This window comes from Ochlerotatus camptorhynchus, unplaced genomic scaffold (assembly GCF_037179485.1).
Source record: "Ochlerotatus camptorhynchus isolate MF236.1 unplaced genomic scaffold, CSIRO-AGI_Acam_v1.1 ptg000077l, whole genome shotgun sequence".
NCBI classification, from domain to species: domain Eukaryota; kingdom Metazoa; phylum Arthropoda; class Insecta; order Diptera; family Culicidae; genus Ochlerotatus; species Ochlerotatus camptorhynchus.
Window position 1 is genome coordinate 14,299 of NW_027040567.1, and position 490,452 is coordinate 504,750.

The 490,452-nt window shown below is 41.0% G+C and overlaps 4 protein-coding genes across 5 annotated transcripts; 2 read left to right on the top strand and 2 right to left on the bottom strand.

Annotated features, from left to right (window-relative positions):
• Nucleotides 1–72,458: 72,458 nt before the first annotated feature.
• LOC135697649 (uncharacterized) lies at nt 72,459–73,723 on the bottom strand. The gene has a single exon (XM_065217428.1). The coding sequence runs from the start codon at nt 73,721–73,723 to the stop codon at nt 72,620–72,622; it is 1,104 nt and encodes a 367-aa protein (XP_065073500.1). The 3' UTR covers nt 72,459–72,619.
• A 32,837-nt stretch (nt 73,724–106,560) lies between these two features.
• On the top strand, nt 106,561–452,624 carry LOC135697691 (orexin/Hypocretin receptor type 1-like). Of its 2 annotated transcripts, none has more exons than XM_065217465.1 (9): nt 106,561–107,204; nt 190,963–191,157; nt 314,600–314,747; nt 348,540–348,678; nt 362,097–362,203; nt 377,067–377,217; nt 400,553–400,665; nt 441,970–442,157; nt 449,535–452,624. In XM_065217465.1, the coding sequence occupies exons 1-9, from the start codon at nt 106,668–106,670 to the stop codon at nt 449,922–449,924; spliced, it is 1,968 nt and encodes a 655-aa protein (XP_065073537.1). In that variant the 5' UTR covers nt 106,561–106,667; the 3' UTR covers nt 449,925–452,624. The 2 variants fall into 2 exon arrangements, with proteins under 2 accessions (XP_065073537.1, XP_065073538.1); XM_065217466.1 differs by having other exon boundaries at nt 441,970–442,136.
• A 20,862-nt stretch (nt 452,625–473,486) lies between these two features.
• LOC135697650 (uncharacterized) lies at nt 473,487–479,405 on the bottom strand. The gene has a single exon (XM_065217429.1). The coding sequence runs from the start codon at nt 479,403–479,405 to the stop codon at nt 473,487–473,489; it is 5,919 nt and encodes a 1,972-aa protein (XP_065073501.1).
• Nucleotides 479,406–480,752: 1,347 nt separating this feature from the next.
• Nucleotides 480,753–484,719, top strand: TBCD (tubulin folding cofactor D). The gene is made up of 3 exons (XM_065217355.1): nt 480,753–482,501; nt 482,559–482,963; nt 483,150–484,719. The coding sequence occupies exons 1-3, from the start codon at nt 480,839–480,841 to the stop codon at nt 484,550–484,552; spliced, it is 3,471 nt and encodes a 1,156-aa protein (XP_065073427.1). The 5' UTR covers nt 480,753–480,838; the 3' UTR covers nt 484,553–484,719.
• Nucleotides 484,720–490,452: the final 5,733 nt, after the last annotated feature.

Sequence of the window (490,452 nt, forward strand, 5' to 3'; positions counted from 1 at the left end):
GACGGTTGGGTCATGAAAAAAATATACACACCATTATTCGGTTCTGGGGAAAACATTGACTAATTAAGTTTCGGCAAAAAATATTAAATTGAATTGAAAGGAAATGAAAGGATGGGAGTTTGACAAGGAAAGTAGTCCTTGAACTTTGTTGAAGAAACATTTTATCTATCCCTTAACGTTCTCATTTTATAGTATTTTTTTTTTAATTGAATTAATGTGTACCTGAAAATTTTTTTGTTTCAAAATTCCTCGTGAAAGTAATCGGGAAATAATTTCTTAAATAAATGCTCATTTGTTCCTATTAAAATTAATCTATATAAATCACGAAATATTTTAACAAAAGGTGACAAAGTATCTACGAAACAAAGAGAGGCTTCTATGAAATCTTCGCACGGATGGGATGTGAAGCTACTGCAAGATGATCTCTTTAATAAATAGTACCAAGAGCAGCTGACCAAGGTGTCTATCAACGTGGAAGACCCATTTTTTTCAACATCGGAAGCATGTAACGTTCTCCGGCTTGTTGTAAAAATGTTGATGGATTATTTAAGTTTACTTCTACATTAGATTAAAAAATGATTATAATTTTTCATAAATATTACCATTTTTTATATATATGCCAAAATTCTATAGCAGTAATTAAATTTAATGAACTGTAGATCCAGCTGCCTGATTCTCTCGCTATAAAAAGGTTATTAAATTTAGGATAAAATCTCTTGCGTATATTGTGTACAGATTATTAGTGTTAGGATTAAACGTAGATGGCCCATATATTTTAGAATTACGGTATACTGTGGTAATTCGTGCAATTTAATTGAATAAGTAGTTGTAAAGTCCAAGTAAAAAAAAACGATGACTATTAAATTTGAAGCTTGATAGCTGATTTTGATGATCATATAAATCATTTCAATTTCAAGTCGGCTTGTGAGCAGTAGTGAGCTCAGTGATTATAATTTATCTTTCTATTTTTTTGGAATTTATCTTGAGGTGTGTAATTGTAAATTGAAGCTAAAAGTAGGATCTTTGTTAAATGTGCTAGAAGTGAACTAATTTCTATTGTTTCTTTTGTGTTTTAATTTAATAATAGATTCCAGATTTTGTGTATCACGAAGGGTGAACACACTGCTCGCGTGAATTTTCAGTTATAAATTAAAAGGTAAATTATATTACAATTTATTTTTTGTGTACATTATTCTAATATTCTTTTCGCGTTGGACATCAGCGTCCAACGGGCGCTTTTAATATACGGCCTAAAGGCTCGTCTTTTTCCGCCATCTTTTGATTGAGTGCGCGTGACGAAGGACCGGTGTGGAACTTCGCTTGGCCCGCCAGATTACTGGTAGTCAAACGGGGTCGAGAAGAATCGACTGGCCTGCCTGCGTTCGGAAACGAATGATCGGGTAGAGTACCGGTCTTGCCGACATCCTCCCCGCACCTTTAGTTCGGCCGCTGTTTGAAGAAGTATTCCCCGGCGACGCTAACGACTCGAAGCGTCCAGTTCGTTTTGGTCAGGAGACGAATTCGACCATCTCACCGTGCGACGGTGAACTCATCGCACGCCATCCGTGTGCCCCCGGCTGAAGATCACCAACTGACAGCCAACATAAATCCTGCGCAGGTATGTTCACCCATGGCCATGACACACAAATCAACACTCACACTTACACATACACCGCTATGCTGAAAGAAAAAAAGAATTAATATACATGAAAATGAATTTAACATAACTTACCTTTTGTAATTCATTCCCGAACCAAGAGCCCTGTGGTGAATCAGTCCATACGGTAATTCTTACTTACCGTTCGCTTTTCAACATCTTCACTTCGAGCACATTCACTTTGCGTTCACTTTTCTTTATTTTACGTCCACCTCGGTTACCTTTATTAGGAAATTTGTGGCCATCTAGATGTGTTAGCTTCATTGAAAAACCGTTGAGAATCCCAGGAGAATTTTTTTTTTCGCTCATGCTGCTAGCAGTTAAGTCGGGCAACCTTATTAAACACGACCAGTGGTCTCTCGTTATCGAGAGTGGCGCATAAGCCACTGCGTTTGCAGCAGTTCTTACAGAGGACGTTCTACGACGGTTACAAGCATGGCTCCCAAGCAAGCTTGTCAATTCACACTCTGGCGAAAATTCCAAACTCTCCAAAGCGCAGGCTAGCAGCCAAACTCTCCAAAGCGCCTGCTCCAGCTGCGCATAGAACGCTTCTTTCTCGTCGTCGGTTCTCCCTTCGTGTGGGCAGTGCACGTTGATGATACTGTAGTTGAAGAAACGGCCCTTAATCCTCAACTTGCACATCCTCGCGTTGATCGGCTGCCAACCAATCACGCGTTGGCGCATCTTACCCAGCACTACAAAGCCGGTTCCCAGCTCGTTGGTGATGCCACAGCTCTGGTAGAAAGTAGCCGCTCGATGCCCACTTTTCCATATCTTTTGTCCCGTCCAGCAAAGTTCCTGCAGTGCTACGACTTCGAAGTTGCGTGGTTGAAGTTCGTAATAGATTAACCTATCGCAACCCGGGAAGCCGAGCAATTTGCAGTTCCATGTTCCGAGTTTCCAATCGTAGTCCTTATTTCGTCGCGTAGGTCTGTGCTGATTGTTCCGATCCGTATTTCTTTCTTCGGTATTTGCAACTTTGTTTTTTTTCCAGGGCGGCTTGTTGGGCCTGCCCCACACCAAGATATACACACAGTCATAAAAGGTTGTAAGAACGGGAAAGCGGCTGGTGCAGACGGTATCCAAAGTGAACCATTGGAAGTATGCGGATGAAGGCCCCTTGGAAAAGTTTAGGAACCACCTGAAATTAGTGTGGGTTGAAAATAGCATACCAGAAGCTTGGAGGAAGACTACTGTGATCCCTATTCCTAATAGCAAAAGTTCGAAGCAAGCGAAAATCGTTTTGGCTAGTGTAGGATATTAAATTTACCCTAGCTGGATTTCAGGAACCCTTATTTAAAACACGTCTCCTAAAGGAATGCACCAAGCAGATTTCCAAAACCAACGTTCAACGATGGATCACATATTTACTACACGACGTATTCTAGATGAGAAGTTGAATGCGGGTCATGGCCTGGAAAAAAAAACTACTTGGGACAGCCCTATGGGGTTGTACGCAATGATGACGTAGGACTACGTGGTCTTTTAATCTTATTTGTTAACTGCAGCAGGAGCTTGTGTTTTGTGTAGGATTAGGAACTTTAGCGGGGTTCTCTCTGTTTATACTCTTTAGTATGATGCGCTTGATATAGATGGCTCACAGCGACTCACGAAGAGATACTGATTCCAAACAATGCGGTGCGCCATCATCCACCTTCTAGTTATGGATGCTCATGTGGGCTGCAACTCGCTGCTTGCAGGCAGGATTTCGTTGTGTTCTGGAGAACAATGTTCAACGCTACGCGTCGAAAGCACTGCTGCTACTGCTGCTGATGCCGACGACCGGACACCACCACACACGGTGATTGCGTCTGAATCCTGTAACAGTGCTAATGGAACCACAACTGTCTTCCAAGTGGAAGATTTATTGTCGAACGCCTACTTAGTTTTTAGGACTAGTTCTTATTCATCAATTTAATCCAAACGAGAACACTTATAAAGAAAGAAATCATTGAAATATCCAGGCTCCCGTTTTTCACGGCAAATACGTTTCTCCCGTGGGATCGCTGGAAGACCCTCAGTAACATCTTGGACGGCACTTGATGATTGAACTTTGCTTAAGGTTTCAGGCTGCGTATCTTTGATGATGGATTCTGCGTTAATAATATTTTTCAATGGATTATTAAAAATTAAACATTTTCCATGGTTGACATGTCTATCCATTTCTACACCCGTTGTTAAATTCTTCACTGTAATTCTTGTTCCATTTTTCCGTACTACAATGTATGGCTGTGGGTTGAAATTAGTTGTCAACTTATTCCTTTTTATTACATTCTTCAGAACAAAATGATCGCCAACACCAATCATAGAGTATTTCGATCGCCTTCTTTGGTCGCCATAACACTTTCCTTTCTCCTTCTTACTGTTGTCCAAATTCTTCATTTCCTCCATGTTTACATGTTCCTCTGTATGCTTCAATTCAGGAATTTTATCATTCAAAGTTCTGCCAAACATCAACTTTGCAGGAGACACATTTATTGTGGAATGTGGTGTGTTCCGGTATATAACGATTTACAAATGTGACTAGTCCCAAAAAACTTCTGAGTTCCTCTGTTGATTTTGGACGACGGAATTTGGTGATAGCTAGTAGCTTTTCATTCGATACCTTTACCCCTTCATATGATAGATGATAACCAAGAAAATGCTTTGCTCGTAGCTATAATGTTGGTTTAAAAGATTAATTTCAAAAAATCCCTTCCCTTCCAAAGTTGCCTTCTTTTTTTCCGTTTGGGTTTGTCTTCTCAACAAGCTAAGACCATAAGTTGGTCTATCCCGCGGCTTGTTGCCTTGAAAACGTGTTACCATGGTAACTGGTGAAAATTTCCAAACACGTTTTGGCCTTCTGACGGACTAGGGCCACTTCTGCACCCCCTACGTCATTGAAAATGGACTGGGATTTCATCCCCTATTGTTTTCACTTGGGGACTACACCGTTCGAAAAATTCATGCAAATTTCTGTGAGATATAGCGTACATAAAATTAACGCTAGATTTGGCATAAATTTACGTGACATTTCGTGTAAATTAAAGCGCAATATCGCATAAATTAGCAATATTGTATGCAAGCTTGTTAACGATTTCACTGTTTATGCCCTTTTATGCCAGGTATAGCTCAAAATTAAACGAAGGGAGATTTTACACGATAGTTAAAATTCAGAATTTTTTTCTGTGTAGGATATTTCCTGGATCCCCTTCGCTTCATGTTGAGAACAGACTGGAATGACGCTACATTCTTTGTGTTTCTCATATCCGAGCTAGAACTGCTAGTTCTCTTCGCTTATTGACCAGGTGTACGGACTGAAATAAAGATTCCCTGCGTCATCCTGGGTTTCGCTGTAAGCACAACGGACTAGAACATTGTTCCCTTCGTTTGCTTTTGATTTAATACCCAAACGGTCTGGAAATTTTCCCTTCGTTTAGACCGAACCGTTTCCAATATTGGATGGGCTAATTATATAACTTATTTAATATTTACCATCGACATTCCCGATATCCTCGTTCCGTTCCGTTTCGTCTCCGTCGTTTTTCCACGCGCTCCAATTTTCCTCGTCGACAATGTAACAGTGCTAATGGAACCAGAACTGTCTTGCTCAAGAGGCACGATCCAAGTGGAAGTATTATTGTCGAACGCCTACTTAGTTTTTACAATCATCTTTGCCTACTATAAATCCCATCAGCGGTTGAGGGCAGCCTTGATAGCTAGCTGCTTGCGGGGAGCCTTTCGTTATGTACTGCAAAACACCACCACTCACCTCACGCGGTGATTGCATAAAACCCGTTTGGTGAGACCGGATGGAATTCAACTTTGAAATCTGTGTTAGGGAAATCGCTTTTTGCAGGCAATCGGTGATAACTTTAATTAACATAGCAACAGTTTCATATTCGTGCAATTTTCAATAGTGACATTTTGAAAAAAAAAAAAATTTAATATACATAAAATATAAATTTAACCGATGTGTAGGAATATTTCTGATCGATTGGTGATAAAAATATTGAAATTAGTCCAGGGGCAGCTGAGTCATTAACGTTCACAATCTTTCATAATTGTGTTACATGTTCTATTTTCGGGTTTCACAAAGTGCGTGGATGTATTTTGCGCGTGCTGTTGCGAATGTGGTAGCTGACGATGTATTGTACTAAATATCAATGGGTGTTACGATATAGTGATGATATTCGAGATAATTGGATATAGGGTTAATGTCCTCAATATTGAGCCCATACATGCATTTCAAAGGAAAGCATTTTTTGTCAATTTTTCGCTAGCAACCAAAGGGGTCATGCAATAATTACGAAAGCACTTTTCAGGGATTTTCAAACCACCCTTCCTCCCATTGTTAGACTTAATAATATTAAATATCCCCCCCCCCTTCCCCCTTTGTATGATCTTACATCGAATATATGTTTGGTCTGTACATGACTTGTTCTTGCTTACGTAAGATATTTTTGAGGCACCCTCTCCCTCATGTAAGAAAACGTAAGAAAATATCTAACATCACCTCCCCCTAAATGCTTACGTAATTATTGAATGGCCCCTTAAATATACATTTTTTTCCAGATGACGCATTTTTCGAAGAAAAATTGAAGAACAGGAGATTTTGATCGATGAGCTTAACCATACTCACTTAGAAATAACTAATTTTACACGTGACGGAATCCATCTTTGGCATAAAAAATGAGACGTAAACAAACATGTCATGTAATATTAAGTGCTCCGAGACTGAAAAGTTCGTTGCTCGCCGAAAAGTACGTTTGATTAAGCTATATTTCGCGTCTGTTATGACTCAAATTTATGTCGAAATTGACGCTCGTATATGTCACTCTCAGAGCACCTAAATTTACATGAATTTTTCTAAGTGTGTAGGACAACATTAGAGCCATTTTCACTATATATATATGTGTCTGCTGACCTTTTCGCTGACTTTTTCCGAAGTGTTTTCGAACCCGATCAAACTCCTCCACCGCAACAATATATTGATCAGCTACCAAGATACGACATTCACCTGCAGCAGCTCATCTTCAGTCAAGACGCTATTCTCAATGCCCTTTGCTCAGTCGATCCATCGAAAGGTCCAGGCCCGGACCGTATTCCACCGTCTTTCGTCAAGAACTGTGCAGCATCGTTGGCCACTCCCGTTATGTCTATTTTCAATCGATCGCTTAAGGATGGCGTTTTTCCGGATGCCTGGAAGCTCGCCTCAATTACACCAATCTTCAAGTCCAGTAACATGCACAAAGTGGAAATTTACCGACCCATCTCGATCCTGAACTGCTTGGCCAAAGTTCTCGAAAGTCTTCTGGATGAGAAGTTGTATCCAGCTGTTCAACCCATAATCTCAGAGTTTCAGCATTGAGTCTCTTATAGGTAGCATCGAGAAGCGTCAGCAAGTGGACTTCGTTTACATCGACTTCTCTGAGGCTTTTGACAAAGTCCCTCACGACCTAGCCATTATGAAGCTAAACCGCCCAGGTCTTCCATCGTGGATCGTTTGTTGGTTGAAATCATACTTATCATCCAGGAAGGCTTTCGTCAAGGTACGTGATTCCAGATCCGAGGTATTCCATATACCATCGGGGGTTCCACAAGGGAGTCACCTAGGACCTCTCATTTTCGTTCTGTTTATTAACGACGTGTGTGATATGCTAAGTTCCTGTAAGTTGCTATATGCGGATGATCTTAAACTGTACCGTGTGATCAAATCGAACGTGGATTGTTGCTATCCTGGTGTCAGATGAATGGAATGCAAGCCAATGCTGCCAAATGCAAAGTGATTACCCGAGCAAAGTCGGTTAACAAATTGAAAGCAAATGGATATTAAAGTTTGCAGTTCCTATCATAATGAAAACTCATTTTGATTTCAATTGTCACGACATAAGTCTGATATCATATTGTGCTTTCATTATGCAGTCAAAACTTTTTAAATGAAAGCAACTTAACTTGAATTTTTGCTGTTAACGTCTTGTTTAAAATTTAATTTAAGTTCATCTGTCGTTGAACTAATGATTATTGTTTATTTGTTTTGTTTAACACATTTTAGGTCATTCATGACTTGCCCAGTGTGAGATTTGAGCTCAACTCTTTCAGCGTGAGAAGCGTGGATACTAACCATTTACGCCACGCCCGTATTCAGTTAAACATTATGAATGCAAAATCAGTAATCAAACTGATTTCATTGAAAGCAAGATTAGTTTTCCGTTTGATTCAATAGTGTAAAATTTTGCTCTCATTTTTGCTGTGTTAACCGTTAAGTCAACCAAAATGAGATCAACTGGAGTATTCAAAATAAGTTACATCATAACAGCAAATTTTGATTTCAATTTGATCTCCAGCTTTGCTCGGGTACCCTTACCCGCTCTCACTCTCCGATCGTTTTTGATTACTCTATGAATCAATCGCCGCTGGAAAGGGTTAATGCCATTAAGGATCTTGGGCTCATCTTGGACAGCAAACTGCGGTTTAACGAGCACCTATCCATGACAGTTGCAAAGGCCAACTCCATGCTAGGATTTGTGCGCCGCAATACTGCACAATTCGACGACGTGTACGCCCTGAAAGCGCTGTACTGCTCTATGGTCCGCAGAGTTCTTGAATATGGAGTACACATTTGGGCACCATATCATGCTGTTCATGTACTGCGCATCGAGAGAATCCAGAAACAGTTTATAAAGTTTGCATTACGACGTCTGCCATGGACAAATCCAGATAGCTTACCTCCGTACGAGCATAGATGTGCGCTTATTGGACTGCAAACACTAACAAATCGCCGAGTCTTTCTCCAGAGGATGTTCATATTTGACATGATTAGTAATCATATTGACTGCAGTTGTTTGCTCGGGAACATCAATTTCCACACTCCAGCTCGCCGTCTCCGCAACTATTAAACCCCGTTCACATTACATCCTATATCACGTAATATAGGCTGTCTTGCAATGAGCACTCATACATAGGATTTCCAGTGAAAACTAGATGTATGAGTGCTCATTGCAAGACAACGTATATTACTTGATATACGCTGTAATGTGAACGGGGTATTACCAACAACCAATACGAAACTAACGATTTCAAATTGGCTCAATACTTGACTATCCTATTGGTCCCAAGCAAACGCTTGACGTGCCCTATTCTAGTCGAAATTCTAGTATTACACAATGTTTGTTTTGATTCGCTATGAAAGTTTGACAGATAAAATGAGGGGTTAGTGGATTTTCCTATGTTTCGAGGGGTGCATCGATTAGCTTGGGACCGAAGAGAGTACCAGAGCTGAGCCAAAAAGTTGAGCACGTTTCTTCGGGACCTTCTAGTCTTAGAGTTACCTCTATGGTATTACCAACAATCAATACGAAACTAACGATTTTAAATTGGCTCACCACTTTAGTAGCCTATTGACCCAAGCAAACGATTAACGTACCCTATTCTAGTCGAAATTCTAGTACTACGCAATGTTTGTTTTGATTCGCTATGAAAGTTTGACAGATAAAATGAGGGGTTATTGGTTTTTCCTATGTTTCGAGGGGTGAATCGATTAGCTTGGGACCGAAGAGAGTACCAGAGCTGTGCCAAAAAGTTGAGCACGTTTCTGCGGGACCTTCTAGTCTTAGAGTTACCTCTATGGTATTACTTTCTGTGGACTCCCGGACATCGTACTGCTTGCGGTTATAACAATCCTCTCGATAGATGTAGCAGACTGTTTAATGATGTGTGTGATGTTTTTGATTTTAATATAAGTAGACCAGTTTTTAAGAATAGGATGAAGTCACTTTAAACAGTCTGTATGGCTAAAATGTCAAAGATAGTGGTTAAATAAATAAATAAATAAATAAATATATAATTGGTGATTACTTCTTTATAAAAAGATATACAACCAATTGTTATTCTACAAACATGCTTCAAAAGTCTCTCAAAGATGATTTTCAACCAAAAAAGTTGCAGGCAAACGATGCACTGCTGCCGGATATTGCATTCATCAAAACCAACAATCTGCCAAAATTTCACTTTCTCCTAAGAGCGAACTGCCAGCAAACTAATCCTACGTATTTTCTACACCGCATTATTTAGCTAGTGCTGCTGCTGCCTGCCTGCCGGGCATGATAACCCCCAGCATGTCCTAGAACGGTGATTCATTTCAACATCTAGATATCCCCCAGCCATCCCAACCTGACAAAAACAATCTGTAGACAAGCCATAAATCAGTCTCCTGAAAACTGTGGAAGCGTTTGCATGGTTTCTGGGCATAACTGCTTAAACCATAAGACCATATTTTGCTTAGCTCAGCTCGAACGGAATGGATTCTATAGCTAAACATAGATGTTAGTTTAAATGCAGGGCTAATTTTAAATATGTATACTTCAACATTCTGAACCGGTTGTATTGGAGGGTATCAACTACGGCGCAATTTGCTTTGAAAGCTAAATTCTTGAATAGTAAGGGGGAAGGGGATAATATTTTATAAATAATTCATTTCTCGGTAAAGAGAATATCGCTCGGCGAACAAGAGCGTTCGAGCGATGGTGGAATGGTGGTTGGAACCTACCCGAGCAAAGTCGGACATCAAAAAATTTTCATAATGAAAAGTTTGTGCTATCATGTTGATAAACTGTTCTGATATTTTTTTCATTTTTACCTAGATCAAAATCATATTTTGATATTATTTTGATAGTACTAATAATCTGAACGGAACATATCATTCGAGCAGTTTAAAATGACGATTCCTAACACCTTACTTTTTTAATAGGGGTAACGTCTAGAAGCCGGAAATCGATATCCGACGCCATTTTGAAATCCAAGACCGTGGCTTTCGATTGAGCATGACTGGTGATCTCAAATTAGGCAATACCAGCGCCAGCCGCGCCTGAACGCAGGTCAAGAAAGGAATGGGTAGGAAGCTTGGGATTGAACCCACGGTCTTCTGCTCAGTAAGCAGAAACGTTTGCCACTAGAAAGATGAGCTCCTTTTTAATCAGCGAGCTACTGTTATTACCATGTAGTCATGTTAACAAATAAAAAGATTGACGAATTTTGAATGTGGATGGGCTTGAGATTAGACTCATGATGTTCTGCTCAGTAAGCAAACACGGTTGCTCTAAGACCACCGAGCCCTTCATATCACATTACACCGTTACTCAAGTTGTTATAACTATTCAAACCCGGCACCGAAGACAACGAAAAAATTTACAAAATATACGATAAACCATACGTTTTTAACATGAAAGGACCTGAGACCACGTCATTCTGCTCAGTAAGCAAGCCACTTCACTCGACGATCTTTCAAATCCAAAAACTTAAAGCTACGAAAGAGTACTTAGGCCTTCATTAAGTTCCACTTTCACGTGACGTTCAATGTTTCGATTTACGCATTGTTCAGATAATCATAACAAGCTATGAGCAATGTGACAATTGCTTAAGCCCTGGTTAAACAAGCTATTCAAATAAAATTATGTTCTCGAATTTCACTTGGTATGTAATGAACAACAGAAATACGCTATAATTCATATAGTTTCAGCAGCTGATGTTCAATTTTAAATATACTAACGGTACTGCCTACGGCGACTATGACGGCGAATACGACGGCGCCTACGAAGACAACAGCGAATTTGTAACTTAACATGCCGCCACACGAAGGCTATTTTTAGTATATAGCGAGCTATCTGATAGAAAACTATATTATAGCCCATAGAAACACCTAAACTATGACGTGATAGCTCATAGTTATGACTTGCAAGTTATAGTTTAGATCTATGACATAGAGCCGAATTCATTGTCGTGTGTACACTCTAGTAGTAGTAAGTAGTAAAATTATGTTTATTTCTGTTGATTATGGTAGTACATTGATTTATCATATTAATTGATTAGCCTATTTGATATTCTAATTTAATATTTGCGTTTTTCAACTAGTTTACAGAATACCCCTTTGGGGATTTGTTTTATTTGAATTGAAAAAAAGTGATAACCTACCTAACTACGAGTATAACTTAGCCTATCGTGCTAGATCACGTATGATCTGATGATTTGATCTCAGACAGGTGTCTCTGAACCTTTCCAGGATGAATACTTTCGTTCTTCTTATGTCTGAATTCCAGCCAGGAGGTGGATCTCAGAATTTCTAGTCCGCGGGGGACTGTTTAGGACCATCCTAAGGATATTGTTCTGGATCCTTTGGAGTTTAAGGTGATGGCATTTTGAGCAACTCTCCCAGATTGGCATACCGTACTCGATTACAGGAAGGATGATTTGTTTGTAGACAGCAAGCTTATTTTTCAGGGACAGGGTTGACTTCTTGTTGATAAGTGGATACAACGATCTTATCAAGATGTTGCACTTGGTTTTTGTTTTGTCAACGTGCTCCCTGAAAAGAAGCTTGCTGTCTAGTGTTAGCCCGAGGTACACGACCTCTTTGGACCATTCCACCACTGTGCCGTTCAGATTGTTAATCTCCGACGGAACAAGTCTGGGAGATTTAGAGTGTGGAAAGATAATGACCTGGGTCTTTGCCGCGTTGATACGGATCTTCCAGCTGTTGAAATATTCAGACAGGACGTCCAGGCCTTCTGAAGTTTGGCAGTCAGAGCTCCGATGACCCTACCCTTGTAAACGATGGATGTGTCATCTGCGAACAGAGACAATGATCCACCATCAGGAAGAGCCGGCATATCGGAGGTGAGCAGGTTGAATAGGATGGGGCCAAGAATGCTTCCTTGTGGAACCCCGGCACCGATGTTGAAAGCATCCGATGTGATGCCATTCATTGAGACTCAGAACGTCCTGTCTGATAGATAGTTCTTTATGATCTTCACTAGGAAGATTGGAAGACCGTACTGCTGCAATTTGAACACCAGGCCATCATGCCAGACACTGTCGAACGCTTTTTCAACGTCCAACAACGCCATGGCAGATGTTTTCGATACAGACTTGTTCCGTCTGAGAATGTTTGTTACTCGAGTCAGCTGGTGGATGGTCGAACGACCTTTCCGAAAACCAAACTGTTCCTCGAGTAACAAGTTGTTTTCATCGGCAGATGTTAGGAGCCGGTGGTACATTGCTCTTTCGAACAGTTTTGATAACCCTGAGAGAAGGCTGATTGGTCGATAACTTGAAGGAGAGGACGGATCCTTCCCAGGTTTCCGGATGGGTATGACTTTAGCTGACTTCGAACACGAGGGGAAGTAGCCAAGTCTGAGGCACTGATTAAAAATCAGTGCCAGATGGTTGTAGAATCTGGAACTCAAGTGTTTGAGTTCCAGATTCAGGATGTTGTCGAAACCTGGGGCCTTCATGTTTTTAGATGATTTGATATAGGCCAACAGTTCGTCAGCCGTAATCTCGGATTCCTCTGGAAAAATGTTAGGAATCTGAAGAACATTGGTTGCATTTTCAGCAACCTCAGATTCATGAGGGCTGACGATGTTTTGTCCGAGATTATGGGAGCTGACGGAGTTATCAGATGAACTACTCGGTCGCCGGGACGATCCAGTGGGGTCAGTGGTGGAATGGTTCTTGGCTTATTTTTAAGGATTTTCGTTAGTTTCCAGAAGGGCTTTGCACAATCTGGGAGAGAGCAGATCTTACTAGCAAAATCGTTATTTCTGAGATCCACCATCCTGGCCTGAATGATTTTTGTAAATCGATTACAATTGGTCTTCATGTTAAGCAGGCCAGTACGCTGGTACTGCCTACGAATGGTGTTACGGAATCTTATGAAATCTTTGGTAGGGCTGTCAAGGATAGTTTCTGTATCATAGTTGCAAGCTATAAACTATTCCATCAAGCCGGAATAGTTCAAAGTTTATTGGTCATAGGTTTTTGACAGCAGTCTGTGCGCGGCGCTTTTGTTTTTGTTTTAAAAACCACTCATAGACATCTTATCAAAATTAATTCGGAGTTGTGCTCGGAATATGAACTCTGGAGACTAGGGGATGGTCTACTGGAAGATCCGGAACATCCTCAATCCATGAGACTAATCGTAGAGCTCCAAGATTTTTTAGAAACCATTTACAGAAGTATTATCACAATAAATTCTGAGTTGTGACCAGAAAATTTTTACTGGGGACCACGGGATGGTCCACTAAACGATCTGGAACATCCGGAAAAGTCCTCAATTCATGAAACTGATCCTAGAGCTCCGTGTTTTTTTAGAAACCACTCATGGACATCTTATCAAAATGAATTTGGAGCTTTGACCAGTCAAGAGATGCTGGGGACCACAGGATGGTCCACTTATAGATCCGGAACATTCATAAAAGTGGCCAATTCATGAAACTGATCGTAGAGCTCCACGGTTTTTTTTTATGAATCACTCATAATAGTCTTATCAAAATCAAATCGGAGTTTTGACCAGACAATTTATACTGGGGACCACGGGTTAGTCCACTTAAAGATTTGGGACACCCGTAAAAGTAGTTAACTCATGAAACTGATCCTAGAGCTCCGTGGTTTTTTAGAAACCTCTCATAGACATCTTATCACAATGAATTCGGAGTTTTGGCCAGAAAATTTATAATGGGGACCACGGGATGGTCCACTAAAAGATCTGGAACATCCGTAAAAGTGATTAATTTATGAAACTGATCCTAGAGCTTCGCGGTTTTTGTAACCACTCATAAATTAATATGAATAATAACCAGGCATGGAAAATCATTTGCATTCATTTCGTGCATTCATTTACATTCATTTGTCCCTAACTTTTTTCATCAACAGAATTCCGCAAAATGATGTATCGAATTTTTGTAGGCTTTGTTATTAGCTACAACTTTTGTTAACAACCCAAATCCGTATATCTTATGCATGACGAACCAGAGCGAACAGAACTCACTACTGTTTTTCAGTGAAAAACAGTCGAACGTTCTACTCGCTCTAGTTCGTGATGCATAAGAGATACAGATTTGAGTTATGGGCAATTTGAGTAGCTAATAACAAAACCTACAAAAGCTCTCTACACTATTTTGCGGAATTCTGTTGATGAAAAAAGTTAGAGGCAAATGAATGTAAATGAATGCATGAAATGAATGTAAATGATTTTCCATGCCTGATAATAGCTCAATAAGACGGTATTTTTAAATGGCATATTGATTCAATTTTGATGTACTGAATTAAAACTATAAACATTAAGGATAGTTCCTCGTTAACTTGTAACTCCATAGAAAGATCTCCAAGAAGTCAAGAGAAAGAAGTCTAAGAATTCTAAGTCTAGGAATAATATTCAAAAATTCCGTTTAAAGCGCCTAGAAGTTATTCAACACTTAAATACCACAAAGAAATCATCCATGATAATAAATTGAGAAATAATGTCTATGAGCAGTACTTAAAAACCATAAAGTGCTGAGATCAGTTTTCTTGAACGATCCACTTTAACGGATGTTCCGGATATTCCGGAGGACCATCCAATGGACTCTGGAGTCCATTTTCTAGTCACAACGCCGAGTTCATTCTGAAGAGACGTCCATGGTCTCCAGGGTTTATTTTCCGATCATAACTACGGATTCATAATTATAAGACGTCTATGAGAATTTTCGAATAATACGGAGTTCTTGGATCAGTTTCATGAATTGAACACTTTTACGGATGTTTCGGATCTTTAGGAAGACAACAATGTTTGCGCCCAAACCGTCAGTTTTAGGTATATGTTCTAGAACCTACTTGTTTAAAATAATCATAACTAATGAACCATAAGAGATAGAAATGTGTTGTCTTCAACAAAAATGCTTTGAATTGATTATTCTACAACTTTTGCTTTGATTTCGCAACGCTTTGATTTCTGAAAGAATATGGCTTCATAAAGAGGAAATGCATTATCCCATTAAATTACGTATGGCACGGGTTTAGTCCTCTGGAAAAGTGGTCTCGGCGATGGGAGATGTAGCTCATTCCTATACATCGACTTGGTGAATGAGCAGTCAGCAAATACCCCGCCGTCACTGATCCCAGGGATTGAACCCAGGCCTACTGGGGTGAGAGGTAATCACGTTTACCACTACACCACCGGCGCCGCTAACTGCAAAACACGTTCAGAAGCACTTTTGGTACAATTTCGAAATCAATTTCGGTCGAAAACACTTAATTTTTGTTGCAAAAAATAGTTGCGAGCACCTTACAGCGCGCTTATTTCTGGTCCGGGAGAAAAAAAATCAAACAACGCAGATAGCGACATCTCTTCTGATGCTTGCAAACATGATGAATCACGTTTTCTTTCTCGATTCTTCGATTCTAAATCTTCTCGAAAAGCGAGAAAATCACCAATCACACACGTATAACTGTCCGGGAGGCAGAGGGCCACCGCTAATCTGGTAAATGCAGCCGAAAACTATGAAAGCGAACGGACGCACAAAACAGAGAGTAAACTAAAAACACAACCGTATCCGCAGGGGTTCGAGACTGTACCCCGATTTCAGAAAAAAGTGTCAAATACCCTAAAATATGGCTATTTTCGGAACGATGAAATACTGTCAAATACCCATCACTATAGGTATTTTCGAAATCCCAGTAACATCTAGATGCCGGAAACCGATGTACGACGCCATTTTAAAATCTAAGTTGGCGGCTTTGGTTCCGAAAGTGTGAAATAATGTGTAATACCTGTAAATGTGGGTATTTTTGGAATCGAGGTGACATTTAGAGGCCGGAAATCGATGGCCGATGCCATCTTGAAATTAGATGGTGGCTTCCAATTTCAGTTGAAGTGTCAAATACACTACAAATGGCATCGAATATCGATTTTCAACATCTACGTGTCGTCCCCGTTCCGAAAATACCCAGACTTCAGGGTATTCGCCACTTTTCCTAAATCTCGATGGCCGCCATATTAGATTCCAAAATTCATATATCGATTTTTGCAATCTACGTGTCGTCGCCGTTCCGAAAATACAAATATTGTAGGGTATTCGAAAGATTTTCTTATACCCCATGGCCGCCAGATTGGTTTACAAAATGGCGTTGGATATTGATTTCTGGCATCTATGCGTCGTCCCCGTTCCAAAAATACCCATATTGTAGGGTATTTGATTCTTTTCCAGGGATAGTGAAAATAGCCAACGATTTATTGGATAATGGATAATGAATAGAGATAATTTTGATGCCTGACGACGCGACGCGCCACAAGTCGAATTAGTCCCTTCTTCTTCTTCTTCTTCTTCTTCTTCATTCTTTTATTTAACGTCGGTCTCTGTTCCGCAATCTAGTGCCAATCACCGACGGACATCGATTGCAATCCATTGACGGCCATCGAATGTGCAGGAAGGCAGCTTCCACACCTGCGTAGGATATCGCACCCATTCAAACACACATGGGCCGGAACCAACGGCTTTACTTCCCTTCCGAAGGAAGACGTGACCAGAGATTTTTATGCCTTAGAAAAATCCCACCGACCTCTGTTGGGATTGAACCCAGACCCATTGGGGTGTGCGAAAGCAGTCACGCTTACCACTGCACCACCGGCGCCGGCAAATTAGTACCGAATTGTAGTGAAACAAGCGATAGTCAAGTCATTTTTTACAGGACGAATGTTCATCGTGACTCGATAACAAGAAACATAATGACTTACACGAAGATGATACTGCTCGAAATGAAGCGATTCTGCGGAGAGTTCATTTTCTTTTCTTTGTTTCGAAAATGCAGAACCCTGGTCCGCAGTCAAATTATGTTTTGATTATGTTCTCATTCTCTGCTCGGGTATCGTCTTCCCTTTTTGCGGCAAGCTACAAGCGGGTACTTGATATCCAGGATCTGGTCCCTGCCATTGGTTGGTAGATTTATCTCCTTTCTCTCTGTCTATTGGGCGAAGTGGGAAGTCGATGAGCTTGGCGTAGCAGGTTGAACAATAGTTGTTCCGAAAAAGTGGAACTTTCATCGTAAATATTCAGCATGGGGAAATTTTGGCTTCGGCTCGTCTTATCCTATTATCGTCAGGGGGTAAATGAAGAATTAGAGTGTAGATTTTTTTTTATACAATGATTCTATCGAACATGATGCAGCTTCATGCAAAAAATCTGCGCTCATGGATTTCATTTACCCCCTGACACATTCGCGAGAGCGAGTGAAATTTGAAACGGCTTCCGATTGCTAAACGGAGTGGAAGTTATGCCTCGTCGTTTTTGGCGGTGGCTCGATGCCCGAAGATAAACTTGAATGTTAAATTACGGGTGAAACACTTTTTCTCTTCCATCAAAACGGATTGTCGAAAGCTTACGGTGAAGGAGGACCACTCACTCCCAATAGCCCAATAGGCCAAAAAGTGTCGACTCTTCGTTCGACGAAAATTTTGACTGTGGTTTCATGGATCGGTGGATGTGAGGACGTAAATAGAAGGCCTCTTGTTGAGATGATATGATGGGATATTACTTCTGCAAACTATCCTTCCTCTTTTCTGTCCGGACCAGAAAGAAGGTATGATGATTTCAGTGGTTATCCGGAACCTTTCCGGTCAATTGTGAAACGATGAGGTTTGTTTACAAGCGGTTTTGTGGTTTGGAAATGTGTTTGTAGTGTGAGTATTGGAATCCCTTGCGAAGTGACTTCTGTTTGCAGAGGATACTTTTACTTCACCGTCCGTTGAAGATGTTTTGAAGAACTTTGGCTGCTTCACATGGTTATTGGAATCGCATTTGCTCTAGATTTTTTTTTACGTAGGACTACGTCTGTGATTTCTATATGGGGGTACACTTTGTGAAAACCGAAAATGGAATATGTAACAAAATTATCGAGGGGGGCGATACATCTAAATTTCAAGATTAGATGCTCAACAAATCTCACACTAGCGAATCAATCTTCGAAAAATCTTCTTTCATTTGGCGCATCTACTTGCATCGTGTATCATCTTTTTGCAGGAAATCTTCAGAATCGTCATCAATCTTCTTTCTGTCTACTCAGCGTGCGCGCAGCTAGCCACAGCAAAACAAAATATTTTCTGCATCGTAGATAGAGTCGTCCCCCTCGAAAATTATGAAAGATTTTGAACGTTTATAGCTCAGCTGCCCCTGGACAAATTTCAATAATTTTATCACCAATTGATCAGACATATTTCTACGCATCTATAGCAATGCTTCGACTATGGACCAGTCGAGCTGCGACCAGTAATTTGATCTATTGTAATATATACCGTGTCCTTAGTTTTGTGCATGTCGTTTTACTCCATCACTATTGACAAATGATGAAATATTCGGTTTTGATACAGTTGTCATTCTTGTTTTCATCGCAAGGAATCGATTTTCGGAGTGTTGGAACATTCTCCAAAGGCGTGCCCCTTTGTCAGTCAAAATTGGATTCCTTAGCATCAAAAATAAGCATTGACACCGACCATGCATCACAACCCTAGTCTTAACCACTTCAAACTATGAAGCAACGAATAGAAGACTAGGAATCACATAGATGAAGACTAACTAACTCATTTTTTCCTTGTTTCAAGATCATCCTCGGTGGACAAAGCCGAGTCTTGTGATGCTTCAGAATCCAATAAATGGATGAAACGTGGGCATCTCGTACCGTACGTTCCGATTTTGGTAATTATATGATTGGTTGGTCGTTGGAAGCATCAAAGCTAGAAAGGTTAAGTGATGCTCCATTTTCTTCTGACGGTTGGGGCATGAGCACTAACTCTTGTCCTAGTCTTTTATAACTTATAGCTATAGCGCGCCATTACTCGCTTTCTGAAAAGAGAAAAGGGAAAGGAAAAGGAGAAGGACAAAGGGAAAAGGATTATGTAAATTCTATGAACATAAACAATATTTTTGATTTGAAATATAAAATATAGAAATGCATAACGGCGCGGTGGTCACTACCCGAGTCTTGTCACTATTATCAAGTCATAAAAAGTAACAAGGACTAAAATGTGATCCTTTGATTGCTGGAAAATCCTGATTCCCTAGTTTGAAGTTGTCACGATTAGGGTTCGGTGGTAGATCTTATACCAGTAACGCACCACAAAAAGGTGATCTCCCAACGTTACTGGTTTGAATAGATAAAAATTTACAAAATGGAACGAACTCACCAAGTTTAGCCAACTGAACCTGAAGGCTGCCTGACATGTGTTGATGTAGAAGTGCAAAGTGTAGACGAAGCTTGACGAAAATCAACATGAACTAGTCCGGTTTATGGTAGTTGCGCGGAATGTCTTCCTTCGATTTGAGATAAACAAATGTTCAGATGTAGGGGAAATGGCTCTAATGTTGGCCTATGGATCTAAGATTGGGCCCATCGCTAAAAATATGCAATTTATCAATTTTATCTACATGAATGCGTCATTGGTACGGTTCTAATGGATATTTTTGGTCGATATTGAAAATTTAGTCGATTGTTGAATTTACATATGGGCCCAAATTAGGGACATTTAGGCCGACATTACATCCATTTCCTCTATGTAGTTGATTTTTGATGTGCATTGGCAAGCCTTTTCGTGGCCAATAGTCATGTTCAACGCTGCGACTCAACGAATGATGGAACGCCTCGTGGTGGTTCTACTTGGCTTCGGAACAGCAAAGCCGAGTCTTGTGACTATCAACAAGGCATACAAAGGAACAAGGACTAAGATGTGTTCCTTTGATTACTGAAAAAATCCTGTTTTTCCAGATTTTGCTCTTTAATAAAAGCATCTGTATCCTTTTCAAATTGTCTAATGTTCGAAGTCCCCAGGGAAGTAGCCAATCGTTACGTGATTGGTTTCAAACTTTATCAATTCTAAAGCTATGACCGTTGCAACACATTTTGAGTGTTTTAGTCACGTTAGCCAATTTACAGACAGTTTCAGAAGGTTCCTAAATCCCCGAGGAAGTGACAAATTCCTGAACTATGGATGAAACTGCAAACATTTCTACAGCAGATGACAAGCAAGATGAGGATTTCGAACCAGTTACGGATCAATCAGCGCTTAACAGCATTGTTACTATTTTCACACTGGCCGAAGAAAATCAATTGTCGTACTAGACTACCTCCTTCGACCATTCCACCACTGTGCCGTTCAGGCAGATCTTATTATTCTCCGACGGAACAAGTCTGGGAGATTTATAGTGTGGAAAGATGATGGCCTGGGTCTTTGCCGCGTTGAAATATTCAGACAGGACGTCCAGGCCCCTCTGAAGTTTGGCAGTCAGAGCTCCGATGACCCTACCCTTGTAGACTATGGATGTGTCATGGATCGAACAGAGACGACGATCCACCATCAGGGAGAGCCGGCATATCGGAGGTGAACAGGTTGAATAAAATAAAATGGGGCCAACCCAAGTAACATTGCAGGTTTTATCGAGGTTTTATAGCATTCTACAAGTCTAAATCATGTTCTACAGAACCCTCATAAAACCAAAATTGTTACTTGGGAAGGGTGCACAGACAAAAAATCTGAATTGTAATTGTGATGTAAACAATCATTCACGTAAACTTGTGTTTCATTTCACGCAACCGATCAACTTGTAAACAATGTTGTTTACAACAATGGGCTTTTGTATGTCATATTTGCTACATTGCATGAAATGTCTCAGAACTTTACATGGTGTATAATGTAAACTTATATGATATGTGACGCTCCATTTATGTGCTGAACTGAAATTTTTGGTATCAGATTAAAATTAGGTATTCATTATTTATTTTCTCCTGATCGGAAAACTTAAACAACGATGGATGAGGAGATGAAAGTATCGTATGCGTGATAATGTTTGCACCATCGTACAAATAAGGTTCCCGTTTCACTTGTAAATACAATGCCTTGGTTTTCTTTGCATGCACGTAACCTATACGGTTAGAAAAAAATACCCAAAAGTATGTTATTTTCACTCAACTCAGCACTATAGTGCAGGAACCCAAAAGTAGGTAAAGCGGGCCAAAGTAGTTTTCATATACTTGTGTGCGATTCGTATGGAATTTTCCACTAGCTTTCTACCCAAAAGTAAGATAGTTGTACCTAAAACTAGGTAAACATGATTATACGCAACGTTGGGTTCCCACACTTTACTACCCATGTTGGGTGGTTTTGCTCCTTTGTTTTTGACAACATTAGAAGGAGAAAAGGAGACAAACTAGTCAAAAGTAAGTAAAAGTGAACTTTCCGTTGGGTACTTTTTTCTTACCGTGTATAGCTCATACCGTAGTAGGCTGTGTATAAAAGAAAATGATTAACTTAGTTTTACAGTTGCACCATGACGAAGTGGCAGCGTATTCATGATTTGTCCCACGCGCAAATGTCGCAAAAAGACATTTCAATCGCCGTGGGAGTGTCCCGGTGGACCGTCAAAAGGGTTTTAGACCGAGAAAAGAAAGAAAAACTATCCGCGAAGGTGGCCACAGCTCTTCCGAGGTCAGCTCGTGTTCCGAGGGTTATCGTTGCTATTAAAAGGAAGATTCGGGTGAATCCAGTGCGTTCAATAAGGAAAATGGCAAAGGAACACGGGATCAGTGACTTTACGGCACGGAAGATCGTAAAGGAAGATTGTGGGGCGAAGTCGAGGGCACGGAAAAAAACTCACATGATTACCAACCGCATCCGAAAGCTACGAGTCGAACGATGCAAGAAAATCTTGAACTTCCTTAAGCGAAAAAATCCGGTAATCCTGTTCACCGACGAGAGCATGTTTACCGTCGATCCCGTATCAAATTCCAGAACCGACCGGTAAAGTAGGTTTCTTCCGGTAAAAGACGTGGCCGACAAGCACAAGAACGTGTATCTGACCAAGCATCCTGCTAGCGTTATGGTGTTTGGATTGGTGGCTTCCGATGGCAAAAAAATTGACCCGGTGTTCATTCCAGAAGGCGACAAGGTCAACACGGAGGTCTTCATCGGGATTTTAAGTAAGTATGTTCTTCCGTGGATCAAAGAACAGTACGGTCCGAAGCCAAATGTTCTATTTCAACAAGATGGGACTCCGTGCCACACCTCGAACCGCACTCAGAAGTGGTTGCAGGAACATCTTCCGTTCTGGGCGAAGGATATGTGGCGATCTTAATCCGCTGGATTACTCAATATGGCGCGTCATGAAGGCCAAGGCCTGTTCTAAACGCAACCCGAGTACAGCAAGCCTCAGACAAACATTGACCCGTACCTGGTGAGAAATGGATCCAGACTACATTATTAGCCGTGCATTCCGGAAGCGTGTGGAGGCCGTAATTGCAGCAAGTGGAAACTCGATCGATGATTAACATAGTTGAAGACTCTGAGAAACATCCTCCCTTTGAATAAATAAAAAAAAAAAACTCGAAAGCGAAATTTTTGAGAATTTTTTTAATTTTGACATTGCTCAATGGTGCAAACATTATCACGCATACGGTATAGAGTTGATAGCACCGTTACAGTACGGTAGTGTGAAAATTTTAAGTCTAGAAAATGGTTTTTTTTGCTTAATTTCACAAGGAATTGTTTAAACAAAAAGTTTATTTATAGCCAAAAGTTGTTTTCCAATGATTTCTGTTAATTTTTAACCGTCCATCTTGAAAAATTTACAGAAGCTACCATTTTTCATAAGTAATTTAATGAAACATATTCAACAATATCGAAGAGTGTCATTTTTTTTTGTTATTTAAGTTTAAACACTTCATTTATTTTTTTTTCCCAAAATTACTGGAAATTTTTAAGCGTGCACATCATTCCTGAAAAGCAATTATTTTTTCTTATTACTTTATCTCAGACGTCATTTCGATTGGAAGTGACGTTTACGAGCTATGATTTGTTGAGAAATATTGAACACGCCCTTAATTTTAGCTGAAATGTGAATGAATGCCCATAACAAATAATTATGCAAAGTTTTAGGCAAATCGGAGAAGGTCACATCATATTGATTCGTCATTTGGCGTGGAACTGCTCTTATAAATATATCCCCGGGACATCCTTTACTCCACGAGGGAACAATTTCCCTTGTTTGTAAACTTCGAGAATTTCCTGATCATAATTCAACTGCTCACTCAACTGCTTACCGTGCTTTAAACGGAACTGGCACCATAAATACTTTGTAATGTTATGAAACGTCGCCATAAACGTAGCTTTACGGCGATTGGGTTAAAATCTCAAGTCGTTTCCTAGTCAACTTCCAACATTCCTGGAATTGGTTCCACTTGGCTGAGAAGGGGAGAAATATTTTAAAAATCCGATCGTAACTTTCTCGCTCGTATATGGTGGTAAAAATTGAAAATTTATTATGTCGTCATATTAAATGTACCCTGTCTCGGTGCAGGAGAGCGCGTGTGTCTGTCTCTTGATGCTTCAAGATAGGAAGCCAATGCAAAATAAATTGCGTGGGCGGGATGATGCGTGACAAGGAATTTTTAATTGGTGGTAAAAATAAAAGCTTGTCCTTTGCAAGAGATGGAATTTAATTAAAATGTATGCTTCTCATAACAACGATAATTGGAAGTGCGTTGAATTCCTTTCTGTGGCAGTAAGGATCGACGTCGCTCGTACCTGCTGCATAATTAAGGGAATCGATATTTTTTTCAGCCACGTGTAGCTCCATTCCTGCTAAAATCTTCGGAGCGGGCATCGGATCACTCTGTGCAAACACATCCAACCAGCCGGTGGGCATAAGGCAAATAACGAACATCACGCAAAATGAACACCCGCCAGAAGAAACAACTGACCTTATCCGTCGACTTGATTGCACTTTATCACCACGAGTTTCGAAGGCATGTCTTGCTTCTATTCAGTGCACCCCTTGAGGCTCCTCACTGTGTGCAACTGCGGTGCTCTTGCAGCTCTTCGCAAATAAGACATAACAAAGCGTGTTCCCGAAGGAAAGGCGGTTAAATCCCTCCCAAGGCTACAAGATAGATCAGGGTTTGTCAGCCAGTCAGTGTCTCTGTCGTTGGTGCAATTCTCTACTAGTGCCAGTGCGTGGGTGGCTGGCATCTTCTGAGCTACATTATTGCGAATGTGACTTTGGTGGGGACCCAGAAAGAGACAAAATAGGTAACGAGAGCAATGCATTTAGAACCAACGTCGGGATCAGGGACAGAAGAATCCAAAACCGGAACGATGCTGACAAATTGAATTTGTTCGAATTCGAACAGTGATGAAGCCGGAACAATTCCGGAGTAAAATTACCCAGGATTTGTTTCGGTTGGATACGCCTTAAGAACGAAAAAGGATGCAGATTCGGAACAGATAAATGGCGTGTGGTTGCAATGGAAAGTGAAGTTCATCCAATTATTACATTCCTTTGGGAGGAAATTTAGTTTCTTTAAAATGGAATTACGATCTGATAGCGTTTTTTTGACGTTGGATAACGTCTTTCGGCAACATACGGGGGTTTAAAATTGAAAATAGTCATTTTGGATGCGTTACGAAAAATTAAAAGATTTTGAACGATAATAACTCAACCGTCTCTCTATAGATTTACGAAATAAAGGCATCAATCGATTGGAAATATTTCTAGCAATTTGCTGAATGTTTCAAAACTATTGATTTCAATCTGTAAACTATTGAAACATGGTTAAAAGTAAACCATTGTCTAAAGATGGTGAAAATCGATTGATTTTTTTATATTCTTATACTTTCTCCAACCGAGACATCAGATGCGAGTATCTGACACCTCTGATATTTTCTGTTCTACTATATAAGCGTCCAACAAGGTCGCCCGTTCCATCATTGTCTATCCGATCGTCGACCCAGCAGTAGAGCAGCAGAGCAGCAGTACCAGAGCAGCGGAAGCAGAGCAACGGCAGCAGAGCAACGGTAGCAGAGCAGCGGCAGCAGAGCCTGGGGGCGAAAGGGCAACTACGCCGAGTGCGTTGGTGCCAGTGCTCCGGTATACTGGGCCGCCGTCATGGAATGCCCAGCTGCTGCAGTTCTCAGTCGGTCGTATTCACCGTCTGCTCCGCAAGGGCAACTACGCCGAGCGCGTTGGAAAAATGGCCCTTTTCAGGGCCACAACATTATCAAGAAAGAGTTTAACGATTAATTTTCTAAAGTTGAATTTTCGCAGAGCCATATTTTACCTTGAAAAATAATTTTAAAATTCTTAACAACGAGAATCTTGAATACGTTGGGAAGGCAACTTTCGGATCAGCAGTTCGGTGGATTTCTGATAGCGACGGATCTCACGCAAGGCGACGGTGCCTGGCCGGTAGCGATGGGGCTTCTTTACTTCTCCGGTGGCTGGAGCGCTCTTGCGAGCGGCCTTCGTTGCCAACTGCTTGCGAGGAGCCTTTCCTCCAGTGGACTTGCGAGCGGTCGCTGAGCCATTTTGTTGGTTGTGATCTGGGACGGGACTTGACAATCGGGTAGCGATTTCGAGCCAATTTGCTGTCAAACCCGAGCCAGTTACTGATTGGTTAATTTGACAGTAGCAATCGTGGAATAAAAAGGACAGAGGGATCACAACAATCTGGCTGGCAGTGATGCCGGAATCAATGTTGACGGCAATGGCGTTGTTAATTGTTTATGTTTGCGAAAGGAAAGTTGGAAAATAGGGTCCACGGCGTGCTTCAAGAGATGGATTTTCTTGTTGTTTTTTATTGTATTAAGAAAAAAATGATGTTCAAGGTGCTAAACTGCGGTAGAAACTCCGAATCAAATTCAAAATAAAATAGAAAAATTATTTTGCAATCCTGGCATCATTGATCAACTCCGTCAAACACCATGCACTAATTTTCGACGGGAATTCATCAAAAACATTAAGAAGAGTGAGAAGCTGGATTGTCATGTCCCGTCCCGGGTTGTGATGTGTATTCAATGAAAGCACACTGTGGAACAAAAAATAAAAATCACTTCCATTTTGTTTTATAACATGTGTTTTCTGTGTTCAACCAATCAGAAACGATGAAAGAACAAGAACACAACAACTAACAAAAAGAATTTAACCCTCGAGTAGGTATAAAACAGCCAAAATTTGGAATTTATGTTCACATTCTCTGCTTGTTCGTCAAGCAGTACAGTCCGGTATTTGCTCGCTCTGTCGAGTTGTTCGATAGTTATTCCAAACGTTTATTCGCGTCGTCAGTAGTGTCGGTCGCATCGTGTGATGGGAAGACAGCGCTCCCGGAGCAGGCTCCGTGAGAAAGCGGAAAAGAACAGTGGTGAGTGTAGCACGAGTGTACCTATTTCAAATAGGTACGCTACTCTCCCCACCGATGTTGGGAATACCACCTCCGCCACGGTGAAGCGATCCAAGAACAGGAAGAAAAACCAAGGCCAGTTCGATGGTGCGAGTGGACGTGATGACGTCACAGCAACGAACGCCAGCGACATCGGTGATTTCGGCGACACCATCGACAACGAAAATTCTGCCGGCCCGAGTGCGGCAAAAGTGAAGCTACCTCCATTGGTGGTAAAAAATGCTCATCTTAATGAGCTCATCGCGGATCTAGCGACGCTGGGCGTTAAAGCCGAATACAAGTTGGGCAGAGTCGGCACCAAGGTGGTGCTCCTTACCAAAGCGGAGTATGACTTGGTCGTCGCCCACCTGAGGACTTCCAAGGTGGAATTCTTCACCCACGACATTCCCGGTGAGAAGCCATTCAAGGTCGTCATCAGGGGCCTACCAAACTTCGACCCGAAGTTTATCGAAGCTGAAATCAGGGACCGGTACAAGCTGGCCCCAAGTGCCGTCTATCGGATGACAAGAAGAGACGAGAATGTGAAGGCGTATCCGGATTGCCTTTTCCTGGTTCACTTCCAGAAGGGAACGGTGACGCTCAACGCGCTGAAAGCCATCCGCTCCATCAATTGCATCATCGTCCGCTGGGAGCCATACCGTGGCGGCCATCGTGATGTGACTCAGTGCCAACGGTGTCTGAACTTTGGACACGGCACCCGCAACTGCAACATTAAGCCACGCTGTGGCAATTGCGCTCAAGACCACGCCACTTCCGACTGCCCTGCGGATGGAGCCGTGGCGTTAAAATGCGCCAACTGTGGTGGTGCTCACCAAGGTTCCGACAGACAGTGCTCCAAACGCGAGGACTTCAAACGAATCCGAAAACAGGCGGCAACTAACAACCAACCAGGACGCAAGAAGGACAAAGTCCCGGCATTTCGGACGGAGGATTTCCCGCCTCTTCGTGCTCCTCAGCAAAGGCAAGAGAATTCGCGGGTGATTCTGCTGGCCAAAGCTCTCCATCCCCCCCTGGATTCTGGAGACAACCACTAGCGCAAAACAACAACCCCGATCTGTTTTCAGCGGATGAACTGATGGAAATTTTCGTCAACATGACCGGTGCTCTACGTAAGTGCCGCAATAAGCCCGAACAGATTCAAGTGCTCGGTAAGTTCATCATCCAGTATGGTGTCTAAACCGCTAACCATCGCTACTTGGAACGCTTGCTCTGTAAGAGCAAAACAGCTTGAGCTTGCCGACTTCCTCCGCAAGCATAGCATCGACGTGGTTCTTCTAACCGAGACCCACCTAAAGTCCGGTGACAGCTTCTGGTTGCCTGACCACAACATTATCCGGCTTGATCGCACCAGCTCCAGGGGGGGTGGTGTAGCGGTCATCGTCAGAAAGGGAATCAAGTTTTGCACTCTGCCCCAAATCCGCACTTCTATCATCGAGGCCATTAGTGTGGAGGTGGAATCACCAACTGGAAACGTCCGGTTCATCGCTGTTTACTGCCCACGCCAGTGTACCGCAAGCAACGGATTAGGAATCCAATTCAAGAAGAACCTGACCGCCATCACCCGTACTAGCTCCCGATTCATCGTTCGTATCTTACTGGTCGCCAACTTATGGTTGCTATAGGAGATTGCAAATCAGCTAGCTTCTTTGCCACATCAGGTATACCGCAGGGAAGCCATCTGGGACCGTTGATTTTTCTACTCTACTTCAACGACGTGAACCTGGTTATCGAAGGACCTCGATTAGCATATGCAGGCGACCTCAAAATATTTTTACGAATTTGCTCGATCGCTGACTGCCACAATCTTCAACATCAGCTTAATGTCTTTGCCAGTTGGTGTACTTTAAATCGAATGGTAGTGAACCCAGCAAAGTGCTCTGCCATAACGTTCTCACGAAAAAAGCAACCGATTGTATTCAGCTATGACCTGCTTGGAACGACACTCGAACGCGTTAATCAGGTGAAAGACCTGGGTGTGGTGTTGGATTCACAGCTAACATTCAGGCAACACATTTCTTATGTCATCAATAAGTCGTCTAGGACTTTAGGATTCATCTTCAGGATAGCTAAGAATTTGACCGATGTCTACTGCTTAAAATCTCTTTACTGCTCCCTCGTACGATCGACGCTTGAGTATTGTTCTGCGGTTTGGAATCCGAATTACAACAATGGTGCCGAGAGAATCGAATCTGTTCAACGTCGCTTTCTTCGTTTTGCGCTTCGTAGACTGCCCTGGAGAGATCCGCTTCGGCTGCCCAGCTACGAGAGTCGCTGCCAACTGATAAACCTTGAACCTCTCCGGATTAGAAGGGACACCAACAGAGCTTTGATTATCGCCGACACTCTACAGGGACGAATAGATTGTGAGGCTATCCTAAGGCAAATTGACCTAAACGTGCAACCCCGACCACTCCGTAACAACCTCATGCTGAGACTGCCACTGCGTCGCACGAACTACGGGGCATATGGTGCGATTTGCGGACTACAGCGTGTGTTCAATAGAGTCGCATCTGTATTCGACTTTCACCTCACACGTGATGCGCTTCGTCGGAGATTCTCATCTGTTTTCGCCGGCCGCAGTGACTGACAGAGAAAATTAGTGTATTTCCATTTATGTTTTTTTTTACATTTTGACCATGTTGTTTTGTTTTTCTTTCTGTGATTATTTGACATGTAATTTTACTATTATTATTTTTATGATTAGTATTATTAACATCATTTGGGCTACAGCCAGCCTGTTGATGTATGGCAACAATAAACATCGTTGGGGGCGACCTGAACGCCCGCCATGAAGCTTGGAGGAACTACCAGAGGAACTGGAACGGATGTCTATTGTTCGACCACGCACAACATGGTCTGTACACTGTGCAATTTCCGGACGAACCAACTTTCATCTCTCCGGCGGGAAATCCCTCCACGCTGGACTTTTTCCTGTCAAACATCGGACTATCCAAGCCGGAGGCGCACAACGATCTCAGCTCCGACCACCAACCGGTGGTGACTGAAGTCGGTGTCAATGTGGTTCCTGCTAGAAGCTGCCTGCGTAAAGACTACCACCATGTCAACTGGGTGCAGTACGGACGAATGGTGGACAGCAACATCGATGAAAATCCACTACTCAACACCGTAGATGACATCGACCGGACGTTGGAAGGGCTCCAACAGGCCATATCCATGGCTGACGAGGCATACGTTCGACAAGTTCCTGTGAGGGGTAAGTTTGTTGCTATTGATTCCCACACCCAATTACTGATTCGGTTGAGAAATGTTCGTAGACGGCAGTTTCAGAGGACTGGAGATCTGGGCAAAAAACGTGAAATGGCCGATCTGAATAGGCAGATTGCTTCCAGAATGGACTCACTCCGAAATGAAAGTTTCGGGCGTGTTGTCCAGAATCTGGATGACCGCTCCAGACCATTCTGGAAGGTAGCCAAGGTCCTGAAAAATCATCCCAAACCCGTTCCACCTCTCAAATTCGAAAATGATGACGATCGGCTTTTAATTACCCCACAGGAGAAAGCAAATGCGATCGGCAAGCATGTCGCTTCATCGCATTTGCTTGGCTCGACTATCCAAAGTCCGCTCGATGATCAGGTTGCGCAATGCGTTCAAAACCTAAATACCTCCCCTTGTGTCGTGCCTCCGGCGGATATGATTACAGTACAACAAATTTGCTCAGCGCTGAAATGCACCAAGAACATGAAGGCTCCCGGGTTTGACGGTATATTCAACTTGATCTTGAAGAGACTCAGCATGAAAGTGCAGTCTCTTCTAACCGCTATCTTCAACAGATGTTTGGAACTGCACTACTTTCCAAGCATCTGGAAAGTAGCAAAAATCATACCGATCCGCAAACCCGGTAAGGATCCAACATTGTCTTCAAGCTACAGACCCATCAGCCTCCTTTCAGCGCTGAGCAAATTGTTCGAGAAACTCATTCTCAATCGTTTGCTCAAGTTTGTCGAGGAAAGCAACATTCTCCTTCCGGAACAGTTTGGATTCAGAAAGGGGCACTCCACCAATCATCAGCTAGTGCGGGTGATGAATAACATCCGAAGTAACAAAGCTGTATCCAAGTCCACAGCCATGGCATTGTTAGACGTTGAGAAAGCGTTTGATAATGTCTGGCACAATGGGCTTGTATACAAGCTTTGTAACTTCAACTTTCCATTACATCTGGTTAAAATCACCCGTAGCTACCTCCAGCAAAGGTCGTTTAAGGTATCGTTGAATGGTTGTCTTTCAGACACGTTTTCCATCCCAGCAGGAGTCCCGCAAGGCAGTCTGCTGGGCCCCTTGCTTTACAGCATTTACACTTCCGACATTCCTCCCCTTGGAGACGGTTGCGTGTTTTTCCTGTTCGCAGATGATACCGCAATAGCCGTCAAAGGAAGGATGCCTCGCGAAATAACGAACAAACTTCAACGATGCCTTAACGCCTTTGCTGATTATGCCACCACGTGGAAAATCAAAATCAATGCTTCCAAAACACAAACAATCATGTTCCTCCATCGGCAATCACGCAAACTAAAACCGGCTCCCTCTTGTACTGTAATCATGGATGGCACAAGGGTTGAGTGGTCCGCCGAAGTAACCTATCTCGGGATGTTGTTTGACGAAAAGCTCCTATTCCGCTCGCATGTGGAGAAAACCGTAGTCAAATGTTCCGCCTTGGTTAGGTGTCTGTATCCGCTGATTTGCCGCAGATCCCGCCTCTCAAGGGTGAACAAACTAACCGTCTACAAACAAATCATAGCACCTGCGATCCTCTACGCAGCTCCGGTGTGGGAATCATGTGCACAGACTCACAGGAACAAAATCCAGGTCGCTCAGAATAGAGTGCTGAGGATGGTTCTTGATCGTTCTTTCGACACTAGAATAACAAATTTACATGAAGAGGCAGGCATTCCCAAAATAGACTCCAAAATCTCAATTATTCCGTTAGGTAATGTTGGCGTTTATTGCAAAACTGATGTTTTGGATGCATTTAAACAACATAAACACTAATAAGTGTTGATTTTACAATTTGACGACATCTCCCTATAATCTCAAAATTTAGCAGCCTATAGCTGTCAAATTTTCTTTTGGGAAAAATCCTCAAAAATTACTTTTCCGTTTTCTTTTCAGCTGCGTACCAGGCTTAAAAAGCGACTCCAGTGTATAGTATTTAGACGATTGGTGTCTTTAATGTTTCTACGTGCTACAGGATAGGACACGGAATGCTAAAAAAAAAAATACTTTTCTATATCATTTCTTGACCCAGTACGCAGTTCTAAAGAAATCGGTAAGAAAGGATCGATTACATTGGTATCATGATCGACATGAAGGTGGTGCATTCTGAATGTAATATCATTTTCCTTGCGGAATAATGATCTGATCAATTGTACCGTTAAGTAATGTTGCCGTTTATTGCAAAACTAATGTTTTGGGTGCATTTTAACAACATAAGCATGGTACGCAGCTGAAAAGTAATGACGTTTTTATGTGCTACCGGATAAGACACGGAATGCAAAAGAAATTACTTTTCCTCAGCATTTCTTGACCCAGTACGCAGTTCAAAAGAAATCGGTAAAGGAAAGATCGATTACATTAGTATCGTGATCGATATGAAGGTGGCGCATTCTGAATGCAATTTCATTTTCGTTGCGGAATAATGGTCTGACCAATTATTCCGTTAGGTAATTTTAACATTTGTTGAAAAAATGATGTTTTGGATGCATTTAACAACATAAAAATTGATAATTGTTGATTTTAAAATTAGACGACACCTACCTTAGATCTCAAAATTTAGCAAAAGACACCTCCCTATAGCTGTCAAATTTACTTTTGGGAATATTCATCAAAAATTACTTTTTCCGTTTTCTTTTCAGCTGCGTACCAGGCTATAAACACTAATAATTATTGATTTTAATATTTGACGACACCTCGTTATTATCTCAAAATTTAGCAAAAGACACCTCCATATAGGTGTCAAATTTACCGTTCGGAATCCAAAAATGCATCCAAAATATCAGTTTTGCAATAAACGCCAACATTACCTAACAGAATAATTGATCTGACCATTATTCCGCAAGGAAAGTGAAATTACATTCAGAATGCGCCACCTTCATGTCGATCACGATACCAATGTAACCAAGAAATGCTAAAAGAAAGTATTTTTTTTAGCATTCCGTGTCCTATCCTGTAGCACGTAGAAACGTCATTAGTTTAGACCAGCGTTGCCAGGTCATTTTCATAAAAATCTGGACCAGTTAAAATATACAATCTGGAAAAATCTGGAAGGCTCCAAAAAATCCTGTTTTTAACATAATGCTATTTGAATCAAAGGGATGTGCTAATCTCCCGTAAAAATCGGTCAGTATGATCATCTGGAATTAATTCAAAGTACCATAATGTTTATTAATTGCATGTTTAAATAAATTATATAAAACAAATAATTTGTTAGCATAGCTGAAATCGTCCAATAGTTAAGAAAAGTATTGACACAGTGTGCCCAAAAAGTTTGAATATCCTTTACGCAGCATTTCAAAAATTGAGTTTAATCGTTGGTAAAATACTGCAGAAAATATTTTTAGAATTGCTTTTTAAACTGTAACTTAAAAAAAAGAATGAAATTTAAAGAATCAAGCAACTTTGATGGGATGGATTTTTTAAACTAATAGTCGATGTAGTTCTTACTTTCCGATGCAGTACCATAATGTGTCTTAAAGATTTTAATAGTGCAAAATAATTCTAATATTACCCTGAAGTTGATCAGACTTATGCCACGGATACACTTGTATGACAAACTATGAACATGACCATTATTTGAATAATAAATTATGAGCATATCCATGGTCATACTTCAATAGTTTTTGCATAGTTGTTGTATAGTGCTCACAATTATTATACAAATAATGCTCATGCTCACAGTTTGTCATCCAAGTGTACCCACGGCATTACAATGTAATTCTTGACATCATAGTAGGCACTAGGAAATTTTATTTTAAAGTAAAATTCACCAGGTTGAAGTGGAAATAAAAGACTAACAACGTTATATTCACACACAGTTTATCTAAACCACAGGTCACTCAATTGTTTGCATTACTATTACGAATAATTTTATTATATAACTAAAATTAAAGTCTGAAAGCGGATTTTATATATTTCCTGGGTCCCAGATCATGAAACTTTTTGTTAGTCTGAATTTACATGGAACTCTTGACAGGATATCTTCGTACTTTTTTCACAGTTCCATTCCATCCTAGAATTCCATCATACTTCTTTTCTGGATTCCCCTAAAACAATCTTGATAATATCCAAACATTTTCAGTAACATTCTAAGAGCTCTCTTGTTATCTCTTATAAATCCCTCTCCGATTCCACAACTCCCTCAAACTAGCAATAATTTCCAAGAATTGGCATAATTTTGTTTTTAGCTTTCTCTATGAAATTCCATTAGAATATTCTTAATAATTTCCTTGGCACACTCTTTAGAATGACCGTCACACTATTCTCAGACTTATCCGATAATTCCCTTTGAGCTGCTTTGTAGGTAAGGTCAGAATTGTTTTTGAAATCATTTTCAGTATTTGCTAAGTACTCAAATACTTTGCCAAAATAGCATTGAAAGTCTTCCAGAAATTGGCAGATGTTCTTTTGGCATAAATATCTTAAAATTTTATAAAAATGAATCTTCATAAAAACATTGAACAGATTTCCATTGACATTATTCTCACGTATCAGCATACTCCTTAAGTTTCAGCATAAGAACTTTCTTTGATTTCTCTTCCAAATTCTATTTCCATTCTTCACAAAATCTCCATGCAATTGTCATCAGAGTTTTTAAAAGACAACTGATACTGTCTTCTACCAGAGGTTGCACAGACTGAAAATTTAACACTAGAAAGCTGACAACACACCACACCCAGTAGACCAGTAGGGAAATTTTCAGGTTGCGAAAAGTTCCACTGGCTGGAGCGGGAATCGGACCCTCACTTCGTGGCACTCACCATACGCCTGAAGGACGGGTGACACCATACGACCACGAAGCTCACAAAGATGGATGGAAATCTACTCAGAATAAACTTGAAATTCTCCTTTGGTTTCGCAAAGAATTTCCCTCCCACTACACTGTATACTATTTTCAACATTACCTTAAAATTCTGAAATTCTAGGGCAATTCATAATTCTAAAGAAATTCAGACTGCTGTAACTCAAAATTCACAGGTACTTAAAAAATGCTGAAAATTATCCTAATGAATTATCCTCAAAAATCTCACAAACATACTTCAAAGTCCTGGTGGTTGTCTAGATTCAAAAGCCTTGCTAATTATCCAAGGCTGAATTTATTGTTTTCAATCCTGAACAGTTTTCGATTAATTGAAAAAAATATAAAAATTCCTCCATATTGAAATTTTGATTTTTTTAAATATTGAAAATAAATAAAAATTTCAACTAAACAAACATTGTAACCCTCGTCTAGGGTGACAATTAATAACCCACCCTTTTAACATGTTTGCCATGAGCGTGTGCCTTGTCTGTTATGATTTGTTTTTGTTTTGGTCGCACGCTCGGCAACATACTCACCACTGCTTTATTTGTAAATATTTTAATTTGTTATTTTCTTAGTAGATTTTATTCGTGTAGGCATGTTTTTAGGATTAGAATGTAGTGTAAAAATTATCGATTGACTTTGTATCGCGTTTAGTATAAAATTAGGTCCCGTTTCTCCTCCCGCTGCAAAAGAAGGCGAAAAACATAAGCAGCACAACATTCGAGCGCGGTTGCAGGAGAACGATGGCGGTTGTTGTATTGTCGACGATTGTCGATGAGTTACGAGCCACGGTTGGAAGTCGACGCGGTTTTTGCCCGGTCCGTTTAAGTAAAAACGAGAGTTGGAGTGCCGTTTTCGTGGCGTGTGTCAGCTGGAGGGATAATTCACAGCATCGTCGCGTGAAAGTGGCGTCGTTTCCTTGAAAAGTGCCGTGGTTCGTGAGCTGAATTGAAGGGTGTCGGATCGACGCCAAGGGAAGCTAAATTTCGAGGATTTTTCCGCTTCCCGGCTAAACCCCAGGATCCCCGAACACCCACCGTCCTCACTGCGGTGGCTCAGCCATTAGAGCCAGTCTCGCCACCGCAGTTAAGAGCCAAGGATGGACGAAGCAGGCCGAACCGAAGGAGCGTTCGCCTGGGTAGTGCACTGCGGTGACTACCGGGATCATCTACGGCGAGTAGTTGGACCGGTGATTCGTCACCATCGTCGCCGAGGGGGTTCCGATGAAGGAGCCTTGCTCATCCCCCCGCTAAACGCCAAGGACCGCTGCTACGCAGCCAAAAGTGAAGGAGAAAACGCTCGGCACAGACCGTGTCTGGAGCCGAGTGAAGCAGTATGAACAGCAACCGCCACCGCTATCGTCGAAGGGCCCCACCGAGTGACACCGAGGACAACGAGGAGAAAAGGGAAAGGTTAGAGGATAATAGACGTCTTAAATTTCAAATTTCTTTCTCTTTTTGTTCATCAATCCATCCAAATCCGAACGTCTTTGGGGGAAGTACTCTGCTCGTAGCCGCCCCGCCGGGATAAATCGGGCCAGCTATAGGCTGGCAGGTAAGCGGCACTTACAACATTCAGGCCCACTATTTTTAAAAGTTTGAAGATTTTTTTCAGCGAACAATCTTTAGAAAATGGCTCCATTTTCATGATTCTGCAACCCACTAACATGCAAACATGTTGTAACAATTCCATGTACGATGTTGTGATAATTTCCAACGTTGATGGCCTTTAATAATTAATGAAGCAGTTTTTATTTTTTATTAGAGTGTAAATCAATTGCAATGATATTTTCAAAGCAACATGTTTGAAAAATCTGGAAAAATCTGGTACATATTTTAAAAATCTGGAAATATACGTGATCTGTCTGTGTATCTGGCCGGATGATCGAAAATCTGGAAAATCCAGATAAATCTGGAATACTGGCAACGCTGGTTTCAACTGCGTGCCATAGGCTTTAAAGCCTGGTACGCAGCTGAAAAGTAATGACGTTTTTATGTGCTACCGGATAGGACACGGAATGCAAAATAAATTACTTTTCCTCAGCATTTCTTGACCCAGTACGCAGTTCAAAAGAAATCGGTAAAGGAAAGATCGATTACATTAGTATCGTGATTGACATGAAGGTGGCGCATTCTGAATGCAATTTCACTTTCCTTGCGGAATAATGGTCTGATCAATTATTCCGTTAGGTAATGTTGGCGTTTATTGCAAAACTGATGTTTTGGATGCATTTAAACAACATAAACACTAATAAGTGTTGATTTTACAATTTGACCACATCTCCCTATAATCTCAAAATTTAGCAGAAGTTGCTACAAACCGATGCGGAACGAACAGAATTTCCCCACGCTAGTCTCTACCTCGGCTTCGATTCCCCCATCGGACAGCGGGTCGTGGATTCCCTCTACATGTCAACAGCCCCCTGCTAGCGGCGGAGTGGATCGCAAAACTGCTAGTGGCAAGTCCGATGGAAACGAAACAGATTCGTCTGTTGGCTCATCCAGCTCAAGAAGGCATCTCCGCAATCGACCACCAGGCAAGAAGCCTCGGGTGGAGGACGACTGCGACGGCAAGCGAGATGGAAGCAACCAACTGTCGTAATGATTCAGCCATCCCCAGTTACAACCTCGCCTCCTCCAGGAGGTGGAGAATGATCAGCTCTCTCTCTCCCTGGCTTCAGCATTGTCTGCAATGTGGACCAGGCAAGGCGAGGAACGGCAATCGCGCTGAAAGACCACAATCAATTCTCATATGGGGAGATGAGCCTCGATGGCCGCCTCATCGCTTTGAGGTAATATCTATGCGCCATCGGGGGGGGACATCTGCTCGTCGTCCTCGCTCGCTGCAAACACAAGTCCGGCGCTTCAGGCGACCGTGGTTGAAGCTATATCCCACGACCCCCGCACAAACATACGTTACGCACAATGCGGCATCCAGGCTTGATCGCATGTATGTAAGCTATGGGCTTTGCGAGCATCTGCGAAGTGCTGCCACACACGTATGCTCGTTCACAGACCACAAAGCTCTTACAGCGCGAATTTGCCTTCCCCACCTCGGTCGTGAACAAGGACGTGGATTCTGGTCCCTCCGCCCTCATCTTTTGACTGCCGAAAACATCGACGATTTCCAAGTCCGGTGGCAGTTTTGGACCCGCCAACGGAGGAATTACCCCAGCTGGATCTCATAAGCGAAGCCAAAAATTAAATCGTTTTTGCGCTGGAAGTGAAGCGAAGCATTCAGCATCTTTAAAGCTGAATACCAACGTCTCTACGCGCAATTGAGGCTCGCGTATGATGGCTATTACCAAAATCCAGACATGGTGACGACTATCAACCGCGTGAAAGTGAAAATGCTTACGCTGCAGCGGCGCTCCGTAAAAAATTTCAGTCGGATCAATGAAACATTCGATAAAACTGGAGAGAGCAGTTGGGTGATAGACGACGTAAAAACAATCATCACAGAACTGCAGAACGAGCGAGGAGAGCGAGTTGAATTCAATTGGCTTGAAAAGTTGAGCCTGGTTCAACTTTTTTCAATTCAAGTGAGTTGATCAAGTCAGTTGAATGGCATGGTTTACAGGTTCAATTCGCGTTCAAGTCAGTTTGATCAATTGACTTGCCCTGTTTAAACCCAGCTTTACCATCGAACTTCCAACATCATCAATCGAGAGCTCTACTTCGTCACCAATGAAGCTATGACGGATGACCTCCCTTCGGAACTTACCGATGGCACTATTGTACTGGTTAAAAAGAGAGGAACATCGAGAGCATACCGTCCGATCAGCCTGCTCAACGTCGACTTCAAAATTCTCTCCCGCGTGATGAAGCCTCGCCTGGAACACATTCTCCGGACACATCGAGTCCTGAGCAACGCGCAAAAATGTGCCAACACCGATCGATCCATCTTCCAAGCCACGCTCTCGCGGATAGTGTAGCACAACTAACTGCGAGATAGCAAAAAGGGAAGATTCTAGACCAACAATTGAAATAGGCGGAACAACCAAACGTAAACAATAGCTTTAAATACAAAATTCAGCGCCAACATTTCAAAGGGACATAATTGCTTTTGTAAACAATGGCTTTAGCTGTCGATTTCTCGCTTTGAAATGTTGGCACTGAATTCTCGAGAATCAAAATACTCCCGCGCAAACTAACAATGCCAATCGATAAAGGAAGTTTGCTCTATCAGACGACGGTGTTAGATTGCTTGGATATGCTTGGATGCTCGAGAAATATGCGTTTAAAGCTATTGTTTACGTTTGGTTGTTCCGCCTATTTCAATTGTTGGTCTAGAGATGATCTCTTTCGATCTCGACCACGCGTTCGATCGTGCCTCTCACGAGTTCCTGCATCGGACTATTCTATCTCTGGGTTTCAACCAGGGTTTCGTCCGCTGGCTCTCTCGGGTCGCTGCTGCGTTTTCGTCACGTCTGCTGGTGAATGGGCGCCTTCCACAGCCGTTCCGTATAGAGCGATCCGTACGGCAGGGAAACCCAATGTCGATGTTACTTTTTGTGCTTTATCTCCATCCCTTCATCACACGGGTAGAGCGATTTTGTGATGGTGACCTTTGCGTTGCATACGCTGACGACATCACGTTGATTGCAACCTCCAGTGATGCAAAATATCATGACACTCACGTGACACTCGTCTACGCATCAACCGACTTTCGCTGACAGAACGTTTTGTCACGTAGTGAGAGGTAGAGCCATGGAAAACATCAATCACCAGTAATGGTCGCTGCTCACAAGCAAAACGTTACACTCGCTGCTGATGATGAAAAGCACAACGAAAACAGTGAAAACTTCTGCAGTACAATCATGAGAAAAAGCGAAACGACAGAAGAAAATGAAAATAATGCCTACGCATTCCAAGTTCGTCTCGGCAGGCGCGACTGTGTGAGTTACAAGCAAAGCAGGCAACATTAAACGGAAGCTGTTGGGCTCACTCATCAACACACTCACAATAGCAAGCAAAGCAGCAACTGCTTCAAAACGAGCACAGATGAGTGTCGTGACTGTCGGGAATTACCAGATCGTTCATGGATCACAACCGAAGACGACATTCACCAGTTGCTTTTAACTTCTTTCGTCAACTTGATGGATGGTTATGGAGAGAGCTTCGACGAGCACATTGATAGGAATGTACAAAACGTCACTACCATCAGCTGTTTGACGATCGTGATTGTGATAGGTCGCAACTCTGGGAACCTCAACAAACCTCAACGACTGCATTTAAAGGGTGATACGGTCAAAATTTGGTCAATATCAACTTGACGTATTTCTTTCCATTTTGCATTTAAAAAACCTGAACACCCCTCATTTTGAAGGTGTGTGTGTGTGTAGAATGTTGCTCCTATTTTGATTTTGGAATTCACTCTTCAGTTGTCAAAATGCCGTCCAAGCAAGAAGAGCAGCGTATCAACGCGCCAACAACGTGCAGGTGGTTCCCAAGGACAAGAACCCTCCCAACACGCCAGAGCTCCGCCCAATTGAGAAATACTGGGCTATTGTCAAGCGGAACCTAAAGAAGACCAAAAAAAACTGCTAAGGGCGAGCAGCAGTTCAAGGCAAACTGGCTTTCTGCGGCGAAGAAGGTGGACAAGGTGGCTGTACAAAATCTGATGGCAGGGGTCAAGCGTAAGGCCCGGCAATTCGGATTTGGAAAAGCGGAAGCCTAACTGAATATTTTTCCTGAATTTTATACTAATTGAACTTGAAAAAGAAATTTAATTTGATTTTTTAAATAAACGATTTCACCGATTTACACGCGTTTTCCCTTGACCAAATTTTGACCGTATCACCCTTTATTAGCTGTTCGGCAGTTTTAAGATCGTGGCCGGGGCAAAAATAAATCGGCAAAAACAGTGGGCCTCCATTAGCTCAGTCGGTAAAGGCGCAGCTACAAAGCAAGACCATGCTGGAGGTGACTGGGTTCGATTCCCGGTCCGGTCTAGGAATTTTTCGGGTTGGAAAATTTCTCGACTCCCTGGGCATAGAGTATGATTGTACTTGCCACACAATTATACTAATGCAAAAATGGTAGCAGGCATCGAAAGCTCTCAATTAATAACTGTGGAAGTGCATCTAGAACACTAAGTTGAGAGCACGCAATAAGCTAATATGCCATAAGCAATAAGCTTGAAATGCGAAGAAGAAGAAGTGGCTATCGATGTTGAATTCGTATATAGGAACCCACTTGTAATACCAGGACTGCAGACGAAGGAGAATTTGAAGGTTCTGGGTGTTATTTTTACCAACTCAGTGCTGCTGATGGTGAAGCAAAACTCCCAAGTAACAATCTAAATGCTTGGAAGATTTATTCTTATTTTATCATTGTTTTATCATAGCATCCCTTCCAGCCTGTGGTTGTATTACGGGTTTGTGTGCTTGTCATAAAATCAGGCCATCAAGTCGTCTATAAAGCTGTTTTATGACTACTAAATTAAAACTCAGACTTCATAGTTTTAACGGTAGCTGTAAGGTGGTTCTGCATCACTACTTATAACTGAAGAATAAAACCAAAACAAAACATACAATTATGTTTTATGGTACACTTTTTATGACCGATATAAAACTTGAAGCAGTCTTAGACCTTCATTAAAGCTTCATTACAACTATCATCTTTATCAGAGGCCTAAGATTCACAGATAAGAAATATACTGCTACAACAAAAAATACTCTGAAATTTTTTGTCATTATAAAAAACAAATCTATTCAGATATATGAAATGAAACCCCCTTCAGTGCTTCTGAACACGATGAAGATGAGACGATCGACAATATGAAACTCCTGGAGGAACTACAGTTATACGATCCCTACATAAGGCACAGTGCGGTGAAGGAGCTCTTAAAAATATTGAACAAGCGGCTTTCCGATACACTTCCGAAAGATCAACGAACCCTTCTTAAAGCAACGCCGACAGTTTCACTAAATCCGTTTGGAGATGGCCAGTATTGGCATCACGGCTTTAAACCTTGTATTGAAAAAGCTTTTAGTGGATCCAATAAGCATTTCTTACATCTTGATTACAAGCGAAAATAGGAGGATCGCTTGGAATGTTGACTTTTTGACAGGTGGTCATGGTTTTTGTTTTGTTTTAATTCGCTGTACCGAATAAAACCAGCAAGCTAGTTATATAGCTTAAATATAACTTAACGCTCTCAATTTGGACTACGAAATGCTAAGATACAACCATTAGGTTTATGTTATGCTATAGAATTCCAATCTAGGATAATATGTTATATTGAGGTATTTTTAAGGAGTAGCAAGTTATAACGAAAAAAAAATGTCGCCGTATGAACAAATTTCACACAGTATGAATAATTACGCTTCAATTGATAGGCAATAAAACACTTTCATACATCTATGTGCTATAGCACCACCTTACGGTAAGCAACATTGGTGCTAAAAGAAAAAACTTCAGCAGCGGAAGCTGTGCATCGCAGCCAACTTTACGCTGTTGATATGTCAATTAACGACGTAATAAAATAAAAAAACACATTTTTCCTAAGACGTTTAATAAATATATTGTTCAAGTTGTTCCTGTTATCTGCCGTGTTTAATTACGGGACACAACATTGTGGCGACGAGTCGGTTCGGTACAAAGTAGTTTTCGCATCGGTTCTGTGGAATTCGCGATTCGAACCTCACAATGGCAAAGGGCGGAGATCTCGCTGACATCCTCGAGCAGATGAGCCGTTTGATGGAAGCGCAAGCCAACGCACAGAAAGCGCTTCTGGAACAGCTTGTGAAGCCGAAGGACACCGAGTTCCTGATGGAGGCACTGTCAAAAACGCTCCCGGAATTCCGATACGATCCACAAAACGGAGTGGTTTTCGACAAGTGGTATGCACGACACCAAGAAGTGTTTTCCAAGGGCGGTGCTGCACTCGAAGAAGCAGACCGAGTGAGATTGCTCCTGCAGAAGCTGAATTCGATGGATCATGACCGGTACGTGAATTTTATTCTACCGAGGACCCCACGAGAAATTACGTTTGCGGACACAGTGGAAACGCTGAAGGAAATGTTCGGTCACCAGACATCTGTGTTTTTCCGTCGTTTCCAGTGTTTACAAACACGCAAGCGGGACGCTGACGATTTTGTCACCTACGCCAGTGCTGTGAACAAATCATGCGAAGATTTCAACGTCAACACCATCACTGCTGATCAATTTAAGTGCTTGATCTTTGTCGCTGGGCTGCACTCGGAGAAAAACAAAGACATTCGAACGAGATTGCTCGCGAAGATGGAAAGCGAGACAGTGGCGGATCCAATGACTCTCAAGAAGCTGTTGTTGGAATGTCAGCAAATGGACAATCTCAAACACGACACCGCTGTTATTGAGAACCCAAAAGCTGCCGTGTACGCTGTGTGTGATGCTGTGCGAGGTAACAATAAATGGTCATCTGAGAAGAAGAAACAGGATGCTGCTAAGTCTCCACGACGACCGTGCTGGCAGTGCGGGCAGATGCATTTTGTTGCAGATTGCTCGTATACAACTCACATCTGTCGAAGCTGCGGAAAAGTGGGGCATAAGGAAGGCTATTGTGGATGCTTCTCAAGGTCTGCTAAGTCTACTCCAGCTTTATCGGAACCACCACCGGAAGTCGGTGGTAAGAAGAAGAAGAAGTACAGGAATAAAAAGCAACATGAGCAAACTGGCCACACGAAGGGTATTTATGCAGTCAACAAGGCCGGTGTCATCGGCAGACGTAAATACGTAGAAATTTGCATCAACGATTTCCCGATAGAACTTCAAATCGATTGCGGTTCGGAAGATCTTCTAGAAGTTCTGGAGGATTCAGTCGGCAATACCCCAGTCACTTCCAGGATGATTGCGACGGCAACTAAACATGACAAGGTGCTGAAGCGTGTAATCCAGTGTATCGAGTGCGGCTGGCCAGCAAAGGTAGACGATCCGGATTTGAAGGTGTTCGACAATAGGCAGGAAAGTCTGATGGTTACTCAAGGCTGTATTCTTTTCGGAGAACGTGTAGTGGTTCCTCAACTTTACCGAAAGCGGATTCTACAACGATTGCACCATGGACATCCGGGCATCGTTCGAATGAAGTCATTAGCTCGGAGTTTCGTGTTTTGGCCTGGCATTGATGGACAAATCAAAACCTACGTTAAACAGTGTAAGGAATGCGCATCTGTAGCTAAGTCTCCAGCTCATGCTACACCGGAAGCATGGCCAACTCCATCTGGACCATGGCAGCGTCTTCATATCGATTTTGCGGGGCCAATCGATGGACTTTGGTTCCTAATCATTGTTGATGCGTTTTCACGATGGCCGGAGATCTACCCAACGAAGACAACTACGGCCAAAGTAACAATACAGTTTCTTCGAAGCACTTTCGCACGGTTGGGATTGCCATTGACGATCGTTTCGGACAACGCTGCACAATTCACTTGCAAAGAATTCGAAACGTACTGCAAATTGAATGGAATCACACACCTGCTCACCGCCCCCTACCATCCGCAGTCTAACGGACAGGCGGAGCGGTTTGTAGATTCGATGAAGAGTGCGATGAAGAAAATCAACAAGGGAGAACCCCTCCAGGAGACACTAGAAGTGTTTCTGGTTACGTACCGCTCAACGCCAAGCGGAGTTACCGAGCAGAAATCACCGAGTGAAATGATGTTCGGTAGACAGATGAGAACAACGCTTGACCTATTGCGGCCGACGGAAATCTCCAAACCCGTCGACTTGGAAACGGCTCAACAACCAAGGCAGTTCAACGCAGGTGTTTTGGTGTACGCCAAGGTGCACAAGCGGAATGATTGGTACTGGGAAGCAGGAAAGGTAATCGAGAAGATTGGAACAGTAAATTACAATATCTGGTTGGATGGACAGCGAGTTGGTCTCATCCGATCTCACATCAATCAACTCCGTCCACGACACACCGTAGTGAACTATAACGAAAGAGAACCGTTTGCAGCAAAACATCACGAATCGTTGCCGTTGACAATATTACTTGGCGAGTTCAACATCAATCCACAACCAACGGTAGATGTTCCGGAGGATCAGCCACCTGAAGGTCAACCAAAACAACCGAATGGGCATCCAGGACAACGATCATCTGTTCCAGCGTCAAGTCAAGAGTCAACACTTCGAGGGGTGCCTGGAAGTCGGATTCCTGTGGCTACCACTTCTCGAGGACGACCGGTTCGCCTTCCTCCAAGATTTGAGCACTACGTTATGTCCTAAAGAGGGAGATGCTATAGCACCACCTTACGGTAAGCAAAATTGGTGCTAAAAGAAAAAACTTCACATCAAACATCGAAAGAATAAAACCACAATAAAATATTTCTCAATATTAACTATCATCCAAAAACCCCAACTTAAAACCTTCAAAGTTGTCAAAATGTTTTGCGTATCATGTTTTATCAACTTCTTCAGGAGCGATTTATGCGGTTGTAATATAGTTTTATGGTAGTCATTAGAAGGCTGTTAAAACTTTCTGACCTGGAGGAGGTTTTATGTTTTCATTTTTAACAATCACGTCTAGAGTGTGATAAAACTGACATAAATCCTATGCTCCTAAAGTAGTTCGCATATCAAGTTTTAATGATTGCATTAAAACTGGGCCAATTGGCCATGACATGGCTGTATTGCGGTTCTCAGGAGATTGTTAAAGCAATGTGGTCGTCAGTGAAGGTTTTATAATTTGGTTATATCAACTGCTATAAAACTTAAATAAAACAAAAATTGTTGCTTGGGCTGGGAAGCTTTAGTAGCCAGAATAACGCAACTTATATGGTTGCATAACACGTGCCCCCTTACCCTGCAACAGAAGGTGATTTTTTTTTCCTTTGGTTTGTTTTTTTCCGTCGATCTTGTTTTCCGTGCTGAGCACCAATGCTACCGACGTGCCAGGAAGGCAGCTCCCACACCTGGACTCTACCTATCGACCCATCAACTCATGAACCGGGGACCAACGGCTTTACTTCCCATCCGAAGAAGGTGATTTTATATAACAGTGAAGGTGTGGTAGGGTTAACTACCCCATTTCCGGCCTACTAAGCACAACCTGCACTTAGTCTTTCTTACTCTAGCGCAGTTTAGCACCAAACGGAATGTTATTATTATTGATGGCTTTCAAATTTCTTTACCTTTCCGTATGTACCGTAAGATTTGATAAAGAGAAACCAATCGTTGAGATATTGTCAAAAGTCTAACACTGCTTCTTGACGCCAAACTCGGCCTACGGATTCTAAACTCGACCTAACGCATTGAAACGCCATTGAAACGCCAATGAATTCACTTCGGCCTATCGGATGAAGATAAAAATTGATTCGGTGGGAGCGCTTCTTTTGTTTTTGGGAATACTGGGTGCAAACCTTCATATCACGCGTTCTCATTGACTTCGTTCCGTAGCTTATTAACTAAAGTATCGTACCAAACGCATAATTGACTTGTTAACTCTGAAATCATGAATTTATTTGAAGTTTTCTGCTCGATTGGCCCAAAATGGGCGATTAGGCCGAAGTAGTTCTCTGCCCTAAGTAACAAAAAAAGGGTGTAAAGGATGTTTTTGACTCATAAAACCTGTCAAGTTCGCTTTCAGAGCGTCACAATCGACGATCTTATGATTCGCGAGCGTTCACTCTGAGTGAGCGCTCACGAATCGTTAAATCGCTGATTGCGACGCACTGAAAGCAATATTGACAGGTTTAGTGTGTCAAACACATACTTTACGACTTCTTCTTGTAACTTACAAGTACTAATTATCATTAAAACATCTAATGTTTTCATAATTCGGAAACACAATTTTTTATAGCAAGTGTTTAATGATCGGACGTGCAACTGATTCGAATTGTCAGCACTGCATGGTGTCTGTCTATTGAAACGCTATAGCACCTAGAGAGGTGACACAGTCGGAAGAAGTATTAGTTTGTTTACTAAAATGAACTATGCCCATTTTGTTATGGCAAGTTTTGCTATAAGAAATGCTCCTCATGTTTATTAGCGAAATTCACATCAAATGTTGATTAATTGCGTAGGAAATCAATTTGGTACGGCATTTGTGACCAGCGTACACCTTCCGGTCATATAAAACAAGTCAAAAACCGTCCAAATTGGCCCAAAAAAATTTTTTTTTGAATTTCTATATGGCAAAATAGTGAACTTTTCGTGAACATTAACGGCAAAGAACTCACCAACACTGGGAGACCGTGAGTCCCTGCCCACCTGTCATTTTCCATCTCGATACGAGGGCACTCGCAGAACTAATTAGCTAAAAATAAATAAACTACGTTCTAAAAAAAACAGTGTTTGCTCTAACTCAAACTCACCACGGTTTGGTTAGAATTGTCGCTGGTAAGTTTTGTTAGAATGATATTCGTAGCTACGATATCACTGCTAGTGATATCATCCACAGTCTGCTTGGTTGCTGAGTCTACGAAAATCAAAGCGTGATCTTGGGCGTTGGTGAGATTTGATTTTTTGATATTTTCCCAACAGTGGTCACACTCACAATTTGACACTTTTACGTTTTAGCAGTTAAAAGCAATTCATTAACCAAATAGTACAAACTTATTTTCAAACGCTGTACATTATTCTAGCGGTGGATTTACAAAACATTGTAAAACAAATAACAAGCAAAAACGTAGTGAAATTTTAGACGATTTTTATTTTGAGTTGTGACAGTATTGCATGAGCCCGACGATCAATGCCATCATCTGGTAAAACATAAAACGCAAACCAATACCGATAGAATAAACTGCTACCAATATTCGGTTTGTGTTTCCCAAATCGGACGTAAACCTGCCCTATTGGAAGTTTCGTGGCACTTATTCTAGTTGAGGTGATTTATTTCCGCTCTGCGATCAAACTCCGGTCAGCGCAACAAAGTGGTCAATTACAGGTGGATTTATATGGCACACTAAATCTGTGCAAATAAATCTCGCCCATTGGACCATTAAATTAGCCCGCGTTAGGTTGGAGGCATCCCATTTCATAAAATAGGTTCTATCATTTGTATAAGGTGTTACGAACAAATCCATCCTGCTCTCGACATTATGTACGAAAACAATGCCCGATGGAAGCTTATCTGAAACGGAAAACTTGTTCGCTGCTCGAAACAAAACAGAACTTTGTTGTTTCGACAAAGTAAAACGAGATAAATAATCCGTTGTTGTTGCTGTTGAAGACAAGCAAAAGCTTGTAACAAGCGTCAAAAAGTTACTGAAACGCTGAAATCATTCACCATCAGGTTGCGAGATGGTTGTTTCCTCCGGGCACCATTTTTTACTATGGTATTCCTGCGAAACAGTATTCTGCTGTATATTTTGCTATTGTTTGATAGATTAGAGCTTTTTACCTTTTTTGAACGATACTGTTTTGATGAACCTTAGAATTTGCCATTACAATTTCGAAAATTATTTGTTTAACTATGCCTCTAAAAATTCATGGGTATTCCGAATTGCAGCCCTTAAAGTACCCACTCAAGCAATTGGCCGCAGTACAGCAGCCAATGAATTTTCGAAAACCCTCCAACTGCTGTGACAGTGACATGAATGCCCACTCGAAAGGCCCTCTGGCTCTGGGCAGGATGCAAAACATAAATTCATAACTTTCACGCATTGCCGACTGGACTTGACGAAAAAAAAAAAGAAAGTCAGTGACGACGCCAAGTTGCGCGTGCCATCACGGTCACTGCTCGAGACTGCGGCTTTTACCGGCAAACGCAACGAGCTGGTAAACCAGAAGTATAAACCTCCCAACATCGGTTAAGAGGAAACATGGAAAGTTTTCTCGTTTCCAGGCACAATGCCAGCCAGCGAAAACTTTTTCCCAGTCTGGATATCCAGCAATCTGATGAATTGCAATAATTTTCATGCGATTGCATAAAGTTGCTCAAACAGAAATTCCATTTAGGTACTTGTCTACATCAAATTTCTTGCTGACGGACGTTTATTTTGAGTCGAATTCGAATTTTTTCGACAAGATAATCCTTCATCCCATCGCCCAAACCGGCTCTTCCGATGAAATGAAGTCTTAATTATAGCTCAAGCTGTCGACTGCTTCCACCACGCGTGAAAAATAATCGCTCTAATCCATCCATCCATCCATCCATCCATCCATCCGCTCGTCCATCCTTTCTCGAGGGTGCATATTTATGGTGCAAACAAGCTGGTGATGGTGAGCGATTTTAACAAATCTCCCTCCCAACACGTCGTCGTTTTGCTCGAGTAATGTGAAGCTGTCTGCGGCCTTGTTCGATTCAGTTCGGCTCACCCCCATCAACTCAGCCACCTATTTTGCTATGGATTTATCGTAACGGAAAACCATCAACGGAGCCGGAGAGCGGGGAGGGGGAGCAACCGTGATGAGAATCGAAATACTTAATTTAATTACGGAAGCAGAAGACAAACAACGCAAGACACCGGATGATGAAGTAGTTTGTTTGGTATGGTGTGGTCTGCTCCTTTTAAGGCATACGGGAGTTCCATAGTAACGGACAGCCATGACTGTTACATCTATCCTAGATGAAAAGATAAACTGATAAACATATTTGCGATTGAATGCGATGGATGTGGGTCATCATCATTAGAAGTTCATAAAACCTATAATTCGTTCGTTTTTCTGGTTCTTAATAGCTTGGAAAAAAATGTCCTAGAGTATGAAGCAAAAATATTTTGATTTAGAGGTGGCGCAATAAACGTCTTGAAGGTGGATTGTTGACCTTTAAGAAATTACTTTTACTAAAATCATCGTAGCTCTATCATTCTTCAACCAATTTTGGACCTATTTCCACCAATCTCTTCATTACAGTATCTGTGTAATTCTGCACAAAATATGAGTTTGACGAGAATATCTTTCGATTTTTCTTAATTTAAAGAAAAAAAACTTGAATTTTGTGGAATCATTTTAAAGATATACATAAGGGGTATTCAACACTGCACATCTTAATCTGTGCCGAGAGTTTTGGCAGTGCCGAAAGCTGTGCCAAGCGTTAAGCCGATCATTCCGAAGTAGGCCGAAGTGTATAAATCAAGGCGTCGATATCCCATGAGTTTGGCAACCCTGAAGTTAGACTTTTGTGATTGTGTTTACATTTTCAATTTCTCTACTTCGTGACCATGGTTCATGGCAAATATTAAGCTTCATTCTATACGACCTATACGACCCACATGAAACGGACGGTGGACGAAAATTTCACCAGCTGCCAGAACTACGCCACCTCGAAGACATCACCAAGCCGATCGTATCGCAGATTATGATGTCTCCTACCATAACCCAATTACATTAGTTCAAGCAAATCAAGTTCACGATCCTTTGCAGATGTGATAACTTCCACAAGGTACCACCAGTCAAAACCAATGTTGGCAAAATGAAAAATCAATTGATATTTTTCCGCTGTCATGCGCTCGCAATATCACGCGTGATATTCGAACAAAATATCATGCTTGATATTGATTTTACAAGCTCCTTTGATATTGCGAGACTATTCACAACGTGCAAAAATCAAGCTGAAAGTTGACTCGACACAAAAATTATTCCATTGCACATCGTTTTCTTAGAAAAAGAAAGCATACTTTGCTATCTCTTTTTAATATTCATCGATGGCAGACGCGGAGGGACTGCTGCAAGCCGTTATGGAAGTTTCGGCTGCATTCGTGTGTAAAGCAAAAATCATTAAACTCAATCTCACCACAGTTTGGTGAGATTTGCAGTTGGTGAGTTTTGTTAGCTTGATGTTCCGAGCTGCGATATCAGAGCTTGCAAAATCAACCGCAGTTTAATGAGAGAGAGAAGGATTAGTATTTTCCATTTAATTCCACTACTTTATTTGCTTATCCTTGACAGATAAGCGTATTTCGTCTACAATGTGCAGACTTCTTCAGTGTCTTGTACTAATGCTCGACTGAAGAAAAATATCGCATTTACCGAATATATATTAACACAGGTACATTTTCACTTAGAAGCTAGGTAAACTTAAATTTACCTCAACACACCTCAATAAGGGGCTAGGATACGAGGTTACAACCAAGCCAGCAGATCATCATCGTGGAGCAGATCATCATTGACGTAGAAACAGCGATTACCAAGACGCTTCCAACAACATCACAGAATACGGTTAGGACTATCACATCGAACATAATCAAGGACGGACAGGAACAAAGTCGCGCCAACGAAAAAGAAATTCGGATTGCAAAGGAGCTAAAAAGTAAAGCAGTATACTACGTGAAGGCAGACAAGGGAAACGCGGTCGTTATCATGGACAAAGACGATTACGATAATCAGATGACAACGAAGATTAACAACGGACCGTATAGACAGCTTCGAGTAGACCCCTTACAGAACATAGTGAAACGCGTGGAGAAAGCACTGAAGGAGTGCAAATCGATATTAGGATATGGAGCATGTCGTTTATGGGAACCCAATCCCATTCTACCCAGGATCAAAGGTCTCCCCAAAGTCAACAAACCAGGAAATGAAATGCGAGAGATCGTGTCTGCAGTTGGTTCCCCACCCACAAACTAGCGAAGTGGCTAGTCAAAGAGTTCCAGAGTATGCCGAATCAGTTCCAGAGTAAAGCAGTTAGTAACACCCAGGAGTTCGCCCAGCAACTACAATCTTCAGGAGACATCAACGAGGACGAGATTATGGTATCTTTCGACGTCACAGCTCTTTTTCCCAGCGTACCGGTCAAGGAAGCGATCAACCATTTGGAGGACTGGCTATTAACACAACGATAGGATGCAGCATGGAGAAACAAGGTTCGGACGTACCTTAAGCTGACCCGCCTTTGTATGGAAGAGAACTACTTCTCTTCCGAGGTAACTTCTACAAGCAGACGAAAGGAGCCCGAATGGGAAACCCCCTATCCCCCTTCTTGTGTGAACTTTTCATGGCCAACTTGGAGACAATCCTGAAGGAGAAAGGACTATTACCAAACCGTTGGTGGAGGTTTGTTGACGATATCTTCAGCGTAGTTAAACGGGAAGCCCTTCCACAAATTTTAGATGAGATCAACAGAATTCACAAGGATATCAAATTCACTCACGAGGTAGAAAAAGACGGGAAACTTGCATTTCTCGATCTTCTAGTCATCAGGGAATCGTCATCATCTTCCTCGCTTGAATACGAAATTTACAGGAAACCAACAAGCACCAAAAGAGTTATCCCCTATACTTCCAACCATTCGTTCCAGCAGAAAATGGCCGCCTTTCACCACATGATTCATCGAATGCAGACTCTTCCACTCAGCGGTACAGGAAAGGTTAAGAAATTACAGTACATCTTCGAAACAGCAAGACTCAGCGGATACAAGGAGACCACAATCCAGGCAATCATCGATAAAAGAGCGAGAATTCTACAAAGGAGATTATTTACAACCCTCATCGCAGCTCCTGAACCATTGAAACGAGTGTCCGTTCCATTTGATCAAGATATTACTTGTAAACTAAGACCACAGTTCAAACAATTCGGATTAGATTTAGTTTTCACCAGTAGACATAACCAGTTGAAATCATTGTTAGGATCCACTAAAGACCCAGTTAATGTTTTAGGTAAAGCAGGTGTATATAAAATAAGCTGTAATCATTGTAACAAAGTATATGTAGGACAAACCAAGAGAACTTTAGCAACTAGATTTAAAGAACATATAGCGGAGGTTAATAAGGCCAAAAAGCAAGAGGAAAAAGGCCTAACATATGATTTCAAATCAAAGGTTGCAGAACACATCTTCACAGAGGACCACCAACTATCGACGGAGGACATCACGATTTTACAAACCGTATCTACACCATGGAAATTGGATGTTACGGAAAGCCTCGAGATCAACAAACAACGTAATTCAACCGCACTTGTTTGCTTGTTGATTTTTGTCTACGAAAATCAAGCGTGATCTTGGGCGTTGATGAGATTTGATTTTTTGATATTTTCCCAACACTGGTGCAACCATCAAATATCCCCCCACTCCATATCTGTCATACCTCGGAAATGGTGCATCTGCAGTTCAACTGTACCCTGTGGTTGTTGTTGTTCATCTGCACGCCCATGGGATCTTGCCGAACAGCCAATTATTTAGTGTCGTCATGCGTCATGCTCTTTCGAGATTGAGCAAGGCCTTATAATTGATTGATTGGTAGGCCACCCATCGCAACGGGTCCCTTAGAGACAAACTAGTGCAACAGAAAAGTGCAGATTAGATCGTTGGTGATGCGGTGTACTCACGGAATAGAATCCCAAGTAACCAAAAGTTCTGATAAAAGGCCATTTGTGGCTTATGCAGCTTAGTTAGTGATGGTCTTTAGAATTCTAAGCAGCCTCATTTTTAAGTCGTTATAAGAACTTGAAAGTTCCGGTATCATAATTGAAGAGAATTCTAAGCAGCTTCTGGCGGAACTTGAACGGAACTTTTAGAAAATAAATTAAAAAAGGTTTTTGTCCTCTAAACCAATTCTATGTTTAGTTCGCACTTTTATGAAAGTTATTTCTAAAGGCAGGTATTTATGTTTATTGATTTATCAGCATTAGTAGTTTTGGAGCTGTTTGAAGAATTAAACCCAGTCCTTCTGCGTGAGAGCCCCAGCACGAACCGCTGCGTCATCTGAAATATATTAAAGCGAGCTGTTGTCCCGCCTACTGTTGGAGTTTTCAGTGCCAGCTGACTGACTTGCATACGAAACACAATACCTTGATGAATTTGAAATTGGTATTTGCCCGCATGGTATTCCAACACATTTGTGGCGCAGTGGTTAGCGTTAGTAGATCGCATGCCGAATACACGGGTTCGAATCCAGGAAATTACTTTTTAATTTTTTTTATGTTTTAACAGAATGTTGATGCACTGCATAAATATAAGAATTATGATTTATTCGGGCCACTGATCATTTAATATTTACGTACATTAAATTTTGTTACTAATAAAGACTTGTGCGGATTGCTTCATGTGGCTTGAAAGTTCTGTCGGAACTTTATTTGAACTTTATCGAACTTGAAAGTTCTGTCGGAACTTTATTTGAACTTTATGGAACTTCTTTTGGAACTTTATTTGAACTTTATGGAACTTGAAAGTTCTGTTGGAACTATATGTGAACTTTATGGAACTTGAAAGTTCGGTCGGAAATTTATTTGAACTTTATGGAACTTGATGGTTCGGTTGAAACTTTATTTGAACTTTATGGAACTTGAAAGTTCTGTCGGAACTTTATTTGAACTTTATGGAACTTGAAGGTTCGGTCGGAACTTTATTTGAACTTTACGGAACTTGAAAGTGATTTTAATCGTTGAATGCGGAACTTTTGGTTACTTGGGATGTAATGGTATTTTTGATTGCATTGATATGTTCCTATATATCCTATACTGTTTCGCTAAGGCAATCGTCCAGATCTGATGGAATATTTGGGGTTAATACGTATCAACATCCCCCAATAAGTGCTGGGACTTGTATGGACATTAGACTGATGCAAATTTTGAAATTTTCGCTCCACAGTGCTCAAACGGATCCAAATCGGGTCCTGATTAGTCTCCCAAAATTTGAACTCATTTGAAAAGAAACTGACTTGGCACAAACCATTTGAAGTTTATATGGAAATTACTATGGGAAATCTAAACTTTTTGTTCATTGCCATATGGCACTGGTCAAAAATTCAAAAACTATACTTATGGAAAATTTTCTCAGCTTCAACTTAGCAGAATATAGTTGCTGAGCCAAACGTCAAATAAAATAGTTATTAATTGTTTAAGAGATTGATTATCTTATGGCATGATCAAGCAGCTGTTTTGTGAGCAACACTGTATCTTGCAGTGTGACATAGTAGCCATGATTTTTGTGCTCTATTCCAAGCGCCAGAAACACCAATGTTGCCTGCTGAATAGTTGACTGAGCATAATCGTAAGACATTAGTGGCTTGAATTATTGATAACTTTTGATGCTTACATTATATTTAAAAGTGATTCAGGACAAAGTTGTAGCTGAGAAAATTTTCTACGAGGTCAGTTATCATTTTTTAAAGCAGAGCTATATGGTAAATTGTTAGATGGATATGAACAAAACATTTGGTTTTCCAATAGTAATTTCCATATAAACTTCAAATGGTTTTCTGTCAAGTCAGTTTCTTTTCAAATGAGTTCAAATTTTGGGAGACTAATCAGGACCCGATTTCGAACCGTTTGAGCACTGTGGAGCAAAAATGTCAAAATTTGCATCAGTCTAATGGACATCCCTATAAAGTCCTGTGGATTTCTCATCGAAGTCCATCCCAACTAACATTTTCAGCTTTGTAAGCCAACTTTTCTAGCGTTGTACTGTAAAGTAGCTGAAAAGAAGCTGCAGATACAGCTACAAGCAAAAGCTAGCAAAATAGTTTTGGAGAGTGTTTACTCAACTTTCTCACAACCATTATTCAATTTGTCAGTCGCACTGAATAACATCAGCCAATAAACGCTAATGTCACTTCTATACACACACTAATCAACTTTCCACTTGTAGCTGGAAAACAAAGCTAACAAAGTGAATATATTCCTCATTTGATGGCTTCTACACAACCAACAACTCTTGCTGAATAACATAAACATCAAAAGTGCTTTTTCAACAACTAAACAACCTATACTCAGCTTATAAACTGTGTTAGAGCAACTTCGGAAGCATTTTCACAGTCAACTAGAATTATTTTTAGACGTGTGCAGTTTTACAGCTTTTACTCTGCTCTTTTATAACTAGTCGAGAAAAGTGATTCATGTGTACTATTATAAAGCCTCTACTCAGCGATTTTGTTGTAGAAGGGAATGTTGATTTGTTTACATAAGTTCAAAGTGGTAGTGTCAAGGTTTGCCAATGAGGTCATCTCGAGTTCGATTCCAGGTTCCGGTGCAGGGTAAATAATTTGGTGATGATTTGTTGTAACTAATTTCGATTAATTTGATTCACAGCAAAATAAACTCAATAAATTCCTTCATAAAAAAGCGTAAACAGTATTTAACCCGGCTTCAAGAGAAAGCTGTGTAGTGATTATTGGACAACCGGGAAAAGGTTGAATAAGCGCCTTTCAAGTTCACACACAACTAAACAGCTGGATAACAGCTGTATAAAAGCGTTAATGGATATGCAATAAGAGCTTCTCCCGACCGTTCCAACAGCCATAAGTAGCTGACTAAGTTCGCCAGATTTGCTTGTATAGAGGTTGAGTAAAGGTTTCCTCATATCGTATAATGTTTGAATACACCTTGCGACTGTATAAATGAAATGAGTAAAGCGTTTACATTGTGAAAATTGTTAGTTGGGATAGCAATTGAAACCAATGATTGGCAAAGATACCACAGGGTAAACGTAGGAGTAAACGATAGACTTTTCATCCCGGAAGACCCTTGGTAAGACCAGGATTCAAACCTGGCCGAAATACAAAGCTCAGTACCCACACCCTCTATGATGTGTTTTTTTTTTCTTTATCGTTCGTTCTGCATAACAACCTTGTAAAACAAAACAAAAATTCTCCGCAGCTGTGTGTGTGTGTGTGTGTATGTGTGTATTCAATCCAACCCCCACTGGCCGGCAGTGTTATTATGGAAGAACTCTTTCTACAATGTCGCATTTATGGTCATTGTAGACAGCTTTAGTCCGGGAGTTAGAAGGTGATAGCTCTATTGCAGATCCAGCAACCCATTTCAGAATGTCTGGAGAGTCACGCCCATTCCGAGGTTACTTTCACTTACAATAAGCCCCGCATGTATGCATTACCGTTATCAAATGGATATTGGTATTACATACACGCTTCCAGGTTCGAAAATATATTTTTTCAAACCTGGCATGTATTTAGTTTAATTTTGATATATATTTTTTTAATAATTGGAAAGCTCTTACCATATTCTGCTCTTCCGCCGTCGTTGATTACTTCTTTTGGAATCCCTTGGACTTTTTCTCTAGCGCTTCGTATTTCATTCCGTGCTTCACCGGCAATTTCCTTCCGTAGATCGTCCTTGGTTGGTTCTAATATGATTCCGCCTTTTTTGGTCGGTTTCATTGAATTGAATTGAATTGCCATGGTGATCTGGGACGAGACTCACGTCCAAAGTCGCTGTTCCACCAAGCGCTCCGTGTGCGAAAAGAGAATGAAAGAAATACGAAAGGGATCAGTTTCAAGAAGTGACAATTTCATCAGATTCCCCAACTAACCATAGTCAAGCAAAGTAAGAATATACAAGCTATATTGCGACTATATGGTTACTTGGGTACTCATATGGCCGTCAGAATGGTTCATCGGTTGCGAAGTGAAATATTTCTGAAAGTGATGCGTTATATTTCTCAATGTTTTGATTTTATCCTAACGTTACCATTGTATTTCACAAACAAGCAGACACAACACATTGAACACTTATCATTGTAAACGCTACCACCATCTGTTGTATATACTTTCATGGGCAAAAGGCCTTTTTAATAGAAACTAAACGATCGATTCAACCTCTGATGGTGAATAGGAGAACGTCAAAAAGAGTGTTGTGAGCATAAATGTTTGCCTTGAGACATATGAAGCGGAACACTTTTTTACTTTTCCTGATAAATTGATTCATCTGAGATGCTGCAAAACTTAATGTGCAGTTGAAAAATTTAATTCTGTAACGTTTTGGAAAAGATCCTGCTGGTGTTCAGGAATATTTTTGTTGAGAAAAATGAAAAATTAGAAAAGTGCCTTAGTGGTTATGATCTTCCGGATTTCTTGTGTGTGAATAGTTAAGGTGCAAATCAGTTCAGATTTGTGGAAAATCGTACAATAAGACAATTGCCGATGGAAATTGGCAAGATTTTGAATGAAAAATGCTGTTATTTGCGTTGGGGAAAATACTTATTCTGATGTAAACAAACGGTTTGGTTGACGTTTCTTCTCGAACTCGCGTGGCGCACTCTACGTTGGTGGTGCATTAAAAAGGCGTATACACTCAACAGATGGTTGTAGTATGTAAACGTCAAACACTAGGGAATTGATTATGTGCACCACAAGTGGCGGTACTACCAACTAAGAAACATTTAAATTGACCGTTAAAACGATTTCTATGAAGGTTTTAAGAGTGTTATGTCTGCTTGTCTGTGATCATACCTTCACTATCGCAACTTCGGGTAATCTGCGAAAGTATTTGCATTTTTCTCAGACACTTTTGATCTAACTGCAATTGGGTTCTTTAATTTTGAAAAATATATCGGTTTTTATATATCATCTGAAAGAGCTTCATTTTCTGAGCACAGCGATATTTTTTTCGAACCCACACACTTTCATCTTGATTTTTAAATCAATATTTAAAGCAAAATAATAACATCACTGTTTGACACTAAACTGACAAACTGACAGCTCGCTCCCATACAAATTGACACCGAGGGGCGCTAATAAGTTGATTTTTGCAAATATAATCATTCTTATTTAAAATAGTTCCAGTGTACCAAAATTGATGAAATTTTGGGTTTGGGTTCCATTTCTAATGCAGATTACGAATATGCATTTACCTCAATACCCTTAAAGAACCCAATTACTCTCTCATACTCGAAATGTGCCACGACCAAATTGGCACAACGACGCCCTATACGCTCTCTGACCGAAGCGCAGGGAAACAAAAATTCTCCGCAGCTGGCACAATATTGTCGTCGTTCAAATCATTGTTGTCCATTCAGTTCGCCGATTGCATTTCGCACCGTACCCTTCGTATTGCACGATCTTACTAACCGTTACTGGAGGGAACTTATTTTGGCCATCTTTACTGTCGTATCGACCCTCTTGACCTACTATGGTGTGTAAGAACTCTGTTGGCATAAAGCTGAACGAAACCACGAGCCGCTGAAATTTTCGCTACGAATCGGATGAGATAAACTTAGTTTCAGGGTGCAAACAGGTGCAGGAAATAAACACAGCATTTTCCGTTGGATTCCGAACCCAATGTTAAGCCCAATACCAAGGGGTAATCAACTCAGCACACTATTCGGAACTTTAGGCCAAACGTTGACAAGTAGGATAAAGTGTGTCCACGATGAAATTGCCACACTATGAAATTGCTCTAACTTTTTAACCGTTGGGTAGAATTTAATGAAAATTTGGGTGGATTTAGTTCATAGTGCATTATTTACATCCTGCAAGTTTTAAAGTCCTGTGATCAAAACTCGCGGAAATGGAGTCGAAAGAACAGCTCGTGCGTGATAAAATCTTGCGCATTCATCACGAGAACAAGGATCTCTCGCATCGTTCCATCGCTAAAACGTTGGGAATCGCGAATTCCACGGTGTCGCGAGTGATTAAGCGGTTCGAGGAACGGTTGACCACCGATCGGAAGCCCAGAAGTGAAGGAAAAAGTATTCCGTACAACACCAAAAATCACAACCGCGTAGTTGGGGCCTTCAACCGAAATGCGAACGCCTCCGTTAGGGATGTGGCTAAGAAGCTGCACCTAAGCCGAAGTTTTGTCCAGAAGGCCAAAACTAAGGCTGGGCTTCGAACGTTCAAGGTACAAAAGGCCCCTAATCGCGACGAAAAGCAGAACAAGTCCGTCAAAACCCGTGCCAGGAAGTTGTACCTCAACATGCTGACGAAAGTTGAATGCTGCATCATGGACGACGAAACATATGTGAAGGCCGACTTCAAACAGATCCCCGGCAACCTGTTTTTCACGGCCAAGGATAAGTTCAGCGTTCCGGAGCATGTCCGCACTCAGAAGATGTCCAAATTTGCGAAGAAATTCCTGGTTTGGCAAGCCATCTGCACGTGCGGGAAGCGGAGTGCACCTTTCGTGACCCAGGACACGATGAACGGACAGGTGTACATAAAAGAGTGCTTCCAGAAGCGGCTGCTTCCTCTCCTGAAGGCCCACAACGTCCCAACAATCTTCTGGCCGGATTTGGCCTCATGCCACTACTCCAAGGACGTGCTGAAGTGGTATGTGGACAATAAGGTCAATTTCGTGCCGAAAATGTTCAACCCTCCCAACACTCCGGAGCTCCGCCCCATCGAGAAGTACTGGGCGATTATGAACGACCTAAGGTAGTGAAGACAGTCGAGGAACTGAAGAAAGTATGGGTTTACATGCAAAAAACGGTTGATTCACAGGTTGTGCAGAATCTTATGGCCAGGGTTAAGGCCAAGGTGCGGGCATTTGCGTATGGACTGTAAATAAAATACGAGTAAAATGGTAAAATGAAGTTTAATAGTTATTTCTCAATCCCTGAAAATTTGATGGCAATCGGATGAAAACTCGAATTTTGCGAATCAATTTTGTGTGTGGCAATTTCATCGTGGACACCCTTTATAATCAACATAATATAAAACGGCATCACTGTCGAGAGTTGACGTTTTGCCAATCGTTGCTAAGGTTGACCTCTTTGTTTACTGCATTGGGCAAGGGGTATTCAAAACTGCACACCCTAATCTGTGCCGCGAGATTTAGCTGTGCCGAAAGCTATGCCAACCACTGTGTCGAACGTTCCGAAGTAGGCCGATGTGTACCAATCAAAATGTCAATATTCCATGAGTTTGGAAACCCTGAAGTTAAAGTGACTTTTGTGATTGTGTTTTCATTTTCAATTTATTTTATGGTTTATAGCAAACATGAAATATCGTTTTCATTTGAACGTGAGCGGGAGCGGGCAGTGGAATAGGAACTGGAAGCCTATACGGTGTTCCAGCAAATTTGACCCGCCCTAAAAAAAAACGTGTGCAGAACCGAAGGTGTAACCTGATTTATGCTTAGCGAAATTTCCTCCAGCTACCTGTAAGATGCTCCCTGATATAATCAAAACCAGAACTCGAACGGGCGAAAGCAAAGTCTTACTCTAGACTCAAAGATGTTAAACCAGGTCATCTGATTGACTCAGAAGTACGTGATTGGACAACATCACCCAAGCCTATCGTGTCGCTGATTATGATGTCATAAAGTAGAAGAACTCTGTTGGCATGAGGCCCGAATAGAAGCTGTTCTGAACGACACCAGCTGAGAGTTTCGCTACGAATCAGATGAGATTTGTTGGTTTTGATTCAGGGTGCATAAAATCGAAGACAACAAATCAAACTTTGCCAGAATCCAAGCGACAGATACAATGGCGCTTCGCTTGAGTGAAGGTGGAAGCAACGCATAGAAAAATGAGCAGATACGCAAACCCTTCTTCTGAGGATGTAATATTTGCTTTTAAATTCGTTCGAAGCATTTACCTTTGAGCGGCAGATGACGCGATTGTACCTGTCTCATAACGTTCGTATGAGAAAATGGAAGAGTGGCCAGTCTTTTTGATTTGTTGTCTTTGATAAAATACTTACAATCCTAGATCCTAGCTCCTAGAACCCATTGTCAAGTCAATCTTAGCAACGAATAACAAAACGTTAACACTAAACAGTGATGCCGTTTTATATCATAACGTTTGTGTCCTACTTGTCAACGTGAGCCCTAGCGTGCCAAACAGTGTGCCATGCTGTGTTTCGGCACAGTGTGCAGAGTTGATTACCCTTGCAATTATGCAAAGTTCATGCAAATTGGATAAGGTCGAGTCAAAAAGATGTTTTTTTTTGCTGTTTGCCCTGGAACTACTTCATACTAACTTAAAAGTTTTACTGTTATGATTAAATCGGATCCTAACCGTATTTTTTTTTGGTTGATTGGTAAAGAATAGAGGTACAGAGAGGTACCGGTTTTCACGGATGGAGTTTAGCCGGTATTTTTTTCTGAATTCCTTAATACCTAGTTTTTGGTAGTAAAGATACCAATTGCGTTCAGTACTCTTACTACCAAATATCAGCCAGCTTGGAATGGGGAAAATAATGCCAGCTATTTAGAACTTCATTCGCTAACAATGCATTGTAAAATTTGAAGCTTACACCAGTAAGTTATTTATTTAATGCATTTGCATTTTGCATGTAAGCAAAAAAACTACAAGGGACAGTCCTATGAGGTTGTACGCAATGGTGACGTAGGACTAAGTGGTCTTATATAATAAATCTTATTTGTTAACTGCAGCAGGAGCTTGTGTTTTGGGTAGGAATAGGAATTTGAGCGGGGTTCTCTCTGTTTATACTCTTTAGTATGACGCGCTTGACACAGATGGCCCACAGCGACTCACGAAGAGCTACTGATTCCGATCAATAGCGGTGCGGCTTTTTCCTCCTTCTATGGATGCTCATGTGGGCTGCAGCTCGCTGCTGGCAGGCAGCCTTCTGTTGTGTACTGGAGAACGGTGCGGTGATTGAATAAACACTGGTGAGACCGGATGGAATTCATCTTTGAAATCTGTGTTAGGGAAATCGCTTTTCGCAGGCAATCGGTATCATTTTAATTATCATAACAACAGTTGCACATTCGTGCAATTTTCAATAGAGTCATTTTGAAAAATGATTAAGTATTAATTTTAACAGATACGTAGAAAAAAATCCAATGGATGAAGAATTAAAATACATCATCTCTGGATCAAAATCAGACCACTTTCATGCCGCGACCGACTATAGTTTTTGAAATTGCACCCTCAATTGTGCCTTCAATAGCATTGTATGTTAGAATTAAGTGTAACAGCTTTTGTAAACAATGACTTCTCTCGATGATTTTTTAGGAATTCAAGGCACGCCCACGCAAACCAACATTACCGTTGGGTAGAGGAAGTCTTACCCTGCCTGATGGTGATGTTGATTTGCATGGGTGAGCCTTGACTTTCAATACATCATCAAAAGAAGTCATTGTTTACAAAAGCTATTACGCCCTAATTCCAGCTCTATCTTGATATGGTAACTGACATCCGATTGATGACCTTGACAAATTTGTCGTGATGGTTGAGTAATTCTGAGCTAGTAGGGTGTTAAACACATATAACGCTGGTGAGCTGTGTGTTGTTTGGAATGAGCGTGAGAGTCTTCCTCCTTCTATGGATGCTCATGTGGGCTACAGTTCGCTGCTTGCAGGCAGCCTTTCGTTGTGTACTGGAGAACAATGTTGAACGCCATGCGCCGAAAGCACTGCTAATGCCCACGACCGGATACCACCACACACGGTGATTGCAACTGAATCCAATCAGCGGTTGTGTGTAGCCTTGATAGCTAGCTGCTTGCGGGAAGCCTTTCGTTATGTACTGGAGAACATAACCAATCACCACGCGGTGACTGAATAATCACGGTATGGTGAGAGCGGATGGAATTCAACTTTGAAATCTGTGTTAGGGAAATCGCTTTTCGCAGGAAATCGGTGAACATTTTAATTATCATAGTAACAGTTGCACATTCGAGCAATTTTCAATAGTGACATTTTGAAAATTGATAAAGATGCGTAAGAATACTGTCTGAACGATTGGTGATAAAATGAATGAAATTGGTCCAGGGGAAGTTGAGTTATTAACGTTCAAAACCTTTCATAATTTTGTTACATGTTCCATTTTCGGTTTTCACAAAGAGTACCCCCTAACAGAAATCACAGACGTAGTCCTACGTCAAAACCGAAACGGAAAGAAAAAACCAAATTTGCAATATTTTTTTCTCTAACTTCATATAACTCGGAGCCAGGTAAACAACTTTGCCCAAGACATAAAGTCTCCAAAACGTCAGAGAAAGAAGTTAAATTGTGGCGCCATCTTTGCTGAAGAGTTTTGAACTATTTGTTTATGTCAATAGATGGTCCTTATCATGATGAGAAACTTTGCTGACGACACCAAGTCCGGAAATGTTTCATTTCGGAGTTATTAATTTTGCTCCGCTAGATTGCATTCCTGGCCCAGTGTGCAATGGTACCTCTCTGTTTCTAAATTTAACTGGACGGATTTTCCTCAACCCTGTCCTGAGCCGTGACCCTATACCGGGCATCATTTGTGATAAAAATAGGTTCAGATTTATTTACCTCGTTTCGGTGCGACTGACCGGGAGAATGCCTAAAATTACCTTTAATCTTATTAGGCAGCTCTTCAATTATTGTCATCTGGTACCTACGTTCAGTGAGTTCATAAAAAAAATCCCTATTTCTTTTACACATGGGTCTCAGTTCCGGTCGATTGACGGAGGAATTTACGACCGCATCGCGTTTTCTCGCATAACTTTCCCACCTCTCTGTAATTCGTTTTCATCCGAAATCCCTACTCATCTCGCCTCGTAAGCATTCAATTTAGCTTGAAAAAAAAGAATCCTAACGGGTAAACTTTGTCTCGGAGTTCTCCGCCTACCGTTTGCATTCCGTTGAACCACACGGTCGATTAGACTGACTCAAAACTGATTCGAGTTTCGCCTCATTTTCCTCAAAAGTCAAAAGATTTACTCAAAAGTGAGTTGAACTTTCCGGGCAAAAGCCGTGGAAAAACAAAAAAAAAACATCTCGAATATGAGGAAAATCCATGAAAAATTTACACCGTTTAGTATACTAAAAGACTGATGAAAACCTCTATCGATTTTCCTCGAATTCGAAAAGCTATTCCTGGAAAAGTCGGTCTGATCGACCGTGCAGCATTTATTTGGACATGGCGCCGGGAGCGAAAGCAGAACAAAATCAAGTCCATCAAGTATTCAAGCAAGCGACCCACGTCTCGCATCAGTTTCACAACTTTATCTAGTGACAAGGACGCGCAAGGGTTGTCTGTCGTATCGAACGTTGTCCTCGTCGTCGTCTCGTGAGTGTCGTGACGAACGCAGAACAGGGGGCGAGTCAATTTAGAAAGCATCACCATCATCACCGAGTCCGCCCGTCATCTCACTCGTAGCAGCCATTGCTCACCATGTCACTTGTATGGGTTCGTTTACTTAACCACCAACTTAACTGACCGAGAGGGCGGTTGGGGTTTCGTCTCGGAAATTGATGAGTAAATTAGCAAGGCTTGACGTAAAAAAAATCCAAATCCATCCGGCGTCACTGATGCCTGGCGTCGTCGTCGTTGCCGTTCGTTGGGTGGGAGCGTTTAATTACTCCGGTTAATTTTGGGTCAGGCTTTTTTTTAGCTGGTCAACAGATGGGTCGGTCTGTCATTGTCCTCAGCTAGGCGAACCCTTGGGGGAACGATTACTTTTTTCACTTATGATTGGACCCAGACACGAGACCGGTTAGCGGTCAGCAGCGTTTATCCTTTTGTTCTTGAAACTCATTCAAATTTTACCCCCGTGGGTGTGGGTCACTCGCCACGATGGGCAGCAAAAAAGTTTACGGATTCCGTCCGTTCTGTCCTCGTCGTAAAGATGTAAATCGAGTTAGGACATAGTTATCTTCTGTTGCGTGCCGCGTCGTTCCTGTGCCCCCGGTTGGGTTCGGTCAAGGTCTTCGTGCTTATAGCTGTGAAGCACTGTGTGTCTGCCCTTTATCGTTTGACTGAAATTAGGAAACGGGAGCAGTTTCCGGGCAAACTGTTCTCCAGCTATCTCCGCAATTTATGGCTGTCAGCAGGACTGTTCAAAATCAATGAAACATTCACGCGATGACAGATAACAAATGAAGGATACTGGGGCACTCGGAATGCAAATATTTTAGAATGATAAAAGCCTAGCTCATCATCATAAATATCCTCGGCCTTAGTTTAATATTGCCTAGGATATAAATCATACGAAGTTTCAGAGAATTCAATTACCATCGATCACGAGTCCCATTTTTTATCATCTTACTTCCGGCGTAGTCACTATCGCACAAAGAAAACCGCCATCTCAACCGGCGGTGACCCATCTTTGCGTGGGAAGGTATAATATTTTATTGTGCGCTGTCAACGGCAAGTGGTTTTAAAATAACCTCCCTACGGGAAAATAGCTTCCGCTGGCTGTGAATGAAATCTAAGTACCGACAAACCGGATACCATCTGGTTCATTAAGAGACTTCTCCACAGTGAGGCAACTCCTAACCTGGAAAAAAAATTCTGAAATATCTTAAAAGGGAACAACAACAAAATCGATTAATTTTAAGACAAAGATCCAGTTTTAGCTAAATTGGCTAAATCCGGAAATGATACCGGAACAGGTACCCACAATGAAGGGGCCAACATCTATTTCAAGTGAAATTTCATCCTTCGACATTTCTCGATAACTTTTTCAAAGGGACGCAGCAGCTTTTGTAAACAATGCATTTGATGCGTCGATTTGGTGTAACTGGTAGCTCGCCTGCGCATGCTAACACTATCTGACTATCAGATAGGGAAAATTTTCCAATACCTGCTCGCCCCTTTGAAAAAGTAATCGAGATTTGTATTATCATAATTCGTTTAAAAACATAGTTACAGATCTTCAAAGCCTACTTTGGTCGCCTACTTTCATGCCGTCGTCCATCGTTTCGTCCATTCGAGTTCTTTGTTTACTTTAGTTGGAGAGTATTTCAATGGACTACGTTTGTGAACACCTGCAAGGAAGCAGTTATTCAAATTGACATCGAGTCAGAACCTTGTGCAACGGTTGAGTTTGCTGGAACATCGTTTGGGTTTAATAGCTTCCAGTTTCTTTTTCACGTCCTGCTTCAGGGATGCCAAACTTATGGGATATTGACACCTTGATCGGCACACTTCAGCCTACTACTCGTTTGGCATAGCCTGGCACACCCCTTGGAAACCCAAGTAACAATTCAAGCATAACTTTTCAAAAGGACGTAATTCGCAAAAATAAACAAATCGAGTTTTTCCCTCTATCCGGTTGTAAATTTCATGCTTTACTCTATAGTAATTGCGAAACAAATTTTAAAACGTGTAAAATGTGTTTTTCTTTCAACAAGTCTGTGTCATTGGATTCAGTTATAATTGGGAAATACGCCGCTAGAGGCGCTTAACTTTTATGTTACCTATGACGGGCGTTATAATATATGGATCATAGGTCCAACATAGAATAAATATTTGGTGATCCTGGCCATATAGAAAGTTACTGTTTTGAGCAAAGTTGTTCAAGTGACCAAGTCTTTTTGGATGGTGGCCATATTATTTCAGAACTCTCTCACTACGCAGCGCTAGTATGCACATGAGCGTCCTATATAAGCTGTATCTCAAAATCCTGGCCATATAGAAGGTTACTTTCTTGAGCAAAATTGTTCAGGCGACCAAGTCCTTTCGGATGGTGGTCATATTATTTAAGAACTCTCTCATTACGCGGCGCTAGTGTGCACATGAACTTCCTTAATGTTTTATTTCTGGAAAGCTTGTCCATATAAGATGTTGCTGTGCAATGTGAGAACACGAAACGGAATAGGGATGACGTGTAGAGAGGACGCCATTTTAAAATCCAAGATGGCGGTCATCGATTCAAGGAAAACTGTTAAATACCCTAAAATATGCGTATTTTCGGAAAGGGAACGACATGAAGAGGCTGGAAATCGATGCCAGACGCCATTTGGAAATCAAAGATGGCGGCCATCGGTTTAAGAAAAACTGTCAAATACTCTACAATATGGGTATTTTCGGAAAGGGTACGACATGTAGAGGCCGGAAATCGATGCCAGACGTCATTTTGGAATCCAAGATGGTGACCATCTGTTCAAGAAAAACTGTCAAATACGCTACAATATAGGGGATTTTCGGAAAGGGGATGACGTGTAAAGACCAGAAATCAATGCCCGACGGCATTTTGGAATCCAAGATGTTGACTACCAATTCAATAAAAACTGTCAAATACTCTACAATATGGGTATTTCTGGATAGGGGATGACGTGTAGAGACTGTAAATCATTTCCAGACGCCATTTTATAATCCAAGATGGCAACAATTGGTTCAAGAAAAGCTGTCAAATTCCACAATATGGGTATTTTTGGATAGGGAACGACGTGTAGAGATCAGATATCGATGCCACTCGCCATTTTGAAATTGAAGATGGCGGCTTTTGCTTTAACGTAAACTATTAATGAGGATGACGTGTATAGGCCCAAAATCGATGTCTGCCACCATTTTAGGATCCAAAATGGTGGCAAATGGCTTTCAAAGGGACATTTAGTGGTTATGGACAGCCTCGTATCAGTTTAGCACAATTAACGTGGAACGTTTACGGGGTAGGCTTGGCGAGAATCCATTAGGAAGATGAATTTGATCTAATTAATGATTTAGGGTATTTTGGAGCTCAAAATCTTTCCTCGCATTAATTTTTCTGAATAATTCTTACCAAGCATATTACGTATAATTTGTATAATGTGTATAACGTATCATTGAGCAAGATGGCAACGTATCGACATCCTTTAGCAAATCTTGCAAATTCTCGTTGTCGTCTTAATTGCATTGTGAATTCACGAAATACGACGGAAGAATTTTCTTCAAGCAGTTTACCAACGTGCTTTGTTTTATGTCCTTTAGAACCAAATCCAAGCAGTCGAAACAATCCTTGATGCTGAATTACTTTCGTGTATCCGCTAGTGAAAGGCCTTGTTGAATCAAATAAGTGATCTTTGGTGGCATGTATAGAAGCATTATGGTGGCATTGCTTATGGTGGGTGGAAGCAACAGAGCGTTATCAAGGATCAGCAAAGCCTTGAAGCTAATGTTCTTGGCTGCGCAAAACTCCTCCGTCGTCCCCTACACGTCATTTCCTTTCCGAAAATACTCATATTTTAGAGTATTTGACAGTTTTTCTCGAACCAATTGTTGCCATCTTGGATTACAAAATGGCGTCTGGAAATGATTTACAGTCTCTACACGTCATCCCCTATCCTGAAATACCCATATTGTAGGGTATTTGATAGTTTTTTGAACTGGTAGTCGACATCTTCGATTCCAAAATGCCGTCCGGCATTGATTTTTGGTCTTTACACGTCATCCCCTTTCCGAAAATATCCATATTGTAGGGTATTTGATAGTTTTTCTTGAATTGATGGCCGCCATCTAGGATTTCAAAATAACGTGTGGCATCGATTTCCAGCCTCTACACGTCGTTCCCTTCCCGAAAATACCCATATTGTAGGGTATTTGACAGTTTATCTTGAATCGATGACCGCCATCTTGGATTTTAAAATGGCGTCTGAAATCGATTTACAGCCTCTCTACACGTCATCCCTATTCCGTTTCGTGTCCTCGCATTGCACAGCAACATCTTATATGGTCAAGCTTTCCAGAAATAACACATTAAGGAAGTTCATGTGCACACTAGCGCCGCGTAGTGAGAGAGTTCTTAAATAATATGACCACCACCCGAAAGGACTTGGTCACCTGAACAACTTAGCTGCAGACAGCAACGTTCTATATGGCCAGGTTGTCGAGATACAGTTGATATAGGAAGTTAACATGCACACTAGCGCTGCGTAGTGAGAGAGAGTTCTGAACTAATATGGCCACCATCCAAAAGGACTTGGTCATTTGAACAACTTTGCTCAAGACAGTAACTTTCTATATGGCCAGCATCACGAAATATTGTATGTTGGACCTAAGATCCATATATTATAGAACCTGTCATTAGTAACATAAAAGTGAAGCGTCCCTAGCGGCGTAGTTCCCAACTAAACCTGAATCCAATGACACAGGCTTGTTGATCTATCTCATTACAACAAGTTTGTCGAAGACAGTATAGCTCTATATATTGTAACAAATGAGATAATCCACCACAGCCCCCATTAGTGAAAATCCCATAACCTATGGGTATCCTTATTCGCGGTTCCTTATTTACGCCCCCGTTACCCCGGTAATAAGGATTCCTGACTGTAATTCGAACCGGTGCGCACGCCAAGATGATCACCCCTAATCTCGTTTTCGAGAATATCGAAACGTTCATACACCCAACCGAGGGATGTAAGATTCGCTTACAATTATGTGGGATTTATCATCAGAGGATGTTAGTGGAGACCGCATGAACCGAGGATGCGATATATCTAGCTGCGGTCCAATGCAAGAAAATTGGAGACCGAAAAATGTAGAGTGTATTAGTGAGGTAAATTAGTTATGTCGCAAAAAATAGGAATCCGATTGCCGACTGGACTCGACCCAACAACGCTTCGATTATCAGACCTGTGCTTTCTCCACTGCTCTCTCCATGCTACTGAATATGGATAGCCTAAAGGCAGCGCTCATTTTCTCGCATACTCGACTTCGTATGCTTTTGCTGCTGGAGAGATTCGAGGCAAGTGTGTGCGTCGTTCTACAATGATCTACAATGTGCGTCGTTCTACAAGCTTACTGGTATAGTCGAAAGCGTAGATAGAACACGAAATGAAAAAGACAAAAAACTATTACATCGCCTGTAAGGTCAACTTCTAACATTCGCTGCGATGTTCATGAACAGAGGATGATAGGAAACGGAACTAACATTCATTGTAATAGATTTTTGGTTTGCGTGTACAAAAAAAAATTTTGTGTGAATGTTTCGATTCGTTCGAAAACGAGAATAGGGGGTGATGGTCGCCAAAAAATCTTTCGTCTCGCCGGTCGTTGTCGTCGTGGCTGCCGTCTCAAACAGCTTCGATTACACGTACACCAGCGCTCGCTGTTCCGCTTCCAGCAGCGGAAGGAAACCCGTTTCTGCTCTGCATGTTTGTTTCTGACAGGACTTTATGAGGTTACAGGAAAATTGGCTTGTCCGGGACTTCTTTGTGTGGGTCGAACAACTCACTACCTGATACTGGATCCCGTTATTTTAATCCTCAGTTATCCTATTGTTCCAGATAACCTGCTCCTGACTAAGGATCTCCTTCTCCGTTCCTCAAAATGACGAATTTCTTTGTCAGAGTTAGCAGACCGCCGTATTTCTGCTTCCAAATAAAACTGGTGTATCTGACGCAAGTGTAAAATCAACCGGTGAACACTCGTGTTTATTTCAGTTACCATGGAGACGTAATTTGTGATTAGCCCCGGTCCCTTTCAAATTGTATCATTATTTATGAACGGCCTTATATTTGAAATGACGTTTCACATTCATCTAGTGATGTCCGATTTTCATTCGAATAATCGTTTAATCGATTAACGAACCGAAAAGTAAACTATTTATAATCGGTTAGATCATGCCGATATAAGCATTAACATCTCCACAGGATCATCACCGATCGTTTCAAACATGTGCTGCACTCTCATTGGTGGAAAAATGGCAGCACAGCGAACAAAAAATAATCGATTAGTTGTTAATCGAGTAATTAAAAAATGGGACATCTCTGATTTTGCTGTGATTGTTTTGATAAAAATGAGCGCAAAATTTCATCTCTTCCGAGGGGGCAGCAAAACCACAAAATTACCTTGAATACGAAGGGGTTCTCATTGGATGAAAGGGACCGTGAAAGAAGACACTAAAATAGAAAGTTTTTCTTCCGACAGTTTCATCTTAGTATTCATCTTTGGTAAAACGATCTGTCAAATTGACGCATCTCACAAAGTGTATATAACAAGCAAGGTACTATAACGACGAATCAATCAAGGTGTATATGGGAAGTTCAGAACCAAATGGGTGTATCTTTTAATTTTATTGTGATTCTTAAGAAAAATCCACATAATGCCCAACAACTTATGCGCCGATCAGTTGCGCGCCGGGTTGTGCGCCAGCTATCTTGATGAATATGTAAACAAACAAACGTCAAAAAAAAATCCGTATCGAACAGCAAATTTTCCGAGTTTGTTCTATTCATAACAGTTTCCAAATCCATACTTTCCATAACATTGACAAAATCTCGATGAACATTTCAAATGGTCCTATCTGCTTTGATCGATTCTCTTCATCGACTTTCTCTTTTCATAACCACTGCTATGCAAACAGATTTCGCGCTAATTCTACCACATAGTTTGATAAAGGAGGTTCTTATCTAGCGTCCAAAACGTCAAATACAACAGGGAAAGGTTTTGCAGCTGAGCTATTAGCGAAAGAGAAAGTCGATGAAGAGAATCGATCAAAGCAGATAGGACCATTTGAAATGTTCATCGAGAAATGTATCGAATTATAGAATAGGTACTTGGCCGACATGCATCAACCAATACGAAGTATCACGTGCTGTACGGGTTCTATTTCCTGGGCTTGTCCAAATCGCAATTGGCAAAAATGTACGGGAAGCATCACACTACAATTAGCAGCTGGATAAAACGTTATCGCGAAAGTGGATTGGTGGCTCGCAAAGAGAGAAGAAAAGTGTCCTTGCAGTTTGGAGCAGAGAAACGACGGTGGTTAATCGAACAGTTTAAAAAAAATCCGACATTATTCATAGATGAGGCCAGGGATAGTTTTGAGAAAACTGTCAACTGCTCCATCAGTACGTCCTCTGTTTCCAGAATACTACACGAGCAAGGATATACGTGGAAAGTTCTAGAGCGTCGGGCAATCCAGGTTCAAGAATCTCAGATTTGTCATTTCGTCAATGAGCTGGCTGCAATAAACTGGGACCTACATCACCTTATCTTTTTGGACGAAGTATCGATCGACAACAGAGGTATGTTGCGGAATCGAGGCTACGCCAAGGTCGGCGAAAAATTGATTTACAGGGATGAATTCAACCGCAAAGCCAGAGTATCCTTACTCTGCTTCTTGGGCCAGACAGGAATGAAGAACACGTACTTGACGGAAGGAACTTTCACGAGGGCAAAGTTCTTTGAATGTTGTCGTAGCTTTGCCAACAATGGAGAAGTTTATCGACACCCTGGAGTTAATTCGGTCTGGATCTTGGATGGGGCTAGAATTCACTGCCATCGACGAATAGTTGAGTACCTCCGGTCATTGGGAATCCATGTTATCTTTTTGCCTCCGTATACACCGTTTTTCAATCCAATCGAGTATATTTTTGGATACTGCAAGAAAAAACTACAACGTGTCTACGTAGAAAATAGCTCTTCGGATCTCACAACAACCATTTCTGCGACGTTTAATACATACACGAACTTTAACTGTACTCGTGTATATGCGGATATCTGCCAGGTGGGAAATTCAATCCGGCAAACGGACAAAGTCAAAATATCGAATCATTGGGATTTGAGAATGTACGTAATAAGGATTAATAAACAATAAATCAAATAATCAAATGTTGTTCACCTTTTTTTATTTCATAAACTCAAAACAAAGAGATGTTCAATAAGCAACAGCTTCAATCAGTTGGTCGTCCCGAATGCGTATGGAATCGTTCGGAATCAGGATCAGCAAATCGTTATTGATGGTCGACATCCAAGCAGTCGGTCACTTCCTCGGCGAGTTTCTGCCCAAAGCTATCTTCAGATACAGCAATACTGCCAGACACATCTGCTAACAATGAAGTGTTAGTTGCCTGCATCGTTTGCAATGCGGTCAAGCGCAATTGCATCGCCTTAGCATATGTCATAAGCTGGTCCAAATCTGCTTGCAGGCCATCCAACAATTGTTTATACCCTGAATTAACATTTTGGGCAATGCATACATCCTGACGAGTGTGATTCAGCACGTTTTGAGAGCATGAGGGAACCGTCTGGAACAAATGTATCAGATGTTGGGGAGGTCCTCGCAACTTCAATTCCTCTCGTTCAAGCGCGTCTTTGGTCAGTAAGTACGAGGCCCATACAGACCAGTTGATGTCCGATGAAATGTAGGATAGCTTGTAGAGTTCCTTCAACTCAGTGGACAAATTACTGTTTGCCTGGTTGGATGCTGCTCCTGCTCGGTCACGCTCCTCCGGTTTTATCAGCTGCACTCGCAGTGTTTCGTACATAGCGGCTGAGGTCACCGACTCCGAATAAATGTGCACAAACACGTTAATATCTCTGTTCAGAAATTTCTGCATTTTGTCTGGCTTTTCTAGCAACGGTAATGGTTTAAACGTGCGTTTCGAGGCTTTATCTTGGAAGGAGATGAACTTATCCATATCGCCGACTTCTGGGTTCAAATCATCATTCCAGTGCACGGTAAATTGATCAGCATCTCCACCAGCGAGTGATTCAAACACGGCCTCTCTGCGAATGAACTTTTCACAGTAATCCCATACAGTTTGCATTACCTCCTCAGCTGATTCACAGTTCACTTGCACTTTTCCCACAGAAGGACCTTTTTTGTGGCCCTTGAAGTTTCTGATGAATACAGTTGCTGGGAATCGAAATATTTGTTTTGGCTCCGCTTGTTCACTTTCACTTCCAGGGCTTCCGGGCGAAGCAGAATCCAGTGTATCCTGGAACGATCGTTTTGCCTGCTGCACATTTGATGGTCCTGCTTCTGCTTCCTCCTCCAGAAATTCTACCTCGTAGTCAACCTCTCGTCCCTCCAGTCCTACAAAAGTTGGAGACATATGCACGATGGCACATCTGAAAAAGAAACACTTATTATGAAATGCATTTCATTTGAATTGATACGAAAAATATTTTACCTGCGATTCAAAGCCGACGTCGAACGGGCACAGCAGAAATCAAATGAAGCCGCTAGGAAAAATGAGTTGACAGTTTGTTTTGTTTTGTTTGGTGAAGGGTAACTGATAAGTTGTTGACTATGTACGATTGCAAGTAATTTTTTTTATTTGTTGATTTGCAACTGTTTTATGTGAAATTATGATTCACTGGCCCGAAATACATATAGTTAATAACGAGTTGAAGCTTTAAGAAGGGTAACGTCAATATTTAAAGACAATTTTTGAAGCAATATAAGATTTCGTTCGAGTCAACTATCAGTCACATACCCTTGCGCACAAAAGAGTGACAGCTGAGCAAATCAAGCTTTTGCTAGAATTTCTCGGGAACCACAATATCAAAATTGCTGTTAATGAATGCATTTTTTATAATAATCATAAACTACAATCCTGTATGTAACTTTTGGCAGCAACAGCTCGTGAAAAATAAAATATAAAGCTTTCAATAGGATTTAATAATATAGTCTAAATATTGCTGCCCCATTTTTCTCATTTGCTGTCAAATGTTACATACGTCCTTTTGAAAAGTTATGCTTGAATTATGGTTTTATGAGGGCTCTGTTGACCATGATTAAGACTTGTCAAATGTTTTAAAACCACTTGAGAAGAGCTCTTCTGGAAGAAGATTGAAGAAAGTTCTATGAAAAGTCGGAATTACATCCAAGAAAATATTGAGAAACTATTTTGATAATTCAAAGAAAGTTTCAGATAAACTTGGATAAAACATCCAGAGGAAGTCAGAAAGGTTTCTGAAATCGGAAGAAATTTTCCGGAGTAGCCATTTCCAGGAAATACTATTCTTCGATACAATCGATGTAAATATTTACATTATTTGACAAATCTCAGGTAATCATGACAGCAGTTGGTCTCTTTTCTTCATTCATATTGTTTTCAATAATCAAACGTCATGATTACCTGGGTTTTTTCAAAAAAGGTAAATATTTACGTTGTTTGTACCAAACAATATCTATATCTCTATCTACCTCTATCTTACGCACTTCAAATCAGCCAATCACGAGCTGGTTCGCGTTTGACAGAAAAGTGGTTCGTTTTCGCCCCTCTTCCTTTTAGGGAAAAACCTTTCAATAGAAGCTCATGAAGAAACTTCCAGAGGAAGACGAAAAAAACTGCTGGAATAATTTGATAGATACTTTCGGAAGGAAGTTTAAAGGACCTTCCTGAAGACGCCGGGAAAAACTTCCTGAGGTGGTTCGGAAAAAAGTCTGAAACTTCTTCCGGTGGACTTCAGGTCAGTCGAAAAAAAAACCTCTAGGGGAAGTTGGGAAAAGGTTCCGGAAAAAACTGTTTTCATGGGGATGTTAAAATAAATTAATGGTGGAAATCGGTACTATCTTCGAGGGAAAGTTAGCACAATATTCCGGGAAGTAGGGAAAAACTGGGAGGAGAAGAAGGCAGGACCTTTCAATCGAAGCCAGAAGAAACTTCCGTGTGAAGTTTTTTTTTCCTTGATTTGTTTTCCGTCGATCTTGTTTTCCGTGCTGAGCACCACTGCTACCGACGCCAGGAAGCCAGCTCCCACACCTGGACCCTACCTATCGACCCATCAACTCATAGACCGGGGACCAACGGCTTTACTTCCCTTCCGAAGGAAGGCGTGATGCCTCAGAACATCCCGGCGGAGCCGACTGGGATTGAACCCAGGCCTGATGGGGTGAGAGGTAAACACGCTTACCACTACACCACCGGCACCGCTTTCCGAGGGAAGTTGAATTGGAAAATAACTTGCCCGGTAAGGAGAAAGAACATTGAAGGGTAAAGTTGGAACAAGTTTCCAAAGCAAGTAATAAACTTCAGTATTTAAAAAAAAATTACATTCTGATGGACCTTTCTGTTCACATAAATTATAAAAGCATTTCCCGATTATCAGGAACTACTGGAATGAGCCATCAGCTATTTCTCGATTCCTGGGTAGCCAAATAAGCGAGGAAATTGAAACAATAGTCGAAAGAGTATCAAGAATAAGAAGTTTTTAAATATGAATAATTTTGTTGAGCCTTAATCCAAAGACATCATATCAAGAAGACTGACAACTTTGCCAGGATCCAAGCGACAGATACAGTAGCGCTGCACTTGAGCGAAGGTGGAAGCAACGCTTAGAAAAATGAGCAAATACACAAACCTTTCTTCTGAGGATGTAATCCTTGCTATCAAATTCATTCGAAGCATTTACCTTTGAGCGACAGATGACGCAATTGTACCTGTCTCATAGCCAGCGTTGTCAGATTGTTTTAAAGCTTATCGGTATCAAAGGCAATAAATAATCAGTATTTATCGGTTTTAACTATTTATTTAATTTCATATTATTGCCGTTTTTAAAGCAAAATTTTTAACGATGGTGATGACTGGAATTTGAGAGAAATTGCTTTGTTTTACGGCTTTCTCAGTCTTAAAAAGATTTAACTCCTTATTTTTTTAAATTTCGTTTTTAAAATTATCGTCCTCAAGTGGTGATCAAAATTATGACCAAGTAGTGTTTTTTATTTCAATTAAATATCATTAAATGAAACAAAAATATGGAAAATCAGCCACAACAACGATTAAACTATTGACAATAACGACAAACAATATTTTCCCTTGAAAAAAGCCACAACCTATGGCCGAAATGTCGGGCAGATTAAAGAGCCTGAATTTATATAAATTCAGGCTTTTTAGGGTAGATTACATCGTAGTCGTCGCAGTGTTTTAAGACTGAGAAAGCCGGTAATCAAAACAAAGTTTTAGCTTTTGAACTATGATCGGAAAATTCCGGAAAAAAAACTCCGGGGAATGTTTTAATTAGCTTCTGAATGGAACTGAAACACATCCAGAGAAAAACGAAAGAAGCTCTCCCGGATGAAGTTCGACAAAAGCTGGAAAAACCTTCGGGAAACTTCCAAGACACGAATTGAGAAACTTGTGGCGAAAATTTAAATAAACTATCGGATGTCACATCCAAAGGAAGCCAGAAAAGTTTCGGAAACCGGAAGTAAATTTCCAGAAGTTGCCATTTCCAGGGAAAGCCAGAAGAAGCTCGGAAAATCCTTCCAATAGAAGTCGAACAAAAAAACCTTTGGCTTATGGTCAAACTTCCAAAAGAAGAAATTTCTGGGAGAAATAATTGAACTTCCTGGAGAAGACGAAAGAAGCTTCCTGGAGACGCTGGCAGACACTTCCTAAGGTATATTGAATGAAACATCTGAAGAAAGTCGGAAGCCAGAGCGCTTACGGAACAGTCGAAAGAAACAAGGACATAATTCCGAGTGAAAGAGATTCCTGGGAGAAGTTCAAATGATCTAGAAAATTTTCCTGATATTCAAAAAACATCCCTGAAGATTCGAAATTTCCCTGAAGTTTTCGGAACATTCCTGAAATGCAGGAATGGAAAATTCCATAATTCCTCGAAATTCCTTAAAAGTTCTTGCAATTTCCTGAAATTAGGGACTGTTTTGGAGTTCTCTGGGCATCCTTGAAGCGCTAGGAACTTCCCTGATTATAATAAGACTATCGGAATATCTCTAATTATCTTAGAAGGTTACTTTCTTGAAGATTACGAAATCTCTTAAGTGCTCTCACAATTCTTTTGAATTTATTGTAACATTGTAACAAGTACGCTTTCCATATAGATAGTTATTTATTTGGTTATTTATTTAGTTAGTTCAGAATTCATATTTATACAATATACTCATTTAATCAAATTGCATGAAGTTTCGTTTTTTCAATTAAATTCATAAATGTGTTCAACGCCAAAGAATACCCACTCATGTTGAGTTACACTTGTCATACAAAATGAGTTCCCTGCGTTCAGATGCAAGCGCAAAATAAAATGTAACTGCCTGTTGAGCGTACCGACGCGACCACGTCGAGAAGCGGACATCGACCCGCCAAATTTCCATTTAAAATGCGTTGACCTTTTTTTCCGTTCGGCTTTGCACCCTCCCCCTGAATTTCGGAGAGAAATTAGCTGGAATCGTTCAATTCGAATCGACTTGTGGAAGAGGCAAGAGTGGTCAGTTTTCTTATCGTGTCGTGGTGTGTTTAATCAGGTAGTTAATGACATGAGAATCCCTAGTAGGATTGTTAAAACATTTCCCTTTCCTTTAGAGACAAGTTAGGCAAACTCTAGCTAGTGCAGTGCAGTGGGCGGCAAAGTGTGTGGATTAAGAAGTTCATTTTACCTCATAATTAAAATTATAATTAGTAATTCCTAGACTACAAAATAGGTCGCCTTACTAGCGTGCGCGTGTGTTATCCCCATAGGTTCGTGGCAGCGAAAGCCATTTGCCGACACACCACCTTTCGTGAGAAACCGCTTTTGACCCCACCTGTCGACTTCGGAGTATCCCCGAGGCACACGTGGTCGGAAGAGGTCGCGTCCGTTAATCTACGCGACCTGGACAGGCAGGCCAAACGAAACCGTCATCGGTATCTGTCGGAACACCGAACAACCAACGCAACACGTGGTCGTGGGTACGGACGAACGAACGCACGTGCCGCGTTCCCGCGTAAGCTCGCGCTTCCGGTGAGTGAGACCAATCAGCATCGTATGATCGCATCCGCGATAGTTTCTAGGCCGAAGTAGTGCGTACGCAGCTTCGGTACCGCGCGCCGCCGTCTCCTCATCAAGCTGTAGCGACATAAACCCTAGGTAGTCAATCGTGAGTACATGCATGTAACCCATTTCTATTTGTATCGTCCATGCGCATGAGACCGAACGAAAGTCCGTCTCACTGAATGGGTTAACAAGTGAAAACCCGAAGCACCCGAAGAACATGAATGGTTAGGAGGACACACGCTGAACACACGTCTGGGCAGACATGTAGAGAGCAAACAATACACAAACGAATGTACCGATCGGAAAAGCTTGTTTTATTCGAGTGGAACTTTGGCGTCGAGATGAGCTTAGGTAAAGGGCAACAATTGTGATTTTCCCCTAAATAAATACCGTTGAACACCCAATTACATGGTTTTCTTATGATAGCGTACTAGGAAAAGCTCTCAGGTTTTAACGTTTTCGGGGGTTTACATGTCGTTCCGTTCGCTTTGGTAGTTTACTGGGATGATCAGCCCGATTCTGATCTCTGGCGTCTCTCGAATCTTAACAGGTGGTACGATAGATCGTTCTGGTTAGGCCCGTGATGAAAATCCCGCTCACGTGACTTCTGTTCTGGACAAATTGTTGTTCTTGTGCACCTGTAATGTTTAGGGACTTCGCGGGAAATCTTCTGGGGCGAATCTTTCCCGCAGCCAGTCAGCATTCTCCTCGTATTCGGGAAACATCGACCCAATCCTCAGGAAGGTCTCAGGCCGGGCAAACCTGCAATCTGCTGGGTGGTCTCCCTTTGGGAGTGGCGCTTAAACCACCCATGTTGTGAACGGAAAGCTCGACAGGCTGGCGGGTTACAACATCAGCATTGAAGTTCTCTGATCTTCTAGATTTTTTAATTTTTAAAAGTTATCGACACTGCCATTAAAAAGCGCTTCCCATGAAATGTTCTTACAATGATCTAATTTAAATGTAACTAAATGTTTCCTAAATTTGCATGAACATTGCTGAAGTTTTCGGAAATTGCCTGAGTTTCACGGAACTCCTTTATAATTCCAGCAATTTCATTGCAATTAATTGATCTGTCCTGGTGTTCTCTGAGCTTCACTAAAGTTCCTGAAAACCATTAAATTTCCCTGAAATTCTTTGGACTTGTGAAGTTTCTAAAATATTTATATTGTTTCCTTAATTTTAACAGAAGTTAATGAAACTGTCTTTAATTTATCGAAACTTACACTAAAGTCTGGACTTTTCTGAAGTTTCAGAACTTCTTAAATGTGCCTGCAGCTAGTGTGGTTTCGCAATAAAAATCTGATAGCATCTTTGAAAAAATGGGAGAAAATTCCGGGGAAAGATGGACAAAACTTCAGGAAGTTTAAAAATGAATAATAACTTCCGGAAGTTAAATAATGTTTAAAAAATATTTCTCGATTGCCCAGGAATAACTGGAAAGAGCCATCGACTATTTCTCGATTGATGGGTAGCCAAAAACGGTGAGGAAATGCAAACATTAGTCGAAAGAGTATCAAACATAAGGCATCTTTAGAGATGATTTTTTTAGAATTTTGAAGGAATAAAGATATAAAAGATATTCACACAAATTTTGTCCGAAATTCGAGCGCGGGCAGGCAATAATAGTTTTGATTATTTAAAAAAAAACGCTATATATTGGTATAAAGTTTTAAAAATCGGTATTCTGAGGAACCTTATCTGTATATTGGTATCTAGTTTGAAAATCGGTAAAAATACCGATAAATCGGTATATCTGGCAACGCTGCTCTGCATCTCCACACGTTTCACGGGAGGGATAGTTGTGTTAGTGAGTTGGGCTACTTTTAGATCAGGAATGACTGCGGTAAGTGATGCGATCGGTTAAAGCAGAATATTTTTTCATTAAAATTTGTTGTGGATAGAACGAGGTATAGTGACAAATCAGTGCCAACATTTCAAAGGGGCGTAATTGCTTTTGTAAACAATGACTTTAGTCGTCAATTTCTCGCGAATGAAATCTTACCTCTCCTTAATAACAATGCTATCTGGTAGAGGAAACATTCCTGTACCTGGTGGTGTCATTATGTTTCATGAGTGAGCTTTAGTTCGCGAGAAATCGACGGCTAAAGCCATTGTTTACAAATGCAATTACGCCCCTTTGAAATGTTGGCACTGAAATGTGAAAATTGTTACAAATTCCAATTCCGGCAAAATTTACGTAAATCTAAATTCATACATGGTTTTGTGTTATGGGCCATTCGTTAATTTCGCAAGCAATTAGGGAGGAGGGGGAATTTGAAATTTGCTTACGTTTTATTTCATGAGAGGGAGGTGGTTTCAGAAATTTCTCACGGAAGCATGAACAGATCATAAGTAAATAATTACCGAACATAAGCACGGCTTCTCGAGGAAACGCTCTTCAACAACCAACTTAATGGTGTTTGTCAACTCGCTGATCAACTCCATTGAAAAACGACGACAAGTTGATGCGATCTACGTGGACTTCAGTAAGGCGTTCGATAGGGTTCCACGTGTGCTTGCAGTGGACAAAATGAGGTGTATGGGATTACCTAATTGGGCCACGAAGTGGCTACAGTCTTACTTAACTGACCGCTCAGCCTATGTGAGCATTGACGGTGTTAATTCGCCTAGTTTCGAGATACCCTCTGGTGTTCCCCAAGGTAGCCATTTGGGGCCTTTTATTTTCATTCTGTTCGTGAACGATCTGTGTAGTCGACTGTGTTCTTCAAAACTTATGTTCGCCGATGAATTAAAGATCTTTCGTACAATTAAGTCAAGACTTGACTGTTGCGCACTCCAGAAGGATACTTACCAATCAGGCTAAGGCCTTGTTGTCCTCTGCTGTCCGAAGAAGTCGTCTCCACTCTACTCGATCCATGGCCACAGTTCGCCAGCCTCGTAGTCTGCGAAGGGTCCGCAGGTCACCTTCTAGATTAACCTATCGCAACCCGGGAAGCCGAGCGATTTGCAGTTCCATGTTCCGAGTTTCCAATCGTAGTCCTTATTTCGTCGCGTAGGTCTGTGCCGATTGTTCCGATCCGTATTTCTTTCTTCGGTATTTGCAACTTTGTTTTTTTTTTCCAGGGCGGCTTGTTGGGCCTGCCCCAACCCCCTGTCTCGCCGGGGGAGCATCGTGCACAGCTCTGTTTAGAGTCCCACGCTGACACTAGGACGGTGATCAGCCGCTCCTAACATGGAGAACAGACGCCGTTTTGAGCCGCACCTCCATGATGAGCAGACACTCAGGTTTGGTGAAGCATTTCCTCTATCACCTGTAACCCTCGTCTAGGGTGACAATTAATAACCCACCCTTTTAACGTGTTTGCCATGAGCGTGTGCCTTGTCTGTTATGATTTGTTTTTGTTTTGGTCGCACGCTCGGCAACATACTCACCACTGCTTTATTTGTAAATATTTTAATTTGTTATTTTCATCGTAGATTTTATTCGTGTAGGCATGTTTTTAGGATTAGAATATAGTGTAAAAATTATCGTTTAAAATTGTCTCGCGTGTAGAATAAAGCTAGGTCCCGTTTCTCCTCCCGCTGCAAAATAAGGCGAAAAAAACATAAGCAGCACAACATTCGAGCGCGGTTGCAGGAGAACGATGGTGGAGGTTGTATTGTCCGTGATTGTCAAGTAGTACAGAGAGAGAAAGTTACGAGCCACGGTAGGAAATCGACGCGTTTTTTACCCCGTCCGTTTGAAGTGAAAACGAGAAGTTGGAGTGCCGTTTTCGTGGCGTGTGTCTGCTGGAGGGATAATTCCCAGCACCGTCGCGTGGAAGTGACGTCGTTTCCCCGAAAAGTGCCGTGGTTCGTGAGCTGAAGTGAAGGGTGTCGGATCGCCGCCAAGGGAAGCTAAATTTCGAGGATTTTTCCGCTTCCCGGCTAAACCCCAAGGATCCCCGAACACCCACCGTCCTCACTGCGGTGGCTCAGCCAGTAGAGCCAGTCTCGCCACCGCAGTTAAGAGCCAAGGAGGGACGAAGCAGATCGAACCGAAGGAGCGTTCGCCTGGGTAGTGCACTGCGGTGACTACCGGGACCATCTACGGCGAGTAGTTGGTCCGGTGATTCGTCACCATCGTCGCCGAGGGGGTTCCGATAAAGGAGCCTTGCTCATCCCCCCCGCTAAACGCCAAGGACCGCTGCTACGCAGCTAAAGTGAAGGAGAAAACGCTCGGCACAGACCGTGTCTGGAGCCAACGTAAAGCAGTACGATCTGCAACCGCCGCCGCTATCGTCGAAGGGCCCCACCGAGTGACACCGAGGATAACGAGGAGAAAAGGGAAAGGTTAGAGGATAATAGACGTCTTAAATTGTACTTTTCTTTCTCTTTTCTTAACAATCCATCCAAATCCGAACGTCTTTGGGGGAAGTACTCTGCTCGTAGCCGCCCCGCCGGGGTAAATCGGGCCAGCTATAGGCTGGCAAGTAAGCCGCGACTTACACACCGTACTATGGTTACCGCGCCAGTGTTCGCGTCGCACCTCTTCACTTTGCTATTGCCGGACTGGCAACATTGCCCAGGCTACGCCAACCAGCTGTGTCCATGTTTCAGCTGTTAGTCTTTTGTTATCATATGACTCGAGGAGGCGTGACGTAGGAACTTGTGAGGACCAGGGCTAGGTATTCCGCTTCTTCCAGGTTGTCAACTCACCATTTTGTAGCCACCTCCAGAAGGATATTGATTCCCTTTTGCGCTGGTGTACATTGAACGGTATGCAGGTTAATGTCACAAAATGCTACGCAATATCTTTTAGCCGTTCACGCGAGCCCTTACGACATAGGATAGGACTCAGTAGTTTGCTCTTCGTTTCTTCAGTTAAGGATTTGGGTGTTATCATCGACTCTAAAGTCAGATTCAATGAGCACATCTCCATTGTTAAAAGCGGTCAGACGGACCACTTCGCTAAGCCCTCGATCCCTGGTCTAGTCAACGGGGATCACTGAGGGTGGGTTCTACAACAACCTCTTTTTTATTGGCTTTAGCTCGAGCATGAAAGAGGAACCTTCAGGGTCGGCTGTAGGTAGGATTGTTCGATCAAGGAATTGAAAGCACTTTCTCTCTTGTTAATTAGCTTTTTACTTCGACTTACTGTGTGTGTGTGTATGTGGGTAGTGTCTCACGATGCGGCCGGATGCAAGCACGAAATGCGGGAAGGTCGCCTTTGTCTTGACGCTCGGGGTAATGCCTACGCCGAATCCAAGAGGGACGGATCGTACGCCGGATTTGCGGATCACACTCCTTCAGACGTCGGCGCTGGAAGTCCAATCGCACGCCGGAATGGCGGATAACTTTCTGGACAATTCAGGCGATTAATACTGGGTCCTAAGGAAAGAACGTCCCAGGCTGGGTATTAGGAGGGCTACCGGGTATTTTTTTACTTTATTCTGTTTTGTGCTAGGGGAATTTACGTATTCTCGTCAATCTAAGCAGCGTCCGCACTTCTATTAGCATTTTCACAGCGTCACGCACATATATGACGTGTCTGTTTGTTTCAATTTATCTGCTGCTTGCTTCTCTATCCATTCCAATCGACAGAATTCTTCAAAACTGTTTGAAAGCGTTTTTACAACGCTCTAAACTTCTCAGGTGAGTGTGACTATTGTCGGCAGCCTCTTTTTCTTCGGCAACCTCCCCATTAGAACTGCGTGTTAACCAGCTGTTCTATTATCGGCAACTCGAAATCAGCCCCATTTTGTATTACGTATGCTTCATTTGAAGAAAAATCTGGCATAAAAGGATTGCTCGGTCCTACAAATATAATCAGATTGAAGCTGAAAGACTAAAGAATCATTTGGATACATTCAGGGAAGTGTGTTGATGGTAAAACATAGTGAAATTAACGTTTAAGGGGGTATTCCCGATCTTTTTTTTCAAAAAATCAAATTTTTTTTTTCACGTTTTTTTGTACTTTAGACTATATACTTTCATCCCCCCAAGCCGTTTTCCGATCAGCGAATTCGGTGTCCAGGCATAGCTGACTAATGGTAAGAACCCCCAAATGGTTTTAACTAAAGTCAAAACTTTAAACGCGTTTTTCTCGAAACCACATTTTTTTTATCGGGCGAAGATTTTTCTCAGAAACTATAAGAGATATTGACTTGAATCTTTGCGCATTTTGTTCCTTATTAAATTCTTTGGAGCTTCTCCCACTTTCAGCCAAAAATATTAACATTTAACATTGTTTGAAGCACCTTAAAGTTGCAAAAAAGCGGGCTAAAAATCGCCTGTTTTTTCATATGGCCGCCATTTTGTTAATTTGCAAGATTTTTTGCTGCCAACGGGAGAAGCTCCAGAGAATCTTATGCAGATTATTATTTCATCACGAAATCTGTTTCAGATGAAGCCGTTCCAGAGAAAAGTCTTCGCCCGTCCAGGCGTTTGCGGCGAACAGGGGTCTGTTTGTCGCCATTTTGTGACGTCAATAATGTCTTTTTTTTATGTCGAAAAAAAATTATTTGTAAACTTTAATGTTCAATAAACAAGAATCCCAAAGAGTTAGGTGCATTACTATTCATTTTCCTTGAAAAAAAAATTAATTGAAAAACAGGCCGAAAAAAGGCAAAAGATTGGGAATACCCCCTTAAATTTTGATTGCCGAAAACAGTCAATGGGTGCCGAAGCCGACATTTACCCTATGTCCTTTTACTCCATACCTGATTCCTATTTAACTTCCAAATCAAATTTGGTAACGGTGATTTCAAATAAACTTCTTTATCCCTGATTTATTTTTATGGAGGATAGCAAACTTAACGCTTCGAAGCTCTGGATAAGAAAGACGCTTATCAAGTTATTTCCCGGTAGCTTGACCCTCCTTTTTCCATACCCTTTGTTCATGTTCCCTTTTTGACGTGTCCAGTCCCGGTATCTGTGGCAACTCTTGTTTTCTCTTTTTGGCTCACTTCATACTGTTGTGTAGTGTGTGTTGTGGTGTGAAGTGTGTTAACAAATTATGTCCTTATTATTAGCTACTCCGGAGTATTTATCAATTTGTAGCATTAACATTTACTAACATTTATAATTATTTACTTTACTAACCTACTAACAAACCAACATTTAATTAATATGTTACAAAATCTAGGTTGAATAATCTCAACAGTAACACCATGATAACTTCTAAAGCATTCGCCACATTAGGTTTCTTGAAACGAAATACAAACGCATTCCAGGACATCTACGCGCTGAAATCACTATACTGTGCTCTCGTCCGCAGTCTTCTAGAGTATGCTGTTGTTGTTTGGATTGCTTAACGGTGACGTGGATTGCAACTCTCTTGTGAGCCAAATCTACATCAATGTTCCTCAAAGAGTTCTACGTAGTTACACGCTTCTGTGGCAACCTACCCATCGGACCAACTGTGGATTGAACGAACCGTGGACTTTGTGCTGTCGTGTGTTTAATGAAACGTTTGATGTATATGATTTTAACATTAGTAAGTCTACTTACAGACATAGAATTCGACACCTAGCCTAGAAAATATCTATACAACATTATGTTGTAGATTTAATTAAATAAATAAATAAATAAATTCGATGAAAGGGTGGAGGGGACTTCGCATTATAGTACTACGTCATAAAATGGGTAAAGGGAGGAGTGGTTGAAAATTTAAAAAAAACAGCTTCCCTAATTACCAAATGATTCCTAAATCTAAACAGCAAAACTGAATACATGGGTACCACGTCAAGCACTTAAGGATTAAATTGAGACATCTATTTTTACATTCATCGTCAAACCACACATCACATGCCAGTGAAAAGCACAGCACTGGAAGTCACGATTTACTCAATGGAAATTCTCAAAATCAACTGTTCCAACCATATGCTAATACTGACGAGCAGCTCCATTATTTCCATGCTTCATGCTCCTGCTCGCAAAGCATGTCTTCCAACGGCAGTCGATCAGATTTCAAAAGATGAATATTGTTTCCCCATGTGAATGACGGCTGCTTTTTTCTACTACAATGTTGAACAAGAATAAACCTAGTTTTTCACTCTGTCTCAAGGGTAGTAAAGTGAAAACATTCAAGAAGCTTTCCACTATAGCTTTAGTAGATACCCACATCATACACACACTCCAACGAACGGAAGCTTTCATGACTCTCCAGTTGTGGCGTGGTCGGCGTGGTGTGTGCACGAGAAATAAATGGCAGTAAACAACAGCGGAAGCCGGTGGCAGGAAAGCAAGTCTTGATAATGCATCGGTTTAGAGACAGGATGGCTTTGCCTAAACGATGATGCATTCCAGCGTAATGAAACCGTATTTGGGTTGGGGTTTGCGAAAGAATGCTCGAAGCCAAAAGTGTGTGAAAAAGGATTATTAGAAGCAATCTCGCCCTAGGCCACGATTGGTCTTCAATGGAATTCCTGATAGCTCCGAAGTGAGCAACAGCTTGATGGATATCAATATTCAAGCTGCCAGATGGTAGAAAGTGCGGTTGACAATTGGCATGATTCAGTCAGCTGCATGTTTCAGAAGATCAAGAAATTGCCTGTCAAGCATATCAAAGCATCTATGGGGAATGCAATTACATACAAAGTTGAAGGCGTACAATGGAGCAGCTTCATATCAAGAAACATTCCTTCCTAGTCACACAATGGCTTTTGTACAGGGGCAAATTTGACTCTATATATAGTCTACAAAGTTACAGGGTGTATTCGATAAAAATGGCAGTAGTAACTTTTTAACTATAGACTGTTCCGTTAATTATAGAAATACTCTGATAGTAAATTATTTAAAACTAGTGTAATGTTTTAGGCCATTTTATTTTCAAATGTTGTTTATTATCATGTTTTCTGTCACACATAATTTCAAATTGCAGGATTTTATTGAGAGTAGCCGAGTTTTCTAATTTTTACATTGACACTGCTCATTAGCTTCGCCTACAATTTTTACCACCGCTGGTTAAACATGTTTCCTAAAACTTTGCCTTTGTCAAGTCCAGAAAGTTGCCTCAGGGCAATTTGGTGGATTCATCTATTTTGGCACATATGTGCTTTTATGATTCTTGTACCACTCTAGCGAATCCTTTAAATAGTGGCAGGAAGCAAGATCAGGCCAAAAGATTGCAGGTCTGTCATGCTACCTGATGAAGGGTAGTAGTCGGTTTTGGAGACATTCCTTCACGTAAACTTTGCCATTCATTGCGTCTGTCGTTATAAATGGTCGAGACATTTTTCTACACTGGCATTCAGGAACATCGTTTCCTTTGGGCGAAGTGTAGAACTGCGGTCCTTGCAGAGTCTGATAATCGAGTTTCACGTATGTTTCATCATCCATGATTATACAACCCGATTTTCCCTCAGCATTGAGTCATACAGCTTACGAGCTCTCGTCTTCACAAATGCAGCCTGCTGTTTGCTTCGTATTGGCTGCTTTTTTCATTTTCTGCCAAAGTACCGATCTTCTTCGCCACATCTCGCACTGATGCTGATGGACGCTCGTTTTAACTGTTATCTTCCGGTCAATTGCAGGGTCAACGGGGCCAGGTTTTCTACCACGTTTTCTTCGTACTTCTGTAATGCAGTTTGTACTGCACCAACGCTTACACCCTACTCCTTCGCCAGGTTTCTTAAGGAAAGTCCACTCACGGTACACCATTTGTGCACAATCCGTTTTATTTATCCAGGAGTAAGGCCATGCATTTACACATTTCCTCGCAAAATATTAAAAAAAACCCGAATTTATCCACCTATGGTGTAATCAGACCCTTCTTACTTATTCAAGTTTATTTATTTTATTGTCGTTATCAGTGACCAAGCCCCCCACCCCCGTGTCATCCAGTGACGCTACGCCACTGCCTGGGGGTACCCGGAATATATCCGGGTGTAGTCTATTTGGTGAGGCTACCAATCACCTTATCATCGTATTTTAATGTGATTTAATGGGTTTTAATTCAATTCATATTCAAGCAACTTCCCCGGGGTACCCGGAACATGTCCAAGTGTGTCCAATGTGGTCTGGAACACTTAACACGACTTGCACTGATCTTATTTTTGAATTCTGTAGTAATTTGATGTATCGCATGATGGTTTTGATACGTTTTCCGTTAAATCCAGCGTGAAGGCCCATATTCACCAGATCTTATTCCAGCCATATCTCCGGTACCGGTTCACCGATTCCAAAACCGCGTTCAATGGGACCCCAAGACCTATCATTTGGCGCCGAGTTTGTCCAAATCGGTTGAGCGGTTGCTGAGAAACGTGAGCGCATTCATTTCGTTACATACACACACACATACACACATACACACACACACAGACATGTTCCGATCTCGTCGAGCTGAGTCGAATGGTATATGACACTCGGCCCTCCGGGCCTCGGATCGATAGTCGATTTTTCAAGTGATATCTATACCCTTCTTTGTAAGAAGGGTAAAAAACTGACAACACGTAAACATCAGGATGCAGCCAAAATTTTGTGAAATATTTCACGCAGTTCGAAATAACGGTTCATTGTTAGAGTATTTATAAATTATCGGAACGGTCGTTATTATACCAAATACTTTTTTCTTTTGCGTGAAAGGATTGAATTTCCGTTTGAATTTAGCTTTTTTAAGCCAAAAGAAACCGACATTTTGAAATGTAATTTTTGACCAACTATACAATATGTTGAAACATTATATTTGGCACAAATTTTGGATTGATTCCATGAGTCAATAGAAAAAAGAACAAAAGAATTTCCTTGCATAACCGTTGATTTCAGATTTTAGAATGTACATTTTTTAGACAGCATATTGTTCTCATGAGTTTTGTTCGAAACACAGCACCTTTCAGATACATTCCAATTAATTTGGTACAATAGTTAAAAAGTTACAGCTCTTTATATGTGTGCCATTTCTATCGAATACACCCTTTATATATTCATCATACTAAATAATGCAAAATCTATTCATTCCATCACCGTTCTGGTCTCGTTACAGAATTTAAATTGAGCGCACTGCAAAGGACGAAACATGCCGGTCGAGTTCCGGTAGAGAGGAAGCTGAGTAATGCAGCTGGAGAGGATCCCTGCAATGAGCCGAAGAATGCCTCCGGTTTTGCTCATTCATAATGAATGGCAGATTTTGGTTACAAAACTGATGGTAGCTGCCATAATGGAAACGAATACAAATAACGGTGGCCGCCGGTTGTGAAGGTGGAAGCAATTCTATTGAAATGATTATGAAGCTCTCGTGTTTTTGAATTTGAAGATTATTACAAATGAATAAGTATTGTTGAAGCTTGAACTATTGGAGAGTAAGCAGTCGGCGATTGTTCTCGAGATACGAAATTGGTGAGTAGAATTTATTGAAGGCATCGAATTGAAACACTCATCATTGTATGAAGAATAAAGTATGTTTTTTTGGAATCATTAAATATAGTATGGTTGTCACTAGCGTGCACAGGAATCTTGTTAAGGAGGGGCAATTTTTTTCTATGGTGCATTTAATCTGGGGATGGAGATTACTCCAAAGTACGTGGTAGAAGATGCTGTCCTCCTCTCACTTTTTATCTACTGTTCAATTTAGCTAATTTTATTTATGTTTTGCTCCGGTCGAGGTTCATCTTCTTTACATTACATTGTGCAACGACGTAATCATGTCATTTTGAATACGGTTACTTGAATACTGGCAATTTTTCGCACGTTCCACCAAGTGTTTTTCCAGCACAGGATCGTAGTTAGCCACCAACTGGGTGGCACACTTTCCGCTCCTTTTGAATGTCCCCGAAGTGGTCGGCCACCTTTGCAAAGTATGCGCACAATATCGATGAAATGTTCCATTATATAGCGATTTTGTAGCCGCTTTGCCTTACTAGCAGCAATCATAGCTGTTTTTTGGTAGTCCAGTTCTTCGTCGATAGCCTTCCTGATTTTGAAATTCTTCCACGCTTCCATACTACATGGGTATCACTGCGATTGTGTTTGCCCAGCAACTCGGTCGATTTCTTCCAATTTCTGAACCCTGCAGGAATCGTTGTAATAATGTTTTGCGTCATGCTCTTCTTCAAATCAAAGAAAATATATTCTTCAAGGTACTGATATCATCTTTTATTCAGTTACCGTTCTGAAATTTTGTGCAGTACGTTTTTGTATATTTTGACGGCATCGTTACAATTTTTGACTATTTCAAGTAAGTATTTTTGTAAGCCCTTATATGCTGTTGTAGTCACTTTACTGTTACCGTTGCGAGTACGTTGAACTTGGTCTTTTTAAGCGAAAATTGTACACACTTATAAATAACTACTTTTACACGAGACGTAATCCATCTTTGACGTAAATTATGGAACGTTAACAAACATGTCATGTAAATTAAGTTTCCCAAACCGAAACATACGCAACTCGACGAAAAGTACGATTGATTGAATTTATTTTATCGTTTCTTTCAACTGATTCTTATGTCATTTGGGGCGCTTGCATGTGTCGGTCTCAGAGCACGGAAATTTACATGACTTTTTGGTAGTGTGTAGTTTTATTTTTTTTTTCAAATTTTGATCTAAATGCCAAGGCTATCAAAAGGTTTAAAAAATATATAACGATTGGACCAAAGGCGCACAAAACTATTTTCATAAACGAGTACAGGATTGTTAACGGAATGACGACTTGTGCGAAGGATTGAGCATGTCAACCACGGTAACAAATGACTTGAAATTTTCAGAGAAGATTCTTAGACAAATTCTTAGTAAGACAACAATCGACCAAGGTTCAATGGCAAACTTATACATAATTTTCAATGAGGGAGTCCAAAAGCTGTCTTTAAACTTTGTACAGTTGCGAAAAAGTCCATCTTCAGAATTCCTTATGTTCTTTTAGAAATTTTTAGAACTCTATGAGCTCTTTTGAAATTCTTCTCAGAAGTCCTCTGGAATTATTTTGAGAATACTTCTTGACTTTTACTCAGAACACCTTGGAAGAATTTCCTCAGTATTATCTTGAAATTATTCCCGGAATGAGCTTGAAATTATCCTCGGAATTCGCTTGAAATTTCGCTTAAAATCCCTTTGGAAGTTCACTCAAAATTTGATTTTCTCGGTATTCGTTTCGAAATTATCTTGGAACTTTCTGCAGGATGCACTAGAAATTATCCGCAGATTTTTTTTTGAATTTTCTCCAGAAATATTTTGGAACTGTCCTAAGAATTCAATATTCTTGAGGTTCTTCTCGGAATATTCTAGAACTTTTTTTTTCTCAGAACACGTTGGCAATGAAATTCTCCTAATTTTTCAGAAGAATTTCCACTGTATTCTCCTAAAATTCTTCCCAAAATGAACTTGAACTTATCTCCGGAATTTCCTTGAAATTTTCCCCAATATCCCTTTGGAATTTCATTCAAAATTTGATTCTCTCGATATTATTTTGGAAGTTATCTTGCAACTGCAGGATTCACTAGAAATTATTCACAGAATTTTCATGGAATCATCCCCAGAAATCTTTTCTATTGGAACTTCTCTTCAGAATTCAATACCCTTGAGATTCTTCTAGGTAGTCAAGTTTAAGTTGTCCGTCCATTCACCAAAACATTGTAGTTTTTCTACCAGAAATGTTCAATAAAGCTTGCCCCTTCATTCATCAGAACTGTGCAATTTTTACATCAGGAATTTTCAATTCAGCTTGCCCCTTAATGTAGCAGATTGAATCTTACACCAGAAATTTTCAATACAAACTTGCCCCCAGAAAATTTATCACCAGAAAATTGTACACCAGAAAATTTTACACCGGGAAATTTCAATTGACCAGAACGATGCAAATAATTCACCGTTAATGTTCAAACAAAATTGTTCTCCAATCTTTTGATTGATGCAGATTTCCTTTTTCCATTTTCCACCAGACATTTTCATTATTGCTTGCTTCTCCTATCATCAGAATGTTGCAGGTTTTCCACCAAATAAAAAGATTTTTCAGCATAAATTTTCAGTAAAGCAGCTTTCCTCCAATCATAAGAATGGTGCAAATTTTACACCAGAAATTATAATTAAAGTTTGTTCCTCTATTGAGCAAAAGGATGCAAATTTGAGACCAAACATTTTCCGAAAAGCTTGCCCATCCGTTCACCAGAACGGTGCAGATTTTCCTCCAGAAGTTTTCAATATAGCTTAATTTTAATAAAGCTTGTCCCTTCATTTACCAGACCAGTGCAAGTTTTCCACCAGAAATTTTCTGTTAATTTCATTTATCAGAGCGATACAAATTTTGCACCAGAAATTTTTTAATAAAGCATTCTCCTGCATTCACCAGAATGGTGTACCAACAATTGTCAGTGAAGTTTGTTTTACCATGCACTTTTGTAGTGCAATTCTCAGGTACCAGAATGGTGCAAATTTTCCACCATAAATTTTCAATGAAGCTTGCATTCATCAGAACGATGCAAATTATGCACCAGAAAAATGAATAAACCTTGCTTCTACATTCACCACAGTATTGCGAACGTTCCACCAGAAATATTCAGTTAAATGTGCACCTCCAAATTTTTAGCGTGAATCAATTTTTCCACCAGGGTTATTCATTTTGATTAGTTCCTCCATGATTGATGATATTTTTACACCAGATATTCAATAAAAAGCTTTCTCTTCGATTTACCACCACGAAGCTGAATTTTTTCAACCTTAAATTAACCTTCTTCAACCTTGATGAAAAAAAATTACACAGATTTTTTGTATGCACCACTGTGCACAGTGGTTGAAAAGTCCATTTTGACGCTCTTAATTAATAGCACCATGGAGAGCGGATTTAGAGTAATGACGTCTTCAACAAAGTTGATGAGTATGACATGCTTCATATTTTGAAGGCATGGGTTTTGTGATTAATCCCCCTAAAAGTGAAATGAAAAATTTATTTTTTCACAATGTCGAGATAAATGGTTGACGTCTTTAGCAAAGTTGTAGCAAAAATGATTACAAACAACTTTGCTGAAGACATAAAAGTCCTAAATTTCTCTCAAATCGAGATAGAGAGCGTTGTTTGAGGATGGACCCCCAAAAACACGTTTTTCATCAAAACACATATTTTCTTTAATTTTAGGTCCTCATTATGTTCAACAAAGTTGATTGGTATACTAAAATACACATCGTTCTAGAACATACTATACCTGCATCATTTTAATAGGATGAGTTATTGATAAATTTTCTTCTATTTTCCTCATATTTTGGACTTGCGTATCTTTCTTAGGTGCAAAAAGGTGCAGATGAAATGAAATGCATCTAAAACTACATTAAAAGAGCTTTCAAATGGTGGTAAATTTGTCCGTCCACGACCGTCTGCTGGGGAGTTGTGATCAAAACAAGTATCTATATCTTTACTCTGTTTTATGGTATAACCAGTATAGAAAAGATAATCAACTTCAATATATCCACATATTTTTCTTGATTAAATTCTTTTTGTTCGATTGGTTTTGCATTTTTGTTCTCAATATTTTTAATTGTATTCAATTATCATCATTATTATCATAATCATAACCATTAATATAATCATTATCGTTTCCTTCAGCTTCTTCTGCTAGCAGCTGTTTAGCATCGCTCGACAATGGCTTCTCGTGCTTTTTAGGCCATCCACGAATGCTAGTAACCAATGGATCTGATAATACTAGGAGCCAGTTCAATAGATCACGATTTTTAAGCGATATTGATTGCTTGCTGGTATTGAACTCTTGGTATCTGTTAAATAAAAGTTTTATTAATTTATTCGTTGTTATTTTGGTTAAATACATTTACCTCTTCCAATCCTTGTTCCTTTCCTCCTGTGCTTTCTCAGAAAGCTGACCGATTAGAACAAGGAAATGTTCAATCAATATCAATATTTTATGAATACTAGCTGGCAAGTAATACCAGGTTCGATAGGTTGGTGTTGATTAACAAAGCCAAAGCTTGTAGATCTGTGTATTCGGGTATAGGGTTGCTCAAGGACTTCTTCAAAGAATGAACCAACTTATTTTCATCTGCAGGACTTGCGTGAGAAACGGTTTTCAGGATATCCGTCACCTCTTTCTCACCTGATTCTCTCATCTTCATTTGTGTCGCAAATGCTAGCTCATTAAGATGGTAGCTATTCCGATCCTCTGCAGTTTTCTTCCTCTACGTTGTTTCACAACATTCTTCGAAAGGAACAACCTTCCGTCCTGCCACACTTTTTGCATTTTCAGAAGTAGACGGAAGCAAGTTTAAAACGTTTTCAGGAAGCGTAAACGGCTTACTGAAATACTCGGCGTGACACTTGACAACCATGCAAGAGCATGTTTGGTCCAGAGCTTTTCAAAAAAAGTCGCACATCGTTTTCACGGGTTTTCCGACATGTGCAGCCACATCCGGCATAATATTCACATTTATGGCATAACACTGGAGTACCTTCTTATAAACGCAGTTGAATTTTGATGATCGGCCTTCACTCGTTTTTGACCAGAGTGATAAGAGATCGAGCTTATCAATTTCAACTTAAATTGAATCAAGAAAAAAAAATTAAAGGCGCTTGTTGTGATCTAACGATGAATTGAAAAATTTAAAAGAAATTAAGCCCTTCCAGATAATGTCATTTTACTTCAAAGCCCTGATCTCGTAGCTTCCTCTGCTGTCCGGTTTCTTTGACAGAATTAGTCTCTCTCTCCTTCACTTGGCTTCCGCAGTTCTTCTATCTTACATGCTTTCATATACTTTCACAATTCTCGATAAACATTTCAAATGCTCCTATCTGCTTTGATCGATTCTCTTCATCGACTTTCTCTTTTGATAACCACTGCTATGCAAACAGATTTCGCACTAATTATTCAACATAGTGTAATAAAGGAGATTCTTATCTAGCATCCAAAACGTGAAATACAATAGCGAAAGGTTTTAAAGCTGAGTTAATAACGGAAGAGAAAGTCGATCAATGCTGATAAGAGCTTTTGAAATGTTCATCTAGAATTGCTTCACGCTTGATGAAAAACAGTGATGAGCACTATGGAAAAACACTTATCGACTCACAAGTTTAACTGAATTTGACAGTTTTTTTTTTTCATTCTTGATGCTTCAGTTTTGCCTTCTGGGCAATTTTTGGAAAGAAAATGTGCCGTTCTTGAATTTGATAAGCTCTGAGAAGTAGGAAATTTGTTTATTGAGTCGGTTATTATGGAAACGAATTTATTACGCGGTATAAAACACACTATCCCCTTGTTGTTGACATGACTTCTATAAAGCCTATCTACGGGTGTTTGTTTTGATCATAACTCTCCAGCAGACGGTCGTGGACGGACAAATTAACCACCATTTGAAAGCTCTTTTAATGTAGTTTTAGATGCATTTGATTTCATCTGCACCTTTTTGCACCTAAGAAAGATACGCAAGTCCAAAATATGAGGAAAATAGAAGAAAATTTATCAATAACTCATCCTATTAAAATGATGCAGGTATAGTATGTTCTAGAACGATGTGTATTTTAGTATACCAATCAACTTTGTTGAATATAATGAGGACCTAAAATTAAAGAAAATATGTGTTTTGATGAAAAACGTGTTTTTGGGGGTCCGTCCTCAAACAACGCTCTCTATCTCGATTTGAGTGAAATTTAGGACTTTTATGTCTTCAGCAAAGTTGTTTGTAATCATTTTCGCTACAACTTTGCTAAAGACGTCAACCATTTATCTCGACATTGTGAAAAAATAAATTTTTCATTTCACTTTTAGGGGGTTAATCACAAAACCCATGCCTTCAAAATATGAATCATGTCATACTCATCAACTTTGTTGAAGACGTCATTACTCTAAATCCGCTCTCCATGGTGCTATTAATTAAGAGCGTCAAAATGGACTTTTCAACCACTGTGCTGTGGTGCAATTTTTTGACCTTAAAATTTCATTAAAGTTTGTTCCTTCATGCACCTTTGTGGTGCAATTTTCAGACACCATCTCAAAGGAATTGACGCAATAAAAGGTTTTCAGTGCCCTTATAGTATGAAATGAAGTTACTTTACCTTCAAATCAAGTTATCAAGAAAACAAGCTATTTTATATCGTAATTTGGAAATGTGGAAATAAACATCTTATTTATAAAAGGAGGGGCAATTGCCCCACCTTGCCCCACCCTGTGCACGCCAGTGATGGTTGTGCTTGCCACAAAACAATACTAATGCAATAATGGTACAGGCTTTAAAAGTTTTCAATTAAAAACCGTTCCGTTATTCGTGAACATAATATAATTAAAACCTGAACTGCTAGTTCACAATTTATTTATGAGTTTTTTTTTTCCAAAAAACGTGATCACGGTTATCAAATTTTCAAGAATCTTATCCCTAAGCCATGAACATGGATCTCACCTGCTTTAGGCGAGCAGCTAATTCGTAACGCTATAGTAAATACAAAATAAAATCATAATTTTGTGATAAAGGTTGAACACGAAAATCTTTTACGGGTTTAAAAATGCGTTTAATTTTTCGTAGTTCAATGGATCGCTCTTTTGCAACTTGTGTGTTATAGAATTAATCATTTTGTCAAGCTTCTGCATTCATTTTCCATCAGATTTTCTGCTGTTGTTGGCGGTGACATCTGTTGAAAACTACTGTACTGCAAAACATGTGTGGTACCTCTATATATACATTTTGATTAATATTCGAAGTCCCTCCTTTTTTGCACATTCTGCACACAAAATAGCTCACCCCTCACAGAATTTCCCGCCGATTTTTATGAATGGGCGGGGCAGAAAGTATGTTTTGTGTAGAATTTGTAAAAGAGGAGGAACATCAAATGTTAAACTAAATGCATGTATAGAGGTACCAGACATGTTTTGTAGTGACACAAGCAGTACAGTTCGGTCTTTGCTCGCTCTGTCGAGTTGTTCGATAAACGTATAGTTTGTTAAAAACGTTCGCAGATATACTGCACGTCGCGTCGTCAGTAGTGTCGATCGCATCGTGATGGGAAGACAGCGCTCCCGGAGCAGACTTCGTGACCAAGTGGAGAAGAAGAACAGTGGTGAGGGCAGCTCGGTTCCTACCTCAAATAGGTACGCTACTCTTCCCACCGATGTTGGGAATACCAACCCAGTCCCGGTGAAGCGGACAAAAAAGAGGAAGAAGAACCAAGGACAGTCCGATGGTATGAGCGGACGCGACGATGTTACCGCGACGAACGCCAGCGACTTCGGTTATTTCGGCGACGCCGTCGAAACCGAGAATTCTGCCTGCCCGAGTGTGGCGAAAGTCAAGCTTCCTCCACTGGTGGTGAAGGTAGTGTCACTCAAAACGCTCATTGGCGATATCGCATCACTGTGCATTGCAGCTGAGTACAAGATCAGCAGGATCGGCACTAAGGTGATGCTTCGGACGAAAGCGGAATACGAAATCGCCGTCAAATTCCTGAAGGATTCCAATGCGGAATACTTCACGCACGACATCCCCGGTGAAAAGCCCTTCAAGGTAGTCATCAGGGGTCTACCGGATGTTGATCCCAAGGCGATCGAAGAAGAACTCAAGGACCGGTACAAGCTGGCCCCAATCGCTGTCTTTCGGATGACGAGGAGAGACAAAAACGTGAAGACGTACCCGGATTGTCTTTTCCTGGTGCACTTCCAGAAAGGGACTGTGACGCTCAATGCGCTACAAGCCATCCGATCGATCTACTCCATCATCGTACGGTGGGAGCCATACCGTGGCGGCCATCGTGACGTAACGCAGTGTATGAGGTGCCTCAATTTTGGACACGGTACCCGCAACTGCAACATTAAGCCACGCTGCAGCAACTGCGCTCAAGAACACGCCACTTCCAACTGCCCTGCGGATGGAGCCGTGGCGTTAAAATGCGCCAACTGTGGTGGTGCACATCAAGGTTCCGACAGATAGTGCTCCAAACGCGAGGACTTCAAACGCATCCGAAAACAGGTGGCAACTAACAACCAACCAGGACGTAAGAAGGACAAAGTCCCGGCATTTCGGACGGAGGATTTCCCGCCTCTTCGTGCTCCTCAGCAAAGGCAAGCGAATTCGCAGGTGCATCCCACTCAAGCAACTTCCGGTGATTCTGCTGGCCAAAGCTCTCCATCCCCCTGGATTCTGGAGACAATCAACAGCTCAAACAAACAACCCCGATCTGTTCTCAGCGGATGAACTGATGGAAATTTTCGTCAACATGTCCGGTGCTCTTTGTAAGTGCCGCAATAAGCCCGAACAGATCCAAGTGCTCGGTAAGTTCATCATCCAGTATGGCGTCTAAACCGCTAACTATCGTCACCTGGAATGCTTGCTCTGTAAGAGCAAAAGTGATTGAGCTTGCCGACTTCTTCCGCAAGCACAGCATCGACGTGGGCCTTCTAACCGAGACCCATCTAAAGTCCGGCGACAGCTTCTGGTTGCCTGACCACAACATTATCCGGCTTGATCGCACCAGCTCCAGGGGGGGGGGGGGTGTGGTGTTGCGGTCGTCGTCAAGAAAGAAGGAATAAAATACCACACTCTGTCCCATATCCGCACCACTATCATCGAGGCCCTTGGTGTGGAGGTGGAGTCGTCGACTGGATACGTCCAGTTCATCGCCGTCTACTGCCCTCGACAGTGTGCCGCCAGCAGTGGACTAGCGGCTAAATTCAAGAAGGACCTTTCTACCATCACTCGTAACGGTTCCCGCTTCGTAGTAGGAGGAGATCTAAGCGCTCGCCATGAGGCCTGGCTTAACTACAGGCAGAACCAGAACGGTCGTCTGCTGTTCGACCACTCACAGCATGGGCTGTACTCCGTTTGGTTTTCAGATGAGCCAACATTTATCTCACCGGCGGGCAACCCATCGACGCTACACCTGTTCCTGACAAATATCGGCTTGTCCAAGCCGGTAGCCTTGAACGAACTCAGTTCCGACCACCAACCGGTGGTGTCTGAGCTGGGCTGCAACGTGGCTCCTGCTTCAATCCTGCGCAAGGACTATCATCGCGTAAACTGGGCCCAGTTTGGACGCGTGGTAGACAGGCACATCATCGACAACCCGCCGCTTGACACCGTGGAGGACATCGACCGAGCGTTGGAGGGACTCCACCAAGCCATAACCGTGGCTGACGAGGCGTGCGTCCGACGAGTTCCTGTGAGGGGTAAGTTTATTGCTATTGATTCCCACACCCAACTCTTAATTCGCCTGGGAAATGTTCGTAGACGCCAATTTCAGAGGACTGGAAATCAAGCGATGAAACGTGAAATGGCCGATCTGAACAAGGAGATTGCTTCCAGAATGGTCTCACTCCGGAAAGAAAGTTTCGGGCGGCTTGTCCAGAATCTGGACGACCGCTCCAGACCATTCTGGAAAGTTACCAAGGTCTTAAAGACGCACCCTAAACCCATTCCGCCACTAAAAGATGAAAATGATAACGATCGGCTCATAATCACCCCTCAGGAGAAAGCAAATGCGATTGGTGAGCATATTGCCAAATCGCACTTGCTTGGCTCCAACATCCAAAGTCCGCTCGAAGTTCAGGTTGAGCAATGCGTACTCAACCTTGATTCCTCCCCTTGTGCCATCCTTCCGGAGGATAGAATCACAGTGGAACAGATTTGCTCAACGCTGAAAGGCACCAAAAACATGAAGGCCCCCGGGTTTGACGGAATATTCAACTTAGTGAAGATTCACTCTCTGCTGGCTGCTGTCTTCAACAGATGCTTGGAACTGCACTACTTTCCAAGTATCTGGAAGACAGCGAAAATCATACCTATCCGCAAACCCGGGAAGGACCCAACGCTAGCTTCAAGCTACAGACCAATCAGCCTCCTTTCAGCGCTGAGCAAATTGTTCGAGAAACTGATTCTCAATCGTTTGCTCAAGTTTGTCGAGGAAAATAACATTCTCCTTCCGGAACAGTTTGGGTTCAGAAAGGGGCACTCCACCAATCACCAGCTAGTGCGGGTGATGAATAACAAGGTGGTCATACTTTAAAATAGGCCTGATAGGACTAGGAACTGTAAATAATAATTAAAATCTCAAATGTACTTAAGTTGAAAAGACGCATCTGTGTCACATAAAAAAAAATCATACATGTAAACCACACAATCACAAGACATAGAGATCATTTAAATGGCAAAAAAAAAAAAAAAATCATGAAAAATAATGTTGACAAAAAAAAAATAGAGCAGACTGGAACTGAACCATGGACGTTGAGATTACGAGGCCCGTGTGTTGACCACTCGTCTTTCAACGCTTGGGAAAATGAAGTGGTTAAAAGCGTATAAGAGCTACCTCACGTTACCCGAAAATCATTCATAAGTCACGCTTATGAAATTCATATGTGTAGGTCATAAGTCGAGCCTTATGAAATTCTTAAGTCTATTTGCCTCAGTAGACAGAATGAACTGTCAGTGATCATAAAACAACGTATGACGATGATGACCAAGCAGTATTATTGTGCATTGCTACGCTCTTCGAACCTGGAACAACAGGATTTGATTCTGCATTCCATCGATCGTCTACACTGCTTCGACGAAAATGACAAACCACTTCAGATGTTGTTGAAAATAAGCCAAATTGAATAAAATACAACATATTTAGCTTATATGCATTTAATGTCTTGGGCAGACGTACAAAGTACACCGTTGTATTAACGTTCTACCAACAATCAATACGAAACCAATGATTTTTAATTGGCTCACTACTTGACTAGCCTATTGGTCCCAAGCAAATCGATTAACGTACCCCATTCTAGTCAAAATTCTAGTACTACACACGGGCCCCGTTATAGTCAAAATTCTAGTACTACTCAATGAAAGTTTGACAGATAAAATGAGGGGTTCGTGGATTTTCCCGAGGGGGGGCGACACATCTAAATCTAAAGTTAAGATGCTCAAGAAATCTCACACTAGCGAATCAATCTTCAAAAAATCTTCTTTCATTTGTCGCATCTACTTGCATCGAGCATCATCTTTTTGCAGGAAATCTTCAGAATCGTCATCAATCTTCTTTCTATCTACTCAGCGTGCGCGCAGCTAGCCACAGCAAAACACAATCTTTTCTGCATCGTAGATAGAGCGTACCCCTCGGATTTTCCTATGTTTTGTAACCCTCGTCTAGGGCAAAAATTAATAACCCACCCTTTTAACGTGTTTGCCACCAGCGTGTGCCTTGTCTTTTACGATTTGTTTTTGTTTTGGTCGCACGCTCGGCAACATACTCACCACTGCTTTATTTGTAAATATTTTAATTTGTTATATTCTTAGTAGATTTTATTCGTGTAGGAATGTTTTTAGGATTAGAATGTAGTGTAAAAATTATCGATTTAAATTGTCTCGCGTTAAGAATAAAATTAGGTCCCGTTTCTCCTCCCGCTGCGAAGGCGAAAAACATAAGCAGCACAACATTCGAGCGCGGTTGCAGGAGAACGATGTCGGAGATTGCATTGTCGGAGATTGTCAGCTAGTACGGAAAAAGAATAGAAAGTCACGAGCCACGGTTGGAAATCGGCGCGTTTTTTGCCCCGTCCGTTTTAAGTGAAAACGAGAAGTTGTAGTGGCGTATTCGTTTCACCGAAAAGTGCCGTGGTTCGTGAGCAGAAGCGAAAGGTGTCGGATCGCCGCCAAGGGAAGCTAAATTTCAACGATTTTTCCGCTAAACCCCAAGGATCCCCGAACACCCACCGTCCTCACTGCGGTGGCTCAGCCAGTAGAGCCAGTCTCGCCACCGCAGTTAAGAGCCAAAGAGGGACGAAGCAGGCCGAACCGAAGGAGCGTTCGCCTGGGTAGTGCACTGCGGTGACTACCGGAACCATCTACGGCGAGTAGTTGGTCCGGTGATTCGTCACCATCGTCGCCGGGGGGTTCCGATAAAAGAGCCTTGCTCATCCCCCCACTAAACGCCAAGGACCGCTGCTACGCAGCTAAAGTGAAGTAGGAGACGCTTGGCACAGACCGTGTCTGGAGCCGACGTGAACAAGCCGCAACCGCCGCCGCTATCGTCGAAGGGCCCCACCGTGTGTCACCGAGAATCAGCGAGGAGAAAGGGAAGGTTAGATTATCAATAGACGTCTTAAATTTCAAATTTCTTTCTCTTTTTGTTCATCAATCCAGCCAAATCCGAACGTCTTTGGGGGAAGTACTATGCTCGTAGCCGCCCCGCCGGGGTAAATCAGGCCAGCTATAGGCTGGCAGGTAAGCCGCAACTTACAGTTTCGAGGGGTGCATCGATTAGCTTGGGACCGAAGAGAGTACCAGAGCTGAGCCAAAAAGTTGAGCACGTTTCTTCGGGACCTACTAGTCTTAGAGTTACCTCTATGGTATCCCCCCACTCCGGCTTTCGTTAATCTGGCGACTGGATAATCTGTCATAACGGTCTGTAATGGACATTTTTTACAGTGTTAGGTTGGTACCATTGTTTTACATGGTTTTGACTGTCAGATTATCAGATCAAGCTCACTAATAAAATTAAGCCATAATAGACGCGATCAGCTCAATCAAACGTACTTTTGAATGTTTCAGTCGCGGAGCACTTAATTTTACATGACATGTTTGTTTACGTCTCATCCTTTGTGTTAAAGATGGATTCCGTCACGTGCGAAACCGAATTTTTTGTCAGTGCGAATTTCAACCTGAGCTAGGTTTTAAAAAGAAACGAGCAAACTGACGTTTGTCAGAAAATGAGCAGACCCCATCTTGATACCCGATCCAGGTTGAAACTGAATAATAAACGAATTCACTATAAGCAACAATCAATACGAAACTAACGATTTTAAATTGGCTCACTACTTGACTAGCCTATTGGTTCCAAGCAAACGATTAACGTACCCCATTCTAGTCGAAATTCTACTACTACACAATGTTTGTTTTGATTCACTATGAAAGTTTGACAGATAAAATGAAGGGTTAGTGGATTTTCGAGGGGTGAATCGATTAGCTTGGGACCGAAGAGAGTACCAGAGCTGAGCCAAAAAGTTGAGCACGTTATTTCGGACCTTCTAGTCTTAGAGTTACCTCTATGGAGTTACCTCTATGCTATAAGAGTGTAAGTTAAAGCATTTGGGTCTGTTCTGCTCAAATACATACGAGCCAGTTTGGGGGCGCGCTAACATAAGATAAATTTCAAACCTTTTATTTACTGTACATCATTTCTACATTCGCCCTATTCAGATAACACTTCTGAAACTTGTGAGTTTGACAGAACCACCAGCACCAAATTATCGGAGTCCACTGCCCAAGTAACATTTCCAGTTTTATAGAGGTTTTATAGCATTCTACACGTCTAAATCATGGTCTACAGAACCTTCATAAAACCAAAATTGTTACTTGGGTGGCAATATACTGGAGTTGTCAAGCTACCCCCGGGTTGCATTGAACCTAAGAGAAAAGGTGACAATACGGGTGCGAAAATGAACCACTTTTCTGTCAAACGTGAACTGATTAACCGATTTCATGTGCGTAAGATAGAGATAGAGATAGATAAAGATAGAGATAGAGATAGAAATAAAAGAGGAAGAAGCCAATCGTCACCTCTTCCTCTTAGCATGGAACATATAAATGGCAACTGACGTTACGGACAAGATGTGAGCCGTTACCGAGGGGTTAGTTTATTTTAAACTTGGTAATTTTAATGCGGAATTGGCCGTCTTTTATTTTTTTTTCCTAATTTATTTATTTATTAAGTTGTTTATCTGCATGCATAAATTTACAAACTTTTATTTACAGATCTGGCTAACTAATTATACGGGTTGTGTATTTATGTTAGGTTTAGGTTTACAAATAATAAGTGCCAATGTACTAGATTTATGAATTTGAAATATGTACTTTATTTACTAACTTTACATACAAATCGAACCTAATAATCAAAAACAAAAGAACTAACCCTAACCTTAAATATCCTCCTTGAACATCCTGCCTTGAGCCGGACCATTGTTCACAAGTTGTTGGTAACAACATCGATTTCTTCGCGAGCAGCCAGCATTCCACTTGGTAGCACCATAGAGGTAACTCTAAGACTAGTAGGTCCCGAAGAAACGAGCTCTACTTTTTGGCTCAGCTCTGGTACTATCTTCGGTCCCAAGTTAATCGATTCACCCCTCGAAACATAGGAAATTCCACTAACCCCTCATTTAATCAGTCAAACTTTCATAGCGAATCAAAACAAACGTAGTGCAGTACTAGAATTTTGACTAGAATGGGGTACGTTAATCGATTTGCTTGGGACCAATAGGCTAGTCAAGCTGTGAGCCAATTTCAAATCGATCACCTTTTCCTCAGTAGATCACCTTTTCCTCAGAGAAGCTTCATGACCATCAGGAAAATTGTTGGAGGGTAAAAGAAGTTCCGAAAAATACTTGAAAACTTAAGGAACGTCATGAAGGAACGGAAACTTCAGGTAATTCCAGAGAAGCTCAGGGAATTCTATAGATTTTAAATTAAGTTCCATGAGCTTCAAAAACAAAATGTATCAACAAATGTAGGTAAATTTCGTAGACTTTCAAGGCAGCTCAATCAACCACAGGAAAATGGCGGGAACTTTCAAAAAGTTCTGAGAAGTTCAGAGAAGTCTACTGAATTTTATTTAAGATGAGAGCCCTTTATAAAAGTTTCATTAACATCAGGGAATCACCGAAAAGTACATAATAGTTTAGAATTACGGAAAATTTCAAAAATATAAAAGAATTCGTAATTTTGTTTCAGTTTTCAGTCTACAAGAAAAAGTGTTTATTACAGTTTTATCATCGCCAACCAAAGTTGCAAATACTCATTTCAGCTACAACAATGTTTTTTTTTATTATGAAATAATTAGATGCTATGATAATATTTGGAATAGGTAAGATTCAAGAAGAGGTTGCAAAGAATGTGTTTGACATATAAAACCTGTTTATTTCACATTATGAGAGTCACAATTAGCGATTTTTCACACACTCACTCAATCACTCAGCGATCAGCAAATCGCTGATTCTGACTCATAGAAAGCAAAATTTACAGGTTTTATGTTTCAAACGCATACTTTGTAACCTCTTCTTGTAAACTATAAGCAACAATCAATACGAAACTAACGATTTTAAATTGGCTCACTACTTGACTAGCCTATTGGTCCCAAGCAAACGATTAACGTATCCCATTCTAGTCGAAATTCTAGTACTACGCAATGTTTGTTTTGATTCGCTACGAAAGTTTGACAGATAAAATGAGGGGTTATTGGTTTTTCCTATGTTTTGAGGGGTGAATCGATTAGCTTGGGACCGAAGAGAGTACCAGAGCTGAGCCAAAAAGTTGAGCACGTTATTTCGGGACCTTCTAGTCTTAGAGTTACCTCTATGGTATAAGTAAAACATGTCATCATACCATCTTTTGGTTTTATTATTCCAAAAAACATTATTTTAGCTGAAATGAGTACTTGCAACCTTGTCGCCAACGTTTCGATCCAGGGCATACGATTTTGATCAGGGCTAGTTTTAGACAATGACCGATTTTTTTTTGCGTGGCGCGAAAGGCGGCGTGCCATTATGGAGGTAACTCTAAGACTAGAAAATCCCGATGAAACGTGCTCAACTTTTTGGCTTAGCTCTGGTACTATCTTCGGTCCCAAGCTAATCGATGCACCCCTCGAAACATAGGAAAATCCACGAACTCCTCATTTTATCGGTCAAATTTTCATAGCTAATCAAAACAAACATAGTGTAGTACTAGAATTTCGACTAGAATGGGGTATGTTAATCGATTTGCTTGGGACCAATAGGCTAGTCAAATAGCGAGCCAACTCAAAATCGTTAGTTTCCACCGGTTGATACCATTATGTCCCTTGAGAAAGCCCGATTCCAAATACCGTCTGAAATGAAACATCATAGCGTTTCGATTAGTAATTTCATGAGATTTAATTTTCATTATTTTATTGGCCATGAATGGGATTTGAGATTCCACGTACCTCAACACTCGTGAAATGTATTTAAGATTCATGTTATGCATTTCAGATATAATAAAAATCCAAAGCATAAACTTCCCATTTGCAATAACTTCATCACAAACCTCAATCATATTGGAATTCCTACCTAATGCTGCCATTATTCTGACTCCAACATAAATAATCATCATATCTATTCTGCTCTTTTCAGATTCGCTGCTCGCATCGCATTCCAACAATACCGGAAGAATGGCGCTCCCGGCTCTGTCATCCCCCCATTTACTGTTCCTTGCACTATTTACCGCCCTGAGCGTGGGCGACGCTCAGGAGGTCAATAGTACTCCTTCCCTTGACCGGCACCAGCTCATTCCTCACTGGACAGCATTGCCATTCGCCTCCGCCGATGCCATCAGATGGGAAAATCGAAATAAGATTTATCCTAAAACAACAAACTCGTTAAAGTCAGCAGCATCCCTCGGGGAACAGGACTCCATCACCGACGTTGATGTGATGAAAAGCATATCACCGACGACCACGACCGGCGTCGCCAGCAGACGACAGCTGACTCATCTGGTGAAGCGCGATGTAATTAAAGTGCAAGAATCTCTATTATCATCGTCATCTTCATCATCCTTGTCGTTGACAGCTTCGACGATGAGTGCGAGAATCGACCAGTCGCTATCGGAGAGTTCTAATGGCGCAATTTGTCGCAACGGAAGCAACTTGCCAGATCCGGCCGGAAGCTGCACCACCAACAGCATCAACGGCACTAAATCATCGGCAGATGGGAACCAGACCTACGTTACTCCGTACTACACCATCATCAACCTGGACAACCATAACGACGTCCTGTGCGATGAGGAGTACTATATGGAAGAGTACAACGAGAACTGCTTCATCGATCATAATGTGACCTGCGTGGGCGATCCGTTGTACTGCAATCTAACGAACGAGGAGTACCAGCAACTGCTGATGGACTACATCTACCCATCGACAGCCGAGTGGATCCTGATTGCATCGCACTCGGTGGTGTTCATAATGGGGCTGGTGAGTACCTCATGGGTGGTATTTGGGTTGAATTATTTGCAGCAGAAGTCGCACTGAGAGGTTAATTAACTTAATGACTGCTGATGGGGTGTTTGCAGTTGCTGCGTAGCTCAGACAGAGGTGCAATGCAGATTGGATGCGTTGTAAATGGGTAATTAGTTTACCTCGAAAGGCCTTCGGTGCCGGTGGATGTAAATTTGATTAACACGGGAATCAGGCCGTAAATCAATTTATGACAAGTGAATAAAGGGTGTCCACAGTTAAATTGCATCATTTAGCCAAAAATATGCCTCTCGACCGATCGTCATGACATTTTTAGGGAATGTAATACTATATACAAACATGGTTTAAGTATCTTACTTACACCCATAAGGTTTTATACAACGGTTAAATCGACATTTTTCTGTTTTCAAGCATGATTTCAACATTTCCTGATTCGATGGATGCTTTAGGATGTTTACTGAGTTCGTGCTTCATTATAGCCCAGTATCTTTCGATTGGCCGCAATTCCGGTGCGTTTGGGGGATTGATATCCTTCTGCAGTCGTTTCTTCAGGAACTCATTCATGTAGACTTGGCCATTTACGCTTGTAGTTGCTACGAAAGGCTTGCTCCGTTTTGCGTACGAACAAATCGCCTGACAAATCATGAATTTCTTGGGGAACTTCGACATTTGCTGTTTCTACTGTTCTACTCATCAGTGGGTATGTTGATTGCGCTACTTCGACGAGCCCGCCAAGCCCCACACGCCCAGAAAAGTTGACTTAGATGGTCAAACCCATCCACACCCATCGTACGTACGGAGGATTGTCGGAATACGGAACGGTGGATATGAAAACAACAACACCTATTGTTCTGAGCTTTTTCTGTTCACCTCGGTGTAAAAACAACAACCAGAGCGAGAAATGATGTTGAAGAATTGCAGTGAGGAAAATAATTTACAATACTTTAGTGCTCAAAACTATATTAATATTAAATTTAGTAACATTTGTACCTGAAAACGACAAATATTGGCGAATTGTGAACAGGTATTTGTTTAATGCAGTAAAATTGTACATAATTCTTTGCCAGTGAATTCTAACCTAAAATAACAATTATAGATAAACAATTCTTAGTAAATAACGGTACATCTATTGTTGAGCTTAAAACTGTTTGTTGGATTAAAACTATCTTAACAAGGTGAGGAAAAGTTAATTGTATGAGCAACATAAAGCTAATTTACGGAATTAAATCTAGTTAAATTACCTACAAACTGACATAGAAGAACAGAGAAGTTTGGATATAGTTCTTTGTCGGAACAGTAGAGGCTCGAGTAGAGGTGAGAAATTAAAATTAATTTATAATACTAAGTTAACTTACCTAAATTAATTGTAGATAAATTTTGATAGCACGACACATTTTTTTTTTGGCAAACGTCGAACAAACCAGTTGAGTGGTAGTAAACACTAAAGTAATGATTCTTAATATATCTAAACACAGCCTTATAACTAATATGTCCAAACACCCACAGGAATTTTGTAATAAACCTATAACCCGAACGGTATATTCACGAAATGTAGGATATTTTCAACTACCACCCAACAGGGTATTTTTAAGTTATTAATTGGCTTCTTACTCTTCAATTTCTATTTCTATCTCTATCTTTATCGATCTCTATCTCTATCTTACGCACATCAAATCAGCCAATCACGAGCTGGTTCACGTTTGACAGAAAAGTGGTTCATTTTTGCCCCCGTATTGTCACCTTTTCTCTTAGACTTTGATCCGTTTGATCCTCGATTCGAGTGGTAAACATAAACACTGAAATGACAGAATACACTTATAACTGATTTTCAATACATTAATGCATAAAATTACACTTTTGTTTTTATAATGCACAGAAAATTACGTACATTCAAAAAATTCAAAAACATACATTATTACACAAAATAAACATTCGATAAAAAAAAATACTTCAATAAAGGGCGAACACGAAATTATTGCAACACCGAAAATGTCATGCCAATTTTCTTATAATGTTTAGAATCAAATCAAAATTTTAGGGTAGTTTTATACATATATTTACTTCAAAAATCAAAAGAAAAGTTAATCGATGGAGCCTTGAGTGTAAAATTGAACGCATTTTCGCTTGATGCCCTCCATCAAAGTCTTTACAGTGTCATCCGGTACCAGTTTCTAAGTTTTTTTTTTTTCCATTTTCTTAACATGTCCTTCTCGTCTTTGACTGTCTTCTTGCTCTTCCGAAGTTCCCGCTTCATTATTGCCCAGTATTGCTCCACCGGGCGCAGCTCCGGACAATTTGGCGGATTCATGTCCTTTGGAACAAAATGGACAGAATTGGTCTCATACCACTCCAGGACACTTTTAGAATAGTGGCATGATGCCAAATCTGGCCAAAATAGTGGAGCTTCGTCGTGCTGCTGCAAGAACGGCAAAAGGCGCTTCTCGAGGCACTCAGATTTGTAGATCTCGCCATTTACTGTGCCCTTTGTCACGAAAGGCTCACTCCTCAGATGGCCTGCCAAATGAGATATTTGGAGGCGAACTTCGACATTTTCTTCTTCTTAAATTTGTTGTCCACATCGAACTTGCTCTTGCCGGTGAAAAACTCCAACCCCGGAATTTGCTTAAAATCGGCTTTTATATACGTTTCGTCGTCCATCACACAGCAGCCATATTTTGTCAGCATCTTCTGGTAGAGCTTCCGTGCCCGAGTTTTAGCCGTCCATTGTTGCCGCTCATCGCGGTTTGGGAAGTTCTGTACCTTGTATGTATGTAGTCCAGCTCTCTTCTTTGCATTCTGGACGTAGCTCTGCGACATGCCGATCTTTTTAGCCAAATCACGGCTTGAGACGTTGGGATTTGCTTTAATCATCCGCTTCACCTTTCCCTCCGTCTTTTTGTTCTCCGGTCCCGGTTTTCTTCCAGCTCCTTTACCGTGGTCGAACGTCAACCACTCCTGGAACCGCTTCAACACTCTGGAGACGGTTGAATGGTGAATGTTCAACATTTTTCCCAACTGCCGGTGCGACAGGTCAGCAAATTCCAGGTGTTTGGAAAGAATTTGTTCTCTCAACTCGCGTTGGTTCACCTCCATTTTCGTTGAATCGAAAAACACGACTTCGAGTTTGACAGCATGTACACAATACACATCAATGAGAAAGTGTGCAAAATTTGGTTGATTTTTACCCAATGGTGAAAAAGTTATGCCCTGTTGAATGTGTCGCAATAATTTCGTGTTCGCCTTTATGTTCATCAAAACGTTGGCTTGAATCGAAAATACACAAGTGAATCACCCCTCAATTTTGTCAAAATTCGTGTGTACAGCTTACGCAGTACTGAACACTTTTTCTTGCACTCACTGGCTTCCAATAAACAGCTAAACGTGTTATGAAACGAGAAACAGTAGATTGTTCTCGAGATTGTTGGATTCCCAACATCTTTCCGATGGCTCGGTGCGAAAAATGTGGGTTGTTGAGGTGAGTGTGCATAATTTTCTCGCGCAACTTCATTTTCAAAACTACAAGAAATTTCGTAATGAAACTCACGCAGTGTGAAAAATACACGCTGAGGCCAACTCACCCAAAATTTCATAAAAATGAATCCAAAGGGCAATTGTTACAGCTTTTTGAAAGTGCTGCAATTTAACTTTGTACACCCTTTACCAATGCTTTCTGTATGACATCATGCGGTTGGTGTGTATCGTTCGACTGAAACTCATTTCTTGATTATGGGAACTCGTTTCGAAATGTTGAAAGTTCATTTAGTTGTAATTTGATATCAATCGTATTTGTATCTATTTCCTTATTTTATGAAATATTTATATATTATAAATCTGTTCCTGAACCATGTTTATTAATTCCAGCCCTATCTAATTCCAAATCTCATGCCAGACATTGTCAAACACCTTTTCAACGTCTAGCAATTCCATGGCTGAGGACTTGGATACAGGTTTGTTACTTCGGATGTTATTCATCACCCGTACTAGCTGGGGATTGATGGAGTGCCCCTTCCTGAACCCAAACTGTTCTGGAAGTAGAATGCAAACTATTGAGAATGAGTTTCTCGAACTCAGTGCTGAATGGAGGCTGATTGGTCTGTAGCGTGAGGGCAATGTTCGATGCTTACCGGGCTTGCGGATTGGTATGATTTTTACTACCTTCCAGATGCTTGGAAAGTAGTGCAGCTCTAAGCATCTGTTGAAGATAGGGGCCAAAAGAGACTGCACTTTCATGCTGAATCTCTTCAAGATCAAGTTGAATATACCGTCGAACCCGGGAGCCTTCATGTTCTTGGTACATTTCAGCGCTGAGCAAATCTGTTGTACTGTAATCATAGCCACCGTAAGCACGACACAAGGGGAAGCATCTAGGTTTTGAACGCATAGCGCAACCTGATAATCGAGCGGACTTTGGATAGTCGAGCCAAGCAAATGCGATGTAGCGACATGGTTGCCGATCGCATTTGCTATCTCCTGTGGTGTGATTAAAAGCCGATCGTCATCATTTTCGACTCTGATAGGTGGAACGGGTTTAGGATGAGTTTTCAGGACCTTGGCTACCTTCCAGAATGGTCTGAAGCGGTCGTCCAGATTCTGGACAACACGCCCGAAGCGTGCCCAGTTAACGTGGTGGTAGTCTTTGTGCTGGTTTGGAGCTGGAGCCACGTTGATGTCGACTTCAGCTACCACCGGTTGGTGGTCGGAACTGAGATTGTTGCGCACCTCCGGCTTGGATAATCTGATGTTCGACAAGAAAACAGTCCAGGATGGAGGGACTTCCTACCGAAGAGATGAAAGTTGCGTTCTTCCAGAAACTGCACAGTGTATAGTCCATGTTGAGCGTGGTCGAATAATAGACATCCGTTCCGGTTCCGCTGGTAGTTCCGCCAAGCTTCATCGACGTTCAAAGTCATTTTTTACGTTTCGAGTTAGACCCTTATGGCATGTTTCCCCTGAATTTCTCTCTTTCAATTTGGTCCAATTTTGAGGGATATTGTTTATTTCAGTCTAACTTTTAAGAATCCAATTTTTTGGGACGTTCGAAGCACCTTTCGGTTCAGGGGAGCATTTTCTATTTTCATATATTCATGATTTTCAAGAAAGCACTACCAACCGGTGGTGGATTCAGCCAACTCTGACGGAGAGTTCTCCCGGCTTCGGCTTTCAGTTCGCACTTGTGTGAGCACATTACTACTTTCTAGTTGGTCTTCTCGCCATTTTCGCTGCAGCGCTGACATGATCTGCGTTAGTGCTCTGCTGACGGCGTTAAAGGTGCCCTCCTCTCGACACATTTCTTCGACGACATTCACCTTATGATTCTTCCACATTCCCACACTCCGGACAGAAGGGTGACGTTGTGTGTCCGAACCGATGCAGGTACTTCCTGAAGCAGCCATGACCAGACAGGAACTGCATCAAGTGGAAATTGACTTCTCCATGCTTCCTGTTCACCCAGGACGAAAGAGTCGGTATTAACCTATGTGTCCATCTACCGTTCTCTACTTAGCCATCGACTCCGTTCTCACCATTTCTCGTACTCCTCTGGCTTCGCTCGTCATATAGCACTCGTAGTCCTCCACCAAGGTGATGCCGATTGGGATCATACCGGCGATAACGCATACTGCCTCCATCGAAATGGTGCTGTACGCACTCACGACTCGCATGGCCATGAGCCGGAACGTACTGCTCAATTTCCTTTGGTTCTGCTTCGTTTTCAGCGCTTCAATCCAGGCTGGACCTCCGTACCTTAGTATCGATGAGGACACACTAGCCAGAAGACGCCTCTTGCTGCTGCTTGGACCAGAATTGTTCGGCATGATTTTGGCTATTGCGTTGATGACCTTCGCCGCCTTCTCGCAGGCGTATTCGATGTGGCTGTTAAAGTTTAGCCGGTCGTCGATCATCACTCCCAGATACTTCAGCACGCGCTTCGAAACAATGGTGTGCTCTCCAACAGTGATTTCTGCCCGCTGCACTGCTTTGCAGTTACTGACCAACATCACTTCTGTTTTGTGGTGGGCTATCTGCAGCTTCGCTCCTTGCATCCAGTTACCAATCGTATCTATCGCCTCGGTTGACAACACTTCCACCTCTTCCAGCGTCTCGCCTGTTACCGTCAAGACGACGTCGTCCGCAAAGCCAACGATCTCAACTCCTTTGGGCAGTTTCAGCGTTAGCACGCCGTTGTACATCCCATTCCAGAGCGTTGGACCAAGGATGGAGCCTTGTGGAACTCCCGCCGTGATTCTAAGCGATTTCTGCCCCGTTTCTGTCCCGTAGACCAGGACCCGGTTCTGGAAGTAACTACTTAGAACCCTGCAGAGGTAGTCTGGAACCCTAATTCTATGGAGAGCCTTGGCGATGGCCTCCCAGCTGGCGCTATTGAATGCATTCTTCACATCAATCGTAATCACGGCGCAGTATCGATTTCCTCTCCGCTTCTGTTTGGAAGCTTTCTCGGCTCTGTCAATCACTGTCCGAATTGCATCCACCGTCGATCTCCCTTTCCGGAATCTAAACTGCCTCTCCGACAATCCGTGCTGACTCTCCGTGTATTTTGTCAGCCTGTTTAGGATGATCCTCTCCAAGAGTTTTCCGAGTGTATCCAGCAGGCATATAGGCCTGTACGATGCTGGATCCCCCGGCGGTTTTCCTGGTTTTGGCAGCAACACTAGCTTATGTATCTTCCACCTGTCAGGGAAGTGACCCTCGTCCAGGCATTTCTGCAGCACCATCCTGAACATGTCCGGGGATGACTGGATCGCCGCTTTCAACGCTACGTTGGGGATTCCATCCGGACCGGGAGCTTTCTTCACCTTCAATCCTTTCGCCACTGCTACGAGTTCCTCGTTGGTGACTTCGACGTTATCTCCCTCCCCTTCTCCTTACGGTGTAGGTGGCCAGGTTGTTGCGTCGTGCTTCGGGAAAAGTCCTTCCACGATGACTTTCAGCTTCTCTGAGCACATTTCAGCGGGCATCGTTGGACCTCTGATCTTCGCCATCACGACTCGGTATGCGTCGCCCCAGGGGTTGGCATCAGCGTCTCGACACAGCTCCTTAAAACAGTTCGACTTGCTCTGCTTTATCACTCGTTTAAAAGCGGCCCTGGCTTCTGCTTCCGTTCTTGCTCTCTGAACACGTCTTCTGGCTCAGAGACAACTAGCGCGGAGAGTGCTAAGTGCCTCGTTCCACCAGTAGACTGGACGCCGTCTGTTATTTGGCTCCAGTTTCCTCGGCATGGTCGTGTCACATGCTCTCACTAACGTTTCTGTCAGCTCGTCCGCATTTAGATCTACGGGACTCCCGTCCACACGAAGTGCCTCAACGAACAAATCCTTGTCGAAAGCTTTCGTCTTCCACTTTCGGTCACAAGTTCTCGTCCTCCGTACTGCCACAGTATTCCGTTGGCCGATGCCATATCGTATCGCCTGATGGTCGCTATGGGTATATCCTTCGCACACTCTCCAATCCATGTTTGCCATCAGCGACGGACTGCAGAAAGTAACGTCGATAATGGATTCTCGGCCATCTCTGCGAAAAGTGCTGCTGGTGCCTTTATTGGCCAGCATAACTTCCAGTTTTGCCAGAGCTTCCAGCAGACTGTGCCCTCTTGCATTGAAACACCTGCTTCCCCACTCCACTGCCCAAGCATTGAAGTCTCCTCCGATGACTACCGGTCGTCGTCCGACCAGCTCTTCGGTAAGTCCATCCAGCATCTCATGGAACTTCTCCATCGTCCATCTGAGGGGTGCGTAACAACTACACATGAAGATTCCGTTGATTTTGGCGATCACGAAGCCTTCGTATGAGCTCGCAACCACTTCTTGAATGGGGTATCTGCCCATAACTTGTACAGCTTTATGCGCCACCCAGTTACCGTTATCGGGAGGGACTCGATACGGTTCCGCAATGATTGCAACGTCGCACTTTGTTTCTGTTGTCGACTGCCACAACAGTTGCTGAGCAATGTCGCAATGATTGAGGTTTATTTGGGTTACCTCCATTACTGTTGGCCTGCCATCGCCTTTTTGTATGCTAGGCATTTGAAGCCTCCCGTCGTATGATCGTTACCGTCCTCTTGTTTGCAGAGCATACACCTCGGATGCTTCGTGCAGCCTCTTGCAATATGGCCTTTCTCTCCGCATTTCCTGCACAGATCAGATCTGTCAGGGCCATTGCAGTTCCTCGCCTGGTGACCGAATCCCATGCACTTGAAGCATCGCTCCAGTTGCTTGGTAACCCGAGGAGTGGCTTTCAGCGAGCACAATGACCAGCCAACCTTGACCTTGCCCGTCTCTAACAGCTTATTCGCTGCAACTGTCGAAAGCCGTATAACCGCCGTTTGCATGCCGCCGTACGCCTTCCTCATGCGGATTGACATCGGGACATCTCCCAGATCGCAGTGCACTCTCAACGCACTTCTTAGCTCCTCTTCTGTGGTGATCTTGTCCAGGTCCCTGCACTCGACCACTGTCTCCTGGGATAGAGCTCTTACGCTCGCCCCTTCGCCAAGAGACTTTTCAACGAGCTCCTTGTAGGCTGAGCTCTTGATAGCAGGATCCTTCTTCAGCTCAAAGAGGATCTCGCCTTTCTGGGTTCGCCTGGTTTTCACCACGTTCTCTCCTAGTTGCTTCAACTCCGGATCCTCTCGTACCTTCCGGAGGAGTGCTGCATACGACGTTTTGTCCTTAGCTTCGACGATCAGAGCATCGCCCTTACTTCGCTCCCGACGAGTCCTGGGTATCTCCTTCTTCTGTTCAGCTTTCTTCTTCACGTCTTTTTCCTTCCGTTTTTTCCACTTCTCCTTTGGCTTCTCGACGATACGCCAGCCTTCCTCCTTGTTGTCTTCTTTGTCGTTCTTGACTTTTTTCAACTCCTCTTCCTCTCCTGGCGTTTCCCTTTTCCTCTTCTCCGAGCGTGGATTTCGAGGTCCCTTTGGCGTCTCCTGTATTTCAGCTGCTGCTTTCTCCTTGGCCTCGATCAGCGCCCTTTCGGCAGTCACGGATCTCGTCCTCAGCGCATCCTGTTCACGTTCGGCAGCAATAATGGCGGATTTGATGCCCGTCACCATTTCCTTTATTGCCTTGTGGACGTTGCTCTTATCCTTGATGAAGTCATGGAGTTCATTGATCCTCCTCCTGACCTCCATCAATTTGGTCTTCCCAAGCTGCAATCCTTCTTGGGGTGTGCTACTGCTGGATTTCGGTGTGAACACCTGGCTTAGCATAAGACCTAGCTCTCCTTGGTGTCCTTGCTGCTCACCTTGGGGCTTACTGCTGCTGTTGGAACTCGCTGTGGCCTCCAGGTTCAACACTGGTGATCTCTGCAATATCCCACTCCTTGCGAACACGTTCGCTCCTCCGTTTTCGATTTCTGGCGTCTTGCCGTCGTCCTTCATATTTTTTTGGGTTTTCTCATTTTCTTCTTTTTTGTTTTTTTTTCTCCGTTTTTCTCCATTCTGTTGGGTCCCCCCTCCAGGCCGCTATCTCCACTCGTTGTATGTAGTCGCCTATCGTGATCCCATGGTTATCTATGCAAGCAGGGAGGCCATGCTAGGGTTGACACGGTCCTTCATGGGGGCCGTATTCAGAGCCAGATCGGCGTAAGTCAGGAATGTTACATCTGAGCCTACTACTCACCAACCACCAATTGGTGACGAGTTTTGAACGTATCCGGAGACCTGCCAAGGTTTTACCGGGACGGGGGCAGCCGCACTAATAGCCCACTCGCCATTTCAAGAAGGTGTCACCCTTCTTTACTTAGGGAGCAGAATAGCACGACTGTCAGCCCTGTAGCGTGGTAACCAATCCATTGTGCCGTGTCGTGTCCATAGTTCCATGCGGTTGCCACTTAGCCATCGACTTTGTTCTCACCATTTTCCGTACTCCTCTGGTATCTCTTCGCATATTCATGACTTTCAGCTTTTCTGGGCACATTTCAACGGGCGTCGTTGGACCTCTAATCTTCGCCATCGCGACTCGGTATGCGTCAGCGTCTCGGCACAGCTCCTTGAAGCAGTTTAACTTGCTCAGCTTTATCTCCCGTTTTAAAGCGGCCTTGGCTGCTCGAAACACCACCCTTCGCTCTGCTCTGTCTGTATCAGTTTTTGCCCGCTGAACGCCCCTTTTGGTTCGGAGACAACTAGCGCGGAGGATGCTAAGTGCCTCGTTCCACCAGTAAGCTGGGCGCCGTCTGTTCTTTGGCTCCGATTTCTTCGGCATGGTTGTGTTGCATGCCCTCGTTAACGATTCGGTCAACTCGTCCGCGCTTTGGTCTGGGACGCTGCTGTCTACCAGGAGAACTTCTACAAAGAGATCCTTGTCGAATGCCTTCGTCTTCCACCTTTGCTTACTTACTTTCGTTTTCCACATTGCCGTAGGTATCCGTTGGCCAAAGCTGTACCTAATCGCCTGATGGTCACTATGAGTGTACTCCTCACACACTCTCCAGTTCATACTTGTCACTAACGACGGACTGCAGAAAGTGACGTCGATAATGGATTCCCTACCATCTTTGCGGAAGGTGCTGATGGTTCCTTCGTTGGCCAGACTGACGTCCAACTTTGCCAGAGCTTCCAGCAGGCTATACCCTCTTGCGTTGGTACATCTGCTTCCCCAGTCCACTGCCCAAGCATTGAAATCTCCTCCAATGACGATTGGTCTCCGTCCGGTGAGCTCCCCGGTGAGTCTATTTAGCATCTGGTGGAACTGTTCCATTGTCCATCTCGGGGGTGCATAGCAACTACATACGAAGGTCCCATTAATTTTGGCGATCACGAAACCTTCGTAAGACCTCGTCACCACTTCTTGTATGGGATACCTCTCCATAACTTGTATTGCCGCCATCCCTGCTCTATCGGCCACCCAGTTATCGTTATCGGGAGGGACTCGATATGGCTCCGCAATCATTGCAACGTCGCACTTTGTTTCCGTTGTCGACTCTGTGTGCTCTGTGTGTGTGTGTGTGTGTGTGTGTGTGTGTGTGTGTGTGTGTGTGTGTGTGTGTGTGTGTGTGTGAATGTGTGTGTGTGTGTGTGTGTGTGTGTGTATGTGTGCGTGTGTGTGTGTGTGTGTGTGTGTATGTATGTGTGTGTGTGTGTGTGTGTGTGTGTGTGTGTGTGTGTGTGTGTGTGTGTGTGTGTGTGTGTGTGTGTGTGTATGTATGTGTGAGTGTGTGTGTGTGTGTGTGTGTGTGTGTGTGTGTGTGTGTGTGTGTGTGTGTGTGTATGTGTGTGTGTGTGTGTGTGTGTGTTTGTGCGTGTGTGCGTGTGTCTGTGTGTCTGTGTGTCTGTGTGTGTGTCAATCTAACCATCTAACTCCCCACTACCAATCACACACATATAACCTTCCAGAGGCAAAGCGCCAGCGCTAATCCGGCAAATGTAACCGAAAACTATGAAAGCGAACGCGAGCACAAAACAGATAACAAACTTAAAACCAGGGTTGAAAATTCACCCGGGTGCGAGAGATATCATTCTCTGCGCTTCGAACCTTTGACAGTCGAAGACCACATGCTCCGGCGTTTCATTCACTCCGAGCAGAGGGGAGACGCTGCGTGTTTGAACCGATTCAGGCGCTTTCTGAAGCAGCCGTGGCCAGACAGGAACTGCGGTAGGTGGAAGTTGACGCCTCCGTGTTTTCTGTTCACCCAGATCGAAAAAATCTGTATTAGTCTACGTGTTCCTCTACCATTCTCGGCCGTGTTCCACTCCTCTTGCCACTTAGCCAACCACTTCGCTCTCACAGATTTCCGTACTCTTCCAGTTTCTTTCCACCTGTAGCACTCGCTGTCCTCCACCAAGGTGATGATACCAGGATCATACCGGCGATAACGCATACTGCTTCCGACGAGATGGTTTTGTACACACTCATGACTTGCATGGCCATGAGCCGGAAGGTACTACTCGGTTTCCTTTGGTTCTGCTTCGTTTCCAGCGCTGCAACCCAGACTGGACCTCCATACCTCAGTATCGACGTCAATATAAAAAGTAACCTTTTAAAAATCTTTGTATGCAACAAACTAACAACCAAAGTCTTCACCGGGGTGATTCTCCCCGGTGAAGTAAACGAACTCTCTACGGTGCTCCCTAGTGATCATTCATCCGCTCCGGTGTGTTGGACTGTTGGAGGTGCGAACGTCAGAAACTGTATTTGTTTGCGAAGTGGGAGAAGCGGTAGAAAGTGAAAACAAAATAAAGATCTCTCGGGTGAGTTTGCTTTTGTCATAGTGCGAGGTGTCTTTTCAACTCATCACCCTGCTTACACTGGGGAGAATGGCATCCCTGCTTAAAACACAACTGTATCCTAAGGGGTTCGAATCTCGTCCAGCTATATTACAAAGGCAGTTTGTCATGAAAAAGAAAGAAGAAGATTATATCATTATTGCTTTCGATTGCTGACATGGCTTTATCATTCGGCTTGTTGATCGCTTGTCATTTTGTCATTTGAAGATAGTTTTGATTACTTGCTGTGTATGTTTAGATTTCCAATCTGACAGCACCATCTTGTTCCCCATCCTTTGTTACATAACAAAAACTTACCTTCAAAGTGTTTTTATGTTACTTCATACGTGAAGTTTATGATTTTCAGAGTTGGTAGGAAATGCTATCTAACATGAAACTTTAGTGTGATAATTTATTAGCTAGAGAATGGTCTTAGACGAGGGTAGGTAGCAGTGTTAGGAAAAACTCAAAAACTCAAATCTCATGCATGAGTTTATACGCCTATGAATTTTGCCTTGCAAAATTCAACGTCGCAAAAATCACCGATGAGTTTTCAGGTTCAAAAATTCAATGCTTTACATTTTGGCGTTATTCATTGTTATTACTATTGTTTGTGCATCAGGAGTTGGAAAACTTACACAACATGCATAGGCATGATATCAATTGACGTTTGAGTGGTTTTTATGAGTTTAAAGCTGGAATGATTCTTCGGCGTTGTGAGTGTGAGTGCGTGAATATGCATGAGAATCTCAGGCGTGAATTTTTGCCGCATTCACACGTGAGTTTATTCTCGCAGGGAGGCTCAATGAATGAGATTTGAGAATGATTTTCCGAACACTGGTAGGTAGAAACTTCCGCTAGAGTACAGCAGTATGAAAATTGAATAGAAATTGAAAATGAGCGAAAGGCCATTAATGCGACAGTACTAGCATAGAGGTAACTCTAAGACCAGAAGGTCCCGTAGAAACGAGCTCAACTTTTTGGCTCAGCTCTGGTACTATCTTCGGTCCCAAGCTAATCGATTCACCCCTCGAAACATAGGAAAAACCAATAACCCCTCATTTTATCTGTCAAACTTTCATAGCGAATCAAAACAAACATTGCGTAGTACTAGAATTTTGACTAGAATGGGATACGTTAATCGTTTGCTTGGGACCAATAGGCTAGTCAAGTAGTGAGCCAATTAAAATCGTTAGTTTCGTATTGATTGTTGGTACTAGTCAAACCCAACCTTCTTTACCTAACTCGTACAATAATACTATAGAACATAATGTATGTTTGGACCTTTGTAACATTTCTTCTTTTAAACTGAATTTCGATTTTAAATCTTTGCTCGTTATCCCATTAAGCTCAGTAATCGGTAATCATAGGTCAAAAATTGTTATAGGTACTGTTTGAATTGATGGGTACGTGATTGTTACTTCGGACATTTGGACTGCTTAACATGATTGGTGCTCATTTTCTAAAACCGGCGCATGGAATATGTACTCTATTCTGAAATCTGTGAGAGGGAATCTAGTATCATGTAGAACAAAAAGTCAAATGTAACACTCATTAAGTCATTGAGAAAAAAACGTCCAGTGAAACATGTCCGAAGTATAACTTAACTAGTCAAAACGTCCTATGTGATTTTTTTTCTATATTGTAGCATGAAATTAAAAGTTAAATTTTAATTTTACCATTTCTACTGAATTTTCAACGTTATTATTCACTTTCTACAGTAAACATAGTTTTGCAAAATGTATTGCTTCGAAACAGTTATAACAATAATCTGTCAAACTTCTACTTCAATTTTCTCAAAATGTCGGACATGTTACATTGGTCCTTTTGAAGAGATACGCGAGAATCAATTTGTTTGCGGTGGAATCAGTGTTATTAACTTCGGGATTGAAATAAACCAGATTCCCCTTCTAACGATAATTAATTAGCTAATCGTGTCGATAGTATAATTTATTCAAAAACCCGATTATATGAGTATGAGTTGCATTATCCCCTTTGCAATCACAAGGCCAATGAAGGAAACAGATATTACTGAACGATCAACAGTGTGAATGCAGAGTAATTCAAGCTTCATAAACATCGCTGCAGGACATCCTCCCGCTCATGTACAATGTGCAGCATTAGCATATGTATCTCCGGGCGTGCTTCGAAACTGATTATCATACGGAAACATGCATACACATTAGCAAACAAAACGGCCAGCAAACCTCTCGAGTCCTACTTCCTATACCTATGTAGGAACATAGGGGGTGCCATGTGAACCAAGAGAAGCAACATTCTATTCGACGTGCAAAATATTGATGAGCGTTAGGGTGGAGCGGATTTCAAACAACGAGATTGGATCCCATGGAATGAAAATTCCTGCAATGAATCACCCTAACGGACCTCAAATATACATACCCGGCCACATATTCATATCCTCTGAGCTGTCAATCCGGCTCGTGTCTGCTAGCGCTGTCACGTTGTCTACCCGTGCCATGGTGCAGGTGTCATTAATCAAAACTAGCGGAACATTTGTGATGCGATCGGCTAACATAATCATTCCGAGCTGTTGGATTCCGCTTATAGAATTTCAATTTATTAAATGGATTTACAGTCGATACATGGTGCAAACTGTATACCATTTGAAGTTAAACACAACTCAATTATTTTCGGATTGAGAAGCTTCGATGAGCCGAAATTGAGAGCCGTAGACTATTAGACTAGTTTGAAGATGTGGAAAGCCCCAGTTGCCGGAATGTAATTTAATTCTGACCTACTCGAATTGAGCTTTCAGATTAAAGTTTAATTTTTTAATGGTCTTCTTTAGGCCTGTGTGCGTGGTGTCGGAAAAAGAGTGGATGGAAAACTCAATTAAGCTTTTCCTGATCATCACATTGAAAATGGGGCCCCTCTTTATGCTTCAACCTTTTTAATCTGTCGCTGTCGTTGGGATTGATGGGTATATACGGAAATCTCAACGTTGAGCCATGAACGGGAAAAAAGGTGTCCGATAAACAGGGAGCAAAAGTGTAGGTAATTTTCCAGCTTTTTCCTTAACCATTTTCGTTTACAATCTCAACCTGTTGTAAATTGAGATCCATTAAATGGCTCGTCCAAGACTGGCAAAGTGGAATCACCCGAAAGGCACAGTCAGTAACTGATTTACGGGAAAGGTAAGTCTCAAGAGAGGTTGAGACGATCTGTTGAGTTCGATGGGAGTAGCAATTTTACAGCAAATTACCTTCTGATAGAGTGATTGCAAATGGAAAGTGTGAGACCGTCGAGCGAAAACACCAAGCCAGGTTGAGCATCAAGCTTTGTAGGATAGGTCGAAGGACGAAATGAGTGAAGAATGATAAATGCAAGGGGGGTGACTTTCATATACAAACAATCGTCGCCAGCCTCGCATAACTGGTTCCAAACGACAACAAGCCATAGGCAACGATGGATTGTTGATGTTTGGAATCAAATTCTTACATGGAAAATCAATGAGCGTTGACATCACTAAATATAGCCTCCCGGTAGTCCAACTTAAAGAGTTCGTACACCTGGCTGGAAACGGCGAATTTGATTCCCAATCCGGTTGAGACTTTTTGCAGTACAAATGTTGAGAGACGGCCAGCCACAGCAACTACCAATTTTATGACAACCTATTGTACAACCTCACACACAACCTCATATCGGGCAAGTGGACATTTAGCAAAACTGATTGTTGAATAGATAAATCACCTAGGTCTGGGTTCAATCCCAGTTGGCGCCGCCGGGATGTTCTGAGGCATAACATCTCTAATCACGCTTTCGGAAGGGAAGTAAAGCCGTTGGTCTCCGGTTCATGAGTTGATGGGTCGATAGGGAAGGTCCAGACGTGGGAGCTGCCTCCTTGGCGTCGGTAGCATTGGTGCTTAGCACGGAAAACAAGATCGACGGAAAACAAATTAGGAAAAAAAAAGAAAAGATAAATCACCTATTAACAATAGAAATGGGGGATCTTTAAATAATCGTTTTATCAGCAATTTGAGAAAACTTAATTTTAAATATGAACTAGAAAAACGGAAAAGAGTTTTATCAAGGGGTTGGTCACTCTACACAGTGTGCCAAAATCGAACTTGGGCACACCGGGTGCAGTCATTGGCGTTGTTTGGCACCCATGGTTACAATTTTTATGATCTTTAAAGTTACTGGCAACACTGAACTTATTCTGCGCCTGCGCAGTGTGCATGTGTCAAAATGTGTTATTTATGTTGCAACTTCTAGTCAGATTATTTTCAAAACTACCGTGAATCTCCACCAAGTCTCGCCATGGATTCTCAAAATCGTTACACCCGTGACGGCAGTCGCATCCACATTTCCTCCCAGACGAAGAACAGCTAACTCCTGACCTGACCGAGATTTCCGGCCATGGCTACACGAACTAGCGATGCAGCTCCCACGGAGACGGACCATCAGAAGGAACAGCAGCAGCAGCAGTATTGGAAGCAGCCGCAGCCGTGGGAGCTGCATCGCTAATTCGTGTAGCCGTGGCCGACGCTGGAAATTTTGGGCCGCTCACGACAAGCGGTGCTTGAGTTTTAATTAACCAAACAAAAACTATATCATCCGACCATGTTCAAACTGCTCGAATACATCTATGGCAGTGGCTGCTACACCAACCATTCCATCGTCCAACATATAATGTTGGAGAACCGTCTTGGCAGATCTCAAATAGTTCAACAATTTATTTTTAGTCTCCAACTAACACAATAAGACATTATAATTACGAATCATAACATTAACTACACAGAAAAAGGAAAATCCTTTTTTTCTCAGAAAAAAGAAGCTTCCGCTCTTTCAAAGCTAACGTGTTTTCGATGTTCTCGTTGCTCCACGCATCTTTCATCTTCTTGGAGGAGGAGAAGCACAGCTTCATAATGAACGGGAGTTTTGTGTATTTGTGATCGATCACTCTGTGGTTGCACTTCATGATGGCATTCACTGCCAGGGCTACGCTCGGAAACTCAACCAATCCGGAGGAGGAACTTTCCGATTTCAGCGGGAACATTCGCACTTGCGACGGGTGGCAGTCCTTGGTGGTGAATGCAGTCAGCAGCAGATCCTCGGACGGCATATGGGTGGGGTATTGAAGAAGTGGAGAATGCGATTTTTGCTGGCCTGGGAAGCGATTGTTCTTGGAGGCACTGTAGACCTCGAAGCTGATCGAATTGTCCGGCAGGGTGGACTCTGACAACTAGTTCTGCTTGGAAAATTGGCTGGTCCGTTTCGGGTCAGCGGTGCGTCCTTCATCAGTCCAACATATGTTCCGGACGGTGTTGGTTTCCAGTTTTCCGACGGATGATACTTGGGCGGTGAAAAATTCGGTGCAAATCCGTTTCCTCTGCCAGCTCCCAGAAGGGCCGGTTGACTAATGATTGACGTTCGTTGTGCGGGGTCGGCCTTCCACCGAATATGGAAGGATCGTGTAGCAATGGATCTCGTCCGTTGCAGGCATCCTTGGAGACGGATGCATCCAGTGTGTAGTCCCAACTGGAGTCCGTGGCGTTTTTTAAAACATTGAAAAACAAAACAAAAACAAGAGCTGTCAAAATACCGCGTTGCCAAACAAGGCATTATTCACAAGCAATCAAAAGTCAGTTCAATGACTTCTTGGCACTGCCGGTACAGATGTGGCACACTGAGGTACACTGAGAAAAAAGTTGGCGCAAAACAAGTGTGTGGAGTGACCACCCCTTGAGTTTTGTGCAAGTTAGGGTAGTTCCATGGAAAAATCAATGGGAATTGAAGTCCGAATAAAAACGAAAGTTGCAAAAAAAATTTTAAACATTTTCACAGAACTTCCATGGAGTATTCCGAAGATAGTTTCTGAAGTGATTTTTCAGTAGGTCGTATGTAACATTTTTTTGTTTTAATTTTCGATATATCTGCATGTAAATTCATTGCTTACGTATGGCTATCTCACCTATTTCATTTAGAAGTGTTCGACTTGACAGCAGGGGATGAATTTAAAATCCAAGATTGAGACCGTCTCGAAAAGGTGTAAGGTTTTGAACGCTTATAACTTTTTCATTTATATTTGAAATTGAAATCCAAATATACCAATCGATAGAAGATAACTCGACGAAAAAGAAAATACTTTAACAATTTTTCATAAAATAATCTTGAGTAATGTACAGTGATAATTTTGTCGCGGTTTTCATGAAATAAACGTTTTTCCTAACCCAGAAGTCATAATTGAGTACCACTTGATTGCGCATTGTTCTGCATGAGCCTGTAAAGTTTTAAAACATTTTCCAGAGGCAAACCAGCCTTTAAGCTGAAAACCTCTTAAATAAAAAAAATAAAAAAAGTTTAAAAACAGCAAGCAAAGAAAAAAATTCACACAGCATTCAGAAATGCATTGATATATTGCCATCGGAAATGATTTAATTTTTGTTCGGTTTAAAGCCTGGAACGCGCAAAAATTGGTCGAAAAAAATCGTTTCTTTCATATCACAAAAATCTTCTTATTTTTCTTTTTAAAGTTCATTTAATATATTTAAAGGAAAAAATGTTCGTGCATTCTTTTGGTTTGCTAAATCCGAACTGCCATGTCTCCCGCTTAACCTCTTCCATTAAATTTTGCACAGTGGTCTCATCGACCTTATTCGCCGCCGAACGCCAGTTAGATTTAAACTGCTGCTCGTTTTCCATGGATTTATTAGTTTTTTGAAATTCCGTTTCACCAAGGCCCAATACCGTTCGATGGGGCGGAGTTCTGGGCTGTTGGGAGGGTTGTGGTCTTTGGGTACTACAACCACGTTGTTCGCATCGTATCACTCGATTGCCTTTTTCCCATAGTGGCAGCTCGCCAAGTCCGGCCAGAACAGCAGTCGCTTTTCCTGGACGTAGATCTCTTGATTGATGGTTCCCGTAGTATTGAAAATGCCGCTTTTTAGACCTCACGTGCATATGGCCTGCCAGACGACATGTTTTTTAAGAAAATTCGATAGTTTGATGGTTTTGAAAATTTCAGCCACCTTCCCTTTTTCTGATGCGGTATAAAACTTCTGTCCCGGAAGCTGCTTGAAATCCGCCTTCACATAAGTTTCGTCATCCATGAAGAAACAGTCGAACCTTGTGAGCAGATTCGTATGCAGCTTTCGGGACCGCTGCTTTGCCGACGTGTTTTGTTTGTAATCTCGCTTCGCCACCTTCACCTTCTTAATCTTTGACAACCCGGCTCGTTTCTTGGCCCGCTGCACAGTAGTATGGGAGACATTGAGCTTGCCAGCGACGTCCCGAATGGAGAGGTTAGGATTTCGCTTATATTTCACCGCCACGTTCTTCGTCGTCACTGCCACGTCCAGATTACGATTGCCGCCGCTTCCAGGCTTCCTGGCGATCGACAGACGCTCCTCGAACACTTTTAAAACGTTTGTCACGGTCGATTTGGCCACATCCAGCAATTTTGCCAACTTGGCGTGTGAGAACGTCGGATTCTCTTGCTGCGCGAGCACAATTTTGACACGCTGCACCTCTTGCTTGGACGTCATTTTGAAAACTGGAGAGCAAACGGTGAAAACTCACCATAGCAACCATTGTATATACACTCAACTTCCAAATGCAGCATTTCAGGTTTTTTTTTTTGCATTTTTGACAGAAATACACCAATTTGAAGCAAGGTTGCAAAGACTCATTTCAGCTAAAACAATGTTTTTCTAAATTATGAAATAATTAGATGCCATGATCAAATTTTGAATTGGTAGGATACAAGAAGAGGTTGCAAAGAATGTGTTTGACATATTAAACCTGTTTATTTCACTTCATGAGAGTCACAATCAGCGATTTTTCACAAACTCACTCACTCACTCACTCACTCACTCACTCAGCGATCAGCAAATCGCTGATTGTGACTCATAGAAAGTAAAATTTACAGGTTTTATGTTTCCAACGCATACTTTGTAACCTCTTCTTGTAAGTTACAAGTAAAACATGCCATCATACCATCTTTTGGTTTTATTATTCCGAAAAACATTATTTTAGCTGAAATGAGTCTTTGCAACCTTGATTTGAAGTTGACCAATTTTTTCGCGTTCCAGACTTTACATGTCATCACGATCACAATAGCTCGACCAATGTGGTCGGACTATTGTGATCGTGTCGACAATTAAAGCTAAAAAGAAACAGATAAGCTCGATTGGCTCCCGCAAGTGACAGGTCGAATTGGCTCCCGTCATTGTCTACGTCAGACTATGAATATAGTGTCTATACTAACGTTGAAAGTCAAACACGAACTGAAGGCAATTAGCTCAGTGATGCATGATTTCAATCAACACTTATTGCCAAATGATGTGAGGTCGATTTTCCACTGTTCCCAAGGGGTAGGTCCGTGGGGGAAGACGGCTTTCATTTGAGTACCTCTTTTACTCAGAGTTGCTCAGAGCTACTCTGGTTTGCTCTGGGATCTGATCTAATTTGTGATGAAAAAGAATTAGTAGGGCATATATTTTTAGATTCTGACCATGCAAATGTTAGTTCGATAACGAAATGAAAACAATGAAATAAGAAAATAAATGGATGCAATATTTAAATAAGGAAATGATCTCGTTTTCTGCATTTAATAATTTCGTTTTATTCGTTTTATTGAAGTTTTGGCTATTTTGTTAAATCACTCTGATGATGGCTTTCTGCAGGGCACTTTTCTCTTTGCAATGGTAATGAAATTGACCAGGATCTTGCTACCATAGTACTGGGCATCCAGATGCTTAGAGGAAGCGAATGGATATTCCTTTCCGGCTACCAGCACCGGTGGGGCCATGTACTTGAAGATTAATCCAGTGAGGGTATTGGTTGCTAGAACAGGAAAATACAAACGTAAAAACTATTCCACCAAAACTAACGTTCCTTTACACCGAAAACATTGATTGCTTGGGCTGTGCTGTCAAAACAATCGAAATAATAAAATCGTTCATCAGAGAGCAAAAGAGTTCCTCAGAGTTACTCTGGATTGCTTTTAATTTCCCACCGTCTTCCCCCTTGGGTAGGTCACTCCAGACACCAATCTTGGGTCATCTTTTTTGTCAGCGTGCCGCAGGTGTACCGATTGTGCCGGTCATAGAGCAAGCTGCGATTGTTTCTAAACTACCCATCTCGGCAACCCGGTATTTCTAACACCTTGAATTTTTTGGTTTGAAATTGGAATGAGGATGACGTGGGAATTAGCGGGTGCGCATTTTGGTGTTTTGTGTTCATAGGATAATAAAAGTCCTGTGTTTTAGGGTTTTATAATTCCCTCAAAAGCAGACCAGAAGCCTAGCCTATTTTGATGTGACAAGCAACAGTCTATCAGCGGCCGGAAAGAGTTGGAACCGGTGGGGAACATTGTTTGAGACCGACTATAGAGGATGATGAATAGACTTCTGTAGTGTGTTTTGTGTGAGTTGCAGAATTATTTGAAGTAAGGGGGAGTTCACCGCTCTGAAAAATATAATTACGTTTTAATTTTTCTAAAAATATTGAAAAAAATATCAAAAATCTACAAAAAACAAACAACATATTTTCTAATTTTTCAGAGAAAATTCAAGTGCAGTAACTTTTTTAATAAATCATTATGGCGTAAAGTTGCACTCAAAAAACCACAAAACATCGACTTTTCGGTTTTGCTGAGGGTTCAATTTCTTTTCATGATGAGATTGAAAAAATATTTTTGCATGTAATTTTTGACAAAAATCTAAGAAAGAAACTGATTTATTTTTTGGATTTCTGATAAATTTGCCCAATATTTTTAGAAAAATAAAAACGTACCGAAAATTTCTCAGTCGATTCCCGCCAAAAGCTCTGAGCCAGGAGTGCTCGAGCCCCCATGACTCTATCAAAGTTTGTTTACATACATGTTTCGCCAAAGCATGTTTTACTGCGATTGAAAACTCAGCTGAGTCATAAAAACTATGCTGGTTTTTATACTTTCATCATTGAGCCTGTTGGTTTTTGTCTTTGAGCTTACAATTAAGAATGTGTTATGAAAAAAAATGAATCATTTTTATGAGATTGCAATGCTTGACGAGAGGTAAGAACAGTAACTGAGTTTGTTGCTTCTGAATGTTTGGCTCCATCATTTGACAGTTCTGACTGGCTCCCAAGTTACAAGCACATTGAGTGAGTCCGCAGTACCCAGCTAAACACTACGAAAAAGTCATGTAAATTTCCGTGCCCTGAGACCAACACATGCGAGCGGCCCAAATTACATAAGAATCAGTTGAAAGAAACGAGAAAATCAATTCAATCTAGTGTACTTTTCGTCGAGTTGCGTATGCTTCGGTTTAGGAACACTTAATTTTACCTGACATGTTTGTTTACGTTTCATAATTTATGTCAAAGATGGGTTACGTTTCGTGTAAAAATAGTTATTTCTAAGTGTGTACTTACATAAACACATGGTATGAAAATCAACCACATAGATGGCGCCAAAAAAAAAAAAAAAGTTTACTCTGACATTCTGGACACCTGCCGTCTTGGACAAAGATGTTAATCATATCAAAATAAATAACTCTTTTATGTGCGTCAAATTCCATAGTATACTTTTTCCAAGTTAGTTGAAAAACAAGAAATATTCTTTAAATATTTTGTTTGTATTACTTCTCCGTGAAGCTAACGATTTACATAGTTGAAGATGCTAAGCGTGAAATAACAGACATAAAGTTGTCATTTTACAAGATAGATGAGGAGATGAAAGTATAGAGTAGATAGTTCCGTCAGAGTACGGCAATGTGAACATTGTACATAGAGAGTAGAAAGCGAGCAAGGACAACTTTGAGGAAGGTACGAATTGGGTTGATCATCTCTCTTTAACAAACTCCCCAGTTGGAGAGGGATGGTGAGGTGTTGTGGAGATCTGCCCAAAATTCCATATCCACTCGAGGGGCCAAAACTGGACTACTTAGACGATACCAATATCAAATGAAGCATTGCGATAGAAATAGAGCAAAAGTTGTGAAATGCTTCCAAAGAGACTGATCATCGAAGTTTTCGCTGCACATCCACGATTTCAAAAGGTGTCAACGACCAACATTAAGCTTTGATATTCATGAAAGCCTTCCAAAATCATCTATAATTCTTATCGGAATGGAACGTGGCCCTTGCTTTGTTCGATTCAAAAGTTGAAATCGACGAAAAAGTAAAGATGGTAGCTGCATATCTTTTTCGTAAAGCCTAATGTTCAGCCTACATTGCTTTTCCTAGACAGTTGTGCTCTACACTCGAAGTTGTTCCAAGTAGGATTATTTGAATAAATTGTGAGCCAAAACAAATAGGCCCTTGTGAAAAATTACGCTTGTTTCCAAATGACCCTGTGCAAAGTTTCATCCAAATCAAAGATTCATTCAGTACACGCTATTTCAAAACTACGCAAATTTTGGTAGAATCCACCCAGATCCGTCAAAACTGAACCTACCCAAAAATGGGTAAACTGTTGGGAGTTGGGAGTGACAAGTTGACAACTGAACAACATTGACATGAATCCGATCGACGTTGTTCATTTGTCAACTTGTCACTCCCAACACAGTTTACCCATTTTTGGGTAGGTTCAGTTTTGACGGATCTGGGTGGTTTCTACCCAAATTTGGGTAGTTTTGAAATAGCGTGTATGATATCGGCTTTCCTCCATGCAGACCAGCGTTGCCAGATATACCGATTTACCGGTATTTATACCGATTTCCAAACTAGATACCGATATACAGATAAGGTTCTTTAGAATACCGATTTTTAAGATTTTATACCGATTTATACCGTTTTTTTAATAATCAAAATTATTATTGCCAGCTCGCGCTCGAATTTTGGAGAAAATTTTTGTGAGAGACTCGTATCTTCTTGAATACCTCATATTTTTTGAGTCTTCAAAATTCTAAACAATCATCTCTAGAGATGTCTTATACTTGATACTCATTCGACTAATGTTTGCATTTCCTCACCGTTTTCGGCTACCCATCAATCGAGAAATATAGTCGATGGCTCTTTCCGGTAATTCCGGTAAAACCTTGGAAGCTTCTTCAGCCTTCGCTCGAATGATTCTTTCATCTTCTCCCGCCAGCTTTTTAAACTTTCCCGGAGCTTCAAGGATGCTATCAGATTTTTATTGCGGATCCACACTAGCTGCAGGCACATTTAAGAAGTTCTGAAACTTCAGAAAAGTGCAGACTGTTGTGTAAGTTTCGATAAATTAACAAAATTCGAAAACCCGGAAATTTCAGAAAAGTCCAGCGAACTCCAATGAACTTTAGGAAACATCATAAATATTTTGGAAACTTCACGGTTTCAAAGAATTTTAGGAAAATTTAATGGTTTTCAGGAACTTTAGTGAAGCTCAGAGAACATCAGGACAGATCAATTAATTTCAATGAAATTGCTGAAATTATAGAGGAATTGCGAGAAACTCAGGCAATTTCCGAAAACTTCAGCAATTTTCATGCAAATTTAGGAAACGTAAGGGAAGTTACATGAAAATTAGATCATTGTGAGAACATTTGATGGGAAGTTCTATGCTTTTTAATGGCAATGTCGATAACTTTTATAAATTAAAAAATCGAGAAGATCAGAGAACTTCAATGCTGATGTTACAATAAATTCAAGAAAATTGTGAGAGCACTTCGTAAGATTTCGTAATCTTCAAGAAAGTCCAGAGACCTTCTAAGATGATTAGAGATATTCCGGTAGTCTTATTATAATCAGGAAAGTTCCGAGGGCTTCGAGGATGACCAGAGAACTCCAAAACAGCCCATAATTTCAGGAAAATTACAAGAACTTTTAAAGGAATTTTGGAATATTCCTTAATTCATTTCACCACACTTCAGGGAAATTTCGGAGTCTTCAGGGATGTTTTTGAATATCAGGAAAATTTTCTGGATCATTAGAACATCCTCCAGGAATCTCTTTCTTCCGGAATTATATCCTTGTTTCTTTCGAATGTTCCGTAAGCGCTCTGGCTTCCGACTTTCTTCAGATGTTACTTCTAATCTACCTTAGGAAGTTTCGGCCAGCCTCTCCAGAAAGTTTATTTCATCTTCTCAAGGAAGTTCAATTAATTCTCCCAGAAATTTATTTCGTCTTCTTCTGAAAGTTTGACCATAAACCAAAGGTTTTTTTGTTCGACTTCTATTGAATGGTTTTTCCGAGCTTCCTCTGGCTTTCCCTGGAAATGGCAACTTCTGGAAATTTACTTCCGGTTTCCGAAACTTTTCTGGCTTCCTTTGGATGTGATATCCGATTTTTTTCCGATAGGTTATTTAAATGTTTGCATTAGTTTCGTAATTCCTGTCTCGGAAGTTTCCCGGAGGTTTATCGAACTTTTCTCGAACTTCATCCAGGAGAGCTTATTTCATCTTTCTCTGGATGTTTTATTCAGCTCCATTCAGAAGCTAATTCAAACATTCCCCGGAGTTTTCTTCCGGAATTTTCCGATCATAGTTCAAAAGCTAAAATTTTGCTTTGAATAACGGCTTTCTCAGTCTTAAAACACTGCAACGACTACGATGTAATCTGCCCGACATTTCGGCCATAGGTTGTGCTTTTTTCAAAGGAAAATGTTGTTTGTCGTTATTGTCAATAGTTTAGTCAACCGGTGGAAACCAACGATGTTAAATGATGGCTTACTTGACTAGCCTATTGGTCCCAAGCAAATCGATTAACGAACCCCATTCCAGTCAACATTCTAGTACTACACTATGTTTGTTTTGATTCGGTATGAAAGTTTGACAGATAAAATGAGGGGTTCGTGTATTTTCCTATGTTTCGAGGGGTGCATCGATTAGCTTGGGACCAAAGAGAGTACCAGAGCTGAGTCAAAAAGTTGAGCACGTTTATTCGGGACCTTCTGGTCTTAAAGTTACCTCTATGGCAAAACTGTCAAGCAAAAGCAATTGACGGATCTGAGTGGATTCTACCCAAATTTGGCTAGTTTGGAAATAGCGTGTATGATATCGGCTTTCCTTCATGCAGACCATGCAGACACAACGTGACTGTCTCGCGCAGACAGTAGCAGGCGGCAGCTGGCAGTTCTGCTAGAAAAATAATAATGAGCAGTTTGTTTGGTTAGCAATCAATAATGGCTAAATAACTTTTTCCACAAGCATTGGATCGTTTTGCGGTTCTGGAAGAAAAGTTTTCTTGTAAAATTTCCTAGCTAGTGGTTGGATTGATTCATTTTTAGAGGACAATGGGTGACCTTGACCAGGTTTTCCATAGAAAATCCTATGTAAAATTAAAACCGCTGGCGCTAAAATATAGTTACACCAACCGACCTGAAATTTTACACAGGTACTCTAGAAACTAAAAGGCCCCCGGAAATCATATTGGAACTGGAATTTGAATTTCGTCCCACCCTACTGAACACCCCTCATTTTGTAGGTGTGTGCGTGCAGAATGATGCCTATTTGCTCTATTTTGATTTTGACAGTTGCTCTTCAGTTATCAAAATGGCGTTCAAGCAAGAGGAGCAAGGCATCAAAATTTTGCACGGGCATCGTGAAAATCCGAACAACTCGGACGCCAAGTTAGCGAAATCGTTGAAAGTGTCTAAACAAACTGTCATCAGCGTTAATAAAAGTGTTCCGGGAATGTTTGTCGACAGCCAGGAAGCCTGGATCGGGGGCCGGAAGCCACAGCGACGACAGAAAGAGTGGCCAGTGTTTTCAAGCGGAGCCTCAACCTCTCCGTCCTAGATGTCGCAAACAAGCTGGGAATGTCGTCTACAACCGTGCATCGAGCTAAAAAACGAGCCGAACTGTCGAGTTATGAGAAGGTAGTGACTCCAAAGCACAACGATAAACAAAACAAGATGTCCAAAACACGACACCCGAAGATGTGCTGACGAAGCTAGATTGCGTGGTAATGGATGACGAAACCTACGTCAAGGCAGACTTCAAACAGCTTCTTGGGTAGGAGTTTTATACGGCAACCGGAAGGGTGTAACGATCAGGAATTTTGTATAAATTGGTATATAACATAATTGGTTTACATTGTTTGAGTTAAATTCTTTAGTGTAGGCAGTAGGAAGACACAAGCATTTTTACTGAAATCTGTCCTAGGAGGGGTCCATTTAATCTATGGATAAGGTAGGAAAGGGACAGCCACACGATTAAACGAGTCAAGTTATTTTTCGTGTCTTTAGATTCACGATAGGACACGAAGGGTTTCGGTAAATTATGGACTTGATCATTTCGCCCGTGACTTCCCAAAGAACTTGTAGTGTGCGCGTTTGTTCGTGGTTGTTGTTTTTCAAATTAAAGTATGTGGTTTAAAGTGATGTCAAGTGTTTGAATTAATTAAATATTTTTGTTCGTTTCCATAGCTAGTAGAAGCTAAGGTGTGCGTGAAGAATTTGTGTGCGATCAGGAGTGAGACAATAAAGTAGCAGGTGATTAGATGTGCTCAATATGTGCTGTCCATGTCCGTGCCCGTACTTGTGCTCACTGTTCTGGTGAAGCCATCTTTAAATCGCATAACTCACCGTACCCAAGCGCAGCAACTTCTCCCCGACGGACGGAATTTCCCCGGCAATCGTCAATCGGCTGGAAGCGGACGGATCCGTTAAATAAATCTGTCCGAGGAGACTCAGGGAATCTCCACGTGGACACGGTCCACCCGACGGTTCGTCAACATACCGGCACGGCCATCGCACCGAGGTGTAAAACGCCATTGCTCGGATCACCATCGACGATCACTAACGAGTGCGTCGAACCCGTCGATAGGTCATCGACTGTGATCACGTAAGCTAACGATCATCTGGTATGTCAAGCCTTTTTTACTTTGGAGTGTGGCGTTCGGCGAGGGTGTCCGATACTGAACCACCCAGAGCACTACATCCCTGGCTGTTAACCACCGTCGCTGCTACAGCTGATCTGCAGGCAACAAAGGGAATGGACTACGAGTCGAGATGGGTCTATTGTCCGGTCTCCGCAGCGCAGACGTAAGGGATAGCAGCCAACATCATCATCCAGCTACCTACGGTCGGTCGGCATCGAGAGCGGCAGATGAGACGAGCGAAAACTGTTCGAAGCGAGGATGGACCGAATGGACGGAGATTTGTACAGCGCGAGAGGGAGATTTGGTCTACGCGATCATGGGTCAAGCGATGACCAGATAGCGAGTTTGAATTCAGTTGGTTTCGGTAGCCGTTGAAGACGGTCGATGCTCCCATCGGGGACGAACATTTTAAATTGTTAGAGTTAAGTTGTTGTTCTGTGTAGTAAATGTAGTAAAGGGAATAAATGTAGTTTTATACTTGTGTCGCGAGTTTGCCAAACCAAGTGATTGCCCAGTGTACTAATTTGGGAGAAACATCAACCGGATGGTTCCGAAGAGACCAGAGGAAATCCAATCGCCATTACGTCCAGTATCCCCGCACCTCACTTCCCCAAGGAAAACTACCAGCAGCCAACCAGAACACAGGCGGTAATTAACCAACCGGTCTCGCCCCCCAAGCAGTGTTGGAGTCGGCGGATGATATCCACTGCCAATCGAAGGAGGTAAGAGCCGATACCCAACATTTGGTCCTTCGAGCCGGATGCCTAACCCGGGGACCAGTTGGACGGAATAATTGTGCGCCACGCCGAAACCAACAGCGCCGAACTGTGAGCGCCATCGCACCCGCGGAAAATCGCCATCGCGAGGCAAGTGCAGAATCGACACATTGCCATCGCGGATCCCAGGCTCCTTTGGTGGATCGCCATTGCCAGTCGGTGATAATAGGACAATTGTCAGCTTTGTTCGGAGACACATTGCGCCATCACCGATCAGGAAACTGGATGGAAAATCGAACCCATTTTGGATTATTGGATTTGGAGTGCGAATACATGCTGGTGGATGCTGTGAATCTTTGGAGGACTTTCGTTGCATGCAGTCAACATCGGCCGATTTTGGATCAACCCCTGGCCATCCCTTGCTGAGCTGGAGTACCGAATCAGCAGGAATATCTGCTTGCCCAGGTAAATATTCACAAGTTCGGTGTATGTCTAGCCGAAGCATTGACTGCATGATTCTAACGCAAACCTTTCGACGCATGCTATTGGATTCGTTACATGAACGGAGCTCTATTCGGTGGTACCGAGAGCTGAGGACGGCTATCCAGCCGGCTATCAACGGACAGTTCGACTACGAAACGGTTGTGCATTCCGCATAAGCCGTTGGACCTGAAGGACGATTGCTGTGAACGGTGGCAGAAGAGGGAGCGGCCATTTACTCCCTCCCCGGTGAGTGAACCTTTTTGTATATGTTACTGCCGAGCTAGGCTATACAGAAATACACCATTTTAATTGGAATTCCCGTAAAAACCTCTTCAATTAACGCCACGCAAGCCCTGCAATTTGAACTGCTCGTTAGAGCAAGTCTGCTGATAATCCCAATTTGCATCCTCGACTGGTTTTTCGTTTCGGTTGGTGAAGCCGTTAGTCCTCCAGGTTAGTTCTACGGTATATGTCCTACCGAAGCTAGCCATACGATTGCTACATATCGATTTTCCTCTTCGTACTACAACCTATACACACCTACGTTCTGGAGTCGCATTATCCACCGATCCGCCGAATCCACCGAATTTGGGCAATTTGTATTGGTACTGCTGTTGGTACCTCCAGGTAGGTTGCCACAGTATATGCCCAGCCGAGGCCAGGCTTTCGTTGGATATTACACCCCCGCTTTCTCCTCTTCTTTGAACTTCAACCTGAACTGAGCGATCCCTACCGAGGCAAGATTGATGTGACGTCACCGGACCTTTTGCTACTTTTGGTTCAACTTGGATTTGCAGTAGAACAGTTACCTGTTCTGTCAGGTCAGTAAAAGCGAGCAGTATATGTCCGCCGAAGCGGAGACTATACGCGGTATACTACACCACTACTTCTTTTACCGATTGCTCGACATCACATCATCATGCCGCCCATCACCCGGAAAGGATCAGCAACCCTGAAGCAGCTGAAGATTCAATTGGACGATTTGAAATCTTCGTTCGATGACATTTCGTCTTTCATTCAGAAGTTCTCTGATGAAACAACCGCCACTCAGGTAGAAGTTCGGTTATCAAAAATTGAAGAATTGTGGGAGAGATTGAGCGAGAACTTGGTTGAGCTAAAATCTCAGGATGATTTTGAGGATGAAGAGGGTTATTATGCAAAGCTTCGCAAACAGTTGAGCGATCGGTACTATGAATCCAAAACTTTCCTATTGGACAAGAGTAAGCTGCTTCGGGAACCGTCTGAACTGGAAAGGTCTACCCATGAGCCGAAAATGCAAGGTGTGGTTGATCATGTCCGATTACCACAAATCAATCTCCAGACGTTCAGCGGGGACATCGACGATTGGTTGAGTTTTCGGGACCTATTCACCTCGTTGATTCATTGGAGAACCGACTTGCCCGAGGTGGAGAAGCTGCATTACCTTAAAGGGTGTCTTCAAGGGGAGCCGAAAAGCCTGATCGACTCGTTGAAGATCACCAAGGCGAATTACCAGATCGCTTGGGACACGCTATTGAAGCGATATAACAACAACAAGTTGCTGAAGAAGAAGCAAGTCCAATCATTATTGAAGCTTCCGACCCTAAGTAAGGAATCCGTATCCGAACTGCGCAACTTTGTTGAAAGCTTCGAACGTAACATTCAAACCCTCGATCAGATCATCGAACCAGCGGACTACAAGAACCTGTTGCTGGTAAATCTCATCACCATGCGGTTGGATCCATACACCCGTCGTGCCTGGGAAGAATGTTCGGCCTCCAAGGAACAAGATTCGCTGGAGGAGCTCACGGAATTCCTTCGTAAGCGGATCCAAGTACTGGAATCACTCCCTCCAAGGCAAGCAGACTCCAAGGGCGTCCACAACCAACAAACGGCTCCAAAACCCAAATTTCCAGCGCTGAAGGCCAGTTACAATTCCGTTCAATCGAGCGGGGGAAGATGTGTGGCTTGTGAGGACAACCACCTTCTATATCAATGCTCCGCATTCCAACGACTATCCGTGGCGGACAGGGACTCACTATTGAAATCCAACGGACTCTGCCGAAATTGCTTCCGATCCGGTCATCAGGCAAAGGATTGCCAATCCAAGTTCTCCTGTCGGAAGTGTAATCGTCGGCACCATACCCTAGTGTGCTTCCAACCGGAGAAGGGCGCTACCATGGCCGCAGCAGCTGCTGGGAGGAATAATCTCTCAAACTCTCAAGGTTCCAAGAGCTCCAATTCGAATCAACCGGCTAGCGGGGCGACCACGAACACCACGACATGCAATGTGGCTCAGAAGATTTCATCGCCAGTCCTACTAGCGACTGCGGTGGTCATCGTCGAGGACGACTTTGGTACAAGGTTCAACGCTAGAGCTCTTCTGGACTCTGGCGCTGAAAGTAACTTCGTTTCGGAGCGACTGAGCCAACGAATGAAATTATCCAGAGAAAGGGTCGACATTTCAGTTCTTGGTATAGGGCAGACAACCAGCAAAGCCAAGTACCAGGTTCAAATGATGGTTCGCTCGCGAGTTTCGGAATATTCGCGGGATATGAGCTTCCTAGTATTACCCAAGGTTACCGTGAATTTGCCCACAACCCCAATCAACATGGAAGGATGGAAGTTACCGGATGGAATCCAATTGGCGGATCCAGCTTTCTTCCAATCCAAGGGAGTCGACATCATCCTAGGCATCGAGAATTTCTTCGAGTTCTTCGAAACTGGGCGAAGACTTTCTATCGAGAACCATCTCCCAAACCTCGCGGAATCGGTATTCGGATGGGTAGCCAATGGTGGCTGCTCAACACCAAGCAGATCCACTCAAATCAGCTGCCATTTCTCAGCCACTATGGAACGGTTCTGGTTATGCGAAGAAGTAGAATTCTCCAATTCCTTTTCTCCAGAAGAAAAACTCTGTGAGGAGCTGTTCCAACGTGGGGTCCAAAGAGGTTCGGACGGTCGGTACACTGTTCCCTTACCAAAAAATGAAGAGGTTCTTCCAACTCTTGGCGAGTCACGGGACATCGCATTCCGACGTCTTCTTGGAACAGAACGACGGTTGGCAAGGGATTCCAATTTACGGGAACAGTACGTCGCGTTCATGGATGAATACCTGAAATTGGGGCACATGCGAAGGGTCGAAGACGTCGCAACGGAGTCAACCAAACGGTGTTATCTACCTCATCATCCGGTGGTCAAGGAGGCGAGTACCACCACCAAGGTCAGGGTTGTCTTCGACGCCTCATGCAAGACATCATCCGGAGTGTCCTTGAACGATGTGCTTCTGGTGGGACCAGTTGTGCAGGAGGATATGAGAGCAATCATTCTACGGAGCCGGACAAAGCAGATTCTCCTCGTATCGGATGTTGAGAAAATGTTTCGGCAGATCCTTACTTCGTCAGTGGATCGACCACTACAGTCGATACTCTTCCGGTTTTCACCCGACGAGGACGTTACGGTATACGAGCTAGAAACCGTCACGTATGGAACCAAACCCGCTCCCTTTCTAGCAACTCGTACTCTTCAGCAGCTGGCAGCTGACGAAGAAACCCGTTTCCCGCTCGCAGCAAAGGCAATTCGTGAGGACGTCTACATGGACGACGTAATCACTGGCACGGATGAGCTAGAAACAGCTATCTCCCTCAGATCCCAACTAACGGAGATTATGGAAAGCGGTGGTTTCAAGCTCAGGAAATGGTCCTGCAATATTCCCGCAGTTTTGGAAGGCGTACCCACGGAGAATCTGGCTATTCCCAATAGTATCGGAATCAACCTAGATCCGAACCAATCGGTCAAAACGTTGGGCCTGACATGGATGCCCAACACCGATACCCTACGATTCCAGTTCGAAGTCCCGCAGTTAGATCCTCATATCCCACTAACGAAGCGCCGTATCCTATCACTCATCGCTACGTTATTTGATCCTCTTGGCCTGATCGGAGCTACGACAGCATCTGCCAAAATCTTGATGCAGCACCTGTGGACGCTAGAGGACAGAAACGGTAACCGGTTGGATTGGGATCAACCAGTACCTCCAACGGTGGGTGAGAACTGGCGGAAATTCCACGAAAAACTTCCACTTCTGAACCAAATTCGTGTCGATCGTTGTGTTATCATACCCTATGCCACGGCCGTGGAGATGCACTGCTTCTCGGATGCTTCTGAAAGGGCGTATGGTGGTTGCATCTACCTACGAAGTCAGGATTCCAGCGGAGCAATCAAGGTTCGACTATTATCATCCCGATCCAAGGTGGCTCCACTCCGTTGTCAGTCTATCCCTCGATTAGAGCTCTGTGCTATAGCTATACGAGAAGGTCAAAAACTCTATTCGGTTGGCGGCTCAGACGTACTTCTGGACGGATTCCACATGTGTGCTGCGTTGGATCGAATCTACACCAGCAACTTGGACCACGTTCGTTGCCAACAGGGTGGCAAAAATTCAAACGCTAACGGAAGGATGGCAATGGAGACACGTACCCGGTACAGACAACCCAGCGGACCTAATATCACGTGGAGTGTCACCTGAAGACATCGTCCACAACGAACTCTGGTGGGAAGGTCCGTATTGGTTGAAGCAAGCTCCAGAATCATGGCCTGGTGCTGTTGAAGAAAACCTAGAAGCAGGAGAGGAAGAAAGGCGCCGCGCCGTAGTTGCGTGTACCGGATCATCCGTAGCGGAATTCAATGAAATGTACCTCAGCAAATTTGGATCGTACGCTGACCTGATTCGACGAACAGCTTACTGGCTACGGCTGATGAATCTTCTACAAATCCCAGCAGCAAATCGTTCTCCAAACGGATTCCTAACCACAGCGGAGCTGAAGGCTGCTGAAAATGCTATTCTGCGGAACGTCCAACGAGAAGTCTTCGCAGAAGAATGGAGGGTTTTATCGAAAGGAGAGTACGTATCGAGGAAGTCACCGTTGAGGTGGTTTCATCCGTTCATCTGCAAGGATGGAATCATCAGAGTAGGAGGTCGTCTGAAGAATTCCGATGAACTGGAAGGTACCAAACATCCCGCAGTATTACCAGCACGTCATCAGTTAACCCGTATGATAATGAAACATTTTCATGAGCGACTGTTACATGCCGGACCCCAACTACTATTGGGAGCGATTCGGCTGCAATTCTGGCCTCTTGGTGGGAGGAACGTAGCAAGAGAGGTAGTACATCGGTGCTTGAGATGCTACCGTACTAAACCGTCTGCTGTCCAGCAATTCATGGGAGAGTTGCCATCACCTCGTGTAACAGTATCCCGACCGTTTACGAAAACAGGCGTGGACTACTTTGGCCCCGTCTATATACGACCAGCTCCGAGACGCGCGGCCGTGAAGGCCTACGTGGCAGTGTTTATCTGTCTCGGTACAAAGGCAGTACACTTGGAACTCGTTTCTGACCTTTCAACAGAGCGATTCATGCAAGCGTTGCGACGATTTGTGTCGCGGCGAGGAAAATGCTCAGATATCTATTCAGATAATGGCACAAATTATGTCGGCGCTAGGAACCAATTGACCGAACTCTTCCGTTTGCTGAAGGATCGAGAACACAACGAACGAATCGCTACCGAGCTCGCCACGGACAGTATTCAATGGCACTTCAATCCCCCGAGTGCTCCACACTTCGGAGGCCTCTGGGAGGCAGCTGTCCGGTCGGCCAAGAAACACTTGCTGAATGTTATCGGAGAAGCGGTATTTTCATTGGAAGATTATACCACGCTGCTAACGCAGGTTGAGGCCTGCCTGAATTCCCGTCCGTTAACCCCAATGTCGGATGACCCAGATGACTTGGAGCCGTTGACACCGGCGCACTTCCTTGTGGGCTCGTCGCTTCAAGCTCTTCCTGATGTCGAACATCTCACCGTCCCGGTGAACCGCCTGAATCAGTTCCAAGTGATCCAGCAGAAACTGCAGCATTTCTGGGTCCGTTGGCGACGGGAATATTTGAGCCAACTGCAGGCCAGAACCAAAAGATGGAAGCCTGCAATTCCCATAGAACCAGGAAAACTAGTTATCATCAAGGATGAAAACCTCCCTCCGATCCGTTGGAAGATGGGAAGAATCATTGCTCTACACCCTGGCGATGACAACATTACCAGAGTCGTGACCGTTAAGACTGCCACCGGTGAGCTGAGGCGTCCGGTGGAAAGGATTTGTATTCTTCCTATTCCAACCGATGAAGAAGAACACGTCACCCAGAATATCGCGCTGTAAATCCCAATCCAAATCCCTTCCAATCTCCCATCCTTCCGAAGAGGTTTTCTTATTTCTTTTCAGAAATTTTTACGAATTTCTGGGTGGGTGAGGATGTCCGATACTGAACCACCCAGAGCACTACATCCCTGGCTGTTAACCACCGTCGCTGCTACAGCTGATCTGCAGGCAACAAAGGGAATGGACTACGAGTCGAGATGGGTCTATTGTCCGGTCTCCGCAGCGCAGACGTAAGGGATAGCAGCCAACATCATCATCCAGCTACCTACGGTCGGTCGGCATCGAGAGCGGCAGATGAGACGAGCGAAAACTGTTCGAAGCGAGGATGGACCGAATGGACGGAGATTTGTACAGCGCGAGAGGGAGATTTGGTCTACGCGATCATGGGTCAAGCGATGACCAGATAGCGAGTTTGAATTCAGTTGGTTTCGGTAGCCGTTGAAGACGGTCGATGCTCCCATCGGGGACGAACATTTTAAATTGTTAGAGTTAAGTTGTTGTTCTGTGTAGTAAATGTAGTAAAGGGAATAAATGTAGTTTTATACTTGTGTCGCGAGTTTGCCAAACCAAGTGATTGCCCAGTGTACTAATTTGGGAGAAACATCAACCGGATGGTTCCGAAGAGACCAGAGGAAATCCAATCGCCATTACGTCCAGTATCCCCGCACCTCACTTCCCCAAGGAAAACTACCAGCAGCCAACCAGAACACAGGCGGTAATTAACCAACCGGTCTCGCCCCCCAAGCAGTGTTGGAGTCGGCGGATGATATCCACTGCCAATCGAAGGAGGTAAGAGCCGATACCCAACAGAGGGCGTGACACGCTTTTCCGGAACTCGTAATGTGATATTCCCGCCTGTAAACTATGCGCGCGTAAGATTTCCGACGCCACTTCATTGTCACCAGGAGCGCAGACTCGTTTAAAGCTGAGTTGCCGATAAGGTGTCGTCACACAAATGAACATATCTAAATAGAGTGGGACTTAGGGCGTAACAGCTTTTCTAAACAATGACTTCTCTCGATGATTTCTCGGAAGCTCTCCATGGCAAATCAACATCACCATCGCATGCCTTGAATTCCGAGAAATAAACGAGAAAAGTCATTGTTTACAAAGGCTGTTACGGCCCTAATTCCAGCTCTATCTAGATATAAGAGCATATGAGCACGTTATTCAGGGAGAGAGAAATCGCACACACATAGGAGAGAGGAACGAACACACACAAGTAAATATAAATCGATAAAGATAACATTTAAATAAATCTACGTAGGTTCAGTAATGTTGAAATCAAGGTTACAAATACTCATTTCAGCTAAAATAATGTTTTTTTGAATAATAAAACCAAAAGATGGTATGATTACATGTTTTACTTGTAACTTACAAGAAGAGGTTACACAGTATGCGTTTGAAAAATAAAACCTGTAAATTTTGCTTTCTATGAGTCACAATCAGCGATTTTCTGATCGCTGAGTGAGTGAGTGAGTGAGTGAGTGTGTGAAAAATTGCTGATTGTGACTCTCATGAAGTGAAATAAACAGGTTTAGAATGTCAAACACATTCTTTGCAACCTCTTCTTGTATCTTACCTATTCAAACTATGATCGTAGCATCTAATTATTTCATAATTAAAAAAAAAACATGGTTTTAGCTGAAATGAGTATTTACAACCTTGGTTGAAATACCCGTTATTCCGTCAATTTACCGTCTGAATAGTTCATAGCAATAAATGTTTTCTTAAACGAACCATCTCCCTAGCTTTAATAGATTGAATGCATTCGACATCACTTCGCGTTTTCCGTTGTAGTTTTCGGGTCCCGTACTCCGTTATTGAGAGTTTGAATGTTGGGGAGAGTAGTCCACTTTCAGATCGGGGCGACGTCTAGCGGCAAGTGACGAGACTGCCGATGAGGATAAATTCTCTTTCGTAGAGGTCTTTTTGGTATGGGTAAGCTCTCACCTATTCTCTGATGGCGGTAAGCTCCAACTCGGATTAACTTTTAATACCGTCCCTGTTTGTATGATCTGAAAAATGTTTGCTCAGAATTATGTTGATTAACTCTGATGTCGACATCAAACCAGCCGGACATTCTTGATCGGGATTTAATCCGAGGATAATACCGGTTGGAGCTTACCACCATGAGTGATTATCGTGCTTGTGATTTTACGGAGATAATAGTTTTTTCCCGTTAGGACGGTTTAATGGACTCGCCCTTAGGAGAGTCTCAACCGGGCAAATATGCATTGGGCGTGTGGTCTCCCTTGTGGAGTGGCGCTTAAGCCACGCGTTTTAAGTCGGATCGTCCGGGCTGGCTACAAGAGGAAAGGTCGCAGACATTTTCAAGCATATGAAGCTGTCGAAGTTCGCTAAGAAATATCTGGTTTGGCAGGCTATCTGTACCTGTGGCTTGACAACACGATTGTTCCATGCTGTTTTGGCCGGATTTGGCATTCTGCCATTATGGAAAAAAGGCAATGGAGTGGTATGCCGCCAACAATGTGCAGGTGGTGCCCAAGGACAAGAACCCTCCCAACACGCCAGAGCTCCACCTAATCGACAAATATTAGGCCATCGTCAAGCGGAACCTGAAGGTGACCCAAAAAACTGTTGTAAGCGAGAAGCAGCTTAAGGTGTTTCACTGTGAGATCCTTAGCCTCCTCGTAGCCACTTCGAAACTTTGAGCACAAATATCAGCTTTTACCATACGTACCACAATGAAACTGTTACGCCACGTTTTCCGTACTGCAGCATACATGAAGTAGCAATTTCAGGTGAAATGGGGCATTGATTTCCGAGATGTGTGTAATTTAAAATTCGACGTGGAAGTGCTTGTATAGCCTACGTGGTTGCACATAACATGTGTGGAACTCGTTCAAAAAAAATCGACCCCATTTCAGTGATCTCAAGTGGTATAGTAAGACATCGATCTGTCAAACTGATTATACCAGCTGTAAAATGAGAAGAGAGATCAAGGGGGTAAAGGGTGTCCACGATGAAATTGCCACACACAAAATTGATTCGCAAAATTCGAGTTTTCATCCGATTGCCATCAAATTTTCAGGGATTGAGAAATAACTATTAAACTTCATTTTACCATTTTACTCGTATTTTATTTACAGTCCATACGCAAATGCCCGCACCTTGGCCTTAACCCCGGCCATAAGATTCTGCACAACCTGTGAATCAACCGTTCTTTGCATGTAAACCCATACTTTCTTCAGTTCCTCGACTGTCTTCTCTACCTTAGGTCGTTTAAGAAGGTGCTGCTTCATAATCGCCCAGTACTTCTCGATGGGGCGGAGCTCCGGAGTGTTGGGAGGGTTGAACATTTTCGGCACGAAATTGACCTTATTGTCCGCATACCACTTCAGCACGTCCTTGGAGTAGTGGTATGAGGCCAAATCCAGCCAGAAGATTGTTGGGACGTTGTGGGCCTTCAGGAGAGGAAGCAGCCGCTTCTGGAGGCACTCTTTTATGTACACCTGTCCGTTCATCGTGTCCTGGGTACCGAAATGTGCACTCCGCTTCCCGCACGTGCAGATGGCTTGCCAAACCAGGAATTTCTTCGCAAATTTGGACATCTTCTGAGTGCGGACATGCTCCGGAACGTTGAACTTATCCTTGGCCGTGAAAAACAGGTTGCCGGGGATCTGTTTGAAGTCGGCCTTCACATATGTTTCGTCGTCCATGATGCAGCATTTAACTTTCGTCAGCATGTTGAGGTACAACTTCCTGGCACGGGTTTTGGCGGACTTGTTCTGCTTCTCGTCGCGATTAGGGGCCTTTTGTACCTTGAACGTTCGAAGCCCAGCCTTAGTTTTGGCCTTCTGGACAAAACTTCGGCTTAGGTGCAGCTTCTTAGCCACATCCTTAACGGAGGCGTTCGGATTTCGGTTGAAGGCCCCAACTACGCGGTTGTGCTTTTTGGTGTTGTACGGAATACTTTTTCCTTCACTTCTGGGCTTCCGATCGGTGGTCAACCGTTCCTCGAACCGCTTAATCACTCGCGACACCGTGGAATTCGCGATTCCCAACGTTTTAGCGATGGAACGATGCGAGAGATCCTTGTTCTCGTGATGAATGCGCAAGATTTTATCACGCACGAGCTGTTCTTTCGACTCAATTTCCGCGAGTTTTGATCACAGGACTTTAAAACTTGCAGGATGTAAATAATGCACTATGAACTAAATCCACCCAAATTTTCATTAAATTCTACCCAACGGTTAAAAAGTTAGAGCAATTTCATAGTGTGGCAATTTCATCGTGGACACCCTTTAGTGGTTTGTAATTCTATGTCTTCTTAGCGCTCTTGAACTCATGTCTTTGTATTGTCATAATAATTTACGTTCTTTATTTTTAATTCTATAGCTATCGTTCTTTATTTATAATTATATAGCTTTATTTATAATTATAAATTATCACTTGCATAAAAAACTACAAGGGACAGCTCAATGGGGTTGTACGCAATGAGGTTAAATCTAACAACCTTAAACTGAAAAAAATCCTCATTCGATCACATCCCTACCTCCTTTCAAATCCCGAAAATCAAAAACATCTTTTGAGGTAGGACTACGTCTTTGATTTCTATATGGGGGTACACTTTGTGAAAACTGAAAATGGAACATGTAACAAATTATGAAAGATTTTGAACGTTAATAACTCAGCTGCCCCTGAACCAATTTCAATAATTTTACACCAATCGACCAGAGCTACGCTAACGCATCGATATCAATGCTTTAGACTGTTGATTTTCAATAAGAAACTATTGAAAAAGTAGTAAATGTCAAGCACAAAACAATTATGAAAGCGATACGTATTGGTTTTCTGTAACTATGACCAAAAATTGGAGAAACTCCAAGCGAATACTTGTTTATTTCTTTAAATTTGGGTTATTTTTTCAATTTTTTTTTCTCTATGACAAACATAGATAACAAATGTATGCACCATTTTTTCCATTAAAATTTGTTGTTGGAACCAATTGCATCTAACTTTGATTTCATTTCATAACGTACGAGGAAAATTAAGACCGCACAAATTTGCATTTTTCCATTCATAAGAATTTTGCAAGAAGGATGACAAATGAAATCGGGTGCTTATAGATGCCTGTAAAACCTAAGGTTTCAACCCTCTCTATTGCGTAAAATTAAATATCTGTTGCTCAAATACTAACACAAAGATCTACTGACTGGTTATCTACAATATGACTGGTTACCACTGCGCTTGATTGACTTCTGACCGACTTGAAAACACGCGTTAATAAATCCTTAAAGCCCCCTGCGCCCTAGAGCTAGTCTAAAAAAAATGGCCGCATTACCTTGACAATTAGCCTTTTCGGTCACTCTAACTCTTTACTCCTATGGTAGAAGTTTGAGCAAGAAACATGTTAGACATTACCTAACCCCTTCACTCCAGTGAAAAATCTCATATGATCCTGTTAATCTTTGCATGAAGAGACGGTGGCTCGCTGGTACCATGGTGGAGTGAAGAGATAAGACAAATTCAGCTAGACTTCGGGATTTTACCATAGGAGTAAATAGTTAAAAAGCCACCGTCAACGTCAATACTTACACGTTATTTCAAAACTACTCAAGTTTGAGTAGAATCCTCCCAGATTGGTCACAACTGAACCTACTCAAAAATGGGTAAACTAAGTTAGGAGTGACAAGCTAACACATGAGTAACATTGGCATGAATCCAACCGACGTTGTTCAATTGTTAACCTGTCACTCCCAATATAGTTTACCCATTTTTTGATAGATTTTGTTTTGACCGATCACGGTGGATTTTACTCAAATTCGGGTAGTTTTAAAATAGCGTGTACTGAGCATGTAACCAAATATATGATTTTCTTTCATAAGGGCCAATGTCACAAACGTAAACACTGACTTTTCCACGAATTTCTTTAGAATGAGAACTCGCTCAAGTAAGCCACCACGATGTTTGTGTATAGGGAAAGTTTGCTGATGGAAGTGCTGGGTTACATGGATTGACTTCGAATTACACGATATTTACGAAAGAAGCCATTGCTTACGTTTCTGACATTGGCCCATATGAAGACTCAATGTCGAATCACGAACATTTAATTTTGACAGATCGATGTCCTACTATACCAGTTATACCACTGAGGAAACACAAAAAAGGGGTCAACTTTTAGTCAGCAGTTTTGCATGAAGTTCCACATATGTTATGTGGTGGTGGCCATTAGTGGACTCTACCAAAAATCACCTTAAGGCAAACTGGCGTTCTACGGAGAACAGAATGGACAAGGTGGCTGTACATAATCTGATTGCAGGAGTTAAACGAAAGGCCCGGCAATTCGGATTCGGTCAACGGGAAGCTTAGCTGAATATTTTTCCTGCTACTAACTAATTGAAAAATAATTTGATTTTTTTTTTAATATAAAAATTAATCAATTTACACGCATTCTTGTTTGATAACATTTTGGTCGTAACACCCTTTAACAAACCACTTTATTCAAGCAGTTAAAATGACGTTTTCTATCACTTGAGCTTATAAATAAAACCATGTGTTTAGATTTGTTCTTCGTGAACCACGAGAAAAGTAATCAAAATGTGGGTGTGCCTTAAAAAAAAATTTTTGGTCCATTTTGATGAAATCGCTGGTAGAAAGTCAGTCCAAAACTGCTTTACAAAGTGGTCAAGTGTTAAGGCCCAAGCGTAATGACAGCGGAAACGGAACGGCAGCGGCAGCGGAAAAGCCCGATCTGAGTAAGCCTACTTGTCGGATTGAAAACAAGTTAGAACCAAATCAACATTGGTTAGGCTTCTTGATGTCATTTGTGACAACTGTAAAACTTTCCGCTTCCGTCCACATTGCGTTTGGGCCTTTAGCATTCGCTTCGAACAGGTACACCAGACAATTTAGAATAAAACATTAATCCGAATTAAAGCTCAAATTGGTATTGTGTACGGAAACCTTGCAACGTAACTGGTACCAACCCGGAGGATTATATTTCTTCCACACGACAGCAGAAGTTCCTTCGAAAGGGATGGAATTTATCTTGTCATGACTGCTCACATCCTTCCTTACATGAGTAGAGAATGTTGTAGAAGAGAAAGATTCAAGCAAATGGTGAACGACGATTGTGTAAAAATTCTCATTACCGATGGAAAACTATCAAGGGATTAATTCCGTTGTCACGCTGCTGTGGCGTATTCTGATGGCTTCCACGTATGTAAATACTCACAAGTCACAACACAACACACATATTTTGTGCGAGACGACAATATCCCGAAGGCAGGTATGGTGTTGTCCTTATACCAGTCTAGGACGTCTAGCCACAATATAGCAACAGAGGAACCATAGTGGAATTTGTTGATCATTCCGTCGAGCTTCTCATGTGCGGAGGTCCGGAGGATTGAGAATGGAAAATCTTTGCAGAACGTGAGAATCTTCTTGCCTTTTTCATGGAAATCTATTGTTGCTCTCGGTCTTTTTACAGTACACTGATTTTGTTGGAAAAAGTGGAAAATTGAACTTCTGGAAATCTGTCTAGAAACTTGTTGATTGTTATCTTAGGATAAAGAGACAGTCTGTATGTTATTTATGAACAAAACATCCTAAATCCTCTTTAACTAATTTGCCATATGCAAACTCACTCCCATTCTCATAAACCAAGTTGGTAACAGACGTTAAGTAGACCCCTGGCAGAATGCTTCTAAACTTCAACTTTTTAATTTATTTACGAGGCTACTAACTTCAAATGCCCTTTGTCTCGAGACAATTGCGAACCATTATAATCCTCGCCTAATTCGATTCCATTCAGCAAACTTTCCCACTGCCACCGACACCAGTGGGAAAAAACAATGCAAATAATCCACCCCAAACGACACAGAAATGGAGAGCATAATAATTCATCGGGATTAAACTCGCCGGAACTGCCCTCATTTTATCGTCCAAATAGCCGCCATCTAAAAAACAACAACAACAAGCGAATTCACTTGTCTACAAGGGAACTCAACACCATTACTTCTCATGATGATGATGAGCTTAACTTTACGCAGCGTTTTCTCGGTTCACTTACTGCCCAGAGGAGATTTGACGATGCTCGCGCCTCATAATTACGAAGCAAAATGGAGAATGTGCTTCCGATTTAACAAACGAACCCCCCCCCCCCGGCTTTTTCTCGCATTTCTTGCAAACAAAAACCACCAAATGTCGTTGTTTCCAGATCTCACAGATAGCAGCTTATTGTGCGATGGTATTTCTTCCGACTCCATCCGGCAATCGCTTTTCTCCAACTTAACCGGAGAAAAACCAATTTTCCCTTTCAAGTTCGCTTTTCGTTTGTCGGAAATGGAGCTGGATCAAACGGTCGGTCGGATGACGACGAAGGTGGCGGTTCGGTTGTTTACTGGGAATAAGGAATTGTGTTTTGGTGAAAATCGAAATTGGCCTTTACAGGCGGAGGTTGATGTTGAGATATGTAAAAGACGGATCATCTTGTTGCGGTTTCCTTGAATACTTATGGAGTAATGAATATTCGATGCCGAGCAAGTGAGTGTTTGAGGTAAAGAGGGATTCCAGAAAGGGGTCTTTTGGAGTGCGTAGAATCAACAGAAGCCAATAAATATAGGAATTCAATTTTCCGAACATGTCACGAGACAAACCTAGCGTGGAACCTGAAACCAAATGTATTGAGCAGTTTAAAGACATGCTTTTTGACTGCAAATGGTTTGGCTTGCCCATTTGTCATATATTTTGGATGGAAAATTACCTATTTTTATGATAAAATATTCAATCACTTTTGATGTTTTCATTATTTATTTATTTATTTAATATTGTTATCTTACATCTGACATCGTGGTCTTAATGAAATATTCTTAATCCTAGTTTAGTTAAATATATGCAGAGATCGTAAACGTTGTTTAAAACTGTTTGTAGACATATTAAAATCAAAAACATGATACCCTTCTTGAAACCGTCTGCTTATAGAGTTCAAAGGGTCATTGGAGCCATATAAAGTATTCCTTGGAGTTGGTTGGATTAGTTGTCGTGACCGCAACACTCGCTCTGGGGCATAAATCCTTATACGATTCAGTAAGGCTGAATTATCAATCTCTGCGCGAAGTATCTTAGCTCCAAGTAAAGCTTGATCCATCTTACGACGATTTGCCAGCGGTTCGATATTCAGCAAGGCAAACGATGCTCATAAAGCTGTAGGTTTACTGGGTCACCCCAATGTAGACTTCGTAGTGCAGCCCGGACAAATTTACGTTGCACAGATTCGATCTTGGAGATCCACACAGCTTCATACGGTGATAGAGAGCAATAAAGAGCACGCAAGCAAAGTGGAGCATTGAAGTCTTGCGCGATTTTTAGAATGAATTCTAATTGACGGTTGGCTTCTGGTTCCTGTCCATCGATCGTGTAGTTGTACAGAATAGGCTTTTTGCACCGCCGATACGAGATGATGCAACACTTAGATACACTCACTTTGAGGAAGCTGGAGTTGCACCAATGAGTGAATCGATCCAGTAGCTCTTGAAGTTGCCTGCAATCGGCTTCATTTCGTACTACGAGATAAATTTTCAAATCGTCTGCATAAATCAGCAGTCCCCCATTTGCTAAAAGGATCGTCACGTCATTGAAAAATAATACGAATAACAATAGACCAAGGTTGCTACCTTGAGGCACACCAGAGCACGGAGTAAACGGAGCAGACACTGTTGATCCAATTTTAACAACGAGTTGCGTGTTGCTTAAGTACGAACGAAGCCAATTACATACTCTGCTGGAAACGCCTAGTCGAAGTAGCTTGGCAAGAAGAATATCGTGGTTCACGGTTTTTATGTACTATGTTTAAGTTACCGTGATAGATACTGCGAGGGAAATGAAGAGAAACGACTTGATGGTTTCGAGTCACAAAACTGAAAAATCTATATTTCATGTCGCCGATCACTCACAACCATCGTCGTGCCGAGTGTTATCGAAGATTGACATTTGGTTGACGTTCTACGTCAATTATATCGAATGCGCAGGTTGCGCGAATAGGGTATAACAATTCTCCCCCTTTTAGAATAACATAATGTAGATGTGAATAATCTGGCTTAGGTCTCGTCATTTCTCCTCCTTCTTGCCTGTAATTCGTCGGTTTTGATCCGTAATGCCGTAGACTTTGCCCTTGTTGTCCATAATAGTATGGTCGTACTCCCAGACGGTTCTTGACTGGACCTCTACTGCTTCCAGCCTCTCTATTGAAGTCGCCATCTTGTTTTTTATTTGCCCAATCCAAAGTTTGTTTCAACTTCCCGTAGGCCATTCCGTATTGCCCCCTTGAATTGCTTTGTATAGCAGCTATTTGTCCAGGAACCGTATTTCGTCGTTCTTCAGCTGCACCTGCGTTTGCTTTTGCAACTTCCCATGTAACAATGATTTTCTCTGCATTTGCTAGAGTAAGTTTTTCTTCTCCCAAAAGCCGCTGTCTCAAATTTTTATCCTTTATTCCCGCTATAATGCGGTCAAGAATGGCAGTATCTTTGAATGTTGCAAATCCGCAGAATTCTGCTTGTAATTTCAAAGCCAAGACAAAGTCCTCAGTAGATTCATCAGGATTTTTTACCCTGGTGCTAAACTTATAACGTTGGACTCTGGGTCTATTTTGTCCAAACGGTTCTTAAGCTTCGAGATCAAATCATCGAATGCTGCCTCTTCGAAATTACCAGCAGGGTACAGCAGTTTGATTTCGTCAAACATGACTGGTCCGCTGAGTGTGATAAAGTACGCCATTTTGTCGTCTACGCTAATTTTATTCACTTTAAAGAAAAATTTCAGTCTTGCGTACCAATCGTTAAAGCTAGCGCCCCTACGATAGGGTTCAATGGTACATGCAACGCTTGAAGAACTCATGACGACTCACCTTTTTAAAATTTCAGTTTAAAAAAAGAACAAAATTGGTTTAAAACCAGAAAGAAATAAATAAAATTCCACACAGCAAAGATTATCCGCAAATTAAACCAAGGCAGAAATAAAATGGATTTCAAAAACCAATATAGAAAATCGAGCAGAAAAAAACTGGCTTTTGTGTCTGTTCGCTTAAAGAAAAAATAAATAAAATGTCTGCCTCACCGAAAATGTCCTTTTGACCTTTGTCAAACAACGACCTTTGCCGCACAGTATACTTATAAGTCTGCTGAGATCCTACCGGATGAAAGACGTAATTTGCCTCCAGTAAACCCTGCAACTGTCAATACTATGAGCCACGCATCATTGTAGACGAAGTAGTTTTTCACGTTTAATTGTGTTTGTTTACCAAATTAATTATCCGTCTGTGCCGATTTCAATCACGGAGTGTCGTAGTTGTGTATAAAAGCTGAAGTTTTCGTCGTGAATTTTTGATTAGAAGTGATTTTGAGCTTTTTATGTGCCAACGCAGTGAAGTGTTCTTTGTGTATTGTTTGATTCCTCCGACGCGCCATTCATCTAACCTCCACGTCGATTTTTCCGAGAAAAGCGCCATCTGCCTGAGAGTAGCGGACAATCGTTTTCATAGCAGTATTCATACCCACACGTGCCACTAGATCGACTCGTGCAGCCCGTGAAGAATAGCCAAAGGCGTAACACATCATACACCATAGACAAACATAGCTTCAAGTCATGGAGAATTGCAACGTATGCAACAAAACGTTAAGCTCAAGCAAGTTGATAGTTTGCAGTGGATCATGTAACCGGCGATACCATCCAAGCTGTGTAGGAGTGAACAGAAGTCATCTTGCGTCATGGTCTGCTCAAGTGGGACTCCTATGGTTCTGTCAGGCTTGTCGACTGAACTTCGAGCCTGCTGTTTATGACCGTGACAAGATCATCATGAAGGCATTACGTGAGCTTCTCATCAGGATGGATTCGATAGACACAAGACTGGGAAACTATGGAGAGAATCTTCGAACCATTAACGGAATTCTTTTTGACCAGAAGAAAAGAGCATCCAACCTTTCGTTGGATCAAGCCGCCTTTCACAGGACAATCGATCAACTCACACTTGATGATTCGGTTGATCCTCTCGATCGTTCCAGATCATGCGATGATACCTCTTTCTTCGAGGTTCTCGATGATATTAACAGTACCATTCATCAACCAGCTGACAATTTCATCGTTGGTAACAAACGTGTGCAAATCGTATGTGGAAATTCCAAAAGCACCTCGTCTCAACAATCAAATCTGAAGTCCACCGACACCGGTGCCACTGCTAACGCCACTGCTGAATCTAGACCAGTTATATCTGCTAATCCTCCCAATCAAACAACAAACCTGATGAACTCCACTTCAATTACACCTCAGCAACAAACCACTGGGCAACCTGGACCATTATCCGTATCAACCGGTTTCAATTACTCAAGGTTGCTCGAAAAGAGCCTCAGCTGAAAATTGACGAACACCAAGTTGCATACTACGTGACACCTTTCGCACCAGATCAAACCAAAGTAGCTATTCGGGATCACATCTGTGATATTATCAACGTCGACCCCTCCATGGTGAAAGTAGTAAAGCTAATTCCCAGGGGTAAGGATCAGCGTGACCTAACATTTGTGTCCTTCAAAGCCACTGTACCAAGGAACGCTCAAACCGTCGTTGAGGATACATGGTACTGGCCAGAAGGAGTCGAAATCCGAACCTTCGAATCTCGTGAAAAAAACTACTCGAGCTCGCGATCATCAGGAAACACTTGATTGACAAGCAACGTGTTATCGCTGCACACACCTGTACCAATACTTACAAGCTGCTCACATCGGACGTCGTCGTACTCAATGTTCCTGTCAATCCAGTACGCACTGCCTGTCACCTTATGGAAGCCCCTAAGCCTATCGACCCAGTCGCGCTTGCTGGTTCCTGTCATCTTAGCCGTTCTGGACCTGCGGTCGAAAATGGTGATGGCTTCCAACCTCCTTTTTCAGGCAAGTATGTGTTCGATAGAATCATTCCATTGCCTGAAGACTTTTCGTGTTCCAGCACAGCATTTCGCCTCTCCGATTTCATCAAAGCTTATCATCACACGAATAAACTCTCCAAACCAGAATGCACGGCCTGTTGCCTAATGGAAGCCCCTGATCCACTCGACTCAGTCGTGCTTGCTGGTTGCTGCCATCGTAGACGTTCTGGCCCTGCAGTTGAGCCTGGTGACGGGGTCTTCCAACCTTCCACTTCAGAAGGATTGCAAGAACACTGCATCTTGCCTTCGCCTGACGATATTGGATGCAGACACGGCGAACCTAGTGAATGTTCTACTCCATGCATCGATGACATCTCTAATGGCCTATCACCGATACCAGAACGCACTGCCTATTGCGTTATGGAAGCCCCTAGCCTTCTTGACCCAGTCGTGCTTGCTGGTTCCAGTCGCCTCAGTCGTTCTGGCCCTGTGGTTGAGAGTGGTGACGGGGTCTTCCAACCTCCTGACACTGGCAAGTATGCGTTTAATAGAACTGTTCCATTGCCTGATGTGCCTGCATGGTCCAGCTCAGCAACTCGCCACTCTGATGATCTCCACCAAAACTTGCGAATCTACTACCAGAACGTGCGTGGACTAAGGACAAAAATTGACGACTTCTACCTGGCTGTTGGCGAAAAAGAATACGATGTCATTGTTTTGACGGAAACGTGGCTTGACGAGTGCATCTTTTCATCACAGCTATTCGGGAATAATTTTTCTGTCTTTAGAACTGACCGCCAACCACTCAACAGTAAAAAAAATCGAGGAGGTGGAGTTCTCATAGCTGTTTCTACACATCTTAGTAGCTGTTTAGATTCATCAACCATTTGCAAATCACTAGAGCAAATTTGGGTGAGAATTGATATGAATGGTTGCATTATCAGCGTCGGAGTTATTTATATTCCACCCGATCGGAAAAACGATCTCAACGATATTCAACTGCACATAGACTAAATTGGTGCGGTCGCCGCTGGTCTAGGAGCTAACGACATGGCTCTTCAGTTTGGCGATTACAATCATTCAGACGTATTTTGGATATCAAATGAAAACGGTTACTCTTCTGTGGACATGGATCGTTCCCGTCTTTCAACCGCCAGCTGCGCATTGGTGGACGGATTCAACTTGCATGGATTATCGCAGCTCAACCAGATTGCAAATTCAAAAGGCCGCATCCTCGATCTAATACTTGCAAATGACATCGCTTTGCCTAATTGTACGGTTTCAGAAGCCATCGAACCACTGACTTCTATTGATATTCATCATCCAGCCATAGGGGTTGCATTATCCCATACGGTCTCAGTTTCATACGAAGCGGTGCATGATAACACCAGTTTCAATTTCCGAAAGGCTGATTTTGCTGCGATGAATCAAGCTCTACTTGCTATCGATTGGAGTTACCTTAATTCATTCCAGAACTTGGATGATGCTGTGGATTTTTTCACGAACGCTGTAAGCAGTATTATCGCTGAACATGTACCTCTTGCTGGAGCTGCACAAAAACCACCCTGGTCAACCAATCGCTTGCGAATGCTTAAACGCCACCGTTCTTCGGCCCTTCGAAAATATTGCAGCAGTCGTTCGTTGCACTTAAAACTACAGTTCAATCGTGCAAGCCGAGCATACAGGAACCACAACCGTTTCTTGTACGCTCGGTACATAATTCGGATGCAGCGCAACCTACGTACCAACCCGAAGCAATTTTGGTCGTTTGTCAAATCTAAACGTAACGAAGAGGGTCTTCCTTCGTCAATGTATCTAGGAAATCTCTCTGCTGACTCAACTGCTGAAAAATGTGAACTCTTTGCATCCCAATTCAAAGTGTCCTTCAAAAATTTCGCTGCGCAACCTGCTCAAGTTGAAGGGGCAGTTCGAGATACTCCACAGGACGTCTTGGACTTCGACAATTTCTACATCGATGAAAATGAGGTTGCGAGGGCAATAAGTAAACTGAAATTCTCGCTATCTGTTGGACCTGACGGAATTCCTTCAGCGATGCTGAAAAGATGTACTTCTGCGCTATGTCAACCTTTGATGAAACTCTTCAACCTTTCGCTTCAACAAGGAGTGTTTCCCTCGAATTGGAAATCATCATTCTTGTTTCCAGTTTTCAAAAAGGGGGATAAACGAGATGTCAGCAATTACCGTGGCATAACCTCCTTGTGTGCATGTTCAAAGGTATTTGAAATCATCGTGAACGACGTTCTTTTTGCCCGCTCTAAACATTACATTTCGGTTGATCAGCATGGATTCTATCCAAAAAGGTCGGTTGCTACAAACCTTGCTGAATTTACCTCTCTGTGCATTCAAGCAGTCGATTCTGGGAAGCAGGTGGACGCTGTCTACATGGACCTGAAGGCTGCTTTCGATCGGGTTGATCATAACATCCTTCTGAAGAAGCTGGAGAAGATTGGTGTAACGTCTGCTTCAGTGGATTGGTTCAGGTCGTACCTAACCAACAGATCCTTGTGTGTAAAAATCGGTTCAAGTCAATCGGAGATGTTCGTTAATCAATCTGGCGTACCACAAGGGAGCAACCTGGGACCACTGTTGTTCTCCTTGTTTATCAACGATGTGTCACTGATTCTGCCACCGGGAGTGCGACTTTTCTATGCTGATGATGCTAAAGTCTACGTCATTGTAAACAGCTTTGAAGACTGTCTCGAACTGCAGAATATCTTGAATTCCTTCGAAAACTGGTGCACAAGGAACTGTATGACTCTCAGCATCGAGAAATGTCAGGTAATCACGTTCAGCAGAAAGTTCAAGCCAATCGTATATCCATATTCGTTATCCGGGCAACCTCTAGCGCGGGTACAACGTATTCGAGACTTGGGAGTTAGTCTCGATCAAGAACTCACTTTCCGGTTCCACTATGATGACATCATCTCTAGATCAAACAGGCAGCTTGGATTCATTTGCTAGTGGATTTCGTGATGTTTTCTGTTTGAGGTCATTGTACTGTGCTCTAGTACGGTCAATTCCGGAATTTGGAGCAATCGTTTGGTGTCCTTATCACGATAGTTGGATTACACGAATCGAATCTGTACAGAGGAAGTTTGTACGTTATGCTTTCAGGAACCTTCCATGGCGTCATCCTCCAGGATCGTTGTCAACTACTCGGAATAGAAACGCTGAAAAATAGACGTCAAGTTGCTCAAGCGATGTTCGTCGTTAAAATCCTCAGGAATGACATTGATTCACCATCCTTACTAGCAAGAATGAATATCTACGCCCCCAAACGTTTACTACGACGACGAAATTTCCTACAGTTTGAACCCCGCAATACCCTACCCTTATGTCAGCTACCTTTGATGAAGTTTTTCATTTATTCGACTTCAACGTACCGGTGTCCACGCTGCAACGACGGTTTACTGACCATTTTCGTAATACTTGACTAAATTTGTGTAATTTTATTTATGTATATTTGTATGAACCCTACATTATGTTATTCATTAAGACAAAAAAGTGTCAGATGAATTATATCAAATAATTCGATATAATAATAATAAAAAACGCACTGTTGCTGGTAAAATATTGAAACAGGCTCACCTCCTAACCGTGCTGTAACGTTCCAGTAGCGTCGACCAGCACTGCTGACTTAAACAGTCGGGATTTAACAATATTCTGGTCCGGTGCTCCACCCCGTGGCTGTCACTACTTCGGTTTTCCATCAAGGCTGTGGTAGAACCATTGCAGTTTTATTTCAGCGACGCTTAAGCTTAATACCAAACCAAACGCGTCCAAAAACTTTTGCACCTGTCTGACTACCAATCTACCGGAACAATTTGCTCCCGTCGTTGTGCGTCGTATTGAACCTGAAGCAGTGGATGGCGGACACGATTGCTTTCACCGCAAAGAATTCTATCAGCTTCTGTGATGGTGCTCCGATAAAGATGTATGTAACCACTTCTTCTGCTACGCGAAAACACTTTTTCACACCTCGTTCGCCACTTTGATGTACTATGTTTAAGTTACCGTGATAGATACTGCGAGGGAAATGAAGAGAAACGACTTGATGGTTTCGAGTCACAAAACTGAAAAATCTATATTTCATGTCGCCGATCACTCACAACCATCGTCGTGCCGAGTGTTATCGAAGATTGACATTTGGTTGACGTTCTACGTCAATTATATCGAATGCGCAGGTTGCGCGAATAGGGTATAACAACGGTGTCAAAAGCAGCCTTTAAGTCGGTGTATACAGCATCAACCTGAGCTCCATCGTCCATTGTGCCGATGCAAAAAGAGGTAAATTCACACAGATTGCTGTCCACTGATCGTTTGGGGTAGAATCCGTGTTGAGAGGCACTGATGTAGTTCCTGCAAGAGCTGAACAGTACTTTTATCCCACGGTAGTTAGAAATATCTGACTTATCACCTTTCTTGTGCACTGGAAGCATATGGGAGGTCTTCCAAGCAGAAGGAAACCACTGTTGCTGCAATGATTGGTTGAAAATTACATGAAGAGGAGCAACCAAAAGTGCACTACACTTTTTGAATACACACGAAGGAATGCCATCCGGGCCAAGTTGATAAGACTGCTTGAGTTTCTGTAGAGCTGATTCAACCGTCGCTGTGTTGATGTTGAATACATCAAGATCCACTGCGTCTCTTGGTACCAGCTCAACAGCTACAACTATCTCCTCCACAGTTGGCATACGATTCTCAAACACGATAGCAAATTTTTGAGAGAAAAGCTCGCACTTTGCTTCTGCAGGAAGAACATGAACATCTCCTAAATGCATCGTAGTCGGCAAACCGCTCTCCTTACGTTTTGAATTTATACAAAGCTCCAAAACCGTTTCGGGTTTCGCCGAAGATCATCTTGTACAAAAAACGATTGTATCCACGATAGATTCAACTAGCTTCGTCAAACTGGTGCTTTAGAGACAAACATCGTTGACGACAATATCGCTGCAGTAACTTGGCGCGCCATCGACGCAGGGTGCGAAGATGCGCATTGGGCCAAGCAGGATTCCTTGGGGGCCATTTTAACGGTACAGTTTGAATGATGCAATCATGCAAAATACGATTGAAGGAGCTGACGGTGCTATCGACGTCATGGCTTTAGTATACTTCAGACCAATCAACTTGCGACAGCAGTTCATTCAAGTTATCATAATCCCCTCGACGAAAGTTACGCTCAGAAAGGTCAACATCTTCATGAAATGATACAGGAGGCACACAAACCACAGAGAAAGAGAGAGCTGGATGATAGCGATCAATTGGCACAACTTCTTTAGCTGCTAATGTTACGGTACCGTTAGTCATAATTGAATCGTTTGAAAATATTAGATCTAGTACTCGGTCAGAACAGTTTCGAATTAAATTACGTTGCCTCAATCCAAGAAATGCCATACTATCAAGTAAAATTTGACTGGCCATTGAAGTCTGTGACAGTATCGGATCAGCGAAGGCGTATCCACTGCTCGAACTTTTCCAGAACAGACGAGGTTGATTGAAATCACCGACCAAAACGAGCTATAAATACTTTGATAACTTCTTTTGCTATTGTTTTGTAATGCTTTTCTCAACTTTCTGGAACGTATCATACTGCTAAAATAAGCTTTCGAAAAAAAAAAATCTGATCAAAATCGATATTTGAAGGGCTTTAATATGAAATATCAATTAACACATCATATATTCACATTTACAGCAAAGAAAAATGAAAAGTAACGAACTTATTTCGGTGTCCATTTTATAAAGTGGACAGTTATGTAATGGAGAGTTGGATGTCAAAGAATGCAACATTGATTATCCAACCTGAGCTTAATAGAAAGTAAAGTGATTTCTCCTCCACAATCCGGTAAGTTACTTCCATCTGAAGGGGGTTCGCATGCAGTGCTATCAAAATGGATGGAGGCGAACCAGCCCAAGGCTGAAAGCCTCCTTAATAAAGCTAAATAATAATAATAATGCTATCAAAACATTGGCAATTTTCCGAGATTGTCGTAGCGTGATTAATGGTTACCTTACTGTGCTTAATCCGATCAACAATATCCATCTTTTACATGTCACTGCTCCTAGTTGTGATGATTGATTTGCCTTTAATTCTTGCTGACGAGGCTGATAATTGACCGAACCAAGACACACGTGGGACTCGAGCTGGGGAAGTTAATTACGGTGTAATGCAAAACCACTTCCTGCAATCGAGCTGTGTGGTTTTGCTGCCTTGAAAAACTTGTCTACCAACTGACCAACGACGTGCGCTCCGTATGCTCTTCGATTCGATAAGCCTCTCTGAAACTATCCATAAACTACGTAGACAGATTAGGAGAGATTTGAGTCCTCCTGCCCCTGCGTAGACATTTGTTCATATAACAAATGTTGACCATTCCTCCCCTCCTCCACTAAACCGTCTGTCAAGTTTATGGACAGCCCCTTTGCAAATCTCCGAGTGAATGTGGTAGATTTTGTGACTCCATCGAGCAGATGTTTATTTGCCAGGAACATAAACATGCACTCACTCGAGATGTTTCCGGTCGATGTGTCCGGTGCTCGGTCGGTCCGGTCGTAGTTAGTTAAGATAAATGTGCTTTCGATGAGCTCAGATAGTATAGGTCTTAATGTGGTTTGCTTGATTGACGTGAGATGTAGACGGAACTACTGTAGTTGTTTAAATGATCAATCATATTTGTCAGTCAGATTGAGATCATTATTATCATTTGCATTTAGAAAGCAATCAAAGTTAGTAAAGTTGGTCTTTTCGTTCAAAGAAAGCTACTATCTAAACCCACACAAAAAAAAACAAATCTTCACACATGGTGTCTCAAACAAAACAGCATAAATCATCTGCCCAAAATGTAAATCATTCGCTACAGGCACTGTCACTCGACGGTAGAAGCCGCCACTAGAAAGGGGTTTTATTTATTTTGTTTTGTAGAAGTGCTTATGCAAAATGAAGGAATTTTCACCTCACTCCAAACCTGTCGGAAGCAGATTTACTGTGACAAGTGGAAGAGAGTTTTATCACATCCGTGTACTGTCTGTTTCCCTTCTCTAGGCTGAATGTTATGTTTGCTCTTTTTGATGTGGGAAACAGGATTGAGAAAATTAGACCAAAATACACTCTCCCCCCGCAGAGCGCGAGTAATACGTATTGCGTAAATCGAATTCGCGTAAATGGAGTACACGTAAAGGTTGGTGGACAGAAGTTCGGGATTTTCTCACTAGGTGGCGTTAGTGTGCATGAATTTGTGATATCTTTGTTTGTGTGATATCTTGAAATCCTTGCCATCTAGGAAGTAGCTTTCTTCCTCATGGTTGGTGGACAGAAGTTTGGATTTTTTTTCACTACGTGGCGCTGTGCATGTGCATGTAATAGTGATTTCCTTGTTTTTGTCGATATATTAAAATCCTTTCCATTTAGGACATCGCTGCCTTCGGCAAAGTTGTTCAGTGGATTGAGTCCTAATGGTTGTTGGACAGTAGTTCGGAAATTTCTCACTATGGGTTGCTAGTGTACTTGAATTTGTGATTTCCTTGTTTGTGTCATATCTTGAAATCCTTGCCATCTAGGAAGTTGTTGTCTTGGGCAAAGTTTTTCAGTGGACCAAAACCTTATCGTTTTTTTTTTTTTTTCCTTTGGTTTTTTTTCCGTCGATCTTGTTTTCCGTGCTGAGCACCAATGCTACCGACGTGCCAGGAAGGCAGCTCCCACACCTGGACCCTACCTATCGACCCATCAACTCATGAACCATGGGACCAATGGCTTTACTTCCCATCCGAAGGAAGGCGAGATCAGAGATGTTTCAATAGATAATAAAAAAAAAATCGGAAGGAATTTCTTGCTACAATTTTCCAATCGCAGATATTCGCCATCCATCATATAAATTCGAGATTTTCTTGCTTTTCCACAGCCCTGAAGGAAACCTTACCTGAATTCAAAATGTTTCTGGTAAATTGACAAGGTCATGTGGTATTCGGTCATTGCGAGAATTTTATGTACCACTTCAATACACGTCAATCTATCCAGCGGGACAAACTTAACGAATTTCAAAGTTGATACGTGTTTTGGAATGTATCAATAGCGTACCATAGCGTACGTACCTCAAAACTTCCCGGAAAACCCGTGTCCCGCTGGATAGACATACGATTTCAGCAATGACCAAGTCGATCGACCAGATTTCTACGGAAATGTGACGTACCAAATGCCTACTTTACGAATCTGTAATTCATTTTTAACGTACCTCTTATTTTCACTTAAATGCTAATAGTAAACTTTTTAAAACGGTTTATATATAATTTCACGGTACGGAATTGGATTCCTCGAAAAAATTAAGCCTGATTTCATATAAAAAACATTATTCTTAGGTACATTTTAGCCAATTTGAGGACCAAAAACAGTTTTTTGTTATTTGCATCCCTTAAAAATATACTAATTTCGAACAAAACCGTTAATTTCATGAATAATTATGGAGACGCACGGTGGTGCTTGGAAAACTCCAAAATGAGAAATGCCTTGATAACATTCTGATTGGCCATGACCAACGTACCTGACTGGAATTCACTTTCTGATAGAATTTACCAGTGATCTAGTTCAGTGAGGTACGGTGGTCATGACCAATCAGAAAGTGTTCCAGGGATATTCAGGAATAATTTCTGAAAGCTATCTGATCATTTGATCAGGTTTTCTCTAATGTATCATAAAAAAAATGGATTTTTTAAAATAATATTTATTTTTATTTTAATCACTGGTAAATTCTTTCAAAAAGTGAATTCCAGTTAGGTACGTTGGTCATGACCGATCAGAAAGTTATCAAGGCATTTCTCATTATGGAGTTTTCCAAGCAGCACCGTGCGTTTCCATAATTATCCATGAAATTAACGGTTTTATTCGAAATTAGTATATTTTTAAGGGATGCAAATAAAAAAAAACTGTTTTTGGTCCTCAAATTGGCTAGAATGCACTTAAGAATAATGTTTTTTACATGAAATCGGGCTTAAATTTCCAACGAAATCCAATTCCGTGCCCCGAATTTATATATAAACCGATTTAAAAAGTTTACTATAAGCATTTAAGTGAAAATAAGAGGTACGTTAAAAATTAATTACAGATTCGTAAAGTACGCGTACATTTCCGTAGAAATCTGGTCGATCGACTTGGTCATTGCTGAAATCGTATGTCTATCCAGCGGGACACGGGTTTTCCGGGAAGCTTTGAGGTACGTTCAAAATCCTTGAAGGTACGCTATGGTACGCTATTGGTACATTCCAAAACACGTATCAAATTTGAAATTCGTTAAGTTTGTCCCGCTGTTTGTTTGGCTGACGAGCTGTTTGTTGTTTGGAACGAGGATGACGCACTTGGCATAGATGGTGCACAGCGGTTCACGACGAGTAACTGAATCCGATCAGTAGCGGTGCGACTTCTTCCTCCTTCTCGAGGCGCTCTTGACGGCAGCCTTGATAGCTAGCTGCTTGTGGGAAGCCTTTCGTTGAGTACTGGAGAAAAATGTACAACAACAAGCGCCGAAAGAACAGCTGCTGCTGCTGATGACGACCGGACACCACCACAAACGGTGATTGAATAAGCACTGTTCGGCTAGATGGAATTCGATTTAGAAATCTGTTTTAGGGAAAGCACTTTTGCAGGCAATCGGTGACAATTTTTTACCACCATTGCAACATTTGTGAAATTATCAATAGTGACCTATTGAAAATTGATAAAGTGTTTGAAGAAATTTCTGTGGGACGCCAGGAAGAATGTTAGGGGAAATCAGAAGACATTTTCCATGCGAAGCCAAAATAATTATCAAGGAATGTTCTGAGGCATAACAACTCTGATCATGCCTTCCTTCGGAATGGGAGTAAAGCCGTTGGTCCTCGGTTCATGAGTTGATGGGTTGATATGTAGGGTCCTGATGTGGGATCTGCCTTCCTGGCGTCGGTAGCATTGGTGCTCAGCAAGAAAAACATGATCGACGGAAAACAATTCAAGGAAAAAAAATATCAAAGAACTCGGAAGGAATTTTCTCGGGAATCGTTTAAAACGATTGAATAGAAACTTCCAAGGAAAGATTCAAGAGCAGTGAAGTTCAAATGACATTAGATAAAAAAAATATCTTGAAAGGTTGAAAGAGGGAAGTACATGAATTCGGAAAAAAGTCGGAAGAAAAATCGCAGGAGGCTGGGATTTTTTCCCCGATGGAAGCAACAATTTTCAAATGAAGTCGTTAAACTTATCCTTATTTTGACAATTGTTCTAAAGAAAAAAAAATATTTTGACCAATAACTCTTATGAATTCAATTTAATACTTTTCTAGTTTCAGAACTAAAATATTTCCCGATTCCCGGAAATCCCCGCAAACAGCCTTCAGCTGTTTTCTGTTTCCCGGGAAGCCGAAAATGTCCGAGGCGTTATCCATTACGCTTGAGTCATTTAATATCTGAACGCACTGTTTATTTTACTGCAGTGCTCCTAGTGGTCAGATCTGGAATGTTTTGAAAGCAATTTGTTTTAAAATGTTTCCTCTTTCAGTGCTGAAAAGTTTGTCACGATTAATTTGGTTTAAAATAAGTTATACTTGATGGAAGCCGCGAAGCGAAAATTAATTTTGGACACCTATTTGTAAAATCCGACGTGGTCAGGTTCAATCGCGAAGTCGTTGAAATTGGCTAAATCGACCGTATGCAGTGTTCTCAAACGTTTCCGTGAGTGACAAACTATCGATCGGCAGGATCATAGCAAATGTCGTAGTGGAACTAAGGTTTGGAAGCTGCATTTGAAGGTGTTGAGAACGATTAGGGCTGTCGCGGACAAAAGCTACTTTCTTCTCCGGTTGGAGAGAGTCTTTCGCTTACTAGGCCAGACACTGTTTTTTTTTATTCTAGGAGCTACTTTTTTCTCCGGTTAAGGAGAGAAGTTTTCACTTATACAGTGTTACCTGACTTATAACGAATATACGTTGTATACGAGTACCCAGAATACAATGTATAGTTCGTCTAATTTTACATTGCAAATGCTATGCAAAATTAGACGAGTCATACGTTGTATTCGGGGTACTCGTATACAACGTGTATTCGTTATAAGTCAGGCAACACAGTAGGCCGAAAGCTCTTTCGGATTAAAAAAGAGAGAAGAATCTGGAGTAACCTACGAAACTTAATTTTATTCTAAAATTTTGTTCAAAGCGATCTTACGTCCACCGACAAACCGACATGAATGACCATAGCAAAAACAATAAAATTTCTGACCAAAGCACACTACTGACATCTGGCTCCGTGTTTGTGAGCAATATTTAGTTAAGCCATGAACCTGCATGCAAAAGTTATGAATTTGTTCGTGTCTGATCTATTCTGGACAAATTATTTGTATCTAGATAAAAAAAATCCTATGTTTTTGAAGGTTCGGTTCACTGCACATTTAAATCGGCCGTATACGATTTTTGGGTACCTTACCTTACCAATCAGGCTAAGGCCTTGTTGTCCTCTGCTGTCCGAAGAAGTCGTCTCCACTCTACTCGATCCATGGCCACAGTTCGCCAGCCTCGTAGTCTGCGAAGGGTCCGCAGGTCACCTTCTACTTGGTCGATCCACCTTGCCCGCTGCGCGCCTCTTCTTCTTGTTCCTGTTGGGTCGCTTTCTAGAACCATTTTCACTGGGTCGTCGTGCGGCATTCTTACGACGTGCCCAGCCCACCGTAGTCGCCCAATTTTTGCAATGTGGACGATGGATGGTTCTCCCAGCAGCTGGTGCAATTCGTGGTTCATTCGCCTCCTCCACGTTCCGTCATCCATCTGCACTCCACCGTAGATGGTACGCAACACCTTCCGTTCGAAAACACCAAGGGCGCGTTGGTCCTCCACGAGCATAGTCCAGGTCTCGTGGCCGTAGAGGACCACCGGTCTAATCAGCGTCTTGTAGACAGTCAACTTCGTGCGGCGGCGAATTTTATTCGACCGGAGCGTCCTCCGGAGTCCAAAGTAGGCACGATTCCACGCCATAATGCGTCTTTGAATTTCTCTGCTGGTATCATTTTCGGCGGTCACCAGTGAGCCCAAATACACGAACTCATCGACCACCTCGATTTCGTCACCGTCAATCTGAACTCGGGGTGGGAGGCTAACATTGTCTTCCCTAGAACCTCTTGTTTTCATATATTTTGTCTTTGATGCGTTGATGGCAAGTCCAATCCGTCTAGCTTCAGCCTTCAGTCTGATGTACGTTTCCGCCATCATCTCAAAGTTCCGTGCCATAATGTCAATGTCATCGGCGAAACCAAGGAGCTGGATGGACTTCCTGAATATCGTGCCACTCGTGTCTATCCCAGCTCTTCTGATCACACCTTCTAACGCGATGTTGAACAGCAGACACGAAAGTCCATCACCCTGCCGTAACCCCCTTCGAGATTCAAAGGGACTCGAGAGTGTCCCCGATACTCGAACAACGCACGTCACTCGATCCATCGTCGCCTTGACCAATCGCGTCAGTTTATCCGGAAATCCGTACTCGTGCATAATCTGCCATAGCTGATCTCGATCGATTGTGTCGTATGCGGATTTGAAATCGATGAACAAATGATGTGTGGGCACGTTGTATTCGCGGCATTTCTGCAGAACCTGCCGAATCGCGAAAATTTGGTCCGTGGTAGCGCGGGCACCCATGAATCCCGCCTGGTATTGCCCCACGAACTCTCTTGCATATGGTGACAGACGGCGGCATAGAATTTGGGAGAGTACCTTGTAGGCGGCGCTCAGCAGTGTGATCGCGCGGTAGTTGCAGCAATCCAACTTGTCGCCCTTTTTGTAGATTGGGCATACGACACCTTCCATCCACTCCTCCGGTAATATCTCCTCCTCCTAAATCTTGGCAATTACCCAGTGCAGCGCTCTAGCCAGTGCTTCACCACCGTATTTCAATAGCTCACTTGGTAGTTGATCTACACCAGTTGCTTTGTTGTTCTTCAGCCGACCGATCTCCTCCTCAACTTCTTGAAGATCAGGGGCCGGTAGCCTGTCGTCTTCTGCGCGTGCTCCAAGGTCTGTTGCCGTGCCACCTTCGTTTTCTGCTGCTTCACCGTTGAGGTGCTCGTCATAGTACTGCTTCCACCTCTCAATCACCTCACACTCGTTCGTGAGAAGGTTACCGTCCAAGTCCTTGCACATATCGGCTTGCGGCACGTAGCCTTTGCGCGAACTATTTAGCTTCTCGTAGAACTTCCGTGTGTCGTTTACGCGGTACAGATTTTCCATCGCCTCGCGATCTCGATCTTCCTGCTGACGCTTCTTCCTTCGGAAAACCGAGTTTTGTCTGTTCCGCGCTTGTCTGTATCGCTCCACATTCAATCTCGTGCGGTGTTGCAGCATTCTCGCCCGTGCTGCATTCTTCTCCTCTACTAACAGTTTGCATTCGCCGTCAAACCAGTCATTTCTTCGGTCCGGGATTGCAGTACCTAGTGCCGCTACAGCAGTACTACCTATGGCTGAACGGATGTCCCTCCAGCCATCTTCAAGAGAAGCTGCGCCAAGCTGCTCTTCCGTGGGTAGTGCAACTTCCAGCTGCTGCGCGTAGTCCTGGGCAACTCCGGTGTCCCGTAGTTGTTCAATGTTGGGTCGTGGCGTTCGACTTCGACGTGTGTTATGCACCGTCGAGAGTTTTGAGCGCATGCATACTGCAACTAGGTAGTGGTCCGAATCTATGTTCGCACTGCGGTACGTGCGGACGTTGATAATGTCGGAGAAGAATTTCCCGTCGATTAGAACGTGATCGATTTGGTTTTCTGTGTGTTGGTCAGGTGATCTCCAGGTGGCTTTGTGGATATCCTTGCGGGGGAAAAAGGTACTTCGAACTACCATACCCCGGGAGGCTGCAAAGTTCACGCATCGTTGGCCGTTGTCGTTCGATACGGCATGCAGGCTGTTTGGCCCGATTGCCGGTCTATACATTGCCTCCCGTCCTACCTGAGCGTTCATGTCGTCGATGACGATTTTGACGTCCCGTTGCGAACAGCCGTCGTACACCTGCTCCAGCTGCGCATAGAACGCTTCTTTCTCGTCGTCGGGTCTCCCTTCGTGTGGGCAGTGCACGTTGATGATACTGTAGTTGAAGAAACGGCCCTTAATCCTCAACTTGCACATCCTCGCATTGATTGGCTGCCAACCAATCACGCGTTGGCGCATCTTACCCAGCACTACAAAGCCGGTTCCCAGCTCGTTGGTGGTGCCACAGCTCTGGTAGAAAGTAGCCGCTCAATGCCCGCTTTTCCATACCTTTTGTCCCGTCCAGCAAAGTTCCTGCAGTGCTACGACTTCGAAGTTGCGTGGTTGAAGTTCGTCATAGATTAACCTATCGCAACCCGGGAAGCCGAGCGATTTGCAGTTCCATGTTCCGAGTTTCCAATCGTAGTCCTTATTTCGTCGCGTAGGTCTGTGCCGATTGTTCCGATCCGTATTTCTTTCTTCGGTATTTGCAACTTTGTTTTTTTTTCCAGGGCGGCTTGTTGGGCCTGCCCCAACCCCCTGTCTCGCCGGGGGACCATCGTGCACAGCTCTGTTTAGAGTCCCACGCTGGCACTAGGACGGTGATCAGCCGCTCCTAACATGGAGAACAGACGCCGTTTTGAGCCGCACCTCCATGGTGAGCAGACGCTCAGGTTTGGTGAAGCATTTCCTCTATCACCGTACTATGGTTACCGCGCCAGTGTTCGCGATTTTTGGGTATAAGTCAGAATTAAGGTGGTTCGCTGTGAGATCCTTATTCTCGCTTCCAACTCAAAACTTTAAGTGCACAAATATGAACTTCCACGACACGTACTACAATGAAACTATTACTCCACGTTTGATACGCTGCAGCATACATGCAGTAGCAATTTCAAGTGAAATGGAACTCTAATTTCCGAGATTTGTGTAATTGAAAATTCGAGGTGGCAGTGCATTTATAGCCTACGTGGTGGCCATTTGTGGACTCTACAAGGAATCACCTTAAGTGTTATGTCGGTTTGTCGTTGTTACGTCTACGTGTTGCATTGGCAACTTATAATTATGTAAAACTTTTACTTGGTTCGTCCAGGGTTTTATATATCCCTTTCAATACCGGACATTTGCCTAATTTTGCCTATTCTACACACTTAGAAATTCCTAATTGTACACGTGACGGAATCCATCTTTATCATAAAGGATGACACGTAAACAAACATGACATGTAAAATTAAGTGCTCCGAGACTGAAAAGTTCGTTAGTCTACAAAAAGTACGTTTGATTGAGCTGATTTTCACGTCTATTATGACTAAATTTTATGTCAAAATTGACGCTCGTATATGTCAGTCTCACAGCACCTAAATTTACATGAATTTTTCTAAGTGTGTATAAGCTAGGATTCCAATCGCCCTTGAAAGGGTAAATTTTTGAAATTCCAAACAGGACACTGTAGCAGAATCTAGTGGTCAAAAGACGTCCCCGGAAGTTGTACAATGAGGTTCTTACAAAGTACGAAGGATGCATCCTCATGGACGACGAAACGTACGTGAAGATGGATTATGGGCAGCTTCCTGGACAAAAGTTCTATAAAGCCACCGATCGAGGTGATGTCGCTAGCAAGTTCAAATTCGTTTTTGCCGATAAATTTGCAAGAAAACTTATGATCTGGCAAGGTATTTGCAGCTGTGGAGGTACTCAATACAGAAACTCTTGGTCATTTCTTGTAGAAAATTAAACGCACTAACCATATTTTCAGTAATATGTAGGGGTTACTTTCTTTTTGCGTTACAGGCAATGCGTCCCAATATCAGCTTCAATCGACAAAATCGATGTGACGAAGAGATTGCTAGCCTTATTTTTCTGTTGAACTCAAGCAGCTTCGCATCTTTCTAGCCAGTGCTAACAATGACAAAGATTTGCCAAAAGTGAAATTTCTTACATTCAGGACGAAGATGCTTGTTCACTTTAACGGCTCCTTGTAATTGTTCTGCTCAAGTCATTTAATTTCGTTACAAAATTAGCTAATAAAAAATCTGCACATGTTCGTCACTGACAATGACTGTTAGCTCAAATGAGTGACCAAAGCAGAATTTTGAATGTCGTCGTGTATTGTCGAGATTTTGCAGCACTGATTCTAGCACCTCAGTCGGCGTCTACACACCAATATTCAATCGTTTGTCTCTCTTTCTCCCGTCGCTTCGTTCGTTTTCCTTTCAAGCTTCGGAGAAGTGGAGCAAATAGCGCTCGATTTTGAGTATTTCACGAAGCAAATCAACCGAAGTTTCATGAAGTATGTAACGGGAAATGAAAATAAATATTTAAAGCATTCCTCACATCAAAACACTTGAACATTACACGTTATATCAAGCATACTTTTTCACAAGGACATATGTAACATTTGATAGGAAATTAACAACATTGGACATTTTAAATCTGTTTCGGCTTTTACTTGGATGGAGGGATGACGTTTAAAGAATTATGAAAAATGCTGAGTTTTCGCAAACACGGATAAGACTTTTGATAAAACAAAATGACACACCTTTTCCTTGCGTGCTTACACCTTGATTGACTCGTCGGTATCACACCTTGATTGTTACATACACCTTGTCAAATCGACGAATGCACGGTTTGCACATGCGTCAGATCAGATACATCGGTTTTGTTTTGCAGTGAAGGTACGTCGGTAACTCGGAAAGAATTGAACATTCTGTCGGTTGGTTGGTTTATTTGCATAACTATCCAAGTTAAAAGCGGAAATGAGAAGGTCATCGCATAATCTGTAGTTAAACGTTCTATATTTTGTATTTTCTGTGTTAAGAAACCGCTGGTCAGAATGGTATGTGAAGTTCAATATTAAAGTGCTATGTCATTGGAATACTATTGAAATAATAAACATTTTGTCTCCGGAAATACAAAAACAACATTTCGAAACAATGTTTGCAGGATTCAAATGAAGGCTTCACCGTAGCCAGATGTAATCCTACAGGATCAAACCCACACCCAGTATCGGGTTGCCACGAAGCATCATCATCAGAACGGGAAGAGAAAATATTGATGACGATGCACATTAAGATCTTGGGAACGGTTTCCACTTCTTCAAAATATCCGACAAGCTGGGTGGCTGCATCTAAAAAAAATATTTATAGTATTTATATTTTCGTCACGAACATTTAAGAAAACATACCTAGTAGTAGCTGAATCTCGTTAAAATCCACTTGACGCATCTGCTGATTGCAAATGATTGCTTTATTTTTCACATATGACGTTTCACTGTGAGCGTATCTGCAGTTTTTTGTGGTATCATCGAATTTTGACAGTTACGTCATGTTGACAATAAAAGATCGTATCAAAACAATCTTAAAACACAATGAAAGAAGACCACATCATTCATTAAATATATTTTCCATAATGCATTAAAATTTCAAAACTTGTTATTCATTAACCTATAGGAAAAGCATTGTTTGGGCACATGTCGAACATATGTGCAACTACCCTACACACTAAAGATTTATCCATCCACATACATATGTCATTACTTGTATATACAGTGTCTACTTGCGATCTAACGATAGCGCTTGTGGCGAATAGGAGAAATAGAATAATGATGATGGTCTTAAAATTTTGCACGTTGAGGTATAGGAAAGAAATTTTGAAAAGCATTTATTATCCGAAAAAAAATACTTGATTTTTTTTAAAAGCTGCTACGGGGGAAGAAACTTCAAAAGGTATCCGATACTTTTCTAACCTTGTATGCCAAATTTATAGAAAATACTTTATTCGTTAAATAAAAGCATTTTTAAAATAATCTCCCATACCTCGCCGTGCAAAATTATGATACCATCATCAGTTTTCTAGTTCTCCTATTTGCCACAAGTGGCGCTTTATGCTATCGTTAGATTGCCAATAGTCTTGTTCTATTCTGTTTAGTATAGTATTGTATGATATACGATAACAAATAAAAAGTCAATAGTACGTATGTCTCTCCCATGGCAGGAAGGCCAAATTAATCGGTCGTGTATTTCCTTTTATCACACAACGTAAAAATCGGATCCTATCCGTGCGCGATCAAGCATATATTTAATAATCGGCTAGATGCAAAACATCGATTTGTTTATTTGTGCGACTCACGTCCTTTTGACAAAATATGCTTGATATGCTTCCGTCCACATATTTCTGGATCAACAATAGAAAAGGCCCCATCAGCATTTGAAAACAAACCGTTCCAATACCTTTCACTCACAAAGCGAAGGCCACCCACGCAAACTAACACCATCATCGGATAGGGGAAACTTCTACCTACACGATGATGGTGTTGGTTTGTTCGGGCGGCCTTCGATTTGTGAGGAATGGGCTTTGGAACAGTTTGTTTACAAATGCTGATGGGCTCCTTTCTATTGTTGATCCAGATTTATCTAAAAAATGGTATCGAAAATGGGACAAAACGCATATTAAACAAATTTACAGAGCAGTGTCGACAGTGTCGGTGAATGGGATTGAAAGACATGATGAGGCTTCGTTTCAAACTCGAAAGTCTACGTTACTTTCATTGAAAGGGGTGAGCAAAGCAAAGACGAAAAATCCACATCCAGCTTTTCACGCTGATAGGCTAGCTAGGCGTTATAGAAATGATGCGTCAATCAAGTCGCATGAAAGACAACAAAACTCGAGTTCGTCACGTAGAATGTGCCTGCAATTAACCTCACTTCCATTTCGTTCGTCTGAAGTCGCGACCAGCCCCTCAACTCAGCAGCGCATAATAACTCACAGATCCAATTTCCTTATTTTCATCATAAATCTCCCTTCGCTGCCGCCCAGACGCACAAACTGCGAGATTTCCCATCGACCAAGGCTGCCGGTCCCAGCCCATCGGAAAATGAAGCAGAAAAATCCATAATACCAAACAATGCTCCAATCCCAGCGATGCGGCGATGTGGAAAACCCCGTGGGAGGGACCCCTTTTTATTTCCTGAGAAAGGTAAGCCATCTTTGGCTGCCAAGAATACCACTATTCTGGGATAGTGTGGAAAATTTATGCATACTTATTATCCTTTGTCCCGAAGGAGATCCCAATCGACTCATGGCCTAGTAGACCAAGGTTAACCTGTCCGATCCTGTGGGAGCTACAAGCAAGCCTTTTTGGAATTGGATAGCGTACTGGTGTTGTTCAAATGAGGACCTTTATAAAAAGCTAAATTGAAACAGCACAGAAACTAATCCCCTCATGGAAACACATGGTGCTTATTGCGATAAAAATTGTATTTCAACGGAGTGCAACTTGAAAACATTCGCAATTAGAATTCCATGCCTTCCACAATATGCGAAACCGAATATTCGGCCACCACCTCCAATAGAGCAGAGTAGTGACGGGAAGCATGCCGCTCCAACGCAACGAGCGCGCAATCATTTGCACAAAATCCAATTAGTCTCAAGTGACGTGGAACGAAAAGCTTTTTCCGCTTCCTTGGGCTTCAACGCTATGCATAGCTGGTGGCTACTTTTGCATCCGTACCTACATAGTTGACCGAAGTTTGATGAATGCTCTGAAAGGTCTCCACCAATTCGACATGTATACACAATTTGTGCCACCCAATCGTCCTCGTCGTCGTCAGTGGAAATGGAAAACAAAATAGCTGTCGATAGGTACATTATGCATTTACAGTAACCCCTCTATATATGCGGTGGGTGGTACCGTCCACCCGTCCACATTTTTTGGCTGTCCTTCTACCAATTGAGCTGATTTTCTACAGATAACTAGTTTACGATTGACACTAATCACATATACAAACAATTAACGTAATTGGTTGAAGGACAACCGAAAAACAACGGTGGGCGGACGGTACCACCAACCGCATATATGGAGGGGTTACCGTATTCTTTTCTCTCTATGGTTGGCCAATTTTCCCTAGTTGAGTGGCTAAATGCATCAAATTGTTCAAAATTAGCCTCCATCGAACATTGAATGACAAATCAATTGGAACTGTCACCAGACTTTAGGGGGTGAAAATAGGGCTTGCTTTTTCAATTTTGAAATTATAATTGATTGTCAGAATTTCTCTGTTTTTGCTGCTTGATCGAATCATTTAGTTCTTTCCTTTGAAAATGGACCAAAACAAATTGAGAGGTTTTGTACAGAACAGACCAGAGCGTAACATTTTTCCCGAAGCCGTCACTATACAATAGCGGTAGCACCAAAATGTCCATTTTTTTCCCATGCATTGTTAATCAATACCACTAGTGAATTGTCAATCGATAACTGATAACAACAATCACCGTCAACAATTGATCGCTATGAATTTTAGTTATGCACCACGAAGTAATAAATTAATATGCTAACGTTTATTTGCAACCAGTGATGCAAAATATCATGACACTAACTCGACACTCGTCAACGCATCAACCCACTATCACTGATAGAACGTTTCGTCACGCAGTGAGAGGTAGAGCCATGGCAAACTACAATCACCAGTAATGGTCGCTGCTGCTGATGAGAAAAAGCGAAACGACAGAAGAAAATGAAAACAATGCCTACTACGCATTCCCTTTTCGCCTCGGCACGCGCGACTGAGTTACAACCAAAACTGGCAAAATTAAACGGTAGCTGTTGGACTAACTCACCAACACACTCACATTAGCAAGCAAAGCAGCAACTGATTCAAAACTAGCACAGATGAGTGTCGTGATCCCTGACGACATTCACCAGTTAACCACTTCACTCGAGCAGTTAAAATGTTTACTACCACTCGAACTTTGAAATAAAACATTATGTTGAGATTTTTTCTACTAGAACCACGAGAAAAGTAGCCAACATTTGCGCGTTTCATAAAAAAAATAGAAATTAGTTGGTCCAGTTTTGTGATATCGCCGGTAGAAAGTCACGCCAAAGTGGTCAGTTGCTTTTTACTTCGTTCGTCAACTTGATAGAAGGTTATGGAGGGTGCTTCGACAAGGGTGATAGGAAGGAATGTACCAAGCGTTACTCCCATCAGCTGTTTAACGATCGTGATTGTGATAGGTCGCAACTCTTTTGCAGGTAACTCCAGCAACATATGAGAAGGTATTCAAGCTAAACGTAAACAATGCATGTAAACGTAAGTTGATCACGAACTACAACACGCCCGCTCAAACTAACTGTATTATCTGATAGAACAAATCCGGCATAACATTTGATAACGGCACAAAAGCATTTGTAAACAAACTTTCTAAGGCCCTTTACACGCGAACCAAAGTACACCCATGCAAACCAATATCACTTTCGGAAAGGTGATAGTTGTCCCTATCCGATAATGTTGTTGGTTTGCGTGGGCGTACTTTGCTTCGCGTGTAAAGGGCATTAGAAAGTTTGTTTATTAATGCTTTTGTGCCGTTATCAAATGTTATGAATGAAATTATCTCTCCGATGCTGGTGTCAGTTTGCCTTAATGAGTTTATATTCACGAGAAATACATTTGGTACATATGCTATATTCACGTTTATTTTACCCAATTTTGAGTATATCCGGAGAGCTTTGAGATTTGGGCGTAATTGCTTTTGTAAACAAACATGTCAATCGCTGATTTCTCGCGATTAAAAGAACAATCTCGTGAATAAACTATACCAAATGATAGAGGAACCCTTCATCTACATGTTTGTGTTGTTAGTTTTTGAGATTGAGCTTTAATTCGCGAGAAATATTCAAATGAAGTGTTTGTTTACAAAAGCAATTTCGCCCTAATCTCTGAGTTCTAATATATACGATCATACTCAATAATTAGCAAGAAATCTGATGAGGTTTTTTTTCGGTTTTCAAATAAACATATTATAAATCACAAAATCTTAAAACATGAGTAAAGGCCCAAGTGCAATGACAGCGGAAGGCGAAAACCATGATCTGAGATAGCCTACTTGTCGGATTGAAATATAGTTCGAACCAAATCGACTTCGGTTAGGCAGTACATCAATTTATGACCAGGCATGGAAAATCATTTGCATTCATTTGGTGCATTCATTTACATTCATTTACCTCTAACTTTTTTCTTTAACAGCATTCCGCAAAATGATGTAGGTTTTGTCATAAGCTACAACTTTTGTTAAAAAGTTAAATCCTTATCTCTTATGCATCATGAAGCAGAGTGAACAGAAGCCACTACTGTTTTTCAGTGAATGTATTTTAGATTCACTGAAAAACAGTAACAAGTTCTGCCCGCTCTAGTTCGTGATGCATAAGAGATACAGATTTGAGTTATGAACTTGTAGCTAATAACAAAACCTACAAAAGCTCTATAGATCATTTTGCGGAATGCTGTTGATGAAAAAAGTTAGAGGCAAATGAATGTAATTGAATGTATGAAATGAATGCAAATGATTTCCCATGCCTGTTTATGACAACTTTCAAACTTTCAATACAACTTCCATAAGCCTCTGTTTGCTATATTATTAATCTGTGGCATCATTACGAACTTGTTGGTGGGTAGTTTTTACTTCATGTTGGGTGAAAAAATTAATCACTCGAATTGCACTCGATTTTGTCCAGGCATCAGCTTCGCTAAAATTAGCAATTATCCAGAAGAAAGGAATAACTGGAAGGGCCTTCTTTCGAGCTTGAACATCCGCAAACTGTCAGCGGCGCCGGTGGTGTAGTGATAATCGTGATTGCCTCTCACCCCAGCGAGGAAATTATTCCTCGCTGCCCGTTGTTATCAGCAGAGAAATTAGTACCTGATCGGCAATGTGGAGCGTTTCAAACCTGTCGCTTAGAACGAGTTGCGAGCCAAAAAAAAAATTAAATTAAATTTCTTGAGATCTTCCTTGATAGGACAGTCGTCTTTTGCATGAGAGAAATCACCACAGTTCATGCATTTAGCTGGCATGTAGCAATTTTTTGTTCCGTGACCCCATCCTTACGACTTACGGTACTGGGTGAGGTTTTGGAAATTTTCTCCAGTCTTCCTGAAGTGTTCCCACTTAACTCGGACATGGAGCATAAGGCTAGCTTTTTCTCAGGCCTTAAGGTTGGACTTGAAGTGAACTAAATAAGAACCTCATTTCCATTAGGATTACTTGGATTGGCACAACTCCAAATCATTTAATATTTTCATCTTTGATCTGATCCAGGGATTCACCAATGGGCAATCCTTTCAAGACAACCTTGAACAGACGTTCAGTGTTGGTGTCGCAAGTGAAAAATGTGTGTTGCATATCAGTAAGATACTTGAGAAGACGTTAGAATCCGCCCAAGGTTTCAGCCAATACACGGCATTCACCCCAACAGCCAATTTGAAGTGAATACTTGAATTTATCCAAATACCAAAGTTCCATGCGAAGAACATGAAAAACAGAAGTGGTTATCACAATGGAGGGGACCTTTTCCTTCTTGGTATTAAGCCGGGATAGTTTACTTGAATTTAACCTGGATGATGAATAATTCTCACCATCAGTGAGCATATCAAATTGATTGCTCAAATAAATTTCATCAGAAAGGGGATCAGCGCTTCCATTGCAGCAACGTCATCACTTACATATTTACTTTCATCATGCATCATCTTTTTGCAGGAAAGCTTCAGAATCGTCATTAATCTTCTTTCTATCTACTCAGCGTGCGTGCATCTAACCACAGCAAAACACAATTTTTTTCTGCATCGGGGCAAGCTTTATTGAACATTTATGGTAGAAAAAGTACAACGATTTGGTGAATGGGCGGATAATTTACATTTGATTTCCGAGAAGAACCTCAAGGGTATTGAATTCTGAGGACAGTTCTAAAAGAAAAGATTTCTATGGATGATGCCATGAAAATTCTGCGAATTATTTCTAGTGAATCCTGCAGATAGTTCCAAGATAATTTCAAAAAGAATACCGAGAGAATCAAATTTTGAATGAATTCCAAAGGGATGTTGAGAAAAATTTCAATAGAGTTCCGAGGATAATTTCAAGTCCATTCTGGGAAAACTTTCTGGAGAATGCAGAGGAAATTCTTCTGAAACTTTAGGGGAATTTCAGTTTCAAGGTGTTCTGAGAAAAAAAAAGTTCTAACATGTTCCGAGAAGAATCTCAAGGATTTTTTTTTTTGGTGCATTTTGCAGATAGTTCCAAGACAATTTCGAAAAGAATACTGAGAAAATCAAATTTTGAGTGTGATCCAATTTTAAGCAAAATTTCAAGTGAATTCCGAGGATAATTTCTAGCTCATTCAATTCCAATGTGTTCTGAGAAAAAATCATGAAGAGTTCTAAATATAATTCCAGTGGACTTCTGAGAAGAATTTCAAAAGAACCTCAAAGAATTCTGAGGATGGACTTTTTCGCAACTGTACAAAGTTTAAAGACAGCTTTTGGATTCTCTAATTGAAAAGTGCGTATTGGCTTGCCATTGAACCTTGGTATATTGTTATCTTACTAGAAATTCGCCTAACAATCTTCTCTGAAAATTTCAAGTCATTTGTTACCGTGGTTAAAAAGTTACTGCTGTTTATGTGCGTTGCAATAAATTCGGGTTTGTCATTTATATCATCTTTAAAACATGTAGAATGTTCGGCATCATTTTCTGTCACCCCGACTGACGGCACTTTGGGACGGTTCTTCATCGTCGATGCAATTAAATTGCCAATTTCTGCAGTTTGCATTGAAGAAGATAAACCACCACCGGAACCAAAAATAAATAAAATTAGCTAAATTATAGAGTAGGGAAACAGTGGTGGGTGGACAGCAACATCTCCCATGCACTTTGGAGTACTCCCCATCTCCAAATTAAATGCACCATAGAAAAAAAAATGCCCCTCCTTAACAAAATTCCTGCGCACGCTAGGGGGTACCTCTATATATGCATTTAGATTATTATTCGAAGTCCCTCCTTTTTTACACATTCTGCACACAAAATAGCTCACCCGTCACAGAATTTCCCGCCAAATTTTATGTATGGGGCGGGGCATAAAGTACAAAATACATGGCATGTTAAGAGATTGAGGTCGTGAGAGTAAATTTTCTCTCTCAAATTTGATTTTTTTTTTTTTTTGGTTCTCTGAGAACTGGTAGTAAAGCATGGGGAAAAATCATTTTTATTTCATTGTAGCTTGTTTAACAATAATTTCCGGGAGAAAACTGAAGGACAAAGTCCCTGATTCATTTCTTTAGGTTGTCGTTCACTTTTTTTGACCTGAATATGCACCGAAAGCGAATTATTCCCACTTCTCTCAATGCTACGTGAAAACATATGGGGTTTTTTCCATCGTACTTTTCATATAAGAGCTAACCGTCACAGGATTATCACATAGAAGTTACATGATTTGGTCGGTACCATTCATCGGAGGATTCAAGTATCAATATTTTGACACTGTTTGTACAAATATTTCCTTAATATGTAGATAAAATCTTTGCTGTATTGATAGTAGTAAAATATTATAATATTCCTTTAATTTATTCATATATTCTTAATACACAACATCAGATTTTTTTTTAAATATTCGATTCGCAGCACAAACAATCTGGACGATCATTGCGATAGGCCGTGGTACTTTTTCCTTAGAGGAAGAAACTTCTAGGCAGCTTGATATCATTCTGTTGAGCACGATGAAACAGTCAGTTTGTTTTTGTCAAAGAGGAAAAAAATCCATAATTTTATGCTCACATCTTGTCAATATCTTTCAAAAATACCAAACAAAGGATATAATTATGCCACCATGATTTGCAACGCTCTGAGTGTACCTACGCACCTCTCTTTTTTGTGTGGAAATTACATAAGCTTCAAGTGAAACGCCCATAGACTCAGTGTTATGTGAAAATCATATACATTTAATTGATTATGTAGGTATGTTCAAAAGGAACTCCCTATGAAATTCAAGGAACATCACATACATTCAACGTGAGCCACATAAAACTGAGAGGAGAGGAAAAAATGAGAGCCTACGTGATTTTTCACGTAGCTTCAACGTGTAGATTATTTTGAGTGTAGAACATATTCAGGAGGATAGAAATTTGTTGCCCAAGTGTTGGTATAAGTACGTGGATGAAATTTTTAGCATTGTCAAAAGGGAAGATTTATTAAAAAATTTAGAGGCCATAAGCAACGTTCACAAGGACATCACCATGAGGTAAACGACTTCGTTTAATTTCTAAAACTATAAGAAACCAACATATACAAAGAGATTAATACTAAGGGGCTGTTCATAAACTACGTAGACTGATTTTTTGAAGACTTTTTAGACCCCCTCCCCCCGCGTAGACTATCGTACATACATTTTTTGGAAATTTGTATGAATCATAGACATTTGCCCTCTCCCCTAAAAAGTTTACGTAGTTTATGAAAAACCCCCAAGCTCTTCAAATCATTCCCATCAACACAAAATTGCTGCTTTCCACCACATGGTTCACAGGATGCAAACTCTCTTAGCGATACAGGCAAATCAAAGGAAATAGCTTACATTTCTGAAACCGCTAGACTTAATGGGTACCAATATAAAAACAATTCTGGCAGTAATCGATTAAGGGACCATTTGAGGCGTACTTTGACAACTCTTGCACCAGTAACTGAGGGTTTAAAGCGGTGAATTTTGACAAACATACTACCAAACCATTGAGTTCGAAGTTTAGAAATGTTGGCCTAGTATTCAACAGCAGGACATTGTTCAGATCAACAAAAAATTCAATTAATTCAGGAAAACCCGGTGTCTACAAAATCTCTTGTCCAGATTATAATGATATCTACAATGGTCAGACGAAAAGGTTGCAAGGGTCCAAGGTTGCAGAACATATCTTTACAAAGGGCTACAATTTGACAAAGGATATTATTAATATCCCCTTTCCATTTATCAGGAAAGTATGCCAAATGGAAACATCTATTAAATAATTTTACAAGGCACTCTCTAGGAGTTTTTGATGAGGATATAGAAAATTTCATCGTCACCTGGAGCTTTTGTATTATGATTTTTTTTTTAGTTATAGATCTTAATTCGTCCAAATCAGTCCCACAGAAATCATCAAAAATATTACCCCAAGAGCAAATATTCAAATAATACCGAGAAACCTGATCCTCTATAGGACTAGTAAGACTCAGACTTTTTCCGAATATGTGATCCAAATTTTACCACCTTCTTTAAGGGGAAGTTCACCGCTCCAAAAAAATAATAACGTTTTGATTTTTCTAAAAATATTGAAAAAAGTCACATCGTTGTTATTAGCAGTGAAATTAGTTCCTGGTCGGCAATGTGGAGCGTTTCAGACTTTGAAAAAAAAAATGTGTTCCGTCACCCCATCTTTACGACTTATGGCACTGGGTGAGGTTTTGGTAATTTTCTCCAGTCTTCCTGAAGTGTTCCCACTTCACTCGAACATGAAGCACAAGGCTAGCTTTTACTAAGGCCTTAAGGGGGTAGTCCACTCTGTAAATTTCAAAAAATCTTTTTTTTTGGCTTAAAAAATACTTTGGAATGTCTACTTTGACTTAGACTTGACCGCAAGTCCGCAAGTGACATCGTTCCAAAGTTATAGGCCGATTAGTGGACTCGTGTCCAGACGCTCCTAGCACGCTCAGGTGTGCGCTCGGAGTACCCGCCCGTTACCGGCGAAACGGCGTGTCTTAGTAGTTCCAACTGCTGCCGCGACTATCTCTAAACGATGTTTTCAAAATTGGCGGGCGCTGTATTTTAGAAACGGCTCATTCGATTTAAGCGGCGATTGAATTTTCGAGTTGAATACCTTTTTTTTTCTAGTCTTGTACGTAGCCGATTTTCAAAAGAATCAAAAATGGATTTTTGGTGCAAGCTTTTATCTCCATTTTGAGGGTACAAAAACGGACTGTTTTTTTTTTGTCAAAACGTCGACTATTTTTATTTTTCAACCAAAGCAAAAACGGCTACGTACAAGACTGGGTCATCTATCAGAGAATAACCCCAAAAAAAATCGTTGTTCCAGCTCCAGTGGTGTGACCGCCAGACGTCCCGCCCCGCGACGACTCAGACGGGAGGTCTCCTGGGGAACCTGGTGCAGCGGCTACAGGAGACATCCAATCACGCCAAAAAAAATCTCAATTAAAGAGGACATTTTTTTTTGAATTGATCGTTATTTACCCTAAAAAAAAAATCGTGAAAATGACCTATTTTTCATGCCGCCAGAGTGGACTACCCCCTTAAGGTTGTTTAGTTCACTGGACTTGAAGTGAACTAATAAAAAACCCTAGGACGGGATTTCATTTTCATTTTGATTGCTTGGATTAGCACAACTCCATGTAATTTAATCTACAAAATGGTGAGTTGACAACCTGGAAGGAGCGGAATACCTAGCCCTGGTCCTCACAAGTTCCTACTTCACGCCTCCTCGAGTCATATGATAACAAAAGACTACCAGCTGAAACATGGACACAGCTGGTTGGCGTAGCCTGGGCAATGTTGCCAGTCCGGCAATAGCAAAGTGAAGAGGTGCGACGCCAACACTGGCGCGGTAACCATAGTACGGTGATAGAGGAAATGCTTCACCAAACCTGAGCGTCTGCTCACCATGGAGGTGCGGCTCAAAACGGCGTCTGTTCTCCATGTTAGGAGCGGCTGATCACCGTCCTAGTGCCAGCGTGGGACTCTAAACAGAGCTGTGCACGATGGTCCCCCGGCGAGACAGGGGGTTGGGGCAGGCCCAACAAGCCGCCCTGCAAAAAAAAAACAAAGTTGCAAATACCGAAGAAAGAAATACGAATCGGAACAATCGGCACAGACCTACGCGACGAAATAAGGACTACGATTGGAAACTCGGAACATGGAACTGCAAATCGCTCGGCCTCCCGGGTTGCGATATGTTAATCTATGACGAACTTCAACCACGCAACTTCGAAGTCGTAGCACTGCAGGAACTTTGCTGGACGGGACAAAAGGTATAGAAAAGCGGGCATCGAGCGGCTACTTTCTACCAGAGCTGTGGCACCACCAACGAGCTGGGAACCGGCTTTGTAGTGCTGGGTAAGATGCGCCAACGCGTGATTGGTTGGCAGCCGATCAACGCGAGGATGTGCAAGTTGAGGATTAAGGGCCGTTTCTTCAACTACAGCATCATCAACGTGCACTGCCCACACGAAGGGAGACCCGACGACGAGAAAGAAGCGTTCTATGCGCAGCTGGAGCAGGTGTACGACGGCTGTTCGCAACGGGACGTCAAAATCGTCATCGGCGACATGAACGCTCAGGTAGGACGGGAGGCAATGTATAGACCGGCAATCGGGCCAAACAGCCTGCATGCCGTATCGAACGACAACGGCCAACGATGCGTGAACTTTGCAGCCTCCCGGGGTATGGTAGTTCGAAGTACCTTTTTCCCCCGCAAGGATATCCACAAAGCCACATGGAGATCACCTGACCAACACACAGAAAACCAAATCGATCACGTTCTAATCGACGGGAAATTCTTCTCCGACATTATCAACGTCCGCACGTACCGCAGTGCGAACATAGATTCGGACCACTACCTAGTTGCAGTATGCATGCGCTCAAAACTCTCGACGGTGCATAACACACGTCGAAGTCGAACGCCACGACCCAACATTGAGCAACTACGGGACACCGGAGTTGCCCAGGACTACGCGCAGCAGCTGGAAGTTGCACTACCCACGGAAGAGCAGCTTGGCGCAGCTTCTCTTGAAGATGGCTGGAGGGACATCCGTTCAGCCATAGGTAGTACTGCTGTAGCGGCACTAGGTACTGCAATCCCGGACCGAAGAAATGACTGGTTTGACGGCGAATGCAAACTGTTAGTAGAGGAGAAGAATGCAGCACGGGCGAGAATGCTGCAACACCGCACGAGATTGAATGTGGAGCGATACAGACAAGCGCGGAACAGACAAAACTCGGTTTTCCGAAGGAAGAAGCGTCAGCAGGAAGATCGAGATCGCGAGGCGATGGAAAATCTGTACCGCGTAAACGACACACGGAAGTTCTACGAGAAGCTAAATAGTTCGCGCAAAGGCTACGTGCCGCAAGCCGATATGTGCAAGGACTTGGACGGTAACCTTCTCACGAACGAGTGTGAGGTGATTGAGAGGTGGAAGCAGTACTATGACGAGCACCTCAACGGTGAAGCAGCAGAAAACGAAGGTGGCATGGCAACAGACCTTGGAGCACGCGCAGAAGACGACAGGCTACCGGCCCCTGATCTTCAAGAAGTTGAGGAGGAGATCGGTCGGCTGAAGAACAACAAAGCAACTGGTGTAGATCAACTACCAAGTGAGCTATTGAAATACGGTGGTGAAGCACTGGCTAGAGCGCTGCACTGGGTAATTGCCAAGATTTGGGAGGAGGAGATATTACCGGAGGAGTGGATGGAAGGTGTCGTATGCCCAATCTACAAAAAGGGCGACAAGTTGGATTGCTGCAACTACCGCGCGATCACACTGCTGAGCGCCGCCTACAAGGTACTCTCCCAAATTCTATGCCGCCGTCTGTCACCATATGCAAGAGAGTTCGTGGGGCAATACCAGGCGGGATTCATGGGTGCCCGCGCTACCACGGACCAAATTTTCGCGATTCGGCAGGTTCTGCAGAAATGCCGCGAATACAACGTGCCCACACATCATTTGTTCATCGATTTCAAATCCGCATACGACACAATCGATCGAGATCAGCTATGGCAGATTATGCACGAGTACGGATTTCCGGATAAACTGACGCGATTGGTCAAGGCGACGATGGATCGAGTGACGTGCGTTGTTCGAGTATCGGGGACACTCTCGAGTCCCTTTGAATCTCGAAGGGGGTTACGGCAGGGTGATGGACTTTCGTGTCTGCTGTTCAACATCGCGTTAGAAGGTGTGATCAGAAGAGCTGGGATAGACACGAGTGGCACGATATTCAGGAAGTCCATCCAGCTCCTTGGTTTCGCCGATGACATTGACATTATGGCACGGAACTTTGAGATGATGGCGGAAACGTACATCAGACTGAAGGCTGAAGCTAGACGGATTGGACTTGCCATCAACGCATCAAAGACAAAATATATGAAAGCAAGAGGTTCTAGGGAAGACAATGTTAGCCTCCCACCCCGAGTTCAGATTGACGGTGATGAAATCGAGGTGGTCGATGAGTTCGTGTATTTGGGCTCACTGGTGACCGCCGAAAATGATACCAGCAGAGAAATTCAAAGACGCATTATGGCAGGGAATCGTGCCTACTTTGGACTCCGGAGGACGCTCCGGTCGAATAAAATTCGCCGCCGCACGAAGTTGACTGTCTACAAGACGCTGATTAGACCGGTGGTCCTTTACGGCCACGAGACCTGGACTATGCTCGTGGAGGACCAACGCGCCCTTGGTGTTTTCGAACGGAAGGTGTTGCGTACCATCTACGGTGGAGTGCAGATGGATGACGGAACGTGGAGGAGGCGAATGAACCACGAATTGCACCAGCTGCTGGGAGAACCATCCATCGTCCACATTGCAAAAATTGGGCGTATACGGTGGGCTGGGCACGTCGTAAGAATGCCGCACGACGACCCAGTGAAAATGGTTCTAGAAAGCGACCCAACAGGAACAAGAAGAAGAGGCGCGCAGCGGGCAAGGTGGATCGACCAAGTAGAAGGTGACCTGCGGACCCTTCGCAGACTACGAGGCTGGCGAACTGTGGCCATGGATCGAGTAGAGTGGAGACGACTTCTTCGGACAGCAGAGGACAACAAGGCCTTAGCCTGATTGGTAAGTAAGGTATGTAATTTAATCTTTTCATCTTTGATGTGATCCAGGGATTCACCAATCGATATACCTTTCAAGAAAACCTTGACAGACGTTCAGTGTTGGTGTTGCAAGTGAAAAATGTGTGTTGCTTCTCAGTAAGATACTTGAGAAGACGTTTGAATCCGCCCAAGATTTCAGCCAATACACGGTATTCCCCCCAACAGCCAATTTGAGGTGAAAACATGAATTTAACGAAATACAAAAGTTTCATGCGAAGAACATAAAAAAACAGAAGTGGTTATCACAATAGAGGGGACCTTTTCCTTCTTGTTATTAAGCCGGCATAGTTTACTTGAATTTAACCTGGATGATGAATCACTCTCATCATCAGTGAGCATATCAAATTGATTGCTCAAATACATTTCATCAGAAAGAGGATCAAGAGATTGCCCCTTTTCTTTTGCGTTTACGCGCCATGGCGGCAGTAAAACGTGTATCCAAATTGACTTCCAAGCAGATTATTATAAGAATCCAAAGGATCGAAGAGGAATTTTCCAAGTCGATGGCCAAGCAAGATTACTTCGGGTAGGGTCAAAACAAGGATCGAAGAGGAATAAGAGTCGAACAAAGTGGAAAATGCACTGAGAAGTGGTGTTTAAATTGTAGCTTTAGGAGGCTGTAACACCAACCGGTGGAAACTAATGATTTTAAATTGGCTCACTCTGGACTAGCCTATCAGTCCCAAGTAAATCGATTAACGCACTCCATTCTAGTCGAAACTCTAGTACTACCCTATGTTGGTTTTGATTCGATATGAAAGTTTGACCGAAAATGAGGGGTTCGTGGATTTTTCTATGTTTCGATGGGTGCAACGATTAGCTTGGGATCGAAGAGAGTACCAGAGCTGAGCCAAAAAGTTGAGCATGTTTCTTCGGAACCTTCTGGTCTTAGAGTTATCTCTATGGTAACAGTTTCTTCAGCGAAAAGCAGATAGATCCGTACGGCAAGAAAGCACGATGAGGACTGTGTAATTATGGCTTTAAAATCGGTATTTCTTCAGCAACACATCCATTTGACTTGTTGAGACATTTTTAAAACTTAGAAATTATTACCGTCTTCGGTAATTATTTACAGACTAACTTTTAATTTCAGAACACTGCCAGCCTTGTTTAAATAATCGAGTTTTGCGATTGTGGTGAAGTTTAAGATGTTTTTAAACCATAAACCTAATGAATCAAAATGCTGAACAGTTCAGCTGTTGAAAGTTCAGTAATAACTACCGAAGTCGTCAATCATTTCTAAGTGTGAATGTTTGGAGATGTTATTAATTACATAAAATTACCCAACTTTGCTCCAGGCTGTGACATACTAACTGACAAGCCTGTGAATATACCATAATGCTTCAGGAAAAGGATTACCATAGAGCATGGTCAACTTTGACATGTTGTTAATTTGTTAAATAATTAAATATAGTTGCAACGTGTTGCAGATGATCCAGCTGAACAATTCATTCTTTTTTTGTTTTTTTGTTAAGTAATTTATTTGTAAGGCTCAATTTACAGAGCAGAGAATTCTTATTCACTATACAAAACATCCTAAAACTATAGTCAAAAGGTACAACACAATAAGCACTTTAACTTCGGCTGTCTAATAAGCCTCCTTCATCCGAACGGGATCCGCTTCCAGTGGTTTCATTGTATGGCAGTATCGCCAACGAGGTGCAGAGCACTTCCAGTGCAGCAATGGACGCAAAACGTGGTCATCACTTACACACTAATCCCGAAATGGTTGCTTTCCAAAGTCGACGTCGCATCGACCGAAAGAACTGCTGACGAAGAACAATGAGGAGGACCACACAATAGTTGCTGCCGAGTAAGCAGACGATCGCGTGACACACATCGAGAGTGACTTGCTTCTGTCGACAGCCGAGGGAACACTGAGAAATTCTTTCCAATAAAAACTTTTTTGAAGACACCAAATTGGTTAAACTTCATCTTCATACACTTTCTATATTTCCCCTGAAATTCACCCTTCTGGACCACTGTGCACTGTGGCCCTGGACACTTGATATAACCTCCATAGCACTTGATTTTGAATTCTCATGAGATTTGAGGTATCACATGATAGGTTGTGGTCCACTTTCCTCGGGGTATCCGTTACATCATAACCATTGGAGGAAGTTGAGTTTTCATAGAATTTGAGATGTTACATGATAAGTTTAACATCGTTCAGGTCATTTCAAGACTCATGACTTATATTCACCGGGATATGTTCCTGCCATAGCTCCAGAACCAGTTTACCGATTATAAAAACATTAAATCAACATTCTATGGGACCTTAGACTGATGCAAAATTTGAAATTTTCACTCCACAGTGCTTAAACGGTTCCAAATTGGATCCTGCTTAACCTCCCAAAATTTGAACTACTTTAGTAAGAAACTGACTTGGCACAAACCATTTCAATTTTATATGGGAATTACTATGGGAAAACTTATGTTTTTGTTCATATCTATCGAACAATTCACCACATAACTATGCTTTTAAAAATTGTAGCAGTGATTGTAGCAAATTTTCTCAGCTACAACTTTGTTGAAAACCACTTTTCAATCAAATGTAAGGAACAAAAGTTATTAATGATTCAAGTCACTGATGTCTTATGATTATGCTCATCCAACTGTTCAGCAGGCAACATTGGTGTTTCTGGTGCGAAGAATAGAGGACAAATATCATGGCTACTATGTCACACTGCAGAATACAGTGTTGCCCACAGAACAGCTGCTTGATCAAGCCATAAGATTATCAATCTTTTAAACAATTAATAAAAATTTAATTCGACATTTGGCTGAAAATCAATATTTCGCAAAGTTGTAGCTTAGAAAATTTCCCGTATGAAAAGTTAAAGAAATTTTTAAAAAGCAATACGGAAAATGGGTAGAAGACAATACACAAAAAGTTTGGTTTTCCCATAGAAATTTCCATATAAACTTCGAATAGTTTGTGCCAAGTCAGTTTCTTACCAAATGAGTTTAAATTTTGGGAGGCTAATCAGGACCTGATTTGAAACCGTTTGAGCACTGTGGAACGAATATTTCAAATTTTGCATAAGTCTAATGGGACCTCTATACCTTTCATTTGGTGGTTGTGGCGTCCAATTCGGTCCAACACAAACACACACACATTCAGACATTTTCTGATGTCGTCGAGCTGAGTCGAAAAATATGAAGCTAAGATTAAACGTAGGTTTTAAGCAGTTTCAGGCAAAACAGCGAAAAACAACTTTTTTAACCTACCTTATCCGATTCGTATGAAACTTGGCGAAATTTTTTATTGTGAACAATGATTCACATTTTTGCAAAAATTCGACAGTTTCGATCTTGTAAAATTTTCAGGCGTCATTTTGCTGTTTTATTTAAGCATTCCGCTTACAACACAATTTCATTACTTCAATAAGCCATTTTGACATTTTTCTAAGAATTTAAGCACGGAAACAACATCTCTCTGTGAAAAATAAACAAAGCATGATTTTTATATTTATTTTGAATAATAATAAAAAAAAATTGTTAAAAACCCCAAATATCTCAAAATGTCTTTGCCAAGTATCCTGCAAATCGGAGAAGGTCGAGTTTATCCTATGTATCATTTGGCGTGGAACTGCTCAAAAAACGAAAATCTGTCTAATCAACCCTTGTAAAGTTTGAAAATTTTATAAAATCGATTGAATAACCTCCTGGATTTAATTCACCAAAATACAGTGCTGCTCTGAATAAAAGCATTACAGGCTCATGTCCATGTAAAAAAAACTTGCCGGTTTTGATATTTTGTAACTTTGATCTATTTTGATTTTGACCAATCGAAGAAACAAATAAAAAAATTCAATTAAACATAATATAATAATTAATTTTTAAATTGAATATTCCTTTCCCCCACAGGTCGGCAACGCGTTGGTCTGCATCGCCGTTTACACCAACCACTCGATGCGAACCGTGACGAACATCTTCATCGTCAATCTAGCGGTGGCGGACTTTTTCGTGATCCTATTCTGCCTGCCGCCGACCGTCGTCTGGGATGTGACCGAGACGTGGTTTATGGGCAAAGCCATGTGCAAGGTCGTCATCTACTTTCAGGTAAGCAACGATTCGAGCTGGTCCAACCAGGAAAGATGAAATCTCGCGTCATACGAGACAAGGGCCTGTTAATCAATTATCTTAATCGATTTTCTCTTTCGCAAATAACGCGACTGGAAATACATTTTCCATCGAGTGTGTTGTTTCAGGCACAAGCTAACACAATCTTCTGTCGAACTGTGCTACGAGCATAACGAGAAAGTAGTTTATGTTGTCGTGGTAAACCAAAGAGAAAGTTGATGAAGAGAATCGATCAACAAAAATATGCCCTTTTCAAATGTTAAGCGAGAAATGCCACCGGTTAAAGCATCCGAAATAAAGGGGGTAAATTCGCTGGAAAAAACAAAACGATGAATTTGGAATTGATTACAATTGCTGCTGGAAGAGGATTTCTGTGGAACTCGTCAGCAATTAGGATCCGAAATTCCATCCATTTTTTTTCGCTTCGATGGAAGTCGTTCGTCGTTCTGTGGACGATTGCTGGCCCTAATTGGGATTGGAGTTCAATTGAATAACGAGGAAATCTGTTAGAAAATTCTTCTTATTTGTTAAATTTAGATTAATCTTTTCCGAATGGTATTCAAGTTGTATCTACTCGTGTTTGATCTTCATCAACAGTTAATGAATCAACATCAGCACTAAACCAAAATACCAGACCTCCCACCATTCGTAATTACGGTCATTTCAACAAACACATAATTTCAATTAGACCTGAAACACGGCAGTGGCCAGAACAAATCACCGGCACCATTTACACCTCGTTATTCATGGCATAGAAAACGGTGAGTGAGGCCACGAATACCACCAACGGGGTTCTCCAATTGGATGGAATTTATGTACATTTATAATTGCAATTGGCGATTCGAACCACGAAAACTATGGGACGAGGTTGTTTTCCGAAATATTTGCCGCAGGGATTATATTATTTGCATCCGTCCAGTGAGTTGTCACTAGTCAAAATATTCAAAGGATTGTTTTGCAACAAACTATCGGCAGTCGATTTCTGATTTAGGTTGATTCAATATATTTGGATGTCACCGGTGATGGTTACACAGTGGTACACCGAAATGAATCGAATGTGCAAATCGAGGAAGTCGGTTTTTTTAAATAACTAACTACAGGTGTTGTTTGTGATGACAGTGACGATATAATGGAAAGTTGACATTTGATCCGTAGCTCACTCTAGCTCGTGGTTCAGTGTGGTCCTGGTCATACGTGGGTGGCAAGCGAAAATAGAAATCGGGTAGTAGAAATCCCCATTCAGCGAACGTCACAGCTTTCACTCCGGAGCAGCTGTTAAAAAAATGGTTCCGATTCTAAATATATTTTTTATAATCAAAACTAAGTGGGAAATTTCGATCTACACTAGATACAGTGTAACCATAGACCTAGTTTCCAATACATCTGCCATGGCATTGTTGAACGATGAGAAGGCGTTCAACAATGTTCGGTATGATGGCCTAGTGTTCAAGCTGTATCGATACAAGTTCCCGATCATCCTTGTTAAGATCATCAAAAACTACTTGTCGGGCAGATCATTCCAGGTCTTCTTGAACAATTCACCTTCTGATACGTTCAACGTTGATGCTGGGTTCCCCCAGGGTAGCCTCCTTGGTCCTATCCTCTTGAATACCTGCACGTCAGATGTTCCTCCCCTTCCGGGTGGTGGTATTTTTTCAATGTTTGCAGATGACACTGCCATCGAGTGATCCGTGCTCTAACGAGAAAACTCTAATCAGGCCTAGATGTTCTGTCCGACTATTTTGTATCAGTGCAGCTAAAACACAGACCATACTATTTCCGCACTCCAATTCACCTCGGCTTGTCCCGCCTGGTAACTTTAAAGTCCACCTTGATAATACTCCCATTGAATGGTCGAGTGAAATCGTCTACCTTGGTCTCACCCTTGATAGCAAGTTGCTGTTCCTTGCCCATGTGGACAAATCATCCACTAAGTGCAACGCCAATCTGGGAGAGCTGAACAAAGTGCCATCACCTCAAACTCCAATAAATCCAGAACAAGATCCTCAGGATGACCCTGAACAGTCCCCCGTGGACTTAAAATTCTGAGATCCACCGCCTGGCTGGTCTTCAGACACTGCAGGAGCGGAGTACGTTCATCCTCGAAACATTCAGAGACGCCTGTCTGAGATCAAATCACGAAATCATACTAATCTTGCTAATTAGGTTAAATTATTCGAACCCCAAAGGCAGGGCTGGTAGCGATCACTGCTGTCAGAAATAGTAATTTTAGTGACCATGTTGAATAAATTATTGACCAAATAGTGACTTATTTTTTTGTTTATTAATTTATTTGATAAGGCTCAACCGAATTAACTTTACAGAGCCGAGGATTCTTGTTCACATTACAATACAACGTAAAACTATAGTCAAAAGGTACAACACAATAAACATTTTATCTTCCGCTATCTATTAAGCCTCCTTCACCAGAACGGGAGGCGCTTCCATTGGTTTCATTGTATGACAGATTCGCCAACGGGGGTCAGAGCTCTTCCAGTGCAGCAATTGAGTTCTCCAAGCAGGATCTCACGAACACTACACTAATAATATAATTTTACACACACTAACGTATACTGTGATGTGTACGGTAAGAATCAAACATCCATTTATGAATAAAAGTGAACCCATTGTCAATAAAAATGGCACTACTAATTATTGAGTAATTTATTATATCAATTCAGTAGTATTTGTTAGCTACTGTTAGCAGAAACTCATTGTTGTTAAAAAAAATACTCATTAATGAGTAAAGCCACTTTTATTAAAAACGGGTTAACTTTTACTCATAAAAGGGTATTTGACTGTTACCGTGCAAGCGCAGGGTTTGTTTTCGTTTTTTTGTTTATTTTTACTTTAGAATGACAGTTCTAACAGCAAACAAAAAATTTATCATAGCTAACAAAAGAATTCATCTCACTAACACACGCAAATTGCACCAATACGAACCCGCCTGGAGAGGACTATGGACGCAAAACGTGGTCAGCACTCACACATTCATCACGAAACGGTTGCTTTCCAAAGCCGACGACGCATCGACCGAAAGAACTGCTGATAAAGAACAATGAGGAGGACCACACAATGGTTGCTGTCGAGAAAACAGACGATCGCGTGGCACACATTGAGAGTGGTCTGCTTCTGTCGACAGCCGAGTGAACACTGCAAATAGTAGTAGCAGTAGTAGTAGTAAAATCACAGACAAACAGACATAACACTTGCAAGTTGTTCGTCGAACAAGCATTTAACGGACAATTTAAAAGTATCGTAGTTGGTAGTACCGCCACCTGTGGCGCGCATAGTCAATTCCCTTGCGTTTGACGTTTACACACTACCACCATCTGTTCAGTGTAGTGCCCACTAGAGTGTACTCAACAGATGGCGGTAATGTTTTAGCGACGATGTTTTACAGTGAGAAATATTCAATGGGTTATGTCTGTTTGTCTGTGGTAAAATTATGTTTATTTCTGTTGATTGTGGTAGTACAATGATTTATCATTTTAATTGATTAGCCTACCTGGCTCTTCATCTTTGTTTAATTTGATATTCTAATTTAATATTTGCGTTCTTCAACTAGTTTACAGAATATCCCTTCGGGAATGTGTTTTATTTGAATTGAAAAAAAGTGATAACCTACCTAACTACGAGTATAACTTAACCTCACGTGCTAGATCACGTATGATCTGATGATTTGATCTCAGACAGGTGTCTCTGAACCTTTCCAGGATGAATACTCTCCGTTCTTCTAATGTCTGAATTCCAGCCAGAAGGTGGATCTCAGAATTTCTAGTCCGCGAGGGACTGTTTAGGACCATCCTAAAGATCTTGTTCTGAATCAGGACGTCCAAGCCTCTCTGAAGTTTGGCAGTCAGAGCTCCGAAGACCCTACCCTTGTAGACGATGGATGTATCATCTGCGAACAGAGACAACGATCCACCATCAAGGAGAGCCGGCATATCGGAGGTGAACAGGTTGAATAGGATGGGGTCAAGGATGCTTCCTTGTGGAACCCCGGCACCGATGTTGAAAGCATTCAAAGAGACTCGGAACATCCTGTCTGATAGATAGTTGTTTATTATCTTCGCTAGGAAGATTGGAAGACCGTACTACTGCAATTTGAACACCAGGCCATCATGCCAGACATTGTCGAAAGCTTTCTCAACGTCCAACAACGCCATGGCAGATGTTTTCAAAACAGACTTGTTCAGTCTGAGCATGTTTGTTACTCGAATCAGCTGGTGGACGGTCGAACGACCTTTCCGAAAACCAAACTGTTCCTCGAGGAACAAGTTGTTTTCATCGGCAGATGTTAGGAGCCGGTGGTACACTGCTCTTTCGAACAGTTTTGATAACCCTGAGAGAAGGCTGATTGGTCGATAAGGGCCGGATCCTTTCCAGGTTTCCGGACGGGTATGACTTTAGCTGACTTCCAACACGAGGGGAAGTAGCCAAGTCTGATTCAAGATGGTTGTAGAATCTGGAACTCAAGTGTTTGAGTTCCAGATTCAGGATGCTATCGAAGCCTGGGGCCTTCATGTTTTTAGATGATTTGATATAGGCCAACAGTTCGTCAGCCGTAATCTCGGATTCCTCTGGAAAAATGTTAGGAATCTGAAGAAGATTGGTTGCATTTTCAGCAACCTCAGATTCATGAGGGCTGACGATGTTTGTCCGAGATTATGGGAGCTGACGAAGTGTTGACCTATCGCGGCAGCCTTCTCTTCAGGAGTTATCAGATGAACCACTGGGTCGCCGGGACGATCCAGTGGGGTCAGTGGAGGAATGGGCCTAGGCTTGTTTTTAAGGATTTTTGTAAGTTTCCAGAAGGGCTTAGCACAATCTGGGAGAGAGCGGATCTTACTAGCAAAATCGTTATTTCTGAGATCCACCATCCTGGCCTGAATGATCTTTGTTAATCGATTACAATTGGTCTTCAAGTTAGGCAGGCCAGTACGCTGGTACTGCCTACGAATGGTGTTACGGAGTCTAATGAGATCTTTGGTAGGGCTGTCAAGGTTCAGAGTGTTACTCACCTGTCTGGATACTGGCACGTGTTGTTCCCCGACCTCCTTGGTGTTGAGGAAATCGAGTAGCTCTCTACGCTTGTTCGTCAGTGAGCAAGCGTTCCAATTTGCAATTTTTATAGCTTCACGGTCCATACTTGGTGACAAGTGACAAGGCAACATGAAGCTGTTCAGATCGAGTCTTACAGGTGAGCAGAATGACGATCACCTCTGCAACCAGCGTTACTAGTTCTTCTGATGTTAACGGAGATTCGTCAACTGAGTCACCTGAGGCAACACGGGCATACGATAGTCCAGGCGCCGAGGCAGAAGCATGATTTGGCAGAGCTGCAGCAGCAGTGAGGCGATGCTGAGCTGAGGGGGTGGCGCGTTGACTGTTGTTGAGAGGTAGTGGTGGAAGATTTGGGACCAGACGACGAGGATGGATTGCCGGGTATTGTTCGTCCGTGATGGCTGGTGGTGCACGTTTATTTCGATGCCGGCCTCGCTGGTTGCTAGTAGTTACCTTCTTCCTCATGGTGATGCATTCCATTCGCTTGGGACAGTCCCGAGTAGTGGCACGGTGAGTTCCGCCGCAATTCACTCATTTCGGGTCGGTGTCATCAGCTTGAGCATAAGTCGCCGTCGAGTGGGCCATAGCACACTTGTCACAGCGTGGTTTCCTATGACAGTTCTGCGAGCTATAGCCGAAGGAGAGGCAACTTGTGCATTGGGTCACATCACGGTGTTGCGGCTTGTAGTATTCCCAGTCGATAATGACCTGAAACAGGTCACGTATGTTGCTCTTGAGCGCAGCAAGGGTGGTGGAGCCCTTCGTGAGGTGGACCAGAAACAATTGGTCACGATAGTTGGTATTGGGCATAGGCCGTCCATTCATTGGGTGCCTCTGGTTTCAATCCGAGCCTCACCAGCTCATCTTTTACGGTAGCCGCTTCGTACGACGGCAGACCTCGTAAAACAACCTTCAATGGTTTCATCGAAGGCAAATCGTGAGTGTAAAACTCCACTGTGCTGTTCTTCAGCAGGTCACCGACCGACTTGTACTGCTGTAGGCTGGAGCACATGATTTTTGTTCCAACGCTACAGATTTTGAATCGCGGGAACAATTTGCGTTTTGCCAGCTCATCCCTAAGCTGGGCGACGTCCTTCATCGGGGTAAACAGCGGGGGAATCCGCTCCTTTTTCGCAATTACAGCGGCGTCACCACCGCCATTTTCTACTCCGAGCACCGAGAATTGGTTGCTGTAGCAGCCGATTTGCTGTGTCATCCGAAGCAGCGCTGGGATCCGTTTGGGCCTTCTTGCTAGAGCCCTCCGATGCAGGAGCAGTATTCCCTAATAAAAATGTTATGGTTAATTTGCTTAACGACGTGTTCGGGGTATCATCCAAACCATTTGTGGAATATTTCAATCATTTGGATAATCGTTCGTTTATGGTAATTTTTTATTAGGGTTACGCTTGCGTACCATGCTTTGTTTATTGGCAAGTGCAATAAGACTTGCCAATGCGCCTGTCGATGACGGCACTTCCACGACACGAACGTAGCAATAAAACGAACTAGAAAAAACTCGATAGCGAAGCGAACGAACGAACGAACTATACTGCTAGACGGTCTAGCAACGAATGATGCACTGCAAATAGTGACTTAAAGTTGTTTAAATAGTGACTAAAAAGTGACCTAATAGAAGAAAAGCAGTCGTTATGATAGCACACCAAATAAATGTTTGATGTTTTAGACTTATTCAATTAGTATCTCATCAACACTTATGTACGAAGCGAAAGATCCAATAGAAAGTTTTTAACTAAACCGACGATATTAGTCAGAGTGTCTACTAATTTAAAAAATCTGGAAAACCTGGAATCCGCAGGAAATTTTTGTTTGCCTGGAATTCTCAGAAAATTTCAAAATGTTCTTACTACGAATATTTTAAAGAAGAAGTGAGCATCATTTCAAGGGAGCTCTAAAAAAACCTTCAGAAAAACATCAAATGCAATCTGCTTTCAAGGTAGGAGAAATGTATGTAATGTCGGCCTAAGTGTCCCTAATTTGGGCCCATACATAAATTCAGCAATCGACTAAATTTTCAATAGCAACCAAAAAATATCCATTAGTACCGTCCCAATGACGCGTTCCTCTAGATAAAATTGATAAACAGCAGATTTTTAGCGATGGGCCCAACCTTAGATCCCATAGGCCAACATTAGAGCCATTTCCCCTAGTTCTGAGGAATTTTAGATTTCATGTGTAATCTGATAGTTTTGAGTAGAATTTCAAGAAACCCTGAATTGAATGAAAAGTAAATTTTTATGAAAAGTCTGAGGAACTTCTGAGGAGCATAACTCTTGTGAACATCACCGGAAAATTCAAAGGGCATTCTGAGGATAATTTCATAAAGTTTGTGGGAAAAAACTAATCCGGAGCACGAGTCCTTGGACATTTTTAGATAATACTAAAATGAGGATTACTATTAAATGTGAGAATAACTGCAGGACATCATCAAAGGAGTTCGGAAAATAAATTCAGGAAAGTTTTCCAAACAAATTATGAGAAGAAATCTAAGGAATTTGTGAGGCAAATTTTCTTCTATATATTTATATTCATAATTCCCTGATACTTCTGACGTTTTCTGATCAATCATTGAATTCTTGGAATACCCCATAATTCCACGGAACTCCTTGTAAGTACCTGCAAATTTGCTTAAGTTAATGGGATGATTCTGAAGTTATCTGATCATCCTCGACGTATTAAGAACTTCGCTGAATATCATGAAACTATCTAAAAATATTTAAATTTAGTTCTGTGGAATGTCATGAAGATATCGCTGCTTGCTAAAAGCTCTGGCATTTTTTTTATTAAGGTTCTACAATGTATGAGTCAATAATTTGTTTACTTCTTCTTTTCGAAATATTCTTCGATCATTTCCTTAATGTATGGGTAAAATGCATTGGAAGTGCATGTCCCCACGCCAAAACTGCCCATGTTTCATAAATATCAACTGGTATGGTGAGGAAAATTTAACCATATCTTTTCTTCCTTCATTTCAATACAACAGCAAATGTGATGTCACACTATCTAGTGGATAAGAATGTAGCAGACAAAACGTTCACACTGCCAGACTTCGCTGTATGCAAGCTTGTTTACACCCCTGAGCGGGAAAGCGAATACCAGGCTACGTGAACTGCTGCCATCAACTCTGTTAGTGTTGAATTCAATCTTCTGTGGGTTTTTAAATTGGACCAGTAAAATGCCTAAAATGGTCGTTTTTGTTTTATTTACTCAGTTTCTGATATTTATTCACCATTAAATACATTCACTCATCTATATTAATGAGTCAAACTTCACAATTGCTTGTTTTAATAAACTTAAATCCATTGCTAGAGACAATACTTCTGGCAACGCTTTTTCAATGATACTTTTACGATTGCCGGTAAAGCAGTAAAGTTGAAGTGGTTTTCTTGGTGTTCAATTTTGTTCACCAAGAGTTTTGAGTAGCAGTTGTTTTGAATTTTGTGTATTCGATTGTGCGTTATTGTGCTAAGCTTCGAAGAACACCAGTAAGTAAATGCAGTGAATATGTTTTACCCAGGAAGTTTTCGTTCTAAAATCATGAAATACCAGTGTTATATTTTTGTATTAATAATATGAGAATGTATGTGTAAACCAATGATGATGATTGAAGAATATTTCAAAAAGAAGACGAATGCAAATCTAATTACCCTTTGTAGAACCTTAATGGAACTTCATGAAATCTCCATCATATAACACCCTTAAAAAAACTCTCACGTATCACGTTCCAGAAATTCTCTCGGAGCTTTGCTGAAGTTTCTGGAAATTCACTGTTTTTCTCGAAACTTCTGAAAGGATTTTAATATTTTCATGAAATTATTTGAACTGCCCTTTGATTCTCTGAACTGATGTTCTTGAAGCTTCCATAAAGCTCTTAGTTCTATTGAAGATCTCGATTCTGTTCGGAATTAAATAGAATTCCCGTAAACGCCTATAAATTTCCCTGAAATTCTCTGGATTTCTGTGGAGTTTCTGAAATATTTCTAAAGTTTTTATAAATTCTCTGAAGGTCTTTGTACTTCCCTTAAATTCTCGGATTATCTTAAGGGTTCTCGATGTTTTTTTCAGCACATCATGGAACTATCTTGAATTAATCTAAATTTACGATTATAGATCTTTAAACTGCTCCAAAAGTCTGGATTAAAGTTACGGAAACTGCTCTTAAGATCTGAAATTCCCCAAAAATCTCTAGATCTAGCTTAGAGCTTAGGGAATTTGCACAATACCCCTCATGTTTTCTACATTTCTTAAGTTCGCTTGACACCTGTGAAGTTCTCTGAAAATCAAGGAACTTCATAAAAGTTCCTGGAAATTTTAGGATGCTAAAAGAACCGCTTTGAGGTTGTTAAAGTGTCCAGTAAGTTCCCATGTTTCCAGCGTATTAACTTTCCTTATGTTCCTGCAGTTTCATGGAGCTTCACTGAAATTCTCAGCATCTCCTTTCATTCCTCAGAACTTCTTCAAAGTTCCTACATTTTTTTGTGAAATTAATGGGAAAGAAAAATGAGTTGACACCCTGTATTTATAGAGAAAGGCGATTAAACGTCACAAAGCAAAGAATAATCAATCTTGAATCACAAGATCTTTGAATCTAGTCCGCATCGTGCTCTCTTGCCATGCGGATCTATCTACTACCTAAAGCTACAACAAATTTTCAGTGCTCAACCTGTAAAAATTTGCTACCTTGTTCTACTCTTATTCCTCTTCGATCCTTGTTTGGACCCCACCCAAGGTAATCCTTCTTGGATATCGATTTGGAAAATTCCTCTTCGATCCTTCAGATTCTTACAGTAATCTGCTTGGAAGTCGATTTGGATAAAAATTTACTGCCGCCATGGCGCCTAAACGCAAAAGAAAGGGGCAAACTCTTGATCCCCCTTCTGATGAAATTAATTTGAGTAATCAATTTGATTTGCTCACGGATTATGAGAATGATCCATCATCCAAGAAAAATTCTAGTAAACTTTCCCGGCTTAATGCCAAGAAGGAAAAGATTCCCCCTATTGTGATAACCACTTCCGATTTCCATGCTCTTCGCATGGAACTTTTGAACTTCGTGAAAGTTAAATTTTCACTACAAATTGGACGTCGGGGTGAATGCCGTGTATTGGCTGAAACCTTGGACGGATTTAAATGCCTTCTCAAGTATCTTACTGAGAAGCAGCACAATTTTTTTACTTACGACACCAAAACGGAACGTGTGTTCAAGGTTGTCATGAAAGGACTGCCCAGTGGTCAATCCCTGGATCAGATCAAAGATTAACTGGCAAAATTACTTGGAGTTGTAAAATCAAGAAATCAAGATGAAATCCCGTCCTGGCGATTCGAGCAACGGGATTTCTAATGATTTTTATTTAGTTCACTTCAAGTCTAGTGAACTAAACAACCTTAAGGCCTTAACAAAAGCTAGCCTTATGCCCCATGTCCGAGTGAAGTGGGAACACTTCAGGAAGACTGTAGGAAATTTCCAAAACCTCACCCAGTGCCGTAAGTGGCAGGTCACGGAATTAAAAATAGCTACATGCCAGCTTAATGCATGAATTGTGGTGATTCCTCTCAGCAAGTTAAAGGGAGCTACCTATGCTGCTATTGCACTGGGTAGAAATCAAAATACTAACCAACGTATTTCTAACGGAAATTTTGACAATTTTGACTTAGGAAGCATTACTGCCCCTAAAATGGAATTTTTACAGAAATCATTAATTGACATGATTTCTGATATGCTTAAATCTAACTCCATGTTTGATGCTATTCAAACTGGAGTAAAATTTGCAAACAATATTGTCATGACTTTAAAATTCAGCAATGGATTTTAAAGCATTAAATATTTTAAATTGGAATGCTCGATCTCTTAAAGATAATGAAGACGAGCTATTTAACTTTTTGAGAGTTCATAACGTGCTTATTGCCGTTATAACTGAAACGTTCCTTAAAACTGACCATAAGGTTAAGAAGGACGCAAATTATTTGATTTATATAAATGATCGTCTTGATGGACCCTGTGGTGGCGGTGCCATCATTGTTCATTGACGAATCAAACATAAAATTCTTTCTTCATTTGAAACCAAAGTTTTTGAAACTTTGGGAGTTTCTGTTGAAACAAAATTGGGAAAACTTGCGTTTATAGCTGCCTATTTGCCATTCCAATGCGTAGGCCAGCAAAAGAATTTTCCCCAGGGTGACCTTCAGAAACTTACCCGTCATAGGTCTAAATTCTTCATTATTGGTAATTTTAAAGCAAAACACCGCTCATTGAATAATGCTCAAAGTAATTCCATTGGTAATATTCTGTTCGATGATTGTTCTGCAGGTTATTACACTATTCAATATCCAAACAACCCAACATGCTTTTCTTCTGGAAGAAATCCCTCAACTATTGCTTTGGTCTTAACTTATTCATGTCGACTTTGTAGTCAATTGGTTACCCATGCTGACTTCGGTTCTGATCACCTTCCAGTAACTTTTGAAATATCCCAAGAAATAATTTGTAATCCCAACAGCTCTACTTTCAATTACCATAGCAGCAATATCGAACATTTATGGAATATAACTTCGATCCAAACATTCCTTTGCAAACCAAAGATGAAATTAATTATGCTCTCCAATCCCTGACTACTCCTATAGTTGAATCAAGAGCTGCCTCAGTACCAAAATGCGAGGTTAAATTCGATTCAATTATAATAGACGACGATCTTCAGCTCTTGATCCGTCTTAAAAATGTCCGTAGGAGACAATATCAAAGAACACGCGATCCTGCCATGAAAGTTATCTGGCGGAATTTGCAAAAACAAATTAAAAAACGATTCTCTGCCCTGAGGAGCAAAACTTTTGAAAATAATGTTTCTAAATTAGACCCGAGTTCCAAGCCCTTTTGGAAACTCACAAAAATTTTGAAAAAACCTCAAAAGCCTATTCCAGCGCTTCAAGAAGGTGGTAATTTTTTTATTTATTTGTCTGCATCAACAGGCTGTGTATAGCCCCAATGATGATTAAAGTAACTTCTATAGGTAAATCAAAAAATAAAAACTAAGAATAAAATACATAAATAAAACACACAATCATTCACGGTTAACTGTGCCAGAAAAGAACGATGAGAAGTATATTCGTAGCAGCTGTCGAGGCATATGGAAATCGAAGATGCCCGAGACTCGATTGAACACTCGTTGCAGCCCACCTATTGCACCATTCATGCCATAGTTTGTGCGCTGAAGTGGCAATCTCAGCATAACGTTGTTACGTAGCGCACGGGGTTGGACGTTAATGTTGACTTGCCCCAAGATTGCACTGCAATCAATTCTACCTTGTAAAGTGTCCGCAATGAACAGGGACCTAGAGGTGTCTCTTCTAGTTCGGAGAGGCTCCAGATCAATCAGCTGGCAACGACTTTCATAGCTGGGCAGATGAAATGGGTCTCTTCAAGGCAGCTTCCGCAGAGCGAATCGAAGAAAACGGCGTTGAACGGACTCAACTCTCTCAGCACCATTGTTGTAGTTTGGACTCCAGACCACAGAACAATATTCCAGAATGGATCGCACCAAGGAACAGTACCAGTGACTTCAAACAGTAGATATCGGAGAAATTCTTTGCTATCCTGAAGATAAATCCCAATGTCCTAGACGCCTTGTCGACAACGTACGAGATGTGCTGCTTGTACGTAAGCTGAGAATCCAGAATAACACCCAGATCTTTCACATGGTTCACACGGTCGATTACAGTGCCGATAAGTTTGTATTCAAATGTTATTCCGAGTAAAAGTGATCACTGAACACTTAGTGGGGTTAACCACCATTCGGTTCAAATTACACCAGCTGGCAAAGGCTTCGAACTGACGTTGAAGGAAGTGACAGTCATCAATCGAGCGGATTCGTAGGTAGATTTTAAGATCGTCTGCATACGATAGTCGTGGGCCTTCGATGACCAAGTTCACGTCATTGAAGTAGAGTAAGAAAATCAAAGGTCCCAGGTGACTTCCTTGAGGTATTCCTGACGTAGCTAAATAGATATTGGACCGGTTGTCACCAATGGCAACCATCAGTTGCCGATCAGTGAGATATGAACGAAACCATCGCAAGAGGTTGCCGCTGACCCCAAGTCTATGCAACTTGGCAATCGCGATGGCATGGTTTAGCTTATCGAAGGCAGCTGACAAGTCGGTGTATATGACGTCTGTTTGAGTCCTCTCTGCCATGCTTTCCGTAAGATACGATGTCAAACACAGCAGATTTGTGGAAGTACATAGAACGACCGGAAGTGAAGCCGTGTTGATCACCACTTAGATACTGCTTACAATGAGAGAGTAGAGGCTCCATGATGACTAACTCGAATAACCTCGAAACTGCACTCAACGACGTAATTCCACGATAATTGTCCACATCCCGTTTGCTGCCCTTTTTGTGGATAGGAAACATATGTGCGAATTTCCAACAAGATGGAAATGTACCACTCGAGATGGACAATCGAAATAGGTGAAGCATGGGCATCAGCAAGCTGGCGATATGCTTTTTCAGGAATACGGATGGAACGCCATCGGGTCCTGGATTGAAGGACGACTTGAGTTGTGATGCGGCAGTGGAAATCATCTCGACGTTGACATCCATCGCACCCAGTGTTTGACCGTACAGTGGAACATTACTAGCTGCTAGGGTAACGTGTTCGTCAGTTAATCTCTCATTCGTGAAAACACTGGCGAACTTCTCAGAAAACAAGCGACAGATCTGCTGAGGAGTGGAAGCAACTGCTCCATTCAACACCATTGAAGAAGGTAGGCCGGATTCCTTGCGCTGCTCATTTACGTAATTCCAGAATGACTTCGGGTGCGACTTGAATTTCCTCGGAATCCCTCGTTGATATCGCGAATAGCATCGACGGCTAACTCGCTTGAACTCATAATTGAGCCTAACGTAGTGACGTTTCAGCGAAAGCGTACGATACTAAGTCTAAGTGAATTTTCTTAATGCGGCTCTCTTGGTCGACTTCAACCTACGCACTTCACTCGTCTGCCAGGGAGGTGAAAATGTTTGCGCAGCGGTTTCAACATTATCAGGATCGAGGATGCTCTCCCAACCTATACTAGATAGCACGTTGACGATACTACGGTGATCGGCTTTCCGGAAATCGTATGACACGGTCGTGGAAATGTCGTCAAAGACCCGATCGTGATTGTCAGCAACAGTGACAACCAAGGGAGGGTGATGATGTACTTGCTTTACTAGTGGAGATGAAAGGAGCGATGTCCTGAACGCTAACGAAGCAGAGGTCCAGGCTACGGTTGTTTTCGTTGACTACGTGGTTTATTTGAGATAGTGTTGCTGTACTATAGCAGTCGAGAAGGCTAACTGATCCTGTATCAAATACAGAGTGTACAGGGTCTGGGTAGAGAAAGCCACTATAAGATGGTTTCCAGGAAACACCGGGTAGATTGAAGTCACCCAGAACGATTATCTCATCAGTTGGTGTCGCACTCTTTTGATCACAAATTTGGAAAAAGCTCAGAAACTTGCTAAGCAATTCGAGAGTTCCCATAATTTCAGTTTGGGTCTTACTAGTCCTATTGAGAATCAGGTTGCTCGGGATTTTCTGAATATTTTCTCTCGGGAAAATATTTTTGATGATTCCTGGGGGACTGATTTGGACGAAGTAAGGTCTATAACTGAAAAGTTTCATAATATGAAAGCTCCAGGTGATGATGGAATTTTCTATATCCTCATCAAAAAACTCCCAGAGAGTACCTTGTCTTTCTTGGTAAAATTATTTAACAGATGTTTCCATTTGGCATACTTTCCTGATTAATGGAAAAATGCAATAGTTGTTTCAATTTTGAAGCCGGATAAAAATCCAGCTGAAGCTTCTAGCTACCGTCCAATAATTTTGCTTTCTTCAATAAGTAAACTTTTTGGAAAAGATAATTTTGAATAGAATGGTGCTTCACATCAATACGAACTCAATTTTTGCAGATGAGCAGTTTGGATTTCACCATGGGCATTCAACTACTCATCAACTCTTAAGAGTTACCAATTTAATTCATTCAAACAAATCTGAAGGTCACTCAACTGGAGTTGCTCTTCTAGACATAGAAAAAGCATTCGACAGTGTTTGGCATGAAGGTTTGATTGCTAAATTGAAAAAGTTTAATTTTCCACTCTATATTATGAAATTATTTCAAAATTATTTAACTGACAGAGCTCTGCAGGTCAAATCGACTACCTGCTAGAGCAGGAGTTCATCAGGGTAGCATTCTTGGGCCTATATTGTATAAACTTTTCACTTCGGACCTCCCTGATTTGCCTCAGGGTTGCCACAAATCTTTGTTCGCTGATGACACAGGCATTTCTGCTAAAGGAAGAAGTCTTCGTGTTATTTGCAGCAGACTGCAGAAAGTTTAGATATGTTCTCTTCTTATTTACAAAAATGGAAGATTTCTCCCAACGCTTCCAAAACTCAACTTATAATATTTCCACGTAAGCCTAGAGCTTCCTTTTTGAAACCTAGTAGGAGTCACATAGTCACTATGAACGGAGTTCCAATTTCCTGGTCAAACCCAGTGAAATATCTTGGATTAGTACTTGACCAAAAATTAACTTTCAAATATCACATTGAGGGCATTCAAGCCGAATGTAACAAATATATAAAATGTTTGTATCCTCTTATAAACAGGAAATCCAAACTTTGCCTGACGAATAAACTTCTAATATTTAAACAAGTTTTTAGACCGGCCATGCTTTACGCTGGGCCAATATGGTCTAGTTGTTGCACTACCAGGAAAAAAGCACTTCAAAAGATTCAGAACAAAGTTCTGAAGATGATTTTGAAGTTGCCTCCCTGGTACAGTACTACTGAGGTACATAGAATTTCGAATGTTGAGACTTTAGAACAAATGTCCAACAAAATAATCAATAATTTCAGGCAAAAATCGTTGCAATCCTCAGTTGCAACGATTAATTCCCTTTATGCTTAGATAAGATTTAGTTTCAGTTTTTAGTTTTAAGATTTCAATTGTTATACTGACATGCAGGTTAAAAAAACTTGTTTAAAATACTGAATTGCCAAGGCAGGAACAATGTAAAAACACACACGCTGGTAAGTTACTGTAGTAACTGGAGCACCTAGGTTAAAATGATATGTAATTTATTTTGAATTTGGAACAAATAAAGAGTTAAAAAAATCAATCTTGAAATAAATTCACGCTAAAAAAGTGGAAAATAGTAACTTGTTACAGGAAAAAGTGACTTTAGAGACTTAGCCTTAAAAAAGGAGACTTTTTAGTGGCTGACTTGAAAAAAGTGACCTAGTCACTAAAAAGTGACTCGCTACCAGCCCTGCAAAGGGGTATTCTGTAAATTAGTTGAAAAACGTGAATACGTAAATTAGAATTTCAAATTAAACAAAAATGAAGAGCCTGATAGGCAAATCAATTGAGATGTTACAACAATGTAAAATGTAGTAAAAACCATAGACAAGTGTTCTGCGTTGGTTAGGTGTCTGTATCCGCTGATTTGCCGCAGATCTCGCCTCTCAACGGTGAACAAACTGGCTGTATACAAACAAATCATAGCACCCGCGATCCTCTACGCAGCTCCGGTGTGGGAATCATGTGCACTCACAGGAACTGAATACAGGTTGCTCAGAATAAAGTGCTGAGGATAGTTCTTGATCGCCCTATCGATACAATAATTTCCGATATCCATCTAGAGGCGAAGGTTCCTAAATTAGATTAGGTTTGTGCACAAATGCAGCACATATGAACATTAGACTGATGCAAAATTTGAAATTTTCGCTCCACAGTGCTCAAACGGTTTCAAATCAGGTCCTGATTAGCCTCCCAAAATTTAAACCCATTTGGTAAGAAACTGACTTGGCACAAACTATTCGAAGTTTATATGGAAATTACTATGGGAAAACCAAACTTTTTGTTCATTGTCTACTACCCATTTTCCATATTGCTTTTTCGAAAAGTTCTATAACTATTCTTATGGGAATTTTTCTAAGCTACAACTTTGTGGAATACCGTTTTTCAGCCAAATGTCAAATTAAATTGTTATTAATTTTTTGAGAGATTGATAATCTTATGGCATGATCAAGCAGCTGTTTTGTTAGCAACACTGTATTCTGCAGTGTGACATAGTAGCCATGATATTTGTGCTCTATTCTTCTCACTAGAAACACCAATGTTGCCTGCTGAACAGTTGAATGAGCAGAATCATAAGACATCAGTGACTTGAATCATTAATAACTTTTGTTCCTTACATTTGATTGAAAAGTGGGTTTCAACAAAGTTGTAGCTGGGAAAATTTTCTACAATCACTGCTATCATTTTTAAAAGCATAGTGATGAGGTGAATTGTTAGATACATATGAACAAAAACATAAGTTTTCCCATAGTAATTCCCATATAAACTTGCAATGGTTTGTGCGAAGTCAGTTTCTCACTAAAGTAGTTCAAATTTTGGGAGGCTAAGCAGGACCCAATTTGGAATCGTTTAAGCACTGTGGAGCGAAAATTTCAAATTTTGCATCAGTCTAATGAACATGCTTTGATAAGCAATTTGTATATAGAAGGTTAGGTGTATATATGTAGTAGTTGTAGTTGTAAATAGTAATTATAAGTAGTCTCCTTTTTTTCAGATAAACCAATCCTACCAAGATTTGAATTCTCTAAACAGGGCTGATTATTTAAAAAAAGTAGAAGGGTCTGTGCCTAGGGGCACGAACGAAAGCTTGACGTAGGACCGCTAGTGGATGAAACAAATGTGAAGAGCATTTCTCGATGAACATTTGAAATGGTCCTATCGGCTTTGAACGATTTTTTATATCGACTTTCTCTTTTGATAACCACTGCTATGCAAACAGGTTTTGCGCTATTTTTACCTCATAGTTTGTTAAAGGAGATTTTTATCTAGCGTCCAAAACGCTCAATACAACAGGAAAAGTTTATACAGTTGAGTTATTAACGAAAGAGAAATTTGACAAACAGAATCGATCAATGCAGATTGGAGCTTTTGAACTGTTTATCTACATTTAGTTCTTTTTAATTGATCGATCATCTATTTTCTTAACTCTTTCTGTTTTTGAATTGTAGGCGTACCAAAAGTGTAGGTTTTTTTCAAAGAGAAAGTTGATAAAGAGTTGATCAAAATCACTTGCACCCCTGCTTCCAAGTTTGGTTACAAGATTATAACTCTGAAGAGCATTTGGTATGGTCGTTGGGGGCGTGTGGTACTGGATATGGACAAACAGATAAATTCTATTCCAACTCTTTACTGTAATAAGTTTGTTGGCCCTGAAAAGGGCCGTTTTGTTGCAAAAGTTAGTGATGATTTAACCTCCAAAACCGTACAGAGCGTGCCTGTCGCTTCATAGCGTAGACGACATCCATGGCCGCTTACGCTTGGCGTGTTCAGAGTAGGTGACAGCATCACGGATCACATTTTCCAGGAACACCTTCAGCACACCTCGTGTTTTCTCGTAGATCAGACAAGAGATACGTTTGACACCGCCACGACAAACCAGACGATGGATGGCGGTCATCACGAAGAACCTTGCGATGACGCCTGGCCCCTCCTTTACCAAGACCTTTTCCGCCTTTGCCACGACCAGTCATTGTTGCTTGTTGGGTAGAAGAGTGGATTACCTATCTTGCCACCACCTTCCTACTGCTGCTTCTGCTGCCTATTCACCACACCGTCAGAAGCGAAAATTAGTTGAGGCTAGGTAAGGTAAAATTTACGTTTATTTTGTGGATTGAGGCTAAACAGCAGCGCTCTCTTATATATTTTCGGCTTAAAGCAGAATGATGTGCAACCAAGTGGTACTCGATTATACTGACTGGGTTTGGGAAGAACGTTTATTTCATGAAAATTATCACTTTTTATTTGTACATTGGACAATGTTTGACATTACCACTTTTTCAACAGTTGGAAGCATTGTAAAATATTTATGATCGATTTGTGATAAAATGATTAAAATTGGTCCAGGGCAGCTGAGTTATTAATGATCAAAATTTTTCACAATTTTGTTACATGTTCCATTTTCGGTTTCCACAAATTGTACCCCCGTATAGAAATCACAGACGTAGTCCTACGTCAAAAAATCAAATGAACTAAAGTTGAAAAGAAAAGACAATGTCACTTGAAAATTCAAACATGTAAACCACGAAAATTTAATAAATAAATATCATTTAAAGTCAAAACATTTTAAAACTAAAGGTTAGCGCCTATGACTATGTCTAAAGGTTAGATGCTGAAGTCTGGCAAAGTTTCCGTAAACGGCATCCGGGACTTTCGTTACATGCTCCAGGTGAACCTATGCATCTCTAAAGAGATAAAATCTACTATTTAGTAAAGTGCTCATTATGTACCGGACATCGACTGTTCACATGGTTTGAGACCACAATCTTAAATCGTATTTTTTTGAATAACACCGTGTTTTTCCACATTCCAATCAATTTGTTATTACATTTCGTTCGGTGCTGTAAACTGTTAATGACAAGCAGCCATTTTGTATGCTTAATTCAGCTATGAACTTAAGGTGCTCATTATGCTAGTCCCCCAACGAGAAACAAAGCTGAAAAGCAGCTGAACATCACTTAAGCTGTTAATATGTATAGCAATGCAAATAGGAATTGTGGCTGGGTATAGTGGTTAAGCTAGTATTTCATTTGTAAATTAATGTAAATGTGCATCGTTTTTCTGCTGAAAAAAAATCATCAATATTTGCCCTTTGCAGAAATAATTAATAACGGTTTCGTTTCAATCACGTAATTAGATTTCATCATGAAACTAAAAATCCACTTCACAGTTCAGCCAACCTTACGAATACCATAAATGCAAACAGATCGGTAGGAACACCAACACTGTTAAATTAATTTAATCCCCATTGTAAAAATTCAATGACAAAAAAGAAGCACTTTTCCATTTATCAATACATCCTGCAATGACTGCAATCGATTGGAAAACACACCCAGCATTTAATATGAACAACAGCCTCTCGAAACAGCGACGGATCGGCTTCCACTGATCTCCAACGTACTGCCCTGAACCATGTGCCTCGTATAGCCTACTCGTCACTGGAGCTGGTGCTCATAACATGAAGAAACTTTCCAACATGATGCAATTACTTTCGCCCTCCCACCTCGCACCGGCAAATGCGCGCCTAGATATCTGCCTCTGAGTCTGATGTGACGTCTTTGCCTGCTTGTGCTTTTTCCGCGGCATACGAACAATGACATTAACAGGCAACGATCCATTGCATAATGAGAAAATGATTTTCCCTTTTCCGATCCCGACAGACAGATGCGTCTCCTTATTTAATAATGCTGTCTTCGGTGACGTTAATGTGTTCCCCCCGTGCGGCAGCTGGGGACGGGGTGCGAAAGTTAATTAGACGGCTAACCTTTGCAGCCGGTGACTTTCAATCATCGAGGATTCCGCTCGAACAACTTCAAATGTGTGGAAATTTTCTTATGAGCGGAGGATTTTACATCATCGTAAGCCAAAGTTTTCAAAGCAATTTCAATGGCTCCCCCTAACGCCTAATGCATCTATATGGATGCATCCTCACGTGCTGACTTCTTGCCCAGGGCACTAGAAACATCAATGTCGTATCTTGTAATAGAATAAATATGGTAGAAAATTTAAACTAAATAATCCTAATTTGCCCCACCTACTTATTCCTTGCTGGAACGCAAAGCTATACCATCAAACAGTGCACCCTTTAAGGCATTTTGGTGTCGAGCATCAGGCAGAGTCTTGGCAAGTCTTGTGCACCATGCAGCATCGTGAACCTGAAGCCTGCTGCAACAAAGGAAGGGTGTGAAAATCTCCCTCTCGTTAGGAAATCCTCGCGCTCACACAGCATCCTATGAACTTGGCTTAGTCAGACCCAAGACCCGTACTGCCGATCAAGACGAACACATTCTTGGGTGGGGTTGTTTTTTTAGAGCTTTTTTGCCATTATTTAAAGACGCCTTGGGTGGTCTGTTTGATGGTGCAAGGCAAAGCAGATGATTTCTTGTCTTTACACGATTATAAAGTGCTGCAACGAGATGGCACGTCTCTGCTTTTGGTGACATCCGAGGTCATGTTGGTGTGAGTTTGTTTGGGTTTTCACGAGGATGTCTGGCTGGAAGATGGTTCGAGATAGGACCAGTGTTTTCTGTGAAAGTTTCAAGGTCTATTTTGGCCAATTCAGCTCAGTAACATTGCAGTAAGTTTTATCGAGGTTTTAAAGCTTTCTGCCAGCCCAAATCATAATCTAAAGAAACATCATAACATAAGTACTTGGCAGATACGCTGGACAGTACCTGATTCGGTAATTACGGAATCCGGTTACATTGCACAATGGTCCCAAAGCCGAATTTAGGAACAAAAATGTTTCCGATTTAACTGTAAGTTTTAGGAAACTTTTACACATTCGATGGCCATTTTTTGATCTCTAATGGAAATTAGGGTGGTCCCTATGGTTATTGAATTCTAAATATGTTTTAGTTATTTGAGATAGACCAGCGCAATGTTCCACAAAGTTGTAGAACAATTCATTTGAGGCAACTTTGCTCAATATTCAAATATTCTATCACCAATGGTTCTCAATTTTTACTGGTTTTAAAAAGGTAACTTACCACTAGAGAACTTCTATTGGTGCATGTTTTTGTTCAAGCAACTAAGTTGTTATCTCTTTTTGTTAGAAAGCTGTAGATGATTTTTGCAGAAAAACTTGCCTTTTTAAAATGCTGATATTTCAAAAAGGAGCATGTACCTATATTTTTACGCTAATGATTGCATTTGAATGATCGTGATTTCATTCGTATACACACACAGTGTAAAATCTACGAGAGCCTATTTATTTCATTCTTTTCATTAACTTTTAAAACAGGCGTATGTTTTCACGAACATAGTTAATAACTTTTCAGCACTTTCTTGGAATACACTCCCGATCATAAAGGGTGTCCACGATGAAATTGCCACACTATGAAATTGCTCTAACTTTTTAACCGTTGGGTAGAATTTAATGAAAATTTGGGTGGATTTAGTTCATAGTGCATTATTTACATCCTGCAAGTTTTAAAGTCCTGTGATCAAAACTCGCAGAAATGGAGTCGAAAGAACAGCTCGTGCGTGATAAAATCTTGCGCATTCATCACGAGAACAAGGATCTCTCGCATCGTTCCATCGCTAAAACGTTGGGAATCGCGAATTCCACGGTGTCGCGAGTGATTAAGCGGTTCGAGGAACGGTTGACCACCGATCGGAAGCCCAGAAGTGAAGGGAAAAGTATTCCGCGTAGTTGGGGCCTTCAACCGAAATCCGAACGCCTCCGTTAGGGATGTGGCTAAGAAGCTGCACCTAAGCCGAAGTTTTGTCCAGAAGGCCAAAACTAAGGCTGGGCTTCAAACGTTCAAGGTACAAAAGGCCCCTAATCGCGACGAGAAGCAGAACAAGTCCGCCAAAACCCGTGCCAGGAAGTTGTACCTCAACATGCTGACGAAAGTTGAATGCTGCATCATGGACGACGAAACATATGTGAAGGCCGACTTCAAACAGATCCCCGGCAACCTGTTTTTCACGGCCAAGGATAACGGAGCGTTCCGGAGCATGTCCGCACTCAGAAGATGTCCAAATTTGCGAAGAAATTCCTGGTGTGGGAAGCGGAGTGCACCTTTCGTGACCCAGGACACGATGAACGGACAGGTGTACATAAAAGAGTGCCTCCAGAAGCGGCTGCTTCCTCTCCTGAAGGCCCACAACGTCCCAACAATCTTCTGGCCGGATTTGGCCTCATGCCACTACTCCAAGGACGTGCTGAAGTGGTATGCGGACAATAAGGTCAATTTCGTGCCGAAAATGTTCAACCCTCCCAACACTCCGGAGCTCCGCCCCATCGAGAAGTACTGGGCGATTATGAAGCAGCACCTTCTTAAACGACCTAAGGTAGTGAAGACAGTCGAGGAACTGAAGAAAGTATGGGTTTACATGCAAAAAACGGTTGATTCACAGGTTGTGCAGAATCTTATGGCCGGGGTTAAGGCCAAGGCGCGGGCATTTGCGTATGGACTGTAAATAAAATACGAGTAAAATGGTAAAATGAAGTTTAATAGTTATTTCTCAATCCCTGAAAATTTGATGGCAATCGGATGAAAACTCGAATTTTACGAATCAATTTTGTGTGTGGCAATTTCATCGTGGACACCCTTTAAGCTTGGGGTCACCCTTAAAAAACAGATAAACGTTTTTAGCTCATAACATCATAGAGCATCATACTGAAAGAAAATAGTGCTGAATCCGAAATTTGAGTTTAATTAACTAATAAATCACATAAATGAAACTGGTACCTGCCTCATTTTTTCCAGGTACTTATAGGAAAACTTCACGAATATGAGAAAAGTAAAGATTGAATTCACTCAGTCTATTTGTACTACTCCTAGAATGAGTAAAGTTTTAATCAATTTTCCACATTTTCCGGCAGATTTTTGAAGTTTTCCATAGTGTTATATCTTACCTTTTATGAGTACTGATGAATACTCAAAGCATTTATATTTCACTCCATTTATTTAGATAAACCGAACGTCTTATACATCTGCTTCGCAGCGTCGCTCACAATCAACTGGTCTCTGACTCACAGTATGTAATCTCGCCCGGACTCACTCTCCTACTCTACCTCTCCCCGTCTCTTTCCCGAATCCGTCTTTTCGTTATACTCTTGAGCTCATCTCTACATATCTCCCCTACTCCGAACATAACTTCAATTTAGTTACAGATTGTATGCATCGACGAGAAACTTTTCTTTTTCTAACTGGACGATCTGAAGTTGACTGCGGTGAATTCTCTCTGGTTCACTTTAGCGAGTTCTGCTGCGTACTAGAGTTACTTCCCCCTGTTACTTTTGGCAATGATGATGGGTATGATGCTGATCCTGGTTGTAGCGTTGGAGATGAATTTAACTCTGAAGAAGGGTCTACTCAACTGGAAGAGATTCAAGTTGGTTGTTGACTGATTTGCTTGATCCCGGCCATTTCTTTAGTTGGGTGACACATCGTCGTAATGTTACTCCTTCATCATTCCTGGCGACTGTGTCATTACATGAACGACTTATATATTTGAACGTATCCAGCTTAAATTTCGGTTCAAGCTTATCGTGTTCATATATCTTTCACTTATTTCTGAGTGTTTAGCATGTCGCCGTAGGTCTGCATACTTCTTTCCTTTTTAGCTTCTCGATCTCATCTCTTTCCCGTACTCCTTCTTCCCGATGCCACTGAGAATCAGTTCGCAATGACGGCAAAAGATCTTTCACTGATTGGCCAGTTAATAACTCCATGGGCGCTTTTCTGGTCACCCTTGTAAGGCGTCGTATTATACGTATAAACATATTCCTTAATTGCCTTTCTCCAGTCAGACTTGGTTGCTTTTGCTATTCTTAGTGTTCGCAGTATTCCCTGGCTATGACGCTCAACCAGCCCATTCATCTGGGGGCCAGTACGGAATAGTCCTAATTAACCGGACATTCTTACTAGAACAAAATTTCGCAAACTCTTCGCTGGAGAATGGAGGCCCATTGTCACTGCGAATAGTTTCCGGATACGTATGTTCTGCAAAAATGTCCTCCAAAGCATCAATGGTTTTATCTGCTGTCATTTTGATAACCACTGGTGACACCTAACTCTTTCGGAAAGGCTTGATATCGGATGAGGTGTTGTGTCCAATCCCCAGATTCCAGTGCCTTGATAACAGCAGCCGATGTTTCATCTCTCACTATTTCATCTCTGATGTCATCCAGGGTTATAGCAGATGCTCCCTCACGAATCGAAAAAAGGTAGTGCTCCGCATTATCATCAAATGGTGGGTCAGAATTTGAGTTCAGCCTTGATAATACGTCCGAAATGTTGGAAGCTCCAGCTATATGCTTTATATCGAAATCATACGGCTGAATCCGTAGCGCCCATCCTTCTGGTAGTTGCTCGACGTCCTTCTTGATGCTTACCTCCAAAGATGTATTCCAACGTCTTATGATCGGTGGAAATCGTGAAGTGAAGCCCAAATAAGCATATATCAAACTTTTCAACTGCCCAAACTATAGCAAGAGCTTTACGCTGGGTTTGAGGGTAGACACGCTCTGTCGGAGCCCACCGGAGAAGCATCGTGAGCTTCGTGACATTCTTTGGGTCAAAATATCCAAAATATCACCGTCCGACAATTCATTCCACAAATCATCGAATGCTTCCTTCTGTTTGTTTCCAAAATCAAGGACATCTCAACGAAGGTACTGTCGAAGAGGTTCAGATCTCGTCAAACGTGGAATAAAATGCCCTACGAAATTCACAAGACCCAAGAAACTTCGGACTTCTTCTTTACTTTCCGGGACTCGGAAGTTTTTTTATTGCTACTACTTTGTCGTCTGAAGGGCTAATACCCGCAGCACTGACCTTAAATCCCAGAATCTCGAGTTACCTCACTCCGTAGAGACATTTTCTCTCGTTAAGTTTTGCATTATTCCGACGAAGTATTAACAGCACCTGTTTTAGTCGCTCATCATGCTCCTCAAGAGTCCTCGCAGCGATAACGATGTCATCAATGTAAACAATGACACTATCCACTCCAGCTAGCATCTCAGTCATGACTCGCTGGATGATTTCCGGCGTACATTTGATTCCAAACATCAACCGTTTGAAACGCATCAATCCTCTTTCTGTTATAAAAGTAGTTATGCTGCGAGAATCCGGATGCAGTTCAATGTGATGATAGGCTGAAGTCGATCCTTTTTTTAACTTTTAATTTGTTCCAAATTCAAAATAAATTACATTTCATTTAAACCGAGGTGCTCCAGTTACTACAGTAACTTACCAGCCTTTATTGTTATGATATATAAGTGTTTTTACATTACATTGGCAATTCAGTATTTTAAACAGGTTTTTTAAACCTGCATGTCAGTATAACAATTGATATCTTGAAACTAAAAACTAAAATTAAATCTTATCTAAGTATAAAGGGAATTAATCGTTGCAATTGAGGATTGTAACGATTTTTGTCTGAAATTATTAATTATTTTGTTGGACATTTGTTCTAAAGTCTCAACATTCGAAATTCTATGTACTTCGGTAGTACTGTACCAGGGAGACAACTTCAAAATCATTTTCAGAACTTTGTTCTGAATCCTTTGAAGTGCTTTTTTCCTGGTAGTGCAACAACAAGGCCATATTGGCACAGCGTAAAGCATGGCCGGTCTAAAAACTTATTTAAATATTAGAAGTTTATTCGTCAGGCAAAGTTTGGATTTTATAAGAGGATACAAACATTTTATATATTTGTTAAATTTGGCTTGAATGCCCTCAATGTGATCTTTAAAAGTTATTTTTTGGTCAAGTATTAATCCAAGATATTTCACTTGGTTTGACCAGGAAATTGGAACTCCGTTCATAGTGACTATGTGACTACTACTAGGTTTCAAAAACGAAGCTCTAGGCTTATGTGGAAATATTATAAGTTGAGTTTTGGAAGCGTTGGGAGAAATCTTCCATTTTTGTAAATAAGAAGAGAAATATCTAAACTTTTCTGCAGTCTGCTGCAAATAACACGAAGACTTCTTCCTTTAGCGGAAATGCCTGTGTCATCAGCGAACAAAGATTTGTGGCAACCCTGTGGCGAATCAGGGAGGTCCGAAGTGAAAATGTTATACAATATAGGCCCAAGAATGCTACCCTGAGGAACTCCTGCTCTAACAGGTAGTTGATTAGATTTCGAATTTAGATGAGGTTTTTTTCAAAATTTTTGTGAGTTTCCAAAAGGATTTGGAACTCGGGTCTAATTTAGAACCATTATTTTCAAAAGTTTTGTTCCTCAGGGCAGAGAATCGTTTTTTAATTTGTTTTTGCAAATCCCGCCAGATAACTTTCATGGCAGGATCGCGTGTTCTTTGATATTGTCTCCTACGGACATTTTTAAGACGGATCAAGAGCTGAAGATCGTCGTCTATTATAATTGAATCAAATTTAACCTCGCATTTTGGTACTGAGGCAGCTCTTGCTTCAACTATAGAAGTAGTCAGAGATTCAAGAGTATAATTAATTTCATCTTTGGTTTGCAAAGGAATGTTTGAATCGAAGTTATATTCCAAAAATGTTCGATATTGCTCCCAACCAGCTCTATGGTAATTGCAAATAGAGCTGTTGGGATTACAAATTATTTCTTGGGATATTTCAAAAGTTACTGGAAGGTGATCATAACCGACGTCAGCATGGGTAACCAATTGGCTACAAAGTTGATATGAATCAGTTAAGACCAAATCAATAGTTGAGGGATTTCTTGCAGAAGAAATTGGGCTGTTTGGATATTGAATAGTGTAATAACCTGCAGAACAATCACCAAACAGAATATTACCATTGGAATTGCTTTGAGCATTATTCCATGAGCGGTGTTTTGCATTAAAATCACCAATAATAAAGAATTTAGACCTATGACGGGTAAGTTTCTGGAGGTCACCCTTGAGAAAATTCTTTTGTTGGCCTACGCATTGGAATGGCAAATAGGCAGCTATAAACGAAAGTTGTCCAAATTTTGTTTCAACAGAAACTCCCAAAGTTTCAAAAACTTTGGTTTCAAATGAAGAAAGAATTTTATGTTTGATTCGCCTATGAACAACGATGACAACGCCACCACAGGGTCCATGAAGACGATCATTTCTATAAATTAAATAATTTGAGTCCTTCTTAGCCTTATGGTCAGGTTTAAGGAACGTTTCAGTTATAACGGCAATATGCACGTTATGAACTCTCAAAAAGTTAAATAGCTCGTTTTCATTATCTTTATGAGATCGAGCATTCCAATTTAAAATATTTAGAGCTTTAAAATCCATTACTAAATTTTAAAGCCATGACAATATTATTAGCCAATTTTACTCCAGTTTGAAAAGCATCAAACATGGAGTTAGATTTAAGCATATCAGAAATCATGTCAATTAATGAATTCTGTAAAAATTCCATTTTAGGGGCAGTAATGTTTCCTAAGTCAAAATTGTCAACATTTCCGTTAGAACGTTGGTTAGTATTTTGATTTCTACCCGCTGCAATAGCAGCATAGGTAGCTCCATTAACTTGCTGAACATTGTTAGCAGCGAGTGGAGTAGGTATAGATGACAAATTTGAAGCAGGGGTAATATTTGTACCTACGGGTACGAATGTAGAATTTGTTCCTCGCTGACCGTTGTTAACAGCAGAGGAATTTGTACCTGGTCGGAAACGTGGAGCGTTTCCTACCTGTCGCTTAGAACGAGATTGTAGGATCGCTTTGCGAGTCTTACATTCCCAAAAATTGGATTTGTGGTTTTCACCACAATTTGAACATTGAAATTTCTTAGGATCTTCCTTCATGCATTTAGCTGGCATGTAGCAATTTTTAGTTCCGTGACCCCATCCCTGGCACTTACGGCACTGAGTGAGGTTTTGGAAATTTCCTCCAGTCTTCCTGAAGTGTTTCCACTTCACTCGGACATGGAGCATAAGGCTAGCTTTTTCTAAGGCCTTAAGGTTGTTTAGTTCACAAGACTTGAAGTGAACTAAATAAAAATCATTAGAAATCCCGTTGCGCGAATCGTCAGGACGGGATTTCATTTTCATTTTGATTACTTGGAGTGGCACAACTCCAAGTAATTTTGCCAGTTCATCTTTGATCTGATCCAGGGATTCACCCCTGGGCAGTCCTTTCATGACAACCTTGAAAACACGTTCAGTTTTGGTGTCGTAAGTAAAAAATTTGTGCTGCTTCTCAGTAAGATACTTGAGAAGACATTTAAATCCGTCCAAGGTTTCAACCAATACACGGCATTCACCCCGACGTCCAATTTGTAGTGAAAACTTAACTTTCACGAAATTCAAAAGTTCCATGCGAAGAGCATGGAAATCGGAAGTGGTTATCACAATAGGGGGAATCTTTTCCTTCTTGGCATTAAGTCGGGAAAGTTTACTAGAATTTTTCATGGATGATGGATCATTCTCATCATCCGTGAGCAAATCAAATTGATTACTCAAATTAATTTCATCAGAAGGGGGGTCAAGATTTTGCCCCTTTCTTTTGCGTTTAGGCGCCATGGCGGCAGTAAATTTTTATCCAAATCGACTTCCAAGCAGATTACTATAAGAATCTGAAGGATCGAAGAGGAATTTTCTAAATCGATATCCAAGAAGGATTACCTCGGGTAGGGTCCAAACAAGGATCGAAGAGGAATAAGAGTTGAACAAGGTAGAATATTTTTAAAGGTTGAGCACTGAAAAGTGCTATTTAAATGTGTTGTAGCTTTAGGTAGTAGTAACACTTGCTTCAGCAAAAAGCAAATAGATCCGCACGGCAAGAGAGCACGCTGCGGACTGATTTGTGCATCTGTTTTCCTCCTGTTGCTAAGCTGCTTGGTGTGCTCTCGCTTCCGTTTGTTATCGGTGTGACTCGACCGCGCTGATCTTTTTTTTTGTTTATTAATTTATTTGATAAGGCTCAACCGAATTAACTTTACAGAGCCGAGGATTCTTGGTCACTATACAATACATCTTAAAACTATAGTCAAAAGGTACAACACAATAAACACTTTATCTTCCGCTATCCAAAAAGCCTCCTCCATCAGAACTGGAGCAGCTTCCAGTAGTTTCATTGTATGGCAAATTGTTGTACGCCAACGAGGGTCAGAGCGCGTCCATTGCAGCAATGGACGCAAAACGTGGTCAGCACTTACACACTCATCACGAAACGGTTGCTTTCCAAAGTCGACGACGCATCGACCGAAAGAACTGCTGATGAAGAACAATGAGGAGGACCACACAATGGTTGCTGCCGAGAAAACAGACGATCGCGTAGCACACATCGAGAGTGGCCTGCTTTTGTCGACAGTCGAGTGAACACTCAACCGCGCTGATCTATTGTTGGGTTTTTTACGATGAGCATTGTTTTTGTGCACGAAGTTGTTTTGAAGGTGAAATGGAATAAAATGCTCTTGTTTGAGCTTGTTCTGTGACTGATCGGTGTTAAGCGTGCTTGCCGGGAGAAATGAAGTGATATGGATGAGTTCCCTAGTGTGCTCTGCCAGGTTGCCGTACAGCTGGGAAATTGGTTGGAAAATATGCATCAAGCTTCGGGAATACGCTCCCGGATAGTATGTGGTCGAGACACATACATATATTTGATTTGGTGAGTGTGCTCCAGTTGAGGTTTGTATCATGATTTTCGTTTGTTTCCCGGCGCGTTTGATCGGTTTGTAAGGTCTGATGAGTGTGATGTCGTGATCGCCGCCATCGAACATGCAGGTTTGACACTCGGTCGATTAGACTTCGATGCGTTGTATATAGGTGTGCTAGTTTTTTTTTTTCAGTCACGTGTGATCTATTAAGGTTTAGTTAAAAGTTTCATTAATAATGTATTATTGTTCTAATCAGGTACGGTACTGCTTTTGAACGTGCGGGCAAACTGTTGTGGAATACGAAGGTATTATTTTCGGTAGAATATGACTTTTGTTCGACCCAGGTTCATACATATGTTTGAGTCTTGCTGGGAAAGGATGTTAAGATCTATTCCAGGCCACCATTGTAGAAGATCGTATCAGATAGAACTCGGGCGTAACGGTACGGAAAAGTAATAAGTATATTCAAATTTGACGTATGCTTGATCCGGTTTGAAAACCATTGCTTACTGCTGTCGTGGGCGTCATTTTATTTGAATTGATTTTTACCCTAGCTTGCTGTTATGTAAATGGCACGGTGGCTTTAGAGCAACCGTTTTTGCTTACTGAGCAGACGATCATGGGTTGGCACCCAACTCTGAATTGATCTATATCGGACCTCTATTGTAAAAAAAAAAACATTACTGATATATTTCGGGTTGAACGGTACGGACAAAAATTTGATGTAACGTACGTTAGATATTTGTCAATAATTTTATTTGTTATTATGACTGCATTGAAATAACGGTAACTCGATTATTAAAACGCGTTATATGATCATTAGGACATCAATTCAGTTTATCGTTTACCGAAACGAACCCTGCTGCTAACCCAACTCTCTTATCCAACATCGCAGTGATTCCTCGTGGAAGTGCAGAGGACTCCTCGGCTTCCATCAAAGCGAGTGTCACGTCAACACATTCCTATCCCTTCCTTTCTTGACCTGTGTTCGGGCGCGGCCGGCGCTGGTATTGCCTAGTTTGAGATCACCAGTTTTTACACATTGAGGATGACGGCTAGTCCCAAGCATCGTGTATTGGTTCTCTGTATAATTACACGGAGCACAACATTAGCAGCTCTTATTAAAGGGGTTTTACGATCAAAATTTGGTAGACGCATTTCTTTTAATCGAGCATTCAAAAAACCTGAACACCCCTCATTTTGTAGGTCAGGAAATTTACGTGATCGAATGTCTGCTGCCTTTCCTAAAGCAACACGATTGTTCCGTACTGTTTTGCCATCTTGCTATTACGGAAAAACGGCCATGGAGTAGTATGTCCCAAACAACGTGCAGGTGGTACCCAAGGACAAAAACGCTCCCAACACGCCAGAGCTCCGGCCAATCGAAAAATATTGGGCCATCGTCAAGTGGAATTAGAAGAAACGGTTGGAAGCAATAAGCAGTTTAAGCACTGGATATCTGCGGCAAACAAAGTGGATGAGGTGGCGCCACCTTGCTTGGAGTTCCCTACGCGTTGGAAATCGTCATTCATGTTCCCGATCTACAAGAAAGGAGACAAGAGAAACGTCGAAAATTATCGAGGGATCACATCACAGTGCCTGCTGTAAAGTTTTCGAAATCATCATCAACGACGCATTATTCTCTAGCTGTTTACATTCCTCCTGACCAACACGGTTTTTATCCCAAGAGATCAGTTTCAACAAATCTAGCTCAATTCATTTCTTTATGTCTTCGGAGTATGGAAGCTGGAGCACAGGAGGACGTTGTATATACAGATCTCAAGACTGCATTCGACCGGGTTGACCACTCCATACTGTTAGCTAAACTTGAAAAACTCGGTGTATCCTCGGGTTTAACTCGTTGGTTCAAGTCCTATCTGACCAATCGGGAACTTTGTGTTAGAATCGGATCAGAGCAATCGGACTATTTTACAAACAGCTCCGGTGTTCCTCAAGGTAGCAACTTGGGACCATTGCTATTCTCGATTTTTGTGAATGAGGCCGAACTGATCCTCCCAACTGGTTGCCGATCGTTCTACGCGGATGATGTGAAAATCTATGTGATTGTTCGTAGCTTCGCCGATTGCTTGCGGCTTCAGCTCCTAATCGATACTTTCGAAGAGTGGTGCTCAAGAAACTATCTCACGTTGAATGTACAAAAATGTAATATTATCTCATTTCATCGCAAGCTGAAACCAGTGGCATTCAACTATACGATAAATCACCAACTTCTGCAACGTGTGGACAATGTTCGTGACCTAGGAATCACGCTGGACTGCGCCTTAACATGCAAGCTTCATTACTCGGGCATCGTTGCGAAAGCTAACAGGCAACTCGGGTTCATTTTCAAGATCGCTGACGAGTTTCGCGATCCTGCTTGTCTAAAAGCTCTATACTGCTCTCTAGTTGCGATCGATCTTGGAATTCAGCTCGGTGGTATGGTGCCCGTATCAAGCAGTTTGGATAGCGAGGATTGCATCTGTTCAAAGGAAATTTGTTCGGTATGCCTTTCGTCACCTTTCTTGGAATGACCCTGTGAACCTTCCGCCGTACGAAGATCGTTGTCAACTCCTGGGTCTTGAAACACTAGAACATAGGCGGACGATTAGTCAGGCCGTGTTCGCAGCGAAAGTACTTATTGGTGATATCGACTCTCCAGGAATCTTGGCTGAATTCGAAATCTACGCACCCGAACGAGTTCTTCGGTCGAGGAGTTCCCTGCATCTTGGACCTCGTGCTGCGAACTACAGCTTGCATGACCCAATACGTTTCATGTCTGGGCGTTTCAACGAGTTTTACGAGTTTTTCGACTTCAACTGTGCAGCGGAAACCTTTTGTCACCGTATTCAACGCAGACTTTCGAGAAGGTGAGTAGCTGTCCATTTAATGAACACGTGAAGGATTGCGCTACCTGTTTATTTTTTTGTTTCCGGTTCAACTGCATGACGAGGACTTCTACCTGATTCACGGACAACGCTATGCCATAGGAGGATAACTTTTTTTATGCTATAGACTTGATTAATGTTCGTTGTAATTGTATTGTATTGTATTATTGTGATTCATGTATTTCCAAAAGATATGGGGTTTTTACGCCTTTTCTAGGCTTTTCACCATCAGGCTTCATTTAGACACGTTAAGTCCGATGAAGAAAAACAAAATAAATAAATAAATAAAATGTTTCTGTTTTCCCCGAAATTGACCCTTCTACATTGCCCATAATCGCATATCAGTCCCATATGAATAGGAAATCAAGCACAGATGGGACTGATATGCGATTATGGGTAGTACACTTCTACACCTTAATAAAGAAAAATAATTTGATTTTTATTTTAATGAAACATATAGGGGAAAAACGGAGATGAAAATCCTCCTAAATAAAGAAAAAAATATACATAGGGGAAATGGCTCTAGTGTTGGCTTTTGGATCTAAGATTGGGTCCATCGCTAAAAATCTACTATTTATCAATTTTATCTAGATGAATGCGTCATTGGGACGGTACAAATGGATATTTTTGGTCGCTATTGAAAATTTAGTCGATTGCAGAATTTATGTATGGGCCCAAATTAGGGGCATCTAGGCCGACATTACATCCATTTCCCCTACGCAATTTATACGCATTCTTGATTGACCAAATTTTGATCGTACCCTTTATGAGAAAAAACCAAAATATATAAATACGTGACGGTATTCGGCAACAGTGCCGTACGACAGAACCTGTTATATGATATTTTAGTTTAGTACTGTACTTTGGATAGCTTGTTTTGCAATTGTTCGAATTATGCAAAGTTTCAAGCGAATCGTTGAAGGTTGAGTTTTTTTTCCGAATCTTCATTTAACGTGGAACTGCTCAAATCGAAAGGTAACATGGAGGTTGTGACCTGTCACGCAAACTTGAACCACCCTAGTGCCTATACTCGACCCACTCCACTCGTAAAGCCCTTAACTAGCAAATTTGTAATCTATACGGGAATTACAATGCTCTCGGAAAATTGTACCAAAACTCTATTGCAATTTGAGATATAGTGATAACACCCACTCTTTTTAACAAGAGCCTTTTAAAGGCATAGGAATTCAATAGTCGGATTACAAACACGCCTCGCATACCTTCAAGAACTCAGATCGCCGAATATATTCATAAGAAGTAGCAAGGACCGTTTCCACCAGGACGACATCGGTGACGGTAGATACGTCCTCGTCCTCATTCGTGGTAATGCTTGCCAAAAAACAGCGACGACGACAAAGAGGATAAATGTCACGCAGGCAACATCCATACAAAAACGCACGGCAAAGCCAGTGAACCGAGCCCGGCCGGGAGTGATTTGCATCTAAACTGCGAATTATTGCAAATTGAGATGAGCACGAGTTTAGTTCGTTGGGCTGAAACGTGAAAGCACGAGGATGAAAGGGGGCGGTTGGTTGGTTTTCACCTCTCGGGTGACTTTAAGCTTTTGATTTTCAATGGCGAATCGTTTTCCACGATGAAGCAAATTGCACAGCAACAAATGATGGATTATCGAATATGTAGACTGAATCGTACCAAACATTGCAATCAGGGACCAAGCAACTCAATTTTCAGTAATAAGAGAATGTCCAATTAGCAATCGTTGGAGTTTGTGAAACTATGCGATGGTTTTTGGTGCAGCCACCGACAAACGATGGACGACGCCCTTTGAGTTAAAATCAAGTTTGTCAGTTGGAATTTATCTTGAATTTCTCGAGTAGTTGATAAACTTTCAATTGAATTCCGACTTGAATTTTGAACTTTTGACCCAGATGTTGCTGGCTACGAAGCGAGTTTCAAGCGACCGGATAAATTTCTCTACTGAAGAATCGAATAACGTTGTGACAAAGAGCTAAACAAAAACTCAGATAACCGAAAAAGCCTGAATGCAAATATTATCTCTCCCATTCACACGCCCTAATGCTTCCGGAAAAAAGTGACGATAAAAAGCACACAGTCGAATGCAGAGTAGAACGACCAAGTGCCTTATCGTCAAAAATAAACATTGCCCATTTTTTTCGTGCCCGCCACTCCAGCATCCCTCCATGACAGATTAGGTGCTATTTTTCTCCGCGTCATGCACTAAGCGCTGAAGCTTTTCGTCTCATCAACCCCACAGTTCCAGTTGGCTCCGATGCTACAACCATCTCAGATAATCACTTGATTCACGGAAAAGCCCCACACTCGGTTCGCATCAACTCCACACGCTTGTCGTCCTCGTCAACGTCGCTGGCATGTGAAGTGATTCTATATTCTGTTATCCATCGGTTGGCATTCATGAGCGAGGCAATTGTTCATGGCTTCGCTTTCCACCGATTGTACCACCCAACTCCACTTTATTGCAAAGAGTGCGGCTGTACTTTATGAAAATGTATTCTTTCGAAAAATTACCTCCGTCCTATAGGCGGAATGAACGCCAATAGCAGCGAGAAATGTCTGTAGCACTCTAGACGGGTTCGGAAATATTGTACGCTTAACCTTCCATATTGAAACAACCGGAGATTACCCACCACAACATACACAACCACAAATCAACATTAGGATCTATCGCGATAGGCAATCACCGATTCGAACCACAACCTACACCCTCCAAGGTTCAATCTGGTACCACTTAAGGTGATTCCATGTAGCGTCCTTGTCACATTACACTTTGCAATTTTTCAAGTCTAAATATTACGGTTTTTGTGATTGCATCTAGCTGAAACTACTACTTGTGGTTTGCTGCAAAGAAGAATGTCTCAAATTTCCAAACTTATAATGCTCGTAATTCTTGACATGTGTGCTCATGAAATTACGAAGTGAGATATTAAAAAGTACTCTACAAGGAAACACCTTAAGCAACCCGAAGTCAACCTTGACGTGTGAAAAATTGAAGAAACTCGTTAAGAAAAAAAAAAAGTTGACCGAAAACACCGAAATTCTAAAACTTAAAACAAAAGCACAAGAGTAGTTCCATGCTAAATGACGAATCGAATAGACTCGATCTTCTTCCACATGCATGAAACATTGCATAATTATTTGTTATGGGCAATCATTCACATTTGTGTTTCAATTCGGCCATTTTGGATTTTGAAAAAAATAAAATAATCAAAATGGCGTATTCGACATTTTTAAATAAATCGTTGCATGAAAACGTTGCTTCTTATCGAAATGACGGCAGCTACAAAGTTGTAGAGAAAAGTGCATGAAAATTGTTTGTTTGTATGGTCGTTAACGGGCAATAGGGTGCCAATGAAAAAAACTTCAAAGGACAACCCTATGGGGTTGTACGCAATGGTGACGTAGGACTTCGTGGTCTTATATAATAAATCGTATTTGTTAATTGCAGCAGGAGCTTGTGTTTTGTGTAGGATTAGGAATTTGAGCGGGGTTCTCTCTATTTATACTCTTTTGTATGACGCGCTTGACATAGATGGCCCACAGCGACTCACGAAGAGCTGCTGATTCCGATCAATAGCTGTGCGGCTTCTTCCGCCTTCTATGGCAGCCTTTCGTTGTGTACTGGAGAACATCACCAGTCACCACGCGGTGATTTAATAAACACCGTTTGGTGAGACCGGATGGAATTCAACTTTGAAAGCTGTGTTAGGGAAATCGCTTTTCGCAGGAAATCGGTGATACTTTTAATTATCATAGCAACAGTTGGACATTCGTGCAATTTTCAATAGTGACATTTTGAAAAATGATAAAAACGTAACTTTATCAGATGCGTAGGAATATTTTTTTTTTTTATTAATTTATTTGATAAGGCTCAACCGAATAAACATTACAGAGCCGAGGATTCTTGTTCACTATACAATACATCTTAAAACTATAGTCAAATGGTACAACATAATAAACATTTCATCTCCCGCTATCCAAAAAGCCTCCTCTATGAGAACGGGAGCCACTTCCAGTGGTTTCATTGTATGGCAGTTACGCCAACGAGGATCAGGGCGCTTCCATTGCAGCAATGGACGCAAAACATTATCATCACTTACACACTCATCACGAAACGGTTGCTTTCCAAAGTCGACGACGCATCGACTGAAAGAACTGGTGATGAAGAACAATGAGGAGGACCACACAATGGTTGCTGCCGAGTAAACAGACGATCGCGTGACACACATTGAGAGTGGTCTGCTTCTGTCGACAGCCGAGTTAACACTGGGAATATTTCTGATCGATGAGCTACATTATCTGACAGGATTCGATGAAAATCAGTTTGCATATATTCTTTGCTTAGCCTCAAAGATAAATAGTATGAACTGGCCATGCTATACCATGAGCATCAAAAATCAGTTGCTCATTACACAAATAAAATTTAGGCTGAATTTTGATTATACATTTTTGAGCATTATGTTCCGCATTTCAAACAAATGATCAGCAACATTTTTAAATTTTGGCTTGAACTTCTTGATCAACCTGTAACTCTTTTGTTTTTTTGGGACCTGGGCAAAAAAGGAGAAAATGTGTACATAGCTGTGATTGGTTGTACAGAATTGCTGCTGCTGCTGCTGCATTAAATGAGCACCGTTCAGTGTGACCGCATCGAATTCGATTTTTAAGTCTGTGTTAGGGAATGCGCTGTTTTCAGACATTCGGTGATAATTTTGATCACTATTGCAACAGTTGGACATTTGGTATTTTTCAATAGTGACCTATTGAAAATTAAATAAGTGTTCAGTTTAGCAGATTGGTAGATAAATTTCTAATCGTTTGTCTTGTTTAGAATTAAAATCTATCTGCTATTGGTCGAAACCTGACCTCTTTTCGTAATGCTGTGCATTTTGGTTTTTTGAAATTGCGTGGATTCTATAGATCCTGTGGAGATTTATCTAGCCCTGATGTATGTATTGGTAGAGGGAAAAATGTTAACTTTGCGGGGGACGATGTCTTAACACTCGAAAGCAATTTTGAGAAATATGAAGTAAAACAAATCCTAGCTAGTTCTGCATGATGATTTTGTTTGATTTTATTTATTTGTAAAGTCGTCGGGAAATACCAGCTGGTGATTTGTTTTTTTATGATAACTCTTTACTTGAAAACAGGCAAAAACTCACAAACATGCTGCTTTTTCATGGTATACAGTGTGATAATTCAATAATCAATAAATTATCTCAACATTTAGTGGCAAACCATTCATAAATTTTGGTAACATACAAAAAATTCTATAATCCACATTAAATTTCATATGTAAGCGCCGATTGAAACAATCTTTTCGACGTCACTACAAGGGTGATTGAATCGTGCGGGATGAAAGCCGAGAAAAAACTAATTGCACCAATATATTCAGGCCTACAATTCCACACCTTCTATAGACAGCCTTGATAGATAGCTGCTTCCGGGAACTGATGATCTTGACCAATGTCCAAATAATACTCTTTAACAAATTTTTGGTGGCCCTGAAAAGAACCGTTTTGTAGTGATGGTTGAGTAATTCTGAGCTGAGTGTTCAACAAGGATGAAGCTATCGAGCTGTATGTCGTTTGGAGCGAGGGTGACACGCTTGGCATAGATGACCGACCCACAGCGACTCACGAAGAGCTACTGATTCCGATCCATAGCATAGCGGTGCAGCTTCTTCCTCCTTTGATGGCTGCGTTGTGGGCTCTGCAGCTCGCTGCTTGCAGGCAGCCTTTCGTTATTACTGGAGAACACGCCACACGTCGAAAGCACTGCTACTGCTGCTACTAATTTCGATGACCGAACACCACCACACAGTGGTGTGGTCGTTGGGAGCGTGTGGTTCTGAGTATGGCGATGAGTGTGCAAAATATTACACAATTCCATCCTCCCTATTCGCACGCGCCCGAGGATCGGAGGCGAATGCCATTTCGACTTGTTTCGTCTACTTACTACTCTCTGACGACTGTGCTGGGGAAGCAGCATATGCATGTAGGTAATTGGTGGATTTGTTAGTTAATTCGACGCTTTTGGACAATGCTGGACATTTACCAGTTTTTCAATTGTTTCTTGTTTCATTTTCGGTTTTCAAAAACTGTACCCCCCATATAGAAATCAAAGACGTAGTCCTACGTCAAAAAATATAATTTTTTACAGTGTATATTTTTTCTTGGAAGGCACAATACTTGTCCGCAACTTCTTCTAAGACACCATCTCGATCAAACAAATCGTTCACGAGATATATATTTTTCTATTGCTGCGTATCATTTTTGCATAAGCCCTTTTCAAGTGTTAGTCGTGTGCAAAACTAGGGAACCATATATGTAAAATGGCATGTTGGGCAATAACAAACAACTGTGCAAAGTTTCATCATAATCGTGAAAGGTCGATCCGAAACGATTTGCGAATCTGTGTGGAACTGCTCAAAAGCTCAAACTTTGAAGATTTTACGCCAACCCAAATCATGTCCGATTGAGCCTATATTTGGCATAGGGTTTTTGATTTTTATGGCAATGAAAATGTTGTAGATGATCGGTTTAAATAAATCGATGGTAACATTTTTCCCTTGCATTTCATTGGCACCCTTATGTGACTGAAATGTGACACACATTTGTGCTAAAATACGGCCATTTTGAATCCAGCAACTTTTTTTTTCAAAATGACGTATTCGTCAATTTTTAATAAATCTTAGCACGAAAATTTCACTTCTAAGCGAAACGACGTCAGAGACAAAGTTGTAGGGAAAATAAAGTATTTTTTTTATTAAAATAAACACAGTAGCTAAAATAAATAATTTTGAGTAAACAATCATAAAAACTATAAAAAAAAACTTATGACGCATTTTGTGCCAAATCGAATCAATACTGACAACACCCTCCCAGATTTCAATGAAATTTTCTGGATGTGTAGACTTTGACTAAATAAGCACTTTTGCATACTCAGTTTTTCTAAAATTTATTTAGACTAACATTTGAGAATAGCCAAACTTTTTCTGCCGATTTTGTTCTAAAAAAAATTATTGAAAAATGAAAACTCCTACAAAATGTGTAGTATGAATGACTTTTAGGAAATTGTCCAAGTTTTCAAAAAAAAATACTGAAAACAAATTCCGTTTGAGACCTAATCTAAAAAAAATCGATTTAAAAAATTTAAGGTCGATTTAAAAAAAGCCATGTTTGATTTGGATGAAATTTTGCCTCAAGATAGGTAAATATGTTTACTACCATCCGTCCAAACATCACGAAATGGGCACTTTTAATAGAAAAAAAAGTTTTTCTTACAAAAACTTTTCATGCCTGAACTGTTTTTTACGTACCATTTTCACACAGCTCAGCTCAAAATTATCTCAGGACCCAATGAAGCTCCATTTGTGATTCAATTTTGTCTAATCAGCAACTTAGATTAATCGAGAATTCAATATGAAAATGGCTTATATCATTAGAAAATAATATAATTGATTATATTGTCTACTACTGAGGCAAAATCCGATACTTTTAGCAACTTAGTATTCGTTGCTAAAATTATCCATAAAAAATTAGGTATGAATAAAATTGAGATCTTCTTTCGTATCAACAACGATTTGGGAAGTCAACCTATCGCATCATAATTCTATATGCCCTTCTGTTATTTATACCTAAACTATTAAGATTATGAGCACTAGACTGATGCAAAATTTGACTTTTTAGTTCCACAGTGCTTAAATGGTTTCAAATCGGGTCCTGATTAGCCTCCCAAAGTTACAACTCATTTGGTTAGAAACAGACTTCGCACAAGCCATTTGAAGGTTACATGTAAATTACTATGGGAAATCTCAACTTTTTGTTCATTGCCTTCTAGTTTTTTTTCCATATTGAGCTGCTCGATAGCCATTCTTATAGAAAATTTTCTCAGCTACAACTTTGCTCAAGATCATTTCTATGTAAAACGAGACAGGAAAAAGTTATTAATTATTTAAGAGATTGGTAAACTTATGACATTATCAAGCAGCTCTGTAGGCAACACTGTATTTTGCAGTGTGATATAGTAGCCATGATTTTTGTGTCCTATCCAAAGTTGCCTGCTGAGCAGTTAATTGAGCATGATCATAAGACATCATCGCGTTGAACCATTGATAACTTTCGATCCTTGTATTTAATCAAAAAACGGTATTCAGCAAAGTTGTAGCTGGGAAAATTTCCTAAAAGTACAGTTGAAAGCTTTTGAAGCAGACCGATAAAGTGACTTATTAGATAGAAATGAAAAAATCTTGGTTCTACCATAGTAATTCCCATACAAATTTTAAATGGTTTGTGCCATCTCAGTTTCTCACCAAATGGGTTCAAATTTATAGAGGTTAGTCAGGATCCGATTTGGAATCGTTTAAGTATTGTGAAGCGAAAATTTCAAATTTTGCATCACTCTAATGAGCACTATAAAACTAAGGTTGATTTCATACAAGCAAATTGAGCTTCATTGGATTCTGAGATGATTTGAAGCTTTATTGGTTTAGTTTAGTGTGAAAATGACAAATTAAAAAAAAATCAGTTCAGACATGAAAGAATTAAAAAAAAAAAATCCTTAAAAGTGTCCATCTTGCGATTTATGGACGGTTGGTAGTAAACATAATTACCTATCTTGAGAAAAAAATCATCCAATTCAAACATGACCATTTTTTTAAAACAACTTCGAATTTAAAAAATCGATTTTTTTTTCAATGAAGGTCTCTAATGAATTTTTTTTTTCAGTATTTTTGTCGATAATTTGCACAATTTCCTAAAAATCATCCATACAACACATTTTTGTAGGAGTTGTAATTTTTCCATAATATTTTTTTGGAAAAAATCGTCAAAAAAAGTGTGGCCCTTCTCTAAGGTTAGTCTATTTGGATAAACTAAGTATATGCAAAGTGGCTTATTTATTCAAGGTCCACTCGTCCAGAAAGTTTCAATAAAATCTGAGAGGGTGCTGCCAGCTCCGAATACGATTTGGCGCGAAATGCGTCCATTATAACACTGAAAGCACTGCAAATTATATTATACGATTTATGCTCAAAAGTTTATAATTATAATATTGCAAAGGTCTAATTTTCCCAACCAGCTCAGAGTAATTGCTTCAGCTTCATTTCATGTACAGATTCATGAAGCACGACTCAAGCGGAAAATATTGTCCCATATGTTGCTATTGAATCTGCCCATTTTTTGCATCTTCCTCGTACAGCTGGGTTGGCACGCAATAAATAAGGTTTATGTGCTTGAGGGAATTTCTTTCGATATCTGTACTTAGCTTGGGTGGTTTCCCCTCCCACCCAGTCGCAGCAGCAGCGTTTTTAAACTGTTTTTAATCCCGAGAGCACACAAACACACCGACACGCCATCACGCTCGACGACATTATCATCATAAGAGCTGTGTGTAGCTGGTCCTAGCAACGAGTAGAGAGGTGGTTTCTCAGGGAAACCCACCGCGCGCTGCTGGGAGGGGGAAATGGATTTTCATTACGTACCGCAACCGCAACGCAATGTGTGAGATTGCATTGTTTGCGGAGCAGCACCTCAGATGGAAAGCAATTTCGTAGGCCTCCGGTGGCTAGAGCTGCTTACGTTTATTTAATTTTGGATGCTAGCTTTAAGATGACACTTCTTAGAAGATGCGAGGCTGTCTGATTTCGTCGGTTTCATGCAATACTGTCACAAGTCGAAATGTTGCATTTAGTGTGAAATTTCATCCCACAAAAAGCCATTTTTAATTTCGTGAAAAATCGAAAGTTGAAGGTAGATATGCCTTCGCTAGTGTTTTCAAAAAAGCCAAAAATAAAGTAGCATCAAAGGCACATTTTGAAATATGCAATTTCGTTGTCCTTTAGCAGGTTGTTTTTTTCATGCAATATGGTCACAACTCAACAAACTAAACCCAGTTTCGCATGACGAAAAGCAGTAAATATCGTTGGAATGTCTATTTATTTATCTGAAATTTGATTCCAGTGGAAACTAAAAGATCATATAACTGAAACTTTAACAGAAAGGCAGCAGGTTTTTTGAACCCTAATTTTCAAACGTTGATTTTGATAATTCAAAGATTTTGAGTTGTGCCAGTATTGCACGAAACGGACGATATTGAAAAGTAGCAACTGGACTTTTCTCGCAATCTTTTGGGTTAAGATGTTTATTGTTTTCCTGAAAATTGCTATTCCGATAACAAAGTTTAAAATCATCTATAAACTGAAACTGAAAAAGGAGAACAGAAAGAAGATACTGCAGACCAGCAAACAATAAAACAAAATTGAAAATCAAATTCAGGCATAATCTATCTCACACCGCTGGCTACTGCCCTTTTCGAGTGATTCTATATTTAAACAATCAATTCAAAATCAAACTCTTTGACTCGCTACATTCTATAAACCCCCAGAAGTATTGTTTCCCACATTCTCCAATCTAGCTACCCAGTGGAATAGTCAACATCAAACGGTCCCATCTCGACGAAACGCTCCCACAGAGCGTTGCCAACGACTACGGGCCACGAAGGAGGAACACCTGTTTGAATAATAAAAAATCCCAGATGGTTCATTTCGTGTGAACTCGCACACCTTCCTCAACGACGACGACGACGACGCCGTTCTGTTGCCGTTACTGCTCGTCACACGTGCTCACCGGTTCGTAAAGTGGCACCAGCCCGGCTGAAATTGGCAAACAATGGAAAACCGCGAAAAATCACGTTAGTCCCGAGGAAGGGCTGCGAGCGCGTGTGAGTGCGAGAGATGTGGTGTGGGTAAGTGCTTCTCCGATCAGGGCCGACGATGACTTCAAATGGGTGCCGGTGGCGTCGAGCAAAGGTACACAGCGAAAATGGAACAATATGCTATGGAGAGCAAAGAAAGTCTACCACCTAACCTGCGGCTTTCTCCTTTCCTGCGATTTTTTTTTAAAGCAATATGCTAGTGTTGTGGGCACGTGAACCAGTTGGTTGAAATTATGTTAGAGCAAAGGAGTTTTGAAGGTGCTTTTTTTTTTGATTTTATGTTATTAATTTATTTGTACAGGCTCAATCGAATAAACTTTACAGAGCCAAACTATCATTTTCGTTATACATTATTAATAGCAAAAACAATAAATTTTTTGACCAAAGTGCACTACTGACATTTGGCTCCGTGTTTGCGGGAAATATTTAGCTAAGCCATGAACCCACAGACAAAAGTTATGAATTGGTTCGTGTCTAATCTATTCTGGACAAATTATTTTAATCTAGATAAAAAAAATCGTATGTTTTTGACAGTTCGGATCACTGGGCATTTAAATCGGCCGTTTACGATTTTCGGGCATAAGTCAGAATTAAGTGTCATGTCGGTCTGTCGGTGCTTATACGATTAATACAAAGCACACATTGAAAAAAAAACAACACACACAAATTACAAACTAAACACAAGGCTCATGTCTCAGCCCTCTTCTTTATAACTTTTATGTCAAAGATATCTACAACTGTTTGGCAGAACAATGCACGCTAAGACAACTTGCAGATGACGGTGTGGTTTCCGTAAGAGGTCCACATGCCGTGGACTTGCAAGAACCATTTGAAAGTTCCTTAGATAACTTGTATAGGGATCGTATTCTCGCCGCAGAAAACTGAACTTGTGTTTACTCGAAAGCGGTACCCAACCCAAATGCAGCTTCATCTTTTGGGCAGAAACATTACGCAATCATTGTCTTTCAAGTACGTTGGGGTCTGGTTTGATTCAAAATGCACTTGGAATACCCATATTACGTATTTGAACCAAAAATGTCAACAGAGGATCAACTTTCGGCAACGGCAATCAACGGCACATTGGAGGGAGACCTCATAACGCTTTACAAACAACGATTCTCTCTGTTCTAAAGTACGGCTCTTTCTGCTTTCTCTCGGCAAGAAAATGTCACCTAAGAAAATTGGAACGAATTCAATATCGTTGTCAGCGTGTTGATCTCGGCATAACATGAGTCTCGAGGCAGGAGTAACACCCCTCCAGAACCATTTCTGGGAGCTCTCTTTCAGAATACTAATCAAATGCGGAGTGACAAACACACTTATAATTGAACATTTTGAAGAAATTCTTGGGCTGAACACACAATCTCGATTTGTGAGAATCTACCTTCACTACATATCTTCGGATATGTGGCTTCCTTGGTATACTCCAGACCGCGCTCACTTCACGATTAGCAGTTCCTCAATTGAATACGATCTGTCCATGAAACAAGTGATCCATGGGATTCCAGATCCACTGGCTTCGGTGTCTTCAATGAAAAGTCTAGCGCCTTCCGCAAACTTCAGGAACGTTGTTCCGTTTATGTTGCTGAGATGGCAGCAATAAACTTCGCATTGGCGATGATTTCCAACATGCTCGCAGACCATTACTTCATCTTCTCGGATAGTCTCAGTTCGATTGAGGCTATTCGGTCGATAAAACCAGGTTATCATTTAGTGCGTCAGAGTACCCTTTCAAGTTGGCAGACCGATTGGGTCACTGGAAATCATGAACGGTTTTTACAATTAAATTATTCCTAATGTTTCTTCGAGAGCGTGGTTTAAAGGCTTGGGCTTAAGTCGTGACTTCATTCGCGTGATGAGTAGACTTTGTCCAACCACTACTCGCTAGATGCTCATCTCAATAGAATAAACCTCGTGGACAGCAACATCTGTCGGTTTGGAAACGGTTACGATGACATCGATCACGCAGTTTGTCAATGTACGGATCATGACGCTGCCAGAGAGCAACTTATGAATACCCTCGAGGCCATGAGTCTCATCGTCGCCCACTGGTCACCATAGCCGGTCGAACTCCAGGCGAATCTAGAACCACACTACCGTTCATACTGGCGACAACGAAACCCTACCCCAAGCTCCTCGCCTTTTGCTATCCTTCGACAATGTACCCCTCTAACATCGGGTAAGCCGCGAGTATTCTCCTACCTCCTACTCCTACCGGACATAGAATTAAGAGAATTTTGTTACAAACAAAGAACAATGAATTATCGGGTCCGTAAAGCTAACGCGATTGAGACTTACAAATAAACGAACTAGATGGTTAAACACAAGGTTAATCAAACGTGCAATCTAAGGTTGATATTCTTCAAGAAAACATATATGAGTTTCATAAACTCCAGATAGCGTTCAACCAAAACATCCCGAACTGGAACATTTGGTTGTCTACCTCGAGCCCGAAGGGAATCATTCAGCGCAGATCTGACTCATCGATGCTCAGCACAAGACCAAATAATGTGATCTACGTCCTGGTAAGCTTGTTCACATTGACAGAGATTGCTGTCCCCCAGCCCAACACGGAACAAATGAGGGTTTAACGATGGATATGAGGCGAGACATCACACTAATGATGTCTCGACCCACCTCCTATAGTCACACTTTTTGCATTTTTGGGGCAGTCCAGCAGCGTTGCCAGATTCTTTTAAAGATTATCGGTATCAAGGATATTAAAAAATCGGTATTTATCGGTATTTACTATTTATTTAATTTTATATTATAGCCGTTTTTGAAAGCAAAAATTTTAACGATGGTGACGACTGGGATTTGAAAGGAATTGCTTTGTATGACGGCTTTCTCAGTCTTAAAGCACTATTTTATATTTTTTTTTATTTAATGTTTAAAATTATCGTTGTTCTCAAGTGGTGATCAAAATTGTGACCAAGTAGTGTTTTTTTCTTCAATTAAATATCTTTGAATGAAATCAAATATTGGAAAACGACTAAACCATTGACAATAACGAAAAACAATATTTTCCCTTTAAAAAAGCCACAACCTATGGCCGAAATGTCAGGCTGATTAAAGATCCTAATTTAAATAAAATCAGGCTCTTTAGGGCAGATTACATCGTAGTCGTGCAGTGTTTTAAGACTGAGACAGCTGTTAATCAAAGCAACATTTTAGCCTTTGAACTATGATCGGAAAATTCCGAATGAAAACCCCGGGGAATGTTTGAATTAGCTTCTGAAAAGAGCTGAAAAAAACATCCAGAGAAAGACAAATGAAGCTCTCCTGGATGAAGTTCGAGAAAAGCTTGGAAAACCTCCGGAAAACTTCCAAGACACGAATTTAGAAACTTGTGGCGAAAATTAAAATAAACTGTCGGAAAAAAATCGGATATCACTTCCAAAGGAACCCAGAAAAGTTTCGGAAACCGAAAGTAAATTTCCAGAAGTAGCCATTTCCAGGGAAAGCCAGAAGAAGCTCGGAAAAACCTTCCAATAGAAGTCGGATAAAAAACCTTTGGCTTATGGTCAAACTTCCAGAAGAAGACCAAAGAAATTTCTGGGAGAATTAAAAGACTTCCTGGAGAAGGCGAAAAAAACTTCCTGGAGACGCTGGCGGAAACTTCCTAAGGTAAATTGGAAGAAACATCTGAAGAAAGTCGGAAGCCAGAACGCTTACGGAACAGTCGTAATAAACAAGGACTTAATTCCGAATGAAAGAGATTCCTGGGGGATGTTCTAATGATCCAGAAAATTTTCCTCTCTGGGCATCCTCGAAGCGCTCGAAACTTCCCTGATTATAATTAGACTACCGGAATATCTCTAATCATCTTAGAAGGTCTCTGGACTTTCTTGGAGATTAGGAAATCTCTTAAGTGCTCTCACAATTTTCATGAATTTATTGTAACATCAGCATTGAAGTTCTCTGATCTTCCTGATTTTTTTAATTTTTAAAAGTTATCGACACTGTCATTAAAAAGCATAGAACTTCCCATAAAATGTTCTCACAATGATCTAATTTTCATGTAACTTCCCTTACGTTTCCTAAATTTGCATGAACATTGCTGAAGTTTTCGGAAATTGCGTGAGTTTCTCGGAGCTCCTTTATAATTTCAGCAATTTCATTGAAATTAATTGATCTGCCCTGATGTTCTCTAAAACACTAAAGTTCCTGAAAACCACCAAATTTCCCTGAAGTTCTTTGGACTTATGAAGTTTCCAAAATATTTATGATGTTTCCTTAAGTTCACTGGAGTTCGCTGGACTATTTTGAAATCTCCGGGTTTTTGAATTTTAAGAGAAGTTAATGAAACTTTAATTCATCGAAACTTACACAAAAGTCTGGACTTTTCGGAAGTTTCAGAACTTCTTAAATGTGCCTGCAGCTAGTGTGGATCCGCAAGCTTCCAAGGTAAGGTGGAAGAAAATTCCAGGGAAACACAAAACAGGACAAAACTTCAGGAAGTTTAAAAATGAATAAAAACTTCAGGAAGTAAAATAAAGTTTAAATTATATTTCTCGATTGCCTAGGAATTACCGGAAAGAACCATTGACTATTTATTGATTGATGTGTAGCCAAAACCGGTGAGGAAATGCAAACATTAGTCGAAAGAGTATCAAGCATAAGGCATGTTAGAGATGATTGTTTAGAATTTTTAAGGCTTAAAAAATATGAGGTATTCAAAAGATACAAGTCCCTCACAAAAATTTTCTCCGAAATTCGAGCGCGGGCAGGCAATAATAATTTTGATTATTAAAAAAAAACGGTATAAATCGGTATAAAATTTTAAAAATCGGTATTCTGAGGAACCTTATCTGTATATCGGTAACTAGTTTGGAAATCGGTATAAATACCGATAAATCTGTATATCTGGCAACGCTGCAGTCCAGTTTCAGATGCAATCAGCAATATAATTCTCGATCTATTTTGAACTAAATTTGGATCAAGGCAAGCGCTGTTCCAAACTAGTTTGACAGCTGTCGCACTCGAGATTTTGTTTTGTTTTGTTTCGTTGTTCTGGTTTTTTTTTCTGCAAAACAAACCGATTTAGTTCCTCGATTTTATAAGAAACGTGGGTGGAACAATCGACTGCTGTTGACATTGGTGTAGTTCCAGCTCTATCGCGCTATCGGTGCTGCTGTTGCTGCCGGCCCTGTCGTCGCAGCTGCGAAAGGATCACAAGGGAAACATCCGGACGCTTCTGTTCTGCAGGATTTTTCGAGCATGTTATCGAAACACCCAGGGATGTGACCAGTTTCTGACTTGGTCCAAAACTCATCATGTGACACATCAAATCACATTAGATTTCAAAAGCAATATCAATGGTAGTCAAATATGCACAGAATCATGTTGACCCCTATCGGATATGTTCCGGGCACCTCCAAGGAAATGGTCAGTTTCTGATTTAATCCAAAACCCATCATGCTCCACATAGCAAATCACATTAGATTTCCAAACCAAGACCAATGGAAGTCAAATAATGTGCCCAGGACCACCTTTCTTACTTCCAGGCATCTTTCAGGAACCCCTAGGGAAGTGACTAGTTTCTGATACGGTCCAAACCCTGTAATTTGACACATAAAATCTCACAGAAATTGAAAAACATGATCAGTTTAAGTCAAATATAGTGTCCAGATCCACAATGGCACAATCACACCGGGCACTACAGTCTACTTCTTCTGCATATTGAACCTCAAGCTACTGATGAGATCAATATTTGGGATTAGTACGGGGGAAATGAGAAGAACGGATCGTGAGACCATTATGTCCGCTTGTGGGACATTAGCGCTGAAAACCACGTGAGACTGAGGTGAGACGAGGTGAGATAAAAATATAATTCTTTTGACGTCGATTCCATAACACCTAGCCCATTATCTACAGGTATATTCATTGGCATTCCCAAAATGAGTTTCACAATCGAACGCTGTACCAGGTGGGAATAGCTGCATTGTATACCAGAAGTTCTAGACAGCTGCAAAACTAACTGTACACACCAAAGCTATGAAAAGCCGTATGGATAGGAATTGTCTTTTTATGTTGATTCGGTGGTTGTTTTTTAAAGTCATTTCGTTGCAGATGTAATCCTGGTGTAAAAACCCTTTTTCAGGTCATGCTGGTTCATTCTGGACAGAAGTCGTACAAGTATGGAAACTGTGGAAATAAAGGGTGTCCACGATGAAATTGCCACACACAAAATTGATTCGCAAAATTCGAGTTTTCATCCGATTGCCATCAAATTTTCAGGGATTGAGAAATAACTATTAAACTTCATTTTACCATTTTACTCGTATTTTATTTACAGTCCATACGCAAATGCCCGCACCTCGGCCTTAACCCCGGCTATAAGATTCTGCACAACCTGTGAATCAACCGTTTTTTGCATGTAAACCCATACTTTCTTCAGTTCCTCGACTGTCTTCACTACCTTAGGTCGTTTAAGAAGGTGCTGCTTCATAATCGCCCAGTACTTCTCGATGGGGCGGAGCTCCGGAGTGTTGGGAGGGTTGAACATTTTCGGCACGAAATTGACCTTATTGTCCGCATACCACTTCAGCACGTCCTTGGAGTAGTGGCATGAGGCCAAATCCGGCCAGAAGATTGTTGGGACGTTGTGGGCCTTCAGGAGAGGAAGCAGCCGCTTCTGGAGGCACTCTTTTATGTACACCTGTCCGTTCATCGTGTCCTGGGTCACGAAAGGTGCACTCCGCTTCCCGCACGTGCAGATGGCTTGCCAAACCAGGAATTTCTTCGCAAATTTGGACATCTTCTGAGTGCGGACATGCTCCGGAACGCTGAACTTATCCTTGGCCGTGAAAAACAGGTTGCCGGGGATCTGTTTGAAGTCGGCCTTCACATATGTTTCGTCGTCCATGATGCAGCATTCAACTTTCGTCAGCATGTTGACGTCGCGATTAGGGGCCTTTTGTACCTTGAACGTTCGAAGCCCAGCCTTAGTTTTGGCCTTCTGGACAAAACTTCGGCTTAGGTGCAGCTTCTTAGCCACATCCCTAACGGAGGCGTTCGGATTTCGGTTGAAGGCCCCAACTACGCGATTTGATTTTTGGTGTTGTACGGAATACTTTTTCCTTCACTTCTGGGCTTCCGATCGGTGGTCAACCGTTCCTCGAACCGCTTAATCACTCGCGACACCGTGGAATTCGCGATTCCCAACGTTTTAGCGATGGAACGATGCGAGAGATCCTTGTTCTCGTGATGAATGCGCAAGATTTTATCACGCACGAGCTGTTCTTTCGACTCCATTTCCGCGAGTTTTGATCACAGGACTTTAAAACTTGCAGGATGTAAATAATGCACTATGAACTAAATCCACCCAAATTTCCATTAAATTCTACCCAACGGTTAAAAAGTTAGAGCAATTTCATAGTGTGGCAATTTCATCGTGGACACCCTTTATTTAAGGTAATCGACTTTAGATTCACGTTAGGACTAACTCGAATGAACATTCCGTGCTTACACAAGTTTCTAAAGCTTTTCAATCAGAAGAATAATCCAACAACCCACATGCGAACTAATTCACTCGTCTGCAAGGTCTATCGAACGTAGTTCCATGATCCAACAGGACTGGCCAAACACGTCCAGATTTACTGTGCAGATCAGAAGTTCAACATCTGCACCGGCTGTATCAAAGTCTTCATGAATGAGAACGATATGGGAGATCACGTGAAGCAACACAATAATAACAAGCCAGATCTCCCAGAAAACGTTCACCAAAACGAATAACCTGAAACCCCACATGAAGATACACATATTCCAGGTTTCGTTTCAATATTTGAGTTCGAGTTTGTTTTCAAACGAGGAAGAAGTCAGCCATCACTCGTTGGTAAATTCATCACCGAAGCCGTTTAATTGTTCATACTACGAAAAAAAAATATTTAGCCTGAAGACTCACCGCCGGACGCGACCGTGTTGCCAAATATACCATAATATTCGTATATTACAAAAAATCGCACTAATCGGCAAAATCAGCACACCTGCGTCTCACTTGCGGCACACTGAGCAAAATGTTGACCCAAGATTGGTGTGGAGTGACCTACCCCTTGCCTGGAATATACTTACTGTTCGATACAATTCATACTTCACCTGTCAAACTTGGTTGACAAGGAACTCCACCGGGACTACAACAACATAAAACTAGCTAAACACAATGTCAGAAAAGTAGTCTAAGGTGAAAGATCCTGTTCAACCTAGGGTTACCATATTAAAAATTTGAAAAGGAGGACATTTCATTTGAAGTTTGGAGAGTTTGGAGATTAAGGAGGACAATGATTCCCTTTATTAACAATGAATTAGGGCAATGAGTTTTTATCAAACGTTTTAATAATATGTGCGCTATCACGAAATTCACGATTTGCAAAGGTTCTATTGAGATCGTTCATAACTTGTAGTCGTTACCAATTCAATTCATCTTCTCGTTATACTTCTGAAAAATGCATCAAACTAGCCTTCATAATTCATTTTCGATACTTGGAAATGATCTAGTCTAGTTGATTTGCATGAAAACTACAGCCTTAAAACCATTAGAAACTTTTCAAATAAACCTGCTATTATACCAGACTTATTTCTAGTAATCAATTTTGACAAACACCTCGAAAATCACACAATCAACAACAGAGAGGTTTTCGAACATTATAATTTATTTTCGAAATGTAAAATTTATGAAAAAATTCAGATAAATGGAACACAGCCTAAGACCACCGACAAACCGACATGACACTTAATTCTGACTTATGTCTGAAAATTGTAAACGTCCCATTTAAATGTGCAGTACCATACGATTTTTTGATCTAGATAAAAATAATTTGTCCAGAATAGATCAGACACGAACCGATTCATAACTTTTGCCTGTGGGTTCATGGCTTAGCTAAATATTTCCCGTGAACACGAAGCCAGATGTCAGTAGTGTGCTTTGGTCATAAATTTTATTGTTTTTGCTATGGTCATTCATGTCGGATTGTCGGTGCTAAGACTGTGTTCCATTTGATAAATTTTCACTGACACTTCGAAAATAAATTATAATGTTCAAAAACCCCTCTGTTGTTGATCGTCCGATTTTCGAGAAATTGTTTGTCAAAATTGATTCCTGGTTTGTCTGAAATAAGTCTGGTAGAATAGCAGGTTTATTTGAAAATTTTCCATCTGTCAAATATACAGTGTGTCTCAAAATTGAGCGTACACCTGAATGGGCAATTTTTTGAAAGACTGAGAGTAGATAGATTTTTGAAATCTTGGCTGGTGGTTGAACAACTATTTATTGATTTTTCGGTAGAGCTTTGGACTTTATTGGCAGAGTGTGTATGAAGTTTGAGTAATTTCAGTAAATTCATATTTTCAGATCTTTATTATGACTACAGATGAGCAAAATTTTAATATGTTTGACTTTTTGTATTTCAAGAAAATGTGTTTTTGTTAGCAAATCTAGTTTTTCTAAAATAACTCTAACTTCTTACACACTCATTCAAATAAGCCCAATACTATACCGATGACCAATTAATGGTTAATGAGCCAGCGACTGGAACTTTAGAAATCTATCTTTTTAAGTTGTGCTCGTACAGCTGTTTTTCTGAAATGTACACGGCGAATGAGAACGACTCAAATTTGAGTTTAGTTCACTCATAATCACCAAAAGTGCAGGAACTCAGCGATGAGTAAAATTTGTCTCATGGTTTCCTGTGGAAAACCTAAAAAATCTGCCGGAAAAGAGGAAATTCACGAAAATTTTATTCAGTCTCGGAGTAGTACCAATAGACTGAGTGAATCCAATCTTTAATTTTCTCAAATTCGGGAATTTTTCCCTGGAAAATCCTGGAAAAACCTGGGAAAACATGAGGCAAATTAACTCATCGCTGAGTTCCTGCACTTTTGGCGATTATGAGTGAACTAAACTCAAATTTGAGTCGTTCTCATTCGCCGTGTACGGACAGCTGTACGCTCAATTTTGAGATACACTGTAAGTTAAAATACACCAAATGGATCGCCACCAAATGTAGGGTGGTTGACAGCTGTAGTATACTCCTAGTCCCACCATCGAATGGCATTTGCTAGATAAAATGAGGTTGCAACATAATTAAACAAATAAGCTCTGCAAACAACGCTCTTTGAAAACATTTTTATGAATATGTTACTGAAAAAAAAATGCAAGGATTAAAAAGTAGGACATTTTCGGGCAAAAGGAGGATGTAGAAAAATTATTGAAAAATGCGGACATGTCCTCCTTTAGGATACCATATGGTAGCCCTAGTTCCACCACAAATCCAAACAAACGTTGTTTACAACATTCCGTGCAGCAACTGCGAAGCCTACTATGATGGTATGACAACTAACCGTCTCAAAACACGGGATGAATGGACACCAAACTCACTGCAACGCAATGGACAGACTGATGTAGGAAGGAACCAACATCACCGATCACAGAATCGTTTCACTTGGTGAATAACAGCCCTAATGCACCACAGCATCGCCGAAAACCACCGGTTTGATCTGAAAAAAGCTACAATTTTAGACAGAAACAACAAACTACAGTTCCTACAAATGTGTCACATAACAAATAGCAGAAACTGTGTAAACCGTCGTACAGATACCGATGTTCTACACTCAATATATGCCGGTATCTTACACAAAATCAAGAACATAAGCAAAATACGAAACGAGAACAGGGAAAACGATGAAATCAATGACACAAAAAACACACCAATACCAACACACACGCTATGAAGACACTAGTTATCAATCACACTCACACAATTATAACCAGAACAGTAATAGTCAGAATAGGTGTCAATAAAACGCCCGCGCTGATCGATATTTTTTTTTCTTTGATTTGCTTTTCGTCGATCTTGTTTTCCGTGCTGAGTACCAATGCTACCGACGCCAGGGAGGCAGCTCCCACACCTGGACCCTACCTATCGACCCATCAACTCATGAACCGGGGACCAACGGCTTTACTTCCCTTCCGAAAAAAAGGCGTGATCAGAGATGTTATGCCTCAGAACATCCCGGCGGCGCCGACTGTGATTGAACCTAGGCCTGCTGGGATGAGAGGTAATCACGCTTACCACTACACCACCGGCGCCGGTTGGTCGATTATTAATGTAAAACGATATAAAAAAGCTTTTATCCAATGAGAAAAGATTCTGATCAAATGTACAGTGTGGCACACACAAATCGAAACTATTGCAGTGAGTAAGATACTAGTAGTTGATCAACATTTTTCTATTAAACATTTTACCTCTCACAGCCAAAGTTGGCGCCATAATATGTTGGATAGCCAAATGTACATAGCAAAAAATAAATTTTAATATTACATCCAAGAGGATGCACTTCCAATCATGTCGAAAATTTCATGTAACTTTTATGGCCACACAAATAAACAAATGCAGTAAAAGCAACGTAATGTCAGCACATGCACTGTATTAATGATAATTTTCCCCTTTTTGGCAAGTAATATTACACCATATTTTCGACACGATTGAAGCAACAATCAATACGAAACTAACGATTTTAAATTGGCTCACTACTTGAGTAGCCTATTGGTCCCAAGTAAACGATTAACGTACCCCATTCTAGTCGAAATTCTAGTACTACACTATGTTTGTTTTGATTCGCTATGAAAGATTGACAGATAATATGAGGGGCTAGTGGATTTTCCTATGTTTCGAGGGGTGAATCGATTAGCTTGGGACCGAAGAGAGTACCAGAGCTGAGCCAAAAAGTTGAGCACGTTTCTTCGGGACCTTCTAGTCTTAGAGTTACCTCTATGATTGAAGTGCATCCACTTTGATGTGATAATAAAATTATTTTTTTGCTGTGTAGGGCACTACATACCGTAGCAATGTAACGTTGCCTCTGTAAGTAATCAATTCAAGGATTATGGAAGAAAATATTGAAAGATTCTACTTCCTTACTTCCTCCGGAACATCAAACTTGTGCTGAGTGGTGAAGAACAGTAGCCCCGAAAGCTGCCGGAAGTCCGCCTTGACGTAAGTTTCATTATCCATGATGAGACAATGAGGCTTCGTCAGTATCTGGGTTTACAGTTTCCGGGCCCGTGACTTTCTCACCGTATTTTTCCGTTCGTCACGATTTGGAACCTTCTGCACTTTGTACGCATGCAGTCCCTCCCGGTCATTGGCTCTCTAGACGAAAGACTTGGACAGATTCAACTTTTTGGCAACATCCCTGACGCTTGTGATCCTCCATTCTGACCGCTTTTCTCCTTCCGTTCGATGCTCAGATCTTCGTAGTAACGTTTAATCACACGGCTCACCGTTGACTGCACGATTCCGAATTGTTTTCCGATGTCCCGATGAGAGAGTTGAGGATTTTCCAGGTACTTGCGCAAAATCAATTCGCGACGTTGCTTTTCGGGTGACGCCATTTTTTCCAACTGTCGAAAAACTGACAGCGATAAAAAATACAGTGTAAACAATACACTCCACACTACTTCTACCCAAATTTTCAGGAGAAAATACATTTTTACAGCGTTTTTTTCCGTGATGCAATTTGATGTCGGACACCCTTTACATAACCCTAATCGTCGGATATTGAAGCCTCGATTGAAGCAATAAACGTTTTTGCTGTTTTTTAGACTGCCTGAGCCGAAAACCGTTCGTCAAATCAATCACCACAGTCGTCAAACACCCGCTGCGACATAGATGTATAGTTCAACTGTATTCCTTTCAGTAAACCGGCCTCCAAAAATAATCAACGTGCCATTTACCGGTTCTCCACTGGGAGACAGAGAAAACAAACCCCAATTTCAAGATTGATTTCACTGTTGCAGGCTTTTTGTGAATCGTAGTGAAAACAAATCATGCCTCGTGTCGGTTGAGATCGATTCTCGTTGACAGCACTATACAATGTAGGGGTGTTTTCATCGCCACGGGCCTCCCTTAGCTCAGTCGGTGAAGGCGCAGCTACAAAGCAAGACCATGCTGGGTTCAATTCCCGGTCCGGTCTAGGAATTTTTCGGATTGAAAATTTTCTCGATTTCCCTGGGCATTGAGTATGTTTGTACTTGCCACACAATTTTACGAATGCAAAAATGGTACAGGCATCGAAAGCTCTCAATTAATAACTGTGGAAGTGCATCTAGAACACTAAGGCTGTGTTCCATTTGGCAAATTTTCACTTAAATTTGACACTTCGAAAATAAATTAAGATTTTCGAAAATCCCTCTGTTGTTGATCGGCCGATTTTCGAGAAGGTGTGCGTCAAAATTGATTCCTTGTCGGTCAGAAATAAGTCTGGTACAATAGCAGGTTTATTTAAAAAAAAATCCATCTTACTTAAATTTGAGTAAACATTCGCTAAATGGAACACAGCCTAAGTTGAAAGCACGCAATAAGCTAATATGCGATAATCAAAAATTTTGGATTTCGAGTAGAATGTTGCTGAGAGGCTCTTAAGCTCATATAATTAGTTGCTGAGTAAGGGTTGAGAATTGTCTAAATGAATCAAATCTATGAGGAGAAGCGAGCTTATGTTTGCTTAGTTTAATGATTATATGTCATATGTGAGCGTTCCTTAGAGAAAAAGGCTATAGAAAGAAGGTCGCTGCTTAGGTTGCCGAGAATACGTAAATTCCACTATTAATCTGTTTAGAAATTAAAAATTGAATTCACGTCCAGAAACCTTTCCGCTGTTTACATTGATCACCAGCCATCTGTCTCGGTGTTTGATTTGTCTATTCCAGCCGTGCTTTGATCGGGCAGAGGAAAATTTAAAGACAAAAAAAAATCATCTCCCTAGCTTTGATCTCACCGCCCACCAATTCAGACTGCGACGACAAGAAAAAAAAAAGTCCTACCAGCAGAAACCACTCCTCCACTCCGCTGTAATCCCACCTCCTCCCATTCGGATAAACCCGAAAGTTGACTCCGGTTCGTCGTTGGTATTTATTTATTCAATTGAATTTTCGTGTGCCTTCCACTCTTTGAGGTGTAATATTCCCCCCCTTTCCCACGCCCTTGAGTTGGTGAGTTTATTATTGGATCTCTCGAAGGAAGCTCGGATAAAATAGAAATCCAGGCCGCCAGTCAATCATAAGCCACCAGGAGAGGGGCAATGCAGCTGGCTAATCTTCATCCAACAGCCAACCACCCACATGTACTCGCACGAAGTAAACGAGCGTGACATTATCCAACCGAATAAGATGCGGGGGATTCTTGAACAACCAAAGGAGGCACGCTCCTCTTCAGCGATATTCAGCGGAATCCAATCAGATTGAGTGGGTGGCCTCCGCTTTGGGTTCGTTTTTGCTTTCGCCTTTACGTCTGTTTGTGTCTGGTTGAAGAAAACGCAAAGGAAATTGGTAGCCACAAGCGGGTTTGCCTCCCAAGACAAGCGGCCGGCAAGCCCATTGATTGAGATTTGGTTCGAGTAAATATTTGGAAAGTGATTGGCTTGAGATGAAAGAATTAGTACGCATAGCCGGCTTTGTTTTGTTCAAGGGCGCAGTGTCATCAGATGGTAAAGTACGCTGGTTTTTGCTAATTTTGTCAGTTGAAGGCAACTTTGATATTGGTTAATGAAGCGGAATCGAATTGGGAAAAGCTTCCAATACTGCGTATTTGATAACGATGTTTGGATGATGAGGGATTCTGGAAAGCTTTATCAGGGTGGGCACTGAATTTAGGAAATTGAATTCCCGGTTTTTCCCGGTTGTCCATCATAGTTTTCCGGTTTCATAAAAATAGCTAGATATGGCAAAAAGGAACACTCCAAGATTGCATTCAATCGTCAAATTTTATTGTCCATGATTTAAATAAATTAGTATACATAAGGCCGACATCTTTTAAGTGTCCAGGATTTTTGAAATTTCTCATGATTGCATGTAATATTTTTTTTTTTTTGGAAGGTTGAGTGGGTGGACCGAACGACGAATTGAACTGCAGAAGACTTGATTAAATTTCGAAATTTTGAGACTAGGCCAGTTTTTCGTATTCGAGATTCTAGATATAATTCTAAAGAAATTCTGAGTGGAAGTTCTAGGTAAGTTTGAGAAGTATTTCAAGAAATAAAAGTAAATTCCAAAGTACCTGCTCTGAAGAGAGTAAAGGGTGTTACGATCAAAGTTTGGTCAGTTCACATTTCTTTTAATTGTGTCTGGAAAAACGTCTGCTGCCTTTCCTGAAGCAACACGATTGTTCCGTGCTCTTTTGACTGGATTCAGCATCCTGCCATTACAAAAAAAAAGGCCATGGAGTGCAACGTTGTGCCCAAGGATCCTCCCAACACACCAGAGCTCCACCCAACCCAAAAATTATTGGGCCATCGTCAAGCGGAACCTGAAGGAGATCTAAAACATTATTAGAAGCAAGAATCAGTCTAAGGCAAACTGGCGTTCTGCCAACGATTTAAAATTGGCTCACTACTTGACAAGCCTATTAGTTCCAAGCTAATCGATTAACGTACTCTATTCATGTCGAAATTCTAGTACTACACCATGTTTGTTTTGATTCGCTATGAAAGTTTGACAGATAAAATGAGGAGTTTGTGGATTTTCATATGTTTCGAGGGGTGCATCGATTAGCTTGGGACCGAAGAGAGTATCAGAGCTGAGCCAAAAAGTTGAGTATGTTGCTTCGGGACCTGCTGGTCTTAGAGTTACCTCTATGGTTCTGCCGCGTACAAAGTGGACGAGGTAGCTGTACAGAATCTGATACTTACCTTACCAATCAGGCTAAGGCCTTGTTGTCCTCTGTTGTCCGAAGAAGTCGTCTCCACGCAACTCGACCCATGGCCACACTTCGTCAGCCTCGTAGCCTGTGAAGGGTCCGAAGGTCGCCTTCTACTTGGTCGATCCACCTTGCCCGCTGCGCACCTCTTCTTCTTGCTCATGTTGGGTCGCTTTCGAGAACCATTTTCACTGGGCCGTTGTGCCGCATTCTTACGACGTGCTCAGCTCACCGTAGACGCCCAATTTTTGCAATGTGAACGATGGATGGTTCTCCTTTATTCCTAAATAGAGATAATAATAATAATGGATGGTTCTCCCAGCAGCTGGTGCAATTCATGGTTCATTCACCTCCTCCACGTTCCGTAGATGGTACGCAACACCTTCCGTTCGAAAACACCAAAGACGCGTTGGTCCTCCACGAGCATAGTCCAGGTCTCGTGGCCGTGAGGATCACCGGTCTAATCAGCGTCTTGTACATAGTAACTTCGTGCGGCGGCGAATTTTATTCGACCGGAGCGTCCTCCGGAGTCCAAAGTAGGCACGATTCCCTGCCATAATGCGTCTATGAATTTCTCTGCTGGTATCATTTTCGGCGGTCACCAGTGAGCCCAAATACACGAACTCATCGACTACCTCTATTTCATCCCCGTCAATCTGAACTCGGGGTGGGAGGCTACCATTGTCTTCCCTAGAACCTCTTCCTTTCATGTATTTTGTCTTTGATGCGATGATGGCATTGGACTAATCCGCCTAGCTTCAGCCTTCAGTTTAATGTACGTTTCCGCCATCGTCTCAAAGCTCCGTGCCATGATGTCGATGTCATCGGCGAAGCCAAGAAGCTGGATGGACTTCCTGGAGATCGTGCCACTCGTGTCTATTCCTGCTCGTAATATCTCCTCCTCCCAAATCTTGGCAATTACCCAGTTCCGCGCTCTAACCAGTGCTTCACCACCGTATTTTAATAGCTGACTTGGTAGTTGATCTACACCAGTTGCATTGTTGTTTTCAGCCGACCGATCTCCTCCTTTTCTTCATGGAGATCAGGGGCCGGTAGCCTGTCGTCTTCTGCGCGTGCTCCAAGGTCTGTTGCCGGGCCACCTTCGTTTTCTGCTGCATCACCGTTGAGGTGCTCGTCATAGTACTGCTTCCACCTCTCAATCACCACACACTCGTTCGTGAGAAGAAGTGGAAAATCCTGGGAATATTTTCTAGATAATTATGTTTCAAACGTAAATTTCTATGGCAATTCTGAGGAGGTTATAAATGGAGAAGTTTTCTAGATTCTGTGACATGAAATATTTTCATGGTTAAAAAAGTTACAAATTTATTAAAACTGCCGGACATAACGATTCTATGACACTACCCCGAATGTCACTACCCCGAACGCCATAACCCCGAACGCCATTACCCCGAATGCCACTACCCCGAATGTCCTACTAACCCGAATGGCCATTACCCCGAAATTAAGACAAATGAAAGAACAGCAAGGGGTCAAAAGAAGGGTACATTTTTAGAAGGAAATTTCGTTTTGGAATTTATACTGAATACAAATGATAATTTTTTATTAGAATTTTGAAGCTTGCAAGCGAGCAAGCTTGTTTTACGCGAGAAGCCCGAGAGATGTCGTTACTGAGGTCCTATGTTTTGAGATACTATGTTTTCAAGAAAAACTTTTTCAAAGTGTTATGTCTGTTGTCTGTGATTAAACTCTCTGATTAGTTTCACTTTACTAAATTGATGATACACTACGTTTACTTTTATGGAACTATGTATTTATCAATTCCAAACCATTTTAAAGCTCTTTAGAAAATGACAACCTTCAAGTTTTCGAGCACTTCGTTCACCATTTAAAAAGTCAAAGGGTCTAATATGCAATCCAATTCAATATGCAATACCAATCGGAAACTGTTAAACCTTATCAAAGAATTGTTCGACCTGAGTCTAGACCTGAGTTGAAGAATTTCTCGTTATGGATTGAAAAATCGGTGCATGGAACGTTGAACTATCGATTACAAATTTATAACATTATTCCACACGTTATTATCCCAAATGGTCATTACCCCGAATCCCTTGCCAAAAGCTATTGATTACATATTTTCCTTATATATTAAAAGAAGGGAATATTCCCTTCCCTTCTTTATCATACATCCAAAGAATAAATTATTTTCTTTTTATATATTCAAAGAAAGGAATATTCCCTTCTTTATCGTTCATCCAATAATTAATTATTTCCTTTTGTTATATTTTCAAAGAAGGGAATATTCCCTTCTTTATCATAAATTTAACGAATTGATTATTTTCTCTTTTATATATTAAAAGAAGGGAATATTCCCTTCTTTATCGTATATCAAAAGAATTAATTATCTCCTATTGTTATATTTTCAAAGATGGGAAACCCCCTTGAGCCATTAAGGGGCTGTTCATTAACTACGTAGACAGTTTTTTTGGGATTCTTGACCCCCCCCCCTTCCCCTGCGTAGATTATTTTCCATACAAAAATTTTTAAATTTGTATGGACCGTGCACAATTGCCAACCCCCCCCCCCCCCCCCCTTCCTAAACTGTCTACGTAATTTATAAACATATCCTAATAAGTTTTTCTTTTCTTTTTATATACGCGAAAGAATATTCCAGGAATGACTATAATAAACAAAAATAGTCAATCTAACACATGGCATACTTTTCTGGGGAATGGTACATTCTGGGGAATGGTTCATTCTGGGAAATGCTTTTCTGGGGAATGGTGCATTCTGGGGAATGAGATTCTGGGGAATGGTTTTCTGGGGAATGTTATAGAATCCTATCATTTGTATTCAGTATAAATTGACCACTTTGCCAAGCAGTTTTGGCGTGACTTTCTACCAGCGATTTCACAAAACTGGACCAACTAATTTCTATTTTTAATTATAAAACGCACAAATGTTGGCTACTTTTCTCGAGGTTCTAGAAGAAAAAATCTCAAAATAATATTTTATTTCAAAGTTCGAGTGGAAGTAAACGTCATTTTAGGTGCTCGAATGAAGTGGTTAATTAGAAAAGAAAATTTCCTTCTCAAAAATTTATCCCTTGCTGTTCTTCTATTTGTCTTAATTTCGGGGTAGTCGCCATTCGGGGTAATGGCCATTCGGGGTAGTGTACTATTCGGGGTAACGGCGTTCGGGGTAGTGTACCGTTCAGGGTAATGGCGTTCGGGGTTATGGCGTTCGGGGTAGTGACATTCGGGGTAGTGTCACAGAATCGACATAATACATCACAAATATTTTGAGATATCGAAGTTAACCAAAACTCTAGTGTCTGGTTTTTTTTTTTATTCTCACTGCAACCATTTGGCAAATTTACAAGGTCTTTGCTTGACACATTTATGAAACTCTGGGACTTTGCTTATTTATTTAGATCTCATACTTAATTTTTGCTGTCTCGTACTAAGGGAAAGTTAAGAATTTCGAGTTTAAGTAATTATTCAATATTTTGGCAACTTTACTTTTCTATTTGTAGATGGATTTTACTATTTTTTCCGTAACTAGGTGCGTCCACCACAGTTTTCACTCGGCTATCGACAAAAGCAGACCACTCTCAATGTGTGTCACGTGATCGTCTGTTAACTCGGCAGCAACCATTGTGTGGTCCTCCTCATTGTTCTTCGTCAACAGTTCTTTCATTCGATGCGTCGTCGACTTTGGAAAGCAACCGTTTCGTGATGAATGTGTGAGTGCTGACCACGTTTTCCGTCCATTGCTGCAATGGAAGCGCTCTGAACCCCGATAGCGAATCTGTCATACAATGAAACCACTGGAAGCGGCTCCCGTTCTGGTGGAGGAGGCTTATTGGATAGCAGAAGATAACATGTTTATTGTGTCGTACTTTTTGACAATAGCTTTAAGATGTATTGTATAGTGAACAAGAATTATCGACTCTGTAAAGTTAATTCGGTTGAGCCTTATCAGATAAATTAATGAACATAAAATAGGTGCATCCACCAGAGCGCTGTAAAACTAGTTGAAAGCTGCTCCAAAAATCTTGAAAAGATTTTTATTGGAATACTTACATCGGGGTCAATTTTACCCCAAATGCAAATTGCCGTATCTTAACGAAATTTCAATGAATTTCTGAAATTTAAAATGATTTGTAAAGTAAATTTAGTGGAATTTATGATTATCATCAGATTTTTTGGAGGGGTAGATCGCCCAGGGGGAGGGGAAATTGTAGAAATATACCCATGAAGTGAAATATTTTGATATACGAGATGTTTATATCACGAAATTCCAACCAAATTGGATGTTGCTAACTTCTGCATCGATATTTAAGAAGGTCTTCAAAACTATGGATAGTTTATGACATAATATACTCACTGGCGCTCAGACGAAAATGATCAAGTTGTACATTCTTAAATACACATTATATAAGGCTGTCTACAGATCCTGCTCATATAAATTGTTCCCTTCTTCAGCAAAGATGATCAGATGGACAAGACCTATCCGGAGGTAAATAGTTTAGTTCAGAACTCACTCACAGGTAGCGCTAGTGTGACATTAATTTTGAATTGCTTGCACTAACTTAACTCTGGCCCCGTAACGTGGGTAGATCACCTTTTCGTGGTACGTTACGGGATCTAAGATCTACCACCGACTCCTAGTCCTGACTTCTTCAAACTAGGGGAACAGGATTTTGTTACTCTTACTCGGATGTTACTTTTTATGCCTTTCTGATAGTGATAAGTCAAGGGAAATACAAGGGAAACAAGGGAAAATGAGTTAGTTAGTCTTCATCTATGTGATTCCTAATCTTCTATTCGTTGTTCTCTAGTTTGAAGTGGTTAAGACTAGGGTTCTGATGCATGGTCATTATCGGTGTCATAGCTTGTTTTTGTTGTTAAGGAATCCAATTTTGACTGCCAAAGGGGCGCGCCTTTGGAGGGTGTTCCAACTCCGAAGGGTATAAATAGCGGAACCTTTCAGTTAGAATCGATTCCTTACGATGGATATACTACAATAGATCAAATTACTGGTTGCAGTAGTTCAGTCCCGAACAGTGGAAAAAAAAACTTAACATCTTGTCTAGAACGTTCCGAGTTCGGCAATATTGTTCAGATGGATAAGACATATTTTATGGTAAAGAATTTAGTTCGGAATTCAATCACAAGGCAGCGTTAGTGTGAGATTCATATTGCATTGTGTGCCTTAACCTAACATATGTATGTACTGGATAGGTTTCCGTCTTCGGTAACGTTGTTCACAACTTTTACTGGTGGCCGCGTAAACTTTTGACCAGGGAGCTGCTTAAAATCCACCTTGACGTATATTTCATCTCAAATTTCTGGCGCAATCAATCTGCGTGTGAATAATTTGGATTTCGCTCAAGTATACATGAGCAAAATTTGGATACGCTGTTCCACTTGTATCGACGCCATTTTGACAACTGAATGGAATATGGGAAAAACAAAATAGAGGCAACATTCCGTAAGCACAGACCTACAAAATCAGGGATGTTTAAGTTTTTTAAATGCACGTTTAAAAAAATCACCATATATGAGTCGACCAATTTTTGACCGTGTTACTTTAGCCGTGCTCGTTTCTTGGCTTTCTGCACGAAACTTTCTGTCTGGTGCAGTTTTTTCGCGACATCCCGAATGGAATAGTTGGGTTTGCGTTTAAAGGCAGTTACCACTCGCCTGTGATCTTCAACAAAGTACGGAATACTTTTTCTTGCACTCATTTGCTTCCAATCGACAGTTAAACGTTCTCAGAAACGTTTTATAACACGAGAAACAGTACATTGTTGGATTCCCTCGGTGACTCGGTGCGAAAGATGTGCGTAGTTGAGGTAAGTGTGCAAAATTTCCTCGCTCACGTGCTGTTTCTTCGACTCCATTTTCAAAACTAATAGAAATTTCACAATAAATGTCACGCAGTGTAAACAAAACACGCTGAGGCCATCTCACCCAAAATTTCATTATAATTAACCCAAACGGTAAATGTAACAGCTTTTTTTAAAGTTATGCAATTTAACTGTGTACACCCTTTACTTTTTCAAACTGTAAAGAAACAGTAATATCTCAAAAAAGTTGAGCTCTTTGTCAAATCTAACTGCAGAGGTAAAAAAATTCAGAAGTCATCTTTGATAAAAATATCTCATTTTTTTCAAACCCGTTCGATAAAGAGACGTAAAGTGTGAGTTGTGCTTAGTATGACGAAAATTAGATCTTAACCCTAATACAAAAAAATAACTAAGGATCCGATAGTCAAATATGGTGAAAATATGTGTTTAAGAATTCGTGTTGAACAATTACAAATCTTAAAAAAAACTTAAAAAAGCCTCACCTAATTATGATCTTTTAAGAAAAATGTTTAAAAATGAGATGCGACAGGGCTATAAATAATGCATAAATGTTAATATATTGTTCTCCGACAAACCCGGCGCTATCATAGTTCTCGAAGCTTGGGAAATAATCAACCATCGCCGCATTGCGTTTATTTGCCTTTTCTCGGTATAGAATTAATTCCCTCGTTTTGCAAACAAACTAAGATTAGCAAGAATACTTTCCATCTGTCTATCTCTATCTCTATCTCTATCTCACTCCATCTAGCTTCGTTTTCGTCATCTACATTATCCTTAAGCACGTCTCTCGTCTCAAAGAGTGTACATAAGCGATACACCCTTCCCCCTCAACAGCCAGTGAGAAGAAGAAGATTATGTTGATAAGGTTAATCTGATGCTGGTTTAGCTTGGGAAACCGCTCAGTCGTAAAATTCTGCCGCACACTTCAGGGATCATCGTTTAACCACGAGTTCGACAGAATTTTCAGTGAACTAAGGCATAGTGGTATTTGAATTTATTACTTATCGAAAATACTGAATCAAATCAATTTTATCGTCACACTTGGAGTCAATGTTGTTCAAAGTTTCTGATTAACTTTTGCCTTTGCCCAACATTCTCTCCAACCTTTAACACAACCACTGTCAATCCACTATCGACCTTTGGAAAGAAGCCCCCAGTGCAATCAATCCACGTGGCATTCCATCGACACCTCTCTCGACTTTCGAACGAAGAGCACAATGCAAACAATGTCCTTCTGCGGTGGAAATCCGTCCGCACGTGGATTGGAAAATTTATCACGTTTTTGTTTTTCCCATGGCTTCGCGATAACACTGAAGATGACGACGACAATGATGACGATGATGATGATGATGTGGTAAGAAACGAAAGCAAGTACCTACCGATTTATCACTGACTCTGATGCGTTGAGGCACGGAAGACCCACATCCGACCCAGAAGCGTTGGTATTGCGAAGGCAGCAGGTCGTACGAAGTCTTGCCAGGTGTCCGTCGGTTTCATGCAATACTGTCACAAGTCGATTTTTTTTAATTTTTCGATATTTTGAAAGCAAATGACCGCAAATTGTGTGAAGTTTCATTCCTCAAAAACCCATTTTGAAATTGAGCAGTTTCCGCAAAATTGGCGAAAAAACTTAATTTTTCAATCGTTGAATCCCCGATTTGTGTAATTATTTGTTTTTGGCCAATGATTCATAGTTTTTTGCTAAAATTAGACCATTTTTGATAAAGTAAAATTTTCAAAATGGTGTCATATAACTTTATCAAAAAATTGTAGCAGGAAAATGGCATTTCTGATCGAAATGAAGTCTAAGATAAAGTTGTAGAGAAAAATAATGATTTCAATAAAAAGTTGTAAAAATGGAAATGGAAATTGTTTTGATAGAATTTTTAATAAAATAAATGTAACTCACCCGCTTCAGTCAAATAGACATGAAAAGATTCATAAACTTGAAAGTTACCACGGAAATGGGTATGGTTTTTTTGAACCCCTATTTTCAAATACTGATTGTGAAAATTCACAGATTTCAACTTGTGACAGTATAGCATGAAACCGACGATATCTCATTCACTTCATTGTGACGTTGAGGCACGGAACGGTTCAGTTGTTTTTGTTCATTCGTTTCATCCGTCGGAGAAGATCTGTTTGGATTGCTCAGAGGAATTTATTATGCATAACGAGATAAAACGAACCTTTCGCGTGAACTGTGCGGCACTGCGTCTTTCTGACTGAAGGAGGGAAGGATCCATCTACTATCCGACACTTCAAGGGGAATCAAATTCCGAACGAAAGATGCTTGAAGGGTGCCCGACTGTTCGAAGGGAATGCGGTAGTGTTCTTAATTGAAACAGAATTCAAAATTCAATTTTAAAACAAATCGAAGTTTACCAATTGCACCGATCTTTCCCGGTAGACTTTAGGGGGAGTTAATGCCCATGCCTGTGGAATACTTAATAGGGTAAATACGCTAGCTTTGGTAGATATGTTCGAATAGAGAAAAATGGCAGCTAAATTTCCCATTTCGAAAAGTGGCACCAAGTGAACGCTATCTATGTTCTTCTTCTTCTTCTTTACTTTGCTTTATTATAAAGACTTTCAGCCCTTAACTGGTTCGTCTGTTTAAAAGAAAGGGATTCCTGAGGATGTCCCCGGAAGTTTAAGGATATCAGAGTTTTGTGTCGACTGTTGTACGATTTAGGTAAGTGAACGAAGCTGCGGGGTTGTCGTCGTCGTTCTTCCGTTTTTCATGTCATTTAGAGAGTTGGTGTTGGTCAAGTGCTGTAGTTCGTCCATTGTCGTGGCATTGTTCTTTGCGGGGTTCTACGTAGATTGGTAACAACCGGGGAGATCGAAGTAGGTCGCGCTGAGGAAGTGTCGGGTTGAATTTTGCTCATGTGTTTAACAAATTATGAAGTTTCTTGCGAACATGAGTTTTTGCGTATTGGAATGTTTGAATCTGAGAATGGAACAGTTAGAGCTGATCGGAACGGGGATCGTGAGCCAACATCTGGAGGTTCTTCGACAATGCTGTAACGGGGCGGTGCGTTTATTCCGATGCACTTCTTCCCGAGGCCAGAGCAAAGGGAAACTGATTTCGTTATTATCAGGATCAAGGAGATGGAGCTCCATTTGCGAGAACAATTGATCTTAAGAATCACGAACAGGCGGGCTAATTACAGATCATTGGGGTGAGATCCTTCCTTTTTATTTCATTTGTATGCATTATAATTCTATTAGCTTTCACAAAAACTTTACCAAATTATATCCCAGGGTTTAAATTGAGGAGCTCGGCTAGCTTGGTGGCTGCCGCTTTTGCTTACTGAGTAGAAGATCGTGGGTTTACTCCCAAGCTCCTCCAAAATAAAACAATTCCTAAGGTCGCATCGCCTACTTAAGCGAATCTTGACCCAACTCCGTATCATATATGGGGTCGTCGGTGAGTGGCTGGCCTCTCGTTAAGTAGATGGTACACCAACAATATATTTGCTTTCCCCTTAACGGAGAAGATGGGGCTGGCTGGCAATGGCTATTGTCATGCTTTTCCTGTTCTGAATCCTAAATGGAAATCAATTCACTCCTAAATAGTTTTCCTTAAGAAATTAAAATAAGAACGTTAAATTAGATACATGCCAGTTGCCAGTATGCAATCTACGATTTTTTTAGCTTTCAGAACGATTCTGAGACTTAAATTTATTCGAAAGTCTGGATATAAAAAACTAGTATGAAGAAAATGGAGCATTAAAGGGTAATACGGTCAAAATTTGGTCAATATCAACTTGACGTATTTCTTTCAATTTTACATTTAAAAAACCTAAACACCCCTCATTTTGAAGATGTGTGTGTGTAGAATGTTGCTCCTATTTTGATTTTGGAATTCACTCTTCAGTTGTCAAAATGCCGTCCAAGCAAGAAGAGCAGCGTATCAAAATTTTGCTCGCGCATCGCGAAAATCCGAGCTACTCGCACGCAAAGTTGGCAAAATCGCTAAAAGTTGCCAAATCAACCGTTACAAATGTAATTAAAGTGTTTGGGGAACGTTTGTCGACAGCCAGGAAGTCTGGATCGGGGGGAAATCGAAAACCGGAAGCCGCTGAGACGACAAAGAGAGTTGCCGGTAGTTTCAAGCGAAACCCTAACCTCTCTCTCCGAGATGCCGCAAATAAGCTGGGTGTATCGTCTACAACCGTGCATCGAGCCAAAAAACGAGCCGGACTATCGACTTACAAGAAGGTAGTGACTCCAAATCGCGATGATAAACAAAATACGACGGCCAAAGCGCGATGCCGGAGGCTGTACACGACGATGCTGACGAAGTTTGACTGCGTGGTAATGGACGACGAAACCTACGTCAAAGCCGACTACAAGCAGCTTCCGGGACAGGAGTTTTATACGGCAAAAGGAAGGAGAAAGGTAGCAGATGTTTTCAAGCACATGAAACTGTCAAAGTTCGCAAAGAAATATCTGGTTTGGCAAGCCATCTGTACCTGTGGCTTGAAAAGCAGCATTTTCATAGCTTCCGGGACTGTCAACCAAGAAATTTACGTGAAAGAGTGTTTGAATAAACGTCTGCTGCCTTTCCTGAAGAAACACGGTTGTTCCGTACTGTTTTGGCCGGATTTGGCATCTTGCCATTACGGTAAAAAGGCCATGGAGTGGTACGCCGCCAACAACGTGCAGGTGGTTCCCAAGGACAAGAACCCTCCCAACACGCCAGAGCTCCGCCCAATTGAAAAATACTGGGCCATTGTCAAGCGGAACCTAAAGAAGACCAAAAAAACTGCTAAGGGCGAGCAGCAGTTCAAGGCAAACTGGCTTTCTGCGGCGAAGAAGGTGGACAAGGTGGCTGTACAAAATCTGATGGCAGGGGTCAAACGTAAGGCCCGGCAATTCGGATTTGGAAAAGCGGAAGCCTAACTGAATATTTTTCCTGAATTTTATAATAATTGAACTTGAAAAAGAAATTTAATTTGATTTTTTAAATAAACGATTTCACCGATTTACACGCGTTTTCCCTTGACCAAATTTTGACCGTATCACCCTTTACTTAACCTTTCAAGCTCTGATGTTTTCAACGACCAACCAATCATATAATTACCAAAATCGGAACGTACGGTACGAGATGTCCGATGTTTTCTGAATCATCTAGCCCCTTAAATACTGCACAGTAGGCCTGGCCGTTTTGATATGTGTGACGCATCTTCGATGTGAAACATATACCAAATAGACAAGAAAAACGATATATGTTAGAGTGATGCAAAATTTGAAATTTTCGCTCCACAATACTTAAACGATTCCATATCAGATCCTGAGTTACCTCTCAAAATTTGAACCTATTTGGTGAGAAACTAAAATGGCACAAACCATTTGAAGTTTGTATGGGAATTACTATGGGAAAACCAAGATTTTTGTTCATGCCTATCTAATAATTCACCATATCGGTTTCCTTCAAAAACTTTTATTTGTACTTGAAGGAAATTTTCCCAGCTACAACTTTGCTCAAGACCATTTTTTGATTAAATGCAAGGATCGAAAGTTATCAATGGTTATGGTATCATGCTCAATCAACTGATCAGCAGGCAACATTGGTGTTTCTGGGGCGTTGAATAGGACACAAAAATCATGGCTACTATGTCACACTGCAAAATACAGTGTTGCCTACAGAGCAGCTGCTTGATCATGTCATAAGTTTACCAATCTCTTAAATAATTAATAACTTTTTCCTGTCTCGTTTTACATAGAAATAAACTGCGGCAAAGTTGTAGCTGAGAAAATTTTCTATAACTGTTTTGCAGCTCAATATGGAAAAAGACTAGAAGGCAATGAACAAAAAGTTGAGATTTCCCATAGTAATTTACATGTAAACTTCAAATGGTTTGGGCGAAGTCTGTTTTTAACCAAATGAATTGTAACTTTTGGAGGCTTAGGAAAGCCTCTGCTGGTATCTAGATTGGGGCCGAATACACCACATCGCTCACTGTTTCCAAACCAAGCTCACGAAATGAAATTAAGGGAGTTTTTGATCCCCTAAGCTAATGTTCAGCCTACATTTCTTTCTTCTTAGACGGTTTTGCTCTACACTCGAAGGATTTCTAAGTAGGATTGTAGGAATAAATTGTGTGCTAAAACAATGATACAACAAGCGCTAATGTCTTCTTTGAATTATTTGCAGACTTCGCTTACCACGACTGCATGCAAAGGAGATGAAGAAGAGCATAACGAAGAAGAATTTTGCATTTTTGCTGGGTTTCCCATTTGCAACCCTACACTGAGTGGCGCTCTTTGCGTCGGAGCCGTCGGAGCGATTGCTACACATTGAGCTTTCGTTATTTCTGGGTGTGTATATGTCTTCTCTTCTCCGCTGCTTTACACTTGTGCAGGGTGAAAGATAAACAAACTTTGTGTTTGCTTGATTCTCACTTTGTTTATTTCAGAAAATCAGTACATTGCGCACATTGAGTGATCAGATGACAGCCCTGCTAATCTAATGTTTTCATAATACGGAGAAAAAAACATTTTTTATAGCAAGTGAGTGGCAGTGCTGCTAGAAATAAACAATAATGAGCAGTTCGTTTGGTTACCAATCAGTAATGGCTAAATAACTTTTTCCATAAGCGTCGGATTGTTTTGCGGTCTTGGAAGAAAAGTTTCCTAGAGAAAGAAAAATTTCCTAGAGAGTAGTTGAATTGATTTATTTTTAACCTCGACAGAATTTTATTAGAAAAAGTAAATTTTCCCATAGAAAATCCTATGTAAAATTAAAACCACTGGCGCTAATATATAGTTACATCGATCGACCTGAAATTTTACACACTTATTCTAGGAAATCATACTGGAACGAGATTTTTTTTATATCTAGATAGAACTGGAATTTGGGCGTAACAGCTTTTGTAAACAATGACTTCTCTAGATGATTTCTAGGAATTCAAGACACGCCCACGCAAATCAACACTACCCTCAGGTAGGCGAAGTCTTACCCTACATGATGGTAATGTTGATTTGCGTGGGCGAGCCTTGACTTTCCAGATTTGATCGAAAGAAGTCATTGTTTACAAAAGCTGTTACGCCCTAATTCCAGCTCCATCTTGATATATCCGTGATCCAGCCTACTGCACATGGATGCCACCACATAACATATGTGGAACTCGATCAACAAAAATCGACCCCATTTCAGTGATTTCAAATGATACAGATGGACATCGATCTGTCAAATTGATTATACCAGCTGTAAAATGAGAAAGGGGATCAAAATTGGTTTAAAATTCTCTGTATTTCTAGCACTCCTGAACTCAGTTCTTACTATTTCTTTAACCATTTATACAAATATTAACAAATTCATCACCTTAATTCACACAGCAAAACTGTGGTAAACCTAGAAGAAACATTTCCTTCTTTGGACATTTTCTATTTTTTTGGAACCGATTGCATCAAACTTTGATTTCATTAGATTTCGTAGGAGGAAAAACACGACCACGTAAATTTTTAATTAAGTGCTTACATTTTGAAGTCCAGAGAAAAACAGCTAAATTTTAAACAAGATTTAGAAGTTCCATTTGAATAATATGCAGTGTTTTTAGCTGAATTCGCATCGTTTCATTCAAGAATTTTGCAAGCAGGACGATAAATGATGTCGAGCGCTTATCAATATCTGCAATATCCAAGATTTCAACATTCGCTATGTTACTCAATTACCGTCAATTGAGAATTTCTTCAAAAAAACGTTGATCCTTGTTGATCGAAAAGGCAAAGGAGGACATACACACAATCATAACAAAAAAAATTCGACCACTATGGCTAAGGTCCCAGGGTGGGACTCCCAGATAGATGTAATATTTACTAATGAAAATAATCGTTAATATGCATCAACTGGATATTTCGTGCTGTAATCATAAGTAGACTCGCTAAAAGCACAGTTAACAATATATCAACATACACAGAAAAAAATCTGAATTTTAACTTTCGCGTAAAATCTCCTTTCGTTTAATTTTGAGCTATACTAGGGATAAACAGCGAAATCGTTTTCAAACTTCCATACAATATTGCTAATTTATGCGATATTACGCTTAAATTTACACGAAATATCGCGTAGATTTATGCCAAATCTAGTGTTAATTTCATGTGCACTATATCTCGCAGAAATTTACATTAATTTTTCGAACGGTGTACCACAGACATAATGATAGTTTCACACGTATTCGACGTAATCATCAAATATTCGAATTGTTTGCATTAAATTACATGCAATTACCATAATTTCCGTAATGAATCCAATGCCAACCAAAAAGATCGAAGAGACGAAAAAATATTGAATCTGTAAATAGGCAATATTACCACAGACAAACAGACGTAACTCTTTGAAAAACTTGTTCTTGAAAACATAGTATCTCAAAACATATAACCTCAGTAACGACATCTCTCTGGCTTCTCGCGGAAAACAAGCTTGCTCGCTATCTCGTAAACAATATTGCATAAAAGTTCTATCGAATGTATGGAAACGTCAAAGTGATCCGATGCCAGCGCTGCGGCGAGTAGTTCGCGGAACTGATAATATTAAAATCAACCGTTAAATGCGTGAACGAAGACACACAATGAAGAGTTACGTCTGTTTGTCTGTGATATTACTATATACAACGCTCTTGATTGGCTAACCGACTTGAAAATACTAGTTAAAATTTCTTTGAGAAGCCCCCTGCTGAACAAGTCGGAAAAAGAATGCCCACACCAGGGTGGCCAGACCTACCGATTTATCGGTAGTCCTACTGATTTTCGGGATGCCTACCGATTCACAGACAAAAGTTTATAAACCACCGATTTTTCACTTTTCCTACCGAGAATGACAGATTTTTAGTAATCTTGAATAATATTCAATACCTATGTGTTGTTTTCCTTGTAGTCAGAATTAGCATTAGAATTAGAAATATTGATTTCGACACATTTAAAGTAGAAGAACTGAAGGACAGCTCCCCCTCGCTCACAAAGGTTTCAAGTATCGGAAAAGCCTTCTTCATACGGCCTACCGATAACTACCGATAATAGTTTTGAGAAGCTACCGATAATTAAAAAAATAATCTGGCCACCCTGGCCCACACGTCAAACTCCGTCAAGCATTTAAACAGCGGAGAAACAAAAGAGACGACAAATTATCTGGGCCTCACCTGTTTACATCTCATTACGCATTACCGTGGCTATTGACAATTCGCCTCTTCGATCACTCTGTAACTCTTGACTCCTATGGTAAAATCCCATATGAGACTGTCAACCTCCGCGTGAAGAAACGGCGGCTTGCTGGAGGAATGATTTATGTGGTGTTATGTGATGCCACCCATCATTTTGAGTGAATCCATGAAAACTAGGGTGGGTCATGTTTATATAGTGGAGCACGACCCCCAGCTTCCCGCTGCTCTTTAGATGTGTATTTAGGACCCCAAAAACTGACAATTTTGGACGATTCCATAGGGTAAATTTCAGTTTCGTCACTCATAGACTGTTTTCGACGACCAAGATTTAAACGTTGATTTCACTGAATTTTCCGATCAACATACTTCGCTGATTGTCTTCAAACGATTCCTTAGTCTTTCAGCTTCAATCTGGTTACATTTATACGACTGAGTTGCCAATAACAGAACAGCTGATTAACACGTTGAAAGGTTGCCAATGAAAAAGAGGTTTCTGATAGAATTGCGGACGCTGCTTAGATTGACGAGAATGTGTAAATTCCCCTATCTTTATTTAATTTTCTTTATATTTTTTGACGTAGGACTTCGTCTGTGATTTTTATATGGAGGTACATTGAAAATAGGACATGTAACGAAACTATGAAAGATTTTGAACGTTAGTAACTCAGCTGCCCCTGGACCAATTTCAATAAATTTATCACCAATCGATCAGAAATGTTTTTCTGCATCGACACAAATGCTTTTGACTGTTGATTTTTAACAAGAAACTATCGAAAAAGTGGTAAATGTCAAGCATTGTCCAAAAGCGTCTAGATAAGTAACAAATCCACCAATTACGTGCATGCATATGCTGCTTCCCCAGTGAATCGTTTCTAGACGAAACAAGTCGATGTTGCATTGCTGCTTTCCCAACACTGTCATCAGAGAGTGAAAGGATGAGGATTGTGTAACATTTTGCACTTTCATCGCCATATTCAGAACCACACTGCCCCAACGACCACACAAAATGGTTTCCAGAGTTGTAATCTTGTAGACAAATTTTGAAGCTGGGGTGCAAATGATTTTGATCGAGTCTCTTCACCGACTTTCTGTTTCGTTAATAACTCGACGGATTGTTCTGGATGATAGAAGATCATAGCAGAAATAGTTCGAAATAGGATAGGGAAACCATGGTTATTAAAATAGGAAATCGATGAAGAGAATTGACTTTCACCCCTCTGCTGCTAAGCCCCTTAATTCAATCGTCATTAACGATTTCGGCATATTTTTAAAAAAGTATAAAAAACCAATCTGATAGTGATTTCTAAAGTTATTCAAGTTTAGGGCTTTCCGTGACTCTCAACAATACCCGTGTCATGAAGTTTTTACAGAGCTTCAGAGGGCAGCAGCTCCGAAAACAAACTCCTCCAGTGAACCCCCTAGAATTTCATTTGAGACGACGTCACGGAGAAGCGAACCACAAGGGCTGATCCTGGGGACTCTTTTAGTGATATTTCATATTAGATGAACCTGATCTGGATGATCAAAATGTGAAAATTACAAAAAGATAACAGGAAATTCTCCCTGAAGAAAAGGAAGTACCAGAAATCAGGATGTATTCAAGGAAAGGCAACATGTTGATTCTGTTGAATAATATCAGGTGGATATCATCCTGATTCAAGCAAGAAAGGTGGACCATGTAAGTACCAGTAGCGCCATGCAATTTCATTCTGTTGACATTGCTGATGTATTCAACTTATTAACACTTGTGATTATGATGGTCAACAGTGTTGAATGGTCACAGACAGCTACAGAATTTGGTGAGAGCTTACCATTTATTTAATTTAAATATATATATGCACTAGTCGTTTAATTTAGGCACGGTTCGATTTTAGCAACAAAATCCCAAAACAGTTCGCTTTTGGCACGGGGTTTGATTTTAGCAACGTGCCAAGATTGAACAATTTTAATAAAAAAAGTTATTATTAGTAACGTCTATGTCATGGCGATGCCTCGCAGTGATCCGAAGTCAACCAAATCATACATTGAATTTCAAAATAAGACCGTTCAATTATTTGAACACTAAATTTTCGGGCTTGCTGCCAAAATTGAACGGCTACTATTAAACTGCAAAGGAATAGGTAGATTCAAATTTTGTTAATAAACGTTTTATAATCTTGTACGCGAAAACCCAACGCTCTTACCCATTCCTCTTAGTGATTCCTTGGGGAATTGCAGAGGATTTCTCGGCTTCCATCAAAGCAAGTGTCACGTCAACACATTTCTATCCATTCCTTTCTTGACCTGCGTTAGGGCACGGCTGGCGCTGGTATTGCCTAGTTTGAGATAACCAGTTTTTACAAATTGGGGATGATTGCTAGTCCCAAGCATCAGGATTTTCCAGTAATCAAAGGATCACATTTTAGTCCTTGTTACTTTTTATGACTTGATAATAGTGACAAGACTCGGGTAGTGACAACCGCGCCGTTCCGCATTTCTATATTGTAGGGGAAATGGCTCTAATGTTGGCCTATGGATCTAAGGTTGGGCCCATCGCTAAAAATCTGCTATTTATCAATTGTATACCTAGATGAACGCGTCATTGGGACGGTACTAATGGATATTTTTGGTTGCTATTAAAAATACACACATATATTTCAAATCAAAAATATTGCTTATGTTCATAGATTTCACATAATCCTTTCCCTTTGTCCTGCTCCTTTTCCTTTCCCTCTTCTTTTTTCAGAAAGCGATTAATGGCGCTATAGCCATAAGTCATAAAAGGCTAAGACAAGAGTTCGTGCTCATGTTCGAACCGTCAGAAGAAAATGGAACTTAACCTTTCTAGCTTTGATGCTTCCAACGACTAACCAATCATACAATTACCAGAATCGGAACGTACGGTACGAGATGTCCACGTTTCATCCATTTATTGGATTCTGAAGCATCGTGTTTAAATCTTTGATTTAAACAGGCCCGACGTTTTCTCAATCATCTTGCCCCTTAAATTCTGCATAGTAGGCTTGGCCGTTTTTATATGTGTGACGCATTTTCGATGTGAAACATGTATCAAATAGACAAGAAAAATAATGTTGGTATATACCTATAATTTTCCAGGATGCTTTCATGAACTGGCTGTGATATGGTGTTATATTAGATTAGATTAAATTAGATAAAGACTAGGATTTACCAACTTGTTGAGAGAAGGAGTTTAACGAGAAAAACTAAAAAGGGGACGAGCTTTAGCTGGGTGGACACTGATATTTACCGGCTGTTTCTATACAACACATAATTTATTGTATAAATTGAAATACCCAAAATGGGTGGGGCATGATTTTCTAGTTTTCGAAAAATGGTTATTTTTTCATGTCCGATTGACAAGCGACAAAACCGTGAAAAGAGTAGGAACTTGGAGTCTTTTGTGGACAACCGTTCGAGAGGAAGCCTGCCATTTCTGGTTCCTGCAACTGCAAGCAGCAAATTGTTGCTCTACTAAAGGATTTTGTGTACGACCAGAAACAGAAGACCAGCCGAACTAGCCAGAGAAAGCGGAGAAACAGCAAACTATTCATGGACCGGAAAATTCGGGTACTTGGTAACTAACTCATTTCTGCTCACCTGCCACATATGAACCGGCTGATTGAATTTACACAAAACGACCCTTTTCAGGGCCATCAATGTATCTTCAAGAGAAAGGTTGATAGGACAGAACTACTCAGAGTTGGTTCAATGGAACGAGTAACTCGACTTACCTCAAAAGATGATTGATGGTTCTGAAATTCGAAGCTTGAAACCACCTGTTTATAATGACAATACTTACTGGCATTGTCTGCAACTGTGACCGCAAAAGGAAAAATATTTTCTACGGCGACCACAAGAAAAGCAGCAGTGTAAGAGGATGCTGATCGCCATGAACTGTTTAGACGTAGGAAGGTTATTCCTACATATCTTCATACATTTAGATAGATGAAGGAGCTGCAGAAGCAATCAAAGAATGAGAACCGTAAAACCAACCTGTCGCAGACACCCGTTCAACCCCTGCCCAGCAGCAGACGGGCCGAGACTCTTGCGAGTGTCCAATCATTGAACCGAAGAATGTGGGATTGTCCGGTCCGATTTGCTGATCCAGCTGCCTGCACGTCATTATCATCTTCCAGAGGCTTTACTACCAAGGCAATTTTCTCAGGGCCACCAAGAAATTTCTGAACATGTCCCAACTAAAATTAATATCAAAAGGTTATTTTCAGGGCAATCATAGTCATACTTAAAAGTATTAACAGAGAGAACCCCCCTCAAATTCCTATTCCTACACAAAACACATGACAGATACGTATTTCGACTACAATTTGCAGTCTTCATCAGTGTCATTACCTTACCAACCTTACCCCCTTAAGTATTCATCCCATTGGTAAAAAAACAACCCAATTTCATTACTTCATTATGATGGCTACCAAGCCTTTGGTAATTTTTCCTTATTAGAGATTTGAATAGATTTTTCTCCTTTACTTTACTTAAATCTTTGGTCATAATTAGTTAGGTAGGTTCCGATTCTTCACATCGTAGTTTCATTTTTATACCTGTGATCTTGACATTTTTACCAAGGGAATGAGTACTTAAGGGGGTAAGGTTTATGATAAGTCTTTAGTGGGAATGACACTGATGAAGACTGCACATTGTAGTCAAAATACGTATCTGTCATGGATACCAAAATTAAGGGAGAAAAGTTCATAAGTTCTGTCAACCATCCAAATGTTCATGACATACTGAACAAATTTGCATAGCTCCCAAGATATAGCATATTCAAGTAATTTGCTTACACACTAGCGCCACATAGCGAGAAAAAATCTGAACTACTGTATACCATCCAAAAGTCCATGAGCTACTGAACAAATTTGCCGAAGAGTGTAACCCATCTATATATGGTCAGGATCACGAGGTATTCCGATGTGTTGTACAAAGCTACAAAAGTTGGCGCGAGTACTGAAAGGCTAAGAATTTTCTTAAGAATTTCCTTAACATCAATCTTTAGAGTTCATCTTTGAACTCCATCTAGTATTAGTTTCCATATAAATTGCTGGTAAAAAGGTAAATGAATCATTAAACAATGACGATGTTCCTTATTAAGTAAAAAAAATCTCCTTAAAATAGATCGGTTTCCTCCTTAAATGATTGTTCAAAATACGTTAAAAATCTTAAAATGCTCAGTAAATATTCAAAGTACGCTCCTTTGCACCATTTTGAAGTGTAATTGTACCATATATCATCGGAAAAGCTGCTGTATAAAGGTTAATAAGTACCCTGAAATCAGTTGAAATGTTCAGTAAAAATTCACAAATGCACACAATGATTTACTGAACATTTCACCACATTTCATGGTACTTATTAAACTTTCTACAGCAGCTTTTCCGATGATATATGGTACAATTAGCTAGAGAAAGTTCAGAAGAGGATAAATTGTTGAAGTTGAAAGTTGAAATTGAGCGAAGGGCCATTCCTTAAATTTCAACTTCTGCTCAAATTTCACACTGCCGTACTCTAGCGGAACTATCAATCTATCCTCTTCAGAACTTTCTCTAGCGAATTAAGTATCGCACTAAAGCTTCATGTTGATATTAGTATAAGGACTGATCATTAGTGAAAGTAGACACCTATTTCTCAAAGTAATATATTTAGGTTCGAACAAATTCATAAGTTTACTTTATATAAATGAAAATCAACATACATATGACCGATTTCACGTGAGTTTGAATGGTTACTTCTCATTTCTGAAGAACGCTCGGGCTTTTCTCTTGATACCGCCCATTATATTCTGCACAACATTCTTCTTAACTTTTCGTTGTGCTGCAGACCAAATTGTCTTAAAGCAGTCAACAGAGCTTGCTCCTCTTGCATCTTTCTTAAGATGCCGTTTAATTATTGACCAGTATCTTTCGATAGGACGCAGTTCAGGGAAGTTTGGGGGATTTTGGATTTTTTGGACGAAATCAACTTTTTCCTTCTTGAGCATCTCCAACATAGCCGAAGCATAGTGAGAAGATGCCAGGTCCGGCTAAAACATTGGAGGATCCGTATGCCTTCCGTAGATGGGTAGAAGCCGTTTTTGAAGCATTCTTTTCTGTAATTTTCACCATTAATTGTGCCCGTTGTGAAATACGAAGAACTCTTCAAGCCACAGGAGCAAATAGCTTGCCACACCAATACCTTTTTGCCAAATTTTTCGGTTCGGATGTATCGCACATCATAAGGCACATCTGTCCTCTGCTCAGCACTGAAAAATTGCGGCCCGGGAAGTGTACTGGTATCCAATTTGACGTACGTATCGTCGTCCATCAAAATGCACCGATTCGGCTTTTGCAGGAGAACGCCAATTCTCGAAACGACAACTTTTCGGAAAACCATTTGTGCAGAATTAATCTGCGAGTTGATAAGCTGATCCAACCCATCGTTAAGTTTTAACCCTAAACCATTGGTAAACAGGTGTCCACTTTCTTTAATGAACAGTCCTTAGCCCAACATCCTAGTTACGCCTGTGGTATTATTTTGGTCATATTTAGCGCCAGTGATAAAAATTGAAGATTTTCTACTCAACACGGTATAAAAGGTCAGCCTATACTTGAAACATCAAAAAAATCACTCAAATCAATTTTGACAAAAAATCAATAGCACTGTTCTTCGAAGGCAACTGCAAACAACGCCAGGAATCGTTTCCGGAAGGCAACCGACGCAAACCAACGGAGATGCCAATTTACGAGCAATCAGAGTGAAAACCACTAGGACGTACCCACAACACTTCGTCATCGTCGTCGTCATCGTCGTCGTTTGTTGCGTTCGACCAACTTCGCACGCGGAATTTAATTAAATTACTTTCAACACGGTAAACACCAACCGTGGCAGCGGGAGGCAACCGTGTTCCAGAGAATCCCACTGCATAGCTGCCAGATATACATTTCCGCTTCCTTCGTCTATCTCTTTCTACCAATCTTCTCAAACGGGTTGGGCTCTGCGTTGCGTTGGAGTAGGAAGGTTGGAGATGAAGAGCAACATTAATTTCCGCACGCTGACGATGACTTCGCGGGAGCAAACTGCACACTGCACTTCCGTTTGCGAACAAATATATGAAACGATATAGCCTCGGCCTCGACGACGACGATGAAGACACGACGAAAAGACCAAAAGCTCATACAGGTGTGAACGTTGATGATAAATCGGTTGAGCAAACTTTTCTTCCTTCGGAACGTGTCGTCTGTTGACGGTCTGACGACATGTGGGGTGCAACTCTTCAAATATGCATGCACCAGGCAGGGCATTAGTGCATATTTGCTAGTTCATCTCATCGCAGCGTCTTCCAGTTTCGGTCCCGCTGCACATTGAGAGGGCTGCAGTGCGGGTGGCAAATCATTTATTCAGAGGCAATCACTCCCGTTGCACCCTATAGCTATCGGAAAAATGAAGGTGAGAGTGCTATATTTCCTGCGGAGTGGAGTGCTGTAAAACAGGAATGCTCGTTTGCAATGGTAGTAAATTCCCGACCGGGAGTCGATCAGTCAAAATGCGCGCAAACATGCCGTGGATGATTTCATTATTGCAATATGTTTGAAAGTTAGGTGAAGCGTGATGCGCCCCCGGGTAAACGGTGGCGCGATGACACGGGTGAACAATATTTTTCATGTTTCCTAGTGCTGGCTTGCAGAAGCAAAGTTGTTATTATTGAATCCAGAATGGAAAATTTTGAAGCGCTTTTCCATTACATTCCAAAAGATTCTAAAAATACACATCATGACGACCAGTGTTATTGGATCCATCATCAACCAAAGATGCATTAGCAGCATAGCACATTGCTCGAGTTTCCACCCCCCTCCCTGCTTCTGTTCTGCGCAGGTAAGCTGTCATCGCCTTTCAAGATCCGAGGTGCGATTTGATTCTTTTCGAGGAACATGGTTCCATCCGGAGTGTCAGCGGGCGGAAATGTATGGATCTATAGGCAACCGTTATCTAGGTCAGGTGAAAAGTTACTCTTTTCGATCGATACCAATTCGTACTGCCGTATCTCTGCAGATCTAAATGGGTACAGCTTCATTAAACAGTTAACCGTTTATCAACGGCGATAATTTTATGTTAATCAATGATCGGTTCTTAGTATTCACTCGGCTGTCGACAGAAGCAGACCACTCTCAATGTGTGTCACGCGATCGTCTGTTTCAGTGCTGTGCATTATCATAACGATTATTGTACTTTGACGGTCATCCTCGCATAACCGTCACATATCAAAAACGACGGTCAACTAGCATATCACTTGGAAACACCTCTACCCCACTAAATCATTTTCATAAAAGCCATCCATGACAGTTAGATTAATTGACAAGGAGAGAGTAGTAAAATCATTCACTCACTGATCATCACTGTTGGGCATTTATAAGTGGGAAGTGAGAATAATGCGAGGGGATTCTACAAGCTTTTTTTTTTTCTTTTTTTTTTTTTCCTTTTTTTTTTCTTTTTTTTTCAATAGTCACTTTAACACTCTTGGGTTATTCGTGACTTGTCCGGGGGTGAGATTTGAACTCCTGACTTTGGCGTGAGAGGCATGGATGTTAACCACTACGCCGGGGTCGCCCCCCGCTTCTACCAGCGTTAATTACCGGTCAGTGCCGGTCATATTACCGAAAATTACTCTGATTACTTTTCAATTAATTCAAATTACTTTATTACTTTGAAATTACTTTTATTACTCTCGATTACCGAAATTACTACGATTACTTGAATAATTTTAGGAATTACTTTGAAATTACTCAATTATTCAATGATTAACAATATTTCCAACGATGGAATTGATAGAAAAATACGACGACATCCAAGCTCGATTAATAAAAATGAGCTGCACAGCAAAAAACAAAACTGGAATCATGTTAAACCTAGTGTTAAACTCATGTTTCAAACTGAGTATAAAAAAAGTTTAAATGAAAAATCGGAACTTGAAAGTTTTACTGTAAATACTGTATTTCAATATAGCGAGACTAGTCTGTTGCTTTTGTTTTGATTTGAATTTGGACATTTACGCGCGCTAATGTGAATGTCCACAAAATTGGCAAACAAATCTCCAATTTCTGATTTTTCGTTATTTTTGTAGTTTAGATTCATGTTCATATTGTGTATTTGTGTACTTAGTGACTCGAAGATTGCTGTGATAAGGGGAATTAAAATATTGTAACTAAAATGGTAAGTTTTGATTAATACAAGGATTACGATGCTGACTCACTACTTACAATTTCTTGGCAGATTCATAACTCTTCTCTGAAATCGCCACCGCAAGCAGCACTCGACGCTGTACCTGATCGTCCGCTTATTTTATTCTGGAATGTCCTGGAAACTCACGGTCCAATACCTTATACAGTACAAAAGTGGTTGCGTGATACGGGTTATGACAGCTACGTGGCCTTGAAATCTTTGTCAGATCATGATTTAAAACGCATAGAGTCTACACAGTTACTCCCAGGCCACCGAGCTGCTTTATTTAGGTATCGGGATCTGGTGGAGTCCAGTTAACGGGGAAGTCTAGTCCGATAAGCAAATAAAATTACTCAGAGCGCAGAGGTATGCGGAACGCCAGATAAAAAAGTTCCAAATAAAGCCAAATATTTTCCAAAGCAGACGACATCGTTGATAATAGAGGTTTGAAAGCAATCCACGATGATGTCGTGGATATGGCCGACTTATTCGATGTTCCTAATTTTGAATTGCAGTTAACAGATTATACTAAAGATTATGGTAACTATTGATTATTTTAGATTTTTTGGATTACATAGGGGAATTTACGTATTCTCGTCAATCTAAGCAGCGTCTGCACTTCTACTAGCATTTTCTCAGCGTCACGCACATATATGATGTGTCTGTTTGTTTACATTCATCTGCTGCTTGCTTCTTTATCCATTCCAATCGACAGAATTTTTCAAAACGTTTTGAAAGCGTTTTTACAACGCTCCAAACTTCTCAGGTGAGTGTGACTATTGTCGGCAGCCTCTTTTTCTTCGGCAACCTTCCCATTAGAACTGCGTGTTAACCAGCTGTTCTATTATCGGCAACTCGAAATCAACCCCATTTTGTAGTGCGTATGCTTTATGTGAAGAAAAATGTAGCATTACTGGATTGCTCGATCGTTCAAATATAATCAGATTGAAGCTGAAAGGCTAAACAATCGTTTGGACACATTCAGGGAAGTGCGTTGATGGGAAAACATAGTGAAATTAACGTTTAAATTTTGGTTGCCGAAAACAGTCAATGGGTGCCGAAGCCAACATTTACCCTATCTAATCAAATTGTTTTGATTCCAGAAAAATTGAAGATTTCCAGCCTGCTATGGATGTTCCGTAAGCAACGAAGCCGAGTGAGTCCTGATCGCTTGAGGCGTTATCTGCGAGCTGATGGTGGACAAGATGAGAAAGAGGTCAATCTCTCAAAACATTATGGAATCTATAACACCATCACCATAGGAGAATGGTGCACATTTTGGTTGGAAATCCGATTGGCTATCGGACAAGTGTTATGCTTCCAATATATTTCTGGTAAAGACAGGAATCGTGCAAGGTATCGTCCTTATCGTCTGGACACAGCGCCTGTCAACCATCCCGAAAACCGGAACGGATTGATTGTGGTTTGTAGTTGGTTTGAGCTATCATCAGGAAACAGATTACAGCCATGTGTAGAACGAAGTCCAATTCATATCGAGAGCTACGCTGGACATATTACCGCACCAAAAAGCGATACTAATGGAACCTTACTTGATAAAGATTCGCTTAGTATGCTCCGGGAAATACTTGATGAAAACCAAAATACCGTACATCTTAAGTTTTAAAGCACACATGATTGTTAATAGTTTCTTGATTTTAAATAAATATGTTGTTGATTTTAAACTGTTTTTTGTTTATTTTGAATAAAACCCAAATCACAAGAATACGTCTTCGTTGATTATATTGCATACCTTTGATTTAGGTAATTTAATACGCATTTAGATTTTCAAGATTAATCAGGGTAAATGCATAATTCAGTACCAACATTTAATAGGGGCGTAATTGCTTTTATAAACAACGGCTTTAGCCATCGATTTCTCACAAATAAAAGCTCATTCTTCCAAATTAACAATGCTAGCTAATAGAAGCAACATTCCTCTATCTGTTAATGCAATTAATTTTCATGAGTGAGTTTTTATCCGCGACAAATCCACGGCTAAAGCCATTGTTTACAAATGCAATTACGCGCCTTTGAAATGTTGGCACTGAATTATTTCATCAAATATCATGAAAAGAAGATCAAATGCTTTAAAGAGAAGTTTATACCTTAAACAATTTGTATTGATTTTAGTAAAAAAATTATAAAAAATGCATAAAAATCAGTTTTTTTTTAATTCTTGGAAAATTTACATGCAAAAATATTTTCTCTACAGTCTTCCAACGCAAATAACAGACGCAATAAGCAGATGATGAACATAATAATTCCAGAGTACAAATATTAATGAAACTACTCGAATTACTGTTTAATTACCTTTAAAATTACCAAATTATTTTCCAAGCTGTAGGAATTACTGAAATTACTCATAAATTACCCACAATTATTTTTATTACATGGAAATTACTGAATAATTCAAAATTCACTAATTATTTTAATAATTTGTGGTAGTTTTTGATTACCGACCACCTTACAAGCTTGGTAGAAACCCCTCGGAATAATGCTCCCTCATTTTCCTGTTCTTGCTAAAAGTTGTTAAGTTCAGAACACACGAGACATTTTGAAGAAAACGTTGGATTTTTATTTTCCTTGTGACAAATAAATATATGGGAGCTGTTACGTTAAAATGTAGAAAAATATCCGTTTATCTTCAAAAATGCCATTTCTTAACATGCAAATTAAAGCCACTTTAATTTTTTTATGTTCCATCGGCAATATCAATTCTCTTTTACGTACGCGTCATTGTGTACGATGCTTAATAAATCTCAAAACTAACACAACTCATAATTAACAAGCCCACGAGAATTTTACTGTCAAAACAAATATCTTTTCAACGTGGTTACATTTCGTGCAAAAAGTGAAGGGAAAAATCTTAAATTTTTTAATTGCTCCGAAAAATTGCAAGGACAATCATAGAACCAACAGCTGGTCCTTCGACAAAATCAGCTCGAAACCGAACCTTTTGTCAGTGCGAACCTCAACCTCAGCTTGGTTTTAAAAGCAAATGAACAAACTGACGTTTGTCAGAAAACAAGCAGATCCAATCTTGATACCCAATACAGGTTGAAACTGAATAATAAACGAATTTGCTATTAATTTTAGCGAAGATTTATTGAAATACACTGCGTTTTCGTACGGACTTAAGTAACGATTTGAAGTTTTCTTTGTTGATGGATATCAATGGTTGCCTTGATTGTTGAAGCCTCAAGTGAAGAAAATGTGTATTTACAATGCACCGTGCAATAATTCAAGACCAACAATTGCAAAGGCCTCGACTCCATTTTGTAAACAAACCTTGTAAAGCTAATTTGTCACGTCCGCCAACGCAAACCAAAAAAATTAACAAGTAGGGGAAATTCTCCTCCTCCCGATTGTGTTTTAGGTTTGTGAATGTAGGTTTCGTTTCGCGTGAAAATGGCGGTTGGCTTGAAGTTGAGGCTTTCTCAATTGTTGGTCTTGAATTGTGTAAGCATTAAAGAGGGATGGGGTGCTTGCAATTTCTTAACGATATCTTTACTTGAGAGGGACATATCTTATGTAAGGATGAAGAAATCAAATGCAGAATGCTGTAGGATATTAAGAAAGGTGAAGGAGCAATTGGTATGATTTTACAAAGCCTTACATTGGGAGAGGGTGAGTTGAAAAATCCCGAAAAACCAGCTAAAGTTAAGGCCCAAGCGCAATGAAAGCGGAAGCGGAACGGCAGCGGCAACGGAAAAGCCCGATCTGTGTAACCCAAGTAACCAAAAGTTCTGATAAAAGGCTATTTATGGCTTAAGCACCTTGATTGAAGGTGGTCTATAGAATTCTAAGCAGCCTCATTTTTAAGTCACTATAAGAACTTGAAAGTTCCGGTACCATAATTGAAGAGCATTCTTAGCAGCCTCTGGCGGAACTTGAACGGAACTTTTAGAAAATAAAGTAAAAAAGGTTTTTGTCCTCTACACCAAATCTATATTTAGTTCGCACTTTTATGAAAGTTATTTCTAAAGGCAGGTATTAATGTGTATTGATTTATCAGTATTAGTAGTAGTAATGGAGCTGTTGGAAGAATTAAACCCAGTCCTTCTGCGTAAGAGTCTCAGCACGAACCACTACGTCATCTGAAATATATTAAAGTGAGCTGTTGTCCCGCCTATTGTTGGAGTTTTCTGAGCCAGCTGACTGACTTGAATACGAAACACAACACATTGATGAATTTAAATTGGTGTTTGCCCGCATGGTATTCCATCACACTTGTGGCGCAGTGGTTAGCAATTGTAGATCACATGCCCGAGTACACGGGTTTGAATCCAGGTAATTACTTTTTAATTTTTTTTTTATTTTTGGATAGAATGTTGCATAAATATAAGAATTATGATTTATGCGGATTGCTTCATGTGGCTTGAAAGTTCCGTCGGAACTTTATTTGAACTTTATGGAACTTGAAAGTTCTGTCGGAACTTTATTTGAACTTTATGGAACTTGAAAGTTCTGTCGGAACTTTATTTAAAATTTATGGAAGTTGAAAGTTCTGTCGGAACTTTATTTGAACTTTATGGAAGTTGAAAGTTCTGTCGGAACTTTATTTAAACTTTATGGAACTTGAAAGTTCTGTCGGAACTTTATTTGAACTTTATGAAACTTGAAAGTTCTGTCGGAACTTTATTTGAACTTTATGGAACTTGAAAGTTCTGTCGGAACTTTATTGGAACTTTATGGAACTTGGAAGTGTTGAATGCGGAACTTTTGGTTACTTGGGAAGCCTACTCGTCGGATTGAAAACTAGTTAGAACCAAATCGACATCGGTTAGGCTTCTTGATGTCATTTGTGACAACTGTCAAACATTCCGTTTCCGTTCCGCTTCCGTCCATATTGCGTATGGGCCTTTATTGTATGACCCTTGTATTTGATGCTTGTTAACTTTTTTTCTGAAATAATCCCGAACTGTGGTAAAGCAAGCAAATATTGTATTGTGTTTAACCTAAAGATACAATATGACTTGTTCAACAGTTCAACGTTTGATTACTCAGCAATAACAACTCTAGCTACAATTCCAATATTTAGAGGGGAATTCGTATTTACGCAGGGATTTTTTTTATTCGTTTTGCGTTTTACGGATTCCTTGATACTTGGGCTTCGGTGATGTGGTAATGATATAGTAATAATTTGTGGCTATGATACGATTGTATAACGCAGGATAATACTTTTTCCTTGATATAATCACAGCTATCGCCTTATCCGTGATTTTGGAAGAGGAATGAATAACCATATGTATGTTCGAAATGAGATGACGGTCAATGTATGTGTCAGTTTATCAGTTTATTTTTCTAGGAGATGGGAAATGACAGGTGGGCAGGAACTCACGGTCTCCCAGTGTTGGTGAGTTCTTTACCGTTAATGTTGATGAAAAGTTCACTATTTCGCTATACAGAAATTCAAAACAAATTTTTTTTCTGCGGATTTGGACAGTTTTTGACCTGTTTCATACGACCGGAAGGTGAATGCTGGTCACAAATGCCGTGCCAAACTGATTTCCTACGCAATTAATCAATCTTTGATGTGAATTTCGCTAATAAACACGAGGAGCATTTCTAATAGCAAAACTTGCCATAACAAAATGGGCGGTTCATTTTAGTAAACAAACTAACACTTCTGGATCAACTATAGAAAAGGGGCTATCATCATTTGTAAACAAACCGTTCCAAAGCCCATTCCTCACAAATCGAAGGCTGCTCACACAAATCAACACCATCATCGTGTAGGTGGAAGTTTCCCCTATCCGATGATGGTGTTGGTTTGCGTGGGTGGCCTCCGCTTTGTGAGTAAAGGGCTTTGGAACGGTTTGTTTACAAATGCTGATGGGCCCTTTTCTATTGTTGATCCAGACTTCTTCCGACTGTGTCACCTCCAGCGAATCCAAACACATAAAGCAACCAACGATACAGACAAAACGGTTGCTACGACTACCATGACAAACTCGCTCTATAACATAACTCGATCCGAGTGGTAAAACGATAATGATATATTGCTTGCCTGCTTTGTTGCAATATACACGGATGAGGACAAAGCTTGATATGAATCGAGAAAAGACATAACAAAAAAAATCCCATTAACACACGTGTATCATCTTCGGCTTTACTTCGTGAAGCAGCTTGCCAACAATTTGCTTCTTTCCTTCTACCGCCCCGAGTGAGTTGTGTCGCACGGGCTGCTTGTCATGAAAAAGAACGAAGAAGATTATATCATTATTGCGTTGTACTTCTGACATAGCGTTATTATTCGGTTCGTTGATCGCTTGTTATTTTGTCATTTGGAAATATTTTTGATTCCTTGGTCACCTCTCTTACTCGCTTAGGTACCACATGACCGATGTTATTGATATTGCGAATGAGTGAGAAAAGCAAAACAGTGATATCTCACGGTTGTTATGTCATACTGGTGAGAAGTTTTACGGATACAGGGTTCTCAGTTGTTTTGATTGTTAACCGTAGGAATCTCTTTTGTCAATCTAACGGCTGTCAGTACCGTGATGCAACTCAGCACTGGTCTGTTTACTCGGCAGCATCCATTGTGTGGTCCTCCTCATTTTTCTTCATTAGCAGTTATTTCGGTCGATGCGTCGTCGACTTTGGAAAGCAACCGTTTCGTGATGAATGTGTGAATGCTGACCACGTTTTGCGTCCATTGCTGCAATGGAAGCGCTCTGACCCCCGTTGGCGAATCTGTCATACAATGAAACCACTGGAAGCGGCTCCCGTTCTGGTGGAGGAGGCTTATTGGATAGCGGAAGATAAAATGTTTATTGTGTTGCACTTTTTGACTATAGTTTTAAAATTTATAGTGAACAAGAATCCTCAGCTCTGTAAAGTTAATTCGGTTGAGCCTTATCAAATAAATTAATATAAAAAAAAGTAAGAGGTTGTATCCTAGACACGACCGTCGATTTGACGTAAGATAACAAAAGGTACTTTTGATGTCACAGCAAAGTATAGTAAATATTAAATTAATTTCTTAATTCGTTATCAGTGAAAAAGTTTGATAGGTTGAAATTCGGAAGAAATTTAAGTTTTCTGTTTTCGAGGTGTTCTGTCACGTGCTGCACGATATGTCTTGGATACAAGCTCTTACTTGAACTATTTAGTTAACCCTTTTATCAGTCGTTTGTGGTCCTGAAATGGCCAATTTAGAACAATGCTAGGGAATTTTTTCCTCGATGTTCTTGGAAATGATAGCGGTGCGGAAATGAAATATGTATCAGGGAAACACATCAATCACAGAAACTGAGCATACCAGACGGTTGCTACGTTTATGCAGGTTTTAAGCCCCTTCTATTAAGAAAATTCAGCAAGTTTTTTGTTGGCATAATTCTCGTAATAGGAGGGGCTTAAAATTTGTATCTAACGGCATAAAGATAGGTACCGTCTGGTATGTTCAGTGCTCGGTATCAATGTTCGGCAACTGTGTTAGGGAAACCACTTTTACCATCACGGAAACACCTCGTTTTCTGATGACAAAATTACACATTTTCATGCACAAAACGCATGCAAGTTTTGTCTTATTCAACAGATAATAAAAAAAGCGAAAATTGATTGGAGGAATTTCTTTGCTAATTTTTTTTTCCAATCGCGAGATATTCGTGATCAATCATATGAATTCGAGATTTTTTGCTTTTTTCTAGCATCCTAGAGAAAGCCTTACCTTAATTTGAAGTGTTTCTGGCTAATTGACATGGTCAAGTGGTATTCGATCATTGCGAGTATTTGTATGTAGCACTTCAATACTTGACGCATTTGACCACAATAGTTTTGTTGCTGGGTACATTATCAAAGAGCTTTGGGGGTGATGTGGCTGGCAGGCGAGTGAACATTCAATGCAAATTAACTCTTAAATAACAATAATTTATGGTAGTTGTTTTGCCGTGATTGTTTAGTAATGCTGAGCTATTGGCGTGTTCATGGCCCACAGCGACTCATGACGAGCAACTGAGTCCGATCAGTGGTTGAGGGCAGCCTTGGTAGTTAGCTGCTTGCGGGGAGCCTTTCGTTGTGTACTGGTGAATACCACCACTCACCACACACTTGAAAGAATACCGTTCGGTGAGACCGGATGGAATTCGATTTTGAAATCTGTGTTAGGGAAAGCGCTTTTCGCAGGCAATCGGTAATAATTTTAATTATCATAGCAACGGGGCCTCCCTTAACTCAGTCGGTAAAGGCGCAGCTACAAAGCAAGACCATGCTGGAGGTGGCTGGGTTCGATTCCCGGTCCGGTCTAGGAATTTTTCGGGTTGGAAAATTTCTCAACTTCCCTGGGCATAGAAGTATGATTGGACTTGCCACACAATCATATCAATGCAAAAATGGTACAGGCATCGAAAGCTCTCAATTAATAACTGTGGAAGTGCATCTAGAACACTAAGTTGAGAGCACGCAAAAAGCTAATATGCGATATGCAATAAGCTTGAAATGCGAAGAAGAAGAAGAAGAACAGTTGCACATTCGTGCAATTTTCAATAGACATTTTGAAAAGTGATAAAGTCTTAATTTAGCAGATTCGTAGAAAAATTTCCTATCGATTGGCGTATTAGGAATTAAAACCCATCATCTCTGGATTAAAATCAGACCACTTTCATGCCGCGACCTACTTTGATTTTTGAAATTGATCCCCCAATGTTGCCTTAAAAATACATGGTAGGGGAAATGACTCTTATGTTGGCCTATGGATCTAAAATTGGGCCCATCACTAAAAATCTGATTTTTATCAATTTTATCTAGATGAACGCGTCATTGGGACGATACTAATCGATAATTTTGGTCGCTATTGAAAATTTAGTCGATTGGTGAATTTATGTATGGGCCCAAATTAGGAGCTTTTAGGCCGACATTATATCCATTTCCCCTATTTAAGATTTATACTTATGGGAACTGACATCCGATTGATGACCTTAACAAGTCTCGCATCACTTCTCAAATAGACCAATTTACATTGATCGATTCGCTTTATCGACTCCCTCTTTTGTTGATAACTTGGTTGCATTCATATTACGGGCTAATTTTTCTACATAGTCTTTTAACAGAAAACATTACTAAGCGTACATGATTTTGGAGCCGAGTTATTAACGAAAGAGAGAGTCGATGAACAGAATCGATCTATGTAGATTGGTCTATTTGAAAGTTAACGCGAGAAGTGTCCAGAAAATACTCTTCAACAAATGTATGGTATGGACCATTTTATCGTGATGGTTGAGTCACAGACAAGCAGACGTAACACTCGGAACTTTTTCATCGAACATGCATTTAACGGATAATTTAAAAGTATCGTAGCTGGTAGAACGGCCACCTGTAGCGCGCATAGTCAATTCCCTTGCGTTTGACGTTTACACACTACCGCCATCTGTTGTGCGTACTACCCACCATAGTGTACTCAACAGATAGCAGTAATGTTATAGCGACGATGTTTTACAGTGAGAAATATATCAAATAAAAAACCTTTAGAGTGTAATAGTACGTTCAGACTACAGAGTTATAACATGTTATAGCGCTATCTTGATGGTGGTTTCTGAGTTGCAATTATTTGACAACCGTTATAACATGTTATAACTCTTCAGTCTGAACAAGGCATAAGCTAACATAGAACCGAAAAGAACGCAGCCATAAACAAGATTGGCAAGAAAGAGAAATTATTCAACGTCACTGTCACTCAATGAGCTGGATTACCGAGGTGAAGCAATCGTTTAAGTTGTGTGAATAAAAACCCCTGTACGATACAAGCAATTAGTGACGTCACTACTTGATTTTTTTTTCCTTTAGTTTGTTTTTTTCCGTCGATCTTGTTTTCCGTGCTGAGCACCAATGCTACCGACGTGCCAGGAAGGCAGCTCCCACACCTGGACCCTACCTATCGACCCATCAACTCATGAACCGGGGACCAACGGCTTTACTTCCCATCCGAAGGAAGGCGTCATCAGAGATGTTATGCCTCAGAACTTCCCGGCGGCGCCGACTGGGATTGAACCCAGGCCTGCTGTGTCACTACTTGAGTTTACGTTGATTTTTTGGTTTACTAATACAACAATATTTCACGATCTGCTTCACCTCTCTCTGTACCACATTGACTGTCACTGACTTATGCTGACGCATCGAAAGAAGGCGAACCGAGATGGTTTCCGCTGAAAAAGGGAAAGCAGAAAACGAAGAGGAACAGAACAGTCTTGATTTGGTGGCTCAACGTGGTGGTAGTGAAAGTCGTCGGTTCGCGGTGAAAACTTGTATGGCCCGCAGTGCAGTGTAGTAACAGACCACCAACGTAGGCGTGCGCCGAAAACCAACGGCGGCGTCCGCTTGCAGGGATCCGGAAGATCGACGGAACCACATTAATCCGATTGAAAGTGGAAAGTCTGTTGAGAACGGGTTATTTCACTGCAGTTCCCTGCTGTTGCTCGTCCACGTCACGTCGCCGCACCAACCCGATAGCAGACAAAAATTTGGAGCACCACAAGGGCGAGTTGGCAAAAAGGTAACCAAAAATGGCACAAATTAAGTGGCTTTGATTGACCAATAAACCAATATTTCTACAGCGAGAACTGGCGCGACATACACAAGGCCCCATCGTTTGGTTCCCGACGAACGTGGAGGAAACAAAGAAAGCCCTCAACAAGACGTATGTTCTTCCTGCTCATGGAGATCAAAAAGCGTGACAATAGCCGGACTTTTAAATAGGGCTTCTTTATCCCGTCTCGATAGCTGTCACGCCGACCGAGTTTAGCGACCGGTGCGCACCATACCGACGGTAGAGCCTGGACACAATTAAAATCCGGGTGTCAGCCAATAGGTCAACGACAGGGACACGTGCTGTCCGCACAGCCGTCGTGGGAAGGGGTCAACGTCCAGCCGACATCGAACCAGTGCGTGAAGGAGGCCGCACAAGGCGTCAATGGCATTGGCCTAGTAGCGGCGATGGTAACCAGCATTTACACACCCCGTGCTTACTCCTGTGTCTTCGTGAGGGCCACATCAGTGTCGCTTCAATCCTGGTTGACGTCTGGTGAGCCAATTTGATGCCGCTTGCTGGCGTTGCATTTAGAAGACAGAAGCGGATGTAGGCGTAGCCGTGAGTCAGGAAAAATTCATAAGTGTTATGTTTAAGGATGAGGCTTGGTAGGTCAAGTTAGTAGGGCCTTGGTAGCTAAAGGTACCATGTTATCTGGTCTGATATAAACACACTTCACATTGGAAACTTTTGGCTCTTTATTCATTATTTTGGTAGGAAAACGCAATATGTGTTGTGTCTGTTTGTCTGTGGTTGAGTAATGCTGAGCTATTAAGGTGTTTTACACAGATAAGGCTGGTGAGCTGTATGTTTTTTGGAACGGTGACGCGCTTGGCATAGATGGTCCATAGTGGCTCACGACGAGCAACTGAAATCCGATTAGTAGCGGTGCAAGTTCTTCCTCCTTCTTCGGTGAATAGACCGCTCCGAAAAATATACAATACCACGCGCTGAAAGCACTGCTGCCGCTGCTGATGATGACCACTGGACTCCACTTACCTCACGCGGTGATTGAATAAACATCGTTCGGTGAGGCCGACGTGAATTCGACTTTTAAATCTGTGTCAGGGAAAGCGCTTTTCGCAGTTAATCGGTGATAATTTTTATTATTATAGCAACAGTTGCAGATTCGTGAAATTTTCAATAGTGACCTTTTGATAAATGATAATGTGTTCATTTAAGCAGTTTCGTAGATGAAATTCCTACCGATTTCCTTGTTTAGAATTAATATCCATCCGCTATTGACAGAGTTATAAGTAGTCAAATCCTGACCACTTTTCGTAACGCGGTCGATTTTGTTTTTTTTTTTTTCAATTGCGTACTGCATATAAGTGGGTTGAAAGCTATTTTTCTGGCAGAACTCGACGGACTGTTTTTAATGATTCTATTTCCGATCCCGTAGGGAATAATCTTGGAGTGCCCCAGTGAAGTGTATTAGGGCACATAAAACAAGATCGACGGAAAACAAATCAAGGAAAAAAATAATAATTAAAATAATGTATTTTCCCCACAATTCTGTCTCAGGTGTCATTTCGATTAGAAGTGCTATTACCGTACTACAACTTTTTGAACAATTGCAAAGACAACTTTTGATGATCTTACAAGATCCAAAATAGCCGAAGTTTTGCAAAACTGTAAATCATTGCCCATAACAAACAATTACGCAAAAGTTAATACAAATCGGAGAAGTTCGATTCAAAATTTTTTTTTTTCGTTATTTTGCCAAGAAGTGCTTCTGTGCCTATGCGGCTTCAATTATATTCAAAATGTTAAAGTCTATAATTGAACGAATAGGAATTGAGACTTGTTTTAAGCTCTATCTTATCTTCACATAAATTCAAACCTTCTGTATAGTTTCCGATCTTAAATGAGGTTAAAAAGTGTTCCAAAAAGTTAGCCAAACTGGACTCACAACCTATTGAAAAATAATTGACCTGGTTGTTCATGAAATGTCCATCCTAGGTGATGGTTTCGTCGCCTCAAACCGAGACCAGTACATATTTTTAACGTCTGCTTTTATTGTTATGTTGAGACTTCCCTGGGTCATGTCCTGCCAGATTACAAACCAGCACTTACTTGCAGAGATTTTGTCAACACCCTTTCCAAGCGTGTGGCCATCTCACCTCCCCACAAGGAATCCGAATTTCAGATTATACCAGCTTATGATATGGCATGGACACGTGGATCCTTTTAACTTCAGAATTTCATTCATTTACGACATTTTACGACGACACCACCAACCGATACAATCCCATGGGGCTAATGAAGAAACATAATGGCACCTATAATGGCCAATCGTTCACACCCTCCCCAAAAAAACGCGCACAATATAACCTCGATGATCGGTACGGCATTCAAAGTTCACAGATCAGCACTTTCAATATCGCAGCGGGATGTATCACATTCGACGTGCGCCATGGGCGCTAATAAAAAATGCAATATTAATCTAACACTCGTTCCATCCTATCTGTCATCATCGGAGTCTGCTTCTAGATGGATGGCATGGTTGGGGGCGTCTGTTACTATGCGACTAGGACGACCGTCGTCGTCGCATGGAATGATGAATTATTAATTGCTAATGTGAACTTTATGAGCAAAGTTATAGCATTTATTGCCAATACGAGGCACAATGGGAGGGGGCATAAATTACGTTCGCCTCGGGTCAGCGGGAAGTCGATCGGAAAATTGGCAAATATCGTCTTGTGGTTGAATAAATGAAGAAAAGAATTCCGCATGACAAAGCCAAAACCAAAGTCCTTAAGGAAAGATTTTTCTTAGATTGGGAATTAATTAAGCATAATTCATTGGATTCCGAAAGGCATTGGCAAGGCGGGTGGAATACAGTTCTAGGAAAGTTTCTCGTTTGAAGTAACAGAAATAACTGCGTGTGGGATGTGATTGGAATTATTTATAGAATCACAGATGTTGCTAACGTGAAGAAAGTTGTAATCACTACCAGTGATTGTAATATCCGTTTGAACTCATTGAAGGCCGTTGGCAGTGTTGTTAACTGTTCATAGAGTGCGATCCGTAGATAGGTGATTTTGTTTCCACGTCGTTAATTATTGCTAAACTTAATGACCATTCTCCAAAAACAGTCATTCAAACAGTTATTTGGTCGGTGGTGGTTATCTTCTATCACATACATGTAGCCCCGCTATTTCACTATCACATGCATTTAGGCCCATAACTCAATATTTCACAAACACACTTCAATATTTGAAACTTGAAAAATTGTTAAATCAGGCACGTAGGGGAAATGGATGTAATGTCGGCCTAAATGCCCCTAATTTGGGCCCATACATAAATTCAGCAATCGACTAAATTTTCAATAGCGACCAAAAATATCCATTAGTACCGATAAATAGCTGATTTTTAGCGATGGGCCCAATCTTAGATCCAAAGGCCAACATTAGAGCAATTTCTCCTATTTAGTAGATTTGTAAATAAGAATTCATAATTGATTTAAAATGAGATATGTTGAATGTTCCGTGATTTTAACTTTTACTAGAGGTCAACTGCTCGTGTATGGAACTCGGTTATTGCCAGATCAGCTGTTATTACACAGAGAGCCAATAGACGTTGCTTGGGACTAGCTATCATGCTCAATGTGTAAATACTGGTGATCTAAAACTAGGCAATACACGTGCCGGGCACGTCCAAAAGCTGGTCAAGAAAGGAATGGGTAAGAATATGTTTTCGTAATACTCGCTTAATGAAATCCGAGAACAGCTCTGCACTTCCACGAGAAATCACTTGGATGTTGGATGAAAGGGTTGGGATTACAGCAGGATTCGTTTTGGTAAACAATATGCTGAATTGAAGTCCTCAATAAGCAAAATCGGTCGCCACTAGGCTACCGAGCTCCTTATATCACAAAACAATTTCGATCAAGTTTCCGTTCAACTTGTTGTTATCACGGCGGTGACCTCACTGACGACGACAACAACTGTTCTTGAGAAGGATTTGATATGGATTTCCGATCAACACGTCTTTCCTGAAACTCGAATATTATTTCTTTTAAGTACTCGTTCCTCCAACTGAATTTCAATACGCTATATCTCATTATAAAAAAAATCCAATTCACACTAAAACTGCATGATTTGAAATAGATTGAGATTAAACCCATAATTGTCTGCTCAATTAGCAAAATCGGTCACCACTAGGCCACCGAGATGCTTATATCACACAAACTTTCGATCAAGTTCCCATTCAACTTGCTGTTACTAGATTTCGGTCCCGGCGGTGACGTCACAGACGACGACAACAACTGCTCTTGAGAAGGATTGGACATGGATTTCCGATTAACACGTCTTAAACAGACGCTCTTCTATTAAGTAAGGAAAAGAGCTAGCCTTGAGGAGCTCCAATCAAGTTTTTGAGGCGTTATTTGGTAAATATGGATTTAAATTTAAAACTGGAAAGGATCAAATGATCTGTAATTAGCTGCCCATGGATGTTTCATAACCTTAAAATCAATCGCTTTTCCAAGTTGATCGCTTCAAACTTATAATCATATTTAAAAAAAAAGTTTACTTTATCGCGTCATAATATCTATGTAAAAAAAATTAATTAAGATTTCAAAAATCGCAATTTGCGCTTTAATTAAACGTGATTGCTGATCACGCGATTAAGCTTTTTTTGTATGGAAAACACGGTTCGAACGACAACGAGAACACGGGTGTATAATAGAAATCTAAACAAGTTCCATCATCGAACCCGCATAAACTTGACCTTACCAAAAATGGTTAAAAATTGTTTATCATCACTGCTAAACTTTGACTGAAATGGTTATGGAACTTTACATGAACGTTTGTGTGATAAAGTTATAACCTTATGTATTAAGGTTTTTTTGGAAGTGAACCTTACAAATAATGGATTGTTAAGAACCATTACCATTCCAAATTCTTGTTTTCTCCATACATTTTAGGGACAGGAATTATATTGGAACCATGTTATTTATGATTTGGGAACTTTAATGGTAATGGTTATGGTAGTTGGCAAGTTTCATAGATGGTTTTGTAACATCCATCAAGTTTATGTGGAATATATCGCGAACTGGTTACCTTTAAATTACAGATTACCAATTCGCGATACATTCCACGTAAAGTTAACCGATAATGCAAAGCCACTAATGGACCTTACTGGCTACCATTACTATAACAATTAAAGTTCTCAAATCATAAGTAAAAAGGATCTAATATAGATCTCTCTCCGAAAATGTATGGAGAAAACAACTATTTTGAATGGAAATGGTTCTTAACAACCTATTATTTGTAAGGTTCACTTCCAAACCAAGTTTAGCAGGGATTATAAAATTTGTTTAACCATTTTCGGTAAGGTTATGGTTCGCGTTTATGCGGGAAGGGCTGAAAATAAATTTTATTCAATATAACTTTTATTATAGGTATGAGTTACATAAGCACAAAAGATACTTGGCTCAGATTTAACTTCGATCGGATATTTCTGGATTGGTTGGGATAGAAGAAATATGTAGTAAGTTGATTTTCCTTGAATTTATGTTTATTAAAGGGTGTATTCGATAAAAATGGCACACCGAAAATCGTCTGTAACTTTTGAACCGTATGAGTAAAAATTTGAGTTAATCTTAGTCAGTGTACTGTTTACATCTGTCAAGTTTCAAAGCTATTCATACATTAGTTTCAGTCATGTCGTCCATACAAAAATTTGTTCGTGGAAAAAATATGTGCACTTACAATCAAAAGGCGTCCCACCGATGGATCGCTAAAAAGCTTGAAATTGCAAATACAACTGTGTCTCGTGTGATAAGAACCTTCAAGAAGCATCTGAGTGCCCGAAGGAAGGAAGGGAGTGGTCGTAAAAGTGGTCCAATGGACAGTAAAATGGCCAGGAAAGTGGTGCAACAGTTCAAGAATCATCCACACATGTCAATTCGAGATGTCGCTAAAAAGTCCCAAACCGGAATGAAAAGCAAAAAAATTACTGCGAAAACCCGCACCGGGAAACTTTAAACGACGTTGCTCACCAAATCGTGTTACATCGTGATGGATGACGAAACTTACGTCAAGGCCAACTTCCGTCAGCTTCCTGGACAAGAAAATTTCGTTTCCAAGTCTAAGTTCGATGTTCCGGAGGATGTTCGAAAGAAGAAATTACCGAAATTGGCAAAGAAGTTCCTGATGTGGCAGGCGATAATGAAATGAAGTCGAAAATCTGATTAATACAAGGGGTAATCAACTCTGCACACTGTGTCGAAACACATCACGGTACACTGCTCGGCACGCTAGGGCACAAATTGACAAGAATCACACAGAATATATTATAAAACGGCATCACTGTTTTTTGCTGACGATTTTCCAATAGTTGCTACGGTTTTGCACTTTGTTGACAGTCGCTGATCTTCGCTTCAGGATGAATTTAATAAATCTATCGGACTAGACGATCGTATCCCGGGTTAGAAGTCATACCTATAGGACTATAGCACGGATCTTTCAAGTTGTTCACCTCGAGGAAATCAATAAACTTCTTGTTTTCAAAAACCCCACTTCGCTTGCAGCCAATTGAACAGTTCCACCTACACCTCACAGTTTTTCTCGTTGTTGTACTGTTCCATAATCAACGCCAAGGATGAAAATCCACATTCAGTATTGAAAGTGACAATTTACGCGAGTGTATAAACTATAGGACACATTGTTTTTGCACTGGGTGTGCTGGATTTGACAGCAGCTTAGAAGAGGAGGGCCGAGTGAGAAAGAGAAAAGAGAATGAATGCAGAACATAAACTGAAAAACAGTTTGTCACGTATGTATCGCAATTGGACCCGGTAGATTTGGAAAGAGTAGAGAAAGTTGGTGTCATATTGTTCATTCCGTGTACTGAGAAACAGTGAGAATATACGGCCGAGTCTTCGACAACATTTGTTAAAACCATCTCACTTACTTTTAAAGGTAGTGCCGAAGTCCTGCTTAACCAAAAGACTTCTCTTTCGGATTTGGATTCATGTTATATACATTAGTCGGAGTTTTCCGAATTAAATCTAATTGAATATTTAACAACTCGGTTGGAGATTTCCAAAGTAGTTAATTATTTTAACATCCAGCTTTCCGGAATCCAGCCGACGGGGTACAGCCATAGAGGTAACTCTAAGACCAGAAGGTCCCGAAGAAACGAGCTCAACTTTTTGGCTCAGCTCTGGTACTATCTTCGGTCCCAAGCTAATCGATGCACTCCTCGAAACATAGGAAAATCCACGAACCCCAAATTTTATCTGTCAAACTTTCATAGTGCATCAAAACAAATATAGTGTAGTACTGGAATTCATACTAAAATGGGGAACGTTAATCGATTTGCTTGTGACCAATAGGCTAGTCCTGGTACATGCCGGTTCCTTAGCTGCACTAGTAGTGAGCCAATTTTAAATCGTTAGTTTCGTATTGATTGTTGCTACAGCTAAGGAACCGGCATGTACCAGGACTACGATCGGTCCTCTTGGAAGAGATTTGGTTTGATTTGCTTATTTTGGTGAAATTTCCGTGCTGCAGCAGTGATTTTAGGCTGCATGCATAAATTTATTTTGGTCACGCCTTGTTTTCTTGCACAATCACAAATAAACAATCACAATAGTCATTAAATGTTCTGGGTTGCCAAACTCATGGGATACTTGATTGACACGCTTCAGCACAGAGATGATTTCCGCTTGGATTAATGCGTATTTCAAGGTAATAGAGGAAATGTTACTAATGTTGGCCTATGGATCTAAGATTGGGCCAAAAGCTAAAAATCTGCAATTTATCAATTTTATCTAGATGAACGCGTCAATTTGGACGGTACTAATGGATATTTTTGGTCGCTATTGAAAATTTAGTCGATTGCTGAATTTATGTATGGGCCCAAATTAGGCCCTAATTAAACTTTTATCGGTACGTTTGCGTATATCATCAACATTTTGCACATTCTTATGAAAATATCGCAAATTGAAATATTTGATTTTTAGCCGTACGGCTATGAAAGCAACCCACTCTGGGAAGCATAATTTGCAATTTTATTTCAAGCTGCTTAATTGAAGGCATATAAACTGAAATTTTGCCTTTTAGCTTAACATATGTTCCTTAATTGAAATACAGTCGCTCAGAGTCCAATGCATCCAAGTTATCTCACAATTATCTATAATTCCCACTAGGGCCAAATAGTGGAGCAAGTGCCAAAACTGGCTCACCCATCCTATGTTTTCCTCGACATTTTTATTAAATACATTTTCAAAGAATACACGAAATACATTTTCAAAGAATAATACGGCCGTTCAGACCGACTCAAAATTGAGTCGTGTCGACTCAATTTCAGCAAAAGTGAGATGAATTTTCCGGGAAAAAGCCATGGAAAAACTCCTCGAATATGAGAAAAATTCATGAAAATTTCAGTCAGTCTAGGAGTCTACTTCTCGGAAAAAAATCCGTTCCCGAAAACGACTAATGAACTAAAAATCACGGCCAACTATCCAGAACAAAATTTTCTCAAATATACACCGTGAACTATGGTTCACGGCTGTGGTTCACGAATATGGGAACTCTTTTTTCCCGTGTTTAGACTGAGTGAAACCTTGATCGATTTTTCTCATATTCCAGAAGTTTTTCCTGGATAATCCCGGAAAATTTTGTCGAAATTGAGTTGGCCCTAACATCCGTGCAATATATGAAAAATATTGGCACAATCTAAACAAATCTGCCACCTATCGCTCGCCAATCTTAGCATCGATCATTGTTTACCATTAATGAATTATTTAGGATGCCATTAAACCTCGTCAGGTCACACTTGAAATAGTTGTCAAAGAAACAATAACGCTTCTTCTACGTCCGCCACCGAATCACAAATAAATCAAAACAAAAATATGGTGGTATTAAAAATACTAAACCCACCAACCCACAAGGAAAAATCGAATAATTGAAAATCGCTTAAAAACAGATTTGAGTGTTTCGAATGATGTAGGTAATTATGTTGCCCAAAGTTCAATGATTAATGGCGAATGTTTCGTCGAAGCCTTAGTTTCAGTTTGACATTAGTCAAGAGTTGTGAGTTGTACACAGATAAAAATTCTGTAATGATGTAATGATGTAAACATTCATTCGCGTAAACTTGTATTTCATTTCACACAACCGAGCAACTTTTAAACAATATTGTTTACAACAATGGGCTTCTGTATCCAATATTTGCTACATTGCATGAAATGTCACAGATCTTTACATGATATATAATGTAAACTTACATGATATGTGACGCTCCATTTATGTGCATCATATTAAACAGAAATTTACACTACTTTTTCGAACTGTGTAGATACAGAGAGAAAGAAGTTATTTTCTATTTGAGGATTAAGTTGAACGCTCAGAAATGTTTAAAATTTGTCAACTTTCTTTAACTAGGCAGTTGTCGAATTGTATAGCAAGTGGAACGTGTGCTATCGTTTGGCACGTTCTTGGACACCTCCGTCTGTAATCAATTCCATACTCCATACCGTTTAGCTCTAGCCCATAGGCCAGTCCGATTCAAGAGAACGGATAACTCATCTCACCGAACAATGAAGACGGCACGTTTCGTTCATCTTGCTGTTGTACCCTACCAAATTGCTTTGGTAGCAAGGTAGTAGAATTCTATTGACATTCCACGTGCCACTTCACATCGCACTCCACTGTCACGATTACCGTACCGAATAGTTCCAATAAGGGACAAAAGTTGAAATTTCAGGTGAAGAAAACGTTCTCAAATCACATCTGCTCGAGGAAAACTTTTCGGAGAAATCCTATGCTGCGTATGATACATAGATACAGGGCTAGCGAAACGTGATTTGCACTCAGAGTGGCTAAACGATTTTGCCAGCAGATTCTCAAAACAGGCCTCGTAATCAAATCGTCAAACGGTTTTCGGACGTCGCAGCGTTTTTGTACGGATCAATTATACAATTGAACATGCACTCAAATAATATGCAAAGCGTCGCCAATACCTCAACTGCATTCAAAGCTCAGCCGAGTGATTGTGATAATTGGGTAAATGATACTCGACACAGATTATCTTTAGGCGCTCCGGTGTCGCAGCATATGAAATGTGTACTGCGTTCATTGTTTTGCTGTCATCAGCTCAAGTCACATAAGGTGAACGATAATCGCCCTTTTTTTCAATATAATGCTGATATACGGTTGATATGACGTGGGGAAGCCGTAATTGCATAGAGGGGGATTAGCGGAATTGTTGGTTACTTGGGTAAAGCGAATGAAATCTATGCATTGACCTAGAATATGTACACACCAACAAAAAATGTATAACATTGAATGTTAGTTGCATTTCCTATCATCCTCCGCAGCAAATGATATAAGTTGACTATACCAGCAAGCTTTTTATTTATAAATTGTAGAACGACGCACACACTTGCCATGACTTTCTCCAATTCCCGTTCAGCAGAAAAAGCATGCGAATTCGAGTATGAGAGGTAATGAGCGTTTCTTTTATCCTATCTATATCCCAAAGCATGGAGAGAGCTGTTGAGAAAGCACAGGTTTTGAAATCGAGTTCGTGGTTCGAATCCCAGTCGGCAACCTTTTTTTCTTTTTTTTTCGACATAATTCTAATAATACACTCCGCATATGTCGGTCTCGATTTTCTTACATTGGACGGTAGCTCGGTATATCGTGTCCTCCGTTCATGCGGTCTCCACTAATATCCTGCGATGATGAATCCCTCATAATTGAAAGCTAATCTTACATCCTTCGGTAGAGTGTAGAGGTTTCAGACGTTCCCAAATATTCAAATATATCACTACGGTCGAGTATTAGTACAAGACACTGAAGAAGTCTGCACATTGTAGACGAAATACGCGTATCAGTATGGAAATTACTTATCCTTCTCTCTCGGAAATTACAATCGATCTCGATTTGAATTCATGACGCTCCCGACGAAAATTCGAAGAACGTCTATAATCTCAGTCGTGAAAGTCTTGCATCTTCTTTAGGAACATTTCAAATCTTCGTCAAGAACGTCTGGAACCTCTATCGGGAAAGTCTGGAGGATTATCCATCGTAGCTTCTTTCGGTTGCACTTGGGGTTCAAAATACCAGCACGGCGTTTAAGATATCCATCAGAACATTGTTATTAAATGTAGTGAAATTCACTTACTCACCGTATTTACTGAACTAAATAGCACTGTATCTACACGTTAACTAAACTAGGAAATAATGCTGACAAAACAAAGAACAATAGTTTGTCGAGTGCTCAAAACGTACAAAGAAACCCTGAGTGTGGAAAGGTATCAGCGGACATACGAAAAAACTGGAACCAGGAATCGTCAGCTGCGTAGCAAGGTGTTGAGGTGCGTTAAAGCCAACCTCGGTCTTTCGATCCTAGATCTGGCCAGAAGGTACAACGCCAACTTTCAAACGGTGCGGAACTTGGGGCAAGACACCTTTCGATCATGAGTATAATCGGAGTCAATTTTGAGTAACTCTGAGTAACTCGCATTGCTCAACAACATTTACACATAGCAACCTGGTTGTTGTGTTGAAACCGATGCTGTCAAGCAAAGATAATTCAGTGGCAACATTGCAAAGGGGCGTAGTTGCATTTGTAAATTTGTAATACGTATTTCAACTTTTAAGCGGTGCCCTTTCAAACTAAAGCTTAACCGAGAAGATAGTTCGGCAATGGAAAGGCAATTGCACTTTTGTATAGCACGCTGCGAAACATTAGCAACCACATAATACGGATTCTGATGGACAATCACAAGAAGGATTCAGAACAGTCCCAGAGGAATTCTGGACACTTCGGACAATCTCTGGAAGGATTTCTTTATGATTTCTTTATTATGGAGATTTATGATAGTCTCCGGAGGGATTCCGAACTAGCCTTGGGGTGATTCCAGACATTTCAAGAGCCACATTTGAAAAGGGCCCTTTTCTCGCCAACCGAGGGTTGCCCACGCAAACCAACAACATCATCGGGAAGGGGAAAGTTTCCCTTACCCGATGATGTTTATGGGTTGCATTGGTGTCATATGGGTGGCGAGAAAAGGGCATAAGAAAGTTTGTTTACAAAAAGCTTGTGTGCCCTTTGTAACCCGACAGCCTTACGAGTTTCCCGTTTTTAGTAAAAATGGCTTAAGCGCCACTCCCGAGGGAGACCATCTACCGAGACTAGGGTTGCCCGACCATATGAGACCTTTCAGGGAAGGTTCTGTTTTTCTCAAATGAATGAGCGGGAAGCAAGTTGGCTGTTGATCGATTGCGGTAAGGACGGGAATGCCCACGACCTATGGTCGTGAAAGAATCAAATAAAAGAATGAAGCATTCATGAAAACGATTTCTGCCACCGATGAATTGCTCTCGCGGATTTTATCATCACGGGCAGGCTTGACACAACACTTCGAACGGATCCCGTTCGAATAGAGAGAAATCCTGGTTGGTTTCGGGGCCAACTTCCCCAGTAAAACTGCAAAAACTTCAAAAGAAAACGACCGGAAACGTGAAAAAGCCTTACATTCGCTTCTCTAGATCACTTTGGGAAATGATGAACAAAAACTTTTTATCTGTAGTGTGTTGGTTTATTGAAAACGCCTCCTATTCATCTTCAAACTACCTCTTGTTCATGATGGTTTATTTTCGTACTTCTACGTTATCGACAATTTATTATTCTAGGCCTATCTCAAATTCATTCCCTCTAGTTAGCTATCCTTTTCTTCTTTCTTCTTCTGGCGGTATTTATCTAGTGTGCTGTGCGACGAATGGTATTCATTTTGTGTGTGCTACAAAAAGCTGTTTGGCGTTACCGACGCTTGCGCGGATCGGAATGGGTAACGGCTGAATGAACAGCGGCCACGCTAGCGGTTATGCTATGCTAGGGGCTTTAACTCACCATGCGCATGGGAATTTTGTGAACATGCATGTTACTCACGTTTTGACTCGCTACTTGCGTGGAGGAATTGGCGGTTGCTCGATGATGCCGGTTGAACCCACGTGTACCACACGTGATACTCCTACGGACTCCGAAACTATGCTACTGCGGACTGCACATAGCCGATGTAGTTTTCCAACTACGCCTCACACGCTGAGTTGTGGTCTTCTACCTAGACGGGGTACGGCCGTCGCATCGATGGTCGTCACCGTCGACGGGAAACTGCGGAAAGTGGTTGCCGCTGAAGAGGGAGGTCACCGGTTCGAAACCAGTGGGTTGCTGCTCACTGTGCCTAGGGCGCGGAAACCTTTTTGCTGCCCTTTTCCGGCCTCTGGTACCACCGGGTGTTCTTCGAAGCTGGAAAATGGGGTCGAAAACGGTCGCTGACTGATGTGGGTGGTGTGACGAGCTTCGCAACTTGCCACAAATCTGCCAAAGAGAAATTCCGTCGCGTGGCATTCAACATCTGCACACTGAACAAAGTTATGCACACAAAATTACCTCGGTTTCAATACACCTTCGCACACTCCTAACCGCCGAACTAACGCACTAAGCACTTTCTGCTCTAATTTCGAAAACTAACGAACTAATCGAGGGAATTTATAAAGAAAATCTAAATTAACAAACTTGAAGACTATTTCACGTTTACTAATTCACCTTTAAATTCACACCACGGCGCGATTACTGAAACTCGGACCGCTCTCGCCTCTTCCACAAACCAGAACGAAGTGAAAGAATCAAGTCTGAAGGTCCTCAGATTAGGCGCAAGAATTGCAATCTTCGTCGCCGGAAATTACGTGAAATCAACGAAGTTGATTTTCACGAAGTTCAAAAAATCGCCTTCACGCATACTAATTTTTTGTAAAAAATTACGAAGGAAGGCATTCTCCTTCTATCAAGTTAACGCATATGCCAATTCGCTTCCCACCCGAAGTGCATGAAAGGATGGGACGGGTCAACAAATCCTGAAAGCAGAATTGTGCAGGTCGATGTCCGTGCGTTTACGCGTGGTTTGCTTAGCCTCTTCGTTTGGCTATCGAATTACGCTTTGGCGCCCGAAATGGTACAGAGAACTCATTTACCATCTAATGAACATTTCGGTGAGTGAACTTTTTGCGAACGCTTCATGCGTCAAGGGGTAATTCGATGGTGTTTGAAAAATTTCAATTAATGTACAACTTTTTACATTTTGATTTTTATAATATGGCACCTGCCACACCTTTTCACATGTTGTTCTTGAATTATCAGAAAAGATTTTATACACTTTCAGTACGGCTACCGGACAATATCAGAGGGGACTTCGGGCAAACCCAATAGGGATTTTGGACAGTCGAAAGGACGATTTCATTAAAAATTTAGGCGCATTCATGACAGTCCAGAGAGGACAATCGCAGAAATGATTTCATACAATTCCAGGCCAGGGAGATTCCAGACAATCTCAGGGAGGACTACAGTCATCCCAAATGGAGGATTCTGAACAATTCTAAGTAGCATGACAAAAAAGAGAGGAAAGGATTTCTGCATCCCTTCGACGATCACTCATGTCGGAATAGAATCAACTATGAAGTTGGTCAAAACTAATCTATTGTGACCTGTGATGAACAGCTACATGAAAATTTAACCCGTTTCTGATCACAATTTTCAACTGTCTTTTTCTAAGAGTATCAGGAAGTTTCTAATGACAGTTGACCATTACTCTGACTTTTTCTAGCAACATATTCTCAGATATTTATATCGATCTTCCATTATGGAAGCTTGTAAATTTAATTTTGCTGGTCACTGTACACCTCAATTATAAATTATTAGTAAGGTTGAGTTTCCTCATGTCAGAAACTAATTCAACAGAACAAGAAGCTTCTTACATCGACTTTGAGAGGTTGAGTACTAATTAAATAATATTCTCTTTATATAAGGTCAAATTCCAACTTCTTTGGTCTTGAAATCACACCACCATATCACGAAAAACTTCGAAGATCATCAATCCCTAGAAAGCAAAAGAGGCCCCTGGCCTGGACAAAAACAATGTAGCTTGGATCTTTTAATACATGAAAACTTAATATTGCCGTTTCATGGACATCATGCTATATTAAAGTTGACAATCTAACGCCAAATGCTAAATTTTATCTCAATTGAAAATATTTAAACAAAACATTCTGCCAAACGGTGGTTGTTACCACAACTTCTTATGATGAAGAATACGAGACTACTTAGTTCATTTTTGAGTAAATATGAGCAACTCAATTTACTCGCAGCAAATATATTTACTCTGAGTACAGTTGTCTTGCCCCTTGGTGCGAAACATCCTTGCCGGGGAAGGATACAAGTCGGACAAGGCTAGTAAACATCCGAACCGACACATGAAGCAGAATTCCGTGGCCAAAAAGCGTGCAAGGTTCTTGAACGACCGTGTTTTGACGAAACACAAGGGCTGTACTTTGATCGATGATGAATAATACGTCAAACTTGATTTTAAGCAGCTTCCCAAAAGTTTTACATCGCAACTATAGATACTATAGATTCCATAGATAAGCGGAGGCACAAAAAGTTGTTTCGGCAACCATGAAAAATAAATGATCTTACTGGCATCGGTGAAAAATGTTCATGCCATCATAGAGCTCTTCGTTGTGCAGTTTAGTTTTGTTTTGTTTTCTTTCTAGCGAAAATTTCAAAATGAAGTGCAAAGCAACAATACATCGAGGAGTGGTTTCCTTCTTCCGTTTTCCGCGAAATAAATCGGAATTTGGAGTGTGGAAAGCGTTTTGTGCTCATAATATTACAATACTTCCACCGCAAAAAATATCACGATGACGTCATGCTCGTTTGGCTATACTAACTGACAGTTCGTTTGGCTACATTCTATTTTACCTCCGCTTATCTATGGATTCTATAGTATCTATAATCGCAACTGGACGTGGGGATCAGCGATGACAGATTGTGTTCGGGCTTATCGGTATCAATGGTTTTAAAAAATCGGTATTTATCGGTATTTACAATTTTAATTAATTTTATGTTGTTGGTGTTTTCGAAAGCGAAAATTAGAACTTTTGGAATAAGAATGGCCTTCCCAGGAAATTCAAAAGAAATTTCTGGGGAATGTTTCAATTAGCTTCTGAAAAAGCCGAAAAAACTTCCAGAGAAAGGAGAAAGAAGCTTTTCTGGAGGAAGTTTGTAGAAAGTTCTACTGTGTTTCCTGACTTATAACAAATATACGTTGTATACGAGTACCCCGAATACAAAGTATAGTTCGTCTTATTTTATATTGCAAATGCTATGCAAAATTAGACGAGTCATATGTTGTATACAACGTATATTCGTTATAAATCAGGTAACCCAGTAGGAAAAGTCGAAAAAACTCCGAGGAACTTCCAAGTAAAATATAGAGTAACTTTCGGGCAAATTTAAAGAAACTTTCGAGGAAAATCGGATGACACATCCAGAGGAAGCCAGAACGGTTTCGGAAATCGGAAGAAAATTCCAGGAATAGCGGTTTCCAAGGGAAGCTCGGGAAAATCTTCCAATATAAGTCGGAAAAAACCTCCGGAAGAATCTCATGGAGAAACTTCCAAAGGAAGATTAAAAAAAATTCTGGGATAGTTTGATATATACTTTCGGTAAAAGTTTAAAGGAGCTTCCTGGAGAATATGGCAGAAACTTCCTGAGATAGTTTGGAAGAAACTTCTTAAGAAAGTCGGAAGCTTCTTCTGGTGTAACCAGAGGTTTTCGGGACATTCGAAAGAAACTTCTAGGAGAAGTTGAGAAATATACTCCGGAAGAAAGATTGCTGTGGGATGTTAAAAGAAATTTCCGGTGGAAATCGGAAGAATATTCTAGGGAAAGTTAGCATAATATTCTGGAGAAAGCAGGAAAAAAATGGTGGAGAACCTTGCTAGCGAAGCAAGATGAAGCTTCCACCGAGGGAAGTCGAAAGTACTTTCGCAAAATAAGGTGGAAGAACATAACAGGGAACAGTTAGAAGATACCAAAGCAGCACACTACCATCACAATAAGTTTCAGCAACTTGATTGTAACTGGAATAAGTTACATATAAGTAAACACAATTGTTCAGTTGACAAGTGTGATGCTTTGGTACTAGCAAGGGAAGATCATAAAGTTAAAAATATTTTTCGATTCCCAGGAATGACCGGGATGAGCCAGCTGCTGTTTCTTGATTCCTGGCTAGCTAAAAACAGAGAGGAAATGGAAATACTAATCGAAAGAGTATAAAGCTTAAAATATTTTTAAAGCAAGACTCAAAAACTTTAACATATTCCAAAATATAAAAGTCTATCACCATAGTTTTGTCTGACATGTGAGTGCGGGCAGGTAATAATCATTTCGATTACAAATAAATCTGTATAAATCGGTATAAAATCTCAAAAATCGGTATTCTGAGGACCTTATCTGTACATCGGTATTACAAAGTCATCTTTTGGCCTGATTTGGCCAACTGCCACTACTCCAAGCTGGTTCTGGAGTGGTATTCTGCCAACAAGGTCGATTTTGTCCCCAAGGTAATGAATCCTCCGAATTGCCCAGAATTTCGACCAATCGAAAAATACTGGGCAATTTCAAAGCAGCAACTTCGATGAAGCGGCGGGGCAGTCAAGAACATCCAGCAAATGTGGGCAAAATCGAAGAAATCTGTTGAATCCGTGTCCGTTTCCACTGTTCGAGCGCTGATGGGCTCCATCAAGAGGAAGGTTCGAGATTTCGTTCGAACTGAAGAAATGTAACCATCTAATGCTGTAGCCTTGAAGTTTTAATAAAAGTACTGTAAAGCAACCATTAATAAACTTTTTAAACTTATTGAACCACGAATTACAGTGCGTGCGTACCAATTTACGTTTAGTCAGCCTTTAGGTAGAAAACAAAGAGATGTCATTGCTGTCAAACTAGCGTTAAGCAAACATCTTTTGTATCTAAACTTCGTAAGCTTAATCACAAAACTTTGGTAATTGAGTAGGCTTTATAAAGCCCCGTAACGTGGGTAGATCATCTTTTCGTGGTACGTTACGGGATGTAAGATCTACCATCGATTCCTAGTCTTGATTACTTCAAACTAGGGGAACAGGATTTTTCAGTAATCAAAGGAACACATCTTAGTCCTTGTTACTTTTTATGCCATGTTAATAGTGATAAGTCCTCGGGTTGCCTGGACCGAGGATGATCTTGAAACAAGGAAAAAATAGTTAGTTAGTCTTCTACAATGTGATTCCTAATCTTCTATTCGTTGTTCCCTAGTTTGAAGTGGTTAAGGCTAGGGTTCTGATGCATGGTCATTATCGGTGTCAACCATATTTTTGTTGCTAAGGAATCCAATTTTGACTGACAAAGGGGCGCGCCTTTGGAGGGTGTTTCAACACTCTGAAGGGTATAAATAGCGGGACCTGTCAATTAGAATCGATTCCTTGCGATGAAGGCAAGAATGACAACTGTATCAAAACCGAATACTTCATCATTTCTCAATACATGAAGTAATACGACATGCACTAAACTAAGGACACGGGATATACTACAATAGATCAAATTACTGGTCGCAGTAGTTTGATCTATTGTAGTACAGAGGAGAAAAAAAGGCTTTATAAAACATAAATTTAATTATTTTTTATGCCTAGATTTAAGGATTTGCTAGGAGAGCACAAACCTCCTACCCAATAAAGCTGCCGGATAAAAATTCAAAACTGTTCGTGCGGGAAATCTCTGACGTCCTTGACCGCCCATGACGCTGAAAACCTAACACGATTTAACGCTACAAATAGATTTACCCAAATCTCAATTGAAATTTTCCATAAAATTTCATCCCACACGTGAAATCCAAGTAAACAGAAATATATTTGGAAATTTGGACCAACCCAAAGTCCTATCTCCTGCAACAACAACAACAACAACAACAACAACAACCATGCCGAACTTAGATAGCCTGCTCCTTAATCCATCATTAGAGCCATTGTTATCGCTGATTGTAATTAAATCGCCCCTCATGGGTACATTTTAGCACCCATCACCGTTTTATGGCCTCTAATTAAATAATCAGCCTTGTGTGCGCTAACCATTTCCCTCTAATCTTGGATCACATCGTTTGTCGAACTCCCACCAGCAAGCACCGGCACACGCACACGTGGTTCGATTTCGATCATTAGTATTCACTACATATCGCCGGCGCCATATCATTTGCACACGCACCTCAGGTTCACGGATAGTCGTTCAAGGCTTTTGGCTGTTGGGTGGAACGAAATTGAATTGCCTTGACTAGGCACTGCTTCGCATCGCTACTGGTAAAAATAACAAGCCGCCTCCTTCCACAACATTACTGCATCTGCCATTATCGATAAAATCAAATAAGTCGCAGAGACAGAGATTGAAGGGCAGTATGACACTATGTCCCCAAGTCTCAAGAGGGATGATAAAGGCAATAAATTGGATTGATTTTTCGCCCGATAGAATGCTGACAACAGTCATCAGACGTGAAAGTTGAAGCTCCTTCTGTGAGCGGGTGAAGGACTGAAACTTGATATACCTCCAAGGTGTACCTGTCAATAACGGGCTGTTGTTATGTTGGGGCACACGTGTGTGCGGTTTCGATTGCGGAGCACGTGTACTGATCTCACAAGTTGACAGTAGGTACATACTACCAATGCTACCCAATAGAGATTTCTATCAATCATCGAAATTTGTGGCGATGGGTGAATCGTGGAACCCTTGTCAAAGTTGAATGGATTATGGTGTTTGGTGGTCAGTGGAGCATGGTTTCAAGCATTTCGAGATCGGGTTTTAATGCAATTTGAAGTATTGGAACGGTCTGGGTAGATGCATAAGTTCCCTGGAGTTAGAGTGCTCCTAAAGCTCGTAGAACTTTCCGGATGTGTGCTAAATGTCCCTGAAGCTCACAGATTATTCCTGAAGTTCGAAAAACTGCACTGAAGTTCACAGAACGTCTTTGAAGTTTGCAGAACTTTCCTAAAATCAACTGCAGTTCTCTGATGTTTGCTAAACTTTTCTGTAGTTCGTAGAATTTCCTTGAAAGTCGCAGAACTTTCCTGAAAGCTGCCTTAGAAAAATTACGATAACTGCGTTCTGGCAACTTTTTCCATTTTCTTATCTCCTTATTTGTTCCAAACTAAAAACAATGTATTTCATTTAAAACTAGGTGCTTTAGCTACTGCAGTAACTTACCAACCTTAATTATTATATACATAACTAAGTTCCTTGGTAATTCAGTATTTTAAACTAGTTTTCTAAGCCGGCATGTCAGTATATCAATTGACATCTAGAAACTAAAACTAAAACTAAAAATAACTCTAAAGGAATTAATCTTTGCAATTCAATTGCAACGATTTTTGCCTGAAATTATCAATTATTTTGTTGGACATTTGTACTAAAGTCTCAACATTCGAAATTCTATGTACCTCGGTAGTACTGTACCGGGAAGGCAACTTCAAAATCATCTTCGGATCTTTGTTCTAAATCCTTTAAAGTGCATTTTTCCTGGTAATGCTACAACTATACCATATTGGCACAGCGTAAAGCATGGTCGGTCTAAATACTTATTCAAATATTAAAAGTTTATTCGACAGGCAAAGTTTGGATTTCCTGTTTATAAGAGGATACAAACATTTTATATATTTGTTACATTTGGCTTGAATGCCCTCAATGTGATCTTTAAAAGTTAATTTTTGGTCAAGTATTAATCCAAGATATTTCACTTGGTTTGACCAGGAAATTGGATCTCCGTTCATAGTGACTATGTGACTACTAGTAGGTTTCAAAAAACGAAGCTCTAGGCTTATGTGTATTATAAGTTGAATTTTGAAGCGTTGGGAGAAATCTCTAGTAAATATCTAAGCTTTTCTTCAGACTGCTGCAAATTACACGAGGACTTCTTCCTTTAGTGGACATGCCGATCCCAAGTGAAAATGTAATGCATTATATCGTATGCGTGACGATGTTTGCACCATTGAGCAATGTCAAAATTTAAAAAATTATCAAAAATTTCGTTTTCGAGTTTTATTATTTATTTAAAAGGGGGATGTTTCTCAGAGTCATAAACTATGTTAATCATCGATCGAGTTTCCTCTTACTGCAATTAAGGTCTCTACACGCTTCCGGAATGCACGGCAGGTTCTAGTAAAGTAGTCTGGATCCATTTCTCTCCAGGTACGGGTCAATGTTTGTCTGAGGCTTGCTGTACTCGGGTAGCGTTTAGAACAGGCCTTGGCCTTCATGACGCGCCATATTGAGTAATCCAGTGGATTAAGATCGGGGCTGGATGGTGGCCACATATCCTTCGCCCAGAACGGAATATGTTCCTGCAACCACTTCTGAGTGCGGTTCGAGGTGTGGCACGGAGCCCCATCGTGTGGAAATACAACATTTGGCTTCGGACCGTACTGTTCTTTGATTCATGGAAGAATATAATTACTTAAAATCCCTATGTAGACCTCCGTGTTGACCTTGTCGCGTTCTGGAATGAACACCGGGTCCATTTTTTGCCATCGGAAGCCACCAATCCAAACACCATAACGCTAGCAGGATGCTTGGTCAGATACAAGTTCTTGTGCTCGTCGGCCACGTCTTTTACCGGAAGAGAACTAATATACCGGTCGGTTCTGGAATTTGATACGGGATCGACGGTAAACATGCTCTCGTGGGTGAACAGGATTACCGAATTGTTTCGCTTAAGGAAGTTCAAGATTTTCTTGCATCATTCGACTCGCAGCTCCCGGATGCAGTTTGTAATCATGTGAGTTTTTTTCCTTGCCCTCGACTTCGCCCCGCAATCTTCCTTTACGATCTTCCGTGCCGTAAAGTCACTGATCCCGTATTCCTTTGCCATTTTCCTTATTGAACGCACTGGATTCACCCGAATCTTCCTTTTGATAGCAGCGATAACTCTTCTTTTCTCGGTCTAAAACCCTTTTGACGGTCCACCGGGACCCTCCCACGGCGATTGAAATGTCTTTTTGCGACATTTGCGCGTGGGACAAATCACGAATACGCTGCCACTTCGTCATGGTGCAACTGTCAAACTAAGTAAATCATTTTCTTTTATACACAGCCTACTACGGTATGAGCTATAGGTTACGTGCATGCAAAGGAAACCAAGGCATTGTATGCACAGGTGAAAGGGGAACCTTATTTGTACGATGGTGCAAACATTATCACGCATACGGTAGGCCCAAGAATGCTACCCTTAGGAACTCGTGCTCTAATTGGTAGTAGTTGTTCCGGGAACTCTGTAGTGACTCAGGTAGCCCTCACCTCAGGGGGCAAGAGTAGCTAATCTCATTTGAGTTTGAGCAGTTTCATTAAACCTGTGCTCCGCTATTAAGTCGGTTCATCGATGGTTGTTCAGCTTCTTAGTGACTGTTCGAAAATCAACCTTGAACATTCCTGTATTATCGACATTATCGAACAAACTATTTTCAAACAGAAATGGTTGCCAGAATATATTTTCGATCTCGACATTAAGAATAAATATCTTTATTTAGTTTTGTCAAATCCAAGCAATTTTTTCACCCCTCAGGATTTTTTTATTTTGTGGCAAATGCCACTTAGCCACATGCTGAGTACTGTCATAGAGGTAACTCTAAGACCAGAAGGTCCCGAAGAAGCGTCCTCAAGTTTTTGGCTCAGCTCTGGTACCCTCTTCGGTCCCAAGCTAATCGATGCACCTCTCGAAACATAGAAAAATCCATGAACCCCTCAATCTGTCAAACTTTCATAGCAAATCAAAACAAACTTAGTGTAGTACTAGAATTTCGACTAGAATGGTGTACGTTAATCGATTTTCTTGCAACCAATAGGCTAGTCAAGTAGTGAGCCAAAATATCTTACTGCGACACTCTGAATGCGAAATTGAGAGGTTTTATGAGTCAAAAATATGCTTTACAATCTCTTTCTGTGGACACAAAATATCATTCTCGACTACTTTTTCAAAGGGACGTATCAGCTTTTGTAAACAATGCATTTGTTCGTCGATCTGGCGTAACTGGTAGCTCGCCCACGCATGCTAACACTACTATCAGATAGGGGAACTTTTCCTGCCAAATCGACGATCAAATGCATTGTTTACAAAAGCTGATACGTCCCGTTGAAAAAGTAATCGAGCATTATAACATCTAATGATTTCACAATTAAAAAAAAAAACAATTTATTATAGCAAGTGAGAGAAAGCAACCCTGATATCAACCATGATATTTTGTTCCCATATCACGCGTGATATTGAGAGCGTATGAGAGCGGAAAGTATCATTTGATTGATGATTTTGATTTTGATGGGTGTTCAGTTCCTTAGTGCGAATATTTTAAGGGGTAATGACGAACAAAATGTTTCTACGCATATGATCAATTCCCAAAGATTACTGAGTTATTGAACTTTTCCTGTTTTGTTCTACACACAGAGCTTAGATTACCGAAGTTGGTAAAATTCTACTGGGTTTTCAAACAGCTGAGTTTTCAGTAGTTCTTAATTTAACTGAAAACTCCGTTAATCACAGAATCTCTGAACTGTCAAAAAATACTGTTTTAGCGAAGTAAACAAATCAAGAAGACTGGCAACTTTGCCATAATCCAAGCGACAGATACAGAACGCGGCTCTTGAGTGAAGGTGGAAGCAACGCATAGAAAAATGAGCAAATACACAAACCCTTCTTCTTAGGATGTAATCTTTGCTATAAAATTCGTTCGAAGCATTTACCTTTGAGCGGCAGATGACGCGATTGTACCTGTCTCATAGCGTTTGTATTAGAAAATGGAAGAGTTGCCAGTCTTCTTGATTTGTTGTCTTCGGTTTTAGTCAGTAAGAGCAACCGTACCAGTCGTTGCCATTTGCGGCACTATTTTACTTACGCACAGCGTTTCCATTTTGGCTTGATCACTCCTCTCCACACCGGTCGTTGCTATCAGAGTCATAATTTAAGTTACCGTTTTCCACACCGGCAAAACAAACTTTTGACGTTTATTCAAAATAGCAACCGTCTGATGCGTTGCTACCGTGTTGCTAAATTTATGAACTCACTACTTCCCTAGGTGCGGATTGCTATTTCCCCCACCTGAATAGCAACCTCCGGTACGCAAGTAGCGTTATGGTAGAGGTTGGTAAATGTGCCTTATTTACTCATTGGTACGGTTGCTCTAAAGGAATTGCTGTCTACACACTACCAAAAAATCATATAAATTTCCGTGCCCTGAGACCGACACATGCAAGCGGCCCAAATGACATAAGAATCAGTTGAAAGAAACGAGAAAATAAAATCAATCAATCGTACTTTTCGTCGAGTTTCGGTTTGGGAACACTTAATTTTACATGACATGTTTCTTTACGTTCCATAATTTACGTCAAAGATGAATTACGTCTCGTGTAAAAATAGTTATTTTTTAGTATGTATATCAGTAATTTATTTGTTTACTTTGTCGTGTTTTTCAGTATTTTAATTTTAATACTTTGTTGAATAGGTCAGTAAATTTATCTAAAAAGTTGATTCACTGGTAGTTAATGATTTTTATTTGGGGACTGAGGTTAACGTATTGAGCGCTTCCTGGTGGTTTGGCCGGTTGGTGGCTTTCTTGGTGTGACGGATTGCGTGTTTATGCCTGGAGCCGTATAACAGGCAATGTTTGTTTATTGTTTTAGCTTCAAAATCAGAGAAACATCTGGAGGTTGATGCAGGAGTGGATACCCGAGCAAAGTTTAGCATCAAAATGACAGCAAATTTAAATCAAGTTTTGATATCAACATCAAACTGAAAACATAATTTTATTTCAGTTTACGCAATTGACAAATTAAAACTGTTCAATTCCGTGGCAGTTTCTGCACTCCTGCGTTGTCTTCCAGATGTTTCACAGATTTTCACAAAGGTTTTCTGATATCACACACAGATTTCCTAGGTCAAGTGCGCAATGTGAATTGGAGGAGGAATTGACTTACTGGTGAAATCCACAATTTTGGAATTTCGTTTGATGACTGTTCAGTAAAACATAATGGATACTGCAAACTGGGTACTCTATTTTACTGAGTTTTAATCATTCACCGTAAAGCTGTTATTTTACCGAAAATTCAGTACTTGCTATTACCGTATTCAGTAGTTTGTAGCAAAAGCTACTGAACATCAATAGTTTTATGGAAAATAGCTGAATGTTCGATATTTTTTGTGATTTACATTTCTTAAACTGTAAACAAAATTACCGAACAGGGAAGCCGTGATTAAGTATGTATGTTTGTCATAAATTGGCCCAAGCTCGAATATACAAATATGCGAAAGAATATACTTTTTAGCACAAAATTATCGCCTTCATTGAACATCTCAGGAATTTTTCTACTCAATGGTGTCCTTCCTTCTTCAAGTAAGCTGCATTTAGTTACATATTAGAGATAAACATGTCTAAAGTTGGCGTTTTTCTACATGTTTTCCCTTATTATTTAAAAAAAATACGTAATATAGTGTATTGTTTAATCGAACCAAAAAATGCCCCTTAAATCGTTCCACAACTATCTGTTTAGTTTTGTTGAAATTTTGATCTATACCAAGGGGGCTTCAACTCTGCATGCCGTGTTCTGTGCAGTGAGATTAAGTTGTGCCGAAAGCTGTGGCAAGCGCTGTGCCGAACGTACCGAAGTAGGCTGAAGTGTACCAATCAAGGTGTCAATATCTCATGAGTTTGGCAACTCTGAAGTTGTAATGACTTTTGTGATTGTGTTTACATTTTCAATTTCATTGATGGCAAACATTTTCCTTCATTTTCCTTTGAACGTGAGTGGGCAGACCAGAGGAAATGTTATGTACATCCCCTAGCAGTGCAGGAACTTCTATGGACATTAGACTGATGCAAAATTTGACTTTTTCGCTCCACAGTGCTTAAATGGTTTCAAATCGGGTCCTGATTATCCTCCAAAAGTTACAACTCATTTGGTTAGAAACAGACTTCGCACAAACCATTTGAAGTTTACATGTAAATAACTATGGGAAATCTCAACTTTTTGTTCATTGCCTTCTAGTCTTTTTCCATATTGAGCTGCGAAACAGTTCGATAGCAATTCTTACAGAAAATTTTCTCAGCTACAACTTTGCTGAAAATCGTTTCTATGTAAAACGAGACAGAAAAAAGTTATTAATTATTTAAGAGATTGGTAAACTTATGACAGGATCAAGCAGCTGCTCTGTAGGCAACACTGTATTTTGCAGTGTGACATAGTAGCCATGATTTTTGTGTCCTATTCAACGCCCCAGAAACACCAATGTTGCCTGCTGATCAGTTGATGGAGCATGATCATAAGACATCAGCGCATTGAACAATTGATAACTTTCGATCCTTGCATTTAATCAAAAAATGGTCTTCAACAAAGTTGTAGCTGGGAAAATTTCCTACAAGTACAGTTGAAATTTTTTGAAGCAAACCGATATGGTGAATTATTAGATAGACATGAACAAAAATCTTGGTTTTACCATAGTAATTCCCATCCATACAAACTTCATGTGCCATCTCAGTTTCTCAACAAATGGGTTTAAATTTTGAGAGGTTAGTCAGGATCAGATTTGGAATCGTTTAAGTATTGTGGAGCGAAAATTTCAAATTTTGCATCACTCTAATGGACATCCTGTGCATTTCCCGTCGATCTCCACACCCAATAATATCTGTGGAAAAACAATACCCTTGGCAATACCGGGATTTGAACCTGCAATTAATCATTTTGTTCGACCATTTTCCACAGAGATGGCGCTGTTCCGCTGGTAGGAAGTGATAAAAATCCCCATATAGAAATTGATAGAAGTGGGAATAATTCGCTTTCGGTGCATATTCAGGTCAAACAAAGTGAACGACAACCTAAAGAAATGAATCAGGGACTTTGTCGTTCAGTTTTCTCCCGGAAATTATTGTTAAACAAGCTACAATTGAATAAAAATGATTTTTCCCCATACAGTTTTACCTGCTTTACTACCAGTTCCCAGAGAGCCAAAAAATTCAATTTTAAGAGAGAAAATTCTATCTCACGACCTGAATCTCTCAACATGCCATGTATTTTGTTGACACTCGATTTGTGATTTCCCTTGCACAGATTACAAAATAGAGTACCTGACACTACAAAACATGTCTGGTACCTCTATCTATGCATTTGCTTTAACATTTGAAGTCCCTCCTTTTTTACATATTCTGCGCAAAAGATACTTTATGCCCCGCCCCATACATAAAATTCGGCGGGAAATTCTGTGAGGTGGGCTATTTTGTGTGCAGAATGTGTAAAAAAGGAGGGACTTCGAATAATAATCTAAATGCATATATAGAGGTACCATACATGTTTTACACTGCAGTGTCCTCTGTGAACAATTATAGGAAAACAGATTGTGAGTAGTTTCCGATAGATGTCACCGCAAACAACAGCTGTGACATCTGATGGAACATGAATGCAGAAGCTTGACAAAATGATCAATTGGATGACATTTGTGGTTTTGGCGAGATGCATGGTGCAAAAAATACTTACAGATTTTTTTTTTCATGAAATTTTTCGAGCCCACAGCAAAAAAATAATTTTAATATTACATAGAAGTGGTGTATTATTACTTGCCAAAGAGGACACAATTATCATTAATACTGTGCATGAGCTAACATTACCCTGGTTTTACTGCATTTGATTATTGTAGTGGCCATAAAAATTACATGAGATTTCCGACATGATTGAAGTGCATCCTGCATGATAAAATTTATGTTTTGCTGTATGTCGATGTGATGCCGTTTTATATTATGTTATTTGTGTCCTGCTTGTCAACGTGTGCCCTAGCGTGCCGAACAGTGTGCCATGCTGTGTTTCAGCACAGAGTGTGTTGCAGTTGACGTCTGCATGCAGCGCGCACAGCACACTTGATTGCCACGTGTAATAAAGGTGGGGCTTATTTTTAAAAATCGTTCGGAGACATGTTTTCCCGTGTGGGAAATTATTATTGGGACTAGTTAAGTAGCATATAAAAAATTAGCCCTTTTTCGTTGACATTTATATAACATACGCTTATATACGTAAACACGTGATTTTGTGACCCTCAAGGGCGAATATTTTGTCCATTTTACGATATCTTCAGTCGTTCTTGAGATATATTGAGCATATGATTTATTTGAAAAACCTCATTGTTCGACATTTTGAACTTAGACCCCTCTAAATTTCAACGACAATAGCTCAATTTGCGATATGTTATATAATTAGTTCCAATAATAATCTTCCACGTGGGAAAAAATGTCCCCGCACGGTATTTAAAAATAAGCCCCACCCTAATGTCACACCTATCAGAGTTGGTGTCAAAGAGAGAGTTGCAGAGCGCTTTGAGAAGCATATTTTGGTAAGACAAAACAATACACTTTATTAGGTAATCTTTTGAAATAAAAAGGGAAAACACGTAGAAAAACACCAGCCATGTTGTTAATAAAGCTATAAAAAAAATCAGCCATGTTAATTTCAAAAATGTAACTAAATGCAGCTTACTTCAAGTAGAAAAGACAGTATTTAGTAGAAAATTCTGCTGTCTAATGGAGGCGGTAATTGTGTGCTGAGGCATATTTTTCGCGTTAGAGCCAATTTATTTCAAGCTTAGACCAAAACAGAAAAAGTTCTATAACTCAGCTATCTTTGAGATTTGACCATATGCGTAGAACATTTTTTCTCACCAAATATGATCTTCCGTCACTTCTTAACATATTTGCACTAAGGCACTGAACACCCTGTATTTTTTTTCTTGATTTGTTTTCCGTCAATCTTGTTTTCCATACTAAGTACCAATGCTACCGATGCCAGGGAGGCAGCTCCCACACCTAGACCCTACCTATCGACCCATCAACTCATGGACCGGGGACCAACGGCTGTCTCAGAAAATCCCGGCGGTGCCGACTGGGATTGAACTCAGGCCTTTACCACTACACCAACGGCGCCGCTAACCCTGTATAATGAATTCATAATTATTATTTTTATCTGATATTAGTGTTTGCTACCCTGACTATGAATGAATAATTTATATTCTCATAGTAAAATATAAACTCCGCAATTATAAATTAAATATTAATGACTTTCGCATAGCTCATAATCAACACAATTAAGAAAAAAAAAGTCACTGGGTATGGGAATGTGTGGGGCACCCATCGAAATGTGACTAAATGTATTTCCATCCCACGGAAAAGGGAATCAACTTCCCACATTCCTTCGATTTTCATGAAAAGCCATAGGCCTCGCTGGAGCATTACAGTAAACCTACAATTTCCAATTTTCCCTTTCTTCTCCTTACAGACGGTCTCGGTGACGGTGTCGGTCCTGACGCTGACGTTCATCTCGATCGATCGATGGTATGCGATTTGCTTCCCCCTGCGGTACAAGCCACGGCCGGAGCGTGCCTGGCGATCCATAGCCGTTATCTGGTTGATTGGCTTCCTATCGGGTGAGTACTGACTGCCAACCTTCTCCCCAAATATGGCTGCATGTATCTTACAGGAGAAAATGGAATGCGAGGAGGATTCCGAAAATATTCGCTGTCAACAAGGCTCTGTCTGAAAAGGAAGCAAAGGAAAGGAAAGGGTGATGGATGGTCATGGTCGGTCTTTTTAAGCATGTGGTTTGACAAGGGCGGCCAGAAAGGATGTCGCCTGGCGATGACAAGACAAGCCTGCCTGGGCAAAGGACACATTGGCATTCTTCGGTGGCACATAGGCATTATTGCTGGAGGCGTGTGTCAAGTTTGCTCATCGTCGAGTGAAAGTAAAATTTCTAACCGGAAAAAGGGGGATTTAATATTTTTGGGTTATCCACACATGTGATAAATTGAAAGGTAACTCGATAAAGTTAACTGGCTGAAACTTTTCAATATCCGGGTCTGGCAGTATAATGTGTATGATTTAAATCCTGGAATCTAGAATTTCCCTAATCCCAATTTGTTTCAAGTTTGTGATTTCCAAATCCATTTTGACGAAACTTTCCAAAAATCGGCCTCATGAGCATTTGACATTAAGGCGTTTGGCGTAATGGGCTTCTATAAACATTAGCGTTTCTGAAACTCAGAAAACATTTTTTAAATTCGACGACATTGGAAAATTTTCCAGATTCGTTTTTTTTTTATTTTTGTTTCAACCCATTGCACTAAAAAAAATACTCTACGGAGCCAAAGGGAATAAAACAATGCTCTGTAATAGCATTGGAAGAGGATTTTTATGTGATCTTCTTATTCTTCCAAGTAAGTAACTTACTGTCTGCTTCTACTTTCTTCCGTGTCCACAACTCCTTTCCAGAGATTGACGAAATGAAAGCTACTGGTAATTAATGGCGCAATTCACTGCAAACACCCGAGCAGGAACGAATATCTCGATACCTTAAATTGGTAAATCATTAAAATACAAAATCATGAAAATGGAATACCGCACAGGTATGCTTTTGGCATTTACTCTTATGTCAGGCTGATTAACATAAAATATTGGTATCAGGAACAGAATTAGGTATTGATAAGTTATTTTCTGCCGTTCGGGCACAGATAAATGTACCCTCATACAAACATACAAAAACCACCAACTCATTAGTGCACTACATCGCTGATCCGGGCGGAAAATCAAGAGCTGTGGTACAAATCGAATTATGTTTTATTCCTTGTGCGAGAATATAGGTACCGTTAAACGCAGTGGCTTTAATTAGATTGACCATTTTTTTAAAGTGTTAGAAGGAGTGCTTATAGTGCTAAGGATTTTGTAATAATCAACCATGTGTGTTAAGTTATAGTTATAGGGGAAAAGGCTCTAATGTTGGCCTATGGATCTAAGATTGGACCCATCGCTAAAAATCTGCTGTTTATCAATTTTATATAGATGAACGCGTCACGCGTCACATGAACGCGGACGGTACTAATGGATATTTTTGGTCGCTATTGAAAATTTAGTCGATTGAGCATGAGTATGAGCATGATTGACCGCCCACGGTTGCAACTCTGTTATTGCCAGATCAGCAGTACTTACACAGAGAATCAATAGACGATGCTTGGGACTAGCAATCATCCTCAATGTGTAAAAAATGGTGATCTCAAACTTGGCAATACCAGCGCCGGCCGCGCCCGAACGCAGGCCAAGAAAGGAATGAGTAGGAATGTGTTGACGTGACACTCGCTTTGATGGAAGCCGAGAAATCCTCTGCACTTCCACGAGGAGTCACTGGGATGTTGGGTAAGAGGGTAGGGTTTGCAGCAAGGTTCGTTTTGGTAAACGATAAGCTGAATTGATGTTTATACGATAGGGAGGGGTTACTGTATAAATAAATAAAAAGGAATGATCTCAGCCAAATAACCAAGTGCGTACAGACCGTAATACCTCCAACAGTGCAAAAACCCGTGGTGGCAGTGTCCTGACCGCTGTTTCAACTCGTTGGAACAATTATATCGATCCGACACCTGTTTCCGATGCTCTAGAGCAGCTGTGGGTTAGAATCACTACGTCAAGTCGACTTATTAGTGTAGGCGTGATATGTTTACCTCCTGACCGCCGCAAAGATGTCATTAGTATGCAGAACCATGAGAACCCTATCGGAGCAATTGTTTCCAATTTGGAATCCACTGCCTTTGCCCGGTGGAGGAAGTCGGACGACGAGTCTTTCCAGATTGAGCCTCAATCGGTTCTATCGGCTACTAGTTCAACGGTTTCGTTTTCAATGGACTAACGCAGATCAATGGTGTATCGAATAGGAACGCTCGCATTCTAGACCTCGTCCTGTCTAACGAAGCTGCAACTCTGGCATGCACCGTTTCGGAAGCCATAGAACCTCTGATCTTTCTTGACGACTTTTAGACGTCCTGATGCACCTCCAAGCGCCAATCGTTTTTGATGATTGTTCCGTAAATAATCGTACAGTGGACTTACGTCGAGCCGACTATGGTGCGATTAGTGCTGCCATTTCCGGCATCGACTGGTGACCATTAGAATTAGCTAGATGTGTTGACGATGCCGTTGAACATTTCAATCAAATGATTTGGGACATAATGGCTGAATTTGTAACTATTGCTCGCTCCGCACCAAATCCTCCGTGATCTTACAGTAACTTGCGTCGACTAAAACGGTATAGGACAAAATCACTACGAAGATACTGCCAAAATCGTTCGTACATTACGAAGCAGGAGTTCAACCGCACAAGTAACGACTGTAGTAAATATATACAGCTATCCCCCGAAGAACGCGTTACCCACTGAGTTGCACACACCGCTTTTTCTCGGCGGGGTTGCAAACAGTCGGTCTGATTTTTTGCATGTGAGTAGCGTCACTAGCGTCACAATCAGAGCGCTTGGTTGAATACCCACCGAGACAAAGCGGTGGGTGCAACTCATTGGGTAACGCGTTCTTCGGGGGAAAGCTGTACAACAGATTCCTATATCGACTATATGTCTTCCGTACGCAATCATCTCTTCGCAGATATCCAAAGCGTTTCTGGTCGTTTGTAAACTCAAAAAAGAACAATGAATCTTCGGCCTCACCAAATCAAGTCACGATTGCTATAAGTGATTCTCCAAGAGATGCATTTGAGCTCCGCCCATTTCACATCAGTGAACAGATCTTCAAAGCTTGAAACACTCGTTTGCTGCCGGCTCAGACGGCATTCCTGCGTCCGTTCTGAAGCTGTGTTCGGAGTCGTTGCTCACTCCTTTGGTGAAGCTCCACGGTTTTTTTTTTCGAAAACACTTGGAAATGTCATCTATAAATTAATTAGGGGTCATGACATAAACATGGGTCCCTCCTCCGGAAGATCTGGAACATCCTTAAAAATGGTCAATCAATGAAACTGATCCTAGAGCTCCGCGGTTTTTTTTTTTCGAAAGCATTAGGAACTGTGATATAAGAAAGAATTTGGGGTCATGACATAAACATGGACCTGTTTGGCCATAATACCGTCCTCCGGAAGATCCAAAACATCCGTAAAAGTGGTCAATTCATGAAACTGATCCTAGAGCTCCGCAGTTTTAGAAAAAACTGTGATGATAGAATGAATTTGGAGTCTTGACAAACATGGACCCTGATAGCTATGAGACTGTCCTCGAAAAGATCAGGAACATCCGTAAAAGTGGTCAATCTACGAAACTGATCCTAGAGCTCCGCAGCTTTTTTTTTTTTTCAAAAGCATTAGGAACTGTGATATAAGAATTTGGAGTCATGGCATAAACATGTACCTGCATGGCCATGGGATTTTTACGGTTGTTCCAGATCGTATGGATGATCTGGAACATCCGTAAAATGGTCAATCCATAAAACTGATCCATGAGTTCCACGGTTTTTTCGAAAACACGTGGAACTGTGATATAAGAAATAATTTGGAGTCGTAACATAAACATGAACCCGAATGACAATGAAACCGTCTTCCGGGAGATCCGTAAAAGTGGTGCATCAATAATACTGATTCTAGAACTTAGCGGTTTTCTCGATAACACTTCAAACTGTGAAGTTTTCTAAAAAATCACTGTTTTTTCACAGTTTCATGTATGAAACACTTCTGAATGTTTATGTCACGACCCCAAATTCATTCTTATAACACAGCTCCTAATATTTTTGAAATAAACTGTGGAACTCTAGAATCAGTTTCATGGATTTACCACTTTTAAGGATGTTCCAGATCTTCCAGAGGACGGTCTCATGCCCATCCAGGTCCATGTTTACGTCCCGACCTAATTTTTTTTTTCTTATATCACAGTTCCAAGATATTTAAAAAAACTGCTAAGCTCTAGAATCAGTTTCATGGATAAACCAATTTTACCGATGCTCCGAATCTTCCGAAGGACGGTTCCATAGCCATCCGGGTCCATGTTTATGTCACGACCCCAAATTCTTTCTTATATTACAGTTCCACGTGTTTTCGAAAAAAAAAACTGCGGAGATCTAGGATCAGTTTCATGGATGGACCACTTTTATGGATGTTTCGGATTTTCCGGAGGATGGTCCTATGGCCATCCAGGTCCAGGTTTATGAAATGATCCCAAATTCTTTCTTATATCCTAATGTTTTTGAAAAAACCGCGGAGCTCTAGGATCAGTTTCGTGGATTGACCAATTTCGAATCGTTCCGTTGTCTCCAGGTTCCATATATAGGAACCATGACTGTATTCTGGCTAAATATGAACATTTGTGCCCATTAATCTTATTTAAGGATCTTAGGCCACTTGCTAAACCCATAAACACTCCTTTAAAAAAAAAACGTGTAACGACTTTTGTCGCTTTTGACTAAAGTAGACGACCCTATTTTTAATCTTTTTACAATCAAAATAATCTACAGACCCTTGGTATTATAGAAGTACCACAGTTTTTGAAGTTCATCAAAAAACGGCTAAGTTATGCTATTGAAAACTTGAAACGTTTTTCGGAGGCATCGTATTCGGATTGTTAATCTGTCACTACAGCATGGATTCTATCCAAAACGGTCAGTTACAACCAATTTGACCTAAACCGTGTTGCTCTGCGTTCGGACCATGGACTCTGGTGGACAAATCAACGCTGTTTGCACTGATCTCAAGGCTGCATTTGACCAAGTAGACCTCAACATTCTTTTGAACAAGCTTGAAAAACTCGGAGTGTCTGGAACCTTCGTCTTACCTTACGAACCATTCGCTTTGCGTTAAGATTGGAGCTTCTCGTTCTGAAGTGTTCACGATCGTTTTCGGCGACAAACAGTTGAGCTCGTTTCTTCGGGACCTTCTGGTCTTAGAGTTACCTCTATGGTTGTACCATAGATTGGCTCAGCTCTGGTACTCTCTTCGGTCCCAAGCTAATTGATGCACCCCTCAACTGACAATTCCGGAGAACTTTGAGATTTGGGCGTAATTGCTTTTGTAAACAAACACGTCAATCGCCGATTGCTTGCGAATAAAAGCTCAATCTCGCAAATAAACTATACCAAATGATAGAGGAGTCATTCCTCTACCTGTTTGTGTTGTTAATTTTAGAGATTAAGCTTCAATTCGCGAGAAATCGGTGATTGACATGTTTGTTTACAAAACAAGTTACGCACTAATCTCGAAGTGCTCCGGAATTATTGTCTAAATGAATAAATGAATTGTCGGCTGATTGCTCGAATTGGCTCGTGTTGTGTATAATTTCGGCGCCGTGGTTCCAAAAACAGAAAGTCGCGTTGACGAAGAGGCCTCTCAGGGGCATATATATTTAGCTGAGCCAGCAGTGTTGGACAGTAAATGTCACCCGTAAGCAGCTTTCCAGCGAACATAGCTTGAGCGACCGTCCGTCTCACCTCTAATGGTTCGATGCCCAGGAGACAGCAACGCTTCTCGTCAAGTTTGTTGGGTCACACCAGTTGAAGAAACGAAGAGCATATCTCACAAACTTGCGTTGAACGGATTCAATTCTAGTGGATCAGCTAGCATGGAAAGGGCACCAAACAACTAAACTTGACTCCAATAAGAATCGCACAAGCAAGCAGTAGAGTGACCTGAGGCATAGCGGGTCACGGAACTCGTCGACAATTTTGAAAATAAAGCCCAATTGTCGATTAGCTCTGGAGATGATGTCATTGTAGTGGATTCTGAAAGTGAGTCTGCAGTCCAAGTTTAGCTTTTTTTTTTTTTTTTTAGTTTAAATGATCTTTATTTTAGTTTAACTTGGACGATTACCATATAAATTTTTTACTAAGTGATTTAATTGCTTTCTTCATCTTTAAGTATGGGCAAAATTCAAAATTTGTTTTACAGAATTAGTCCTAGACTTAGTACACGGTCGACCACCTTGGTGGGATTGGTTTGTTTTGTTTTTAGAATTTGAAGAGAAACTACTTAATACTACTATTTACAGCTTAAAACTAACCTACTCTACTATATACACTTAACCTACTATGTACAAATTGCTTATTAAAGCATGTTCAGAAAGATTGCATTTTTGAATAAATTTAGTTGTCATATCATCAATTTTGGAATCTACTTTGGGAATTTCTGCCTCTTGATGGAGGTCTGCTATTCTTGTGTCGAATGGACGATCTAGGATCATCCTCAACACTCTATTCTGTGCAACCTGGATTTTGTTCCTGTGGGTCTGAGCGCACGATTCCCACACCGGGGCGGCATAGAAGATCGCGGGGGCTATGATCTGTTTGTAAACAGCCAGTTTGTTTTGCCTTGAGAGGCGGGATCTGCGGCAAATGAGCGGATACAAACACCTAACCAAGGCGGAGCACTTAACTAGGGTTTTCTCTATGTGCGAGCGGAACAGGAGCTTCTCATCGAACAACATCCCGAGATAAGTAACATCAGTGGACCACTCGACCCTTGTACCATCCATCATTACGGTACAGGAGGGAGACGGTTTAAGTTTTAATGATTGTCTGTGAAGGAACATGATCGCTTGGGTTTTCGAGGCGTTGATTTTGATTTTCCACGTGGTGGCATAATCAGTAAAGGTGTCAAGGCATCGTTGGAGCTTGTTCGTAATTTCACGAGGCATCCTACCCTTGACGGCTATCGCGGTGTCATCTGCGAACAGAAAGAACACGCAACCGTCTCCTAGAGGAGGGATGTCCGACGTGTAGATGCTGTAAAGCAGTGGTCCCAGCAGACTCCCTTGCGGAACACCTGCTGGGATCGGAAATTGTCCCGAAAGGGAACTATTCAACGACACCCTGAACGACCTTTGCTGGAGATAGTTACAGGTGATTTTCACAAGGTATGGTGGAAAGTTGGAGTTACAAAGCTTGTATATAAGTCCGTCGTGCCAGACATTGTCAAACGCCTTTTCGACGTCTAACAAGGCCATGGCTGTGGACTTGGATACAGCTTTGTTACTTCGGATGTTATTCATCACCCGCACTAGCTGATGATTGGTGGAATGCCCCTTGCGGAACCCGAACTGTTCCGGAAGAAGAATGTCATGTTCCTCCACAAACTTGTTTAGTCGGCTGAGGATCAATTTTTCGAACAGCTTGCTCAGCGCTGAGAGCAGGCTAATCGGTCTGTAGCTTGACGGTAGTGAAGGGTCTTTCCCAGGTTTGCGGATCGGGATGATTTTTGCCACCTTCCAGATGCTTGGAAAGTAGTGCAGCTCCAAGCATCTGTTGAGGATGGCAGCCAGCAGCGAGTGCACCCTCGCGCTGAGATTTTTCAACTCTAGGTTGAATATTCCGTCAAACCCGGGAGCCTTCATGTTCGTACTGTGTTTCAGCGCTGAGCAAATTTGTTCCTCTGTAATCCGTTCTTCTTGAGGGACGGCACAAGGGGAGGCATCTAACGTCTGGACGCACTGCACAACCTGGTTCTCGAGTGGACTTGGGATTGTAGAGCCAAGCAAATGCGACTGGGCAATGTGCTCCCCAATTGCATTGGCCTTCTCTTTGTTGGTGATAAGCCGTTCGTCATTGACTCTAAGTGGTGGAATGGGCTTGGGGTGAGACTTCAACACCTTGGCAACCTTCCAGAATGGTCTGGAACGGTCGTCCAGGTTATGAACGAGCCGCCCGAAACTCTCGTTCCGGATTGAGACCATTCTGGAAGCGATCTGCCGATTCAGATCGACCATTTCGCATTTACACTGCAGATCCCCAGTCCGCTGAAACTGGCGTCTACGAACATTTCTGAGCCGAATCAAGAGTTTGGTGTGGGAATCAATTGCTTGAAACTTACCCCTCACAGGAACTCGTCGAACGCACTCTTCGTCAGCCACGGATATGGCTTGATGGAGACCCTCCAGGGCCCGGTCGATGTCCTCCACTGTGTCGAGCGGTGGGTTGACGTCGATGTGGCGGTCGACCACGCGTCGAAACTGGACCCAGTTGACTCGATGGTAGTCCTTCCGCTGGCACGGTGCAGGGGCCACGTTGTAGCCCAGCTCGGTCAGCACCGGTTGGTGGTCCGAACTCAGGTCGTTGACGGCAACCGGCTTGGCTAATCTGGTGTTTGCCAAGAACAGGTCCAGCGTCGATGGGTTGCCCGTCGGTGATGTGAAGGTTGGTTCGTCCGGAAACCAGACGGAATAGAGACCATGCTGGGAATGGTCGAATAGCAGGCGGCCGTTCTGGTTCTGCTGGTAGTTCCGCCAGGCCTCGTGCCGGGCGTTCAGGTCCCCTCCGATTACGAAGCGGGCATTGGTGCGGGTTATGATGGCAAGGTCGTTCTTGAACTGCTGTGCTGTACCATTGCTAACGGTACATTGCCGGGGGCAGTAGACAACGATGAACCGGACGTTTCCGGTCGATGTTTCCACCTCAACGCCGACGGCCTCGATGATGGAAGTGCGGTAGTGGGGTAGGGTGCAGTACTTGATGCCTTTCTTGATGATGACCGCGACACCGCCCCCCCTGGAGCTGGTGCGATCAAGCCGGACAATGCTGTGGTCGGGCAGCCAGAAGCTGTCACCGGTCTTGAGGTGGGTCTCGGTGAGAAGGCCCACGTCGATGTCGTGCTTGCGGAGGAAGTCTGCAAGCTCAATGTTTTTCGCCCCTACGGAGCGAGCGTTCCAGTTGGCGATCTTTATGGGTTCACGGTCCATAATTAGCGACGAAGGAGATGATAGCTTGGAGCTGTTGTGTTCTTGTTGCGCAGGTGCGCTTGATGATGATGGCCTGGGCCAACAGTGTGACGATCTCATCCGTTGACAGCGGAGAATCGTCTGTAGCTTCACCGGTTGTACCGGCCAATCCCGGAGCAGGGGGATCCGTCGATGGCCCGGAGGCTTGACCGGGTACTGCAGCGGCAGCCAACTGTTGGTTGAGCGGGAGCGGCGGCAACACTGGAATTGGCCGTGATTGGACCGGTGATAACGGAGGAAAGTTCTGCGCGTTGTTTTCTGGAACCTTCTTGCGACCGGGCTGGCTGTTGGACGAGGCCTTCTTCCGGATCTCGGCGTATTCGGCCCGCTTCGGACAGGCCTTACTCGTGGCCTTGTGGGCGGCACCGCAGTTGGCGCATGTGGGAGTGGCTTCCTCGATGCTGTCGCAGTTGTCGATCTTGTGGTTTTTGCCGCATTTGATGCAGCGGCTGGCCATGCGGCAATTCCTGGTGCCGTGCCCGAACAATAGGCAGTTCGAGCACTGAGTGACGCCACGGTGGGTGGGTTTATACCGCTCCCACTTCACTACGATGTGGAACAGTGTGCGTGTCGTCTGGAGATCCTTCACGGTTGTGGAGTTCTTCTCCAGATGGACCAGGTAGAGCTGGTCACGATACTTGATGGCCTTGCTGCGGGTCATCTTGTGGACTTCGACCGGCTTGAGGCCGTTCGCCTTAATCTCGTCCATTAAGGTGGTGGTGTCCATGTCGTGGAGCCCGCGCAGCACCACTTTCAGCGGCTTGGTGGCCTCGATGTCGTGGGAGAAGTACTCCAGCTTCATTCTGTCCAAGAGGGCCTGAACTGCGTTGAAGTGTTTTTCGGCCGGGGCCATCAGTTTGTAGCCTTCCGTGCACCGTTGAATGGTGCAGCGAAGGCCCTGCTTAATGTAGAAATCCAGCTGCTCCCATAGCCCGGGAGGGAAGCCCTTCACATAGAAGGGTGGCAACTTAACTTTTTTCGGCACCGTCTCAGGGTCCGACTGCGGCTGGGCTCCGTTCTGCAGGGCGGAGAACGGATTGTTGCTCAGCAGCTTTTTTGCTGCTGATACGGTGGCGCTGCTGTCTTCAGGTCTGGGTCGTTTAGTTCCGGGAGGCCCCGGCTGCGGGTCCGCAACGCCTGTCGGGATGGGCAATGGGGTTTTCTTCTGCTTCTTCTGGGCTGGCTCGGTGGTCGCGCCGTCTCCTGGGAGAGTCTGTTTTCCCGGTAAACCGGCACTCGCGTTACCGCGCGATTTCTTACCCATGGCTGGGTCAGCGAGAGCGTCACTACACAACGCGGAGCTAATTCGACTTGCGAACGAACGAACGAAACTAGAGAGAATTCAAATCGACTGAACTGCTCAACAGTCTGGCAGCGAATGATGGCTGCAGTCCAAGGTAACGCCGCGATCCTTTATGTGCTGTACACGAGCAAGTCAGCGTCAGCGTTAAACATGATTGGTTTGATTTTTCGGTGATAAGAAATAATGTTACATTTTTCGATGCTTACACTCATCAAATTTCTTGAGCACCAGTCAGCAAATATACCTTACATATTCCGGAGATCCCAACAGTCCGAGAGACTTTTAATAATGTTGTAGATTTTCGTACCGTCTGCATAGAAAACGCGGCATCCTAATGCTATCAGAAAGGCGACGCCGTTTAAAAAGATCGAAAACAGTAGCGGTCTTAGGTTACTGCTTTGCGGAACTCCCGAGTTGTTTGAGAAAACATCCGATTCCGACGCGCCAATCTTAACCCGTACATAACGATTCACCAAGTAAGATCTGAACCAATCCACAGCCGTTGACGAAACGCTAAGTATCTCCTGTACATATGTCTGTCAATGGTATTACGGACAGTCTAAGTAGAAGCGAGGAGCAAACTATGGTGCCAGTCTTTGAAAGGATTTTGACCCACCCTCCCCTCCTGCGTAGACAATCGTCCATTCAAAATTTGAAAATTTTAAAGAACCGCATACGCTCCTCCCTAAGTGGACACGAAGTTTATGAACAGCTCCTTATTACAAGCACGGGACTTTTCTCAATAAAATTAACTGCAAAACCAATTGAAAGCCGAATTTAGGACGTGAAGTATCTTACTACAGAAATCATTGAAAAATAGGGTATGTCCATCAACTACATATAATTTATTTAAAGATTTTAAAAACCCAGTCCCCTTCCCCTCCTATTGATAGATAATCCATACAAGTTATTTTAATAATTTATATGAAACTTTGTCACGCCTGAACCTATTATCGGTTAATTGTTACGTTTGAACCCACTTGTAGTAGGTCATTCTCTCCACATAACACATTCTAATTTAGCCGGCGCCGGTGGTGTTGTGCTAATCGTGACTACTTTTACACCCCAATGGGTCTGGGTTCAATCCCAGCCGAGCTCGGTGGGATTTTTCTGAGGCATAAAAATCTCTGGTCACGTCTTCCTTCGGAAGGGAAGTAAAGCCGTTGGTCCCGGCCCATGTGTGTTTGAATGGGTGCGATATCCTACGCAGGTGTGGAAACTGCCTTCCTGCATATTCGATTGCCTTCAACTGAATTCAGATCTACAAATTCTTAAATCAATTGTTACGGGGAAATGTCACGAAATATTCCATTAAGTTTAAAGATTGTGTGCTCAGTATGCCAGTACTTGTTTTAAAATCTTAAGCAGAAAATTAACTTGAGGTTCTAAAGATATATTTCAAAAAGAATTTAAATAATAGTGATCAAATTCACCCCGTTTTACGGTACCTACATCGTTCATCTCCAAAGCGCGATCAACCGGCATCAGCAAATCCTGTAATTCGAATTGAAAGCAATACAGTGTTGTTTTGTGTCAAGACCGACTTCTCCGTCAAGTTTTTCCACTCAAACACTTCAACACACAGCACGGAATAGAAAAACGAGCACTCTCCTACTAGTGCTACTACACTGTATCGATCAGGTCCTTTTCAGCCAAAGCAGCAGCCAACATCGACAGAAGAACACAGAATAAATCACTCCACCCGGATACCAGCTCCGTTGCGTCATGTCGTGAAGCGCAACAGCATGCAATAGGTCCTATAGCTAGGTAAAGCTATCAATTTCTGCAGTCAGTGATGCTTTCCTGAGTTTTAAAAAAAAAATCCGTGTGGTATTTGCTTTCGGGAAGAGCAACATCAGGGAAAAGTAAACCAACGAAACACGGGACCAGAAATTGGAAAAGTTTTGCCACCATCAAACCATCCTCACCGCATCGGTTCGCTACCGCTCGCTGCTGGCTGGACAGTGATATTGTTCCAGGATGGCACGAAGAGGAAAAACTATGGAGCCTTACACCGGTTTGTCGCTCCGAGGAACAAAACGGATCGCCCTACATCAGAGACACCCGCACCGGTATTGATTGATTCCTCTCATTTTTCGGTTTTGGTCCCGAAAAACTCTGCAATGGCAAAACAAAGATCGGTTTTTGCATAAATTTGCATACATGTGTGTGTATGTGAGTTCAGATGTTCAGGTGTGTGGGTTTGTGGGTTTGGTGTGTGGGATGAATTTGTGACATATTTGCAGCAAACCCGGAAGCCGCAAGGAGGTAAGTTGAACGAACGAAGCTGTTTTGAATTTTGCTTGATACCTGTTCACAAGTGACCAGTGCTTTTAATTTATGCTTTTATAGGGAAAATGACGGCTTCGACACTACTTTACCTATTACCGTAAGGGGGTAAATGATGTCTCAGAGTGTTCAGTTTTTGAAGACCAATGCTCTGGAATACGATGCACCTTCATGTGAAAAATCAGCGCTCAAGGACTTCATTTACTCCCTGATGATAATAGATAAAGAAGTGCCGAAGCCAACGTTCCCCCTATTTGTCGAAGATTATTGAAATGGATATAAAATCAATTCAAAACGACAAAGACTTTGTTCAACTCAATCAATATAAACAAGTAAAGTAGAAAGGAAGCTTAGAGAAGCTTTATTCTTCACCAGGGATATCAGATTTGAAGGCATGTCGTCATTTTAATTTTCGCAGATATTTGGAAGACATTTGAAGACTTCTGGAAGCATATGAACATTGAAATAGTTTTCGAAGCACACAAGTGAAGATTTTTGCAAGGCAAGTGAAGATTATGACTGCACTTTTAAATCAGTTTATTGAAAATGTTAATTATAAACAAGTACGTAGCTTGGCTTGAAAAAAGAGAAGGGCAGAATCTCGAATAAGTTGATCATATTTCAATGGAAGAAATATTTGTTTTGGAAAATAAACCTCAAAATCGGGAAACTGAAAGAAAAATGTTTGCAATTATTAAATTTTATCAAATCAAATTAATCTCACATCCAAGGATGCCAGATTTGAAGACATGAAGAAATTCAACTGTGAAGCTGTTATTTTGCCTGCAGAGCAAATCCACGCCAAATGACCAATAGCGTTTAGTTTGCCCTCTCCAAATTCCATGAAACTTCGCATAATTCTCGATGAACATTTCAAATGGTCCAATCTGCTTTGATCGATTTTCTTCATCGACTTTCTCTTTCGTCAATAACTCAGCTGCAAAACCTTTCCCTGTTGTATTTGACGTTTTGGACGCTAGATAAGAACCTCCTTTATCAAACTATGTGGTAGAATTAACGCGAAATCTGTTTGCATAGCAGTGGTTATGAAAAGAGAAAGTCGATTAAGAGAATCGATCAAAGCAGATAGGACCATTTGAAATGTTCATCGAGAATTGTTCTTTAGGGGATTTCTGAGACAGAATTTTAGAAAACTGGATTGTAAAGGGTGTATTTGATAAAAATGTAAATTTTGAACAGTATGATGAAAAACCGGAAAATTTGAGTAAATCCTATTCAAAGTGCATTGTTGACATCTGTCAAGTTTCATAGTTCTTCATACAGTAGTTCCAGTCATGTCGTTGAAACAAGAAATTGTTCGTGTAAAAAATGGTGTGCACTTACAATCAAAATCCAAAGGTGTCCCATGGATCGCTAAAAAGCTTGGAATTGCAAATACAACTGTGCAGACTTGGGAAAACACCCACCGGCACTGCGAGCCGTGCAAGAATATTGCTCCCCGTTCAAAGCTAACACGCACTCGGTCTCGGTACCTCTTGTCGGCTCGCCACCGATACGAACAAGAAACCTGAACGCTGAGCCGTTTTATTCGGCTTGGTGCCGTGCTATGGTTATTCGGTGCGCTCCGTGCTGCTCCGTGCCAGGGTCCGGTGCCAGACAGAATACCGTGCTTCTTCTTCTTTTTTTTCCATTATCGCAGTCTACCTATGGCTAATTTTTTTTCGTTCCTTTTCTGATTGACCTTTCCGGCGATACTGTACCTCTTTACTCCTATGGGAAAACCCCACAAACAACTGTAATTCTGTGCGTGAAGCATGGCAGGCTGTTCCGTACTCTGTCGCTCAAATGAAAAATCTCAAAGGGGCTGTTCATTGACTACGTATACAGTCTTTTGGGATTATTTACAACCCCTGAAATTTTAAAATTTGTATGGACCGTGGACAATTACAACTGTCAACCCCCCAACTGTCTACGTAGTTTATGAACAGCACCTAAGGAACTATCACTCTGTGAAGAGCCAATTCCGTCAATGCGAATTAATGCAACAGCGATTTTCACCATGTAGCATTAATCCGGCAAATATAATTGCCTTAAAACCATAGTTTTTTCCCCTCAAAGGTCAATTAAAAGTTAATTTTGTTGTTTTATTTTAAACTGGCAAATACAATTTGCTTCACTATAACGTTATTTAGAAAACTTTCTCTAGTTTACGCAGCGCGGCACAATATGTACCAAACATAATCGTAGACGAGAATGATGAGTGGTAAAATTAGCAAAGAAATTCTGAATTAACAATAGAAAAGGGCCCTTCAGCATTTATAAACAAACCATTCTAAAGACCTTTCCTCACAAAGCGAAGACCACACACGCAAACTAACACCAACCAACAACTTGTAGGGGAAACCAAGGTGACTATATATATAGGTGTTCTAATGTGTCAAATTCATGATTCAGCCATGTTGAATTTTTGTATGGGACAGCGACCGAGTTTGTTTACAATTTGCTCTAAAACCGCACTTTTGGGGGAAACTTTCCCTTATCCGATGATTGCGTAGGCGGCCTTTGCTTTGTTAGGAAAGGGCTTTAGAACGATTTGTTTACAAATACTGATGGGCCCTTTTCTATGGTTGATCTAGACATTTTACTTCACTCGAGTTGTTCGCGGATGACAGGTGTTTCGTTATTATGATTTTCTTGTTTCTTTATTACGTAAATAGTGCCCATCGGAGCGAAGAAGTATTTTCACCCGGTTATTCATAATTTTCAACATTTCGAAAATGGCCAACACATCCGTATCCGAACGGACCCTCTTCCTGTCGAGAGAAATGACAGACGCAATTAAGGACGCGTTTTAAGTTTGCTTCGCACCATGGATTCTTATGTAAAGGGAAAACCTGCTTGTCCATTTTTCTAAACTATTTCAGAACAAATTTCTTGAGTTTAATGAAACTTTGAGCTACTTGCTACCACTTCCATTGAAAAACTCAGTTTTGACAAAAAAAAAAGCAACTCGGAACGGGTATAGCGCATCACCAACAACGAACGTTACGAAATCATGAGCGGTTCGTTGGCTCCGTGCCGCACGGTGCCGAGCCGAAGCCCGTAGCACCAACAATCAATACGAAACTAACGATTTTAAATTGGCTCACTACTTGACTAGCCTATTGGTCCCAAGCAAACGATTAACGTACCCCATTCTGGTCGAAATTCTAGCACTACGCAATGTTTGTTTTGATTCGCTATGAAAGTTTGACAGATAAAATGACGGGTTAGTGGATTTTCCTATGTTTCGAGGGGTGAATCGATTAGCTTGGGACCGAAGAGAGTACCAGAGCTGAGCCAAAAAGTTGAGCACGTTATTTCGGGACCTTCTAGTCTTAGAGTTACCTCTATGGTAGCACCGCGTTCGGGTTTCTCTTTTGGTTCGGTGGCGTGCCAACATGTTGCACCGACAACGGGTACTTTATCGAAGAAACCCAGTGCTGTGCATACATGAGTAGCCGCACCGAGCGGTGTTTTTACCAAGTCTTCAACTGTGTCTCGTGTGATAATAACCTTCAAGGAGCGCCTGAGTGCCCGAAGGAAGGAAGGGAGTTGTCGTAAAAGTGGTCCAATGGACAGTAAAATGGCCAGGAAAGTGGTGCAACAGTTCAAGAACCGTCCAAACATGTCAATTCGAGATGTCGCTTAAAAGTCCAAGGTGTCAGTCGGTTTTGTGCAAAAAAACCATGAAGCGTGCTGGGTTACATGTTTACAAGGTGCAAAAAGCCCCAAATCGAAATGAAAAGCAAAACATCACTGCGAAAACCCACGCCCGGAAACTTTACACGAAGCTGCTCACCAAATCGTGTTGCATCGTGATGGATGACGAAACTTACGTCAACTTCCTGGGGGGCAAGAATATTTCGTTGCCAAGTCTAATTTCGATGTTCTGGAGGATTGTCGAAAGAAGAAATTATCGGAATTTGCAAGTTGAAGTTCCTGATCTGGTTGGCGATTTGCGTATGTGGTGAAATAAGCGCTTCCTTAATCACTTCCGGAACAATCAACGGTGCGATTTACACGGAAGAGTGCCTTAAGAAGCGTCTCTTGGCATTGCTAAGGAAACACAAAGGATCAACTCTGTGTTGGCCTGATCTAACATCCTGCCACTACGCTCGAAGCGTGTTGGAGTGGCACCGAGCCAACGGAGTCAATGTTGTGCCAACAGAAATGAACCCACCAAATTCACCGGAACTTCATCCAATTGAAAAATGCTAGGCAATTATGAAGATAGAACTTCGCAAACATCACACAATTATTTAAACAGAGCTGGAGTTGAAGAAAATTTGGGTTAAAACAACAAAAACACTGGGAAATCGGTAGTACAAAATTTAATGGGTAGAGTGTGAAGGAAGCATTCGGGATGGGAGACGAAAGTTAGTAGTTTTTCATTCCCTGAAAATTTCGGAATAATTTTGGCGTGTAAATATGTGTGTGCCATTTTTATCGAATCCACCTTTTATTTCAGAAAAAATAAACACTGATAAAAATCATTGGACATAATGAAATTTTAAAATTGGCTAATTGCACAAACTTTTGAACTTTTTTCGCACCAATAATTTTTACCTTCCAATCAAAGTGTTTTTTGTTTGTGTTACTTCATACGGGATGTTTACGATTACAGACTTGGGAGGAAATGCTATACTAATATCAACTTGAAGCTTAAGTGCAATAATTATTAGTTAGAGAAAGTTCTGAAGAGAATAGATTGATAGTTCCGTTAGAGTACGGAAGTGTGAAAATTGCCCAAGTAACACCTATTCATGGAATGTTGTTTAAACTTCTTTACAACAAAAAGCAGGCATACAAAGGATATATAAACTTTTATAGAACATGTATTGTTATGTATTGCTTGGGTGAACAGAAGTTTAAATTGAGCAGGAGAAAATAACTTATGAATACCAAATTCAGGTATGATAATAGCATAACTGGATATTGTATTTACAAGCCCGACAAAAGAGGTAAAATAGCATAAATAAAAGCTTTAAATGTTCTACGAATAACGAACCAATAATGACGAAGTTATCTCTAACGGATTAATTTGTATGGATAGCTGTCATAACGTCTTTTTACTCAATCCTTTAAATTTGTCGAACCTCTTAACGGAATCCCTTTGTGAAGAGCTTTGAGTGGGTTGGTTTATTTCCTTTAAATTCCGTCATAATTGCTTATCTTTTGACAGATACGCGTATTTCGTCTACTACTTGCAGACTTTATCAGTGCCAAGTACTCAACACCACAGTGGTGTGAGTAGTAGACGAAATACGCGTATCTGTCAAAAGATAAGCAATTATAACGGAATTTAAAGGAAATAAACCAACCCACTCAAAGGTCTTTTTACTAACTATTTTAGCACTGTTCCTTGTTTGCCACGATGATAATAATAGATTTTTAATATTTTTATATAAATTTTAATATAAAAAAAAGTAATTTCGAGTAGCCTACAAAGGTTAAAAAAATAATTTTAATTTGTCTTTTGGGTGGTCCAAAAAATCGTTTTTTGTTTCGTAAGACTACGTCTGTGATTTCTTTACGAGGGTACACTTTGTGAAAACCAAAAATGGAACATGTTACGAAATTATGAAAGATTTTGAACGTTAATAACTCAGTTGCCCCTGGATCAATTTCAATAATTTTATCACCAATCGATCAGAAATATTTCAACGCAATACTTCCGGCTGTAAATTTTCAACAATTTTTTTTTACAATAAACTATTGAAAAGTGGTAAATGTCAAGCATTGTCCAAAAGCGTCGAAATAACTAACAAATCACCAATTACGTACATACATATGCTGCTTAACCGAGCAAAATAAAATAACATACATAAAGCAAATAATGTTAGCATTGCGAAATCATCCAAAAGTTGAAAAGTATTGACACAGTGTGCCCAAAAAGTTTAAATATCCATTATGCAGCAATTCAAAAATTGGATTAGATGTGGTTAAAATACCGCAGAAAATATGTTTAGAATTGTTTTTTTAAACTGTAACTTTTTAAAAAGAATGAGAAGCAAAAAATTGAGCAAATTTGATGGGATGGATTAAACTAATAGTCGATGTAGTCCTTACTATTTGATGCAGTACCAGAATATAAAGATTTTATTAGTTCTACATAATTCTAATATTACCCTGAGGTTTATAAGATTAACAATTTTATTCTTGACGTCATACAACACACAACACCCAATAGACCAGTAGGCAATTTTATTCTGAAGCAAAATTCACCTGGCTGAAGTGGGAATCAAAGCCTAACATCGTGGTACTCACACAAAGTTTACCTAAACTGCGGGTAACTCCACTATTCGCAGGAGTATTACGAATAATTTTATGCCAAAGAATAATTTTATTATATTACTAAAATGAAAGCCTGATAGCGTCACTCTTGAAGTCGCAGGATCTTGCAATGATTATAAATTCCGGAATTTCTATTTTTCCTGGGTCTCAGATCATGCAAAAAAAATTATTCTGAATTACTTGGAACCAGTGCTGAGATTTGTCATTGTCATTGACAGACTTTTGCGCGATATTGACAAAATTGTTTTTCACATAGTCAATGATAGACTTGATCCTCAAAAAAATCTTTGTCAAAATCTCATTCATTTTTTCGTCAATGACAAAGATTCACCTGGTAACAGAAAGGGTAATTTCTTGCATTCTGAGACACATTATTGTTATCCAAGCTGTTCAGGCCGTAGATGCTTGTTCACTTTAATGGCTCCATGTAATTGTTTTCCTCAAGCCATTTAATTTCATTTTAAATTTAGCTAATAAACAAATCAGCACATGTTCGTCACTGACAAAAATGCCACTGACAATTGACATGGTTTGCCTTGACGATGACTGTTAGCTCAAACGAGTGACCAAAGCAGAATTTTGAGTATCACCGTGTATTGTCGAAATTGTGCAGCACTGCTTGGAACTCTTAACAGGATATCTAACCCTTTTTTTAGTTCCATTTGAATGACCCTAGAACTTCATCATACTTATTTTCTGGATTCCCCTAAAATAATCTTGATAATATCCAAACTTTTCCAGTAACATTCTAAGAGTTCATAGCATTACTTCTTGTAATCTCTTATAAATTACTCTCCATTTCCACAATTCCCTCAAACTGGCATAATTTTGTGCACAAATTCTTAAAATACTCTTAATAATTTCCTTGCTGCATTTTTCAGAATGACCGTCACACTCTTCTCAGGCTTATCCGATAATTACCATTGAACTGATTTGTAGATAAGGTCAGAATTATTTTGAAATCCTCTTCATTTACTAAGTACTCAATTACTGTTCCAAAATGTCCTTGAAAGTCTCCCAGAAATTGCGCATAATTCCGTTAATTAAAATTTTATTAAGTGAGTTCAATAAGGAAAATGGCAAAGGAACACGAGATCAGTGACTTTACGGCACGGAATATCGTAAAGGAAGATTGCGGGGCGAAGTCGAGGACACGGAAAAAAAACTCACATGATTACCAACCGCATCCGGGAGCTACAAGTCGAACGATGAAAGAAAATCTTGAACTTCCTTAAGCGAAAAAATCCGGTAATCCTGTTCACCGACGAGAGCATGTTTACCGTCGATCCCGTATCAAATTCCAGAACCGACCGGTATATTAGTTCTCTTCCGGTAAAAGACGTGGCCGACGAGCACAAGAACATGTATCTGACCAAGCATCCTGCTAGCGTTATGGTGTTTGGATTGGTGGCTTCCGATGGCAACAAAATGGACCCGGTGTTCATTCCAGAAGGCGACAAGGTCAACACGGAGGTCTACATCGGGATTTTAAGTAAGTATATTCTTCCGTGGATCAAAGAACAGTACGGTCCGAAGCCAAATGTTGTATTTCAACAATATGGGGCTCCGTGTGACACCTCGAACCGCACTCAGAAGTGGTTGCAGGAACATCTACTCAATATGGCGCGTCAAGAAGGCCAAGGCCTGTTCTAAACGCCACCCGAGTACAGCACGCCTCAGACAAACATTGACCCGTACCTGGAGAGAAATGGATCCAAACTACATTATTAGAACCTGCCTTGCATTCCGGAAGCGTGTTGAGGCCATAATTGCAGTAAGTGGAAACTCGATCGATGATTACCATAGTTTAAAACTCTGAGAAACATCCCCTCTTTGAATAAATAAAAAAAACTCGAAAACGAAATTTTTGCGATTTTTTTTAAATTTTGACATTGCTTAATGGTGCAAATATTATCACGCATACGGTAGCTTGAAGTTCTTCTTTGATTTCCCAAGGAATTCGCCTCACACTTCAGTGTGAACTATTTTCAGAATTACCTTAAAATTCCAATAATGTCCAACGTTAACGGCTTTTAATAATTTAAGTAGCAAATTCGGATTTTTTTTTGTTTATTACCAATTACAGTCTTATGTTTAAAACAACATGTTTAAAAAATCAGGGAAAATCTGGAACATAAAGGGTGATACGGTCAAAATTTGGTCAAGGGAAAACGCGTGTAAATCGGTGAAATCGTTTATTTAAAAAATCAAATAAAATTTCTTTTTCAAGTTCAATTAGTATAAAATTCAGGAAAAATATTCAGTTAGGCTTCCGCTTTTCCAAATCCGAATTGCCGGGCCTTACGCTTGACCCCTGCCATCAGATTTTGTACAGCTGCTTGTAGCTTGTAGCTTGTAGTCGGCTTTGACGTAGGTTTCGTCGTCCATTACCACGCAGTCAAACTTCGTCAGCATCGTCGTGTACAGCCTCCGAGATCGCGCTTTGGCCGTCGTATTTTGTTTATCATCGCGATTTGGAGTCACTACCTTCTTGTAAGTCGATAGTCCGGCTCGTTTTTTGGCTCGATGCACGGTTGTAGACGATACACCCAGCTTATTTGCGGCATCTCGGAGAGAGAGGTTAGGGTTTCGCTTGAAACTACCGGCAACTCTCTTTGTCGTCTCAGCGGCTTCCGGTTTTCGATTTCCCCCCGATCCAGACTTCCTGGCTGTCGACAAACGTTCCCCAAACACTTTAATTACATTTGTAACGGTTGATTTGGCAACTTTTAGCGATTTTGCCAACTTTGCGTGCGAGTAGCTCGGATTTTCGCGATGCGCGAGCAAAATTTTGATACGCTGCTCTTCTTGCTTGGACGGCATTTTGACAACTGAAGAGTGAATTCCAAAATCAAAATAGGAGCAACATTCTACACACACACACACCTTCAAAATGAGGGGTGTTCAGGTTTTTTAAATGCAAAATTGAAAGAAATACGTCAAGTTGATATTGACCAAATTTTGACCGTATCACCCTTTATTTAAAAATCTGGAAATATACGTGGTCTGTCTGTGTATCTGGCAAGACGACTAAAAATCTGAAAAATCCAGATAAATCTGGAATACTATTACTTAATCGATAAAATAATTTGAAATTTGTTGAAAATATGGGCATGGATCACAGGATTTGTTATCAAGATGTTTTCAATGATAACTAAATCAGTCAATTTTATGTTACTGTTATAATTTGTGTTATGTTGGCTGCTTATTCAACCACAAGGATAACATCCCAAGTGACATTGCAAGTTGTATAGTGGTTTTAATGCATGCTACAAGTCTAAAGCATGGTCTACAGATCCCTCATAGAACCAAAATTGTTACTTAGGATATTCAGTTATCAAATCTTGATAACCGGGTATCAAAACTTGTTATCAATCTGGTACAATTCTTTGCTCGGGCCCCAACACTGTGAGCATGCAGATAGTCGATAGTAGACGAAACAAGTTGAAGTTGCATTCGGCTCCGATCTTCATCAGATCGAGCAAAATAAAATCTAAGTAAATATGTACCAACTTGCCAGGTTTAATTTAAAATCAATCTTCGACATCTTGAAAACGTCTTTGCAATATGTTGACTCCTTTGAACCTCCATGCATTTGGTAATCTCCATGCATTTGGTAATATATTTCTTTTTACATTTCACATAAACCGATGAAAATTTTCCTCATGATAGCTTTACCCCCTCCAGGGATGGATCGCGCTTTGGAGCTTCGTTCTTTATTTTAAGTATAGAATGTTAAGTACAATTGAATTTTCAGTTATTCCATCTTAGGATTGATAGATTATTGCAAGTGTTCTCCCGAAATTCAATTGGTCCTAAAGGTTTCTATACTGAAAATAATGAAAGATGCTCCAAAGAGCGATCCATCCCTGCATCTTCCCTTCGAAGACCAATAAAGCGGTAAATTAAACACTTCTCTATTGGCACCCTATTGTATACGTACGTCGTAATATTATTCCGAGCATACGTGTGCACCGAGTCGGAGAAGGGGAGTTTTAAATCGAATATAAGAACCGCTTACCAAAGTCGCGCTAAAATGCTTTTAGCTGGGAATATCGTTATTTATAGTGATTACAGTCCACCTCGTTCCGTTTCCTGCGCTATCGCTGCCAGATGGGAATTCCTGGCTAGGGGCAGAGCCGTACTCAGGATGTTTTATTAGGTGGTGAACTCGCAGTTTTGCGCTCTTGTGTCTCTTTGCAGTTCGGCTTTAGACTTCGTGCGAATAAGATGTATAAATTGAGAGTGCTACAACTGATAGTATTGAAAGCAAGTGTATGGGTTTCGGTCCAGTTGATTTTTTTTTCGTGAAGTAGTGTGACGGTATTCATACCGCGGAAAAATGGCGGAAACAGAACTGAGAAAGAACTCGCTCCGGGTTCGTTTCGAACGAGGAAGTCCAGAACCAACGGATGCGGAAATATTCAGATTTATGAAGACAAAGATGATGCTGAAATGTGAGAAATTGGTGTCTATGTACAAGGACAGAAGTGAACTCTCTGTGATCATAAAGTTCAAAATGGAGGAAGACTTGAAGAACACGCTGAGGAATTTGCCTGGTGAATAAGGGGCAGCAAGGAGAAGGGAGCGGAATGGTAAATCTGAACCTTTTGTTCCCAAGGGCACCGCCGCTACAAAAGCCAATCGGTTCTGGAGAAGAGGGTCACAAGGATGGGGAAACAAGTGGGGAAATTGTGGCTGTGGAGCATACAGCTACAGTTGCAGATAAACCTCAAACTTCGGAGATCGCTAAGCTAACCACAACGGATGAAACGCAACTCACCGATTCGGTGGCTCTCACTCAAGATACAAGCGGGGAAGGAGTGAGTTCTGGTAAACAACCAGAGGTGCCGTTCACTAAGGTCACGACGAAAAGAGGGAGAAAGCAGGCAAAGCAGAGGGGTGATAAACCGAATGAGCGCTCAGATTCAGAGCAATCGACTACAGAGTCTGACCACCAAGACATCCGAACCTTGGCGGTACCATCGTTTAAAGAGCCGATTAGTGATGCACTGGATCGGTTCACTAGAAGCAAGACGAAACACATCAAGTTGAGCCAATCAGGTGAGTCCAAACCAACTACCGATGCAGGCATAGAGATGCCAGACCATGACAATGATCCGAAGCAGCAGACTATTGATTTGAAATAAGATAATTTAAAATGAACTTTGTTTTGAAAATTGGTAGTGTGAATCTTAACAGTAGCACAACAACAGTCAACAAGTTTTTATTGAGGGATTTTATTACTAACAATGATATTGATATACTTTTCTTAAAGGAATTATGCTATACCAACTTCTCGTTTATTCCATCTCATAATGCTCTGATAAATATAGCTGACTATGGCTCTGGGACCGCCATTTTGATAAGGAATACCTTTACTGTATCTGAGCCGTTATTTGATGCGAATGGTAGAATTTCTTCAGTCGTCGTAAACAGTATCAACTACGTTAACGTGTATGCGTATTCGGGTTCGAACAAAAGAAAAGAGAGAGATAATTTGTTTTTGAATGATCTGTCTATACCTACATCTCAGTAAACCATGCGTCTCCACTAATATTGTGGGAGGAGATTTCAACTGTATTTTGAATTCATTTGATTGTATTAGTGAAAATAAGAACCATAGTACAGGGTAGCAGCAGATCCTGAATCTGATGAAATGGAAAGATGTAGCTTTGTTTCGGAAACAGAATGTTTTCACCTTTTTCAGGGCAGGCAGCGCTTCTAGACTTGACAGGTTTTATGTACCAGCTACTTTTATCGGTAGTGTGCTCGATTTCAATACCGTTGCGGTTCCTTTTTCGGATCACTGTGGGATTTTGATGAAGATTCAAGTTTCAAAAGATGACGTCACAGGTAGGGGTAGAGGGTATTGGAAAATAAATACTACGATACTTGCAGATGAAGATGTTTCTATCCAATACACATTCGCGTATGAATCGTGTAAGGCTAGGCATGTCTATGTGGCCGATGTTAATAAATGGTGGAATGGGGTTTTTAAACTTAAAAGTCGCCAGTTTTACAAAAATAAAAGCTGGGAGCTTAATTCACAAATTTCGAGTGAAAAAAGTTATTTCTACTCTAAATGTATCGAATGGATGGAAAAACAAAGAAAGGGAGAGGAAACTTTATTGGATATTCGTGTAATTAAATCAAGATTAATTGAACTGGAAACAAACAGGCTTAGACACTTGAGTAATCAGATAAGCGATAATAATATTTTAACAGGTGAATTGATGAATATGTATCAAGTAGCCACACAGGTAAAAAAACAGTCTAAAACAAACATTCTCAAACTTCATCATGAAGGTTCAGATGTTACTGATCCCAATCAACTTAAATTGAAAGCAGAGATAGAAATTCTCACTCAGCTGCACGATAAGCATTTCCTCACTCAAGCTACTTTTCGGTGAGTTGTGAACCGTTCACATTTTCATCTCTCCTTTTTCACCGATAATTCATTATCCTCTCTCATACATAATCCGAAAATATCTCTCTTCAAAAACCAACGAAAATACTTTTTCATCACCCATTTGGCTCTGAAAACTACCAACAGCGAAAAAAATACCACCCCAAATTGTTCGGTTCCAATCCAATGTGATGTTAACAGTTGAGGCTTGGAAATTCGCCGTCTCGTTTGTTCTTCCGCTGATTAAATGGTTGACGGAGTGTGCCGTCATCCTGTGTTATCCATTTAAACACAGCGGCAGAAGGAAAGGGTTAACGATTTCACATAGCCTCACCTGTTTGCATTTCGTTCGTTTCAACCAGTCCAGCAGATTTTTTTTTTATTTCCTTTTTATACCTTCTGTCATATCATAAGGGTCATCCATAAATGACAATGCAATTTTCTTAAGAAATTTTAGACCTTCCCCTCCCCCTTCGTGGCGTTTTTTTCTATACCTTATGCATGGTCCGTTACAAATGTTGCAACCCCCTCTCCATTACTCCTCAGATTCTACGTAATTTATGGATGTTCCCTAACTTTTGTTTTGGTTCTTAATTTCGGATCGTCGTTGGCGTGCGGAAAGTGAATTTTCAGGTGTATGAACGAAGTGAAAAATCATTATCGGCATCAAGAATTCACTGAAAAAGAAACGATTTATCTGCCGCTTATGCTCTCCGAAAAAAATAAATCGCTGTTGCTTTTCTGGCGAAAACTGCTGTGAGCGTATAATATTCTCTCGCTTCTCACATTCTCATCTATTTCTCCTAGCAGGTGAAAAATGACGTTTCTCTTCTCAAGTAGGCGAAAATTTCGATCTCTGATTGAAAGTACATAATTATTTCTCAGCCTGTTTCAGTCCTATAGATCAAATTAATAATGCTAACGAAGAAGAGGATCCAATTAAATATCAGTCAAAAAAATTAAGTCATGATGAAGGTGCCAAACTAGTACAGCCCATTACTATTGAAGAGTTCAAAACAGTCCTGAAAGAATGTTCCAAAAAGAAGTCTCCAGGTCCGGATGGATTAACATATGAATTTTATATGAAACATTTTGAAGTGATAAAATATGACTTGCTGAAATTGTATAATTCATATCTTTCCGGTGCCTTTAGGCCAAGCAAAGGTTTTGCGGATGGGATAATTACATTAGTTTCCAAAAAAGTTACTTCTTCAACTTCTTTGGATGATTTTCGACCAATTTCGCAGTTAAATTGTGATTATAAAATATTTACGAAAATCATTGCCAATAGGATCATGAATTGCCTTAGTAGTTTATTAGGGAGCGGCCAAACAGCCTGTTTAGCTTATGCATCTTGCGTTAATAATTTGAAAGATTTAAGGAAAATTCTAACGAGAGCATGCGAGACCATAAGATTTAAAGCTTGTTTGGTAAGCATTGATCTCAATAAAGCGTTTGATCGTGTTAATCATGCATATTTGTGGAAAGTTCTGAGAAGTTTCAATTTTCCTCAGCAGTTAATTGATTGTATAAGAAATTTATATGAAATAGCTTACTCTCGAGTCTTAGTAAACGGTTTTCTTACAGATGAAATTAAGATAAATAAATCTGTACGACAGGGTTGCCCTCTAAGTATGGCACTGTTTGTACTTTATATTGAACCATTGATTAGAGAACTAAATGAAAATATTTCAGGATTTTTTATTTATGATAGATTTATAAAAGTGATTGTTTACGCCGATGATTTTAATATTGTTATCCGTACGGATCAGGAGTTTGACTTAATGCTTACCATTTTTGAAAACTTCTCAAAGTATGCAAAAATCAAAATTAATTTGGTTAAATCAGGATACATGAGGTTAAACAATGTAAAACTTGGACCACAGCTGATTAAAGAGGTTGATTATTTGAAAATATTGGGTATCCAAATACATAGAAGTTGGTACATTACAGTAAATACCAATTACAATGCAATTATTAATGATATTAAACGCACTCTTCAAATGCATTCAGTTAGAAATTTAAATATATATGAAAGATGCAGATTGCTGAATACATTCATTTTATCAAAGCTCTGGTATCTTGGTCAAGTTTTTCCTCCATTGAACCGTCATATAGCACAGATAAAATCCGCTTGTGGTAAATTTATTTGGCATGGATACATTTTTAAAGTACAGCGTAACCAACTGTACTTGGATTTTTCGACAGGAGGTCTAGGTTTAGTTGATCCAGAGTCAAAACTTAAGGCGCTCTTCATTAAAAATATAATGTATAATTTAGATAACGAAGGAAACTTTAGACAAGAACAATATTTACTCGAACTCAAAACACCGATGAAAATTACCAAAAATGCAAAAGAATGGATTGTTGAGGCAAAAGAGCTAAAAGAAAAATTCTGTTTGGAAACGACGAAATTGCTATATGACTATTTTGTTGATTCAAGAAAGGTTATTCCGAAAACTTATTTGTATTTTGTAATACTTGTTTATTTAACATTATTTTATACATTGCATGACTAGTAAATTAGTTTTATTTCACATTTTTAAAATCTCATTATATCACTATATAACTATCATTATATAACTATAATTTTCATTTCTAGAAAAAGTTGTCCTGTAGATCCTGAAGGACCAGAAGGTGTATCAAATAGCTTATCATTGTTATTTACTTTTTATTTTATTATAATATAATATGAATTTAGCCGGTTGCTTTTGGTGCAGCTCCACTTGGTTATTTGGCTGAGATCATTCCTTTTTATTTATTTATTCAGTAACCCCTCCCTATAGTTTAAACATCAATTCAGCTTATCGTTCACCAAAACGAACCTTGCTGCAAACCCTACCCTCTTACCCAACATCCCAGTGACTCCTCGTGGAAGTGCAGAGGATTTCTCGGCTTCCATCAAAGCGAGTGTCACGTCAACACATTCTAACCCATTCCTTTCTTGACCTGCGTTCAGGCGCGGCTGGCGCTGGTATTGCCTAATTTGAGATCACCAGTTTTTACACATTGAGGATGATTGCTAGTCCCAAGCATCGTCTATTGGTTCTCTGTGTAATTACAGCTGATCTGGCAATAACAGAGTAGCAACCGTGGGCGGTCAATCATGCTCATGCTCATGCTCATTCAAGAAAGGTTATTCCGAAAATAGAAGGTAAAATTGATATTGATTGGTCTATAGTATGGGAAAACATAAACCAAAATTTCATTTCTATGCAAGATCGTGCAATGGTTTATAGTTTTGTAAATGATTTGATACCCAATCAAATGAAACTCGTGGCCCACAATATTAGAAGTGATGAACTATGCAAGAGATGCGGAGAATTAGATAACAACAGACATAGAATAAAAGAATGCCTTGCTTCTAAAAAAAATCTGGGAGTGGTGTAGTCAGATTATAAGATCGCGCTTTAATTTTGTAGTAAACGACATTGAAGACATTCTACTATTTAAAATAAATGAGCGTTCGCAAAAAAGTAAAGCAGCGCTTTGGCTAACGATGAGGGTGGTCGCTTTCAATTTGAGAGTGATTGAACCATCTTTGTTTGTATTTAAAAAGGAACTAAGAGAGATAAGATGGAACAATCGAGTTAATTTTAGAAAACAGTTTGGAAATAGTTTGAATATTTGTTAAATTCTAGTTGTGCTACTAATGGAAAGCTAAAAGAACATTTTTTTTCCTCTATTTGAGAGATTTTTAGCCATAGGCTAGTTCATCTCTTGAAGTGCTAAAAGAACAATGAACAAAATGTTAGGTTAAGATAGGTTAAGTTAGGCTACGTTTCCCTTCCCTGTGTGTGGGTGTTTGTAAATATGGATGTATGGATGTATGGGTGATAAATAATGAGTGGATATGAGTGAGTGTACATGAACGAATGTATATTATCCCCAAGTACGCCGCGGGCAATCGGTTTCCCAAGTTAACGTAGGTTTTAAGTTAATTTAAGAAAAGTTAAATTGACAGATACAAGGAAAAAAGATAGATGAAGAAGAAGAACAAAAAGTGAAAGTTGTAAAACCGTTTTTTGTAATATTCAATCATTTTCGTCAATAAAAAAAAAAAAAAAAAAAGATGCTCTCATCACATTCTATGACGGTAGCGTAAAAGAAAAAGAGGTATCGCAACAAATTAACAAATTCTCCTGTTTTGTGTTATTGACTTCATTGATGTTCAGCCAAAATTGAAGAAGCCCTGCGATCTTCGTTGAGGTCATCGGAATTTCGTAGAAGCTAAGGGAGTATAGTGACGTGGACTTTTAGAGAACTTCGATCATATTCACGAACTTAAGGTATCGGGTATCAATGAAGTCCTCTGTATATATGATTTTTGTTGATCAAGTTGCAGTTGAAAATGAAATTCTAACATTTTATCAATTAATTTATTTATTAACTAACATTATCAACCAGGTCTCTACATATTCGAAGCTCCAAAATGAACTCGAGTTTTGTTTCTTTCAAACAACGTATTTAACGCATAGAATCAACAACGCCTAGCTAGACTATCAGCACGAAATAAAAATGAAAAAGAAGCACGCTTAGAATGAGAGGCTGCCTGTGGATTTTCTCGTCGTTGCTTTGCTCATCCCTTTCAATGCAAGTAGCGTCGAATATCGAGTTGAAATGAAGCCTCATTATGGCTTTCAATTACCTTTACCGACACTGTCAGCTGCTCTAACAATTTGTTTAATATGCGTTATGAAACATTGTCGCTACTTTTTTTTAGATAAACATGTGGATGGAAGATAAATTAAACATATCTTCAAGTGTTTTCACGTGAGAAATGTATTAAATTTATATTTTCATTTTCTGTCATAAACGTCGGTTGATGTGCTTCATGAGAGACAAAACTATCAAAGTCGATCGACAAACAATCGTCTAGTGAATAAACGACTTGTTGACGATTTGATTCAACTGCATGTTGAATAATACTTGCATTATTTTTAATAATAACTTCTGTTCACACAAATCTGGAGAATTTATTCAACCACAACACATTGAACTATTGGTGTTGTATAAGGTATGTCGAGATGCTGTTATTCGACTTATATGAGTTGTAACAGAGCTTATTCGATAACATTTTTGATTACTCAGTGTTGATAAGACATCACTGCTTCCCCTTAATTAAAACAGTGATGCTCTGTATACGCTTGATTCTCATGTAAAGTAACGTTTAATTAAACATTATTATACATTTATTAAACGATTATTCAACTGTGGAAAATTAGCCCGAAAATAAGAGAGACGGGGAGACAGGAATGGGTGTTATTTTTTCTTTAGAAGTGATTGTTTTCATTATTTCTGCCGTGGCACGTACCACACAGATATTAGAAAATGAACTACATACACATCTCATTGCATGGGATTTGAACCATGGACCTTCCCAATCACCAGCCGCTTGCCTTGTCATCTGAGCTATCCTAGAATTCATCATAAGGGCAGCTCAATAATCAATAAAACCTTGCTTGAAAGTGAATACCTATCAGCACTCCCGATCGCAACTCTAGCTCCTTAAAGGCTCTGTGGGAATGATTAATTCATTCATCGTTGTTTTTCATGGGACCAATGTTAATTCCAAGGAAAGGATGATCGGTTATTTTTTAAACTAGATCAATGCATTCATTGTCGTGAGTCATGTGATCGATGATTACTATTTAAATTAATTAGGCGTAGAACACAAATAAAAAGAGGGTTGAACTTAGGATTAAACTCCCGACCCTCCATATGAAAAGCGGAAACGGTAACCACTACTCTACTGATTTCGTCTTGTTGTTAAACTGAACAAGTGTTGTGGAATAATGAATCTAATACGTCGTTTATAAAGCATTTACAAGGCATGCGATTAAAACATGGACGCATAGTGGTTTAAGAGCTATTATGCTGACTGTATCCGCCTTTATTCAGCAATATTGTAAAGCAATGCAGTGAAATCTAATAATGGAGCTAGAGAACATTTAGTAGGCGTCTAATAAAGTATATTATTAAATCAATTGAAAACAGTCGAAGTAAAGCGTCAATGTATGTGCAAATTACACTTACTCAGTTTGTTATTAGATCAAACTTCTGGTTTTGAATCAGGAAGACAGTCAACGTTTATAAAGCTTTTAATAAGTAATTTAATCATATCAGAGCAAAAAGCAAAATAAGGGCGCATCTATCGATCTCAATGGGCTACTCGTTTTATCCAGCATTGTACACTGTACTACAGCATTGATTCAATATATACACGGCGAATGAGAACGACGCAAATTTGAGTTTAGTTCACTCATAATCGCCAAAAGTGCAGGAACTCAGCGATGAGTTAATTTGCCTCATGTTTTCCCAGGTTTTTCCAGGATTTTCCAGGGAAAAATTCCCGAATTTGAGAAAAGTAAAGATTGGATTCACTCAGTCTATTGGTACTACTCCGAGACTGAATAAAATTTTCGTCAATTTCTTCATTTTCCGGCAGATTGTTTAGCTTTTCCACAGGAGACCATGAGACAAATTTTACTCATCGCTGAGTTCCTGCACTTTTGGCGATTATGAGTGAACTAAACTCAAATTTGAGTCGTTCTCATTCGCCGTGTATATGCTTATTTGTGACTCTGAATTGTTTGTTGGGGAGCGCTCTTCGCTCGTCCGCTTCCCGAAGCTTGAAAGAAACACGAATAAAGCGACGGGAGAAAGAAAGACAAACGATTGAAAATTTGTTTGTAGCCGTGCGAAGCTGGTCGACTTCAACAGAAAAAGAAACCTAGCAGTCTCTTCGTCGCATCGATTTCGTTGATTGAAGCTGATATTTTACGCTAACATTATCGATCAAACGATTTTCAAACAGAGATTGGTCATGGTAGGGTCACAGACAAACAGACATAGCACTCGCAAGTTGTTCATCGAACAAGCATTTAACGGTCAATTTAAAAGTATCGTAGTTGGTAGTACCGTCACCTGTGGCGCGCTTAGTCAATTCCCTTGCGTTTGACGTTTACACACTACAGCCATCTGTTCAGCGTACTACCCACCACAGTGTACTCAACAGATGGCGGTAATGTTTTTGCGACGATGTTTTACAGTGAGAAATATTCAATGTGTTATATCTGTTTGTCTGTGGTAGGGGCTTCAAAATTTATTTTGATCATACTGTTAGATAAAAAAAAATCTTATTTAATTTAGCAATTTTTACACTCCTCAGAATTATTTTCAGTGACAAATACTGAGTACGGTGCTGGCTAGGGGAGCTGTATATATATTGTTGTTGTTGTTGTTGCTGCCATAGAGTTTGGGGAGAAGGTACGGGAACATTTTGCCACATCGTCTGCGTCGTCTAGGGTGCAATTCCGAAGCAGCACGTTCAATCTTCTCCTTGGTTTCGCAGTGGTTCCAAGACGAGGTGATTGTTGATTATAGACGACGGATGCTGGCACGGGTGGAGAAATCCTATACCAAACTCAAATAGCTCACACGGATGTGGGTGGTTACATTCCCGTCACGAGGCGATCGTGCGTTCTGATTTTGACTTGAGCAAAAGTTTAAATTCAAATAATACAAGAAATCGTATATTTTTATAGGAGTTTTATATTCGTGTATTCAGTGGGGAAAGGGGGATGGGTAAGGGATCGAGGACATTTGGAACAAACGAGAAAAGTTGTGCCATTAATCTTACATTCGATTTTCCCACACGAGTTTACAAGTTTATGGCGTCTGAGGGAAAATGATTAAATTTATTTTTGGATAGAAGATTCAGAATCAAGTATGGAGTAGGCAGTTAGACGGGAAGTTTCTGCCATAGGTGTGACATATGAAAAATTAAGTTAAATTCAAAAAGGGAATGACAGTTTCGTGGAAGACCGTTTACGTTTCAGAATTATTAGAAATTTATTGAGCAATACTCTCAACTAACCTTAGTGTTTGTCACACAATTATGGAATACAAAAGTGGTGTACAGTCTTATGCAGCTCTCAGTTCAAAACTGAGCTCAAAGAACACTCCCTCCTACTCTGCGAGGCGTGTGACACTCTGTCACTAGTGAGGTGAGAAAAATCACGTCGTGCAAATCAAATGGAGAGTTACACGACTTGCAGAATAGGTCTGACTATGTTAAAGCACAAGAAGTTCAATGTGATTTCAGTATATCCAATAACATCAGCATAGAAACTTTCGAAGAAGTTTGACGGTTGCCTTCAGAATGTAACAGAAAGCAACATCAATCTTCTGATGCAATCGGTTTTTGTTGCCAATCAAGAGAGCCATTCTGACGTAGGACACACATACTCATACCCACAAAACCACTTCAGAATCGGATATCCTACAACAGTTAACTCAATGATTTGGTCATTTTTCTCGTCACTTTACGTATTTCCCGACACAGGAGGAAAGTTTTTTGCTAACATCAAATATTTTTCTTTCGCTTCCTCCGTTTCAGACCTTCCCGAGTTCCTAGTGCTGACGACACGTCGAAAAAAGCTGCGCTTCGACATCAAGCTCTTCACCCAATGTGTGTCCACTTGGGACAACGAGAAGGAGAAGACGTTCTATATCGTCAAGTTTGTGTTCCTTTACTCGTAAGTATGCTTCACAACCCATTTTGCCACATCACATATCAGTCGAATGGAAACTTTTCTTTTTTTGTCTCTTGCTCTCCACTTTGAGTGCATGCTGGAATTTTGCAATAAACCCTCACTCTTCCTCTTTCCCGTCCAACACTCTTGCCTTGAAACTAGAAAACTACTACCCGTTTGTGATTTCCACTTTGGTGATCCAGAAATCCGATTCCCAATCCCGACGGCTGCTATTCTCCATTAAGAATGAAAAGTTTATACTTTTTCCCGGTCCGGTGATTTCCAATAAATGTTCCCTCGTTGAAATTGAACGGTGCTGAGGTGCTCAGTCGTTAAAGGGACGTTATTTCTATAAAATTGTGAATTGAAAGCTCCGTTCTCGTCCGTTCCCTAACGTCAACCTTGTGAAGTAATTCCAAGGAAATTAATCCATTTCGTAACGACAGAATGAAGCCAGTCTCATGTCCACATTATGAATACAAAGTCGTCAATCGTTTCCCTGAGGCAGTCATATAAATCAATCCTTTTTCAGAAGAAATGAAAACAGATGGATATGCTCCTCCAGTAGTGATGGAAAAATTTCTTCACCACGAAACTTGCGAAGAACGTCTACCCTAAAAGGGGTGAACAGGATAGGAGTATCTGGTTCATGGAAGATTCCAGCCACTTGAAACTGTGTAGCTATGGTACTTGCGTGTTCAATGAAATTAGCTTATTATATTATATCTGGTCTCTTAGCTCGTTCGTGGAATCATAAGGGACCGTGCATAGATGACGTAGCATATTTTTGAACAATTTAAGACATCCTCCTCTCCCACGTTACGTATACGTCACTCTACCCGAGCAAAGTCCAGCATCAAAATGACAGCAAATTGAAATCAAGTTTTGATATCAACATCAAACTGAAATCATAATTTAATTTCAGTTTACGCAATTGACAAATTCGATACCTACCTAATTTTGTTTTCATTTTGCTGTAAATTTGCTCTTCAGAAATATGTTGTTGCGTAGCAAAACATCAAATTGAATACTTGTTTTGTTATCAACAGGAAAAATGGATATCAAATTCAGTTTTCAGTTTGCTCTCACTGATAGCAGAAATAGTTTTCAATGTGATGTCACAAGAAGATTTGTTTGCTCTCAATTTTGATATTTTAACCGTTAAAACGACCAAAACGACAGCAACTTGAGTAATCATTATCAGCGAAATAACAACATCAAATTTAGATTTCAATTTGATCTCAGACTTTGCTCGGGTAGGTGATTAAAATTTGGCCTCTCGCGGCCTTGATGATTCAAAATTTTACACAGTAAGGTATGGGAGAAATTTTTTTAAAGCGTATGCTTTCTGAATGCAGTACCGTAAAATGGGGTAACTTTGATAGATTTTTAAAGTGTATTCTAAACATTGTTTTCAACAATTAAAGTTTTTCAAACGTTTTATTTTTTGATATGTACTGAGGATCCTGAGAGTCAATTCTTTATAAATTATAAATTATAAATTTACACTCTATTTTTATTCTTGTGGTAAGCGATGGAAAACTCCAAAAAATCCAAAATCAGGAACGGCCGAAAATCACTGCTGATCTTGAGATCAGAAAATCATGGCTGATTTTGTCTTCGCTGATCTTGAGAGTAGCAAAATCACAAAGCAGAAAATCAAGGCTAATTTAAGCTTTGCTGATTTTGAGGTATCAAAATCGCCAAACGGAAAATCAATACCTTGCTATTACAGTTAAAGTAACAAAACGACATCCGCCGCCATTTTTTAATCCAAGATGGTGGATCAAAGTCCAATGTGGCGGCCTACGGACAGCGATTATGAATCCAAGCCCGCAATTTTGGAATTCAAGATGACAGACCAAAATCCAATAGCGAATATGCATCCAATCTCATGCAATATGTATATTAGACTGATGCAAATTTTGACATTTTCGCTCCACAGTGCTCAAACGGTTCCAAATCGGGTCCTGATTAGTCTCCCAAAATTTGAACTCATTCGATAAGAAACTGACTAGGCACAAACCATTTGAAGTTTATATGGAAATTACTATAGGAAATATATATATATGCATCTAACAATTTACCATATTGCTCTGCTTTAAAAAATGATAACTGAGCTCGAAGAAAATTTTCTCAGCTACAACTTTGTCCTTAACCACTTTTCAATATAATGTAAGCATCAAAAGTTATCAATAATTCAAGCCACTAATGTCTTACGATTATGCTCAATCAACTGTTCAGCAGGCAACATTGGTGTTTCTGGCGCTTAGAATAGAGCACAAAAATCATGGCTACTATGTCATACTGCAAGATACAGTGTTGCTCACAAAACAGCTGCTTGATCATGCCATAAGATTATCAATCTCTTAAACAATTAATAACAATTTAATTTGACATTTGGCTGAAAAACGTTATTCGGCAAAGTTGTAGCATAGAAAATTTTCCGTAAGAATAGTTATAGAAATTTTCGAAAAAGCAACATGGAAAATGGGTAGAAGACAATAAACAAAAAGTTTGGATTTCCCATAGTAATTTCCATATAAACTTTAAATGGTTTGTGTCAAGTCAGTTTCTTTTCAAATGAGTTCAAATTTTGGGAGACTAATCAGGACCCGATTTGGAACCGTTTGAGCACTGTGGAGCGAAAATGTCAAAATTTGCATCAGTCTAATGTATATCTACCGAATAGGCTGCTAAATCTATGAAAAAAGGAAGAAATTTTGTTTTCTAGTGGGTAAAATCTTATTTGGTGTGCAGTCAATTTTTTTCTAAATAATCCATTCAAATATCTTCCTTATCCAGGAGAAATATCGAAAATCGGTTCAATTGTACTAAAATAATGAATGTTAAAATTTCATAATACCAGATCTAGACGTTTCATGCATTTTCAAGACATTTGGCATCAACAATTTCAGGGTGTCTACTCAATCCAAGGAATCAAATTCCCTGAGTTTTCCAGGTTTTTCCAGCTCGGATGAAAAAAATTCCAGGTGCATACAAATTAATCACATATTTATTTTATCTATTTATCCATCTGGAATCCCTTTTATGTACTTATTGATTTATGTTATTTTCGATTGTTCAAACTTGGGCGTTGGTACTTATAAGTCGGCACAGCAAAAAAGTTATTGAATATTACAGCAGAACAGATGCACAACCCAAGTAACAAGTCTGGTTTTATAAGGGTTCTGTATACCATTATTTAGACTTGTAGAATGCTATAAAACCTCAATAAAACTTGCAATGTTGCTTGGGATAGGTTGTTTAATATTAATTTGTTCAATTTACGTTTAGTAAATGCACCAATAGTGGAGGTACGTTAGTACAATGTACTTCTATAGCGGCTTAGGGAGACTCTATAAGCCACCATAGGAACACATTGCACTAAAGTACCTCCACTATTTGTGCATTTATTCTACACATAATTTGAGAAAAGAAATTATATCCATGGGTGTAATATTGTATTTGGTTTTTGCAATCACATTAGCTATTCATACAGTAGCATGCATTACGTCAATCAATAGTACATTCTTTTTTGGTATTTGTGTAGTATTTTTTTAATTCAAGAATACACATAAAAGTAAGAAACCTGTCTATACTATTTCGATAAAACGATATATCAAAATTTGATGACAATACGCTTTCAAAAACAAAATATCATTTTGATAATATGTTTGAGTCCAACTCTGTTTGGAAGATCTAGACAGAATAAATAATGGTTTCAATCTCTTAAGATCCGTTAAGACTATCTGATTTTTTGGCCTGATTTTGACCGCCGCCATAATGAAAAATCTGCTCGAATTTACTTTCGACACACTTTGTCGAACCCCCCTGTTTGCTGGTGTTCACACTGCTTGCACATGTCGAAAGAACTGTCAATTTAGATTTCAAAGCAAAACTGTATCAGGAATCAAAAGTAAATACTTCCATCATGAATTACCGGAAAATTGCTGGTAGACGTATTTGCTTTTATTATTTTAAATAAAATGAGAAGGAGAAGGTGAACTTTGTGGAGCAGGAAATGGTTGGTCAAGAGGAACACCGGCAGGGATCTGGCTCATCTTGTCCTTCAAGAGCTGCGATATGAAGATGAAAATGGATTTCAAAACTTCGCCAGGATGTCGATACCAACTTTCGACAAGCTAGTGGGAAAAGTTCTCACTAGATCTACATGATTCCTTGAGTTCTGAAAATTTCTGTTAACAACTTAATTCTGCAAGGTCTTCAAACCGTCTGACGTCCCTGAAGTTTTGTTTCTGTTCTCCGGTAAAATTTCTTTAAAGATCAACAATCTTTACTGACGATCTGCAAATTTCTCGGTAGTTCTACAGATTTCTTTGAAGTTCTATGTATACTTCAGAAGTTCTGCAAATTTTCCTAAAAATCTACAAAGTTCCTGAATCCCTGAAGATTTAAGATCCTTGAAGATCAATTATCTCTGATGTTCACAAAATTTCTAATACCCTACAAACTTCTCGAAAGCTCTGTAATTTTCTCTGCAGATTTTCATGATTCAATGAATATCTGCAAATATTTCTGAACATCTATACAATTTTCTAAAGAATTAAAAGATTACCTAGAAATTTTTGAGCTTTCCGGACGTTATAGGAAGTATTCTGAAGTTTTCTAATTTTTCTGAAGCTGTGCAAATATCTGTAAAGATCAGCGAACATACCTGAAGTTCTGTAAATGTCTCTCAAAATCCAAGAACCGCAGTAAAATTCTGAAAATTATTTAAACATCTGCTAATTTTTGAGTAGATCTACAATCTACCCTCTGAACTTTTCTGAAGTTCCTAAAATTTATTTCAAATTCTGTAAAGTTTTCTGAAGTACTGTATTTCTGCTCTAAAGATCTACGAACTGCCCTGAAGTTCAATAAATTTCACAGCAGACTTCCTAACTTTTCTAAAGTTCTTTAAATTTCTTTGTGGATTCTTGATCTAAAGATCGGCGAACTTTCCCAAAGATCTGCGAGTTTTGCTGAAATTTTGCAAATTTTTCTAAAAACGTACAAACTTTCTGACGTTCTACAGACTTCTCTTAAGGTCTACGGACTTCTCTGAAGTTCTTTAGATCTATCAATTTCCGACTTCCATGAAGTTTTGCAAAATATTGTACTTTTGTACTTCGCTGCGATTTGTTTTTGGAATTGAGGTGCTTTTCTGAAATTTAACGAATTTTTCTTAAGATCTTACATTTGTGTGAAACTGTGAAACGTTCTGTAAAATTCCTGCAAATATCTTTAAAGTTCTGTAAAGTAGTCTTAAGCTCCGTAGCTCTATTCCCAAGATCTACAAAAAAAAACTCGAAGCTCAATACATTTCTCAGTAGATCTGCAAACTTCTCTGATTTTTTGTAAATTCCTCTCGACTTACCCTGAAGATTTGAAAATTTCCTTCAAGATTACCCAAAGTTGTCCAAATTTATCTGAAAATATTTGAGCTTCCTTGAAGTTTTAAATGTATCTCTCAAGATCTAGAAATTTTCCTGAAAGCGTGTAAATATTTTTTTCTAAATCGCCGAACTTCCCTGAAGTTCTGCAATTTTTACTGAAGATCCATTAACAATTCTGAGATTTTTTTCTGAAGTCCTGTATTTTTTTTTTTTTCAAAGTTCTGTAACTTTGTTCTGAAGATCTACGAACTTTTCTGATGTTGAATAATGTTTCGAGGATCTCCAAACTTCTGTGAAATACTTTATATTTCACTGTAGATTCTTGGACTTGTCTGAAGTTATGCGAATTTCCCTGAAGATTTGCAAAATTTCGCTTATAGTTTTACAAATTGATTTGAAATTATTTTTTGCTTGCTTGAAGTTTTGAAAATTTCTTTGAACATTTATCTGAAAATCTACGACCTTTCTTGTGATTTTGTATTTATGAATTTCTGTTAATTACTTTTAAATTGTTTGTAGTTCTGTTCTCAAGATCTACGAACTACCCTGAAGCTCAACAAATTTCTCAGTAGATCTCCGACCCTCTCTGAAGTTCAAAAAAATGCTATGTAGGCTCTCAGACCTGCTGTCTGGCATGCTTATTGTTATACAATACATGCTTCGTATGCTTCCTTTTGACGGTTGCCAGTCTCTCTTCTTCGACTGTTTCCGTTTTACGACGATTTTGATCCTCCACATACAAATCAGCGAAGAGCGAGCGTGACAAGACTCTCTGAATGAACTTGTCTCGTTCGCACACGTTGTCTTAGCTGTTAGATGATTGTCAAGTTCAGTGCCCTTAAGAAACGTTTCGAGAAACTGAACGAAAAACTTCTTTTGAATTACGAATGAAGTGATAATTGGAAAATTCCCTGAGTGGAACCAAAATTCCCTGAATATTCCAGGTTTTTCCAGAAAAAAATAAAATTCCCTGTAAATTCCCAGTTCTCCAGGTTTTTTTCAGGTAGTAAACACCCTGAATTTATACCGCCTTTGTGAAATTTTCGAGACGAAAAAACCACAAGGGACAGCCCTATGGGGTTGTACGCAATGGTGACGCAGAACTACTTCGTCTTATATAATAAATCTTATTTGTTTACTGCAGCAGAAGCTTGTGTTTTGTGTAGGAATAGGAATTTGAGCGGGGTTCTCTCTGTTTATACTCTATAGTATGACGCGATTGACATAGATGGCCCTCAGCGGCTCACGAAGAGCTACTGATTCCGATCAATAGCTGTGCGGCTTCTTCTTCCATCTATGGATTGTCATGTGTGCTGCAGCCAGCCTTTCGTTGTGAACTGGAGAACACCACCACTCACCACGCGGTGATTGAATAAATACCGTTTGGTGAGACCGGAAGGAATTTAACTTTGAAATCTGTGTTAGGGGAATCGATTCTCGCAGGCAATCGGTGATTATTTCAATTATCATAGCAACAGTTGCAAATACCAATTTTCAAAAGTGACATTTTGAAAAATGATAAAGTCTTAATTTTAACAGATTCGTAGAAAAAAATTCTATCGATTGGCGTATTAAGAATTAATATCCATCATCTCTGGATCAAAATCAGACCACTTTCATGCCGCGACCAACGTTGCCTTAAAGTACATGGTATGTTAGATTTAAACATATCTAGATAGAGCTGGAATTAGGCGTAACAGCTTTTGTAAACAATGACTTCTCTCGATGATTTTTAGGAATTCAAGGCACGCCCACGCAAACGAACATTACCGTCGGGTAGAGGAAGCCTTAGTCTACCTGATGATGACCCGATTGACCACCACACACGGTGATTGGAACTGAATCCGATCAACGGTTGAGGCCAGCCTTGGTAGCTAGCTTCTTGGAGGGAGCCTAAAATTTGTATGGTTATATCACAAACGAAGTGACAGACGACTAACTGGCGAAGAAATCCATTTAAATAATGTGGTTCACTGTAATAGAATTTTCTTGGAAGCTTGTGCCATCATCTACCAGATGGGTTAGTTTTTTTGTTTTGATTTGAACAAAGTTGATTTTGTGTACAATGATTCTTTGACAGTGTGCAAAGAGTGCGTATTATTTTGTCATTTTTTTATGTATTTCAGTTTTGAGTAGAGTGAAAGAGATAGAACCAAAATATTCTAGTACATTTGGTGAAAATGCTACTTCAATCCAATAGTAGTGTTGCCATGTGGTACAATCCAGTAGTAGTGGTGTTGCCATGTAGTACACTGAAAAATTGAAATAGCAGGTTAGTCACCAAAGTTTTCGAGCCGCTCCGTCTGTCACTTCGTTGTTTGTGGTTATATTGCTAAACGACGTGTTTGGGGTTGGTTGGTTGGTTACACAATTTGTGGAATAGTTCAATCATTTGGGTTATCTTTCGGGTATGGTAACTGTTTTATTGGGGTTTCATTGTGCGCTGGAGAACACCACCACTCACGCAATGGTGATTGAATAAACATCGTTTGGTGAGACCGGATGGAATTCAACTTTGAAATCTGTGTTAGGGAAATCGCATTTCGCAGGCACTCGGTGATAATTTTAATTATCATAGCAACAGTTGTACCAACCGGTGGAAACTAACGACTTTAAATTGGCTCACTACTTGACTAGCCTATTGGTCCCAAGCAAATCGATTAACGTACCCCATTCTAGTAGAAATTCTAGTACTGCACTGTGTTTGTTTTTATTCGCTATGAAAGTTTGACAGATAAAATGAGGGGTTCGAGGATTTTCCTATGTATCGAGAGGTGCATCGATTAGCTTGGGACCGAAGAGAGTACCAGAGCTGAGCCAAAAAGTTGAGCACGTTTTTTCGGGATCTTCTAGTCTTAGAGTTGCCTGTATGGTTGTACATTCGTGCAATTTTCAAAAGTGACATTTTGAAAAATGATAAAGTCTTAACTTTAACAGATGCGTAGGAATATTTCAGCTCGATTGGTGATAAAATTATTGGTCCAAGGGTACTGAGTTATTAACGTTTAAAATCATTCATAATTTTGTTACATGTTCCATTTTCGGTTTTCACTAAGTGCACCCCCCAACGACGTAGTCCTACGGCAAAAATGTTTAACTTCGACCCTGTTCCGCGATCCCAAAATGGCGGCAGATTTCGATTTTCCACTTCTACTCATCGAGCCCATTTCGTAGATACCCATATTGCATGGGTTTAGATGTATATTCGCTGTATGGAGACCACCATATTGGATTTTGGTTCACCATCTTGGATATGGGAAGCCATCTTGATTTTTTAATCCACCATTTTAATTTCATCCGGAATGCTGAAATGAATTTCTGAATGTCCTAGACTCAAGAATTTAACATATCTTCTAATCCTATGATTTTCGATGATTTTGATCGTGGTTGATATTGATGCTAGTTGATTTTGGGAAACGAAAATCACAGCTGATGTTGGTCGAAACTCACGGGTGATTTTTGTGCTGATGATGGCTTGTGATATTGGTGCCTGTGATTTTAGGTGATATTGATCTTGAAAGATAGCTGATTTTGATTATCTTGATTTTAGTCAACACTGCTTATGACCAAACATTAGTATTTTGATTTGGGGTATGGGTAAAATTCAATTTAGTTCAAGAAATATCAAACCTTGAATGAGTAGGGGAAATTGATGTAATGTCGGCCTAAATGCCCCTAATTTGGGCTCATACATAAATTCAGCAATCGACTAAATTTTCAATAGCGACCAAAAATATCCATTTGTGCCGTCCAAATGACGCGTTCATCTAGATAAAATTGATAAATAGCAGTTTTTTAGCGATGAGCCCAATCTTAGATCCATAGACCAACATTAGAGCCATTTCCCTTATATTAATGAAAACTCTATACCCTATCAAAGGTAATGCCTTAAGCTATAAAATGGAACCAATATTTCCAATTCAGAAAAAAGTACAGAGAGTAAATTTAATCATTATGTTCAAAGTTCCCGCATAGTCGAAGATACCCCGTTTTAAGGAAGTTAAAATTAATTTGAGTCTTAGTGTGGAGGATAAAATGTCAAAATCTACCTCACGATCATTAAATATTTGAAAAATAAATATAATAGGGGAAATGGCTCTAATGTTGGCCCATGGACCTAAGATCACTAAAAATCTGCTATTTTTCCATTTTATCTAGATGAACGCATCATTGGGACGGTACTATTGGATATTTTGGTCGCTATTGAAAATTTAGTCGATTGCTGAATTTATGAATGGGCCCAAATTAGGGGCATTTAGGCCGACATTACATCCATTGAAGTGATGAGTCATTTTTAAATCCAAGATGGCGGTTTCCAATTTGACAAAAAAGTGGAAAATGCTGATGGCGACTCATCAATATGGATATTTTTGGAATCGGGGTGACGTCTAGAATAGTTAGAATTGGGGTGACGTGTAGAGGCCGGAAATAGATATCCGATGACAATTGTAAATCTAATATGGCGGATTTCGGTATAAGCAATGTTTGAAATGCTGTCAAATACCCATCAATATCGGTATTTTTGGAATCGGGATGGCGTCTAGAGAATGAAAATGGATATGCGACGCCATTTTAAAATCCAAGATAGCGGCTTCTTGTTTAATAAGAAGTTGGAAATTCTATCTAATACCCATACATATATTTTTTTTAGAATCGGGGTAACGTCTAGAAGCCGAAAATCGATATCCAAAGCCATTTTGAAATCCAAGACAGCAGCTTCAGATTTGAGGAAAAAGATCAAATTTCCTAAAATATGGGTATTTTCAGAACGGGATGGAGCTATTTTGAAATCCAAGATTGCAACTTCCGGTTCCAGAAAAGGTCGGAAATACTGTCAAATACCCATCAATGTGGGTATTTTTGAAATTACAGTAACGTTTAGAGGTTAGAAACCGCAATTTTAAAATCTAAGATGGTGGCTTTGATTCAGAAAGTGTGAAATACTGTCAAATACCAATGAATGTGGGAATCGGGAATCGGGGTGACATCTAGAGGCCAGACATCAATTTCCCGACGCCATCTTCAAATTCAAGATGGTTCCGATTCAACCTAAAAATGGCGGCGATTTTCACCATCCATGCTTTGTCCCCGTTACGAAAATATCCAGATCTTAGGGTATTTGACACTTTTTATGAAACCCGATGGCCTCCATATTGGATTCTAAAATGGTGTCGGTTATCGATCTTCTGCATCTACACACTTAAAAATAACTAATTTCACACGTGATGGAATCCATCTTTGACATAAAAGATGAAACGTTAACAAACATGTCACGTAATATTAAGGGCTTCGGGACTGAAAATAAGTTCGTTGCTCGACGAAAAGTACGTTTGATTGAGCTTAATTTGGCGTCTGTTATAACTTAAATTTATGGTAAAATCGACGCTCGTATATGTCTTTCTAAGAGCACCTAAATCTAAATGAATTTTTCTAACTGTGTACGTGTCGTCCCCGTTCCGAAAATACCCATATAGTAGGGTATTTGACACTTTTCTGAAACCCGATGGCCGGCATATTGGATTTCAAAATGGTATCTGATATCGATTTTCGGCATCTACGCGTCGTCCCCGTTCCAAAATTACACAATTGTAGGGTATTTCAAACTTTTCCTTAATCCCGTTGTCCACCATTTTGGATTTCAACATGGCGGCAGATATCGATTTTGGGTAGCTACGCGTTGTCCCCGTTCCGAAAATACCCATATCTTAGGGTATTTGACACTTTTTCTAAAACCCGATGGCCGCCATATTGGATTCCAAAATGGCGTCGAATATTGATTTTCGGCATTCACGCATCGTCCCCGTTCCGAAAATACCCATTTTTGGGGTATTTGACACGTTTTCTGAAAACCAATCGCTGCCATCTTAGAATCTAAATGGCATCGAATATCGGTTTCCGACACTTACGCGTCGTCCTAGTTCCGAAAATACCCATATCTTAGGGTATTTGACACATCAGTAAACCAATGGCAAACAACATGGATTTCAAAATGGCGACGAGTATCGATTTTCGGCCTCTATAGCAGTCCCCGTTCCGAAAATACCCATATTGTAGAGTATTTGACACTTTTTCTTGGATTCCAAAATAACGTCGGAAATAAATTTTCGGCATCTCCCCTCCCCCAAAACTATTTTGCTAGCTTTTGCTTGTAGCTGTATCTGCAGCTTCTTTTCAGCTACTTTACAGCACAACGCTGGAAAAATTGGCTTACAAAGCTGAAAATGTTAGTTGGGCTTTGCTTCAAATGAAATGAACTGATAGTCAAGTCAAGTTATGTTTGACCTTCAATATCGAGAAATGGAACGTTCAATACTAATTACTAAATGTTCACCCCAAGGAGCCACACTCCGGGTTCAAACTGAGGTGTCTCCGAAGAGGGCTCTTCAGGGATACTTAAGTCTGAACGCGGAAAGTGTCTCACAAGAGCGACAATTTAGTAGAATTTTGAATGTGCATCCTACTATAATAATTGCTTTAGTGTCTCTTCTTTCAGCTGATTCGGTACGATAGTCAATGGGACGAGCAGGCCATTATAAGAAATACCTACCCAGAAATCGTTTTGCATTCCGGGTGTTTAATGGTAAATGTGTTATTTCGAGTGGATCTTGAGCTATAGTTCATGTTGAGCAAAAATTATAAAAAGATTTTAAATGAAACTGTTCCAGAATTGTTTAAAGCATCCACAATTTGAATCAAATCTGTGATCGTGAATAGATGGAGAAGGACGGTTGCTCATCTACACCTTTATTCTTAATCATATCCTGTTATAGTTTAACAGACCACTGCTGTCAACTGAGCAGTTTTTCTGAACCATGAAACCAATGAAAAGCGGGAAAAATCACCCGTCCAAGCTCAGAATAATAAATTCTACTTCCTTTTTAATTTAATGTTTTATTGCTTCGTTGAGCTTTCCTTGATCTTTGCCGGCGTCAGTGAGCTGCAATTGAATCATTTGCCGACGATGACGACAGCCCAAGGTTCCACCCGGACCCGGCGGAAATTATGGCTTTTGTGGCCAAGTGCGTGTAATTAAAACCGGAAAACACCCGTTGAATGATGTTTATTGTGGTGAATGGTGTGGGTACTCGTAGACCGGTGAATTGCAATTACTTTTAATTCCTGCTCGCTTATTGTGCAACTCCAGTGGATTGAAACCGTACTGAAGGAAATCGAATGACCTTATTGGGAACTTAATAACAATGACTTCACATTCTCTTGTTCAATCCATTTAAGAAAGCAATTGGGAATTATTAGTAAATTTCATCTGCATTTATCGACTGCTGTAATTAGGAACTTCGACTAATTTCCCCAAAAGAACCAAAAATGCCACCCTCTTCCGATCCAACGTTCAATCTGCCTAATTACATTTTCACAAGCACAATAGGACAATATGTTTGGCAACGATAATTGCTGTGTCGAAAATGGCCGGTATCATCATCTACTGCCGCGTCCGTCGTTTCCATCCAACCTTAAAGGAACAATCTTCAATATTCACCACCCAGCATTCCAGTTCACAACGGAACGACATTCACGTCGTCTTGGTCGATTATGATTGCTTCAAGGAACCAACACAAATATTATCTCGTTTCAATGACCGAGCGTCAACGCTCAATAACTAGAACCAACACCAATCCGTGCGAGGTATCTCAATCATCACCTCATTTCGACCCCCACACCCCCACCCCACACTAGAATAGCCCCTTGCAGAGGACGCAAAACAATAACGAGAAAAACGAATCCTTTCCCATCCTGACAATAATCATTAGAAAAGTGTTGCTGTTTCCACCGCACCGCCGCCACCCTCTCCCAAGTCCCAATAATAACCCTGAGCGATATTGTCATTGTTGCTTATCCTTGAAAACGTTTCCATTCAGCTTCGGATTTTGGAGCTCTCTGCCTCCCTGGTCCGAGTCACAGTTTGGTCGGTGCCTAGCACGCTACTATCGATAGCGCACAACACACAATTCTTTTAGTTACTATTTCACGTTCCTCATGGTTCCAATGTTTTGTTTTTATTTGCAGTCTGCCACTTCTGTTTATGACGATAGCGTACTTTCAAATTGTACGAGTGCTGTGGCGGTCCGACACCATCCCCGGCCACCGGGAGTCCCGGACGCAACCCTGCGGGAGTAAGTATCGATGCGACTGTGACACTGAACGGTGCTGATATTTTGTATTTTCAACTGAGCATATACTAGAGCAGTTCCACGCCAAATGATGAATCGGAAAAACTCGACGTTTTCCGATGTATGCAATCATTGATAACATTCATAAATATCATAAATATTTCAAAAATTATATCCTCAATTTTTATATTAAAAAAATGCAAACATTTTGAATATCTCAAACTGTTAAAGCCCTTAAAAACAACTTCTGAGCATCTTTTTGAACTTTTTGATGGTATGCTTTTTTTATGTAATTTCTAAAAAGGAAACAATATTTGATAAATTCTAAACCGTTTTTTATGTAAAAATTACTTTAAAATAGCTTGCTAATAAGAAGTTTAAACCAAAACTTGGTGTTTGGAAATTTTCAAGTGTCGGTGGTTTTAAGTGTTTCAAAAGTAGGCATTTTTCATGAGCCTGTTTAAAAAATAAATATTGAAATTGAAGATATACTTTTTGAGATATTTCAGTTTCTAATACTGTGTGGCCATGCATATTTTCCCAGAAAGGCTTTACTATTCTCAACAACTTTGTGTCATTCATCATATCGGATTGAAGTGATGTTTTCATGCATCAGTTTATTGAAAAAAAAAGTCAAAGACGCCATTTTGAAAAAAATATTAAAGAACCAAAGAAATTTTTGCAAAAATGTGAATGATTGTCCATAACAAACAATTATGCAAAGTTTCAGCAAATCGGAGAAGGACAATAAAAAAAAAATTTGGTTTGCTGTTTGGCTTGGAATTGCTCTATATACGAACGGAAGTCGTTGTGGGAACATTATTACATGTGGAACAAGGATGTTCAATCATATCAGTCGCCGTCGGGACTGAAAAAATAATAACAGCAAGTTGAGCTGGAGCTTGAGCGTAATTATTATTTTCGTAAATCGGTTTTTTTTTTTACTATTATGATGTATTGAAATTCGGTTGGAGGAACGATTATGTAAATGAAATAATATTCGAGTTTTATGAAAGATATGTTGGTCAGAAATCTATAACAAATCCTTCTTAAGAGTAGATGTTATCGTCGCCAGTGAGGTCGCCGCCGGGATGGAAATCTAGTAATGATGATGATGATGATGATGATGGTCCCACCATTTACCCCTACAAAGGTTTGAGCTGGACGATTTATCTTTAAGATAATTAAATATGACATTTTAACCAGGTTGGCAAACAAAATCGAACTGGTTTCAGTTACAGATATAAATTCCCTCTAGAGTTTACAGTTGCTTCACAGCGATATAAATGTTGAAAAGCTCAGGCGTCCACCTCTTAGTTCGCCTTTTTGTCCACCTAAAATATTCATAAGTATTACAAGCAATCAAGAGTTAATGAACAATCAACAAAGCATCCTATTACACTAGTAACCCCGCAATCTGATGCTATCATAATTTTCAGCAATGTCAGGAATGCTCACGAACCCCCAACATTTGCCAGAAAACTTACTACTAACTCAGGGTATCTTCCAAATAAGCTTCAAAATTGCATTTTTTTTTATTAAATGTTAAATTCAGTCCTCTATATCCATTAAACGCGCGCGAGGCTCAAACCTTTGTAGACTACTATTTTTTTTACTACTACTATTAAATCATTTATCAAAAATCCATCATCACCATCGTGGCGAACAAAATAGTTTTTGCAGTGCTACAATAATTATTAAAAAGTCGTTATAACAGCTATCCATACAAAATAATCCGTTAAAAATAACTTCGTCAAGATACATAATTTGTCAATTCATAAAAAAAAATCACTGGATAACCGTTCAAAAGACAGTTTTCACGTGTGAAATGCAATGTCTCTTAAATTCTGCTAATGTTGTTGAACGTTTAATGTATCTAGGCATCGAATTGAAAACATTTATTCCTTTAAAAAATAATGAATTCTGTGAAGCACAAGTCAAGAAATGTGGTGTTCTTATTTCATCCGCGTTTCTAGTATTATATCTATGATAGTCACTTCCTCTTTCAATTCGATCACACAAATATCGAGGCAGCAAACCGTTAACTACTTTAAAAATGAACACCATAGTCAAATATACAATTCTTTGCTTCACCGACAACCATTGTAAGGCGTCTAACATCAAAGTTGAGGAAGTGAATCTACTACATCTCAAAATCAAACGCATTATTTTATTCTGCAAGCGCTGTAATCTCGATATTTGTGTTGCATTCGACAGAAATAATATGGATGGGCAAAAGTCTAGATGAGGAGAGATGATTGATTTGTATAGCTGTATTTTACTGGCAATAGTTAAATCGTTTTTCAATCGACATAGAATTCCATACTTCTTGGCAATTTTCTTGATGACATTGTCAATGTGAGAGTTGAACTTAAGTTTGTCATCAATAATCACGCCAAGATATTTAATCTCCTGAACGCGATCAATAGTCTCATCATCAATTACAACAGAGACGTTCTCATTTAATCGATTCCGCGAAATTACCATAAATTTAGTTTTACTTGTATTCAATTTTAACTGCTTACACTTCAACCATCTACTTAGATACTGCAAATCTTCATTCAAGTGTGAGACGGCAACTTCTAAATCCTTAGCTGCAATGAATAACACAGTATCATCTGCAAAAAGGTTAATGTCGCAAAACCGTAAAACACGTCGCAAGTCATTAATATACATAATAAATAAAAGGGGCCCTAATACACTTCCCTGGGGCACTCCAAGGTTGTTCCCCACGGGACTGGAAACAGAATCATTAAAAACAGTCCGTTGAGTTCTGTCAGACAAATAGCTTTCAAACCATTTATATGCAGTACTCGTAATTCCAAAGCGCTTGATTGTACTTAACAGTAAGGGCCTAGAAATTGTTTCAAAAGCGCGTTTCAGATCCAAAAAAACAGCAACAATCGTATCTTTACGCTCCAAGTTGTCTTTCCACTTTGCTAACACCAAATTCAATGCAGTTTCACAAGAATGACCTTCCCGATATCCCGATTGTTCTGGTATCAACAAAGAGTTGCTATTCAAATACTCCAACAGCTGGCCTTTAACAACAAGTTCTAAGATTTTCTCTAATGTGTGCAACATGTTGATGGGACGAAACTCTTCGGCTATACTCGTTCCAGCAACTTTTTGAATAGGAATCACTAAGGATTCCTTCCAAATTTGTGGCACATGTCCATTCTGCAATGATTCATTAATAAGGTCCAGAAAGATGTGGCCAATGACATGAAAGCAATCTTGAATAACTCTAGCATTAACATTATCTACTCCAGCCGATTTTCCTAATGAAAAACAAATAACTCCAAGTTCATCTAATGTAATTGGGTGAAAAACTTCAAATCTGCAACTACTATTAACTGGCTGTTTTATTTCGTCAGGTTCATCGACCAATTCAATAGATTGATTAATCAATGAAACACTGTCTACGAAATAATCATTAAACTTAGATGCAATTACTTGTTCTGACTGTTCTAATGTGCCATTAAAAGTTATGGACCGCGGTTTGCAATTACTAGGTTTTAATAAAGATTTCAAAATTTTCCATAACTCTTTGCTGTTGTTTTGATGCTGATCAATCTTCCTTTGAACATATTCACAACGAGTTTTCTTTATCGATTGTGAATACTTATTACGCGCGATTGTGTACCTAGTCCAATGATTGTCATTATTAGATCTACAAAACTTTTTGTACAATTTGTCCCTTTTCCGTTTAAGACGCAAAAGATCCAAATTGTACCAGCTGTTCGAGTTTTTCAAAGAAACAAACTTTTGCTCAACTAGTTGATTGGTACACGTTTTCAAAGCGTTATTAAGAACAGCTGTAGATTCATCTAAGTTACCGGCCGCGAATGGAAAATCCAGGCTTCTCTCAACAAGATTTGAAACAGCTTGCTTCGAATATTTCCTCCAGCACTTCAATTTTACAAAATTATCGTTATCGTTAACATGGTCTAAGACATTAATCACTAAAGTCTCATGATTGTTCTACTGTGCCTGGAAATACGCGTACATTCATTTGCCGTTTGCTTTAAATTAAAAAACTCAGCTAAACGCTTCAAATGATTCGAATTATGGTTATCACGCCAATTAATATTAAAATCACCAGCCAATATATTTAATTTACTAGAATCAAGGAATGTCTCGAGCCAGTTCTCTAAAACTTCAACAAAACGCTCGTCACTAGAACTGAGAGAATGATACAAAACACCATAATTACCCATCTTCATGCCACGTACAACTGTAATGCCCAAGAACCAGTTGCCATCAATAACTTCGTTGGTACGAAGGTTGAATTGAACTGATTCTTTGACATAAATAGCAACACCGCCAGTGTGTCTAGAATGTGATAAACAAGCAGCAACAATATATCCCGGAATACTATACTGATCAAAAGCTTCAATTTCTACAATATGAGTTTCAGATAATAAAACTAAAAGAGGACGTTTTTCCTCAACAATCTGACGTAATGCTACGTAGTTTGTTGACAACCCCGCAATATTCAAATATAAAAAATCGAATTGATTCACATTCCTGGAACTTGGCTGCTATTTATTGAAACGCAAGCTGCTTTTCTTCTGATCAAAAAGTCTTTTATAGAGCAAACATTCCGAGCTAAATGCGGCATGGTTGACGTCCAAGTTCATTTTTCGTTCTTTATTCATTTTCAAACAATTAATACATTTCAATACAGTTGACGTACACTCCGACGTTTTGTGTTGTTGGCTGCACCTAGATCATCTATCACAATTTTTGCAATCCATGCTCTTGTGCCCAAATTCTCCACATTTGAAGCATCTCAACACATTAATCGCGGGAACTATCGAGCACCGATCAAACCCTACATTTACTTTTTTCGCACATAACAAACATTTATAAGTATCGACATCGACTTCAATTACAACGCTAAACTTGTTATAAGTGAAGCGTGGATTTTCAAACATGTTCACTACTTTTACATCATTAATAGCGATGTCTTCATTTTGACTTTTTAAGTAGTCAATAAAGACATCGGAGGAAAACTGATCGCTCATGCCCACTATTTTCAATCTTGGCACCGAAGTGGGAACAACAGCACTATATTTTTCACCCAGATTGCTTTCAATACCATTTTTCACATCACTTACGTTTGCTCCTGTTGCACACTCAACAATAATGGAGCCATCTTTACCATTCCTAAAATTACTGATTTTGTGTGTTTTTGGATCCAACTGAGTTTTTATTAACTTACGAGTATCTTCGCAATGTTGTTTGGACTCTTTCGGTTTAATCACAATGACTGGACGAGTCTTACGATTTTCTGGTTTGTTACTTTTACTATTACTGTTACTATTAGTTTTACTTTGACTAATACGACTATGTCTTTTTACAACATCCGCAAAACTCGCATTTTCTTGAAAAACAACATCATCATCATGATCACTATTACTAATTACTAATTTACGTTTTTTGCGTCTGGTATTTTTGTCCGATTCCGACTGAATCGTCCTAGATGAGCTGCACGGATCATTCTTTACAGCTAATTGGTTTTCCGCATCAATTTTAAAAAATGAACTTTTCATATTATCCAATTTCTCACAAATCAAATTTTCAAGACCATTTACATTTATTCTAATATCTGCCATCCCGCTTTTAACCGCGATGTCCACCTGAGCAGCAATGTGATCTCGCATGCCAGTGATCGAGTCCGAGAGTTGAAAAACCTTCTTCATCTCTTCCTCTATCCTTTTGACGCGCGAGATCAGATCATTCTGCTCGTCACAACTCTGATCTGATAGACAACTATCACACTTGAACAGAATATTTGCATTATCTGCTATAAGCCTGGCCGCAGTCTTAGTGAGTGCCGCACAAGCGAAATGGAACGTTCCATTGCACGGACCTACACACGTAACTGGGAGCCCACTCATAGCAATAGACTGCTCGCATACATTACACACATCCATTCTACCAAATTAAACGCTAACACTGTTAGCAGCAGACATATACAGGGGAGGAGAACACAAAATAAATTTTTACCGCCACAGCTCACTATACAAATCAATAGCGCGCCGGGGGGAACATACAAAATTAAACAAAAACTAGTTGCTAGGCAACCTTTCCTCTACTTATCCTGTTAGAAAAACACCACGGGCACGCGTTGGAATAATCCTTTCGCGGCACACGCCACTATTTCACACGAAATTATTAATTTATTTTCACATCACAACTCAACAAAAACACTACTTTGTACGCCATACTACAACAATGTAATAGCAAGCCGAACAGGAACTTGGTCGTAATTGTTTTGTGAAATGAGGAGCTCGGTGGCCTTATGGTGACCGATTTTACTTACTGAGTAGAAAATCATAGGTTCAATTCCAAGTTTCTTCTCATTACATAGTTATACTTTAAATTGGCATTCTTTCATAATATATTATAAAGCGGAATGAAATTCGGTTGGAGGGTCGGGCACGTAAAAGATGTAATATTTGAGTTGTAGGAAAGACGTGTTGCTCGGAAATCTATATCAAATCCTTCTCAAGAGCAGTCGTTGTCGTCCTCGTTGAGGTCGCCGCCGGGATCGAAATCTAGTAACAGCAAGTTGAATGGGAACTTAATTGAAATTGTTTTGTGATATAAGGAGCTCGGTGGCCTTGTGGCGACCTATTTTGCTTACTGAGCAGAAAATCATGGGTTCAATCTCAAGCTTCCTCACATTATAGAGTAGTTTTTTTTTTATTATTATTATAGTCACTTTTTTCTTAATTTATTTATTTATTTATTATTCACTCGACGAAGCTTGATTCCTTAATCTAGAGCTAATCCTATTTTTAAAAACGTTTTTAGATACATTAAAATCGTAGCGGATTATTTTGCCCGTAGAGTGTTCGATGTTGAGGAATGCGGAGAAGATCATTCTGGCGTGTCTGTCTAACCGGAGTTCAGCATAATGGGGGAAGAACAACCGGGTTATTCCAGGGTAACAGTCGTAGAGCGTATCTAACAAAGATTCGCTGAATCTTTTCAATGCGAAAGCAAAGCGTGACACGATAAGGTGCCCATGCTAGAACGCCATATTCCAGTATGCTTCGCATCAGAGAGCAACACAATGATTTAAGGCAATAGACATCCTCGAACTGTTGCGTGTTACGTTTGATAAATCCAAGTATCGCGTAGGCTTTGGAGGTTATTGCTGCTGTGTGATCGGTAAATATCAGCTTGTTGTCAAGAATTACACTCAGATCCTTGATTGATGACACTCGGTTAACATTTGAAGAAAACATCTTGTACACGAAAATTGCAGTTGTCCCCGAATGAAATAACGTTACATTTGCGAATGTTCACTTCCATTCCGCTCAATGAGCACCATTCAAGAAGAGAGTCGATGTCTAATTGGAGAGCACAGCAATCCACCAGAGAAGTGAAAATACGAAAGAATTTCAGGTCATCAGCGAACATATACTTCGGTGATTTCATGAGTACGCAAAGACCGTTCACAAACAGTACGAAAAGTTGTGGTCCTAAGTGACTCCCTTGAGGCACCCCGGAAGTAATAGAGAACATTTCAGAGCAGGATCCACCAAGGCGCACAAAAGCACTGCGGTCAGATATGAGTATGATTCAATCCAGCGAGTAAGCCACTCCGGGAATCCCATACGTTTGAGTTTTTCCACAGCCAATGCGTGTGGAACTTTGTCGAATGCTTTGGAGAAATCAACATAAAATACTGCATCGACCTGGTGACGCTTCTCAAGACTATTCCAGACTATTGACGTAGCACATCAAGTTGGTTGTTGTGGACCGCTTCCTTACCAATCCGTGTTGACTCTCTGATATCACATGGTGGACGTTACGGTAAAGCATATCATGGATAAGACTTTCCAAAATTTGGGAAAGCAACTCAAAATGGAAATTGCTCGGTATTTTTCAATATCGTTAACACTACCAGTTTTATGAATGGAAGTGATAGCTGCAGTCTTCCATTAACTAGGAAAAATGCCCTCCGTTAACGATCTATTGAAAAGCATACTTCCAGGTAAGACAACTGACTCCGCACATTGTTTAATAAAGATTGGAGGTAAACGATCAGGACCAGCTCCCTTCGAAGTGTCTATGGACTCAAGTTTAGTGCGAACTTCATGAAGAGAGAAGTTGTAAACTGAACGACGAGAACAGGTTTGCAGAGTCTGATGGTGATTCCGCTGTTTCTCCCTGATAACGAAATTGTTGAGGAAGACAACTGGTCCGCTTCCGATTTTTCACATAAGACCAAAACAGTTTCGGGGCCTGTTTCAGACTTGCTTAAGTGCGATGGATGTAGCTGCCAAAGCATTACGCATGCATAGAGTTATATTCGCTCTCTAAAACACGCAGCTCAGCCTTGTGCTGTTCATTTCTCGACCGAAAGTAACGTTTCCTTGCCCTGCGTAGACGATTACGGAGCCATTGTTCCACCAAAGTTGCCTTTTTCTGTGGACGTCGACTCACTGCTTCAAAGGCACGACTTCACTGATGAACCCATACAGTTTGTTGTAGAAGATCGAAACGACGTCATCAATACTACTAGAAGGTTCTCCCAGCAGACATTGCTAATCATTGAATTCAAAATAGCAAAGTCACATCGATTGAAGTCAAAGTCGAATGGATCCGCTACACGGACAATATCTCTTTCACTTGCAGTTTCAATCACCAGCACTAGCGGGTTATGATGTTGAACAACACGCAGTAGCGATGAGGGAGGCTCCATAAGCACGAGACCATCTGTATCTCTAGTGAAAACCAAATCCAGGACCCTTCATTCCCATTGGCATAGTGATTCATCTGATACAGACTATTGGCAATAAACGATTCAACCACAGTAAACTCCTGTTCAGATGACGCATTTGTGAGTAGCAAGCATCGCAATTCATCATCGGAATCCCAATGCAAATAAGGCAGATTATAGTCACCAACAACAACAACAACCATATCACGATTACCGGCTTGTTCCAACAGCCTTTGAACGCATTCCCAGTGCTGTTCATACAATGCATTGTCGCAATTGGGTGGGAGGTACACTGTACAGACGAAGAGCTCAAAAGTGGCTAGCTTGATTCGGACCATTGTTTGCTCCAAACACTCACTGCCTGAAATTGAGACAGCGGCACTATTCAAAACATTTCTGACCCCGATCAAAACACCTCCACCAGGTTGGAATAGGCTTGTTGCGGCATTGCGATCACAGCGATAGATCGTGTAGTTGTGTGATAATTCCGAATTTGCGATATCGGGACCGAGCCAGGTTTCGGTAGAAACTACTACATCGTAGTCACATTGCGATAGTGCTAGGAACACTTCGTTAGTTTTGGTGCGTAGCCCGCGTACATTCTGATAATAAAGTGTTTGGATTTGCCTATCGGTAGAGCCAGTCGATATTTCTGTGGTAGTTTCGGACCTCTGAGGATGTAGTTTCGTTTAAGGCAAAAGCGTAATTCGTCTGTGGAGGCACACCGATTTGTAGGGTGCCCAGAGAAATATTGTGATGAAGCTCCGAAACGAAAAACAGGCCGATTTGACGATGTTTGTTTGGCATCGAATGGACGAAAAACAATTCCCTGCTGCCACGTCGATCCAAAAAGAGCTACTTCCTGCAGCTGCAAACCAATTCCGACTTTGAAGGAACCAGTTTTGCAACTTCAATGTCACCATTAGTACCGAGATTTTCCTTAACGAGCCTTTCGATTTGAGGTACTGTTGCGGAAGGATCGAAACCAGACAAGTACAGCCAGGTGGTAAACCACAGGTTCTATTAGTTTGGTTCCAGTAGACTCAGCTTGTTGTCGAGTGACGTCATTGCCAGCGACATGCAACGGTGGCTGGCTTTGCTCAGTTCGCATTGTTGTTTGTTCGAGAATTGTGTTGATTTTTGTTGTGTTTTGCGCGATCTCCGTCCTCAGTTTATTCAATGCTTTGTTTTGTTCTTCATCTAAAACTTGCATCACAGAGTTCGTAGACGCAATTGCTTGTCGAAGGGATGCGTTCGCCATCATATGAGATAGAGCATATTGAAATTCGGTTGGAGGAACGAGTACGTGAAAGAAACAATATTTGAGTTTTAGGAAATACGTGTTGATCGGAAATATATACAAACCCCTTCTAAAGAGTAGTTGTTATCGTCGTCCGTGAGGTCACCGCTGGGATGGAAATCTAGTAACTGAAAGTTGAACGGGAATTTGATTGTAATTGTTTTGTGAAATAAGGAGCTCGGTGGCTTTTTGGTGACCAGTTTTGTTTACTGAGTAGAAAATCATGGGTTCAATGCCAAGTTCCTTCACATTACAGAGATTTACTTTGAATCGGCTTTCTTTCATTTTTTATAAAGCATAATGAAATTCGGTTCGGAAGGACGGGTACGTAAAAGAAGTAATATTTGAGTTTTAGGAAAGACGTGCCAAATCCATCTCAACAGCAGTTGTTGTCGTCCTCGGTGAGGTCACCACCAGGATCGAAACCAAGTAACAACAAGTTGAACGAAAACATAATCGCAATTGTTTTGTGATATAAGGAGATCGGTAGTCTGATTCAAGCCCAAGCTCATATCGTTTTCCAAAACGAATAAAATTCGATTCAAAGTAAATCTGGACGCACGGTTTAATACACCACCGCGCCCCTGGTGGTTGGAACAAAAAACGTTTGACAGGCATTTTTTGATGTTGGATTGCCGAAGAAATTGGTGAAAAGTTTTTCTCGATTGATCGACGCATCCCGAAATTACGGATCAAAGAACTTGAGAAAAGAAAATTAATTGTGCACAATTTTACCTGGCAACTGGTCGTGGGGATGTCCTTTCCAAGTATAAATTTGTTTTTGCTGATAAGTTTGCTCGGAAACTAATGATTTGACAAGGAATCTGCAGTTGTGGCCTTAAAACCCAGGTTTTCATCACATCTCACACAATGACGTCGAAGGTTTACATCAGCGTTGCCAGATATACCGATTTATTGGTATTTATACCGATTTCCAAATTAGATACCGATATACAGATAATATTCCTAAGAATACCGATTTATAAGATTTTATACCGATTTATACCGTTTTTTAATAATCAAAATTATAATTACCTGCCCGCGCTCGAATTTCGGAGAAATTTTTTGTGAGAGATTTGTTTCTTATTTATTGAGCCTTCAAAATTCTAAACAATCATCTCTAAAGATGCCTTATGCTTGATACGCTTTTGACTAATGTTTGAATTTCCTCACCGTTTTTGGCTACCCATCAATCGAGAAATAGTCGATGGCTCTTTCTGGTAATTCCTAGGGAATCGAGAAATATGTTTTAAACATTATTTAACTTCCGGAAGTTTTATTCATTTTTTAACTTCTTGAGGTTTCATCCAACTTTCCCTGGAGTTTTCTTCCACCTTACCTTGGAAGCTTCTTCAGCCTTAGCTCGAATGATTCTTTCATCTTCTCCCGTCAGTTTTTTCAACTTTCCCAGAACTTTTTTTTTCCTTTATTTAGGAGATTTTTAGCCGTAGGCTAGTTCATCTCCGATTTCCCAGAACTTCAAGGATACTATCAGATTTTTATTGCGGATCCACACTAGCTGCAGGCACATTTAAGGAGGTCTGAAACTTCAAAAAAGCACAGACTTTTGTGTTAGTTTCGGTATATTATAGACAGTTTCATTAACTTCTTTTAAAATTAGAAAACCCGGGAATTTCAGAAAAGTCTAGCGTCTAAGTCATAAATATTTTGGAAACTTCACAAGTCCAAAGAACTTCAGGGAAATTTCATGATTTTCAGGAATTTTAGTGAAGCTCAGGGAACATCAAGACAGATCAATTAATTAATGAAATTGCTGAAATTACAAATGCAAATTTAGGAAACGTAAGGAAGTTACATGACATTAGAACATTGTGAGAAAATTTATGGGAAGTTCTAAGTTTTTTAATGGCAGTGTCGATAACTTTTAAACATTAAAAACTTCAAGGGACAACCCTATGCTGTTGTACGCAATGGTGACGTAGGACTACGTGGTCTTACATAATAAATCTTATTCGCTTGTGTTTTCTGTAGGAATAGGAATTTGAGCGGGGTTCTCTCTGTTTATGCTCTTTAGTATGACGCGCTTGATATAGATGGCCCACAGCGACTCACGAAGAGCTACTGATTCCGATCAATATCTGTGCGGCTTCTTCCTCCTTCTATGGATGGTCATATGTTCTGCAGCTTGCTGCTTGCGGGCAGCCTTTCGTTGTGCATTGGAGAACACCACCACCACTTACCACGCGGTGATTGAATAAACACCGTTTGGTGAGACCGGATGGAATTCAACTTTGAAATCTGTGTTAGGGAAATCACTTTTCACAGACAATCGGTGATTATTTTAATTAATATAGCAAAAATTGTACATTCGTGTAATTTTTAATAGTGACATTTTGAAAAATGATAAAGGGTTAACTTGCGTAGGAATATTTCTGATCGATTGGTGATTCAATTATTGAAATTGGTCCAGGGACAGCTGAGTTATTAACATGTAATTTTTACGAAATTAGAAACTTTTTCAACAAAAAAATATTTAGTAGAAGTGGAAGCTTTTGTTTTTACCAAACTGGCCTATCAAATATGTTTTTCTGTTTTCGCTTCTAAAAGCGATATTTTTGAAAACATGTTCAAATCTCCATACATATATTTTTTTTACTAACTTTTAGTGGTGCCATCGAGGATGCCATGCTGTCAGTAGTGTTTAGATAGACGAGAACAAATGACAGGTTTGTTTGTAAAAGAGACAAGTGTTCAGTTTATCAGAATATCGTGCTTATTATTATGTTATGGTCATTTAAGAGCGTTTTGTTACAAATTGTAGTTTTGCAGTAATAAATACTAAAAAGTATAGGGGGCGACCCCGGCGTAGTGGTTAACATCCATACCTCTCACGCCAAAGTCACGAGTTCAAATCTCACCCCCGGACAAGTCACGAATGACCCAAGTGTGTTAAAGAGACTATAATAAAAAAAAAAAAAAAAAAACTAAAAAGTATAAATCTGTATTATGTTCATGGTATAAGATCCACCGAACACCCTAGTCCTGACAACTTTGATATATTTGAAAATATCATCAAATATTTCTAAATATCATCGAAAATATTTGAGTATTTTCAAAAACTAATAAAGGATAGAGCTTTTTGTGCTGAACAATGTTTTTTTTCTGTGGATACTTTTGTTCAAGTCTAAATCAAGGTAATTAAAACATCAAATCATATTTTGATACGTTCAACCAAGTTGTCCCACGCCCTGATTAGCCCTTTTTACTTTGTATGCCTTGTTAATAGTGACAAGACTCGGGTTGCTCGAACGAGAATTTTATTTAAATAAGCAGGGTGGCCAGACCTACCGATTTTCGGGATGCCTACCGATTCACCGACAAAAGGTTAAAAACTACCGATTTTTCACTATTCCTACCGAGAATCACAGATTTTTAGTAATCTTGAAAAATAATCAATACCTATGTGTTGATTTCCTTGTAGTCAGAATTAGCTTTAGAATTAGAAATATTGATTTCGACACGTTTAAAGCAGATGAACTTAATAACTAAAGAACAGCCCCCCTCCAAGTATCGGGAAAGCCTTCTTCAGACGACCTACCGATAACTACCGATAAAAGTTTTGAGAAGCTACCGATAATGAAAAAAATAATCTGGCCACCCTGGTTTACATTAAAGAGTGTCTGAAATAGCGGATTTTACCCTTCATTCGGCAACACAAGATCAACGTTATGTTTTGGCCGGATCTAGCCAGCTGCCACTACTCTAAGGAGGTACTAGAATGGTATGCTGCAAACAATGTTAATTTCGTCGCCAAAGAGATTAATCCTCCGAATTGCCCTGAGTTCAGACCGATCGAAAAATATTGGGCAATTGTCAAGCGAAAACTTCGAGGATGCGGAAAAGAAATGACAAATGCACAATAAATGCGTTTAAAGTGGAATAAGTTCGCCGGTACAGTGTCACCAGCGACTGTGCAGATCATAAGTAAAGTGCGACAGTTCGTTCGAAACGGTGAAATGTAATAACTTGTTATATATAGTTTGAAAGCTGAATAAATACCCTTTTGTTTGACGTTTTGATCAACCGTGTATGTTGTTTAATTCTTGAGTTGAGTTATGACGCATTCAAAATTTATTTTGAATCGGGCTTTATTGCTGCAATCCCAACCCTTTTTTTCAAAAGCAGAAGAAAAACTCTTATTCGCTTTTGAATAGAAACCACTAAGGATTCCTTCCTTAATAAGATTTTATATACATCCCTTAGCTCAGTCGGTAAAGGCGCAGCTACATAGCAAGACCATGCTGGAGGTAGCTGGGTTCGATTCCCGGTTCGGTCTAGGAATTTATCGGGTCGGAAATTTTTTCGACTTCCCTAGGCATAGAGTATGATTGTGTTGCCACACAATTATACTAATGCAAAAATAGTACAGGCATCAAAAGCTCTCAATTAATAACTGTGGAAGTGCATCTAGAACAATAAGTTGAGAGCACGTAATAAGCAAGTAAACGATAAGCAATAAGCTTGAAATGCGAGGAAGAAGAAGATGACTTAAGTTAGTAGAACGAGTCCGAATGCTTGCAGCTTACTAAACCGGGAAATTGAAAATTGGAATTTGCTAGTTACCATGATATTGATATCAGACTATAAATTGATCCCAATGAATGTATGGACTTCAAAATAAGATGGGTTTCCTGCAGCGAGCGCTGCTACTATCCTACTCACCGACCATTGCTTATGTATAGAAAATGACGATTCATTGAACATCCTTGCAAACCCGTAGTGCCACAGTCGTAATCATTTCTCGAATTTAGGTGTAGCTCAACTAATTCATACATATTTCATCTCTCTCCGTATTTCCACAGTCCACAGCACCCGTACGACGCTAAACTGCGTGGGAAATACCAGCACCATGGGACAGCTACGAGCTCGCCGGAAAGCGGCCAAGATGTTGGTGGCGGTCGTGGTCATGTTCGCCAGCTGTTATTTCCCGGTGCACATGCTGAACGTGGCTAGGTAAGCTTCGTACCTCATCCTATTTCGATTCAACAATTCCATATGCCATAATAGGAACGTATAGCCATGACTGGTACATCCACCGTAGTATGTTTAATTCCGATTAATTCCAATAATTCATCGAATGTATGTGGGAGGTCGTGAATTATATTTCACTTTTCCTTCTGCGAAATGCGTCAGCTTCATGGGAAAAGCGATTGGTTCGGCGAGACGATTTCCGCTCCGAATCGAGGCATGGAACGGAAACTCTGCTTGTGTGTTGATGTTGTAAATAATCTTCTCAGGGATGGTTTGTCCCCGTACAATCCTCCAACCAGTCTGATGTGGTTTGATTCGACAGTGCACTCTATTTTCAATGAGTGAAAGCTTGCAAACCGCAATTACCATATCAAAGAAAACTTTTCTTTTAGCGAATCATCAGACAGAAACGAAATGATGATGCATTTGAGTTTCAACCGAACACCCTCTTGAAAATTGATACAAATGACGTCAATCGCAAATTAGGAGTAAAACTTCCATCGGAACATGTTAAATTCCCTTTCGAGAAGGAATAACCCGTTCCGAATAAATCACCCCGAAGCAGCCTGGTCGGTCAAAATTAGGCACCATTAGCGAGAGCAACCCTTCTCGGAACCTCTTTTTTGTTCTCCTAACCTAACAGGATTCAGCATTCCATCCGCTCCAGAAATGACCCTTGACAACAATTTAACTCCAAAAAGCGGTTTCACAGATTGTTCCATTTTGACGCTAGCTTTCATCCGCTTTCCCTGCGGGCGGTGCTGCGATGGCAGGAGTTACTGAGTAGCGAACAGCTTCATCACTACCCACAACATACCGGGGCGAGGCAGTCATAAAAGAATACACTTTCGCTGCGATTTTGTGCAGATATCGCGTGTCGTAAAAATGTAACGGAAAAACTATAAAAACTGCCAAACATCGACACCGACACCCATGGATTCGTCATTATCGTCATCAACAGCAGCCTTTGTGGTGGGGTGCTTCAGTGTAGGTCAGTAGTCGCTGCGTTTATATCGCTTTGTCCAGAATAACTCAACTGCCACATGCAAGACAAAGGATGATAAATATTTGATTCGTGGCATCTTAGAACGATGCGAGGACTGCACTTCGGGGTGGTCATGTAATAAATGGCCGAATGGAGGTTTGCGAAACTGTTAAGTGTTGATTTTCTTACTAAGAAATTATCCAGTTGTGGTAGTTTTTAAAGAGGTGAACCCGAAAATAATTTACTCCCATGAAGGTATGCTGAATTTAGACACAAATTGAATTAATTACTATCGCAGTACTTTTTATTTAGTATGTAAAATACTCGCTGTGAATAACTACATAATAAGTTCTGTGATATTTTGCATGAAGATTGATTCACAGCAAAAAAATCAACAACGCAAACTCAATATCTTACAACCCACTAAAATTCGAATAACGCAACCATCCTGTAGTGCATCAACTTTGATGTGATAGTACGAACGAGTTATACTAAAAATCCGCAAACCACCCTAGCATCCACGATTCATTCATCCTACTTCGGAACAAAGACCATCCTAAAGTCTTTAAACTTGTTACTTCATCGAGCGTCCCTTCAGACGTGGCTATGCCCGATGCCGTAGCAAAAGCCAGTAGATTCACCCAGTCACGTTCCTTCCCAAATGGAAATAACCGTGTGCCAGCAGGTGTATTCATAACTGTGTGCATCTGATGGCAGATCAAAACTTATTTTACCTTCCTCCCTCTTGCACTCAACACCGAGTACCTGCCTGGAGTGCTCGTGTTATTAATTTTCTCGTCTAAAAATGTGGAACAATAAAACCTATTTTAAATACAAGGTTGTCTGCTATCCTAACCACAGAAATGTCCATGATGTTTATAACATAACTTTAAGCGGATTGCAATAAATTATAACGATTTCCAATTTCTGAAAAAAAATTAAAAACATAGATTTACGATGCAATCTATTGTGGAAAGTCCCGTCAGGGAAATTCCGAGATTTCCCGGGATCTGAAAAATCCCGAATTCCGAGATTCATGCATAGCACACAAAAACAAGATGCTAGAGCGATGTATCAATGATTGAGTAAAGGCAAAAGAGCTGCAAAATATCAATATCAATACCTGCAAAACTCTGAATTTCACTAGCCACCTGATATCAGTAGTAGTTCACACAGTTAGAATATCAATATCATTTGTCTCAATGTCAGTGCGCAAATGACATTGACATCGTAAAGGGACAATTGATATTAAAAGTTCTATCGTAACTTTATCTTATATACGCCAGCTAATCGTGTACCGATATTTAGAAGACCCATCAGTAATGTTACTTACTTAAGGGTCCTGTGCTCCACCAAAGGGCCAACGTGAAAGACTTCCATCCTGGGCGGCTGCTCGCTTTTGCCTTGACCTGGGCCCAGGTCAGATTTCTATCGACTTGCTTAATTTCATTATTGAGGATCCGCCGCCATGAGCCCCTGGATCTGCCTCTGCTGCGATGTCCTGCCGGATTCCAATCCAGCGCTTGCTTGCAGATTTCGTTTCCGCCCCGTCGAAGTGTGTGGCCAACCCACCTCCACTTTCGCTCTCGAATTTCTGTTGCTATCGGCTTCTGATGACATCGACGATGGAGCCCGGCATTCGAGACCAGTTGTGAGGCCACCAGGCACGAATTATATACCGCAGGCATCGGTTGACGAAGACCTGCAGCTTCTGAGTGTTCTACGCTGATACACACCACGTCTCGCTGGCGTATACCAACACAGATTTCACGTTCGAGTTAAAAATTCGGATTTTGGTGCGTTGACTTATCTGGTTGGATCTCCATACGTTTCGTAAACTCGCAAAGGCAGCCCTAGCCTTCTTGATTCGTGCACCTATGTCGCTCTTGGTCCCGCCGTCCGACGCTATTTGGCTGCCAAGATATTGGAAACTTTCGACCTTCTCCACTGCTTCCCCGCTATCGTAAAGTTGGAAGGGTTGCCCGTGTTGATATCCAACGATTTGGTCTTGTTGACGTTGATTGTGAGACCCGCCGCAGAGGAGCGTTCGGCTAGGTCATTGAGCTTACTCTGCATATCAGAGCGCCGTTGTGCTAGTAGAGCAACATCATCAGCCAAATCGAAGTCGTTGAGATGCTTCATGGTGATAGGCTGCCAAAGCAGCCCACGGTTCTGTACACGGTCAATTGCACCTACCATGATCTCGTCGATTACGATGAGAAACAGTAGCGGCGATAGTATACATCCTTGTCTCACACCAGCGACTACCCGGATTGGGGCGGACAAGGCTCCGTTATGCAGAACGCTGCACGTGAAAGCCTCAAACTGCGCTTCGATCAGGTTGACGATTTTATCCGGGACTCCCTTGCGTCTCAGAGCGCCCCACAGATTCTTGTGATTGAGACGGTCGAAAGCTTTTTCGTAGTCAATGAATACCAAATAAAGGGACTCTTGGAATTCATTGACCTGCTCCAGGATGATGCGGAGCGTTACAATATGGTCCACACTAGATCTTCCGGCACGGTATCCTGCCTGCTGCCGTCGGAGAGTCGCGTCGATCTTCTCCTGTATCCGATTCAGGATAACTTTGCACAGAACAATACACAGTAACCCGAGTAGCACGCTTTCATCACAATAAGTTACAGCAACTTGTTTATGACTGAAATAAGTCGTATATAAGTTTCTACAATTGATTTGTGACAAGCGTGCTACTAGGGAATTTAATGCCTCGCCAATTGTCGCACAGATCCCCCTTCTTTGGGACCTTCACTAAGAGGCCCTGCATCCAGTCGGCCGGAAAAGTCGCGGTGTCCCAGATATTACAGAATAGTTGATGCAACATTTGTGCGGATAGCATGGGGTCAACTTTGAGCATCTCTGCTGATATGCGATCGACCCCTGGAGCCTTGTTGGATTTCATGCTTCGGATAGCTGCTTCAATCTCGTGCAGTGATGGGGCCTCGGAATTGACGCGAGTGATGCGCCGCACCCTAGGCGGATCATGCCGAGATGTTGATGGCTGGTTGGCCGTCGAAACTTGAAGAAGTTGTTCGAAGTGCTCAAACCAGCGTTTCAGCTGGTCAGTGGGGTCGGTAAGCAATTGTCCAGTCGTGTCCTTCACTGGCATCCTCGGGTTCATCCTTGCTCCACTCAGGCGTCGTGAGATATCGTAGAGGAGGCGTATATCGCCAGTGTTTGCGGCTTTCTCCCCTTCGTCGGCCAGGCAGTTCACCCACGCTCGCTTGTCCCGTCTGCAAGAGCGCTTGACTTCCTTCTCTAGAGCCGAGTATCGTTGACGGGCTTCGTTCTTGGCTCCTCTGGTTCTCGCCCGCTCTATCGCGGCTTTTGCTTCTCTACGCTCCTCAATCTTCTGCCAGGTTTCATCTGTGATCCACTCTTTCCTCTGGGTGCGCAGCTCACCCAAGTTGTTCTCGCTTGTTTCTATAAAGGCATTCTTGATGGCCGTCCACTGTTCTTCTACGCTGCCACCTTCTGGAACGTCCGCAGCTCGAGTCTCAAGTTCTTCAACAAAAGACCTTTTTACCGCTGGATCTTCAAGTCGGCGTGTGTTGAACCGCCGCCCGAGTCTCTCCTCCCGTCGCTGGATCCGCGCCATGCGTGGTGGATTTTGCCGGTTAGAAGGTGATGGTCAGACGCGATGTCGGCGCTGCGTTTATTCCGGACATCAAGAAGGCTCCGTCTCCATTTTCGGCTGATGCAGATGTGGTCGATCTGATTTTCGGTATGTCCATCACGGGAAACCCACGTGACTTTGTGTACTGGCCGATAGTGACCTATTGAAAATTGATAACATATTCATTTTAGCAACTTTCCAATCTATTGGCTTGCTTAGAATTAAAATCAATCCGCTATTGACAGAGTTATAAATGGTCAAAACCTGACCACTTTTCGTAACGGAGTCGATTTTGTTTTTTTTTTTTAAATTGCATTCCCAGTATATTTCCGAATGACGTATTCCTACGTCAAAATGATTTATTGAGATAAAACTAAGATTTTCTATTTTTCCCTATTGATATTCATGAGTCATGTCAAAGACGTACGGCCTGATAACATGTTAACTACAAATATCAGTCTCGGAAGTGAAATTCAGTGCTAGGCCAACATCTCGACAGTGAGCATGCATAAAGGTGTAAACGCGATGATCGATTCTCTTCGCCGATTTTCTCTTTAAATTGCTACAGCTAAGGGAAGCTATATTCTGAAATTTGTCCAATACAGTGATGTAACGGGTTGTATTGGCCATCAAAAGCAACAACAAACGCACAGAGAAATGTTAATCCAAAAGAGTTATTAACAAAAGAGAAAATCGACGAAGAGAATCGATCATCCCGTTTAGGCCCTTATGCATGCTCACTGTCGATCTTATGTCAATTGACGTTGTTGACTACACGCAGCACTGGGCACGGTGTTTCGCGAAAACCCATTAAAGTGCCCCTCCTCATTCAATGGGTAAACTATGGTTTACTCATTTATGGGTAACCGGGAAGTCTGTCAATAAACGGGTTCTTTTTATCCATTTTCTTAAATTGCATTTCCCGTAAAATGGGCAAAAAATACCCCTTTTTTTCAAATGGAAGATGCAGGCGCTTGGTTATCTGTCCTCGTTGATATAATACTATATGATCTAATACTTTGAAAATAAATGCAGATGTTCCGATCATATTTTATTACATGAAATATTATAATACCATATTGAATAAAATTGTATTGACTTATCCGTAAGCCTCTCCAATGTTTCGGATTCCGGAGATCGTCCATTTTCGCTAAAAAAAAAGCTGCGGACAGTAACTGTTCGCATTCCTAATGAGTCGGTGTCGGATTTTTTTTTTTTTTTCTTTGGTTTGTTTTTTCCGTCGATCTTGTTTTCCGTGCTGAGCACCAATACTACCGACGTGCCAGGAAGGCAGCTCCCACACCTGGACCCTACCTATCGACCCATCAACTCATGAACCGGGGACCAACGGCTTTACTTCCCATCCGAAGGAAGGCGTGATCAGAGATGTTATGCCTCAGAACATCCCGGCGGCGCCGACTGGGATTGAACCCAGGCCTTCTGGGGTGAGAGGTAATCACGCTTACCACTACACCACCGGCGCCGTTCGGTGACGGAAATGAGACGATAAAATTTCGAAGTGTTTTTTCACCCATTAATGGGTAAAAAATATACCCATTTTGCAACCATGAACTGATTCAAAATTCCTCCATTTTTTGACAGCTGCATACTTTGCCAGATCATAAGCTTTCCTGCAAATTTATTAGCTTAGCTTAGCTTAGTCTGACTGCACGTATCGATAGTTGCACTCCGTGATTGATCTGAACCAGTGAAATTGTACAAAGAATCAACTGAATGGGGCTTGGGAGTAACCTACCATTCTCAGTGTACTTGTTCCAGTGACTCCTACCTTTAAAGATCAATAACGTCACCGGCCACGTCCTTGCAATCAGGTGGGAGAGGAAAGGAATGTTAGTGTATGACTTTTGTTGTTTTGGGACCGTGTTTACCTCTGCATCCCACAAAAGTCACAGGAAGGAGTTTTTGTTAGTGGGTTAGGTTCGTTGGATCAGGATTCACCTTGATAAGTGATGCGATCTTTTGTTTTGTGTAGTTATTTATAAGTGTTTTCGATTTATGCTCTAAACAGCCGGCTGTCTAGAGATGTAGATCATTATTAGATGTGTGTATACCGATTTAAACCAACAATAAGGATACTGTTGGGGCCACTCACAAAGTGTGATGATGGTTTATTTTATTTTATCAATGACCAAAATAATTAATTATAAGCGGTTTGAACCGATTTAAACCAACAGCAAGGATGCTGTTGGGGCCACTCACAAAGTGTGATGGTGGTTTACTTGATTGAATATAAAATAATTATTAGAACCGATTTGACCCGATTTAGACCAACGGCAAGGATACTGTTGGGGCCACTCACAAAGTGTGATGGTGGTTTATTTAGTTCGGAAGAAAATGAATATGTATACTTCTTTTTTTTTATATAATAGAACGAATTTGTACTGATTCAAACCAAAAGCAAGGGTTCTATTGGGGCAACTCACGAAGTGCGATGGTGGTTTATACTATAAGGGCATAAAACAAAATCAAGAGCCATTTCGGTTTCCATAGCTTCCTAGACACTCGGCCGCAAAATAATCTTATCCGACGGAAACGTCTCGATCATCGCGCGATTTACCGTATTGATTCAAATTCCGAACAGTGCGTTAAAATCATCCTTTGAAAAACACCTTTTTTACCTAAAATATTGCTGATCCGCTCAGAATGTATTTAAACTCATAAAACACTATTGAATTTTATCCTGGTCAAAAAGTGTATCGCTTCCAAGGCAAACTTTGCTGGAATTTCTTCGAGAACATTCCATACCCCGCCAGATTATGTGTGGAACGAACATATTCTATAATTACTTGAGAAATAAAAATCTAGAAAAATCTACTAAGTAACCGAAACACTCTGGAATTCTCCATTTCGAAGCTTCTAGAATGAAGTTTTCCTATATAAAGGTGGAGCGCCGAATAAGTTGGTCAGTAATAATTAGAAATTGAACAAAGTGAAATGGAAAATACAAGCTCCTTGTTGAAGGCGAAAGAGTGAGTGAAGCTCCACACACGATTTTTACTCAACCGTAGTTTACAGTTCTACATGCTGTTCTTGTGTTCAACGCTGAAGAACTTCGATGGTCCTACGAATTGCTTCCGGCAGTGTCAATTTATGGCCAAGACAATCAGCAGCCGTATGTCAAGGAAGGGATAGAATCGACGATGTTACTACTCAGTAAGTCGAAATCGTATTTGAGTATGTTATTCAGCGCATGAAGGTTAAGTTTAATCACGTGTGGAATGCAAAGTTTGGAATTGAAAACGATTAATAGTTTACAAACATTTAATTTTCCTCGTTATTTCCATTCACACATTGAACTTTATAGATCCGTAGTGGAATAATATGCAGAAAAACAAAACAATTTAAAAATTAAGATGCTTGAAGTTCTGGAATATGCATATTTCCCACGTATTTTAAATTTGTAGTTGTTTAAACACTGGACTCAAAAGTTATAAAATATTTCAAAAAATATTCAAGAATCTGGAGTCGTGGAGGCTCGTGGAATTTTATCATAATTTCTAAGGACCTCATTCCAAGATAATTCTGGAAAAAATCTGCCTTCAATGTGGTTCTGATGAATTGTGGATATCATGTGAAGCCTGAGATAGTTTTGGATAGAATTTCAAGAAAACTCTCAATTGAACGCAGAGTAAATTTAAATGAAAATTTATAGGAATTTCTGAGGAACAGAACTTCTGGGAACTTCAGAGGAAAATTCCAAGGGCAATCTGAGCATAATTTCATGAATTTTGTGGTTGAAAACGAGTCCGGACATGATGATGATGATGATGATGATGATGGTCCCACCTCTTACCCCTACAAAGGTTTGAGCTGGACGAGTTATCTTTAAGATAATTAAATATAAACATTTTAACCAGGTTTGCAAACAAAATCGAGCTGGTTACAATTACAGATATAAATGTCCTGTTAAATATGCTATAGGCATCAACCAAAAACATTCAAAGGTGTAGCTAGTTATCAAAAGTGTGGCGTGTAGCTGGCTTATGAGATTAATTCCCAACGTCACTTCCAGCACTTAGGGATCGTTTTGCAAATCTTGCGCTTTGTATTTTCTTTTCGTTGTGTTCCGGGGTGATTTCGAGCTGACGGTAGACCGATCGATTTCGTAACCCCCTCCACCACCACCACTACCGGAGGGATCGCAAGGCACTTGCGATCAGAGGTGGCAACAGTACAGTTTTTGAAAAAACATCGTCCAGAGCGAAACAAAACAGCCAGCACACGGGCGGCCGTTTATAACTACATTCCAAGCGAACAGCGGAGATAGAGAATAAATAAAATCTCGCAGCCTGATTTTTCCAAACAGTTTATTGTAATGAAATTTTAGCTCCAGGCTTGCGTGTGACAGTAAATTACCAACTCCCTTATTTACGCATAATTTTAACATCAATGCTTATGAGTGGTCAGTCTTCATTCTTATCTTTTAATTCCATGCAATAAACATCAAATAAATGCAGTAATTAGCCAGAAATCAGCAAAATTCTACACGACATAAATTTATGTCGCGCGTGCCGCCGGTCTTGTCTGCTTCTTTGTGCGAAAATGTTCTGTCGCTTGAAGAAAACAGTTTAGAAATGTCATGACATTTTTGCCGCTTGCCAGTTTGGTTTTGTGTGTCGTCACAATGGTTATCGCAAAAAGTATCAAATGTTAAGGAAAAAATGTTAAACTCCAGGACTCGTGCCACCACTGCAAGTGGGTGATTTGCCCTTTATTACCTATCGGTGGTCTCCAAGATTCCAGGTTCGTCTCCTGGCAGGATCGCCAGAAATGTGAAAATCCGCTGATATTAGTTATGGGCAAATCACCCACGGCGCAGCTAATTATTGTTCAACTTACCCGTGCAGCAGCTGAATCCAAAAATGACCTTTCACCAACTAACAGGAAATGTGTAAGAAAAGTCATGACCTACCTAGTTATTATCCATCTCATAGATAGCTGTACTGAATGAACCTTTGAATTTTTCAAGACTTTGAAAAACAGGGACCCGTAAAGAAGGCCGAATCACAAAAGGCTGAAAATATTCTAAGGTACCACAAAAGACCGAAAATCGAAAAGGTCGAAAACCAAAAAGGCCGAAAGTAAGAAAGGTCGAAAATTTATCAAAAGCTGAATTTGTTGAAAACCGCATCCAAACAATCTGTTAGCCTTTCTGCTTGCACAACTGACTCGGCTCTTTAAATGGTTTGCATTCACAAAAAATGAAGCCAAGATGCGTGCCAAGATGAAATTAGATATAGAGATGTTCTCACTTGCTGACTTTTTGGAAAAAAAAACAGTTAGTGGTAAGCTGCGGGTAAGATAAGGGTAAGGAAATGAGAGATGCGATAGAGGTGAACGGTTTATTTACGCATACACAATATTCTGATTGGGTAGCGAGTTGCGCAAGCAGTTGAATGTGTGTAACAGAGATGCCAGATTTTTTTCTATGCAATTCCGTAGACTTATTCAAATCTACGGATTTCTACGGATTTTTTTTTTTAGTCGAAGGTGATATTTTTTCTAGTTCTAAGGTATTATTTTACGTTAAATGATAAATCGATGAAAGAACTTTTGAAAAACTACTAGGGACAGTCCTCTGGGGTTGTACGCAATGGTAACTTTGGACTACGTGGTATTATTTAATAAATGTTATTTGTTAACTGCAGCAGGACTTGTGTTTTGTGTAGGAATAACTCTTTTGAATCTTGGTGGCCCCATAAGCTTTCCTGCAAATTTATCCACAAAAACGAAATTTAACTTGCTAGGGACATCTCCTCGACCAGCGGCTTTATAGAACTTTTGTCCGGGAAGCTGCCCATAATCTATCTTCACGTACGTTTCGTCGTCCATGACGATTCATCCTTCGTACTTTGTAAGAAACTCATTGTAGGATTTCCGGGCACGTCTTTTGGCCACTAGATTCTACTTCAGTGTCCCGTTTGGTTGCTTACTGGCCCGAAAATATCGAAATCCTTCTGACGGTGCTTTGGCTGGCAGTGAATTTCTTGACGAAATCATAATCTGACAGCCCTAGGTTTGCCCTAACCGTTCTCAACACCTTCAAATGCAGCTTCCGACCCTCAGTTCCACTACGACGCTTGCCGCTACGCTACGCCGATCGATAGTATGCCGCTCACGGAAACATTTGAGAACACTGCACACGGTCAATTTCAACGACTTTGCGATTATTGAACCTGACCACGTCGGATCTTCCAAGTGGGTGTCCAAAATTAATTTTCGGTTCGCGGCTCCCATCAAGTATAACTTCTTTTAAACAAATGAATCATGACGAACTTTTCAGCGCTGAAAGAGGAAACATTTCAAAGCAAACTCCTGTCAAAACATTCCAGATCCGACCGCTAGGAGCACTGCAGTAAAAGTGAGTCCAGATATTAAATGACTCAAGCCTTAGAATTAGAATAATAATAATGATCGGTGTTCGAAGTTGTTTACTCTTGGAGAAACCCAAGGGGTGGTCACTCTACACAGTGTGCCAAAAATAGGTTTGGCACAGTTCTGTCACCAGTATTGGGACTGTTGGACACCCTATTCAGAAATGCATGTAATATTTATAAAAAAATGGCAACACCGCACAAATCATTGTTTACATCCTTATGTGTCGAGAAAAAATATCCATGGACTCCGGTATCGATCAGGTAAAATCATATCAATTTTATGATTTATCCTAAGCTAATTCAACCAATAATTGCAGAAGACTTCTTTTTAATATGGATTGATCTGAAGGGTTGGTGTTAATGTTTTCCATTTTCACTAATGAAGGATATTATTTCAACTTTTTTTTTTTAATTCTACTGTATAATAATTCTAGTATAAATTGCATTGTTTTGTGACATGTTCCTTCTACAGAATATTGTCATAGAACTGCTGAGAGATTGATCACTGGATTTGCAGTCCCAGTGCTTCTTGTTGTTCGTGGGTAATTTGATATGCTAATGAACTCATCGATGTTTCAGCTCCTTGAACACTGACCAGATTGAGTCCATTTACCAAGGATAGAGTATCGTCGTTCTTCAAATCGATCCACCATCCAGCTGGCAATCTCCTCCCAGTCGTTTGCATAGCGCATCAAAATCTTCCGGCACTCGTTGTTATACGTCTTGATGTCTTATCGATTTCGTACTCGGTCGGCAACCTATGACAGTTCCAATCAATCTGTCGCTCCACATATCCACAAACTCCTGCTGGTGGGCATATCGGGTTAAAACATTAATTAACTAATTAATTAATTAGTTAACGATTGCAAACGGTGGACCATAGTAATATGTGTATCTGTACAGAAGAAAGAAATGGTTTACAAATCAATAGCTCACAAGCAACGATGCAAAGCCGTAAAAAATTGCATAAGACTATAAAATCCGCGACTATTGAATTATCGAACTATGTAAAAAAATACAAAGAACTTACCTTGGCATCCCTTTATAGATTCCATTAAACAGGTTTCGAAAACCTTTTCCTTTTTCCAACGATCCCAAATGGTATTCCTCCTCGTTTGGAAGCTGATAATCTTCAGCAACCAACACAAATCCTGCACCATAATGCTGTTCATCTCTAATCGATAGTTGGTATTTCACTTCCGCGCTAAGTAACACTGATTTCCAATTTGTGGATGTTATGCCGGCAAACATGATCCATACATTTCTAGAAAATTAATAATGATCTTTGTATGAATGAAAATTTACACCATCACGTTTCGACAGAAAACTGATACATTTCTACTTTTTTATACCTGAAATGTTCATTCACAAGCTATCTACTATAGATTACCTTTTAAACTAAGTGCTGCGTACAGAATTTATTTTAGATTTTCTAATATTTTTGAGTGGTTCGATCAAACCAAAACATTCAATCTGTCTGAAAAACCGGGTTGCCAAACATGCCTGAATATTCACAAACAAATCCAGCCTGTTTGATGACTGACACTGTCGGCACTGTCGGCAAAGCTGCGGCACACTTGAGGTACACTGAGAAAAAAATTGGCGCAAAATGAGTCTGTAGAGTGACCACCCCTTGGATTAACCATGAGTAACCACCACGACAGGCTTGGTATCAATCCAACGTTAACGGATAGTAAGAGATTCCTTGAACATTTCCTCTAAAACTACATTGTCTATCTTCGATAAAAAGCGTTGCTTCTTAAAGTATTATTTTAAGAAAACTGGCTTCTAAGGCTGAAAGATGTCCAATGTTTTAGTCCTAACCTTTGCGTGCCTTACGTCTAAGTTTGCATAGATTTCAAAATTCAATTAGCTCTAGAAACATTATTTGTTCAATATTTTGCAGCACAACGAAGTTCATTTTATTGAGAATCTATTCAAGTTTTTGAATCCATCAGGAAAAAATTGCATCGATATATGGTTCCGGAGTTAATCCGATTTTCGTTGGGGTCACTTTGGGTCGGCATTCATGGTGAACATAATATTTTCAAATGATGTAATTGGACCAATGACAACTATACCGATGGTCCATGGCCACATTAGGCATCCCGGAAAGCTCCGGTGCCCCAGGGGAAGTGACTTGACTGTGATTTTTCAATACTCGGCTGGTAATGGTCGTATAAAGAGACCACGGTAACATTAACCAAGTTTGACGTTTCGTACGACGAGTTTCAATTTTTTTTTAAAGAATTGGCCACTTCCTCAGGGGCACCGGAACATTTTCAGGATGCTCAATGTGACCGCAGTCCCTCTAATATTTCGCACGACGGGTTTTAATTATTGTCAAAAACTGATCACTTCCCCGGGGGCATCGGAACATTTTTGTGATGGTGAATGTGACCGTGGCCTCTCAATAAAGTCATTATCCACCGAGTTTAGAAAAACCAATGGCCAATGTGACCGTGGCATCTCGATGAAAACCAGTTTCAGGCCAAATAGGATACAGAAACAACAATTTGAGACTCGACCTACTCCGATTTGCATGAAACTTTGCAGAATTAAGTGTTACAATTCACATTTTTGCAAAAAATCGGCCATTTTGGATCTTGTAAATTTTCTCAAAATGTTGAGTTGGCATTTTTCAATCAATTTTAGCACTAAAACATCACTTCTGATCGAAATGACGTCTGTGACAAAGTTTTTGAGAAATGTAAAGTACCTTTTTTCAAGCATCGATATTGCATAAAGACATTCCTGGATTTTATTTTTCCAAATTCGCGGCTCCTCTGAGGCTCTGAACCGTTTGGCGGATTTTTTAACTTTTGGTTAAAATTTGACAGATGGAAAGTTATCAATTAACCATGCTATCCGAGCGTGGTTATTTCTGAGCGACAAGAAGTTAAATTATGACAACCGTGGCTGAGTTCTGCTCGAAAACCGATCGATCGGTAACACAGGAATTTAACTCGGCAAATGGTTCACAGCCTAATTGTGGCAAAAATATGATTATTTGTGAAGAGCTTTGAATGTGTTGGTTTATTTCCTTTTAATTCCAATACACTCAAAGCTCTTCATAAAAGAATTCCGACAAATTTAAAAGAACTATTATTTGATAAACACAACACAATAACAAATTAATTGTCAACAATAGAATGTATTGTACTTTATTGTTATTTCAATAGTGTTCACTCGCCTGTCGACAGAAGCAGACCACTCTCAATGTGTGTCACGCGATCGGCTGTTTACTCGGCAGCAACCATTGTGTGGTCGTCCTCATTGTTCTTCATCAGCAGTTCTTTCGGTCGATGCGTGGTCGACTTTGGAAAGCAACCGTTTCGTGATGAGTGTGTGAGTGTTGACCACGTTTTGCGTCCATTGCTTCACTGGAAGCGCTCTGACCCTCGTTGGCGAATCTGCCATACAAGTAAACCACTGGAAGCGGCTCCCGTTCTGGTAGAGGAGGCTTATTGGATAGCGGAAGATAAAATGTTTATTGTGTTGTACCTTTTAACTATAGTTTTAAGATGTATTGTATAGCGAACAAGAATACTCGGCTCTGTAAAGTTAATTCGGTTGAGCCTAATCAAATAAATTAATAATAAAAAAAAAATTATTTCCATGTAATGTTATGCTTATTTTTGCCCGGGCTACTACAAGTTTACAATGTTTTGACCACCCAGCATCGTCGACGTCGAGAGTCCTTCTCATCGGAATGGAAAAAAGCAAACTGCTGCATGTTTTTTTCGTCTTTCACTTTATCTTGTTGTCGTCGTTGAATACGCGCGCTAAAGTAGTCTATTCCTGGAGCAGAAAAACTAAATTTGCATCTTCCCACACCCTCCTTAAAGCCATCAGGTGCAGAATCGGTAGTCGAAAGCCACACTCCTCTACATCAGCATTCAAGGGAAGCAAAATGATGGTACTAATAATTTTCTTCCGTCCACCGTATTCTACATCGGCATGTCTCTTTTCCGTATACAGCTATCCCCCGAAGAACGCGTTACCGTAGAATGCGTTACCCACTGAGTTGCATCCACCGCTTTTTCTCGGCGGGATTTCAACCAGTCGGTCTGATTTTTTGCGTGTGAGTAGTGCCAATGGAGAACTAGTTACTCGCAGAAAATCAGAGCGCTTGGTTGAAAACCCACCGAGAAAAAGCGGTGGGTGCAACTCAGTGGGTAACGCATTCTACGGGGGAAAGCTGTATGTGTAACTTCTCTTTGCTTCTTCGTGGTACGGTACAGTAGCGAAAGTGGGATGAGTCGGTGATTTTTCGGTGAGAAGGTTTCTACACATGAAAATATGTATGTTAAGGGCCACGCACAATGGCTCCGGGTGTTATCCGTTCTGTCGAATTTGCCGGGATGGATCCCTATCGGATCCATGCCCTTTACTGTCCTATTGACAATTTTACACGTACCCTCGTCTCTACACAATTTATGTACGATTCCCGACCAAAGTAAAACATATATATCATCTTGACAACAAGTCTTGTTATTCCAGATGTCATTGTGTTTTCAGTTGTTATCGCATAACTAATTAACTAATAATAACCTCGACTAATTTTTGTATCAAATAGAATATGAAATGATGCAATGTTAGTTTCAAAACTTTAAATATTATCCACATGGTAAGAAAAAAATACTAGGGTTACGGTATGTAATGTGGGTCTAGTCCTTTCATTCGGCCTATCACGCAAATAAATAATTAATTAAGGAATATTACACAAAAAATAAGGAAAATATTGATCACTGATGGTTGATAAATGTGTACCACACACAAATCAATTTATATCACAACATTTCAATACATTTTCAGCTCTCGTAAGTAATAAAACTGGTTGAGAATATCACAATGTTCGGAGTTTTTAGCCGCCATGACTTATAAGGTTAAGATGGGAAGGTTGACTGACGATCATCAAATGGCCTGATTATGGCATTTATTGATTGGAATTACCTGATAATACACACTAGACGTAAAACTTACAGTTGCTGTTTGAATATTTTATGTTTATTTTAATTGTTTAACAACGTTTTCACAAGTAAAACATGGACCCAACTTTAGGGACACATTTCTTTTCTATGTTCCTAACTATGGCCCATGAAATTCATTTGACAGCATATAGCAATAAGAGTAACGTCAACAATGTTGTTTTGCATTTGGATGATAAGGAACGAACAGGAAGGGAGATTTTTTCTGCCAAACCTGTATAATGAACATCACAATGTTCTGATTTAGATATTCTGCGGTCAAAAGACGATAAGCGAAATTTTTAATTTTTAATTTTTAAATTGAGTGATTTAATGTAGTTTTCGTAAAATTTTCTCTAAGAAATGTTTTGAGGAATGAAGAGCATTAAGTTAACAGTGATAGTGATAAAAAAAAATACATCAGAAAACGTTACCAAGAGCGTTTTTTTGAGGATCAAACAAGATAGGACGAAGTTGCATCCATAAATAGACCCAATTTGGGGACAATAGACCCATATTACATACATTTCCCTCGTGAGTTATTGTCTTAAAAAAAGTAAGTTTTTCAACTTTTCGTGGTTTCTGATAGCAAACGACATGATAAGCATATCTAAGCATACCATTTAGCAGTAGAATATCGTTTGCAGGTAAATTCATTGATGAGTTATGATTAAAAACGTAATCGATGGCTGCATATTAGACCGAGGTTAGGGACGTATACCCTACCAATCATATTCCAGTTATCAACGTCATTAAAACTAAATCCATAAAAAAAATTAGAATATGATTTTTTTATTATTATAGTCACTTTAACACTCTTTTGTCATTCGTGACTTATCCGGGGTGAGATTTAAACTCGTGACTTTAGAGTGAGCAGCATGGATGCCAACCAGTACACCGGGGTCGCCCCTTAAAATTTGTTGGAAAAATGTGCATGGATCACAAGATTTGTTATCAAGATGTTTTCCATGGTAACTAAATCCGTTATTTTTGTTATATCCAAGGAGTCTTTTGTTATATGTTTTGAAATGTTGGCTGTTTATTTAACCAGAATGATAACATGTTCAGTTATCAAAACCTGAGAACTTGTCAATTTGGTATAATCCTTGGCTCGAGTATTCTCCACAAATGTTGGACAATCGATGTCCACGTACTTCGGTGTTACCTGTAACCTTGCGTGTCCGAACCGGTGTAGGTACTTCGTGAAGCAAACGCCTGAAAGGGATTGCGTCAGGTGGAATTTTACTTTTTGTTCACCTAGCTCGAGAGATTCGGTATTGGGCTTATCCCTGCCACCACCTGCTAATCGACTTAGCTCTCACTATGTTACGTATTCCTCTGATTTAAATCAGTACTCGCAGCTAGAGTTACTTCCACTCACTTGCTATAAAAAAAATGTTTTTCGGAATTCTGAAATCATGAAATAGTATAATGCTAATTAGTACTTGTAAGTTACAAGAAGAGTTCATGAAGCATATGTTTGACACATAAAATCTGTCAATATTGCTTTCAGTGCGTCACAATCAGCGATTTTACGACTCGTGAGCGCTCACTCTGAGTGAACGCTCACGAATCATAAGATCGCTGATTGTGACGCTCTGAAAGCGAAATTGACAGGTTTTATAAATCAAACACATACTTTTACACCCTCTTCTTGTTACTTACAAGTACAACATATCTCGTGTCACTTTTCAAATAGACCAATGTAACATATCCACCATTTTGAGAAAATCGAAGTTGAAGTTCAACAGATTATTATTTTAACTGTTTAAAAACAATACATTTTGCAATACTATTTTTAATGTAGTCAGTGTATAATAACGTTGAAAATTCAGAAGAAAGGGTAAAATCACAATTTTACTTTGAATTTCATGCTACAACATTGAAAAAACCACATAGGACGTTTTGACAAGTCGAGTTGTACATCGGACATGTTACATTGGACGATTTTTCACAATGGCATAATCAATGAGTGTTACATTGGACGTTTTGTCTACATGATACTAGATTCCCTTTCACAGATTTCAGAGTATAGTACTTAACTTTAGATTGGCCCCGCCTTTGGAAAATGAGCACCAATCATGTTAGGCAGTCCGAATGACCGAAGTAACAATCATATACCCATCATTTCAAACTGTACATTGGACAATTTTTGATCGATGATTTTCTTAAATAAATGAAAGTAAATTTGGATGGGTGTTTTTGTATCACATACAATGATAGAAGAGCAATAGCTTGTATCGCTTAACTCGATTTGTTTACATTTGTTACATTGGTCTATTTGAAAAGTGGCTCGAGATATCAGGCATAACATTTGATAACCCTTTACACGCGAACCAAAGTACACCCACGCAAACCAATACCACTTTCGGAAAGGTGATAGTTTCCCGTATCCAATGATGTTGTTGGTTTGCAAAAATGTCAGAGAAAAATATCGTTTTGATGAATAATCAAGATTGCAGAATTGCCTGGGGTCATATTGACCCCGAGATACAGACAAAGGGTTAATAGAGCGTCCTAGGGAGAGGGTTTCTTGGATAAAGTTGTGAATTTCATAATATTGAGAAACGCTGCCCAAGGCAGCAAAGACCTATGGTTTACAAGACAAACAAGCCTACATATTAAAAAAAAAAATACCATATTAAAGGCGTTTTCACATTTTTTACGTATATAGGTCTAGGATTGCAATATTTTGGGGTTTGGATAAGATGGAACAACCATGTGATTCCGAACTTTTCTTAAGTAATTCAGTACTTTCCTTGAGTTATTCAGTTCTTTCCAAAGTGGTTTTAAAATTTTATTGAATTAGGTTATGCTAGTGTGTGTTACAGTACTTTACTAAGCGATTCCATACTTATGACTGATAGTGTTTTTAAATTATTCCTAACTTTTCAAGTCTGGTTCACTTCATATTCAAGTGATTCCAAGCTTTTCAGGTGTGATTAACTTAATATTCAAGCGATTCCAAACATTTCAGTTTGAATTCATTTCATTTTAAAGTGATTCCAAATTGTTCAGGTAGAGGAGCCGGTGGTATAGTGGTAAGCGTGATTACTTCTCACCCCAGCAGGCCTGGGTTCAATCTCAGTCGGCGCCGCCGGGATGTTCTGAGGCACAACATCTCTGATCACGCCTTCCTTCAGAAGGGGGAAGTAAAGCCGTTGGTCCCCGGTTCATGAGTTGATGGGTCGATAGGTAGGGTCCAGGTGTGGTAGCTGCCTTCCTGGCGTCGGTAGCATTGGTGCTTAGCACGGAAAATAAGATCGACGGAAAAAAAAAAACAAGGAAAAAAATTGTTCAGGTCTGATTCATTTCACATTAAAGTGGATCTAATTTTTTCAGGTCTGGTTCACGTCATATTCAAGTGATTCCAAGCTTTTCATGCCTGATTTACTTAAAATTCAACTGAATCCAAAATGTTCAGGACTGGTTCACTTAATATTCAAGCGATTTCAAACTTCTCAGATCCGGTACATTTACATAATTCCGAAAATAACTAAGCACTATCCGCTCTACCATGGCCTTCTGAACAACTTTGCAGAAGATTTGAACTTTCTAGGTGGTCGGGATCACGAGATAAAATAATTACAAAAATGCTCACTTGTAGTGCCATAATTCTGAACAATACTAACCATCTTCCGGACGCCCTTGGTTTTCTGAACTACTTTGCTCAAGATTCGAACTTTCTTGGTCGTCGCAATCACGAGATAAAATCAATCCAAAAATGCTCAATTTTACATGCACACTACATAGTGCCTAGCGCAACGTAGTATCAGAATTCAGAACCAAACTGTCCAAATTCCGGACACCCCTGAACAACTTTGCTCAAGACAGCGCCTTTGCAGATTATCAGGATTTCGAGGATTTGTTTATTCAAATGAATGTTGTAATACTTTTCTTAGCGATTCCATACCTATGACTAGTAGTGTACCTTTTGTTATTTCATGTGCAATAAAAGAAAACAATAGAGCAGGGGCCCCAAGGTGTTTAAGACGGCCCTGCCGGATAGTAGTAGTTAAATGTGTTTTTATTTCCATTGATTCCTTAATTACATTTGTTGTTACTTTCGAAGTGATTTAGCCTTTGGAATTGGTTTAGATTAAAATTATCTCGTTTGACAACTATTTAACATTATTCCCCTTTGGAGGCATATTTATTTTGAATTGAAAATTGTATGACCTGCCAATTATACTACGTTACCTCTCACCTCAGCAGGCCTGGGTTCAATCCCAGTCGGCGCCGCCGGGATTTTCTGAGGCATAACATCTCTGATCACGCCTTCCTTCGGAAAGGAAGTACTGCCGTTGGTCCCCGGTTCATGAGCTGACGGGTCGATAGATACACACATAGAAAAATTGATCTAAATTTAGATGCTCTGAGACTGACATATACGAGCGTCAATTTTGACATAAAATTGAGTCATAATATACGCGAAACTCAGCTCAATCAAATGTACTTTCGAACTTTTCAGTCCCGGAGCGCTTAATTTTACATGACATGTTTGTTTACGTCTCATCCTTTATGTCAAAGAATGATTCCCTCTCATGTAAGATTAGGTATTTCTAAGTGTGTGTAAAATCACGTATGATCTTGTGATCAGCCACACACAGCAATCTCTGATTTTTTCCAGGATGAACGTTTTCCGTTCGTCCAATTAGGGTTTGTACCGTCGGGATTAACCTCAATCTGACAGTTCAGTGGTACTTTTACGTGGACTTAGTCGATTTTTTCTTGGGTAGATTTTCTCGATAATTTTTCAGACTGCAGAGAGATGTAAACCACACTTCTGCATTGTCCACGAGCAACATTCTTTCACCGCGCTGTTCCTCGACAATTTTCAAGTTAAAATTCGGAAATTTTAGATTTTTTTTTTTTTTTTGAGAAAACGACTAAGCGCTTGTATTTAAACAGTACCACTGAACTGTCAAAAAGGTTCAGCCGATAAGCACTGAGTTCATTTGTGACGACACGTTGCAGTACCTAAAGTCTGAATTCCATGGACGCCTTGGAAAGACCGCAATCTGTTTCATTTCCCACAAAATGAACTCAGAGAAGTACGTAGAACTTCTAGACAACGATCTCATCGATTTTGATGATAATCTATGGGGTGAAAACTGAATTTTTCAGGAGGACAATGCAACAATTAACTCGTCGAAGCATACGAAATCCTTCCTTCATTGTTTTCATTTCTAATTAGGCTCGAATTTTGATACTATAAACGGTTTTAGAGATAGAATTTTTTGAAAAATTCATATGCCCTTTAAAAAGTAAGAGGTTGTATCAAATACGCGACCGTAGATTTGACAGAGGATTACGAAAGGTAGTTTTGATGTCACAGCGAAAGTATGGTAAATATTAAATTGATTTCTTAACGCATTATCAGTGAAAAGTTCGATAGCTTGAAATTCGGAAGAAATTTGAGAGTTCAGTTTAAGGTGCTCTGTAGATGTCCATCTAGTACAAGCCAATCCTGGACGATATGTCTTGGATTCAAGCCTAGCTCTTTTATCAGTCATTTGTGGCCCTAAAAAGGTTGGAGAGGTTGGAAGCTTAGAAGCCAGTTTATAACAATGCTGTGGATTTTTTCCTCGACGTTCTTAGAGATGATAGCGGTACTCAGCTGTGGATATATTGGTGAACAGTTTGGTGAAGGGCGATGGCATTGTATTCCTCAATTGATGTTCTTCGAGAAGGTGGAAGCAGTGTTTATCCGTTGCATACAGATGATTGAGATTCTGTCAAATGATTGAAAGAACATTTATATACAAGTATTTCTGTCATTTTGTGAACTATTACGATATCAGTGTGTTCAATACGGATGACGCTGGCGAGCTGTATGTTTTTTTTTTTTTTTGAACCAGGGTGACACGCTTGGCATAGATGAACCTCAGCGACTCACGCAGAGCTACTGATTGCGGTGCGGCTTCTTCCTCCTTCTTCGATGAATGTACGGTCATGTGGGCTGCAGCTCGCTGCTTGCTGGCAGCGTTCCGTTGTGTACTGGAGAACAATGTTCACCGCCACGCGCCGAAAGCTCTGCTGCTGCTGCTGCTTATAATGACGACCGACCGGAAACCACCACACACGGTGATTGAATAAGCACCGTTCGGTGAGACCGAAGGGAATTCAATTGGGAAATCTGTGTTAGGGAATCAATTAGAATCGGTGATAGTTTTGATCACCATTGCCACAGTTGGACATTTGTGTAATTTTCAATAGTAACCAATTGAAAATTGATAAATTTTTCTTTTTGCAGATTCGTAGAAAAGTTTCTAATCGATTGGCTTGTTTAGAATTAAAATCCATCCGCTATTGACAGAGTTATATGTTGTCAAAACCTGACCATTTTTCGTAATGCGGTCGATTTTGATTTTTTTTTTAATTGCGCCCCCAATATGTTACCGAAAGACGTAATCCTACGTCAAAAAATTGACTTGAGTCAAAATGGTCTCGTGATCTGTAGAAAAATCACAATCTCTCATACCAAAGCCATGTTGAATTTTTCATTAAAATCGGAGGGTGTCGTTTGCTCATTTGGCAGAGAATTGCTCCTATGAGTTTTACATAGTGTTCTGATGAATAAGATAGGGGACAATTGGGTATACGACACTGGCCTCTCGTTTGTAAATATGCAAACATGAATGCTCGCAACCCACGAAAAAATCCTGTTCCTTTTTTTCCTTGATTTGTTTTCCGTCGATCTTGTTTTCCGTGCTGAACACCAATGCTACCGACGCCAGGGAGAAAGCTCCCACATCTGCACCCTACCTATCGACCCATCAACTCATGAACCGGGGACCAACGGCTTTACTTCCCCCGTCATCAGAGATATTCCGGCGGCGCCGACTGGGTTTGAACCCAGGCCTGCTGGGGTGAGAGGTAATCACGCTTACCACTACACCACCGGCGCCGCTAAAATCCTGTTCCTGTTCTCGTTGAATTTTGACAGAAAAATCATCATCACACAATTATTGCATCTACAAATACTTCACGGTTTATCAATTTCAACCGACTCATGTGTGTCAGGATATATCACAAAAACGGAGCAGAATGAAGGAACAGCTGTTGCTCCAATCTCATAGGACTGATCCATCTCCGAACATCATCCCTTATTGATACACTTGATTTGATTGGAACAATAACCATTTCAACCGTCATATATCTACCGACCCCGACCCCCCTCCTTCATTGCTCGTAATATATACAAACAAACACACGAATTCCGATTCCAGCAAAGTTATTACAGAACCCCAATAAAAAAAACGACATTTACATTCCAATAATAATGTAATGCACACATTTTTTTTTATCTCTCCCGTCTATTCCTCAGATACACGTTCGACATCGGCCAGAGCGATGTCGTGGCAGTCCTGTCGCTGTTCTCGCATTGGCTCTGCTACGCCAACAGCGCCATCAATCCTGTGATTTATAATTTTATGAGTGGTAAGTATGGTATAGGCAGGCGCCACCCGGCATCAGAGTCATTTTTTCCCCCCAGCTCGCTCGGCCTACAATAGTGTAGGAAGGATAGGAATGAATTGAACATATTTTCATGCTTTGGTTGCATTTGTTCGCAAAAAAAAACGTTGAATATGTTCAGCAAATGGGAAATGGAATTCATGTTTAAAAATGATGTCAGGAAAAGGCTGCAATCAGCCTAATGTGGTTTTTCGTATGGTCCCCCGGAGGGGAAACTAGCTTGTCGAGGGACGTAGATTTCTTTGGCAGCATTAAAAGCTTGTTAATGCACACTGAAGCTTATGAGTTTTTATGTGAAATGTGTTCGATAAGGAACAATGGGTACGTTCGAACACCAATTCCAAAGGTTTCTCCTCTCAGAATGCAGCCACCATAAATCGCTGAGCTCAATAATGGCTTAAGGGTTCACAGGAGAGCCTGCAGAAAAAAATAATTATAATTTATACGTAGAATTAAACCCTGGAATTTCACAGCAAATTTGTTTTATTGCTTACGGGCTCACATTCGCATTGAATGGAGATTTATTTACAGTTCGAGAGACTTTTCCGCCGTCACTCTTCCTTCACCTAATGGGGGGGGGGGGGGGTGGTTAGGTGAATCCTATCGAGAAGACATCGAGATATAGACCACCAATGACAATCGGATAGGGTGGGTCCCTTTGCCGCATCGAGTAGTTCAATGAGATTTACTGGCGCAGAAATCAGCAATCATCATCAATCATAATGCGTCCCCATCAATTACCGGTATCGGCTTATAACAGCACCATCTCGTTCTCCCTTTACTTATGTCTCTCATTTCCTGTCTGTGCTTTGCTCGGTGTGCGTCTGCATCTCAAAGCGGACGTGAGCCGAGCACTTGTTCAAGAGCAGAGCAAAGCGAAGATTCCTCACAATCGCCAGCCAACCAAATTGACAAATCGATTCGAGAGGTATTAAACTTTTATTGAAATATCAATAAAAGTATTGAACGAGGACGGATTTGCAAAAATCCATAATCTCGTCACGTTCATTTTCCACTTAACTTGCAACAACTGTCGTCCGATTGAATATGGACGATTGAGATTTACACTGTGCTTTGCCTTTGTGTGCTATTTCGTTGAGCTTCCATTCCAATGCGCTAAACTTCCGACGCACAACAATAACAATAACACATAGCTTTCATTTTATTTTTTCAAAGCGATATCTTCATTGGACATCCAATGAAATTTAAAGGATTTCACCAATGGCGATTACGTGAAGTTTTGCTTCAGTGTAGTGAAATCGGAACATAATTTCCAGAAGGTTGGAGCTGACGTTCGCTTCCGACCGATCCAGTTTCATTTTAACTTCGGAGGTGGATGATGATTTGATGATTGAAGTGAAGCTTCGAGTCAAGACCGAAGTCTAATTTTAAAATTGAGAGGTGATAGATAACCTGACCAGAAATGAATAACAAAAATATTACAAAATTGCATCAACTTCCTTTATTAACGAACAACTGTTGCTATAATGTCGTTTCAGGGGTCCGTGTATAAAAAATCATCAAGTAAACTGAAATAAAATTATGACTCATTTGGTTAGAAATAAAATGTATATCAAAATTTTATCAAAGTGGAAAAATTAACATTAATAATTAATTTTTATTTACTTTTAGTTTTGAAAGTTTTGATTTTGCATATCACTGTCTCCTCTGCAGTAAGAGCAACCGGTTGGAAACTAACGATTGTAAATTGGCTCACTACTTGACTAGCCAATTGGTCCCAAGCAAACGATTAACGTAACCCATTCTAGTCGAAATTCTAGTACTACACTATGTTTATTTTGATTCGCTATGAAAGTTTGACAGATAACATGAGGGGTTCGTGGATTTTCCTATTTTTCGAGGGGTGCATCGATTATCTTGGTACCGAAGAGAGTACCAGAGCTGAGCCAAAAAGTTGAGCACATTTCTTCGGGACCTTCTAGTCTAGAGTTACCTCTATGGTAAGAGGCAATCAATTTGGTTAGAATAATTTGACAAGTTCTGCAACAGTTCTGAAGTTCTGAAACACTTGACGAAGGGAGCAGAAGAGTTATTTTTTCTTCAATTGCACAATACATAACTGATGGATCGCAGATTAGGTGTACTTTCTACTCTGAATTTATTTCATTTATCTTCTGTTGTTATTATCTCTTCAGACAGAATTACAGAACATACCATAGCATCAAATATTTATTTTATTTCTTCCATCGTATGAAATTTCCCAAAGTTAGTCAATGTTTTGAAATAATCTTACAATCAAAATTCTAATCATGTTATAAATATCCTAGGATATTAAGCTAAAACCAAGAGGTGGTCATTCTACACACTTAATTTGCGACAACTTTTTTCTCAGTGTGCCTCACGTGTGTTGCAGCAGTGCCGGCAGTGCATAGAATGCCAGTCATTGGACTGACTTTGTTTGTTTGTGGAAAATTGATTAATTGATTAATTTATTATAGAGACTTTCAGCCGTTGGCTGGCTCGTCTCTGCGTGGAAAATTGAATGTTTGGCAACCCGGTTAATTTGACAGTATAAATGTTTTGTTTCGAAGGAAGACAACAAGCAGTAATCGTTTCTAACTAATTTTATTGTTATGGTCGCGTCGTGGAAGTGCCGTCATCGACAGGCGTATTGACAAGTCTTATGGCACTTGCCACTAAACAAAGCATGATACGCAAGCGTTCTACTACTCCTGTATCGGAGGGCCCTAGTAAGAAAGCCCAAACGGATTCCCCCGCTGTTTACCCCGATGAAGGGCGTCGCCAAGCTTAGGGATGAGCTGGCAAAACTCAAATTGTTCCCGCGATGCAAGATCTGTAGCGTAGGAACTAAGATCATGTGCTCCAGCCTACAGCAGTACAAGTCGGTCGGTGACCTACTGAAGAACAGTACGGTGGAGTTTTACTCCCACGATTTGCCTTCGGTGAAACCATTGAAGGTTGTTTTACGGGGACTGCAAACGTACGAAGCGGCTGCCGTAAAAGATAAACTGGTGAGGCTTGGATTGAAACCAGAGGCAGTCCGCCCAATGAATCGACGGCCTATGTCCAATACTAACTATCGTGACCAACTGTTTCTGGTCCACTTCACGAAGGGCTCCACCACCCTTACTGCGCGGAAGAGCAACATACGTGACCTGTTTCAAGTCATTATTTACTGGGAATCCTACAAACCACAACACCGTGATGTGACCCAATGCACAAGTTCCTCTTCTTCAGCCATGGCACGAAGAACTGTCATATGAAACCACGCTGCGACAAGTGTGCTATGGCCCACTTGACGGCGACCTATGCTCAAGCTGATGACACCGAGCCGAAGTGCGTGAATTGCGGCGGTACTCACCGTGCCACTACTCGGGACTGCCCCAAGCGAACGGAATACATGAACATCAGAAAGAAGGTGGCTACTAGCAACTAGTCAGGCCGACATAGAAACAAACGTACACTACCAGCCATCACGGATGAACAATACCCGGCAATCCAGCCTCGTCACCTGGTTCCAAATCTCCCACCGCTACCCCTCAACAATCAACGAGCCGCACTTGAAGCCCGAACTGAATGTATTCCTTCCCGATTTCCGGCTCGTCAGACGTGACCGCTCCTGGAGGAGTGGCCATCGCTCCAAGACGGAACATCAGTTGTCGGCTGCTATCAAACTTCCAGCTGAAAACAATCGAAGCCATCGGAGTGAAGGTGAGCACATCACTTGGCCCAATTACTATCATCGCGGCCTACTGCCCCAAGCAAACCAACATCAGGGACGGGTCGTCAGTGGTCCTCCGGAAAGACATTATCAAACTCACCCGGAGGTGCGGGAACTTCATCATCGCTGGCGACCTGAACGGTAAACACCAAGCTTGGGGCAACGGTCGGAGCAATAGAAACGGCACCATCCTCAATGAAGACCTGCAAGAGGGCCACTATACCATCTTGGCCCCGGACACTCCCACCCGGTTGAGTCGATCTGGGGTCCATGAGACCATCGACATCTTCGTCAGCAACATGGGACACAACATCTCGCAACCTGTGGCCTTCCAGGAGCTCAGCTTGGACCACTACCCGGTGGTGGCCGAAGTAGGCTTCTCGCCTAACACATTTCAAACATCCCGGCAAAACTACAATTGTGTTGAATGGGATCGGTTCCAGCACTGTGTCGACACCGCCGTCGACTACGAAGTACATCTGGACGCCCCCGAAGACGTTTTTTTTTTTTATAATCCATTTATTTGTAAAGGCTCAAATGCGGTAGCTTTGCGGAGCCAAATTAATTTAAATATAATTTTTTATAATTTTTTTTACAACTAATGTTAGTAGAATGGGGGCCGAATACTCGCGGTTTACTCGAGATTAATAAATACATTTATTTAGAGGAAAGGGGAGGGGCAAAGGGAAAGGGATATTGGTAAATTTTCTTTCTGCTTCATTCGACGGATGAGTGTCACTGCACTGTATTGGCGGGCATGTGCTGTGGATATCGAAGCATTGAAAGCACAGCTGAAATGAAACAAGAGGGGACTTGGGTTGGGATAGTGATGAAAGAATGAAAGAATTAAAACACAAAACACTACTAAATACACAAATCAGCACTTTTTAAAAATACGTAAATTAATCTCATAACATCGAGATCACGGCAAGCCAGAACGTCTCTAATTGGTGTATAAGGTTGTTTCCCTCGGGCCCTGAGGGATTCAATTAGTTCGGATCTCGCCACATGATGTGAGGTGCAAGACCAGACAACATGCTCAATGTCGTGATAGCCGTTTCCACAGGCACACAAACTGCTATCTACAAGCCCTATGCGGTAGAGGTGTGCGTTTAACGAGTAGTGATTGGACATGAGCCTGGACATTACCCGGATAAAATCGCGATCCACGTCCAATCTCTTGAACCAGGGTTTGATCGACACCTGTGGGAGGATCGAATGTAACCATCTTCCCAGTTCACCATCATTCCACTTTTGTTGCCAGTTGATGAGGACTTGCTGACGAGCAATTGTGAAAAATTCATTGTAGGCGATTTGTCGCTCGTAAATGTCGCCTTCCATAGCGCCCACCTTAGCCAGCGAGTCTGCTTTCTCATTGCCCGGGATAGAGCAATGAGAAGGAACCCATACTAAGGTGATGATATGTGAGCTGTTTGATAAAGCACTCAGTGACGATCGTATTTCGTTCAGGAAATACGTCGAGTGCTTCATCGGCCTTATAGAACGCATAGCCTCCAGAGAACTTAGACTATCCGAAAAAATGAAGTAGTGATCAGGGGGACGTGAGGAGATCTGCTCTAACGCATACAATATAGCTGCTTGTTCTGCAACGTATACCGAACATGGTTTTTTAAGCTGATATGAGGCACTATGGAGATCATTGTATACACCAAAACCAGTGGACGTATTTATTGTGGACCCATCAGTGAAAAATCTCTTCTCGGCATTGACGTGGCGGTATTTGTTCGCGAAGATGGATGGTACAATCAGGGGGCGATGAGGCTCTGGTATTCCTTGAATTTCCTCCCTCATTGAGAAATCGAATCTTACGGAATAACAACTGAAATCGTAGGATACTTCATTGGTATTGAACGGGGAGGGGCTAATTTCCAGAGTCATGTACTCGTAGTACAACCTCATGAATCGTGTTTGCGGATTTCGTTCAAGCAGCTTCTCAAAATTCTCGATCACCAACGGGTTCATGACTTCACAGCGGATAAGGAACCGAAACGACAATTCCGCGAACCGATCTGGTAAGGGAAGTACGCCCGCAAGTACTTCCAGACTCATTGTATGCGTCGAATGCATACAACCTAGTGCGATTCGTATACAACGATATTGAATCCGTTGCAGCTTCAAGATGTGGGTGTTCGCCACCGATTGGAAGCAAAAGCTACCATACTCCAAAACCGATAGAATGGTGGTTTTGTAAAGTCTTATCAGATCTTCCGGATGGGCTCCCCACGAAGTGCCGGTAATACAACGAAGAAAATTGATTCTTTGTTGGCACCTCTGACTCAGATACGCAACGTGTTTTCCCCAAGTGCATTTGGAATCGAACCAGACACCTAAATACTTGAAAGACATGCTGTGAGTGATTGTTTTACCCATAAGTTGAAGCTGCAACTGTGCTGGATAAAGCTTCCTAGAAAAAACAACCATCTCAGTTTTCTCCGGAGAGAATTCGATACCCAGATTCATTGCCCATGTAGACAAATTGTCCAAGGTATCTTGCAATGGTCCTTGCAGGTCCGGTGCTTTTGGCCCAACAACGGAGATCACGCCGTCATCTGCAAGCTGCCTTAGCGTGCAATTTTCGGCAAGACAATCGTCAATGTCTTTAACATAGAAGTTGTACAGAAGGGGACTCAGACATGAGCCCTGAGGGAGCCCCATGTAGCTAATTCGTGAAATTGCCGAGTTGCCATGAGAGAAGCTCATTTGTTTCTTGGACAATAAATTGTACAAGAAATTATTGATAATTGGTGAAAGCCCACTGGTATGGAGTTTGTCCGAAAGGATGTCGATGCAAACAGAATCAAAAGCACCTTTAATGTCCAAGAAAACTGAACCCATCTGCTGTTTTTCAGCGTAGGCTAATTGGATTTCAGTTGAAAGCAACGCAAGGCAGTCGTTCGTTCCTTTGCCCCTTCGAAATCCAAATTGCGTATCTGAGAGTAAGCTATTCGCCTCGACCCACTTGTCCAAACGAAAAAGAATCATTTTCTCCAACAATTTCCGAATGCACGACAGCATCGCGATGGGACGGTACGAGTTATGATCCGACGCGGTTTTACCGGGTTTCTGAATGGCTATAACTCTCACTTGTCTCCAATCGTCCGGAACAACGTTTTGCTCCAGGAATTGATTGAACAAGTTCAACAAGCGCCTCTTAGTGACGTCTGGGAGGTTTTTGAGCAAGTTGAACTTGATTCGATCCATTCCTGGAGCCGAGTTGTTGCATGAAAGAAGAGCAATTGAGAATTCAAGCATCGAGAACGGGGAGTCCATGTTATTCTTTTCCACCGACGTATCGCGAGTGTTGTTTCGAACCGGAACCGAATCAGGGCAAACTTTGCGCGCAAAATTAAAAATCCATCTGTTAGAGTACTCCTTGTCCTCATTGACCGACGATGGCGCGTTACGCATTCTCCTGCCGACATTCCAGAGCGTTTTCATGGAAGTTTCTCGCGTTAACCCTTCGACGAACCGACGCCAGTAGCCGCGTTTTTTGGCCTTGATCAAGCTCTTAAATTCCTCCAGTGCCGTGTACCGCTCAAAGTATTCGTAGGAACCGTGCTTACGAAGTTGTTTAAACGCAGCTGACTTATCATTATTCGCGTTGGTGCATTCCTTGTCCCACCACACAGTGGGAGGACGTTTACGAATGGAAGCACCAGGAACTGGCTTCGTTTGAGCTTGAAGCGCGCAATCCACTATGAGCCGCGATAGGAAGGAGTACTCATCCAACGGAGAGAGAACGTCGACCGATTCTGAGCCGCCACGGACCGCGTTCGCGTATGTTTCCCAATCGATGTTTCTCGTGAGATCGTATGCGATGTTGATTGGATGTTGCGAAGATGAGCCATTAGAGATCGAGATTTTGATGGGCAAATGATCACTACCATAGGGGTCTTGGATTACCTCCCACATGCAATCCAATGATAGTGAGTTCGAACAAAGTGACAAATCCAATCTGCTCTCTTTTGCTGGAGGTTTGGCTATTCGTGTTACTTCTCCGGTGTTTAAAATAGTCATGTTAAAATTGTCGCATAGGTCATAGATGATGGTTGAGCGATTGTCATCGTACAGCTCTCCCCAGCCTGTACCGTGGGAATTAAAATCCCCTAAGATCAAACGCGGCTCAGGTAACACTGAGCAGATGTCCGATAAAGTTCGATGAGAAACAGCCGTTCTCGGAGGGATGTATAGCGAGGCAATACTGAGGCTTTTACCTCGAATATTCACCTGGCATGCGACAATTTCAACACCCGACATTGCAGGAAGGACAATTCTGTAAAAAGAGTGACGTTTGTCGATCCCCAAGAGCACACCCCCATAGGAGTCTACACGATCGAGACGGATAATGTTAAAGCTGTGAAGAGAAAGATCGATGTCTGGAGAAAGCCATGTTTCGCAGAGAGCAAAAGCATCACAATTCAGGTTGCTTAGCAAGAATTTGAACACGTCTAGCTTCGGAAAAATGCTTCTACAATTCCATTGTAGGAGAGATACCGTATCGTTTTTTGGAAAATTATCCATCGAAGGATACGATCGAAGCAAGGTGGGGCCACTTGGAAGCTAGTTGCTTCAGAAGAGGTTTCACGATTGGAAGCATCATATCAATGATGTTCCTTAGAGGGTCAGAGATGTTAAGCAAATCGAGAATGCTGTCCACTATTCCAGAAAACGTGAACATGGCGTTACGCTGTTCTGGCTGTGAAACTGGGATATCTGGGGTTTTAGATGTTCCCGGAAGCTGTGGAAATGCTTTGTCGTAATCGACAGGCTTGAAACCCGGTGGAACGGGTTTCGGGACATTTCCACGGCCTCTTGATTTATCCAAGGGGGCTTTGGAGTCAGTGCTAGTGGTGTTTTTAGTTTTCTGCAAACCATTCCTGGCTCGCTTCCTAGAAGGACCTTGGAAAACAAAATAACTTCCGTCATTGCCCCCGGCATCAGTGTCGTCCTCATCAACTGGGAGAAGGTTGAAAGGGTTGTTGTCATTTTTTTCCGGAGTGATTCTGGGAAGAGGATTAAAAGCCTTCAAGATCTCTGCAAAGGAACGCTGAGAGCGTGCCTTCAGGGACCGTTTAAGTTTTTCCCCCTGTTGCTTGTACTTAGGGCAATCTGCGAGAGGATGCGGAGATGCCAAACAATAAACACATTTGGGAGGAGTACTACAAGCACCCTCCGCATGCTTCTCGCCGCACAGATCGCAGCGTGGCTTGTTGCCGCAGAAGGCAGCGGTGTGGCCTAATTGTTTACACTTTGTGCAGTTCATCACCCTCGGTACAAACAACCGCACAGGAAGTCGAACCCTTCCAATCCTGACGTAATCTGGCAGTGCCGATCCGGAGAAGGTCACCCGAAACGAGTCTGATAGCAAGTAGGTTTTTTTCGTCCCATCCAGGAACGCTGACTGCATTTGAATGCAGTCGAGAATTTTTACTTCAGGAAGGGTGGGGTTCTTGAAGACACCAACCCCCCTCTTCAGGAAGTCGTCGCTGGTCATACTCGACTCGGTGACCACTCCATCGATTTCCACGTCGTGACATGGGATATAAACACGATACTCTAACGTAAAGAGCTCGCAGGCAACAATCTCGTTTGCCTGCTTACGACTACCAACAGTGACGCGCAGTTTGTCTGGCCGCACCTTCAAAACGTCGGTCACGGACGAGAAACGATTGAAAAGATCCTTTTCGATCCGGTTAACATTTAGAGCTTTTTGCTTGGGCCGGAAGAAAACAACCCATGGACCTTTCGAGGCGTCTGGGTATGCCTTGTGGCGGGGGGCAGCTTGCGTTAGTTTTACAGGGATAGGCGGTGTTGGCGGAGACGGCTTAGTCGGTGTTGGGGGTGACGGGTTAGGTGGGGTAGAGGGAGACGGTGTGGGTGGTGAGAGGGGAGAAGGTGGGGACGGTGAAGGCTTAACCTTTGGGATGGTTCCGGTATTCTTTTTTGTCATACGGGATTTCATTTCCACATCGGACTGCTCATCGTCAGTGGGAACGGCAGAAAGGGAAGTCCCCTCGCCATCACTACTACTATCCATTGCGGGGCAACTACCACCGCAATAGATTAAAAAAAAAAACTACACACACTAGGGTACACAGAACACACAGGGAAGGAGAAAGCGAATCAAAAAAAACTATTTGCGGGGAAAGGGAGTAAAGGAAGAAGAATAGAACGAGAACAAAGGGCAATACAATATATTTGCTACTTATCCGGTACAACGTTATGATGGTGAAGACGATCTACGCTGCTATCCGGTGGTGCTGATCGTTGTTGACAGTTCGGTTTGGCACGATTGGAAAAAAAATGCTACCGTCAGGGACGGCTGGGGAAGCTCGATTCCACGAAGAGCGTTGCTGGCTGCTTGTGGTATTATCAACTAGCACTATCACTTGCACACTTGCGCGATGGCGTAAAAAAACCCGAAACGGGAAAAAACACAGCTCAAGAACGACGGAGAGAAAACAATGCACGTCCGGTACGGTCAACGCTCGTCGATGGAGTGACCGAAGACGTTAACCGATGCCTGCGTTCCTTGGAGGAGACGAACAATACTCTGAACCTTGATATTCTCACTAAAAATCTTATCAGATTCCGTAATACCATGCCTAGGCAGTACCAACACACTGGACTACCTGCCTTGAAGACCCATTGCAACCGTCTAACGAAAATTATCCAAGCCAGGATGGTGGACCTCAGAAATGAGGACTTCAGTAGCAAGATGAGCTCTCTCCCAGATTGTGCTAAGCCCTTCTGGAAGCTAACCAAAATCCTCAAAAATAAGCCCATTCCAACACTTGTGCCGATGAATCATTGGGTTGATTCAGTCGCCCATATGATGACCCCTGAAGAGAAGGCTGATGCTCTCATAATATCGGGCTGAACATACCTAGTCCATTCGATACTGCAGTTGCGGTAAATGGAACCAACCTCCATCGAATACCCAACAACTTTCCCGTGGAATCCGAGGTTACGACTGACGAACTGTTGGCCTATACTAAAGCCTCTAAAAATATGAAGGTCCCAGGTTTCGACCAAATTCTGAATCTGGAACTCCAACACCTGAGTTCCAGATTCTTCAACCATCTGGCAACCATAATCTCCTCGTGCTGGAAGTCAGCTAAAGTCATCCCCATTCTCAAACCTGGGAAATATCCATCCTCTCTTTCAAGCTACCGACCCATCAGCCTTCTCTCAAGGTTATCCAAGCTGTTCGAAAGAGCAGTCTACCATCGACTCGGAAGCAGTTTGGCTTCCGTAAAGGTCGATCGACGGTGCACCAGCTGACTAGAGTAACAAACATTCTCAGACGTCTGTATCTAAAACATCTGCCATGGAAAAAGCGTTCGACAATGTACACAAATTGCAGCGATGCGGTCTTCCAATCTTCCTAGTAAAGATAATTAAAAATTACCTCTCGGACAGGAAATTAAGTCTCTCTTAATGGCATCACATCGGATGCTTTCTACATCGGTGCGGGTGTCCCACAGGGAAGCACCCTTGGCCCCATCTTGTTCAACCTGTTCACGTTCGATATGCCGGCTCTCCCTGATGGTGGATCGTTGTCACTGTTCGCAGATGACACATCCATCATCTTTAAGAGTAGGGTCATCGGAGCTCTGACCGCCAAACTTCAGAAAGGCCTAAATGTCCTGTCAGAATATTTCAACAGCTGGAAGATCAGTATCAACGCGGTAAAGACCCAATCATCATCTTTCCTCATTCCAAATCACCCAGACTTGTTCCGTCTAGGAATAATTACATCAACTTGAACGGCACAGGGATGGAATGGTCAAAAGAGGTAGTGTACCTCGGCCTTACACTCGACAGCAAGCTGCTTTTCAGGGAACACATTGACAAAACAAAAACCAAATGTAACATCCTGATGAGATCGTTATATCCACTCATCAACAGGCGATCCACTCTGTGTGAAAAACAAACTTGCTGTCTATAAGCTTCCTGCAATAGAATACGGTATACCAATCTGGGATAGTAGCGCAAACTCCCATCACGTCAAATTACAAAGGGTCCAAAACAAGTTTTTGAGGATGATCCTCAACAGTCCTCCACGAATGAGGAACTCTGAGGTCCATCGCCTGGCTGGTCTTCTGACGCTGGAATTACGGAGAACAGCTTATACAAAAGCTCTTAACATCATTTTGCGGAATGCTGTTGAAAAAAAAAGTTAGAAGCAAATGAATGTAAATGAATGTATGAAATGAATGCAAATGATTTTCCATGCCTGCCAGCGACTGTACAGATCATGATGGCATCAATCACAAGTAAAGTGCGACAGTTCGTTCGAAACGGTGAAATACAATAACTTGTTATATATCGTTTGAAAGCTGAATAAATACCCTTTTGTTTGACGTATTTATCAACCGTGTGAGTTATGATCACTTGAATGCGTCCAAATTTACTTTGAATCGGGGATTACTAGAAGACAACAAGCACCGAACCAAGGCGATGATTCAAAAGCACCACAGATGGACATGTCGATACTGGACAAACTGGGCCTTGATAAGGCGATCAAGTTCCTCTGACTGGTCAACATCGAAACATATGGGATGACATTCTAAATCTACAGCCGCTGGGGAAAGCTGCCGCGGATGTTGAAATCGCTGGAACGGGCTCACGATATTGCTGCCGTTTGTGTGATTGGGTTCTACCATATTTTGGCAAGCAAGATTGTTGGCAATGAAGTTGACCAAAGCGTGAAGCTGGTCATTGAAGAGGCACGGGAAAAGTTGTTCCGGAGATCTACATCAGCTGCCGAGATCAACGATGGCTACATGGCAGCAAGCTGGTTCGAGATGGCCAAGGACAGAAGAAACTGGACGAAACGTTTATGTTGCTTACATCGGCGGATTTTAATATGGAGGAGCAGTTGCAGATGCTTTCAAACAGTGTTACCAAAAGCGATTCCTGGTGCAGTTGTGTTCACCAATGTTGCTACTCTCAACACCGCTACTCTGGTCGCCACTGGTGTCTTCAGCTACCGTCACTACCAGCAACCAGTGGAAACTAACGATTTCAAATTGGCTCACTACTTGACTAGCCTATTGGTCCCAAGCAAATCGATTAACGTACCTCATTCTAGTCAAAATTCTAGTACTACACAATGTTTGTTTGACAGATAAAATGAGGGGTTCGTGGATTTTCTTATGTTTCAAGAGGTGCATCGATTAGCTTGGAACCTAAGAGAGTACCAGAACTGAGCCAAAAAGTTGAGCACGTTTCTTCGGGACCTACTAGTCTTAGAGTTACCTCTATGCTACCAGTACCTCCGGAACGAATGCGGTGGAGGAACAGTCATCGAAAGTCACCATGCCGCAACTACAGCAAAATAACAGACAACTTAAAGTCTAAATATACTAACAGTACATTATAATATATAACAACCAACTTAAAGCCTAGATCATATAGCTCAATTTAGCTTGTGTAGAACAGTTTCTGTTAAAATAATTTTTTTATTAATTTTTACGAACGTTTGCACCAAACGTTTAACCAAATCAGGCCGCCAACTGAAACTAAAACTCACGAGCAAGTTCTTGCCCAAATTTCAAAAAAAATCTGTTCAGTCTAGGGGAAATAACGATGAAAATTTTCTTTTTGAAGTTAAGAGCAGTTTTCAACGAGTATTTTAGTTACTGAAAATCATAGAACATATTTTTCCAACATTACTTCACATAATGATTTTGTAAACGATTTATTTCAAATGTTCATGTAAATGATAGATAACCAGGGTTTTTTTTCCAACCACTAGCACAACATTTGTTAAACAATTCGATTTTAATAGCCTCAGCCCTTTAATTTTACCCCGCCAAAAGGCATTAGATGGTTAATAGTTATTGCCTCACATTGATTCTCTGTACTCTGCAGAAAACGAATCAATCAACCTCCCACGGTTTTAATCCTGCCAGGACATAACATCTCGAAGAAAAATAAATGACAGTTGAGCGAAAAATAAGCCATCAACCTGATGCGGTGCCGGCGGCAGTCGAGAAAGTTTGAAATTGTTACAAAACAATTCCCATTCCCATCCTCGAAGTAAAGCCTTTATTTTCGGAAACCACCTTAACCAGAAAGTATACACCTAATGCCGGGTCGATGTCTAATAATAGGACCACCTACCGAAAAGATGTTCGTCTATGAATCTCTTCAACCAGAAAAGAAACGAAAGCAATTTGTTTTCGACAGGGAATAGGAGATTGGTCCATCCCCTACCCCTGTAGCCAACCTGGATGATGTGGGACGTTACTGGCGTGGCGCCGTTTTGGTTTGTGGTTGACAGTAAGATTCGGGAAATGTGGCAATCTTAACGAAAGTGTATCGTATAGACAGTCTACAATAATATCAATAATTAAGTAAGCACTTAGGGGGAGGAGGTGTCAGCTATATTCTTACGTTTTCTTACATAGGTGGGAGGGGGTCTCAGAAATATCTTACTTAAGAATGAACAACCCAACTAACAATTTTCACAATGTTAGCGCTTTACTCGTTTCATTTATACAGCCTCAAGCTGTATTCAAACGTTATACGATATGATGCAACCTCCATGCAAGCAAATCTGGCGAATTTAGTCAGCTACTTATGGCTTTTGGGACGGTTGGAACAAGCTCTTATTGGATTTCCATTTACGCTTCTATACAGCTGTTATCCTGCTGTTTAGTTGTGTGCGAACTTGAAAGGCGCTTATTCAGGATTTCCTGTGAAAACAAGATGTATGAGTGCTCATTGCAAGACAGCCTATATTACATGATATAAGCCATAGTCTGTCCAGGGTAAAAGGTTTCAGAAATGTTTATTTAGTTCTTTTAACCTCCATGGTGTTCTCTGAAAATCTATAATTTAAGAACTTCTTGTAATTTCTCTCTTTTTTAATTTAAACTGCCTTAATATTCTCGAAAAATGTTTGAAGCTCTCAGAACTTTCCTGACATTTTCCTTTTATTCAAGGAACTATTTTGAAGTTCACAGAATAGCCACAAAGATCACCCTTTAAATTTTAAGCTCAATTGAAGTCATGTAATATCTTTAAGTTTCTGATAAGCTCCTGCAATTTTCCCGAATTTAATGCAAAAGCCTTTAACTTTTCGTGAAAATTTATGGAATTGCCCCGAGACTATTGGAACCAAATATTGAGGATCTCAAAACATTTCCGTAGTTCTGTACGTTTTTGAAGTTCTTATAGCTATCCTGAAGTTATCAGAAGTTGATTGGAATCCTCGGAATTTTCATGAAATTCTGAAACCATGATTCCCTATTTAGAGTAAAAAAAAAATCATGATGAGATAGAAAACAGCAGGACACTTTTCACAAAAGTTGATAAAATTATGATTTCCGTAGTGTAACAACAGCGTACCATATCGTACATTAAAGGATTTTGAACGTGTCTCTCAAATGCCTTGTTTTAGTTTGTTTTAGTTTACAAACGAGTGATTTTTCGAAAATCTTCATAAAACCTTCCAATGTACCGTACCTTCTGAATCTGAATTCTGAATTCATTTGTAACGTACCTCAAAATTTACCATACTTACTTATATAAAACTTTTGAAAATACATTTTATGTAAAATCCGACCTAAAATTTGGATTCCCCGAAGAATGTAAGCCCGATTTGACCCAAAAAAAACATGGTACTTAAGTGTATTCTACGCTACTTTTTAACCAAAACTGTGTTTCGAAAACAAGTCAAGTCTGGACAACTTAGAATCAGGACACTTTATTTATTCTATAGCAGCGCCTCTAGTGGTTGGATTTTAAATAATTTGACAGCAATTTGTTTTGAAAGTACATGTGTTTCAGTGGTGAAAGTTTCGTCTCGGGCAGTATTTAAAAAGTTGTACTAAATGTAAGACGAGAAAAGAAAATTGATCCTGAACATCGTTTTGTTGGTGATGAAAAGCTTGGTTTGAGTCCGCAGCTGCAAAGTTTCCCGGAGAATTTATTGGCGAAAACAAACTTGAATTTGCTGGGGAAATCCGCCCGTGCTGTGACCAGATAAAACTTTTGTCCTGGAACCTGCCTGAAATCCATCTTGACATACAACGTCGGAACCCGGTCGTTCAACTCCCGGGTGCGTGTTCTGGCCACTAGATTCTGCTTCATGGTCTTGTTTGGTTGCTTCTAGGCACGGAATGAACGGTAACCTGCTCGCAGACGGATCTTACGGACGATACTACGGCTGAAAACCGTATTTTTTGGCTACATCCTGATCCAAAAGTTCTGGGCTTCTCTTGATCGACTTCAACTCAACACATTCCAGTTCATCTGCCTATACAAAGTTCCAACACGACGCAATCACGGAACCGCTTGAGAACATCTCCCACGGTAGAAATGACAATTTTCAAGTTTTTCGCGATATTTCGAATTGACTACGTCGGTTTTTCGTGTGCAGGGTCAATTTTATTTTCCCGACTTCCATCTAGTACAACTTTTTTAACACTGCACGTATTGAGACGAAACTTTCACCACTGAAACGCGTGTACTTTCAAAACAAATCGCTGCAAAAATATTCCAAATCCGATAGCTAGTGGCGCTGCTATAGAATTAATAAAGTTTCCAGATTCTAAGTGGACCAGACTTTATGTCGAAATACCCTTGGCTACCCACATCCAGCAAAGCATTATGTTTACCCCTTAATTTATATAACCAACAAACGTGGAAAAGGGCATTTTTTAATTAAATTAAGTATCCTGAATCTATCTCACTCTCGATGTGTGTCACGCAATCGTCTGTTTACTCGGCAGTAGCCATTGTGTGGTCCTCCTCATTGTTCTTCATCAGCAGTTCTTTCGGTCGATGCGTCATCGACTTTGTAAAGCAACCGTTTCGTGATGAGTGTGTGAGTGCTGACCACCTTTTTGCGTCCATTGCTGCAATGGAAGCGCTTTGCCCCCCGTTGGCAATACTGCCATACAATGAAATCACTTGTAGCGGCTTCCGTACTGATGGAGCAGGTTTATTGGATAGCGGAAGATAAAGTGTTTATTGTGCTGTACCTTTCAACTATAGTTTTAGGATGTATTTCATAGTGAACAAGAATCCTCGACTCTGTAAAGTTAATTCAATTGAGCCTTATCAAATAAATTAATAAACAAAAAAGAATCAATCTAGGTATCTCAACTTTATATGGATGGGATGATTAATTTTCAGAAGAAAATTTAATTTTTAGGATTATTTTTAAAAAAAATACGGGGGTGACCCCGGCATAGTTGTTTGCATCCATACCTCTCACGCCAAAGTCACGAGTTCAAATCTCACCCGCAGACAAGTCACGAATGGCCCAAGAGCGTTAAAGTGACTATGTATAATAATAAAAAAAACCTAGTTACGTGAAAATTTCGTTACCTGCTGAGGATTAAATCTTCTCAAAGTATCTCAACTTTATATGGATGGGGTGATTGATTTTCTAAGGAAAATTTAATTTTTATGTTTAATTTAGAAAATTTCATGACCTGCTGAGGATTAAATCTTCTCAAAATATTATATGTTCCAAAAAAAAATCTGCATGGGTACAAGTTGAACGTACCTCAAGTTATCTCATCTTAATATCGATGGAATGGTTGATTTTCTAATGAAAATTCAATTTTGATGATTTAAAATCATACGTAGTTACGTAAAAATTTCATGCTGAGCATTAAATATACTCCAAATATTCTCATAAGATCATGAAACAATTTTCATTGATACTGATTGATCGAGATATCTCAACTTTATATGTATGAGATGGTTGATTTTCAGAGGAAAATTTAATTTTAGGGAAATGCTGTGACATGCTGAGGCTTAAATCTTCTCAATAAATTCTCACAATCTCCAGAAACAATCATCATCAACCCATTTAATTTAACGAATGATTGAACAGATTGAACATACCTTAAGGTATCTCAACTTTATATGGATGGGATGGTTGGTTTTTTAAGGAATCGATTTTTCGTTCGATTCCTGAATAAATTTACACGCAAAATATGTTTTCTATCTGATCATGGAAAAAGTTGGACTCTAAACAATTTGGAATTTCCTAAAAGCTCCCAAAAATTTTCGAATGTTCATGGAACTGCCATGAATTCTTTAAAAATTTAAAGAATCCCGAAGTCCTCTAACCTTTTTCGTAGATCTTTTAACTTAACAGAAGATTTCTTGACGCTCTTGATGTTGATACAACTGTCATGAAGTTCTCTGATCTTCATCCAACTCGCTATTTTTTTAAAGTTCATGGAACTGTCCTGAACATCTTCGAACTCATTCTAAAAGATCTTTAAACTTCCCAAAGTACATGACTTTTATGTAGTCCTTGGAACTTACCTGAATTTTTCGAAGCTTCTCTGAATATCAGATCGATATTTTTGCACACAGCTTGTTTTTTTTTTTTTTGTCAATTACTTTATTTGTACAGGCTCAATCGAATAAACTTTACAGAGCCAAGTTATCATTTTCTTTATACATTATAAAGGTCTTAAATCTAAAATTAAAGGATTTGAACCGATTACTCGCGGTCTTCTCGAGGTTAGTGGATGACAATTGTTTGGATCGGGAGAAGGAAAAGGAGATTTGGAATATGATTTATGATTCAAAAATTTCACTATTTCTAAAACATATACTTAATCCTATCGACGTTATATCAACTCTGTAATTATACAATTATTACAGAAATAAATCTACAAAAAAAACACACACACACACACATACAAAATACAAACTAAACACAAGGTTAATCAAACTTACAATCTATGGTTAATATTCTTCAAGAAAACATATATGAGTTGCATAAACTCCAGATCGCGTCTAGCCAAAATATCCCGAACTGGAACATTAGGTTGTCTACCTCGAGCCCGAAGGGAATCGTACAACTCGGATCTGACTCCACGGTGCTCAGCACATGACCAAATAATGTGATCTGCGTCCTGGTAGCGCTTAGTGAATAGTGATTGGACATGAGGCGAGACATCACACGAATGAAGTCTCGACCCACGTCCAAACCTTTGAACCAAGGACACTTCGACACCTTAGGGATAATTGAATACAACCATCGTCCCAAACTCCCTTCACTCCATTTATTTTGCCAGCTGGCGAGGGACTGTTGACGATAAATGAAGAAAAATTCGTCGTAGGCGATTTGTCGATCGTAAATATCGCCTTCCATAGCGCCCAACCCAGCTAGTTTTGATTGAAAAAAAAAACAAATCGATTTGCGAAGCTGGTTACTGATGAAGTATCCAAGAGTAATCACCATGACAGACCTGAATACAAATATACAAGATATAAAGCATTTACCTGCAGCTTATAGTTCTTAAGATTGGCAGTTAGTCTGAGTGCGTTTGGAAAATTACTGTTGAGCACTTTGCTTACTTTTTCACTTTTTGATTCGCCGATTTCTTTTGCACTTTCACTTCTGTTCTGTACAGCTTGTTGGTTCACGACGTATGTATAATATTTTAAAATTAAAACTCATTGACAGTTCTACGAAAAATACGTTATAATATATTAAGCATCAAATATGAAACATAGCTTTAACATTTTTTTAATGACCAGTACCGAAAATGTCAATATTTTCACATGCCGGTACCGGTATTTCGGTACCAGAAAATCAACCGGTATTACCGGTAAAATCGATTCCGGAACTGCCAGTACCAAAACCCTAATTGGGCATGTGAAATAGAGGAACTGTGGGTAAGACGGCAGTGGGGTAAAGGTCCGTTTACACTATCTGATTTCTTGGTCTGATTTTGATCGCCGCCATAGTAAAAAATCTGCTCGAATTTGCTTTCGCGACACTTTTTTTCGAACGCCCCTGTTTGCTGGTGTTCACACTGCTTGCACATGTTGAAAGAACTGTCAATTTAGATTTCAAACCAAAACTGTATCAGGAATCAAAAGTATCCAGACGAAACTAGAACCGCACTACCATTCATACTGGCGACAACGCTCTGATGAGACAACGAAACCTTACCCCCAAGCTCCTCCCCTGATCCTATCCTTCGACAATGTACCTCTCTAACCTCGAGTAAGCTGCGAGTATTCGGCCCAACTCCTACTAGACATAGAATTAAGTGCATTTTGTTACAAACAAAGAACAATGAACTATCGGCTCCGTAAAGCTAACGTGATTGAGCCTTCCAAATAAACGAACTAGTTTAAAAAAAGGAATCAAAAGTTAATACTTCCATCATGAATTACCGGAAAATTGCTCTAGCTTCGGCAGGCGTATTTGCTTTTCTTATTTTAAATAAAATGAGAAGGAGAACGTGAACTTTGTGGAGTAGGAAATGGTTGCTCAGGAGGAACACCGGCAGACATCTGGCTCGTCTTGTCCTAAAAGAACTCCCCAGGATCTCGATACCAACTTTAGACAAGCTAGTGGGAAAAGTTCTCACTAGATCTACATGATTCCTTGAGTTCTGAAAATTTCTGCTAAGAACTCAATTCTGCACATTTCTTTAAAGACCTTCGGACGTCCCTGAAGTTTTGTTTCTGTTCTCCGGTAAAATATCTTTAAAGATTAACAAACTTTCCTGAAGATCTGCAAATTTCTCGGTAGTTCTACAGATTTCTTTGAAGTTTTGTGTGTTCTTCAGAAGATCTGCAAATTTTCCTAAAAATCTACAAAGTTCCTGAATCTCTGAAGATTTAAGATCACTAAAGATCAACAATTATTTCTGATGTTCACAAAATTTCTAATAATCTACTAACTTCTCGAAAGTTCTGCAATTTTCTCTGTAGATTTTCACGATTCAATGAATATCTGTAAATATCTCTGAACATCTACACAATTTCCTAAAGAATTAAAAGATTATCTAGAAATTTTTGAGCTTTCCGGAAGTTTTAAGAATTTTTTTTGAAGTTTTACTTTTTTTTCTGAAGTTGTGCAAATATCTCTAAAGATCAGCGAACTTACCTGAAGTTCTGTAAACTTCTTTTAATATCCAAGAACCGCAATAAAAATCATTTAAAATTTACTTAAACATCTGCAGATTTTTCAGTAGATTTACGATCTACCCTCTGAACTTTTCCGAAGTTCCTTTCCTCAAAGTTTTATGAAGTACTGTATTTCTGCTCTGAAGATCTACGATCTACCCTGAAGTTCAATCTCCGAACTTTTCTAAAGTTTGTTAATTTCTTTGTGGATTCTTGGATTTCCATAAAATTCTGCAGATCTACCTGAAATTCTTTGGAATTCCCCAAAGTTTTAAAAATTTATCTGAAGAATTACGAATTTATCTGAAGTTGTGTAAATACTTCTAAAGATCGGCGGACTTTCCCAAAGTTCTGTGATTTTTGCTGAAGTTTTGCACATTTTTCTAAAAACGTACGAACTGTCTGGCGTTCTGCAGACTTCTCTTAAGGTCTACAGACTTCTCTGAAGTTCTTGAAGTTCTTCAGATCTTTCTATTTCCAACTTCCATGCAGTTCTGCGAAATCTTGGACTTTTGAACTTCTCTGCGATTTGTTTTTGGAATTTGTACTTTTCTGACATTTTACGAATTTTTCTGAACATCGCACATTTTTCTGAAACTGTGAAGCTTTCTGAAAAATTCCTGCCAATATCTTTAATGTTTTGTAAAGTTGTCTGAAGCTCCGTAGTTCTATTCTCAAGATCTACGAAAATAAATCTTAAGGCTCAATAAATTTCTCAGTAGATCTGCAAACTTCTCTGAGGTTTTGTTAGTTCCTCTGCAGGCTCTCGCCCTACTCTGAAGTTCTGAAAATTTCTCGGAAGATCTTCTCAATTAAGATCTTCTCAAATTAAGTTGCCTAAAATTTTCTGAAAATATTTGAGCTTCCTTGAAGTTTTAAATGTCTCTCTCAAGATCTACACATTTCCCTGAAATCGTATAAATATTTAATTTTTAATTTTTTTAATAATTTTTTTAAAAGTTCTGTAGCTTTGTTCTGAAGATCTACGAACTTTTCTGATGTTGAAAATTTTTTCAATAGATCTCCAAACTTCTGTGAAATACTTTTTTCAGTATTTTACTGTAGATTCTTGGGCTTGTCTGAAGTTATGCGAATTTCCCTGAAGATTTGAAAAAAATTCGCTTATAGTTTTACAAATTTGTGATTTTTTTCATAAATTTCTGTAAATTTCTTTTATTTTCTGAAAATGTTTCTAAAGTTTTGCAGTTCTGTTCTTAAGATCTACCTGTGCTACCCTGAAGCTCAACAAATTTCTCAATAAATCTCCGAACCTCTCTGAAGCTCTTCTTATACAATACATGCTTCGTATTAATTAGATAATTAATTAGAAATTGTTTTAAATGCTCGGATTTACCGAATTTTGTGAATGCCTTGAACATGTATGTGCTAAATAGATCCACCTTCCCCGCAAATATCTAGTTCTTGAATTCTCATTTAACTCTGTTGGTATCCTCCCTCGGGGATACAGGAACATATTCAGACGTGACCAATGTGTTCTTGGGTCCTCATTATGATCTTCATCTTAGCCCCAGTACCTGGACCCGCACAAAAAAAGTGTAATTTATTCGGTTTTATCACAAATTCGTATACATAGATTCATTAAGCATTAGTTTAATCTACAGAATACTGATATTACCAGCAAAATTGTGTATTTATTGAAGAGAAACAATAACAATCCTTAGGGTGTCCGTTTTATTCCCAGTTCCCCTATATCGAGATACTGACCATCAGAGAAGTTGTTTACTCCGGCAAAGTTGTTCAACAAACCATGGCCTTCTACATGGTTCATAGATTAGTTTAAAATTCTGCGTGTAGAAGGCCTTCGATACCTGAATAGACAGCAATTTTCTATGTGGTCAGAATCTCAATACTGGCAGTTCACATGAGCACTAGCGCCGCGTAGTAGCAGTAATTTGGGCTTATCTATTCACGAATGGCTCTGGTTTCTTGAACAACAACTTTTTGGGGACAAAAGAAACTCCTCAGGTGGTTAGAATCTCGAGGTATAGCGCATTTTGGAATTTCATTAAACCACTTGCGTCACGTAGTATACTTTGAACTGAACTGTCCACCATGTAGAAGGTCTTGGTTAGCTGAACCACTTTGCCGAAAACGGCTACTCCCCGTGTCGAGAGCTTAAGTTTGTTATACTTTTCGAAACTAACTTATTGAAATAATACTCATAAAAATAAATTTCAGTGTAGGGAAAACGTATCGCTATAAAAATGAAACCAATATAGTTCGCGTTGATGTATTTCCTTTTCGTTTGCTCACCTACACATACTCACTGATAAAATAGATAGGAGAACCATGAATTTGTAAAACTATTGAACTTCAGTATGAATACAGCCATCAAAGTCATCAAACGTATACCCACGTCTCAATTCCAAATCCGAAGAGGTCGAACAGTCCGCCGCGTTTCGCTTTCGAATCAGTTAAGTTCACTCCGCCAAGTTTAACTTTCGTGTTTTTCCTGAACTCCTGGTACGCCGTCATTTGTTGAGAAGTTCGCGAGTGCGTCACGAACATTTATGGTGCCGAAACCCGGGAGGAAATCCCATTCGTCGTCTGAAGGAGGACATCGTTCTGGATAAGGAGAAATCTTCTACCGTAGGTGATAGAGCACGCTGGATCTCGTCACTGTCGTTGGCCAATTTACTGCGCCAAATTTCTCGTCGCACATGCCCTGCAGATCACCAGGAAAAAGGAAGACTCCAGAAGGTTCGCTGGCTCCGATATATTGTTCCAGAAGTTGAGGTAACGACAATCACGTGACGATCGTAAGGGAAGCATCAAAGCAGATGGGTACCTTTTGTCTATGCTAATTGAAGATGAGTTTGCCCAAAAAATCTTCTCTGCGGAAAAATGTGTTGCATCTAAAAAGTCTTCACCGTAGAAGAGACAACATACTCGGTTCTGCTAAACTAATTCAACGGTTTGATGAAGAGTTTGAGGCTACCCAAATCAATCAAGTAGGCATAAGAATTGAGCGTTTAGATGGCCTGTGGAAGAAGTTACGGAGGATGAAATCGAAGCGTTAGAGGATCAAGAGGAGGGCTTCTCGGAAACTCGTCAAGAGTTTCAAAATCTGTACTTCGAACTCAAAGCATCTCTTGTTAGCAAGCTTCCCTGCCCTACAACTGCACATCCCTCTTCCCCTGGCCCACGTCCGTCAATACAAAATGTACCCCCTGCTAACCATTCCGTATCTGTGAAGCTTCCCGAGATCAAAATTCCCGAATTCGGCGGAAAATCGGATGAATGGATCGAGTTCCGCGACTTGTTCAAATCCTTAGGACACTCCAACAATCAAATTTCAGCGGTTCAAAAGCTTCAGTATTTCCGTAGCGCGTTGAAAGGTGAAGCATCTCGCTACCACTTCGGATAATTACCCCGTCGCGTGGAAAACGATCAGTGACCGGTATGAAAACCAAAACTTTCTCGTCAAGCAACATATGTCTGCTATTTTAAAGGTTCCCCACGTCAGAAGGGAATCAGCTTCAGCCCTTGCCGAGTTGGCTGACGAGTTCAACCGACATGTAGGCATTTTGGACAAACTTGAATCATCCGAAGCACATTGGAATTCGTTCCTAGTGGGGCGCTTGAGTAGTCTGCTGGATGAGAAATCTTTGATGGATTGGGAGGCGCACTGTGATGACAATGTGGTTCCACAGTATAAAGATTTGATGAGCTTTATTTTGAAACGATCACGCACACTACAAATGTGCAAACCAAACCTCAGTCTGCATGCAGCAAATCCAACAAAGCCATTTAGAGGTAAATCATCCTCTCACATTGTCTCTGAGAGCGAAGTTAAATGCCCCAATTGTAAACAGGCTCACGCGATCTCTCAGTGTGAGGCCTTTTTGAAATTATCGCCAAACAATCGGTTGGATTTCGTCAAAAAACATCAACTTTGCATAAACTGCTTGCGAGGAGGACATCTGGCTAAAGACTGCCGCAGTAGCCTATGCAGGACGTGTGCAAAGAAACACCATAGCTTACTGCACCTTCCCCAATTGCATCTGTCCCGAGCGTTGTGGAAGAAAGGCCTTCTACCTCAACAACATGCACAGCTGTTTATTCAACAGACAGCATCTCCCCTCTGGCGGGAACTTCGTTTTCGGGATCGGTAGCACCGTCGGTGTTGCCTTCGCGTAATTCACCACAGGCAAACGGGTCGTCGTCGGGATCGTTGGTAGTTGTATCGTCTCCGCAGTCGTTCGCCGTTAGTAGCTCCTCTCCCTCGTCGTCGGTTCACTCGAAAGATCGGTCCGAGTCTAATGAACCACTTCCCTCTTGCTCTTACGATACCGTGATGTCGCCCACTCTATCCAACAAACCTCGAGATGCGATGGTGTTTTTATCTACTGCGATGGTACGAGTACAGGATGCTGATGGTATTGGTCACTACGCCAGAGCCCTTCTCGATAGTGGATCACAATCCAATTTCGTATCAGAGTCTTTGTGTCAGAAGTTGGGATTGAAGCGCACTCGTATTAATCTACCCGTGAGCGGCATTGGTCAAGCAATGGTCAGTGTACGTTACTGTGTACAGCTTTCACTTGCATCTCGTTTCGGAAAATTCGTGCAAGATATTGATTGCTTGGTTCTCCCAAAACTCACAGTAAGCCTCCCAAGTTGTCATGTTGATATCTCGCGGTGGAGCATCCCACGTAATTTACCATTATCAGATCCAAAGTTTAATATTAGCCATGGAGTCGATATGATTGTGGGGGCCGAATTATTCTTCTCGCTTATTGAATCGCATCAAAAGGTTTTAGCTGACAATTACCCTATTTTGCAGAAAACTGTGCTCGGCTACGTGGTCTGTGGAAAATATTCAACAAGCGCTATCGGAACGGTGGCATGTCATGTTGCCACTGATCAAAATATAAATTCACAACTAGAGAAGATGTGGGAGATCGAGAATTTCGATGTCGGAAAGAATCTCAACCAGGTAGAACAGGATGTTGAAAAACACTTTCTTCAAACCGTGTCACGCGGTACTACTGGGCGGTACATTGTACGTCTTCCTTTTCGGGAGTCCATGGTCCCGCTGTTAGGAGACTCTTACGACCAAGCAGTACGACGTTTTCTGCTTATGGAGAAACGGTTCGCTCGAGACAACGTTCTGCGTGACGAATATGTGAAGTTTATGAACGACTATGAACGATTAGGGCATATGGAAGTTGGTTCTCGTGTCGTAGGCCCGCAGTATTTCCTCTCGCACCATGCCGTTCATCGGCCAGAAAGCAGCACGACAAAAACTCGGATTGTCTTTGACGCTAGCAGCAAAGGATCCAGTGCCCTTTCTCTCAACGATATTCTTCACACTGGCCCCACTGTACAACCACCACTGTTATCCAGTGTTTTGAATTTCCGGATGCCGCAGTACGTCTTCACTGCGGACGCGGAAAAAATGTTTCGACAAATGTGGGTGCATCCTGAAGATCGGTGGTATCTAAAGATCATATGGCGTCGGGAACAATCTATGCCATTGCAAGTCTATCAGCTGAAAACGGTGACTTATGGACTTGCTTGTTCGCCGTACCAAGCTGCGCGGGTGCTCATCAAGCTTGCCGAAGACGATGGTCACAACTACCCTCTCGCTGCGGATTATTATTATTATTATTTAACTTTATTAATGAGGCTTTTAGCCTTGGGCTGGTTCGCCTCCATCGCTGCGGATGTTGTAATCAAGCGTTTCTACGTTGACGACGTTCTAGCTGGAAGTGACAGCCTAGAAGAAGCCACAGAAATTTGTCGTCAATTACGGGAGCTACTCAGCCTGGGAGGATTTTCGTTGAGAAAATGGAGCAGCAACAACCAGAGTGTCTTAAATCACGTTCCTAGTAACCTGTGGGAAAGCGCCCCTAAGACGGAAATTTGTCGTTCGACGGTGACTGCTTTAGGTCTTCTGTGGAATCCACAAAGTGACAGTTTCGGTTTTAGGGTTCCGCCACTCCCAGAACTGCACAACGTAACTAAACGCATTGTGGTATCTGAAACTGCTCAGCTTTTTGACCCACTAGGGCTCCTTGGGTCGATCGTGATTAGTGCTAGGATTTTTGTTCAGCGGCTTTGGGCAAAAAATACTCCGTGGGATGAGGAACTTTCCACCGAGGAGAGTGTGTGGTGGAAGGAATTTCGAAGTGAGCTAAACCTCATCCAACAGCTAACCATTCCTCGTCGATTTCTATCAAACCCTGATCGAAATTACCACCTCCATTGTTTCTGCGATGCTTCTGAAAAGGGCTATGGCTGTTGTGTCTACGTCGTGGGTCCAGATGGTAGAGGAAAAACCACCAGTCATCTCTTGGTTACAAAGTCTCGAGTAGCTCCATTGCGCGGATTGTCGATGCCGCGACTTGAATTATGTGCAGCGTTGGTGGGCAGTCAGTTAGTGGATAAATTACGTAATGCGACAGACTTTTCGGGACCCGTTACGTTCTGGACAGATTCAACAGTGGTGCTCTATTGGCTTCGTGCTCCACCGACCAACGGGAAAGTGTTTGTGTCAAATCGTATAGCTGAGGTACAGCGAATCACCAAGGGTTTCCAATGGCGACATGTTCCGACGGAGTTCAACCCGGCCGATCGCATTTCCCGTTGGATTCGTCCTAGCCAAATAAAGGACGATATCTTGTGGTGGCATGGACCGTAATTTCTCGAGCATCCCGTTACCTGCTGGCCTATTGCTTTGCCCAACTCTACACCATCATGGATTTTAGATATGGAGCCCGAGAGACGTCAAACTGTCGCTTTAAGCTGCCTGCAAGTCGATGGTTCTATTTTCTCCAAATTCTCCGATTTGGGGAGACTGTTGAAGACAGTCGCTTGGTGCCTGCGATTCACCAACAACATTCGAAATAAATCAGAGGATCGTATCTTCGGAAGGCTGAAACCGGCAGAAATCGAACGAGCTCTTAAATCACTCTTTCGCCTAGCACAGGTAACTACTTTTTTCAATGAAATTCATCAACTAACATCCAAGAAATTGCTACCAAATCGTGATGTCGTCTTTGATTCCAAATCACCCCTAAAAAACCTCAACGTTTTTCTTGATGACAATGGGTTACTTCGCTTGAACAGTCGCTAATAAAGATGGTCCATATGACACGAAGTTCCCCTTGCTGCTCCCCGTAAATCATCACTTGAGTTGGTTGATAGCTAGGTCGTTACATCTACGTACTGCTCATTCGGGACCATCTCTACTACTTTCAACGATGCGCCAACGTTATTGGCCAATACAAGGCAGAAAATTAGTGCGTCGAATCGTTCGTACCTGCGTTACGTGCTTTCGCTGTTCACCACCAAGTGCCAAACAAAAAATGGCACCACTCCCTGCGGTGCGAGTAACCCCTGCCCGAGTATTTTCCAGAGCGGGATTGGATTACTGCTGGCCATTCAACGTTCGTCCTTTGTATGGGAGAGGGGCTAGCGTTAAAATGTATGTCGCCTTGTTCGTGTGCCTGTCGGTGAAAGCCGTTCACGTCGAAATCGTACCAGACTTAAGGTGTATTCAGATCTGAGCGATATTTCACGCGCGGAGAGAGATTTTGCGAAGGTACAAGAGGGAGAAAAGTACTAACTGTCTCTCTCATTCCAACGCAAATTTTGCTCCGCTCCGCTAATGTACGCTCAGATCTGAATACACCTTTATCGTCCGCCGCGTGCATTAACGCGATAAAGCAATTCGTTGCTCGACGCGGTCGGTTAATCGCGCTCCGGATAATGCGACAGCCTTCGTCGGGGCTGATCGCGAGATGCGCGAATTACGTCGTCGGTATAAGCAGCAGTTCCAGACTGATGAATGGGAGCAACACTGCCACGACTCGGGTATCACTTTCAAGTTTATCCCGGCACGGTCTCCACATTTCGGGGGATTGTGGGAGGCCGGGGTAAAATCCTTCAAGTACCATTTCCGACGGATTTTCGGTAATTCGTCATACACTATCGACGAGTTAACAACAGCAGATGCACACATCGAAAGTATCCTCAACTCCCGGCCTCTAACCCCCCTTACGGATCATCCAGACAACCTCTCCGTGTTAACACCCGGTCATTTTCTCATCGGGGAGCCGATGTTTTCCATTCCTGAGCCCGATGATTCGAACGTCACTATTTCTAGACTCTCTCGATTCCAGGAAATGCGCCGAGCTGTTCAAAATTTCTGGAAATGCTGGTCCAGAGATTACTTGACCCTCCTGCACCAGCGCTCGAAATGGAGAGGCGCTACCAAGAACATCGAACCTGGTACTATCGTCCTTCTCAAACAAGACAACTTTCCGCCATTTGCATGGCCTCTGGGAAAAGTGGTTGAGACCTTCACCGGATCTGATGGGTTAGTACGCGTCGTGTTAGTGCGAACCTGTCGTGGTCTCTACAAGCGGGCAGTAACAGAGGTCTGTGTGCTGCCAATCGAGTCGGAGGGAGAAGCCAACGAAAAGGCACCGGTTTTCGAGGACAGTGCGTCCAATCACCAAGGTTAGTTGAACCAGACTGGTTCAACGCGGCCCAGGATGTCGAGAGCATAAGTTTGTTATACTTTTCGAAACTAACTTATTGAAATAATACTCATAAAAATAAATTTCAGTGTAGGGAAAACGTATCGCTATAAAAATGAAACCAATATAGTTCGCGTTGATGTATTTCCTTTTCGTTTGCTCACCTACACATACTCACTGATAAAATAGATAGGAGAACCATGAATTTGTAAAACTATTGAACTTCAGTATGAATACAGCCATCAAAGTCATCAAACGTATACCCACGTCTCAATTCCAAATCCGAAGAGGTCGAACAGTCCGCCGCGATTCGCTTTCGAGTCAGTTAAGTTCACACCGCCTAGTATAACTTTCGTGTTTTTCCTGGTACGCCGTTATTTGATGAGAAGTTCGCGAGTGTGTCACGAACACCCCGGATAGTAAATATCTCGAGATATGGCACATGTTGAAATTGAAAGTTGTACAATAGCGCTGCATAGTGACAGAATTCATAACTTATCTTCTCACCATTCGAAAGGTTTTGGTTATCTGAACAACTTTACCGAAAACAGCAATTTCCTATCTGGTTTGACATAAACAATAGCGCTACGAACTGAACTAATTTTCAACTAATATCTCCACCATCCGAAAGGCATTAACTACCTGGCCAACTTTACCGAAGACTTAATGCTTCTGATCATGTTGTGTAACAAAAATGAAAATCGCATAATCGTTTAGAAAATTGTCCATTGTGATTCTTTAGTTAGTACTGATCATGACTGTAATAAAATTGATAATAACACTATCTATATCAGAATCTTTGATTTTCGATACCTAAATTGAGGGTATGTCGAAGCGAAGTGAAGTATGACGCATCACCTTATACATATATTCCATCATCCTTTCTAGGCAGATTTAGAATACCTATTTACTAAAACATGAACAGTTCTAATGAATGGTCATCTAAGTAAAGGACGGATATTGAATGTAAAATGTGTTTCAAAGATGCACGACGGAAATATCAATCACCACGCGATCTATTTGTATTCGACTGGAGCTGACAGCTCTTATCACGAACTTACTTCAAAGCATATACAATATCCGGCAGAATGATTGACGTCGATTGATAACGATTTCGTGACCACACGACAAATGTCCAACGCTAAATGCTTCATCCTAGTCGCCGTCCCACTTTGATGTTGATTCCTATTTGTTTTGAATTAGATTAGTCAACTCGGATACATCCGTCTGGAATCTGACCTATAACCCCCATTCTACCAGTCGAGTGATTTTATTCATCATCAACCCTGCGCTATTAATTAATGGCATTTCCATGGTTACGACTACCCCCCCCCCCCCCCTGAGTAATTTATTCATTTGACGGAAACTGTGCAGTTCCGAGGAAAGTTTACCTTCGGATAATGAATTTCAAAACAAGAGCTGATTACCTTAATTGTACATACCTACCTACAGATACCTAGTCATGACGTCAATGCCCGTCATGCTCATCCGTACACCACCCGACCCGACCGTTATAGATTTCAATTAGGGTGCCATTAGACCAAAAATACACAGTAAAACCTCTCGTCCAATAATAGGGTTGGGGTCACCTAATTAAATTGAATGATTTTCAACAGGTTTAACTTCCCCCCGGGACCAACTTTCGCGGCTATGCTAACGATCTGGATAATTCAGATAAAGAACCTGGCTAAAAACGGAAGAACTCGGGAATAGCTTCGGTAAGGAGCTGTTCATAAACCCAGAGGGAGGGGGTCTAGAATCCCAGAAAAAAACTGTCGTAGTTTATGAACAGCTCCTAATATAAATTTAATTTTGCTCGGGTGACTCTAATTAAAATATTGAATTAAAAGGGTTTTTGTCGACCCACAAGGTTCACTTTTCCTCTTTTGTATTCAACAAATCCGATAACAACATCCGGGCACCATGCTTCGCGGAGGGATTGATTTGAGTAAAATTAAATGCTCAACCTTTGCTTGTTAAGAACATTCCGGATCGAAAGTTTTTCGACTTATTATCCCATTAGGAGGTTTTGTTTCTGCTTGCTCATCCTCCGACTGGGACACCAATTTGGACACGGTTCTACTCGGCTAACAAAAATCCGTTTAATGCGACCCTTGTACGGCAACAAATTCCATTTCATCCGCCAGAGTGACTTGAACATTTTCACACTTAAATAATCGGCTGCTTTGCAATCGGACAGAAATTATATTGAAATTCCTTTGGCAAAATTCCACGATCTGGTAAAATCTAATCACGTTCCCTTCCAAGAAGACACGAGCGTAAAGTACTTGTAAATCTCCAAAAAATCCTCCCGAAATGGATGGTAATTCAATTTACAGTCACTGAGCCCGAAAACCTTGAGCTAATTTCATCACGCCAAGTTAGTTTTGGCTTCCTGGGAAATTATGCCACATCCCTCCACTCCCGGAACTAATTCCCAGCAAATTGGGGCAAAGTTGCGAGCTGAATTTTAAATACATGTCCCTCGGTCCCGACCAACCTACCGACTGTTGCATCATCGTCATAGAATGTCTTGCTACATTTCCGAACCCAGTGTATTGGGCTTCCTTTGTAGGAAATTACTTCACACGATTGCTCCGTTTTCGGTGAGATCTAAGAGGAAGAGGAAACAAATAGGGGGCCTTTTTTGAACCAATTTTGTGTCAAACGTGAACTGATTGGTCGGGTGAACATATAGAAACGCGAGAATTTTTACAATAGGGAATCTATTTTATTGTGTTTTGACAGTCGACTGCGTCGGTCATCATGAAATAGTTTTTGCACGGTCGTTTCCGCGAGAGAAGAAGAACACCGACAAAAAGAAGCCAGTTGTCTCCTCTTCCTCTGGTTGGAGGCGAACCAGCCTAAGGCTGAAAGCCTCCTAAATAAAGCTAAATTAATTAATTAATCCTCTTCCTCTTACACTGAAGCAAGGACCATAGTTAGGAATACTATTTTGCAGAAAACACTTATTTTCAATATAACCCCGCTTATTAACGTTAAATCTACTATGAATTCAGTATAGTTGACTATGAATGATAACAAATTTTCTATGATTCTGGCAAAACAACTATGCTTGCTCAAAATGCAAAAGTAATTTTGATAGAAATAATAGTAAAATTAAATGAAATTGTTTTCTCAAAAATCTATTGGTAAAGGTATTTAATTTAAACCTGCAATGTAGTATTTTTTCCAATGGATTTTGTTTCAGTGTAAAGGGAGATGGAGAGCGCTGGATTAATTTTTAAATAGGTCCTATGTCCTACCGCGACCAGTGCGATATTTTCGCACCAATAATACATACAATCTTTAATTTAATCTTCGAACTTTTGATTGAAGGCATCAATATTGCAAATCCACCGGTGGTAGAAAGCGAATCAAGTAATTGATTTTTTGATCGACAATAGGACATAGGACCTATTCAAAAAGGACTCCAGAGTGGTTTTCTTCAAGATAAGGGCGTAGCCAAGTTTCGGAATAGGGGACGGGGGAGCAAAAAAAATATGTTGAAGATGGAGGATTAGGCCAGATGCTAACAGACTGAAAGCCATAATAGGCCGAATGCTATTATACTGAATTCTATCAGACCGAAAGTGATTAGGCCGAACAATTCACTACGTCAAATGAGTCATTTTACCGAAATTGAAGTATCTGTCATACTGCTTAACTAATTTTTAAATTTGCATGGTGACCAGCAAATTCCGATTAGCAGTTTACCGGATTTCTCCCGGAATAAAACCGACCGCCATTGAGCTGAATGGATCACTAAGTTTAATAAGCCTTTTGAAAATTTGTAAAAGTTGGAAATTCACATAGAACTCTTCTTACTTACCTTACCAATCAGGCTAAGGCCTTGTTGTCCTCTGCTGTCCGAAGAATTTGTCTCCACTCTACTCGATCCATGGCCACAGTTCGCCAGCCTCGTAGTCTGCGAAGGGTCCGCAGGTCGCCTTCTACTTGGTCGATCCACCTTGCCCGCTGCGCGCCTTTTCTTCTTGTTCCTGTTGGGTCGCTTTCTAGAACCATTTTCACTGGGTCGTCGTGCGGCATTCTTACGACGTGCCCAGCCCACCGTAGTCGCCCAATTTTTGCAATGTGGACGATGGATGGTTCTCCCAGCAGCTGGTGCAATTCGTGGTTCATTCACCTCCTCCACTTTCCGTCATCCATCTGCACTCCACCGTAGATGGTACGCAACACCTTCCGTTCGAAAACACCAAGGGTGCGTTGGTCCTCCACGAGAATAGTCCAGGTCTCTTGGCCGTAGATGACCACCGGTCTAATCAGCGTCTTGTAGACAGTCAACTTCGTGCGGCGGCGAAACCGGAGCGTCCTCCGGAGTCCAAAGTAGGCACGATTCAATGCCATAATGCGTCTTTGAATTTCTCTGTTGGTATCATTTTCGGCGGACACCAGTAAGCCCTAATACACGAACACATCGACCACCTCGATTTCGTCACCAATCTGAACTCGGGGTGGGAGGCTAACATTGTCTTCCCTAGAACCTCTTCCTTTCATGTATTTTGTCTTTGATGCGTTGATGGCAAGTCCAATCCGTCTAGCTTCAGCCTTCAGTCTGATGTACGTTTCCGCCATCGTCTCAAAGCTCCGTGCCATGATGTCAATGTCATCGGCGAAGCCAAGAAGCTGGATGGACTTCCTGAAGATTGTGCCACTCGTGTCTATCCCAGCTCTTGTGATCACACCTTCTAACGCGATGTTGAATAGCAGACACGAAAGTCCATCACCTTGCCGTAACCCTCTTCGAGATTCAAAGGGACTCGAGAGTGTGCCCGATACTCGAACCACGCACATCAATCGATCCATCGTTGCCTTGACAAATCGCGTCAGTTTATCCGGAAATCCGTACTCGTGCATAATCCACCATAGCTGATCTCGAAATCGCGGCATTTCTGCAGAACCTGCCGAATCGCGAAAATTTGGGCACCCATGAATCCCGCCTGATATTGCCCCACGAACTCTCTTGCAAATGGTGACAGGCGGCGGCATAGAATTTGGGAGAGTACCTTGTAGGCGGCGCTCAGCAGTGTGATCGCGCGGCAGTTGCAGCAATCCAACTTGTCATCCTTTTTGTAGATTGGGCATATGACACCTTCCATCCACTCCTCCTCCTCTCAAATCTTGGCAATTACCCAGTGCAGCGCTCTAGCCAGTGCTTCACCACCGTATTTTAATAGCTCACTTGGTAGTTGATTTACACCAGTTGCTTTGTTGTTCTTCAGCCGACCGATCTCCTCCTCAACTTCTTGAAGATCAGGGGCCGGTAGCATGTCATCTTCTGCGCGTGCTCCAAGGTATGTTGCCGTGCCACCTTCTTTTTCTGCTGCATCGCCGTTGAGGTGCACGTCATCGTACTGCTTCCACCTCTCAATCACCTCACACTCGTTCGTGAGAAGATTACCGTCCAAGTGCTTGCACATATCGGCTTGCGGCACGTAGCCTTTGCGCGAACTATTTAGCTTCCCATAGAACTTCCGTGTGTCGTTTGGGCGGTACAGATTTTCCATCGCCTCGCGATCTCGGTCTTCCTGCTTACGCTTCTTCCTTCGAAAAACCGAGTTTTGTCTGTTCCGCGCTTGTCTGTATCGCTCCACATTCAATCTCGTGCGGTGTTGCAGCATTCTTGCCCGTGCTGCATTCTTCTCCTCTACTAACAGTTTGCATTCGCCATCAAACCAGTCATTTCTTCGGTCCGGGATTGCAGTACCTAGTGCCACTGTAGCAGTATTACCTGTGGCGGAACGGATGTCCCTCCAGCCATCTTCAATAGAAGCTGCGCCAAGCTGCTCTTCCGTGAGTAGTGCAACTTTCAGCTGCTGTGCGTAGTCCTGTGCAACTCCGGCGTCCCGTAGTTCCTCAATGTTGGGTCGCGGCGTTCAACTTCGACGGGTGTTATGCACCGTCGAGAGTTTTGAGCGCATGCATACTGCAACTAGGTAGTGGTCCGAATCTATGTTCGCACTGCGGTACGTGCGGGCGTTGGTAATGTCGGAGAAGAATTTCCCGTCGATTAGAACGTGAACGATTTGGTTTTCTGTGGTTTGGTCAGGTGAACTCCAGGTGGCTTTGTGGATATCCTTGCGGGGAAAAAAGGTACTTCGAACTACCATACCCCGAGAGGCTGCAAAGTTCATGCATCGTTGGCCGTTGTCGTTCGTTACGGCATGCAGACTGTTTGCCGGTCTATGCATTGCCTCCCGTCCTACCTGAGCGTTCATGTCGCCGATGACGATTTTGACGTCCCGTTGCGAACAGCCGTCGTACAACTGCTCCAGCTGCGCATAGAACGCTTCTTTCTCGTCGTCGGGTGTTCCTTCGTGTGGGCAGTGCACCTTGATGATGGTGTAGTTGAAGAAACAGCCCTTAATCCTCAACTTGCACATCCTGGCTCAACACTACAAAGCCGGTTCCAAGCTCGTTGGTGGTGCCACAGCTGTGGTAGAAAGTAGCCGCTCAATGCCCGCTTTTACATACATTTTGTCCCGTCCACGACACAAAGTTCCTGCAGTTCTACGACTTCGAAGTTGCGTGGTTGAAGTTCGTCATAGATTAACCTATCGCAGCCCGGGAAGCCGAGCGATTTGCAGTTCCATGTTCCAAGTTTCCAATCTTAGTCTTATTTCGTCACGTAGGTCTGTGCCGATTGTTCCGATCCGTATTTCTTTCTTCAGTATTTGCAACTTTGTTTTTTTTCAGGGCGGCTTGTTGGGCCTGCCCCAACCCCCTGTCTCGCCGGGGGACCATCTTACACAGCTCTGTTTAGAGTCCCACGCTGGCACTAGGACTGTGATCAACATGGAGAACAGACGCCGTTTTGAGCCGCACCTCCATGATGAACAGACGTTCAGGTTTGGTGAAGCATTTCCTCTATCACCGTACTATGGTTACCGCGCCAGTGTTCGCGTCGCACCTCTTCACTTTGCTATTGCCGGACTGGCAACATTGCCCAGGCTACGCCACCCAGCTGGGTCCATGTTTCAGATGGTAGTATTTTGTTATCATCTGACTCGAGGAGGCGTGAAGTAGAAACTTGTGAGGACCAGGGCTAGGTATTCCGCTCCTTCCAGGTTGTCAACTCACCATTTTGTAGCCCAAATTTTACAAAAGATTCTTTGCTGATCCGGATATTGAAGACACTAGGTAGTGGTTTTAAAATTGATACGAAAAAGTTTGGAAAATTTACTCAAGGAACAGCGGAGATATACGTTCGACTGTATCCGTGATATGCGATGACTCCAACTCTGCATAAAACTTTATTCCGCAGTACCATTGTTATAGAACATGCACTGCTACCAATAGGGCAGTTGTTAGAAGAAGCAATAAAATCTAGAAACAAATATTTAAGATTATACAGCCAAAAATTTTCCAGAAAGTTCTCAAGACAGGCTTGCAACACGGATGTTGCTCAGTTCTGATCATGTAATCACAGGTAAATAGCGTAATGATTATCATACGTGAAAGTAAATAAATATTCTTTTAGGATTAAGAAAAATCCCGCGAAAAAAGTCAAAGACATTGACGACAGAAACATTGTAAATGTTACTCCCAGAGGACCACATCCAAGAAAGCGAAGATCGGCTGGAAAAATTAGAGATGGAAGAAACATATGAAACAGAACTTTCTAGTGAAAAAGAAAATGTCTTCTCAAATTCGGAATGAGGTTTTTTTTTTCATTTGCTTTCATTTGTTTTTTAACTTGTTATTTTGTTTTGTATTTGAATTGTTGAATATGTTATTGCTGTGTAATCCTCGGTGTAATATAGTTTTTCTCTTAAGGTGAAAGTAGATGGAATCCACAAATGGCCTCTATTTTATTTATTTTGCCTTACCACTTTGAATTTTTGGAAGCACGAATCTTCTTTCTTTTATTTCTTCTTTAACAGTATACCCTTAAAATTCGATTCCCTTGGAATTCTACTCAGAATCCCCATGAAGCTCTCTTCAGAATACACTTGAAATTATATTTAGAGATACATACCTTGGAATTTACTCTCCTTGGAACTCTCCTCAGAATTCAATATCCTCGGAATTTTCTTGGAATTGTCAACAGAACGCTCTCGAAACTCTTCTCAGAACATGTTTGGCATATTAATTAGAAATGGATCCTTTTCACCATCGTCATGGATTTTTCCACAGATAGAAAAAAAACTCAAATCTGAACTTTCCTCACACGTTACCTGGAGCTTATCTCACAACTACCCTGGAACTCTTCCTACATTTAACTTGGTGTTCCAATCCAAGCTCTCTTTTGGTGGTAATCTCCAACCGATCAAGAATGTCCGGCTGCTTTGATGTCGACATCAGATGTAATCAACATGACTCTAAGCAAATATTTTGCAGATCATACAAACAGGGACGGGATTAAAAGTTGATCCGAGATGGAGCTTACCACCATTATAGTTCTTTCCAAAACTTTCTTGGATGTTTACTCTGACATACTTTGGTGTTACCCCTAGAACAGGGTGGCCAGTGAATTTTCATTTAGAAATTCCCGGTTTTCACGAAGAAAATCTTGAAAATTTACCGGTTGGTAATATGCAGCCAGAAACGAAAATGTTCAATGAAAACTTTTTTTAATGATCACGTTTATACAAATCATAGAGTTGAAATGAGTTTCTGTAAATTTTGTGTAAATTGGGTAAAAATGTATTTGTGAGAAAATTTTCTTTAGAAGCAAAACTATTTAATTTAACTATTGCTACTACAGCTACTCAGAGTTCCCTGGAAATAATGTCATTTTCCTCTCGCAATTCCATGAAATTCTCCTTAGAATTTCTATGAGTTAATTCTTACAACACTTTATTTCTTTGTTTTCAAAATACTCCTCTCCAAGTAGTAGACGAAATACACGTATCTGTCCAAAGGTAAGCAATTATAACTGAATTAAAAGGAAATAAACCAACGCACTCAAAGCTCTTCATAAAGGGATTCCGTTAAGAGGTTCGACAAATTTAAAAGATTGATACATGTTGTTCGATTCTCCTGGAATCAGTCTCATTTTTTAACCTTCCTCGGAATTCTGTCCCCTTGGAATTCTTCATTGGATTCCTGCTCAGATCCGCTTTGGAATAATCTCTAGGATTTTCTTTTATATTATTACCTTTATTATAATTTTATTTAGCCGGCACCGGTGGTGTAGTGGTAAGCGTGACTGCTTTCTAACACTCCAATGGGTCTGGGTGCAATCCCAGCCGAGGTCGGTGGGATTTTTCTGAGGCATAAAAATCTCTGGTCACGTCTTCCTTCGGAAGGGAAGTAAAGCCGTTGGTCCCGGCCCATGTGTGTGTTGTGAATGGGTGCGATATCCTACGCAGGTGTGTAAGCTGCCTTCCTGCACATTCGGTTGCCGTCAATGGATGGCAATCGATGTCCGTCGTTGATTGGCACTAGATTGCGGAACAGAGACCGACGTTAAATAAAGGAAAAGAAGATAATTTTATTTAACAACCGAATTATTGTCAGCTGCTTATGGTCGTGAAATTCTTCAAGAATTGTGTGTTTATGAGTTCTTCTTCCGATTTCATCCGTGTGCTCAACTCTCTTGCTCCTTCCAATTATTTTTCATTCAGCAGCACCCGGCGCTTGGCCTCCTTTTCGTCCTTTATCCGCTCCTTTTCGGTATAGTCCACTATCTTGAATTTGTAATAATAATTTGCATCATTTTTGCACTTGAAAAGAGGCGCCTGCTTTTTCTCAGCAGCGCTTGCTTCCGCTCCACTTTTCTACTCGGCTTCCGGGGACGTCCCATCCATGACCCTTTCGATTGAGGATATGCAGCGAGCTGGGAATCTCCTTTTTCACATCCATATATACACAGATAAAAATTCTGAATTTTAATTGTGATGTAAACATTCATTCACGTAAAGTTGTATTTCATTTCACACAACCGAGCAACTTGTAAACAATGTTGTTTACAAAGATGAGCTTTTGTATACAATATTTGCTACATTGCATGAAATATCTCAGAACTTAACATGATTTATAATGTAAACTTATATGATATGTGACGCTCCATTTATGTGCATCATATTAAACAGAAATTTACACTACTTTTTCGAACTGTGTAGACCTCAAATACCTGTAAACATATCGAGGCCCAATGCGGCAAGAAATTTCTCCTGAACTACACGCTTTACATCACCGTATTTCCCTAGCACCAATGCTAGATCACTATCCGCGACATCTGGTGGGAGGTCGTACACTCTCATGTATTGAACGGTGCTCCCAGCAATGGAAAAAACTTGTTAACAATCTTCTGATTTGAACTTGATGGCAATGATTTTTCCTTCGTGTTCGGATCAAGGAAAAACAAAACCTTTTTTTTTTTGTAAATCAACCGTAAATAACTGCTGCGAACGCTGAAACGCATCCCGAAAGGCCACTGCCGGATGGGGAGGTGGACAGATTCTACCAGGCTGGTTCGCTGACGTTCCCCGCAAGAAATTATTCGGGGTGAGCGCTTCTGCTTCGTCGGACTGCTGTGACACGTAGGTGAGCGGACGGGAGTTGATAATGTCCTTCGCTTCAACGATGGCTGTCTGCAGTATCTCGTCCGTTTGTCGCCTTCCATCATCAAGCGCTGTCAGCGCTTCCTTCACTGAGCAGACCAAGCGCTCCCAGACGCCTCCCATGTGAGGTGCGGCGGGGGATTGAACGTCCACTTCGTTCTCGCGTTCGTTAGCTGGTCTGCACAGTCATCTCTAATGCCCTGTACAGCCTCCACCACTTCCCCTTACTAGCTCTACGTAGGTTTGTCCCGTTGTCCGAGAAGAATTTGATCGGCCAGCCCCGGCGACCAATAAATCGATATATCGCCATCAAACACGACTGGGTGGTCAGCCCATGTGCCACTTCCAAATGAACCGCACGTGTTACCATACAGGTAAACAGCGCAATCCACCTCTTCTCTGATCTATGCCCTACGGTCACATCGAACGGTCCCATATAATCGACCCCGACGTAGCTGAAAGCACGTAGATTCGGTGTGACCCACTGTACTGGCAGCGGAGCCATCCTAGGAACTTCAGGACGACAACGATTCACCTTGCACTCCGACTGCGCCACTTTCAGCAGACACTGCTCTGCTTTCTCGTACTCCTTTTGCTGCAACGGAACTCGGACCGATGCAATGTTTCTCGGCTTCTATGCTTTCTTTTGTCCGCTTGTCGCTCTTAGCGTCTCAATCGGCAGCTTTGCAATCCTTCGCTTACAGTTCGACACGAAACGGAACACGCACGCTATCGTTCGGACCAACACTGTCTACCTGCAAGAAAAGGTTGATTCAAGAACGGTTTGCTTTATTCGATCCGAACACTTCGCTATGCGATATGTAATGATCATCTGAGTGGGATCCGCGCCCAGTAAGTTCACAAAATTCGCAATTTATTCCATAGACGGTTTCGCGGAGCCATGTGCGAAGCTGAACCTAATTGTTTATTTTTTTTTCAACGAACATCTCCAGTTGCTTCCAAAGGCAGCTGAGAATGAACTTCAGTCAATGAGCAAGCACTGCAACATTGAGTTGCTATCGAAAAAATAGCCTTTCGCTTGACCCGCACCGAAAAAAACACACAATTATTTGTGTCAAAAGCTAAGAGTGAACTCCAAAGAAAAGGTTATAGACTGAGGCAAGGAAGGTGAGGATTATGTTGCGCATTGCAAAAAATATAATCCTCTTCAGAATGCCGTAGAAATTATCGATAGTACTCACTTGGATGTCTCCTTACAATTCTCATAGAGATCTCTTAAGAATTATATTTGTATTATCCTAATACAAATTATCCCACGAATTGTTTTTAATTCTGCTCAAAATTCATTTCGAATTCTTCTCTTTTAAGATCCATACTTTTGAAACAAATTGAAAGCAGTCCAATAACGTTCAATCTAGGCCATTGAAAACCTTCATGTTTTTGCAACTCAAACTTTAAAAAAAATAAGAGGAATTTTTAACTAACATATAAAATTAATAAAAATATGTTGTTCCCTCCTGCCCCCCACTGACTACGCACATGCTTCAAGATAAAAAACGTTAAAACTTTTAATTATTCACTATTATGTCGTTTGTTCTCACATTCTCAATTTCCATCTCTCGATCATTTGCAGGTAAATTCCGGCGGGAGTTTAAGAACGCGCTGGAAAAGTGCCACTGCCTGAGGAATCCCCGGGGGCTGGGAGGCCGGGTCGGTGGCTATGATGACCGTTCGATGTACCACACGGCCACGCGGATGAACGCCAGCCCCAGCAGCCGAAGCAATTACCACCTGACCAGTGTAAGAAACATTAGCATTAAGGTAGATGAACTTTGTTTCTTGCCGTCTCTACCGCTCTGTCTCTTGCTGTTGCTTGGCTGTCATCTAGCTCTGCTTTCCGTAGACTGTCGCGAAGCTGTTAAAAAGATGTTTGATGTTGCACTGTTTTAATGAGATTTGAAAACTTTGAGCTCTGTTGTTTACGTTGCAGAAGCGTTATGGTTTGTTCTGCTCATTAATTAAATGTTATGTGTGTAAGTGTATGTAATTATTTTTTATAAGGGGGATCTTGAGAAAAAGTTATATAGAGCATTTTCAGCCCAAAACGCCAACCGATTGGGCATGAGTGTTTTCGATTTGAATGAAACATTACTCACATTTTCGATGCTACCAATGGTTTCATTTTTCAATTAAAAAAATATAGAAATTTTTGAAGCAAGTTACCAGCTTACACTCTTCAACAAATTTTCGGGCATTCCTTCAGTTTCCGTAACAAAAAATATAAAAATTGAAGGGGATGTTTACTATAAAATTGCTGAGTTTTTACTTTCAGCGTATTTTTTTCTTAAAGAAAATTGAATTACCTACAAATTCTTCTCAGATGTAATTTTGATCAGGTCAATCTTTCGGTGTTATAATTTTTTTAAATATAATCCATTGTTTGAATACGCCTTTTTAAAAATTACTCTTGATAAAAATTGTATTCACATAAAAAAAAATGCAACCACTGGTAGCAGCGAACATGTGAGCAATGTTTCATTTAAATCGGAAGGAGTCGAGACAAAATTGAAAGTTTTTTGCGTTTTGGGCTCAAAATGCTTTATTATTATTTATCTTTATTAGGGAGGCTTTCAGCCTTGGGCTGGTTCGCCTCCAAAATCAAAATGCTCTATAGCAACTGCTCCGTGAGTGGATTTGCACCCACCCTTATTCGCCTCGCCTATTTACCCCTGCCTATTTATTTGTCAATTTTCAAGCGTCCATAGTTTTAAATATTTCAAAAGTTGTTGCATTTTTTTTTAATTATAAATATCGAAAATTTACTATTTTACTCAAAATTACTTTAAAAAAAATTACCGTGTATATGTTTCCCAGAAATACTTTATTTTTCTTAACAACTTTGTTTCAGATGTCATTTCGATAAGAAGTGACGTTTTCGTGTTACAATTTATTGAAAAATATCAAAGATGCCATTTAAAAAAATACAAGATCCAAAATGGCCGGTTTTTACATAAACGAGAATGATTGCCGAAGACCAGGCATGAAAAATTATTTACATTAATTTGGTGCATTCATTTACATTCATTTGACTCTAACTTTTTTCATCAATACAATTCTGTAAAATAATGTATGTAGCATTTGTAGGTTTTGATATTAGCTACAACTTGTGTCAAGAACTTAAAGCTGTATATTTTATGCATGACGAATTAGAGCAGGTCAGCAGTCGGGGATGACGCAGCAGATGTGCTTGACAACTGTCAAGATAGCGATCGATGATGATTCGACGTCAGTGCTTGACCACAATTACGATGCCGTTCACACAATTACGGTCGAATCTTCCTTTGATATCTAGTCACGGGCTGGTTTCGTCGTACACGTCCCATATTCTTCCGGGAACCGAGCTTGCAAACACTGTAGAGAAAGTTTTGCGAAAGGAAAACAGAATAAGGCCCCTTTCACGGACCTATCACCACGGATTAGTACCATAGAGGTAACTCTAAGACCAGAACCCGATGAAACGTGCTCAACTTTTTGGCTCACCTCTGGTACTCTCTTCGGTCCCAAGCTAATCGATGCACCCCTTGAAACATAGGAAAATCCACGAACCCCTCATTTTATCTGTCAAACTTTCATAGCGAATCAAAACAAACATACACGGTAAGAAAAAGCCAGCTGTTCAAATGTTATTAGTATTAACTGTGGAAAAGGACGTATTAAAAGGTATTTAAGGAAGGTTTCTAAGACCCTCCACAAGCCAACAAGTATAAACTTGGAACATGAAATTTCGTAGATCTTCAGGAAACTGAGCAGTACTTCAGGGAACTTTCTATAAGTGCAGAAACTGATGTAGCAGTTGAGCTAACTTTGTAGAAGCTCGCTGAACTTGCAAAGCGATATAGTGGTCCTTGAAATTTCATAAAAAATGGGTAGTTTTGTTGATATATCGCTAAATATTCGACACATTTTTTTTTTATTTTGTCATTAGGGTGACCATTTCCATGTTGAGGTGGTCCACAAAATCGATTTTTATTCTAAAATGAGATTTTTCAAAAAATCATAACTTTTGAACCACTGGGGCCAATTTCAAAGATAAAACTATCAAATGAAAGGTAATGGTCCACCACCTTGAACTCCAAAATGGCAGCGAATGTTATTTTTCCACTTCTACTCATCAATTCCATTCCATAGATACCCATATTGCATGGGTTTAGATGCATATACATTATACATACGCTGTCCAGAGGCGTGAATGTCGGTTTCTTACTTTGACTATTGTTTGACATTGTTGTTATCTCAAAATAAGCTAAGGTTAAAATCAGCCTTGATTTTCTGCTTTGTGATTTTGCCGAGCGGGGCGACACATCTTAATGCCAACTCTAGATGCTCGAAAAATCTCAAACTAGCGAATCATTCTTCGAAAAATATTTTTTTCATTTCTCGCATCTACATGCGTCGCGCATCATCTTTTTGCAGGAAATCTTCAGAATCGTAATCAATCTTCTTTCTATCTACCTCAGCGTACGCGCAGCTAACCACAACAAAACACAATTTTTCCTACTACGTAGATAGAATAGCCCCCTCGGATTTTGCAACTCTCAAGATCAGCTAAGATAAAATCAGCCGTGATTTTTTGCTTGCGACTTTGCTGATCTCAAGATCAGCAGTGATTTTCGGCCGTTGCTGATTTTGGATTTTTTTTTTCCATCACTGCTCAGTCCTTTTTACACGGGGGATATGTACCGAACCGATGTACACCCATGCATATCAAGAACACCATCGGGTACTTGTTGGTTTGCATGGACGTACATCGGTTCGCGTGAAAAGGGCCTAACGAGTTGTTTATAAAAGTTGATATGCCCTTTTCTAAAGTTTCGCGAGCATTACGTCATGTGTTCATTTTTAGTAAACACGGCACCACTCAAATTTCATTTTTTTTTTCGTGAGTTCATGCCGTGCATTAGTCAATAGCATACTGTAGACGAGTGCACGGGTGGATTTGAGTTCACTCACTCGACAAAAAGTGACACCCGCTGTTGTGCCCTTTTCAAATGTTTCGCGAGCATTATTGATGTGTTCATTTTTAGTAAACAGGGCCCCGCTGTTGTGTCAATTTATTTTTCAGTAGATGAACAAAAGTTCACTCGTGCACTCGACTATTGACCAATGCACGGAATGAACTCACGGTGCCGTGTTTACTAAAAATGAACACATGATGCAATGCTCGCGTAACTTTAGAAAAAGGTCCTATCAACTTTTATAAACAATTATGCCCTTTTCTCGTGAACCGAAGAACACCCACGCAAACCAAACCACTATCGGGAAGGGGGAAACTCACCCTACCCGATGGTGTTGTTGGTTTGCATCGGCGTACTTCGGTTCGTGGGAAAAATTTTGTGTACATAAGTTCATATGCCATTTTTAAATGTTACGCGAGTATTATTCATGTGTTCATTTTTAGTAAACACGGCACCGCTCAAACGTCAAATTTGTTCATGCAGTTCATTCCGTGCATTGGTCAATAGGATGCTGCACGCTGACGTCACGAAGGAACGCGATGAACCCGCATGCATCAGTTTGACATCCAGTGGTGCTTTGTTAACCTTTGCTTGTTAGTCGATTCAAGTGGATTAGAGGTTTTAAAAAAAAAAAACAAAATTAAAATACATGATATCCCGAGTAGCACATTTCCGTCACAATAAGTTGCAGCAACTTCTTTATGACTGTTATAAGTTGTATAGAAGCTGCCACAACCGATGCTACTAGGGATCCGACTATGTTCGTTTAAAAAATATTCCTCTCCAAAAACATTTAATATTTTTTTTTAATTTTTCTTTTCTAAGACCATGTAAACAAACCACTGCCAGATGTCAAAAAAGTGAGGTTAACCCGACGGTGCAGCTCCCTATGGACGAGTGCACCGATGAATATGAGTTCATGCAGTCACGAAAATTTGACAGGAGAGCGGAGCAATGTTTACTAAAAATTAACACTCAATGTTAATTATTAATGAACATTGCCCCGCTCTCCTGTAAAATTTCCATCACTGCATTAACTCAAATTCATTAGTGCAGTCGTGTATGGTACATTTATTTTTTTTTAATTGTGTATTAACACCAAATTTTGTGATTTTTTTTTAAATTATGCCAATCGATTACCTATGGCTTGAAACGGATAATGTGGTTCGAATCAAGTCGATAGGTTGGATTGTTATCGAGAAATCGTTAAAAACGTATAGTATAATTTGCGTGTCAGCGGCTCCAACCGTATAAAAAACCATGTAAAAAAAGACTTAGTGTACTCAAATCTCTTGCCACATGTGATTGTGTTCGTAACCAAGTTTGGCAATGTATTTATTATTTATTTTTTTTCTGCTGAATTAATGTTTGCTGATGATGTGTTCATTGATGGTGCCTCCACTGCTTTGTTTACTAGTTCTGGTGTTCCTGAATCAAAGTTCTCCATTTCGTTGGTTTTTAAATTGAGTGAATACCATGCTAGAAGCACCAATGTTGCTGCAATTCGCTCATTACCTGATTCCGCATTGATATGCTTCGGACTGCCACACTGGAAAATTCAAATTTCTGACTAGGACCGGTGTTTAACCTCAATATACAGTCCTCTTACAGCTGTCCCAATAGGTCCTGACCATCCGAATTACTTTTTCACAATTCGACATGACCTTATGAATCTCCTGATCGTCAAGCTCTAGTGGAAAGTTGAACAGACAAATTTGAAAATGATGGTATTTGTCACACCGTCAAAGGGGAGAGGGAAGAAGTGTAATATTTTGTGACAAGGAATGCTTTAGGGGTAGGAAAAACGCAACGAAGCGGTAAGACCCTCGACAGGAAATTGTTACTCTTGAATACAATTCTTCCCTTCCCAAAGAAACAACTTTCCTTATAGGATGCCTTTGAATCGACTCGCGTGAATCGCAGCCTTAGTGAATTAGTTCTGAGTTTCATATCCGCCGTTACTCAAAACACTTCGCATATAAAATCTGTCGATCACTTGTAAGAACAAACAAAGAAACTACTAACTGGATAATAGCTAGCTTTAATTGCCCTATATACAAGTATATTCCAGGCAAAATTTGAATATGAACTGCTTTTATTGAACTAAATTTCAAGTTGCTTCAGATCAGAAATGATTATGTGCATTACCCAACAAGGTAGGCTATTCGTGAGCGCCGTTCAAGTTCTATCAGCCCAGTGGCGTAGGCAACACGTTATACGGTGACAGCGGGCCCAGCACAGCAAAATAAATGATTTGAGCCCGGGACATCCCAACTAACATTTTCAGCTTTGTAAGCCTACTTTTCCAGCGTTGTGCTGTAAAGTAGCTGAAAAGAAGCTGCAGATACAGCTACAAGCAAAAGCTAGCAAAATAGTTTTGGAGAGCGTTTACTCAACTTTTTCACAACCATTATTCAATTTGTCAGTCGCACTGAATAACATCAGCCAATAAACGCTAATGTCACTTCTATACACACACTACCCAACTTTCAACTTGTAGCTGCAAAACAAAGCTAACAAAGTGAATATATTACTCATTTGATGGCTTCTACACAACCAACCACTCTTGCTGAATAACATAAACATCAAAAGTGCTTTTTCAACAACTAAACAACCTGTACTCAGCTTATAAACTGTGTTAGAGCAACTTCGGAAGCATTTTCACAGTCAACTAGGTTTATTTTTAGACGTGTGAAGTTTTACAGCTTTTACTCTGTTCTTTTATAGCTAGTCGAGAAAAGTGATTCATGTGTACTATTATAAAGCCTCTACTCAGCGATTTTGTTGTAGAAGGGAATGTTGATTTGTTTACATAAGTTCAAAGTGTTGGCGTAGCACAGTTGGTAGTGTCAAGGTTTGCCAATGAGGTCGTCTTGAGTTCGATTCCAGGTTCCGGTGCAGGGTAAATAATTTGGTGATGATTTGTAACTAATTTCGATTAATTTGATTCACAGCAAAATAAACTCAATAAATTCCTTCATAAAAAAGCGTAAACAGTATTTAACCCGGCTTCAAGAGAAAGCTGTGTAGTGATTATTGGATAACCGGGAAAAGGTTGAATAAGCGCCTTTCAAGTTCACACACAACTAAACAGCAGGATAACAGCTGTATAAAAGCGTTAATGGATAATTCAATAAGAGCTTCTCCCGACCGTCCCAACAACCATAAGTAGCTGACTTAGTTCGCCAGATTTGCTTGTATAGAGGTTGAGTAAAGGTTTCCTCATATCGTATAACGTTTGAATACAGCTTGAGACTGTATAAATGAAATGAGTAAAGCGTTTACATTGTGAAAATTGTTAGTTGGGTTCGACATGTATCCTTCCCTGGCAAGGATGTTCTGTACCGTTTGAAAGTTGGCGTTGTACCTTCTGGTCACATCTCGTATCGAAAGACCGGGGTTGGCTTTAACGCACCTCTACACCTTGCTGCGCAGTTGACGAACCCTGGTTCCAGTTTTTCGTAGGTCCGCTGATTCTTTTCCACACTCAGGGTTACCTTGTAGGTTTTGAGAACTCGACAAACTGTTATTTTCAGCATTTTCAGTACTTTAGCTAGCTTGGAACCGGACCACTCCGGTTTCTGCAGGTGTTTGCGCACAATATTTTTTCTTCTTTCGAGTTCCATTTGACGTTATTTCTGAACGCGATCGACTACTTTGATCAAACTTGCACCAGTTGTTCTCTCTATAGAAGTATAAACAAACCACTGTCAAAGATGGTCGATTCCCAACACTAGAGGCGTGCTAGTGGCGCGTGAGGGGCGTACCAATTTACTTTAAGTCAGCCTTTAAATTCAGGAGAAACCACAATCATGCATTTTCATAAATCGGAAAATTATATTTTACTTGCAAAGTATCTCAATAGAAACACAACCAACTCAAAATTTTCGGTGATTCAATTGCAACTCTCATTGTTCTGCACACCGAAATTCATTGTAGCCCCGCTACGCTGCATGTAACCATAATTCCGTACAGCTTGTTTCCTAATTACATCAAAATCCAATTAATTTTCACCAATTGGCAAACTGAATTGAAAAGTGTATGCTTCCTAGTTCTGTATCTGTTCCGCGTTCTTATTGCAATGTATACAGCTGCTATCCTCACAGCACTCCCAACGGCTGGCTGTAGAAAACCAATTTAAAACTCCCGTCTTATCTCACATTTTACACCTTCCATTCCGCAGCACACGCAGCAAACATCCTTCAACGGAAGTCGCCATCACCACGCCCGGAACAGCATCAATCATCCGGGCAGTTTGACCGCACAGCAGATCTCACCCGTCTCGTTCGAGGAGCGGTTGGCCCTCACCAGGAACATGGACGGCACCGGTGACCCCACCGTTGGCGGTGCTGGAGCTGGTGTGACCGCTGGTCCTGGCGCCAACAACAACAACAACAACAACCATCATCTTCCGCATCACGCGGTTGTGGTCAACGGATCGGCAGCACCGGAGGGCAATAGCAACGGGGCTGCCAACTCTGCCGCCTCCGGCACCTCAACAGCCGGCGGCAACCCTAGTTCCATGCTAATGATTGTGAATAAATCGAGCAATTGTAAGATTAATGGCACTTGACGGGCAAAGCTGCACGTTTCCTGGCGAAAGGATCGCAACACCACCAACAACAACGCTGCTGACGGTGCCACCGGAATAGCGGGCGGAGGGGGAATGCAGTTGAATTAATGGGTTAAGCAGCCATTGCGGGCAGAGAGTAATTAAAGGGGGGAAAACATGTTGCAGCGATGCGCGATGGGGTGTAGTAATAAGTGATTACCAAGATTGCGAAGATGAGGAAGAACCAAATGTGGTGGGTTTGCGTGTCGGTGTTAAATTGATGACTTGCATAATGGTTATCAAGTGTTTTGTGTTTGATTGCCGCGGCCGGCCAGTTCAATAGGTGTAGGATTGATGGATGGCTTCGGGTGAGGCTGCCGCATGACGGTGATGGGAATGTTTGAAATTTTAAGGCAATCGCGTTTAAGATTCCATAGAATTGCACTTGGAACTTTAAAGTATATTCTCTCTGAAATTGCGTTCTTAGTCTGTTCAATGATTTATAAAATTCATAATTATAGGGAGCATATATTAAGGGAGCGTTCATTAATTACGTCAAGCAAAGTTTGTACCCATGTTGTGTCCCATGTTGTCACAATTTCTCAAGCATCCCCTTGGAAATTACGTCACTTTAGCACATCCCCCTACTTGCTTTGAAGTTTGCAATGCATTTTATAGATATAATCTCGTAGGTATTTATTTCAGAATAAGTTTTAGAAGAAGTTGTTTAAATTTACAAAAAATATGTATTTCCATGTAAAACTTCATTCCTTTTCCATTGTGAACCGAATTTTTGCTACTCCTTTAGACAACTATTACAGAACAGAAGTGGAAGTGTGAACGAATCAATGTATTAAAAAGTGAGAGAACATTTTTGTTCACCTACCGATGCTAGCGGATGCGCTGCACAAGGGTTTTCTATGGACACTCACACCATCAAAACATGCTGCCCATATAAACTGCAGGCAAAGCTTGCCATCTACCGGTAGGTGCGCTTCCCAAGTAACCAAAAGTTCCTCATTCAACGATAAAACTCACTTCCAAGTTCCATAAAGTTTGAATAAAGTTCTGACAGAACGTTCTTCCCAAGCAACCAAAAGTTCCGTATTCAACGATTAACCCACTTTCAAGTTTCATAAAGTGTATATAAAGTTCTAACACAACATTCTGGCTACTTACGAAGCTATAGAAAGCGCACGAGGAACTTCAGGCTCCAAAAAGTTCCAATGCGTACTCCTTGCAACTTGAAGTTCAAAAAAAAATCCAAAAAGCATCCTTAAGCATTTCTTTGGAACTTCAGACAGGGCTGAAAACATGGCCACAACAAAGTTCCGAAAAAGTTCCCAGCGGAACTTCTTAGCAACTTTAAAGTATCTCAAAAGGTCCGTCCCAGCCCGCATGAAGCAATCTGCACAAGTCTTTATAAGTAACAAAATTTAATGTACGTAAATATGAAATGATCAGTGGCTCAAATAAGTCATAATTCTTATATTTATACAGTGCATCAATATTCTATCCTAAAAAAAATAATTTCCTGGATTCGAACCCGTGTATTCGGCATCCGAGCTACGAACGCTAACCACTGTGCCACAAGTGTGTTGGAAAACCATGCGGGCAAACACCAATTTAAAGCTCATCAAGGTGTTGTGTTTCGTATTCTAGTCAGTCAGCTGGCTCTGAAAACTTCAACAGTAGGCGGGACTATAGCTCACTTTAATATATTTCAGATGACATAGCGGTTCATGCTAGGGTTGGGTTTAATTCAAACAGCTCCAATACTATTACTCGTAGCCAGGAAATGACGTTCGGTGAAATGGCATTCGGCCAAATTTTCCATAGTAATTTTTTTCGCCCCTCCCTAGCTCGAAACCTGGCTACGCCCTTGCGTACTACTGATGCTGATAAATCAATACACGTTCATACCTGTCTTTAGAAAAACTTTCATTAAGACCTGACTTTAGAATTAACTTTCATAAAAATGCGAACTAAATATAGAATTAATGCAGAGGATAATTTTTTTTACGTAGGGCTATGTCTGTGATTTCTATATGGGGGTACACTTTGTGAAAACCGAAAATGGAACATGTCACAAAATTATGAAAGATTTTGAACGTTAATAACTCAGCTGCCCCTGGACCAATTTCAATAATTTCATGACCAATCGGTCAGATATATTTCTACGCATCTGTTAAATTTAAGACTTTATCATTTTTCGAAATGGTACTATTGAAAATTGCCCACATGTGCAACTGTTGCTTTGATTGTTAAAATTATTACCGATTGCCTGCGAAAAACGATTTCTTTAACACAGATTTCAAAGTTGAATTCCATCCGGTCTCACCAAACGGTGTTTATTCAATCACCGCGTGGTAAAAGGTGGTGATATCCAGTACACAATGAAAGACTGCTTGCAAGCAGCGAGGTGCAGTCCACATGAGCATCGATAGAAAGAAGAAGCTGCACCGTTATTGGTCGGAATCAGTAGCTATTCGTGAGTCGCTGTGGCCCATCTTTGTCAAGCGCATCATACTAAAGAGTATAAACAGAGAGTACCCCGCTATAAATTCCTATTCCTACACAAAACACAATCTCCTGCTGCAGTTAACGAAAAAGGTTTATTATATAAGACCACGCAGCCCTACGTCACCATTGCGTTCAACCCCATAGGGCTACCCCTTGTAGTTTTTTTTTTTTTTTTTTTTTCTAAAATTTCCGTTTAAGTTCCGCCAGAAGCTGCTTAGAATGCTCTTCAATTTCAGTCCCGGAACTTTCAAGTTCTTATAACGACCTAAAAATGAGGCTGCTTAGAATTCTATACACCACCTTCAACCAAGCTGCTTAAGCCACAAATAGCCTTTTATCAGAACTTATTGTTGCTTGGGTTGTGTTCACAACAATAATATGGCGCCACGGATCCAGGAAGTTCCACTTCTATTCTGTGCCACTATCCTAATGTAGAGGCCCTGTCACTGGGTTGTCAATTATAGCACACAGTCAGACCCTCATCTTAGGAACCTTCACTAAGACGCCCTACAGCCGGTCATTCCGAAACGTGTTTTAGTTCAGGGAATGATTCATAAATTCAAGGAACTTCGTAGATCTTCATGAATCTTTATAAAACGTTAGAAAACAACGAAGAAGTTCAGTCAATGGCGTGGAAGATCAACTTTCTAAAAGTGCCGCCAATTTTGTAGAAGGTCAGCGAATTTTTAGGAGTTCAGCAAACTTAGTTGAACTTCTGTGAACTTCGTCGAAGGGCAAAGAATTTTGTAGAAGTTCAGCAAATTTTGTAAAACTTCATCAAACTTTGTAGACATTTATCGAACTTTATAGAAAGTTAGCGAATTTCGTAGGAACATCGTAAATGTTCAGGGAGAAATACAGGAAACTTCAAATAAATATAAAGAAGTTAACAGAGCCTCAGTGAACTTTGTAGAACTTCAGGGAACTTTGTAATAAAAAGGTAAAACTGCGTAGAAGCGGAAACTTTATACAAGTTTGAAGAACTTCACAGAAGTTAAGGAAACATCATATAACCCAAGTAACCTCGAAACCCGTTAATAGCCCAATAAGGGCTTTTTTTGCAATATAAGGCTGTGTTAGGGAAGAACCTGTTCTCATTGGTTTACGGCCGTCGTTTGGTCGCCTCACGGTTAGCAACACGCAGCTATCTCGTTGCACGATATAGCGGAAAGTGGGGCAATTCCGCCAATGGGGCAGTATGACCACCCGCTTAAAAACCAACTTATTGAACATATTTTACAATAATTTGTTGCAGGCTTAATGCTTGAATCCAACTTTAACTATCCATTGTATTTTAGTCTAAAAATTTGCTTTTATGTAGTGCGAATATTGGAAAAATGTTAGACTAGCTCAAAATGTCAAAAATGTTATAAAATTCCTGAATCAGAAAATAAGTTCAATCAGTAGTTTCTTATGACTTGTGGTAGATATTCCTTCAGTAGCAATATAAATCGTAGTTAGTTTCTTAAATAGATGACATGATGTTTTTTCTAGTTTTCAATAAATATTAAAGTTTTTCGTAACAATATATTACTTTAGTCTATCCGGGGCAATATAAGCACCACTGATATTTCAAACATTTTCTACTTAAATTCTTCAATTTTGCATTATTCATTTTGTAAATATTACTGTATCATATGAAACGTTGTTTTGAAGCAGCTGCATTGGTAAAATTATTAGTCATTTACAAAAATAATAGCCCTAAATAGACAGTACTTTTTAAATTTAATTTATTGTAAAGAAAATGATTGTACCTATCTTTTAAATATTTTTTCGTTAAAACTGTTCATTTTTTACCCTTCACAAAACCTCAAGAGATCATAACGTTTTCACCGGTTGTTTATAAGAGCGCTCATACCACCCCAACGGTTTAATTTCGACTTCAAAACGAACTTTTCTTAAAGCTTCTTTCATTAAATTCAAAAGATTATTTTAAATTCGTATTCATGATTAAAAAAGAATTCTTCTATGGTGATGAAGTTTGCGATGGATGAGACTCAAAGCGGACACCTTCGCGACTATTTCTTTCGACCGACGACAACTCGAGGTACTTTCGGGTTACGCGAAATTTGTGCGGTTTTGCGAACAAGCGATATCGTCTACTTCATACAAGTGCTATATTTCAACTAACTCTAAAAAATACAATTCGGTGCATTGGTTCGGTTATATCTTTCATTGTAGTAGTATCAGTATGTGAAAAAAGATCGACTTCCTATTCGCATAAAGGGTGTCCCACATCAAATTGCATCGCGGAAAAAAACGCTGTAGAAAATTACCTAGTTGACCAATCCTTTTCAAACTTTCAGATAATAAAATATAACCCAACAATCAATACGAAACTAACGATTTTAAATTAGCTCACTACTTGACTAACCTATTGACCCAAGCAAACGATTAACGTACCCCATTCTAGTCGAAATTCTAGTACTACGCAATGTTTGTTTTGATTCGCTATGAAAGTTTGACAGATAAAATGAGGGGTTATTGGTTTTTCTTATGTTTCGAGGGGTGAATCGATTAGCTTGGGACCGAAGAGAGTACCAGAGCTGAGCCAAAAAGTTGAGCACGTTTCTTCGGGACCTTCTGGTCTTATGCTAGTACCTCGGTTACGGCCCATTTATACAAGCCTCGGTTCGTGCGTACCAACACCACACGCGCCAATCTGTCGGATCCCATGTAGGTTTTCTCCACTCGTCCGAGGTTCCACATGAACGGAGGGAAGCCATCCTGTTTCAGGAGGACTAGAACCAGCCACGAACCCCTGATTTTATCTGCTAACCTTTCATAGCGAATCAAAACAAACATAGTGTAGTACTAGAATTTTGACTAGAATGGGGTACGTTAATCGATTTGCTTGGGACCAATAGCCTAGTCAAGTAGTGAGCCAATTTAGAATCGTTAGTTTTCACCGGTTGCTAGAACCAAAGAAGAATACTAAGATGAAACTGTCGGAAGAAAAACTTTATATTTTAGTGTCCTCTTTCACGGTCTATTTCATCCAATGAATACCCCGTATGCAAGGTAATTTTGTGGGTTTGCTCCCCCTCGGTAGAGATGAAATAGATGAGAGTGCAGCACATGTTTGAAACGATGGGTGATGATCCTCTGGAGAAGTTAATGCTTCTATCGGCATGATATAACCGATTACAAATATTTTACTTTTCGAATACTTATTCGAATAAAATTTGGCCATCACTAGATGAATGTGAAACGTCATTTCAAATATAAGGACGGTACATAAATAATGATACAATTTGAAAGGGACCGGGGCTAATCACAAATTACGTCCCCACGGTAACTGAAATAAACACGAGTGTTCACCGGTTGCTAGAACTCCCTTCTGGATGTTAGGAGATGATGTCTTCCATTTGGACCGTTGATGAAGCTGACTGATGTAGTCTCTGGACCAACGATTGCAGAAATCTTGCACAGATCAGCGCATTTCCTAAGCTAGGCGTACCATGGATTTCAACTCCACTTCGATTTTTGTTGGAGTAAGGTTCCCGAACACTCGTGCTGCTTTCAACCGTCGGCAGTTGGTTCCAAATCGTAAGCACCTGGCCACCACCTTCAACAGCTTCCCTAGTTCCGAATATCTCCCGAAGATAGAATCTTCAATTTCTGTGACAGTTAGTACGACGAATGCACGTTTCTCCTGCTCCATGTCATTGGTTATCCGTAAATTCATTGGAAATTTCAGCCAAGTATCAACCAGTTGGGTTAGGAACAGTGGTCCATGCCACAACAACGAATCATCGATAATTTGGCTAGGATTTCTCCCGCGGGATACACGATCCGCAAGGGTTAAGCTCGGAAGGGACATAGTTCCACGGTAGTGCTCGAGCGTGACGTTGCATCTACGCTACACGATTAGAGACGAATACCTACCTGCTGAATAGAGAAACAAATTTTAATAATAATTTCTGTTGTAAAATTTGCACCTTTCTGATGATTGGAGGGAAGCTGTTTTACTGAAAATGTATGATGAAAAATCCGAAAATAGGGGCAAACTTTATTTGGTGGAAAACCTGCAACATTCTGATGATAGGAGAAGCCAGCTATATTGAAAATATCTGGTAGAAAATGGAAAAAGGAAATCTGCCCGAATCAGAAGATTGGGGAAGCAAATTTTTATTAAACATTAACGGTGGAAAATTTACACCATTCTGTGGCCGCATTGCATATCTCGAAACGAATAACTTTTTCATACAAGCATTCGTACAAAATGTCTTTCGTTTCGAGATGCGCAATGTGCCACCTGGTCAATTGAAATTTTCTGGTCTAAAACTACCTGGGGGCAAGTTTGTATTGAAAATTTCTGGTATAAGATTTGCAACAATCTGCTGCATGGAAGGGCAAACTGAATTGAAAATTGCTGAGGTAAAAATTGCACAGTTCTGGTGAATGTCAACTTAAACTTTACTTCTGAGAAGAACCTCAAGGGTATTGAATGCTGAGGACTGTTCCAAAAGAAAAGATTTTTGGGGATGATTCCATGATTATTCTGCGAATAATTTCTAGTGAATCCTGCAAATAGTTCCAAGATAATTTCGAAAAGAATACCGGAGAATCAAATTTTGAATGAAATTCCAAAGGGATGTTGATGAAAATTTCATGCTCATTCTGGGAAGAATTTCTGGAGAATACAGAGCAAAATTCTTCTGAAACTTTGGGGAAATTTCAATTCCAATGTGTTCTAAGAAAAAAAATGTTCTAAAATATTCCGAGAAGAACCTCAAGGATATTGAATTCTGAGGGTAGTTCCAAAGGATTTCTGGGGAGTATTCCAAGAAAATTTTGATAATTAATTTCTAGTGCATCCTGCTGATAGTCCCAAGATAATTTCGAAAAGAATACCGAGAAAATCAAATTTTGAGTGAAATTCCAAAAGGATTTTAAGCAAAATTTCAAGCGAATTCCGAGGATAATTTCTAGCTCATTCCGGGAAAAATTTCTGAAACTCTAAAGGAATTTCAGTTCCAAGGTGTTCTGAGAAAAAAATCATGAAGTGTTCTCAGTATAATTCCAGTGGACTTCTGAAATGAATTTCAAAAGAGCTCTTAGGAGAGTTCTAAAAAAATCCGAGAAGAACCTCAAGGATATTGAATTCTGAGGACAGTTCCAAAGGATTTGTAGGGAGTATTCCAAAAAAAAATTGCGGATAATTTCTAGTGAATCCTGCAGATAGTTCCAAGATAATTCCGAAAAGAATACCGAGAAAAATTAAATTTTGAATGAAATTCCAAAGGGATTTTGAGGAAAATTTCTAGCTGATTCCGGGAAAAAATTCTGGATAATACTGAGGAATTTCTTCTGAAACTCTAAGGTAATTTCAGTTCCAAGGTGTTCTGAGTAAAAGTCAAGAAGAGTTTTAAAAATAATTCCAGAGGACTTCTGAGAAGAATTTCAATAGAGCTCATAGAGTTCTAAAAATTTCGAAAAGACCCCCAAGGAATTCTGAGGATGGACTTTTTTGCAACTGTATAAAATTTAAAGACAGCTTTGGGATGTCCTAATGGAAACTTCATCTAAGAATCTTCTCTGAAAATATCAAGTCATTTGTTACCGTGGATAAAAAGTTACAGACTGGCGGTACTTTGGGACAGGGTTGACATGCTCAATCCTTCGCACAAGGCGTAATTCCGTTAACAATCCTGTACTCGCTTGTCAAAATAGTTTTTTGCGCTTTTGTTCCAATCGTTACATATTTTTTAAACCCTTTTAAGGATCCTATTAGCCTTGGCATTTAGGTCAAAATTTGAAAAAATAGGACTACAATTTTCGCTTAATATGACCAAGTTCTACGTACTCGCAACAGTAATAGTAAAGCGTAACTACAACAGCATATAAGAGCTTACAAAACCTTGAAATAGTCAAAAACAAACTGTAACGATGCCTTCAAAATATACAAAAACGTACTGGACAAAATTTCAGAAAGGTTACTTAATAAAAGATGATACCAGTACCTTGAAGAATATATTTTCTTTGGTTCATATTTTTAATCTGTAAAGAAGAGCATGACGCAAAACATTATTACAACGATTCCTGCAGGGTTCAGAAATTGGAAGAATGCGACCGAGTTGATGGGCAAACACAATCGCAGTAATACCCATGTTGGTAGTATGGAAGCTTGGAAAAATTTCAAACCCAGAAAGGGTATCGAAGAACTGAACCACCAAAACAGCTATGATTGCTGCTAGTGAGGCAAAGCGGCTACAAAATCGTTATATAATGAAACGTTCCATCGATACTGTGCGCATACTTTGCAAAAGTGGCCGACCACATCGTGGACATTCGGAAGGAGCGGAAAGTGTGCCACCCAGTTGGTGGCTAACTACAATCCTGTGCTGGAAAAACACTTGGCGGAAGGTGCCAAAAATTTCCAGTACACAAGTAACCGTATTCAAAATGACATGCTTACGTCGTTGCACAATGTAGTGTTTCGGAACATTGCGAAAACCTTGCGAGGAAAACCAGTGGCAATAATTGCTGATGAGACGAGCGATTATGGCCACCACGATCAGTTGGTGATTGTCATCAGGTATATTGATAATGATGGGGGATTAAATTGCCAATTCCATTGGCTGTGAAAGCAGTTTGCATTGAAGAAGATGAACCACCACAAGAGCAAAAAATAAATAAAATTAGCTAAATTGAACAGTAGGGAAACAGTGGTGGGTGGACAGCACCATCCATCACACTCTTTGGAGTATTCCCTATCCCCAGATTAAATGCACCATAGAAGAAAATTGCCCTTTCTTAACAAGATTCCTGTACACGCTAGTGTCCGAGATGAACTCCTCAAAAATTCATATCGATGTTTATGATGATGTGGTGGTGCTTGAACTCCTTGCTATAATATATTTAAAAAATATATTTAACACTCGTATACCATTAATATTGAAATTAATGTTCACAGCTCCGTTTTCCATTTTTCAATGAACCATCCATGAGAGCTTGAAGTTGTAAACAAACAATCTCAAAAGTCATAACTGCAGAGTTGCCAAACTCATAGTATACTGAGACTGACAAATTGATTGTGGCACTTCGGCACGTTCGGTACAGCTAGTGGCACAGATAAAGTACTCAGCACTGAAACACCAATGTGCAGAGTTGACTACCCCTTGGAACTTCATGTTGTTCAGGTAACCAAGCACAGGATCGTAGAAAAAAAAGTTCAGAATTATCTCACTAAGCGGCATTAGCATAGAATAATACATAGACCAAAGAGTCTCGAAGACGAGAACATGCTCAATCTTTTGGCTAATTGAAGTGCCCTTCGAAACATAGGAAAATCCACGAACCCCTCGTTAAGCTCTGTCATATTTATAGGGCGAATCAAAAACAAACTTTGTACTTGGGACCAATGGGCTACCCTAATAAATTTGTTATGGTTATTTTGCTTAACGACGTGTTTGGGGTATCATCCAAACTATTTGTGGAAAAGTACGACTATTTGGGTTATTGCTCGTTTATGGTATTTGTTTATTAGGGTAGTCAAGTAATAAGCCAATTTAAAATCGTGTTTCGTATTGCTTGTTGTTGTAAAGGCACAGCTACAAAGCAAGACCATGCTTGAGGTGGCTGGGTTTGATTCTCGGCCCGGTCCAGGAATTTTTTCGGGTTGGAAAATTTCTCGACTTTCCTAGCATAGAGTATAATTGTACGTGCCACATAATTATACCATAGAGGTAACTCTAAAACTAGAAGGTATCGAAATAACGTGCTCAACTTTTTGGCTCAGCTCTGGTACTCTCTTAGGTCCCAAGCTAATCTATTCACCCCTCGAAACATAGGAAACTGTCAAACTTTCATAGCGAATCAAGACAAACATTGTGTAGTAGTAGAATTTCTACTAGAATGGGGTACGTTAAACGTTTGCTTGGGACCAATAGGCTAGTCAAGTAGTGAGCCAATTTAAAATCGTTAGTTTCGTATTGATTGTTGATTATACTAATGCAAAAATGGTACAGACATCGAAAGCTCTCAATTAACAACTGTTGAAGTGCACCTAGAACACTAAGTTGAGAGCACGCAATAAGCTAATATACGATAAGCAATATGCTTGAAATGCGAATAAGAATAAGTGTTTGTAAATTTTCTGAACTCAAGAATTGGTAGAATCCACAAATGGCCTCTAACATGGCTGATTTGACAAGGCAAATCAGTCATGACAACGGCCACTTTTAAATTCTATTAACCGTGCCCTTAATAGGCCAATGAGATCAACCCAAATTTGAGTTTAGTTTACTCATAAATCGCAAAAAGTGCACGAACTCAGCGATGAGTAAATTTGCCACATGTTTTTCCAGGTTTTTCAGGTTTTCCAGGAAAAAAATCTTGAATATGAGAAAAGTAAAGATTGGATTCTCTCAGTCTATTGGTACTACTCCAGAGCTGGTAGTGCTGATGCGGTATAATAGTAGTGACTTTAGTGACTAAAAGTACGGAAATAGTGACCAAATAGTGACTTTTAAATAATAAATAATTAACCGATAGTAACATTTATATGATGACTCAGAAACTCAAATTAGGATTAATATTGGAATAAACTGTTTTTGTCATGAAACTTAAGATGACATTTCATCAATTCCTCTAATTATATCGAAACTCTCAACGATAGCTCCTATGAAGAGCAGTTGAAGCAATTTCCGGATTTCCCCGGAGTTTTCTTTTATGTTACTGTTTGAGCGTTACATAAATTTATGCTTAGAATAATTTTGGACTTCTCTCTTGAATTCTATAGGAAATTCAATTCGCATTCTCCTCAAAATTTCCATGGTATTTCATCAAAATTCTCAAAACAAAAATCCCTTTCAGAGTACCCTTGAAACTCTTCGAAGAACTCATTTGAGATTGAACCCTCAAAAGGTGATTCCATTTGAATTCTTCTCGGAATTTATTTCGAACTCTTTGGAGTTCTCATGAAAGTATCCTCAGAAATCATTCCAGAATTTATTTATAACTCTCCACAGAGATCATCTTTGGATTTCGCGGGATTTGCATGTAATTCTCATCAGAGATCTTTTAACACTCCGAATACGGTGGGTAAAAAAACTTTACGCCGACTACGAATCCTCCGAAAAGCGTGTAACGGCATGTAACGACCCCAAATTATTTCTTATCACAGTTTTTAATGTTTTTGAAAAAAAAACTGCGGAGCGCTAGAATCAGTTTTATGGATTTAGCACTTATACATACCAACATATCTTCCAGAGGATGGTCCCATGGCCATCCAGGTCCATGTTTACGTCACAACCTATTTTTTTCTTATATCACAGTTCGGTCTAGTATCAGTTTCATGGATTGACCACTTTTACGAATGCTCCGGATCTTCCGGAAGACGGTCCCAAGGCCATCCAGGTCCATGTTTATGTCACGACTCCAAATTCATTCTTATGTCACGTTTCCATGTGTTTTCGAAAAAACTACGGAGCTCTAGGATCAGTTTCATGGATGGACCACTTTTACGGATGTTTCAGATTTTTCAGAGGATGACCTCATGGCCATCCGGGACCATGTTTATGTCATGACCGCAATTTCTTTCTTATATCACAGCTCACGTGTTTTCGAAAAAAAAAACTGTGGAGCTCTAGGAACAGTTTCATGGATGGACCACTTCTAGGGATGTTCCGGATCTTCCGGAGGACGGTTCCATGGTCATCTTAGTCCATGTTTATGTCACGACTCCAAATTCTATCTATCTATCACATTTCTAAATGTTTTCAAAAAAAACCGCGGAGCTCTTGGATTAGTTTCATAGATATACCGCTTTTAAGAATGTTCCGGATCTTCCGGAGGACCGTTCCGTTGACTCCAGGATCCATAAGTAGGAACCATGACTGTATTCTGGCTAATTATGAACATTTGTGCTAATTAATCTAAATTATAGATCTTAAGCCACTTGCAAAGCCCATAAACACACCATTAAAAAAACGTGTAACGACTTTTTTCGCTTTTTAAAAAAGTAGACGACCCTATTTTCAATCTTTTTAAGATCAAAATAATCTACAGACCCCAGGAATTCTAGAGGTACCGCATTTTTTTTTAAATTCACCAAGAAATGGCTAAGCTATGCCATTGCAAACTTACCGTTACACGCTTTTCGAAGGCATCGTATTCGGAGTGTTAAAAAATGTCCGAACTAGTTTTGAATTCTTATTCGAATTGGACCCAGAATCCTCATCCAATCATCATAGAATTCTCTCAATTATATTGGAATTATTTTCAGAATTGTTTCGGAGCTGAATTTTGCATCTTTAATAATTTAAACAATAATCAAAAGCAACGCTCGTATGTGTCAGTCTCAGGGCTGGGATTTTCTCCTCCGCTTAAGCCTTCAGGTATAACCAGGTATATGGATAAACCTGGTTTAAGATTTCAGCGGAGATGAATAAATCGGCCCTCAGAGCCCTTAATTTTACATGAGATTTTCTTAATCTGAAATGTTTTGGTATCATTCCAAGAATTCATTTAAAATTGTCTTAAGATGCCATTTGAATTTTTTTTGAAGTTCTTGTTAATTCTTCAAAGACTTCTGAAAATCTAGCACAGACAAATACCCTTGAAAAGTTTCCTAGGTTTAGAATTTATTTTTGGAGATAGGAGGTATATTTTCACCGATGTTTTTAACGAAATTGAAGGCGTTCTCAGTATTTATCCTGATCAATAGACATTTTATCATTTGTCATTAAACGCGAGGAGTAACGCTTCAACCCAGTGTAGATGAATATCGTACGTTTTGAATATCTTCGCTATGAAGTACGAGCGAAACGAACAAATAAGTTCTTTATACAGCAACGAATACGCGTTTGCTGATATTCACCACTGCTTGATTAACGAACCCAAAATTGTCAAAATCAGAAGTAATTCTCATAAGCAAAATAATCAAATTCAATTTGGACAAAATGATTATTTTGAATATTGTCGACTCCAGAGCCTAAAACGTCGATATTATCATTAATTCAGCACGAGGCAATAATTTTCCATCAAACTGAGTATAAAAACACAACCAACACAATACATTCTATAGCGCTATATTTGTGTAATATTAAAATAATCGTATTGCATTTGATCCTCAAAATCATCCCACCAAGATGAAGATGAATATTGAGATTGACAACAACACAGGCGATAATAAACATCCAGCCACGAATGAACGATTCTCAGAGGTTGCCTTGATCAAGAGTTTACACGGTGTTTCGTGAAAACCCATTAATGGGTAAAAAAATACCCATTTTCAAACCATGTATGCAGCTGTCAAAAAATGGGGGAATTTTGAAATCATAAAATGGGTGAAAAAATACCCATTTAAAGAATCAGTTCACGGTTGAATAATGGGTATATTTTTTACCCATTAATGGGTGAAAAAACACTTCGAAATTTTATCGTCTCATTTCCGTCACCGGCTCATTGGGAATGCAAACGAAAATAGACGATCTCCGGAAAATGTTAGAATCCAAAACGTTGGAGAGGTTTACGGATAAGTCAATACAATGGATAATTTGTATGATAATGTTTCGTGAAAAATTTGAGCGGAACACCTGCATTTGTTTTCAATGTTTTAGAAAATTTTTTACATCAACGAGTGCTTGCATCCTCCATTTGTAAAAATGGGTATTTTTTCACCCATTTTACGGTAAACACAATTTAAGAAAATGGGTGAAAAAACACCCATTTATTGACAGACCACCCATTTACCCATTTATGAGTAAACCATAGTTTACCCATTAAATGAGGAGGGGCACTTTTAGCGGAAATGGGTATTTTTATACCCATTAATGGGTTTTCACGAAACACCGTGTACACGGTGTTTCGTGAAAACCCATTTATGGGTAAAAAAATACCCATTTTCAAACCATGTATGAAGCTGTCAAAAAATGGGGGAATTTGTAAATCATAAAATGGGTGAAAAAATACCCATTTAAAGAATCAGTTCACGATTGCATAATAGGTATATTTTCTACCCACTAATGGGTGAAAAAACACTTGGAAATTTTATCGTCTCATTCCGTCACCGACCATTGGGAATGCAAAAAGTTTCTGTCCGCTTTTTTTTTAGCAAAAATGGACGATCTCTGGAAAAGGTTAGATTCCGAAACGTTGGAGAGACTTACGGATAAGTCTATACAGTTCTATCCAATGTGATATTATAATATCTCGTGTTTTATTTTTTTTTTTCGCTACAAATGCATTTATTCTCAATGTAAATATTAGAAATTTTTTTTATATCAACGAAGACCAGCATCCTCCATTTGAAGAAATGGGTATTTTTTACCCATTTTACGAAAAACACAATTCAAGAAGATGGGTAAAAAAACACCCATTTATTGACAGATCCCCCATTTACCCATTAATGAGTAAACCATAGTTTACCCATTAAATGAGGAGGGGAACTTTTAGCGGAAATGGGTGTTTTTATACCCATTAATGGGTTTTCGCGAAACACCGTGTATGTCAAAATTCAAATTCATGATGGTAGTTGGTCTATCTGTTAAGGTTGTCTTCATTTTCAGCTAAGTTGAGTGTAGAAGGAATGCTTTTTATCAGCACTGATCGTGGTGTTCCAAAGGCCCTTGAATGTTTGCGGTTCATTGGTCATCCTGGTTAAAATTGTTAATTTTTCAACATATATGCATATGTTGTCATAACTACTGTAGGCTTCCTTAGTGCTTAGTACTCAATTTAAAAATGGTGTTGATATTTTTTTTCCATTTCACTCTATTTTAGTTGTGAAAAAGTAACTTAAGTGACTATTTTTTAGGGAAATAGTGACTTTAGTGAGTTTTTGGTGTGAAAAGTGACTTTATAGTGACTGGCTTCAAAATAGTGACAAAGTCACTAAAAAGTGACCTGCTACCAGCCCTGCTACTCCTATACTAAGCAAAATTTTCGTCAATTTTCCTCATTTTCCGGCAGATTTTGTAGGTTTTCCACAGGAAAACATGAGACAAATTTACTCATCGCTGAGTTCCTGTACCTTTTACGATTATGAGTAAACTGAACTCAAATTTGAGTTGATCTCATTTGCCTTGTGGAAATCGATATCTGATGTCATTTTGGAGTTCAATGTTGTAACTTTCTGTTTCTAAAACAAGTTTCAAGTGCTTACTATATGGGTATTAGGGCGGGTCCAGTTTGTATGGCAGATTACGTTCTCCTGTTCCCCAGGGTTGCTCACTTCACTGGACCTAAAAAAAATTTCGGAACTATAATTAGTAATGAGCTAAAAAGTGATGGCTCTATATTTAGAAAAAAAAAACTACTGACAAGCAGTCTTAAAAATCACCAAAAACGCTAACCCTCCACAAAGGACACTCGCGATTTAAATCCTGATCCACGGTCCAAATCCTCTTCGCTTACTCTCTCGCTGTCGTTGCAAATATGTAAGAAGATTTCACATAGAATCCGAAAGTGGTACCAGATAGCTGTCCCAACAATACGGAAAATCCCCCAGAAGGAAATCCTATCACTGCTCGTCCCTTCCAATCTCGTCGCTATTGTCCAACAGTATGGAATTTAATCGATAAAAAAAGAGAAGGACAACGAACGACAGTTTTTCCAGCGCAACATCGGGCAGGATTTCCCTGATGGGTGCAACTTTATCTTTCCGCCATGGCTGCACATATAAAATACTTAAACCGCACACTCATGTGCTGCTGACCAAACTCGGAATGTAATAGAGCTACTAGAAAACTCATGGACACTGTACGACTACGGTTGAATCACTAGACTTCATCATCATGGGTTGTACCAACAACAGAAACTAAATCCAAAGAAAAACTTGAAAAACAGAAACTAAAAGCATTTTGTAATACTAGTTCAGACTTGTAAATAGTGTACATTTCCACACAGGAAGAAAACAAACCTATATGTTGTTAAGCCGTAGGATCTAAACAGATTAAAGCTAGTGTTAAGTAGGATATCTTCTTCCACATTTCTCCCTCCAGCTTTACGATAAAGAAAAAAAAACCAGTGATCTTTATAATGTAGTGGAAAAGTTTCCCTTTCTTTCCTTACGGGGCATCACGTGTTAAAATTAATCAATGCCACTTGTAAACGTAACACCTCAAACTATCTCTGTACATACTTTTCTATCTCTAAATACTTGTGGAAAGCATACTACTAGATTGTAAGTTGATCGAATGGAAAACACAAACAAATCGTAAAATTTATGAGCTTTAAGGAAATTATATACAAATAGCGCGCGCGAAGTCGGGGAGAGAACCCAAACAAATTTAACCGATCGTTTGCGATTGGAATCAAATAAACCGGAACATTCGTATTTAAATTATTATGATTAGTCTTTACACGACATATGTGTAGTTTGTAGCACAGAGCATATAAGAAGAAAATGAAATCGGTTATAAGAAGAGGATCCATATTTGATATGGCGATTACTAAGGAAATTGTGATTTTGTTCAGTTATTGGATTATTTTGATTTCCCAGAAACAATAAATGCAACTCTGTCTATATTCTTAATTGAGCGTGTTTTGATTTTTGAACTCAGTGTGATGACAAATGCCTAATAGAGCAGTTCCACGTCTAATGATGATTAGCATAGATTCGACCTTCTCCGAAATGTTTTGGAAATGTTTTGCAATTTAAGTTTTTAACACTTCCCTGTACGCTTTACTCAAAGTTACTAAACAAATTACCGCTTTTTTTTCCTTAAAAAAATATTTTTTCTTTTAACTTTGTCTTGCAAGTGATGTTTTCGTGTTACAATTTATTGAATTATGTCGAATACGTAATTTTGAAACAAACAGTAATAATTCAAAATTCAAAATGATTGAACTTTAACACAAATGTGAATGATTGCCCATAACAAACAATTAAGCAAAGTATGATGCAAAGCGGAGAAGGTTGGAAGTGCTCAATAACCACCGACAAACCATCATGAAACTTAAACTTAACTTTTGCTGGAAAATCTTGTTAACTTCGAGAATAATAATAAACTCTACGTGGTTTTAAGGATGATTTTATTGCTACTACTTAAATGTTTGTTTCTTTACTTATTGTCTTATGGTTGTACATTTCAATTGATTTAGCCCGAAAGCTCTTCATCTATAGTGATTATGACTGTAACAAGTGTTTGATTTTAGCTTTACTTTGTAATAGTTTACATTTGGCTTTTAAGGAAAGCATATTTGTTGATTTTAATTAAAAAAAAAATCTACTTAACCTAGTTGCCTAACCTAACGTGCCAGAACCCTAATGATCTGTTGATCGGATCGCATGCAGCAATCTCTGAACCTTTTGATGGTAGCTGTTCTCCGTAACGCCAAGGTCTGAAGACCAGCCAGGCGGTGGACCTCAGTATTTCTAGTACTCGGTGGACTGTTGAGGATCATCCTCAGGATTTTGTTCTGGATCCTTTGTAGTTTGAGGTGATGAGAATGTGCGCAACTCTCCCAGGTTGGCAACCCGTACTCTATGACGGGAAGGATTTGTTGCAGTATTGATGGCACCACTGATCTTTTCATCAGTACAACATGCTGGTAGCATAAAATACGCAGCACAGTCAGCGATCATGATCGTTATAGTCCTCGCCGTGTTAAGATCGTTCGCTTCAATAAAGTTTATATAAATAGCTAACACTTGGACTTTTAATAATATTGAAACATGGTGCCGCAGGCTTCTAACTGTTTCCGGCGTCATAAAGTGAAATCGCGGAAGTTATCATGACGGCGAGTTACGGTTAATCAGCGGAAAAATCAGCTTATGGAATCGGATGTGAAAGGAGAGAACACTCGCGATACGTGAACTTTATTAAAAACAAAATAAACACTTGGAAGGTGATAAAAACACACTCCCGTCGCTCGCGGTTCGATCGGAGAATGGCTGTTTTAAAGATGACAGCCACTTGCACTGCCCGAGGGATCGGCAGCTACTAGGGGGTTCGGACGGGTGTGGTGACCAAAAAGTATCTATATCATAAGGTGAACATTGATTTTCTCCACACTCCTCCTCAATGGTCAACCGCTTCACTGGAACTTCCGAGCCCCAACCTTCCACAGAACATCTGGTGCTTCATCGGTCCGAGGGGTTTCGTCAGAACATCCGCGATCATTTGATCAGTCGGACAGTAGATCAACTCAATCTCCTTCTTCTCGCACAAATCCTTAACGAAATTCTCTCTCGTGTCAATATGCTTGGAGCGTCGGCTCGAACGCTCCGTCTTCACAAACGCGAGGCAACCCTGGTTGTCCTCGTTCAACGCTATTGGACCCTTCTGCTCCTCACCAAAGTCGCGCAGAAGTTGCCTCAACCATACGGTCTCTTGGCAGGCTTCGCTGAGCGCCACGTACTCGGCCTCCATATACAAGAGAGTGACGGAAGTCTGGCGACGGCTGGCCCATGAGATCACTCCTCCTGCAAACAAGAACACGAAACCGGATGTCGATTTTCGACTACCGACGTATCCGGCCCAATCGGAATCTGCATACCCGATGAGTGCTTGATCTGGATCTCCTCCTAGTCCTAGACTGTAATCGGCCGTAGCATTCAAGTATCGGAGTACGCGTTTCGCAGCGGTCCAATCCGCTACTCCCGGAGCACTGAACTTGCGTCCAAGTATTGCAGTACTGGCCGCAATGTCTGGTCGAGCGTTGACAGCAAGGTACAATAATCCGCCTACAAGACTCCGGTATTTCGTTGGATCTTCGAAAGTTTGACCTGAATCGTCCGTTTTCAAGAACCCAGGCTCCATGGGTGACTTCGCCATCTTGGCCTGCTCCATCCCATATTTCTCAATCAGCTTCTCGATGTAGTTCTGCAATCGAATTCTGTAGACTCCATCTTTTCGCTGCACCTCCATTCCGAGAAAGTGTCGAACTGCACCAAGGCATGTGAGTTCGAACTCTTCCTTCAGAGAGTCGGATAGTCGTTTGACTTCTCGTTCGTCAGTTGATCCAATCAACATGTCGTCAACATAAACAAGTAGGAACACTCGAGTTGTACCTACAGTCCTCACATACAGGCACGGATCAGCGCCTGGTGGTTTGAATCCTCGCTTCGATAAAGCTTCGTTCAGTCTTCGATGCCAGCAACGTGGTGACTGCCGCAAGCCGTAAATACTTCGCTTGAGTCTGCAAACAAACTCCTCCTTTCCGGGTACTGCACATCCAGGGGGGCGCATTAGCATCTCCTCGTCCAATGACCCGTAGAGATACGCGGTCTTCACGTCGAGATGTCGCACGACCATGTTCTGCTTTGAAGCAACTGCAAGAAACGTTCGCATAGTTACCTGACGTGTTACCGGTGCGAACACCTGATCGTAGTCTACTCCATGCTGTTGCGTTGCGACAAGTCTGGCTTTGTATTTCACGACTTTATCCTGCTCGTTGCGTTTGACCTTGAATACCCACTTTGACCCCACTATCTTTCGTCCTTGGGGTAGTGGAACAAGCTCCCATCTACCATTGTGCCGAAGAGATACAAGTTCATCCTCCATCGCGGTCCGCCACTCGGGTATCTTAACGGCTTCTCGGAAGTATGAAGGTTCTTCTACTGCACATGCCGCAACACCTACGGTGTAATCCAACACATAATCATCAAAACGCTTTGGCACTGTTCCACGATTCTGCCGACTCGATCGGCGTGACGTAGCTGGAACATCTCCGTTTTCTTCATCAGCTTCGTAGAACTCCTCCTTATCAGCTGACTCCGCATCGCTTTCAACCTTCTTCTCCTTGAAAGGCAGCAGCTTGATTTCATCCTCGTCGTTCTTCTCAGGACCGCTGGATGCAGAAAACTCCACTGAACTCTTCCCATTACCAAGCTCGATGAACCTGGCGTCTCGACTCACAGTTACCCGATCCGTTTCACGGTCTACGAAGCGGTAGCCTTTATGCTCCATAGAGTAGCCCACAAACGTAAGCTTTCGCGCCTTGTCTTCCATTTTTCCTCGCTTCGCCTCTGGAATGCGTACGAAAGCCACGTTGCCAAACACTTTCAGGTGCCCTACTTCGGGCTTACGATTCCACCACAGCTCGTATGGCGTTTTCTGAACGGATCTGAACGGTTCTGCAAATAGGTGCAGCATTGATGGAGCCGTGAAATGAAATGAATATATCTTATGAAAGTTCACCTGGAAAAGTCAAAGATTTCACGTAGGCTTGATGAAAATTATGATTTAATGCTAATTTTCACGAATTTTATATGCAGTCTGTCAACATTATCATCATCATGCAGTGGCGACATCTGCGTTGAGCTTTTGCGGCAATCTTAAAATTGAGTGCGATGCAAGCAGGCTTGCTTCCACTCACTTGCTATAAAAACATGATTTTCTGAATTTTGAAATCATTAGATATTATGATCATATTTTGTACTTGTTAGATACAACAAGAGGTTGAAGGGCAAGTGTTTGACACATGAAACCTGTCAAATTTGCTTTCTGATAGTCACAATCAGCGATTTTACGACTCGCGAGCGCTCACTCTGAGTGATCGCTGATTGTAACACTCTGGTAGCGTAATTGACAGGTTTTATGAGTCAAACACTTGCCTTTCAACCTCTTCTTTCAAACTATTCTACTTCTAGTAGTTCTCACTTCGAAATGTAGGTGGTGAAAGCTTGGATAAGTTTCACTGCAAGACGCCAATTAATTATATGATTTCAGTAGTAGCTATACTGAAGATCCAAGAGATGTCGCCCCTTCAGTGGTAGGAAAATCATTTTTGCAGTATGGAGAATTTCAGAAAATCCACGATTTGTGACAAAATATGCTTTCACAGAAGGAAAAAAATAAACGAGTGTTTACCTTATCACTATAGTAATATACTCGTGCAATTTTTGTGCATCTAAAACTGCCCACAAAGACGATAATGAATAAAAACTGAAAATTTTCATGCATTTCCAAATGGTTTCCTACCATTCCCATACATTCGAAAGTGACTGGCCCTCTGGATGTGGATGATGTCAAAAACAACAAAACATGATTAATTGGCGTCTTGCAGTGAAACTTTGTCTGTGGTGAAACTTTTCCAAGCTTTCGCCACCTACACTTCGAAGTGAGAACTACTAGAAGGAGGATAGTTTCCAAATTTTCCAAGCAAAACAGACGCTTTTTGGGGCAAATCGGTCCATAAAGAAAAACTAATAACACAGACAAACAGACATAACACTCGCAAGCTGTTCATCGAACAAGCATTTAACGGCAAATTTAAAAGTATCGTAGTTGGTAGTACCGCCACCTGTGGCGCGCATAGTCAATTCCCTTGCGTTTGACGTTTACTCACTACCGCCATCTGTTCAGCGTAGTGCCCACCACAGTGTACTCAACAGATGGCGGTAATGTTTTAGCGACGATGTTTTAAAGTGAGAAATATTCAATGTGTTATGTCTGTTTGTCTGTGCTAATAATTTCCGGTGGATACTTTTGCTTGAATCGTGTAAGAAAACGTGTTTGCAAACTAACTGTTATTATTTCGGTATGGATCGGAGATGTTTTCATGGAAAATTATGCATAACAAGTTTGCACCCACAGGGAGAGGTTACCTCCTGCGCAGCTGCATTTTTCGGAAAATGGTGAATATGTGCGATTTCCACTAGGATGAAAGTGGAAATTAAGTGAATTTACTTAGGAAAGATTGTATCATGCTGGTGGTAATAGAGAATTGGGTGTATGGGACGCCAAAATTCAATAAATGCTCATTTTGGCCTTTTTTAAGCAAACATATTGATACTCACAATTTTTGACGAAAAACGCACCGGAGCTTGATTTACTCAACACGCACCATACTATAAAATGGTGCTAGATGGTCTTCAAAGTGATAACAAGATGACAAATCATCTTTATTTTGAGTAATTGAGCAATTTACTTTTGTTTACCATCATATTTACGATGCAGCATTGATGGAGCCGTGAAATGAAATGAATATATCTTATGAAAGTTCACCTGGAAAAGTCAAAGATGCACATCAGTCTGATCGTAAAAACGTTTTCTTCTTCAATTCGAATATTATATTGGAAGGATTTCACGTAGGCTTGATGAAAATTATGATTTAATGCTAATTTTCACGAATTTTATATGCAGTCTGTCAACATTGCAGTGGCGACATCTGCGTTGAGCTTTTGCGGCAATCTTCCAATTAGTTCTGCATAGTGGAGCGATTTTCCGCCCAATCTCGCCTATTTCCCCTGCAGGGATAGAAATCTCCTTATACCTTTTGGCAAATTTCTATTGCTGATTATTCATAAAATGTATAAGTCAACTAATAAGCAGACGCCTTGCAAAAAGTTAATGAAGATCATGTGTTAAGCGGTTACACATACCTTTTATGCATTCTCATAGGACCTATGTGGTTTATCTTATGGAATGTATAAGCAACAATCAATACGAAACTAACGATTTTAAATTGGCTCACTACTTGACTAGCCTATTGGTCCCAAGCAAACGATTAACGTATCCCATTCTAGTCGAAATTCTAGTACTACGCAATGTTTGTTTTGATTCGCTATGAAAGTTTGACAGATAAAATGAGGGTTTATTGGTTTTTCCTATGTTTCGAGGGGTGTTGTGCGAGCAACCGACAGGAAGAAAAATATTTCCAATTCTCTAACATTTATTTCACGGGATGTTAAAAAATCCCTTCGGGAAGAATTAATAAGAAATACATACATTAGTTTGGGCTTGGGCTATAAGCTACAATTCGTGTGTATCTTTATGTTTAGGATACTTGTTAGATGTGTTTGTTTTTCTTAATATACGAGTTTATGTTGATGGCTACTTACGTTTACTGTTCTTCTAGTAATAAATCTGTCCGTACTCGCAACAATCCGTACTATTTATGTGTAGCTGTGGGAAATTTTTATGGTTAGGTTAAACTGTGCATGATTTGCCTTTTGATTTTTTACCTGCCTTTTGTCTTTGTGTAGTTAGTAGTATAGTTTGTAAGTAGTTCATAAGTTTGCAAAACACCGCCCTAGTATTTAATCTAGATTTATGTAGGAGTAATTAATTTTTAAACAAGGTTGTTCCTCTTTCACAAAAAACCTCACCTATTCACATGGAAGTTGTTCACTCTTTTGCCCTACCAAGAAAAAAAACTTCCACATCATCGCGTTTGACAGCTGGAAACCACGGTCGGAGTTGGATTCTGGTGGCGAGGTTTTTGTGGTGCATTCTGCCACCGAGGTTGTTGTGGTAGGAGAGGTGCGTCACAAGGCACAGGGTTGTGACACTCCCCCTCGGTACGCCGCTGTTGTTCGAGTGGCTTACCACCGTTTGCACCGACGTCTAGCACCGCAATCTTGGTCGCTGGTCTCTCCAGAAGTCCGCTCGACGTCTGAACGGTCACGCGCCGAACCTGTCCGTCGGTTGCCTGAACTGCCTTGACCACGCGTCCTCGCGGCCAACAGTTTCTCGGAAGCTTGGAGTCAGCTATCAACACCAGATCACCTTCCTGGATAGGTTTTACGGGTTGAAACCACTTTGTCTTGCGTGTCAACGTAGGCAAGTACTCGTCAATCCACTTCTTCCAGAAGTTGTCGGCGTATACCTGGGCCATCTTCCACGATCGCTTCAGCACAGTGGGACTGTCGTCGAAAATGATTGGGGGCTTACTCCCATCCGAAGAACCTAACAGAAAGTGGTTCGGTGTTAAGGGGGGGTCAGTGTCATTATCTAGAGGTATGTCAGTGAGCGGTCTTGTGTTCAATATCATCTCGATCTCCATTAACATGGAACGAAGAATTTCATCCGAAGGCAAACGCGGGGGGTCGAAATCGTTCATGGTCTTCTTGACAGACTGGATCAGGCGCTCCCAGCATCCACCAAAATGTGGAGCGGTCGGAGGGTTGAACGTCCACTTGGTGTTAAGACCGACGAACTCGACCATCAGTTTCTTCTCGTCGACGAGTTTCAGAGCTTCGCGCAGCTCCCTCGAGGCTCCGATGAAGTTCGTTCCTCGATCGCTAATCATCTCGAGCGGTGGACCCCTTCTAGCAATAAAATTGCGTAGCGCTAGGATGCAAGAGTCTGTCGTCAGCGAATGTGCTATTTCAATGTGCACGCCTCTGCTTGTCATACAGGTGAGAAGTACTCCCCATCTTTTCTCGGTACGTCTGCCGACTATCACTGGCATCGGCCCGAAATAGTCGACTCCGGTGTAAGAAAACGGTCGCTGGAATGGTGCCAACCGGGCAGCTGGGAGGTTCCCCATTGCTGGAGGCCTGGGACTCGCTTGCCGAATTTTGCAACGCTGACAATTTCTGCGAACTCGTTCGAACTCTGTACGGAGACGGGGAATGTTGTACTTTAGTCGAATCTGGTTCAGCGCAGTGTGGTGATTCTGGTGACGGTATCTAGCGTGGTAGTCGCCGAGCACTAGATCGGATACGTAGTTGCGCCTGGGCAGAAGGATCGGATTCTTGGTAGATTCATCTACATACTCGCAAGCATCGATACGTCCACGCATCCGTAGAACACCGTGCTCATCGATGACTGGGCTGAGCTTATATAGCGGGCTAGTCTTCGGCAAGGTACGCTCCCATGGCTGCACCCCTGGGTTACTGCTGCAGATCAGTTGGATTTCGTCCGGGTAAGCTTGCTGTTGAACTTGTCGATAGATGATGCTCTCGGCACGATTCAACTCCTCCTGCGTTAGCGGACCAAGTTCTGTGGCCGTTCTATTGATATGCTTACGAAGATTCACCACAAAGCGATGAACGTATGCAACTGTCCTCAACAGCCGTTTCCATTTGGAGAAGCGTTCAAAATATAACAAAGGTTCGGTAATTGTATGATGAAGAACGCTGAGACGGATTTCTTCCGTGGTTGATCCTTGATCTCCGCCGTCGCCAGGCCATTCACTTTCAGGTTCCCACAAAAAATCGGGACCACGGAACCAACGACTGTTTGGCTGAAAGTCTGGCAACCGTGCCCACTTCGTCCCATCGTCAGCTACGTTCTTTCTGGTCGGAATCCATCTCCACTCGTTTACTTGTGTTGTATCTAGTAGCTCGCTGATCCTGAATGCCACAAATTGGCTGTAGCGTCGGTGATCAGAACGGAGCCAACATACCACATCCCTGGAGTCGGTCCAGAAAACCCGTCGCGATATTTTCATTCGGTGTGAGTTAGTGATACATTCAGCTAGACGAGCGCCTATTACGGCCGCTTGCAATTCAAGTCGCGGAATCGAGAGGAATTTCAAAGGGGCCACCTTTGTTTTTGAGCCAACCAGCGCGCACTCCGTATTTCCCTTTTCTTCGAACCTGAAGTAAGCCACGGCAGCCATTCCGTTTTCGCTCGCATCGCAGAAAATATGCAATTCCACGGTATTCGTAGATTCAGCAGACGTCGCATTGCGGTAACAGCGAGGTACGCTCACTTGTCGGACGTTCGGCAACGCTTCTACCCAGGTTATCCATCTTTCGGCTAGCTTCCCGTTGATTTCATCATCCCAGCCGCATCCGGCACGCCAGATTTCCTGCAGTAGGATCTTCAAGTAGATGAGGAAATTGGAGATGAGTCCCATAGGATCGTAAATCGCCATCAACATACGCAGGACTTCTCGTTTGGTAGGCATCCTGCTTCCGGAAAGCAACTCCACGTTGTGCTTCGGTGAGATTCGGAACGTAAACGAATCGGTGGCAGTATCCCACCACATGCCTAGCACCTTTTCTGTTGCCATGTCCGCACAAAGGCTCATGTCCTTCTCTGTGGTACTGGTTTCGTGTAAACGCTTGACGACTGCTGATGAATTCGACAACCAGTTACGTATTTCGAAGCCACCCTGTGAGTGAATGGATCGGACTTCGCTCGCTAATTTCACCGCTTCCTCTTCAGTCTCAACGCTGGCCAACATGTCATCGACGTAGTGTTCGTGTTTGATGCACTCGACTGCCCTTGGATAATCTTCCACGAATCTGTCCGCATTCTGGTTCTTAACGTAGTGCGCGCAACTCGGTGAACATGCTGCACCGAACGTCATTACTTGCACCACGTACACCTCCGGTTCTTCATCAGGATCTCCGCTGATCCACAATATCATCTGGCTTCGTTGGTCTTGCTTTTTCATCCTGACTTGAAAGAACATTTCTCGGATGTCTCCCACAACTGCGACGCGGAATTCTCGGAACTTGAAGAGAACGCTAAGCAACGACACCAACTGATCTGGTCCCGTAAGGAGAAATGAGTTCAAAGAGACACCGTTAACTCTCGCTGCCGCATCGAACACGATACGTATCTTCCCTGGTTTGTTCGGGTTGATTACCGGGAAAATTGGCAAGTACCAGTCATTCGAATGCTTCTGCGATTTCTCCGCCGTTGAAAGCCGCCGAATGTAGCCCTTCTCTTCATATTCAGCCATCTTCGTTCGCACTGCCGCACCCAGCTCGAGGTCTCGCTTCATCCGCTTCTGCAGACAGTCCAACCGCTTCAGCGCCATTGCCTTATTGTTTGGCAACTGCACTTGATCGTACCGCCACAATAATCCGGTTTCGTAGCGCTCTCCAGTGAAACGCGTTTCGGATGATAGGATCTGCATCGCTCGTTCCTCGTCCTTTGAGAGTAACGGTTTAGATGATCCGGAGATTCCCAAGGAATCGATCGAGAAGTATTTCTTAAGAGCCACGTTCAATTGCGTTTCCTCGTCCTTAACGCATGGACAAATGTGGAAACTATGATAGCCACTATAGTCAGCGGTCGATGCACCGGATGCCATCTCACACCGTCCGTAAACCAGCCATCCGAGTCGGGTTTTGGATACTATCGGTTCGTTTTCACCTCCTTCGATGCTTCTCAAGGCGTGTCCTAGCCGACAGTTGTTCATTCCGATTAGGATTCTGGGGGAAACTCTGTCGTAAGATTCCAGGGGTAACCCAGTCAGGTAGTTGTACTTAGTTGTCAACTGTGACACTAGCATCGACTGCTTTGGTAGAGAAAGATCCCGAACCGTGTGAACCTCAGGGAGCTCGAAGACTTGTTTGGCGCCGTGCGTACCAGAAATCTTCAGCGCTAGGACAACCGACTCTTCTTCCTTCCGCTGATGGCCACCTGTCCAGCTGAGACACAACGGATGAGATGTGCCTTTGAGCCCGAGTTCTTTCATGAGACTATGCTCCATTAAAGTTGCCGACGATCCGTCGTCAAGGAAAGCAAAGGTTGTCAGCTGCTTCTCCTTGCCATAAATTGTCACAGGCACGTATCTGAAAAGAATCTTTGCTGCCGGCTTCGAATGTGTGTTGCAGCTCTCCGGTGGACTTCCGCTTGGTGACGATTCAGGAACGGTGGGTTTGCTGTAACGTTTATCATCGTGTAGTAATTTACTGTGCATGAACGAGCAGCCGTTCCTCCCGCATGGTGATTTGATCTGGCAGGCGCCGAAATGCTTCCGTAGACATTTTCTACAAAGCTTCTGCTCCTTGACGATAGTCCACCGAGATCCGACATCCATATCGAGGAACTTCTGACACGTTTCAGGACCGCTACATTGTTCCGAACAAACAGCACACCTCTTCAGTGCAACTGCTGGGCGATCTTTCGAAGCGGCATCCTTGACTGCGTAGCTATCGGTATGAACGTTGACGTAATTCTCTTCTTTCCGGTTGCGTCTTTCAGGTTTGGGACCACTGATGGAAGGTATCGTGACAATGCTCGCTGCTTCGACTAAATTCCCCAGCCAATCTCCAAAATCCGACAGTGTGACTCCGTTCAACTGCTGACGGTGGTACGCCCAGTTCAATCTGATAGCGGGTGGCAATTTCTCTGTTAACTCTTGGAGCAGGGCTACGTTACACAGATACTCGTCCAGACCTGACGCAGTAATGGCGGCACAGACATTTTGCACTGCTACTCCAAAGTCTATAAGTGTATTAAGCTTCTCCGCCTTCGGTGCTGGCATTTCACGAACCTTGTTGACCAATGAGTGGATGATGATCTCTGGCCTTCCGAATAGGGTTTTCAGCGTCGAGATCACACCTGGTAAATTCGTAGGATGAAGCAACCGGCAGCGCACCGCTTCCAATGCTCTTCCCTTCAAGCTTTTCTGAAGACGCAGAAGATTTTCCTCATCGCTGAACCCACATATTCTAGTCGAGTTCTCGTAACTTGCTAGGAAGAGCGGCCACTCCTCTGGATTCCCGGAAAAGTTTGGAAGTTCCTTGGTTACCGCTTGACGTGCTGAAACTTGGCTTTGGCTAAGCGATGGGATGCCGAAGAGACTGCTCCTAGTTGGTTGGTACGCCATCGTCTGAGGATTCAAACCGAAACCTCCAGCTGCTCCTCCGTCGACATTCGCGTACCGTTGTAGTAGTACACTTCGTTCATCTAGATGCTTCCTTTCCAATGCCTGCCTCTCTTGTAGTAGCTGCAACTCTTGCGCTAGATCGGTGCCTTCCTGGTTCACGGTGATTTGTGGAGGAGGATTCCCAGTCGAACTCGCTCTCGGCACTCCATCAAGTTGATTAACGGACGTACTTGAACCTCCAGCCTGCAGGGATTGATTGCCAGTCGAACTCGCTGTTGAACCGCTACCACTTACACCAGTTGATCGCAGTTGGTTTCTCATCAAATCTCGCACACGTTGCTCCGTATTTTTCAGCTCCTGGTCGTATTTCTTCTGTTGATCTCTGAGCTCCTTCAGACGCTGGTCGTCTTTGTCCTTCATCATACGTTCGAACTCCTTCAGCCTTTTCTGCATCGCCGCTAACTGCTTCTGCAACAGATCATCCCGACTAGTCTCCGGCAGCTTGTTGACATTCGACTTTGGTATCGCTCCCCCCGTGGCCACTGGTGTAGATGTGCCGGTTGGGACTTCAGCTGCTGTAACTAGACATTTTTCGCAGCTCCAATCCCGTTCCTCAACATTCGAATCCACACTGACACACGCGAAATGGTACCACTGTTCACAGGTATCACAAGCAACCATTCGACTATCGTCTGGCTTCTTACAGATACCGCAGCTTGTTCCTACCGGCGGATTATTTACCGGAGAAGTTCCCCGCTTCTGACTTTCTGACCGTTTTGACATACTGACCACCGCCCAAAGCCCCCGATCGATAAACGGATTTTTTAATTTGTTGTGCGAGCAACCGACAGGAAGAAAAATATTTCCAATTCTCTAACATTTATTTCACGGGATGTTAAAAAATCCCTTCGGGAAGAATTAATAAGAAATACATACATTAGTTTGGGCTTGGGCTATAAGCTACAATTCGTGTGTATCTTTATGTTTAGGATACTTGTTAGATGTGTTTGTTTTTCTTAATATACGAGTTTATGTTGATGGCTACTTACGTTTACTGTTCTTCTAGTAATAAATCTGTCCGTACTCGCAACAATCCGTACTATTTATGTGTAGCTGTGGGAAATTTTTATGGTTAGGTTAAACTGTGCATGATTTGCCTTTTGATTTTTTACCTGCCTTTTGTCTTTGTGTAGTTAGTAGTATAGTTTGTAAGTAGTTCATAAGTTTGCAAAACACCGCCCTAGTATTTAATCTAGATTTATGTAGGAGTAATTAATTTTTAAACAAGGTTGTTCCTCTTTCACAAAAAACCTCACCTATTCACATGGAAGTTGTTCACTCTTTTGCCCTACCAAGAAAAAAACTTCCACATCATCGCGTTTGACAGCTGGAAACCACGGTCGGAGTTGGATTCTGGTGGCGAGGTTTTTGTGGTGCATTCTGCCACCGAGGTTGTTGTGGTAGGAGAGGTGCGTCACAAGGCACAGGGTTGTGACAAGGGGTGAATCGATTAGCTTGGGACCGAAGAGAGTACCAGAGCTGAGCCAAAAAGTTGAGCACGTTATTTCGGGACCTTCTAGTCTTAGAGTTACCTCTATGGTATAAGTCTGATGCTTTGGCAAAAATGTATAAGTAAAACATATGGATAAAATAATTGATTTTCGTTTCGTGTGGCGAATCTCTAATGGTGGTAAGCTCCAACCGGTATTATCCTCGGATTAAATCCCGATCAAGAATGTCCGGCTAGTTTGATGTCGACATCAGAGTTAATCAACATAACTCTGAGCAAACATTTTTCAGATCATACAAATAGGGACGGGATTAAACATTAATCCGAGATGGAGCTTACCGCCACAAAAATTTCTTAACTAAATATTAAAAAAAAAACCTTGGAGATTTTTGCAACCATCAGTATAACAGTTCTCTCTTCGAAATGTAGGTGGCGAAAGCTCGCAAAAGTTTCACTGCAGTTGCGTGCAAGTCACCAAACATTCGATCGTTCGTTTTAGCTCAGTGCATAAGAATCAACTGTGACACTCCCGTCGAGGTTTGTTGACATTCGGTTATGCTTCAGAGTTCAATAACAGCAAAACATTCGCCCCCGTTCGCTTTTTCATTGTTTTTTCGTGTGTGTGATTCAGCTTTTCATCCAGTGCTAAGCAACTGTTGGAAAAAATCGTGTTTTCTGTATTTTTCCTGTTTGAAAATCGTACGAAATGGTTGAATCCGTGGCAGACGATTGTAAAAATCCGGACGATGGACCGCAAAACGTGCTGGACGCGTTTGACACCCAGGACAAGGCGCGGGTGTTGGAGCTGATTGGGCAGCTACCGGCTGCCGAACTGACGGAAGACCGTTTCGAAGAAGCTTACGAGGAATACTCGGAAGTGCTGGCCAAGTACCAGGAACAGCCGCACCTGTTGGACGGCAGCTTGGAGGAGCTGGTGGAGCGAATTCTAGGATACATATTGGACAGGGAACAGAGCCAGCTTGTGAAGCACCGGGCGGCCAAGTATCTGTATCAGATTAGCAAGGTGCGTACGTTCAAGGCGTTTCTGAAGTATTTGCCCCATGAGATACGACACTTGAGCTTCGTGCTGGGGTACTTGGAACAGCAGGATCAAGAGGATTGGAAGAACTGGGAGACGCGATTTGTGTGTTTGTTGTGGCTGTCCATTCTGGTGCTGAATCCTTTCGACTTGAGCCGGTTGGATAGCGATGAAGGTGAGAAGAGTACGATGGAACGGATTTACGAGGTGTGCAAGGTGAACTGTCTGAAGGATGACAGCTGCACGCCGGTAGGAGCGTTTTTAACATCCAAGTTTCTGATTAGGAACGATGTGAAGAAGGTTTTTTTGGGAGACTTTCTCGAATGGGCCACTACCTGTATGGATATAATTGTGGATCCGAAGCTTGGGCCACTGTCGGGAGTTGCATGCGTTTTGAAGCATGGAAAACGGGAAGATCTGCTTCCGTATGTGGAAAAGCTTGCCGACTGGGTTCTGCATCTGGATTACGAAAAAGTGTCGGCAAATTTTAAAGTTTATAAAATTTGCATCAAGATTAGTCAAAGGATTGGACTGGTGTTGCTTCCCCCTCGAATAGCCAAGTGGCGATACCAGCGAGGAGCTCGATCGCTGTTGGCCAACGTTCAGAAGACTGTGACGACTGCGTCTCTGCAGGCGGAGACTCCAAAATCGGACGATTCCTCACCGGATGAAGCCGATTTCGAAGACGACGACGAAGTTCCGGCAGAAATTGAAGAAATAATCGAAAAACTCCTGCTGGGACTGAAAGGCAACTCGACCATCGTTCGTTGGAGCTCGGCCAAAGGAATCGGCCGTATTACGAATCGCCTACCGAAGGCACTTGGAGACGAGGTGGTTTCCTCAGTCATAGAACACATCAGCCCTCTGGAGCAGGACGATGCTTGGCACGGAGCTTGCCTGGCCCTGGCAGAACTCGCCAAACGTGGACTTCTGTTACCAGCGCGTCTCCCGGAGATAGTTCCACTACTGTTGCAAGCTCTGGTTTACGACGAAATCCAAGGCTATCGGAATGTGGGACAGAACATCCGGGATGCCGCGTGCTATATGAGCTGGGCATTCGCCCGAGCCTATCATCCGGCCATTTTGCAACCCTTCGTCGAGCGAATTGCGTCTGCCCTGCTGGTGACGGTTGTTTTCGATAGGGAAATCAACTGCCGACGTGCAGCTTCCGCCGCCTTTCAGGAGAGCGTTGGCCGGTTGGGGAACTTCCCACACGGAATCGACATTCTAACGGTGGCGGATTTCTTCTCGGTTGCCGTGCGCAGCAATGCGTTTTTGGCGATAAGCGATTTCATTTCGCAGTTTGAAGAGTACCGGAAGAAATTGATTGGTAGGTTGCTTGAGAGGAAAGTTGATATTGGCATTTAATAAAGTTTCCATTTTTCAGATCATCTTATCGCGAAGAAGATCAACCATTGGGACACCAACATTCGGGAGTTGTCGGCCCAAGCGTTGAGCAATCTGGCCAAGCGAGATCCGGTCTATATGCGGGATGTGGTCCTACCGAAGCTATTCGACCTCACGGAAACAACGGATCTGAATGCCCGCCACGGCGCAACGTTGGCCATTGGCGAGATTATCCTATCTCTGAAGCGACTGGCAGACCAACAGCAGTTGGAAGGAGAAACGTTCCTCTCAAAGCAGGTGGTGGAACGAGGAGGACAGTTGGTGATCAAATTCCGTCAGCGAGGGCAGTTCAAGGGAATGAGCGGCACCTACATGAAGCATGGTTGCGCTAGTTACATCAAAAATTGCAGCGATGCCGAACTCCCGCTGTTGGCGGAACAGATTGGTAAGTGTGTGGCAGATTGGGAAACCTCTTTAAAATAGATTTCAAATTGACCCCATAATCAATTTAAACTAAACAGTCGTACGGTCAATAAATCAGGTAAATCAGGTATAACATTAATTTCCTATAAGTCATCAAGTCAATCCAAACAGTACATGTCAAACCTAAAAGTCATTCAACTTATTTCAGAATCCTGGCAGCTTCTTCTGGACGAATCGATCATCGACGAGAAAAACACCACTCGAGAGCTTGCGGTTTGTGCTTTCTCCTCTTTCTGTTCCACCTACTATCGCAGCGAAGACCCAGCCAAATTGGCCATGCTGATCGATAACTACCTAAAAGATATGCGGGACACCCAAATTGAGCACAAATCCCAAGGAATTGCAGCCGCTCTCGGCGCATTGCCCAAATTCATGCTACTGTTGAAAATGAAGCCAATCCTCGAAACGATTGACAACAAAACGGTCCTGCCAGAGCTGTATGCCGTTGGATACAATCACTCCGAGATGCGGCGCGATTGCATCAAAGGATTGGCCAACATCGTGCATACGGTGGGCTTCGAAGATGACGTTTTGGATTTGGACAAGGTCTACAATATCTATCTAAGAGCCTTGGAAGAGTACGCCATCGATAATCGCGGCGATATTGGTTCGTGGGTTCGCGAAGCTGGCGTCAATGCGTTGTTCCAGTTTTTGACTTCGTGCCCGGCGGAATTGCTTAAACCGGAACAGGTCCGGCGTGCTATGGTAGCAATTGCGAAACAATCCGTAGAAAGAATCGATAAGATCCGAGCCGTGGCCGGGAAGATATTCGTTTCGTTGGTCTACCACGACCCAGAAATTCCACACATCAGTCACAGGGAAGAACTTAAGGCCATTTTCCCCGAAGATACCACGGAGATCTTGTGGCTGTTTCCGCACCACTCATTCCCGCTGTTGATTCAGCTGTTGAATTTTCCAGAATACCTGTCCAGTATCGCCGGGGGGTTGATTCTTTCCGTAGGTGCTCCAACGGAGTCCCTCCACAGTTGCGCTTCGAAGGTGATGAACGAATATCTCAAAACCCATCAAAGTCTAGTTCCGCAATTTGGAGCGACCGTGCAGCGAATTCTGCAGGCAAAAGCAACGAAGGATCCGCTCGTTATGTCGTCCACGTTCCAATTCATCTCAGAACTTTTGTCGTCATCCTCCAATTCCACTCTGTTGCTGTCGGATGAAACATCAGACTTCCCGGAAGCCATCTTCACGTTGACGAACGATCTCATCGCGCATAGCAAGAAACACCTTAGTTCTATTCCAGCATACTGTGCACTCATGTTGGCACCGAAGATATGCAAACGCGTCCTGAGCAAGCTGGTCATGTACCTGGGGATGCTGTGCGTCAACATTCGGCGGGAAACGGCGCTCAAAATGTACGAAACCTTGCTGGTTTACGGGGATCAAACTTGCATTCCGGAGGAAAATTTGGACGAAGTTTTGGCCTGCTTGAGTGAGGAGAAGTGGGACGGAGAACTGGACGAGGCGAGGAAGATTCGCAATCAGTTGTGCCTGTTGGTGGGCATCAAGCCACCCGTAGCTAGGGTAGTGAAGTAGGTAGGTTGCTTATCCGCACAATGCATTTAAAAGGTATTTATTAACGTTGAATTTCACGCGATCGCTTGCTAATATAATATTGTATGCTTTATGGAATGCGCCTTATGTCACCCAGTGATGATGCACGTTTAAATAAAGTGAAACCATACTAACTAACTGATTATATATTTGGGCTTGGTCTACCTTTGTTTGCTAATACATACCGAACATCGAAAAGGACGATGGCTTCTTAAAATAAGGATAAAAAATCTAAACTTTGGTAGCTATACTCAAGCTGAACATTGCATTAGGTCCTAAGTAACATTGACATATTCTCTTCGTCGGCTTTCCCTTTGTTTCCCTATGGCCATGTAAAGACATTCCCAGGTATTTTCAGTACACAGATCGATAAAAGATGCTTTTATCTAGCATCTAATACGACAAACACAACAAGAAACGGTTATGTGCTCAAGTTATTAATGAAAGAGAAAGTCATTCTTTGCTTGACAGGATGATCATTCTTTGCTTGACAGGATGATCATTCTTTGCTCGACTGTCGAGCTGTTCAGTCCGTATTTTCGCTCGAGTTCTCGATTCGATTTTGTTTCGTTTTGTGCTGTCGCGCTGCGTCGTAAAAGTGTCGCCACCTTCTCGCGTTCTGGCAAGTTTAATTGAACTTGCAAACACGAAACAAATGGTGCGTAAACGTGCCAATGAGCCAGCAGCGGGCCCTTCAAAGAAGGTGCTAATCAAGCCCAGCGCGTCGCAGGATGACGCCGGAAAACGAGTACTGCAAGCCAACCAGTATGCAGTACTCCCGGAAGAAAATGGCGATGGTGACGCTGTTCCCATTGCAAGACGAGAGCGGATTCCCCCGCTTTTCACGCCGGTGAAGGATGTTGCCAAGCTGGGTGCCGAACTGGCAAAACACAAGCTGCTGCCTCGCTTCAAGCTTTGCAGCATCGGTACAAAAATCATGTGCTCCAGCTTGGAGGAGTACAAACAAATAGGAAGTTTCCTGAAGAACAACAACGTGGACTTCTTCACGCATGATCTGCCATCGAGCAAGCCACTGAAGGTGGTTTTCCGTGGATTACCGTCGTTCGAGGCTGCTGCGGTGAAGTCCGAGCTGGAGCGACTTGGGCTCCAACCTGAGGCCGTGTTCCAGATGAACCGGCGTCCCAACCAAAACACCAGCTTCCGTGATCAGTTGTTCCTGGTGCATTTCACGAAGGGATCCACCAGTCTTGCGGCTCTGAGATCCAAAATCCGGGACCTGTTTCAGGTCATCATCAGTTGGGAGCATTACAAACCCCAACATCGTGATGTAACGCAGTGTATGAACTGCCTCTCATATGGCCATGGCACCAAAAACTGCCACATGAAGACAAACTGCGGCAAGTGTGCTGGAACTCACTCAACTGCGTGCTGTGAGCAAGTCGATGACATCGAGCCAACGTGTGTCAACTGCGGTGGAAACCACCAAGCCTCCAATCGCGGATGTCCCAAGCGAGTGGAGTTCATTAATATCCGTCGGAAGGCCACAATCAACAACCAGCTCGGTCACCTTCGTAATCATCGTTCGCCTCCTGTACTAACGGAAGTCCAGTACCCAGCTCTCCAGCCCCGTCGACATGTTCCGAACCTAGCCCCGCTTCCGCTCAACAACCAACAAGCCAATCCCGCGAGTATCCAAATGGTTCCCAACAGTCGGACAGTTCAGCATCGTCTCGCTGTTGCTGCGGCCCAGCCAATTCCAGGTTCATCCACCGCCCCTGGTTTATCATACGCTGGTGCTGTCTCAGGTGAATCTGTCGACGATTTTCCGTTCACCTCGGAGGAACTTGTGACGCTCGTGGCCGAGGTCATCATCAACATGCGTACCTGCAAGACTCGATCTGAACAGCTTCATGCTGCCTTGTCACTCGTCACCAAGTATGGACTGTGAAGCTATAAAAATTGCAAATTGGAACGCTTGCTCACTGACGAACAAGCATAAAGAGCTACTCGATTTCCTCAACACCAAGGAGGTCGACATTGCTATCATCACCGAGACGCATCTGAAGCCCGAACTGAACGTATTCCTTCCCGACTTCCGGCTCGTCAGACTTGATCGCACCTGCTCTGGAGGTGGAGGAGTGGCCATCGCTGCAAGACGGAACATCAGTTGCCGGCTGCTACCAAACTTCCAGCTGAAAACAATTGAAGCCATCGGAGTGGAGGTGAGCACATCACTTGGCCCAATCACCATCATCGCGGCCTACTGCCCCAAGCAAACCAACATCAGGGACGGGTCGTCAGTGGCCCTCCGCAAAGACATCATCAAACTCACCCGGAGGAGCGGGAACTTTATCATCGCTGGCGATCTGAATGCAAAACATCAAGCTTGGGGCAACGGTCGGAGCAATAGAAACGATATCATCCTCAATGAAGACCTGCAAGAGGGCCACTATACCATCTTGGCCCCGGACTCTCCCACCCGGTTGAGTCGGTCTGGGGTCCATGCGACCATCGACATCTTCGTAAGCAACATGGGACACAACGTCTCGCAACCTGTGACATTCCAGGAGCTGAGCTCGGACCACTACCCGGTGGTGGCCGAAGTTGGATCCTCGGTAAACCGATTCGAAGCTTCCCGGTGCAACTACCATCGAGTCAACTGGGCGCAATATCAACACTGCGTCGACACAACCATCGACTACGATGTCCAACCGGGGACGTCGGAAGATGTTGACCGGTGTCTACAAACCATCGAGGAGGTGATTTCCCGGGCCAGGGAACAACACGTGCCAGTATCCAGACAGGTGAGTAACACTCTGAACCTTGACGGCCCTACCAAAGATCTCATTAGACTCCGTAACACCATTCGTAGGTAGTACCAGCGTACTGGCCTGCCTAACTTGAAGACCAATTGTAATCGATTAACAAAGATCATTCAGGCCAGGATGGTGGATCTCAGAAATAACGATTTTGCTAGTAAGATCCGCTCTCTTCTAGATTGTGCTAAGCCCTTCTGGAAACTTACAAAAATTCTTAAAAACAAGCCTAGGCCCATTCCCCCACTGACCCCACTGGATCGTCCCGGCGACCCAGTGGTTCATTTTATAACTCCTGAAGAGAAGGCTGCCGCGATAGGTCAACACTTCGTCAGCTCCCATAATCTCGGACAAAACATCGTCAGCCCTCATGAATCTGAGGTTGCTGAAAATGCAACCAATCTTCTTCAGATTCCTAACATTTTTCCCGAGGAATCCGAGATTACAGCTGACGAATTGTTGGTCTTTATCAAATCATCTAAAAACATGAAGGCCCCAGGTTTCGACAACATTCTGAATCTGGAGCTCAAACACTTGATCAGATCTTAACAGACTCCGTAACACCATGCAGTTCCAGTGTTCTGGGCTGCCCCACTTGAAGACCAATGTCAATAGACTAACCAAATTTATCCAGGCCAGGATGCTGGAACTCAGGAATAACGATTTTGCCAATAAGATTCACTCTCTCCCAGATTGTGCAAAGCCATTTTGGAAGATGACCAAAATTTTGAATAATAAGTCGAGACCGATCCCTCCGCTTTCCTCTGTTGACCAGAACTCAGTTGAAAAGGCCAATGCTCTTGGCCAACATTTTGTGATTACACATAACCCCCCATGAGCCCCCATGAGCCTGCCGTACTGGAAACAATGCCTAGAGTCGCTGACGCTACGCGCTGACGTAGTAGTGCATGATGATGGTAGAATATCGGCAGATAAGGTGATAGCAGCTATTAGAAGCACTAAAAACATGAAGGCTGCGGGTATGGATGGTGTAGTCAACCTCGAGTTGAAAAACTTGAGTATTGACTTCTTCAACCACCATACGATCATACCGTTATCTTCAACACATTTTTGGAGCATGGCTACTTCCCTGCATGCTGGAAGTTAGCCAAAGTGATTCCAATACACAAACCTGGCAAAGATCCTACCAGTGCCAAAATCTATCGCCCCATCAGCCTCTTGTCCTCTATCTCGAAGCTATTCTGATAGGTGATACTCAGCCGGTTACTGGAGTTCTCCAACGAAAATAACAGGAGCAATTCGGGTTTAGGAAAGGACATTCGACGATCCACCAATTAAGTAGAGTTGCTAACATCATAAGGCGGAACAAATCTGTTTCAAAAACATCTGCTATGGCACTGTTAATGTTGAGAAGGCGTTTGACAATGCCTGGCATGATGGCCTAGTGTACAAACTGCATCGATACAACTTTCCGATCTACCTCGTGAAGATCATCAAAAACAAGTTGTCGGGCAGATCATTCCAGGTCTACTTGAACAATGTCCCCTCTGATACGTTCAACGTTGATGCAGGGGTCCCTCAGGGTAGCCTGCTTGGGCCTATCCTATTCAACATTTTCACGTCAAACGTTTCTCCCCTGCCGGGTGGTGGTATCCTGTCAATGTTCGCAGATGACACCTCCATAAGTGTCGAGTAATCCGTGCTCTGGCGAGTAAACTACAATCAGGCCAGGATGTTCTGTCCGACTGTTTCACGAGCTGGAAGATTTGTATCAATGCAGCTAAAACACAAACCATTCTGTTTCCACATTCGAAGTCACCTCGGCTTGTTCCGGCTGCTAACGTCAAGATCCATCTTGATAGCACTCCCATTGAATGGTCGAGTGAAGTAGTCTATCTTGCTCTCACCCTCGATAGCAAATTGCTATTCCGATCCCATGTGGATAAGACATCCACCAAGTGTAACATCTTGATCAGGTCGCTCTACCCTCTGATAAACAGGAAGTCCACCCTGTCCCTCAAAAACAAGCTTGCTGTCCACAAGCAAATCATTCTGCCGGCTATTGAGTATGGTATGCCAATCTGGGAGAGTTGTGCTAAGTGCCACCACCTAAAGCTTCAGAGGATCCAAAACAAGATCCTCAGAATGATCCTTAACAGTCCACCGCGAAATTCACCACCTGGCCGGTCTTCAAACACTCGAGGAGCGAAAGACGTCCACGCTGGAAAGGTTCAGAGTCGCCCGTCTGCGATCAAACCACCAGAACATTCATGATTTGGCAACCTAGTTTAAGTAGTTAGGTAGGTTCCTGTGCTCAAGTAGGTAGGTTATCACATTTTTAAATTCTAACGAAAACAAGCCCTTAAAAGGGTATCCTGCAAATTAGCGCTAAACCGAAGACATCAAATCAAGAAGACTGGCAACTCTGCCAGAATCCAAGCGACAGATACAATATTGCTGCACTCGAGTGAAGGTGGAAGTAACGCATATAGGAATAGACTTCTCTGACGTTTGTGAATTGCTCAAGTATTAGTGCAGAACTTTGGGTAAATTCAAAGGTTTTCTTGCACTACTACTTATAATTTACCCAAAGTTCTGCACTAATACTTGTGCATTTCACAAACGTCAGAGAAGTCTATGAGAAAATACACAAACAAGTCTTCTGAGGTTGTATTCTTTGCTATCCAATTCGTTCGAAGCATTTACCGTTTCGCGGCAGATGACGCGATTGTGCCGGTCTCATAGCAGTCGTATGAGAAAATGGTAGAGTTGCCAGTCTTCTTGATATGTTGTCTTCGGCTAAACGCAATCATCATATTAGAATAACCAATTAACTAGAAAAAAGATGACAGCCAAAGGCTAACCTATTGAAATATTAAAGCAAGTATTGGAATATTAAACCAAATATTGAAACAAAACAAAAAACAGCTAATAAACGTAAATTAAAAAAAAAAAAAACCGTCAAGCAGGTCAGTTCGGTCTTAGCTCACTCTCTCCAGTTGTTCGGAAAGTTCGTTGCGATAGTGTTCGCGTTCTGTCTTTCGCGGTGTTTCTGAACCCGACGCTCAGATGGCATCGAAGAAACTGCTGGCGAACATCCGTTACGCCGTGTTGGAAAATGGTGATGAACCGAAGGTGGAAAGG

What these genes read in the sequence shown, in the direction of transcription:
- LOC135697649 (XM_065217428.1), bottom strand. Translation starts at nt 73,723, where the DNA reads ATGTCTCCAACTTTTGTAGGACTGGAGGGACGAGAGGTTGACTACGAG.
- LOC135697691 (XM_065217465.1), top strand. Translation starts at nt 106,668, where the DNA reads ATGAAAAGCATATCACCGACGACCACGACCGGCGTCGCCAGCAGACGA. An exon ending in AAGTTTGTGTTCCTTTACTC is followed by an intron (nt 348,679 to 362,096) that starts GTAAGTATGCTT and finishes TTTTATTTGCAG; the next exon opens with TCTGCCACTTCTGTTTATGA. An exon ending in CCGGACGCAACCCTGCGGGA is followed by an intron (nt 362,204 to 377,066) that starts GTAAGTATCGAT and finishes GTATTTCCACAG; the next exon opens with TCCACAGCACCCGTACGACG.
- LOC135697650 (XM_065217429.1), bottom strand. Translation starts at nt 479,405, where the DNA reads ATGTCAAAACGGTCAGAAAGTCAGAAGCGGGGAACTTCTCCGGTAAAT.
- TBCD (XM_065217355.1), top strand. Translation starts at nt 480,839, where the DNA reads ATGGTTGAATCCGTGGCAGACGATTGTAAAAATCCGGACGATGGACCG. An exon ending in GTACCGGAAGAAATTGATTG is followed by an intron (nt 482,502 to 482,558) that starts GTAGGTTGCTTG and finishes TCCATTTTTCAG; the next exon opens with ATCATCTTATCGCGAAGAAG. An exon ending in GCTGTTGGCGGAACAGATTG is followed by an intron (nt 482,964 to 483,149) that starts GTAAGTGTGTGG and finishes AACTTATTTCAG; the next exon opens with AATCCTGGCAGCTTCTTCTG.